Genomic DNA, 569,233 nt, shown 5'->3' with positions numbered 1-569,233 from the left:
AACTGTGATTAGAGGGTAAAGAGCCAAAAAGAGAGAGGTGTGATGAGACAGTGTGGTATGACCTGAGGACAGGCCAACCAGGGGATTTTCCAAAGGCAGACTAAGTAGATTGGAAAGAGCAGACCAATGGGCTATCTGGGGACTCTTCCTCCCTTCTTTTCTATAGTTATTTTGAAGTATTATTGCAGTTCCCTTTGGAAAGATCAGCAGATGCAACCTCACACAGAGGCTTGCTCTTCCCAAGAGGAACAGCAATGCCATGAAACTAACGATAACAACTAAAAAATGATAATGTTCAGTCACCTTTCAGTGTCTTCATCTCAGTTCAGTATGCTCACAGAGTTGGGATCCTCAGCACCAACCATTTCGTACCACAGAACCAATGTCATATTTGTGTCTCATTTTCTTTTTTCTTTGGGATACTTTCCTTGTCATTGTGGTGGTCAAACACTAAAAGAGATGACAAGAAAAGTGAGGAAACTCCACCACTGGAGACATTCAAAACTCAGTGAGACACAGCCCGGAGCAACCTTCTTCATTGGCCCTGTTTTGAGTAGGGGGTGGACTTCCAGAAGTTCTTTCTAACCTAAATTATTCAGTGGTTCACACATGTGCATTACATATTAAACCCTTTCTGCCTGAAAAGGCCCAGTAGTTAGTATATCTTAATGACACCTCTCAAAACTTCCTGCTTATGTGGGTGTTAGAAATCCAGATTCATTACTTCATTTCAGCATGTCTAATTAACTCTAATTGCACCATTCTAATATTCTCACCAGTCTCACTGACTTCTTACTACAGAAAGATGCTTAAGGTGGAACAAAGTGTGTGTAGGGAAAAGCAAACCAGACCAATAGAAACTCTGCATGGATCACTTGTCATTCTCTCCCTGTTCTCTATGTCTTCATAAAAGCTTAAAATAAGAATGCAAGTGGGATTTTGTGGTCAGACCAGCAGTGCACCTGATGCAGCATGTTCTCTGGCACTGAGAATACAGATGACTAGGAAGAAGAAATGCACATGCAGCAACACTTTCCACCAATTTCTCTTGGCCTCCAGGCCTGTAGCAGAACCCTTCCTAAGACAGAAGTGCCACCTCTATGCTTGACCACCCTCAGGATCTTTTCTCCCACTCATTCATCCAATTCCATTTGGAATGCATGCCTACTGCATTTTGCCACAAAACTACCAGCCCACAAAAACTCATCTTAGAAGTTTTGCTTTTGGAAGGATTTCCAGAATGCAAGCAACTGAGGGCCATAGCATTTCCTCCTGCCTTGCTAACAAGGCCTATATGCAACGTTAAGAAGAATGTTCAGATCACTCCCCAACAAGAATGGTCTTAGGATTTCCAGCAAGCATGAAAGTGTTTCTATTATTTCAATGAAACACTGAATCAACAGGGAAAAGATTTTTCTGTTCATCAACTATTTTCTTTCTCCCTTTAAAAAAAAAAAAAAAAAAAAAAAAGAAGGAGGAAAAATTTGAAGATAATGAGGGAACTTTCTTCTTCCTTGCTTTTCTTCTGATATGAATATCATGGCAAAGCCAAGAGGAGGTTACGTGGTGTGGTGGCAATGATGAATTTACTTGGCACTCTGGGGAAAAAAGTTCCAGCTGCAAAATTGTTGCAGAGCTTTACTCCAAGAAGCCTCTCGGGCTGCTGTTGCCTTCCCTTTCTGCTCAGTTCCTTTGTCTCCTACTTCACTTACAATCGGCATTACATTTCTCCAAAAGCTGCCCAGCTTCCATCTGTCTTCTCACCAGGTGGTCATAAATCTGCTGCTGCTGCTTTGCCTTCTCCTCCGTGTTCCAGCCCTGGTGGGTCCCTCCTTTTCATGATCCCTGTCATGTTTTTCTGTCTCTCTTTGGCTTGCCTTCAAGTCATTTTCCCTTCATCTTCATCCAATTTTCAGCCCAGTAGGACAGAAGAAAAAGAAATTTGAGGTGAAAAAAGTACGAGAACTCTACAATAGTAAACATTTGCCAGGCTAGCTGAGGAATATATCATTAATGAAAATGAGGTAAGATGAATGTAAGAATTTCATTAAAGAAAATACCTGTAACAAATGCAGGACATGTTTTTCTTTTTCTTTTTTACTTTCTTTTCTTTTTTTTTTTTTTTTCATTAGAAATTCTTCCCAACTTGAAGCAAAGAATATCCATTTCATTACTTCTGACAAGACCTGGCATGAGTCCAGGCCCAGACTTTGATAATGTGCTGAGAACTGAGACAGGAATAGAAGAGTTACTTCTATCTCAATGACATTTGATGTTCCACTTGAAATCAGCAGATTCTTCACTGAGTCAGTTGGAATCAGGGAACTTGTTACTTTTGGAGCAATTGGAATCTCTATTTCCAGATGCCCCCCCCCCCCCTTTTTTTTTTCCTCTTTCACTTCCGAGGTGAAAAACAAAACACAACAAACTGGTATTACATCTTAAATATGCAAGTCTGGAGTTTACCATTCCAGGATTGCTGCAGTGACCTGTGTGAGCAGGAATTGCTACTGAGGCCCATATTTGCAAAGCATGTAGGAAAGTACTGCAATGAATCTCATGCCTGTTCAAGCGTTTGCTTTCCTAAATGGAGACTGAAGTGTTCCCATCACTCCTGCTAACAAGGCCAGAGAGTAACAGTGATTTTAAATGCTTCCCCACAATGCCCACCCTGCCCAGAGATGGCTGGTGGGTGAAATCTTTTTCTCAAGGGAGACAAAATGAAAGAAGCCTGTTTTTGCAGAGTGGCATATTACTATGGCAACCAGCACACTTCCTCCCCTTCTCTCCCCTTGCAGCACTGCTGCAAGAGGTCAGGGAGAAATTTCAGCTGACTCTGCACATCCCTTTCCCCACATTGCAGTGACCACGCAGGCGATGCTGAAAGTGAAATTAAAGGGAAGTCCAATTAATCAACATGCCGCACAGAGCCACATATCTGGGCAGCTTTGCTAATGAAGCACCTTCTGTGCTACCTGATTGCTGTGGAGTGAGGAGAGCCTGAAACAGGGTCTCTCTGTTCTGCGTGACGATGACAAACAGCAACACTCTGCTGCAAAACCAGAGCTCAGACATGCAGCCCATGGAAACACTTTGCAACAGCACCTTTCACTGTGGGGAGAGGCAGAGGGTTTGAAAGCAAAGGGCTGAGCTTGGAGAACAACGTGTTTGCCAGAAGGATGTGCAGAAGTTTAACTTGCCATGCAAGGGAAAGTAAGCTTCTGCTTGAGACTACTTGCTTTCATAGCTGCTTAAAAAAACTGATTTGTTATTAAGAAGGAAAGGGGTTCCCTTCCTCATTTCTAGCCAAAGCAAACAGAAGACAGAGACGAAGCTTCACTTTGGGCAGTCAAAGCTGCTGCAGCATTTTACTCTAAGGTACTTGCAAAGGATGCTGAAGCTTTAAATGGCTCATCTTCCTGCAAAAACAGCCACAAAAGAACTCTTTCTCACCAGAGAGCTTGGCTTACCCTTTCCTCCTGCTCTCAGATGGCCAGTGTTTGCAGGTCCATCAGCTCTGACCGCTTCTGCAGCCTGATTGCCTGCTTATTTTCTAAGGTTTGCATAGAGCATGCTGGCAGTCCCTTTCCTCCCCATAAAACACGCAACATGGTTTCAGTATGGTTCCAGCACTGGCCACTTCTACAGCTATACCTGAAGTTAATGAAAGGACAGTCCTGAGACAGTGAAGCTTTTATGCACCCCCTATCTGTTCCTGTATAGATCCAGCTGGATTTCAGGTCTTAGAGATATACTCCACATCTGGGCCCCTCAGTACAAGAAAGGCCCTGAGGTGTGTCCAGAGAAGGGCAACAAAGCTATCAAGGGTCTAGAGCAAATCTTACGGGGAGAGGCTGTGGGATCTGGGATGCTTCAGTCTGGAGGAGGCTCAGGGGACACCTTATTGCTCTCTACAACTATCTGACAAGAGCTTGCAGAGAGGTGGGGGTTGTCCTCTTCTCCCAGGCAACAGTGATAGGATGAGAGATAATGTCAGGAAACATTTCTCCTCAGAAAGAAAGGTGATTCACTGGCACAGGCTGCCCAGGGAGGTGAGGGAGCCACCATCCCTGGAGGTGTTCAAGGAATGTGGAGATGTGGCACTGAGGGATGTGAGTTATTGGGCATGCTGGGGAGGGGTTGGTGCTTGCACATGGCGATCTTAAAAGTCTTTTCCAACCTTAATGACTCTATGATTCTATGATACTTGCAGCAGAGCAGATAGGAGCTGTAGGGCTTTAAAAGAAAAAGCAGAGATTTCTGGCATTAGTTGGGAAGCAACGTTGCTCTTTTATATTCTCTTTCATCAGGACATCTGAAACAGGAGACATCCTTCAGAGGGATCATTGGATTTCCCTCTTCAGGTCTGCTGTCTGGCTGCCCATGTCAGTCTGGCTCTGCTCTTGTGCTTTAACCCAGGTTGCCTCTTGGCAGGGCTTGCCAGCTCGCCCCAAGCAGCCATGCCCTTCTTCAACCTGCCAACCAGGCTCTTTCTGCATCCTCCCAAACTTTTGCTACAGTATTTTATCCTCAACAGGCATTAGACTTCGGGAAGTACAACGTTGTGGTTGCACAAAAATCAGTATGCTTGTTCTTAAGTTCAGCCTTGCTGCAGTCACAAGTTTGATTCTCTGCAGTCTCTCTCTGCTTCCCTCAGGACAAAAATTGGAAAGGTGACTTGGGCACACTTTGCACTGAATCCGTCTCCTGAAGTACAAACCCTCTCCCTGGCTCCATGCTGTGGCTGCTTCAACATAAGTGTGAAGCTCTGTGCGTTCTCCCTCTGCACTTGCTTGGCATTGCCAGGTGGCTGAGCGTAACTTTGTTATTTAAACCCAGCTGTAATGAGTAAGGAGACGCCACCAGGGGACTCTCCCTTGCTTTTCAAATGCTGCAGTGACACTGATTTTGTTGCAGTCTTTTATCACTTTCCTTGAGCTTGCAGTCTTCTCAAAAAGCAGGAGCAGACAATGGTCGACTTGCTTGTTGATTCCACCCAGATGTCCCAGATGAGGATTATGCAAAGGAGAGATGAATCCAGCTGTAATTTTAGTACTACTTGACGGCATCCACATCTGGCATGGCTCAGCATGACAGCATCAGCCAGATAATCCTGTCCTCATCACTATGCTCAACTCATCACTATTGAAACACCACATTGAAATAAAGCAAAATAAAAATTCTTGTGTTCAACATCTGTGTGCAGTGATCATTTCAGAAAAGGAAGAGATTAATGAATCAGCTGTCTCCAGGTAGTCAAATGTGTGGCTGCCTGTACCTCCACTGCCTCCCCCTAACTTTGGAGTCCATCAGATGAAGGTCTCAAGGCAGAGGAGGTGCCAGCTGGTGTGTCCGGTTGGGCACTCACATTCCTTATGCCCCTGGTGTGACAGCTATGGCTATTGCAAGCACAGCATATACACATTTGGGTAATGAATCACTGAGGTCCTAGGATTACTACTCAGAAACCTTAAAAGGCACATTTAAATATGTGCCTCCCCTGGCTCCTCTCATGAAATATAAAATATAAAAATAAAAATCTATGCTAACCAATCTGTAAAGATCAATCTCTGAAAAGCAAAGCAGAGACCCCATGGTTCACACTGTATTTCCTTATTGATGACATATTTATTAGTGGAAACACCAAAGAGGAGGCACATAATGTCATTATCATTTGCTTTACTTCTCATGAAAGATATCGCTGTGCTTTGATCTTCAGGCACAGTCAGGCAAGAGGAGGAATGTGTTTCAGGGACCAGTGTTTGGAAAGCCATTGGTTACTACATCCTATGTACTCAGGACTTTATACTATGGTCTGTTAAGGGCTTTGCTGTGGTCCACACAAAAAGTTTTCACTGTTAGAGAATATTTATCCTCTCCTAATGTGCAAAACCATACTCATAGACCACAGTAAGCATAAATCATATCTGCATATGTTCATAATCTTTACTGAGCATCGACTCACTTGGCAACAGCAACCTCTATTCTACTCATGTCAACTGATACATGAAAAATCTATGCCAGCAGGAGACCTGGTTATATTGCCTTTCCAGCCTCAAAGCCCAGAGGACAAATAAGAAGAACCCCTGATTAATCATCTTTTATAAGAGAATGAGGTCTGAGCCTGTCCTACAAATCTGGGGCATTATCGCCTCCTTCTTGAACTCATAAGCTTGACAATGCTAATGTGAAAGAAAGTACATTTTAAGAATTCAGTGGCACAAGTTCTTTCCAGAGTCTGTCATTCATCCTTCCCCCAGAGAGCCAGAAAACTGAAATGAATGTTTCTGCTGGATTCACCCTGCCTGGATTAGTGAAGCTAGACTTTTCTCCCATGTGCTGATTGACTTCGATTCAGCCTGGCTCAGTTTCAATGAGCCCTGTCCAAAGGCAGCCATCAGCTATGCTCTGAGGGCAGAAGGGCTAATTGATGCTTTGGGAATGGTCCTCTAACTAAAAGTATGCTAAATGTGCATAGAGTGAGGATACACAGTGCTCTCATACATGTGCATATTACACAGGTGGGTGTTTTGGCAAACAAAATTCAAAGAATGGCCATTGTAAGTGTTTTACAGAATAACAAATCCTACAGCTGCAACAATCTCTATGAAGCAGATGAGGATAAACAGTTGTCATAGAAAGTTTCTTCCAGACCCAAGTGCGCCCTGTGACAAGTGGATCTGCGTCCTTCCTAAAAGCTTATCCTTTATTCTGAAATTTGTTCAAAAACATGTTCAGGTGGCCTCACTCAAATGTTACAGAAATGAATTGGCTGTACTTTTAAAAGGAGGATAAAAAAATAAATATATATATTTTGAAATATGCCATCTCCTGCTTTTAGTCTCTGCCCATTTTCCCACGCTCTGTGGGACAGGACAGGAACCAGAGCCTGTCTCTCATTCCAATGCTGCTGGAAACTTTCAAATCCTAAATGATATTTGCTTCTCAAGAACCTCTCATGTTTAATTTTTCTTTTCATTGCCACTGTTTCGCAACCAAAGGCAGAAGTTTCCCTCTGCACCACTGGTACCAGGATCTATGCCTTCATGCCACACGTACAGCCAGATTTGAGATGGGACAAAAAATCTGACCTTCTTGGCATTAGACTGCAAAAACTCCATCTGAACATAACAATCAACAACAATCAACATTCCTCTCAAGAAGATTAAGAAGGGACAAGAAGGAACAGCCTCAAGCTGTGCTAGAGGAGGTTAAGTTTGGGTAATAGGAAAAATGTTTTTCTTCAACAGAGCAATGATTCATTGGCACAGGCTGCCCAAGGATGTGGTGGGCTCACCATCCCTGGAGCTGTTTAAGAACCATGGAGATGTAGAACCGAGGGACATGGTCAGTGGGCATGGTGAGGATGGGTTGTGGTTGGACATGATGATCTTAGAGGTCTTTTCTAACTATAATGATTCTGTGATTCTACTTTCTAAAGTACAACATGTACCACATGGGCCAGAGAATGTGACTAAACCTTGAGTCCTCAAGAACTGCTATAGCCCTCACAGAAAATCTGGTGGCCAACAATTTCTCACCCAGATGCTACCATCAGAAGGATAGGAGAAGCAGTGGTTGTGCTATGCTCAGGAAACGGGGCAAACCTCTCTAGTAAGCACATGAATGAAAGGTCAACTCATTCTCCTCCTTCCAGCAGCTCTTTTTGTGGAATGGATCCAAAACTTTAATCTCAAAGTCTGCTCAAGCTTAGCTCTACCAGTGCTAGGGCAGCACGGGATAACACACGCGGGTCCTTTCCAAAACCACAAAGTGTGAGGCAGCACACCAATCTATCCACCAACTAACTGCCATAGCGGGACAGAACACATCCAACCAAACTCAACAAATATTCAACTGTGTTTTTCTGTTTTGGTTTGGTTTTTTTTTTTTTTTTTTAAATCTTCTCCACCACAATTGCATAGATTTATTTCTAGACCCCTTAGCCCACTGCAGGGTCATGTTCCTGACCCTCAAATTTATCACAACCCAGAGTGTTCTTATGGCCCAAGATATTATCTTCTGTTCTGGGTAAAATGTTTTATTTGGCCCAAAATGATTTCATTTGTGTTTGCCTAGCTTTTAGTTTGCCAAGCACGGTGAGAGAAAGTAAGATCATCTGAAATTCTCTCACCTCAAATCTGTTTGTGGGTCTTTATAACAAAATGAATTTCAACAAATAATGGTTGTTCCAGACTTTGCACTTGAAAGTTGAAGGGGCCTCCTTCCAAATCATTTCTTAAGTGCTTCATTTATGTTTGAAAACATAAAAACATCTTGGAAGAATACCATATAAAAAGTTAAAAGACAATTTATATCAGAGACAGCAAAAGAAATATCCCGAGTATTTCATGGCCTTCTTGGATTCTGCTGTCTAAGTAGTGGCACTCAAATGATCTAGGCACACTGAGTGGGCACTCATTTTGAACACACTCCACAGTTAATTGCAAGTAAAAAGGAGAGACACATAAATCATTGCAGCCTCCCAGGCAGTCTTTAACACTGTTAAATCTTGACTTGGCAAAGCATCCTTCAGATGACAAGAGTGCAAAAGACAGCAAAATTGAGAAAAGGACAAACAAGATCTGCAAGATACTTTGACAGATTAACTCTTAAGGGTTTAACCTGTTTCCCAGACAGCTGATTTACAGCCCTAGGTTTTGTATACATTTTTGCCAGCAGCAAAATTGTGCCTCTTCTCCCCATGCTGGACTCTTTTCTTCCCTTGAAAGTCAATTCATGAAAACCAGTGGTAAAAGTGCAGTTGAAGATTATTGGATAACCTTAAATATTTTAAAATGACTGTGTCTCAAAGGAATCCATGCCAGCATTTTGCTCCCTTTTTTTGTTCTGATCTTGTCAAACACTTAAATAGTGAGGCTACATGGCATGGACTGATCAGAAGCCAACATCATTCAAGTACATTGCATTTGTGCTTTATATAAAGCACTTCAGTCAAGAGGAATCTATGTATTCAAATGCAGCATCTAAAACACTGTGCAGAAAGCCATCTGGACACCAATTAAATGCAGTGTGAGTCCAAGACACATCATCTTTTAGCTGGAGATAAGAAAAATGCTAAGGCATTCTGAAAGCGCACAGTTTCTGGTTACAAGTTGGTGCTTTCATTAGGAAAAGATTTCACACGGCCTTTCATTAGAGATATTTTCAGCTTTTGCTGGAAATCCTTGAATCTTTCTCCTGCCTACTGCTGATGGCTCTAAAACTTGATTGACAGCTCATTGTCAATAGCCATTATGCTCCTGCCAGAAAAATGGGAGACACGAAGTAATTTGATTTTCAATAATTCAACTTCTGTTGCTAAATTTGAGAAAACAGACACTGAGATGAATGGGGACAAGATAGAACCTTTCAGCGGAGAATATACGTCTTTTGTCTGAGTTTTAACATGATTGGGAGTGCAGTGATATCAGTAGACTTGTACTCCAGAGGTAACATTATTCCCCTGCTGGTTTGAGTGTGGCAAATAATCCCACAAGGCACGCATATTCTGTTAAGTCTGATAGTTTTTCCACAGGATATTTAGGCATGCTTAGTCCTCTGGTTCACTTCTCTTGCTTCTGAGTCAACTTGGGACTGCAAGGAGCAAAGCAGGTACAGACATCTTACCCGGAACATCAGCCCACGTACACATAAGGTGAAACAAGTGGCCTGCCTTTGTCTGCCCATGTCTGTCACTAGGTGGCAGGTAAATATCAAAATCTTTAATCTGGCCCTAGGACCATCTGAAGCATGTCAAGGGAGGGGAAACAGAGGAATGGAAGCTGACTGACCTCCTGTGCTAGCTCCTTCTATTTGTTGTGGCCACTAACAGGAGGTTGCAAAGTTGGCTGTAACCAACAAGGTTCACCCCAGGGCTGATGCACTCTCTGCAGGGAACCATGCTTCTCTAGTTGAAAGGCAGCAGAAACAGACTTCAGGTTCCAGTTCTCTCTTTGTCCATGAGCAATATTTTACTTCCCAGCTGGCACTTGCTGAGTTCTGTGCTGCAGGGCCAAGGCCAGCCTTTGAATAGACTATTGATTGGTAGTTTAAAACAGTGAAGGCAAGAAATTAACATAACAGATGGAGGAAGCCTGAATTAAAAAACACTATCGTGTCTTTCTCAGGTGGATTTAATAGACTTTTACCAGCTGACACCTCTTCTGGAGGTAGTTACACTCCTTCTGTGGAAATCAGCTTAACTGAAGACGACCCTGTGCTGATTCATTTTGACAATCATTCGTCACTCAGTGGTGCCACCAACCCAGGACTTGTGCCTTTGTTTCTCTCTGTGGGAACAATGCTACCCGGTATCTTGGGGCAACCAATGCCACTGGTAACTGTACCTGAAATGTGACCACTCCGCCCAGGCTCTGTTGACTGGGCACCTTTATAGCACCATTAACGTTAGCCAAGAGGAGCTGAAACTGGGCAGATGAACCACGCTGCCACATAGCCCATTTCCCTCTAAGGACTGAGAGAGAATGCTGTGCTGCATAGCTCCACTGGAGGAAGCTGTAACAGAGATGCTGAGTTCAAGGTACATTATCACCTCTGTGACATGAGTGAGACCTCAAAAACATAACGTTATTATTTTGCTCCCTGCAGGGCCTAAATAGTCCAGAGATTGAACTTGTCATATCAGGAATGATACCACGATGCCCAAGTGCTGTACTCTGAAAGGGCAGTAATTACTTGACTGCTGGCAGCTCTCATGCCATATCATGTTTGTCAGAGCATTAGGGCATAATCAATAATCCTGTAGCCCAAATACCCTAAGTGAACAGGCCGTATATTATCTCCTATCAGATCAAGTCTCAATCCCCTTCTTAGAGGGCAAGAGTGATTCAAATTCTCTGACAAAGGACAAGAGCACGCTTGGTAGCTACAGACACACAAAGAACAGCTTGAGCACCAGCTACCTTGTCTTCACCAGCTGTGTGGCTAGTTTCTAAAGGCATCTGAAAGACCACATGGGAGAATCTACCATGGAGGATTAATTGCTTCAGTTTGGAAGTTTCTTCCCATGGATGCTTTTATAACTACCACTTGAGTGACTTCTTGATTTCCCAATCAGATATTGTATCCTTTCCTTCAGATGGCATTGGCAGGGTTGCTTTACTTTAAACCACCACTGTGAGATTCCCCACTATTTTTTCAAATTCTACTGAAATGAGGCTCAAATGTATAGATCTGAGATGCACAAATCTGCGTGTGCAAGTACACACACACATTATCTGCTAAATGCAATTTCATAGGAAACTAAAAACCTACTCAGAAAGAATTAGTGTTCAGTCCAATCCTTAGGAGGTAGAAGATAAGATATGTAAACATATCATATAAGCTTGATGAGAGTTAGAAGCATAGATTTCTGATCATAGTTTCATTAGAATCATATACACCTACCTGATGTTCAGACATCTAAAGGGATGCCTCAGGGAAGGAAGAAGCAGAAGCCTCCTGCTGACCTGACAGATTCAGGGTTATCCCTGCAGCAGCAGCCCAAACAGCAGCTGCATAACTGGAAGAGAGTTCTCCTCATCTACCACATGGAGCCAAAGCAGGTGCATGATAACTTCTCCATTACCTTTCATGCTCAGATATAGGACAAAAAAAAGTATAATATATTCCCTCTTCATGGCTCTCTGATCCCATTCCATTCTGATGATGGACAGAAGCATCAGCAAGAAAGTGACTAGAATTTTAAATGGCAACAGGAGAATTTTGCCAGCTGTCTCCTCTTCAGATATGCCTTGTCTCCTGCCAAATGTCTTCTACCCATTTTCAGAAGCATTTGAATTCTTACCTTCCTAAATGGGAATTTCTCAGGGGCTCACCAGACCCTCAGACCAGAGGTCAACCTTCTGAGAGACCACCATGGAATGTTCCCAAGGAACACTCTTGCAAGTCAAACTGGCAGCACTGACAAACAATAGGACACTCCAGGTATGAAGCAGGACAGAGCTTAGTTCCTAGCTGCTCAGAAAAGTACAACCTCTCATGGCATATATATCCCTTATCTCTATCGGCAACAAATTTATCAGATCAGTCTTAGAACTGATAATAAGACACAATGCTTCCAAAATAAACTGACCAGGGAAAGAGAGCTTGCCATTTGGTGCACCCCACACCCCGTAACCTCTATCTATAGCAATGAAAGCATCAAAATTTTGAGATAGCCAGCCCCATAACCTGCAGATGGATAGAAATTATAAGGTCAGGACAAACACATTTGTACTCCCCGTCTCCAGCCACTCTCCTCAACGCCCGTGATTTTTGACTCCTAGTTCTGAACCAGAGTACCTCTATGTTTAATTGTCCACAGTTACTTTTTCTGCCTTCAAATTACTGAAGCAGTTTCTGAGCCCAAGCACACGTCTTTGGGCTACCGCATCAAGCAGGAAGAGGTTCCACAGCATAACTGGTTGGAGTCCAGCACCTTCAGTACTTCTGCCCATCCACACAGCCATGTTGCACTTGGGAAAACATTGGAGTGAAATTCTGAGCTTAGCTTTCGCAACATGGAAAGTTTTGAATAAGTTCTGCTTTAACATAGCTGTTAAATAGCATTTGCTTTGGTCTGAGGAGGAAAATCTACATTTTCATGGCAGTGGATTTTTACGCATGCTCAATCTTCCAGATGTTATGGTGCTGTTTCCTTTTAACATCTGTGGAGAAGTCAAGGCCAGAATTTTCAGAAGGAGCACACTGGCATTGTTTAAAGGAAAATGACAAATTAAAAACTACTCACTACAACCTTTCTTCCCATTTTGAACATAATCAAAGTCAACACATTCTCATAAAAGCATTCACTTTCCAAGAATTGTGATGGCAAAAGCTGCTCTCTGGAAAGCTTCCTGTTTTACTACAGTTGGAATGCAGAGTGAGATCCTGTGCTCTGGAAGCATTGTCAGAAAATAAACTCCTATCTGCTCCATTCCTGCTGTAAAAATGTCAAGCACTCCATATACTGATTTGTGTTTGAACCCATGAGATCATTTAGGAGAGAACTGCACAGATTCCTGCCACGACCCTCTTACTGATTTTGCAAAGTTGGGGAGAGGGCCGAGCTATTCATTCAAGAATAGTAAAAGAGAGATGCAATAATACAGTCAGCACTGCTGAGTGGTTTTAGCAGGCACAGTAACACCAGGGCTGCAGTGTTAATGATTTGCAGGAAAGGCTGCAAAGCACATACTGCTTTTCTCTGGGAAGTTCTCTGCCTGGACTTAAGAGGCACAAATATTATTCAAAACATGTACATTTCACTGTTCAGCACATATGTAATTTCCTCACATGCTTGAGCCAAAGATTTGCATTTGCTGCTTGCTGGCTAAGTTTGCACCCAGCTGTGAACACCGCAGGGAGCCACACAAGTTTTAGTTAGGTCTTTAAGGAGAAAACTGTGCATTAAAGAACATATCTTGAGATACTGAACCTGAAGTTCCAGCGCATACACTGAAAGCTTTTCACTCCAGTTCATTCTAGGACATGGTATTACTGAACTAGAGGTATTTTACTGTAGGAATTCCCTATTGTCCACATAGGAAAATTCCAATCTTTCATCACTGTGCGATTCATTGAGTATGTTTTATATCTTTGGGCAGGAGGAAAAGCAATGGGAGGCACTCAGGATGGTTATCTCTGGGTAGGTGAGTGATGCTGGATTAATCAGCTCCCTTCCCAGCCAGCACAGCCACTCCTGGGAGGAAAAGGGTGGATACTGCAGCATAGTGCTTGTTAGAGATCTTGGTTTGGTCCTCACTAGAATTAGTAGTGAGATAATCAAAGGCACCTAAATAATTTAGGAGCCTAAATCATTAAGGATAAGAAATGTCCTTCTAACAAACCTGAGGCACTTCAAAATATCCCACTGAAAATTCGCAGATCTGATGTCCTGGTTAGAGGCTCTATCTCATAAAGAGCCTTTTTTAAGACTGAGAAATCCTAAAGGCTATTCAGTAGGGCTGCCAAATCACTTCTGCCTATCTAAGTGAAGTATTGTCATGGTTTTAACAAACCATCTGCTTTCATAACTGCATGTCTGCACATGTACACAGCAATGTGAGTGTGTGCATAAGATCACAAAAGCTGTAACTGATGAGGAGATGTTTTCCAATGTATTATGACACAGTGTTGAAAGGAATGACCCCTCAACCACCCCAGCAACACTGGAGCCACGGGATGAGGAACACATTTTCCTCAGGCTGCCCAGACCATAGATGGATGAATGCAAGAGCTGAAGAACTGATGCTAGATGCAGCATCTTCATCCTCTCCTCTTTCAGATTTTCTAATTCGGAAGCAATAAGGCACCACCACTTGCTGTCAGAGTGACAGGGCTTTAGGCAGAGTAGCTGGAAAAGGAAACATTCTGGCCGTAGGCAACTGAGCATCTCACAGTGGTAATCAACTTTTGCTGTGTTCTGGGTGATGCTCAGTTCCTGCCTGTACCAATACAGGGAAAGCCCCAGGAAGAATCGATCAGCTTCTTAGCTGAGCATGAAGAGAAACATTAATGTGGCCCAAGGGATGTGAAGGAAAATAAACAGAGATCATAATTGCTGCAAAGGAAGCAATCCCACCTGATGCTAAAACAGTGCTAGTACTAAAGAGGAACCTTACTCCAGTAGGAGACACCTGAATTTCTTCTGAGAGAATCAGTGCTTCCAGGTATCTCTCAGCAGAGGTTATAGATGAAAGGAGCCATCTCTGGCTAGCAGAGTTATTTCCTTCTTACTTGCTTTTCCAACACACAAATCTCATCCCCCTTCTGTGAAGTATGGTTCTCCTCAAAGCAGGGAGCTCTTTGCTTCAACACCAATATTCATTTCTTCCTCATTTCTGCCTGTGGCAGCCCACAACCACAGCCTGCTGCTCCCTGCTCCAGCCCCTGGCCTCTGCCAGCCCCATGTCTGCAGCCCCCTGTCCCTCTGCTGACTTCCTTTCTGCACTGCCACCTCCCTTCAGAGCTCACCCAGCAGTGACCAACCTATTATCTCCACAAAAAGTTGCAGGGAGAAAGCCACAAATTGCACCCCCTAAACCCTCACCTGTCCCATCCACACTGCACAATCTCACTTGCCTGCCTGAGATGAAGGGTATATGCTGAGAGTTATTCCCACTGCAGTGCTACCCAGTGGTAAATCAATGGGCCCTGCTGATGACCAGGGATGAGGACAAAAAAGTCTGTCTGCTAGAATACTGCTCTGGGGAGAAATCAGCTGTGATTTTGCAGAGGTTGCAATCTGGGCACTCCCAGTTGATCAATTGAGCGGCAGCCCTAAGATATTAAATAGCAGAGTCCTTTATAAATAAGTAATGTTGAAGAGACAAGGTTGGATTCTCAATTGATAAAGCTCACATGATCGTTAGATTTCAGGGAGCTTCTGGCTGCTGTGCAGGGAACCAACGCATCCCCACCTGCAGCCTGAGCTCTGCAGCTTCATTTACTACTTGCTCTCCAGCCATCTCAATCTGCCATCTCCTGCACAAAGATCTGCAGAATCCTTACCACCCTTTGTACATCTGTTCATAGAAAGGTAAAGAAATGTAATTTTTATGCAGCTTAGATAACAGAGCTCTTTCAATCCTGTAGAAGACTGAGACTTCCTTGTTACCATGCTTAATACCTGGCACCACTAGCTTCTTAGGGCAAGCTAGCTGGAATGGATTAAAGAGAGCTGATGCTGCCTCGAGACAGTGGAACAGGGAATGACCTCCTGGATTCCTGTCAGCAATATTTCCCGAGACTTATCTCCTGCTGGTAATGATCATCTGTATGATAGTGATCTACCTGGTCCTAAAGGGGACAAGCAGAAGAAAAAGGCAAGGAAAGAAAAATCATGGTTATATTGCCCTTGTCTTTCTTCCTCCCCTGCAAGCGTAGGCATGGAAGGATTTGCCAAAAAGAGTTCTATTAGGTACATCTTTAGTGAATAAAGCATGAACATGGGGAAGGCTACAGAGATGGGGAAAGGTCTGGAGGACAAGGCATGCGAGAAGCGCGGAGGCCCCTGGGGTTGCTCACAGCCCAGAGCAGAGGAGCTGAGGGGAGGCCTGATGGCAGCTGCAGCTCCTCACAGGGAGCAGAGGGCAGCACTGAACTCTGCTCTCTGGGGACAGCATGATGCTTCAGAAGGGTTAGGTGGGAATTAGGGACAGATTCTACCCCAGAGGGTGGTGGGCACAGGCCCAGTGCCAGAGCTCAAGGAGCATTGGGACACCCCTCTCAGACATCAGATTTGGGTGGTGCTGGGCTTGGTGATCCTTGCAGGTCCCTTCCAACTTGGGATATTGTGATTCTATGAACTCATAAGCTGGAGGAGGACTCAGATCCTAGGCAGACCTGATCTCCATCTTGAGGTATTTCTCAGCCACCACTGACCACCAAATGGCCCACAGCTACCATCCTCCACATGTAGCCAATGTAGCTCAGTGTCCTGCTTGCAGGACTCAGGAGGTACAGCTCCATGAAGCTTAGAACCACTACATCCTACTGCTGCTCCAGTGATGCAAGCTGAACACCTTCCCTGCACACAAACCCTTCTTCCCCTTGGAGCAAGGCAAGCAGCTGAGCACATTTAAAGTTCCCTGCAAGAACTCCTGCCTCCCAGCCTCCTTCCTTCTCACTGTCAAGTGTTTTTTGACTGGTGAAGAAAGGAAAGCAGACTAGCTCTGAGAACACCACTACAGCAGAAGCCACCAGGAGTGTATTCATCACAGATCTTTGGACAGTCTTTGCACTTTCACACCTGAAACAACACTGGTCTGCCACAACAATCACCGCAGCCCAGACAAAGGACAGGGACCTCCAACACCACAGGGGTGTCCTGCATTCTGAAGGCAGGACATTTGAAATACATACGGCTGCAAGAACAACCAGCTGACCAAATTACAGACTCTGCAATAAAACTAGGACCATTTTTGTTGTTTATTTCTCCTTAAGCACTGTACTTATTGGTTTTCCAGTGAAAGTCAATTTACATTGCTGCCTGGGGATGGATTTTCCAGTTATTTCAAAGATGCCAGTAGAATATGGAAAAGCAAACTCTCCCCACCATCTTCTTTGTTAAGCTTTTCTAAATTTCAGTGCATATCTTCCTCATACAACTGTATTAGGTGCTTCAGAGTTGCTCCCCCTGGGTGAAAGCAGCTTCCCACTTCATAAAAATCTCTAGCTGGTCTGTGCTATTTGTTCCAAAGGCATAATGCAATGAATGAGTTTTCGTTGCTCTTCCCCAGTGATATGCTGATTGATCATTTCTCTTATAAACTTATTTCTTGTTTCAAATGAACCAAAAATCACATGGGAAATAAGTTGGGATCTATACATTGTTCATAATTTATTTGATACAAATATTTGATGGTTCTGAAACACAGCTCCTGAGCAGATTACAGAGTATTTCTCAACACTTACCCAGAAAATGCTATCCTCCCTGCCCCCCACCCCAGAACTGGCCCACAGGAGTCTCTACTCCTAAACTCAGCAGCAAATAGGCACAAAACTTTCAGGAAGCCAATTAGTTGGTTGCTTTTTTGTGCTGTGTTGTTGGGGTTTTTGTTTTGTTTTTGTCTAGACTCTTTTTCAAGACTTGATTTTCTTACTCATTGGTTTGGGACTTTGCCAACAGCTACTTTCTGAAGAAACGCTTGAACAGTGCCACAAAAAACAGAGCTGACATGCAAGAAAGTCATGTGAAAACCTCCTATGAAAGGCAGAAATTAACAATGCTGTGGAGTCCTGGGTAAGAAGTCATTGCTTTTTTGCTGTTTAAGTTAAATGGAGAAACGATCTCTCTGGAGAACAGTTGCCCAGTGACTATGTAGTCATTGTAAGGTCATAACAACCTACTAAAGAGAACAAAAATACAGGTATTTAGTAAAAGAAGTCTCTATGTATCAGTGTTAAAGAACCCTGTGGCTGAGAGTTTACTTGAAATAAAGCAAAGCTGACAGCTCATATACATAGGTAGCAACTGTGTGCATTACTTCCAAGCTTGGAGTGACTAATAGTTGTTGCAAAGCTACAGGAGATATTCCCCTCTCTGAAGACCTCACAGTTTAACAGGGCATTGAATTAGAAGTATTAATGCATGAAGTGTCACCATTCTTTAGAGATGAAAAGCCATGATACAAGGAGGTGAAGAGACCAGGAGCACATCAAAAGACATGGACAAAATAATGACTGTAGCCCAAAGACAAGAGCAACTTGCAGCAGTCACAGCTTGGCTGTCATCCAGGCTCACTTGGTGGCTTATCAGACTCAATCATCTGAAACTGCTCCATAGGTCTTTAAAGATTATGGAGAACTCAGCAAAGCTACAGACAATTTAAAGAAGAAAATGTGAACCCCGCTTCATTTGGGTTGACTTAATTACAGTTGGTTGGAGCAGAAGGGTGAAATCATTAGTGTGGGAATATTTCTTGCAGTCTAAACTTCTCCTTTGAAGGGTACACTTACTCTTTTCCCTCTTGATGTGGAGAAAGGCAGCTATTCCCAGCACACATTTAAGCAGAGCAGCTCTTCAGCTCACCTGGAAACACACTTCAGCAAAAGGCAGGGATGAACAGTTCCCTAGGTTCTGTAGATCACCTGCTCTCCTCCCTCAAGGCATTAAATTTGAACTCTGAGTTACAGCCTCCCTGTCCAGGGTGATGGATAACCCTTTCAATCTGGAGATCAGAGTTGCATCACTTCAGGCTAGCTCCTGAGCAGTCCTCCTCCCTCCCAGAGATGATGAATGGGTACAGATGCTCTCACCTAGAGGAATTCATGGGAAGCCATGGAAAATGCTAATTGCCACAGCATGGTGAGCAGCTTGGGCACTTCTTTTTTTCCAGCAACACGGAGAAGAGAGAATCAGAGCTGTAGTGAGGACAGACTAGAGGTATGTGCACTCAGTGCAGGGCTGAGTGATGCATTCAGAAGCATCCTGGCAAGAACATGGGAAGCAAGGTAGCAAAATTTGCTGGTAGTTCTGTTTTCAGCTGCAACAGATCCAGGTGCTGAATCCCACATCCCACCTCAATCAATTCACTGATGTGGGTGCAGGAGAAAGGCAGGAGACATATCTAACAGCATACTGAAAGCTTGTGCCCCCAGAGCTGGTGTTGAGGGCTAGCCAACACCAAGAGTTGCCTGCATCTCTTCCACATGTTGGCTTTAGAAGTGATTTTTCCAGAGTGTAGTCAGCATTCTGGTGGCAGTGTACAACCCTCTGTGGAATTTTTCATCCTCTAAAGGAAGACTTCACCTTTAAAACCTCAGGGAAAAAGAGGCAAAAACATGCCATTCTCCCTAGGCCAAGCTTTAGAAAGAAATCTAAGACAATTTCCTTCCCCATTCTCCAGTGTTTCTGAGGAGCAGGCAAGAAGCAGTATTTGTACATTTAAGATCCTCATCACATCTTAACAACAGTTCTGCCTGACTCTAGTTTTATTTATGTATTTAACACCAGTTGTTAGAAGCAAGAAAGCAGCACTGACCCACCACTATGCATGCTGATGGTACTCATTCTCACCATGATTGCAATGCACGTGCATGCAATGTCGTGCCGTACCAGCCCTTTTCTAAATGCATTTATTGATATTTGTCAAAGATCAGTCACATTGCATAATGACTTTCAGCCAGTATATCCACACATGCACAAAATAAGTCATCTTGTTTTCCCCAAGTCAACTCTTAAATCTTTCACATTCAACCAGCAACACAATTATTATTGACCTGTGGAGGTGAGAGAAGTCTGGCTGGGTTTACCAAGGGACAGGCTCAGAAGGGAACTGCAAGTTTAAATATTTGCAGGAAGATTAAACTAAATGGACTGTAAGAAACATAACCAATTCTTAAAGAGTTTAAGTAGTTACAAAAAAAATAAGTGAATAAATAACAAAAACCAAAACCTCACAACTCTCCCCTCTTCCTTAGGGAAAACAGAAATAAATGAACTATTGATTGAAGTAGTAATTCCCTATATCTTTCCCTCTTAAAAAAAAAAACACCTCTCATATTATCTTTAAAGTCTCCACACAGATATTCTTCCCTTTTATTACTGAGCCACCTGAAGTTAATTTATACTGAATTGTTTCTGCCCCCACCTCCGACCTCACACCTCTGCCTCAACACCACCATATGAAATGTAATTTCTACCCCAAACCATTTTTAAAAATCCAGAACCCAGGCTCATTGCCCTGAGGCTGTGTCTGTTGGCACAGTCTACTTTGCTATAATAGTTTAAATGGAAATGAAAGGATGCTAGACTTGCCAGCTCTGTGGCCAGCTGCCCCAAACCATGCAGCAGCTGAGCAGCAGAGCCAAGAGAGAAGGTCAAGGCTGCTGCCTATGCCTTCCCATCAACACTCATGCTGTGCTCTGAAAAAACTTAGTGGCATCATAGAGACAGAATGAACAAAGAGAATCCAAACATCTCAGGCATCAGTGACCTGGAGAGGAAAGAGTAGAGAAGACAAGCTCAGAAGAAATGAACATCAAGAAGAGAAGCAAAAGCATGTGCCAAAGTAGACCTGTGCTATTATCAGAGTCAGGCAGTTAAACCTCAACAAAGCCTGGAACAAGTTTGCAGTAAGGAGCTGCAGACTGCATTCTCCTCTGGTGATCAAGATTGTCTGGGGCTGGAGCACTTGCCCCATGAGAAAACACTGGAGGAGTTGTTTGTTTTCTAAATTGGTGAACAGATGGTTTCAGGAGCACCTAACATCACACCCCTTACCTATAGGGGGGCTGTTACTGAGATGGAACTTACTGAGATGGAACACAACATTTTGCTTCTGTCCATGGGGGCAACATGTGTAAATCGAAATGAGATCTTCGAGTTAAATATAACAAAAGAGACTTTATTATGAAGATAGTCAAGCACTGGAATGAGTCAAGCCCTTAGAGAATTTCAACACCCTACAGGACATGGCCCAAAGCACCTGCTCCACATTTCCTGTTGATTCCTCTTGACCTGCAGACCTCCTGAGGTCTTTGACAGTCTGAGTGATGCTATGATCTTGCACAAGTCTGCTAGCCTCACTGACCTCCTGGACAGAAAACATTTCTCCCATTTTCTGGGAAAACAGGGAAAAGAGACAATAGATTGTCTGCCCTCTTATCTGCCCATTTTCAGACTCCTAGAGAGTGAACGATGCAGGCAAAGAACTAGGCTGGCCACTCTGTGCAGACTGAAGGAGAAATACTTGCTTACTGCTGCTGTAGCTGATACCATGCAGAAACATGCTTCATCTCATTGAGAATTTGGGAACTGGGGCTCCTACACCAGGTATATAAACTTATGAGCTGGTGAGCAAATTGCCTTCAAACGGGTTTGTAGCATCAGAACTCAAATCCTACATCAGCCTGTAGTTGGGGAGGCACAGAGATGTTTAATAGTTAAAGACGTAATTCCAAAGTCAAGCAGAAGAGAAAACACTGATTCTGAGGCACCAAGGAACTACATTGGACTTCAGTGTGAATTAAGAGAGGAGCGTTCCTGAAAGTCACTGCAGTAACTGGCTACTTCTTTTCCCCCAAAATTAATTAGCAGGGCAGCAAGGGGCACTCCACAGCCCTGCTCACAGGCAGTGAGGCACAAGAGAAGCCTCCTAGGGACTGTCACAGCACACTTCTTGTTAAAAAAACTCTCTTCACAGAGAGAAGGAAATAACATTGGAAAGACCTCTCCATCCCAAACTGTCTGCCAGCATCCCCAGCAGCCAGATTCTGTGCTCAGAGACACACAATTGCCCAGTGCAGCATCAGCTTGAATCACACAATGGACTCTCTGTGAAATAGTTCTTCTGAGAGGGGCTTCTCATACACTCACACAACAACTTGGTTTGGAAGGAACTTCAAAGAAGATAGAACTTCTATCCCCTGCTAGGGGCAGGACTGCCACCCACCAAATCAGGCAGCCAGGGGCCCCATCCAACTTGGCCTTGAACACTTGAGGAAACAGCCATTGATCACAACCCTCTAGCTGTGACCATCCAACCAAATCCTTACCCATCGTATAATCCACCACTCAAACCCATAGCACTGCAATTTATGTATAAGGATATTGTAATGCAATGCAAAGGGTAACAAACCAGCAAAGTAACAATATCTTAAGCTACAGAGACAAAAGATTTGCTTAGACATAACAGCAGAAATAAAGGAAAGAGCCTACTTACCTTTAACAGGCCACAAACACACAGGGATCTTCAGTGAGACTTCTCTCCTTCTACTGCCAACCCTCAAATGAAGTCTGGGAAGGGGTGGATCCTGGTTTGGTCACTCAGGTATATTGCATACACCTGAGCTCCCCTAGGCTGGCCTTGCCCTCCCACTAAGTGCTCAATCACTGGTTCAAGCTAGAACTTAGCATTTGGTGTGGTGTGGGACCACATCAAAGGTCTTACACAAGTCCCTGCAGACAACATCAGTTGCACTCCATTTGTCCATTGTTGCCATCAGCTCATCACAGAAGGCCACCAGATTGGTCAGGCACGATCTGCCCTTGGTGAAGCCATGCTGGCTTTTCATGAAGATTCAGCCCTGCATGATGGCAATTCTTGCAGGAAGAGAGTGAAAAAGAATTGCTCAAATGAAACACTGCTTTCTCTGAGCATAGGAAGGAAGCAAAGAAGGCTGAGCTGCTCAGATGCACTCCAGCATGCTTAAAGCCAATCCCTGCAGCTCAGAGCTGAAGGGCTCTTCCTATTTAATGGAGAGAATATCATTCCGAAATTGGCCTTTTGCTCTGCAAGGCTACTAGCTGCTGTAGGATTTCTACCTTCACAGGTGGAAAGCACTGCACTGTTTTCAGCTGCAGCTCCTGGTTTCAGTGCTGCAGACATGCATTAGGCTGTGCAACAACAGGCAGTGCTGTGTATACATCACTATCAGACTGCATACCGCCAGCTGTGAGTGGTGGCTTTGTGATTCAAAGGCCCTGAATAGTTGAAGCAATAAAACATACAGCAGTCTTTTTTTTTTTTTTATCTGAAGAACCATATCTAATCTTAAATCTCCTTTTTAGACATGATCTTTGAGTCCTTTCCAGTTTGGTGCATGTGTTGTGAATGCACTGTACACCTGTGGGGAGAAAATGGAGAAAAACATTTCTGGTTGGGTCTTGGGCCCTTCCTTATGGCAAGCTCAACTGCAGCTACATCTTGGCACCACCATCTTGTGCCTTCATTCAACTGTGGCTGAATCTTTAGTAAGAGTCTGGATGATGCAGTTTGCAGTGTGAGTGTAATGGACGAGCTGTAAGAAGGAAAAAGGATGCATAATAAATTTGCTGGAAATAATGCAGTTTTGAGGGTGCTGACACGAATTACAAACTGGGAGAAATTTGTTCAGTAGAATGAGTGGCTTTTCTTTATGCAAATTTTCCTTTATTCCTTTGGAAAGGAGATTTCTATTTCAGTTCCATATTTTTAAAGGAATGATTGGCAGAGTTAAATAACCTGAAAATGATGTGAGATGTTTTATCACGAGCCAGGTGGTGCAAAAAGAGAAGAGAGGAATTGTCTTTCCATGTGGCTGTTAGCTTTATCCCTGAGCACAGGCACCTTTAGGTCCTTTTCAACTCAAACCATTCTATGGTTCTTTTGAAGGGGCAGTGAGGCCTTGGCAATGCTGCCCAGAGAAACTGTGGTGCTCCATCCCTGGAGACACGCCAGACCAGGTTGGATGGACCCTGGGCAGCTGAGCTGCTGGGGGACAGCCCTGCTCATAGCAGGAGGTTGGGACTGGATGGTATTTAAGGTCCCCTCCAACCCAAGCTATTCTATGATTCTACATGAGGCCAATGACTGACCTTCCATGGGGGTAAACAAAAAGCCCAAAATGTTTCTCAAAATGCAGAGCACCTTTGTAGCCCTGGCACTGACCCCAGCACACCAGTTTCCCCACAGCACTGCAGGGCATTGCCTAAATGTACAGCACAAAGCATAACCCCAACAGACTGTGCTGCAAGAAACCCTTCTGACTTGTGCCGATAAAATGTAAGCATTGATTTGTGCTGATAAAATGTATGCATTGATACATGAAACTTGCAGAGATGGAGAGAAAAAATCCTCAGAAGAATGAATTTCGCATGACTGCCCAAGGCAGAGCAAATTCTCTTTCCCTACTGATCGATGCAGGACTGTTTTGCTGAGCAAATGCTGGTTCAGGTGATGGGGAAAGGCAGAGGGAGGGAAAGCACAGTGAAGAGGTGGTGGGGAGCAGAGCGCTGTGCTGGGACTCAGCTAGCTGTGTGGGGGCATGAGGACACAGAATGTCTGCAGATGTGCTGCCTGGAGCCCAGCACAGGGTGTGGAAGCCCAGGAGGTGCCTGGTTCTGCACTCTGAGTGCAATACATAGCCAGAGCATTACCCAGTGAAAGCAATCCTGGCCTTCTCTATATTTTGTTGTTGTTTAAGAATGGATAGACTTCCAGCTTTTCAATAGATGCACTCTGCCTTCTGCTCTCCTCCTTAGAAATGTATTAGAAGGATTTTTTCACCTCTGCAATACTCAGCACGTATGAAGCCTGAGCATTTGCAGCTCAGGCCAATAGCAGAAGTGAGCAATTGCTGCAGCAGACATTATTGCTTCCTCTGCCATAACCAGAACTGGCCAAAAAGGGATTTTACTCCTTCCTGCCTCTTTCTCTCTTTCTCAAAGTAAAACAATTATGAAGTACATCATACCAGTCTGTAACAAAAGTGGCAGTGTAGGTTTGTGATCACCTGAAATCAATATTTTGAAGAATTACATTGTTTTCATGTTGAAGTCTTATTAACAAAAAGGAAACATTTATACTGCAAATCATTTATTTGCAATTAGAACCTTGATGGTATTTTTTATTTTGGTGTCTCCCTTCAGTCCAACAGCAAAGCAACTGCCTCCCTCCTGCAAGCTCTGGGAATAACCCCCTGGGGGTGAGAGGAGAAATGGCTTCAAACCCATCACCCTCCACACTGGGGAGACCAAAGAGCGCTGTAATCCAAAGGGCCGTGACTGTTATTAAACTGAACATTAATTAATGTGCAACAAATAATGTGCTATCACACTTCTGCCTCCAAGATTGCTGCTGAATCTGCCTGCCCCCTGCCTTTGGGGCTGGCTCCTGTTTGCAGCGAAGAAATGCCTGGCACCAGGTGGGAAGGTATACCCAAGTCCAAGAGCCCTCGATCTGCACTGCTGCCTGCTGGGTGGGGATTTTGGCAGTGCTGCAGATGTGTTGCAGGGGAGAACCTCTAGAATCAGCTTGCCCATGCTGATGTCAGCAGGGTGACAACAGGTCCTGGGACAACAGCAGGATGCAGGGCAGGTCTGGACAGGGATTTGTCAGTTTTAGACACATTTCTTTTAACAGCTGGCTTTTAGACCCATTTCTTTCTCAGTTGGCTTGCCTGAGGCCAGTGGCATTTCCACTTGGATGTAGGTGGCTCCAGCACTAAGCCACAGACTCATGCGCCTTTGCAGGAGCTCAAGCAGAGCAGTACCTTCCTGAAAGCATGCAAGGAAGGACAAGAACAGGCTGTGTTTTCCAACAGCCCTGATGGAAAAGCCGTATTTCCCCACAAAACCAAAACTCAGCTGTTGTGCCAAGGGCACATTTGGAAAGAAGAAGCCAACATCGAAGCACAACAAACAATGCTGCCATTATTCAGTAAGTTCTTTGTTTTAGAATCTCCAGAACCAATGAGGAAACCAGGCGCAGCATGGCTCTGCCCAACACCAGAGTCTGTAAGCTCTTATAAGTGTTGGCACATCTGGTTCCTCAAGGAGACACAGGAAAACTTCTTAAAGAGATCAAGCAATCCAATCCCTGAAACAGTGAACTCCTCTGATGAAACACATGGGGATGATGCTCCGAAGGCTTATTTATCCTGGGGTAAAGCAGGCAATTAAACCCTCAGCATTTCTTCAGGCTGTCATAGAGCTGTCACTCCCGGCACACCTTGGTTGCACGCATTGGTGGCAGCAAAAGGAATGCATAATGAGCCCTCTGACAGCAAGGCAGGGAAGTGTTGTTAGCTGGGGAGGACACAACAGGCCAGCAGCAGGTTATCCTCTGCACCCATTTGCTTGGGGTAGTGAAAAAAAACAGGGGTAGAGTGATACCTTGCTGTCCTCATAGACCCTCCAACAGCATCTCCTGGCTGGAGGGGCACCCCGAGACTGGATCAGCATCCAAAGGGGTCAAGAGGAGGGTGAGCGCTCTCTAGCTCCTCACGTTTCATACCTCTCCAGAACAGGTTTTCAGAGGCACTTTATCTATTTCGGGTAATGAATTGCACAGCCTCATGTAGCTGTTCCATGCAAAACTTTGAAATCAGAAGAAAATTGCTGAACAAAAGAAGCATTTTGACATTCTTGCCTCACTTTGTGCAAAACTTAGACTTTTCCCTGCCTGAAACTATTCATTTCATTTATGAGAATGAAAAAAAGCCTATCTTCTAATCGTTTTTTAATTCACTGAGAATTGGGAATGCTTGAACGGGAAAATAAGGCAAGCAATTTATAGTCAAATATTCATTGAAAATTGTTCAGGCACCCGCAGCACTATCTGAAAAAAAAAAAAGATCCTAAAATTTCAACTCTACAGGTGGGTTCACTACAGAGAAAGTCAATATAATTAATTTTTAATGTTTCTTTACAGAACTTCATACATAATCATAGCATTTTGTATACCAGCTGGAAAGTGCATAACCAGCAAGGCACTGATGCTGCATGGCACAACTCATTTCTCCATGTAGGACATTGACTCATATGCCATGAGGGCCAGACTGAGACAATTAGAAAGTGTTCTTCTCCATAAGCATCCTACTACTACCACCATTTTACACACTGGGGGAAACCAAGGCACAGAAGGATGGAGTAACTCCTCCCAACAAAATGTGAACAGTGATGAACAGGAAGAGCATGTGAATAAACAATATTAAGAAAAGGAATAAAATTAAATCCAAGCAGACCCAAAGCCAAGGAGGAAAGAACCTCCACCGCTACACTCAATCTCCTCCATACCAAGATCTCAGGATCATGCATTGTGAAAGCCCAATTTCTCAATAGGAAGCAGGCTGCAATCCCAGTCATAGGCCCCAGAGGTGGAAGGGTGAATGTGGCAGCAGAAAAAGGCATGAATAGCGAGAAGCTTTAGCATATAATACATTTTCTCTCTCAGTTAGTTCAAAGACCTTTAGTACAAGAGGACATGCACTAACAACAATAATATCTTTTTGTGATATCTGGGTTATTAGGCTTCTGTGAAGCACTACAAACAGCACAGTTCAGGCATCACCGAGCTTGTGTGTCCTTGCAAGAGCAGTGGCAGTCAGCCGGGGAGAACAAGTGGCACTGTCACCCTCACTCTGACCTCTTATAAACTGTTGTGAATGTCCCACAACCCAGCTGCAACCCTCTCCATCTCCCATAGCACAGGAGCAGCATCTGACTGGTAGTCATCCCAAGGCGGCTGTGAGCACCCCTGTATGCAAGAACCAACCCTCCAGTAAGGTGCCATCTGGAATACCTCTCCAGGCAATGTGCTGCAGTCTTAGTCTTTCTCCCATCTTCAGAGGGATGCAAGAAGGTGCTTTCCCTCTGCTCTGGCAGTGGTCCGAGTACAGTGTTGGCTCTGACCATGTGTCAAGCAGCTCCGGTCTGAAGAAGAACTCATCAGTGCCAGGCACAGGACAAACTCAGTTACTGACTTCAGAAACCAGAAGACTTCCTTCAATCTCGCTGCGTTGTTGTCTCCCTGAATTGAAGGGAAGCTAAAATAATCATCTGTCTATCTGTTCTTACTGAAGGTGGTTTTTCACACCCACTAACTTAGGTTTGAGATGGAGCTGACAGCAAGACAACTCCCAGCAGAAACTTTCAGAGCTGTTTAAATGTCTGCTCTGCTTCAGTGGAAGCCAGAAATTCAGCCCTCCACTTCCCAAGCAGCTGCTGGAGAGAGCAGGACCATGGAGCAGCAATCCCTGGGGACTCCAAAAAAACAAATACTTCTTCATATATTCAGGGGAAGGCTTGGAGGGAACATCCTGGCTCCCTCCATAGCCCCAGACTATTCTACCAAGTACCCCTTCTCCCAAACTCAGCTCTCACTCGCTGCCTCCTTAAGCTCCATCTAGTCATCCCCTGTACCAGAGCTGAGGCAATCAGCCATGCCTGACCTGGGCAGTCTCAGCACCACCACAGCCAAGTGCTCCCCTTTAATTGTTGTGCCATCACGACCTTGTCCATTTGACAGAAGGTAATTAGCAGTTTTCCCAGCCTTGCCACAAACAAGGGGCTCTCATCTGGGCATGGAACAAGTCAGCTTCTAATTGATGGTACAAAACCCAGCAACATGGAAGGAAGCAGCAAGCAAACAAAAAACAATTGTGATTTTCATTTCTTCTGCACAATGATCCCAATTATACCACACAGTGCATCATTTGCATGGCCACAGCACAGCCCTGTGTGCCTGCCTGAGCTGCGAGCCATTTAATCTCAGCCTACCTCTAAAAAAGGCCTGCTCAAAAAGAGATACTTGCTTTATGCTGATGGTTTAAGGAAGCTAATTTCAATTCCAAAGCAAACAAGATTTATCTAAGTTAGTAGCCCTGGGGGTCAAGGGGCCAACTAGATCAGAGCTCCTGTTGTTCTATTTTAATAATCCAAGGGACAATCCCAGGTATTTACATAAATCGAATCCTCTGGATCATCCTATTTCCAGACGATGATTTCCTGGAGGGGGGAACACTTCCTGCTAATATCTAAAGTGTGCATATGACTTCTACTGGCTTTGCACAGAGCCCTGGAACGTATCTGGGGCATCAGAAAGGCAGTTTCCCACTTGGCGCTTCTATGCCAGAGTTAAATGTCATTGGTATCAACAGAGGGGGTCCAGAGGCAGTGTGCTCCCCTCCTCCCATTGGCACAAGAAGCTGATACTCAGCAGCTTTGCCATTTACAAGCAATGTGGTGACATGTGTCAGCAGCTCTTCCTGGAAAAACTACATCAACTGCTGCAAGAGCATGAGAGACTACATTTCAATTAGGCCAGGAATCCAGATAATCACTAAATTAATTTAATCTGTCATGAATATGCTATGATTCCTGCAGTTCATTGAGCACACTGGAGAAACATCCAGTTTCCACCTCTTCTTTTAAGGAAACAGTCTGAAAAAGAGAATATCATTTCATTACTGAAGAATTTGAGAGCAAAGCAGGGAGGTCCTGCTTTTATTCCTGGGCTGCTTCTGCAGTCTTACTGCATGGCAGGGGAGGAGTTTGCTGGCTGCACTGGCATTTGTTATTCCTTTGATAAATCATGCCTGGTGAGCATGGTCAGTTGTGCCCACCTGGAACGCAGGTAAGGAGATGTTTCCTCCTGGCTTCAGCCTGAGTCAGTGAACAGGAATGTCCCTGTAACACACCGAGTGTCTTTGGGGCCTGCTGCATGCTAAGCTCCAAATTACATGTTTGTTATAGTTTATTGTTAAATGCTTATTATTAAAATGCAGTACACTAATATTTTAACATATTGTTATATGTTTGGGGGCTCACATAGCATCAGCTGGGGAGAATAAGTGTGTTCACATTCAGTGTTCCTCGAAAGATGTTGAAAGAAGCACTGAAGACAAAACAGCATCAGCTTAGCTTCATTTCTAGGAATATGCCAAACTCTCCCTCTCAACATAGTGGCAGATCCATGTGATTTTGCCCTATGCAATTACAGCCTAACTATGTGGTGAGGCACTGGCAGAGGTTGCCCAGAGCAGTGATGGATGCTCTATCCATGGAGACACTCAAGGTCAGGCTGGATGGGGCTCTGAGCACCTGATTGAGCTGTACGTGTCCCTGTTCATTGCAGAGGAGTTGGACTAGGTGATCTTTAAGAGTCCCATCCAGCTCAAATATTCCTATGAGTCTGTGAGTTCACAGGCTAAGGTCTGCCTGTGAACAAGATGCTGACAGGTATCTTGTAGCACTTTATATGTTGGCAATTGAAATACCCAGGCAAACAGCCACAGAAATGGGTGTCAGCCCTGCAGGAGATGTCCTCAAAACCTTGGTGCTGCAAGCAGAACATACTGAGACAGTATCATTCCCTTTCCTGTCCTTGTGTCCCAGTGATCAAAGAAAAATGCGGCTCTGATTCAGACATTCCAGGAGGCACCTGGGAGGAAGTGGCCATGTATCTGCTGGCATAAGGAACAGGGCTGTGTCAGAGGTCTGGCTTTACCATGCTTTGTGGAAGATGAGAAACCAGCTTGTTTTGTCTCCAGTCAGGTCCTGCATCCTCTGTGAGATGGTGACCCCCTGTGGAAAGCTTTCAGGTTACACGTGAAAGGCTGCAAGGCATGAGAGCTCAGCACAGGAAATACAAAGAGTTTATCACTGGGACCAATTTTTCAGACTGGAAACTCATCCATTCCTTCACTTGCCCTTCCTCCTGACCATGCCATATCACCTTCCTAAGGAGCTCCTGGAGATGACTGGAGAGGGAGAATGGCCTCAAGTTGAGCCAGAGAGGTTCAGGGTGAGTATTAGGAAAAACTACTTCTCTGAAAGAGTGATGATGCACTGGCGCAAATGGCCCAGGGAGATGGTGGAGTTACCATCCCTGGAGGTGTTCAAGAAGTGTGAAGACATGGCACTAAGGGATATGGGTAGCAGGCATGGTGAGGATGGGTTGGGCTTGGACTTCATAATCTTGGATGTCTTTTCCAACCTCCATGACTTACTTGGGGTAGATAACTCAGCAAACAAGGCAGCACCCAATTCCAACCAGGAGAGAGCACAGTCCTGTGTGGGGCAAAGCCCGGATGGAACCACAAAATGGAGTGAGGGGTGATACCTCTGGCTTTTGTATGGCAATGGTGCCCAACATGAATGCTGATGGTAATCCCAGATGTTGGCAATGAGATGTTCTGGTCACATCTAAAGCTTGCAGGTTCATTTAGGCCCACCTCAGGCAGCACTGACTCCACAGATAGCTTAAAAATAAAGATAATAAACTTATTTAACAGAGCCTACTTCAGACCAAGGCCCAGTTTACTCCTTGCTGACTATCAGCTGAACCAGAGTCCTGCAGAACCCATGGGAAGGTTTTGAAGATACATGGGCAACTGCAGAGCTCAGCAGCAAAGCCCACCTGGAGGTGCACAGGCCCTTGCACAGAGCAGCACCTGGCTGGCTGCTGGGCAGGAAAAGCAGGATTAATGAGAGGCCATCACCAAGAAACCCCTCCATGACTCCAGCAGGGTTAAATACCAAAACCGGCTTACAGCATGTAGCACAGGCCCAGAGGCAGGCTCTTTTCCAAGCAAGTCACCTCAGCACACAGCATTGCCTTGTTCCAGCTCGTTTGAGCCATGCAAGTCCCCAGGGAATCCCTCTGAGAAGCTCTGAAAACATACATAATCTGAAGGGCAAAAAAAACCCCGAACAACTTCACTGGCTTTGCCACAAATCTTTGCCACAGATTTTAAGCCCTTCTGAGCTGCTCCTGGCATGAAATGCCCCAGAGGCTGACTTGCCATTGGGCAGGAGGACAATGGAAGCAGGTCCACGCTGTGTCTGCTCCCTGCTTCCATCCCTCGGCCACAACAGTTCATGCCCTGCTGGTCAGTGTAAATATCATTAGTTCACCTGAAATCATGCTTTTCTAACCTTTATATTCAAGGAATGAAACCGATTCCACGGCCAGGCCTCAGGTCCAGCTTCTTCTCCAGCTGGGGGAGTGCCCTTTGTGGTACCTGTACTCACTGGGGACAGAAAGGAGAAAGTTTCAGTTTAAGCACTCATGCTGGTTCCTAACTGCTTATGTGACATTACTATTTATTATTATTGACATAATGTTGAGAGCCCAAGGTTTTATTTTAAGTTTCTTTCTCCTTCTTCATTCCCCAAATTTAGGAAGACAAAGTGATTCTGCCACAGTGTCCCCTACAGACTGCTGCTGCGAATGGCCGGGATTAGGGAACCAGGACACCTATTTATAGGGCAAGAGACCCATCTGCAGGAATGGGCAGGAAATAAATACAGAGAGGAGAAAAATTTGATTGCTTAACAATAGCCTGTGTACTTTAAAAGGTGGAGATGGCACAACATGAGGCACTGAGGGCACTACACAGTGCCATGGGAAATAATCAGAGCATACACCCCAATTCTCATGCCCTGGCTTATCATTGAGATGGGTGCGTGAGCTTCTCCTTTCTCTCTCTGTTACAAAATCCCACAGTCATGGAGGCTCATGCACATTGAGCAATGGGATGGGAGTGACGATATGGAAGAAGTTTAGCAACCATGCCACCTTGAGTCCCCGGATCTGCTGTGGCACTGAGCCATGAGGGCACAGCAGGGAAGGCCTGCTGAAGGACCTGCTGCAGGGAGGGCAGGCTGCCTGCTCCCCTCACCAAAGCCAGCTGAACACCAAAATCACTCCTTAGCCTTCCTTATCCAGCCTGGGGCCACCCAGCTTGGATGCAGGAAGCACCTCATGAAAGAGGTCTCTGCCTTAAGCTAAGAAATAGACATCCACAGTGTATACACATTGTGAATGGTACTGGACACCTCAGCCCTAAGTGTGCAGGGCTCCAGGGTGGCCTGAAATCTTACATGGTCATTTGCCTTCATAGTTGCGGAAAATTGCAATTTAGGCTATGTACAGAATGTCTCTGTAGCTGGTAGGAGCACTGGTGCCTTCAAGGATCTCAGAAAGACCCAAAGAACCGTGTGGCAGATACTAAGAAGGGCTACGCTTCACAGCCTGTCAGCCCTCAATCTCCCCAAGTCTCAGAGCCAGGAAAAAGCCTTGAGTTCATGAGCTGTGGCAGCCTAAAAGCACCTCGCCTAATAGCTCACCAGGAAAACGCTCTGGCCTGATTTTAAGGAAGTGCAACCCCAGAACTGATCCATCACATGGAAGCAAAGCATAGCAAGAGACAAAAAGAAATAAGCATGACTCTGATCACTTGTTCACAGCTGTCATTCACACCTCATACTTGAAAAAGTCAGGCAGTGAATGCAGCTAAAAATGAGGGCTTGGCATTCAGGCAGGTTTTAACAGCTGACCCAGCTAGCACCATCCAGCCAAGCAGAAAGACCTGCCAAGCAGAATGCTCTTGGCAGGGGAACTTCCATTAATGCTCTTAGCCTGCTGCAAACACAAAGTAAAACAGCCCACAGCAGAAGGTGCTTAAATTAGGTCAGGCTTTTTTAGCATTTACTCCAGGTGGAGTGCACACAGGGACAGCCACTGAGACTGACACTCAGTAGCTTGTGAGAATGGGGTAATCTACGCCACTTATTTGTGGCCTTAGTCATTGGAATTTTTCAATGTGAAAACACAACACCTTTGAATGCAGGAGCTTGTCACATCCTAACTCCCATTTTCCCTGGCACATTCACTGTTTTTCCTACATGCTGTTCAGAGCTGCTGTCTAATAAATACAGATAAGGTGATAAAATGCTTAGCTTTCCTCTCAGAAAGAATGGTGAGATATTGGTGCAGGCAGGAGTGAAGTCACTGTCCCTGGAGATGTTCAAGGAATGTGGAGACGTGGCAACGAGAGACATGGTTAGTGGGCATTGTGGGGATGGGTTGTTGGTTGGACAGGATACTTTGGAGGCCTTTTCCAGCCCTAATGATTCTATGATTTGCACCCTGCCTTCTTGCCTCATCTCCTTACCAACAGGACCAGGCCTCAAGCCAGGATAATAAAGCCTGAAACACAGGTAAACACACCAAAAGCAAAAGGATGAATCCCATTACCTAGTCCTTACACAGATAAGCTGGAAAACAGGGACTGGGAACATAGGAATGGAATATAGTCTAAAAAATAACAAGGACATCTGAGCAGCTTGGCACCAGGATTTACTCACTCAGCAGGGACACTGACCCAAATACCATCTGCACAGGCAATAGAAACAGGCTATCTCTGGGCACAGCACTCAGCAGGAACAGGGGGACGATGGAGTGGAATAATTCCTGCTGGATCCGAGCATGTCCTGGATGAAGATCTTCGGTGGCAGGCAGCCAGCTCATTCCCTGTAAGTTCACCAAACTCCAGCGATGAGGGGATGTGGCATTTCCCTTAGGAGAAAGAGCAGCCCACAGGAGATGCACTTCCAAGGAAGTTATGTAATGAGAGATCTTGCAGTTACAACCTCATTTTCACACAGCTCCACTTTGCTGTGAGTACCAGAACATGGAGCGGGCTAAAGCTGATTTTCCTTGAGCTCTCATCTCCATGGAAAGGCAACAAAGCAACAGGAAATTCACTCCTTCATTAGGCAGCTGTATTTCCCATTAGAAACATCCACTCTCTAGTCATACACTCCATTTGTTCTTCATTAGATCCAAGTCACTCCATATACCCAAAAATGTGATAGCTATCGCTCTCACCGAAGTATCATTTTAAGAAAAGACTAACAGCATCTTTACACTTCTCATAAAAATCTGCTTTCTTCAAATTACTTCTACAGCTCCTCTTTACACTCCTTTCAGTTTACTCACCTTCAAGACAGGACCACCAGACCTAGACACACCACTTCTATGATTGAAGGAATAATATAGGGCATGTCAAGACAAAGCTTATTTTGTCTTTGGGTAAGACATACACCAAAGGTTGCGTGTTTACTTCAAAATACAAAGAAACAAAGATAAGACAAATTAAGTCCATTAGGACCATGCAAAACAAGCAGCATTCTCATTGTTTAGCACCTTAACCTGGACATGATAGCTTCCTCTCCCAACTACCAACTAAAGATGAAATTTCTTTCAAGGGGATCCTGCTCCTTCCTTCCAGAGGAAAAAACAAGACTCCCTTAAAATGCTCCTTTCTTACTTACCACCTGCTCAAAGAAGCTTTCTCTTCTACTTCATCATGACATCACATCATAACATAAAGGTGTTGAAAAAGTAGAAATCTCTTCCTGAATCCAGAGCTGTCATTCCCTGTGACACGCACAAAAATCCCAAGTGTTGATGCCACAGGCAACAAAACCAGCAGCAATGTGCTCAACTGGAAGACCCACCAGGCTTGTACACACACTTAGATTTGGAAGGCTGTGTCTGTGGAACACCCACACTTGCAGAACAAAGACAGGTTTTCCAGACTTGATCCATTTGCTGTAAAACCACTGAGGGATGTCTCTTATTTGTCAGAGATTCACTCAACACCAGTAACTTTCCCATTATTTTAGTGCTAGACTATTCTCAAACTAAGGCTATTGGTATAAGTGTTATGTCACCTGCCTTTTCAAAGCAGGTATCCTCAACTGCCCCACAAGGTAATGAATTTAAGAAAACACTTCAGCCAGTTGCCTTAAGAGTTCCTGGGCACAGATCCTCTCCACCTGCTGACTCAATAGCATGTACCCTGATCAGATGTCACTCAAGTTTGCCCTGGATAACATATAGCCAGACTACAGTTCCACCTCCCCACCAGCCAAGCTTGCTGCCGCTGACCATCCTCCAGGCTTTTCTATGCCTGTAACTGTTTGCAAATGGAAGCTATGATGGACCAAGCACAAATGCTGAAGCAGCTGTTCTTTCAGGTCTAGTGGAGATAATTCAGGTTATAAATGAAGTTGGCCATACTATTCCTCAAACTGGAAGGAAAGTCCTTGGGCTTTCTACTCAGAGCTTCCATCTTTGAAACATTACAGAACTAGAGATACAGTAGGATAACCTGTAAAGACAATGCTAGAGGAAGTCAGAGTTTCCCAAACATCTCCAATGCAATACAAAAGAGACATCAAGATGGCCAATTCTTACACAGCACAGCTGCATAAATAAGTGGAGCTCCGCAATACAGCAGCTGATAGGAGCAGAATTCCAGCAGAAACTGATCACACACACTTCACCTAAGTTCTGGTTAACCTTCCCAAAAGATAGCATTGCAAGCTACAGCATTTTCAAAGTCCAAGCACTTCTTCAGTCAAAACAGCTAAACACTTTCACCAAACTTATTCCTGCTGTAATTAGACCCGCATTTCTTCTCACCCCACCCTTTGGGCATGGGAGATTAGCTGATAAATAAACAAAAACCCTCCCTTCAAGACACCAGGCACTCATATAAAGGCAACCACACACAACAGCAACGATGAATTGAGTTTTAATGTTTACAGTAGTCACTTCACAGGGACACCAACTTTATCCTCAATTCTGACACTGGAGTTACTTTATTGGGAAAGCTGTGAGAAGACAAACAGTTACTCCAAAATATAACTACAAAGAGGAAAAATAAAGTTGAGATCAAACTGTGCTTTATAGGAAGATTACATAGTTTTACTTGCATAGCACAAGCATACAGAAATATGAGTTAACAGGCAGTGATACAACCTATCTCAATTCATGTTATTGCTGCTTTTCCTCCATCTGAGTAACTGGTTGCTGGTCACCGCTGGAACCAAGAGAGGCTTACTGGCAGGTACTTTTCAGTAGTTTAATTTGGTTTAGCCAAGGAATATTGTACACTACAAAGGTGCATGTGGTATACTGAGGAGAGAGAAAAAGAAATCAATTATCATATTAAGAACATACAACAGTGTCATTGATCATTGTTCTACACAGATCTATCCCATTTTGTGATCCTTGACTATATGCCGCTCTTATGACTCTGGATTTGCACTCTCCCAGAAGTGTATCCTGGAACCCCAAACTTAGAACCTGCTCAGGACTAATCATTTATGCCAAAGGATAACACAGAAGCCGAGCAGTCAACATTTCACAATATCAAGCTACTTCCCCACACTAGCTCCCAGCGCTGTAGAGCTTTCAGCCTGGGTAATCCTCCAACATAAGCTCTGAGGGCACAGGCAGGCTGGCCCACACAGCTAACCATTTGTTTGTGCTTGTCTGCCTAACAATGGCAGCTGTGTTTATGCACAGGCAAGCTTCTACCCATGTGCTTAGTGGATCATTCCTGTGCCGTGTCAGTTCTCATGCAGGCACAAAGAACATGCAGAGAAGTACAGCCTATTACCAATTAACACTAGTAATGAAATAACAGGCAAGAACTAGACACTGACCAAAGGCAGACAATTTGGTGTTAACCTGAAAAGATAGATGATTTCTTAAGATAACTGCATTCAGCATGATATAGTAAATCTAGAGAACCAGGGTAATCCAGCTGTGATCAGTGCTTAGCCCAAAGTAAGATTCACAGAAATGGGACTGTCTCAAAAGAGGACCGAGTTAGCTTGTTCACATGTGTATGGGAGGAGCTGAGAAGCGTATGACAACTTAAGGCACCAAACTGACAACCAGGAGACCCCTAAGCAATCCCTTCTTCGCAAAGTTTCCTCTGCATATCCCTGAAATCAGAGCCACATGCACTCATAAGATTGAGGCACATGTACTCCTATTGTGTACCACAGCCTGAAGTCTCATGCTGGAAAGTCTCCCCTCCTCTGTGAGTATTATCTGGCAAGACAAGTTCTGCAAGGACAGCATCTTGCCCGGTCTAAAGGCATGACACATCCGATCTTATTACAAGCAGACAGGTGATGCTGCCCATACCTTCCCAGAGGGAAGGAGGCACTAGGAACCCAGGAAGCAGCACATCCTGCTTAGAGCCTACCTTAGCCATCTCTGGCTCATCGTGGAATTCACAGCTCTGGAGATTAGATGATGACTTGGGGCAAGTTGTCCGACCAATCTCAACCTCCAGGATGTACTTGATTCCAGACACGAGCTGCAACAAGATCACAGGCAGTAGCAACTTTATTCACAGCACATACCTAGGAGCTTTCTAAAGAGAAGAATCTTACAGGAGAGAAGCACAACCAGCCAAAAAGTACAGACCAGGCAGTGTGTGGCAACCTTCAGAGAAAACACACTCAGCATCCCTTACCAAACAGGAAACAAGATCCAAGTAAACAAACTAGTGCAGCTTCCTTAGCAGTAAACAAAGCTGCGTTAGCTCATGAAGCAACATTAGCATTCAGAGCCGTAAGCCCCAAGCTTTCATCCACCTTCTGCGGCAGAACAGCCTGAATTAACCTCAGAAATCCCAACTCCCGCAGCACTCCACGCACACGGAGGCAGGCCGTCCCCGCACCCACCTGCCGCTTGGCGCTGATGACCCGCACCACCCGGCTGGAGTACTTGTCATTGCTGGCCCTGTTGTACTCGGCCATGGCGAACTGCAGGGCCCGCTGCAAGCCCTCGTCGTTCTCATCTACGGGCATGGGAGCCCCCAGGAGCCGGGGACGCTCCTCGTCGCCCAGGACAGCTCCGGCGAGCATCAGCGCCGCGGCCAGCAACACCGCACAGCCCCGAGCTCCCGCCATGGCTCCGCACTCCGCGCTGCGCTCCGCCGCCGCCCTTTTAAGGCCTGCCGAGCGAGGTGGGCGGTGGCTTCGGCCCACACGCCCCGCCCCTCTCGGCCGGGGAGGGCAGGACAGACGGAGGGTGGAGCTCAGCCAGGCTGGGAAATGGGGCGGTTTAGGGAGGCAACAAATACGCCCACGGTGACGGCAGTGCTAGGGAGCGTCGTGCATGAAAACGCTAGCCCTCGCACGGCGGGCTTCTAGAGCTGCCCCGCAGGCAGGCTGCGCTCAGGTGCGCTCACGCAGACTTTCTAGGGGACGGGCCGCGGCTGGGGGCTTGGCGCGGCGGGGCTGCGGCTGTCCCGTCCGGAATTGCACCACCCACGGCCCTCTTTGTGGGTTCGGATGGAGGAGGCTGCTTTCCCACATGGGTCCGGGAACTTGGAGACTTTTCCAGGCTCTGCCTCCTCGTGACTTATTCTAGCACTTATTTCCCCCTACTGCGGAGAGGTGGCAAGAAAACCACGGAACATTTTAAGTTACTAATTTGGCTTTTAGCACAAAACACCGTGTGTCATTTCCTATATCTGCCTCCGCAGCATTGGTGTTTCCTCATCCACATTAATTGCTCAAGGTCGGAGGGGTGTCAGTGGCAAGGCTGGCTTCCCAGACAGATGGCTTAACTTCTAGTTTCATCTCGTAACCACAGGGTCTTTTTCTCCTGTCAGGAACACTAAGTTTGGCAAGACAGGACCTATATAGCACTACAGAGCTAGCATGAGTGAGATTTAAGGCCTTACACAGTTATTAGATTAAGAGAGCGTGACATTTTATGCCTGAATATTCTCAACACCTCTCATAATGAGAAGGAAAGGGCTTGTGGACTGACTGGAAAGGCTGTTTGTAGCCTGCTGAGTGCCAGCAGTATCCAGCATGAAAACTGTCACAGGAAACCCCTGCAGGTGGCAACAAGCTGTGCAACTAATGCTGCAACCACAGGACATTATGGTAGCTTTTACTGGTAAGAGAAAGACATGAGCACCACTGCAGCATCAGGTGCTGTCAGTGACACAGGAGAAAATATCAGTGCTGTTGGGATTGAGGGAGCTTTGGCTACTTTTTCAGAGCCAGTCCAAGCTGATGCTGGGCAGAAAAGGCTTTACAATTGCCTATTATGTATCTGAGGGGAAAAGCGGGGAGAAATAGTTCTTGTTAAGAGCTAAATACTTTGCCTGCAGTCCAGGCAAACAAGTCATCTCATTGGAGTTAAGATAAAACAAGCCATAATTGGCCTGTGTCCTTCTCCTGAGCTATAGCAGCACACACTTCAATGCAGAGCTGCCTACCCAGGACCACGTTCAGGTGGCTTTTGAGGAACTCGGAAGAGGAGCCTCCACAACTTCACTGGATAGCCTGTGACAATGCAGTGGCACCCAGACAGCACAGGAGGACTTCCTGATGGTCAGGAGGAACCTGGCCCTCCAGCGCTCACCTAGAATTCCAGTTTCTTCTTAGATGTTAATCTGTCACTGGCCCAGTTTATAACTGACCCCACAAAGCCACTCTAAGAGAAAAGACTGAGGAAGTAGAGGAGGCTTGCATCAGTTATGTTGAGGGATGGTGACACCTTTCGTGAGGGAAAGGCTTGTTGGCCTCCTTAGGCAGGTAATCATTCACATATAATGGAGGGGGTTCAACACTGAGGGTGACCATTTCACCCCCAGACAGACCACAGTCTAGGCACAGGTGATGGAGAGTCTCTGTCTTGAGTTTTAGGGAGCAGAGCCTTCAGCCTGGGTTTTGTTTCTCCCAGAGAAGTTCCTTAAGAACTGCTCCTCATACTGGGGGATTGGCTCCATGGCATTTCAGACAAGTACCTGCAGCTTCCCAAAACAAAAGCAACATCTGAGGTGTGGCTGTCAACCCTTTCCTACACTACATACAGGTTGCCAGAAACACTTCACCCTCCTGCTCACATCACCAACTTTTGAACTTAAAGGAAAAGATCACAAGTGGTTTGAAAGGAAGAAAAATCTCAAACACCAATCTCAGAATTCCTTATTCTTCGCTTGTCCTTCCACATTCCTTCTCCTATTCACAGTAAACTGAGATATATCTGGAGATTTGGTGGTCATCTGAATAGCTTTTTAACTGCCTGAAGGGTGTTGCCTGTTGGTCAACATTGTTGTCCTCTTCCTTAGACACAGACACTATTTTCAGTTGAAGACATATAACTGCAGAAAGCAGAGCTGGTCTTTGGTCAGCAGTGTCAGAAAATGTTTCTGTTTTACCAGGATTTCTCTTTGCCCTCCTAATAGATGCATCAATATTTATTCTGCAAAATAGTGGTTGCCAAAGTCTCTCTTTGACACAGTTGCTGCCTGGCTTCACTGTGCAGAACGACTGCAAGGGAAACACCCTTCGGACTTTGGGAGTTTCCAGCTGGGGCTGAAGGCTTTGTGGATGGCTGTTCTCTTGCCCTTTCCTCACATGTGAGCCAGAAGCAAGCTGCATCTGTTTACTGTTTCAGGACTTGAACTACAGAAATTTTGAGAGGAAGGGAAAAAAAAGAGGGGGGCAAAAAATGATGCGTTACAGCAGGTTAATAAGAGAGACCTGGTTCACGAAATAAAACTGCATTGATCTTTTTGTTTCTGATGGGTGCAACTAATTGTCTATATCACAAGTTTCTTCTTTTAATAAACAAAATAGAAATCCTCAAATAATCAGATGACCCAAGGACTTAGGTAATATACCGAGCAGCATCAGACTCCTGACATAATACTGGAAAAGTCCATGATGCAGTGTGCTGTCAGTATTACCAGAAACAGAAACATAGTTTCAGTGTCTTCTTGTGTCAGACCACATAGTTGGTTCAACATCATTTGTGCAATATCTGATATATTTTCATCTATGTTTCAGTTCCAATCAGGATTGATAAGCTTTTTCAGTCAGCAGGCAGATTCCTTTCTCCAAATAACTGCTGCATTCCTTGTCACTGATGTTAACAACTGCTCTCTTCAATAGCTAACTGAAGAGCTCTGGGATACTGTGACATGTCTTTCAAAGTACAATTAGACAAGGATGTTTGAAAAAGCAGCCGATCCTGTAATCAAGAATAACAGTTTCTCAACAGAACTGAACTCTGAATGACCCTCAATAGAGAGTAATTACTGTGATAGAGGCAGGAAAAATAAGAAAAGCATGTCTGAATGCTGAACATCTGGTTTGAATTTCTCAAAACCAAGAGATCAGCAAAAAAAAAGTGCAGGCCAAGCTTATGCTAGGGCCAGACTTTTGGATCCCACTCAGTGGAACCCAGAGCAGCGATAGGTGGGGTGCTGACATGGCTCCCCTTCTCCTCCTGTGCTGTGTAACCCACACAAGGGGATAGAAGGGAGGTGTTACGTAAAAGGAGAACTTTCAAAAATTGAAAGCCTCTTGTGCAAGATGGTCAGCAATTTATGAGACAGAGCTGAGAGTGATTCAGTGCCAAAAATAAAGCCACTGCTGCTGAAGAGTGTCCTGTGCTTATGGAGATAAGTCCATCCACACTTTTCCCACACCAACTGAATTCAGTGATACTCGGAGAGGCAAAGAGCTTCTGCCTTCCTCAGAGACCATGGCCACTTCTGTCCACACCCTGCTCCTGCATTTTTTTTTTTCAGATAGTAATGGTGGGAATTTTCCACACAAGGAAAACCATGGACCTATATTCTCTGTCAGTTTCCAAAGGTCATCTCTGAAATCTAGGCAGCCAACCTGAAGCCCCAAAGGAGACAGAACCATGGCCACATCTTTTCTGCATCTACATTCCTTCACATGCTGACAAGCTCTCACCACAGACAGCCAAGGGTGGCTTTTCTGGATAGACTGCAAGGCTGAGTAGACTTCAGCTGGTAAATACCATGTGCCAGGACAGGCTTCAAAAACATCTGAACATCTTTCAGTCCTCATAGTATAACTGGCTTAGAAAAGACTGAAGCTGCCATTTCCCACCAGCTGAGGATCATTCTTCCAAGGCACAACCATGCTTTCTTTGCACAATAGCCTGGAAAGATCTAACTATTGTCTTTTTCTAATAAGCCTAGCATTTTGTACCAAAAGCGTCTTTAAGGCAATTCAGTGGGAATAGACTTGCTAGAAAACATAGGCCTAGGTGTTCAATTCAATCAAAAGCACAGCCCTAGATTTCTCATGAACAGCAAGAAAAAAACACCAAAACAATAAACAAACTTATTCAAGCCAAACAGAAAGAAGCAAGTACATGTAGCACAAAGCCCTGTTCACTCATTGGCAGTCACTTTTAAGAATGAAATGCTAAACAGCTAGCAGGACTGATCTAAGTAAGATCAACAATTGGCTCTGTCCCATGCTTAATCACCCTTCAGAGATTGATTCCTAGGAGATGGAAGCAAGGTAGGGGAGCTACACACCTCTCTGCTGAGTCGCTGTTCACATCATTTGAGAGTAAGAGCATTGCATGATATGAATCCCTTTCCCATATGCCAGTGCAGAAGATAATCTGCTTCGAAGAAATGGGTATTTGCCTACAAACATCTGCTTTAGTAATTACTGATGTTAATCTGCTTTTGTGTTCACAAGGAAGTGCATCATTGTTTTACAGCCAAGCAGTAAATAAAGTGATTGCCAACAGAAAAGCTGCATTTAAAATAACTCCAAGCAATCGCTATGGTCAGATTGTGCAAAAGAGGCAGTGAAGCCACACTTTTGGTAGTGAATGCTAATTAAAGGGCAGTACTGGTGTGTTCAGGATGCTAGCAAAAAATAAAAATAAAAACAACACACCAGTATTCTTCTCCATTCTGAGAAACGTAAATGCTGGCACAGTGATTGAAAATTATCACAGATTTTGTGCAAACTGATGTCTTTGGTCACTGTGTTAGTTTATATTTGCTGAGAGTAATTCAGCCATTCTCTTTTCTTCTGTATTTGTTCACCTCAGCCTGCAGGAGAAATAGCTTGCCTGCTTTAGATTTCTAAAAAGTAGTTTACAGTGGATAATTTTTCCTTCCCTAGGAATCACTTGGTTCAGAACTTACCAAGAAAATGAGTTCTCCCCAATCCAACCAAAAATATAAAGCAAATGTTTAAGTTAAGCCTCCGAAGAGAACCAGTGACTTCACAGAGCTAGAAACAAGTCTAAAATTGAGTATGTTTGTATGCTGCACTGAAGCTGGCCCTCCAGCAGCCTGCTGGGTATGTTGTGCTGCCCACTCTCATCTCTTCCAGCAGCAGGCTTTAATGTTGGAGTGATATAGTTGGATGTTTCAATACAAGTTTGCTTAGTGGAGAAGCCAGACTGTACAGAAAGAGTATTTATTCATGTCAGCCACAGTCTGCACACAACAAAGGAACAACGTGTAGCGGAGAAGCCTGCAAAGACCACAGCTCATGCTCTAAGGCTTCACAGGTCCCTGGGATGCAAAAGAGGAAAATTTCCTCTACATCAGCATGGTGGCTGTGGGGAGCTCTGCCAGGCTCTCCAGGAGAAGAGAGCCAAAACACCTCTGTCCTCTGTACAAACTGAATCACGCCTGGTCCTCCCTTGAAAACACCCACAGCGTCACTGCTGCTATGCCCAAGGGCTTTAGGACATACAACAAATGTGGGGATGCAATAAGCATTACATCACTTCTTAAATATACATAGGCGCATTTCTGATGAAGGTCCTTTGTGGGGAGCAAGACTACAACTCCCTAATGCTTGCACAAAGCCACAATTAAAGGGCCATCTGGAACCTAAATTTTGTGTAGGTTGACATGAGCTCCTTCGCCATGTTCCTTCCCAGCAGAGCCAACCAGCTGGGAGCCATAGACCAGACTGTGTTTGGAGCTTCTTTGTTTCTTGCAGGTTATGTTTGTTTGTTTGGTTGGTTGGTTTGGTTTGGTTGGAGGACACACCAGTGGTGTACTGTATTCACACTTCCCTCTGCACTAGGTTTAAACAAGTTATGATTTCTGTTCGCTCAGCATTTCAGAGTAGTAAATTCTGCCTGGTTAAGGCTTTTTTACTGGTATAGTGAAGCAAAACTCTGGTCACTGAAAGAAACATCTGAGAGCAGAGAACAGTCTGTTCTCGAGGGGCTGGCTTGCCAGCATAATGCCTGGCTGCTACTCATTAGAAAAGACTTAAGCTCCCTTCCACATTGTCCTTGTTGGATCTGAAACATTGGGAAAGGGAAGGGATGCATAGAATGTTTCAACAATGGCAAGAGAAACCTCTAGGAAGTCAGGGCAGCTTGCCAACAAAACAAGACAGTCACCCCATACCACACAGAGACACTTGGCCACAGAGATTTTCCCTAGAGAGGAAAGTGAGACTGTGAGCAACCCCAAAACCCACCCCAACAGTCAGCTGTACATACACTGCTCTACACACATGCATTCAGCAATCAGGTTTCAGTAAGCCCAGGTACATAAGCGAAGACTCACATTCAGGGTAACGCTTTTATTCAAGCAAGATGCTGGTTATTTGTGAGCGAGCCAGGCTGCTTCGCATGGGCTGGCCACTGGTTTACTCAGTCATCCAAGAGGGAGGGAGAAAGTCACGTCACTGCATGTCAGCAGCCTATGACACAGCTACAAGATGCCAACAGCACAATTTGAAGAGGAACTCTACAAGGGAGTGGGGAATAGCACAGAACCATTCTCAGCACCTCAGATGTCTACAGTGGTCTGTGACACTGCTCACAAACAAAACCACGCGGAACTTTTGCCCAGCAATCTGCATAATACCTACTACTAAAAAAGGGTCCTAACACACCAGCTGGTTAGCTTAGAAGGATTTGTTTGACTGGAAAAAATAAACTGTGTGAACATATCCCTTCTCAGTTTGCAAGCTGAATACTGATTAGGTTTTAATGAACACAACAGCAGGGCAGGGAGAAGGAAGCTTTGGTTTCATTGTGAGTTACTGAAGGGGTTGAGTGCCCAGCAAACTCATCCTATCCCTGTAGAGGAAGATGATCCTGTACTGCCTATGGGCACTAGAAGCTGCAGGGCCGGCTCCTGTAGGAAGAGCTGCATGAATCAGGCCTTACTTAAAATCAGAATAGCTCAGTCACAACTAGTGCAGCCCAGTTCCAGCATGGTTGATCACTTTGGCCTTCTCACAAACCTCAGTGCACAGACTTGACACAGTCACAGTTCTTTGCTCAGCAAATGCCTGCCACTGAAATAATTAAAGTCAGAATTAAGGGGCTTTGGCATAGCTTTGCAAGGAAACATGCAGAGACCCACCACAGGTCTCCTGCATCGTCTGTGGCACACTGCTGTTTTTTTAGCTATTAAGTCTTTCACAAGCATTCAGTAATAAATTAGGTAACATTTTCTTCATTCTTTACCACTCCAAAATGTATTTCTTGAGCATGAAAGCTTTGTTTGTAAAACTCTATTAGAATATGTTCATATTTTCAGAAAATCTTGCAAATAAATGTTCTTTAGCCACCAGCCAAAGGCTCTTGCCAGTGAATCCTGCAGAATTACACTCCTAGAGACACCAACTATAGAAATGGCAGTGAAAAGTGTCCACCCTTGTGATGGCATACATCAGTGAGTAGTGTTGCTATGGCTCACGTTCCCAAGTTTGCTTAAATAATATGGAAATAAATACTGGGCATTTTTCTTTTTTAAAGGCTGTACTTAAGTGGGGAGGATTTTGTCAATTGCTCTCAGCTTTGGCAATTTCTAACTTGTACATAGAGCTATTCATTGGGCATGGAGTTTAAGATCTTGGCTGCACTTCCCAAAATAATCATCAGTATTGCGGTTGCTTGGAAGTTATCTAGCCAGACCCTGTTCCAGACCCACTATCTGCTTTTATCTAATGAGAATTTCATGTAGCCCAGCCCTGCACTGGTTTCTAAAAGGCTGGAAAGCCAACTTTCACAGTTCTAATCTCTGCAAGGCACTCAGGACGGAAACCAAAGCATGCAAATGGAACAAAAGTTTTTTCTGTCACTTAGCAACATGATAGCAAACCTCAGATGTTGAAAAACGAGTGATTATGCTTCCCAGCGTTAAGTGATTACTTTTGAAATGTGTTTTAAAGACAACACAATCTAAATGCTTTGATTTATCTGCTTTTAAAAAAAATTATTTTTCTTAAAACATATCAATCATAAATCATGGTTAAATTCTCAAGTTTTCCTCTGCAAAACTGGCAGCCAGAAAGAAATGCAATATAACAATTGATAGGATTTGCAAATATTCATATCACTCCAGAGGCTGAAGCTTAAACAAAATGTACAAATTAGTGTGAAATCTCTTGAAGGAATTGAAATCCCCAAGAATTAACGAACTAAACTGCCACGCACATGTTTGAACAGTTACTTCCTGGTCAGAAAAGTAGTCTCATTTGGGGAACACTGACATCGTGACTCAAATCCTTCCTCTTTTCAAATGCCAGGGAACTCTACTAAGGGACAGAATAAAAAGAAGCAAGGCAGCAAGATGAGGAATTAGTTAACCTCACTGATATTTGATATTTTCTTTCCAGTCATCCCATATCATTTTGTGTCAAGTCAAACTATTACATTAGTCACTTGAATTCTGGCCGCTAAACTTCAGGACTCCAACCAGACCTACAGTACTACCAATCACTCTACAACAAGGCCTTATTTACCATGGCTGCACTCCACTACAAAAATAGAGTGGCTGAGCATGCCTTGAGGCAGTCATTACAAGCATGCCACAGCCACTTCAGCATCAAGCAGCGCAATCCACCCAGGAGTCCCTCTGTGCTGAGCACAGTCTGTACACAGCAAGAAGCCTGCAGGCACTACATTCAGCACTCCACCTTTGGATATGAAAACACAGGCAGCCAAATAACATCAATTTGCTGCATGGGGTGATGCTTTCTCTGATGCCAACAGCAGAGACAGGACTTAACTCCTTAGAGCTCCTCATAACTTTCAAATATGAGGATATGTCCCCTCACACACTGTTGGTTCCCTGGGGGAAAAAAAACACTTCTCCAAAAGTATTCACTGAAACTACTCCCAAAGCCAACTCCCTAATTTCCTTCTAATTCCAGGACAAAATGTTGCTTTGCTTTGATAAGGGGGAAAAAGGTGCTGAATAGGTAATTAGTGCATTAATGGTGCTGCTTTCCTGCTGCTTGCCATATTCTCTCTCTCCCTAAGTCTACCTATTCATGTTACACAGCAATTTGAAGCTCTTTGAGTGCTAGAAGTTGCTTCTTTCTCCTCTGCAGTACAGCATTTGCAGACAGGTGATGAGTTCAGTGTCTAGCTGCCACAAACTGCAGATCGCTGAGCTGAAGTCAGCTCGCATTGAGCGAAGACCTGTGTGATCCTTCTGCACCTTTTTTGAAGATTAGATCTTCTCTGAACAAGAAAACTGTGAATTCAGGGAACAATCAACGTTCCTATATATTGAAATTCTAGTTCAACTGATTGCTTGCAAAACCAGCATAAGCAAGGTTGTTATTCAAGAACACACAAAGTAGCTGAACGTATCAAATGATTTTTGAATCAAGACCCAGATCAGGAGAGGGAGATCAGAAATAAGCCTCAATACCACTCATTTAATTCCATTATTATTTCCATTATTATTTCCATTATTATTTCTTTCTTTCTGCCCTCAGCATATTTCCCTTCTTTCCTAGGGAGAAAGTCCCTCCAGTAAGCCATTGCTAATGAAGAAAAAGGCACATTACTTGTAATTCTGATTGATTAACATTAACAACTCATGGCACGCTATGCACTAATCCACCTTCACACATAATTAATGTCCATTTTAATAACATCAGGAATGCAAGCTCTCTTCTTCCCACCTTAAAGGATTTGGACCGTAAAAAGGTCCAACATTTCAAGGTCACTCCTGAAGTCTGTTTTGGAAATTATTTACCCTTTTGCTTACACAGATTTGCAAAAGGAAAATGAGCAGTTCCAACTTTAAGCAAGACGAGGACATCCTCTTCCCAGCGCCAGATGAAGGCACTTGCTATGGTTCCAGAATTGGTTTCCAAGATTACAAGAGAAACTAAAACAGCCTCCTCTTTTCTGTTATGAAGGCTAGTCTGCTGTAGAAAAGGGCAGACCGCAAATCTCTTAACACTGGACAGAAAAGATGGAGACAACATCTACACAGCACCTCAGCTTCTGAAACAGCAAGGTCTCCAAAATCTGAATAACTGCCCCGTTCACCAACCACACCAGTTGTCCTGTTGGGAGTTTCAATAAGGAAAAAGGAAATTGAAGAAAATATTGTAGAATAGGGGTATGCACTTTGCAACAACCCCTAGCTGTGCAGGGAGAAGGAAGAAGTGAGCACAGAAAGAATTGGATCTATGAGAAACTACTTTCAGAAAAGATCACACACAGTTCATAGATAAGGGCTCTAATGACCAAACTGCTACATACAGAGGAATCTGAGGAGAATCTGTGAAAGCCTGTGAAGAAAAATAAAAATTGGGATATTTCATTTGTTCTGCTGCTGAAGGTGCATCTTGCTCCAGCAAGCTCTCCAAGACCCGCCAGCCCCACTCTAGCCGTGCTATCTACTAAGTCCTTGCTTAGGAATTTTAAGCAGCAGTTCAGAAATGAGTGTTCTACTAAGTGGGTAGCAAGTTGCTCTGGAGACCAGCAGTTCCACAGTACCTTCATAGTTTGGCCATGCCACCTCTAGCTCTCTGTGTCTCTTACTGCCCTCTCAATTTTTTCTAATCACTATTTGCCACCAGCAGTTACCTCTGTAATGTGCATGCACAGCACTAAAGGCTGGCAAACACAGATAAGTGAGTCCATGCTATAAGGCATGACTTGAGGTGTGGCTCAAAGGAATGCCTCTCTCCACTCCTTTCCCCACAGCCATTCCACTCTTACTTTTGCTTGTTTGTGAGGCAGATGCTGGCAGGGCTGGGATAGCTCAGCCTACCTTAGGAACTTCCATGGCCTCATGTGGTGTCTGTTTCCACCTCTAGAAAGTGCCTGACAACATAATGCTACTGAATTTATCACAGGATAATACAGGTTTTCAAAGAGATTTCTGGAGGTGATCAAGTCCAGCTCCTTGCCCAAAGCAGATCCAGTCCAATCAGGTTCCTCAGGGTCCTGTTCAACAGCAGCTAAACCCAGGAAGCAATTCTCTCTGTTGGCCTAAAATGGGAGTAAAGCTACCCCTGCCCTGACCCGCTGACAGTTTGTCCTACACACTGCTTAATGCATGGGTTGGGCCCTTGACTCATATTTATACTACCCAGTGCATGCAGGGCCTTTTGAGGTTAATAAACAGGGAAAGGCCTAAACAGAAAAGATTGACTACTAACCATCTATATGGCCTCAAGGTCCTGGACGGCCACAGGTCTACAACTCTGAAGCTCTGAAGATACAGACTCTGACAAATAATCTCTAGCAAGCCTGCTTGCTGCTAAAGACATTTATTTCTATGTCATATATGATGTTTGGAGCTCCAAATCTTAAACTGTGGATATCCAACCATATCAAAATAATAGAAGACATCCGGAAAAGGAAAATCACACCAAAAGTAATATATTTGTCTCATCTTAAAAAGTTTAAGGTCTAAGTCTAAAATCATCATTTTGCCCATGGATGTTTTGTGTATGCAGTTAACTTAATGACATGCAACATCAGCACCATCTTTCATGGCCAAACAGTGTTTCCATATAAATAGATGCAAATAAATTCAAACAAGATTTTTATAAATGCTTCTTACTGAACAGGAACACAAGTACATTATTCATCATGACATGGAAAGGTCTGAGAGCTTAGTTTTGGAAAAGCTCAGAAGAATCATTTCTGGCCCATTTCTAACTGCAAGTAGAAGTAGCTTGCTTTTGCTCTCGAATGCAGCAGCCCAGCAGTTGGCTGTGTTGACCTCTACCTTACGCCGTGCTTGTCTGAGCCAGGCAGCCTCAACTGAGAGCTGCTGGAAGGTACTGGCAGAACTGGCAGAAAGCCTCGTGACACCACATCCTCCCAGGATCCTAAACCATGGCTGCCTGCAGATGCTAGAAGCGATCAGCAAGGGTTGTTGTAGAGTTCAATACTGGCTGGAAACACTATCTACCACGCCTGGTCCTGAGAGAGAAACCATATTCGTTCCAAAACAGACATTCTTAGAGCAGGACAGCAGTCTCTGGACAAGAGCCAGTAGCTGCCTTGATTCCAAAGAAACGATTTCATATGTAGCTGGACTATGTGGAAATAATATGAACTTCACATCATCTTCCCTTTCTTTTGTTCCTTCACTCATAGCAATCATTTGTACCCCAGCATTTTCTTTAGATGGGCTGTTGGCCTTGAACAACACTACATGCTGGTTCCTCACCTTTCCGGAGCCAGAACCTTCCCAGTGCATGCTCCCACCACAAGTTTCCTGAGTATGTCATACTCACTCCACTGTTGTTTCTTAGGACTCCTACAAGCTCTGCAGACCCTTTATTTTCATTCTGCAAATGGAGGATACAGTTCACCACATGAATTCAAGAGTCAGTCAGGATGGTCAGAAACTTGACTTTTTTTCCAAGGTGCTGGAAAGGGAAAAGCCCTGGGACACAACAGGGCTTCTGTTCTCATCACTAGCTGCTAGGGTAGCTGGGGCTCGAAAGGAGGTCTTCTGGAAGGACTTCACTCAGATTAGGTGCTGTACATGGGGCAGTGCCCACTACAGTCAGCTCCCAGGCACAATATCATAAATCTACAACAAATGTGTTTAGACCTTCATCTTCCACATTTCAGAAAGCACCACCGTTTGGATTAAGCTGGCACCTCAATTTGAATTGGCTGTTCCTTTTAGCTCCAGGAACAGTGTGCAAAAAAACCAAACCAGACTACAGACTGCAACACAGGTAACAACATGCAAATATCATTCCCATGTCATACAAGTAGGGGATAGAACAGAGAAGGATCTCCTTGCTTTTCATCCTCCAACTTCTTTCACGCCATCCAACAGTTTCATTGGCAGTATGGCCCCCTACAGGCCCTCAGGTCTCATTGGAGAACACAAAGTCCAGCTCCCTGAATTCCTGCATTATGCATGTCTTTCAACAAAAATTCAGTTATATCCTCTGGAAAAACAGAAAGAGACAGCAACTTCCCCAGTCACGAGATGATGAACTCAAATGTGATTTTGGGTAACTGAGCCACTCGGAAACTCTGTGCGCTCAGCTGATGCAAGGCAAATCTCCAGGTGCACCACTGCCTACCCAAAGTGGAATTTTCCAGCACCAGCTGAAAACAAAGCTGGGAAGCAACAGATCAGATGAAGAAGCTAAAATGAGGAAAGGAAGAAAACAGCAAAGCCAAGGTCTACATCAAAACCTAACCAAACTGAAGTGTTCAGGCAGAATCATTAAAGCCAAAGGAGAAAGAAGTGTGAACCAAAAGAGATTCAGAATGAAATTCTCAACTCAAAAGAAAAGGTGATGAGAAGCAAAACAAGAGGCAAAGTGAGATGGAAGCAATGCTAAAAAAAAAAACAGTTGAAAAAGAGATATTCTAACTAAATATATATATATATCATGAAAATGATGACTTCTGATAAAAATCAGTATTGCCTGACCAAAGAGAAGCTAAACTGATTCCAAAATCATGTGTCCTCATTCCAGCAGTGAGAACCAAAAAGTGAGATATTGATACATTTCCAAATGATGGTCTAAATCAGCCTACGGCTGTTTATTTGCTGTCTAGATTTTAAAGCTGTGAATCAAGTTTTCCATTGTATTTGGGTTTGATTTCAACATCCTATCTGGAACATTCAGCTCATGTTTTCATGTTTTTCTAAGCAACCAGGAGGGTTAGAAATTCACTTTTTTAAAATGAGAAAATGGAGATTCTTATGTAATACTTCCCTTCCAGCAGCTGGGAATTCAAGAAAAGATATATAAAACATCTCAAGACTGCTGACACAACCATAATGCTTAGTAAGAATACACAATAAAAAAATGCTGTCCATTTCCTCTCCACACATAACTCTTATTTTTATAATTCATTCTCTCTGCCAAAGAGTTTACTGCAGTATTTACTGAACCAGTGTACTAAAAGGAACTATCTGTAACTTCTTTAAAGAATTTCCATCAAAGCATGACTTGGATGGCTCAACAAGGAAATATCAGGGATACTACACCTGTCACAGACAAACAACATCTGTGCTTGGATAAGATCAAGACATTGTTTTATGGAGAAGCAGTGCTCCCAAGACCATCACAAATCCACAAGATGCCTGCAAGTGCCAGATTTTATGTTCACATCTCAAAGTCAGCTCAAGCAAGTGGAAAATCACAAGTAGACTCAGAGTCTCTTAATGATTTCATCAATTCCTTAGAAGAGTCCTGGGCTGTGTTTGTTCTGGCAAGTACATGAAATATCTAAGCCTCGGGAAAATGCAACTGTGTTGGAGCTTGTAAATAAATGATGAAGCAAGTTCTCCCCCTGTAGAAGAGCCCTGGCTCTTTTTTTTTTTTTTTTTTTTTTTTTTTTTGCGTGTGAATATTCACACCTGATTGCATGGTGGTATATGCTGATCTTGTGATAGGTATGACCCCAAATGCACTCTAACCTCTGAAACATTTCCCGAGACCCTCTCCAAGTTTACAACTGCAGGTGTTCTACTCTTTGGAATTACCTTTTGGAGCAGAATTCCTTCCAGGCTGTCTATCTCACCAGGGCTTTGGTGCTCTCATGCAGTTACATTGCAGCTTTATTGCAACAGTAGGATTCCTCCAAGGTAAGACCCTGTTCTGGTGATCTCTGAAAGTATACATTCTTTAGGGACAAGTTTCTAGAGAAAATCTGAATAACAACGATGTTTCACAAAAATGCAACCTATTTCAGCTTAATGTGGAACTCATTTAGCTCATAACTGCTGCAGCATTAGGAACAATTCTCATCTATGCTAATGATCTTTTACACTGCTTAGGACCCTTCATGAGGCACCAGCATAATTCACACCCTATGTAAAATCCCAGCACACTGGTGAGAGTCAGGTGCTGCACCCAGAGCAAGGAGATCAGTGGAAAAAAGAGCGCTTTGCCCTAGCAAGTCTGCCCAGCCCTACATTCCCAAGAAGGTACCCATCCCAGAGTCTCCCATAAACTGCTGGAGCTGCTGTCATCTCTCACTGCAAACATAGATGTACGTGACCAAGCAGTACTTAGGACTGTTACTGGGATAGCTTAGGGCCATCAGGTTTATGTGGTGCTCCTCCCCAGAGCAGCTGGAACTGACCAGAGAAGTGATAATGTTGCCAAAATGGCCTGCCTTCCCAGGTTGGGATAATGTTTCTGGACCTTTAACCCAAGCTGGAGTCACAGGGAGCTCACACTGGGATCATAAGTGCCAAAGCTTTGTCCTTGGCTTCCTAGGGACCTCCCTCTCTACTTCCCTGGCACTATGTTACCACTTCCAGCAGACACTGTGCACAACCATTGCATCATGAGCCCAAGAAGGGTGGACTTGCCAGGCAGGTCACTGGGGGTGTTTTCCCTCCTCCACTCTCTTCCTGGGCCACAGAAGCTTTTGCTGCAGACGTCCTCTGCCCTGAGAGATCAGCTGAGAACACAGAAGTTACACCATTCTTGATGGATGCTGCCTCCTGAGAACCTCCAAGAAAGAACATTCAATTCTCAAATAATCTAGTTCACTTGTTTTCTATTCTCACCAGTGGAAACATCTTTCTAATCCCACACGTCCCTTTTTGTATACATCTTGCCTTCAGCTAGCATGAACACAAGAACACACTACTTTTTCTCAGCTGACCTCACATATGTTTTGAGATTGCTATAAACTCTTGAATCCTCCCTTCCTTAAGCTAAGCAACTTTCCAGCTCCCTGCATATTCCCTTGAAGATCGTGCTTTTTAGATTAACACTAGTCTTTATCTTTAACCGCTGTCCCCATTTCCCCCACCATGTGGCTGCAGGCCATCGCTCCATGGAAGATTCAGGCAGCCCACTTCACAAGACCAGATGTGGGATTCCGAGCAAGAAGCATGATGAGCAGTAAAAACAACCCTAAGTCTCCACCAGACTCTTTTGAGAGCATAATCAATAGCTATAAAAACTCCCACAAGATTGAGCGGTAGCACAGTGGTCTGCTTCAGGAAGCAGGGAGTTTGATGGTTCCACACCATTTTCTCCAGGAAAGAGCAGTGATATTGAACAGAATTCCATCTTGGCCACAGCTACAACCAAATGTGGCCCTTCTTCATCTGCAGCCAACAAGGCAAATTGGGAAGCGGTCAGTCTTTGGGCCGCAGTTGCAAAGTTAACACCCAGTGGTTCGAGGCTTTAGAGGTAAAGGCTTTTTCTAAATATTAGGTAGATGCTGCTTCTTTTGAAGCATGGACTCTAGGAACTGCTGGCAGATAGTTCCGAAGTAGACTACAAGAGACTAGCTCTGATAAGATTTGACCTCTATTGACTTGGATTCCCCAAGTTCCAAAGTTCCTTTGGGACTTCTGTCAGGTATAGTATGTCACAGAAAAGAGGTGCCTAACGAAAGATGGTGTTCATTGAGCAAACTGAGAGGAGCTGTAACGGTGGGCTCTTCAATCAGAAAGAGGTAGCTGAGACTATTAGTTTCCAGATTCATTTACCCCAAGATGCCAGGGTGTTCATGTAGGGCAGATGTGCCCTTAAGCTGATGTCTCAGCTGCAAGGGAGCCAGGGCTTCCTCATGCTCTAAGTGTAGAGAAAGCAAGGAAGAGAGGTGCAGAAGGAAGGAAGGCAAGACATCACATCACCTCTCAGGGAAGGAAACACAGCCATTTCCCAATTTTTACATTGTGTTTACACTGTAACATTCAGATTGCTCAGCCAGGTACAGCTTTCAATTATCAGCTTCACATACAAGCCATTCACTGAAATAAACCAATTACCCATTTTTTCATCCAGGTGTGAGGGGGTGATGTGCATGTGAAAGACCCAGACAGAAGTGGGGACAAAGTGCTGGCAGGAAGGAGAGCAAGTAGTAAAGGGAAGAAATAGATTGCCCTGGTGAGTTAACTTAGTAATCAAACAGGAACTGTTATCACATGTGATTACAAAGTCAAATTCGTATCAATCAAAACCTATTTCATGTGATAATACTGTTTTTAGAAGCAGAAGCCACAAACGCAAGTGCCACGTTCTTCTGCTGGATGGCTTACAGTGAGGGTGTGCTTCAGGCAAATCCTCTCATGTTCTGCTATCCCATCAACAAGGCTATGAAAAACAACAGAGAGAAAAACTCTCTGCTGCCACCAGTTTTCCACCAGCTCACTTTGTTACCTCTGATTTGCCAGTCTCAACATTCCCAATTTAATATTTCCCTTTTCATAAGAAGCCTGCATTGAAAGGGGAAAATTCATTCAAGCACTAGAGTCTTATAATAATATGAAGGACATACAATACAATACAAAGTCCAGCCCTTTCTATGAGTGCAGGTTTGTGGTGGAGACTATATTCCCATGGTGGTCAGCATTTGCTCACCCTTGGACTGGTGTGAAGGACGGGAGCTCTCTGGTGGCAACATGTGAATTTGCAAAGATGGATTTTCTGTGGCCCCTCTGTTTTTCCTTGCCCATGTGGAAGGCATGTGAGCACAGTTCACAAAGAGTCCTGTGCTGCCCTCTCCCCAACGAACTCCAACCAAAGCATGTCTGCAGAGAGTAGCTTAACTAAACACAGGACAAGATGCTTTTATCTGCAGGGCTGCCTATTTCAGTGCCTGACACTCACAGCTCATAGCCCATTCCTCACGATGCTGTAGCCCTTTCTCCTCCAGGCACGAGCTATGCTAGGACACATGCTCACAAGCCAGGAAGCACCATGCAGGTACCTACTGGCATTTGATTACCTAACAAAACAACCATAAACAGGTCAGATCAGTGTTTCTAGGGGCTGCAGCAGCTCAAGACCAAGGAAAACAGGGGAAAATGCCGCTCTGGGAATCTGAGCTGCTGATGAGAGAGCGGGAAAGGCTGGTGGAATGTCTCATGGGAAGGCAAGGGCAAAGTGAAAAGGAAGGGGACGAAATCAGTCTGCTCTATAACCTGTCAGCTGAGGGCAAAAATATTCGTCATCCCCATCCAGGTTTTACAGGACCTACAAGACCCAGACAATGATCAAGACAACCTGTACAAGAAACAGCTTGAACTGCCATTACTTCCACAAAACAACAGCCCTCCACTTTTCTCCACCTGACTTTTGACACTGCTTTCTTAAGGAACAGTCAAGCTCAAGTGTTCAGAAGCCCGCAGACTGTTGGGGTCTCACAGGATCTGGAGGAGGCAAACTATCCCATCTTGTACAGATGGCTCACACATAAAGCTCACTGCTGGCAGCCCACATTGACGCCTAGTTCACAACTGTGTACCACTGCTCCTTCTTGGTTGGGATGAGCAGATCCACAAAATGGACATGTCTGAACACTCTCCCTGCAGCCCCTCTGCTTCTGACAATCTGTGTCAGGATCCACCTAGAGCTTGCCAAGTCTGCTTAAGCCTCTCTGGAAGAGGTGGTCCCAGCAGCTGCAGAAACAAGCACATTGTGCAGGCAGGAAAAGCCACAGGGGAGTTAAGGCCACAGAAAAGAAGCCCAGCTGCACAAAAAAAAAGAAAAAAAAAATAAGGACAGTCAGAACTGCTCTCCTACAGATGTGCAGAGGAAATACATTTATGCCACAAGATGGTGCCCTGTCTTCACGGCTGGCCTGCACCTTCTGCTCTGTTCCACCTGTGTTTGGTGTGCACTGTCCTGTGAACTGCAGTGGGAGAAGCCCAGCCCCACTTTGCCTACCCAGCAGGAGGTCTGAGGGTGGTCTGAGGAGGCCTGGGACCCTCCACACCCCAAACAGACTGTGCCGGATTTGGATCTGGGGATGAGAGTCTGGATTAGCTCAGAAGCACCTTTCTGAGCACCATGAAAGTCCCACGTGTTGTAAGAAAGAATTTGGAGACAGGGAGCATGGTCCAAGAATTGGGTTTTGGTTACATTCAATCCTTACGAATCCTGGATCCTGGGGGTGTACTCTCCCTCAGGCAGGTGGGAGCCTGCCTGAGAGAGAAGCTACTCCAGCAGGCCACAGAGCCCACACAGCACCATGGCCTTCCCTGGCCTCCTCTGGCAGTGCAGCTGCAGCCACGCTCCTGCCAGCACCCACATATGGCAGCCATGCCACCTGCCTGAGCACCAAACTGCCTCTCTGGCAATGCTCATGGCTGGCTGATGAAGGCTGGAAACGTGGCATCACTCAGCTGGCCACCTCAGCAGACTAGAGGTCCTCCTCCACCCAGCATGCCAAGCACAGGCCACCACTGCAAGACCAGAACAGACCTAACAGCGGGGTGGGAAAGGCTTGTTCCACTCACAGACCCCCTCTGCCAACGGAGGCCATCCCATAGCCACTTCCTTGGACAAGGCCAGCCACAGCAGGAAGACACAGCTCACCACGGCCCAACCAGCAGCCCAGCTGGCTGGCAGAATAGCTACCAAGCAACTCGTGACCCCGTTCCTGACCTACACACAGACCACATCCTTCAGGCCAAACATACCCACAACACAGAAAAAGAGAGAGCTGAGGGACAGTCAGAGCTCCTACCCAAGGACAGCTGTTCAATGAGGAAGCACAGCTGGATCCTCCTCTTTCCGAGAGCCCATGCGCACAATGTACCCCCACTCCTCTGATTAGCACCACCTTGCCTCCCTCATTCCACATGGCAGGAGCTGTAGGAGTGTTGTCTATGCACACCCAAGGTCGGTTCATCAGGAAGGTAACAGCCTTTTTTACACTACCCAGTGTATCAGAAGCCAAAAGGAATAAGTGAGCACAACTCGTGGGCAGATGTGTCCTGCTGCCCATCCCGCTGTGCTCCACAGGCACTGGCAGTGCTGCACAGCCAGAAGTTAGGGCTGGGCTTTGGAAATGAGTTACTGCCTCTGTGTACCTGCCTCCAGTAACCATCCTGCATTCCCTGAGCAGCCTCCTCACACAACACCTTCCCAAAAATCACATGGTGTTATCACATTATCTTTGAAAGTGGCTTCATTAACCTCCAACAAACCTCCCCCAAGACCTCCCCAGCTCTCAGGCTGCTGTTGATGAATACCCTTCATGCTGACTAATACAGTCTCATTGCTTCCTTTTTCATTACCCCATGTTCTTCTTATCTTACGGTTAGACAGTAAGCAGATTAGGGCAGGGATTTGCCAGTCAGTGACTGTGCAGCACCTCACACGACTAGCGATACGTGTGGTAAGGCTAATTCTCATGCCACCCCATCTTACACTCAGAAACCCTTCTGATAATGAACTCATGGTTTTAACCAACCCTAAGTTCCCCCCATTCCCAGACAGGTTCAACAAGTGGCCTCAGCCCCAAGGAACACAAACAAGATGAAGTTCACAAGTCAGAAGAAACAGCTGTTCTGCAGATGAAACACACCGCCAAGAGGTTTTGTCATTATTCTGATGCAGCCAAGTACAAAGCCTATCAAAAACAACCTACTGCAACAACTTTCTTCCTGGGTTGCAGTATGACAGTAGTAGGAGTTAATTAAGTCAGGAAAAAATATATGTATTAATGACACTGCTGAGAGATGTCAGTGGCAACCACCTCCACGCTGGAACAAAGCCCACATAAGCCACAAGTGCTTATTCTCTAAGAAACTCTTGCAACCATGCTGCTTTCAACAATATTACTACCTTACATGCTCAGAGAAGAAATGACCTAAAGGTTAGGGTGTTACCCCATAAATGGCAACGAAGGCCGCATCAGCCTCACCACGGATTTCCTGCCTGAGGCTGGGAGCCCTGCCCCTCTATAAAATTGGTGACGAACACAGCCCTGTGTCACAGCAAAAGCTCAGGAGCATAACCACACTCAGCACAGCAAATCATTCAGATAGTACAGCCAGAGATTTTGCTTAGACCTTTACCCACTGGCTAAGAACAGTTCAAGGCCTCAGCGTACTTAACATGCACTCCGCATCTCAGACAGAAGGGAATTTAACATGCAGTTCATGCCTGCGCATGGCCAATGCATCGTTTTAAGTTTTGCTTGTTGCTATTTTGATTATTTAAACGAGACTGGAGCGGTGGTTAGTCTTTAAAGTGATTCGGGGGGGCAGGATTTGTTTCATTCTCATCGTACACAGGTACTCTGTTGGCAACAACAGAAAAAAAGAAATAAATAAGCCAGGTAGGACAGTAGCTTGGTGACATTCTTGCATTTTTAAATTAACACAGGGCTGTTCTATTCCCAAGCTGCCTTCTCATTTTATTCCCTCCTTTGTTCTTCTGGTGGCGAGAATGCCACTGAGTGGTAATGAAGGAGCCGAACACCTTCCCCATCACACTCGATCCAGAGTGCTTCTGCTGAGGTTGATAAAACTGGCCAGGATTCAGAGCAGTAAGCAGGGTCAGATTCTGCTCCAATCGTTCATAGCCTGCATTTTCTACCCTATGGAAATTAAAAGGACTGCATCCCGCAGCAATTGTGGAACTCGAGAGCAAATTAAAAATTAATACAAGTTCTGGCATTTATCTGTAGTAACTTGTGACAGCCTTTTAATTACTGTAAAAATAATCAATATGCAGCTCTGATTTCCACTATATCTCACATTGACTTAGAGGAACACCAGCACTTCACAGATGGGAAAACAAGAAGTAAGAAAGCTTGCTAGCCTCACCCCGGAGACCAGGGCAGGGGCTTGGGCTGGACTCCAGGCTCCTGCACACTGCTGGCTGTGCATCATCACCTCCTCACCTCCTCAGAAAAGTACCAGAGCATAGCAGCACTTTTGGAAAACACCTTTAGGAGCACCTCCTCCCCTGAAATTTCCCCATACATTTTGATTCCAATGCATCTACTAAGCTCAGTGTTTCAGCAATGCGCTGCAGTGGGTTTCTCCCTGCTTTATTTCTGCCAGCAAAAGATCTATGACTGTAAGGTTTACAGAGACTTTCTGTTCCTGTCTAAAATTATCTTTGCTGAGCCCTGCGATGCCAAGAGCACAGAGCCAATATTCCATAAACCCTATGAAAAAAATGGACTACTGAATTTCAGGCAGAGCAAATTTGGTTACAGCAGCATCCATCAGGCACGAGCAGAACTCACAGCCCCCACCTCGTACAAACGGGACCACCCTGTTTCTTTGCTTCCTGAGAGCACATAAATGCAGGGCCTGACCCTGCCCACCAGGAGGGCTGTCCAAACCAAGAGGTGTCTCCACGATAGCCGCTGGAAGAGTGGTGAACTGAGGGAGCAGGGCAAAAAGGTAAGAAAAGGCAGCAGGTGGGGACAGACAGATGGGGAAGCAGGGGGCTAAGAATGAGACAATAGTAATTAGCATAAGCAGCAGCAGCCTCAGCTCACCAGCTGCTTTGCCAATTGTACGCCTCCGATTTCCAACAGCAAAGAAGCAAATTGCCTAAGAGTAGCTCAAACTGCCTCACTGAACTGAGAGTATTGGGAGAAAAAAAACTGATCTCTGCGTTACAAAAAGCAAGGTTTGCAGGGCTGCCATGTAGAGGTTTGCCTAAGTAAGGCATGGAACAGGCAGCTCGAAACAGCCACCAAATACTTGAGAGCGAAAGGCTAAAAAAGGAAGGTTTCAGAGGAGGAAATGAGTCAGTAGCTTGGAGACGGGGAGTACACATAGCTGAGGCATACAAAGTAAGCAAGTAGTCACCATCTCAGATGCTAGCAAGACAGTAAGATGGAGATAGTATTGATCATGTCAGACTCCTGTAGATGCGTGGGCAACCATTTACATTGATCATGGTAGGGTTGGAAGCAGTCCTTCACTGAACAGAAAGTGGATGGCTGCAGCTCATGCAGGTGTTTTAGACTGGAGCCAAGGAAGAAGGCAGTAACCAACAGCAATAGCATTGCTGAAACTTCTCAGGCTTGCTCATGGGGAGAGGGGTGGATTTTTTGGAAGGAAGTTTCAGGTAAATTGCAAATGCAGTTTGCCATAAGAGAAGGAGGGGAATTCAGAGGGTATTCACCTTTTGAGGCGGTTTGTCTGAACATCCAGCTTCAGCTTTCAGCCTGGCTTATTCATAGCACTAACACCACAGAAAAAAGGACAAAGCTTATTCAGTGCCTGAAAGACACAAGTTTATTTTTATGAAAACCTGCATTTCCAGAGTGCAGTTGTAGCTATCAGCAGTGTTCATTTCTTTCTTCTTAATAACTTCACATTGCACTTACATCGTAGGGCCAAAGGGGAAAGTCTCAGCAAATGGAAGCCCTGCTCGCTCGTATGCCATCACAGCAGCTGGCTGTAAGAGGCATTAGCAGAGCAGCAAGCCACAGGGGGTTGGTGTTGGTGTGGCAATAAGCCACAACAGGACACAACTTCCTCATCGTTGTCCCAGGTCCCCGTTCCATCAGAAGGCAGGACTGATGATAAGAGGAAGTAAAAAAGAAGCACCAAAATTCCCTGTCGCTCACTTCAAAACAGGGAGCTCCTCCTTGGCTCAGGCAGCCAGAAGACAACTTTAGTTCAAAGCCTGTGAGGAACAGGCTGCTCAGGACTGGAAAAACAGACTCCCTGTCACCTACAGGAAAAGCAGCACAGGATTTCCATGGAGCAGGGGTTCCCAAACCATAACAAACTCAAACAGTGTTGCCGCTCATCAACAGCCAATGGCACACAGCTCCCAGCGCATAGCCAGAGCTCTCTGTGCCTGTGCTGGTACTGCAGGTAGAGCCCGCAGAGCTCAGGTCCCACCACAAGCTAGGCAGCTGCCAGTGCCCCTTGGCTTCTTCAGGGCACCACAGCCACAGGCGCTGTGCCTCCCCAGGCTATGCTGGCCTGTCTTTTGATAAAGAGTCTTTGGTAAAGTCTTTCAGAAAGCCATCATGGTTCTTAGTAATGTGTCCTTCCCAGAGCAAGCACATCTTTCACATTAGACAGAAACAAGTGAGAGTCCTTGCTCAAACTCCTTCATGTTGAGTTTCCTTTAACTTGTTAAGATACCTTCTTGACGCATTGCAGTGTGCCCAGAAACACAAGTCCTATTGAAACAGGCTGAGCCAACAGCTCAGTTTCAATTCATTTTCCCTTGTAAGTATATAACGTGAAACAGCCCTAGCCCTGTTCTCATGGCCTTACATCATCCCTTCCCCTTCTCCCCAGGACGCCTTATTTCTGCACCCTTCTCTCTTCTAGTGAAACCAAGTCATTAAGAGCAAGCTCAGAACAGTGACAGACAAATTACCCACAGCAATTAAAAGCAAGAAGCACAGCTGCCCAGGTTACGTGCTACAGTCCATGCAAAGGCTCCAGCAGTGTGGGGGTGTTCAAGAAAGGTGTAGATGTGGCACACAGGGACATGAGTTAGTGGGCATGGTGGTGACGCTTTGATGGCTGGACGTGATGATATTGAAGGTCTTTTCCAACCATAACAATTCTATAATTCTATCATTTTCCCTCCCATTCTTTGATTAAACACATTAAAAAAAAAAAAAAAAAAAAAAAAGCACTAAGAGGAACAACCCACCCACTCCTAGCAAACTGTTCACCAGTGCCACTTCATTTCAGCCCATCTGGAGCAAATGCTGTGGCCAAAGGGACCCCTGGCAGAGCCTGCTGGAACAGGACTGCTTTTTCAACACACCCACCTTCAGTATGCGACCACCCAGCAACCCGTATCTCATGTGAACAGGTCTGACAGCATCTAAAAAGGGAAGCTGCTAAGGGAGAAAACAGGATGTCACACTGTAGTAGAACAGCGATGTGGATGGAAGCACAAGGTATACCTTCTATCTTTATTACTGGTGCTTTATGCTAGCTGTAAGATTGGAAAAATAGCTGTAACCTCGGAAAAATCGTGCTGCCTTGTAGCTCAGCCCAGAAAACACACCATCAAGCCTCGCTTTGTTTTCTGCTGGCACGGAGACACAACAGATCGGCGTGGTGCTGGGCACTGCCTATCAGTGCACGGCCATGCTAGCTGGAGTACTGCAGTCAGCATCCTGCAACGAAACACGCCCATCTCCACTATTTTTTAACGTAGAAGGCGCTCCTGTAAGCAGCTCAGCCTGATTACAAGAACCCCGACTGCCCAGAATCATGACAAAAACGGTATCTCCGCAGCGTATCGCCTAGCAGCCCTACAGCACAGCGCGGCCCCACGCCCGCAGCGCCGCTTTGTCTGCGAGACGGACGCGTAGTGCCCGCGCCCCCGGCCCGGCGCGCCGCTCCTCTCGCGGGATTTCCCCAGCCCTCCGCGAGAACGACAGCGGCAGCCAATCAGCAGTGGCCGACTGAGATCGCACCAAAGTAGGTATTAAAAAACGCTCAAAAAAAAAAAAAAAAAAAAAAAGCACCATACTTCCTCCTCCTCGGCTGCACTGCCTATCCCCTCCCCTCGGCCTCGTTCACGCCGCCTTCCTCGCAGCTTCCCCGCCCGCTCTCCACACAACCGCCGCTTCCCTCACGACCACCCCCAGCCCTTTCGCCCCCGCCGCCCCCGTTACAGCTCCCCTCGGCCCCCCCCGCGCACACCTTGGGGCAGGTAATCCCGCCCCCCTCGCATATCGCCCGCCGCCATTGGCCGGCCGGCACGCGGCGGCCATCAATCACTCTGCGGCTCGCCCTCCGATTGGACAGCCCAGCCCCCCCCTCGGGCAGGCGAGCGAAAGGAGCGCCCCCCCCTCTGCGGGCGGTGTGTGGGCGGTGTTTGCGGCTGCTCGCATGCGCGAGGCTGGGAAGGGGAGCGGGCTGGGGCGTTGCCACGCAGGGTCCCACCATAACAACCGCTTCCTCCGCCGGGCACGGCGGCCGTGACGTCGGCAGCGTTTCCGCTCGGCTCGCGCCCTCGCCGCTTCCCTTCCTGCCGCCGGAGCCCGCGCCGCGCCCAACACCCGAGGGAAGCAGCCGCCGCTCCGCCGACACCATGGTAGGAGCCGGGAGCTGCGAGCGGGAACGCGGCTCCCCCACCGCCCTCATCCGTGCGGGGAGCTGTGGGGGGGCGGCGAGGGGCGGCTGGAGCCTCGGCATCCAGCGCCGCCGCGATGCCGTCGCGCAGCCGTTCCCGCAGCCGGCGGGCCTCCGGGCTGGAGGCGGCCGCGCCGCGCTTCATCCCTCTCCCTTTCCTTCCCCCCCAACCCCGCCATGAGGCGGTGGGGCGCGGCCCCCCTCCTTTCGAGGCGACGGGCCCGCCCTCTCCTCCTCGCGCGCCCCACCAGCCCCCCCTCTCTCCCCCGCACAGAGCGGTGGTGCGCTCCGCGCCGCACGCGGGCGCGAGGGGCAGCGCGGCCATTGGGGGGATGGGGGGAAGGAGGGCACGGCGGGCAGGGCGCGCGCGCGAGGCGTGGGGGGGAGCGATGCGCGCTCCTTCCCCGTGCCGCAGGGCGCGGCCACGTGGGGGAGGGGCTGCGAGGGGGGAGGGGAGGCGGCGCCCCCTCACGGCCTCGGCGGGGCGGGCGGCAGGAAGCGCGGGGCCGCATCCGGCCGCGGGGCGGGAGCCATCTTCCCGCAGCGCGGGGGGTCGGGCCTGGCCTAGAAAGCGGCGGCGGGAGGGCGGGCCGCGGCTCCGCCGGAGCGGGGCGGTGGCTCCGTTCGGCACGGGCCCGGTGGGGAACAAAAGGAAGGGAGGTGGGGGTGGTTCTACCGCCCGAGCCGCGGAGACGCGTGCGGGAGCGCGGTGCTCCTTCGGCCGGCAGCGCGGGGCCGGGCGCCTCGCGGCGGCTCTGCGCTGTGTGAGCCGGGCCGCGTTGTGCAGCACCGGCTGACAGTTCCCTTGAATTCTCTCACTTTCGCCCCGGTTTTGCTTACATCGCGCACGGACGCTCCTCTCACAACGAACGAGTGTTTCCACACGCCTCGTTTCTTGCGCTTTGCCTTACAGCAGCCCGCCCCGCGCTTATCGTTGCCTTCTCGGACGCAGGGGATGTCTGATAAATGAGCTCCCGTTCGACACAGGCCCTGCACGCAGGAGGTGCTGCTCATCTCGCTTCCCACGAAGCAGCTGGAGCGCTGCGGCCAGCCCTCAGCACGAGGCACAGCCAGGAGAGGTGCAGAGCGAGCTGCCGAAGGTCTGACGAGACCTGCAGCTCCTGTTTTAAAGTAGGCTTGTCTCAACAAGCCAGCTGCTACCTCTGCAGTACGCAAACCTAGTTTAAAATGACTTGCTCCGTGTGCCAGGCTTCCTCTTGCTTCAGAAGCAGGCAGTTCCCAAGTTGGCCGAAACACGTATTTCTCATAGCTATCACCTTTTTGGAACAAGCTTTAGGTTTTTTGTTCCTTTTTATTTGCTTTTAGATGCTTGCTTGTTGCAGCAAATGAACTTGCTTTTAGGCAGCGTAGGCCTTTTGCCAGAGTACAGCAATGCCAGCAGGAGGGCATCACTGGGTATCAAAAGAGCATTGGAATTCCTGCTTTTACATGTCTTGCTGTAAGGCTTAATTTCTTTGGTACTGGATTAAATGGTTCCACAGTCCTCAGAGGACCGTGCAAATTATTTTCCTTGCTTGTTAGTCAATAGTATTCCCGAATCTGTGTAACTAAGAGGTCTGTGTGCCTCATGGACAAGAAGACAGCCTCCCTACGCTTGGTTGGGTGGGTGCCTGGCGTGTTTCTACTCATGCTGCTGGGGTATTACTGGTCCCTGCAGGGAGCAAGGGTTGACCCAGGTATCTCATATGAGAGAGCTATGGGCAGGCAGTCTTTATCTAGAGCTGCTTGGGGGCTTCATGCTTGCCCAACACTCAGCCATCTCCAGGACAGATAACTTGTTAGCAAGTGTCTGAGTTGTCTGGGGAAGACCTTCAAAAGCTCTTTTTAAGGATGAGTGTTACATAGCCATAGGGTTGTGGGGGGCCCCCATGAACATTCCTGCAGACATTTGGCTCATAAGATCTGATTTTGTGCTGAATGTGTTCTTAAGAAGCTTTGCTTTCCTGCAGGAGTCTTGTTGCATTCCAGCTTAGACCCGCATTACCTTAGAAACATGTGTTTCAACACAGGAATGGGCACTTCTCAAAATTTCTGCCCCCCTAGTGGCTGCTGTGCTTCCTGTTCTTTCAAAAGCATGGCTGGGATTGCCTTTCTCAGTGGGGATTGCCTGTTCTGCCTGCCTGGGTAATTACCAGGAGCGAATTTCATGGTGGCTGGGAGAAGGTGGTGATTTCCTTTGGCTGAAAGGTGACGAAGTAACCTTCAAGAATGCAGAAGATGCTTTTTCTTGTCTTTCTATGTCTAGTTGGAACTTTTCTTTTTGTCAGGAAGAAGGAAGAAAAGCCTTTCCCATGTCCTCCCCTCAAAAGAGAGATCACGTAATGCAAAAAAAAAAAAAAACAACCTTGAGTCAGGCTGGCAAGATCTGCCTACAAGTGGCATGCAAATAGCACTGTTCTTGCTGGTTTATGGTGTGTAAATAATGGCCTCTTACACAACAGCAGTAAAAATAAAAAGGCAGTTATGTTTCCTATCATGCTTCAGATCTGAACCAAAGCTTTGGAGTTTTTCAGATGCGTCAACTGCCTTGTGTAAGTGTGGGTGTCTGTCTAGCTGCTCTTAGTGGGGGAAGCAGGCCAGCTTTGGACTTGGGAGGGCTCTGCTATGGTTATGCTGGCCTGGTCTGCAGGGTGAAGTCGCAGCAGCTGCTTCACATGTTGCCTCCTTCCCTACTCTGGAAAGCAGAAGTGCTAGTATCAAATAGGCTTTCTTGAGTGCCCTGCTAACAGATGAGAAGCAAAGCAGCATTCAAGACCCATATGTCTGTAACCACCCATGTTTTCAGGCATCTTGCTGACCACAGCTGGCAGACTTAGCTGACACCTTTTCAAGCCTGCTGTGGAATTGATGTTCTCCCAGCAGGCTGCATGAGCCTCTCTGCCTGCTCGGTGCTAGCTGAGCTTAGTTCTCCCTTCAGGTCTCAGCCCTGGCACCATCCCATGATGCTGCGTGGCAGTGTAAGGAATGGCTTTGCAGAGTCTCCTGTCCTGGAACAGTCAGGTGATAATGGTTCTAACTGAAAACTTGTGCTGTGACACATTGGTGAGTCAGATGAAAGTGCCACACAGCCGCACAAACAGTTCTGGAGTGGAAGGGGAAGGTGGCTGGGAGGAATGGTATGCCAGGACTGGGGGAAATGAGATGCTTGCTCAAGAAACCCAGAACCAAATATGTGGCAGTGATGTGACTGGTAAACATGGGCACACAGTGTTCTCAGATCTCTGCCTTTGCAATTAAACCTGGCGTGCTTCAGTATGTTCTTGGTATCAATTCTGGAAAAATTGATGGTGCTTTTCCAAGAGGGAAAAGTTTCCACTTGAGTAGCTGTGGATAGTCCATGCTGATGTATACAACGTGTGCACATGGTTCCCAGACAAAAAGAGGCAAGAACTGGTTTCTTGAAATGCCTGAGCTGTTATCTACAGAAACACTACAAAGAAAGTCTGCAGCATAAAATTGGTGTGCACTTAAAAACAGGTTTAATCTGCCAAGCTCCTTGTGAGACAAACTAAGTCATTAAAGCTGTCTGTCTTACTGCTGATGTAGGAGCAAAAAGTTCTAGGTGAAGTATTTTAAATAATCAGAGAAGATCACAACAATCTCTAATAAAATCCAATGCAAATTGCATTGGAGATATATTTCTATGCGGGCTTGCTGCAAATCAATCTGTTGAGGATCTGATAGGCGTTTCGCTTGAAATCTTTCTGTACACAGGGATTTCTTGGAGGAAAATTTTGGATTATTCTTTAGCCTTACCCTTCCATTTTATCACCCTATTCAGATGAAATTCCAGCTGCAGAGTACTTTGTGATGAAGGCAAGCTATTGGAAGCTGTTAGCGGAGCCAGCTGGAGCCAGCCTTTGCAGTCCGAGGCCTGTGAGACAGAAGGCTCTCTCTTCAGCTGTGCTATTTGGGGACAGCATTCTGCTCTCACAGGGCTTCTGCAGTGCTTTGCACTTGAGGCAGGAACGATGGCTTTGTGAAGGGAATAAGAGCTGCTGTGTTACTGCAGTGCATGCTGACAAGGCATTTAATGCAACCATTACCTCATGTGCCTACAGCAGTCTATATGAAAATACAATGGGGTACTGGTGTGAGGGCTGTGGAGTAACGTAGGCGGAGGCGCAGCCCACAAGGCATGCTGCTTTGGCCATAGTTGCATGGAAGTATGGGGGGAGAACTCATTTTTTGCTAAATCCCTTGGGGGAAATTTGCACATTTAGGGAGATGTGCAGGCAAGAATATGCAGCCCTGTCATCGTTTTTTCCATCTGATAACGAGGTGGCTTGCCTCCTTGTTGTTGCCTTGATGAGGTTAGCTGGCCCTCACACCCATGGGAACAATCTGGCTATTTGCCTGCCTCTTATGTCCTGAGAATGGTTTTTAATTATTGTTGCATATATTCAGGGGTTGCTCTGTCCTATGCTATAAAATGCAGCCAGCTGATGGGCCTTGTGTCCCACCAGTACCTGCCATGCATGCTGCTCAGCCACCCATGTATGTTGTCCTGAGTTGGATAATTGCTTTCCTATTGAAAAAGGAACAGAAGAAAGCTATGCAGCATTCTGGCCACTGTGCCTGAAAAAATAATGAATGTGCTGTATTGAATCCTCTGAGCGGTGTAATACTGGGCCAGGGAGAATCCAAGCTAACAAATAAATGCTTTTTCTGTCATTACTGGCAGGTGGAGGCTTCTCAGCAGCTGTTTTTCAGGACAAGTCAGCAGAGACATTGTTAAATTACCACTTGTGAACATGTACTTAGGAGTGTGGCATTTCTCTATGTTCCAGTGGCTTTCACAGTCATCCTCTTGCTGCCCTACCCTGAATGGCCGTGGCCAAGTTACAGCAAAAGCTACCTAGGGTTGAGGTTTTTCCTTTTTAGGTATGTTTAGAGAAGCCATCATAACTGGTACAAGCCTGGAGCTGGAGAGGGAGTCCTTTTGGTGCAGGAGTATGCTGCCTTCTTGGAAGCATGGGATTTCATGGGTTCATTTCAATCCAATGCTGTGACACAGCTATAGTGTTTTCTCAGAGTGAAGGAATCTATGCTGTCCCTAGCAGATCAACATCTGCTGGTATCAACATGTGAATGGATTGAGAGGTTCTATAATAGTTATGAAGAAGAGTTGCACCAGCTAATAACACTTTACTTTGGAAAGTTAAGAAAAAAAAAAATCCAGTTCTTATTGTTGCCCCTTCAGCCTCTGGTCAGTCCCAGTGGTCAGCTGCAGATTAACAGTGAATTTGAGTTTCCAGACTGAATACTCTCAACATTTTTGGAATCTGAAGCAACTTGCCAGCCGTGTTCAATTCCTTTATAAGGAAATAACTTGTCTCCCAGCTTGGAGAAATGTTTTTGGCTGTGCATCTGCTCTTAGCTGCACAGTTTGCATGTACTTGCAGCTCCATTGCTGATGCTTTCTTCTGGCTCTGCTGAGTAGTAATGCCTTCTTCCAGAGTTAACTTCTTGGTAACAGGAGTCAATGCAGAGGGACTAGTGATCTTAGAGCAAAGATCAAGAGTTGATAAAGGTGGAGATGGTTGATATCAACTCCTTTTATGGTATTACTAGTCTGCGCTGGGTCAGACTTTGTGCATCTTCTGTGTAAACTCCTAAACTTTTTGCAGGTTTAAAAGGTGAGACTTAAATCTCGTCAGCTGCTGAGGTACCATTAGCTTGAAAGACAAATCTCATAGGAGAGGAAAAAATGGCTGTCTGGAGTTCGCAGTGGATTAGCCCAGCTAATAGTAGTGAATGATGCAGTAGTTCCAATTGCTGTTTGCATTATTAGGGCAGCCGTGCATTATTTCCGGTCCTCCCAGAGAGGTCTTGCCTGCACCAAGCACAGTGATGCAGAGACAGGAAGAAAGACGTTTATTTCTCATTAGTTCCCAGCCACGCTCTCACAGAGGTACAGTCCATTGTATGAAGGAGGTTATGTAGGAATGCGTCAGTTTGCACCGATGTTTGCACTTCTGCTTGTATTTATCGTGGAATAAGCTTTCTCTGCTTACTTTCCTTATGCTGCTGGAGACATGCAAAAGGGTGGCTGCCTGCCAGGCAGCTGAGGCACAGTGACTTCCTCCTGTTTGGTAGGCCTGCTCCTCTCCCAGAGCAAATGCAAGGGATTTGAGGTAGATTACCCCAAACAGACAATCTGTGCATTGTAAATTCTGAGGGTCCATTTCTGTTTGAGTAAGCTCCTAAGGAGCACTGTTCTCTGTGCTGGAGGAAAGCTTCCATGTCAGATTGATAGCTATATAGCATTGGCATCCAGATCTCTGTGATGGGGATAAAAAGAGGAAAAAAATGACATGTGCATTGGTCGGGGCTTTGAAAAGAATATATATGTTAAGTAGTGGCTGTCCAATCCATAATGACTCTTAAGGACAGGAAAGTTAGCGTTATGCAGTTGACCTTCACCACTGATTTCCCTGGCATTCCAGCTGAACTCTGCTATTTGCTTATACCTTGAGAGAGCGCTGTGATTTGGTGTCTTCCTCTCCCTCCCCCCCACAAAATGAATCCATCGGGCACACTTTTGTGGGCTGAGCTGAAGGGAAACCAAAACGAGGAACAACCTTCAGTCTTTTTCAGTTGGTACGTCTCACATGATGCTGTACCTGCCTGCACAGCAGTGCTGACTGTGCTCAAAATGATGACGTGTAGCAGTTTACACAGAGGGAGGAGGGTGACTTTCCTTCTAGTACGTGACTTACTGTATCTGAGGAGAAGGTTGCTTTTGGAAGCCCCAAAAGCAGCAGGGGGAGAGGCAATATTAGGAAGGAATCTCACTGTTTACATGGCATGTTGCAGTTTGAGCAGAATGGGTGTTGGACAGGCTTTGATTTGCTGTTTACTGCTCTGACCATGATGTTTTTCCTACAGTGTGACTCCCTGGATTTGCAGTGTTCTCTATTGTAGAGCTGTCTTTAACCTCTCAAACTTCATTTTGTTCTGAGTGTAAAACTCAGATATAAATACTGTCTGTTACTGCTAAGTAACCAGAATTTCTCACCAAGCTTCTAGGAGGGGGGGAAGATGGGATGGGGTGAAGAAATCCTTTTAAAGGCAGCTTGTTTTAAAAACTGGACGAGGAACTGCTGGGAAGCTGAGAATCTTTACAGTCGGACTTACAAGCTCTGCCTTTAAAACACTGAATTGAGAACACCTTCAGATTGTTCATGTATTCCAGTGCCCCCACTGTATCTCTCCTGACTTCTAAACCAAACCGATTTGATAAATGTAGGTTTGACAGTGTTGTACCTCTGTTCCTAAAGCTGATAGCAAATAGGCTGGAAGTGGCCAGGAGACTGAACAGAAGTGACCCTAGTTAATTTAGTTGTCTGCCTGTCCCGAAATGCTAATGAAGCCAAGCTGCTGTAATGTCGAAGGATTTGCCACAACTGAATCTCAGAGGACAAGGGGTGGACATAAATGTGAAACTACCCTAACAACACTGTTCCAATCTAAGTAGGATTGTGCCTTGTTCAGAATAGTTTTGGTTTGGCAACTTACTGTAGGCGGCATTGAAGCTCCAGATTCTTTACTTGAGAAGGGCCTGCAGCTCTCCTGTCTAGACTCTGAGGCTGTATTGCTTGTCTTCTAGCCTCAGTTTGAAGGCAGCACAGTAATGTAGTTGAGAGTATACTCAGTGGTAACCCTAAGGGTCTTTGTTCTCATCTTTGCAGGCATCTGGAGTACAAGTTGCCGATGAGGTTTGCCGTATCTTCTATGACATGAAAGTGCGGAAATGCTCTACGCCTGAGGAAGTGAAGAAGAGGAAGAAGGCTGTCATCTTCTGCCTCAGTCCAGACAAAAAGTGCATTATCGTGGAAGAAGGCAAAGAGATTCTAGTGGGAGATGTTGGTGTGACGGTTACTGACCCTTTCAAGCACTTTGTGCAGATGCTTCCCGAGAAGGATTGCCGTTATGCCTTGTATGATGCAAGTTTCGAGACCAAGGAATCCAAAAAAGAAGAGCTGATGTTCTTCTTGTGGTAAGCACTCTTCACAACTTGCCTGTTCCTAGCATGAGGCCCAAGCTGTGCTGAGGTCTATGAGCATTTGTTTTGTCTATGGAAGGCTTAAAATGTGCTGGACAGCATGGTACTTGTATTATGAGCCATTAGAATTTCCTTTGTTTATAATCAGTGGGATGCTGTTTGTCTTGTTGCTGGATAACAAATGCTGCTAATTGCACTATCTTCCTGTATTCCATTAGGGCACCAGAACAAGCACCTCTCAAAAGTAAGATGATCTATGCAAGCTCCAAGGATGCAATCAAAAAGAAGTTCCAAGGTATGTAGTGCAGCTAACACTCCTAGATGCCATCTGAAACACACTGCAAGACTTAACCTTTTGCTAATTGGCTTTTTTTTTTTTTGAGATGCTAGTGAGATGAGAATTTTACTAGGTGAAATGCCCTGTGACAGAGCTAAAAAGCTCTGGCTGAAGCCAAACTTAAAATGTCTGACTCCAGGCTCTAGAGGCACTAGAACTGTGCTCAGAACTGAAGCAGGCTTGGCAGTGTACAAGAGTAACTACCATACAGAGTAACTTGTTTACACCATGCAGCCTATAGACATCACATTCTTGTTAACAGTAACCTGTATTTTGTGTCGCACTGTCTCTGTGGCAGAGGACCTTCAGCCCTGTATCTATTGAACTGCAGAATCAAGTAACCGTAACTGTGCTGTACTAGTAAATGATTGGCTTGATTTCGAGATGCAATTGTGATTACTCATTTCAAAGGCATTGCATCTCTGAGTGGAGAAGCAAAGTGATGTTCATCCTGTCAGGCACCAATGACCAAAGAGTTACCCTTGCTGCAGCGTTCTGAAAGTTTGTTCTAAGTAAATGATTGTGATGGCTCCCAGCCTGGTAGCAGTGCCCCCTTCAGCTCTTAGTGCCACGCTGGTCTGGAGTTCTGCACTGTTCTCCCATGAGTAGTACTGATGGGAGCGGTGCACAGCAGTGCCATTCTTCACAGTACAGCTCACCAATGAATTGGAGCTGGTCAGGGATAATGTACTGTGCTGCACATGTGAGAGCTGAAGAAGAAACACTGCTTTCTCTACTTTTCTCAACATAAGGCAGAGCTGGGTCTGGCTCCCTTATCTCCAGAACAGAAACCACTCTTAATTCTGTGTACCAGCTAAGTCTCTACAGTATGTCCCACTTTGATTGTCAGCTGTCTCCAGTGCTTGCATTGCAGCAGCTCCCTCAGTTGACATATTCAGGGTAACAGTAGAAATGGGAGTGTTTCACTTGCAGGTTGATTTGCCATGAGAAGCTGACAGTCTGAGCACTGACAGTAGTGAAAAGCTTTTCCATGATACATGTGTTGATTTGTGATGTGTAGCCAGATGTCTCCTTTGATATATCAGTATGGGGGGGGGGGGGGAATAAACCCAAATTCCTTAGTTTTCCTCACTGAAGGTGGGACTTCAGCTTGAGTGACCAGACTACCTCTTCTAATATTACTACTAACTGTGCTTCTCTGGTTGATTACTAGCATATTGAAATACTGCATTATTGAGTGTTTTGCATCTTTTTTTTAGGCATAAAGCATGAATGCCAAGCAAATGGGCCAGAGGACCTCAATCGAGCTTGTATTGCTGAGAAGCTAGGAGGCTCCCTAGTCGTAGCTTTTGAAGGAAGTCCCGTGTAGATGTCATACAGTGCCACAACTCTACAAGCATTCCATGTTTTAATATATCAGTTATGTAAAGCAACCATTCTAGGCAAGGGTTTCACTAACTGTAGGGAAGCTGTCTTGTAGAATAAAGTAGATTTTGGAGATGTAGCTCGTATGTACAAATGACCTTAAATAAATCAAATTAAGGATTTATCTTGGTGTATTAATATTTGCATTGGTTGTCTATCCCAGTACTATCCCCAATGAATTAACACTAAAGGTCTCCAAAAATTCTGATTCAGCAGTGTATCATGGGATGAAGGGGGGAATGATGAGAACAATCTGGTTCCTGTTCTTTTCTAAATTAAAATGAGCAAAATCATCAGTCTTTCTGAGGCTACTGGCCAAATTGCCAAATGAAAAAAAACTAAAAACTTTCCCCTTGAATCATTTAATGCAAGACTTAAAACCTGTAGTTAAAGTTAGGCACCTAAACAGAGCTAAATTCTTAGTGCTTGCGGTTGCACAGCGTTACTAATAAGGGTTAATTAGGAGGTTAAAATAGAGATTGAAGTAGGCATGCTTTCCTGGAGAAAGTCCTAATCATTCTTGTAAACTCGCAGTGCAGCAGTCTTTAAAGGTTTGCTTGTTCCTACAGGTTAACATTGGTTATGAAGTATCTTGAGATCTCCTCCAAGGCTGAACGATTCTATTAAAATTGCTTTTCCTTTGGCATAGGTTAATTTAGAACTACCATCTTTCTACTAACATGCTTCCTAGCGGATCAGATGCTTCTGAGGCTTTGACAAGTGCAGATTCTTCCATCGGAGCTCTCCAGTTATGGGTAGTACAATGAGAAAGAACCACTTGGAAAAACAGCAAAAGATTGCAAGTGGTGTTCTCAGCCCTAGTCTTTGGTCACTTGGTCCATTTGTCCATAATTATTATTGATTTAACTTAGTAGAACCAATCAGCCTGACTAATATGGCTTGATCTGGGCTTTTTGTCTGTTAGCTTCTTTAATTCTGTAGAAATGCATGGAAATATCACCTACTAGAAAGTCTGACCTGAAATGCCTTTTGTATGGGGGGGGTAGAGAACATTCCTGTGCCAGCTACAGAGATCTTAAAAGCTTCCATGTTTCACCAGTGGTTGATTAAAGCTGTTTCCTTTGTGTAATGTGTACATGGAAGTTGCATAGACTTTTCCTGTATGTCTGTAGAGAAAAAAAAAAGAAAAAAACCCTTAGCCTCCAGTGCGTTACTGTGGTATGTTCTGTGTGTGCCAAACTTGAATAGCTTAAATAAATGGGGTTTCTTTCCCCTGGGTCAGTGACTGATTCCTCTCCAGTTTGCAGTGGGGGGAAAAGAGGCTGGAAGGAGAAGTGGGGGAGAAAGCATGTCCATTTCTCTGCAGCCTGTTGATGTCCTCCTTGGCCTCACACACCTCAACAGCTGAGTGCATAGCAATCTGTGGCAGTCATGAGATCCACCCTGGTGTCTGCTCCCTTCCTTCTGGACCTGTTGGAGGCCTGTGCCAGATACTTGGTGCTGCTTTTCCAGTAAGAACTGAGAGCTTCCTCTAGCCTGTGCCAGAAGTTAAAGGCTGCCCCTTCTGCCAGGTATGTAGGGACACCTGCTTGGTCTGCTGCTTTTCAGGAGAGTACTACCAGGGAAGTGCTGCTCCCTGGCCTAATGCAGTGTCTGTGCTTTTTGGCTGTGCTGTGTATTTGAATATTTAATCAAAGGCAAGCATTGACCGTGTGCTCTAATGTGGTATCCTTGTGTGCTCCACAAGGGTCAACTTCTGATACGATCCACCACAGTGAGATCCTATCAGAAGAGGAAACTGAACTGGCATCAGTGGGTGTTCCTGGCCTGTTTCTTCCTCAACTTTCAACCTGGCACAAGGGAGTAGCCATTCCCATAAAAACAGCTCTTCCATACAAGGCAGTAATCGTCCCCACAAAACAGCTCTTCTGTACCTTGGTGTCTGTCCAAAGTTCAGGCTGAGATAAGAAAACCAGTGACACAGTGGGAGTGGTGCTGCCTGACAAATAAAGGGAACTCCCATTCAGGAGTCAACTGATAACTGACACCCCCGGACTGCAGCTAACTTCAAAGAGCAATCCAGCCCAGGTGAAGCTCCCTGGGATTTCCTTTTTTGGTTAGAGAATGGCCTGAACAAAGGGGAAGGAAGTCAGAAGTCAGATGTCGAGGCAGGGAGGGTGCTTCTCACTATGTGAAAGCATTCAAGTCAGGAACTTGGGCACAGAGTGCTTCAGTCAAGGGACTGAGGCAGAAGGTGGTGCTTTTGGTTGTGGTTAGGTATGGTCCCAGCTTCACTTGGTCAGTTTTTAGGATCCTCAGTGCAAACCCTGAGGTACAAACCTGATCTCTCCCACTGTGTTCCTGTGCTGGCTGTTACTTTGCATTCAGCTTTGTTGATCATAGGATGGAGTTACTTAGCAAGCCAAACTTCATCTTCCAAGGTTGTTGCCCTTCTACAGTTGCAGCTATTGTAAAACTTGGAAAGGTGCTTCCTTTTATGATTTTCCAATCCTTTCATTCGTGGCTTTTCCCAAATCACCCAGACCTTCTTGAAAAGGTGACACAAGCAGAGCCATTGAGCTTTGAAGACCCACCTGGCTGCAGCACTCAGGCTGCTGTTCGCACCTGCCCTGCATCACAACCTGCTAACCCGGTAATGAGCCAGCAATACAGCTTGCCTGAAGGAAGATAGAGCCCTGCAAAGCCCGTGCTGCTCAAGGGGTGGATGCAGCATGAAATCCCACTACTCTGAGGTGAGGGCTTGGCCCTTTGAGAGTTGACTCTGGCCTCTCAGGAGGTTGTTGGCTTTCCCCTTCTCATGGCTCCCTGGAACAGCATAAATCCCAGCAGCACCACACCAGGCACCTGAACTTAAGCTTAAACACCAGCACCCAGTGACCTGTTTCCATCATCTGCCTTACTTAACAACTCCAGTTCTCTCCCTTTCAAACAGCAGCTGGGTGATGTCCTGAAGTACACGTACATCCCTCACGCCAAGGACGCCAAATCTGCACTCCTTTGGCTTCTGGAGCCCATTGAGCATGCATGCTGCTGTCTACCCTTCTTGCTCAGGCTGTGTACTTAAAGAGCTTTCTCACTGCTCCTGTGTGCGCACTCATTAAGCGTGTGCTGTTTTGCACAAGCAAGCACAGTGAAGGAACTGGTTGTTGCAAAAGCAAAACACAAAAACCAAAAAGTTTCATCACTTTGCTGTGCTGGCTGTTTTGGGGCCCTCACCACTGACTGCCATTTGGATGATGGCCACCCCCTTCCACTCAACAGCTCATTCCAACCTATGGTTGGTTTCTACTGGTTTTGCTTTTTTGTTACTGCCTGGGTAAATAGGGCCTCCCAAAGCCAGAAGAGGAAGCTGATGGCTAATCATGACTGCAGAGTGAGGGCTGGGTCAATGAGCACATCCCTCCAGAAGCCTAGTATAGCCAGGTAGAAGCCAGGCACTCAGCCTCCTGCACTCAGAGGGCTGGAAGCAAGGGGAGCAGAGGGCACAGGGCCCAATGTCACCAGCCTGCAGCCATCAGCTCCCCTCCAGCCCATCCCACATCAGAAGTCCACAGTCCCCACCTCAAAAACCCTGTAGTACTGGGGTGGGAGGCACTCAGTCCCATTCTGGGTGCTGTTCTGGTGGGTTACAAAGAGCAGGGCACATCATCAGCCTCCACTGACGAACCACTGACTGCAGCCTTGAGGTCTCGACCACGAGGCTGTGCCTGGGATGCACACCAGCCTCAGCTGTGTGAAGTCTCTGCTGCTCCCAGCAGCAGCAGGGAGAGGCTCCATACCTGTCCCCAGGAGCAGCCATCCCACTGCATCCCCCTGTGGCCTCAGCACCTCTGCACCTCCTTCACACATACTGGAGAAAATACAGTGGGGAGAGCTGCTACAGCACAGCAAGGAGCAAAGGATCCACTTCTGGCCACAGCAGGGTCATCCTTCAGTCACGCCCAAGGCCCAGCAGTCTGCCAACATGAAAAATAACCAGAGAAATAAAGCAGGAAGCAGCTCTCTCCACTACGTCATTTTAATTGCATCAACACCCAGAAAATACACAGAAGGATACATGCCCAGAGCCACCCATCAACAAGTGGCTTCCTTCCATCGTGGGTCTTACTTTCACACTTCTTTCACTCAAAAAAATAATAATATATATATTTATATATATAATAATAATTGCACCAGTTGATGTACAAACACAGCCTTCCCTTTTCACACATTCGTGGGTTCGAGGAGGGTCATGTCCTGGCCTCAGCCCGGCCAGAGCAGCACCCAGGGGAACGAACGGTTGTACAAAACAGTATGAAGATTTTCTTACAAATGTACGCCAGCACTGTTTACCTTTTTTTTTTCTTTTTTTTTTTTCTTTTTCCCTTAAGTTTCAAAACTAGGTTTTGGGTCACTAATGGCTTGTATTGTATCTTATCTACAATAAATTCAGCATATATTTTTGTTTTAGGAATGTGTAAGGCATTTTGGTAAGTTGAACGGTTCATTCTAGGTCACAGACTCATCAAACTGAAGTCCCTTCCTTTGAACTGTCCTCTTCTCCCTGGAGAAGGAGAACAGAGGTGAGTTACTCAGCTCGGTCCCAACCTTATTCTTGCTGTAGGATAAGCAGCAAAGCATTTCCCAAATGGGCCAGACCTCCCCTTGTGGGCAGGGAGAACGGTGACCACCACCCACCACAGCCACAGGCATTGCCCGAAGCCAGCCAGATGGTTTCTGGCAGTAAGATTCCCACTGCATCCCATTTTAAACCACCACATGACACACTCCTGCAACCTCCACCAGTGCAGAAGGGATGGCCAACTGCCACAGCTGGGGTATCTGTCCCAGTCCTGGGAACAAGTACCTTTTCATGAAGTTGTTCTTTCAACTTCTTCACCGTTTCTCTCTCTTTGGCCAGTTGGTCCTGGGTAACCTTCAGTAGCTCCTGTAGTTTGGTTGCTGCCTGGCCCAAGTCCCTTGTTAGCTTTTTTTCTTTTTCAAGTCTTTCCTAGATGGGAATGAAAAGAAGCCATATGCCTCAGCCTCCCTGCTTGCAGGGGACCCAGGAACCCCAGGAGACAGCATGGGCTGCAAACCCCAACAGAGCACAATGACCACAAAACGGGTCATGGCAATGTGCTTGCCAGAGTTCAAAGAGCATACAGACACTGCTTTCAGACACAGGGTCTGAAATGTAGGTGGTGCTGTACAGAGCCAGGAGTCGGACTCAGTGATCCTTACAAGTCCCTTCCAACTCGGGATACCCTATGGTTCTGTGACCTCCCACTCTACAGGAAGCCCAGCCTGAATACGTGCTAAGGCAGTCAGCTCAGAGCATCACCCTACCTTGGCCAATGAGGGGCTGTGACTCATAGCGTGCTGTCCTTCAGCCCTATCAAAACTCACTGATAGCACAGCGGCAAGGAGAATCTTCCTTTGAGAACTATCTTCCTTGCTCCACCATCCCCACTGGGGATATATCATGTCCCAAGTTCTGCCTGGATATAGCTTTGGCCCTCCTGGCTCAGCACCAAGCACAAGGGACCAAGTCAGTGCATCACCTTCAGATGCTGGGCCTCCTCCGTGTCCGAAGTTGCTGCGTTTTCAGCCAGTCTCAACTTCTCCAGCTCTGCTTGTAAGCTGCACGCTGAGCTCTGTGCCTGGAAGGGGGACACACTCGTTAAACACCAGTGCACAGCAGCAGGCACCTCCTGCCCTGGCAGCCAGCACGGCCTGGCCCTGCTGTAGAGTTGGGCTATGGAGCCGCCAGCAGACGGCTGGGTGCACTGCATCCCCCGGGAGGGCAGCGCTTCCTAGCCAGGAGCACGAAGAGCCGGGCCATCAACCCTCCTGGCCCAGAACCCACCTCCTCCAACTCCCGCACCAGCTTGTGCCTTAGCTCTTGCTCCTTCTCCATCAGTGCCTCATTCTGCTCCAGCTGCATTTTCAACTGTGTTGAGAGGGGAGAAACCCGCAGAAAACAAAACAAAGGGAGAGCTGATGAGAATGATGAGCCAATGGGGAGCTGGGTCGTACCAAAGAAATAAAGCCTGGAGCTTTCCCCAGGGCACAGAAGGGCAGTGGGTGAAGAAGCTGGGAGGATGGCCATGGGGAGCCTGGGCACTGCCAAAGTTTGCTTGCTTTTGAGCAGCACAACATGGGACGATGTATGTGGCAGGTCCTCGTGTGTGCCAGAGCAGTGCCCGAGAGAAGGTTCCACAGTTAACAGGATTAAAGGAGAGAGACAGAGCCCAGCATGAGGCAGCCACTGCTGCCAGCAAGAGGTGTTAGCCTGCAAGGGAACAGCCGTGGATAATGCCTTCAGCCTGGCTCCAGCAAGATTTGCAGAGCCTCTGTTCCTACACAGGGCCTATAATCCTAATCCCCAGCCTCCTGCTGGAAAGGGTTCCCATGCAGCGTGTCAGGACGTCCTCTTCTGTAGCCTGTCTTGCTTCAAAGAAGACCTTCAACATGTGGCCAAAGGGAGCGAGGCCCAGCTTCCCACAGCCTCCATTGTCAGACCCCATACACACAGGACAGGAGACAACAGCAAAGCCACGTGCAGTTTTCCATGCAGTTAGAGACAGGGGGACAGGACAAGGGACACAGTTAAGGGTCAGTGACCCTGTGGGCAGCACTCTCACCACCCTAACCTCAAAGGGCGTGGGATTGCCCAGATCAGCTTGTGACCCCGCTACTTCTCCATCCTGCACGTGGCTCTTCATCTCACTCAGTTGCTGCCTGACCTGGAGGAAGGACCAGCAAGCTTGCCTCAGTTACACTGTCCTGTGACAAGATCCACACGGACCGCAGATCAGTTCTGTCAGCCCTTCTGCTTGCACACAAGCTGAGATGTTGGGAAAACCACCTCAGGTTCTGCATCTAACATGGGCAGTTTGAAAGATGAATGTTCGGACTAACAAACAAACCTTGTACAGAAGAAAGGAAAGGCACACAAGCATGTTCAGTGCTTACAGCCACCTGCCCAGATAATGAGATTAAAGCTAATGACCATCCAGCACCAAGCTCCCCAAAGAGCAAAGGCTGCACCAATTTGTTCAGTGAGTCAGATGATAGTAGCCTCCAAACAATGAAGCATTTCTAAAATTAAAATGCAAAGCAGCAACTGCTGTCTCACAACCAAAGTAATGATTTAAAAAACAAAAGCCCTCATGTTTTTGGCAGGTCTGCTGGCTCTCCTGGCCCTTTATCCCAGGCCGCTCCCCCACTCACCTGCAGAAACTCAGCCCCATCTTTTAGTCCTCTAAGCAACCCCTATGCACGTGGCATACGCAAACTAATTCATCCCACCTAGGGCCCCAGGGCAGCACCCAAAGCCCTACTTCAAGTGTTTGTGAGGGGTAATCAGTCTCCACTGTGGGGAAGGCTGGGAGCACCATGTGTGCCCATGTGATGGCTGTGCCTTCCTCCTGTCTCTAAACCTGCAGGAGCAGGGCACCAGCAAGCAGATGAACCCCAGGTTGTAGTTTGTGAGCTGCCCCGAGGCCAGGCAGCAGTCCTGCATGCAGGCAGATGAGTCCCAGTGGTACATCACCCCTTACCAGGGCCAGCTCCTTGCTCTGCTTCTGTGTTTCTGTCTTTGCTGCCTCCAGCTGCTCTTGGGACTCCAATAAGAGCTGTCTCAGCTGGTGAAAAGAAACAGGAAGCAGAGGTGAGGAAGAGCATTAGGGTTTGGGCTTTTATCTCTAGTCACACCTCTGAGAGGCTGTGGCCCACCTCACAATACAGAAGTGCTGTTCTGGCCACTCCCCATCACATTTTGCTGCCCTCTGATCTCCCAGCCCCATCGTCCTGGTGCCCTCAGAGAGGTAAAAAGGCAAACATGCATATATACTTCACGTTGGAGTTCTGCAGCCCAGGGAGGCATTATTAGAATTCAACACCATTTCAGAGAAGCAGTGACAGCATCACTTGCTAGTGGCTGCTCAAAGAGGCAGCTGTGGGACAGCACTGCCTCACCTGAAATCCCACGGGGTACTAAGGTGCAGTGGGCATCTCCATATAGATCTCCATCAGCCTGCCAACTTATCCCAACACCAGATACCCACAACCCAGACTGGAGCAAACGTCTCCAGCTACTTCCTCCTGATTTGCAAACCTGCAAATCCCCGAGGCACTCCTCAAATCCCCAAAAAGTGGAGGGGTGGTTAGTCCAACTTAGAAGAAGCAACATTTAAAGTAACATCTGCCACACTTACACCTTCAACTTCTTTTGTGTAGTTTTGGCGTTCGGAGCTGGCTGTCTGCAAGTGATTTTCCAGTTGCGCTTCCAGGAGAGAGATGTATTCCTTTAGCTGGATTAAAAGGGAAGAATGCAGAGGGGGTTGAGGTGCCAAACACCCCGGACCCATCCCATGCTGCAGCCCACCTTCCCCAGGGTAGGTCAGGAGATGGGTTCCCATTCAGCCCAAGCACAGCACCCATCTGCCCAGTGTCTGTGCCAGGAACACAGAAAGCCAAAAACCTTACCTGGTCAGTGCTCTGCAGCTCTGTTTTCAACTTCTCTATCATGTCTTCAAGGGATTTCAACTGGAGTTGTGACTAAGCCAAGAGAAAGAAAAAATAATCAGTAGAAGGCATTCCCAGATTTATTTTTGAGAAAAGAATTGCATGGTTGCTGAATTCTTTGAACAGAAGAATTCCCCTGTTCTCCACAGAGAGGCAGAGCTGCTCAGGGCCTGCCCCAGCTGCCACGTCCATCCCAACACACACACACCAGCAGCCACGTCATCCTCATGCAGCACAGCTGCAGCCCTCAGTGTCAGACAGCCAGCAGTGGAATTAAAGATCTCCTGTACAAGAGCTCTCCCACTTCTCTGCAGCCCCTTAAGAACCCACAGGATGGGGAGCAACCGGACTATGGGAAGTAGTTTTATTTCAGTTCTGCAATCAAGAGGATACTGAAGTCAGAGATAACTGAAGTCAGATTTGCAGAAAAAGCGTGACAGCCAAGCCCTCCCAGACCCTAGCTAAGTCACAGGAGTTCAGGACACATGCTTTCCCCCAGACAGTTGGAGAGCACTGGCTCTACAGCAGCAGCCAGCTGGCTTTGTAGCCAGTGAGAGAGGTACCCAAAGCTAGACAGACAGCTGGACCAAAAACTATTCACAATACGTGGCTTGGACCTCAGCTTCTTTCTGAAACTTCAACCAAAGCCAAGCTCAACCTAGATACAAAGAGCAAGCCAAGTCCCTGAAAATAGGAGTCCGAGAACACGGCACGTGCCCTGCCTCAGCCAAGCCAGCACCCACCAGGAGGGCTGAGTCTGACTTCCAAGTTTCAGAACTGAGATTACTGAAGCAGTAATGCAGTTTCCCAGTGATCATGCCTGTACCAGAGAGCTGCAACCCATTCCTCCAGTACACAGTGGGCAGGAAGGTGGGAGTAAGAAGGTTTTAAGTGAGTTTCTGTCTGTTAATTTTGTGACAAGAGGTAGAAGAAAAAGGTCTCATTTTCCTGCCAAAGCTGGCAGGAACAGATAGGGTCACCATCCAATCTGCAGCCAACAGCCCCTCTGCTCCACAAACAACACACTCAGATGTCCCAAAGCACACACCTTTTGGAGTTCCTCTTCAGAGACAGTGAGCTTTGCTTTCCACACCTGCTCTTCCTCCTCCACACTCTTCTGCAGGTTTCGCAGCATTCCTTCCTATTGGAAAAGCCACAGCTGAGCCCAGGCCTCCTGCAGCCCTCCCAAATGGAGCGCCATGGCAGTCACCAGGGCTGGGTGCCATGGAACATCCATCTCTTCTCAAAAGATTTGAGCCATTGCAATTTGGGCCAATGCATCAGCAACAAAACCAGGTGCCCCAGGTGGGGCTGGGGGCACCCAATTCCCAAGCTGCCTCAACCACTTTGCTTAATAGGGCCCTTGCACATGCCACTGTGCCTCAAGCAACATCCAGGAAGACTTCCAACTTGATTAGAATGGATAAAATTCAGGCTTATACTCTTCCCCTGTCTCAGTGGAGAATAATCATCTTCATGGCAGCCCCTGCAATATACTGTGCAAAGCCTACCAGCAGCCCATGATCTGGGAAACTGAGCTGTATTTCTAGCAGAAGGCCAACACATTACAAGGAGCTGTAACTTACTGTCTCTGCAAGGATAGCTCTGTACTGCTCGCATTCTGCTTGTAAAGTGCTCTGCGCTTCCTCTGCCTCTTTCAGTTTAAGTGCTAAATCCTGAGAAGGGAGATGGAGAAAGAGAAATGAGGAAAAGAAAAAAGCAACTTACATGCTCCTTGCTCCTCTACTTCCCAGCCCCCTCACTTACCACAGGCTGTGTTGTAGTTGCGTGTTGCTTTAGCACATCCACAGCCTTCTCCTTAAACTCCTGTAGCCATGCCTCATAATCCTGAGTTTGAAAAACAGGACAAGGAGGGGAAAAGAAAAAAAAACGTTTAGATGCCTGTCGTTCCTATATGGCAGAGGCTCTGTAAGGGGGCTGGAATAGTAGGAGCCCACCTGCTGTGACACAGTGACTTCTGGGAGCGCAGAGAGCAGAGTCTCTTTGGTTCGTGTCTGGAGCGCATCAAGCTGATGGGCCAACTCCTCCTGCAAGAGGACACACTGGCATGGGGTGGAGGACTCGGGTGCTTGTGGACGAGGCTGGCAGCACCAGCCTTGCTTTTCTGCGCCTAAACAGATAAGCTGGCACGGGAAAACCAGCAAGCAGAGAACACAGCGTCTGAGATCACTAAAATATCCCTCCCCCTCCATCCACAAACCTGACTCCCCACTGGCAATCTGTAGTGGATACACAGGCCTCAAGACAAGACCTGGGGAAGCTGGCAATAAAGTTAAACCAGCACTGCTACTAAGACAATGCAGGCAGCACAGAGCAAACAACTGGTGGCTCTGGGGAAGCTGAACGCTTCCCCTACAACACTGATACCACTACTGAAGAGAAATACCAGGCTCACCTTTGCTTTTGTAGCAGCAAGTAGCTTTTCCTCGCAAGCCTTCTCCATCGTGGTCAACGCTTCCACTGCTTTCCAGTTCTTCTCACGAAGGTCCTGCCGAGACCACACACACAAGGCTTATTGCCACACACCACGCTGAAGGCCGCCAAGCTGCTTGTTGGCACTGCGGAGGATTTCAAAGCCTCCGTTCAGGAAAATGGGCAGCCTGCCACTTTTGCCGAGGATCCCCCATCCCACCACCCAGATGCACTCCCTTATCCTCCATCCCTGCAGCTGCCCAAAGCACCACGCTCAAATCTTCCTGCAGGAACAGAAGAGAGCAGGATAGAGATGAGCTCCAAAAGCAGCTGCCGGAGCTGCCTGAAGGAGACACAAGGCTAGCGGAAGGCTGCAGTGTTGCCTCCAAATAACTCATGCAGCCTTGCAGTAGAGGGAAAAGGAGCAGAGAGGCAATGAGGAACTGCCTGACCCTGCTGGACAGCATCTCTCTGCTTAATAGGTCCTGAGCCCAGGAGGACAGAGGAGGGACACCTCCAACCACACAGCCCATCAGCTTAAGCACTTGAGTCATGCACCCTGCCAGGGCCCTCCCGATCTCTGGCAGATAAAGTGATACCCAGTGCTCCCTGGGGCTGAAAGAGCCCGTGCTGCCCAGAGAGAAACTGCTAACATTCTGACCCCAAAGATTTGGGTTTTATAGAAAAAAGAATCTGAGCAGCAAATGTTTAGCCCAGTTCATTCCACATACATTGTTTTTTGTCTTCTGTTGCTCCATCGCCTCTCGCAGCTCTTCTGCTTCCCTTTCCAAGCACAAGAGCTGATCCGTTTTCTCCTGGAGCCTGGAATGGTATGATGAATGGCATAATGCAGGAGTGAGCTTCCACCTCCGTCTTCCACCCCAAGCAGTGAGCTCTGAGTATGGGACCACAGCCCTATTTGGGATCTGCTCTTGGATTTACAAGCAGTGGGAAGCTGAACTTGGATGGAGAGATAAAGGGAGCAGACTGCACTTGCTGGGATTAAAACCAGGAAATGAAAGACCATGGCAATGCTGGAGTGGGATCTAGTTTTCTTAACAGCAATAATAAATGAGTAGTCGTCTGGCTGCACATCTAGAACAAGACAACAACTTGAGCCAAAGGCCACAAGCTCTGGATCATACAACTGGAACTACACCCAGCACGCTTCCATTCAGGGCTCATTAGGCTGAGATAGCCCATGGCTCTACATTCTGAAGGCATCATCCTACTATCTCCAGTAACCACAAATCAGCACCACCAGCTAGACATCTCACAGCCTGCAGCTTCCCTCTACACCCTCAGGCCCATCATCTGCCCCGAAAGGCAGATGAGCAGAACAAGAGAGATTTAAGTCCCTGACACAAATCACTCAAATATCTTGGGGTCCCAGGACCTCAGATTGATCAGGTGCCCTCCTTTAGGGGAACTCTGGGTGCTTGCTCGCAGCAAGGGCATCTTAGAATTCCTTCTGCCACAGACAGAGCCTGACCCTTCTCGGAGGTGCCCAGCACATGGGTGAGAGGCAGCAGCCACAACTTGTGGTGTGGGAAACTCCAATCAGATGCTATGAAATCTTTTTTCTCTGATGCAAGTAGATGTCAAAAACAGAAGAACAGGGACCCAGAGAGGTGGTGAACCTCCATCCCTGAAGACATCCCAAACTCACCTGAATTAGCCCACAAATCCTTGATCTGGATAGCCCAGCTTTGAGCACAGGCTTTAATAAGAAACATTGCAGGTCCTCATCCACTTTCAGCCCCAACAACTTCCCCAGCCAGTTGTACATGAACAGTTAGCCTTCACGTGCCAGACAGCAATTAAATTGTCACTTCAGAATGGATTGGCTGTTATTTGGGGTCAGCAGGCCAGCACTGGAACCAATTAATACCTTAAACAGCTGCACTGACCAGGATTCACCTCATCTTTCTGGCTTCACAGTCCCCCTAGGCTGTCTAACAGGGAGAGCAGGAAGTACTCATCCATGCAGCTCAGCACTGGGCAAAGTCTGGGATGCAGAGACAGCAAGTTGGAAGAAGAATCAGTATGCGTATGCTAGAGAGCACCCAGACATACCTTAGCTGCAGCTGCTTCATTTCTGCTTCATTGGCTGCCTAGAAACAGAGAAATCACTTTCATTATCTTCCCTAGTCAAGTGATGCAGATCAGCCATTTCAGTGGCACCCCAGGGGAGATCCGTTAGCAGAGATAACACAGATACTGATATCACAGTGCAAGAACACCTGGTTGGGCCTGGTGCTAAGAGCTGAACCACCCACTGCCAGCTGGGCACAGGCAGATCCCTTCCACATCTGTCACAAAGCAATGCAACCCCCTTTTCTCCTCTCACCCAAATTAAAAATGCACAGGACCTGCAGGTCTCTGTCTTTTTCTGCCTCCCTCATCTGGCCTGCTTCCAGCAGAGCTTCGATGGATTTGATTCTCTCCAGAAGCCTCGTGTTCTCTGAACTGGCATCCTGCAGTTTCCCCTTCAAGCTGTCCAGCTCCAGCAATTTGCTTTTGACCTCTGTTTCAGAGCTCAGCAGCTTGGCCTGCAGTTCTGCCAGAGGAAGGGGAGAGAAATACACTAAGGTAGGTGCAACAAACTTAGAGACTCCCCAACCTGCCCTGCCCTAGCAACAACCCTTGGCCAAAGAAGCCTTGGCCACAGATGCTTTCCAGGGGCACAGAATAGGCAGGAAGGGATTTGAGACAGCACAAGCTGACACAGGACAGAGGCACTGCAGTGGCAACCCAGGAGAGGATCACAGCCTCTTTCTGCACCACCAGCCATGTACCAGCCCCTTGTCTTGCTTGTATTGATGCTAGAAAGCCAAACTCATCCCCAGGTCTACCCATCCTGCCCTCAACAGTCCCATCCAACACTCAGCCCCAAAAGCTCAGTCTGCTTTGTTTTCCAGCTGCCCCACAGCTATCCCTGTGCTGTTTCCTCACCAGCAATGCTCTGCTGCTGCCCTTTGGCCTTTTCTGCATCTGCTACTAGGCTCCTGTAGCTGCTCTGGGTTTTGCGAAGCTCATCGCTTACTTCATCCAATCTCTTCTGCAGTGTCACCTCCATTTCTCTGTGTGTAGCCTGCATGGCAGAAAAAGAAGGCTTTAAAGAGTGTACCAGGCAACCTGGCCATCATGCTAACTTCCACCCCAGTCTGCAAGGAAGCTGAGTGCTGAAAACCTTCTGAAAGCCCTGGTCATAGAAGCATAGAGTCATTAAGATTGAAAAAGATAAGATCATCATGTCCAACCATCAACCCATCCTCACCACTATCCACGTGACTCAGTGCCACATCTCCATGGTTCTTGAGCCCCCTCAGGGACGTTGATTCCACCACCTCCCTAGGCAGCCTGTGCCACTGCCTCGCCACTCTTCCGAGAAGAAATGTTTCCTAATACCCAACCCAAAAGCATTGTTACACACTGCATTGCAGGAAGCCTCCCCTCTGCAAAGCCCCAGTAGATGCTCAGAGCCCAAACACCCCATGCTTGGCAGTACACACTGATGTCTCTGAACTTCTCTGATGCAGGTTTACTCTGGCAGGCACTGCACTGCTCTATTTACTGACCACACTCACAGCTGCTGCCGTGCAGCGGGGAGATGAGGAGAATGTCCTGCCAGCAGCACACAGGATATCACAGGAGCTCCTTACACCAAGGAGGTCATCCTCAACATTTTTAGCTCCCAGAAAGCAGATGCCATGCAGGCAGCTGATGCCTCAGCCCAGCATATAGAGGTCTGACACTGCCGTCAGAGAGACTCAGACATCCAGCCACGTGTTTCCACAGACAGTGGAATTTTTTACGTGGTTTGGGCCAGAGAAGACTTTTTTTCCATCTTAGAAAGCAGCAGAGGAGAGGCCAAAATGTGTGCTTGGAGGGGGAAGGCAGAAAGAGGAGCATGAGGCACGTGCTAAAAATCAGCAGCTCCGCACATCACACCACTGCAATGCTTTGTGTGGAGAGGACAGGAAAAGGCAAGCAGCAGCCCAGAGCTCATGTGCTTCCAGAACTGCTCTGAGGATTTAACACCATGTCCTCAGCTAAGAACTCCAGGCAGCACTGGAAAGCATATTCTCCCCATCACCATAGGCACTTAAACACATAACTGGCTTTGAAGCCTTGCAGTTAGTATGATGGCTTATGAGACCAGTATAAAGGCATGCAACAAGCTGACAGCCTTTGAGAAGTTCTCCTAAAAGCATGCCTAGAAGTTGGTGCTTTAAGGCAGCTTCTGCCCTCACACCAGTACCATGCTTTCATCACCAACCAGGCTCCTTACTGTCTCTGTTGCTTGACTGCAAAAGCAACAGGGGCTCAAAAATGGCCCACTGAAAGGAGGACTGCACCCTCAGGCGTGCAGAAAATGAAGAGGTAGGATACTGAGTGCGTACACTGCTCCCAGATCCTGGCTTAGCCAAGCCCCAACACAAGCACTGCCCTGCCAGAAGATGCTTCCCCCTGCATGCTGGCAACACACTCCAACCACAGCCTGCTCCAAGTCTGTGCTTGGGAGGTGGCCTTTGAACACCCAAAGAAACAAACAACCCAGCCACACCCTGGTGACAACAAAAAAGCCACAGTTCTATCTCCTGTGCTAGCATTAACAGGCCTGAAAACAGAGTTGTGGGTTCACTCCCTCGCTCTCTCATCTGCATAAGCACAGACACAAGCTGGTGCGAGCCAGCAGTTTTCCCATCACATCTCAGGGGGTTTCTACAGAAGGGGAAAGAACACTGCTGCAGAAAAAGCCCTCCTTCTCCCAGGTGCTCCTCTCCCTGCTGCCTCCAAAGTTCCAGCCACCACCAGGAGGTGGTGCCTGCCCATGTCTGGTCCTGCAGGGACCAGGACACTAGGCCAGTTGCTCCCTGCCCAGTCAACACCAGGTACACCCAGCAGTATATATAGTCTGAGTTTCTCCAACACCTTCACGTCAGCCCCACAGATGTGTGAGAAGAATGGTTTTAACTAAGTCTCATGCTGCCTGGGCTTTGCTGGTTATGCTACAAGAAAGCCACAATGCATGTGACAAACTAACACAGGGAAGACTATTAAGAGATCTGCAAAGCAGTTTGCTTTCCAGCTGTGAATAGTCATCTCTCCACAAGCTCCTTTGATGCCCCCACATCCCACGCAATTCAGTTACTCTTAATGATATCTGAGCCACTTAGCCCCTAACCAACCTGGAAAGAGACAATTTTACTGAGTAGGGTAAGGTGTGTGCGTGCACATGGGCACAGAGCATGTCTGCACATCGGCAGCAGCATGCACACAGCCTCATCCCCCAACAGCTGACTTCAGTTTCTTACAGCCAGTGTCCCTCACAATCATCCTTCCTGCAGAAAGGGGGGTGAGAAGTCAATGTCTGACATGAGCACTTTCCCTTTTGAAGGCTGGCACAGGGGAAGAGCTGTCTGTATATGACGCTTTGCTCAAAGAGGCTGCCCATTTCCACTGGGAAAAAAAAAAGACCTCCTAAGGTCACAAACCCAGAACACTGCAGGACTTGGCTCTCGCAGCAAATCCTCTCTCTCTGTCCAACCCTCTACAGTTTGCAGAGAGAATGACCAGAAACACATGGAGATTAAGCAACCCAGACAAGATCAGAGGGAAAACATTTGGCAAAGCCCCACACTCCTGGTTAGCTCAAGCCAGCTGTCCCCCACCCCAGGCTGGAGCTGCAGCTAGCACAGACCCTCCTGCAGGGCACCAAGCCCAAGCTGGTGGAGCAGGCTGGCAGTGCCTGCCTGACCTGTAGCTGCTCAATCTGCTTCTCTGACGCTGCTGCTTTGATCTCCCAGCTCTTTTTCTGCTGCTCCTCTTGTTGTAGCACCTCCGATTTTTCAGACAGTTCTTTCATCAGCTTGTTGCATTCTTGCCGTAACTTGGCCAGCTCAGCATTTTGCCTGGAAAAAGCAGGGTTCTCTTAGCCTGCAGGACAGTCAAGTATCCTTGGTGTTACTTACAGAGGCATACAATTGCTTGTGGGCCTGATATAGGACTCGAAGCATTTTAGTGGTTGCATTTTCCTATCTCTAGGGCCCGCCTGGTCCTTCAGGGAGGGGGTGGAAAGTTGACAAATCACTTTTTAAAAGCTGTATTTCAATCACAAGAGACATTCCTTTCTTATGAAGTAGAAGACATGAGGATCTGTGTTCCCAGACACAAGAGGAAGTTCTCTAAGCATCTGGAGTCCAGTCTGTAATTATTTTACTGCTGTTAATCACCAGCTATTTCAAATTTTCTATAAAAAGGAGTGTGAAATTCTTCTATCTAGCTCATATTTGTTCTACAGGCATCAGGCACGTCTCGGCTCCCTGCATCATCACTCATTTCAAAGAGCCAGCTGAATTTCTTCTTGGGTCAGGAAGTATGAGCTCACCTAAGCAGGGAAGGGCCCCAGCGCCTCCTGCTCCCTTCTCTCTCCCGCTGCCTGCAGCACAGGTAGCCCTGGGCTCACAGCAGAGGGGGTTTCCCCTGTCCTCCCACAATATCGCAAGCCACAGCATGGGAAAGACATCTTCATTTCCCCTGCCCGACCCCAGAAGCCATTTGCAAACACTTCCTCACTCCCACCCCTACCTCCAGCCAGCAATAGGCTTTGCAGGGGGAGGTCCCTTCAGTAAGTGAGAAAGGCCAAGCCCAAAGGAGAGCTAATCCCTACTGCCCAAAGGCAGTCTTAGCCTCTGCCCCCACCCCAGCCATGGGCTTACTTGCTCTCTGTCTGGCTGGTGGCCTGGTTGAGTGCATCCCTCAGGATGGAGTTCTCCTGCTGCAGGCGAGCGAGCTGTGTGTTGGGGCCATTCTCCAGCTGCTCCTGCAGGGCCCGAATCTAGAGGAGCCCAACAGAGGTTATGCTGCTTTGTGGAGTGCATGCAACATCCCAGTTCAGCCTGGGACATACACACGAAGGATGTGCCACGGAGCTTCGCACTTCATCAGTCTACAGACACCAACAGCCCCCAGAACATGACGTCTCATTAAGATGCTCCCATACACTCACTCCCCCTTGAGCAACACAGTTCAGTAAAGCCCACACTGAAGAACTGAGCATCAGAGACTCACTCCCACCTCCTCAAGCCTCAGATCTCTCCTTGTACCACTCTGCATCTCCATGAACCCCAGAAAAGTCATTAGGCAGCAAGAAGAGGACATCCTGTAGCCTACCTTTCCCTGGAGCTGCTGTGTTTCATTAACGTGGTCCTGGTAGCTTGCCTGCATCCGTGCCTGAACAGCAGTGATCTCCCGCTCGCGGGTGACCAGTTGTTCCTTCAGCTTGCTTTCACTGGCTGCCGCCTTGGTCCTCTCAGCTGCCAGTTCCTGCATGGAGAAAAGCCGCCTGCTTAGCCCTCAGGGCTCCAGTTTCCTCCTTACAAGGGAACACAAAACTTGGCCACCTAACTCAGAAGATGCAGAAGTTCAGTCATTCCAGCGCTCCCTACACCAAGGCAGCAAGCTAAGTCATTCAGCACTTACATTTCTACCCGCATCTTTTTTTGGGCTCTGTGGCCACTGGATGCCACTGTTGTTCCACAGTGGGCCAGCTGTGAGGAAGCAGTAAAACAGCATGGATTTTTTCTCCTGCTCATCAGACAAAATTTGGGCACAAAGCAGGAATAAAATAAAAAAAAAAAACAACAAGAGCACCCACCACTCCTTGCAGAGACAGAATTAGTGCTCAATCCAGCGGTTGGCAACCCTGCCCGCAGCAGGGGGTTGCGACTAGACTATCTTTAAGGTCCCCTCCAACCCAAGCAATTCTGTGATTCTATAACTACAGCTGGGCGGCTGGGCTGCTGGGCTAGGTTGTATGGGCTGTGTGGGACAGTGACACAATTGTGCTGGATGGCTTTGCCCTTTCCTTACCCACCTGCTGCCACCTAGTCCTGCTGGCAGCAAGGTAGAGGCAAATGGACAAAGACTGAGGCCATCTCAAAGGGATGAGATGTGGGGACTAAGAGGACATCACGGCCCGGATGCTTTGTCAAAGTGGGGTGAGCCACCGTGACGCTGGGCAGACCGCACATTGCTTACCTTGTTCAACTCCCGCAGTTTGTTTCTGGCAGCAGCTGCATCCTCCTGCTCAGCAGTGAGCTGCTTCTCCTTCTCTTCCAGCTGGCGCTTCAGAACAGCAACTGGGTCACCCTTCTGTGTAGCCTGCAAGAGTGAGGTGGCACATGAGTGGGGACATCATATCTCCAAACCCACTGTCTTGCTCCACAGGCAGAAGCCACCCAAAGTGCTTCACACAGGACTTCCAACAAAGCTCCAGCCTCCAGAACTGAACCATGGGGTCAGTAGGACACCCAGCCCACCCAAAGACTTGGAGCTCCCCCTGCTGAGGCTCAACAGAGGCAGAAGCAACAGCAGTGGGTGGCCATGAGATGCCCACAGCCCTACCGTGTGCCAGGTGTCCTGCACGATGCCTGCTCTCTCTGTCAGGATTTCGATGAGCTGCTGAGCCTCCCCCTCACTGAATGCCATGCTGCTGATGGTGGACACCAGCGTCTTGTAAGGCAGGTAGAGGGGTCCATCCGAGTCAGCAGGTGCTAGGGAGAAAAAAGACGGAACTGAGACCACTTCAGGATGTTGGCAGAGCATCCAAATCCCTCAGCAAGTTTCAACCCCAAAACTGATGTTTCAAATTAGCAACCAGCCCCACGTGTGCAGTCCAGAAGTGACTCATGACCTCAACCACTTCGAGATTCTAGAATTCCCTACTGCTCTGCTAACACGAAGTATGAGCTTGGGAGTTGGGCAACAAGTGGGCATCAAGGCCCCCCGCTCCAGCACAACCCCTGTTGGGGACACAGGGGCCTCTGCCAGGCTGTCCGGTTTTGGTTCTACTACAGGGCCCAACTGGGCCCAGCAGCCACCTCATGGAAAACACATTTAAGAAGGGGCAAAACACTGCATTGCTCAGGAGCCAGGCTCACATTTCACTCACACAGGTAATAGTATGGATGCAGGACAGCACATCACCTCCCTCAACCCAGTTCTGTTGGGTGGAGGAACCCATCAGCAAAACGTCACCCATCTCCGGCCAGCACTGCACAAGCAATCTTTGCACAAACACCACCTCACAGCTGGCAAACGGGCCTGGGGCAACCTGCCAAACCACGGCACAGCACAGCAGCCTGCTTCAGCCCAGCTCTGCTCTGCAAAGAGAAGTCTACACCATGTCGAGCTGATAACCGATTGATTTTGAGGTGGAAACCTCACGCCTCGCCTTCAAACAGCACTGCCCTGGCAGAGCTGCTATGGGGAAGCACAGCAAGGTTTGAGCCACTTCTTAAACCCAAGGAGACACGTGGCACTGCAGACACAAATCATTCATTGCCTGGATCCCCAGGAACAGAGCTCATTCAGCACTACCACATCAGGTACCCTCACGTGTGTCAAGGGGAGCAGCTCCTACTATCAAAGCTCATGACCTGGGATCCAAGTACACATCAACCACTTGTAAACAAGCTTTCCTGCAATGCAGGAGGCTGAAAAAAAAAACACATAAGAGAAAAATACCTCAATCCCCCTTTGTCAGGTTTGGCATCTGTTTCAGTGCCGAGGACATGCCTTCGAACATTTCAGTTTTTTATTTGCAACAGGATAATTTGTTGCTTCTGCCTCCAATAAAGTGGGAGACCACAGCAGCACCAAAAGGCTGTCCATGATGCTTTGGTCCAGCTATAAACAATGTCGTGGTACGGACACTGACAAGAGCTCTCTTTTGGAAAACCCTACAGAGCGTCTAAGACATCAGACCTGGCTTTTAAGACATGCAGGACCCGTACTTCACACCCAAAGGTACAGATGTTCAGTGCAACCCAAAAACTGCCTAAGTAAACAAGTGATAAGAGCTCATCTCCCATTCACATTGCCTCAGCCGCAAGAATCATTTACCCAAAAAGTAACAAAATCAAAAAAAAAAAAAAAAAAAGCAAACCAAACCAAACCTCTTCAAATTGGTGCAAAGACTGGCAGCAATCCAGCTACAGAACTATTAATACCCCAGTGAGTATGGGAGCTCCTTATCCTTGTTTTCCACCCTGCTGACCAGCACCCTGGCAGCTGCTCTTCTCCCAGAAGTACCTGGAGCTCCTATTCGTTCCTGGTATACAGAACTGCTAAGAGATCCCCAATACAACAGTGAATCCTAGAGGAACCTATAGGTTGCTAATGCCTGTGTGCTGAGCCAAGGAGATAAGCACCAACATGCAGGACGCCCAAAAGCAAGAGGCAACACATTACAGAGTGAAAATAAATCAGTAAGTTGTTAACTTCAATTCTCCTTCTCTTAGAGAGAATGGCAGTACAGAACAAGTTCCTCCTAACCAACTTCAACACACACAGTCCATCTCACCAGATGCAGCCATTTTACCAGTCACCCTGTTACCAACTGGGAAGAAAAAAAATTAAAAATCTCAGAACAGGACAGCTCTGTTTTAGCAGTACTAAGATGCTGTGTTTGCTTACTCAGTGGGAATACACACACAGGAATTTGGCCCTACCTGGTTCAGCCTTCTTCTTGGATCCTGCCTTCTTCTTGACAGGCCCATCATGCTTCTGCTCCTCATGAGTTGGAAGAGCCTCAGGCTTTTTAATGGGGATGGAGCTGACAACCGGAGCACTTTGCTGCGTGCCGACTGGTGGCACAGCCACAACAGGCACCTCCTTAGGGGTCACCTCCAAGACAGGAGAGCCTTTGGGAACACTGGCAGGAGGAGACGCCAGTGCTGGGCTAGGAGCAGGTTCTACCTTTGCCACCTTCTTCTCTTTCTTCCTCTTTTCCTTAGGAGACGGAGCAGGTTTCTCCTTTTCCTGGGGGGGCACTGACACCGCTGGGATCGGAGACTCAACTGTCACAGGCTCTGGCACCACAGCAGGCTCAAGAACCACATCCTTGGAAGAGTCAGTCACTTCCTGAGTAACTTGCTGCTCCGGTATCTTTCCATTAGGTTTTTCTTCCTTTTTCTTTGCTTTTCCTTTTTTCTCAACAGGTTTCTCCTTCTTCTTTTTCTCTGTTTTGTGCTGGTTGGTTTTCTCAAGCTCCTTACGTTGCTTTGCCAAGGCTTCTTCATAAGAAGTCTCCTTCATTGAGAAGGTGGACACCAAGAAGATCCCAATGGCTGATATCACCATAAAGCCTCCAAAGACCACAACACCCAGCGTCTGAGGGTCGTACACATCCATCCTGCCTTATTCTTCTGTGCCTGCAAGACATCAGAGCAACAGTGAGGGGAAAACCAAAAAAACGCAATCACTTCTGCAAGGGAATTAAAAGAATCATTTGTGTTTCCAAATACCACCGTGCACCGAGAAGACAAACGCTCATGATTCACACACATCTGGGGAGGGCTACCAAGCTGCACATCATTACACTTGTGCTCTTCCACTATGTTGCCTATTCACAGTGATCCAGTTATACTGCTACAACTAATTTCACTGGTAGCAATCTCCAGTAGAACAAAAAAGTTGGAAAGAGGAGGGATGCAATCACAGACACTAGCAACCGCTTGTTGCACGCCCACTGGGATGGCTTTAGCATGACTGTAGAGCAATACCTGTGGCACTTCTAACAAACAGGATGAAAGCATGTGCAGGGCAGCTTTCCTTATTTGCTTCCAAATGCAGAAACAACCATTCTGCAACAGCTCTTGCAGCATGGATGTGCCGTGATCACATTCTGCCAGATCGCTGCTCTTAGGGAGAAAACCCAGCACCGAGGCTGTGTGCACGTACGCCATGTAGAGAACCAAGTCCCAACCATTTCCTTGAAATGCAAATAGCAATAAAAGTCAGAAGTTCATGCTAAAAAAAAAAAAAAAAAAAAAAAAAAAGAGTCACAGTCATAAATTATCTCATCTCCCCAACAGACGCCAGCAGGAAGAAGTGAGTGGGACTTGTGGAAGGAGCACTGGATGTGGCACTTCTCCTTCCACCTCTGCTAGAGCTGGCAGGCAAGAGGGGCTCAGTTTGTCCACTCAGACACAACGAGCAGCATTGGATGCTGAGACTGGGCAAGCAGAGAACAGCCACTACAAGGTGCTGCCATCTCCACTCTGCTCAATTCCTAATCAAACCTTGTCCCAAACTCCTTGTCCCACTCAGGTTCCTCCTATCAGGGCACAACCAACCTCCACATGGCCCTGAGCTGGCTCATTAACCCTGACTGGGATGCTGAACTGGGCCATTCATCTGCAAAGGAGTGCTTTCCAGGATGTGCCAAGATGTGGTTTCTGGTCATCCTGTCTCAAAATATAATCAGAAAAATGCAGAAAGCCCCCAGCTATCAGGAGTTCCCATCCCCACACTTAACTGTAAACATTATCGAATTTCCTCTGTATAAGGGGTTGTGGGTTGAGGAGGAGGGAGGGAAGGAGGTGCTGGGGGGGAGGAGGCAAAAAGACTAATAAAACTAAGGAGATCAGCATCTCTGCAAAACCTCAGCGCCTGAAGGCAGAGACCTGGGAGGCTCTTCCTTTCCAACAGCTGGAGCAGGGAACTCACAGCCCTGTCTGAAGTGAATGGGAGGCTTTGCATGCCAGCTGCACCCAGCCACCCTGCACAGAACAAGCACTGCCTGAGCGGATAACAGACCATGCCCCAGTGTGCTACTGTCTCTGCTGCAGGGAGAGTGCCTTGGGATCTTCACCACCAAGATGGGCGGCCTCATAGAATAGCACAGGTAGTAGGAGACCTTGAAAATCATCCAGTTCCAATCCTCTGCCACAGGAAAGACTGCTTCCCACCAGCTCAGGTTACCCAGGGTCCCATCCAACCTGACCTTGAACGTCACCAGGAATGGGGTACCACAGCTTCTCTGAGCAACATGTTCCAACCTGCTGGGGAAAAGGGAGGACTTCCCCACAGAAAATAGAAAGTAAGGCTGAAGAACACATATCCATGATCTAATGCTGGTTTTAGAGTTACACCAAAGCATCCATCAGCTGTCAGAAGATGGAACAAAGTGACCTATGTTGGTAAGAATAAATCCTCCTGAACCCCACACTATAACATATACACATTTAGAGCAAATTTGGTACTCCAGCTTAGGGAAGGCTCACTGCCAACTCCTGGCAACCACCACCCAACCCCACCAGCTGCTGTCACCATGTCCAAAAGCAGCTGCGTGAAGCCAAGGAGGGAAAAAGAAGAAACAGTGCAAACCCCAGTCTGGCACCAGAACACCTTTCCAGAGCCTGGCCAAAACCTCACACCCAAGATGACGCAGGTCCTGGCAGCCCCATTCTGCACTTGGGCCATCCCACCGGCTGTGCCCACAGCAGTCCCCTATACCTGTCCTTACACACAGTGCAGATGAGAGAGGCACACCGTTTTCTCCTGCAAGGGCCCTTTACAGCCCACTGCCCACACCGTGGTGCACAGACACAATCAGCCTTCCACGTCCAAAAAACAGAGCTCACATTCCGTAAACCCATATGAATCCACATTTTAACTCTTCAGCGTGCCTTTTGCTCGTTAGCCAAACTTCCCCAAATCTCAGACAACAGCCCAGGAAACCCTCCTCACACAGCCACTCCTGCTTGCCCCGAGCATGAGTCCATGGAAGCAGAGCTGGGAACACTCGGCCCTGCTGGATGTAAGCACAGAGCAGTGCCCAGCTCCGACATCCCACACACAGAGCTCAGTAGGTCACACAGGAGCCACAGAGATCTCATTTCCCCACGCAGCCAAAGGAGAACGCGTTGGCTGCCCTGCCTTAGGAGAGTGCAGCAGACAGGGAAAGATGCTCCCTGCAGCTCCAGCGCTGCGACCCAAGGGCTGTGCTTGGCCGTGGCATCGCAGCAGCACCTCCCGCCGGAGTCAGGAGGTGCAGAGGTGCGTGGGGTCGCAGGGCAGCGAGCCGGGCTCCGTGCAGCCCGCAGAGCGGTGCTCTCCCTCTGCTTTCCCCCAGCAGCCGACCGGCCCGGGACACCAGGCTCCGAGCTGAGATTGCATCTTCTTCCCAAGCACGAAATCGCCAGCGGCTTCTGAAGTTTCTCCCCGCACCCCGCTGCAACAGGGGACATCCCGAGGTCTTTTTTTCTAGCGCGATGAACGGAAAAGGCACGATCATCTCATAGCCGTGACCTTCTGTAACCGCGGGTAATCAGCTTACGGGATCCCATCGGGCTGCGGGCACAGGAATGCAGCCGGGACAGCCGGGGCCGCGGCACGGAGCCCCGGGGGTGTCCGGGGAGCGCAGGAGGGGTCGGTCGGGGGAGGAAGAGGCGGCGTAGCCGCGTCCATCATCCGGCGGTGCGGGCCCCTCCCCGGCCGCCTGCACACGTCGCCATTCCGCACCGCCCTGCACGCCGCGGGCCATTCATCCCGGCCGGACACCCCCCCGGCGGGACGGAGGGGCGCGGGCCGGGACCCCTCGCAGCGGGACCCCCCAGCACGCGGGGGCGCGGGGAGGGTCCCCCCGGAGCGCTGACAGCCGGCCGGGGGCCGCCGAGCCGGGAGCGGGGTCCCCCGGCAGCGCCGCGGGGGAGTGCGAGAATCCCTCCCGCCGCGCCCCGGGGACCCCGCCGGCAGCCGGGGGTGCGTGCAGAGGGGGGGGTCCCCGGCTGCGCCCCCGCGGCTCCGTGCGACGCCGCCCGCCCCGGCCCCGCCGCCGCCTACCCGTCCGGGTCGCTCCCCGCTCGCCGCACGCCCGTCTGGAGTCGTGGCACTTTCTGCCGCTCGCTCGCCGGGCGCGCCGGGCCCGCCCCGCTCCGCACCGCGGGGCCACTCAGAGCGGGGGGCGGGCCGGGCGCGCCGCCTCCTGGGGGCTGTAGGCCCCGGCCCGCGGAAAGCCGGGCTCGGAGCTGGCGGTGTTGGCGAGGAAAAAAAAGCTTCCGAGAGGCTGGCTGGCTCCGACTCAGAAGGCTTGCGAGCCGGTCCTGAGCAGGTCGGCCCGCGGTGTGCAGCTCTGCAGACCTTTGGCCGAGTGCTGTTTGCGGGGAAGAAAGAGGGTTTGATTGCCCGGGAAGCTGCTGGGATCAGCATGATGCGCTCCGTGCTATTAGAGCAGAGCCTGATAAGCCGGATCCGGAGCTGGGGCAGAACCTTGCCCAGAGCTGCTCATGGTGTGCAGTGACGCCCGGCATGGTGAGCACAGGGGCATGTATGCCTCCTGGCCTGACTGGGAGGGACAAAAGGGAAATGGGGTGTACTACTCAAGTGTTCATTTGCACCAGAGAGGGTTAACTAGCTGGAAATGCTTCAATAACTTACAAAGGACTTGAAGGGACTCCATTCACAATGGAACAGAGCAACCATGGCTGAAGTGATGGAGAGGAGCCAGGACACCCTTTGGGAGATGCTGTCACCTGGCAATCTGTACCATTAGAATGTGACCTGTCCTGAGTATGACCAAAGGCCAAACTACATGAGGCTGTATCTCCAAAACCACCCAACAAATCAACCACCTGCTCACAGTCACCCAGCAAACCACCCAATTAACTATCCATCCAAAAAAAAACAAACAACAAATGAACCAACAAATAACCTAACCAGCCACCTGAAAAAAAAACCAACCAACCAACCAACCACCCAACCGAGCAGGAACCATCAGCCAAAGAGTAACAAAAGGGTAAGAATAGAGGTTTGCTGCTTACTGTGTAACCCAAGATTGCATGAGCTACCCTTTTCTCCCAAAGTTGCACCCAAAGTCTGGGCTCTGGTGGGGACAACTCCTGTGTCTCCGCACCTTCAACCAAGCCCAAAGCCATCTCTCTCCCTTTTCTGCTCTACTCTGGCCCTGTTATGAAGCACTCCGTGACTTCTGAGCTCATTAGGCATTGATCATAAATAGAAGTCCATTTGTTAGAGAAGTAGCTGGGAAGGAGGGATAATCTGACCTTTTCATAGGGGCTTGTGGTCATGGAGGCAGCAGAGCTGGGTCCCAGGGAACATCAAGCATTCGAGCAGAATGATACTTCATGTGATTGAAGAGAAAAGAGCTTAAAAACATGTTAATGCATTTCAGTGGCCAGAGCCTCTCATGGAGTGGCCATTGGGGCTGCTCTTAGCGGTGTCACTAGGACTCACACCAGCTGCTGCTGTACCATCACCATCAATAGCACAGAACAAGCTGTGCTATTGAGGCCAACTGAGATCAGCAGCAGGTCCCGTCCACAGCCTGGTACATCTCAACACAATGGCAAGGACAATAAGTGACTGTTTCATGCAGACAAATGTGATGAAATTAGAGGGGAAAAAAATGCTAGTGAAGAAACATTCCGGCTAATTATGACAACATGGCTTCTGCAGAGGGACCTGAAATAGACAGATCAGGCATGTGGACCACACTGACACAGACATGCCCTCAGGCTCCCTGTGTGTTAATTCCTCGGCTGCCTGAAGGAATCCTCTCACTCATCCTCTGCTCACCAACACCTACGTGATTCAAACCTCATCCCAGTGCCTATGGTTTGTCTATCCTCCCCTTTTTAAGGCATCACAGTTGTGTAGGAATAGGGCTGGGGGGGCTGAACTCAGCCCAGCCCTCGTCCCAAGGCAGCATCCAACCCCAGCCCAACCCCCTCCAGAGTGCTCTGTACCCTGGTGTTAAAACAACCAAAGTGCTGGCAATCATCCATGGTCATCTCACTGCTAGAAAGTTTTTCTTGGGTTCAGTCTGAAAATCCCCTGCTCCAACTCAAGTTTTTTAGTCCCTAGTTATTTTTGTGTCCACAAGCCTTTGGCTGTTGGGGAAGAAAATGTTTGGCCCTGGAGCAGCTCCAAATCTTTCCACTAGATGTATTAGTTATCCTAAATCCATAGCCATGGCTGGGATATATTTAGCTCCTCAAACAAGCCCTGCTGCGGGTGAGGAGACTCTGCATGGGGCTCCCCAGGTCCTGAAGGAGCCAAGAGCTGAAATCTTCAGCCGAGCAAAATGCAGGCTGAGAGGGAGCAGGATGGGAAACATGCTAGGAAGAGCAAAGTGTTAAGTCAGGAGTTAAGAGGCCATGCTTGCAAAGAAACAAGTGTGTACTACACCACAGCTTTTCAGCCTATAAGAAAAGGCTCCTGGCAGGGCTTGCTCACAGGGAGCATGAGCACACAGTCCCAAAACACAGTTGTGATAGAGCAAGGGGCTTTATGACAAGGATATCCCAGTGCAGCTGTCCCTGCTGAGGTGACTCCTCAGCTCTTGGCCAGCTCCTGCTCATCTGTAGTGCATCTGTATGGGCACCTACACCCAATCACAAGGAGCACATCTGTACTTTAGCTTCTCTTTCCATCACCTTTCCAACCACTCCAGCATGCAAAAATGGCAACTAGAAGCCAAAAGTTCAATGACTTTATCCTTGGAATAAGTGACAGTTAACACAGAAGCAGATAGCACTGATGAGGATCTGGGAGTTAAATTAGCTGACACAGTTTTTGAGAAGATAATCTCTTTCTTTCCTCCCCAGCTACTTCTCACTTTGCCCACTGATCTCATCAAAAACATCACATCCCTGTGGCATCCTTTCTTTTCCCCCTGGCCAGACTGGGGCTCCCACTGTGTAAGTCCGGCTGAAATCTGGTGTCAGATTGCTTCAGGCCATCCAAAGGCATGACAGCACGTGCTTTAGCAGCGAGCAAGGTCAAATATCTGTATGGTTCATCAGTTTCTCCTTCCTCTTTGGAGATGTTTTAAGCAGACCGTTCATAAGCTTGTTCTGTCACAGAATTTACTTGAAAGCTTAGCAGAGGGAGAGCTGTGCAACTGCAACATCCCATGGTGAGCAAGTGTTCTCCCATCTCCAGTACCAGTGGCATGTCTGTGAGCAGACATAGTCCTGCAGATCATAGAATCATTGAGTTGGGAGGGACGTATAAAGGTCATCTTGTCCAACTCCCATGCAGTGTACAGGGACATCTACAGTTCCACCAGGTGATGCCCCCCTCCTTCTCTCAAGAGATATGGGAAAGCCTGGTTGCAGCCTATGGAAGGGACTCGTAAGCCAATACACATTCTCCTGCTTCATTTTCCAGCCATGCATCCTGCTAGGCCCACTCCTCCTCCTTGGTCTTCTGTGGGCTTAAGGGAAGCCTTTCCCGCACCAACACTGTTACCCAAGTGACTCATTTCAGTCACACAGCCTCTAGCTGAGGAGATAGGGGTGCCAAGGCTTCAGGAACAGTGAATCTCATATGGGAAATATTTCTTAGAATCACTAAGGTTGGAAAAGACCTCCAAGATCATTATATATTCAACTGTCAACCCATCCCCACCATGCCCACTAACCACGTCCCTCAGTGCCACATTTCCATATTTCTTGAATATCTCCAGGGATGGTGACTCCACCACCTCCCTGGGCAGCCTGTGCCAATGCTTCACCACTTCTGACTCAAAAAAAGATTCCTAATATCCTGTTTTGCCCCAGAGAAACACTAAATACTCTGGAGGAAATTCATATATCTGTAACAGCTACTTCCTTATTAAAAAAAAAAAAAAAACAGCAACTTAGCAACAGCTGTATATTGCAAAAATAAAGAACCATCTCACCTTTACTCCAGTCCAACAGCAGCCCAACAAGCATTGGGGCTGACTCGCTGCCTTTCCACCAGGCTAACATGAGGTCTCAGTGAATGATCAAGGCAACACAGGCACAAGCCCTGCCTAAGCAGAGGGTGGACCAGGTAAACTCCAGAGGTCCCTTCCCACTCTGGCCATCTGGTGGTCCTATGATAAGCACCAAGCTGATCCTATCTCCATGTCAATCATCTTCAGTGCTCAGATTTATCAAGGTTAGGACCTTGCCTTGCTCTGGTGCATTTCTGGTGCCACCTGGGTGGCTGGGACATAGGCAACACGCTGGCACGTAGAAAACTGTGTCACTGTGCCAGAGCACACTTGTGACACGAAAATCCAGCCAAAAGGCAAAGCCAGGAACACAAGCTAATTTGGGAACACAATGGTTATGCTAATCAAAACACCTTCCAGAGGAGGAGGGAAGGAAATTACCTAATGCTTTACCAGGCAGCATGGTTAGGGCTTTGTACAGCTTGGAAGGAAGGGCATTCACATCCAGGCAAGGAAAAGGTGTCTGGAAAAGGCACAGGGCCCTCTGCATCCTCATGGTGGGACATTCAGTGTGGGAGAGCACTCTCTCTCCCTATTCCCAGACTGGTTTCTGGTCCACTTGACTGTATGGCCCTCTTGAAAGTCTGTCTGGACAGAAGTCCATGAGACTTTAGGAGATGGTGCTTAATAAGAAGCACCAAATGCTTCAGGACATACAAAATCTAGTGAGAAGGTACAGAGCCACGCAAACTGCTCTTCCTCCACTGACACCAGGTTGTAATGGGGCAACCAGAGTTTTTCCTCAATTCCCACGTTATAAGAAGTTGTGTCCATTAATTGACTCAACATCTAGAAATTGTAATCAAGCTGAAAAGAACCCAGCAAGGATCCAAACAAGCCTGCAATACATCTCCCAACTATGAGAACTCCCATTGCATGGTCCCATATACAGAGAATGGCTGTCTGGGTGGTGACACCAAGAAATTGTGGGCATAGGCGCTCTGCAGAGGTGATCACAGAATCAAAACATCATAGGATCTTTAAAGTTGGAAAAGGTTGGAATCATCATGTCCAACTGTCAGCCCAGCACCACCGTGCCCACTAAACCATGTCCCTCAATGCCACATCCACATGCATGTTGTATGCACTATTTCCAGTATGTCACTCCAAGTGACTGTAAAGTACTTGGGAGAGAAAGGCAGCAGCATCAACCCCACCTTTCAGGGAAGCTCAGGCAGGAAGAGGATAGCCTCTCCTGGGTCTCTGCTGCATGGTGGAAACATCTCCCATGTCCTAAAATGTGCTGGTTCCATTCTGAGCACGAGGTCATCCCTCCATTTGTAACTGTTTATGCAGAATGCTTCCTTCCAGAAAACCATGTTCCTCACTCATACAAAACAAATACATCCTATAAGGGGCATATTTTTTCTAGGGAAGGAAAATTTCTGCTTTGAATATGGAGCTCTCCTCTCCACACACACCATCTTTGGATATTTAAGGCATCCAATGTGTGCACTATTGCGATGCGTGCTTTGTATAAGAGTGAGCCTCTTTTGCCTCTGCAGGAAAAACTTTCTGGAGAGGTCCTGGAATCTGCCACATCAGCACAGAAATGCATCCAAACCTCCCTGAAATGGGCACACCTCGGAGTAGTTATTTATGCAGAGAAGCAGAGCAGGCATCAGAGGAATGCTCTCAGCACGCTGCCTTCGTAACAGCACCCATTAATCAAATCCTGCATAGTATCATAGAATCATTAAGGTTGGAGAGACCACTAAGATCATCACGTCCAACCATCAACCTGTCCTCACCATGCCCACTAACCATGTCCCTCAGTGCCACATCTCCATGTTCCTTGAACACCTCTAAGGATGGTGACTCCACCACCTCCCTGGCAGGCTGTTCCATGTAGAAGACAAAGAAGTAGAAGAAGAAAAAGAGAGAGAAAAGAGAATGAAAGAGAGAAGGAAAAAAAAAAAGAAAGAAAATGAATGTTAAGCAGTTTTCCTTCCAAAAAATACAGTAGAGAACCTCAGGCCTTGGGAGAAGTTAGACCTGCGTGCGAGGTGGCACCGAGTAATGCCAAGGTAAATCCCAGCCCTGAATTGCTCCTCTTAGGGCAGCAGCATGTACCTGCATGCCGCCGTCCGAGAACATGCTGTACTCACCATTCAGCCTTAAAACAACACCTTGTGCTCAGGGGTTTTACAGCAGCAAACAAACCAGAGCTCTCTGAGTACGCACCCAGACTGCAGGGCTTGGGCCAGCTATGGGTGAGCGGTGAGTAGAGCCGCAACACTGTGGGTTTCTGGCCAGCAATCGCCTTGGACAAAGGGAAGCAGCGTTCGGTCTTTGTCCAGAGTCCTAGAAATAAAAGCAGGCCACACAAATGCTGGACATGGGGAAGCCGGGGAGTAAGGTCATCACGACATTAGTCAGTTTGAAGAGCTTTGACACATCACCCATCAACCTGCACTCCCCCAGCACCCAGCAGAAGCACCCTGAGGCATCACAGGGGGCTCAGCAGTGGGAAAACCCCTGTCTAAAGCCTGCCCTGTCTGCTGGAGCTGGGCACACTGTGCAGCACAGTCTAAGTGCCTGCTTGCTGCATCTGCACGCCCCAGGCTCGTGTGCTGCCAGGGAGGAGGGATTTGCCCAGCCAAAGGCTTTGTGCAGGATCAGTGTGGATCCAGCCCAGCCAGCAGAAGCGGTTCCTGTTTCCACTGCCAGAGGCTGTGACTCTCGTAAAGTTAATTAATCTCTTCACACGACATAATTGAGCTGTGGAAGTCGCTTGTAAAGAATGTGTTGTAAATCTCAAGCATCACAATGCAGCATATGTGCCAACGTAGTAAAAAAAAAAAAAAAAAAAAAAAAAAAAGGCAACACTGAATCCCTTCAAACAATACATTTTGGATCCTATTGACTCAGCACCACAGGCTTAAATCTTAGCACAGGGAAAGGGGTCACAGTTTCCAAGCTTTTTCCCAGCCACCCAGGTGAGGGATAGGCACACACCTGGTTCTGATTGCGGCTGTCTCACATCCACATGATGCCAAAGGAGCAGCTTTGAGCAGAGGGCTAAGGAAGGTCCCGACACCCTGTCAGCAGAGGACAGGGTAGCACTGACCCAGAACAGAGCACACGCACTGTAGTTTGTCCCTGGTTTTATATACGTGCAAGCTGTACTTTGACTCTGTGTGCTCAAGGGAAATATTTACCTTGAGAGCAACAATGTAAAGGTTGTCTGCAAATCTACCTCTGCGCCTTATTGTAGACTAACTCATCAACCTTTGAAATGCAAATCACAAGTTAAAAATAAATGAATGAAGCTCAAATTAGACTCCAAGCCCAGCAAAAATGGTAGTGTAGGACCAGACAGTCAGGCGTTAAAGCCTTCTTCAAGAAATAGATGTCATACACGCAAAGGCTGTCACCGCCTAGGAGTCCAGGTCTACCCAGAAGGCTCATAGATGCTCATCTCATGAACATGGGGTGGGGGGCTGGTTTAAAAGCAGTTCTTTTTTTTTTTTTTTTTTTTTTCCCCAGTTTCCAAAATGGAAGGACTATCTTGACCCCTGGATGAAAAACAAACATATTTTCCTGAAAGAGTCAGATTTTCATCAGCACCTAAAAAATGGATAACAAACATCTGCAGACCTGCCCTAATCCAAGTGGGAAAACAAGTTACACACTGTCTGTGAGCCCATAGCTGTTACTGAGGGCGCTTTGTTCCAGAGAACAGACCAAAGGTTTTGGGACACTGCCTGGATTAAATGTGTGTTGGTAGTGATTCAGGTAGGGTTCTCAAAGCTTTGCTCAACCATCAGCATCTCCCAGCTGAGAGGTTCAGTCACAGCCTCTGCTCCCCAGCCCCGTGGCTCCTTGTTTATCCATGTACAGTCCTACACAAGCTCAAGGAGGGCCTATAAGGAACCTGTCTCCAGCAGGGCCCATAAGAGGGTGCAAGCTCACATGGGCACAGCAGGCAGGCAATGGCATAGACGAAGGTTGGATGGATGAATGATGGCACAGGGGATGAGCTCAGAGCAAGCAGAGCCTCATCATGGGGAAAGAGGGTAAAAAGAAAAACAACAATTATTTCTAATACTCCTGAATTTTGTTTAGCTGCTCCAAATGCTTCAGACCCCCTACAAGTGGCACACTCATCACAGGTGTGACTTTGTAAGAGGTGTACAAAGCTAGACAGGGAAGAAGACATCCACGGCCTATTGCATGACAGCAGCACAGCCCCCACAACTGGCCACTGCTGGGAACTTTTTGCAATCCGACATCAGGAGTGAAAGAAAAAAGGAGTCTGGCAGTAAATATACTTAGCAAATTCAAACAGAGAATGGGTTCCAGGAAACTGAGATAACCCTGTAGGCACAAAGATCCCATTCCAAAGCCCATGGAAGTCAGTGGAAAAAATCACGTTAGCTTTAGCAGGCTTTGGATAAAGCCCAAGGAAAGTCAAATAAGCGATGCAGTCTCAGTGACTCACTAATTCTGCCCAGTTAAATACCCACCCAGATTCCCCACACCTTCTCTGGCAGCTCCTGACCCATAGCTTCACCCCACACTGGCCGTTTGCACTCAGGATTACACGCGTACCCATTTTTTCCTTTGTAAACTGCTCATCTGTCTTGCTCTCCTGGCAGCTCTCTGGTGTCAGTGCCTTTATTACAGGTCTCTTGGCATTCCTCCTTGACTTGTCCCTGGGGACAGATGAAGATTTTGAAAGGTGCCAAGCACAACCAGACAGGCAGCCATCAACTTCCCCAATTAATGGCTGCACAGCTTTTGGGGGGAACCCTGCCATCAGGTTTGCAATAAATCATAGGATCATGGTTTAGGTTGGAAGGGACCTCAAAGATCATTTGTTTCAACCTCTGCTGCAGACAGGGTTGTCAACCATTAAACCAGGCACCAGACCAGGTTGTCCAGGTCTCCAACTGAGGCCCAAGCTGGCCTCAAACACCTCCAAGGATGGGACATCCACAGCTTCTCTGATCAAAATCACAGGATCACAGAATGGCTTGGGTAGGAAAGGACCTCAAAGATGGTGATCCAACACCCCTGCCTTGGGCTGGTAGCCTCCCACCAGGATCAAATTGCTCCCATTTTCCATCCACATGGCCATGAGATTCAGCATGGGGTTGCAAAGCAAGAGTTTAGGTCTGGCAGGAGAAATGTCCTTTGGAAAGTTCTGCAGATCTGACCTACACTGCCCACCTTCAGACAGCAGGCAGCAAAGGCTTAAAGAAAGGGGACATCTGCATGCTGAAAGCCAGTTGCTAAAGGCCCCAGAAATAAGAATGTGGTTTGGGAGGGATCCCGGATGCTTGTGTGTTAGGGAGAATTCAGAAGAATCACACCTCATTTATTTACTTTCTAAATGAAATGTGTGCTTTTTCCCTTCACTTCCCTCAGAGATGATTGTCTATATAAAAAAATACCAGTGGCGCAGTGTCTGCTCCAGAGACCACTGACATCAGCAGCAAATTGCTGCTGCCTTCAGTGGGCTTTGAATCAGATCCCAAATATGCAGCCCAGCCCATCCACATCAGCAATACCACAGTCAGCAATGAGTCCAAGCACCCTGGAAATCCAGAGGAGTTGGGGCAAAGCCCAGCATGACATCTAGGAAAGAAATGTGCTTCAATCCAGCAGCTGCACTGAGCTGGCTCCCAGGTGGGACCACTCAGCACCAGGACATGGCTGGCATGGAGACTTTGGAAAACTTTTCCTGGAAACAACTCTTTTTCCTTAATGTGGTTTAAGCATAGTTTCCTAAGGCCCTAAAATTTAAGCAAGAGTTGCATCTGCTCAGCACTCCCCTTCTCTAAGCCACTTTTAACAAGTGTTGCAGAGAGTGTGAGCTCCTGAAAATAACAAGTGCCCACGAGTTTTCTGAGGACAGGAGAGAGGTAGAGAAGAGCTCCCACAAAACAAGGCTGGAAATGAGCTCAGCCATCATCAGATATCAAAGAAGCCATGCCAGGCACAGATCCATGCACCAGGCATGAGGCTGGCACAACCACTGGGGATGGCCCAGAAGAAACAGACATTAGAAATAAGAAGACAGATGATCACCTTGTCAGGCCAGCTGTCTCCCCCATTCAATCCAGTTCACTATTACCCAGCCAGAGACAGCTCTGTATCAATCCAGGTGGGCAAATGCAAGGCTCTTTGAGTCTCACATCTCTGCAGAGGGTCAGATCAAGTGCCTGCTAAAACTTCCTTTCTCTGAAAATCAAGAGCCAGAGGCTCTATCCCTCTCCCCTTCAAGGAGGTTACTGCAACTACTTGGAAGAAGAGGTGAGCATAGTATTTTCTTTGCCTCCTTCGCCATCCTTGCTGGATGTCTGGTCTAGCAGGAGAGGTAAGGAATGACGCCGCCCACTTTCTAAAGCTTGCTTTTTGAGAATATTTGTACTTAAAAACAAAGATTTTTTTTTTTTTCTTTCTTTTTTTTTTCAGACAGCCACACCAGCAGCTTATGGAAGGTCTTAAGCTAGATCACCTGCAGATACACCTCTGTCTCTCTGAAAGCTGATGTGCTTCTGCTCGTCAACCAGGTCACCTCATACCAGAGGAAGACCTGGTTGCCTTATTTTCTTACTCTTCAACATAGTGCTTGGAAGCATCAAGTAGCTTTCCCTATATACAAATGCTTGTTCCCCATTATTGGGCAGCTCAAAACCTAGGAGTGTCCATTTACACTGAGAGGAAGATCAGAAGGAAAATCTGTATAACAGGAAAAGGTATCTGGTGAGGAAGGTTCACTACATCCCTGTCAGACACACAGGACATGAAGGACAGACTTCAAAACAGCAATAACAAGTCACCTTCCCTGCCCACACCACTGCCTGGGGGTTTTGCCAAGAGCCCATGCATTAAGAGCCTCTGTTTTTGCAGGTCTTTAGCAGGAACCAGGACAAATGCACCAAGCCTGACATCACACGGATAATTATTCCTGCAAGGCAAAACTCAGCAAATCTCACTCAGTATAATTTAAAACGAAGACAGAGGGATGCCAGGCAAATCCACATTTGGCAAGTATCTATCTTTTAGATACAAGACAGGGTATGCAACAGAAGCTGGGCCAGCTCCCAGAGCCTCTGTCGCTTGAGGAGCATCAGGCAACATGAGTGCTCTGTCGCACTCAGATTTTCCCAAGATATTTTAGGGCTTATTCCAGTTGAGAAAGACACCACCTCCTTCCAGCATGAATAGCTCAGACCAGCTCTGCTGCTGTGATGGACAGTGGATAGGGTGGCTCCAGAGGTTCCCATTCCACAGGTCTCTACTTGCCTCATGAATTTCCCACTGAACAAAAAAAATGATAGCAGTGTAAAGTAGGTCTTGGGAAACTCCTGACTAGCCAAGAAGAGCTGGCAGTAAAACACTGATTCTGCCTGCTCCCTGGTGTTTTATTTGCTTTTCCAACACATTTCAACCAGGAGAACAGCAAGGGACTCTTTGAGCCTACTATTCCTCCAGGTGATGGACTCAATAGTCAAGAAACTTCCAGTTAGCACCATCTCTGTTCCATTCTGGGCAGTAGATTGAATGTTAGCATGTAATATAGAGCTAAATATGAAGTAATGACATGGTGTCAGGGGCCACAGAAGCAAAAAAACAGTAGTAATGGGTTTTTAGCCCAAGAATAGATTCTACTGAAAATAACTCAGCCCTTTATCACTACAGGTTATAGAAGCAGAGATGAGCCTATCCGTCTCCCTTATTGTGTCAAAAATTCAGCAACAGGACAGAGGGAAAACTCAGGAGTGAACCCAGCACCATGGGGAAGGGGACATCTGTATCCTGCTTCTGGCTAATGACTCTCTGGGAAGAGCAGTGTTGTGTGCAGGGTGAAACATGCAGGGCCTCAACCCCAGAAAAGTGTAGCCATAGAAGGCACTTGGAAAAGCAAACAAAAAGCAGAGAAGGTTTGCCAGACAATATAGTGCCAGAGCTGTGTGCAGGACAGGTGCAGCAACACCCTGTTTCTCACAGGCTTTTTCCAGACTCCATTCTTTTTGTATCACCCTGAACACTACCAAGTTCATTTTTTACCTTGGATTGGATTTCACTTCACAAGCTGACACTGAAACTGAAAATGCAGCACCAATCCTGAAAGCAGAATCCTCTGCAATATGTTCTGGGTGAGAACAGTCAGAGAGCTGAGCGAGAACCACCCTGACCTGCAGGTGTGGTAGGACACAGCTGCACAAGGCTCAGAGCACATCCTGCCACACAGGAGAACAGGTCCGTGCTTCTGCCCACAAAACAGTGGCCAGGAGGTCTGCAGAAAGAGCAACATAGACATGATGATGCAAGACTTAAGGCAGGACTTGATGTTGTAGAGAAAGTCTAATTCTATCTCACTGCTAATGTACTGTGCCAATAGCACTCCCTCATGGTTTGAGAGACACAAGATAGCAAGCTACAACCTGCTTGATGGAGAACAGGAAAATGATACAGGTAATGGCAGCAGATCACAAGATCACATTGCCCTGCTGCTCCTCAAGGCCCTGGTGCAAGAAATGTTCTGGTGGTGCCAGCAGAAAGCAGGGCTTGCTGTGTCTTCAGATGCTGATGCCACCTGGTCTCCCCACAACACCACACACTGGATGGATGGGCAGGGATCTACCAAATGCCTGGCCTTTCAGTGGGGTTGTGGGCAAAGCCAAAGATTCCTGGAGCAACTTTGTAAGGAGCTGTTTCTCTGCCAGTCTTCCTGCTCATTTCTTTCACAGACTTTTCTGTAAAATGCTGAGGACATGGAGGTACAGCTAGACATCGGCCGGTCCCTTAGCTCAGTGTGGTCTGAAGAGTGTGAAGTTCACATTGCCTTTTATCAGGTAAAGCCTGTCATGAGTGACTTCTAACAGGGCACAGTCTGTAACCCACTGGAACTGTCCAAAACTGCTATGCAGACTAGAAAAAGTGAATTTTATACCAAATTTACACTTTGTATATGCTTTTATGAAAACTATCATTTTGTAGTGTTTTTGGTGTTTTTTTGATGGGAAAAGAATAATCTCAAAACCCATTTTAGCTGAAGCGCCAAAGTAGATAGTTTTAAAACATACCACAAAAGTGACTTACAAGATACATGTTTTGATGCTTGCAAATCTCAGTTCTTCACAAAGAAACCTCACATCCCTGGCTGGACTCCTGCAAATGACTTTATGGTCATGTTTCATCTTTTCTAGAGACAAAAGCAAAGTACGCCATGGAAGATGTTGTCCAAAGGGATTCAGCCATCTGGAGAAGACACCTACCATGCAACTCCTAAAAGGTATGATATAATTGAATCAAAAATGCTTTCATAAAATTTTTTGTAAGGCGCTTGCACTATCCAGGGATCTGCTTCAACTCTTTGCCTCTGCCTATACTCACTGACAGCCTAGTAACAGCAACTTGCCTTTCTAGAAAGAGGAAACAGCACCCGAAACAAGAACCACATCACTCTTGTTACCTGCAGCCATGGAATCATAGAATGTCATGGGTTGGGAGGGATCTTAAAGCCCACACAGCCCAACCCGCTGCCTTGGGAAGGGCTGCCTCCCACCAGCTCATTCTGCCCAGGGCCCCATCCAACTCTGCCTGGAGCACCTCCAGGGATGGGGCACCTACAGGCTCTGTGGGCAACCATCATGAGGTACAGAGCTTTTTCCCTTCCTGTGTCACAAGAGAGTCCAAGACAGACGTGGCCGAGCTCAGGCAAGCCAGTAGGTCACTATATCAACATCCTATAAAAGAGCTGAGATATCCTCCAAGAGCAAGAGCAAGGCAGGAAGGAGAAGGGAGTCCTGAGAAAGAATGGAGAAAGGTCTAGGATGAGGGGAAGCTTCCTCAGAAACCTGGAAAAAGTGTTCATAATTGCATAATTAGCAACATAGCTAATAAAAAGTGCAGAAATGGTTCTGCCCATACACAGGATGTATCTATGAGCAGGAGGAAATATTGCACAATTAATAATAATTGCAGGTTAATAAATACCACAGATCACATCTGGTAAATACAAAACACTGGGCACACTCACACTAAAAGCAATCAACTCCTAAGAGAAATCACTGCCGAGAAAAGCCTGTCCTGTACCTCACTGCTGAGGACATATCTCTGAAACGTGAAAGTCTGAAGCTTGATTTCTAAAGGCACAAATGACTTGGCAAGGAGAAGACAGCCTTTTTCCTAGGTGTAACTGAGAGGACCTTTACTATAACAGCTGAACGCTGCTTAGCCCAAATCCTCCCTCAGGGCATAATCTCCAAAGGGAGGAGATGTGTTCACCTGCCCATACAGCAACACAGGAATGCTGTTCCCACACTGGGAAGCCTGCCCTCTCCTTGCATGGAGAAAACAAAATCTGCACCTGCTGCAGGTGCTTTCCACCAATGTCTGGAGGAGCAGTGATTTCCACTGGACAGCACTGTGTGGATGGCCAAGATTGGAACACATAGACATCATGGCACCATCTTTGCTCAGAAGAACCTTTCTGAAAAGAGTGTTTGTGAGAGCCTTGCCCCAGGGCACCAGTGAACTTCACCAAGGCCCAGCACTGAGAACTGCTGTTCTTTCTTTCCAGAGGAACTTCACCTGTGGGGATCTCCAGTGTGCTGCCCTGCTCCCAGGCCCCTTCTGCCACTCAAAGTCACCACTGGTGTACCTGCAGCTGAAATTACCCCTGTTATGGGAATGTCAGAAGGTTGCAGATGCAAGCAAATATTTGACAAATCGATAGAAGGCAGCCTTGAACACTCCAGCTCCAGAATCAGGAGGACCCCCTCCCTTGTGCCTGTGTGTGAATGCCCTCCAGCATACCACCCACGCTGTGTTTGAGCTGCTCCACTGTGTGCACACCACTTGTTTTGTTAATGTTTAGACTTTCCCTGAAAAACCTATCTGGGCTCAGCAAGTAGGAATTAGCACCATCAATTAGCTAGAGACAAAGCAATTTATCTACAGTGCTGCTATCATATCTCTCTTCCGCAGACAGAAGACCCAGGTTCCTCCTGGGCTCTTCTACACAGCCTTCCCTCCCCAGCCCACCTTCTGCTGAGGGCTCAAGTCTTACCTCTTGAGTCTGTAAGATTTACCACTGTGGAGATGGCTACCAGAAACATAACTGCCCATCTTCCTCCTAACCCTCCTTCCACACCTGATGAGGCTCAGCCCAACTCCTTAAAACATCTGAAGGACATTGAGGGCCATCCTCTGATATCCTCCCAGCAGAGCAGGGTAACCTGCTGTGAGCTTCAGGCCCCAGCTCTGGGTGAAAGCTCTGGTCCACATGGTAGAGGGACAGGAGTTTGCTCGTGAGACAATGGCCCTGCTCCGCTGATGCATGTGACTTTGCTCACAGGATGTCAGGAACAAGGTTTTGACGTGCTTGCTAACTTTCAGTTACAGTGATCATTTCAATCAGCCTCTCCAGGTAGCCAGTTCACTGCCTTTCTCCATTTTTTCTTTCTCTTCCCTCCCTATTTCCTTCCAAGTCCCATGTGACCTCCAGCTATATCCCATTTCCATGAAAAACGACCAGTTTCAGACCCTAACACAGGAATACCAGCCCTGTGGCTTTACTAGACCTTTGGGTTTAAACCTTTTACTCCATCATGATCCTAGAAACTTTTTTTTTTTTTTCCCCAAATCTGCAAATTGCACAATATAGGTTCCCCATTGAAGTAAATGCTTTTCATGACATGAAAAAGATGAAATCTGAGACTTGGTGGGACATAGTGTGTGTCTCCTCTCCAGACTCAGCAAATCTAAATCTAGATGGACCACCTTCCTAAGCTCCAAGTGACTGCTTTACTTGGACTTATGTTCCTTATTGTTTCTATAGAAAGATGAGCAGTGGAAGAAGCTTTAGGATTGCTTTCCCCTCCCCTCCCCCCCCCCCCCCCCTTATGTTTTTATATACAAAGATAAGCTCAGCCATCCCACAGGTCCTCCAGACAAACATACTGCTCCACCAAAGTATGGCAGGAGAGTGTGAGCTCCACCAGCCCTCCCAGCTCCCTGCCCAGCATCTCAGCTCATCCAAGCTGCGATTCCAAGCCTGAACACAGCCTGTACTGATTCAGGGCTCTGCTGTGGTTATCCTGAGGAAAGTCTGGTTTAGAGGGAATTAAGAGGATGTTGCAGCATTTTTACAGGATTAGTTCAGCTGAAATCTGTGCCACAGACAGAGGCAGCACAGAAAGCCAAGAGCCCCAGAAAGAGAAATCTACAGGGCAGATCTTTTTACAAATCTCCCTCTTACTCAAAAATCAGCTATTTCCCCCAAATGGTTTAGCAAAGGCAAGCCATTTCACACTATCTCATTAAAACTCCCCTCCTTTCTCAAGGGCTCAGGTTTCAACATCCAACCACCTGTCTGACCCCTGAGCTCTTCGATACAACAAGACAGCACTGACAGTGGTGGGCTGCAACCCCTGTTGCTACAGGAACTGGGTGTTTACTGTCATTAAATCCCCCTAAGCCGCAAGCTGTGAGTTGAAGGAGCAGCAACATGTCTCAGCGACCGTTTTCTCTCTGGTCATGCTCACGTCCCCATCTCTACCAGAAAGCCAGGGCTCACAGCAGATTTGGTTTGAATTCTCCACCTACGTGTCCTTTCTTTTTTCAAACAGCTGCGCAGGTTGGCAGAGCAGGCTTGACTTTCAGCCTCCAAGGTGGTTTCAGACCTAAAACACTTAAAACCCTGTTGCTAAAAATATGCTCTTCTACTTTCAAGAACTAAAAGGGTGGCTTAGTAGTGGTGTTAATTCACTGTCAGCCTGACTTCACTGTCCCTATTTGCTAGCAAGCTATTTCCCACATTAAAGAGATGTTATCTTTTTTTTTTTTTTTTCAGTTTAAATCTTAGTTTGTAACGTGTGGTGAAGGTTGCACTTAGAAAATAGCATCATGCCCTCCTGCAGCAGTTTCAGGTGCTCTGGTTCCTCCTTGCACTGCAGCTGTGCAGGTTTCTGGACAGAGACACATCCCAGGGAGTTCCCCTCAAGGTTACAGCCCATGTAGTGGGTGGCCACAGATAGCAAGATGGCAGAGGTGGGAAGGCACCTCTACACATGTCCATCTGCTGCAGGCCCTGCCCAGCAGAGATACCCAGAGCAGGGTACCCAGGCCCACATCCAGGTGGCTTCTGAAGGTCCCCATGGAGGAGCATCCACTATCTCCCTGAACAGCTTGCACCTGTACTCCAGCACCTGCATAGTACAGAATTACTTCCTTGGGATAGTTTCCTCATGCACAGAGACACGTCCAGAAAAACCACACAACACTCAAGGGAAGTGTTGCTGTTGGTTTGTGACCATTTACCTTCCCTTTCTTCAACATCCTGGGGTCCTGGTGATGGCAAAGGCTGCACCCTTAGAAGAAAGAAAAACACGTGGACGCAGCACTGATGGACGTGGCTTAGTGAAGCAGAGTAGGTTAGCTGATGGTAGGACACCATTATCTTGAAAGTATTTTCCAATGTAGACTGTTCCACAACTCCACAGGGGATTGGAAGGAAAAGGGCTGGAAATCCAACTTTTGGGGGAAAGCGCAGGCTCAGGAAGGTGCTGCAAGGACCACTGTGCCCAACCCCAGGCGTGGTAAGGACAAGAGACCTGCTTGCAGCACTGGGACTTTAGAGCAGGACTGACACAGCCTATAGACCACCAGAGTTTGGTAGCAAACCTCAGTGTGGCTTCTTAAGAGTTGCCTGCTAGCAACACTGAGATTATTGCAATTTGACAGTTCCCTCTTCAGGCTTGGCAGCACACCTATAAGAAAAACTGCCCAACCTTAATTGTTTCTATTATGTATGCTTAAGGCCAGGTTCACCTTGTGTTATTCCAGGCTTTCTGCTGCACAAATGCCCAGCAGCTGATGAGGTAACACTGCAGAAGTGACTGAGTTCTAAAACTTCAATAATACAATGGCCTCAAGTTTGCCAAGGAAGGTTCAGATTGAACATCAGAAAGAAATTCCTTTTGGAGAAGGTGGTCAGACCTTGGAATGGGCTGCCCAGGGCAGTGGTGCAGTGCCCAGCCCTAGAGGTATTCAAGAGATGTGTGGACATAGCACTGAGGACCTGGTTTAATGACAGGATTTCGTAGGTCAGGTTGATGGTGGGACATGATGATCTTGCAAATCTTTTCCAAACTAAATGATTTCTTGATTCTGAAAGCTGTTTGCAAAACAGTTCTTTAAAATCCTTGCCTTCCACATTCCTGAATATGAGTTCTTGCAGAGCTTGATGGAATTCAAGCAAAACTAGACATAAGCTGCAGCCACACTGCAAGAAGAGATGTTTCCAGCAGAACTGCAATAACCCCAAGAGGAGCCAGCCAAGATTGCGCAACACAAGCAGCAGCACAGATCCCAGCTTTTACAACTTCTGTAGCACTCTGCAGTGGCAGAGATTTTTACAAGAAACGTGACTTGGTTTCATGGGAGACACGACACAATACCAGCAGGCAGGAGGAGGTGGTGGGAGAACCCTCACTGCCCACCCATTACCTGCAGTAAGTCAGTGGGTGAAAGAAGGAGAAGCATCCCCAGAAACTGTGCTGGAACACTCAAGCAGGTGGGACACACTGGGCAAGAACAGCAAACAGAGCTGGTGCAATTATTCAGGTGACTAATTCCTGTTGCCAAAACATGCAGCTCCAGCTGAAGGAGAAGTGTTTGCAGATTCATGCCACAACCAATGAACCATTTTGACAAAAATAAATAAATAAATAAAAACCTTTTGATATCAAAGCTTTTTACTTAAAAATCAAGGTGTCAGAACTTTTTTCATTTCAAAACAACATTAAGATTTAATTCCATTTGAGAATATTAGAAGGAGCTTTAAAAGGATCCTTCCACACTTGGACAGGTTTGTGGTAATTTATCAAACACCTGTTACATCCTAGCACATAAAAAAAAAAATCACTATTTTGGTCTTAGAATCAAACCATACCATTGCCCCTACAACTGAGACTGCAGCTGCAGAGGGGGTTTCAACATGAAACGGAGCAGCAGAAGCATGAACAAAAAGCTTCACAGAGCTGAGATTTTATATGTTTACACATGATTAGGAGACCCTTGGCAAGGAGATTGTTACTAAACACTCCCTAGTTGGTTATGAGACCCACAATGCTGGCTTGGGGCTGCTGAGACACAGCCTTCAGGACAGCACAAGCTCAGTAGAGCCATGTGAGCACAGCCCTGCCCCACAGCACCCCACAAAGCAGGTCCTGTGAGGGGCCTGGAGGAGCCATAAAGCTCCTTTAAGCCAGCCAACACAAAGCCAGGTCTGTTTGGGCACGGGCTGGGGGCTGCTGGCCCTCCCTGCCTCCGCCAGGCACTGAATCATCCCACAGACACAGGGCTGCTGGCCCAGGAGATGCTTCAGCAGCTGAGAGCAAGAGGAAGCCACTGAGAAGCATACAGGCCTCACCCACAGCACCGCCAAACCACCTGCAGCCCATAGCTCCAAGAAGTGCTGCAGAAGGCAGAATGTTTGCCTCCAGATGTTTTTCTGTGCCAGAGCCACAGGTGCTCTACCAAACAGGAAACCCTGTGGAAGATACCCATGTCTGCAGCCATGTGGAAAGGCCATGTGCAAGCTGCCTGGGTTTTCTTCTGCTGCCACAAAGCCCTTTCAAATCTCTTTTCCTGACACAAAGGAAGAAGCAAGATTTTCAATCTGCCTCCCTTTACAAGGTCAGGGAGAGAAAGTGGAAGACAATTTCCAGCAAGCAGTGCTTGTGGCTCTTATGGTATCTGGTGGAGGCTTCTCCCTTAAACAAAAGTCAGGACAGCAAAGGAATGTCAGCTTTCACCCAAGCAGCACACATTACAGCAGACACAAACTTCTACCCTGTTAGGTCACAGAGGGGAAAAAGAACTATAAAAAGCAGGTTTCAGCACTTTTCCATTTCTTGAAGCATTTTTATACTTTCAATTCCCTCTTTATTTGACATCAATCTGGCAGCAAAGAGATGCTGACGGAACAGAGGCTTTAATTGGATCAAAGTGATGGTTCTCTTCAGCTGCTTGGAAAAGTGCAGCCCCATTCCCTAATGACAGATGGAGACATGAGCCTACTCCAGGTATCTGATCCATGTTAGTAGCTTAGTAGCAGGCAGAGAGAACAGCTGGAGATACACCTCATGATTTCAGCCTACCAGCTCTTGATACTTACCAGTAAGAAAAAGAAATGATAAAAATGCAGAACATGCTGAGGAAGGGGCCCTATTCAGAAGACAGGAATATGGTGGGGGCTGCTAAGCATGGTGCTGACCCCTTAACCCTGTTTATGTCTGCAGTGCTGGTACGTATGCTACTAAGGGAATGGGTGCCAGCAGCAGAGAACAATGGTGAATTTAAAGTTGAGGGAAATAGAAGACTTTAGGAAGAAAAAAAAAAAAGCCCTCAAGCACCTCACCTGCACTTGGTCATATGCAAGTTGAATAGCTGGGAGCAAGGGCACTCACTTTTGTGAAGTCCAAGTCATGTTCCTAAATGCCCCCAGCCAGTCTAGTTTGACTTAGAAATTGCCATTTTAGGTTGAAGAAGAAAACAACTTGTGCTCCCACAAAAAAAAAAAAAAGAACTGATACACGCAGGAATTCATTCTCTCAGTGTACTTTGTCTTGTCAACCTTTCTTTTTCCTTTTTCTTTCAGGTTATTCAAGGCATCCTGGGTACAGAGGCTCAGCCAGCATCACCTCAGCATCATTCTAAGAGCTTAAATCAAGTAGACAGCTGGTTGCGCAGAGCTGGATAGGAATGAGCTTTAGCAAATGAACTGTTTTCAACCAGACTTTCCTTTGATTTCCAAGGGCCAGAGCCCCCCCCCCCTCCCAGCAGGACACTGCCCATACAGTACACAATGCACCAGGGCAGTGAAGCACAATGGGAAGGAAGCATGGTGAAGTAGCTTGGCTCAGTAGCCCCAACTGTCCCTGGGGGTTTTGCCGAGAGCTCTGTGGACAGGGCTCAAGCTGGGAACGCACATCCCGTCACTGCATGATGGGATAAAGCATGGGGTTAGCCCCTCCATCTACACCAGGCAGAAACAAATCCCACACATCCATACTGGAGAGCTTCAGACAGCAGATGCAGCTGGGATTTGACATTGAAATGTCTTTGGCAAAACAGCATTGCATGTGTTGTGCGCATTTGGGCAAGGGAAGAATGAGCTGAATCCTCACCTATGCTAAGCTACCTTGTTGAAGTGCTCACCTCTGCACAAGATCTCAGCACTCCACTGCACTCAGGGCTCCCCTTAAATGGAATTTCCTTGTAAAGAAAAGCTCAGCTAGGGGGAGGACCTGCAACTCAGAAGCCCTGGGTTTGGCTTCCTCTACATGTGATCAACTTTTACAGGGTAAAAACCACCAACTGATGTGAGCTCGATACTGAGAAACAGCAACATTTCTGTCCAGGCACAATAAGAACACTTCCAATGAGTTGTCCAGGCTTGGTATTTGCAGATGCCACTGAAGAGAGCTGAATCCTTATCCCATAGAAGAGATTATCAGTTATGGAGGGAAAAATCTCCATCTTCAATCAGGATACCCAGCCAGGATCTCTCTACCAGACAAGCCACAAAGCAAAGTCCACCCGGACACTGGAGATGAAGTAACTGTTCTCCTCTATCCCAGAATGTCATTCTGCCCAGGAACAACAACAATTCTCATCCAATGACCGAAACACCCTGAAGAAACCTCTTCTGCCTCCTCCTTCCTTCTTCCTTTATTTTCTCTCACAATTCTTATAGTTCTAAACCATTCTCACCAAGGACATTCTGGCCAACCAAGACCTCTTTGGCAGGTCAGGCATCCTCACAGGAGTGGGAAAACCCACCTCAAGAAGAAACAGTCTTTGAATGCAAACTTGCAGGGTCAGGAGGTCTTAGGAAACACATCCAACATTCATCCCGCAGCACTCAGTAGAACTTGCACTGCTGACACAAGCAGCCTGGCTGAGGTGCTCTTGGGACCTCTCCCCCTGGTGTTTCTCTCACACAACCCCACCACAAGGACCTACGCACATGGAGTCTGCTAGAACAGTCCTGTAGCGGACATGCACTAGGACAGGCAGATGGCACAGCCCCAGCAGGTCTCTCTAGGGTTGGCACAGACTTGCTTTTTCCCCAAAGACAGAAACTGAGAAGAGACCTGGAGATCTTTCCACTTACTCAGGACAAAGGTGGGCCCATTCATAGCCCAAGCCTCTATGAAACCCTACTTTTGAACAGCAAGGCAGATATCTCTCCATCTCTGGGCCAGAGAGAAGGTGACAGCAATTCCCCCACACCAAAGCCTTGCCCAGTGCTGTCAGCATCTCCAGCTGGCTGGAGGCAGGAAGGATGGGCTGTGACACAGATAAGCTAATCTTCCTCCTTTTCTCTTCATTTCCCTCTCTTTTTAAGCTTTGCTTTCCCCCCCTCATCATACAGGCCTCAGATGAACAGTCTCCAAACCCTCATAAGGCAGAAGAGGGGCCTTGGGAGGTCTGGAGGCAGAGACGGTATTTCTCTGCACAGAGGTGTTTGCTGCAGACCAGTCCTCACGTGTGCTTCAGCACAGGCAGACTGCCACCAGCAAACGATGTAGTAAGTGCCTGCAATCCTGCTCCAGAGAAGACAACACAAGCTGTTTGGCTGCAGGAGGATCACAGGATATATATCAAAAGAGCCTATTAAGCTAACTTTGGTTATGCTCCAAATCACATCAAAAGTTGGAGGAAAGACTCCTGTTGACATGAATGGGTTTTGGATGGGGTTGATACCATTAACCTGTGCGCTCAGAAGCAAACCCAGTCAAGTCCTGTGGTTATTGCTGCATGTCAGCCATCCCTAATAAAATAAAGACGACAGACTGACCTCCTGTGTTTAATAATCCATGCTGACTAACAGACTGCTCGTTAACGTCCATCTCTGACAGCCTTGTTTTTCCCCAGCCAGTGCCCAGCCTGCTCTGTACTACCCAAGACACAGCAGCCTTACTGCAGAATTCCTGCCAGACTCGTATTTAATTTGCTGCAAGCTACCCCTTTAAGTACAGGCTTTTAAATCTAATTACTCCAGAGAATATGAGGAATGCCTCCTTGCTTTTTTCACTGAGCCCATTTAGCCATTTTTGGACAGAGGGAAACATCTGAGAGGGAGGGCACATTTTTCCCTCTGACTCACAAAAGGAGCACCGCAGCTCATTCCTTGCATCCACACTGCTTAACCCTTCAATACCAAAGTATCCCTCAGTGGTTCCTCCCACAGCAGTGGATCAAGAGCCAGGAACCCATGCTCATTGCCACCCAGATGCAAAGGCATGGGCTCAACCACCCTTTCTGGGCTGCAGCTGAGGCCATTTTTCCCATCTGGACCCAAAACCTCAACGTGCAGCCCCACAGCAGAAAAGAGATTTTTCTGTCTCTGAAACAGGGAAATAGTGTTTTTTGCTTCCTGGTCATTTATCCACTGCCACAACAGCTGTCTCCCAGGCTTATTGCACAACCCTCCGGCTTAGTTCAGTTTTCAAGTGCACTAAAAATCTGCATCCACACCACATGACCTATGCATTGAGCCTGCCCACACAGCTGGCAAGCAGCTTGCTGCTGTAAGCTTGGCTGCAGGGAGTGCCTTCCTGACAGCCAGAACAGCATGAAGAGATGCCCCAGCCTCTTTCTCACACCCCCACTGGGCTGCAGGGCACAGCTGGTGTCAGCTTTGGGACTCCAGTTTTGAGCATGCACAGGAGGTGGCTGGAGTCACTTTTTCTAGGGTTTGAAAGCAGGTTAAGTGATCCTGATCCATGTAGGCACAGACAAGAACGATGAATGCAAACCACAGCTTCTCAACTGCCACCATTCAGTGAGGAAAAGCAATCACATTTTTACTATCACATACACTGATTTTTTTTTTTTTTAATGCTTTTTTAAATTAAAATGTTCCCCCAAATGATTTTAAGCAAGCTGACCTTTAGGTGTAATTTTTAACCGCATCCCAGCTGAGCCACACAGCTACCTGCACCCTGAGCAGCGGAGAAGAGCAAGTGATGGAGCAGCACTGCGCACCCCAAGGCAGGATGACAGCCAGGCTTCTGTCCTGCAGGCTGCACAGTGACACAAGGAGAATACCTGAGTGTTCCAGCTGCACTTCCATGCTCAGTAACATAGCATCTGTACACCAGACCTCTGAGCAGCACACATTTGGTCTAGGTTTTGCATGAGCAGAACATCTAATTTCTACCTCATTAGTCATGGTTGTGGATTTTATACTATCTCAGTGCAGGAAAAACAGGCAGTATATAGTCCAACATGCAGCACTTGGACACCAGCAGCTCCTGATGTGGCACAAGGCTCTCCAGTCAGCCTGCCAAAAATCTTTAACAAATCTGAACCATAAAAGTGAGTTTGCATTGGTAATTAGAGCCTTGGCTCAGTCACAGGGTCAGGCCCGTTTTGATGTGGTTATCAGGAGCCCTGAGGACACAGTCTCCAGCCCAGGGCAGAAGCATCACAAAGGGCAGGAGACAGCACAGGATGCCACGTGCTCAGCAGCACCCTTGTCCTGCTGAGCTCCAGAGCACAAGCCTGGAGATCTAGCAAAGATAAGACCACAGAGACAAAGCTCAGCTCCTCCACCAGCTTCTAGAAAAACAAAACTTGGAATAAAATAGCATGAAAGAAAGATCTGGGAGAAAAACATGGCTTAGTAGTACCCACAACATTAAAGAAGCAGCTGCGCAAGGGGATAGTAAAAATCTCCAGAGCAAGCAGATGCACTTCTGTATTCATGATGGTTTCTGCACATGGCCAAGAAAACAAAAATATGGCATTTCCTTTGACAACTTCATCAGCCTAGGGCTGTGCCAGAACACACAGCCACTTCACACAAAGTTTAATGTTCTGCTTGTCACCGCGCCCAAGGCCAGGACCCCTTTCTGCGCACTGTTCTAATACACACAGAAAAGACAGCCCCTATCTCAAGCAGCCTGCAGGCTGAGAACAGATGGGTTGTGTTTTAAAGAATTAATTGGGAGTCTTTAGAGGAGAGCAGAGCACAGCAGCTGTTGACATGAGGTTTCTCTGCCCAGCACTGGAATAGCGCTGTGGGGATCTCAGACACAGTTGGAAGGACTGGGGGCAGTCTGCAACATCCTGAGGAGCCAAGGGCAGACACTGTGTCCCTAATTCCCTGCTGTTCCTTGGGAAGTCCCAGCCCCTTCTGGAAGTATACTCTAAGACTACCTCCTCTGGAAAAAGAAAACCTGCCAGCAAATGATGACAGCACTCCCAGCTCTGCCCAAGAGTTCTCATGCTTCCTTTGATCCTTGTAACGTGACAGAAAGCACAGCAATGACAGCAGAACAGCAAGGTCCTAGGCTGTAGCAAGTGAAGATTTGCTCACATGCAACAGCCACAGGCACAGAAATAACAGAAAGAAGCTGCTTACATTTAGAAGGCCTCAGGTATGCAGAGGTGTCCAGCAAGATACCGTTGCCTCCACTATGAACCATTAAACAAGGTCTGACAAAGGGTGGATCCTGGCTCCACCTCTTCCAGTCATTCAGGTACACTGCAGGCACCTGAGCATCCCAGGCCTGGCCCTGCCTTCCCACCAGGTGCTCAATCACTGGCTCAAGCCATGACTTAGCATTTCTGCTACAATCCTAAATAAAGTGAGGCTGGGGACCAACCAGTCTCCAGCCAAGGCAAAGCTGTGGCTCAGCTGCACCACATTACTGCAGGCTGGTGTCCCTCTGAGCCCCTCACAGGACTGCCATGGCCTTAACTCCTTCTTGAAGAGAAGGGCCCTTCCTAGAGAATATGCAGCATGAGAGCAGGCAGGTGGGCTGGCAGGGACTTACCCACAGAAGCACCAGCTGCCTCCTGCCTTGACAGGTGCTAACACTGGCTAATTGCCCTCTTCATTCACTTCCCTTCTGACAGATCAAAGCAGAGTTTTGACTCCATGCAAATGTTATCACTCTAACAAAGGCAAACAACTCCAGAACTCAGAATGAGACACAGGCCAGTGCATCATCCACACTCACTTCAGCATCTTCTGGGTGAGACTGAGAGTTTGGGACTTTCTTCCTCTGAAAGATGCCGTCATCCCCTGAATGAACATGGAACAGAGAAATAAACATGCCAACAGAGAAAACATTCCTAAAAACCATTCTCCAATATCAGCAAAACATGCCTTTACCAGAAGATCTACTGCAGACCTCTAAAGTCCACTGAACTTCTGACCATGAGCACGATTTCTCAGCTCATGTTAGCAGCAGCACCCAAGCCATCATTTCTGCTGGGTTATTTCCAGCCTGGGTCAGTCCCCTGCTGTTTTACTTCCAGTCCCACAGAGCAGCATTGTAAATAAGCAGGGAGGCAAGAATTGAGAGCATTGCTTCAACCTGGATTGCTTCAAAGACAAACATTTGGCAAACGCTTCCCAAAGGTTTCTTCTGCAGTGACTGCAGCAGGTGAAGAGATGAAGGAATGAGCCTAAGCACTTTCCATGTCTGGCTTTTCTCTAGCTGGCAGTGAAGCGATACACCCTATTAAATACCACCCACAGTGCCAAAGCAGATACTGCTCCAGGTCAGTGCGGAGATGTTGATGGATTACGTTGGGCAGGATTCCAGCAGGTGATGTCCCTGAGGAGGTAAAGCAGCACTGATCAATCCATGCCCACGACAGAGAGAGTCTGGGGACCCTGGGAAGGCATTGCCCTCATGAGACTATGTCCTGCCTCTGGAAAAGCTAACATGAACCCCCTTCAAGTCTCAGGAAGAAGAAACAGTAAATCAGTAACCACTGAACTGGCTGACTCAGGAAAGCATTAAAAGATGAGAGATTAGACATGCAGGTTTACCAACAGCTCTCTTCTTTCTCCTTTAATACAGCCACCTGCCAAACACCAGTGCTCCAAGCGAGAATGCCTCCTGCTTTGCAGGCAGTAGCTAGATATGCACAGTGCTCCACAAATCACAAGGAGAACATTGTTGAGACCATGCCCTGCAGCAGACGGAAGCACTGCTGCTTTGCTGCACCATGGTTCCCCACACACACACCAAGAAGCCTTTCTACACAGCTTCCATGGCCTGGCCATCCAGAAAATGACTTCTCTGAACATCTGTTACCTTTTCTCTGAGCAAATGCCAGACTACTGATGGCAAGGAAAGGATGCAAATATTTACAGACAAGGCAAAGGCAGGAGGTCTGCCAGACATTGTGCCTGTGGGTGCTACTGAGCAGCACACAGATCTGCCAGGGTGCCTGCCACAGGCACAGATGCATCAAATCCAAGTTCAGCAACAAAGCACTTTCTTTGGGCTTACTTCAAGGCATTGGGTTTAAAGCTGGCTTGCTGATCAGAGCACAGCTGTGGACTCACCTGCCTGGATCCACAGGCAGGATCCATCACCACAACACCCAGTGCCATACATCAGCAGGAAAAGCTAGCACCATCATGGGAGGGAAAGGCAACCACAAGAATCCCACCATTACCCTCCCATCCACTGCAAAATGCCAAAGCAGCCCTCTTGAAATACATTCAGCCTCAAGTTCTAGAGCTGAAGCATCACCATCCTGGTGTGCACCAGCAAGGACCAATCAGCATGGTGCCATAACAAAAGCAGGAGGCAGCAGCAGCTTCAGTGCTCTCAGAATAATGTATTTAAACACACCAGGAAACATTGCTAGGAATTGGAAATGCGGCTGTTAGGATAGTCCTTGTAACTTCAGTCTGCAGATATTCCACATTTAGGACACAGCGGGTCATACAGCTTTCCCAGCAGGCAGCATGGATGTGTCTGCCCTGCTTTGGAGGCAATTTAATAACACAGGACTCGGCCAAGCCCTGCCTGCTGGGCCACAAAACACTCCTGTATGCTTACTTATGGAAACGTGCTCCCTGCATTCTTGTTCCTCCACTTGGAGACCTAAGGACAGGCACCTTGGCGCAGGCAGATGCCTTTTCATTCCATTTTTCCTGCATGAATTCCTTTTTGATCTGACCTTTGCAGACATCCCAAGCCTCAAGCCACTTTCTTGGGGTTTTTCCTTTTTTCCAAGGCTGGAAAGCAAGTTGTGGGACAAGAGGAATGATGGCCAGGGAAGCAGAGCCTGCTTTTGATGTTTAACAGGGAGAATCATACCCAGCCTCCTCTCAGCAAAGGAGCACTTTTTTCCTGAATTTACAGCAGGACCCTGAAATACAGAAGCACTCCTGTTATAAAAGCTTCACCCACCTGCTGTTTGTCCTTGTCACAGCTGATCAACCTCTGTTTTCTGCCTTTCATTCCCCAGCCTAGTGCTATGCTACAAGAAGCACCTCTCTGAAACATGCCAAAGTGTTTTTATAATTCCTGTACTTACCAGCCCCAGGAAATCAGCCGTGATATTGCTTTCACATATCAGATTTCTGGCTTCACTCGCTTGTGGCAACAAAAACCATATGGCGAGAACACATCTCACACAGCCTAGCAGGAGCAACGCAGAGGCCTGGCTGAGCAGCCACAAAGGGACAAAGGCTGTGCTGAAGCCACAGGGGACACTCAGATCAGAGAAAAGGCTCCCTCCACCCCCCTGCTCCCATCAGGCAACACAAGCTTGGGCTCCAAATGGGCAGCAAGCATCTGGCACAAGGATGCTCTCAGTGACCAACAGTCACAGATACTGAGACATTCACCTCTAAATACTTTGATGCAGGGGCAGAGACACTCCAATTCTGCAATCAGGAGCCCTCAGCTCATTCCAGTGGTGTGGACTGCCTTCTTCAATCTGTCTTCGTTCACTATACCATGCAATTCTTCTCCTTTAAGCCTCACTGTGAGTCTAGGCCAAGGAAATAAACCTGTTTTCTCTGGCCCATCTCCACAGAAGTCTGTCCCACTACCAGCACAGAGACTGTCTGCAGGCAGCTGGAACCCTGCCGCAGCCTCCTCTGTTCTCTGCCACTCAGCACATACCTGGCCACAGGACCCTGCAGCAAGGAAGGTGCAGAGGGCTGGGAATCACCTACTTCCAGACAATAGCTGAGGGCTGGGATCATGACTTCTCTGCACAAGGTGTTACACTAACACAGTAAAGACTGTGGCCTACCTCGAGCAGCTCACAGCTGACACTGCTGGGAGAGAAAGAGCTTTTTGTGACACCAGGGTAGTCATGATGCATGCTTGCTATAGTACAACACACACTGCAACGCTGCTGGAGAGCACAACCACAAACCTGGGAGGAACCAAAACCCAGTGCTGCACATTAGCCCCCTCGGTCCACAGCTTACAGAGGGCAGCGGCTGCCCTCTACCCTCTTATCTTCCCCTCTTTGTTGTGCTCAAGAGAAGTGATCCCATTGTGAAGGTCCTGTGCGCTCCCCAAAGGTGTTACATCTCTCCAGCCCACAGGGGAGCTGACAGGAGACCTGGGCCCATTGCTCCACATTGCCTTGGACAGAGCGCTAAGAAGCAAGGAGACAGCCCATCTACTTCATTCTCCGTGCCTATGCTGCACAATCCACCCCACAGCAGGTCAGCAGACACAAAGGAGTTCTCAGCAGCACGACACTCACATGACAACAAGATTCCTACATCCTTTCTGCCATGGATAAAGATCAGGGAGGAAGCTGTCCCCACCTCCATCTCTCACTCAACTGATCTATGTCATCAGTCACCAGTCAGGGAGCCACTCAGTGTCCTTGCTCCTTTTTTAGCTCTGCTGTAACCAAACATGGCCAGATGGTTTATTTACAAAGATTTCCCCATTGAGACACAGAGTTGCTTGTCTCCCACAGAGGGCTCCCTGTTTTCACTGCACCTCCCTCTGGTTGTTGTGTGCACCAAGGGAGTTCTTGGTGGCTGAAAGTTTGCATACTCACATACCACACGGCTTCTACAATTAAACCATTTTTGTAAACCAAGTTATCCTGCCTGAGGAAAGCTTTTCAGCTAACTGTCCCCTTTCTTCCTTCAGCATACATCCTCCAGCTTACAATTTCACTTGAGTAAACATTACACGCGCAGTTTCAAGGACAGCAGGTCAGCGCTGCGTTTTCCCTCTTCCCCTCTCTGCAAGACTGAGCCACTTGCAACATCCAGGCCCCATGCTACACTTTGTGCTTGATGAATCACAGAACTGGGAGGGTTGGAAGGGACCTCAAAGCCCACCCAGTTCCAACCCCCACTGTGGGCAAGGCTGCCCCCCCCCCCCCCCCCCCCCACCAGCTTAAGCTGCCCAGGGCTCCCCATCCAACCTGGCCTTGAGTGCCTCCAGGAATGGGACACCACAGCTTCTACGGACAGCAGTTCCAAGGCCTCAGTGCCCTTTGCTGTAATGCAAGCCAAGGGATTTTGTGGAAGTCACTCTCTCCAGAACCCCTGGAAGTGTCTAATTGGAGGGGGCTCATAGGTGTGTGCACCCATACAAACAATGGGGCAGAAGCACACCCATCAGCCTTGCTTTGCACCATTAGTGATACCTCCCCACACCTTCCTGTGCAAGTGCTCACTCTAGCTGCATTCTTACCAATCCTTGCCACAGAGCATGGATACACTGCCCTGGGGTCTGATGTGAATGAGACGTGATTCCTTCACCCTCCCTACAGCCACGCTTCTTCCCCTTTCCTTCTAACCAAGGGGTGGCCTCTAGAAAAATAAAAGGAGAGCTCCATTACTACACACAGTTGCCAGAAAGGCTGTCATTGACAAACTAAGTTGAAGATAAGCTATATCATCTCCATTTATTGCCTTGAATTCCTACCTTTTGTTTCTCTCCATGCACACAGGTAAAGGTAGAGGTAGGGCTTTTCCCATGTTATTTCGTGTCCAGTGACCAACTTCTCTATTTCCTGGCATGTTTTATAAGGCACAGGGCTGAGACTCCACAAGGATCAGATAGCCTTAAAGAAACTGAGCTAGGCCATGCAAAAAATGGTGCCAGCCCCAACCTAGAAGGCCATGCCAGGATTGAAAGAAAAACTCTCAAATAGACAGAGCTATTCAGCTAAGCCTAAAAAGCCTGGTCTCCCATCAGAGCAGAGGAACTACATCAAAGTGCAGACATCTGTGTCACTTATCAATGGGAAAATAAGGTAACACAGAGAGTAGGGCTTGACTTGTGCAAATATACCTAGGGAGGGCTGATATGGAAAAGAGGTGGTGGTGCTTTGCAGTCAGTCATAAAGGAAAACATGGATCAGGTCACTGCATATTGACTCCAGACAGACGTCAAAACCAACTGTGTTCAGAACTAGGCAAACATGGCTGTGGAGCTCTAGTAGCATAAATCAGCCTTGCATTCATGCAAGTCAGCCTCCTCTCCCAGTATGAGAAGAAACCATGCAAGAGGACTGCTTGTACTAGGATTACATCATCCTGAACTGAAAAAAAAAAAAAAAAAAAAAAGCTGAGGCAGGTCCAAAAACAGTTGCCAGGGAAATCCTGGAGTCCCTTTAAGGAAGAGGGGAGTTTCACCCCTCAACCAGCCCTCTGATGTTGTTCCCACCACACTGCTTGTCAGAAGTGCCACAGCCTCCCCACACCATCCCTGTCAGCAACTCCCAAGAGGTATCCCATAGGCTTGCTGCCACTTCAACAATGCACAACATTAGGAACCACACAGCTCATTGAGACGCAACATGTTAAAAGCAGTATCCACCCGCACATACTGAGAAGCTGAAAAGCACAAGTTCCCTTTCCTCTGCAACCAAGACACCTCCTATAACACTGTGGTCTACAATGCAGGAACATCCTCCAGAGTCTTGCAACAGTAAGTTCAGCTTCATGAGTGTTAGCACAAGCACTTGGCCCAGAAAACATTAAGTAGAGGCTAAAGCTCAATGAGTCAGACAGGATTTTCTCTACCTGCTTCTGTTCAGCACCTAGCACAGCTCAGGACTGCACCAGCATGGGCAAACAGGACAGCAATGGGACAGAACCTGAGCTGAACTAGAAAACTGACAAACCTCTTTCTGAAGGCAGGGAAAACCCTGATCCAGACATCCACCTACAGACCACCAATAACTGCTAGTGCACATCAATGATAACCTGCATGTCTGACCTCTGGAAAAGACCACGGAGAAGACAGACAAGCATTACCCAGCAGTTGCCAAGCATCCCAACCTTTATGCAACTTGATGGCATTAAAAAGCTTGACAGAACTAATTAGCCTCTCCACATGCTTAACTGATTTCAGCTCTTACAGGAACCAAGTCTTCCTGCAGAGCCTGCAGTGGAAAGGTGAGGGTCAACATATCCTGGAAGATCATCCTCAAATCTCACTTCTTCCCCATCCTACAGGGATAGGGCAGCTCTCCCCATCCAGGCATTTGCAGCAGAAAGGCCTCCTGGTTTTGGAGGTCCAATGGAAGAAAAGGCAGAGACCTTCCTCTGCAAAGAGTAGAAGAAAGAGGAAGAAGAGGAGCTGGGGATTTAAACAATGAAGCAGATACTGTAAATTTGTTAAGTATCTTACTCCCAAGCGAAAATCCCTTCTGCTTCTCATGATAATCAGGGCACTTAAAGCTAGTCCCAGCCAGCTGCTCCCACTTCCTTTGTCCATCGCCTCTTCAAACACGCAAAAAGCGTGCTAAGAAACAGAGCAAAGGCGTAAAGATCTGCGGACAAAAAGGAGACCTTTGGAAAACACCCTGCACAAGCAAGCACCCCTCTCCCAGCACAGAGGCAGCTGCTCTTTACAGTAGGACAGTTTCCAATGTTTTCCTTCTCTGTGCAGACGAGGGATTTCCTGTCCTCCATGGCAACAACCTTGCATTTACTGAAGGAGGCCGTGCCAGTAATCTCCACAGCAGAATGAAAAATTTTAAAGTGGCACTGCCTGTTAGCTGAGAGCTTCAGCTCGCTGACCTTTTCCACACCCACAGTCCAGCACCACTTGTGAGTGGGGGGGAGCCCAATGCTGTGCTGCCCCATCTCAAATGCCTACACCTTTGCATAGAAGGCACCAACCACCATCACCTCCAGCAACCCCCTCCGCCAGCCCCGCACAGGCCCATGTGTCTCTGCTCCAAGAGCACAGATTCAGTACACTGACTTGGCAAAAAGCCTGACTTTGGTCTGGCCCATCTCCATTTTGGCCCATCTCATGCCATTTTAGTGAGTTACATCAGCTTGGCACAAGGCCACAAGAACATCAGGACCAGCCCAAGGGAAGCAGTAGAAACAAAACAGGAGGGGAAGCAAGGCCATCCCCTTCCAGCAGCAGCAAGCTGGTGATGAAACAACACCTTTCACTGTCCAAGTTTAATTTAAACTACTTCATTAGCATATCTCTGCTCACCTGCTCAACTTTTTTTTTTTTTTAAACCTAGAGACAAGGTTTTTGAGCAACACCTTCAAAGAACATTACAAGAAAGAGCTTGAGACTGACTAAATTATGCTAAACCTGAGTAAGATTTGGGCTAAGCCATGGGTGCATACTAAACCTGTGCTGCCTTTTAAGAGTCTTTTTTCCCCCCCTCCTCTGAGGATGGAAACAAACTTGATCCAAACTTAGACAGACACAAAGTGGTGAACTGTTTTCTAAGAAGGCAGTAGGCTCTTACTGACAAGGAACCTTAAACTATCTTTCACTGCTCTTCTTTTACCAGTGAATTGGACTCTCAAAAGACATGTTCCATAAAGAATAGGCTTAGGAAAGTTGTTAAATAACAGAAAAGCAACTTGAAACAAAAGAAACAGAAAAGGAACAAGAAACCCTTTAGCTAATAGGGAAACCTTCTGCAGCCATACCCGAAAGTTAAAGGGCTGTAAGCACTAAGTGCACATGGTCTGACCACAACACTCTCCCTCTTAGTGTTAACATGCAGCTAAAGCATCACCAGAGCAGCGCTCACAATGCTTTTCCAAGTAGCAAGTACTCCTCCACCCTCTCTGCAAAAAGTGACCTCGCAATTCCACTGCCAGTAAAACAGACCCACAAAAGAGAACCATTTAAACTGACACATTTCACTGCACTGGAGTGGACACAGAACAGCCACAGCAGCAGTTACCACATTTCCACAGAAGAGCAGTAAATTGCAGCCAAGGGACAGTCAAACCAAAAACACAAACACTCATTTGACTGCTTCCAGCAGCAGCAAGAGTCCTGAAGTAGAATTTCAGATCCAAGTTAAATTTCTGTCTCTGCCACAAATTCCCTGTGGAAAAACAGGCAAGTCACCTTTTCCATACTTTGCTTGAATCCCCTCTCCTGCAAAAGGGGTACTGTTCTTGTTTGTCTGTTCAAATTATAAAGCTGTCCTAGCAGGGATTATTTTTAGCACACCATCACAAAAACCCAGCCGAGCTGGACTCTGATCTCAGCTGGGCCTTCTCTTTGGCTTTGTAATGTAAGAAGTAAACAAAAAGCAAGGCTGAACCCACACCAGAGCCCAGCTACTGGACAGCATTTGATAGCAGATGAAGCACATTTCCCGAAAACAGCAAGCTGCTGGTCTACAGCTAGAACCAGTCAATGACCTGGGGGATTAAAATGGATGACCAGTGCCTGTAATCATTCACTGGTGACCACTGAGATGCAAATGGACAAATTTCAAATCCAATTCATATTTGAACTGTCACCATGCAGTGACAGAGGTGTTTCTCAAGAGCACAAGTTGAAATAACTCATTCAGCACTGAGATAGCTGCAAATTACTGAAAGCTACACTCAAGAATGGGAACTCTGAAGTATTCTTTGCTTTATAGAATAAACAAACTGTTGCATCAAGTCCATGCATAGTCAGGGCTTTCTGTATTCCAGAGGCACAGGAACTGTTCTCTACCCGGATTACCACCCTCAGCATCAGTAACACACCTCCCTGGAATCATTAGTGTTGCATAAATCACAACAAAATAGTTCTCTCTCCTACAAGCACACTTGACCCTTAATCATTCCCTTTCTACAGCTACAAAACTCTATTTTATTGAATCCTTTGTTTCTTGGTATTTTAACTGGTGCAATCTCACACAACAGGACATATTTATCAGCTTATCATATTTGACCAGGTTGGTTCTCATCTGCAGTTTTCCAGTACCCAGATGCTGCATACTCCCTAAGCACAATTGCCACCTGTTTCATCCAGCCCTAAAATGCTCTTATTTTATTATGCCTGACTCACTGCAAACTCACCATACCAGGACTACAGCCTTCCGCATCCAGCTACCCTACTACTAGTCTGTTTTGGGTTTGCACTCTCAATCAGACACACTGTTCCATGCTTGTCTTATTGTAACCACAACGGTGGTGAAGCTTGTGCCTCTCCTGCAAAGTCCTCTCACAACTCCTAGATCAGAGCAACAAGGCTGTGAAAGTAAGCTGATGTGATGAATAAGTATACACTGGAAAGCCAATCGCGTTTCAGGCATCTGTGAAATTCTGCTTTTGCCCTCTGCAGACAGCCTTTCAAACTGAGTCTCAGCAATATTTTTAAACACTTGATATCATATTGATGATCAACTGTCTTATCACACCAACTTGCACGTGCTTTTCTTTGTTCCAAGGCTCTATTCAAGGCCATGCTACATGCCAAGTCATATTACATTAAACTCTTATTGATCCTTATTAGCAGAATGCTCACATACACAGTCAATTTCTCATAAATCTCAACATATGTCTAGCTGTTAGGAAACTAGGGTATGCAGCAGTTTTCCAGCAGTTTTTCCATCACAACTCTGTCTGAAAGCAAACGTGGTGTTACTAGTTACCGGCTGTCCCAGACTGCCACCTACTGGTCGCCAGGAACATAATCTGTGCTGTGAGTGGTATTTTTCCAAGTAAACGTGTTTCAGACATTGGAGCAGACTGACGCACTCTACTGGCAGCTTACTGCAAAGTAACCGTGTCACTGACAAAGACTGCTTTATAGCTGCCCTGCGTGCAGTTATTGTGAATTTGCTGACTACAACGTTTGTATAAGTCTGTAATTACAAAGTCTTCTGAATGTTTAAATCTGATCAAATCAACTTTACTTAAAATACTGTGTCAAATTTCCCTAAAACTCAATGAAAAGTTATTAAAAAAATACAGACAACCCAAATACTACAGTTGGGTTCAGAAGATCCTTTATATAAACAGCATTTTGCTGTCAAGCACTATAAGCAAGGCAATATTACGTTTCCCATAAAACATGCAATAGGTACAAATAGGTACAAGAGGACACAAAGCAACCACAGTTGCTGTGAGTCACAGCCACGTTAATCATGACAAAGCTAGCATACCAACTAACCCCAGGAACCTCAGCCTGCTCTTTCCTCTGAATATGAAGGAGCCAAAGTAATGGCAGAAGGTGCAGCACAGTTTTTAAAAGTTTGCCTGCTTGAACACCCCAGGACAAGCAGGCAGAGCTTCCTTGTTACAGACAATGCTACCTACCTAACAACTCTAAGATGTGGTTGCTAAGAGCAGCACAGTGGAGTCTAAATAAATAAGCAGTAGGCTATGGAAGAGTAAGCAATTGAACAAGCTTGTCTAGCTGGAACTGCTTCAAACAGTCTGATCAGAGCATAGCTATGTAGTCTGCTTTCAGCACAATTAGAAGTTCAAACAAAAAAAAATGCTCAAGTTTCTCTCTTACTCTACAGAAAGCTGTCTCTAGAAGGACACGGGTAGCTGACCCATATCTTCACACGCCAAATGACAGCCACACTGTCATGCCACACTGGAGTACCTAGATCATGGTAGTGAATGCCCAGTTGGCCACACAAAGTTTAAAGACTTACAGCTTGCATAGAAAACTGACAAGGGCTGTGTTTGCACCACAGCAGGAGGTATCAAGATCAATAAAACAAAATGAAGTGCTGTAAAGCAGTTTGAAGGAATCCAAGCCATCCAGACCTAACAATAGTTTAAGAAAGGTTTGGTTTCATTGGTGTATAGCATATAGCAACCAACAGTTTAAGAATGCTTCAAGCAACAGCACGATCTCAACTCCCCGTATTTCACATCAACATCCATTTCAAGATCAATCCTACTGAGCCAAATATACATCTCTAGTGCACAGAATGAAAAGCTCCAGGTGATGAGTAATGTCATAATTCTGTACCTGGAAGCCCCATTATGTCACTTAGATCCCACACAAAGTCTTGCCATAGAGCAACAGCTTGTTTAGTCAGATATCTTTATTTGCTGTATCACCCAAGTGTACAAATACTGAACGTAGTTATACAAATTCAAAATATACTGTAGTAGAAATCCATCTGGGAAATGGAATGTTAAAGATATTTGCTTTATAAAATTTCTACACATAAGTCATTCCCACTTGCAACTTTCAAATATCAAGTCTACAACAACAGATTGCTTCGCGATCCTGGAAAATAGGAATTCTTCTCCAAGATTTTCTGCTAGATGAAGAATCAGTCAACAGCAAATTAATTCTTTTTTTCCCCCAACATTTGACTCATTTTGAGTTATCAGTCAACAGGATGTTAGCTACATCCAGGCAACTCATATGCAGTTCTGCTCTCATTTATACCAAGGAAGTCAGTACATATTAAGTATTAGTCAAATAACCTCAGTGACAGTATTTATTTTAAGATTATGAAATTGAGCCAATAAGTTACCCCAGCCATTGAGTGCAATTGATTTTTTTTTTTTTTTTAATTCCTTCACATTTTCAGAATAAGGCTCCTTAGTTCTTGAGCAAGTCAATACAGCTTTGCAGGAGAGAGACGTTATTCTGGAAAGGAAGATAATTAGTTTCAGGTGAGTCAGACTGATTGTGTAAATCAGGTTTTCAACAATGAAGGAGCTTTCAAAATGTCAGGTCCATCCCCAGATTTTGTCACATGTGACAGCAATTAAGAGATTGTACTGCAGAAACAAGTATTCAAGCACTGTCAAAAACAGCCAGTGGTCTGCTCCTCTCTGTAAACCTGCAACTGTGACCTTGTCTGTGGGAAGAAGGAAAAGGACAGGAGACAAGGAATTTTTTTTTTTTTTTTAAGTGGGCTAAACAGCGCCTTTCTTATATCTAATTTAAGCACAGCACTGAAGTAGCTACCCATAATGAAGTCCAAGGAATGGAAAATTAGATTCTTTAGACTTCCCAAAAGAGGCTAGAGTTGCTTCTTCAGGCTTCCCACTTTGTTCTCTAAACTAGCAGACTCTACAATTAGTATTCCTACATTCAGATTACAGCACATAACTTGGCCTCCCCATCTGCCATCAAGTTTGCTCAGCACAGAGCCTCCCTTCACAAAGCCAAACAAGAAGAGTCGACAGCTAGATCACAAGCTGCAGAATGTGCCCACAGCTCTCATTAATGCATCCACAGCTGCCCACTATCAGGCATATTCGGGAGGGGTCAAATCCCATAGATGAAGAGGCTTCACAGGAAGTTTAAATGAAAGGGCAGCCTGCTACATGCTAAACTGAGAATTCTTACTCTCAGGACAACAGGCCAGTGTCCTAGGAGTGACAGGCTGAAAACCTTTGTCCCATAAGACAGTCAGAGACTGCCAGCACTTGTTCATTGTATATACAAATACCTACAGACTTTCAATTCCTTTTTCTCCTCTTCTCTAGATCTCAGTTAAAACAGTCAGGTTCTCTATTTTACAATTACTTGTCTTAAGAGGAAACCCAGCAAGTTGTAGGTTACACATTATTCACTTATCTCAAGCTACCTCTGTTAAATTCTAAAGAACACACCTTTGCATGTTTTATTTCCAGTTCTGCCATTTCAATTAGGTTTTTGCGGAAGGCTGTTATTCTCTTCTGTTTGAAGCTTATCAATTCTGTAGGAAGAAAGCATAAGCACAGGTGAAAGATGTACAAAGTAGTGACTGAAGTTTCAGTAATGCCCTTTGTGTTTTGTATTGTGCAACTCTAGTACAGCGTTGACCACAAGAAGATTTAAGAGCTAAGTCTCGCTGTTTCTAGCCAGAATATGCAATAAATCACATAACAGTGCTATCTTAGTAGACAAGTTGCCTATCTGCTCTGAAACAGAAGGGTTTCATAGGAAAACAACACAAAATAGTGAGCCACATAAGCTCTGGGAGAAGCTGGAGCATTTGGAAACCAGGAGTAGGAAGGAAGTTGTGTGCAACCTGAAGGTACGTTTCTTTTTAATACTGGCTAAAAGCATACAACTAAGAAGCAGCATTTGAGATTTGGTATCAGGCACTCAGCAGCACCAGGACAGAGGAAAAAAGTCTGTTTCCACAGTCGTTTGGTGTGGAAGCTAAGAACAAGAGTTCAGTCTAGAAAGCAAATGAGGGCTTCTATTTAAGGTTGGTCTAGTACAGACCCAGCTCAGCTTCAGACAATCATTCTTCTGAAGATACAGTTGCATTAATTTTTTTACATGCATTTACACAGTCCCTAAAAATTTCAGGCTACTTGCTACAGGAGAGTGTTCAGAAGACCACAGCTGTTCAAGGTCACATTAAAACCACAACTGCATTAAAATCTCCCTTGAGGATAAGTACAGCAAAGTCTTTTTCACCTTGTTTGGCAGATTCTGAAATCTTTTCAAACTTCTGGTAACAATCCTGTTGATGTGCCTCAGCCAGATTGACATCCTTGCTCTTTAGCCTGGCTTTGTCTAGAGCTTTGTTTGAATTTTCATAACCAACAAGAGCCCTTGCACGTCTGTACAGAAGATCCTGAAAGCAGACAGGAATAACATGTAGAAATCTTAAGAGGACCACAGTCCAAATTGAGTTACAACTACTTTAGCAGGTGGTTTCACTTCTTCCAGCACTAGATTATGCTTTTTGTAAAAAGCTGTTCTAACACTCTTTACTCTTAGCAAAGCAGTAGAAGTGTTTCACCAGTACAGTATCACATGCTCAAGACAGTAATTTATGTCTTAATCAAGGAAGTTTGAGGGCTATTTTAGTCATAATCACTCCCTTTAATACAGTTTCATCCTTCTGTAAGGTGGGCCTTCCCACCAAGTAGTATTAACACTACCTGTTGGAAATCCAGACTCCAGTAGCTGTCACATGTTTACCACATAACCATGTGAAAGGGCTCCAGTACTTGGGATTTATTTAGGATTTTTAATTTGTCATCAGCATTTTTAATGGGTTATAAATACTGGAAGTATCAGAATACTGGGAACTGAAACTCAATTGACTCTAACTCACAAGAATCCGTTGAGCTGTGGCCAAAGAAGGCCAACAGCATCCTGAGGTATATTAAAAAAGAACATGGCCAGCAAATGGAAGGAGGTTCCCCTCTACTCTATCCTAGGTGAGGACACACTGGAGTACTGTCTCCAATTCTGGGCTCCCCAGTTCAAAAAAGACAGATCTCCTAGAAGGAGTCTAGTGGAGAGTGACAAAGACAATTAAGGGCCTGAAGCATCTCCCATAGAGCTTCTTTACTGTCAGAGTGACAAAGCAGTAAAAGCGGCTGCCTAGAGAGGTTGTCAAGTCTTCTCTGGAGATATTCAAGACTTGTCTGGACACTTACCTGTCCAACATACTATAGGGAACCTGCTTTAGCAAGTAGGTAGGACTCAATCTCTAGACCTCCCTTCCAACTCCTACAATTCTGTGATTCTGAGTTCTTTACCTCTACATGCCAAAGAAACTGGCCAGATATCTTAACCCTTTCATAAGCAGACTAGACAGTAGTTGCATACATAGTTTCTATATTCTGCTGTCATTCAAAAGTGCCAGGTTTCTTAAGTGAGACAAGGGTCCACTTTCCTATCTTCTCAAAGCAGAAATAACTTAGTCACAATTCCCATAAAAACAAGCTTCAAAAAGAAAACAGTTCTCACCTTAGCAGCATCTATATTGAGCATGTAGTACCTCAACAGTTCAGAGAGCTTTAAGTCTTCATCAGATGAAACTCTACTCTCCACCTTCTGCAGAAGAGATTATAGAATCTGCATGTAACAGGACAGCGTCATCTAGACTTACAGATTTGTGTTATTTTTACTTTTCCCAAAACTTCTCTTACCCTGAGTTTCTCAAAGAGCTCAGCAACTTTCAGCAAGTACCTCAGGGAAGAAAATGCATAAGCATTAGATATAGATGTAGACAAGAGATTCAAAAAGATGGTCTAGGTAGAAACATAGACAAAAGGTTTAATGCAAGAGGTGCTGGATTCCTTTTTTAACAGACTAGTGGAGTCGAGCAACTGGACACCATTTAAAATAACAATGAACAAGTAGCATTAACAATCTTGTAAAGAATTTCCCACTGCTACTCTCCAAGAGTGATAGACTATTTTGTCAGGGTTTTTTTTTCCAGCTGTAAACTGCATTAACAAGGCTCAGTACATTGTTATCAAGATAATTTATCTATTTATCTTAGAATCACCAGGCTTCCACAAGGTGAAAAAAACTATTTTGGAACTTGAGAGGTTCTAATGTAAGTTGTAAATGTATTTAATACATCAGAATACAGGGGTGTAATTCTTCCTATATTCTCTGAGTTCGTGACATGAATAAAATTCAGGGCTTCTACACTGAAGCAGCTTTGAGCAGTACAGTTCAGCTCTGCCGCACAAGTGGCAAAAGATCAGTTAGGTAACTAACCAATGGAGCTGATATTCTTTCCTCTGATGCACCAGGTGAAAGAAAGTTTCATTGCCATTCGTATGCAATTCAAGAAACCCAAACTAGCTATGACTCAATCCCCTGGATTTTCTGAAAGCTTAGAATACCCAGACTCAGAATGTTATGAGCAATTAGCATTGCTTACTTTTTGATAACTGTAGGTTCTTCTAATGCCAGGCTGTTCAAGCAAGCTGAAGTATAAATATAGTCATCTGCAATATCTGCAAGAACAAGAGAAGGTGTTCAGGGTACAGAAATCACTAAATCCAGTGAGACTGCAGGTCTTTAGAAAGGTCTTTGAAAAGATTCACTTTTACGAGATCTTGTCATCTTATCTGCTTTTGCACATGCATCCTTGATCCTGTTGTGGTAGTTTACAAGAAAAGTCTTCTCTTGCTCAAAAAAGTCATCTACTTCCTGAAAGAGAATATAACCTGTTAAGTTACTTTACCACAGAGCACAGGCACTTTTCTATTTAAGGATGGGTCTAAACAAACACCATTAGCTACCTGAGTTTTATGCCTGTCAACCTCTACTGAAAAGCAGACTTCAAGAAAAGACCCTGAGAATTTCTAAATATTTGATAAGATTTTTTTTTATTTTTACACATTGAAGCAAAGATGGATTTGACACACAACTACTCAGCACTGCAGGCTGTCTGAAGTAACCAGAGAGCTCTTAAGGCTAACAGCTGTTACAATTTCATTTCCCAGACCTTTAACAGCACAGTAGCAGTTTACAAGCTTATTTCAAATCCATACAACATATATGTACTGTAATATCAGCTTCATGACATGGTGTTTAGGATAGCAAGTCTATTAAAGAGAGCTACCATGGCAACAAGGTAGAAAAGCTGAAGTTGAACCACTTACAGGAGTCTCTGATATTTTAACCAGTAGAAGCAGAAATCATAACTTATGTTTTATTCAGACCTCTAAAGTAGACAAAAGCATGTTTGCTGAAGGGAAGATTCCCTCTTCCCCAGCAGGATCAGGTGTTAGGGCAACTCTTGCACATAAGATTCTTGAAATATACTCAGGTTTTTAGCAGTCTATACCCTCAGTGTCTTTTTTTATTTAAATAAAGTCAAAAGGTTACTCTGCACACCTTGGAACAGCAGCAAGGTTTGCAGTAGTAACTCTAAGCCTCACATACATTAAGCCTAAAGCACATAAGTAATGTCCCTTAAGAAATAAGAAGCAATCAAGAATAAAGCAAGCAGGAGGTAAACCAACTACCTTACCTTGACTCCAGACAAGAGGATTTCATCTGCACTCTTTACCACACTTTTTAGAAGGAAACCAAGCATCTCTTTCGTGTTTTTCCTCCGAACACTCAGCTAGAAGAGAGGCCAAGACAGCTTCAAATTAATCCAGGATGGATGCAGGGAGAAGATGACTACTTTAACGTTAACAGAATATTAACATCACTTATATCTAACACATGACAGAGCAGCCTGATTTACAAGCTCTCCTTAACACCCCTGTAAGTTCTATTTGTTACCTTTACCATCTTTTATAGCTTTATTAGCAGTTCAACTACTCCACAACAGGACAGCTCAGCTTCTCCCTAGGTAACATTGATCAGCATCCACCACTTATGAGGTACAAAACAGATGCAGTACTAATTTCAGGACACCAATATTCTTCATTTTAGAGGGTCATGAAAGAGACAGCAGAAACACACCTGCATAATATTTGTTCCTAAGATCCAAGGACATATCAAGTTGGCTTCCTAACTTGAAAACAATTAAGAAATGCAACAAAGTGACCTAAAGACAGGCCTTTATTTTTCAGTTATTTCCAGAACTACTACTGGCAACATCTTGCTGACACTGTGGGTAGATTTATATAATATTCTAACCTAACCACACAGAAGAGTGGCAGCTCTTCTAACACCCTGCCTCACGTGCAAAGTAGAAAGTGTCTTACATCCTGGTCATACTCCAGGAAAACACAAAAATTGTGATCTTTGCTGAGCACAGGGTGAGAAGAAATCCGCTGAAGGAAGATTTCATGTGATGACACAGTCTTCTTGAAGACAGCGAGGTATTCACTGAAAGGAAAAAAAAACAGACTGAGATCCATCTGCAATTCCATTGTACAAAGAATTGCTTCAAGTTTTCCAGTAAAACTATTCAGTGTGCCTCTGAAATAGCCAGCTAGCAATTGAGAAGCTACTTTCAGTCTGTAACCAGGAAATTTTCCACTTTGAGAGAAGCTTAATCTACTCCCAAATTCCAGGATTTTACAGAATATCAGGCAGCAGCACCTTCAACATCAGTTACCACTAAGTATATTGCTCTCCCAGAAGGCTTCTTTACATTCAGCCCTTAGCAGCAGACTCATTCTACTTACGCTTCTAGCTCTTGCTTCATTTTGGCAAACTCTTCTTTGGTCATAGATACTTCTCCTTCCCCTAGTTTCTGCATCTTCTCTCTGGGACCATCAAAGTCAGGCTTCGAAGGGGCTGGAGGTATCTAGCAAAGGGATAATTGGTTAGGAATAAACAGTAACAATCTTAAACTTTACAAAGTTACTTCCAGCAATCTGTAGGAGGCAGTCTTTTTGCATGGGCACCTCAAGTCAGCCAGGCTCTGCAACAAGGAAGCTTAAATGCCAAAGTCTCATCTCCCCTCCAGCTCTGTGCTACTCCTGCACTTAGAAGCCAAACAAGAGAAAAAAATATCTCTACTATCCAAACCATAGCCAGCTGCCTGCTGTAGCAGTTGAATAACCTTACGACAAGAAAGACAACTTAATGGATCAGTCTACTGTATCACCTTCAGGCACATACTAGCCCCACTGTGGTGTCAGGGACTGAGGCCTGTGGCTGTTTTGCTGCTCCCAGCCAGTCTATAAGGAAAGTTACACTAGAGCTATACCACTCAAGTGAGTAACTAAAGCAGAAGAAAGCATAAGGAATACCCATGTTATGAAACACTAACAGCAATAGTAAAAACAGACTTCGTGTCTTTACTAATTTCCACATTAAATTACCACAGAATTCTGTTTAGAATCACATTTTCAGGAACTACTTACAATGAGTCCTGCATACTCCTCAGTTTCACTGAGTGTGTCATGCAGCCACACAAAATCTTCATGCTGCCTTGTAACTGAAAACTCAGGACTTTGAAAAGCTGGCAGTGTAGTCTGGAAGGGAAGATAAGGAAGCTTCACTGTTTTGTAAATGAGTGCTTTTAGAAACAGTTCTATTTTCAAAGGAAGCTATTTTGCCTAGTAAGAGCCTCGCCTACTCCTTTTTAGCTGAGCTGGCACTCAAATGAGAGCCTTACTAAGAACATTATTTGAAGAAAAGGCACTGCTGTAGAACAGCATTCATACAGTTTATTTTGTGACATCTCTGCCTTCCCCCCAACCCCCAGCCTTCCTAGGCTCAAGCTACTTTATTTATTTATTTATTTATTTATTTTTAAGTAAAGCCAACCTAGTGTATCAATTACCTTGTCTCTAAAGGGAGCGTTCAAGTCTTAAGTGTAAAGGTTTCTGTCTTTATACCCTCAGGCCACCTTTAAGTGGAAAAGCTCCATTTAATTAGATTTTCCTCATTGCCAAACCCATCTTTGCAGGTATGCTCATTACAAATACATAGATTACTTGCATCATATCTACAAAGAGCACTTCCTAGTCCTGTTATCTTACCTTAGTATGTACCGTGAACTTCACTCTGTCCTTTTCACTCAGTGCATCAGGTATATCAATTTGAAGAGAAGGATCAACATTCAGGTCTACAGATACAGACCTCAGCTGCAACAGAATTCACAAAACAAGCTCTGGTCAAGCATTGAGTAGGTTTAATGAAGCTAAATTGGTCAATGGCATTGTCAACAGGAACCACATCGCAGCAGACTGCTGTCTCAAGGAGCAGCACACACAGAGGTCTAACAGCCTCAACACAATCCTCTCTTCCAAGTGCATAAAATAAGAAGAGTGTTACTTAAGAGCCCACAGACCTAACTGTTAGGGAACACACTAAGGGTATTAGTAAAATATTCCTAGAAAGAAGCATCTTCCCTCCAGCACTTCTCCAGCTAATTTACTTAAGCACATCAAGCCAAAGTCTATTAAATCATTTTGAAGGGAGTAACAACACTAACAGTTCTCCTCATTCTTTATCTCCACAATATATGGAAGAACAGCTCTTAAGAGCCTAGTCTTGTGATCTGTTTCCTTATCTTTACATCAGAGAGCTGCTTTGGCACAATTGATTTTTATCCACCATAAAGGGCAACCCATAAACAAAAAACTGGGCGCTTCCTCCTCTGGCTCAGATTGGTCACTGCTGCCACTCTGATCTCCCAAGACTACTATACACGAAGTTAGGTTCCACAGTGGCACTTCTAACTGCTCTAACAGCTGTGAAGGCTTCTTTGCCCCCAGGGAAAAATGGAGCAGATGCCTAAAACCTCCTTAGACTCCCACAAGTCTAAGATCCAAGTGTTTGCCAGAAACAGGACGAGAACCCAAGAATACTGGAGTACTAACCCTGCATCAGTATAATCTTATTTTCAAAGTACCTGGCATCAAGTTAATAGCTGCTGGAATGCACACATGCTATTTAAAGAAAGCCCCCGTGAGCTAGAATGAGAACTAGTTTCAGAGATACCTGAACTTTGCTTTATGAAAGCTATTTATACTTGTAACTACAAGTCTCCACCTCTCCTGAGTTCAAGTCTTACCTTACCTAGACAGAGTCTTTGCCTGGCAACCCTTTAGTGCTATTTGCTTCTACTTGGAGCACCTATGAAGAGGTTTCTGAGCATGCTATGTGGATGAGCTCCAAATAAACCCTTAACAGGAGATTGCAGAGCATATCAGGTTCAAAGACCAGACTTGCCCTCCCACTGATTCAGACAGGGACTTTAAACAGATCCAGCATCTTCCTCAGCAGGAGACACTTCTTTCCAACAGCTTAAGTCAAAATACCATTTCAACTGTGCTTAATTTTTTCTAGAGCAATGGAGTAGCCTTCTCATTCAAAGATGTAAGGGGTGAAGGAGCTCTGAGCTCAAGTCACAGCCTTGCAGATATTCCTTATGAGGACAATGCTTTTGGTCTCACAGCAGATGAGGCTGAGGCAATCATCACTATGCTCTGGGATACCAGGGAAGCGGCCAAGTTATGCTGAACCTTACTGCTCTAGAGCACAAGCATTAGTCATTTTCTCCCTCTTGTTTATGAATTGAGCATCCTTCAATTAGTTGTACTACAGTGCTTGTACCTAAATGTTCAGGGCAAACAGCCACAGACAGCTACATGACCTCAGCAGGAAGCAAAGGCATATCCAGCATAGATAACTGATGATTTTCAATACATGCATCCAGTTCCTACACCAAGTAGATGTAGTGATCTAGATATCAAGAAATACAAGCTATTGGTAACAAGAACACAAGTTGCTGCCAGCCCCAGCCTACATTATGGTGGTTCTTGCATTACAAATCTTGTCTCATAAGAGGCTCTTCCCCCAGCACTGCAGTATAACAAATCATTCTTATTTCCTGCGTAAGGGAGAAACTGCTGATCAAGGTCACAGCACAGGAAGTTTGCTGAAGAGCAACTGTCAGAGCTGGGCCAAATCCCGAAACTATCCTTTAGAGATTATTTTGAATGCATTACCAGGAAAGCAAGCTCAAGAGCTGGGCTGAGGCAATGCCGCTTCACCACCCTGCAGCATATTGGCTAACAGAAGCCAGGAGCCTGCACACACCACCTGCTAACCACAAGATCCAGCAGCAAACTCACAAGGAAACAGCATTAGACAGCATCGGAGCAAAGCCATCACACTACAGATTGCTTGAATGCTGCTTTTTAAGCTTCTGTGTAGAGCAGCATAAGAACTGATGAGGGGTTGTCCTTTTTAAGGTGAAAGCTTCACTTCCAGGAGCTTTGGAAACCTCCCTCCCCCTCATCTGGCCATCTGTGAACTGAAATCCAGACCTGGCAAACAGCAAGTCTCCCCACTAGCCTGCAGAGGACACAGCTGCCAGGGTGGCAAGCACTGCCTCTAGCCAGGCTTCTGCTGGCTAGACTCCAGCTATCACTAATAGTTACTGTTAGCAAATACACTCAGGTCCCCACACCTAAGAGAGGGATACCCCAAACACTGTGTTTACAGAGCATATCCTGTAAGGGCAGCCCTAGCAGCTCAGACACTGCTCAGCTCTGAATGTATGAGACTCCCGGCACCATGGGGACCCCAGCCATAGAGTGAGGCTACTAATCACACACCCCTACCTGCACACAGCTCTCCCTAAGAAGGAATAGATGAAGCATCACAACACAGAGGTGTGGTTCAAACATCACCAACAGCAGCCACACCACTCCACTCAAGTACTAGAGGAAGACTAGGTAGAAGGCCACCATTCAGGGAATAGTTTCACAAGGAGCAGAGCTTTAAGTTTGTTGCCATCTGAATGAAAGGCAACTTTCCGAATTTCCCAGCAGCTATAACGCCAGATAACACCAGCAGCCAAAGCAGTGAGATGCAGCCCCTCTTACTGTGTTTTGCATCCTGCTTACTTATCTCCACTGTCCAAACAGGATCAGCAGAACTAACAATACAAACTGCTGAGTCTGTGAAAAGCATGATAAGCTAAAGGAAACTGCCTCCTCTCAGCTAAACTACAGGAAAGGTTACACAAACCAGCCAGTCCTCAACTTGGGAGCTTTCTTAAGCATCACAGAGGAAGTAACCTGTGATTAGATGCTGTCCTCAGCTCTCCATGCCTAGTAGTTGCCTGCACAGGAGGTAGAGATGAATGTATGGATGTAAGATTGGTTGGATGGTACTGTTTTGTCAGGTTAAAACAATTTGGCAAGAACATGCAATCTACAACTTCAGAACTCCCCAGTAATGCTACTTAAACAGAGCTTAGTGCTCCAACAGGGCCTCATTTACTAAGAACAACTAGGAGTCATCAGCAGTACACCTCAGAGCAGTACATACAGACACACGGCCCACAACAGGAGGGTCCAAAAACCAAAACAATAATCAAGAACTAACTGCTGAAGAAGTCTTGCACCTTCTCCTGCCATAAACATCTACTGTAAACACATGACTATCTAGCCTATGCATAAAGATCACTGCAGGCTGAAACATCAAGCATTTCACTGTTGGAGCATAGCACAGGATTATCAACTCTATCCAGAGCCTTAGCATCAGGCCTTTCAGGAATATGAAACTGAGGATCAGAAAGCCACCAGTCTATTCTAGCCCTGTGAAGGTCACTGTGGCTTCAAACTCCAGGCCAGAGACCTTTCAGATAACACAATCATGGCAGAAAGGCTCACACTACAAAGAGAGCATTCACACAGCTGAGCTTTGTGCAGAGTGCTGTTTCCCTATAGCATTTCTCCACTCAACTGGAACCAAGGAGCTTCTTCCCCCCCCCACCTCCTCCTCCACCCAAACTTATCAGCTCTACAAGGCACTAACTCAGTGAGCACCCAGAGCAGATGCTCTACACTAATGCCTGATCTCAACACAATTACCTGCCCCGGCAGCACCAGCAGTTCATCTTTCAAGATATGTTTGCTATCACTCCTCTTACACCCATCCCATATGCAGCAATGAGAAAAAACTTGCTTACAGTCACAAGCAGGCTGTGCAGAGCCTTCTTTCATCTCCAGGCCCCAAGGCTTGTTCCTTTACTATATTAGGCACCCAGCCCAAGATCTCCCTGGGAAACTACCCTAGTCGAGCCCCCCAGCCTGCCATGCCTAACAGCTCTTCTCCATCAGGATGCATTTCACAGCTAGAACATCATTGCTTCCTCCCTACAATCAGCAGGACCAAGATTCCCCATCTCAGCAACCAGAATCTGATCTGTTCTCCCTCACATCCTCAGTGCCAGGGGAATAAGACCAGAGCTCAGCAGCTCGTGAACACATGCCTCACTTATAGCAGAGAGGTGCTAAGGATGGTAGCTCCTGAAGCAGCGCAGCAGGGAAGCAGCTGAATTGGGTTGGAAACTTCAACACTCCAACTAGCAGGGCACAGCATCCCTACTTTCACCTCTTATTTCCCTTTCTCAGAAAGATTTTAGAAGTTTATGGTTTGCAGCAACTACAGCAACTTTTACAGTACTGATGCCTTCAGCTTCTCATGCCTCTTTACCAACTTATACTGGGACCCTCAGGACTTCATGCAGATTCAAGAAAGTCTGATCCCTGTTCAGTAAAGATACAATCCACAATAGCTCCTACTTAGCCTGACTTGGCAATTAGAGCAGGACATCACACGAAGCTCTCCAGAAAAACAGATAATCATCACATTGATTGCTTCAAGCTTCAGAACACATATTATGGTACTAATGAATAAATAACCTAATCTCAACACTAAAGAGAAAATATAACAAGGAGAATATCACTGACCAATCCAGGCAGAATTTTACAGCAGTTTTTCTACTGCTTAAAGGAGGAAGTTGGACCACCTAAGTACAATCCAGTGCTGATCATCACCTGCTCAGGCTTCAACTTGACAAACAAGTTTCTGATCAGGTCTCACTCAACACAAGCACATCTTCATACTTGCAAGCTTCCAGTGGAAAGAAACATCCTCAGCCACAGAAGCTGCCTGGTTCTGGCAAGTATCCCAAGCTGCAGCTTTTAGTCTCACATTCTTTGCAATTTAGCATTAGTTTTGCTGAAATGACTCAAGTCACTTCTCCATTCTAACAAAAGAATCTGCCAGTGCAAGCAACTGCATACAACATTTGACTGGTAGTGAAAATAAGTATTCATATTCATTCTCAGTGTCAGATTAATCAAGCAGAAAGGCAGGACAAGGAAAATGGTTTTAAGCTGAAGATTTACGTTGGATGTCAGGGGGAAGATCTTTACATAGACAGTGGTGAAGTACAGGAACAGGCTGCCCAGAGAGACTGTGGATGCCCCACACCTGGAGGTGTTCAAGGCCAGTTTGGATGGGGCCCTGGACTGCCTGGTCTTGTATTAGATATGGAGACTGGTGACCCTGCCAGCAGCAGGCGGCTTGGAGATTGATGATCCTTGAGATCCCTTCCAACCCAAGCCATTCTGTGATCCTGTGAAAGCAGGTTCTATGGCTAGAGCACCTGTTGCCACTGGCTGTGCAATAAGCTCCCTGATCATTCTGCTCTCCTGTCAAAGGGATCCCAGACTCGCTCTTCTCTCAAGTGGTCAAACAGCCCTCTATAGAGGAAAGGAGTTGTGGGCAGGATACTGCCAGCATTCAGGGCTCCCATATTTCAAGCCAAAGCCTCTAACTCACCTTGCTCCAGCTAGCAGCACACAGGAACTCCCCCCACTCCAGGAATCAAGCACCAGCTTCCGCAACACAAGCCAAATCCACCCTGCCATAGCAATTGGCCTGCAGAGCACAGCCTGAGGCGAAGTACTTCCAGTCTGTATTTCATCTATAACATGAAGCATGCCAAGCTAAGATGGAAATTGTGCAACAGAAGCAAGCCCCTAATCTATACTCAGCATTTCCAAGAATGCTTTGCCAACCTCCCATAGCGAGGCCAGAAAAAGAGACTCTGCAACACATGCAATCTTCATCTCCCATGGATCAGATTTTCTGTCAGTCCAAACCACTAGGCCAACTTTATAGACTCTTACAGACTGGATAGCACACTATTCATATACAGTAACTATCACCTTGCTACTAGGTCATCTCCCTATAAAGTGTTTTCTTGCAGAGCAAGAGACCTAGTAGGCAACTCTTTTCCAGAGCATCTAGCAGAAGTTAGCTAGAACAGAGAACTGCCATTCAGAAGTGCTAGCAGCAGGTCCCCAGCAAAAGCCTAGAAACATAATATTTCATCTTCCAATGACCATCGTGAAGAAGAGCAGCCACAACACTCACTTTCACTATTTTGAGATATAACAGTATTTTGAACACCTAAGTCCGCAGAATAATCAAGCATTTGAACAATTTCAGTATATTCACACAAGTTTTGCTTGGCAGTCCCACTGCTTGCTTCACTTTCTGAAGTGCCTTTTCCTCTCCATTATACTATCTTTTCCACTGCACTTCCAATCCCCTTTATCCTACCAACCCTCCCTTCCTCTTCCTATATATCTTCACACTCTTCTGCTTTACCCACTCAGGGTCAGTTTTTAGTTTATACACACTAACAATTCCTACTCAAGGTTAGCACACAATGATGTTTCCTTCACAGACAGAAACTTAATCTACTGCCCACATACCTAAACAGGAACAGACAAGATAGCTGTGTTTCTATCTTCACTGCAGCTGCTGGAATCCCAAGACAGCCTTACTGCCTGAATAGCTAGTTAATCTTTGGTCATTTACTTCTGGAGTTTAAAGCTACTTGAACCCTTAGTGGGAACATTTTCCCCTCCCTTCAGCATTCCTGCCCACTATGTTAGAAAGGCAGATTAATACACAGTTACTCATCGCTGCAAGACAGCTGATGTTTTACCTTCTCACCTGCAGGTTCTGCAGCCTACAAAAGCTTTCACTCACTACTCTCAAGTGACAGATACTTCATTTAATGCTTGTCATTTAACGCGTAGCAGAAAGAAGTAGAAGTAGCAGCTGATTCACAATTCAAAGCGAAGAACTAGAAGACACGATACTTAAGATTCTGTCAATTCAATAGGTCAAGTTTGTTTTAAAAGTTTCATGTTTTAGGGAAGCAGATGGAAAGAAAGAGGTTATTTAACAAGATTGTTCAAGGCAGATGTATTTTTTACATCTGGAAGAGACCTTAAATTCAATCCAATTCCAACCCTCAGCCATGGACAGGGCTGCCCCCCAACGGCTCAGGCTGCCCAGGGCTCATCCAACCTGGCCTTGAGCATCTCCAGGGATGGGGCACCCACAACCTCCGTGGGCAGCTGTGCCAGAGCCTCACTACCACCAAGTAAAAAATTCCCTCTTTATATCTAAGTCTCTCCTCTTTTAGAGAAGGCATTTCTAGCCTTTCAAGTCCTTCAAGGTACCTCCTAGAAGGTTGGAAAGGACACTGAGAAGACAACCCTTAAGCAGCATAAACAGCTTAAAGCACAGTTCATCTTCCAGTGAGTTCAGTTTAGGCATAATGCAAACTATGGTCAGATCCAACATTACAGAGGCTGGCCAGGCAGCTGGAAGGCTGCCTTCCCTTCCACCCGGCGCGTTGGAGGCAGCTATTAAGGCACGCAGACTAAACTAGGCAGACCACTCGGTAAAAGAGGCATCTCTAAGCACTGCCTGCACGCACTCCCATTAAACACCTCACGAAGTTCCCGTCTCAGCCCTTAAGCTGCACTTCCTCTGAAACAGCGCCCGAACCCAGCAAACCATCCCACACACGTTCAGGGCTTCGACGTCCCAAGGCAGCACCTCACGGAACGCAAAACCAAGGCAGTGCCCGACACGACAGCCGGAGCGGGAGGGAGTGAGGGAGGCACAGCCCAGTGACAGCTGACAGCCCCCCAGCGCAGGCCACCGCCTGGGACCGCACCTCGCAACGCCGGCAGCCCGGCGGGGCAGGCCCAGCGCAAGACGGCCCAGCTCCCAGCACCGCCCGGCGCTGCCCCCCTCACCTTGCTTTGCGCGCCGTCCCGAAGCAGAGCCATGTCTCGCTACCGCCTGCCGCCTCACGGCCGCCGCCGCCCCTCATATAGAGCGGGGCGGGGCCGCTGCGCCCGGCCCCTCGGCGCGGCGGCCATCTTAGGTGAGGGCAGTGTGCTGTTTGCCTTCATCTAAGATGGCGGCGGAGCGCTTAACTTTTTTTTTCTCTTCACGATTTGGGGAGCTTTACAAAAGCAACAAAAACCAAACCGAGAGGAAGGTAGAACAGATACCGTGGGATTTAGCGCCGAGTTTTCCCGGTGCGGTGGAAAGGGGCCGCGGGGCTGGCGGCGGGGAGGAACTACGAATGCCGGACGAGCCGCGAAGCGCAGACGCATGGGTGCTGAGGGCGGCTGCTGTCGCGCATGCGCGCAGGCGGCGGCGGGAAGCGTGGCGCGCGGGTAGCGGCGGTTGGCGCTTCGTTCTGAGGAAACGAGGACGGACCGGGGGCCTTAGCGGGCGCGCACCGCGCTCCGCAGCGCGGGGGAAGCGGGGTGAGGCTGTGCGGGGGTCGGTTCGGTAGTGAGGGGAGAAGGCTCTTGTGGGGTTCGCTGAGGGAGAGCGGTTGAGCGGCTGCGGGGCTGCTGTGCTGCTGCGCCATCCTGCCGGGGCTTCGGTGCTGTAAATGGGGCTGCTGAAGGGAGTTTTTTTCTTTACTTTAAGCCGTTTTTTTTTTTTTTTTTTTCTTCTCCCTATGCTTTGTATTTCCAGACTGGTAAATTATTTATGCCTTGACTAGCATAGCAAATACGCAGTGGTTGACCCATTGTTTATTCTGTTCTGATTGATAGGCTTGGGTGAGCAGAGTAATGGTCGTCAAACAATATTTTGAGAAGCTACAAGCTTAGATACTGTTGTGCTGGTTTGTTTTTTATTGTCTTGAGTTGAGTTTGTACTGCAAAGCTAGCTGTAGTGCTCCTGGTACTGGGTCAGAAATGCCACTAGGTGACACAAAGTTCTGATCTAATCTGATGGAATTGTCCAGGTTTTAATTTGCTTTTGACAGGTGAATTTTGTGTCAGGTCACGTGCTGTTTGCAACCTTGATGTTTTATGTTAGCTTTTTGTTAGATCAGTTATTATTTGCCTAAACCATGCAGAATCAGTGTGAAAAAGTGAAGCCTGGGAAGAAAAACTACAGTGTGTCTGCTTACTCCTGATTAAGCTTCTGCAGCTGGAAGGTCTTGTCCTTCATAGATGAACAACAGTATGGGAATGGAGTCCAAGGTCTCACCCTTTTGTTACAAGATTCTTTGATCTAAACAGCTGCAGCTGGTATAGCTCCATTTTTTTTTGCAAGCTGTTCTGTGCAACAGATTCCTGCACCCACACTTTGCTGCCCCTGCAGTTTCACATGAGTTCAGGATCTGTGCATGCAAAACAACTCCTCCTGTCACATTTTTGCTTTCTGTGGTGCCCACGGTTTGGGTGCTTTATGAAGTGCTGTGTAAGAAGTGTGGTGGAAAAAAAAGAGTTTTAAAGCAAGATGCTAATATTGCTTGGTGATGTGTTGCTTGTATTCTTTGTTTGCAGAGGATGGAAGAGATCTTTGTGGTGGTAAGCACATAACTTTGGGAGAATAGGGCCTCAATTCTGCAATTATGTAGTATTGATTTAAATTACATGATTCAAGTGTTTGTTTTAGCTATGTTCATAGGCATATTTATGTTATTTTCCTCTCCCCCTTTTAGGGCTGTTTGTTACAAATCATTGTTGAGTTTCATGATATTGTTGCTGTAAGAGCATCCTCTACTGCTCCTTTTGCTACTGGTAACATCTTTATGTTTGCTGATTCCAGTTCTGCACTGGTTCTTTTCAGAATTGTTTCTTGTTTCATTGCTAATGTGTTCTTTCTGATTCTGTGTTAGTAATCTAACGGAATTTTGATTGCATTAAGTGTATGAAGGCACCATAGCAGTTTTTTGTTTGGCAAAGGGCAAAAATAGGTTGTATAAATAAAAGTCATAAAAATGACTTTGGAAATAACTAATTTATTTTTCTACAGGGAGAAATTATGACAGCCTACAGACCAGTCCTAACGGAAGGAAGAAAACTATAGCTGTTCACAAATGCTTCTCATCAGAATGAAACTCCTACAGCTACTGGCTGGGAAATCTGAGAAACTGGAAATGCTTTTTCAGCCACGTTTTTACCAAAAGCAGTTCCCATATATGTGTCTGGCTACCTCCGCTTGTCTTTATAGCAAGAAGAAAAAAGTGAACAGTTATGAACAAGTTGACCAAGAAAAATACAAAAGCTTGGTGTGCTCTGTTACATCTTACAAAGCCAGCGCTCAAACACCAGAGACAATATTTGAAGAAGACAATTTGTTATATGGACAACCGCTTAAACATACACCTTCAAACAAAGTTGAAACAAAAACTCCTAAGAATTGGGTTTCTCTAGTAAATCCCAGAAAGACAGTTCCACTTGTGAGCAGCAATTCAAACCGCCCCATGAAAATTGCTTTACAAAAAAACAAACTACCCAGTGTTACCCGTATTCTTCAACAGACTATCCCTCCGCAGCAGGCCTTTTATCTAGAAAGATGGAAGCAAAAAATGATACTGGAACTTGGGAAAGATGGTTTTGAAGAATACACTAAAAGTAAGTTTTATCACAATGTGGTGACAAAGCAGAAGCAATGGCGTGTCCCAGGCAACTCTCCAGACTAGCATAGCAGCAATGTCGGGTTCTAGAAGTTGAGTGTTTTGGAAATCCATTAAGTTGTTTCAATTTCAGAGGTCAGAGTGTATTATGAGGGCACATGTTGTCAATGTAAGCTCTCACCTTTGTTCGAGGACCGTGAAAACTGATCCAGAAATGAGTGGGGAAAATAGAATTACACTGTAGGCTACTTTGCTCTATCCTGTCTGCCTCTGCTGTTTCTCTGTTTGCTACTTTCTCTTTACAAATATATGTTTTCCATCTCTTTGGAGATACAAAGGTATTTTGTAACTGGGTGAAAAGAAGGATTCTGAAATTATATCATCCTGATTATTCAGAAGACCACACACATTGCTCTATATGCTGAAGTTCATCAGAAACCGTGTATATAGTATATACAGCTTCTTCCATGAAGTTCAGAGGTTTTAGAGGTTTTCATTTAATAAAGTCACATACAAAAATGACTTCCCTCAAGCTGTAGGGCTGAAGACAGTCTGAGGAGACATGGAGGATAATGCCTTTTGCAGAAAGGCTGGTAAATACCCTCTAGTGCTCCTTACATGAACAGTTATTCTTTGGAAAACTGTATATCCTTTTTTATGCTCTTTCTGAGTTACTAAGCACTTGACTGAATAAGCGTACTGGGGAAAACAGACACAAACCTGATACAGGTATTTAAAATTATTCTTCTCTGAAACATTTCTGAGATAAGCCCTTTCTTTACAGAACTATGCCCACCCACTTCAAATTTGTTCAATTCAAATGAACCTGTACAACATAGAAAGCAAATGTGACTAGAAGCCTAGAATAATGTTTTTAAGCTTACAGAAATTCTCATTTGGAATACACAGTAAAATAATGTCGTTGACTAAACAGTTAAGTTCTTACTTTCTTTCTGCAGAATTAGTGAAACCAAAACAAAGCAAAGTAAGCATTAATCTGAGAGAGAATTTCTCTTTATAGTTATTTGCTGTCTTATTGTATTCCCTGCCCTACATCCTTAAGCCTTCGGCATTAAAGGTGGCTGGTTTAAGAGTTACTTTGTATAATATCTACTATGCATGCTTGCCACATATTACGTGTAATGCCTAAAGTGTTGCATCTTTCCTAGATCTTTTCCTCCAAGGAGAACTTTTTCATACAGCTTTGGAATCTATATTTCTGCCTGAAGAGATGGCAACTAAGGAGCAAGGAGAAGACTCTGCTGTTTCTGGCTACTTATCAAGCGTGCAACATGTCCTGAAAGATATCAGTGAAGTTAAAGCTCTGGAAAGTGCAGTTCAGCATGAAACTCTTAAGTACCTGGGCCTGGTAGACTGCGTGGCTAAGTATCGGTGAGGTACTGATTCTTTAAGAAGCCAAATAAAGTCCAGCTGCTGTGTGGTGTTATGTGGCATGTGGGAGCACGTGTGTTGGTGAGCTGCAGAGGGGAAGCTAGAAGGACATTCAAGAAGGGTGAAATGGAAGGACTCAGAGGTGAATCTGTTGACAGAATTGTTACTGTGCCTGTGGAGGATTTGTTTTTGAGCAGAGTGTGAGCAGTGCAGTTACCAGGAATTGCAGCAGGTATTAGGAAGTCTTTTTTTGAGATCTAAACTGCCAGCAAGGGGAAGATTTTTTTAGATTGGAAGTAATAACGAGCAACATGACTTTGGGTGGAAATGGGCTGAAAGTGATATGCCTTCTTTTGCTGTGCTATGCCTTGTTTCCTGCTGTGAGTGAATTTAAGCTGAAACGTTTTCTGTTGTCTTATGCAGAGGACAGTTATGTGTGATTGATTGGAAGACATCAGAGAAACCAAAGCCATTTCTGCAGAATACTTTTGACAACCCACTGCAAGTTGCAGCATATATTGGAGCCATAAATCATGATGCCAATTATGACTTCCAGGTCAGTAAGTCTGCTGCCAGCCAAGACAAGCAGCAGTGCCTGCGTTACTTTCCTTTCTCCCCTCTTACAGCCTTTAGCATGGAACTGTTGGTAGGATTTGTAACAAAACAGTCCAGTCCTAAGTCAGGCTAAACTGACGTACAACTTTACTGCAAAATTATTCTACTATTCTTCCTGCTGCCATTGCTTGTCCATAGTATATTGTCTGATTTTAAGGAAAGCCCTATTCAGTGGGAACAATTGTGTCCTAGAAGGTCTAGTAAAGCTGTAGTGATTGGTATTTGGTGAGTCCCTGGTGCTTTGTTCTATGTAGTTTTATCTTGTGTCAGGACTAGGAAAAGAAAGAAGAAATAAAGCAAAAGAGCATGCAAACAGGGAAATTGGATGGGAATATATCGCTCATGTCATGTGATGCTCTTAAGACTCCAAAGGTAATTGTAGCCAGGCCTGCTTGACTTGAAGAATTGCAAAGCTTTGAAGAAAATTCTTTACATTTGGGAAAATGTGAAGCAGATCTGTAAAGTACAGTATAGGAAGTAAATCAAGGGTTCTGTTATTCTGATTCCTACCACTTTCTCTTCATCTTTCTTAAGGTTTGGATATTACAGCTGTTGGTGGCTTCCAACTCTAACCGTTCTGAGATGTTAAGATCTAAGCTGGTATTTTGCATATTAATGTTCAATCTCTAACAGCCCTCTGCTTTTAACCGTAGGTTAGTTGTGGACTCATTGTGGTTGCCTATAAGGACGGCTGCCCCGCACATCCACATTTCATGGATCCAGATCTTTGCTCACAGTATTGGAATAAGTGGCTTTTGCGTCTTGAAGAATACATGGACAAAAACTGACCCAAACTAAGCTATGCAGAGGCAAGTGATCTGAGCACACAGAGCCAAAGCACAAATCTTTTGTTTAAGTCTTTATTTAGTAATTCTGTTCTTAGTAACTTGAGCTAACTTCTATCATTTTTTCTGCTTAAAAAAAGAAAAAAAAGAAGAAAAATCAAATGGGGAATGCACATTTGCCTAAGTTGTAGGAGACTTCAGTGGACCTGGCAAGACAGAGTAGAACCTGTAACATTCCTATATTTTTCCCTCCCAGTCTATACAATTTGAAGTTGATAGGAAGGTTTCTACAATCAGCCAGCTAGATGAAGTAAAAACTGTTCAATCATCCTCCTTTTGTTTTCGAGAAAAAGCTGAGACTGAAAATGAAAAATAAATGAATATTGTTGACTGGGTTTCAGTCAAGTTAGTTCTTGCCCATTTCAAAGATATCTATTAACAGGCCTGTTACTATTTGTGTTTTTTCTTACAGCAACAAATGCAAAACTTGCACTATGAACTACAACGTAAGCTCACATAAGTACTTATTTAAAATACTATGAAAAAGTTGATTGTTTAACAGAAGTGGCTTAGGAGCAGAGGAGCAGAATTGTAACTGATACACTTAGAAATTTCTAGCAGGTGTTTTAGAAGACAGGAAGTTCTACTACTTCTGGTAGCTTCTCCTGCAGATTCAAAATGGGGTGTGTAGCCCAAGTAAAAAAAAAATGTGAAAATGTAAATGGCCTACGTGCCTTTGGTGGTGGTCTTATAATGGACACTGCACAGGGCAAGTCTGCAACTATTTTCAGCTCTCCTGACTTTCCTGTGAGTCTGAGCAGATGAGGAGCCTACCTGTGCAGAACTATTTCCAGTGTCAGGTGTTAGCATTTTCCAGTACAAGTGGATTTCTTTACAAAGTCACAGATTTCTGTGACTTTGAAGCTGGGCATTCTAAAGAGCAGTTGGGTTTTTTTGAGATTGCTTTTGTTTTGTTGCTTAAAATAACATGAGGAATAAATGTTCTAAAACAGAAGAGTTAATTTGAAGCTTGTTCCATACAGTCAAGTTTACAGACATAGAATAAGTCATGATGTCAGGTGATACCTATCGTGTGTTACCTATCTGGAAAAACTTTTTCCTCATTCTCTTTATTTTCTCTGATTGACATGCATGAATTTTCATAATATCACTGCACATTACATATAGAAATATAACTGACTTACAGGCTTCAAGAGAGTCAGCCAGAACCATACCTAAAAAAAGTAAAAATAATGAGCAAGCTTGCTGCAGAAAAAATGTAAGCCTGTGTTGTGTTTGATACTCGACTCTTGTAGAGTACTGAACTGTGAAAACTTGCACAATAAAACTTTGGTTGTGCCGGTCTGTGCTTATTCAAACCACGATGTGGTAACGGTGTGATTACTCTGAGCTGAATTAGATTTCTAAGGAGACAAACATGGAGACTGAGAAACTAGGTTCATAGATGACTAATTGTAACGAAGCTGTGTGAATACTCAGTTCTACCTGTTTGGCAAGTACATCTCCACATCACAGAATTTTAGCAAGTGGGTAGGCCAGTGTCATTGAAGATGGTCAATTAGACAGCTCTGTGGATGCAAAGAAGGGTGACATAAGCAAGAGAGACGATGCTTCGGGCTGAAGTAGGTGGTGATAAAATGTTCTGAACTCTTCATGTTGATTAGGATTGGATAAATAAAATTGAGCAACATTGGGATGGGATTGCCTCCTGCATCAGTGCATCATACAGCCATTAGATGTCTCTGAGCTTTGTAAGTTTTCATCCTCACCCTGCTTCCTTCTGAATGAGGCCTAGTTGAGCCTGGGCAGCATAGGCATCTGTTGGCTTCATCTGTGTTCATTTGTTTATTACAAAAGCCTTTCTGAGGAAGGTTGCCAACTTCATTAGCAGTGCCAGTTTGTAAACCTATTTTTAAGTCTTGGATTAATTTGTAACATCAGAGAGCCAGGGGAAGGTAGACAGTATCAGTGGAAGTTACTCGTGTCTAGCACTTCTGAAAGCCTGGCTGCCTCAGGCATCCCTATACCAGTTCTCAAACTACTAAAGAGGTAAAGGTGTTGCCAGTTTTGTCCCATAACATGCTATTGCCAGTCCCATGCAAACTCATACCCGCTTTGTCACCAGTTTAAAATAGCTTGTCAGACTGTTAAATTGACATGCCCAAGGTGTCTGCTACAGGGAGTATCTGTCCTCTGTAGAAAAACCTGTCAGACAGTTCAGGGCAGTTACTGCAACTGTAGTGTCAAGTTTGTTGGAACTTTGCTCTCCATCCAGGGCAGTTTTGTTTCTGTGTACTGTTACACGCTACTTTATTCTTTTGCTGTGAATGCTTTCTTTGTCTGAAATCACATAGATGATCCACCTTGACGTGTCTCGTTCTTTGGCGAAGGCATCGTTTGGCAGTGGTAACAGAAGGCAGTCAAAAGCATTGTGTCCTACAGGGGGAAGAACACCTACCACCTCCTCACACACATAGCCATCACAAATTCCCCATCCAGTTAAAATAGGCGGGAAGGATTTCAGCTGCCACACCACTGCTCCAAGGGCTGCTGTTTCAGCAGAGCTAAGCATATGGATCCTTGGTTAGCTGAATTCTACTCACTTGCTCAAATGGCCTCTGCTGACACTCCCTCCTGATAGCTGAACTCAAGTCATGTCTGGGACTGTACTGTGAGGGTTAAGGGAAGTGACATCTGCATTATTACACTGTTCAGTTATAATGGTACCATCTCAGAAGAGCTGAGACTAGCACAGGAGTCTTAGCTGTTTTTGCAGAGTATCTTCTAATTACTTCAGATGCTTTTTCTTCTATAGGTTTACTGTTTACTAAAGTATTTTGCAAACTTTTCTGTTACATAGCAGTAAAGTTTGTTCTTAACATAGTAACATCACTTTATTATCATCATCATTTTCAGTATCTCAAGCACATAGATTTGTGCTGGATAAAATATTAATGCTGCTAGGAATGCCTTAAAACTGCTGAAAGCTCTTCCCTGTGAGAACCCAAGGAGATGTCTGTGCAAGACTGAGGTATCTTGAGGTTTGATTTATTTATTTTATTTTATTTTATTTTATTTTTTTTATTTTTTATTCCTACGTAGGTACTCAGAACCAATTTAAGTGGTAATGGTTATGAAGGTCCTGGCCAGGTGAGTTACAGTTCATTGCTCATACAGAGCATTTGTTTCAATGTGAACAGAGTGGGATATATTTTTCCAAAAGTATACTTTTATTTTGAGCCCAAAATGAATATTGAAAAAATTACCAATGAAAACCATTAATTATTTAGCATTTAAATTAATCTAAACTGTGTTTAGCAGTGGCCATTAAGATATGAGACAGATGAATAACATGTGCTTGGATTGGTGTAACTCAGATTATCGCTGAGAAAGTTACCACCCTACCCTGTCTTTCCTAACTTGGACACCTGAGTGCCCAGTAAGGGCTGCAGCAGCTTCTGAAGAGATTTACAGTGTTGGATTTAAGGGGAGTCCTAAAAGCAAGGACATAGTACTGGTCCCTCATGAGCACCACCACCACCTTCTTCTCTTGTAGCATCGGTCTTACTAGGAGCCATCTAAACTGACAGTGATTAGGGAGCAGAGTTATGCATACAGTTTTGCACTGGTCTCATAAGACAGACAGCCTAAGTCACACTCTTATCTGCTTTGCACAGCTTTGTTGTACTAATGAACAGGCACCTGATTTTTAAAAATTTAAAAAAATCCATGTGCACGCACACACCATAAAATACACACAAAGTTACACTTCATCATGACAGAAAATACATATCTTTCAATTGTTAAAATGATTTCTTTGGGTTTCTGGCTTGATATTGATTTCCATTAAAAGGATGTGGTAAGAATCCCCGAGTGAGCACGAGGAGTCCAGAAAAGTCAGAGTTAAGGTTACACTTATATCTAAATAGGATGAAATGATTTCACAGCTTGAAGTCCCTAGAATGCAAGTCTCTGTCCTGGAAGGGAAAATTTGGGAGGGAAAAAGCTCTGCTTTGTTTTAAATAAAGTTTCAGCTCATCTTGGATAACGGTTCTGCAAATTGTTCATTTACTGCACAGGGGGCAGAGTTAAGGTTATTTGCACATTTAAACTTAAGTACCAAAATCACGTACTGTTTGTAAGCCAATTTTAATTAACTTTGCACATCAGAACAGTGTACTAGGAGCCGCTCTTACATGGCCCCTTTCACCCAAGCCCCTCAAAAGTAATTTTGGCAGGAGGTAACTGTTACTGTCTTGAAGAAATGTGCTGGGGAAAGGTGAGCTTGTTTGTCAGCACCATTCAGATGTGTAGAAGAGCTGAAATGGCAGTCAGGTTACCTGAATGCCAGGGTCAGTAAATAACTCCATCTTAGGGTTAGGGTTTCCATTTTTTTGACCAGATAAAGTCTGGTGTTTGTATGATTTGTGGGAATATTTCTTTCAAGTTGAGGTTCTACCAATATCAAGAGAGTCCCGTTAACAAAAAATATCCCTTTTCTTTCAGGGATTTATTTAGGTTTTTTAAAAAAATAACATATGTAGTCCTCCATGTAAACTTCATTCCTGCAGACCATTGTAATCCACTGCGTCACTCATCTTTGTCATCATCTTTGGAGTTCCTCTGCAGGACAGGGCTCAGTTTGTTTTGCAAGACCGCTGCGAGTTTTTTTGAGGTTTTTTTCAGGAAAGCACTGCTGGGGTGGACGCTGCTGACATGCAGGTACAGGTCCTCCTGCGTGGGGCCGGTGTAGCCACAATCCTCGCACACGTACAGTTTGTCTCGCCTCTGTTTGTAGGCATATTGCTGCTGCACTCCGTGAATCTTCTTGAGGTGGGATTCCAGGGAACACCGCTGGGTAAATGCTTTGTTGCAAACCTCACATTTGTAAGGACGAATTCCTACAACGCCAAAAAAGGGTCATTATTGTTCTAGTTTATATTTATTATAGCCAATAAATCGTCTGAAAGCAAGGCTGTCTTCCTAGATAGCAAGCAAACACCTAGCACTAAGTAGCTGCTAGACCAAGAAACTGTGAATAGAACATTTTACTTTTAGGCCAAAATCTTCACCAGTTGTTTGATACATTTAGGATCTTATAAAAGTTTTGAGGAGATTGAAGCAGGAGCTGAAGCTGAACTGGTGCCCATCACAGCTTTGGACCTAAGGAAGAAACAGTTATCTACTCTTGCAACACTTACCCCTTTAAAGACCTGACATAAAATTTTAGTTCTGTGATTAGCTAGAGCTTTTGGTTTTAGCTAACTGCTCATTTTGGTGCTTGTAGTGAATGAAATCTTGTGTCTTGGTAAGTAATTTTCCTCTTTCAGTAACTCTTCAGTGGATGGCTGCCAAACATGGATGTACAGAGATCACAGCACTTCCAATGAGCAAGAGTGTTTTCATAAGATACAGTATTAATTATTGTGATTACAGGCTTGGGTTCTACAAAATAGTGTACTGAGATGAAAAAATGTGTCTGAGTCTCTGGAGGAGGAAAAACACAAGTGGCTTGTGATTTGAATGCCTGAATACTTTCATTATAAAAGGCAGAGAAGAGTATCCACTTTATCACCAATCAACTCTGATTTAACAACAATAGCTCCTCAGTGCTCAGTGGATGAACACCTGGGAGTTTATCAACATTTGAAAAACCCAAACATGGTCGTGATTTTTCTTACTACAGAGTAGCTCAGTACTAAGGCCAGCCTTAAAGCTGATACAGCATGCTATCCCAAGCCCACTCTGATGAAAGTATATATCAGTGAGCAATAGGCAAGGAACAGTGAAGAGCAAAGCTGCCACGTTCCTATAGATGGTTTTAAATTAGTCATTGAACTGTGTTAAGTTTGCCATTTACTTGCTGGAAACTTTTTACCAGAAATCCAAACTAATTGGGAGTTTCAGTCAGAAGCATCTTGATTGCATTTTTGCAAGTCTTGGGCAAGGAGTTTATTCCAAAGTGTTAGAACTAGCAAACCTGAAGTGTTTATTTCCTAACACCTATTGCTACGAGACTGCACCAATGACTTCAGTTATACTGAACTGCAGTTGGAGAGAAACTCCATATCTTCCTCAGAATTCACAAACAGAAAACACATCCGTTACAAATAGCATTTTGGGCGTGGTTTTATGCTCACCCAGCATCAGCGTGGGTCTGCACTTAAGGCAGCTGACCAGGGTCTGTGCTTCTCCATTACTTTTGAATCATTTGACAATTTCATTTTACTGTGCATGTGAGTTACTTTTTAACATTCAACTCTGTATGTGCCATGCACCTGGGTTGGCACATTTGGCTTTCCTACTGTTACATCTGGCTGCAAGCAATTTCCACTGGAACACCAAAATTTGGGAAAGCAAACCCTAGAGGAAAAAGCACAGCCTGTGCTCAGCCTGGATTTATGCTGGAGAGGAGAAATGGTAACACTGGATTTCTCCGATTAAATTTGGGGTCAGTTTTAACTGTAAGTCACCCGATCTGGACGGTAGTGTTTCAATTCTGTTCAGTACAGATCCTTCTTCCTCCACAATCTTACAAAATCAGTTCAATCCTGACTGTTGAGTTCAACTGTCCCAGCCACAGCATAGACGCTTATGGCTTCTGGTCAGAGACCTTGCTCTAAGCAAAGTGAGTTTCTGAATCCCAAAGAAGAGGACATGGGTAGAAAACACCACCTCTTCCTGAAGCATTGGCTCTGCCCTTCAGGCACAGCCCATTGGTCTCAGCTAGAAGATTTCCTGGCCACTTGGCAAACCCAAACTAGCCCAAAACACTGGCCCTGGCCAATGTTCTCTCATCAAAACGGGCAGCATTGTTTTCGTGAGATCTACTGATAAGGAACAGATCCTGTCTACCAACAGACTTGTGCTGCTAGCCATGCACCTGCTTAATTCTGCCTAATCCTATATGCCAAAGAAAAGGGCATTGCAGAGCAGTCCTGGAGGGAGAAGCAAATACAGAAAGGTGGAACACGCCTGGGAGAGGCAGAGACTGCATCTCCTGGGTGCCCAATGGTGGGGATGAAAAGGCTCCTGGTGCGAGCAGCCTGGCTTGCTGGAGTGCCCTGCATGGTGGAGGTGGGCTTGATGTGTGTTTGAGCCATTGCTTTCACTTAACAACGAAAAAAAGAAGAAGAAGAAGGAGGAAAGGAAAGGAAAGCAAAAGAGCAGCCTTCTCCCTGCTCCAGGTTAGCAAAAGGCTCTGAAATGCTTTGCTTCCTCCTGAATGCAGCTGGGCCCCAGCCCCGATGTTTGAATGGCTGCAGCCTTGGAACTCCCAGTTGGCTCAAGCTCCATTCTGCAGCAGAAGCCGTGCGCGTTGCTTGCTGGGCTCAGGAGGCACCAAATGCATCGCAATGGTCTCCCAAAAGAATCCAGAAGCACAGCATACACCACTGTACCTCCTCCAAATGCCAAAATTGACCCCCACGTGCCCCGTTTCTACAGAAAAGCCTGTGGCGGTGCAACGCGATGGAAGAAACTGCTTCTCGTTTCCTCTAGAGGGCAAAACGCCTTCACTCAGCGCCCGCGCAGCTCCCACCCCGCCTGTTACCCTCAGCCCGTCCTTCTCGCACCCATCCCGCCGCCGTCTCACCGGTGTGGGTCCGGACGTGGCGTTTCAGATCAAAGGTGTCGTTGAAGCCCTTCCCGCAGAAGGTGCACAGGTGCCTCTTCACCTGGCTGTGGCACTTGACGTGCCGGTTCAGCATGCGCTGCAGGCGGAAGCCCTTGCCGCACAGCTCGCAGGAGTGCACGGCAGCGTCGGTGCAGGTGCCCGTGGTGAACTGGGAACGGGAGAGACCGGGTGAGTGGATTGCGGGCATGGCAAAGACCGAACGGAACCAAGAGCGAAAGGGGAGGGCTGGCTCGTCGTGGCACCGAGGGACGTGGCTTAGCGGGCGAGGTGGTGGTGGGTTGAGGGCTGGACTTGATGATCTTAGTGGTCTTTCCTAACCTTAACGATTCTGTGACGTGCCGGGACACGGCACAGCGTCCCATTCAGAGTAGCTCCCATGCGCTGACGTCTCCCTGCAAACATCGCAATTTCCCACCGAAGCGCCCGGGGTTAGCGGTGTTTCTGCCCACAGAGGTGATGCGGTGAGACAAAGCCAGGCTGTGCTGACTCAGCGGAGCCTACAACAATGGCCCTGATCTCCTGTCAGTCCCCCTTGCTCGTTAATTCATTTGAGGGTGTCATTACAGGTTAATCGTCTTTCTACTATTAAAATTGTTGTGCCAGCTCCACAACCCAACCTGACGGAGGGAGACACGGATGATTCAGCTCTGAGAAAGAGCATTCCTCACGAGGAAGGTTTCTATGCAAATGCCCGGCCATTATTTTAATTATGCTCAGCGCAGCTGCCGCCAGCCCTTCCAGCCAGCAGCACCGCACGCACACGCTGTCAGCGCTCAGGGGCTCCCGGCAAGTTTCTGTGGCATCTGCAGAAAACCCAGCGCTGCAGAAACAGAGCTGAGCACAGAGATGTTCCCGTGGACTGGGCTATTTTGCTATTCGTGCAGGTTACGTTGTAAGACATGAGCTCAAGTCAAAGCGAGAGGAACAGTTCGGGGTTTCTGTGAAATAGCATTTGGGGTTTCTATGAAACAAGAGGGGCAGCGGAGGGGAAAGTGTGTGCTGGCAACAGGTGGGGCTCCCCCTCATCCTAGCTGTACATAAAGGGAGAAAAAACAACGTGATGGCTGAACCGCGCCAGCCCCACCACTGACTGTGGGAATGTTTACAGCCCCGTCCGCAGAGCAGTGCTCAGCGCTTAACGAGGTGAGAACCGGTCCCTGGGTAACGCAGCTCCGCCCCAGCACGGGGGTGGCCAGGGTGCTCCTGGATGGACAGCGCTCAGCACAGCGCATCCCATTGCATCCTGCATCCCACTATGTCCTCTATCCCATATTCTGCATCCCTCCATACGGACTATCCCACCGCACCCTGCATCCTCCCCGTGCCCTACATCCCACCAGCTCTCTTGAGACTGAAAGCACAGCCTCGCCTCGCCGGCTCTGCCCACGGGACCGAGCCTATCATCGCTCGCGCCTGCAGCAGCGAAGCTAAATGGGAGATAAGCGCTTCCTTCTCTCCGAGCCGCAGGTCCGCTCCAAGGTGCGGACGACGGCCCGGGTCAGGGCCCGTCTCTCGGTAAGCCGAGAAGGCAGTGGGGCGACCCACGCAGCGCCCCGTGTCCGCACCCTGAGCGGGGCTCTGCGGGAGGCCCCGTGCCGAGGAGCGGGGCCCACCCGTGCGGAACCGGAGCCAGGAGCGGCGCGGCGGGGCAGGGCTCGGGAAGGCAAAGTGCGCGGGGCCGTTACCTTGATTTTCGACCTGACGGCGGGGCGCCTGACGGCCAGGTCCAGCAGCATCCCCCCGGGCGCGCCCAGCTCCGCGGGGGCCGCCTGCGGCGTTGGAGGGTCTCCGACCTCGGGGTCCCGCGTCCCGCTGCTGCCGCTGCTCTCCAAGCTGCAGCTGTCTTCGTAGCCCGGGGCGCAGCCGAGGCCGCCTACGGCGAGTGGGGATGGGGAGACAAATGGAGCGGGCCGGGGGCGGCCGGCAGCGCTGAACCCGCGGGCGAGCCCTCGGGTTGAGGGGGTGGGGGAGGTTCTCTCCGCGATCGGAAACTCAAACAACGAACGGTCCCAAAGTTCAAACGGGCGCAGCTCCGCCGCCTTCCCGTTATACCCAGGGCAAGGGCAGGCGGCGGGGAGGAGGAGGAGGAGGAGTAGGGAAGAGGGGGCCGTGAGGACACCCCCGGCCTTTCCCTCCCCCCGCCGCCCACCTCCCCCGCCGCCCTCCCCACCCGCGGTGTCCCGGCGGTGAAACGGGGCCGCCCTCCTCCGTTATTTGGGGTCCCGCGGCCCCGAGGGGCTCAGAGCGGAGCGGCGGATCCTTACCTGGGATGTAGGTGTCGGCGCGTTCGTCGTCGGGCAGCCCAGCCCAGCTGCGCACGGCGGGCTGCGGGCTGCGCCGCTTCACCAGGAAGGCTCTGGGCATGGCGAGGGCGGGGGGCGCGGCGCGGCGCGGAGCTGAGCAGTGTGGCACACGCGGATCGGTGCGGCGCACACGGAGCGCTGCCGGGGCCGGGCCGGCCGCAGCCCGGCGGGGCGCAACGCTGCCGTGCGCGGGGCGCGGGACCGCACGCACCGGGGCAGAGCCGCCCGAGGAGCGGGGAGGGGAAGGGGAGGGGTAGCTGGAAAGGGTGGGGGGGCGGAGGGGGGGGGAAAGTTTCATAAGGTGGAATAGAAAAATGCACCAGGAAACTTGGGAAGGAGCATGCGTGCTGCAAACATAACGGTGTCAACAAGTCTGCTTACCTGTCCGACCGGTTGGAGCAGCTGAGCTTTGTTCCAGCCCTTCCTAAGGCATGAATGTTTGCAAAAGAATTTAACGTCTGAAAATTAAGAAAGAAAAAAAAAAAAAAAAAGCTCACGAGGAGTCGGGGGGAACCGCTCTCCGCTGCCCTCCCGTAGCCCGGAGCGGCGGTGCCCCCGGCCCCGTATGCGGGGCTGCTCGGGGCGGTGCGGGGCAGAGCGTGCAAAGCGGGCTGTGCGGGGCAGCCGTGCCCTCGGGGCGGCAGCGGGCAGGAGAGCGGCTCTCGGCGTTACTCAGCTTCACCACCGGCTTTCCTTCTGCGAGCGAGAAGGAAACAACAACAAAAGATGGAAAAGCTTTATTCTGTTTTATTCGTTTATTTAAAGTAAAAAACGTGTCAAGGCCTCCGACTTTTCACTTCTCGGCCCCCCCTCTCCTTTTTTTTTTTTTAATTGTCTCTTGTCCTCTCTCCTCTTCCCGAAGTGGAAACGAAACAAAAGAAGAGAGGATGGGTTGGGGGGGAAGGAAGCAAAAGAAACAGAAGAAAACCCACAAAACAGCGCTGAAGAGCCTCCGAGCGCAGCAAAGCCCCGCGCGTGGCGTGTCCTTGAGCACCGAACAGCGTTCTGGGTGCTCCCTGCCCTGCGCCTGGCACCGCGCAGTCCTTCCTCCCCGCACATCCCCACGGCACTGCCCTGTGCCAAGGGGCCTCCGAGCATCGCTCTCCTTCAAGGTTGCCGTGTTCCTCCCTAAGCAAAACGCCACAGAGAGATGACTGGGGGGGGAGGGGGGGAAGGGGAATTGGCGGGGGAGGGGGGTCGGGGTGGGTTTGCTCCTGATTCCACCAGGGTAAGAATTTGGTGTCGAGAGCCAATCCTGGAGGTTCTGGAAAGGACGTGCCTCCAAATGAAACATCCAAATTGAAGATCTGTGTTTAACTCATGTCCCCAGTGCTGCCATCTGGGATGAGGAGCACCAGTGCAGGGCTGTTGGTGACTTTGTCCTACTCATGTGGGACTGAAGCCCCTGGTGGGCTAAGGATTGAGCAAAGCCGCCCACCAGGCACCCAGCTGGGAGCTGCTTTTCGGGATGGTTCAGTCTGGATGAGACTCAGGGGAGACCTTATTGCTCCCTACAGCTGCCTGACAGGAGGTTGTGGCCAGGTGGGGGTTGGCCTCCGCTCCCAGGTATCAGTGATAGAACGAGAGGTGATGGCCTTCAGTTGCACCAGAGGAGGTTCAGATTGGATATTAGGAAATATTTATTCTCTGAAAGAGTGATCGAGCACAAGCAGAGGATGCCCAGGCAGGTGTTGGAGTCACCATCCCTGGAGGTGCTCAAGAAATGTGGAGATGTCGCACTGAAGGACGTGGTTAGTGGTGGTGATGAGCTGACTGTCAGACTTGATGATCTTAGTAATCTTTTCTAACCTGAACAATTCTGTGATTCTGTGGTTTGGTAGGAGTGAGGCAGGAGAGCATCACCACCAGTCCTCACAGCCTCCATTGCTGGGAGCACCCAGAAGAAAGAGCTGAGAAGTCCTCTCCAAGGAGTTGCTCTTGAGGGACAGCGCCTGGCTTTGCTCTCCTCATTGCCACCATCACCTCCCAGCCACCCAGGGCAGCTCAGCACACAGGGACAGCACACCTCCCAGTGGAGGTGGAACCCAGGGTGCCCCAGGGCACCTCAGCAATACCATGCTGAGGAACGCTCTTCCTTTCCTTCTCTTTAAGGCTAAGTGATTTCTCTGTTATGTCTGAGATTTTGCTCCAGGTCAGGATAAAACTACATGGGTTTTAATTGATTTTTGCAAGGCTTTCAACTTGAGGTTTCTTTTATTTTAACCACTCCTTGTCTTTTAAGCCAAAAGAGGCAACAAATGTCATTAATCACAGCACTCCTGCACCAAGAGTTCTCTGGGACTGCTTCATCATGCTCTCACCTTTTTCAAACCCTGCTTTGAGGTTCCCACTCAGTAAGGTACAGGAGAACATACTCAGCTCCCATTGGGTGTTCCACACCAGGTATGCACTCACTCACATGGCTGAATCAGGAATTATAATTATGGTCAGCTCCGTAGCCCTAATGAGTGGCCAGGGTGCAGTGTGTCCAGCATTGATGGTCTTGCAGCTTCTGGCAAGGCAAGAGGACCAGGGCAGCATGGTGGTGATGGACTAGCTTCTTCATGCTGTTATTCAACCCAGAGGAGCCTGGGGAGCAGGCTCACAGCATAGCCCCACAAACACCATTGTAGGGAAATGCATGTGGTGCCATAAGCAGTACCCTGGGGCTGTGCCTCCCCCAGCAAAGCAGCCCATGGATGTGGCACCAGGCAGCCGCCGTCCTTCCCCATTGGCATTGGAGAAAAGCTGTGCACAGCCCGAGCACTGTAACTGCTTAACAAATAGCAGTGCTAACAAGACTGCGTGGTACCAACCTTTCTGTGGGACCTTGCTTAATTTTCAGCCTTAGCTGGGTGTGGAAGAAAATCCGGTACATCATATTAACATTTTGGGTGTAAATCAAATTAAATGTACAAAATGCCCCGTAGGGTCAAAGCACAATGGGACCCACCCTTACATATTTGACTACTAAAATGGGCTTCATTTGACTCAAATCATTTGGGAATGAGAAGGGAGAGATGGGATCAAACATTGCACAGCAGCCATGAGATGCTGTCGCAATCACATCCCTCCCGCACGCAGCCCTGCATGGGGATGGGCCCATGTCCCTGGCGGAAGCCTGCCCTCACTGCCAGCCCCGTGCTGGTCCATATAATGCCAAAAGGAAGTGGGAAAGACAAGGTCAAGAGTGGAGGCCTGGGTCTGGAGAGTAAGGTGAGGGACTGAGTTGGAGGGGGCAGAGAGGAAAGGAGTGGAGGGAGAAATACATGGGAAAGGAAGTAAATGAGTGTAAGCAAAGGCATTTGTCTGCTGTTAAGGGAGTGGCGAGGGTGCAGGTCTATCTGCAGACAGAAGGTTTGAGCGTGGCCATCACCATGCCACCTAGAAATAGAGACACCAGCCTGAGCAGATGAGCTCCACGCCAGTGATGCACAGTGCTTTCTGGTGATTTCTTTAGATTTTGATCCAAACGGGCTGGATGGAGAATGTGTGGATGCGACATGTCACCCAAAGCACAGGTGGTCCTCTGTTTGGGCGCAGGAGATGTGAGCAGCACCAGCAGCTGTGATGTCCCCAGCAGCATCCTGCTCACAGGGATGGCCCAGCTGCCAGGCAGCACCGCTCCCAGACCACATTGTCACATCTGCCCCAGTTAGGTGTGCCACACACTCAGGAGGAGGCCACAGCATTTCCCCAGCCAGGAGAGCGATCTGCTCACCTTGGCTGAGCCATGAAGGAGGGCAGCAGTGGGTGCCAGCCAGGAGAATGTGGCTCAAGGCCTGCAGCAGGCCTGGCTCTGTGTGCTTCCAAGCACCCTGCCGTGCTTCCAAGCGCCCCGCCGCGCTGACTCACTGGCTCCCAGCCTCCCACAGCCCCTGCCACTCCCAGCATCTCCCTGTCTTTCCGCACCGATCTGTCCGCTCCTCTCCCAGCTCAGTGCTGTCTCCCTGCCACCCACTCGCCGTGGCTGTGCTCCCTCAGGCACCCAGAGCAGCCGCAGCCGCTCCCAGTGTCGCCTCCAAGTGCCCCCGGAGCAGTGTGCGTGTGGCTGCCAAGCGTCACACAGCCATGAGCTCCTCACACACGCATGCTAAAGAGAGAAAACCACTCCTGTTCATGTTCCCACCATGCTTGGGCGAGGATTCACCACGAGCATAGCTTTCATCAGACACCAGAGAACCCACCAAGGTGTCAGGAGATGGTTGCCTGCTCCGTAGACAGGACATCCATCTATATGGCTTCTCAGGTGGGGTATTGTCTCTTCTCTCCTCTTGCTTGGTACAGGGCCTTGCTGGTTTGATCACAGGAACAGTGCTGGTGGCCTTTGGGTGGTCCCCTTGGGCACAGAGGTGCCAGTACCCATGAGGACAAAGAGCTGAGTGCTTCTGCTGAAGGGGCAGCTCAAGGCAGGGTAGCACATGGAAACCTTGTACTCCTTATTTCCTTTCAAGCACAACGCTTTCCCTCATCACATCCTGCTCAGCTCTCCACACCACCACAGTTCTGTTTCTCTGTGTCTCTGCTTGGATGGTGCATGCTGCAGCGAAGTGACCCATGTGAACGCCAGGAAATATCCCCCAAAAGCCACATTTTCCCTGCATTGCTTGCCTGAAGCTCTCCCCAAGAAGGCTGCTGCCAGTGGAAGAAGGCTGGGGTATGACCTAGCCAACCCCTTCCTAAAAATAATGAGCCCCACTTCCTGCAGCTGGCACAGCTGATAACGGGGCAGGCACCAGGCTGCGCTCCCTGCTGACCGCATCTAACATCCCCCTCCAGCTCAGGGAGAAAATCCCCATCCCTTAAGGACAAATGGCATCTCTGGGGCTCGGGGGATACTTCCTCATTCCTGCAGGACGACTGGCTGTAATAAAACCCATTGTATGCATATGGGCCTGTCACACTTCTTTACCATTTCAAATGGGTGGGAGTTGACCTTTGGGAGTGGGCAGCTGGGCGGTGGGTGCCATTCCCTTCACAAGCGGGTAGACACAAAGGAGCAACAGGGAGAGATGAGGATGAAATGGAGAGAGAAATAACTGTCTTGGGCTGGGCTCAGGTGCTCAGGAAACATCCAGAGGTGTTTGCAGTAGTGGAAAGAAAAGAGGTTGTCTGAGAACCACAGATCTCCACTGCGTGGTCTCCCCCAGCTGGGCCAGGGGCTGTTGGGGTGCCTGATCCCCAGGTCAGGGCCAGAACCTTCCCTCTCCTGAGGCACAGCATCTCTTCCAACACGCCTAGAGCTGTTCCCCATCAGCACGGGCACCCGCTACCTGAAAATGGCCCCAGCTGCCGCTCCCAGCAGGGCTGCTCTCAGCCAGGGCTCAGGGAAACCAGGGTCACCTTTGCCCTCTCTCCAGCTGCCCACTTAAGACAGTTTGTTTGGGTGGCCCCAAACAGCTCCACAGCCCCAGCAGCCATCCCTGTCCTCAGGGAACCGCAGAGCTGGGGATGCCTCAGAGGGGGACGGGATCTTTTTCCAGCAGGGCCACCTTTGTCATGCAAGCTCTGGAGTGATTCCTTTCAGAATTACTTTGCCAACGTTTTTCTTTCTTTCTTTTCTTTTCTTCCTTTTTTTTTTTTTTTTTTTTTTTTTTCCTTTTTGCACAAGGGTTTTATTACCAATACCTTTTATAACGTTTACCAGACCAAAAATAAAAAATAGTAAAAAAAAAAAAAAAAAACAAAAAACCAAACACGCCTTTTGGCATCCCTGCCCATAGCAGCCTCCCAGCAGCGCTGCCTGCCTCGCTCCATCTGTGGACAAGGGTCTGTGAAATTGCCACCAATATAATTATAAAGAGCTGTTTTCACATCCTCCTCCTGCCGCCTCGCTGCTAGACTTTGGCCTCGACCTGCATTTCACCCGCCCTTCCCCACACCGCCAGGAGCTGGGGGGAGCTCCCTATCCAGACACCCACTCCAGCACCCCAAAGCCCCCTGACACTGCGATCAGTGGGGTAGGGAGCAGGCGAGCCGTACCCTGGGCAAAGCAGGGAGACACGTCGGCCCAGCCCATGCCACGGGTTACCTGGGGCGCAGCAGGGCTTGCTGGCCAACCTGTAACCGAGCACCGGTGGCTGTAAATCCGGCAGCGCTCACAGCAGCGCCTGCCCTGCCTGCCCTCCCTGCGAAGGAGGAAACACGCAGGCAAATTAAAATCAGAAGTAACTGTTTTACAGAGAGCCCTGCGAAGGGAAAGGGAGGTTTGGAAGAGCGCTGCTTTCTGCTGCAATCGAGAGAGTGGGCTGCTTTCTGCCCGGGTGTTCTCTTTTTTCTCATCATTCAGATCTTAGCGGCGTCAGACTGTGGGATGAGCAGCCCAACCTATCCACGCTGCTGTGGGAGGGGTGCAGGGGCTCTGGAACCCCCTCACGGACACTCTGGTAGCATTCACTTCATTGGTGCCTGGCGGAAAGTAAAACCAGCCCACGTTCTGCACACGTTCGTCTGTTTGGAGAGGAGCTCACCCAGCTGAAATAACACACTTTCACCGCGTGCATTTCATTCATTCAAATTGCTTGTGGAGTCTGCATGCAGAGAAGCCCTTGTCTGCCCTCCCTCTTAATTACAGAGCAGGGACAGAAAACCCTTAATATATTGACATCTCCCTCCTCTGTTTTTGAAAATTTTGCATATTGACAATGCAACACTCCCTGCCCTGCATATCCAATGGGAAAAAGGGCTGCCTGGCCAGGTAGGCTGCACCTGAGCAATGTCCACATTGCAGCAATTGGGTCTGAAGCTGTTGTGGGGGAGATCATTACATTTCTTAGTAGAGAAACAGTATTATGATGAGAGAAAAATGCCTACAACACAGTAATGATCATCTTTGTCACTGTTATTAGTGCTGTTGTAATAAGAAAATCAGTGCTAACAGCAGTAGGAGAGGCTCTCTGCCTTTCAGCCATCTCTGCTCACTCAGCTCCATCCTCCTGAGCCTTCTTGCCGGCTGCATGCACACAGGATAGCAGTTGGGGGGTGCATTCCTGCCTGCAGCACTGGAAAGCCCTGTTGGGCTCCACCAAGTGGAGGGGACCATACTTTGGGTGGGGTCTGAACCTTCTGCCTTCTTTCTGGCTGTTTGGTGGGGTGCTGAGGGCGTGCACAAATGCTGCGTAAGGAGGAAGAGCTGGCTCTGCAAAGAAGGAAACACGTCTTTGGGGTTTTCACTCATGGTGCTTTGTGTGCTTGTAGATTGGTTGTCCCTTGGTGTGAGAGGTGGAACAGTTGGGGCTGCATTCAGGCTGCAAATCGAACCTGGAAATAGATTCAGCTCATATTTTGTATCCACCTCTGTCACATCTCATGGGGTTTTCCTGGGGATTTGTAGCAGCTGATGACCCGCTAGGTGAGCTGCAAGTGAGAGCCCCATGGGCTGGATTCTCTGGTGGATGGATTAAGGTGATGCACCCCTTACCTTCACCCTGCTCTCCTGCTTCGGTGTAACCACACCTTTACACACAGCGCAGCAAGAGCTCCTCCACACCTATGGAAATGGCTGGAACTGGCAGATGAACATAGAAACCTTCCTGACACAGAAACTCCAATGCGGCCTCATCTGGGAGACTGGCAGACGCCTGTGCATGAACAGAGGGGAAGGGAGGGGGTGAATGAGGCACAGAGGTTGCACAAGCTTCGTTTTCTTAGGAAACCGGGATAAAAATGCCCTCTAAGCATTGACTTCAGACGCTTATTCAAGATAACTGTAGAGATCTGAGCTGTTTGCCCAGGAGGGAAATGGCCTCTAGCTTTTCACAGCCTCCTTCACATGCGAATAAACCCTTTCCTGGCTGAATTGCAAGCCCTTCTCTGGGAGATGATGCATACTGCTATGCCCAGGCTAGCAAAGGAGGAACAGAGGCACAGGAAATAGGACATCAAAGAATAGTGCAGACGCAACACGCCAGGAACCCTCTATTAGCAAACCAAGGTGTTTATTCGAGGAAACCCTAAGTGGAGAGAAACTAGGTGAGCCAGCAAAAAAAAAAAAAAAAAAAAAAAAAAAAAAAAAAAAAGGCTCTTCTGATCCAAGTTCCCTCTGCACAAGCTCAGTCTCTCATCTCACTCTCTGCTCCAGTGCAGTGTGGCTTGACTCCTTGCAATAAGCTACCACCAATGGCACCACAAGTCCTGTGAGATGTCTCTGCAATGGCTCATGAGTGGTTAAGGTTGTATTTGTTGTGGGTAACCCTGAAATCTCCTTTTTTCCCCTTGTGCTAATCTCCAGCTGAAAGGCTTCCCCAACAGTATCACTGCAGGGCACTTCAGTCTCCCTCCCTCCCATGCCGTTCCTGCTCTCCATCCCTGCATCATGCCCCTGGCTGTGTGCACACTGCCTGCCCACACCATCCAGCTTGGAGAACAGCTTCACACAAAAAGAATGGCGGACTTTTCCATGCAGTTGCTGTGGGGTTTTAAGCCAGACCTAGTTGCCAGTCTGGCCCACAGCTTGGTTTTCCATCAGCTCATCTCCTCAATGAGTTTACCTTGAGCATGGAAAGACAACAACTACCCAGAATGGTGGACCACAGCAGACTGAACCTGGGGAAGGTGAGCACTGCAGCAACCCTTGGCCCTCAGGAGGGATGAGAGGAAAATGGAAACACCTTGAGCCAGAACTCCCCACTGTGAAACCACAGCCTGAACATTCCCTGTCTGGGGTTTTGGGCCCTGAAGTGATTAATGCCAGGCTCATGCAAAGGCACTTGGCCCCAGCTGGGCAAGCTGTGCCCTTCCATGGTGCCAAAGGCACTGTGCCTTGGCTCACACCCGCTCTACATCTGGCCCAACCCTGTTCTTGGCACCCGGTGGCCTTGGCTGTGCTACAAGCACTTATGCGCGTCTTAATAACAGTAAACATACAAACGTGAGCAAAACTATTATACTAAATTGAAATGCTATCATTTTCACTAATTTTACCCTTCATTTTAATCACATTTGTCCAGCAGACAGATGAAGAAGATTACAACAAGCAAGCTTTATGCATTCAGTTTTCCTGTTCTGCTCAGGGGATGTGCCCTGGCCACCTCCTCACAGCAAAGGTTCCCATTAGTGTCACCAAAGCTGACTACAGTGCAGCACCTCCATGCTCTACTTGGAAATAGCTGAGACTGTTTTAGAGGAGCTGAAAATCCCTGTGTTCCACCTGACAGACAGCAGTGGCAAATACCTGGACAAAAAGCATAGGAAGGAGTTAGGGATATGACCACCTCTGACAATAAACCTCCCATCTGGTGGTGGTAAGGAATTTGTGAGCTGAAAGCAGCAACTTGATACAGAATCATGGAATCATAGAATCACAGAATGGCTCAGGTTGGAAGGGACCTTAAAGCCCCTTCACCATCTCTCAGCCATGGGTAGGGCTGCCCCCCACCAGCTCAGGCTGCCCAGGACCCCATCCAACCTGGCCTGGAGTGCCTCCAGGGATGAGGTACCCACAGTTTCTCTGGGCAGCACTGCCAGTGCCTCACTGTAAAGAATTTCCCCCTAATAGCGAATCTAAATCTCCCCTCTTTTAGTTTAGAGCTCACTGTTAAAGATGCTGAAGAGCACAGGTCCTAAGACAGACCCCTGGGGGACACCACTCATCACCAGCCTCTACCTGGACATAAAGCCATTGACCACAACCCTCTAGCTGTGATCATAGAATCATAAAATAACGAAGCTCCAACCATCCACCTCCCACCCATTAAAGCATGTCCCTCAGTACCACATCTACCCTTTCCTCAAACACCTCCAGGGTCGGCGACTCCATCCACCCCTCCCTGGGCAGCCCGTGCCTATGCCTCACCACTCACGTTTCCTACATCCAGCCTGAACTTTCCTTGGTGCAACTTGAGGGAATTCCCTCTCATCCTATCACTGTTACCTGAGAGAAGAGGCCAACTCCCACTTCAGCACACCCTTCTTTCAGGCAGTTGTAGAAAGCAATAAGGTCTCCCTTGAGCCCCCTCTCTTCCAGACTGAACCGTCCCAGCTCCCTCAGCTGCTCCCCCTAAGACTCGTGCTTCAGATCGCTCACAGCTTTATTGCCCTTCTCTGGACACTGGACACTGGTCTGGACACTGAAGCTCCAAAGGACTTCAATGTCTTTCCTGCAGTGAGGGGCCCAGCACTGAACACAGCACTCGAGGCACAGCCTCACCAAAGCTGAGTACAGGCGGACGATGCCCTCCCTGCTGCTGCTGCTGGCTGCACTACTGCTGATACAAGTCAGGATGCCATTGACCTTCTCGGCCCTCCGCTTCTCAGGGCTGGCGGCGGCGGTTCGACACGCTCGACGCTCGGCAGGGCGGGGCGCGCTTCCCCACACCCCCCCCCCCACCTCGCGGTCCCGCCTTTTCCCCCGCGGCGGGCAGGCGGTTGTGGCGCGCGCTGCTAACGGCCGTCCGGCCGTGCGCGTGCCCGGCGATGTCGAGGAGCTCCCGGGCGGTGCTGGTCGTCACCGCGCTCCTCTCCGCCGCCACCATAGCGGCCGTGCACGTCCAGCAGCGGCGGGAGCGTGAGGTGAGCGGGGGCGGGGAGGCAGGCGGGCAGGCCCGGAGCGGTGTGATGCCGTCTCGTCGGTTCGCATATTTCTACCGCTGTCAGGACAGGGCTCGCAGCCCTTTGCGCCTTCTGTGTGCTGTAGTTGTGTCTCGGTTTGCTAACCGGTGGCAGGTGCCTTTGGTTGGGGCACCTGATGAGGCCGCTGCTGTGAGCTTCTCCCTCCCAAAATGCGCTTCTCACTCACGGCTTCAAGAGGTGCCTGGCAAAAACCTCCCGGGGGCCTTCCAGGCACCGGCACAGGTTGCCCAGAGGCTGTGGATGCCCCTCCCTGCAGGCGTTCAAGGCCAGGCTGGATGGGGCTGTGAGCAGCCTGGTCTGGAGGGGGGTGTCCCTGCCTATAGCAGGGTTGGAACGAGGTGGTCTTAATGGTCCCTTCCAACACAAACCACTCCGTGATTCTGGGTAGCAGAGACAGAAAAGTGTAAGGAGGAAACAAAAGAGTAGCTGGAATCTTCTTCAGGCTGTTTACATCTGCTTGGTGACTTAGCTGTCAGTGTGCAAACTGCTCATCAGTGCCGTGTGTCTCGTGTATAACAAATGTTCTGGATGAAGGGTTCAGCCTGCGAATGAAGTGCCCTGCTGTTTCAAAAGCATGGCGTAAGCAGGCTGTGGATCTTCTGCCAGCCTTACAGTGAGAGTTTACTAGCTTTTTTTTTTTAAATAATAATTAAAAAAAAAAAAAGTAAGACATAAGCAAATCAAGATAAAATGGCAGTTTTTTCTTAAAATTATTTTTCCACCAAAATCTCTCCAAGCAGAATAGCACTTTTGGAGGAATTGCCTGGCTTTGAATAGAGGCTTAGGGCAGAGATACCTGGCTGTTACAGGTTGTCCATCCTGCACGGTGTGGGAGCTACCAGTGCACAGCAGGGCGTAATGGCTGTAGGAGTTTTGCAGAGGCAGTATGGCACGGTGAGCAGCCCTGCAAGGTGGACTGGAGCCCAGGTGGGGTTGGTCACGCTCACAGTCAAACAGGCTGTGGTAAAAACCCTGTCCTTTGTGCTTTCAGAGGCTGCACAGTGGTGTTCTCAGAGATCTGGAGCGACAAAATCAGAAAAGAGAAAACATTCGCCTGCTGGAAGAGCAGATTGCTTTGACAAAGCGGCTTACAGAAGAAAGAGAGAAGATGCTCATGGAAAAGGGATCCCAGCAGTCCTAGGTGGGACCTGACTTGTTAGAGGTTTGATTCAAGGCACTTGGAATGATTGCATTCTAACTACTTTCAAGTATTTAACAGTGATCACCTGTGAAAGGCTGTTTCTTTCAGACACATTATATTCCTGTACCAAAAGCCGTAGGGCACGCACAAAATATTTCTTCTATCCCTAGTACTTTGGAGACTTGGCACGTTCAGTGTGGATGGACTTGTGAATGCAGGGAGGACGGGCAGCTTGTCATGCAAACACCATCCTGCTGTAGGCCATGAAGGATGGCTAATAACGTTCACATGAGCGGGCTGCTGAGCCGCCATGATGATGAAGCCACGAGGACTTCGACTTCGGAGGGTCTGGAGGAGGGTGAGGTGGAAGGGGAAACCCTCCTAATTGTAGAGTCTGAGGACCAGGCCTCAGTGGATTTATCCCATGACCAGAGCGGAGACTCGCTGAACAGTGATGAAGGTGATGCGTCCTGGATGGAGGAGATGTCCTACTACTGCGAGAAGTGCCAGAAGTGGATTCCAGCAAGTAAGAGGGCTGGCTTTGCTGTTTCTTGTAGCCTTCCCCACATGCAATTGGCATCACCAGGGTTGCGATCTACAAGGTGTCTGTGCTGTTCTGTATGCTCTTTGTGACTTTTGGTTAGGTATGTCCTGGTGGTGGGAGGAAAATGCTGACTAGGTGTAGCACAGAGCCCAGCTGCCTAATGCTGCTCGTTCTGTGTGTTGGGCATCTCAACCAATGAGCTGTGTGGGTGTTGTTAGCTGGTGTTCCCTGCGAGAAGGGGGTTTGTCTGCTCTAATTAGTGCCAAACAAGGATAGGACATCAGAAATGTGCATGCTGTCCTGAGGCCTGTCACTGGCATGCCAAAGGACTTTGGCCAAGTGAGTTGTCCTCTCACTGCTCTCAAATAAAGAACAACTCTTTCTACAAAGGTCTGTGGAGGAACATGGCTTTGTATGTGGAGACAATTTTTTTATTGTTTTCTTCCCTAGTTAGCTTGCTGCATCTGTGCAGCATATGGATAAATCTTAGCACTAATGATTTTCTGATAATGTGAATTTAATTTAGCTTTTGCACAAGTGTGTCCAGCCTGTAATAGCTAGCTTTGGGGGGTGCTTGGAGCAAGCTAGATAACTAGATCCCTTTGCTGTTGCTGCTTAACATAAGGTGTATGATGCTAGCAAAATAGCAGGCTTTACTTTTGGAATTCTAAAGAGTTTTGCAGCTGTATCAGAACTGCCCTTATTACCATCCTAAAACTTGCCACAAGTCTAATGTAGAACTCCCTCAAGGCATAGTGTGAGCATTGCTAATAACATGGTGGAGCCAGCATAGTACTGTTAAAATGATGCTGTGTAGACAGTGGGACAAACAAGCTTGATATGTATTAATAATAGATAATAATAAAAAGGAACAGAGTTAAAGGTAGCATGAGATATTAGGGCACTCAATTTAACATTCAGTTTGTTCTGTTTTACAAAGATAAATGTTCCTCTCTTGTTGCTGTGGAACAAATCCAAAGAGCAGTAAAGAAAGAGATGGAATGCTTTTAGAGGCAGACTTTTCCTGTGCGTTTTCAGAAATGCTGTAATCCTCTGTTTCCCTCTCTTCTGATTTTGCTTTCTTTCATCTCTGTTGAGTTTAGGGATCCTGACAGATTTTTTTTTTTTTTTTTTGCCCATTGTTTGATGCAGAAACAGAATTAGAACATTTAGCTTTTAATGTGTGCTGCTTTATATTTGGCTCTACCCCAGTAGATCACATTTTTTCAAACTTTTTGCAGGGTTAGCAGATTAGCTGTTTTTTTTTTTTTTTTGTTATTGGTGGTTGTTTGTTTCAGGTAGAATGGGGAAAATGGTTATTTATTGCAGTATATAGATTATTCTTGGGAAGCAAAAACTAATGAAAAATGTGGAGGAAATCCTTTGGCTGTGTTCAGCTGCTCAGTAGAATAAGACTTTCTAATGCCTGTGCTTTTTGATAGTGGGTGCTGACTGCTGCAACTGTAACATGAGCCAATACCTTACGTTACAGCTTGTGCCAGCTCTTCTTGGGAGCTGCTTGGGTCTTTAGACTCTAGGAAATAGCAAAAGTGCTTTTCTGCCTGAAAAAGGGATTCCTGTAGGAAATCCAGATCTTTGCAACTTTTCTTTGTATGAAAGGACTGAAAGTTTGATCTTTTGCCTATTGATTTTAGGTCAACTGAGAGAACAGCTCAGCTATCTCAAAGGAGATAACTTTTTCAGGTTTACTTGCTCTGATTGCTCAGAAGATGGGAAAGAACAATTTGAACGGCTGAGATTAACTTGGCAACAAGTAAGTACAATGCCTGTGCCAGGAGAACGACCACAGCACTTCAGAGGATTGTTGTTTGTTGTGTGTGTATTACCTAGAAAAGGAGGATTGGGTACAGATGACAAACATATGAGTGAACTTCAGAAATTAATTAGTAGAGGATTGCCTGCAGATTAGAACTTGAGTATTTGGCAAGTAAGTTGCAAGATAATCACACAAACCACATTCCTCTTCTTTTTCCCTCCTCATTCGTGTTGCTCATGAATTTCATGGCTTCAGGCAAATTTGGAAAAGCAAAATGCAATTTGGCTTCTAGGCATGAACAGTTTTTTGTATATATGAGCAAATATAAAACTAGTGAGGTAGCAGCACACAAACAGAAAGCTTGCCAGTTCCCTGAATGCAAAGCTCTAACTTGGCTGCTTGCTTACTAACAGTTCTTGCTGGATTCTGCAAGTTCAGTCACTTACACACCTGAGCGATCAAAATATTCTGCATTATATAGCAACCACTGTGTGGGTAGGGTGATGCATGTCTTGCTCCCAGTAGGGTGCAGGTTTACTTTGAGGGGCAGGCAGGAAGTGCCAATTGCTTTTGCATAAATGGATTTGATCAAGCAGTAGCTACTGCTCATCATTAAGTGCTTCCAAATGCCAAGCATTGGGAGGTATATACAAGACATCTTTTTGCACTTTGTGACAGAAGTAGTGCTGTCTCATAATAGATCATTTCAAACATCAGTTGTAACTTCTGCAGTGCTTTCTGCTGGTGCCCTGTGTAGGGCTGCAGGGTGAAAAAGTCATTGTTGCCACCTGTGCACCAGAGAACAAAGTCAGTAGCATTATGCTCTGCCCTCTTCAGCAGAATGGAAGAAGGGTGGCATGCCAAAGGGAAAGATGAAATCAGAACTGGTGAAGAGAAAAGTCTCCCTAGGCTTCAAGCAGCTGCTGCTCCTTTGGGGTACATTAAATTGAGAGAAGTGATCAAATCTGTCTGAAGTATGGAATTGATTCCACGTAATTAACAGTTGGTCATCTGAGATTTACTCACAAAGAGATGTGCTTCTTTCCAAACCTTTCTGATAGTTGGTCGGGCTGAATTAGGCTGTGAAGCATGTAAAAGTGCTGTAATGGATTGTTTAATGAAGATCACTTGTAAGAACATCATTTGGAGGCCAGTAATGAGTGGTGTCCCCCAGATGTCTGTCTTGGGACTGGTGCTCTTTAACATCTTTATCAGTGACATAGTTGATAGGATTGAGTGTGCCCTCAGCAACTTTGCTGATGACACCAAGCTGAGCAGTGCAGTTGGTGAAGCGGAAGGAGGAGATGCCACCCAGAGGGACCTTGATTAAACTCAAGAGATGTTGAACCTAAGGAGGTTCAGCAAAGCAAAGTGCAAGGTGTTGCTCTTGGGTCGAGGTAATCCCAGATATGTATACAAACGCAGAGAAGAACTCCTTGAGAGTAGCCCTGCTGAGAAGGACTTAGGGGTCCTGATAGATGAAAAACTGAACATGAACCAGCAGTGTGCTCTTGCAACCTGGGAGGCTGATGGTATCCTGGGCTTCATCAGAAGAGGGGTGGTCAACAGGGACAGGGAGGTGATTGTCCCCATCTATTCTGCCCTTGGGAGGCTCCATCTGGAGTACTGTGTCCAGTCTGTTGTCCCCAGCACGGGAAAGAAGTGCAGCTTTTGGAGATGGTCCAGAGGAAGGCCACAAAGATGCTCAGAGGGCTGGAGAACCTGTCCTATGGAGACAGGCTGAAGGAACTGAACTCATTCAATTTGAAGAAGAGAAAGCTGAGAAGAGAGACCTCACTGTGGCCTTCCAGCATTTAAAGGGAGTTTATAAATGTGATGGAAATCAACTTTACGTGGGTAGATAGTGATAGGAAAAGGGGGGAGTGGTTTTAAACTAAAGGAGGGGAGGTTTATATTAGATGCCAGGGGGAAGTTTTTTCCTGAGAGTTTGGTGAGGTGCTGGAACAGGCTGCCTAGAGATGATGTGGATGCCCCGTCTCTGTAGGTGGGACCTGGGCAACCTGATCTAGTATTTGATCTAGTGGCTGGCAACCCTGCCTATGACAGGGTACTTGGAACTTCGAGATCCTTGGGGTCCCTTCCGACCCAAGCCGTTCTGTGATTTGGAGACAAACTTAATTCTTGCATACCAAGAAATATTAGTAGATGTTATGTGATTTTTTTAACATAGTTTAACCTGCATTCAGTTTAGTATGCAACAGTAAATATCTGGGAAGACTCTGATTGCTATGTTTCTGATGAATAAGGTAGTGGGATTCTTTGTCACAATTCTTTTTGTGTTTTTCAAAAGACTTCATACTTCCACACTGCATTCAGATCCCAGTTGCAATATGACTGATTTATCCCACTCTGCAGAAATTTGTGTTTTTTCACAAACCTGCATAATTAAGCAGCTTTTATTCTCCTAGGGTGGTGAAATCTCTGGGAGGGGAGGAAAAGACAGAAGAATGTTCATCTAACAATAGAGAGATGAGAAAAGGCAGCATGAAAGAAAGAGAAAGATTGCGGAAATTGCCTAAGAGTTGTTGCAAAAATAAGATATTTATGAGGCTGCAAAGATTTGTGTGTGCGTAGCATCACATGGCGGGGTGGCAGCTCACCAGGAGAAGCAGAAAAGGTGCACTGGTTTCCACTGCTTTATGTTCCAGGTTGTCATGCTGGCAATGTACAATTTATCTCTGGAAGGAACTGGCCGTCAGGGGTACTTCAGATGGAAAGAAGATATCTGTGCTTTTATTGAGAAACACTGGACTTTCTTATTAGGAAACAGGTAAAGACATGCTGTGTCCTGGAAACTTTGGTTGGTGAACTGAGTGAACTAAAAACTGGTATACAGGTGGGCAACGTGAGCCCTGGTTAGTTAGGGATGTCTCTGTTGAGTCTAGCTAGCCAGAAAATTGAAGTACTAAGAACCTGAATGTAGGCATGAGGGGCAATCTTGAGAAAGAATAAGCATTTCTCAATGTGAGGGAGGGAAAAAAAAGCAAAATAAAAGAAGTAGCAATGTAGCTGCATATGTTTTGGATGTATTTCTTATCTTCATCTAGATAATGTATGAATCCACAAAGCTTTTCAGTCTGACTAAATTTTCACAGTGGATGAGCTTAATCCTGATGTCATCTGTCTGGACTTGAAAGAAAAAAAGAGCCTTAGCAAAGTACCTTGTTCCTCAGCTCCAAAGTTTTGTATAATCATGTTAACGACAAAGGCAAACTGGGCTTTGTCTTTTAGCTTGTTTTGGATCTCAATAAAATAGCTCTTACTTAGTAGGTATTGCACAGTATGGTAAATTCTTTCACAATCAGTTAGCTGTTAGAATGAGAACCCTTCTCATAAATGGTAACCTTCTGTGACAGTGTCTTGTGCCTTGCATAAGTGAATGTTGTATTATTTTCTAAGCATACTGTCACTGTCAAAATCAAATGTCACTGTTAATGCATGTGCTATGGAGGCAGAAAAAGAAAGTGAGCAAGCCTATGAAGTTGTATATTTATTGGCTTTGCAGACTTCCTTCTGGCTCCAAGGATTTCTGTGTTGTGAGATCTGGTCTTTCTCCCTACCCAGATTTGCTGTTTGGCTTTGCTTTCATTGCATGCCTGTGCGTCCTTGCTCTGTACCCAACAATGTTAGTCCCCTCTGGAAACCAACAGGACCCTGGCAGGAGGGCAGCTGATGGCCAGTTGTCCCTCTCTCAGGAAGCCTTGCCTCTCAGTGTTTGCTGCTGCCTCCTGAGATCTGCCCTATGGGCAGGGTAGTCCCTGCTCTGATTTCAGCTGAAGTGCGTACTAGCTTGCCCTCCTTGCCTGGACTAGCCACTGGTGGAGCAGGGACAGCTAAACTGTATGTGTAACAGTTCAGCAACTGCTGTGGTGTTCATGCTTGCCAGATCTAGTCGCTCCAGACTCCGAACTGGGACATTTGATGTTAATCTTCCAGATTTAAAGGGCATTGCAGGGGGGCTAGTGGCAGAATTAGCCTGTCCTCCATCAGATAAGTGTATTGCAACTCATCGCCACAAGAAGAAAAATAGCATCTCACCATGCTCAATTTGTCTGGTGTTTATGGAACATAGGTATGCAGCACTTTGTATGTCAGGGCCCATTGATACAGTGTAGGTTGTCCTTTAGAATGGTTTTCTCTGTTTGGGAAGAAATTCTTTAATCCTTTACCTCATGGAGGGCTGGAATTTAGGGAGTACATAATCCTGCTGTGTCAGTCAGCACCTGAAGCCCTCTGCCCTTACCATCTCTGAGGAGTGGGGAGGCTTTGGGGTGAAGACACAGCTAGTGAGTAGGTACCTAACGCTTGTTTTCACATCTCCCACTATAGGAAAAAGACCTCAACATGGTGGAGCACAGTTGCTGGCTGTCTCTCTGTGGGGAGCCCTTTATATTTCCGCTCAGGAGCCCAGGAGTTTGGAGAACCAGGGTGGTGGAAACTGGTTCATAATAAACCTCCAACAATGAAACCTGAAGGAGAAAAGCTGTCTGCATCTGCACTAAAGGCGAAAGGTAACCGTTTCCCAGATGGAATATAAGTTCCTAACTGGGCCTGAGCTGAGAAAGCTGGAAAACATGATGAAAGTTTGCTTAAAAGAAAAGCCTTTTATATTTTGTTTCATTTTGCAGTGTGCTAACTGATTTAAAGGCTTTTGAGGTCTGTGTGGGCTTTTTTGGTGGTGCTTTTTTTTTTTCTTTGCAGCTGAAATTCTTCTGTTCTTTACCCTAGGGAGTGTATTATTTTGTTTTCATTTTGTCCACACTAAATGCAAATTCCCTTCAGTTTAGAGGAGCAAGAACAGGGTTTAAGTGAGGTTTTAATGATCCACTGACTTTGCTACATGCCTTGGAGTGAATTTCTTGTATATTTTGAAAGTAGATCCTCTCAAATTTCAAGGCAGTGTGTTCTTATCACTATATAGTACATATACAGTGATTGCAGGAGCTAAGTGTATGTTAGAATAAGCAAGCTACTTCTTTAGCAGCTTCAAAGCCACCTCTGGATCCCATCATTACTGTAGAAGGTCTCAGGAAACGGGTAAGCCGCAATCCAGTCGAATCGGCCATGGAGCTGAAGGAGAAGAGGTCTCGCACTCAAGAAGCCAAGGATATTCGGAGAGCCCAGAAGGAGGCAGCTGGTTTCCTGGACCGTAGTACTTCCTCCACTCCTGTTAAATTCTCCAGTCGAGGCCGTCGTCCCGATATTGTCCTTGAGAAAGGAGAGGTGATTGACTTTTCTTCTTTGAGCTCTTCAGATCGTACTCCTCTGACAAGCCCTTCTCCTTCCCCATCTCTGGACTTCTCTGCTCCTGGCACGCCAGCCTCACATTCAGCTACTCCTAGCCTTCTCTCAGAAGCAGATCTCATCCCTGATGTCATGCCACCACAGGCCTTGTTTCACGGTAAGAGCTGCTATGTTTTTCTCTTAATAATAAGCTGCACGTAGTTGTCAAGAAGGAGACATTAAAAAAAGGAGCTCTCAAAACTGCAGGATTTTTTCAAGTTAAGATGGTTGCGAAGTAGTAATACATAATGAATGCTGGCTGTTCCCTGGGGATCCAGACATCATTCTAATCTAGAGGATAGAGAGTAAATCACTCATTGTTGAAAGGAAGGTAGTCATAGAATCATAGAATCACCAAGCTTGGAAAAGACCCCCAAGATAATCTATTCCAACCATCCATCTACCTCCAATACTTCCCCACTACATCATGTCCCTTAGTACAATACCTAAACTTTTCTTGAATGCCTCCAAGGATGGTGACTCCACCACCTCCCTTGGTAGCCAGTTCTAGTGCTTGACCACTCTTTTAGAGAATAAATTTTTCCTTATATCCAACCTGAACCTCCCCTGGATCAACTTCAGGTGATTCCCTCATGACTCATTGAATCACGTTCTGCAGAGCAACAGATGCTCTTTGTCTGTGACTTGTAATTGTTACATCACTTTAAACAAAGCTTCTCCAGGGTATGCTAGCTAAAGATAGAGCTCATCAGCTTTACCATTTGATTCCCAGTGTTCAGGAATTTTCAGCAATTTAATGTTTGAGCTTTACAGCTCAGTGTGTGATGTTTTTGGATGTCAAATTGCAAGATACCTTAGAAGGATCAATTCTGTGTCCAGAAGTTGGACTCCTTAATGCGCTCTCTGTCCCAAATCTGGAAGTGTACAAGTATACAGAAAGTTGAGTCTGTCGGGTAACCCACAGTATTTTTCATTAGGAGAATAGTTCTGCAAGAACCCTTTTTGCAATGGGACTTGTATGTTTATGTTTTTCTTTCTGGATTATTTTGGTCTTTTGGGCAGATGATGAGGAGATGGAAGGCGATGGAGTCATAGATCCAGGAATAGAGTATGTGCCCCCCCCGAGTGGGACTGCTGGTGCTGGGACCATGATAGCAAGTAGAAAAAAAGTGAAGACAGTTGAGCAGATCAAGCAAGAAGTGGAGAGTGAAGAAGAAAAAACAGAAAGAATGGAAGGTGACAGTGAAGATCCTGAAGAGTCAAACACGTCTCTGCAGTTGAGGGGACGAGACAAGAGGAAACCACAGCTGGAGAAGGATGCCAAACCCAGAGCTCCCAAGCATACCTCTGTTAGTATCTATGAGGAGAAGCTGCTGCTGAAGAGACTGGAAGCCTGTCCCAATGCCCTGAGCATGACCCCAGAGGCCCGGAGACTGAGGCGCAAGCTAATAGTCAGGCAAGCCAAGAGGGAAAGGGGGCTGCCACTTTTTGACTTGGACCAGGTTGTGAATGCTGCACTGCTCTTGGTTGATGGGATTTATGGAGCCAAAGAAGGTGTTTCCAGGTCCCCAGTAGGGCAAGCGACCTACAGAACTACAAGTCAAGACTTCAGGATCTTGGACAGATACCAAGTGAGTGCCATTAAATCTAAGCGATCCTTTGACTCTGGTTGTTTTAGAGTTTTTGCTGCAAACAGCAGCATCACCTTTAGAATATCTGGCCTGGGAAGTTGAAAGATTTATGTGAAGAAGGCTTACTATGACTTGGAGCTATGTACCCACTGATTATTTCACAAGCTCCGTTTTTTTTCTCAGGAAATGCTCAGTCAGCACAGCTGTCTGTCAGTATAAATACCACAGATTTCTATGCATTTGTACTCCAGTCCTGCCCAAAAAACCATGGTGGTACCCAACTATTCTTTCATGCCATGTAGGAAAGAGGTTACCTGGAGTGCTTTGCTGAGCAGTAAGTGCAGCTTGTAGCTACGGCGGCTGAATCAGTGAGTGCATTGCAGTCTTCTGAGGTGGGATAGTCATCCTGGGACCCAGATCATCCCGTTGTAATGAAAGGCCCTTATTCTTTCTGTTGTTATGATTCCCTTGTGTTAAGTCATTGACTAGTTTTCCTGAAGTGTTCTGGATTTTTTTTTTTGTATGTGCAGACAGTGCTGCCTGCCATGAAGGGATATCGACAGCATACAACAAAGTTTCTGTATCGACTGGTAGGCTCAGAAGACCTGCTGCCAGACCACAGCATTGTCAGTCCTTACACGTCTCGTGTCCTGAAACCGTACATCAGGTACCGAGGTTGAATTTGCTCTTCACTTTGAAAACAACAGCCCATCTTTCATGGCCTCTGAGCAAGAGGTGTCCGTGTGGGAGAGGATGCTTTTATTCTGGGCAGCCATCCTCGCTCATTGCTGCTGTACAATTCACTATCCTATGGTAACTCTGGAAAGATAGTTTTGTTTAGCTGAATAATTAAACTGGCATTAGAAAGGGGAGTCTCCGAGGGAACTGGGGGCAGGGCAGAGTAGGAATCACTTTGGTCCGTAGATGCAAGTTGTGCCTGTTCTTGGGTCAGACCCATAATATCCTTGGTGCTGCCATAAAGATAGTCTGCCTTGAGGTGCTTTGGATCCAAGTGTTCTGATCTCTGACACAACAGTGTTATTACTGAGCAATATGCTGTGTTCCCACGTGAATGGAAGACTGTTCTTTTGTTCCAAGTTGAGCATGTCAGAAAATATTTTATGGGCTGCAGTGGCATTGTTCCTCACTTGCCTTCTGTGTTTGCTTTTCATATTAATTGGCAGGCGTGATTATGAGACAAAGCCCCCCAAACTCAAGCTGCTGGCAGAAATCTGGGCGTATCCACACAGGAATGATCTCAATTGGAAGGCTGAGCCAGAAGCACCCATTGATTACTGCTACGTTCGCCCTAATCACATCCCTACTATAAACTCTATGTGCCACGAATTCTTCTGGCCTGGTAAGATTCCTTCGATGCTTGGTTTTCTAAGAAGGAAGTGGTTTTGTTCAGAAAAGAAAGCATTCTGGGGCCAAACTTTTCTTCAGTTGGTGTCTGGCTCAGTTCTTAGAAAACCATTATCTGACATCATAGGAATGTGGTTGAGATGGAGACATGGGTTTGGTGTCTTTGTCTTTTGAGATCATTTAGAACTAGGCAATTAGGCCCTAATTAGCACAGCACTTAAAGGAATAGGTTATTTTGAGTAACAACATTGATGCCAATAGAAATAGTCAGTTACTAAAATTAAGGAACCAGTTGAACCTTTTGCTGTGGAGGTTTGGGAGTGGGCTGAGTGTAAACAATTTTATACCATAGGTCTAATGCTCATTGGAGTGAAATCTAGGAACCACACTAACTACTGCAAGTTTCAGTGTGGTGGTCTTTATTTCTTCAAGGCTTGATATTTGCAATGTATGAGAGAGTTTGAATATTGATTTTTATGTATCATCTCTTTAATTGTAAGATCCCTGGGGCAGTGGCTGTCCTTTATAGGATGGAGTTGGGGCAATAGTTAAGACTGTAGCCTCTAACTCTTATGAAATAACAGAAGTGAAGCTTCTGATTAGAAGTCAACACTGCAGAGTAATTTAGAAAAACCCAGTGTAAACAGCCCACGCCTTTATTCCAAATAACTGCTTGCTTTACATTTTGATTTGCAGATAATGATTCAACGTTGCTTGTAGTTCAGCTGTGCTCTTAAGCTGCAGTCAGGATCAGAGCTCTTTGTGCTACTTATTGTTCAAATTGTACATTCCAGGGGAAGATGGCTTGTGAAAGGCAAGATATGCCAAGTTGGGAGCTCATAAGATACTGCAATCCTGACAGAGACAGAACCCTTCTGTCATAGTCTATCCTCTTTTATATTGCATTTGAAGTTCTGGCCAACTTGGGTTGCACATTCATCAAGCTTTTCAGGACTCACCTTGTTTTATTTAACATAAGGAGCGTGGGTGTGTTCCACCCTACTAGGGACTGTGCATCATTAAATCAAAGCTGACACTCCCATCAGTCTCTAAACTTCAAAATCTTTTCCACGCTCTAAATTTTCTGAGGTTGGGGCTCTAAGATTATTGCGCCTTGATCTATTTTAGCAGGAGATATAAAGCACAGTATCTGTGTGGGCACCAGAGGTTCAGTTTACGCTGGGCTGGTGCAGCTGCTGATAAGCTGGGGATGGGATGCACAGCTGGGGGGGGGTGTCATAGCAGTGGTGTTCAGAGAAATAGAATCATTTAGATTGGAAAAGACTTTACAAGATCATAAGTCCAGCTGTCAACCTGACCTATCAAATGCACTGTCACTGAACTGTGTTTAGTGCACTTAAGTGCACTCAGTGCCTTCTAGTAGTGACACTGTCTCGCTGACTCAGTTCTTAAGTCATAGGAACTTCCCCCGATGGGGTGAGTCCAGACCTTAGTTCTTACACATCTCTAAGTCCTTCCTGTCAAAACTTTTCTTGTTTATCTCAAGGCAGAAACAAGCCGGTGGGTAGTTACCCCAAATGAGGTGTTGTGAAGAAAGATTCCTCCTTGTTGTCTCTCATGGTATCTTGTGCCTTCATGCCCTAACGGGAAACATCTCCAGAGCAGACAAGTGGTAAACTGTACTGAGCTAAGCGTCTTCCTGCGGGTACGGCACTGCTTCACCACCACCAGAGCACTCAGGGCAGTGTAGCGTTCCTGTGCAGACATGCTCTGAGGCACTTCACAGTCAATTGCAGCCTTGAGATAATTAACGCTGCTCCCTATTGCCAATCAATTCCTCCTACGCCTTACTCCACCCATCTTACTCTCGAGCAAGAAAATAATTCACCCCCTTTTTTAAGCCTAGTGCTTTCTGAAGTTTCACATCTCATTATGAGTGATAAACATTACTGGAAAACATACTCTACTGTTTTGTTACCTCGTGTTCCAGGGATATTTGAGATTGCTAATTTGAGGCTGAAATAGACAGTGTGATCCTGCACCTTGTGTAGGGCCTGTCTACATAGACAAATTACCAAGCACTCGTCTGTGCTGTGAGCTTGGCCCTAGCATGCTTTGTAGATGCTCTTAGGCTGCACCAGCAATGTGATTGGGTAAGGTTACAAACTCCACTTGAAAGCCACTGACTTCAAGTGTTTCTGTCCAGCCTCTGATTCAAAGAAGGCAGACACCAGTTTGGATAATTTGCATGCTAAAAGTAAATGTTTTCACTGTGTTGAATGCTGTGGTCAGCTTCACAGGTTAACTCCACAAACAGCTGAGTACAGATAGTGGAGGAAGCAGTAGGAGGTGAAGGCTGGGTGGAAGAAAGAGACAGGAACTGTAGGCAGGTAATGCTACTAAACATGAAACCCAGTTTCAGGTGTGCTGCATCTGGAGGGAGTTTGCAGGAGGGAGAGGATGGAGTAGCTGATGCACTCTGTGTTGCTCCCCTTTGCTTGCAGACAGGTCTTTTGGCATTTGCAGGTTGCAGTAGTAATGGTGTATGCCTGCCTGGTGCTGGCAAGGCACAGATGGGTGAAGAAGCCCTTATCCTTCACTGTTACTGCGGCTCCAAGAGCCGTAGGCAAAGGGCGTCCCAGATTTACTGGGACCTGATCCAGAAAATATTTGCGTATGTGCAAGTGTCTTAATCCATGTTCGTGTTTAGGACTGGGTCCAAAAGTCTGCTGATATGGCTCAGAATACAAACCAAGGAAAGATTAATTGGGTGCTGAGATTGTTACTAATTTTATTAAGATTTTTTAAACCATTCCTTTTTTGATTTTGAGTTTCAACTTTAGCTAATTTGCTTTTAGTTTATTTCTCCAGAACAGGTAAGCAGGCTTTTCCCCTTTGTGCATGCTAACTGCTGCATCTGTTGTCATCGGTGGCAAAAGTCTCATCTTGTTTCAATCAAACACTTAAACATCTGTCAATCACAGGGCTTGGAAATGGATAAGAGGAAAAAATCAAGTAACTGGGCTTAAAAATCTAAACTTCCATGTGAGTGTGACAGTATGGCCCTGCTTTCCATTTGATTTGTAGTGCTTTCAACTGTTTGTTTATTTTTTCATAGGAATTGACTTGTCAGAATGCCTACAGTATCCAGACTTCAGTGTTGTTGTCCTTTACAAAAAAGTTATCATTGCCTTTGGCTTTATGGTGCCAGATGTGAAATACAATGAAGCTTACATCTCTTTTCTGTTTGTTCACCCTGAGTGGAGGAGAGCTGGAATTGCAACGTTCATGATTTATCATCTTATCCAGGTAACAAAAAAAAAAAAGAACCCCATGTCTTTGCTAAAGCACCAGCTCTCCCTTCTTCCTGGTATCTTCGTGTGCACATGTTCAAGAGTAGGTAGTGCTGTGTTACCCCTTTCCCCTTGCCTTTTATTTGCTCACATAGCCACACAGATTGTCAGCATATAGGAAGATTTATGGGGGGAAGTTGCTTGAAAAGCAGAAATCGAAATGTTCTTAGACTGTGTTGCTAAGGTCCTCAGAATTAGTGAGGTGATGGGATCTTTTGGGATTAACTGTGCTTATTCCGGTGGTCAGTAGTTCACATAACAGCAATCTTGTAAATTTGGGAACGGAAGAGAAAAATATTAACAGTGCTAATACTGCAGTTGGCATATATGGCATTTTTTATCTACACCTGGAAACTTATTCCATGACCAGTGCAGTTGTATTAAATCACTTAACTGATCCTAATTATTCTCCTTCACTTCTAATATGCTGGATAAAATCCAGCGGAGTTGAAGATAAAGAATAAGTGTTTGCAACCTCATTCATATTTGTTCAGACTGGCTTGTACCAGGCTTTGTTGCACAAGGACACTTGGGAAAATTAATCTGAGCTAACTAAAGGACAACTCCTTAAAAGTTAAAGTAGTTAAGCTTCATGAAACCACTGAATGAATACTCTTATTAAGTTGTCCTTAATTCCGTTACTTTCTTGAATTGAATTGCTTGAAAGCCAGTGTAATTTTGAGTAAGGATACAGACAGATGTCCTTATTAGAGCCCAGCTGTACTTCCTCAGGACCCAGGTTTAGCACTCACTGAGCTCTCTTGGCAGAGCTGCTGATGTGAAGTGTTCCTTACCTTGGTTTAGTTGAGATAAGTTGCACTAGCAAGAGCTCACCATTGAAACTGCTTTTACTAATATTTATTTGGTTAAAGAGAGAATGAGTTCTAGCAGATCTGTGGAAACAGTGATTTTACCTTAGAAAAGCAGTTTCTACTGCAAGTAGCTCTTCTTGTCCTCCCATGGGTAATTCTACCAACAAAGCTTTCTGCAGTGCCCACCTCTCACTGGTTGTTAGCCTGTGTCAGCACACAGAGCAATCTATTTTAAATTCACCCCTTGCCTTTCCTGAACATCTCCACCTTAAAGCATTTAACTGAATTGCTGTGAACTGTAGCCAGCTGATGTGAGATGTCAACTCCCCGTGGGAACAGGCATGGGAGGTGAGCTGAGGTTTGCAGGGATCCAGCAGCAGGACTCTTTCCTGGCTGGGATGTGTTTGCAAGTTGGTTGTGCAAAATCACCACAAATTTTTGTAGGACCCATCAGCCAATTAACCTAATTCTACTTTCAGGTAAACTAGCAAAAAAGCTTATTGTGTTGAGGAGAGCCAAGTAGAGCTGAGGCTAATTGGACTCACTAGCAATGAGACATCACCACTGTGTGTTCAGCTCATGTTGGATTTATTTTTGCATTGCTGTGCATGTGTCAGTGGTAGACAGCTTGGGCTGATACCAGGGGCTGCTCTCTGTAGCTTAGGCCACCTTCATACCTTCATGCACTGTTTTGATGGAGGGTAGCACTTTCATTCTCTGTTGAAGGTAAAGATCAATGTGCTTATTTTGGGGATGAATTATTGGGAACAGCATAATCTAACAAAAAATGCTTTGAAGCAAATAGTGCTTTGATGATGGACTTTTTTTCAGAAATTACCTTCTAATGCATCTGGCCCAGAGTACCAAAGTATATCTTCTTGATGATCTCAGCCTCTTTCTCCCCAAAGTGGTTCCTGAGTATTTCAGTTTGTTGTTTTCTTTTTTTTCCTTAAATCCTGGTGAGAGCTTTTCACTTTGAATGATACGTTGTGTAGAGTTCCTTGAGTGCTGTTACCACTTAAAGTTACCATTTGTTCAATGTACATAGGATGCTATTAAAGCACTAAAGGAAAGCAGGAAATGATGTGATATTATTAGTTTATCAGAGAGAAAGGTGCCCAATATAATCTTGGATCTTTAAGGTAACTTCAGCAATGCCAATTGCTGTCAGAACTGAATTCTCTTGCCTTCTCAGGAGATGAGTGCCATGCCCTGCAGGATGGGAGAGAAGCTGGGTGTTATGTAGAGGAATTCCAGTGTGACAGCCCAGAGGTGCACTGGTATTAAAGCACAGTCCCAGAGAGTTCAGCCCTGTTTGCTGATGGGGAGGAGCACAGCACTTGATCCTTTGGCATGTTTTGTCTTTTCTTCAGGCTGTTGCCATTAAGTATTTGAGATTAGTGCAGTACACTGAGATTATTTTTAATTAACAGTTACTTAGAAATTGACAATGGGAAGCTTACAGATTAGAATCCAAAGCTTTGATTTCATTGTCAGAGTCCATGTTTCCCAGAAACAAAGGCTTTGAGGAAGAGCAGTATTGCCTTCGTGTTTCAGCTAGTGCTATGTGTGGTAACATCTGTGTTGAGGCCTACAATTTTTCTCACATTTTTCTCAGTAACTTAAATATCAAAGCTGATGAATCTCTTCACCTCCGCATTTCCCCAGAGGCTTTTCATTCTCTTGCTGTGATACCTTTTTTTTTTCTCCTCCCCTGGCAGACCTGCATGGGCAAAGATGTAACCCTTCACGTCTCTGCAAGCAACCCCGCTATGCTGCTTTACCAAAAATTTGGATTTAAGACTGAAGAATACATTTTGGATTTTTATGACAAATACTATCCCTTGGACAGTAAGGAGTGCAAGCATGCGTTCTTTCTCAGACTGCGGCGCTGATCTGCCAGAGCTACCGGGGATCTGTGAAAAGCCCATGCTGTCAAGCAAGGTATTACCATGGCTTTCGGCAGAGGATGCTGGCTGTCACGTGAGAGCTGGAATGCACATTGGCCTTTTTTGGTAAGACTTCTAATATCAACAGTGCTATGTTGTGTGCTGTAAGTACAGTCCAAGAGGATTGATTCATACTCTCTGAGGGAGAGGCCCAGAAATGCCAACAGAAACATGCTGAAGCCACTGAAAGACTGAGATTCTTATGGAGTTTCCTGACACTTTGGAGATTGCCACTGAAAAAAAAACAAACCAAAAACCACCGAAACTTGTCACTTCAGAGGAGCCCCATGGATTTCAAATTTTGAAACTATCCCAAGTTACTGGATTTTTGTTTATGTTTTGTTTATGGAAAATGAACATCTAAACTTAAGTCATCTACAGTGTTTCTGTGATTTGATTGCTTTGTTAGGAGCCACGTCTTGAATCCATGAAGGGGAATCCAATATCTGTGATGTAGTTGGATTCTGACTTTAGTAAAGCTCTACACAAGCCAGAATAGCAATAGTGAGGCTGTGTTTTAGAATAACGAAGTGTATGTGAACTTGTGTGATCCTAAGTAGAAGACCCAGAGGAGATGTCTTTGTTCTGTTCCTTCCCTGTGGCCTTCTTCACCCTTGTTGACTCTGTGCTCATTGTGAAAATTCTTGTAGCACGCAGTGTTTTGAGTTCAGGAACAGGACGTCAGGTGGGTTTGTAGCTAGGTGAGATAGAATACAGCAGCTGCCAAATGAGCTCTTTAAGATCTTACAGCCTATCTGCCAGTTCTTGATACTGCAGATCAGCCCTTTGGGCTCACCTCTAACCACAGAGCCAGCCTCACAGGTTCCAGCCAGCATCTACCTCCTCCTGCTGTAGACACTCTGGCTAGAAGAAAGCAGGAGCAAAAGTCAGTGGTTAAGTTTGAAATGCAGGCTCTGGTTTGTAGAAGCAACCTCCTTGCAGCTTGGAGAGAGCAGAGGTGAGCTTGTTCCAGTTCAATGAAATGTTTAGACTCTGTTTTCACGGCTTGAAGTAAAGAGGAGAGCAAAGAATAAAAAATAGTAGCCAAGGATTTAAGGAAAAACAAAATACAGCAGTTAGTCTGATACCAGGGTGTAGCCCTTTTATACAGTTTAGCAGCTTCTTTCTCTATGATTTTTTTTTTTAACTGCAGAAGAGCAGGAAGTTGGTACTTCGCTCTGCTTTCTAACTGAAGGCTGTCAGTGTGTTTTAAGTATGAATCATATCCACTCTCTTGTTCCTTTTGCACCAAGGCCCACAGAGAGCTACACAACAAATATAATATATATGTTTTAAGTCTATTGTGTATACCTTTTAGGTATTTGGCTATTGTATTGCCTTAATGGACTTTTCATGTTGGTAACAGCAGGAAGGTGGACATGTAGTATGCTTTTGTGTAGCTGATGTATATCTTCATCCAGTCAAAACCAGTGTTAGTGGGAGGAAATAAGAACCCATCCAAGAACTGTGACCTAACATCCATGCACATTTCAGCCTGCTTTATGACTATGTGAAAATTTTCCATGTTACTGGTGTTAGGAATTAGCTGTACTTGGAAAGGAAAAAAATGTCTTTTTGAATGGAATTAAAGCCCTTCCCTTGAAAGAGCCTATCTGTAGTCATCCTGTTTGCTAAGCTGACTTTCCGTTGTCTTTCTGCACTTGGCAAATCAAAGTATGGCCAATAGAGGGATGCTTCCTGCTTCTGTGAGATGAAATTCCACAGGAGCACTGACAGGATTCCCCTGCAGCTACATCTCTACAGGGCATCCACTTGGAGGCCACATGCATTCAGGACCTAGCAGGCTCTATCCTTGCCAGCCAGAGCAGGCATAAAAGATAATCTGTAGAAGAAGAGTAGTTCTGCACCACATTCTCAAAGGAGGCTGTTAAGAGTTTGAGGAGCTTCTGGAATGAACTCAGTAAGGGTTATGGGGGCCAGAGATCACTACTGCTGTTCCGTAGGCTGCAGGAGCAAGAAATTGCTCTGCAACTTTGAAGGGGGAGATGACTTGTTTCATGCTTATTTGCCTCTTATTCTTGGAAAATCAGCCAGTTAGCTGTTGTATCTGTTGCATTCCACACCTGTAGGACTGTAGCCTTTAGTTTTGATCCTTAAGTATTATTTTAATGTGCTCCGGGAAACTGTACCCTGTTCCTTAGTGTTGCCTGTGAAAGTCTCAAATGGCTTTGAACTGTTCCCTATGTAGTCCTTTCCTGTTGATCCTAATGGCTTTAGTGAGAAGAAAGTGCAGCTGTCTTGAAGATCGTGTTGCTGATAGTTTGGGCAAAAACAAATGGTCATGACTAAAAAGGCATTTGTGACTCTTGAAGGGATCCCAGCAAACCAGATCTGAAGGGCACTGATGAAGCTGGCGGTACCTGTTCAGAATGCAGTGCTAAAGATGTCTGTTAGAGATGATATCTTCTTCTCTGCTGCCTGCGTGAGCACAGCACGCTAAGGAGACACTATTTGAGCAGAAATTCACCCCTTGCCTTCAACATGAGTCTTCTCAGTGTGGGAGGATGAGGCCGGACTCCTAACAGGCACTGTGTGAGATCAGGTGTGTGCTCTGATACGGGCTGGCAGCCCTGGGGAAACACACCAGGGTTGCCAGAGAGCTCTGCCTGCCCTGGCTTGGTGAGCAGCAGGATGAGGGAGCTTTTGGAGCAGCCACAGGGAAGCTGAGCACCAGATGTCATTTGTGCCTCCTGACCTATTGCTGTTACGTGGGAACAGGGGCTGAGCACAACGAAGCCCAGATCTCTCCAAGTGCCTGTGTGTACTTTGATGCTTCACAATCAGGGAACTGCTTGCGATCAGCTTGTCCTGCCCGTTCATCGACGCTGGGTGGGCGTAAAGGTTCGCTCCGCCCTAAGCCACGCCAGCAAGATGGCTGCCGCCCCGGGGCGGACTACATCTCCCGGCAGCTCCCGCGCCGCTCCGTTCCCGTCCTGCCCCGCGCGCCCAACAGTCGCCGTTTGAAAAATGGCGGCCTACGCTGAAGCGCTGCCCGAGGAATGGCTGGTCTACCTCGTGTCCACCCGCGCCGCCACCTTCCGCAACTGGCCCTTCACCGAGGGCTGCGCCTGCACGCCCGAGCGGGTGAGCCTTCCCGGGGGGAGGCGGAGGGATGGGGAGGGGGGGTGCGGCGGGGTCCGGCGGCGCTGACGGCCTTGGCTGTGCCCGCAGATGGCGGCGGCGGGCTTCGTGCACTGCCCCAGCGAGAACAGCCCCGACGTGGTGCAGTGCTTCTTCTGCCTCAAGGAGCTGGAGGGCTGGGAGCCCGACGACGACCCGCTGTGAGTGAGGGGGGCCGGGCCGGGAACGGGAAGAGAAGGGAGCGGGCGCCGTTACGACCCGTTGGGCGTTGTTTGTTTTAGGGAGGAACACAAAAAGCACTCCGCGGGCTGCGCTTTTGCCTCGCTTCAGAAAGATCCCACTAAGCTGACGGTGCAGGAGTTCTTGAGGCTGGATAAAAAGCGGACCAAAAACGTAATTGTACGTACCCCTCGGCAGCGCGCTGTTTCCCTTACCGCCGAGGCTGGGAGAGCTGTTTGCTTTCCGGCTCCCTGCTGCCGCACTGCCCTGCCCTGCTGCCGGCCCTTACGGGGCCTTGACACCGACCGGTGCTCCGTGCAGTAAGGCAGCAGTAAGGCTTTGTTTTTATTTGCAGAAAAAAGCAATTTCTCAGAAGGAGACTGATATCGAAGATGTAGCCAAGGGCGTGCGGCACGCAATAGAGAACATGGGTCCTTAGGCTCCTCTGCCGGGTGTATGTGCTGTGACACTGCCGTGCTGTCTGAACAGCTGCTTCCTGGGACCACTTCTGCAATGGCCTTGCCTGTGAGAAGCAAAACAGTGCTGAATTCTTCTTTACTTATCTGAGTCTGTCTGAGAAGTACCTGTGGTTTGGTGCATTGCATAGATTGTCTTTTTCAGCAGGGATTCTTTTATTCTCCCCGTTACTGTTGTTTTTATTTGTTCTTTTTTAAATTCTGTTTTGTAAACTCTGTTCTTCCCATTTTGGAAGTGCTGGTAGCCCTGCTGCAAAAACTTGTGAGGGCTAGCAGACCTTTCCATTTTTGTACTGAATGCTACCGGTACTTATGGATACTTTTAGAAATAAAAAGGACTAAAACTCCAGGGACATAAAGTTGTGGTGGCTAATAACATCTAGTAATACCAAACTGTAGTGTGCTTAGTATCCTTACAAGCTTTTGTTAGAGTTGGCTGTTGTCTCGTGTAGATGCATTTATAAGTAAAAGTGGAAGGCAATGCAGCAAACTGAATGCAGTGGAAAAATAACAGTATAAAAGCCCAGCTTGCAGTGCTATTGCTCAGCTATCAGACTGTCTTTAGGAGCGTTCACCAGGTCACCTTGAAATGTTGCTGTGCCTTGTAAGACAAGGTTGGTCATTCTCCTTGTGCAAGTTAGGGAAGGAAAAGAAACTTCACCAGAGCACAGACAGTGAAGAATTATGCTCTGAACCACTGGAAATAAGCAGGAGAATGTTTTACAAAATAATGAGTTTATTGTATGATTCAGCGAAGTCTGCAGGCCGAACTGAACTGGATGTGAGAGTTTAAGTTCTCTTGAATTCAGAGAACCTTGAGCTCCATCTTGGAGAAAAGGCAGTTGTAATCAAATGCTGACAAGACCAATGTCCCTTGGTTTTGTGAGGCTGTCCAACACTCCCTGTCCAAGCTCACTTGCAAACAATGAAATAATTTCATTACTTCCAGCTGTAACAGCCAAATCATATGCTGATTGTCCTTTTGTATTCTTCTTTTTGATACTTGCATTGCAGCTGTAAGTAAAGAATAGATTGTTTTAAACTATTTAAATTCATTCCGAGTTACTGAAATTAGCTGAGTTGCTTCTATGTAAGCACTTAGACTTTCTGGATGCCTCTTCCTGCAAGGCCAGCTGTGAGGGAGGAGTATTGAGTGTTAGGCAGGCTCTCGTCCATCCCCATTGCTGGCTAGATCTGTGTAGGTACACTGGGTGGATGCCCAGCTGCAGCACTTACCGTAACAGGGCTCGGATACATTTCTCTCCCTCCAGTCCAAGCAGAACTGCCTCATGGAGAGCGGTGTTGTTGTGCCTGCACAGAAGGAGTCAGCAATGTACTTATTTGCTAAGGAAACCCTGATATGTAGGGAAATGTTACAACAGACTAAACTAAGGAAAATTAATAGGAAGATATAGAATATACAAGAAGTTGCACTGATTTCTTTTGTGTGCTTTGATGTGGTTTAGTGTATTAAGTTGAAGTTGATAGGAAAGAAATTAAATAGAACAGTAAATTTTCTAACTGAAACGATACAGGTACCTTTTTGGTAAAGACACGAGGCAGAGAACCACAGCTCACTTACAGTCCTGACTGCTGGTCAATGTCAGCACCTTTCTGTACAAGAAGAGAGATCACTTCTGCATGCCCGTTAAGGACAGCCACCGTCAGAGCAGGTCGGTCCTCATTGTTAGTGCAGTTTGGGTCAGCTCCCTAGAATGTGCAGGAGAAAGGTAAGCTGTTACAAGCCCTGTTTTTCCACTGTGCTTTAACGTTAATGTCAATTTATACTGGCAAGTGGTCTCTATTTTCAGGACAGAAATATCCAAATTGTATTATTGATTATTCATGTTCCGTCTGAAAACTGTTGTCTCCTAGCTGAGAAAGTATGTGTATGTAACAAGGGCAGTCAAAACAGATTCCTGCAGTTAAGCTGCACTTACTACACAGGCAAAAAGCAGAGGATGTGTGCTTTGTTTTTTTTCTGTGTAAAGGACTCTACCTTCAACACTCGTTTTTTCTTTCTATGTGGCCTTGTGAAACCTAGAGGAGAATGCCTTATGAACCTGCTGAATAGAAATCTGGGGACAAATAATATAAATGTAAAGTAGACTTTTCTCATTTAAAATGTTCCTTCCACCTGAAGATGGTTGTACTGTGAGGAGGCTACCTCTTAAGTGTGAAGTTGAAATCACATGCCAGGATAATATTCATGCAGTAAGTGGTCAAAGATTTGAAAGGTGAAATGGTAACTTACTTCACTAAGCAACTGTTCTATCAAGGTGATTCTTCCTTTCCCATTTGGACCCAATTCATCCACTAGTTGCTTGGACTCTGGCTGTGGAAACACAGGAAACTGTTGCTAATGTTTCACATAGTGGAAATATGTGGGATATCTGCATTTGGGTGATGGCTGGAAAACACACACAGAATGTTGAGGGAAGATTGCAGTATATCTGAGCCTGCATTACCTCAGACCCTTCTGTGGGAATTTCTTTCTGAATCTGAGCAAATGTTGTATAACCCATGCTAATATCTCACTACTTGATTCTGTAAACAGATCTACAAATGATTAGCTTTACATCAATACACCTATCCAGGGCTGGACAGAGATTTTCTCACAGCAGTAAAATTAAACACAGCATTAGTTCTTTCCTATAGAATCAAAGTCTGAAGCTTCCAGAACTTGTGGGAGCATGTTACTTAAAAAATGAATAATAATTGCCTTACAGAACTTATTTAACTAAATATTTAACAACACCAACACCCTTTTTGTTTTTATTTCTTCCCACCCTTTCACTTCCCCCCTTTTCAAAAACCCACTCACTTGACAAACCATTTTTATCTCTGAACTCACATCACAAAGCTTTACATCTTCTTCCACCTATTGAGTAGGCTGAGTGATCCAAGCACAGATAATTGCACATTTCCCTCTTGAAATAATGAATAAACAGCAGTGCTTCCTGAATGCTTGGTCTCTAGTGGAAATAGAGGTTTGCTTCTTGCATTAGAGAATGCCTTAGCTGTCTGACATCTCAGTTTGATGAGAAAACTGAGCTAATTTAAAACTTGTTGCATAGGTCACGTAACCTGTCTTGTTTGCAGTCAGACTTTACACAGCAGCTACAGCACAGCGAAGGGGATGTTCTGTGGGGTCAGAACCAGGAAGCAACATCAAGGGAAGATAGTAATGCCTCCATCAGATGTTGCTTTTTAGAAAAACCTATAGGAAATCATTCTGCAACAGTATTTAGGCTTAACGCTGGGTCATTAAGACAGAACCAGGTATAGTCTCATTAAGCATTTGGGTAGGAGGACAGCTTGACCATTTTCAGTTTTGAAATAAATGTCAGCCATCAATTTTCAGGTTTTGAATTAAGTTAGACTTCTGTCTCTTTCCTCCCAACTCCATTTCCCCATGCCAGCTTTCTATTTTTATCCTTGGGTGCCCTTTTTCTTGTTAGTGCTGCTCTATATCTAGTTTTTCCTGTACCAGCAGAAGATACGTACCAGGAGATTATCTTCTTTTTCTGTGAGTGTTCTTGATTTTGTTCTCTTTATTTTGCCTCTTGAATATGAAAGATTATGATCATCTTTGCCTACCAGAAAGGGAAATGAGCAAACAATTCAAAACAGAGTCAGTATCCTAACAAGAACTCGGGGAAAAAATCTGGAAATAATTGATCCAAAAATATTTCATTTTGTGCTGAAATGAAAGTGATATTTATCAGTTTTCTACAAGAGAAAGTGATGAAACATTTGTTGCAGATCAGACTGGTTTTAACAAAAGGTTTGCAGTCAAGCAGACTTAAAAACTTGCTATTTTGAAATGAAGATTCAGTGAAATATGGAGTTGGAGTGTTTGAGTCTCTTAGCTAGCTGCAGCTATTCATTGAGTTTGACTCGGATTCATTAACTGTTTTGACTAAAAACCTTAACAATTCTTTCAATGCTTTTTAGTTCCCAAATACTTGAGAACAAGACTAGAGGACATTGGAAATATATATGTACATCCAGCATTTTTAAAATATATATACCACTGTGCAGGAGGGCATTGGGAGATAGAAGTTAAGTGTTTCTGAAAACTAGGTCTATAATGTATTTCATCATTTCTTATGTTTGCCAAACATACTAACACTGAAGTCCCTGGCAGAGCTCAAATGTAGAGATAATTTTGGCTCCTATTGGAAAACAACATGCAAAGCAGCTGCAGTTTTCATCACTAGAATAAAAACATTGCTGTGGCCACAGTTCATTGGCCTTTCCAGCTATTCTCTGGGTATGAGGCAGACCTGTGAGCTTTTGACAGTCTACATTGCTGAAATCACAACTCAAACAGAATTTGACACTTAAAGATCAACTTAAGGTACAGAATGTGCACCTTATATTTGTTTGCCTGTACCAGCATCTAACATTCTAAGCAGCAGTTCCTTATGCTTGATTGCAATATTTATATCTCAATGACAGAAGTAAAGACTCTTACCAGAACTAGGCTGACTGCCATCCTGTTCATCTCTGCCCTCTGTTACGCTGTTCAGGTAATGATTACTGAACTTAACTGGTTTGGTATGAACACCCTGTAGAATGATCAAATGCAGGAAGTTAATCAGATTATGCTGTTACAACCTTTGTAGCACAAAAACAGTGGTGTTGCACAAAAAAAAAAAAACAACAAACAACTAGGCTTTTAATATCAGTCTCAGATTACATGTTTATCTGTAATTGAACTCTGTTTTCAGGCAAGATAATGCATCGTTTCCTTCTAAACTATGTGATAGTGTCTTCTGATTAAAAAAAAAAGAAAAAGTGATACAACTTCACTTATTCACTTATTGAAATGAAGGTTCTAGTCCAAATGAAAGTGCCTCTGCCAGCTGAAAGATCTGATGCCTCACTTGTGAAATGCTGTGATACAGCTTCTCAGGCACCATTTGGCAAGGAGAGCTCTTCAAGATTCTACGCAGGAGACAGAGTCTGAATTTTGAATCTTTGAGACAGCATATTTCCATCTTTGAAAAGCTGAAAATGAATCTGTAGGTGGTTTTTGTAACATGGTGATTCTGGAAGTAGGCATTTTGAGTGTTTGAATAGTATTACAGGAGATCTGGTAAAAGTGATCTCCAAACTACTGAACGTTATTAACTGTGTTGCTTAAGAACACAATGTGCAGATGGAAGGATGTTCTAGGATAAGGTGCTAAGGGGTGCTAGAATGACTGAATATCATCACTAGAAAGAAAAATGTAAATATTAATAGTAAACTAATGAAATGCAAAATGATAGCAACATGATTGTGAAGTCTGGCTTTATCAGATAAAAGACACCTGTTGAACCAGCTCCAAAAGAAAACAAAAAAGATTCCTTTCTCTGAGGTGAAGAATTAACACCCTCTGAACAAAATAACACCTTGTTTAGACCTGAATTTAAAATATCAGTGTTACCCTGATAGCAACGATTTTAAACGAGCTGCCTGACAACAGGCCTCATCCCCCAACCTGACCTTGTTAATAGCAAGAGCGTAATTTAACGTAATAGTGACTTGGTGGTCGTTCTCATGGATGGCAGCAGAAGTAATCTGCAAGGAAAGAGCAACCAAGCAACTGTTAATATCTCTTCTCTTACCAAAAATACATAACAATGAGTCATGCCAATGGGCTGTCAGTATCTATTGCAGAGCCAATACATAAAATCACACATTACTTTTATCTGTTAGTAATACCAATGCTTCCCATTTAACTGAGCAAAGAAAAAGGTGGTATTTTGAGTAGCTGGGAACATCAGAATGACTGAAATGCCAAATGCCTGTATTCCAGAAGAGTACAGTCAATTTCAACCTAGATTTTGCAGTTGGATGGAAGGTTGTGTTGTTAAGATTCCTTGTGCCAAGAGAAATGACTGCTGCTTTAGTTGTATCAGTCTGTAAAAGTGCCATCTGTCACAAAACATGGGCAACCTTCTGTATCATTGAGAGAGTACTGCTTACAAGAAGGTCTTGAAGTTATTTATATGTAAGCTCACAGGGGATTATAAAGAATTGAAATGAATCTGATATGGTAATATTGCAGCAGACTGAGAATTTTAAGATAAGGTTGGTTATGTTTCCAATCTGCATTACAACTGAGAAAGTGGCATTACACTCAGATAGTTGGCATCCACTTTGAATAACTTCTGTTATTTTTGGGGACAGTGGTTTCAACATATTAGAATGACAAAAGCCCAGGAAAGCAGCACTAGGCAACTCAGGCTTTCCAACGTCTCTAGCAAATGAAACACCTGCTGTACCACCTTTATCAAGCAGATATCTTTTATATTTATAGTTGCATTACAGTTTCTGAACATATTGGTCTACCAAATATGTCTCAGTGGGTATACAGCTCAGGTACAAAATATCTGATGGATTGTTAAACCTTCCAAAATAAGGTTTGCCAAATAACAGATTTCTTACTTCAGTATTCATGAGCTTTTCTATAGCGATTTCTATGTGCTATACTTGCTTTCTTCATTTTTGTGTCATATCAGGACAGGATAAGATGCATTGAGTTTGCAATGGAACGAGGTCAGACACAGAAAAGTTTTCCAGTAGGTGTGCCAGTTTAAGGAATTCCTAACCATACCTCTGCCTTCATCCCACCTCCATCTGCTTGCTGCCAACTTTATTTTATATTAGTACTGATGTTTTTTCTTCCCAGATATTCTTAGCCTAGGTCACTTTGTTGATCCAGTCCACAGGACAGTGTCATAACCACTTGTGCTGGCATCACCTAGGAAAGCCTTCATTCAGGGAGGAAGCAACTCCTTAATCCAGCAGGACTGCCAAAGAAAGCAATACAGTACCACAGCTGAACTGCAAAGGATAATTGAGTGCAGAAAAGCACTGCCTCGGGCAATTGTGAAATCTCCATTGTTGGTAAGTTTTAAAAGCTTCAAAACAAACATCTGTCAGGCAAAGTTTAGGCAGAGTTGAACCTCCCTCAGGACAGGGACTGAATGATCTCTGTCATTCAAGCTGTGTCTTCTAGGGCTCTTTAGAAGAGCCTCCAATTTCTACTTTCTTGCTGTTACAATGTAATCATTTTAATGCACTTTGGTGCACTGAAGACCCTATCTCTGGTATGAAAAGAATTCACTGTTCCACTGTTGATATAGTTTATCCTCAAAATGGGCTATATAACCACAGAGAATTACTGCTATCTGCTGGTGTAATGCAGCTCTGAGCAGGGACAAGCATATCACCTAAATGCTATTTCTAGTAGGGCGTATTTAACTGAACAACTACATAGATGTCAGTGGCTTCTTCTTGATTGCATGCTGTGGGATTCTGTAAAAGCAGCTGATCAAGAGACTTCTGGCTTCTGTCACTTCTCTAACTGAGGTGAGAGAAGAAAAGAAACTGCTAGAGGCAGAAATAAACATTCATTGACAGACTAAGTGAAAAATGGAACAACAAAACCAAAAATCTTCACATAGAAATGGGTCAAGATCTAAAGAAAACTGAGATGCTTACTCCAGTGTTTTCCTAGCAGCAAGAATAATCTTTTCATGATGCTTTGGATTGGAAGATATTACTCCTACCTTTCCCATTCGAGGTTCTCCAACCAGTGCTCTGAATTCAAGGTTGTTCTGAGCATAGCTTCTAAGGTGAGCACAAACGTGATCCAGCTGTTTTCTCCAGTAGCCTGATCAGAGAGAGTTAAGCAGGAGAAAAATCTCTGACGTTACGATTAGTATTTCTTCTACTCATCTGATAATTTATTTTAAAAATAGAAGATTTTCACAGAGACATAGAAAAAGAAAAAAAGGACTGAATTTTTCTTCAGAAAATGTAACTGATCAAGTAAGTTATACTCTAAAAAAAAAACACAAAAAAAGGTGGAATACTGTCTCATCCATGAGATGTAATTCATTCTTAGGGCAGCTCTATTCACAACAAAATCATGTCTCAGTGTTCTTTGGAATCAAGACTGGCCCTGTGCAAAGAAGAAACTTTTGATTTCAGGTTAAAAGTACAATAGTACAACTAGCAACTGTACATTTTTGAATGGATTTTTAGTTGATCTGAGGTTACTGACAGGTAACAATAAGACAAATCTGAAAGCTGCAGACATAGAGCAGAATGCCATATAGGCTCAGTTACTATGTAACTCAGTCTCCAAATACATGCATTTCAGTTACATATGGGAGAGTGTATGAAAAGCTTAAGCATTCCCTTTTCTTTTGCCTCTCCAAATCTCTGGAACATATTTGGCCTATATAACAAAGCTTTTCACTGGGTGACAGCATATAGTCCTGTTGATGCATTTACTTTCAAGCCCTTCATTAAGCTTACCATCAAGGTAAGAGAACAGCATAAAGAACTTGATGTGGCAGACATTGATTTTTTTCAGAATGAAATACTGCCCTTGGCAGACTCTAATGGAGAATGTAGCTTCGACACAGCTAACTGTTCTAAAGTCAGATAAAAATTAGCAAATCTGGAGTTGCTCAAAAGCAGTTCAGAATTTCTTCTCAATCTTTCCTAGTGAAAGTTGTTCTCTCACAAGTCAAAAGCTGCACCACGATGGGCCAATTCTTTATTATCTTTGATTAAATTAAGCTCTCTGACATGCTGAGTTAAGTCAAATGCTGTCTTTCCTACAGTAATGTCTCTAAGAGAAAATGTCACGTTTTAGAGTCAAGGAGTAAGGAAACTGCAGTATTGATACAGCAGTGTCTGTATGGACAGTCTCTGGAGTGAATGATGTACTGATACCTCTGGGGGCTGTAAGATGGAGACTACCAGAGCTCTCAATGTTTTTACCAACCCTATCTTTGTAATGCTTTTAAGAATCTCTTTCCCTAGTTTAGTTTATTTTTCTTCCAAAATGTCTGTTTATTTCACAATACCATTCCACACAAATTCTTCACATACAAGCCTCATATCATATTTTTCAAGAGCTACGATCCTCAGTGCCTCAGAATTCTGTTTAATAACATTCCCAACAGGCTCTGTTGCTGTACACCTTGAACCTATCTTTCACTGTGGAACAGGAGTTGTTCACTGGTTTCCAGTTCAGATGTAGGACACATTTGTCCCTGATCTTTTAGGATCTGAGGTAATCAAACTATTAGCACTCTAGGAAGACTGCTCAGGACTCGTTAGCCACAATTTTATTATTGCTGACACGCTTTCTTTTAGCTATTATGGTGATTGGTGATTGGATTTCTAAGGCACTTCATTTACAAGAGACTGGTTGGAAGACAGACTTGTAAGGAATGTCAGTCAGTGATGGCCCATGGCATAGACTGTAATCTATTGAATTAAAACAAGGTCATATGTCAGGGCTTTGTTTTGAATAAGAGTTGTCATTCATGATTGCATAAAATCAAAGCTCTTCCTAACCTTTCCCAGGACTTATAGCTGTCAGGAGAGGCTTATGATCACTCATCTTTTGCAGCTTTTCTTTGTGTAAAACCAGCTCAAGTTCCTTCTTTTCCAGCAGTTTGCTAGATGGGTAAAAAAGTCCAACGGTTTGGGTTCCTTTATCTTCTGTTTCTTTTAGTTCTGTTCTTGATTTGGACAAGGAAATAGGAAGAGGCTGCCAGGCAATTTGAGCTTGAAGTGATTTAGCCTGTAGAAGGTGGAGAGGAAGAAAAAGTAATATAATTAGATGACTTACAGCTAAAACAGTATAAAAATTGTAAAAGAATGACAAAGCTAGAAGGGAGAGTCATTAACAATTGTTGGTTATAGTTATCAGTCAGTAACAGTGATGCAATTTATCACAAATAATCAAGAAAGAAAAACTCTTTGTGACTATCAGCAGAATCAGGCCACTTAGTTGGCCTTGCTAAGTATCACAGCTTTTTCTTAAAACAGAATTTGCAAAGCAGTGTCACACATGCATGAAGCAGTGCCATATATTAGCAGGACACAAATTATTTACAAGTACTAAGATAAAATTACTTAAAGAACAAAGACTTTCGAAAAGCTGCTTGTTTCTCATTTTGATATTTAAATAAGACTGGATTAAAGCCTTTGGCTAAGGCTACATTTGTGAAGAAGATAGTTATCAGAGTGGAAATATGGTTGGTTTTGCTCTCAGTGTGCTGACAGAGCACAACATCTCAAAAAGGAAATGGATGGAATTAGGTTAGTTCGTTGTTGGTATAGATCAGTACGTCTTTTAGCTGTATTCAAACCTGGCTTTGAATTTCTGTGTGTCTTACCTCAGAAAACCTCAGCGAGTCTCCAGAATCCATGAGAGCTCCATTTTGAGAACTCAACCTTGATGGGGGCTCTATGTAAACACCACAGGACCCACAGAACCGAGCATATGGACGAGTTTTTGTTCCACACTTGAAACAAGTAAAGTAGCATGGAGGAGGGTCAGGCTGGAAAGTTCAATGAGACACTTGTGACTACAGAAACACAATGCACAGTTTGGGAGAGGAAAGCTATTACATGAGTTAAAAGGCAGTAAAATAACATTATCTAAAGCTATTAGATTAGAAACATTAACCAAGATACCAGATGACTAACACTGGTTGATACAAGATTGACTCTTCAGCAATCTCAGCATCACGATATGGAGAGAAATGTTTTCTGACAGATCTAGTCCAACTTCCCTACAATGAATAGACACACCTACAGGTAGATCAGATTGCTCAGGGCCCTGTACACCCTGACCTTGAATGTTTGCAGGGACAGACTTCCACCACCTCTCTGGGCAACTTGTTCTACTGCCTCACCACCCTTATTGTAAAAAAACTTCTTTCTCATATCCAATCTCCCTTCTTTTAGTTTGAAACCTTCTCCTATCACAACAGACTCTGCTAAAAAGCCTGGCCCCTTCTTTCTTACAGCCCTCCTTGAGTACTGAAAGGCTGCCCTCAGGTCTACCTGGAGCCTTTTCTTTCTTCCTCAGGCTGAACAGCCCCAGCTCTCAGCCCATCCTTGTAGTTGAGGTGTTCCATTTCTTGGATTATTTTTGTGGCCCACTTGTGGATGTGCTCCAACAGGTCCACATCTCTCCTGTACTGAGGACTTGACATCTGGATGCAGCACTCCAGGTGAGGTCTCAGAGCAGAGGGGCAGGATCACCGCCCTCACCCTGCTGGTCTCAATTCTTTTGATGCAGCCCAGGATACAGTTGGCTTTCTGGGCTGTGTGGGCACATTGCTGGCTTATGATCAGCTGCCATCCACCAGAATGCCACAGGTCCTTTTCAACAGATCTATGCTCTATCCTTACATCCCTCAGCTTGCACTGATAGTGGGGGTTGCCATGGCCCAGGTGCAAGACCTTGCACTTGACCTTGTTGAACCTCATGAGGTTTTCCTGGGCCCACTGCTGGAACCTGTCTGAGTTTCTCTGAAAGGCATCTCATTCTCTGGGTATGTCAGCTATACCACACAGCTTGGTGTCATACACAAACTTGCTGAGGATGCACTTGATCCCACTATTGATGTCATTGATGAACATATTAAAGAGTAGTGGTCCCAGTACTGACCCCCTATGTTTGCATATAGGGGAATGTTTTCAGTTTTATGTAGACTCAGCTCACAGAAGCAAACAAAAAAAGTATTATACTCTGGGAAAATAACCTTACCTTGAAATTCTATATTAATAAAATACATGCTGAAAGAAACTGTTCATATTGACTGTACCATGCAAAAATGTTACTGAGCATTCATTGAGAATATACTTCTCTTTACTTAACAAGGCCTTCAGCCAAAACAGTTGCATGCATCATCTCATCTCTGGTAGCTGCCTGAATAGACAGATGATCATAGCCCAGGATGTAGGAATGTAGGAAAACTTGAGTTATGTTAGCCTATGCTTTAACTCTTAATGAGTAAGTTACTTTGGCAGAATGCATGGCTATTGCATCTCAACAGATGGAGTAAGGGGGTGCTCACTGATCCATGGCAATTTATTTACATCTCTAAACCCTTAAGTCATTGACTAAAGATGTAACCTCAGCCTTTATTTTTTCTTTATCCCGTGTGCTTTAAGCAAGTGTTTTGATAGTAGTAACTGTGTACTATCTGACAAGAGTTTTGCAAAGAGAAAATTGTAATTGCTGCAGCTCACATATGAGTGAAAACAGATTTGTCAACACAAGACCAGCATACCTTGGCTCCACACCAGTCACAGAAACGTGCTTCACAGTGGTTCACACGATTGCATTTTGAGCAGAATACTGTCTTCCCTTGCTGACTGGTGTAAGGTGGGGGGGGATCTCTTCCCAACATGGGCTAATAAAACAAGGTAGAAAACAGTTCTTACAAGAAAAGTTCAATGGCTAAATAAGGTGAAACAGGAAAGCAAGCTGCATAACATAAAGTTCAGCCTAAAGGAATTATTTCAACATAGAATAAGCAACAGACTGACACTGTTCTAACTTGCAACTTTTTTATTTGCAAAGCCACAATAAAATGTGGTACTAATTAGTTTACTGTTTGTTTTAGTACAAAATAGAGCAAAAAAAAATCTTTTGCAATCCTGTTCTTTTACAGTGAGTGCTTATTCATATGGCCCCATGTAGAAGTATATTTGGAATCAACAGGGAGGTTTATCTCATGGTACACGTGTACTTTTAAATCCAAAACACAAGAGGTATTTTTCTCAGTTCCTTTTAAAGCCTTTCTTGCAGTATGTTAGGAAAGTGTGTTCAGACAGTGAGTTTTCACTCAGCTGATATCTGCCCTGTGGATATTTTTTTTGCACACATTTACCTCATACAAGTTATATATTACCTAGTTTTTCAACTACAATTTACTTACACGGATATGCAAAAGAAAGATTTTTTTTCAGCTGAAACTTCCAGAGGTTGAACATAGATCCTAACTAGGACAAACAGGCATAAAATGTTTTAGTAGGTTTTGCTTCAGGAAACTAACAAGTCTAAACATGTTCTACATCTAAATTATTCAATAATCATAAATAGCAATATCAGTATTATTATTAATGATCAGTTAATCAGTTATTCAGGAATTACTCTTGGTTATCACCAGTCAATATTATCAGTAAAGTTTGTAGAGCATTGATAATTAAATGAGCATTTAACTTTCTTTCTTAGCTATTATAGAGCTCACCGTTCAAGTCACATGCCCAACATTATGCAGTTACATATTAATGCTTACATTCAGTGAAGCAGTTAAACACATGATCATCTTAGGTAAGTAAGTACAGATTCCTACTGAAGTTCACTTTGAAATGACAGCTCAGTGGCTATACCAGAGACCTTTGCATCTAGCTACTGATGGTTTTAAAACTCAGGACGTTGCCATAATGATTAGATTTCTACTTGCAAATTGTTATTCTTCTCTTGTTTCTATGTGAGAATCTGAAGAAGTGAAATGTATCCTAAGCTTTTAGTACAAGATTTCTCTCTTCAGAAGTGAAACTAAAATTCTTCCAAGGTACTCAGTAAGCAATCTAAAATGAGACCTGAAGCAAACATCAATTTTAGAGAGAACGGTTACTTTTTTTTTGTGCAGAGTCAGTGCCAAATACAAACATGGTAACTTCATCTGCATAGGGGCAGCAGCAAATGGAGATAACAAAAATAATGTAGAAGATGATTTTGTTTTCACAAAGTAATTTAAATCAATGAGAACGATCTTCTAGTTCTCTATTGCAATTAAAAATAATTTGAATACCACCAGAACTCCCTAGGAGTCACAGCTACCTGTTTTTAAAGAGCATTCTGAGTTTTGACAATGGCATTTCCAGTCCTGATTTCCACAGGAGAAATTTGAAAGTATAGGATACAGTTATATAATGTTTAGCTTGTCCTTTGTGATGATGCATCTGTGGGAGAACTGATCCAGGATATGGCATGTGGGCAGGATTCTCTGCTTTTGTAACAAAGGCACACAGGGACATGACTTCTGCTTTGAAAAGCAAATAACTTTATGGTTTGATTTCAGTAATGCTACCGCAGTCGATACAAGCCTTACCATCTGTGTTTCAGGCAGTTTGCTTTCACAGGTCACACATTGTTTATGGTGAAGAGGATTTCCTGTGCCACATGCCTGACAAATTACTTTGCCCTTTTAAATAAAGAAAGAATACATTTCAAACAGTGTTTGAAAACAGTGAACAACAATCATAGCAAGAGAGAGAACTTTATCTTAGAAATTGCTGTGCTTAGTCAGCTCTGCAAGTAGAAGAGATACTTTAAGTCTGTGCTGTTGGCTTCAGATTTTTGTTAAGCTGTATTGCCTGACTGTCACACATCTACATATTGTATCTTTGTGCCAGTCTTTAATAATTATTCCTACTCAAGCTTTTTTAACCCTACTAACTCTTAATGCTGCTTTAAGGTATTTAACATTAGATCAAAATTTTCACAGAGTTGTCACTTGTTAAAGAAATGCATGCTAGGAGTTAAATTACTAAGTTGTTATATTTATTCTCAGTTACCTTAAAGCAGGTGTTGGTTTGGGGCTGCAGTTGTGGGTCTATTGGTGATTCACACACAATGCAAGTGGGCGTATTCATTGGCACGAGATGTTTGCATTCAAGACATGGTGCCATCTGAAAGAAAAAATGTATCACATCTTATTAAGGAGATCATTAATGATATTGTGACACTTTGTCACAATATTGTCATTAATATCACAATATTGTATTTTCTATATCTTGCTGAATAGAGTTTACATCAGTAGCAAAGTCAGTGGACTGACAGCAAAAGATAAAAGCTGACATTGATCAAAGAGAATGCCTTACTGATACGTGTGCCAGAAAGGTGCTAAGTTACTTTACAGTAAATGTTAATGCTACCATAACATGTGTAGGTAGTTCAAGTCATTGTAACTATGAACCTTAACTACAGAGGTGCCGAATATTTTCAGTTATCTCTTGAAACTACAGCACTGTCTCAGACAAGACATCTTTCTGAGGATACAGGGAAAAAAAAACAAACACCACTGACTCGTTAGATAGGGTTCTTATCTCCTGGGAAGAGCTTATGGAAGACAGTTATAGACATACCTGCAAAAACTCAGGATGTTCTGACATACACACATACCACTGTTGAAATCTTTAGGCATACTGGATGGATCATCTACAGCTATGGCATAGGTACTAGTTACTAACTAACTAACCTCACTAGTTAGCACTGAAATAAGATGCATATGCAGCTCCTGAAGATGCAGTCGTTGTTGCAGGATGAGGAGGAATCTGAATTTGGTGATGTTTCCTGGCACAAGTGAATAAAATACAATTTACTTTTATAAAGTTGTCCTTATTAAAATATGTGGCACCTGCAGCAATCCAGTTAATTTTGCCCTCCATTGAATAACTACTTTGGTCCCACTGCTGAAATTTCCAAACAAAATAAAAAGAATAAGAACTTCTCAAATGAAAGAGTGACTAAACAATGAATATGCAATTTGCTGAGGAAGTTCCTCCAAAGAGGATTCATTGTGTTACGATTTTTTGCTGACCTCTGCTCCTTCAGGGGATGGGAAGCGATGCACTGGCACGGGTGGGATAGGAGAGCCACATTCCTGGCAGAAGTGAGCCAAGGGGTCAGACAGGCGAGGTGCTGAGCAGTATGCACATCTGAAAACAACAGCAAGATGGCTGATCTTGTTTTGGTGATGTCCTGGTGCATAACAATGAAAATCTGGAACCATTTGTGTCTGGACTTAGGCCACTGATTTGTTAATTGTGGTTCCTAGTCTATGGTGGCTCACCAGGCCATTCCCCAGTGTCTTTTGCGGGAGACTGAACAATGAAGAGCTTTGCAAGGTGGAAGCTCTGTGGCTGCTGCTACAAAGTTTCATGATTTTTACTCACCATATTAGGTCTACTGATACCGGAGCTGTGTCACCTTCTACTGTATCTGTTTTGCTTTTCTTTTTTATAGCATTATCAACTTGGTTGTTGGAAGCAATTGCTCTATTTCTTCCTAAGGACAAAGATGTCAATAAGACCCATTTACCTGAGGAAATCTCTCTCCCTCTGGATCCTTGCCACCTGTGTGCTTGCTAGGCTCTTCCGGCTGGTCACTGCAGAGCTGGCAAACTGAAATAAAGATAATTCTTTTGCATTAATTAATGTTTGCCAAATGCATACAAAATGCACATAAATGCATCTAGTTAATTCAACTAAAGATGTGATTTGAGACAAAGTGCATTGAAATGTATCACTTTAAGGAATATCTAATACATTTCCCATTAGCTGTATTCGTGACCCAGCGATTCTTAAAAAAAAAAAAAAATTGTCTCATCCAAGACAGGATGTTTAAATCTTAGGTTTTAAATATTTGTTAATTGCAGTTTCAGTAATGTATTAGAAAGGGATTTGTAACAGTGCAGGCATTGGTAATTTGTTGTGCTTGGTTTTGTCTTTACTGATAACTGCTTTCCTACTGAAGTGTGTCTTTACCCATAACCTTAAATCAGTGCTGTACAGTACAGCCAAAGGCACTAGTTTCTGAGAGATTGTATAAAAATGATCACAAATTTTCACATCTTTCTCTTTTCTGGACAGACTTGTACAGTTTTCCTCCATGCTCCTTCCCTTGCCTGTAAGGACTCTGTTGGTAGTGCTGAGGATTCCTCTCCATAACCTGCTGTTCCCAAAGGGCTGCTCAGGAGCTGTGGTCCTTGCAGGGGCTTATGGTCAGTCTTTCTTTCTGTTTCCATGTCTAAAATCAAAAACTTGTTATTCTACTGGTATTCACTTCATACAGTTATTATATGTGTCAATATGACTATTTCATACTCTCAAATTTTAAATTTCAATAAGCAAGCATATTTCTAGCCATTCATAACTGATTTTCATATCCATATTCTGGGTTAAAACAAACAGTGTGGAATTACAGGAAATTAAACTAGAAGAAACCTCTTTCCTTTCCAAAAGAGCTTCCTTTTATATTTTGCTCAATTTATTTTTTTTTTTCCTTCCTGCACTTTCAAAAACCAAGAGTAAAATGCACAAACATTAATATGATTCCCTGCTCTTGAACACTCCCATTGCTGTTACCATGGGCTAACAGCCTTTATGTATAAAAATCCATCAAGCTTTCGTTTCTGCTTTGTGGATTTATTTAAAATCTTACTGCAAATAAATTTGCAATCCTATCAGTTCAATGTCATTTTCTTGTACAAGACTGAGCCTTCTTATGTTGCTCAGAAATTTTTTTGTTTTTAATAAGCAACCTGGTATGTACAGAAGGCAATTTTTGTTCTCTATTTGCAGTGTTGAGAAATGGAAATTGGACTTCTCAGAAGATGTTTTGTCCACTAAGATGTTTTTTAGAATTATCTATATCTTAACGATGACATAAGATGAAACCCTTGCACTGTATTTTCAGCTAAGAGAGAAAACAAGTCGATTCTGATTTCCTGCAGTAGTACCATACCGTGAAATTCCTGGGGTGTTTCACTCCAGGCAGGCTTGATTTCCACATCCATTCCATTTTTCTTTGGTTTTGTAGTAAACATTTCATCATCCTTCTCCTAAGAAGTGATTTCATGTGGATTACTTGGGATTGGTTGTTTCTTGCTCTAATCCTTCCTTGCTATAGTTATTTGTTATGATTTTAAAGGCATATAATTAAGGTATTTATTTTCATTGTAAGCATTTGAAAGCTTAGAGGATAAATATATTTTAACTATATTTAACCAGAATTGGTCATGACAGAACAGTGAGAAAAGAAAAAAAACATTTCATTTTATAAAAAGGATTGAGGCTGCAAAGATGAGCAACAGGGAAAATAAAATATGTAAAAAATACAGGCAGTCAATGTTTAATCTCTAAGCACTATCATATATCAAACTTTCTATATTCAGACAAGAGATTACAATTGATAAAACTTGCCTGTGTTGTGACATCTTTTAGGAACTTCTTGTCATCGTCTTCCATAGAGAAGAGGATGTTTGGTTGCTTGTACTCTACTAGAAACACCTTTGTTACAACAGCACTCTCCCTGCAGTCCCTGAAAGTCAATGATCACAAAGCTCTAAACATGCCATAAAACCATGTGCAGTGAAAAGGAAACCACTGGTGAACACAGCTGATCTTCTGAAACATCTCTTCCAAGTTTGCAAGTCATTACTTCAGTTAGTAAGCACAATCCTGGGCAATACTCTCAAAAACTTCTGCTCTGTTTTGTTATTATTATTATTTTCAAGTTAACGTGCACACTGAGAAGTTAACAGTAAAACACATGGATACTTTAATTCCTCAACATATTTTACCTATAAAACCCCTGATGCTGCTTTGTCTGCTTTCTGGAGTAACTACTGTTTGCCAGCATTGCAGGCAACAAAAGACAGACTTTTCTTCTGTTCAGAATCCCATATTCATTTTCCCAGTCAAGCAGCAGATAGCACGCTATTAATTTGATAACTGTCCATCTCTATCTGCCTTCTCTACCTTCTCACTTGTTAAATTACAGCAGTAACATTAAAATGTCATACATGTACAAGCTATCAATTTAGAATTTGCTTTCATTCCAGAGCATCTATTTAGTGCACCTGAAAATATCTTAATAAAACACTGGAAAGAACTGTTAATTCACATAGTGATATGTGAAAATACATACAGACCTAGGGTTTGCACGTCCTGCACAGGGAATATAATGCTGTCATATGCCAGTGCAGATACAAGCAAAGGCTACCTGCTCCTGCTAATAGTGGGGAACAGCAAGCCCAGGTTCCCAGCTGGACTGGGAAAAAAAAAGATAAAAATACAACAGAGAATGCATGTATTCCTTGTGTGTCACTAACCATGAAGTTAGGAGAAAGTCAAAGATGGTGCAGCAAAATCCCATTCTCTGAACTGTTTTATTTTTACTTTACTCTTGCACATGCAGCATTGTACTTACAATGTGAGGTCTGGCACCGTATGCTCCTCCCACAGAAGCTACACCTGGTGCTTTCTGACCCCAGAAAACACCATAATAGTTTTTCTTCTGGCAGTTCTGACCACACTGTACAATGTATGTGATTAGTCTCAGCCATAGCCTCTGGGGATCATTGGCCTACATCCACAGCCCAGAAGGTAAACATCCCAGAGATAATCCATCCCCATAAACTATTAACAAATAAAAAGCATTATGAGAAAGCAACCCAGAAAGATCACTTGGATTGCAAACTGGCTGGGGAGATTGCTGCCCCTAGTTTGCTAAGTACAGACTGCATTAAACGGCACGGCTCCAAGCCACTGCTGCTTTTTGTCCCCTCCAAAACAGAAATAAATTAAACCAGGATACTTACTTGGTAACTGCAAGAGCCTTGACTGTTATTTTCCCAACTGGTAATGTGATAGGACTCTTATACTTAAAAGTGTTATGCTCTCCATAGCCAGGTTTCCTAAAAAGTTCTGGTTTACTTCCATCTAACGTGTAATAAATGGAGACCTCAGGTGTATCTGAACAACACAGGGAAAGTAATTAGCCAAACTGTGCAGGAGCTGAAAAAAAAAACAAACACCATCTCTACAACCCTGGAAATACTCAGTACTCTGCTTGATTTTCTCACACAATGAAGCAATTAGATAAAAGTCCAGAACAAAACTGTTTCTCCCACGAAAATCTGTTCACTAAATGACTGCAATTTCATTATTAGCAATATTTCTCTTCATAAAGTAGCCTTACAGTGGTTTTGCAGGAAAACACTGCAGCAACTTGTCTGTTCTAGCAACAGACAAAAACATTTCCTCCTCTGATGCCAAGTGGAGTTTCGGGAATATAGGGATGGCATTTAGGGTGAGCCTGGCACAGGGTGCCTTCCTACACTGGCTTTGCAGTCACAGAAAATGCAACCACTCGCAGAGCCTTGGAAGCAGTTGAGAGCACCAATATACTGAAATAACCCTGGGTCAATAATATGGTTTGCATAAAAAAAAAATGCCAGTGCAAGTATATTTGGTGTATCCAAATAGGTAATATTCCAGGTTAGTTAAGGAAGACCATAAACTGGAACAGGTTGCCTAAGGAGGTTGTGGATGCCCCGTCCCTGCAGGCATTCAAGGCCAGGCTGGATGTGGCTCTGGGCAGCCTGGTCTGCTGGTTGGCGACCCTGCACAAAGCGGGGAGCTGAAACTGGATGATCACTGTGGTTCTTTTCAATACAGGCCATTCTGTGATTCTGTGATAAAGATCACGAAGACCATAATTATCTGCAAACAACGGTATGAAGGCTAAAAGGTTCTACGGAGCCAACGCTGCAGTTCGTACCTGACTTTATTTCTACCCGAGTGCCGGTGTCAATCCGGTGCTTGGCCTTCCCTGGAAGAGGGATCCGAAGGGGTATGACCTGCGGCACTGACACAGAGCCCGCCGTCATCCTGCTCAGCGGCGATCTCTAAAACAGAACAACAACAGAAAAGCAGACGATGATTTTCTTGACAAAAGTACGGTCTGAGCGTACGCGTCCCGCTGCTCAGCAACCGGCACCGTCGCGCGAAAATGACGTCATCTCAATGCGCCGCAGCGATCCGCTGCTCGGCAACCGCTCCTCGACGCGCCCCGATGACGTCATCTCCCCGCGCAGCCGAGCCCGCCGTCATGGCGGAGGTGAAGGTGAAGCCGGAGGTTCCCGACCCCGTGGACATAGAGAGCAGGTGCGCTAGGTCGGGCCGGGCCCCGGTCCTCTGTCCTCGGGAGAGGCTTCGTGGTGCTGGGGAAGCGGGGAGCGGCGGGGCTCGGTGCGTTGCTGTTGAGAACAGCCTAAAAATTAAGTGGAGCAGCAGCGCTGTCAGGAAGAGCTGAGGCCCTTTCTCCATGCGGTGGAGAGGCGTCTTTGTAGGAAGCGGGGCCGGGCGCTGTGTCTCCTCAGCAGCGGTGGCCGAGAAGCGGTTTGTCCTTACTTCTTCCTGCGCCGTTCTTTTCCTTCCCTTCTGTCCCGGCTCTGATAATCTTTCAAGGGATTGGTTTGAGGCGCCACAGCCTTTTGTTCCCACACTGCTTCTCTCCTCCCCCAGGATCATCGAGCTGTGTCACCAGTTCCCTCACGGCATCACAGACCAGGTGATCCAAAATGACATGCCCCACATGGAGGCCCAGCAGCGAGCCATGGCCATCAACAGGCTGCTCTCCATGGTAGGGTGCTCCCCACTCCCTCTCGTTGCTTCAGCCTGAGGCTCTCTCGATGTGAATGGGCTGCATGGTAGCACTCAGCTGGGCAGGGCTAGGAAGTTTGCCTTGGATTTAGTGTCATCTGCCAAAATTGGCAGTCTTCATTGCTTAATTTTGGTTCTCATAACCACTTGTGACCACCACGACCACTTATAGCGGTCACCATAACCTATTAGAACATATCTCAAAATGTACTGATTCCATTCTGTAATACAGAGTTAACATCTGCTGTGTGAATAATTGACCTCTGCGAGGCATTCTCAAACCTGGCTGGCAGTTTTCCGGCGATCTCTACAAAACTGAGAACATAACCAACAAAATAAGAACCCCCATCTCTTCCACTGGAAATCAGAATTGTTTAATATTCTTGTCCAGTAGAGCTCTCACTTGATATCTGGATGTGAATGAGCACTTTGGTGGGAAGTATACAAGAGCTCAATGTCTCTTGTACAAGGTGAAAGTTAGGAGAAACAATGGGAAGTGCACCAATGTTGTGAGAAGAGGCTGGAACTGTATTTGTTATTTCTGATAGCTAATGATAAATGGATGGTCATAGGGGAAAAACAATATCCTCAAGGATATTGTTGTGTCTAACAGTTAGAAGTATTGTTTTTCTCTTTTCTTTATTCAGCTGATAGAAAGTAAATTTATTTTCTTTACAAGTTGAGATTTTCTGCCATGTTCTGAAAACAAGCTGTTAGAAGGAAAGTTAATGTGCTGTGCCTATTTCCCACAGGGGCAACTGGACCTTCTCAGGAGCAATTCAGGTCTCCTATATAGAATCAAAGAGTCTCAAAATGCAAGGTAAGCCTTCTGCTTATGGAATAAATATTTGAACACAGTTCTGCAACTGACATGCAACATTGTTAAGAATGCAGTAAGGAATTTAATATGGGTTCTATGAGAAGGATGTTACAGAATTTAATTGCTTGATATGCCTAACCTCCCAGAGCCAATCCTGAAAACTGTTCTATGATTTCTGCTGCACAGAGTCTGCCATAGGGCTCCAGCTGTAACTTACTAGAAGAATTCTTCATCTGGCAAAGTGATCTGTGTGAGCAGATGTAGATGCTGTGGCCAAGCTTCAGCTGGTTTTCATCTGAGCATACACAACTGTAGTTCTGTGGTCCTCCTCAGCACTTACAGCAGTTCCAGAAGACCACTTGATCTGCTGTTGATGCTCTTCATTTGATTTTTTAAAATGTACCTTCAAAAAAGTCATGTTTTGTGATGCCTATGTGAACCTGAGTAGGAGATGCCAGGATTTACTTCTAGAAAGAAACATCCTTCAAAATTATCTTCCATGCACACATCTCAACTTCTCTTTCCAATGCATTAGAAAAAAGATTCCTAAGTTCAGGCTTTCTCAGAGCAGTGAAAAGGCACGTTGTAGAGCTTGGAGCACTCTGCTGTCCCCTTGTTGGGACAGTTGATCCTGAATTATGTGCTGAGTGTTTGATCTTATGCAGTTGTGTTAATATATGACTCCAAACTTCTCATTGTTAAGAGAAGTTGAGTGATTCCTGCTTACCCTCATTTTTAATTACTAATATTATTATTTTTTTCAACTGTGCTGTTTTCTCTTTATTGTGGCTTCTCACTGGCAAGCTCAGAATGATCCAGAGAGATTTGGTGTCATGTATTTTATTTGCCAGTGGCTGGCTTATTGTGTAGGGCTTCTTTCTTCCTTTCTGTGTTGTGTTTTTTTTTCATACTATTTGTTTTCGGTTTAAAATAAATCCACCCTCTTTCAAACTTCAAACTTAAAAAAAAATGTTGTCTGTTGTACTCCACAGTAAAATGAAAGGCTCCGACAATCAAGAGAAGCTGGTTTACCAAATTATAGAAGATGCAGGCAACAAAGGTAATTTAAATAAATTATAATAACTTTGTTTATGGAACTTCTTCCATCCAAACTTTTAAATTCTTGTCCAGGCAGTACAGATATAAAATAAAGAGTACACTTAACAACTCTGTAGCTAATGTTCCACGTGTCCGCTTATTAAAAACAAAGGAAGACATATTTTTCTATTAAAATAACAAATTCTCTGGTCTGACCTTTTGCGACCTCTTTCAAAATATGAAGTTTCAGAGTATGAATTATGGCTTCTTTGTGGGACTGTGAAACTGAGGAGTCTATACAAAACACTCACTACTTAAAAGACAACATTATATCTCTACTGGATTTAGTAACTGCACTAACAGCAGAAACCACTGCTGGTAACAAGGCTTTCTTAGGAATCTTTGCACACCAGTTGAGAGAGAGCTGGTAGAACTGGCTGTAATGTTTAAAGCAAACACTGGTTACTTAAACATGCAAGAACAATTCTGTGAGGCCAAATGACATGTATGTATAAAAGCTCCTAGAGAGGGAGATGGTGACTGTGGTGTGAGTTTTTTCTTCTGTTTTATCATGTGATTTTTATTTCATCCTCTTTTTCCCCTTCCCTCCCTTTTGCTGAGGGTGGTAGGATTGGAGATGCATCCTTTGGCTGGCAAGCAACATTGTGACTTTTGATTTGTGAGTCATTACAGAAAAAAATACCTGCTTCTCGTAATTCATTTCTGTTCATTTCTGTGCTTTTTAAACAGGTATTTGGAGCAGGGACATTAGATACAAAAGTAATTTGCCTTTAACGGAGATCAACAAGATATTGAAAAACTTGGAAAGCAAGAAACTAATTAAAGCAGTTAAATCTGTGGCAGTGAGTAGTTTGTGACTTGTATTTTTTTAACATTTTCAAATGTTTGCAACATGCTGTATTTGTTTGAACATGGAACAGGGAGCGGAGAAACCTTGCTCTGCTTCCAGCTTTGTCACTGCATGGGTACCAACACCTCCCTCTTAACATTTATAATGTATGTTTGAGGTGTGCCAGATCCAAGAGGCTTTAATGTTTAATAAATAATTAACATACTACTAGCAAATGAATTAATAATATAAGTAATAAATACATCACTATTAATATACTGTTCCATTACTGTTCACACTACTGTTGATGACATACCATTATTCTCAAATCACAGTTTTAGTGCTCTTAATTCTTAATTACACAAAACTGTTGTCATGTTTCTGTTTCCTTTTCTCTGCTGTTCCATATGCGTTCTTGAGGACATAAAACCTACTCAGACTGAATTGTTTAAACAACTGAGTTGTTTAAAACTTTTGCTTCCAGTGTGCCAGTGGGCTTTTAGGTTTATAGGTCAGTGTCTCTGCTGTCTGTAGGCACCCACATTCCTGCCATCTGCACATCCTCCCCTCTGTTGATTGCTGACTTGTCTTTATACTAAGTTCTTTTTTGTTTCTTGATTCAATTTTCCACCATCCATGTGCCATCTTCATCCACTGTTGCCATCTAGATCAACAACCGGGTTATGAGTACTTTGTCTCCCTCAGTCCCAGTTTTGCTAAGTTTGTACCACAAGGTGGTATCTCTTAAACCAATACTTAAACATTTGTAACTGTGTGTGGTAGCAGTGATACAGTTACATACCTGCAGGTGCCTTTGTAAGATTGTTCTTCTCTGAAGATCCCGGAATAGCCTTCAGTTATCTGATTCATACTGGATATCTATTGTCTTAAATGTGTTAAAACATTTGATTCTTAGTCTTGGTTATTCTATTTTGTTCCAGTTGCTCAAGCACTTTCATATCTTACATGCAAATAGTCCACGTACCAGAATAGGGCTATTCTTTTCAGTACTTTTGTCATTCTGTTGTAATGTCTATGCAGCATCCTGCTCTGCCTTACCTGCTTAATTGCAAATCATTGGCATGTGCATGTTATTTGGGCACTCTCCTAGTTTCCAGCTCAGATCCTGTCTTGTTGCAGGGCCTGTTGCATACTAACAATGTATAAATCTTCTTTGTATGTCCGTCTTATCTAGGAGTTGTACACATCAATTCAGCTGACTTGAGCTATCATTACTGTGCCTTGGATTTTACTTTCATCTATTCAGAGCTGTGTGCTTTCTCTACCAGGCATCCAAGAAGAAGGTGTATATGCTGTATAACCTGCAGCCTGACCGATCAGTGACCGGTGGGGCCTGGTACAGTGACCAGGACTTTGAGTCTGAATTTGTGGAGGTGTTAAATCAACAGTGTTTTAAATTTCTACAGAGTAAGGTAAGCACCACTGTTAAATCTATCCTCCATTTGTATTTGCAAGTAATTCTTTTATTTCTAAAGCCAGTGACAGACGAGGCTTAAGTTTTCCATAGTGCTTTCTGTAAGTGTTACACTTTTTTGTACCCTTCACAGTGAGTGAAATCTTCCTTCTCCAAACTGCAATGACAAGCTAAGCAGCAAAGGCACAGGACCAAAAAAAAAAAAAAAAAACAGCAGTAAAAGTCACTGTTATTTTTTTAAATTTTTTATTTTTTCTCAAAGCTCTTATTTCTGAGAGGGTAAAAGGCACCAGGCAGTCAGCTCTGCCTGGAAGACAATTTCCTCTAGTCTGGCTGAGGAAAAAGCCTGTTCTACACTAAACAGATTGCAGATTAAGCAACACCAGCTACAGCAGAAATACTTTTTTTTTTGCCAACAGAACAGAAATGTAGATATTCCTTCATATCAATATAAATTACTATGTAAATTTTGTGTCATATTCAGTGTAAAATTATGTTTGGATGTGCACTTCATTATCTCACATACATCAGTCCTGAGGACATAATTTTAAATGATTTAGCAAAAAAAAAAAAAAAAAACATGTCTGAGAAATGGTTTGTAAAACAACACTTTGCACTCTGCCCAAAACTGAGCTATGAAGAAAGCTCTGGCAGTGAGTGCTGACTACAACTTGTCTTTGTGCTTTTTTTTCCTCAGGCAGAAGCAGCTCGAGAGAGCAAACAGAACCCTATGATACAGAGGAACAGCTCATTCGCCTCCTCCCATGAGGTGTGGAAATACATCTGTGAGCTGGGTATCAGTAAGGTCAGCATAAATTAATCTTTCTGCCCAGAATTGTCAGTACATGACTAGCTACAGGAGTTAAGTCCTGCAAGTTTGGTGAGTGCTCTAGTTCCCTGCAGTTACTGCAGTGGAGGTGGACTTTGCTGCTTTGTTGCTTCTTGAGGATTGCCAGTGGTGCTGCATGGGATTTCAGGACTTTGTACATGTGGGTTTTCAAAGACTTGTCAAAGTGTTCACAGCCTGAGGCCGTTGTTGGTCATCACCAACAGGCTTCAGTATTCTTGTCCTTTTCTTCCACAACTTTTTTGTTGTAGGACGAGAAATATATCATGCTAAGATAATGTAGATGCCTGAGGTGCATAGGAAAATTCTTTTGGGCCAGTCAAGGCTAATGTAACCCAAAAAGTCTTGGGAGAAAAGGCATTTATTTGCTTTTTTTTTTTTTTTTGTATTTACAAAACCTTATCAAGTGCCCAGTAAGAGCTGTACCTGTATCTGGGACAAATTAGAAGGGCTCCTCTAAGCATTTATTACTCATGGGGGTTGTCACGGAGTTAACTAGATCAATTTATGCCTGTGACAGGGGGCAGTAGGCCCATGTCCCCCCACCCCCCGCCTGGCCCCACAAAATGGAAAGGAAGGAAGGGAGGAAAAAAAAAACAGTGGCAACAATCTATGGAGGAAAACTTATTTTACTAACTAAGATATTGGAATGCAAGATAACACAATATAATACAATCTAATTGAAATTGAGACTAATAAATCAAATAAGATAGGAGAGAGAGTTCCTGAGACTGAGTCAAACCTGAAAAGCTTGGAACAGCTAGGAAAGCACCCTCCAGCACCCACTGCCAGGCAGTAAGAGACCGCCCCACCCAGAAGGGTCAGATCCCGTGACTTCCGTAATGTATAGGGATAGGTACGTAGAATTGGAGCATTAACACTTTAATTCCAGTACATGATGTTTTGATGTGGAATACTGAAAGTCAAAAAAACATAAAACCATGACAGGGGTATCCTCTTGTTTCCCCATTGCAGAACTTAGTGGTATACGTCTTTCCTATATTTATTTTACAAATTGTTTCTTAGGTGGAATTGTCTATGGAAGACATTGAAACCATTTTAAATACACTAATATACGATGGAAAAGTGGAGATGACTATTATTGCTGCAAAGGAAGGGACAGTAGGCAGTGTGGATGGACAGATGAAGTTGTACAGAGCTGTTAGTCCTCTCATACAACCCACTGGATTAGTCAGGACACCCTGTGGACTCTGTCCAGTAAGTAACAAATTCTGTACATGAATAGGTGGTGCATGACCATTTGAAGGACTGTATCAAAAATGTGCAGCTGGTGTGAATGAAGGTTATGCCTGTGAGTGATTCTTGTGGGTTTCTAAGCCAAGTATGCTCATGATGCTCATGAACATCATTAGTGATGTTTTAACTGTGGTGTACGGGGCAGAGCCTTTAGCCCAGGCCATTTCTATGATTTCCCACTTATATGCTGACTCTTTCCTTTACTGTGTGTTACAGAGTGCTTTCAAGTTCAGCCTCTTCTAAAATATAACTTTTTATTATCTGACCTTGTGTTCTTTGCCTATTTATATCTTTTTTAAAAAGCTAACACACATCTGTCTAGCATTTGGCCTCTTTTGCAAGGATCATGAGTTGATTCATAGGTAAAATTTGCCAGATGTGTCTGTTGCATCATTTATTACAGTGAGATCTGTTTTGCTTTGTTGTGCTCACGTTGCTCTTCCTCAGAACTGGCACTGAACTTCCTAGACTTTGTTCTTTGCTAGACTACTGCTTTTCTAGTTAGAATGGAGAAGGAATCACGAGGTGTGCTACTTCTAGTGAACTCATGCTTGCTGTGTACAGTTACTCTACTGACACAGGTCTTTCTTTCCTAGGTTTTTGATGACTGCCATGAAGGTGGTGAGATTTCTCCATCTAACTGTATTTATATGACAGAATGGCTGGAGTTTTAAGGTGAAAGACGTTTGTATACTCGATCGATTCTTCACAGCTAAGATGACAAAGCAGCTTCTAAATCTGTGAGCAACTTCAAGATGTGAAGTTCCTTTGCCTTTTTTTAAGTAAACCTAAAGCTGCAACATCAGTTTTGTGAGCAGTCCTGTAAGTGGACTGAAAATCAAACCAGCACTGAAGATCAAGGCTGAAGTGAAAACACAGATCCCATCTTGTACAAAATGCGGGTGCGTGACTTGAGAAGTGCCACAGAACAGCTGTGTGGTGATGCATCACACTCGAGGATTGTGTTGAGTACTCAACAGGCACTTACTTTGAAAGAAAATAAGTCATCAGCTGATCAGAAAAACTTGCTAATGAGCATTGCCAAGAATTAAATCCTAAACTTTGCTTTCAGACTTGCAGTCCTGGTGCAAGCTTAAGTCCTAAAGCTGACACTTTTTTTCACTGTGTAAAATAGAAATCAGTGATTCTTTACCACCATTCCTACCTGCTATAATTTATGATTAAAACCGTATTTGATTTTTTTTTCTTATCTATTTTTGTGCTTCATTTTCTCTGCTGTCAGGGTCTGGTGATATTTTTGTTGCATTTATTGTGTGGCAACTACAGGATTATCTAATCTGTGCTTCTGTGTTCTGGCAGCTGCATCGTGCACATAAATGTCAGCTGAAATTCTGAATGTAAGTATTCTGTGAAGATGTGTTTTCCAGATGAGAAACAGCTCTTCTGTCCTGGTAATACAGGTACAATGAAAAATTTTATAGGCTGTCTTTATGCCCTGAGGATTACAAAAAGTACCAGTGACAGCTGTTTGTACATAAATATGGTTTGTGATCTGAAGAAGGCATTATACTGGCATACCATCAAAAAGAATGGTTTTATCTTCCTGTGATGTAGAGCCAATTTCATAGAATCATAGAATCACAAGATTGGAAAGGACTTACAAGATCATCTAGTCCAACCGTCATCCCATTACCATTGCTACTAAACCATATCTCATAGCTCCTCATCCAGATGCCTCTTGAACACTGCCAGGGATGGTGACTCCACCACCTGCCTTGTAAGGCCATTCCAGTGCCTGACCACTCTCTGAGAGAGAAATTTTTTCCTTATGTCTAACCTAAACCTCCTCTGGCACAACTTGCAGCCATTTTCTCGGGTCCTGTTCGTTGCCTGGGAGAAGAGGCCAAACCCCTCCTCACCACAACCTTCCTTCAGGAAGTTGTAGAGTGCAATGAGGTCTCCCCTGAGCCACCTCTTCTTCAGACTAAACAATCTCAGCTCCCTCAGCCACTCCTCATAAGACTTGTGCTCCAGACCCCTCACCAGTTTCGTTGCCCTTCTCTGGACACGTTCCAGTGCTTCAATGTCTTTCTTGCAGTGATGGGGCCAAAACTGAATACAGCACTCAAGGTGCAGCCTCAGCAGTACTGAGTACAGGGGGTGATTAGCACTCTGTTCCTGCTGGTCACACTATTTCTAATGCAGGCAAATTTGTGCTTCTTTTGAGCATAGCCTCTCATGCTCCTTCTCTGTGCATCTCTAGACTCATGAATTGGCAATAATGTATTAACTGTGTTTTCATAAGCCTATTGCCCTTTCATGATGGCCAAAGACATGTTGGAACATGGACCTGTTCTTTGAGGCAACTAGATACAGCTTTCTGACTGTTATCTGGCAGCATTAGATGTGTGATACTGTCTTTGGAAATGTGTGTTCAAATCCTGCTTTGGAAGTAAACAGGCTTTTGTACCAACAGTTATGGAAATTAATTACGTCACCTCTCCCTTGTCCTGTAACATCTTGAAAAGTCAGCTCATTTTCATAAGTGAGAATACTGTGCATATACGGTATGGTCCTCTCTACCATCCACAATAACAGAGGGCTGAGCTGAAGTACTAGTGGGCAGAGCAGTGTAGATAAATACATGAACTCTGTGAAGAGAGCCAGGTCTCAGTACAACTTGCTGCCTCTGGCTTAGCTTTGTAGGATGTCTGCACAACCACTTTATCTTTGTGATATCCTCCCAGCACTGGGAAACCATCAGTGGGGTTGATCACAATAGTGGACCTGTTGCGTCTGTCTGTTTTCAGAACTCTGTCGGAAAATAAGCCCTCCAGGGCATTTTTTGGGAGAGTGATGGCCAAGCGCTTCTGCAACTGAATTTTCAGCAAGCAAGGAATTCTGACTCCAAGTAGTAAGCAGTTGGCTAATATAGACAGAATTCTGGAGGACAGGCTACTAGAATGGAATGGGAACAAGTTCGATGGTGTTAGCTAATGTGTGCACTCACAGCTGGCTCTTTCTTGGCAGCATTATCTCTTGAGGTGACAGGGATACATCTCTCTTTCTACAGAGGAAGAAATGTTGTCACAAAGTGGGGGGTGAAATTATGAGATGTTTGTTCTTTCTCTGCTGCCTTTATCCATGTAGCACACTGAAGCTTTGAGAAAACCGCTGCTCCCTTCACTGATATTTACCTCAGCTTCAGCCATCTGTTATGTGGCCAAAGATAATTTCACTGAGGTGTGAGGCTGGGAATGCCTCTTAGGAAGGAAATCTAACACAACAGAGTCTGCGTCCTGCTGCATCAGAGATAATGCAAATTAATTGAGCTCTGCTTCAGCTAGAAGACAGCTTTCATAGAAATGATACATCATGCAAGTATGTCATTTCATGCAGTATGGCCATATTTACTGGCAGTGAGAAAAAGGAGAAAAAGCCTGTTCTCAGAAAATGGCTGTGAGGAGTGGAGAGCTGGTCTATTAAGCCCTCTCAATCCTGCTTCATTTGTACTGGATTTATCTGGTTTAGATGGCCTTACCTTTGTGGTCCACAAAGCTATTTCATAGTGTTGCAGCTGTAAAAAGACATCTCAAATTTAGAAAAAAAAAAAAAAAAGTACCTATTGGGGAAAGTAAAGCAATTTCTCTTTGCTATTTGTAAAATAGGAGTTTGTATGATCTATTTAATTGAGAGGGATGATCTTTCTGTCATTCTGGATCTTCATGAACCTCTGTGGCCTATCGCCTTCAAAAAGGGAATAAATATTAAAAAGTAACATTAATAAATTCAATCTTTTTTTCCTTCCTGACTTCCTTCAGTTTTCTTTTCTACCTGGCAAAGCTGTCCCCTTTACAATGTGGTATGAAATGTAAATGTTTAATGTTTCCAGAAGCATTAACTGCAGTGTCAGGCTGTAGTGTGAATGGAGAGAAAGTACAGCTCGCGGGTACTGTTTAACGTGCCTAGCCTTTGCAGTCCAAAGTTTAAGACGTTAATGGCAAACTTAAAGCTTTGATAGCGAAAACTCTGGTTGATTGGCTATTTAGATTTCCCTTTTTTCTTTTTTTCAGTTTAGTCTGCTTACAACTCTCACCTCTGTGGGACCGGTGGAGCAATGGTTGTTTACCTGGTGTTGTTTGAGTGCCATCTTCTGCCTCACCCGGGTATGGCTGTTCTGAGACTCTGAAAGAGAGCTCTTAGGCCATGGGTGTCCAACGAGCTAGCTTGCCTGGGCCTCATGGAGTGAAGAGGAGTTGTCTTGGGCTGCATATAAAAAATGAGGACTGCTCTGAATGTAATGCCTCCTGTCTTATATTGTTGGCCCACAGCATCAGAGGCAGATGATGTTATGGCAGTAGAGGTTGAACCTTCCCATCAGTATCCCGTTACATGTTGTTGCTGTGTGATGGCAGCATGAGGGCAGACTGACAGGATGGCGTCTGTTATGGAAGTGCATATGGAGCAAAGGTGTGGAACTGAATGCCTGCACGTGGAGAAAATGGTACCCACTGATATTCATTGATCCTTGCTGAGCGTTTCAGAGGATGTGAGCACAGTGAGGCGGTGCATTTCAGCAGTGGTGACAGTGACATCGGCTCATCTTTGTGATGCAGCTAACGTTGGTGACTATGTTGAAAAATAATGTTTTGTAGCTGAGGATTTACTCTATGAAATAGTGTTATTGTGCTCTTTGTTGTAGTTTTCATGGACTATGGGAGGCACTACTTTCAGTGCTTATATACTTATGTATATAAGTAACAAAACTTTTAAGTATATATATTTTTATAAGGACATGAAAAAAAAAAAAAGAGCACCAGTGAGATACGTGACTTTTTTTGTGACACTGACACAGCAGTGGGGTTTGGCGGCAGGGATTGCAGTTCTCAGTGAGTTCTGACTCAGGTGCTGGTCAGAGATTTTGGATGAAATGACTCCTGTGCTTCATCCCTGACAGCTGTTCACAGTTGTGCTCACTGCCAAAAAGCGGTGACTGATACGGTGTGACTGTGAAGGGAGGGGTTAGGAAGGCGTGGTAGAGAGCCACGCTCAGATTTTTGAGGTGAATGTCTGACTGCTAACCCACCACGTTCCATTTGAGAATTTGCAAGTGATGTATTTATGTCGAAAGTATACTGCCAAACCATCAATTTTTTGGAAGCCCTGAAACCTGTTCTCAAATCCCTTCATCCAAACGGGAAGCACCGCCTGTCTGTCGCTGTTCGCAGGGCCGTGCTTAGCTAACGCACCGCACCGCACACACACCGTTACGTGAGCTAATAGGAACCCTGTGTGAGCACGCTTGGCGCCGCGGCGCCATTGCACGCAGCCGCAATGGCGGATACGTCATCCCCACCTCCATCCGCTTCCATTTCCTCACGCTGACGCCTCCCCGCCATATTTGTTAGGGGCGCTTTTTCTCTGCGTTCGATCTCGCACTGTGCCTTTAGCTAACGTGGCTTCCCTGACGCAGCAGCGTCCGCCACGTTTGTTAGCGTCACGCGGGACGCCCTTAACCAAGATGGCGGTGGAACAGCGGCGCGGGAGGCGGGTCGTGCGGGTGCCGCCATCTTGTGTGAGGGCAGTCCGTACCGCTGAGCTGGCGTTGCTGGCCGCGCGGGGCCTGCCGGGAGAGAGCGGCGGCAGGTGGGCGCTGCCGGGAGCCGGGGCTGGGGCGCGGGCCGCGAGCTGCCCCTGACGGAAAGAGCGGAAAGTGGCTGCGGCACGGCGCCGTTCGCAGACGGACCTGAGGTCGCCGGAGCCTTTTGTCGGCCTTTCGTTCCGTGAGGAGGGCGGGCTGGTTTTTGCGGCGCGTCTGAGGTCGGCTTCCCTTCTGCGCTCGGAGCTGCCGCGGCCCCATGGCGACCTACCTGGAGTTCATTCAGCAGAACGAGGAGCGCGACGGCGTGCGCTTCAGCTGGAACGTGTGGCCGTCCAGCAGGCTGGAGGCTACGCGGATGGTCGTGCCGCTGGCCTGCCTGCTGACCCCGCTGCGGGAGCGCCCGGACCTGCCGCCCGTGCAGTACGAGCCCGTGCTCTGCAGCAGGCCCACCTGCAAGGCCGTGCTCAACCCGCTCTGGTATGCAGCTCTGAGCTGGGAGGGGAGGCTGCGGAGCGTCTGCTTCGTATCTCGGTGTGCCTGATGTCTCTAGGCTGGGCGGATGGGCTGAGGACGATTGGATGATGTTCAGCGTGACCGGGTGCCTGCGTTTTGGCCTCAGCAACTCCAGGCATCGCTACAGGCTCGGGGCAGAGTGGCTGGAGGCTGCGTGGAGGAAAAGGATGTGGGGATGTGAGCTGGCGGCTGGCTGAACGCGAGCCGGCAGTGTGCCCAGGTGGCCGAGGAGGCCGATGGCATCCTGACTTGTGTCAGCAACAGCGCAGCCAGCGGCAGGGAGGGCATCGTTCCCCTGTACTCAGCTCTGGGGAGGCTGTGCCTCGAGTGCTGTGTTTGGTGCTGGGCCCCTCACTGCAAGAAAGGTATTAAGGCCATGGAGTGTGTCCAGAGAAAGGTAATAAAGTTGTGAAGGGTCTGGAGCACGAGTCTTATGGGGAGCAGCTGAGGGAACTGGGGTTGTTCAGTCTGAAGAAGAGGCAGCTCAGGGAAGACGTTATTGCACTCTGTAACTACCTGAAAGGAGGGTGTGCTGAATTGGGGGTCGCCCTCTTTTCCCAGGTAACAGCGGTAGGATGAGAGGGAATGGACTCAGGTGCATCAGGGAAAGTTCTGGTTGGATATAGGAAAAAAATTCTCAGAAAGAGCAGTGAGGCACTGGCATGGGCTGCCCAGGGAGGTGGTAGAATCACCATCCCTAGAGATGTTCGAGACTGTGGAGAGGCACTGAGAGACATGGTTAGTGGGCATGGGAGAGGTGGGTTGACGGTTGGACATGATGATTGTAGAGATCTTTTCCAACTTTAATAATTATTGTTATTCCTAATTCCCCTTTTTTCTCAGCATAGTGCTTGGTAGCTTCTTTTAGATATAGTGAGTATGTTGAAAGCCTTGCATGCCTGGTGAGGTGTGTTGAATGCCACCTTCTGCTGAGCTGCCAGAGCCTGAGATGAGAGGTGTGTCCTCAGGGAGGCTGTTAAGCTGGAGATAATATGGAAATGGGCAATCCTGTTATCATCCTAGAGAATGTTACGGTGAATGGTGAAACTTAAACAAATATGCTGTTTATACTGGTGTTATCCTTTGGGCTGTGGTGTTCATTTGATTTCCTGCTTTCTATGCGTCCCCTTGTTTATAGGCCAGCTCCAGTATGAGTATCGGTTTCCTTTGGAGTTTTGCTGAGAAAGTAAGAGGAATAATCTTTGTCACAAAGTCATGTTACTATCATACTTCCTTAGAGCATAGCTTTGGGCTGCAAAAAAAAACCCAGAAAGACTAGCAAGAGGAAGTAGGAAGAGGTCAAACCCATGAAGGAACAATAAGGTCAGGCTTCACTGCACTAGCAGTCAATGTAGTATGGGTTGAGGAGAGCAAACTCCTTGGGGCAGAGAACAGCTAATTTGTTCTGTGTTTGTACAAGATGTGAGTGAATGGCTTCTGCTGCTCTATGACTGTAGTTATAGGAACAGTAAGGTGACTGAGATAAGCCTCAGCATAGTGAAAGAGTGATTAGATGCAAACCTTTGCATACTGCATCCTAAGCTTTGATGATCTGTTGGTAATTGCTCACAGTAACAAGCCTGGAAGCAGCAGGACTGCCTGAGTTAATAGGCTTTCTGGCACTGGAACAGGAGTCTGAATCCCTGAAACTATCCTTAAAGTTGAAGTGTCTGGTTTTCTGTTTCTTCCTCATCATCATAGACAACTGTGAAGCTAGGTTGTGAAATTGTTCCTGTACTTATACTAACACCTCACCTTTCCCTTGCAGCCAAGTTGACTATCGGGCCAAGCTCTGGGCTTGTAATTTCTGTTTTCAGAGAAATCAGGTACGTTGAATCAGCATTTTCATCTTTTCACTAAGCATTTTATTGATGACCTTACTGTGCAAAGGATGTTAAAAGAAACAGAAATTCCGCCTCTCTAGATTTCATCTCGTGGCATTTTCTCTTGCTGAACTCAGGCCAGAGTGCTTGCTATGTATGAAATCTTGCTTAATTTCAGTTGCTTTGCCAGTGATTTTAATAGCATGGAGAACATAGAACATAGATAAAAAGCCATTTTATCACATGTGCTTCCAGTGTGGTTTTTGATATGTGACATTTACTGTTCTTCCTGAGTATGAAATTTATTAGATTTGGGTAGATTTTTACCATCAGAAACAGTCACGCAGCTAAATGAGTTTTGGCTAATGTGGTTGCTGCTTTAGGCCTATTCTTAACTTACACTGGGCTGAGTAACTGTCAGTAGTTCTGGCCACTATTGTGTGTGCTTAGCAAAGCAGCAGTACAGGTCTCTGATGAGTTAATCAGGTCGGTGCAGTTGGTAGTAAATAAAGAATTGAATAAACACATCATAAGACTCTGTCCTGCAGAGGAGAGTCCTATATTTCTGCCCTGAAGCTTGTCCTAATTTTTGGTCCTGTTTTTCAGTTTCCTCCAGCATATGCAGGCATATCTGAAGTCAACCAACCAGCTGAACTTATGCCTCAGTTTTCAACAATTGAATATATAGTGCAGGTAATGATTCATAGTTTGTGTTCTCCAGAATTATATTCTGTGATATCTTTATGTATTTGTTGTACTTAAGATAATAGAAATAAGTAACGCTCATGTTAGATGCTTGAGATAGGGCTCATTTTATTCTTTGTCTGGAGTCATTGGACAGGGTGTCACCTAGCTTATGTACAAGCCTAGTAAATCCATCTCTCTCCATATTAGCGAGGCCCGCAGACCCCATTGATCTTCCTGTATGTTGTCGACACGTGCTTGGAAGAGGAGGACTTGCAGGCACTGAAGGAGTCCCTCCAGATGTCCCTAAGTCTGCTGCCTGCTGACGCTCTAGTGGGGCTTATCACATTTGGCAGAATGATCCAGGTTCACGAGCTGAGCTGTGAAGGGATTTCTAAGAGCTACGTGTTTAGAGGCACTAAAGACCTGACAGCTAAGCAAATACAGGTATGTCCTGCCATCTGTTAGGCCAGTGGCTTGTTCCTCTTAGCTCTGTTGCCACCACTGCTGGTATTTCAAGCACCAGGCTTTCGGGGAAGAAAGGAGGTTCAGTGCTCTTAATTATTTTTATGCTATTTCACTCTCAACACCTCTCCTGTCTTTTTGCTGCTGTAAATTCTTTGAAAACATGCCCAAGATAGTTTTATATATCTCACATAATAGAACAGTAGAGAAACATCTCTCTTCCTAATGAGAGTGCAGATATTAATTATTTCACGTTTTTTAATTTCTTTAATGCTACAGGGTTGCAGGCTTTTGGCTATATTGCTTAAAAGCAAACAATGTCTAGTATTTGATTTTGAAGTCTCATCTGCCTCCTTTTCTTTTGCTTTTCTGTAGGATATGCTTGGTCTTTCAAGGCCAGCTGTCCCTATTCAACAGGGAAGGCCTCTTCAAGCTCCAGAGCAGCCTGTTATTTCAAGCAGGTAAGTGCTACATAAACGCAAGCAGCAGAAGAGCAGGGTGGGTGTTTTATACCCTTCGGGATCACACTTCTAAACCTAGGTTTTCCAAGAGGCATTTTTGTAAGAAAACACAAATGGTGTTGTCTTGTCAGAGTTATTTCCCTGCATCAAGTGATACCAGTGGGTGAGATTTACTAGAGCAATATTTTAGCCTTCTGTAGTGTCTTGATTTTGCAGGAACATAATTGTCATTCAGACTGGATTTCTCCTTGAAAAGTATAGCGTAGCTGTCTTTAGAAAGCATGTTGTTCAGGGGTCGAACGTGTTTAGAGCAGGAGCCTTTTTAGTTGACCATCTATTGGGGCCCTTGTTTATGAGTAACAATCCTTCAAGCCCTTGCTTGAATGAGTCAAAAGAAAAACCAAAAAAAAAACACCAACAAACAAACACAAAACACAACAGTTGGTAGGCAGGCAGTGACCCCTGAACTGTGAAGCCATATTTGTCTCTGTTGAATACAGTTGTTTGTTTTTATTCTCAGCTCCTCTTTTTTCCATGGCAGCTCATTTACCTTTTGGTAGACTAAATCAATACTAAAATCCTCTTCTGTGCTTTGAGTGATTTTGCCTTCTTGTCAGTTCCTAATGGCTTCCTTTGATCAATTTTGTTACTTTGCACAGGCCTTTTAGCTTGGGAAGTCTGGACATAAAGGAATGTGCTGTGTAACGTTTTGCTTCTGATAACTCTTCCAGTGTAATTAAAGTGTGCTAGGAACAGAGGCACACTTAAAGTGGGAAAACATTTCATTCCAATTTTTCAGGTTCCTGCAGCCAGTACATAAGATTGACATGAATTTAACAGATCTCCTTGGAGAACTTCAAAGGGACCCGTGGCCAGTGACCCAGGGAAAGAGGCCTTTACGTTCCACTGGAGTAGCTCTTTCGATTGCTGTTGGCTTGCTAGAGGTACTTTTATTGCAGTTGTTTGTTAGGGATGAGCTGGGCAAAGCAAGCACCTGGCAGTATTTGCTGAGATGTACAGGTTTCAGTGCAGATTGGTTTGCAGCCAGTCACACTGAGGTGCAGCAGGGCATTTTGACTTTGCTGATGTGTGGCATGAGTTAGCACCAGCTGGTGTAGAGCAGGCTAGGAATTTATATTTAGTTGTAAACAGTGTAAATGGTGCAGGTGTTTAAAGGCTTCTGCTTCTTATGTATATTGCCATGTGAGGGTGGTTGTATGTACTCTGATTCTTTTTGTTTGTTTGTTTGTTTTCAAGGGTCATCTAAGGTAGAAGTAAAAAGCATACTACTTCCTGTAGTGAAGATTGCTGTAGTTTGAGTCTAAACTAGAGGGTACCTGTCAAGAAAAGTGTTGCTGTTTTTCAGGTCTTCCTGTAACAGAGACAGGTCCCTGATGGTATTGCAGAATAACGTACAGATTCCTCTCTAAAGAAAGCTTTGTCCTTTTAAACATCTTTTCCCTGAGTTCTAATATAAGACCATATTTTTATTTTAGGGCACATTTCCAAACACAGGAGCGAGAATAATGCTATTTACAGGTGGTCCACCAACACAAGGACCAGGCATGGTGGTGGGAGATGAATTGAAAACACCCATTCGTTCTTGGCATGACATAGAGAAGGACAATGCAAGGTTCATGAAGAAGGCCACCAAGGTAAGTGCTGTGTCAGCTGGGGGAGAAAGCACACATAGGAGCTTAGGTTTGTTGTGTGGCAGGGGGTGTTTAAACGAATGTGAGTGTTGGAATACAGAATGGGATTGGGAGGAAGGAGGTGACCGAACTTATGTAGGCAGCTTCCAGTATCCTTCTGTAGGTAACAGAAGTCTTATTTTCTTGGTATGAAATCAGTATGTCCAGACATTTGCATAGCTGTTTGTGAAATGCATGAGCCTTTCTGTGTGTTAAGCTACGAAAATGGTCAAAGGACGAACGAGAGTCTTACTTTTAGTTACTTGTCCAAGTGTGGTCATGTGCCTTCTCAGAGAAGGAAGTATTTCAGAGTTCTTGTCTAGCTGATGGTGAGTGGAGGTCCTTTTATCTCCTTCAGGAGAGGGGAAAAAACAAGCCTGTACTCCAAGAACTGGTGATTTCCAAAAAGTCTCCTTTTTCTCTTGACATGTGAAAGAATAGTTAGATTATTAGGTATGGAATGTGCCTGTCAGCTTAGAGGAAGCAGTATGATACCTGTCCTCTTAACTATCACCTAGAAACCCTTAGGTTTTCTATCACAGAGAGCCCATGCTTGTATGATGGTAGCAATTCATGTCTTCTCTGCACTTGCAACTTCCAGCTCAAGTTTATCCAAGGGCAAACATCCTAGGAGGAAGAACTGTGTTTAAACAAGCAGCTCTTTACCTTTACAGCTTCATTTGTGCTTTGTGCATTAGTGTGTTGACTTCAGCTGGAGAGCAGAGGAAAAATTGCCTGATGCAGCATCCTAAATATTCCTAAATATTGTGTGTGTTGTCTGTTCTCCCCAGCACTACGAGACTCTGGCCAATCGCACTGCCACCAATGGTCATTGCATTGATATCTACGCCTGCGCCCTGGATCAGACTGGATTGCTAGAGATGAAATGTTGTGCAAACCTCACTGGGTATGTATGTAACAGGAAACACAAAGGTGGTTTTGTTTTTTCTTTTTTTTTTTTTTTTGGAGGGGGAGAACAGTTCGAAAAGCAGTTAGTTTTCTATGACTGCAAAAGGGTGAGATTTTTGTCATTTATTCTAAATTGTGGTTTGAATTTGCCAGGAGTTACATGGCAAACCTCCCCTGATCCCAGTCTGCATTTCTGAAGCCTCAAAGTAGCGTAAGAGTTAACACTCCTGGTAGAAAACTCAATGTCCTGCTTTGGAGAAAGGTATTCTAAAGCATGATGCAACATGTCTTGCAAATGCCTTCTGTCACCTTCAAATGCCCTGGGAGGTAGCAAGTACCCTTTGCAGAACTGGTGGGACATAGATCCCCTCTGTTGTGATGTGTGTGTGACTGAAGTGCCATCAGAATAGCAGAGCTTCAGTCATGGTGGGTAGACGCTTTCATTATGTTGGCCAGATTTTCTCGTGCTTAACAGCTCATTTTGCTTTCTTAGGGGAAGTAGGCTGAGCAAGGCTCTTTTCTGGGTAGAGATGTTTGTAACCAGTGGAAACAGGAGCATTTTTAAGGCAGCTGAAGGGATGACAAGAAATATAGTTGAGAAAGCAAGCTGGCAGAAATGGAGCACTAACTTGTCTGGCTTTGGAGACATCTATGAATCTACATTCCCTAATGCAAATTCTACCTTTGCAAAGGCATGCTTTAAAACAGTTTCTGCCTGTATTTGCATGCATGAGAGTTGGAGGGGTTGTATCCTTGCTGATATACTTCTAGTTCTCAACTGTTTCAGTTACCTTGTGTGGGTTTTTTTTCCTTCTCAGAGGACACATGGTGATGGGAGATTCCTTCAACACTTCTCTCTTCAAGCAGACCTTCCAGCGGGTATTCAACAAAGGGCTCAATGGGGAATTTCGGATGGCTTTTGGTGCAAATTTGGAAGTGAAGGTGAGAGATTAGTTTAATTAGTTGACATTAACTTAGAAGTGCAAGTGCTGTTGATTGGAAAAGTTTTCTAGGTATCTGTGTGTATAAAATTCTATGTCTTTGAGGTCAGCTGTAGTGCCTTCTTTGGAAAAAGCATCACATTGGAATGAGTAAAGGTATTTTTTATTTGAAAGTTTATTAAATTTGTGGTTTAAAAAAAACCAACAACTGAGCTTACATTCACCAGCTGAGGCAGGGAGGGACCTTGGGAATGTACTCAAGGATGCTTTCCTTGTAATTCACCTTCTGATCAAAGCTGAGCACCTGATTTAGTCTGTGTTCTATTTGACTAACTTGATTTTTTTTTAAGAACTTTTTTTTGTCTCATTCTAGACATCCAGAGAGCTGAAAATCGCAGGTGCTATTGGACCATGTGTATCCCTGAACGTGAAAGGACCATGTGTTTCTGAAAATGTACGTTTTCAACACGAAAAAACCAACTATATTTAGTAGGAAACAAAGGGTGCAAAATTTCTATCGAAACTGGAGCTTAGACAGAATGTGAGAAAAGGCAGTGCTTGTTGGACTGAATTCTTGTCCCATAAAGCTGCCTTCTAACTGTATTACCCTCAGTAACTTAATCCACATCCTAAAGATAAGAAATGCAGAAAGATTGCCTCGTGTCTCTGATCAGAATTTAACATGAGCTGACCTTAACTACTGCTAAATACTAAAAGGCTTTTCAATTCTATGCAGGAACTTGGAATTGGAGGAACATCTCAGTGGAAAATTTGTGGTCTGGATCCCTGCACAACTCTGGCCATTTACTTTGAAGTGGTAAATCAGGTCAGCCCTAGCTTTTCTTTTTTTGTCTTCATTTTTATATGCCAACTGCTTGTAACAGGATCAGGAAGTCCAATGGCATTTCTTCTGTTGTGAATGAATGGTTGCAGAGTAGAAAAGTGTTTTGTGCCAAAGTAATATTCATAGGGGTTGTTTCCATATTTGTAAATGGCATCATATTTTTACTTCATACAAAAACTGCATTCTTTCTTCTTGTCTTCTGATGGCATTCATTTCACAAAGAAGAAAATGTCTTTTTGCTATTAGGTGCTGTGGAGAATGAAAGCACAAAAGTCTCACTTCTTGGAGAATTTGTCCTCCAATTTGTTATGAGATAGCTGAGAAGCAACTTCAGGCTGGGAAAGCTTCTGAGCACATGGTAACTAGGAGTACTAAACCAAAGGAATTCTTTTTCACTCCCACTCTGCTGCATGGGCTCCCTGTTGTTGGGAATAGGGCCCAAAGGACCTTTAGTCAGACCTTGCACTGCCACACTAATGTTCAGTGTTACGGGGATGATAAATAAGTTGCTGCATCCTTTAAAGGACAAGCTGATAAGTGTCAGGTATGGAATTAAAAATGCACCCAAAACCACTTGGCTTGTAGGGCTCTTACAAAACAGAACATTAACAGATGTGTGTCTCTTCTGTGGTTTATCTCAAGCTTGAACTTAACTGTGTTCGGCAGATGCCTTGGATTTGTCTCTGTAGTATGCCAAGTCAGCCTATCTTGAAGGCTTTCCTTGTTTACTTTGCAGCACAATGCACCAATACCTCAGGGAGGCCGAGGGGCAGTGCAGTTTGTCACTCAGTATCAACACTCCAGCACACAGAAACGCATTCGTGTCACCACCATAGCTAGAAAGTAAGTACCTCATGCTGGTTCTTTGGCAGAATTGCAGAAATGTAAGCCACTGTCTATGCTGGTATTGTTTTAGCTTTTTATTACATTAATTGGCCACAGAGTATTTGGCATGGGGGAAAAAATGTGGGTTGGGTTTTGCTGATGACAGATTTTACACTAACCCTTTACTAATCCTTTAGTTGGGCAGATGCACAAAGTCAGCTCCAGCACATAGAAGCTGCGTTTGACCAGGAAGCAGCTGCTGTGCTGATGGCACGGCTGGGAGTGTACAGAGCTGAGTCTGAGGAGGGACCTGATGTACTGCGATGGCTGGACAGACAGCTGATCAGACTGGTAAGACTGATGGAGTGCACTCAGCAGCAGTCTTATTTTCAGTTAAAATGATCTCTTGGGATGAAAACACCGTTCTTTTTGCAGACTGACTTGCTTCGTTTGTGCTCTAATTGTGGTCTCAAAGTATGTGATAACTACAAAGGCTGTATGATCAGTAGTTAGTGATGGGATAGGTAAGCATCCCATCGTGATGGAAGAGTTAGCCCTTGAGATTAAAGAAGTAATAGTGAAATGATAATGCAGGTGGGAAGGGACCTCTACAGGTCTCAACACTCTGCTTAAGCAGGGCTAGTTTCATGTTACAGTTAGATGCTGTGGCTCTTGTTCAGGTGAGTTTTTATGATCTCCAAGGATGGAATTCGTCTTGTTTCTTGGTAGCCTGTTCCAGTATTTGATAACAGTGTGATTTACTATTATTATTTTTTATATCCAGTCAGAATTCCAGTTTCTTCAGTTATGTGCTAGGTAGCTATACAGAGCATAATGCCAGATTCCAGACTGAGCAAACCCAGCTTTTTAGGCCACTGTTCCTTTGCCAGCATGCTGGCGTCTGCTGGCCTTGCTTTGGGATATCCATGTCTGTATTGAACTAGGAAGCCTCAAACTGGATACAGCATTCAGATAGGATTAGGATCTCACCAGGATGAAGTTCAGGGGAGTTATCACTTCCCATCTAGTGGCATTGTTCTGCGCCTTCATACTGTCTCTTTCTTCAGACTTCACAGGCCTGAATTGCCAGAATCTCAATCAGTTCTGTCTTAATCTAAACACTCATGAATTTCACACTAACAGTTAGGGCACATCAGATGCTGGAAAAAAAGAGACAATATCAAATAAAAATTTGAGCACCAGAACACATATGCGTATACTGTGTGCTGAAATGATTGTGGACTCATTTGTGGTTGATAAATTTTTTTAAAATTTATAAGGAAATTGATAAAGATCACCCTGCTAGTCATGGAACCAGGCCAAACCAGCCCATAAACCATTGACAAACTACTTGTTTTTAGTGAAGCATCTAGTGAAATTTTAGTCTGCTGTTGCTTTAGAAGGAAGTAGGAGATGCTGCAGTAGTGTTTCATACTGTACAAATTACATTGTGTGATAATGATCCAGTGGAAAAAAATGGGTGGTACTAGAAGCACTATTTATTTCATTCTTAAATAACTTTGAATCTGGATTCAAAATAGAAGATTTTTATATACATAAAATGATAAGATGATTGAATTGTCATTGTCACTCCAGTAAGATACAGAAGCTACTGACGATTAAGTTCTTGCTGCCACATTCATGACTTGTTTGCTCTGTTTAAAAACATACAAAAATCATTCCAAAAAAACGTTGATTCTTAGAGAGAGATAAACAAAGTATGCATTTTGTTTCCAACAGTGTCAGAAATTTGGACAGTACAACAAAGATGATCCCAACTCCTTCAGATTGTCGGAATCATTTTCTTTGTATCCCCAGGTAAGAACCTTCTTGCAACTATGGGAAAAGTTTGCAAGGGTGAGTGATGGTAAAGCATCTTGTACCGTTAATCAGATTTGTGAGGGAAGGAGCAGATGCTTTTTGAATTTGTTGGGTGGTCTTGTAGTTCAGTGTTGGAAAAAAATGGTAAGTTAAGAACTCTGAGGAGTTCACTGGGAGACTTTTTTCAGGGGATTTGCTGTTTACAAGGTGCAGAAGCTTTGGCAACTCACACTTCTCACTCATCTTTCTGATGCAGTTCATGTTCCATTTGCGACGCTCCCCATTCCTGCAGGTCTTCAATAACAGTCCAGATGAATCTTCTTATTACCGTCACCACTTTGCTAGGCAAGATCTCACCCAGTCTCTCATTATGATTCAGCCCATCCTTTATGCTTATTCTTTCCATGGACCTCCTGAGGTAAGTCTGTGTTTAACAGAGAGAGGTGAATCAATCCAAAGTAAAGAGCATTCAGTCAGGATAACATTAGTACATTAAAAAGGTCCTTACTTTGTTTTTCTTAGTTAAAGTAATTACTAAGGGATGAGATGGGGCATTGTACAACACAAGCTATATTTTCAGTAGGCTTACTCTTAGTATGTAAATTATACTTTCAGTGGGCTTTTAAAATACACATACGTGCCCCAAAAAAGAAGCCCCCAAAAGCTAATGCCATATCTGGCGTCTTGGCAGCTCAGTAGTGCTACTGCTTCTCTGCTGGAGGCTGCCATCTCCACCATGTAAGTCAGCAAGCCTCTGCCCTTCCAGGTCACTAGTACAGAATTGTAGGGGTTGGAAGGGGCCTCTAGAGATCGAGCGAGTCCAGCTGCTTGCTTTCAGCTGTTTAAGCAGCAACATTCAACTGCTATGCAGACTTTATTAATTTAAGTTGACTGCAGCGTATCTGGCAGGAAAGAAACACAGAAGCTGCTGCAGAAACACTGTAAAACCTTTTTGGCAGCATTTGCCTGAGTATGTGTGTTAAATCTCTTGTTTTTCTTGGCTTCTCAAGATCATTAAACTTGATAGCCATAGAAATTGCTTTCTCACATACTGCATTTCATACAGCAGCTGAGGACCTGCTGCTTGGTTCAGTGATGCCACAGGGGGCTGATGGTACTCTGAAACATTCACATGAACAGCAGCCCTTGACCGACACAACACCCCTCTGTACATGGAAGGCTGAACAAGTTGTTCAGCTTACAGTTCAGCTGAACTGTAAGGTTAATACAGTTTTGAGGTTTTAATGATGACTGACCTTTATTTTCCATAGCCAGTGCTTTTGGACAGCAGCAGCATTCTTCCTGACAGAATCCTACTGATGGATACTTTCTTCCAGATAGTAATCTACCTTGGTGAGGTACGGTGAGATGTATTCTCTGAACTCTCCTCCTCCTGCTACACATGCAAACAATGCTACTGTTAGTATAAAATGAACCACTTGCAAAGCTTATCCCTGGCATAATGACATCATATGCCTGTTCCCAGTTGTAATGCATAAAAATCCTACTGGAGTAGTTAAGCATATGTTCTGCTGTGAGAAATAGCCATTGAGTTAGATTGCTAACTAAAAAAGTTTAAAAAAATAAAATAAAAGCTTTTGCTTTTTAAATACTGGCTGTTCTTTACAGCTGTTCCTGTACTGAGGTGTAGGCTCCTTCTGAACCTCCAGATTTAGATCAATATCTAAAGCCTTGGCTTTCCAGTGTCTTTTCAGTATGAAGACCTATAGATCTGTGTTGGAATACTGTCAGGTTTTATAAGGGAGCACTAAGCTACTGCAGCTGGATGATAGAAACATCTCACACTCTAAAGAAGTTGTGATGTAGAGAGTGAAGCTGGTTTGTTTCTCTCTTCTTTCTCTGGAAATATCCCTTTTATTTGATGTTTTTTTTCCCTCTCAGATTCTTTTCAGTCTTGTTTGGGGAGTACCTTTCATGCAATTTTTTCTACCTAAACATGACATCAAATCAGAATTTAAATAAGCTCAGCTTGGCTTATGGCCTTCCTGTTAGTAAATTTTTTGGAGAGGTGTTTTAACTCTTCTCTTTGTTTTTGAACTGAGCTACTGACTTTTTATGACTGTTACTAGAACGCTTAAAGTTTGGTGTGGTGGCCTGCAGCTGCTCTATTATAATCTCCCCACATTCTTCCATGTAGTATTTGTCCTCTCTGAAAAGTGAGTGGTGATACACAGTCCACACAGGCAGGAGTTGGATGGTTGAATCAATAGTGACAATAAGCCTTTACAGGTTACTTTAAACAGTGCCTACCTGCCTCAAATCTTGGGAAGCAAGAGACTCAACTGGGACCTTGAAAAGAATGTAAGGCAATGACTGTTCCACTTAAGACCAAATCAGATTTGGAATGTCACTGATTTATAAATGCTTTACTCGTTTAAGTTGAGGTAGGCAGAAGCATAATGGCTTGAAGTTCACTTTGAACAATTGGCTCTTGTACTGCACAGACTGCTACCCAATTCTGTGTTTAGTGCATGTTCTTAAGGAACAGGCAGAAACTAAACAATACTATTGACAGAATAGTGAAAGCATGTGTTTGTCCTGCTCTGTGTAAGCAGAAATAATGTTCTGCTACCTTCAGATGTCGACAGGCCTCCCCTTCTTAACCAGCACATCTTTGCTATCTCTTCATTTCCTCCCTGTCCCTGTGAACAGACTATTGCACAGTGGCAAAAAGCTGGTTACCAAGACATGCCTGAATATGAAAACTTCAAGCATCTACTGCAAGCTCCACTGGATGATGCCCAGGAAATCTTGCAGACCAGATTCCCAATGCCACGTTATGTCCACACTGAACATGGGGGCAGCCAGGTAAGGAGGTTTATCCAAAAACCCTCTCTGTTGAACAATGCAAATCTGTCTTTTCTTGCTTTACTAAGTAAACTGTTCTGTAAGTTAAACACAGTGGTTATTTAGCTCTTAAAAGTAAGAGCCTGTATATTTTCCCATGAGCTCTTAATTCATCCATGTCTTCTAATAAGCCAATTGCCCCTTGCATGTGTTTTTGACTTCTGAGGATGGAAAGAGAAGGGGAAAAAAAAGGCCAGTGTAAATATCTTTTTATTCTTTGAGTGGTGGGAAGTGTGTACCTAAACTTCCTGAGACAGGGAGTGCAGTTAGTTGGCTAGGACAAACATTCAGTCACTCTGAATGTTTGATCATCTGCTCTTTTATTCTCAGATGCCAGATGAGAATATAAAATGGTCTCTATTTTGACTCTTCCTGGAATTACAGTAGTTCAGTGTGTCTATTGCTAGCCTGTTGTTTGTAGAAGTGAAGAGGCAGGAATTGGTGCTCCAAAACAAAACTTTATTAATTTCTGATGTAAGCATGTTGCCCTGATTCTCCTCTAACCTCTTTTCTGTTGTATGGAAAAGAGCTTATTATAAAAGTGAAATTGCTGATGCCATGTCCATGTTGCATGAAACTAGAGCTGCCCTGCTTGACAAGCATCGCTTGCTATAGGAGAGCACTTGGAGAATCTTAAAGGTGATGTTACCATTTTGAAATGGAGGGCAGAGAGTTTTCTCACAGAAATCTGCCACCACCAACTAACTCCAGAATAACAGTACGGAAAGGAATGCAATCAGATTCTTTCTCTCTTTACAGCAGCATACCCTGACTTTTAACTTGATTCCTCCTTTTCCTCTCCCCAGGTTTCTTCCTCAATCTTACTCTGTTATGTGATGTTCCTTAGCATTATTTCTTTCAAAACAATTTGTAAAACTGTAACACGTTGTAGGAGTACTGTTGTCTGTTCCATGGGAGTCACAGCTGTGTGGTAAAATCTTTCCCAAACATTTATCCTTTCAGAGCACTGCCATTAAAAGTAAGCAGATTCTTATTTTTAAGTCCAGTGAAATTGGTTATGAAACAAAGCTATTTCTGAACTCAGAAACTTGTTTCAGTTCAACAAGTACTTTCCTTGTAAAAGAAGGCGAGCATTGCCAGTCACGTATCTGAGGAGATAAGTCTTAGGGGAGCTGACATTTCTGTCATACTGCAAAAATGTTTTTCCCACGTTTTGTCTTTATAGGCTCGATTCCTGTTGTCTAAAGTGAACCCTTCTCAGACCCACAATAACCTCTATGCATGGGGACAGGTAAGCAATGGAAGAGCCACTTGTATTTGGGAATACTGTAAAATGTACATTCAAATAATTGTCTGCATAGTTGCTGTCCTATTTTATCTCATAGTATTTGGCCTCAGGCTGGGAGCAGGTTGTATTTGTCCTGCTCTTCTTATCTAACAGCTTTTTGCAAGATGTACATGGTTGGCTTTGAAAAACTTTGAAATAGTGTTTTGGAATACAAGGAAACAAGGGTATTCTGTGCACCAAATGATCTGTGATGTAATTACTGTCTGACATTGTAATAGTTGTAGCATTTTAAAAGACAATCGAGTGAATAGGTTTGTCTCTTACGCAGCTTAGATTCTTACTCATCCTGATAATTGAAGTCCATGTTTGTCGAGATAAAGAGTTCTAGTGGTGAGCACTAGATTACACTACGTTCAGAATAAAGTTTTCAAGCCTGGATATGATGAAACGTCTGCTTCTGTTCTTGGATGGAATTTCCTCCAGATTTTCAGCATATTGTGGGTTTTTTTTTTTGCTTTTTCTAAAGGGTGGCTGTCCTAGTAGAGGTGCTGCAGAACAGGCCAGTACCTCAGCAGCCTGATGACAGCAGGAGATCAGTGGTTTCCAGCAGCAGTGCTTTTGTCCCTGTCATCTTTCCTGTAACCAAGTTACCTAAGTAGTGCACAGGCAGATAAGGAGAATGTATTTTGTGGCTGCTACTGATGGAAGCAGCTGATAGAGATACTCTTACGGGTTTTAGATGAGCTGATGTAGAAATTGATATTTGCCTTCTGTTACAAATCTGATGTAAAATCCTTAGTCCATAGTTAGTGTATGTAGCGTACAGATACGTACAGATACGATTTTTCTATGAATAATTAGTTTTTAATGTCTTCTGCCTTGTTTCTGTAGAGCCTTGAGCAGAAACCTTCCTAATGCATTAGAAGGAAGAAACATTTCTGCAGTAGTGCAGGTGGCACTGAAAGATACTGTCAAATACTAGACTACCCTTCAAGTGGAAAAGGTTTAGCAGGCAATGAGCTTAGTGCTGACATTTGCTTTGCTTTTGCTTAGTTCCCAGGGCCAGCAGCGCTATTTCATGCTCGTTATTTATTTCCTTAATTTCTCTGCAGGAATCAGGAGCCCCTATCCTGACGGATGATGTCAGTCTGCAGGTGTTCATGGACCACCTCAAGAAGCTGGCGGTCTCCAGTGCAGCGTGACTTGATTGAACCCAGCAGCACAAATGGGAGAGAGATGTACATTGCGGGGATGATAGAAGCGGAACGATTTATTTACATTTCCTTTTAGACTAAGGTTTTTAAGTATTAAGTGAAATAAATATTTGGGGAGAGCTTAGTACTTTGCCCTTCTAGATATTAATTTATTTGTATTCCTTTTTATCTCTATTGTTTACGCTACTTTTCTCATACTGTATTGGGAGCCAAAGTATGTTTTATCTGGTGTAGATCTTTGCAGCCTTAGCTTAATACGTAATGATCTCTGGTCTGAAGTGGTGGCTTTAGGCAACCAGGGGCTGAATTAATGGAAAATAAAACTGGATAAGAAAAGCATTAATGCTGAGTGCTGTCCCCCATTGAGCTGTACGTGCGTTTTTGAAAACACACCACCAGAGGAGGTACCAACAAATAATGCCACTCGCTGCTTCTAACACACGGTTTCAGTCGCGGATCTGAAGTTTTATGTGGAAACAAAGAGAGACGTGAAGAATATACAGTGCGGAACACTTCTGAGGCAGAGCAGACGGGCTGGAGGTCGGCGTGCAGCACCGTGCCGGAGGACACCTTCTGGCTCCGGTAAGGCCGACGTTCCCGCGCGCGCCGCCATCTTCCGCTCCCGCCCCTCAGTTTTAGCGCATGCGCGGCTCCGCGCACGGCCCGCCGCCATCTTTCCGCCACTCCCCGAGCCGGGGCGCATGCGCGTAGCGGCAGCCCCGCGCACGGGAGTTGCTGGGGGCGATGCGGGCGGCGGTGTGGAACACGCGCTCGGCGCTGCTGTACTCGATAGGCGGCTGGACCGTGCTGGGGGGCGTGCTGCACTACAGCTACAAGAGCGGCGGCGGGAACGGTACGGGGCCGGTGCGGCCCTCTAGGCCCCAGCACGGCGCCTCAAATCCCACCGCGGGGCGGCGGCGGGGCCGGGGCGGGAGGGGAGGGCCGGGCTGAGGAGCCGGCAGGGGGCGGGGCCTGGCCCAGGCGGGCGGCGCACCGGGCGGAGAAGGAGGCGGGGAGTCTGATCGTATCTGTGGCTGCTGCCACGGCTGGTGGGAAGGATGGCACGTTTTAATGCGAAGTTCTTTCGTTTCGTTTTGTTTTCTCTCCCCGTTCGTTAGAGGACGAAAGCGATGATAAGGCGAACGAAGAGCTCTCCAGAGATGTGGTTACAAGTAAACCCATGGGGTTACACGTCACCACCGTAGTGACGTACCACAAGGAATTGCCTCCTCTCACGCGGCTGCTCCGGCGTATGACAGCCTACTTTACTGCCAGCAGTAGCCCTCCCCCTTCTGAGAACTGAGCAGGCGGAACGTTGTGCTGTGCAGGAGAGCCTGAGGACGTGGTCCTGCCGTCTGGCACCACGCTGTCGGTTGGAGAGGTTCTGTCGCGTTGTTGAAACAAAACAACAGATCCCTGTCCGAAATTCCTTTGCCAGACTCGCAGGCTTTCCTGCCTGTTCACATCAATGCTGTTCTTTGCACATGTACTCAAATTATTAAATGTGAACTAGGTTCTGTGGAGTCTCGTGAGATGCTGGTGAGCTGGAGTGCTGCCCAGGGGGCTGGCCAGCTGCCTCAGCAGCTATTTTGTGAAGGTTTCCCAGCATAGGGGCTGCTGTGCATGAGCTGCTCTCTCAACCCGTTGGGTCCAAAATAAAATGTTAAAGAATTTTTAAGCGGAAAGGAATGCAGTTTAATCTTTGGGGTGTAAGAGCTGTGGTCATCCTTCAAAAAGAAGCAGACAGGGTGTACAGCTTTGTCCCCTGATGCATGGCTACCTGACCTTATACCCCCTTTCCCTCAGTTTGCTAAATCTTTCCGTAGCTCCTCTTAGAGCTGCTGTTGCTTCATAGGATCTTAATCCTATGCTGTTGCTTCATAGATCATAGGATCTACATGCTTCCTCCCCTTCTAGGGTGCTGTCTGCCTGCTGTGACTGTAATCTTCCTTTCTATACGGTTTCCCCCAGTCCTTGTGGACATGCTTCCTTTTCAGGGGCTTCTCCCAGTCCCTGCAGGCGCTGCCTCCCTTCAGAAGGAAGCTGCCGGTTTCCATGGGTACCTCTGGACGCCTCATTCCTGCAGAAGCGAACGGTATGGGTGCGCTGCTACCTCCAGTTGTTTTTTCTATAGGCGCTGCTGAAAAAATAACGAAAAAAAAAATTGAAAGGCCCCACCTTCAGAGGAAAGGAGCCCCTCCGCACCGTTCTGTAGGCATTCGGTCTGTACGCAGCCCCGTTTCCATAGGGGCAGCCTCTCCGTAGGCTCCGCCCGCACTGCGGCGGTACCTCCCATCCGCCAGGGGGCGCTGCGAGCGGCGCGGGCCAGCAGGGGGCGGCCGCCGTTGCCTAGCGCCGCCACCTCCCCGCGCCGGGCCTGCGCCGCGCCGCCATGAAGGCCATCGTCCAGCGGGTGGCCCAGGCCAGTGTCACAGGTCAGTGCGCGGCACCGGGAGGGATACCGGAGCCGGAGGGGCGGGGGGAGAGGAGGCGGGGGCGGGCGGAGCGTTGCTGAAGCGTTGCTCCGCCCGCCCCCGCCTCCTTCCCCCCGCCCCGCGGCCGGGCCCCCATCCGCGCTCCTCTCAGAGCCCCCCTCGCTTCGCCTTTGTTGGCGCGTGGCTTTCGGTTGCCCCGGCGCTGCTGGCGTGTGCTACCAGCGCTGCCCCGGCCGCCTTTCTGTGCCGCCCGCGGCCGCTTGCCTTCTGTTTTCACCGCCGTTGAGGAGCTCTGTGCTCAGCGGGAGGGTCGGAGCCGTGCGTCGTTCAAAGTCTTATTTTAGAACGAGGACTAAGAGGCCCGAATAGACGTGACTTTCTCGCAGCTGCTGCGGGGTGCTGCGGCGCGGAAATGGGGAATGCCCACTGAGTTCAGTCGGGTCATTTTTCCTAAGGTTGGAGAGTGTTGTGCTGCTGCTGTGCTTAGCGCTGCTGGTCCAATTGTAGGCAGAAATCTTCATATCGAATGCAGAGAGTGGGGAGTGGAGATCAGTGACAAGTGGTGTCTCTCAGGGGGCACTGCTGGGCCTGGTGCTCTGAAATATTATCAGACATCAGCAGTGGGTTTGAGTGCCCCTTCAGCGAGTTTGTGGATGATGCCAAGCTGTGTGGTGTGGTTGACGTGCCCAAGGAATGAGATGCCATCTAGAGGGACCTAGGCTCCAACAGTGGTCATGGGTGAACCTCATGAGGTTCAACAAATTCGTGTGCCAAGGTCTTGTAACTGGGTGATGGCAATTCCCGCTATCAGTACAAGTGGGGGGTGTATGCATAGAGCACAGCCTTGCTGAAAGGGACCTGGGGGCACAGGTGGATGGCAAGCTGGACATGAGCCAGCAATGTGCCCCTGCAGCCTAGAAAGCCAACTGTATCCTGGGCTGCATCAAAAGAAGCGTAGCCAGGAGGGCAAGGGAGGTGATCCCACCCCTCTGCTCTCTGTTGTGAGACCTCATCTGGAGTACTGCGTCCAGATGTGGAGTCCTCAGTACAGGAGAGGTGTAGACCTGCTGGAGCATTCTCTAGAGGAGGGCCACAAAAATGATCCAAGAAATGGAACACCTCTCCTACAAGGACAGACTGAGAGCTGTTCAGCCTGGAGAAGACAAGGCTCTGGGGAGACCTGAGTGCGGCCTTTCAGTATCCAGAGGAGGGCTGTAAGAAAGAAGGGGCCAGGCTCTTTAGCAGAGACTGTTGTGATAGGACAGGGAGAAATGGTTTCAAACTAAAAGGGGAGATTTATTTCAATATAAGTACGAAGTTTTTCTAGTAAGAATGGTGAGACATTGGCACAGGTTGCTCAGGGAGGTGGTGGATGCCCCATCCTTGGAGACATTCAAGGTCAGGCTGGATGGTGCTCGGAGCACCTGATCTGGTTACGATTCTATGATCTCATCTTACTTGTTTTTTTTTTTCCCTTTCCCAGTGGGTGGTGAACAGATAAGTTCAATAGGACGAGGCCTCTGTGTGCTGCTGGGCATTTCTCTAGAAGATACGCAAAGAGAGCTGGAGCACATGTAAGTCACGTATTTCCTTTCACTTTCTCTTCTTTTACTTGTGCATTTTTGATTTGGTGATACCTATTCTGTAGCTAAGGAAATGAGGCACTCTTTCTTTTGGAATATGCAGGTTTGCCTGTGTTAGTTCCTGTTCAGACTTTACTTGGAGTGCTAATATTTAATTAGAGTTTGCTTTTTATGCCCTATTCATAAAAGCAGTTTTCCATTTCCTGTCTATGTGGCTTTTATCACAAAAAGACTTAGAGAGGAAGAATCAACACATTGTTTTTATTTCTAATCTCCATTATTTGAATATCTGCCCTTTTTCTATAAGATTTTACCCTGAAGACCTTCACTCTTCATGTTTGAGATACATCAGAAACCTCAGACTTCTCACATTAGTTTGCATGTGAGAAGTTCTGTTCTTTCCAAAGACTGGGCAATCTCATCAGTTACTTTTCTGTAAAGATTAACTAATTTTGGCAGCCCAGAGGTCTGACTCTGCTATCCCTTCTATGGCCACAAAGTATCGCAGTTCTACCACCCAACACCTGCAGGGGAGAGCTCTCCAGGCAGATATTCTATTTCTTCAGGCTTTTTATCATTCAGGGACTAATCTCAGTTCTTATGAAGGCAAAGAAGAAACAGGTAATAGAGATAAAGACCTATTCAAAAAGAGGAAATGCTTCTTCAAGCAGTGAAGAGACAAGAATGTGAATGAGGGTGAAACATCTCCAGGATGAGGAAGAGAAAGTAGAAAGTGAGGGTGCGAACTAAAGGTCTATTATGGATCTCACATGTGAAACTTGTAGAAAATGCTGATGACAAAGCTGAAGACACTTTTATTAAGACATTCTCCTATGCCTTGTCTTACTGTTTGTCTCTTCAGTGTGTAACATTTGCTCTCTTGTTTCTCATTACTACTTTGTCATATGAAAGATGCTTCTGAATATTCCAAGGGTGTGATCAATAACAACTGTGCTCACAGCACCAGGATGTTTGGAAAACTGGGAAAAATGGGAAGCTGATGTCTGAAAACAACAAATAAGAAGAAATCAGCTTAACCAGTCTCTTCACATGCTATTAAAGGAAACTTCAGTAATCTTGTAAATGAAACAACAGACAACTTTGTCATTAAAACACAGCAGTGATAATTAATTAAGTCTGTGTACCAGGCCTATCAAAGCTTTTAACCACCCACTTACTTCATTTCTGTTTGTCCTTGGCATGCAGTAATTGGGAGGGATATATATGTATATAATCTGACTGTACCTTAGTGATGGGAAAGCTTGAAGCTGGTTCATAGTGAAGTCGCAGCTTTGTTTTAAGCAAAATGCCTCACTTCTGGTGCAGCGTAAAAGATCTGGCTGATGGCTGCAATTGAATTGCTTTGCACTCGTTGCACTTAATTGTTGCTAGATGCTGAAGGTGTGAAGCTAAAAGAATAAACAGAAGTCTGGAGAGTGATATGCATGCACTCATGGTATCAGAGTTGAACCATAGGTGAGATTGCAAGACTGCTTTCGTGAAAGTCCCCTGATCCTTGTCGTCTTAGTTCAAGCCAGTCATTTCCAGCCTCTACCTCCAGGAACCAGCCCTAAGGACAAGTTCCAGTCCCTGCTTCGCTGCCACCTGTAGTTCTGCACTGCTGACTGCCTTCCTCATCATCCTAATGAAGAAGTGCTGTCATCATCTGGGCTGTAGGGTCGGTCTGTGAAGAGTGCGAGGAGGAGACAGAGGAGGAGATGTGAATCGTGTTTGGAAACAAATATCATTTAAGATGATCTCATTTCATTTCAGTCATGCTGAGTGTGATTTGCCTGTGCAGTAGGAGGATTAAAATTTCCAAATTTGTGCATGTTAAGTAATGTTGTGACATATAAAATCAGAGAGTGAAGAGTAAGCTTTTTTACTTACAGCACCATCTTTATGACACTCTGTAATGTGCAGTTGTTCTGTCCTGGTCTTGTGCTCTATAAAAACATGAAGTACAACCAATGGCTTTCTTAGTTATGGCTCTGCCAAATGTGAGGAGATCTCTGTGATTTAGGAAGGAAGGGACAAAAGAAATATGTTATGTGGTGGCAGAATGAATGTGTGTCTGCCATCCTTTTATCTCTTCCAGTGGCAGGTATTATCTGTACCTGTTGATCCTTAATGGGACAACTGAGAAACTTCAGAAATCTTTTTCTTCTCCCAGGGTTCGAAAGATCTTAAACTTGCGAGTGTTTGAAGATGAAAGTGGGAAGCACTGGTCCAAAAGTGTGATGGATAAACAGTATGAAGTGTTGTGTGTGAGCCAATTTACTCTTCAGTGCATCCTTAAAGGAAACAAACCTGACTATCACATGGCAATGCCTACAGAGCAGGCGGAGAGTTTTTATAACAACTTCCTAGAGCAGCTAAGAAAAGCCTACAAACCAGAGCTTATTAAAGGTAAGGGCAAAAGATTGGTAAGGTCCTTGCTGTGACCAGTGGACTGTGTGTGTATGTGCTTTTCTGTGATCGATACTTTGTTTTGTGAGTTTTTGTCTGTGCTGCAAAGCAGCTGTCTTTATGCAGCAGTAAGGGAGGGGATGTTAGGTGATCCACCTCGCCTTTCTCTAGGCACACCATTTCCTGGCATTCCTCTAGAACGCCTTGACATTTAGATGTTCTCGTGTTGTCAGCAATTGTTCAACAGGAATGATGATGTAACTCAGAGAGGCTGTGACTATGAGAATAAACTGCGATGCCAGGCTTGCTAGAATTTGTGCTAGGCTTTGTGCTAGAATAACCCAGAACATTTCTTCTGAGACTTAGGTGGTTAGTCAGGCGCAAAGGCATCACCAGTGTGTGATGAACAGTGCATCTCAATCTGGCACTTTATTTTTACATTTTGATAAGTGGCAATGATGATAGTGGGAGGTGTAATGTAGTACTTGAAAACAGCATTTCATTTAGAGTATCTTTTCTCAAATATATGCCATTTATGCAACAATTTTCTCTTCACCAGAAAACGCCTGGCTTCTCTTTGCTTTTGTTCTCTATCCACCTTTTCTGCTTGATTTCTGGCCATTTGCAGATTTAAACTTGAATTTTTGGTACAGTTGTCCAAAAGACAAGAATCTAGAAGTGTATGTGTGTGTATGTTTGTTTAAATGAATTATTAACAGACTGAAGTGGAAAAATTGAGAGAGAGAGGCAGAAAACTAGCTAGAGAAAGCTTTGGGTACTCAGCTTCACTTTGACTGTTGTTGATACCCAGCCTTGTCATGCAGTGCTTTCCATTGAGGCACAGTGAAATGCATGCGTCAAATGCTTGTCTGGTGTCAACCTTCCAATGGCCTGATATATTCCTCCAGTCAACATTTGTTGATGACAAGGAATGCGCTTCTCATATCCCTTCTATGCATCCCTTTTGGTTCATAACATACAACTTATGCTCTGAATTCATTAGACCAAGTTCTTTTTGAATTTTAACTTTCCTGAGAAGTCATTGGGAATAAGATTTGCTCTGCTAAGATTTGATTGATTTGGATGTTTATGTCCAAGTTTTTCACTGAAAAAAAAAGTTTTTCACAGGCAAGCATTTCACTGAAAAGAGGGCCATAAAAATGGATATATATCTCTACGTATCTACATCTTTCTTGAGATTTGGAAAATGCTCAGTTTCTGCTATGCTTTCAAACATTTTGTATTTTGATAGCAGCTTTTTAATCTTCTCTTTTTAGGCTCAAACAAGCCTTCTTCTTTTTTACTTTTAAGTAAATACTAGACTTCTGGCAGACTTATAGGACATGGTTGGGTCTGGAATATCTCCCTATGTTACCAAATTCTGCAGACAGGAACACAGGAGTTACTCTGTCAGATTGGGATCAACCTGCAAACCAGTGTTCCCTGTTCTAGGGTAGTCAATGTCAAGTGTTTAAAAAGGCTTCTTTCAGTCCCTTGTCCATACATAAGATTTCTACAAACCATCAGTGTGGCTAGCTGGACTAGAGCCCTAGACTTAACTGCTACATCCTTTACAATTTTAGCTCCTACCTGAGAGAGCTGTCCTACCTATCCTAAACTGTGAACAGCATGATTATCTAGTAGACTAGTTCTGTTTTGTGAGCAAATGGACATCTTTGTACTTAGCTGTGCATTTATTGTCACTGAATCAGAGCACAGAGCTAAGTGCATGTAGACTTTTTTTTTTAGTGTTTTTTTGCACTTTGTTAGTTGGCTGTTATTTCCTCTGTCTTTCCTCTTCCTTTCCTCCAGTAGCACATTTGGGAAAGATTTTGGTAAATCACCATTTCCTTTTCTTCCCTTTTCAGATGGCAAGTTTGGCGCCTACATGCAGGTACACATCCAGAATGATGGGCCTGTAACAATAGAGCTGGAGTCCCCAGCTGCTGCTGTTGACCCTAAACAGGTAAGCAAAACAGAGAGACTGTCTGCAAGAAATGGGTGTCCAGGTTATGCCTTCACTGCAGAGGTGTACATCTGCCTTTATGTGACACAAATGTGTGAAAGCATTGCATCATCCCAGGGAAGCCTTCCTGATATGAAGCAATACAGCTTCCCTTGGGCATGACAATTTTATGCTTTCCACGCAGCCTCTGAAAAGTAAAATAATTGCATAGTTGCTAAGGTATCTTGGTTTGGAGTTGGTTTTGTTTTACCTTCAAATTCTATTCTGCATCCTTTTGTGATGTTTTACCCAGAAGAGGAACTCGCCTGTTCCCTGTCTGAAATCTCACAGCTTAGCACAAAGTGTTATCAGTCCAAGCTGTACATAATTAGCAGCAGCAGCAGCTCTGTGTGTGGATTAACAGCTGCTTGTGGCAGCACTCACATCCCCTCTCAGAGGAGTTGAGCTGTTGCTGATTTACCCAGGAAATAGTGTGTAAAAATCTGGATGGCAGAGAAGAAAGCTCCACTTTGAGCTCAAGAGCTGTCAAATATAAATGTTCAACTCTATCAAAACTATTACTCTATGTTTTGGGCAACTCATTCAGAGCAAAGCAATGTCGACATAGTTTGAAATTTGTTTATATTTATCAGCAGTGTCTCAGCAATATAAAATATCCACGGTACAGTGGCAGGAAAGAAAAGTGACTTTCTGTGGTCTAAGGACTGTAGCATTTTTGTGTATTGTCACAAGGAATATAATCAGAAACACTTGAAATATTCCAAGACATTTCTGCCTTCTTCCATGCTTCAGAAATTCAGAAAGTGGGTCAGATGAGATACTGATCCCCAGAGAAGGATAGCACAGGTACTGACTGCTGGCAGTGGCAGGGGGTCAGTCAGAACAACTGATCTCAGTTGGTGTTTTTTAGATAAAAGAGTCAGCATTTGCAGGTTTCCACGTTAGTCCTGCTACGTCTGCAGTTAAGACTGTCATAAGAGGGTGAGAACTGCTGATTCTAATCGTGTGCACATTTTTTGTCTGTAGTGTAACTGCATGTCAAAGCTCAAGATAGAGAATGTCTGATCTTATGTTACAATTTTGAACTTTTGCTTATGCAGACATAACTACACTGCACATAGAATCACAGAATCATTTAGATTGAGAAAGGCAATAGAGACTGTCAAGCCTAACCATCACATAATGCTATGAAATCCATCACTAAACCATGTCTATAAGTGCCATATCCACACATTGCTTAAGTATCTCCTGGGATGGGTACTCCACTACCTCTCTGCACAGCCCATTCCAATACTTAACCAGTCTTTCCCTGAAAAAATTCTTCCTGATATTCATTCTAAACCTCCCCTGACACAACTTGAGGCTGTTTCCTCACATCATGTCATTTTTAACCTCAGAACAGAGACCAGCAGCATCCTCACTGCAGCCTCTTTTCAGGTAATTGTGGAGAGAGATGAGTCTTTGTTCAGGCTCCTCTTCTTTAGACTAACCATTTCCCTCAGTCTCTCCTCACGTGTTCTGTTTTCTGGTCCCTTCACCGGCTTGACTGCTCTTCTCTGACTGCATTTCAGCAACTCAATAGACACAAGCAGTTCATGATAGTTCTTCAGATGAGATGGATGTCAGCATGCTCTGTATTTGTGTGAAAAGCATTGGTTTCATTGAACCAGAATTGTCTGCCTGAAGTTTTCTTCATTGTAATACCAAAAAGTTAGTTGCCCTGATTTTTTTTTTCAGTCTGCTCTTTTCTGACAGAGTGCTTTTACAGTGTCCTCTTAAATTACACAAGCTCTCCATAAGCAAGGAAATGAAAAAAATTAAGAGATGTGTAATTCTTTTATTGCCTGCATAATAAAGATGAGTCTGTATTTTGTGAGTACAAAGAAATGTATATTTAATCTTTGTGTCTGAACTCTAGTTCATAGACTGATTGTGCTGCCTGGACAGATTGGAGAATGCACATGGAGATGCGTACGAATCTTTACTCATTTCAGTATTATTTGAGTTTCAGATGGATGAAACTACACTTACAGATTTTACCTTTGTTATAATTTAACAGAAGGCATTAGATCCATTCATGATAAGACAAGGATTAATACAGCTTATCAAATGATCTTCTTCTCTCATATAAATGAACTTGTGTCATTTTTCTGTGGTCAGCTCATGCTCATGTGGGTGTTGTCTTAAATATTCAATGTTACAGCTCCTGTTTTTTCTCTTCCACTGTTAAAGATGTTTCCCTCTGTGGGAGAGATTGAGTAGTCATGCCTAGAGCCTTGGGGATGCTACAGGGCATGGATCTGGATTTATGTCTGAACATCTGCTGTTCTGTTTGCCATCTGTGTTTCTGCACTGCACTGTTCTCAAACTAGTTACAGAACTATGTAATTTCTGAGGTCCCCTGTAGTAACCTTAGAGACCATCTGTTGCATACTCTTTACTCTAGAATATGAATACTACAGAGATTTCAACAGAGCATACGGTCACTTTGCACATAAGAAAATATGTACATATATAATTGCATATATTTCAGCAGTTGTATTGTGCTATTTGCCCTCAAGATCATCTTGGAAGATGGCCAGTATAGGGATGTTTGAATTGGTAATACATGTTATCGATACTGGCATGCTATTGGGAAAGCTCTCATATATTGATCCCTTTCTGCCTCTCTGCAATATGTATGAACAAATGTATATCATGTATGTGGTTTCTGTGTCCTATAATGTGAGGCTTTTTGGTTTTTCTTTCAATTGATAAGAGAGAGAAGGATACTATTTAAAGAACAGTGGATTTCTATGTTAATTAGTAATCATGTAGTTTACAGAAACTATGAAATTTAATATAGAGATAAATTACAGACCAACATTCTACTCAGACATTATTTTCTGCACTACTGTTAGTGAAGATCACTGCTAGGAGCCTGGTGCTGCAGTGAAAATATGGGGTAGACACTGCAATGGCTGTTTCTAGGTTTGAGGCAGCAGGTTTGACTTGATTTGGCTTTGTGCTGGGGGATACTCAGTAATTACTGATAAAACTAATTAAAGATACTCTGTGTCTGCTTGGAAGTACATGTGTACAGGTGTGTAAGGATGGTGTGTATGTGGAATAAGCTACAAGGGGATGCTGTACATCCTCTTGAGGCTTCTTGTTCTGTCTTCAAAGTTCATACTGACTCACAGCTCCGATTTACATCTTATGCATCTTCCATAAGCCAGTCTAATACATAATCAGCACACATACCTAACTTACTTGATTCTATGACTAGTACGCTTTATCTTGGGGGAGTTGTCATGGAAGCACCTGAGAAAATCAGAAAATGATGGAAATTAACCAAACTGATGAACTACACAAAGTGTCCATAGTGATTTAAGTGACTCTCAGTTTGTAGTGTCCCCAAAACTTACTGTAGCCTGCTTCTCTGAAAAATGGGAAAGAGATGTAAAAATAATACCAGCTTAGTTTGACTCTATTAGGAGCACTGAAAACATTAATAAGGGAGGTAGCAAGGCAGTGCTAGCTGAAGGTTTTGTCCAAGCTGATTTGAAATGGTTATTCTATATCCTGTGTGATGCTAAGGTTTGGATATCTCTTTTTTCTGCAAAAATATAAGTATTCTTGTGTACTGGATGGCTGAACTTGAGCTATTCTGTTATTAGAAACCTGGCAACTTCAAAACTGCCACCCAAACAGAACAGGAGCTTGGTGGAATTCAGCTCCCCCTTTTGGTCCTTGTGTTTTATTCTTTCCCATGTTGGCAGGATATGGTGAGCAGTAAAGGAGCTCTGGAAAGCAGAGGAAAGTCGATCCACTTAGGGGGGTGATTATGTTGTTGCATGGTAATTCACTGTTTTCTCTAAATATTTGGCAATCCAAGCCTTGTTGGGTTGTTTGTTTCTTGTTTTTTATTATTGTTTTTTCTTTTCTGTCTTACTGATCCATGCATACATATTATGAATTGAGATACAAGTTTGCTGCAAATACTCATTTACAATTTTTTAGAAATACTGTCTTCTGAAATCAGATTATTTCAGAAGTGTTTCCTCACTGTCCTTGCTTTGTGAGTAGCTGGCAAAACTTGAAAAGCAACAACAAAGAAAAGAGAAGACCAGAACCAAGGTACCTTCTGAGTCAAGTAGAGAAAGAAATGCCCCCCGTAACAAAGATGACCCCAGTGCAAGCAGTGGAGCTGAAGGAGATGTGTCTTCGGAAAGAGAGCCGTAGCTCATCCAAAGCAGGCCTCAGGTATGGCTTTTTGTCCTCCCATTTGGCAGTCTCAAACCCTGGGTGCTTTACCAAAGCAGTACCTGGATTCTGCTGAGAGCTGCATTAGAAATGTTGAAAGGTGAAATTCCAGTAATGCTACTGGTGGGTAACCTCCTTTTCGATCTGCAGTTGGCCTACCAGAATGGAGATGTGGGTGAAGACCCCTTCCCAGCTGTGTGTTTGGTGGAAGTGTGCATCCTGAGTCTGGCCTAGCTGTGACTGTTTTCAGGCTGAGACTGCAATTCTAAATGTTAGTCTTACAGCACAGCAGTGACTTAACTTAGAATCCCACTTTGTATTCTTCAGAGCTGAGATGCATGATTTCTTTTGTCTATACCTAACAGCCTTGTCACTGTGGAACAACCCCCACTATTTGTAATACCCTAATAAATAAATAATCTCCAGTAATGAAAGTGGAAAATTGGAAATAGGCCAGATCTGGAAGCTGCAGCTTTCCTTTTTAAAATTATTTTTATCTTTATTTTTCTAAAATAAATGTGCTGTTGTTGCTGATTTTGAGCTTCCAAGAACCCAGGAAAGTATTATTTCCCTCATCTGCACAATGGAGCCCTCACTTGGCAGTTTAAGTAGGAACAGCATTGCAAAGTTTAGATCTAGCCTTTCCCTCATTTTCCTATCCCTAGGGTGCAGTCCAGCCATATGATTTATACTCTTCAATATCACACATCACTCAGATCTTTCCTCTTCCCTCCCCTCCCCTCTCTCCTCTTCTCAAACTTCCTGAGTGGTAAGACTGAGGCGTGATGTCTGCTTTATAGAAGTCCATATTATTACCTGTACGATAATAATTTGAATTAATTTGAATAAGGCATGTTGAGTAGATTTCTGGAAATACACTGTATTATTTTGGATTGACCTGGAAAAAGAATCAGAGAAACTTTCAAATCCACAATTATTTTTTTTTTCCTCTGGCCTCATGGAGAACAGTTAAAGAGTGCTGTGAAATGGTTTTGTTCATTAGATTGCAGATAATACTGGGTTGTCATGTGAATACAATAACTGAAATCACATGAATTTTGCTCTCTTAGGCTTTATGCTCGGTGTACCTGTTTCAGTATTGGAGATGAGTAGTCACATTGGAAAGGAGAAAAGGAGAAAATTTTCTTAAGAAATTAAGCAGAAATGTACTGTTTCTCAGCAGCTGTTGGCCTTACTGCTGTGCTACAGGAATACAAGCTTTTGCCCACTGTTTCTGGGTTTTATGTTGATATAGGAACATTTTAGAGAGCAGGAATTTGCATTCTAGAGTGCTCTAATCAGACTGACCTTTCCAATAGCACTTGAAAATCCAGATTGCTGAACATTCCTAAAATGTTATAGCATTAAATATGTGCTGTGACAGTAAGTCAAGATACTTTTCTCTACGTAAGTTGAAGGAATCCTGTACTTTTATGCTGAGTCTCCAGTAGTATTTCTGTTTGTTTGCCTTCCACAGTTTCTCATACAAAAGCTGCACTGGATCCTTGAAGAGAGACCTAACAGACATTCACCTCAGCACCACTCTTTGAGGACTTTGGATAAAAATGGAAAATGAAAAAGCAGAGCTAAGACAATAGAAACTTACATCATTCTGTATTGAAACAACCAAAGCAATGCTATCAGATTCAGTTGTTAGTGTGTAGTACCAGTAGTAAAAAGGACTTGTAACATTTCTGTGTATGTGTTTTCACATGACTGCCAAATAAAGGATGGCTGTAGGCAGATTGTAGATTCACTCTTGGTACATAAGCTACATTTCGAAAACAAATCAGGGTTTTTCCTTAAACTTACACTTGAATTCTAAAAATCATTTGAGCAAGCTTGTACTTTGATTGCAGCTCTATGATGTCATGTGCTATCTGTTTCCATCTCAGCATGAAGGTCTGTGTATATTTTGGCATATTGTTTAACTGCTATGTAACACCAAGTTAGGCAGTCTAGTCTTTCTGCATGGATTAAGTTATTAAAAGGAAAGATCAGACGCTAGTTGTTTATCATAAGAAACACATCTGTCTTGTAACTTTTTTAAAAACAGAAAAGACTTTATTAAACAAATGATGCTAGCTGAGTGCCTGTTGGTCTTTGTATATTACAATGTGTGACATGAATGACGCAGCAAAAGTAACACCTGTTAGTGCAACTCATTCACCTGTCATTTGGAAGCTTGGAAGTCAGGTTGCTGCCCTAAAACGTTTGCTCTTTACAACACAGTAAGTCCTTTAGATCCTTCATGGTGATCATGAAAATCCGTCAGCAGGCTGCTCCGTATGCTGCACTGTGCAATTGTTCACATTTATGTCAAGTTAATCAGGGGCAGAACAGCTTTTGGAAGCTGTCAGCAAATGAGTCAGGATGCAGTAGGCTGTGAAGTTACTCTCCTTCAGGTATTAAAAGTCAAGGGAGTTACCAAACTGAGGCAGAGGATACAAGAGTCTGTGAAGAGGAATATCTTTGTCATCTTTCAGAGGTTGTAGTACCTTTTATAAAGTGCATTCTCTAGGGCTGTCTTAGTCCTATTATCTTCCCAAGCCACCTGCCGTGAGCAGGATGCTTACTGTACAGCTCTTTACAAGATTTTGAGGTCAGCACACTGATAATAGCTGATTGGAGAAGCGCAAGGAGACCACGTAGTCTCTTCATTCAGAGAATGTGTGTTTGAGCAGGGAGCCAAGCAGCAGGTCCTCACATCTTTGGCTAACAGCCATCACCTTCTCTCTGCTTTAACAAAGCTGGAGCTTGCCTCCCTTGAGAAGTATTTGTGATGCTATATTATGTGGCTTAGAAACTCACTATGTTCCATTTTTTTTTCTTGCATATAGTAAGCTTCAAGCAAAAAACAGACATTCCTGTGGTCTGGGGGCTTGGTTGGTTTCTAGTGCCGTAGCGAGCTTTTGTTGGCTGTTTGTGAAATAGATTAAGATCTTAGTTGGAAGGAATATTTTTTGTTCCTCCCCCTCCGCCCCCCCCCAAAATGCTGAAAATGACCTGATTAACAAAAAGGCATGTTTATTTCATATAAATGTTAAGGGACAAAGTCATGAACGATAAGTTTCTGCTTGTTCCCTTTTCTACAGATTTAGACTTATGGTCTTCATTTTCCTGTTCCGATTCACAAAGCAGGGAGTTTTGCCGATGTTCGCTTTCATGTGATTTACGGGCTAAAGTCAGAAGATGATCATCAAAGAGGTCTGTAGACAGTTTTTGCTAATTATAATAAAGCAGCTCTTCTTCCAGGGACCCTGCAATGTCTGATCTCCAGCTGTATGCTGGCTGCCCTCTGGCCAAAGTCCTGCAGGGAGAGCCTGGATATTTTGGGGAGAACCCCGTAATCAAGTGGCCTACAGCTATTTGTTCTGGTGATAATACTTCACAGGTGTTGATGGAGTCTTACAGATTCTTTTCTGCTTTCACCTGTGCTGGTGCTGCTTTCTTTGCCTTGCACTGTATTGTGATGTGAGGTCAGGTGAAAAACATAATAATCAGTGTGGAACCTCAGAGTGCTGTGAAAATTATGAAGATGCCAAACAAGGGTCAGTCAGTATTACAGACTTCACACACAGGATCCACCTCATTCTAGTGTGGCTTTAGTTATTTACAGTTTGATGTGTTTTTTACAGCTTCTATACACATACGAGCTGGTCATACTTTAGTAAGCAATTTTGCCTTCACAACAAATACACGTGTGAAAGTACATGAAATATCCTTGGTATGATTTCTGCAAACACCTGGTAGTGTTTCTGTGCGAGAGAGGTCTGCAAGAATATTGCATTGTTTTTTTAATTTGAAATTGAAAATTTGAATTTCCCAGCAGGTACCTGGGAGAGAATATAAATCTGGATACAAATATTCTCTGTAACTTCTGTTTTAAAGAACTAGCTAACAGGGAATGCCTGCAGATCATTCTCTGTTGAAATCAAAGTAGTTACTCTGTATGCTGTTGGTCTTGTTTTCCTTTTGAGAGCATATTCTCAATAGAAAACCCCCAGTGATAACTGGAATTTATGCTGTGAGTCCTTTGAAAATGTACTGCTAATTTTTATTGTCTGCTTGTGTGGAACTGCTGAGTCACAGCCTGAGCCACTGATTGAGCACCTGGAGAAAGGACCTGGCAGCACAGGTGAAGGCAATTCAGCTGTGTGAGCAGAAGGGGTGGAGCCTGGCTGCACCTCTCTTAGATCCCATTTAAGGGCTGACTGCTACCTGGGGAAGGTTCTCTTGCTAGAAATTCCGCCTCTGTGGAGTCCTTCCTGTGAACCTAGATCTTCAGGTACAGGTGAGCATTCCTTCCTTGTTTGTTTCTTTTCCTATTTTCACCATGATAACCTTTCCAGCTGTAACACCAAGTGTAATACTGCTGTAACCAGAGAGGAGAATTACTATGATAATATCCTATTTCAGAAGGCATTTTGCAAATGTTCAATTTCAATACCAAATAGACACAGTATATTGCTTGTTTGAGAAAGTGTGCAGGAAGCAAGAAGATCAACTCTGAACCTTATGATTCAACATGAAAGCTTCCTGGATAAGTCCTTAATGCTACTTTCTGTGCAGTAAATAATCAAATGCGCTTTGCCATTTCAGATCTCATTAAGTCTTTGTTAAATTGCTGTATTAGATCGGTAGATTTATTCCTGCTTCTCCTTTACAAGCATATAGTTTTCATTTGTGGTGCTCTGGCTCTGCATCCCCTGACACTTCTCCAGCTGTGTCTCCTGGAGTAGGCCTGCAGTAGGCGCCAGGTGTCTGCTGCTTCCTTGGCTCTGGTCAGTGTGCCCCTGGGAAGGGACACCTAAGCTCTCCATGCCTCTTTGCCTCCTCTCTGATCCCCAGACCCTGATGACAGGCAGTAAAATTGATCTTGTCTTTTCCTACGGCTTGAGTAACTGCTAATTCATGAGTACTGTTTTTCTTTTACAGTGGTATTTATTTTAATTAAGATCTATTGATAGCAGATTGTTCAATACACCTTGAAAACTTAGGGTAAAGCATCTCAGCTGGATCACGTTTGATTACATAGTTCTGCTTGGCTGCTTTAGTAATGCTAGGAAAACTGAGGTGTAACCTTCAAAACTGTGCTGACTCTTTCTTGTAATCCCATTTATCTGTGTATTCTTCAAATCTACTCATAAAGTTGTTCTTTCTACCTCCTAGTTCAAGGAAGGCTTTTGGTAGTGTTTCTTATACTCTATCCTAATGGCTTGATTATATAGTTATACTCTTTAGAAAACTCAAAATTTATGTGCTATCAGGTTTTAAAAACTGATTTGAATGTCTTGGATTTGAAATAGTCTCTGTATGAGAAAACACAATCTAAAGCTTTTCTGCCTTCTTTCAAAACAACTCAAAAACTGGTTCAATAAAGAGACTGCAGCAGTATTGTGCGATTGTGTGTCAGTAATACCTGACTCAGTAGTTTATTGTACAACTTTTCAGAACTAAAGTCTAAACTTCCACAAGCAAACAAACCTCGAGTTGTGTTGTGGGGCTGTCAAGTATGGCAAGATTGTCAACTATGATTTTCATTTTGAGGCAGTGATTCTTATTTTAATAAGACAGATGTGGAATGGAGATTTTGAGTTAAAAAAAAAAAATTCAAATTTGTATTAGTTATGCCACACATGAAAAATAAATTAAAAAGAAAATCTAAACAATGAGACACAGATTTTCAAAGTCAGGAGGAATAAATAATAACAGGTATAGTGTGGAAGGAAACCTGAGTAGAGCAAACACAGAAACACCAAATGTGTATCCTTAGTCGTTGTAGCTGTTTGTGCAGGTGTGGTCACTTCAACAAATATTGCATTTTCTACGTAATGAATGTGTTTTTAGAGCCTGTGTGATGCCAGTTATGCTCTGCTCTCTACTGTTTGTTATGGAAGTTTTGTTTTCTCTCCTAATGTGTTTGTGTTCTTTGTTGAGTAGTAGCTGAAGCCCTGAGTAGGGGTGCGTGTTTACCTGAAGTTATAAAGTTCTCTTTTCACGGTATCCCTTGACTGTCTCTATAAGGAGGTGTGAAGGTTAATGTCAGCACTTATTATGTTAATGGTAGTTTTATGTGATCGCAAAAGAGCTCTTCTGAACAAAACAGAGGTGAAAGAGCACAACTTTCTATTTCAGTTGGGTAGTAATCTGCAGAATGATGCTTTTTTTTTCCCTTGAGCTATTCTACTGACTTTATTCTTCTGCCTCACTTGTCTGTCATTGCTAGAGCTCAGTGGAAACTAAAAATGATGGTTCTCAATATATTCCAGTGCATTTTTTTCTCCTCTATGTGCCAAGCCTTCAGTAACAGTAATACTATTCCTATATTAGCTGCACAAAACATTCACGTTGACCCATCTAACAGCTTGTTTCTTCCAAAAGCAGTCACCACCTACTTTTCTGACCCTGGTGCTCTCCTGGACCATTGCTGAGCCAATCCAGCTTGTTGGTGGGAGTGAACAGGAGGGAGGAGCCAAGCAGATGAACTTGGCTATTTTGTCTGACTGTGGTTGTCTTTATTGTAGCTGCTGTACTAAACACAACCTGAGGTCTTGCACAACAAACCCTTGTTCCTTCATTGCCATCCTTGATGATACCATAGGAACAGAGCCTGAAAGGGCCCTGGTGTTTGAAACTGGGAGGCAAGAGCAAGTTACTGCTGGATGTACTGAGACCTCAGTACTTAACAACACAGTACACAAGACATTTTTAAACACTGGTTGCTGTTCATTTTAGGAACAGAAGTGCATGAGTGTCACTGAAGTCCAGAATAAAGAAGAGGAATGTAAAACAACTGATTTTTTTTTTTTTCTTGGTAGCAATGAATAACTTAATTTCATATTGGAAAATCAACATAGCTTCTGTGCTGGAAAGACAGTTAAGCTAAGTTTTAAATTCACAGTTTTTAATGTTAGTAGCAAAAAAACATGGTTTTGGTGTCTATTTCAATGCCAGCAATGAAATAGGGCAGCCTGGTGCTGTGGAATCTATCTGCCCTCCCTTCAGTCAGCCTCATCGTCATTGGGCTTCTCTTCAGAATCATCGCTTTCATATTCCTCGTCCTCATATTGGAAAGCACCCTCAGCTTCAGGGTCTGACTGACTCTCCTCTTGCTGCTCATGGGATCGATCAGACTGAGAGCTGGGTCTTGACCCATCCTCTTCTTCACTCTCTTCCTCTAGGGAATGTCTAGGCAGAAGGCCTGCCTTTGCTTCCTCCTCCTCCTTTTCCTCTTTCTGCTCCTCTTCTTCACAGTGCTGGTTGGAGGTGGGGCTGGACCTGGCCTCCCCTGCACAGTGAGGCTGCTGAACTTGAGGGCTGGCTTGTGTCTCTTCCTTCCTCTCAGTGGATTCACCATCTGAGCTGGAGGTTCTGATGCCTATTCTCTTCTCTTCCTCAAAGGATTGCTCAGATTGAGGACTGATGCTGTCTCCTTCCTCAAAGAATTCCCTTTCTTTCACTTTATACTTGACTCTGTAAAGACAATTTGTATGTGATTTTTATTCTCAGATGAAATGCTTTTCAGTAGGTTTTAAAAGACTTACACACTCAGGTAACCTAGGGCCAATCCTGGCAGTCTTGGCTGGGGTAGAACTGGGAAAGAGGGAATGCTGGACTCTGCTTTTATGATAGAAAGTAACAGTACTGCTTATGTATTTCTTTTTTCTGTTGCCTTCCTGTCATAATACCAAATGGATATTGAGAAGTATTTTCTAAGGCTTGTATTAAAAAAAAGTAAAGGTAATGAAAAATGAAATGATTTCTCAGCAACCTTCCTGAAATCTTGGTTAAAGGAACAAATTAAAAATATTACTCTTAATTGTTCTTTCAAGTGCATGGTGTATAACATATCCAGTGCACTTCTCTGACTTGTGAAACAATAGTTAATTCAGGAAAAAAGCAGTACAGGAAAACTAACTACACACACTAAAATATTTACTTGGGAATACTGCAAATAATTTTCTCAGCATTAAAAATGGCTCTAATTACTATGTATGCAGCGGCAAAAACAAAAACCTTCTGTGATCTCTACCTTTCTTTGGCATCAAAATCTTCAGCACTGTAGCACTCTAGCAATTTAGATGTTTGTCCTTTCTTTGAAACAAAGTCTGGGCATACCCCCAGAGCTCTCAGTCTGTTAGAATAATATTTTTCTGCAGCTATTCTGGCATTATTCTGTAGGAAAAACACAAGGGTTAAGTATGAGCTAAATGCCTATCTTCAGATACTTTTGCTTATATTAATACTGTTTTATTATTTGCATGTGAGAAGTTAAATTATTCACTGCAGTTAAGAATGGCAAAACTACTTGAGAACTTCATAGCATCTTCCTCCCTTTTCTGTACTGGTTCAAATACAATTTGCTCCCTACATCCACTGATAACAAAGAACTCCAGATACTGTATACTGCTATTGAGGGAGCGGGGAGAAGGTGCAGACCTGAAATATCAGCTGTGTCCTTCCTAGGGCTGCTTCTCTCTGTGGGAGCTGCTGCTCTGAAACATGACATTGATTTACTCTTACAGCACTGTTTGATGCACTGCACAAATCTGAATCTCACTGTGAAGCTGAGCGGTAAGCTCTGTTCCTCGAGTAATAGCTGGGTGAGGAGGCCTCATCCTCCAGCCTTCATGCCTGCTCCTGCCCTGCAGCAGTGCTGAGCCAGGAAATCCACCCAGAAGGGATGAGAGAACTGGTGGGAATGGGCCACCTATGTCCCGCTGCCTCTCTATTCCAAAAGCAGTCAGGGACTGTGCTACCTACCAGTGCTTTGTTGTACTGAGACACAAAGATGAAAATTCTGTCTCAACTTTACAGTAGACATGAGGAATGCTCAAGTTCTCCTAGCATTTCTCTCAATTTAAACCTCTCATTTTTGCTGTAGATTTGTTTGACTCAGTGCTGTGTGTGCTATAATTGAATCAGAGGATGTCCTTAAAACATCTCACTTCCCTGTGCAAATATGCTATGAATGCTTAGACACAAATTAATTTATAGGAAGATGAAGCAGTAGAAATTAAAATGGGCAAATACTAGTCTAAGTAACTTCAAATAACTTCTAACAGTGTTTGACTAAAAGTTCCCTATGCAGTAATTGGAGATGAGATTAAGAAACAGACAAACAAGACAACCTGAGTTACTCTTTCCAAGAGCAATGGCCTTTGGTTTACTCTTTCTTCCATTTCTTGTAACTCTTGCAAATACTCCTGCATTCTCTGCTTTGAGGAGTTCCTAAAGTAAACACAGTACAACAGAAATCAATTGTTTATAGTACAAGAAGTACTTTCTTACAGCCAAAAGTTGAATTGCTCATGACAAGTATGGTCCTGGTTAAAAATGCATAAGATATATTATCTTATGGTGGAATTAGGTTTACTGCCTCATTTTTATGGAATGATAGAATGATTTGGAAGGGGCTTAAAGCCCACCCAGCCCCAGCCATGGGCAGGGCTGTTCTCCCCCAGCTCAGGCTGACTGGGGCCCCATCCAACCTGGCCTTGAGTGCCTTCAGGGATGGGGCACCACAGCCTCTATGGGCAGCTGTGCCAGGGCCTCACCACCAGAACATCAGCTTGGAATGCTGATGGACAAAGCTATTTCTGAAGTAGTCTTCTTGGATAAGCAGAGAGAAGTCCTGCCCATTGAAGCCAACAGGGGCTGCCTGAGTTTAGTTTCTTAACTTATATTCTTAATATTCACACTTCTGCCTTCCCCACCTCTTTCCACATTGTCTCTGAGCTTCTGCAGTAGGGCTGTGCATTAAGGCAGTTGCCATTTTGAGGGAGCAAACTTCACTGTTTGCTTGTTCTCTCAGAAGAGCCCTTACATTCACGTACCTCATTACCCAGCCTGTGCTGCAGTAAGCATTGTCAAGTTGAGCACTTGTGCCAACCTTAAACCATCAGCACTAGGGAAGTAGTTGTGCTTTGTAATAGTGTAATACTATATGCAGAGAATAATTAATTGCAAGTTTTACTATGCTCCTAAAATCTGATGAAATACTGTAATGTGAGGTTTGCTGTTGAATGAACTTAAATCAAACTCAGATGATTCTATGGAAGAAGAAAGTTGTGTGAAGCCATACCAACATCTACTAATCCCACCCTGCAAAGATGTTTGGTAATTCCTCTATCCTTCTTCCAGGCTGTTTTTTAATCTTATTTTCCTCCTCAGTTCATTTGTCAATTGGAGGCCCCTCATGCTCCTGACATGTAACATGGAATCCTGTACTGAGAGGTGTTAGAATGGGCAACAGTTTCCCAGCTGAGATCTCGCCACATTTATTTGTAACTAGCTGTTTGCCCAGTGTACAGTTTATCAGGGATGTTAATTATATAAACTCAGACTTTGGGTTTTTTCTTCATTGTATGCTAAGCATGCAATGAAGCCAGAGAGGTTCAGGATTCAGGGAATGCAATGAAATACCTGAATGCCTTTAGTTTGGATTCAGAGACCTGAGCAAGGCTCTGATGGGGGTCATTGGCCTCAGCCCGAGTCATTACAATTTTCTGCAGTTTTTTTGTTCTTTGTTTCTGCTTTGTTCTATTTCTTTTCTGTTGTTCTTCCAGCCTTCTCTTTTCCTCATGTGAATTCCTGGGTGGAAAAATAAACTAAGGCTGAATTTGTTTGAAATCAAGTACAGGACTTCAAAGGAAGTTTTGGCAAAGGGAATTTGAAGTATTTAAAAAAAAAAAAAAAAAAAAAAAAAAGAGGAAGGGGGGGATGAAAATGGGATTGGTATAAATGGGTATGTGCCATTGTAAGGGACTGGGACGTATCCTGAGAAACTGCGGCCATTTCTCCCTTTCCTATGGATGGGTGCAGAAATGTGCATTACTGCTTCTAGGAAAATCCAATAGTAGTAAAGTCCCGCATTTAGTCTAAGGACTTAACAGTAGTATACAACTGTATGTATTAAGTCCCATATTCACTGCATGAAAGAATTAACTACACCTGTAGAAGGACAAAAGAATTCTCTCTAGGTATTTATAGAACACAAAGCATCACTGCAGCAGTCACCTTAGGGCCTGCAGCCTTCGTTGTGAGGACTGTGTGACTTTTGGCGACTTGGATTCTCCAGACCCTGAGAGAGGTGAATTTGCACTTGACTGTCTGGTTTGGGGTTTGCGTCTCGGAGAGGCGTATGGCCAGCGTGTTTCTTTTAGCCTTTCTTCATCCTCCTGAATGTCTCTCAAAACCTTCCCCTTGTTTGAAGGAATGTATGGAGTGCGGAGATGGAACGGCTCACAGACTGTGAGGTGTTTCACCTGCTGCTTCTGCCGGAGCCGTTTCTGAAACTTCTGGTGTAGTCGGTCAAAATCTGGAACTCTGGGTTGGATCTTGGGTTTGTGCTCCATTTCCTTTGGTTCAGCACACTTGTGTTTCTTCTTCTTGTTGACATCCTTGGGAGCCAGCCTGCTGGTGGGCAGAGATGCATTTCGCAGCAGCTCCTCAGCTCTCATTCTAATCCGGATCTCTCTGTAGAGCTCTTCCTCCTGTAGCCTGTCTCTGACAGACGGGCTATAAATGTATCTGGGAACTGGTTTTGCTTTGAATGGTTTTGTTTTCTTTGCAGGTGTGGAAAGGTCTCTTAATTGCATTTTTCTAATTTCATCCCTTTGCTTCTCTCTTTCAATGAATTTAAATGGTTTCTGAGAAGCCAAGAGCCTGAGTTTGCTCCTCTCCTTCACAGACTTCCTGCGCTCCTCATTCCTTTGCACAATTTCACGGTAGAGCGGCAGGAAGACGGCAGCGGGCACTGGAGTGGCTCGGAACTTTTTCTGACACTCTGCCTCTTCCTCCAGCTGCTTCTTCAGTAGGTTATTTTCCATTTCGATCTGTGACTTGGATTTGACATTCTGTTCTTTTTTTCTGGCTTCTCTAATTGTCATCTGGAAGGGCTTGGGCACGGTGATTTTTGGTGACCATGCCTTCTGCTTCCATGTTGTCCTGGCAGCCGCTGCGCTGGGCAGGCTGTGCTTCCTGGGGGGGATGTAGTCATCCACTGAGAAGCCATCCCACATCCTTGCAATCCGTTCCTTAGCAAATAATGATGATCCAGTTTCACTACAGCTGTCCTCAGATGCTAGTTCTTTGTCAGACCCACCGGATGCACCTGAGCCTAAGGAATTGCTTATGCTGGAGTCAGAGAAGGATCTGGGCAAATTTAGAGGCTGATATGCGCTCTTCTCCCAGGTTGGCCTTTAAAAAGGGGGGAAAGAGAAGTTGGTTTGAATCCATTCCAGCATTGATTCAAAGGCAGTAATCTGTTTTCAATGCCCTCACTAGAGGGAGAAAGATGAAGAGCACTTGGAGGGTAAGGAGAGAAGGAAGGGAGAAGGGATAACTTTGGTACGGACACCAGATCACAGTTACAAAGGAAATCCAGGCAGGGAACAAGAGAAAGCACTGTGCTTTACTGAACACATTGCCCAATTTCTGCTGTGTGCACACTTGTTAGTCTGACAGCATACTAGCAAGGTGAATAAACGTTTTAATAACTGAAGCTAACTTTGTTGTAATTATCTGTTTACAGGAAAGGAGGAGAGCAGCAGTTCCCAGCTGCAGTACATACCTGTACTGCCATCTGCAAAGATCCTCCAGACCAAAGGTACCATATAACTTACCTACAGCAGACCTTGGAAGTAGCACTGTTAGCATTGCTCCTCTCCAAGGGCTGTACTCCTTGTAAATACAGCTTGTTCCGATACATGCTTTCTAATTTTGCCATTGTCTCCAAGTGGGCATTCTTCAGCTCTTCCAGCTTCAGGTAATACTCCTGGTTTGAGGTGCCCAGCTTGGAGCAGCCTGTCTGTGTGTCACAGCCTGGGGCGAGGGGCTGCTCTCTGCCAGGGCCCGGCTCTGCACCCAGCTCCCCCTAGGATAGAGGAGGGATTTCTCTGTCAAGCTTTCTGACTCGGAAGAAAGGGGAATGAGGTTTTTAGTGCTGCTTCATTTAATTGTCTCATGAATGAAGCACTACTGCCGAATTTCATACCTGTTACCTACATGCAGACTTTAATGCACGTTGCATGGAACAATCTTCCTGCACAGTGACTTACGGCTTGAGGCTGCTGTTTAAAGAGAGTTAAATAACGAAGTTTGTCCCTGTGACCCCTTATCCTTGTATTGGGAATTAAGATCCAAAAGGATTTTTTGGAAGGAAAAAACCCTTATCTTGCTTAGAACGCAGCTCTAAAACAGCCTTAACCGCCCCCCCTCCGCTACGGTTCTCCGCCGCCCGTTTCCATAGCCACTGTAAAATGAAGCCTTAGCTGCTCAGCGTAAGCTCCTTACAGCTCTGCGGCCGGCCCATCTGCTCCGTTACCCACCGGGCCCGGCCCGACCCCGCCGCTCCCTCCGTACCTGCGCGCTGTACGGCGGCCCCCGCTGGGCTCGGGCAGCAGGCAGCCGGCAGTGCGGCTGCACGGCAGCGCGGAGGCGGGCGGAGGGCAGCGGCCCCGCGCCGTGCGGTGCCTCCATGGCTGCGCGCTGCCGCCGGCGGAGGGTGGAGAGGCGGGGCCGCACCGCGTCGGGCGGGGAGAGGCGGGGCCGATCGGCCCGGAGCCTCAGGGCCCGGGACCGCAGCACGCCGGAGGGGGCGGTGAGAAGGGGCGCGGCTGGTTCCGTTCATTGGTCACCTCCCTTTCTAAAGCGTTCGTGCTCGAGGTAAACGGGGGATTACTGAGTAGGGGTAAATTAGGGTCGCGAATAGTCTTTCACCTCTCCGAGGAGGCATCATTGAGCACTGGGTCCGGTTAGCGTCATGGGACGGCGTGCACGTGGAACGAAACAGCGGGAGGGCAGCAGGCAGGGCTGGGCCACAGCCCAAAGGGGGGAATGAACACACTGTAACTGCAAGGAAAGCTTGGATCAGCTAACAGCTGGGGGCTGAGGCACGTTAAAAGATGGAGCACTGCTGTAGTAAACTGCTGTACGAAGTGTCAGTCATATTGACCACTAATCAAAATGCTAGTTTAATTCAAACCATAGAAGTTGACCTACTTTCTAGTGACTCATAAAGCAAAGACTCAAGTAGAGTAGTGCCTGTTTATTGATAAACAGCATTTTCTTTTTGAAACCAGGAACTGTATTAAATTAACGTGAGAAAAGTACATAAGCCTTTGTGGACTTTTTAAGACAATTCACACAGGCGCTTTTGGTGAGGAAGCTGCAGCTCAGACTACAGCTGAGGAGCTCCAGAGCACAGTCCCAGCTTCCTTTATTCAGCTTACCAAGTATTCACCTGCAAGAGCACAACAGCACATGTAAGAGGTCCACACAGTACATTAACAATTACTTTTTTGCTTATATATTGTTTTAGTCACTGTAACATCTTGCTTTAAAGTACTGCTTATGCCAACAGCAGTTTCATTTTCTCCTAAGCTCTATTATTAGATGACCAAATGGTATAAATAGCATGTAGAATGAGACAGCTGATCATGTAATTTGTGTTTCCATGTATTCTGGCATTCATAAAAAAAAAAAGACGATACAAGCACTACTCACCACATCATCAATCTTAAGGATACTGCGCACAGTTTCTGTTGCCAGAGTCAGTGCACTCACAGACACAAGCAGTGGCTGGACTACCAATTCCTCCAGGATGTTGGAGATGCCACCCTGCAAGATAAAGTTGCTTTCACTTTGTGCAAGTGAACCTACAACTACATTTAACAACTTTTAACAGAATCCTGAAAGTGATGTTGTGCTAAGTTAGACTACCACCTACTAGTTTGCACTCCTCAGTTCCTAACAGGAATATTACTGTAAAGGTCTTCTGCTGCTGAGTATTTGACATAGGCACTCAAAATGAGCCAAGAGAAAAACCAGACATAGCTATTATTTCTCTTAGCACTAGTTCCTGGAAGAATTTTGTTCTCTGTGTTTTAGACTGAGGTAGTATGTTTTTCTTTTAATATCCTATTTATTTAAGTTACAGAGTTCTATATACAGCTTCTTTATTACCTTTCTGACATTAATGCCAGCTGTTTTCTCTCCTTGAGCGTGTCTGTTCCTCAGCTCTGTTACTGTTGAGATAGGATTGAGACCTGCATTTTCAGCCAGTGTAGATGGTATGACTTCCAGTGCGTCCCCATAGGCACGCACGCAGTACGAGTCCATGCCCCTCAAAGTGCGGGCGTACTCATTGAGGCGCAGTGCCAGCTCTATCTCTGGTGCTCCACCTCCTGCAATTAAAGCTCTGGAGACAGAAATTGAAGTCAAATTTCAAGTGACTTAAGTCCGTAAAGAGCTTTTTACATTAATATACTAAATTATTCTGGTCAAATGAACACGTTACCTCTTCTTAACTAAGCATCTAATGACACACAGGGCATCGTGAATTGAACGCTCAGCTTCTTCTAAAACAAGTTTGTTGGATCCACGTACCACAATGGTTACTGTTTTTCCAGGGTTTGTGCAGCCCGTAATCTAGAACAGAGCCAAACAACAGAAATAAGAGAATAGCCTTCATCTGGTATATGCAACTTCAGTAACAGTATTGAGGTCTGCTGAGCAAAACCACTATGCTTCACAAGCCAGAGGCTAGGCAGGGATGACGATCAGGTACTTCACAGCCTCTTAGTACTTACATTATTACTTTTAAGTTAGTAGTTGTTATTAATTCCTTCTTAACCCTTGCCAATTGTTTTAATCTTCTGTCATTCACTCACCTTTATTAGTTTTCCAGAACCATTCAAGTTGACTTCTTCTGCCAGCTCAGCAGAGCCCAGCATGTCAGGAGTAAACTGGTCAATATGAGCAACAGGCTTAGTACCAATGGTCTGGAAAAATAACAGTAGAAAAAAAATATATAAATAAACTTAATCTGAACTGCAGTGTCAGCAGGCATGCTCTACACTTATACTTCAGTAAAATGCAGTTACAACTACTGCTCTTACATCCACCCCTTATCTTTCTAAAACTGGGACAGCTCAACAGAAGTGGAACATCTTTCAGAGAAACGTCTTGTCTGCCTATACACTACATTCAGAATGTGAGATTTGTTAAAGTGTGTAAAAACTGGCACTGGCTGGGTACTCAAGTTTTGGTGCTGTCTTTATACATGACTTAGTTTAGTGAACATTTATGTAACTCACTTTACCTTACATATAAACTCAATGTCTTCTCTTTCTATGTCTTTAACCACCATGATCTTCATTTTGTTCAGAAAGTGTAGGGCGAGGTCACTAAGAGCATCCCTAAAAACAAGAGGTGAGTACTCAGTCCAAACTTATTTTAATAACTGGGTGAACATGAGCCACTTGCATGCTTCTTAGCAGTAATGCTGAAATTCTTCAGTCTATCTCATAAGGATATCATTAAATCCATAATATATTAGTGACAGCACTAGCATTGGTTGTGAGAGTGACAAATTGTGTCTGCAAATATCAGCAAATACATTTGCTGATATTTGACTTTCACTTTCCAGGACTGCAAACAATTCCAGCTATTCCCCAAATGACCACAGCAGGTGAGCAAACCAGCACTGACATACCGCAGAATAGACTTCTGAATCAGCAGCACATTACATCCAGCCTTCTTAATTTGCTTAACTAAGTTTAGAATATAAGCTCTTTCTTCACGCAGTACTCTGTCCATTTGAGCGTAATCAGAAACAACAATTTGGTTGTCCATCTATTAAAAAAGAAACATCAAGTATCATGAACAACTGCTCGTTTTAAAAGCATCAGGATGCTGTATGTTCTTTAATAGCCTGTGATTTAAAGTACAAACAGATTACAGTAAAATGTACTATTAGAAGTTGTTTTATGAGACATACTGGACTTCTGATCTATTCTTTCTTATGTCAACTACAAATTCTTTATATTTAAGAGTTATGAGTAATGTGAGTTCTTTACTAGCAGGCCTTCATTATAGCTGTGATATAGAGCTGACATTACCATATCTTAAACAAGGTTTTGTCCTTACATTTACATTTTCCAAGAACTACAGCAAAAGTTCTCACTTTAGTTGCAGTTAAACTTACATCTGTCTTTGGAGCAGAGAGGCAGAACTGAATTAGGCCAATTTTGGCTTTTTCCACTCTAGTTACACCTGTGTTTGCCACCTTCTGAGTCAGGACTAGTCCTTCCACCAGTTCACAATCATCAATTGTTCCTCTGCAAGCAAAAAGAATCCATGACTCCAGCACTTTATGGAATCTGCTTCTCAAAGACATAGGCCTATAGTTGCAAATTGTTTCTTACCCCAACTTCTTCACAATTTTAATATCTCTGAGGTCCACACTGCTTGCTGTAGATGGGTCAATCACCTTCATCACTGCATCCACACTCATGGGAGAAAGTAAACTGGAATACTGACACACAACCTAAAAGATTTAATGATGAAAGGGGAAAAAAAAAAATAGTCAGTGATGTGTGACTTAGCACTGATCATCAACAGGTAGGAGTTTCTCACTGTATTTTAGCTTGACTTGATAATTTTAGTAGAACAAAATTCCCCTCCCTGTCCATCAGCCAGGTACCTCAACATGGTATCTTCTGTCCTCTAAATGGAAACACCATTAAGAACAGCTCCACTGGTGAAAAGAAATAAGCTCAGGGACTTTGGGAAACAAATTTTACTTTACTTCTGGAACTTTTAAAATAAGCCTGCTGAGAGTTCTGCCAGAATGAAAACGCACTTGTAAAGAAAGGACTGTATGGAGAAGAGGACAATTTCTGCTTGTTTCACAGCTATTGCCTCTGTAGGGAAAAATCAAGAGCTCAGAAATGCAGCCATTCCAGAACAAAGCTTGTGCAAGCAATTCATCTCCACTTTTTGATGCTGCTTTAGGAATTTTTGTCTCACAATTAAAAACTGCTTACATGAAAAGCTGGCAAAAGCTCTCCCTATCCCATCTTTTCTTTCTGTTACTGTTTTCATCTTAAATCTGTGTATGTAGTTTATACTTGGCAGTTAATGTTTGGGATCACCAATTGTTTCAAACTGAAATTCAAATCAATCAGCTACAGCTTTTTGAAAAGTCAGTTTAACATAATGCAGCCACTGCCTCAAAAGCAAGTAGATTTGTGATGTGCAGGATTCTTAGTAAGTAAACAGCAGCACAAACTGGGAAAAGCTGAAAGGGTCAGCTTGTCTGGAGGCATCAAGTTCACATATCAGCCATACCTTTGAGTTCAGTGAAGTAGTTGCACTGTTTAGCAGGGTTTCCCTGTCGCTCAGTTCAACTGGCTGTGCCATGTTGGTCAATACTTCAATACCTTTCTCCAAAGCTTTCTGGAATGACTCTGAAATGATGGTGGGGTGAATTCCTGTGAATAATATAGAAGGTTGTTAGCTCATCATTGCAAACCAATGGTCTTTCCCCCTCTCCCTAAACCAGTCTTATTACTCAACTAAAGAATCACCAGCTTCAAGCTTAGTTTATCATCTTCTTAATTCTCTGTTCATAAGAAATATAATCTAGGTGAGTTTTTATATGGCAATATTTACCATCTCATTTAGTTACTATTTTCAGTATTAATGGTGATGCAATCAGCTCAAAATGAAAGGCTAAGCAGTGACAATCTTAATCAGAAGTGGGACACGAGCAAAGCCTCAAGTTACCTTTTCATGTTTAGGTACTTACCAGCTACTTACCAGCTTTTGTAGCTAAGACTTTCATATATAATAGGTATCATATATAGATATAAATAAATAATAAATACGCTTGCCTTTCTGAAGAAGTCTGGAACAGGCATCCAGAAGAGCTCCAGCAATGACAACAACAGATGTAGTACCATCTCCAGCTTCAATATCTTGTGCTTTTGACAACTCTACCAACTAAATGATGAGTTATAAAAGAGTTTAAATATAATGCTACTTAACTGAAAACTCTGACCATTACAAAAAAAAAAAAAAAAAGAAAGAGAGAGAGAGCAAAGAACACAGCAATACCAGAAGTACCCACAGTACCAGGACTTATCTTTTCTAATTTGCAGCTTCTCATACATTGGCTGAAGAAATAACAAAAGCCTCCAGCAAAACAAAAGCCACAGAAATCAAGCAGCTTTTCTCCCAAGCTAAGAGGGAGCTGATCTCACCTATCTAACAGTTGAATCTTTCCCCTTTCCTTTAGAAGGGTCTCAGAATGCTCATTTCTATCTCCAGCCACAACCAAATCAAAGAGGGCTACATTTAACTTCTCACAAGACTGGACTACTGTATCCTACAGCCAACAAACCATAATGTCATTCATTTTATTCTTTGACTCTCTTTTGTCCTACTAGTTTGAGACATCACCAACTTTTCTTTCTCAGATAAGAGAAGATTTGGGCTAAAATCTTTTGTATCTTCAAACATATCCAGAAAAGATTATTTCTAAGCAGTAAGAAACAAAGACCTGGAATTCTTTAACACATCCTACAGTCAATGTGAGTAGGACTGCAGCACTCAGCAGAAAGTCTCTTGCTCTATCACTAATGAGTTACACTCCTCAAATCCACGTAAGACATTACAATCAATGTTCTTCTGTCCCAGAAATGAATCTGTAACACGTATTATTGTGCAAGCAATGGAAGAAGACTTTACCATTTTGGCTGCAGGGTGCAAAACCTGCATTTGTTTCAGGATAGTAGCACCATCATTAGTGATTGTCACATCTCCTTTAGCATCCTGAATCTGAGAGGGAAAAGAAGAAACAACATTGATTGGTAACTACAAATGTTTATCTTGATGTTCAGTGTCAGATGGTGACAAATAACCCTGTCAGGAAAACTTAGATAAGCATTTAATCTACACTTTACTACAAATAAATAACATTAGATCATAAAAACAAAGAGTATTTTAAGCCTGGAAAAGCAGCTTAAGACAAAAGAGCACGTCGACTTGATTTACACAGGACATTGCAGTCTCATCAGCAATCTCACTGCCTTCGTATTTTCAGTAAAAGGTTTACCATTTTATCCATTCCTTTTGGTCCAAGGCTTGTTCTGATAGCATCGGCGACAGCTGGAAAGAGAAGAACGGCATTTGCAAGCTGACCTCAAGAGCCACAGCCACTCATACACGATTCTGAGCAGCGTCTCCCACTCCGAAGCAGCCCCCGCCCCGTTTTTCCAGCATCGAGTCATTCTCAACAGCAGCACAGCAATAAGAAAACACGCCAATTTCGCCGCTTTCCTCTGAAGCGGGTACAGCCTCCCGCTTTAGCGCAGCAGGACCGAACAGCCGTGCCTTAACCCGCCCAGGGCTCGCATCGGCCGCCCCACAGCCCCCACCGCGCGGGTTCGTCCCCCGAGGCGCCACGGCCCCGGGAGCAGCTCAGTCGCTCCCGCACGCAGCGCCGGGGCCCCGCCGGCCCTCACCTCACCTTTGCCGGCGGAGATGTTGCTGAAACGGATCTGCGAGGGCTTGTCCCGGTCCTGGTACGTGCCCTTGGCCCGATTCCCGGTGCCGCCGTGGGTTTTGGGTCCCGCGTTCTCCGGCATCGTCGCTCGCCGCCGACAGACGCCCGGTAACGGCGGATGGAGGCGGATGAGCCCCACTCACAGAACCCGCGAAGCTTCCAGAAGACGCCGCCCCAACCCGCTGGGCGCGCCCGGGTCCTGCCGGCCGGCCGGCGCCGCGCGTGACGTCACGCCGATAGGTGACTGCGCCGCGCCTGCGCGCGGGGGGCGAAGAATTGCCGTTCTGCAGGCGAGCTGCGCGGACACCTAACGGCGCTCTGGCGCTTCTAGAGCGGGCCGCGCGGGGGCCTGGCGGCCCTGATGTTCGCTGTGTGGTGAAAACGGCTGGGCGTGCGGGGTGGTGTCTTTTTGTGTCCTTTTTTGATGGCTAGGAAGGCAGTGTAAGAGCAGAGGGTATCGTTTGTGCATACAGTGAGTGGTATAGCTGCAAGTAGAGGTATGGTATACATTTGGAAATTCATAATCCTTGAGGTCCCTTCCAACCCTGGCCATTTTGTGATTCTGTGATTTGGGCAGGTGTTTCTTCTCATGTGCTGGACTGGGCTTTGGGTTGAGTAATGCTACAGTATGGCACAATGCACCTGGTTTTCTGGTAGGAAACACTGCTAGCAGCGAGCACAGTGCTCAGCACCGCACTTATGGCACTAGGGTTAGCAGCGATGGTGGTGACTGGGTGTTTTTTCCTCAGGATTCTAGAGGAAATAAAGGCTAAAACTTGCTCTAACAGTCACCTTGTTATACTTAACTGTGTTTGGTTAAAACAAAAGCCTCTTAATATTAAGGTAACTTAGGGTTGAGACTTGCTGCCTGCTCCATTGCAAGGTGGAGAACCCGTGTTTTTACTGGATATGAAACAAGCTGCTGATCTAAGTTTAGGGTTTCTGTGGCTGCCATCTTACTGGCAATTTTGGTTTGGCAGGGTTGCTTCTCTAGAGCTGGTCTTCAGAGCAGTGCTAGGATTGAGGGCTTAGTGAGTGTTGGTATGTGTGACTGTGGAATTTAAAGAGTTGTTGGGCTTGTGTAAAGGTTGTTAAAGTTGGTCCAGACAGAGGGCTGTATATAGACGTTTCATAGATGCCCATTATAGTAGAAATGCTAAGTCATGGCTTGAAGCAGTGATTGAGCACCTGGTGGGAAGGCAGGGCCAACCCAGGGGAGCTCAGGTGCATGCAAGGTACCTGAGTGACTGGAAGGGCTGGAGCCAGGATCCACCCCCTCCCAGACCTCATTTAAGGGTTGGCAGTGGAACTGAGGGCATCTCATTGGAGTTCCCTGTGCATCTGAGGCCTTCTAAGGGTAATCAGACTCTTTCCTTTGTTTCTGTGCCTACAGCTGTTGCATTTGAGCATATCCCCACTTGCTGCAGCCTAGGACTTTGTTACTATGCTGTCTTTGCTATGCTTTCAGTTGCATTACAGTGTTAAACCTGTGATTTAATATTGCTTGTGGAAGATTTATCTGAGCTGACTTAACATAAAACCTTGCTGTTAAAGTTTTAGTTTCCTGTTGGAGTGGAGGGTAAAGTTTGAAGTAGGATGGACTTGTGAGCAGGTGTAGATGGAGGGGCTGGGAGGATGCAGCGAGTAGGTTTAGGGTCTCCATACTCTTCAGGAGACTACCTACAAGAAGTCCTTCTTAGGTTTCCTGAAGTTTGGATGGGGTTTATGGCTAATTTTGAGTTTTGCATTAGGATTCCCACTAACTGTTGCTAGCATGCCTGGGTTTATCTTAGGTTCATCAGCACTTGCCTCAGTAATTGTAGGCTGATACTACTGAGATCTGTCTCCTCGTGTTTGGTTTCACATCTGGTAGAAGTTGTACTTGGTCTGAGTTATAAATTGTTAGTGTGTATTTAATGCAGTTGTTACATGTGAGGGTAGGATCTGCGGTGGATGAATAAAACTGGTCAGGCCCAAAGCACAATGTTTGTGTTAGGTTGTGCTTAGAGCCAGCATGTACGGAAGCTTTCCAGATTTGTTTGAGAGCTGGATTTAGACCAGGGGGTGCCTGCATGTTATCTTGTTCTTCTTTCTCTCTTATCATCATTTCTGACCTGTCCTCCAGAATTTCCAAGGAGTGGTGAGGAAGGATATGATAAATCATACAGTAAACATGTATACACATGATCCTGGTCTTGTTTTTTTTTCCACTCATTTTTTTGAAGAAGTACTCTGTCCTTCAGGTGGGACTTGGACCTGTCACCAGTTTTGACTGAATGTGGTAGAAGTGTTACACTGTCTGTGTGTATATTGAGCTGTACAGAGGAGGGTGTTCAGTTAGTGGCATGCTGAGAACGAAGCTCAGCCCTTTGTGGATACCTGAGGACATGGGAGTGGGACAGACAACAAGGTGTGGGTATGTGGGAAGGAGGAAGACAACTGCTTTCTCCACCTTCAAGTGCACTGAATGCTCCTTCCACCTGGGCAAGCACAGCTGAGTGATGCACAGGGAAGAGCAGAACAACTCCTGCTTGTCCATGGCGCGTTTCTGTGACTTTCAAGGTTTTATTTTGGTCAGTCAGAGGCAACAAAGTTTAAGTGCAGTGAATGTGCTCTGATCTCTGTTTCCAAAATCTATGAATTCAAGAAATCTTACTGTTCTTTTAGCCTGATTTACCAGTTGTGATTTTCCCAGACAGCAGTCCCCTATTGATCTTTAGAAGTCAATGGTTTTTTTTCTACTCTTGTCAGATTGGCAGACCTCTTCCTGGTCATAATGCTACAAAAAGAGTTAAGAGCAGATAAACTGCTGAAAGGCAGTGCAGGACAGGAGCTGTGCCTGCTAATAATCCTCATCACTTCTACTTACTCAACTGAAAACAGATGAGCACCTCAATACAAAACAAAGAATTGGGTGAACAGCAACATAAAGGACATCTATTTTTTTTTTGTGTGTGTGTGTATCTAGAAACTGAAGTTGCAGTTGCACTTGCTCAAACTGAAGTTCTTCCTTTCCTTTATCAACTCTCTGGAGGGGTTTGTTGCCTCTAGGGAGGGTTAAAGTGGATAAAAGCAATTGCCGGAGGCTGAATCCTGACAGAATGTTGGGATAAATGTTACTGAGCCTATGAAGAATTGCAGTTTCTTTAAGGGGTCCAGTAGCACCAGTGCAGGCTCTAGTTCTTTGGTAAAGTATTTCCATTTGGAATAGTACCCAGGATGATGCCATCCTCTCCCTCTAGGTGACAGCAGAACACCAGTCTTGCTCTAAGGGGTTATTCCCTGAATATATTAAAATAAATAAATAAAAGCTGCTTTTTATTATCTTGCTTGATTATGTTTGAAAGAGGTTGAAATAGCTCTTGATATGCTGCCCTGCTTCAGAATAAACTACGTCCTTTGGACAGCTGATAAAAAGTACCAGGAGTTTAAACATTGTTTTCTTTAATGAATGTTTGTTTCTGTGGACACGAAGCGTGTTCTCACCTGTGATAAATATCTCTGTATTTCACAGGTAAAGCGTGAACCAGATCCTTCTTGGCAAGCAAGATTGAGCCCTCAGAGGCGTCCTCATTTCTACTTCCAGATGCATTTTTTTTGGAGATGACTGTGAAGGAGCACCTCTGTGCCAGTGCAGTGCTTGCTGAGCAAGTGTGGTTTGAGTTTTGCATCCTGTGCAGAAGAGGCTGATCAAGGCAGCAGCACGACGTGGACTCCCTGCCTTCAGTTGCAGTGATTCCAGGGGCAGCTTTCCAAAGCAGGCTGCCCTTTGTAGTAGAGTGGTGCAGGGCAACGTACCTTGTCCTGCTGCTCTGCTGGGCTTCCTCACTCTCCTGCTTGTGCCAGCACAAGGGCTCTGAGGAACTGCTGCTCAAAATGGCATCTGTTGCACTGAAAACGATGTGGTCTCTCAGTTCCTGTGCAGCACGCAAAGCTGTGTGGTGTCTGAGCCTCAAAGAGAACGGCTTTTCTTCTGAGTGGAGGCCTTTTCAGGGATCATCTCTCTTTTTTCAGAGAGTTTCTTCTGTGTAAATGACTCTGTGAGACTTGGTGACTGATTCTGAAATACTGAGCGAGGAGAGGAAACAGCACGCACCTCTGCTGCAATGCCCAGGGGATGCACCCACACACACTGCTGGTTGTTCTGGCCTTCCTTTGTTTGAACTTGGACCTCTAGAAAGAACAAAAGCCTTGCCAAGTGAGTGGAAAAGGATCTTAGGAACGCATGCAACGTTTTTGTTTTTTTCTCAGAGAGAAAAGCCAGGGAAAAAATTGAAACAAGCTTTTGGGAAAGCATGTTTAGTGCTCAGTGTGCTTCCCCCAGGTGATCGTCCTTTCATGAGAGGGATGGGATAAACAGTACAGCAAGTTGAGCTGCTACATGGTAAGTGGATTTACTACTGATCACTTTTTGGTAGCCAGTTGGCTTTTGTTAGCCTTTAAGATTCTTTCAGAGATGTATGGGTGTACCTTTGTCATACATCCAAAAGTTTGTTTTAGCATTTGGAGCTACAAAGCAGGATTGGACCGAAACAGGAATTTGGGGAGAAACAACCAGGCGGAGCAGAGCTGGGAGAACAGCAGCTGTCTGACTCCACCCGCAGATGGAAAAGTTGGTGTTTTGCTCTCCTTGCTGCCCTGGCCCCAGCCAGCACTGGGGGAGGTCACTCAGCTGCTTGTGTCCATCCGCAGCACTGAAATCAAAAGGAAACGTCCAAGCTGGTTACTGCTCCTGTTTACAGGAATGACAGCTCTGCTTTTGGGAGCTGGGGAGTGGGGATGGTACTGAGTAATGTTTTTCTGCAATTGTATGTACTTGGATTGTGTAGAAGTTATAAAATAAGCTTCAAGAAAACATTCAACCTTGCTTTTTAGGGTTTACTTTTGAAATCGGTAGGTGCAGCTACAATTAAACTTTTAGAATGGATCTTGTAGTGATTTACGTTTTCTGGAAGTATTTAGTAATTTGAAACGATAGCAATATCAGTGTTTTTCAAAGAAATGCTTTGTAAATGTTGTGGCTTGCTCAAGTGAGTTTTGAACAGTTGACATTTTATCTGCTCTTGCGGTGCAGCAGTTACTGAAAACACATATACTGGGAATATGGGGCAAACTGCTTGTACACAGGTTGGAATTTTTTGCAGTACAGCAGAATAAAGCCATTAGCTTCCCTAACTTGAAAATGATTTCAGGCTGTAGGATTATGATATGAAGACAGAGAGAAGGCCTGTGAAAAGGCACAAGAGGCTGGAGTGAGAACTGGCTGGAGGAGTTGGTTGTGATAAACCTGGATCTTGTGCTGGATAAGATGTGAGGGACTGAGGTTGAAGAGAAATTATGAGGTAGCACCTGGCTTAAAGGAGAGCAGTTTGCATAGGCAGCAGAGCACTGTTGTGTGTTGGTGGGGAATGAGGCTTCTGTAGTCTGAAAACCGAGCCTGCTTTACCTGGCTCTGCAAGATGCTGCTGCTTTTATCAGCCTCATCGTGGCTGTGACCTATGTGATGGAAGGCTTTTCCATCACATGTACCCCCCTGTATTTGTGAGGCTTTGAGTACTTGTCTTGGTTCTGCTTGCAGTTTACATTTCTGCTCAGCCCGTTACTGCAGAATCATGGGGTTGGAAGGGACCTCTGGAGATCATGCAGCCCAACCTTGTGCTAAAGCTAGGTAGTTTGTAACCTAGAGTAGGTTGTGCAGGAAAGTGTGCTGGTTTTTTTCTGCTTTTTGTAATGAGAGGAGAAATAGTGAGGTTACAACAGATACAGAAATATACAGGTAAAGCAGGGTAGATGTGGTATTGCAAAAGAGGAAGCTAGAGAGGAAATTTTTCCTTGTTTTACATATATACATCATTATAATAATGCTAGCTATGCAAAAAATGCTAGCTTGTACAAAAAATGAAGAGTATATCATGTGCTGCAACATCAACTCTATCAATATGTTTTTAATCTGTGACCTTCAGGTCTTTGATAATGCAAATCAGAAGATCCAATTCATTAGGACTATCTGGTGTAGCTCCACCAACACAATATGACAACATCTTTATTTCAGGTTGTTACTAGTAAAGCTGATGATAAGCAAGGTCAGGTTTGCATGGGGAAATAATGGCCTTTACTACAACATGTAATATAGAACTTCATCACAAGGAGTCTATTTAAATAATATTGTCTCTCTGAACAACTGTATCTTCCTGGTTTGTAAGGAATTAAGACAAACTGGGCTCAGTGAGCACTGTAAGATTCCAATTCTTCTGTCCTGTACTTTTGCATCCTACTTCCTTTAACAGAGATCTCCCTTGGATGATCATAACTAGTGGCTTTGGGTCTTTAAACAAGTCCAAGATACTTTTTCAGAAATTCTTAGGAGGAAGTGGTTAGTTTCCCTGAAGGGAAAGGAATCTGAATTACCAGTGATATACAATAACTTTTGCAAGTGGTACGGATGGGTTTTAGAAGAACCTCTATTACTGTACGATTCACATATTTCTCCTGTAAACTTAGTTTGCTCTTTGCAACATATTTTCCTAGAAGGGTGCAGAGGGGAAGAGTTTAAGCATTTTGTTTGTTGCGAGAGGTCTTGAAGTGTTGTGCAAATCTTTGATGCTTTGGTTGCTGAAACCAATGAAGCTCTCGCTGCTGTCTGCAAAACATTCCAGAGGAAGGTGGGTATTTTTTGGCAGCAGGTGGGAGAGGCCTTGGGTGTGTGCCTGCCTCTGTGCCCCTGTGGGGTCAGGGAGCAGGAATTGAGGGGTGTGCAGGTCTGCAGCCAGGACTTTCTGGCACAAGGGCATCTCCTACCCGAGTGCTGTGTGCTGGAAAAAACTGGTCAGGCCCAAAGGACAGTTTTTGTGTTAGATGTTGCCTTTTCAGGGCTACGAAAACAAAAGGAGAAGGTGAAAAAGTAGCCTGCTAAGTGTCTAGGTATGAGAAGTAATCAATCTTCTGGGAAAGCCATAGGGTATGTTTACACTGATGTGCTTAGATGGAAGATGATAGCTTGGGCTTCTCTGAACTCTGGGTGTGATTTGCTCTCTGAGGGGTTTCAGGAGGGCTATATAATGAACACTGACTCGGTCCTTGTGCACAGCTTAGGGTAGCATCTGCAATGAGAAATGGCTGCTGTGCTCAGTTATGACAACATGTAAAGCTTGCAGGTGCTCTCATGTCTCAGCACAAGGCTGCTGTGAGTGGCCAGGGTGGATGTCAGTGCCAGCCCTTCTGCCTGCTGTGGCTAAAGGCTGTTTTGCTTTTGGATGGCTGCAGGTTGGCGTGTCCCCTGGTCACTGACCCTCAACAAGGTCAAATTTTGCTGCCTGGAGACCTTCCACTGTTGAACTTTGCCATAGGTGTTGCAGTAATTTTTGATTTGTAATGTGGGAAAGGATAGTTAAGTTGCATCCTCTCAATCTCATTTTATGCATCGTGTTCCTTTGGGCTTACGCATAGTTGAAGTGGAACAACCGATTTTTGTTTCCAGTTACAGTATTTTTTCTGTTCTTCCCCTCCACAACTATCTTCAAGAATACATGTGTGGCTATTCACAAATCTCTCACTTTGTTCCAGTTTGTTTCTGGTAATACCAAAGACCCCCAGTGAAAGTCTTTTCAAGTGGTATTTTATGTGCACAGGGGAGTATGTGATCTCTGCCCCAGTGTGGGGTAATGTGAATCAAAGGCGGAAGGCTCTCGCTCATTTCAAATGAAGAATCATCTGCTCCTATTTACTAGACCTTCCAGAAAACACAGGAAAAATCAGGCCTGAAATAAATATGAGAAACTACGTCAAAAAGTCTGAACTACCAGAATGGGAAAGCAGTTGAGGTTTTCCCAAGTGATGCCAGCCTGGTTTCTTCATCTGCACTTCCCCTCTGTTTTGAGTCACGAAGCTCAGCAGCTCAGGACGGATGCAGGGAGCAGCTGTCCAAAGCTGCTGTCATCTCCAGTGCTGGCATAGGGGGAAGAGTAAATTTGCATGGAAGTGTTGCAGGCCTTCAGGGGTGAGGAAGCTGCGGCCTGTTTCATGTGGCACATACAAAATGAACATTCTCTTGACATCAGACAGCACGGATTTATCTTAATGAATTGTTCTGTAACTGTATACGTGAAGGTTCCAAAATAATGAAATATTGGTGTTCACTCTTCTGGCTAAACACTGTAGACGGTAAACACAACTCAGAGATCTGTCTTTAACAAAGAACCAGTCTGTAGCTTTTATTTCCATTAATACAAGGAACATTAAAAAAATATGGAGAGAAAAGAGACTCTTGCAGCATATAGCACTCTTCATTCTCTGAGCCTGGGGGGATTTGATATGCTGTATCTATACAACAGCAGAAACATACCTTGCTCTCTGAACAGTGGTCGTTAGAGGGAAATGTTTGACATTTGTAGGGCAAATGCTGCCTCTTATTAAAAGAAACTTCTAATGAAAAGATCTCTCTAAGCTGTTGGAGAAAGGGAATTGTCAGCATCTGTTGTTATTAGTGTAGCAGAAATGAGTACCCTGAAGTACATGTGAAAAATGTCTGCATAAATCTCTGCTGTTGCTAGTGTACAGGATTTCAGTTTTTCAAGTCTCAGCAACATATGCATTCAATTCTTTCTTTGCTTGGCTCTGTGCCTCTGTATGAGGTAAGTCATCAGCCTGCTCAATCTGCAGATGGAACTGAGCAGTAATCTCTTGTTTAAAGTTAATTGTAAAAAGTAAAGTAAAACGCTGATGTGCTCCCTCCCACCCTTTCTGTGAGGAACTGTATTCCAAACTCCACACTGCCTGTGGTTGCTATTGTGGTAGCACTCGGAAGCTTCAGTTGCAGAAGATGTCACACAAAGTCAGAACAAGACAATTGTCCTGGCTGTGATGATCCCGCAGTGTCTTGCTCTTCCTTTTGGCAGTTCGCCTTCGTGTTTCTTTTTCCTGACCAGAAGTAGAGCTGAGCAGTTTTGGTCACCAGAGTTATTTACTGGAGTTGGATGCACATAGCACCCTGCCACTGAGCCCAAGGAGGTCTGTCTCATGCTCTGTCCAGTAATGCTTTTTTGAAAATGAAAACTCAGCCTCACTCATGTGAGTAAAAGCAGTATGTGTTGTGCTTGGTGAAATGCATTCTAGATTCTCGCTCTGCATGGACTGTATTGACTGAAAGCTGACAAGGATCCATCTCACGGTGTGAAATCTATATTAGTATATTTGTAGGTGAGCATAAAGCTAATTCTCAAGGTTAATGTCCACACTTAGCATGTGAACAAGAACCAAAGGCATTTTTTTTTGTTTGGATGCCTCTTTAAAATTTTTTTTTTCTTCTCTAGAAACACAGTGGCAATGATGTCAGATATCTCCTTTTTTTTTTTTTTGCTGAAGGACTTTTTGATAAAGGAAAACACACCAAAGTGATAGAGATAGCGACCTTGGAATGTGCAGAACAACCACCTAGCGCTAATCTGTAGTCTGTAACTTTAATGGGTAATCAAATGCTGGGTTCTTGTAGGAGACTAGATGCGTACCGTACTGCTCGCTGTGAGGCTTTTTACGTGCCTTGCACAGACAGATGGACAAAATAATTGTGGAAATGAGAAAGAGTCCACTTGCTGCAGACAGAGCAGCAAAGACAGACTTGTAACTGGGCTTTGTTCTGAACCTGGCGCACGAATTGCCTGCAGTTCCCTGGTTTACTGTGCGGCTTAACCCTGCGCTGTTGGAAGCAGTCACACAAATCTGGTAAGTGGTGTATGGTGAGAGGTTATACAGAGTGTACTGCCTCGCTGTGGAGTAAATGTTCTCCAGGACAAGCTGTCCCTCCTCATCGCCTTGGTCACGGAGCATCAGCTGATAGGTACGAACAACGGAGTTTGGAGCGCACCAGTGTATCTGAGCAGAGCTGTCCGTGACTTCAGACACCTCTTTGAGCCTCGGTGGGTCTGGAATTTCATTTTCTGTTGACATGCCGGGACATAAGCATGGGGACGCTCTCTGAAGTTCGCTGCACGGCTTCTGAAGGTGTCTGCAAGGGTTGTAGTCACAGGAGGTGTACACTTGTTGCACAGGGGGTTCCGTTGTCTCCTCGCTGTATTCATAGTCATCTACGTAGTGGATCCGTGGTCGGGTGGGCGTGGATGCTGACTGAGTGCTGGTCTTTGTTTGGCTGGAGTTTGGCTGCCGTAGATTTGTTTGTGGTGTCCTTTCCACAGCAAAGGAGTGATTGTAATGGGGAATGGCATCTAGTTTTCCTGTTGCTGGAGTAGAATGCTTGCTAGTGGGCTGGCTGAATAGGCGTTCCTGGGGAAATGCCATGTGAGTTTTTCTGAGCTCTCCCTGGAGCTGCTTCAGTGTTTCAGTTTGACTCACAGAGCCATAATCCGTGGTCTGGCTGTAGAGCTCTCTGAGAAAACCGGGGGAGGTGGTTAGAGATGCAAGGAAAGGGGGATGGCTCATGGATTCGGAAACTGCCTCGTCCTCAGGGGAGGAACTGTTGGCTTTTGTGAGCATCAGCTCAGCTGGGTTGGCTGCAGTTGTGCTCATTACACTGGCTTCCTCATTCAGACGAATGTAAGCGTCTTTGGTTAGCGGAGCAGAGTCTGCTGTCATTGCTGCAGTCGTGGTGTAGTAGCTGGCAAGGCTGAAAGCATCTCCTTGGCTGGAGGGTGTGTTTGAATCCGGCAGTGAGATATCCTTCTCAGCCTGGCATTTATTGTAGAGATCTTGCAGTGAAAAAGAAACTGAAGGCCTGTCCCCATTTTCTTGGGATGTGGTGCAAAAAGTGTCCAAAACCCTGCAGAGAGGACAAGTCAGAACAGACCAGTTCCACAAGAGCATTACAGGCTCCTGTGAGACTTTTTATCCCAAACCATTCTTCATATTAAAGAGGCGAGGCCTGGACTAGAGTTAGGTTGTTTTAATGATAGTCCTGTGCTAAATAGATGACTTTCCACAGCACTTGTGAACATAGCTGACTAGCTCTTGGCTTTTGTAAGGTGCCTGAGACAAAGCATCCTTTGGTACTCTGTGGGCCTTGGCAAGAGTGTCTGGGTTCAAGGCAGCCTGTGTTAAAGATTCAGACTTAATTGCTGCACTTAAGAAGGAAACACATACAGAGAGTTGTAAAGGGGTCCCCAGGATCCTTAAACTTGGCTGTCTCAGACTGCCAGAGCCATGCTAAAGCACATCCAGCATTTAAGTGACTGAGCTCAGTTTCTTTCTTTACTCAGTCCCTGCAGGCTTTTTTAAAGAATGCAAATGCTAAGTCCTTCCTGAAGAGAGGCAATCTGATTTTAACAGTATACTTCCCTGCTTTCTTAGTTGTGGGTGGTGAAATCTTGGTGGCCCCTCCAAAGGAAGACAGATCATGCATATGCAAAGTACTTCTGTAAAACTCTTGGGAAGCATGAAAACAATTGAAGATAAATGGTACTTTTTTGCAAGTTTGTTCACTGCCTCTGGCTTTGGGAATGCCAGAGCAAGGAGGAAACTGTGATTGAAAGTACTTGTAAAGTCTTCCAGCCATGCTCCCAGTGCTTGCCCATCAAAGCCACCTAGCTAGCTCATTTTTTATCTCCAGCAAATAGAGAAATGTGAACCAAGAGGGAAAATGAACTATTCTCAGAATCCACAGCTAATATTACTTCATGCTTTTCTATGTATGCCTACTCTATTTGTCTACTTCCAAATGTAATTCAGCCATAGCTTCTCCCTAAAAAAAGACTTTATTTTACATTTCTACCTCTTGTGGAAATGAGGAACATTCAAGGAATGTGAGTAACTTGTAAGGTAGTGACTGTTTGGTCTTCAAATAACTTGCATATTTAAGTTGTGTATAAAGAGGATTACTTCATCTCCTCGAACACACTTACTTTTGCAGCACAATCTTGGGCGTGGAGAGCAGCCAGGAGAGCCTACAGTCACATAGCAGAGGATTTCCATGCAAGTTGATGATGATACTGTCTGAAGAATTGGTATTCCAAGAATTAAAGGAACTCAGGTTACAGCTAAAAAGATGACAAATAAAGTAATCAGTTAGTGCTGAGCTCACCTTTGAAGAATTGGAGCAGGCTTTAGTATCCCATCCCGTGTAAGATACAATGCAAAATTGCCAGTTGCCTTGGAAGTACCATATTACCAACACTCCCATTCTGCATCTGAAAGTCCAGGTTGATATCTGCCCATCTCTCTAAATTGCACAATGTGGCTGCTGTCTGCTAGCATATAGCTGAAGTGCTGTAAGTGGATAGCACCCTTAGAGATTGCAGCTGGAAAGGAGAAGGTTATCTCTGCCATCATGCATTCACCTGCACTTTTATGTTATGTCATTTCTCTGGCTTCTTTCTCAGTGTGCTTCTAGTGGCTTGACTTCTTTTATGCCAGTCGTCCCTTCATGTCACCTCTCTTAGATCATATCCTTCATCTACTAAATCAAATAACTGATCTAGGAAGACCTTGCTTGCCTTTACTGTTAAACTGCCCTAGCCACAGAAAAAGTGCTCAACCTGAGTGCTCAGAAGGTGCTGTCTTTTCTCTGCGACTTTGTTATTCCTTTCTTCTCTTTGAGTTTGGGTCCTGATTTTTAGCACTTAGAAATGATATTTCTGCGTATGTTGTAAAATGTTGTGTAAATTCAGTGTGGCAGTCTAGTGGGGGGTTTATTTTATATTTTGCTTGAAGAGGTCTATTTGTCTTTCTGAAACTGGCACCTTGAGCACAGCCACTGCTGTAGTGATTGCTTATAATCTGGGCCAGTAATATGAAAGTCTTCTAAGGTGTTCTCCAAATGTTTTCCCTTGTGTTGACTCTTCTGTGTGCAGTTTACCTACCCCCCCATCTTGATAGATCACCTTTGGATTTTTGTTTCCCGTGGTGTTTCAACAGGTGTGTGGCACAATGAGTAAGCCACTCCAATGTATTATTCCTGAGTTCTAAACCATTACTTTTACTAATGCTGAATGAGGGATTTTTATTCTTTTGCACTGAAAGAAGCAGAAGGAATTTTTGATTGCTTCCAAGGTGCAGATTTTAGGAAACTATTAGCTTTCACCCTTTGTAAAGCAATGTAGACTTTAGAAGCATGATCAGCTATCAAAAGCAGGCTTCAGAGCATCTGTGCTGATCTCATCAATGCTGGGTGAAGCCTGCTAGTGGAGTGGCAGCAGGATGGATGTTATGTCAGACAAATGGTAACTGTGCTATTGCTCTTAAGTCTCACACCAGCTTTTTGGGCTTTATCAGTTCTCCTGCTGTATTAGTCCTGCTGCTACAGCACAGGCTTCATGTGGTGTACCTGGGTGCATATACTGTTTCTCCACGACACACAAACCCATAACTCTTCTCCACATATGTGATGACAAACAACCTTTGCATAAAAGTCAGCTCCTCGCACAGTTGTTCTGGGAGACAAAGGCAATGACTGATGAAGAACAACAGAAAAGAAAACAACTCACTTCTGAAAGGAGAGATGGCTTAGGTTGGGTGTGCTTTCAAACATCTCTGTCCTCACAAAACCCAGAGAGTGGGAGTCACGGCAGTTCAGCTCTCTGAGACGAGGCATAGACCTGAAGTCAGTATCAAGACTTCGTAATTTTGGCATCTTGGTCAGGTGAAGAAATCCAAGATTGGGTAAGTCTCTGGTCCACTCAACTTGAACTGAAGCAGAAAAGAGATTTTTACTTGTTGCATAAATATTGCATTGCTGTGGATTTCTGCCTAGGAAAAAAGAAGCAGACTGAACTGTTGGCCCAATGACAGATGTTAGTGAGATTTTGCCAAGCAGCACATGGAAAAGATGGAACCCTCTCTTTGTGAAGCACATGGATTTATTAGTAACTTAGCTAGGGAACTACCAGATAAAAGTTCTAAATTCATAGTGATGGAAAATCTCTCTGTGGTTTTCTGCAGCTATTCCCTGTGGGAAAGGAATATAAACAAAAATCTGTGCGCAGGCATATAAACACTGGAGCAATTATTTTTATACTGTTACAGATCTGACCATGCCATTGTGGGGCAGAAGAGAAGAAGGGAACATAGAGAGAAAGGTAATAAAGGCAACCAGAGAGATGGAACGGTTTTCCTATTAGGTGAGGTTAAATGGATTCTCAGAGAAGTGATGGCTGGAGGGCAATGAGAGAGATCTACAAAGTCCTGAGTGGTGTGAGAAAGGCAAATAACATCCCATTTCTCCTAGCACAGGAAGGAGCTGAGACATGAAGCCATGGAGGAACTTATACCAAAGTGCTTTTCCATCCCAGGACTGAATCATGTAACTCACTACAAAAGGTATTAGAAATTTAGCGGTATATCTGGTCAGTGCTTGGTGAGGTGACCTAGGGAAGTCTCCACTGCTGCCTGCTGGAACTGGGGCCAGTACAGAAGAAGTGCTGTCTTCTTCTCGCTCCCTGCCCTAGGGTAGAGCTATTGCTGCCCTGTTCTGGGGGAAATCACTGCTGTGACTCCATGCTGTGCATCTTGTACCAGTGCTGACCAATAGTGCATGGTGGCACCTCAGTGAGAGCCCCTGTGAGAGTAGGATTGTTTTAGATGAATAAAACTCCTATGAAGCGAGACGGAAATGCGTAGTGTGGCTGTGTAGCGAGGCCAGGGAAGCAGTGGCCTGGTATGTGGGAGAACTGGGGCCAGGCCTTGGCTCTGCCCCAGCTGGGCAAAGCATTCAGCACCTCAGTTACAAGTAAGCTGACAGAGGAGATGTACAAAAGGAAAAGTTGTGCTGCCAGTTGCTCCAGGCTGGGAAGTCTCACTGTGCAGAAGTGTTGGGCTGGTTTTAGCTGCCATGCTCTCTGTGTTACTTCAGTGCAGCAGTGTAAAGCAGGGTATAAGTGTGGGGATAGACAATGAAAGATTTTGGCCATTTGTCCTGAAAGAGAAATGAATTTCCTTCTGTGCTTTCCAGAGCTAATCCTGGGGCTGGCAGTGGCATGCTGCGGGATTAGGAGGGAGGCAGGGTGCTGCAATGAGATGGGCAGTTCTGCTTGGTCCTGTCCTCTCTGCCCTCTCTCAGGGAATCTGCTCTGTGCTAGGGCCTCTCCAGGGTTATGTGACACTGGAGAATGCCTCACACACTCACACTGGCTATGGATAAGGTCAGGCCCCCTCTTTACTATGAGAAATCTGTAAACTTACTTCTCTCGAGAAAGGTCCCGCTCAGATCAAGCACACTGATGGTGTTCTCAGGCTTGTGCAGAGCATCACCAGGGGAGAGACTGATGGCAAAAGCAGACTCCTGAATTCCCCTGCTGCCTTCCTGCCCAAGCAGAGTTCTGGAGAGATTCAGGAACTGTAGCTGGGGGTAACAGGAAAAAGCCAATGGCTGGATTTCAATCAGTGGATTTCCAGCCAAGGACAGCCACCTCAGGTTAGGCATTGAAGAGGTGTGGCATGGTGGCACAGACGACAGCTTGTTAAAGCTTAAGTCCAGTAAATGAAGACTGCTGAAGGTTTCTGACCCCCACCTGACTGCCTGGAGAAGGTTCTGCCTCAGTATGAGGACGCGCAGCTGCGGGAGGTTTGCTATTTCTGTGCCATTCACCTCTTCTAAGAAGTTGTTGCTGAGATCCAAGGTCTGCAGGGCCTCTGGGAGGCAGATGGGGAAAGCCGTCAGGCTGCTGTTGGTCAGCTGCAGGGTGATCCATGTCCTGTTCTTCCAATCCTCACAGGACATGCTGGTGAGATTAACGTTCTCCCAACGGTCTCCCTGAGCCAGCTGGAAAATGGTGGTGACATCCCTGGATGCTGCAGGCTCTGCTCTGCTCACTGGGCCTGATGTTGTGTTCCTTGCCAGCAGACAAAGGATGACCAAGAGGGAGAACATCTTCCTGCTGGATGGCTTATGGTTAGTTGCAAGATCTGTTTCATTTTTGTTTCAGGGAAAGGAAAACATAACGTCAGCATTACAGACCAAATTAAAATACTTCCAGGTAACTACGAGCTATTTAAAAGTGAAACACTTATAATTGTTTTCCTGTTGCATCCAGACAGTGTAAGGGATAATTAATGTCTCTTCTATAATTAAGCCTAAACAAAAAGAAGCCCCCTGGGACAGAAGGGGCTACAGTTTTTGCCTACAGTTTTTCATGCAGAAAGCAACCAAGCAGTATCGCACATCGGAGCAGCAGCTGCATGGGAAGTGAGCTAATTGACTGGTCGACATTGCAGCAATATGTGTTGGTACAGCACAACCTGCAGGAGAGGGATACTGCCATGTTATATGACTTTCCTTTTGTACCTGGTTGTGCACTGCAGCAGGACAACCCCACAGAGTGCAGTGTCTTTTCTGGGAAGACCTGCCTGCTGGGGAGGTAGCCAGGCAATGGGGCTGGGGGCAGGTGTGGCTGGGGCACTGCTGTGGGCGAGATGTTATGTGCTCTAGTTCCAGAGGCAAAGGGAGGTGCTGGTAGTGTAGCTGCTGACCCATGTTATTGTTCAAGTGGCCAGACCTGAGTGCATGCTGGATCAGGGCCCCAAAAGCTTGGGTTCTGAGATGCACTTTATTCAGCGTTATAGTTCCCTCTATGTTCCCTCCTTGTCCCACCCCAGCTGGGTTTGTGTGAGTATCACAGCCTCCGGTTCACTCGTCCCAGTCCTCTATGAGATGGGTGACATTTTTGATAGACAAACACTTTGAAAAATACACAACATCCATGAGACTCCTACCAAAGTTGACTGCATCACTCCTCTGAGAACTTCAAAAGCTCAGCAGGAACCTGAAGACCCCTTTGAAAAATACAAGTCCTAAGTGACTTGCCCAAAGCCGTGCAGGTAGTTCTGTGTCAGAGGAACGAATTAACCATAGCCCTGAACTAGTGTTACTTATTAACCTATTGTTTCGGGCTCTTTTTTCACCTTAATAGCTACTTGCTGTTCCCTGAGAGATGCCAGGTATTGGACAGAGCATCGTCTATTGCTCCCATCTCAGGTTTGAGGTGGGACCAGCCAGTGTGCTTTGGTCACCTGAGTCCTTTCCGGCGTCTGGAGCTGCACAAGAGTAGAGCAGCCTCAGGATCTCCCGGTCCCCGGGGCTGCTGGCTTCCCTGCTCCGTGGCACATGGCAGCGGGAGGATGGGAGCAGCGGGACGGCTGGATCCTGCTCTACATTCACCCGTAGCCCCCAGATCTAAACCGCGGCCGCTCGCACGTACCTGCCCGAGAGTCCCGATGCCTTGTGCCTCCCCTTTCGCGCAGCATGAGCTGCCGGGCTCTGTTTTATACACTCTGGTGACTCAGCCGAGGAGCGTGTAAGGTCTGTGTTCTGTTCCCGGCTTCCCCTGCTCGCGGCTCTGCCCACAAGCGCAGGCGACGTTCGTTCCAGGCTCGCTCCCCCTGCCTGGGGAGGGGGTGGCTCCGCAGCGTTCCCCCCTCGCAGGAGGGTGGGAGGGCTGCCGTTTCTCAGCGCCGCTCCCCGGGCAGGCCTGCTGCCTCCGTCTTCTGCTGAGCACGCGGGTAAAGGCAGTGGAGCAGTGCCTCCAGTCCCACCCATCGCATCTTCCTCGGGCGGAGGGAGCTTGGGAAGGGAGAGGAATTCTTCTGGATTTTTTTTTTTTGTGGACGGACTGTAAAGATGTGGAGCTCTGCTCCATCTGCTGACAGGGGTGTTGATAACTCTGCATACCAATAAGAGGCTTAAAGCATTTACATTTCTCTGTAAGACACTTGCACTTGGGAGTAACTCTCAGGACTGCTCTCCCAGGACAGATGGCATCTCTCAGAGCTGAGGAGGCTCCTGGGACGTGCCTCAGGAAAGCTCCCACCCACCTGCTGCTCCTGCAAAATCCCTTCAGCTGGGGGAGAGGCCCGCAGCATCACTCGGCAGTGTGACCAGCTCTCAGACCTGCTGTGTGGGGCTTCTCTTCTATGTGCTGCATCTGCTGTGGTGTGCAGCTGGGGAAGGTTCCCTTCCTGCTACTTTGCTCTTCCTTTGCTGGTGTAAGTAAGAGCAGTGATGTAAAGCTAAGGGACTGCTCTGAGCTAGGGCTATTGGCTGTCACAGTTGAAACCATCAGGTCAAGGGCCAAGATGAACAGCAGGAACTTGAAAGGAATGTATTAACAGAGGTGGTTCCAAAGCTAAAGCGAGAATGTGGCTGCTTAGTTGCTGCTATAAGACAGTTGTTAACATTTTCAGGGAGAACAGTAGTCAGTGCTTTTCATTTGTCAAGGTGACAAAGGAGATTGTGATGTAGAAGAGAGAACAGGCCTGCGAGCTTTGGTGCTAAAGTGCAGATAAAGGTCTTGCTTTCACAAAATCCTTGACTCTGCATGTATGCAGACCTTATCTTCCAACTATGTCATTCATTATCTGTGTGGGGAGAGGACCTTGAAAAACACCAGAACATCTCCGGATCAAGATACAGGCTTTGAGTAGGACTCTCTGGAGCCCTTGTGGTTCCTTTAGAGGCTGGGTGCAACGTACATGTTGTTCTGTGCGGAATGGCTGTCGGGCAAGACAAATAGTTTCCTAAATGAAGGGCTAATCCCATGGATTAACATTGGTGGAACAGATGTCAGGCCTGCGCTTTGGGGAGCACGCAGGCCAGGTGCTCTTAGGCCTACAGGTAGCTCTGGGGATCCGCCAGGTTCAAAGGGCAAATTGGAACAGGTTAAAAAGATTCTGAAGTATTTGCTACAGGAGTGATAGGAGCAAAGTCTGGTCTCAACCACACTAGAGGGAGCCCTGCCTTCTCTTTGCCTTTGCAGCTTCTTAGCCGTAAAGCTCCTTTTTGAGAAGCTGAGAAGCTTGATTCTGATTGACTATGAGAAGCTCTTATACAAAGTAGAACAGCCAAGGAAAATGAGCTTTTGTTACATTTCTTTTTCACATTTGTCTCTGGTTTTTGGATGCACAGTTTTGGGGCAGGCATTACATTTTTTCCCACTCTTAGCCAAGCTGCAAACTCTAATCATTTGGAATACTATTGCTATGGTATATCTCAGAGAGCTGCCCAGGTGTGGTGGAGCTTTCCTAAGGCAGACAGCAGCCTTCTCTCACCAGTTTCTTGGAAATAATCTGATGCAGCAGGTGGAGATTTCCTTTCTCCCTGTGTGTTACTTCGACCTGTTCTCAAGTTGCTCCTTATTCTGCTTTTCTGGGAGTTTTGGTGTCAATCTGAAGTAATGCTCGGTAAAGGCAGGTATTTTTGTTAGTTTCTTTTTCATGTGGATGATCTATGAGGCGCAAAGAGCTAAACCAGACGCCCCCTCCTTAGGGCTGATTCAGTGCTGCACAAAACCTCCTTGCCTGCAGGAATGCTAGGGATGGGCCTTGCATTCCTCAGTGACACAGCGATAAGCAGAGCCATGGGGAGAAAAGGAGAAGGTGAGAATGGTACCAGGCTGTTAAGTTTAAGAGATGAGTGTTTTTTACTGGCTTTGGTCCAAGTGATGGCTAAGAATGAAAATATCCTGAAAAATTTGGAGAATGGCTCTTAAAGCCGACAGAAGAAATACTTTATTGGTCACTCCACTAGCAAGCACTAGCACTAGCAAGACATTTTCCTACAGCCATTAGGGAGAGAGGATTATCTAGCCCAAGGTTTCAGAAAACTATGGGGCGTGTGTATTGTCTCTTACAGTAGTGCAGTCTGAAGGCAGCAGTGAAATGCCCTACGGAATCTTGTGGATAAGGACAGATAGCAGCCATCTGACATTGGTAGCATTTTACCCTGATCTGACATTAGTTTAATTAAGCATGACATAGAATATGGTCACACCCTTGGGCCAATGTATTAGTTTGCTAAAGGTTTTTGATTTAATGAAAATAACGTCCCTGTCTGGGACTTCATGTATTGCACAGACAGAAGATGCTTTATTTCTAGGGTAGATGCTTTCCCTGTAAAGTATTTCTCACGCAGTCCTAGGACTGTGCAGTTAGTAACTTTCTTACTATAGAGTGCTGCGTTGGTGGTACAAACAGCAAAAGCCAAGTTAAATCAGGCTATTGCGTGAGTAAGGGTGTGGTATCTGGTGTGCATGAAGGGAAAGGTCTGAGTCTGGCTATGACATGCTTGGTGCCAAGGGTGGGATGGAAGTTGAGCAGCTGGCCCTGAGCAGGGCTGTGTGCAGGCCCAGGCACAGCAGGCTGCTCAGCCTGGGGTTGCAAGGTACAGAGTGCCCTGTGCCCTGCGCAACCCCTGGGCTGCCTACAGCAGCTGCAGCCACTGCCCCATGCAGTACTGAAGGCAAATGGGTAAGAACAGATTGCTCTCTGTGTTCTTTTCCTCTCATCCAAGATCCTTGTAAGTTAGGTGGTACAAGAAGAAACAGTGATCTCAAAATCCATGGAGACAGGGCAGGGGCAAGGAAGCATGGCAGATGGTGGGGCTTACATGCCAGCCTGAATGAACTGACAAAGCTTCTGCTTGCATAGCAGCAGGAAGGCTTTCTGAGAAAGGCAGTGACACACCAGAGTGAGACGGAGGGAGGGGTGGTAAAGAACGGAAAGATTTGGTAGTTTCACTTCAGCCAAGGCATCCTTGACTGGAAGAACGCCTGTTAGCTAAGCACTGTAGGAGTCAAGTGCTGTGCCAGTGGGAACTGTGTTCAAAGTGTCTGGATTTTCATATTCAGATAATTTAAACAACAGGGGGCAATTACAGGTGTTCCATGCGATGGTTGTGTGACAAGCTCTGTGCTGAGCGGCAAGCACAGAGCTGTGCTTCCTGGTGATCAATGTGACAGAGCCTGCTGTCGCCAAATGCAGGGTTTCAGCACAGACATGGCCATGATCCTGACTGAAAGCCAGTAGCTGACATGGAGGCTGTCTGGCAGAGGGCACCTGTGGCACTGACATCTGTGTTCAGCTCTCCCATAGCTCCCTAGGGCAGGTTTTAAATCCTGCAAGTGTTTGGACTTGGATTATCTGTTACTATCTGTGGTTCTTAGACTCTGAGGAAAATACCTGGCTTGTGTCAAGCAAGTGAGAAACAAGTCAGTCCTCAGCTGAAGTAAAACTGGATGGTTCCTTTGCCCCTGTATAGAAAGTGCTGAGGAGAAAGGTCACAGTGGGCTGGGAAATAGGCTGTATCTGCTCACTCTTTAGCAAAATATAAAGTCACAGTTTGTTTAAATTGAGAGTGATTCTTCAACAGCCTTCTGGCAGGCACAGGAGAAAAGCACAGGATATGACAGAAGAATGAGGGCTGTCCAGCCTGTGACATTTGGAAATTATACAGTCATTTCTGCAACATCTTCTAGTGACATGGCAACACTTGTCTCTTCAATTTCTTTAGATACCTGAAACCAGTTTTGGTTTGTCCAGCAGTTTTATGAATCCTCCTAACTTTCTACATATTATAGGGCAGAACCAAAGTTCTTTCAGAACAAGTGGATGTGCGTGACTCTCTCCAACAGGCTGCTATAGATGCGGTTCCTTAGGCACAGTGTTTCTGAGTAAACTTCTATTCTTCATTACATTTATAAGCAAGGTAATTTCTGTTGGCTCCTAACTCCTGAACAAACTTAGAGTTAGATGTTACCACAAAACAGAGTAACAAGGACAGAAGACAGAAAGAAGGCCTATGCTCAAAGGTCTTTTTAACAAGTAAATTTAAATTAATAAATTAATTTAAAATAATACCTAAAGCATTTTTTCAATCTGGAAACTGACAGAATTCCTCAAAAGATTAACATCCCGAATCCAATTCTGTCGAGATAAATGCTTTGTTCTTGGTATGTGGTAGCTCCACTGGTTTTATGGGAGCTATTTATATGGGTGAACGTAGACACAGCACCACGGTATTTCTGAACTGTGTAATCACTACTTGGGTCATGACAGCTCAGCCTCTAGGGCTTTGGAATGCTGCCTGAGTGTTTTCTGTTCCCAGCACAAGTGTTAGACAGGTGATATAGCTTTAAAACATATTTATTCAGTACTCATTCTATTAAAGGATGGCCTGTTTAACAGGGGCTGATTTGACAGTGGGAATTACACGGCTGTAACAGAAGAAATTCGCTGCACAATGTTCTCGAATTCCTGTACAAATTATTTATTATTCAGTAATTAACGATCAGAGATATATATTTTTTCATCTCTTGTTCTCTTAAGCAGTGGGGAGAAGCAGGCAGAGCTTACTTCACCTCATTCCTGACCTCCAGTTAGTTTGTGGAACAGTTCTTCATCCAGAGATTCATTGTGGTCTTTGGAGCGGGTTGACAAGAAGATGTAGCCCCCAATATGCTCATGGATGATTTTGCAGTCTGCGCTCAGACATGTGAAAGCAATAGACACGTTCTGATCAAACTCAATTCCAACCTAGAGAAAACAGATACAGAAAATGAAGGAATGGAGATAAACTGCATCATTTTTCTGCTTCAGTGTCAGAGAAAGAGTGAGTGTGAGAGCACAGCTGGACCAGAAATATGGTGACAAAGCAGCACCTGTCTCTGCTAACCAAGAGCTATAAAGATTTCTGGGTCTGCGTACGTTGAAGGTCTTTGGTTTCTTGTTTGTTAATGTTCTGTTCTGTCAGGGCCCTCTTGTGGTCAAAGGCCTTTCTGGCAGGCAACAAAAAGTTTCAAATGATTTTTTTTCTACTGGCGTATTAAGTGAGAACACTGAGAAGAGCAGAAGTGGCACTCCTGACTCCCTGCACGTTTAACCAACTATGTTTAATACCATTTGTTGTTATGTGCTGACTTCAAATCCGATTTGGGGGCCAGGTTTTGATTTCCACTACTGTCAGTTCTAAAATCCAACAAAGTGGGGTTCGTTGCGAACTGGCTTTTGCTTTTGTGAGAGGCATTATTTGCTCCAGCAGGGGTTTGCAGCAACGGGGAGAGCAACAGACATTGTATTTGATCTCTCCTGGCTCTTGCAGATGGATATGGAAAACAGTATAAGCAGGAAAAATTTGAAGTTGTATTTATGTCAGCTTGTATTTGCTTGTATTTATATCAGCTTACACTTGTTCCACACCAGTAATCTGCAATTTCAAAGGTGGCTTCAAAGTTTGAAATCGAAATGCTTCAGTAGGCTGCTGGGCAACAGCTGGTTGCCCAGAGCATCCAGGAGCAGAAGCACCTTGCTAGAAATTGCGCAACGGAGCATCTGTATGGACGTGTGGGAGTTTGCAACCTCAGTACAGGATTTGAAAAACAAGCTGGGTTCTTGCATCCTCAGTCTGTAACAGGGACTGAACTACTGTAATTTAGAGGATGACACATGAATAAGAGGTATTCTTAGAGACAAAGATAACGAGGAGAAATTTACCTTCAAGTCTCTGTATTTCATCCCACTAAAATCAAAAGCAACTTGAATAATCTTGGTAGGTAGACTTTAAACTTGGAGACCTTACAGTTTTCTGAACTTTCACTACAGACTCAATTAAGAAAAAAAACCCTGTGTTATTTAGTAACACATCAGATCACATTTAAAATTTCCTCACTGTAAGGTTTAAAAAGATTTCCATTGCCTGAAATGTAATGGCTAAATACTGTGAGCTGTTCCTGTTTTACCTGGCGTATTTCCCAGTTCACATTCCACTGCTTCATGGTAGAGAACCTCCATGTTGTGATAGGGTCTCCTGTGGCTATATCTATTCTTATCAGCCTGTTGTAGGACACCCCAAGCACATCTTCTTTCTTGCTTCCTTTAAACCTGAAAAGAAAACCACAGCCAACTTTTGAGCAGATTTAGTCTGCAGTGATTCTTGTCTAAAGATGCATTTCATGTGCCTTCCGCAAAAGTGCAAAAAAAGGGTGGGAAAATTCACAACAGTCTGGGCTGGAGTAGAGTTTGGACTCTTCTTTAAAACAGCATTTGTAAGAAAGCAAAGATGCGGCCTGGTGAACCAGGTAAAATAACAGGGCAGGTAGATGTGGCTGAAGTCTTTCCAATTTGTTGTTGTCTGTTTAAAAAGTACTGTTCTGCCAAAATGCATGAATTTGATTATATTTGTTCTTAGAAAAGTGTCAACAATATTTTTCCTTGCTTCAATACTGCTGAAATATATTCTTGCACATATTTTCATTTAAATTATGTAAGCATATAAAAAACCTATTTTTTGTATCACTATTAACTTATCAAAACAACTCTGAGTTAGCAAAATATGCACATCTTTGAGTAGTGATAACCTCACAAAATATTGAGACGTCTCAACTTTCTTCTAACTTGAGGTGAAAATGAAGTACAATAGTATCAGAATTTCTTGCAAACAGAAACTTCTGAGCTGAACAAAACAAGGGAAAGACTAAGCAGATAAAAATACCATTCACAAAAGCTGGAAGAAGTCTAACCTGGCTGCTGTTTATATTTTCTATTATTTTGATCCTGCTTTTGAATTTTCTGTCTTTAGATTAAACTGGTCCTGAGGAGATAATGTGACCAGGACCACAAATAGCATCTTAATTAGCTCTTCCACTCAGATACTGTCCATCAGCTTGCAGAAATAAAGCACAAGATGTTTTGCCCATCCTATAAAATTTAAGGTTTTTGTTGTTGTTGTTACAGAATTAGTGTTGACAGATGGGGCAAAACATCTCTATGTTAGTTAATTAAAAACTGACAGGGAACATTTCTGGGCACTGAACTCAAGTGTCTGTTCTGTTCAACTGCTAGAGGAGTCCCGGGCACAATTCTGGCTGCAAGCAAGCAGCACTCTCCCATGTGTGGCTCCCAGGGATGACTAAGGAGCTGGAACATCCAGACTTAACTTATGTTTACCAGCTCTGTGTTCATTACTAGTTCATGCTTTACTGGTGGTTCACACCCTACTACTGGGTTTGGGGAAACGGGAGAGTTTAATAGTATGGATGTTTGCTCTTCTATGCCAGCTGGCCTCTGTGCCAAAGTATGGTTACCAGCTTGCTCAGTTTATACTAAAGATGATTCTTAAGTAGCACTAGGAGAAGTAGTAAGAAATTAAGGAGTGTACCTCCGAGTATGACTGTGTCAGTACTCTTCATTCTTTTGGTGTTTTCTCAAGAGAAGAGGATGCAGGTCAGATACTTTTGCAGACCTATGTCATATTCAAAGGAAGCATCTGGGGAAATTGCTGTGAAGACAGCAGGACCTTTCTTGTGCTGACTGCTCTTCCAGATTAACTTAAAAGTGGGATTTTGTTTGCTATTTTCTTAAAGAAATGCCAAAGAAATTATGCAATATATGGCAAACCTGAGAACACCAACAAGATTACCCTTTTTTTTTTTTTTTTTTTTAACATTTTAGAGACTTTATGTCAGGAAGGGTTTAATCTTACTGATGTTATTTCAGGCAAAACCCAACAGGTTTGTATAAAAGCAAGCATAGTGGAGACTCTCATTTCAGGAATGGAGTTACTGAGTGCTACTGCTATAGAAAAATCAGTAGCATGGAAGTTACTGCAATTAATAAAGGTCTGTAGGGAAAAAAAAAAAATACTAAGAGAATGTTTCCTTAACAAGGAATCAAATAAATTCCTGAAAATCAGTGACTTTGAACAGCCTGACATTGCTGCAGCAGTGTGATTACCTTACAATGTAGTAGGATAAGCCAAACTCGGGGAGGGACTGCCATGCTTGAATAAAACGCAGCTTTGCCTCCACTAGGGGCATCTGGGATACATTCTGGTGAGCTTCCAGAATACGAGCTGCCAACTGGGAAACACAGCAAGAGAGAAAGATTTCAATGGAACAAAAGTATACACGTTTTCAGTAAATCAAACAGCATTAGCTCTGATGCCAAATTCAGCTATTTAGTGGGCACTGTTCATGCAGTCGTACTGCAGAGAGAACCTGGGGATAGACTTAGAGTATAAGGGCAGAACAGCACAGGAAGATCTCAGTATTTGTGTCTGTGCTGCACTCAGGCTATTTCCACCATGCCATAAAATGATCTTGTCCTTGTTTGCTGCCCAAGGCCCATTCTGTACTGGGAGCCTGCTGGTAAACAGGGAGGAAGCCTCTGTTCAGTTCCCGCTGCTGTCTTTGTCTTCTCCACTGGGCAAAAGTATGAGATGGTATTATTAGGGCAAGGACTCCCCTTGGGAAGGTGATTCATAGTGTCAAAACAGACTGCTACAGGGTAGCTTGCATTACTAGTGAAATTCTGGCCCTTGGCTCCCTGCTGGCCAAGGCAGTTGCAGAAGGCGAACACATGAATTGCATGTTCATTTTTAATAGGTTCTCCAAATCCAGCTATTTTGGAGCAACAGTTTGTTCTCATTCAGAACCTGCAGTGTCCCAGAATTTTTTTTAGCCAGTTTTTTCATGATTCTTGCCTTGTATTTCTTCTCTGGCAACATGTATTTGCTCTGGATTCACTCCATCAGCTGCAGCTGACCTGGAATACCTCTGGAAAACAGTCTTGCTGGAATGTTAAAGGCACTGCTAAGGAGCAGTTCCACACACCACTCTCCAGGTGCCCAGTACACACTCATAACTGAAGGCTGTGAGGGAGGGAAGGAGCTCAGCAAACCCCTCAGGATTTTTTACTGATGTACCATTTGTTACTCATTTAGGCATCTTATAAGCTCAAGATGCCAGACACAAGCTAAATACAAATATATTCACAGTAACAGAAGACCCCTTCCTTATGTAGCTGCTCTAACTAATGTGCAATTTATCTAGTCCTGAAAGCAGACTGTGAAATATGCAGTCAGCCCCTCTGATTAGGTGATGGGATTTTATGGACAGTGCTGAGTAGCACATACACTATTACTCTGCTTGGAGACTGTATCCTGTGCTCAGGTGGGCTGAACTCTTGATTCAAAAACACAAATAAATGGAGAGGAAGGAGGGGTACTTGGTTTAAAATGCAGGCAGAATCTTCCCTTCCTTTCTCACTCTGAAGAGACTTTCAGGGACAGCACCATCAAGAGTATGTGATGAGTGACTTAGGAGGCAGTGCAGATGTAGGAATACTTGGAGGAAGAGCTGAGAGAGCTGTCCCCATGTTCAATTTAAAAAAAAAAAGAGGCCTCTTGCTAAGTATCAAAGTGACAAATGAGTAATGCAAGATGATTCTAGTGCATAGCCACAAGGTTTCCAAACACTGCTTGGAAACAGTCTCATCCTTAAGCAGTCATCTGCCTGGTGTTTGGAACAACCCATTCCCAACTGTAAAGCCATGCTCAGTATACCTGCTTAGACTTGTATTTTTTTGTGTAACGTAGTGAGACAAAGCATTCTGGTTTCATATCTATGCTTTCTGGATCAGAGGCAGCCTGGGGAGACATAGTCCAGTTCTTCATCTTGAGAAATGAAAGGATCTTGTGAACCTCAGGATGATAAGAGCTGTCAGCCATTGTTTTGCCTTTTGAGGCTAAAACAGAAGCAGCCATCCACCGGGCATACTGATTCTCCTGCAACAAATACAAGGGTTGGTATTTCTGAACAAACCATTTATGAAGATGGCTCACACATTTTTGTACAGCAAAGCCACTGTACTTGGTACATATGGATATGTAGTTACAATAGTACTGCTGTTCTTCCCTGACTGGGTGAGTTCTGTCTACAGAATCAACGTGCAGAACAGTTAGGTTTTAAATTTTGAAAGCCCTTTATCTTATATAACCCCTTATATTCTCAAAAAAAGAGACGCTTTCTCATGCTAAGGAATGTACCATGTAAAACAGTCTTTGCTGTGTCCACAGCTACTGCTGGTAGTAGCTGCAATTGCAGCTATATGCTATCACTGCTATTCACTGCTATGAGTACTAGAAAAATTTGGGTATTTCATCATGCGAATATATCTGGAAAATGGGCTAATGCATGAAGCTACTAGCTGGCAGAAAAAAATTCAGTATTTCTGAATATACGTAATCGGAAATTTTGTGGCATGACTGTTTTCCACATAATGATTTTTTTTTTTTTTTTTACACAATTTGCATTGATGCATTCCAATGCAAACCAAATACATTTAAATTGAACCAAATACGAGATCCCAATCTTTATCCATATGTAGGGAGTTCTAATTAAAAAACAAAAACTTGTTCTGAAAAAAATGAAACAAAATGTTGTAACTTTTTGGGTATTTTTGATAGCACAGTCTTTTATTTTTCCCAGCAACTCTACCTGGAAATAGATGATAAAGGCAGAATTAGCGTCCTTTTCTCTCATCAGCCATTAGATTTTTGTTAGACCACCACATCACTCCTAAATTTACTGAACATGTAGATAATGAACTCACCAGAGCATTCTTATTTCTCTACACAAATTCTAAAACTGCACTGTGGGTCTTCTAGACATCTCCTAATAAGTTCTGGAATACAAACTTTTCCTCATCTTATTACTCACGTTATCACATCTTAAGTATACTTCATTCATGCCAGCAGCAACAGGAATTAGCAATTTGATTCCAAACTTCTTTGCTGCAACATTTACGTCTGGTACAACTTCACATCCTAGATCACAGAAATTGAGAAAGAAATGGATTTATTTAATTACTACCTCACTAACTTTAAGTACTACTTAATACTGAAAAACTGCAGTTTTTTTTTTCTTTCTTTTTTTTTTTTTTTCCTGCAATGGTTGTTTTGCTTTAAAATTGAGGGCCAAGACTTTCAAAAATCAGGCCTGATGAAAGCTTTGTGTTCTAGTTCACTGCCTGGCCTGCCATGGATATGAATGCTCTGAGCTCAAAGAGCATGTTATTCACTATGGAAGAGAACAGATGTGGTGCTTTTAAGCTTCAGCCTGGTCTTAGGAAATGCTCAACATTTAAAATGGAGCGGAGCTGATGAGACAGATCATTTTACCTTAAGAGACTTTTTTTCCCCTATTTTACCCTAAGCGACTTATTTTCAGAAGCAGTTTAGTAGTGAAAGTGGGACACAGGTGACATCTGCAATAGAGCTGGTCATTCTAAGGATCGCAGAGATCTCTAGGACTCAGTATTTCATGTTGATGGTGCTACTACAGGCTTTCTGGAAGCAGCTGCAGTCAAGGATGACTAGAGTTACCTTTGTGTCAAGGGACACCAGAGCTGTGGACTACTTGGTGGGGTCCCAGTCACCCTGACTAGTTTAACCATGCATTTATCTGACCTACGGAGAACGTGCAGATTGGTATGTTGGCATGCAGAGCTATCTTCCTTCTTTTTCAGAAGTTTCTTTTAGGAGCAATCTTGGGCATCACCCATTCCCTGCTGATGATTATATGGTGTTCCTGCAGGAGTACATGTTGATGGAAGCTACATATAATGTTGGTGTGTGCCCTGTGTACATGCAGTGTTTCTCTTCCAGAAGCACTAAAGCTGGCTGCAGCTATGGAAATCCCCATGTGTAAAACAAACAAGGCCCAGAGATCTTCTTGGAGGTGTTGCTGCACAGAGGTGTACAAGTACAGCATTCTGCATTATCGCATCATCCATAATCCTCTACTACCACAGACAGAGGTGAGTACTGCCACTTAACACAGAAGAGAACTGTTTGGTAATAAAAGTATCACTCAGAGATCACATTCTCTCTGTGATTCACCTTTAAGTGAACTCAGGGGTATGTGCAATTTTACAAGCCAGGTCCAGATAATCTTGTGCTAAACTACTGAATCCTTTCTGTTCAGCCTTCTGAAGATTCAGTCTGCTTGCTTAGGAGTGTCAGTAACTGAAGAAGTAGTTTCAGGACTAAACACAGCTGTGCATGCCTTGAGTCTTGCAGAGATCTCTTGATGTTTTCAGTTCATTAATGCAATACAAAACAGGAAAGAAAAGAGAAGAAAATCCCTACCTTTTAGGTTTAGTTTCTCTATAGGCTCTCCCTGTCCAGATTCTTTGTTTTTAAAGTAAGATATGGAAGTGTCTTTAAAAACAAACCAATATGGCTTGATAGTTTTGATTGACAGTCTCCTGGGCCTAGAAGAAAAAAGCAATCATGCTTGTTAATACTGAAAGGTACAGAGTGCTAGTTCACTCACAAATACTGCTGTACAGCTCAGACTGCCTTGAGGTTACCTACACGTGGCTTCAGTTGGGCAACCTACACTTGTGTCATTGAGGGGGAAAGCACATGCCTGGAACGAGCACAACACTCAGGTTATCCCAGCTGTGTATGTGTTTTTTATCCTAGACTCCACATGAATCTTATCTGTAATTTCTTTCCCTCCTTTTATTCCCCCATTCCTATGTGATTTCTCTTATTTTTTCTTCCTTTCCTAAGTGAAGCCATTCCCTTCCAACAAAGAATATATATGTGTGTATGTATGTATGTATGTATGTATAGTTTGTTCTTATACAAGAGAAACTTTCCAGCTTTTCCTTAGCTAGGAAATTTGCACCCATCAAACTAACTTGTGTGCACTGAATTGTAATGGAGTAGAAACTATCTTTTTGGCTTTATCTGAATAATATCTAGCACAACAAAATTTTATTCCTTATTTAAGTTTCAGAGGTTCTGTAGCACTCCAAGAAGTGGTAATAGTTGAAACAATCTTATTCAACTCTTCACGCATGAATATACATGAATTATTTTACTTCACTTTGGTACTTTGCTAAAGCAAACTAATTTCTTTCTAACAGTAGGCAGAAAAATATCAACTTTGGAACTGTGAATTAACTGATGGATACTAACAAACTTAATTGTTATGCCAGTTCCAGGAGGAGATAAAAATCATAATCTCACTAAGAATATTCCAACAAAACCGTGGGGAAAAAGAAAAATCTTAGATTCAGTATAGTGCAAGAGAGAAAAACTGAAGTCTTAGCACTATCTTTGTGAAATTCTGCTCTCTATTTAGTACTCGCCTTTACATCTGAGATGATGGTATAAATACTGCACAATAGCGATTTATCACCTACTGTATAATCAATGAATATACAGATATTATAATTAAGAAATATACAAGAGTTTGGCTAAGCAGGTTATTACACCAAAAAAGAATAAATAGAGAGCTTAACCTTGTCCTGGGCTCATTAGAAAACTCCAAAAGGAGAGATCTCCAGAAAGAGATCCTTCCCCACTGGTAGTTAGCTCTTAAATGGGATCTAGGAGAGGTGGAGACAAGCTCCACCCCTTCTGGCAACACGGGTGAACTGCCTTCACCTACGCTCCCAGGGCTCCTTATTGCTCACCTCCGGTGATCAATCAGAGGTTCAGGCCGTGATTCATACACCTATTAGGTGTTCCCATACACCTACTCCTGCCTTCTCTAGCGCCTTTCTAGAAATGCTACTTCAGTCCTTTTTAGAAAATTCAGATCTTTAAGTTTCAATTCCAAACATAATTTTCAAAACTGCCAACTATTTTGGTTTTCAGTTTTCCAATACAGGGTCATTTTTTTTTTCCCCCGAAAATAAGACTATGATATTTTCTTAGACTAACAGAATTCTATCACAAGAAGTTAATGAGCAGTTTTTTGAAAGCTGTTATCATTTTTCTTTTTGAAATAATGTTGTACTTCTCCACAATATCATCACCCACATAAAAGCTGTATTTACTAGTGTGCTAACATGGTGTGTATTCTGAATAATTTTGAGTAAAAGTTGACTTCTGCTTTATTGTATTATATTATAAATCATGTATGTATTATAGTTACATTTGTGTGAATACATATATATATGACATGCAGAAGTTTGCATTTAGATTTATAATTAAGTGAATAATTTTACTCCCAAAATGCTGTTGTTTCTTGAAAAAATGTTCTACAACTTACTGAATTTCTATAATGCATTAGATTTAGTAGGTGATTAACTATACCTATAGGAAATATTTAATGATGAAAAATAACTACTGAATGTTTTTAAAGCAAACCATTCAACTGCTGAGAAAAAATAATCTATTGTTAGAGGCAAGTAGCTGATGGCCCTTACAAGGCTTAAATTCCCTTTAATCCTAAGCCACCTTAGTAATGTGCATGTCAAACACATTTTCTTAATTGGAAATTAATAATATTTAGCAGTTAACAACAGTTAAGCATTTTCAAGTGCAATTTTCAGTTTGCTGATTACAAATATGACTTGTAAACAGAATGAATCTAACAGATATTCCTGTAACAGAAATCTTTATCTTTCTAAAACCTAAAGCCAGCTTTGATGAAAGATATTGTAGACTTGAGGTCAGCGTAGTCATTTGTATAACCTTTAAATCAAGATATTATAATGGGATCTCAGAACTATCTTTCCTCCTTCCTTTACTTCCTAAGTAAAATAAGTTTACTTATTCAGGTGAGGTATTACTGAGTTGGTTTACTATACTTTTACTCCAACTTGAAATTCATTTTGATATTAAAAGAAACAGACTCCACATCTGGTGAGAAAGGGGTAATATGTTTGTTTTGTTTGAAAAGTAAAAAATCTGCAAGGTTGCCTTCAGAAACCCTTCTCAGGGAAAGCCAAAAGTTCTTTTCCATGTTTCTCATTGGCAGAAATGAATCACAGTGAAGTGTGATTGAAAACAAAATTGTAAATTATTTAGAGACAATGATTGTTAAATGCTAGGAAATTACAGAGAAATATAAAGAGCCTAGACTTTTAACAAGCATAAATACAGATGCCATAGCACCCCAGAAGTTAGACAGGTTTGATGAGAATCTGGCTCAGAAGCAGTAAGAGAAAGATTTGAATAGGGCAACATTAGGCTAGTTAGAGCTATCTGGTGTATTTGCTCATTTATAACCTCAGGATTTACTTTAAGATTAGAATGCAATATTCAAGGGATCTTTTGTATGGTAAGCTTTTTGTTATTATTAGTTTTAATAACTCACCTAACTAGCCTGAGATAATCAGCAAGTTTCGGGATGTCTGTGATGTCCTCCTATCAGGAATAATCAGGAATAATTTTAGTACAATACACTTTGTCATTGTCTGTTAATTCTGTTAAGAAATCGGGAACCGGAAAGGCTCATCAGAACCAATACATTTGATTTGGTGAAAGCAATTCTGGGATGCAAAAAGACATACCAAAATGTTACTTGATTTTCCACCTTCCAGCGTCACCTCTAGATTAGAAAGTGCAGCTTCTACTTCATCTACTTCTGATTCATTGGTGAAATCTTGTGTCTCTGATGATGATGATAACTTGCTTATGTGATACTAAAATAAATCATCAAGAATCAGAGTTGAATGGGCAAATTTATTTCAAATAGTGATTAGCAACATAGAATCACAGCATATGAAAACGCCCTTTGGTCTTCTGGGTCAACTGTGTAAAGTACTGCAATGCAGAACCTCTTAAAGGGAAATTGTAAGTCCTGTGTCATTTCCACTGCAATTGCTGATAAAACTTTCCCATTTTAACTGTCAAGATTTGTATTACTTCACTGTATAATCATCCCATTCTGCATTCTGTGAGGTTCACTCTGCTAACATTTACATTTGTAGTATTGTGACCTGTAAGTGCCATCCACACCAGATGGAAATTTGACAGATAAGTTCTGTGGTATTCCATAGTGGCAGGCTGTGAATTTTTGGCAATTTCATTTAAATTTAAAAGGAATTTATTGCTAATGAATTGTTGTACTTTATTACTCACAGTAAAGGACCAGGCCATGATAAATCATGTTAAATTTATATGTACTCCGTAGCATTTCTGTCTTCACACTGTGTTATAAGGTTTCCTTATTTTTGGCTGTTGTGAACATATTCAATTTCGTATTAAATTTTCATGAAGAACAAGTGAAAGGATGGTAACTGGTATGAGAAGCAACACTTCATAGTAATCCCCTTCAGAATAGATTGGTATCAAAGTAATATCTTGTGTATGGTTAGTGCTAGTAAATGGTTCCATGAAGTGTATGTGTCAATCTGAGTAATGGTATGCTGCCACCAAATTTATTTGTCTTACTTAGTTGATGTTCCTTACTGTTTCTCACTCAAATAGGAGGCCCCCAGACCAAGGAGACCTATTGGTCTGAGCTCTGCTAAAGTTCTGTCCTAGCTTGTGCCTGCTTCAAAAAACAGGTTTTGCAGCTTGGATCAAGTACTTGCCTGTAGTGCAGCAAAGATCAACATTTCTTCCTCTGTGCAGTCAATTTCTTCTAAGAGGATGGCCCAGCGGGCTTGTTCATATATTTGGTTTATTCGCACAGCATCGTACTGTAGCAGAAAAAGAACAACACTGGTCATTGATAGCAATCAAGGTACAGATTCATGATCAGCTTCAGCTGATCTAACATTGGACTGAAGCCATAAAAGTTGTTTCCTTCCTCTCCCCAACTTCTGCCCTGCTGTATGTTCCCATCCTTCTCTTATACAAGCTCGCATGACTGTAATTTCACAGTGACTTGCTGATCCAACAGAAATTTAATGAGGACTTTCTGGCTGAATTAGAAGGAAAGACTGAGACTTCCCTTTTTGTGGTAGTAGGTTTTGGACTGGCTTTCGCCAAATGTGGAGCCACACTGATAGTGAAAATAACACCACATGGCTGACAGGAATATGACATTCAATAGCTTGCTACTGCCAAAAGACAGAAATTCTTAGTCCTTACTTCCTCTCTTTTGCTTTGGCTTTTTTGGTTTCTGCTCTCCTCTTTCACTGGCTTGACATTTGTCACATCCTGCTGTGAACTGCTTTAATTCACTATCCATTTTTTCAACGTGTATTAGTTTAAATTTGTTTGGTTAGTAAGCTGAAGTGAGTCATGGATACTCAAGCTCCAGAGCTGGTGGAAGGCAGCTGACGGGAGGGTGAACCTGGGAGCATGACCTCTCTCTTTCAATAGCTTCAGGCTACCTAATAGCTCATTGCTATCTTAGGTTATTTCATAGCTATGGCAAAGAATGGAAATGTCAGGGCTGCTGAAGCTGAGGCTTCTATTTGATTTTTAGTGGGAATGGCATTTCACCTAAAACATATGACCTGAACTAAAAAATAGCCTTCTATTTAGCTGAGGTACCTGAAAGAAAAGAGGTTTACAGAATTTACGGAAAATAATGATATAAATGCCAAACCCATTTCACATTTAACTCTTGATTTACACTGGCCAATAATCATAGTTTAATTTCTCTAAATGTACCACCCAGGCCCTTAAAAACCTTGGCTTAATGAAACCACAGAGTCTGACTGACTTTTAGTGGAAATAAACACAGTAAGAGGCAAAAAACATATAAGTGATTTTTGAAGACTAAGTCTTGCTTTCAAATGGGACTCAAATACTTTTACTGAGCTTTCCAGAAGTTTTTAATCATCCAGATACATTGAAACTAAATGCCTTGGAGCTTCAGAAGGCTTGAGTCCAGAAAAGCTGAATATTCATTGAAGGGCACTAGAACATTAATGTCACTTTCTCTCCTATTTTCAAAAATAGGGCTTATGCTTCTAGATCATTTAGGTTTAGTTTTTCCCTTAGTTTTTCTTGTTAGAAGTGAAATGGAAAGTAAACTGTCCTCTATGGATACTGTTTCTTGTGCTCTTCAGATCTCATCTCTACATCTTATCATAATGATCATTATTATCTTATCATAAAGATCATTATGATCTTATCATAATGGTAATTCTGTGTCTAGAGGGGAAAAGTGCAGCCATAGCTGAGGGGCAGAATTAGAATCTGATCTCTGAAAGGCCTGTAACAAATCCTAGCTAGAATTCAGTATCTTTGTGCTACAGCTTCTTGACATGAAAGCAGTCAAATAGTGAGCAACAATAAAAACAAAGCTCTTACTTTTGGATTCAAATCAAAGAAAGTGTAATATTTAAAGCGTAGAAGAAGCTGATCATCCTCCAGAACGCCTTGTTCCATAAGTGATCGAGATGAGTCTAGCCAGCTGTGGAGGAAAACAACTCTCAAATTCATTTGTGCGGGAAAACTGTCACACCTGCAAAGCTGCAGTGTAGTTATGAAACAGAAATGGTAATGAACAGCTCTAAGTCTTGCAAGTCAGGGAAAAATTCACATTTCAAGTCAGAACTTGAGTAAGTGGAATATTCATATAGATTTCCAACTTTCATTGTATGAACACAGTACCTAAAATCTTCCTCTTTTTTTTTTCTCAACTACTTCTCACATACTACTACATCAGGACTAGATGCCAGAAACTGGGCAGTAAGTAATCATAGACTTAGCTATGCCAGTAAGATTGTTGCTAATTGACCTCCAGAAATGAGAATTTAATTCAAGCCATATTATCTTTAGAACTCTTGCTTTTAATTTCAGTATTTGCTGTTTTATAATTCCAGCTACTTTTGTCCTTCAGTAAAATCCAGTTACAATATTAAAGTTCTGTTAAACGCCCCACAGATCTCAAACAGGACAATCTAAGGCTAGAGAGACAATCTTCCCATACACGTACATCACTAAACCCCCTAGCATGCTTATTCTTCTGTCCTGTCCAATAAGCAATGCTTGCTTTTGCAAAATTCAAGAACTCACATAGTCTTAATTCATCAGAACTTACTGATTTTATCAACGTGTATCTCCACTGTTCCTTTAAAGTCTTTAGAGTTTGCTAACCAGTCTTTTGCTATATCCAGTGCTACTCACTTTACCTTCATCTAACAGAATTTAGTCTGAAGCCTGCACAGTTGTATCATTCATCACTTTAAAACAAGATCATCTGATCTTGAATAAGGGAAGAACATAAAAAATAGTCTAAGTATTTTCAAAACAAAATCTTGATCAAAGCACATTTATAAGTATAAATACAGTCATTTATCAAGGTTTTATTTTCAAGGTCTAGTTTGCCTTTAGTAAGCTGGGTTAATGCCATTAATGCCATCTCTGTTCAGCCAGGTTATAAAGAAGTCAGAGAGCCGTCTTACCCTGCATTGAGTTTGGCTTTGTCAGCTAAAGTCCGAGGCTGATACATCTCTGCTAGTGTTTCTGGAGAACAGTTGTGATGACTGAAGGCAAGGATGCTGCAGTTCTGCTCAGTCAAGGGACTATCGCTGAACCAGGTGATTGTAGAAGAAGCTGGTGTCCCACTGATGGGATCGTAAGTGGGCGTCATGGTTTTACTGTATAAACCTGGACTTGCTGCAAGTTAAAGCAGTAAAGTATTATTCCAAGGAAAACTGCCTTCAGACTTAGGTAGTCTACCATTTTCCACTGCAAAAGACTAGCTAACCTTTGTCTTTTGAGACACTACTATCTCTGCTGTTTGCAGAACCCTTGTCTTTTTACAGGCCAAGTGCCCTAAGGGATAGAAGTGCTTTTCCTTCTTCAGTGAGGTATATCTCATTTGTGTTAGATACAGGAAACACTCATATTTTTATTTCTCTTTTTCCTTGCAGACTGCCAAAACTATCCGTTTTTTTAAAGTCTGGTCTCACATTTTTAAAGAGCAGCAGCACATCCTGTGTGCAGGGCCACAGCTGATCACCTCTTTTTGTGGTACTGCCTTTCAGACACCTTTTGGGGTGACCTCATTGCAGCATTTCAGTACCTAAAGGGAGTCTACAAACAGGAGGGGAATCAACTCTTTGAAAAGGTTGATAACTGCAGGATAAGGGGAAATGGTTTTAAGTTAAGGGAGGGGAGATTTAGGTTGAATGTCAGGGGGAAATTCTTTACAGAGAGAGTGGTGAGGTGCTGGAACAGGCTGCCCAGAGAGGTTGTGGATACCCCATCCCTGCAAGTGTTCAAGGCCAGATTGGATGGGGCCCTGGGCAGCTTGGTCTATTATTGAATGTGGAGGTTGGTGGCCCTGCATGTAGCAAGGGTGTTGGAGATTGACGATCCTTGAGGTCCCTTCCAACCCTGTCCATTCTGTGATTCTGTGATTCTGTGAAACAACAATGGAAAGTAAAACATTTACACAACAGAAGAATATAAATATACTGGGGATTTCTTGAAGCTACTAATTTAAATTCAGCTATGTCTCTGTGACTACAACTCTACACTGAACTGCTCTCCTTGGGTTTGATTGCATAACAGAATTCCTTCCTCTTTTTTCTTACAGTCAGAAGAAGAAAATTTTACTAGCTTCTCATTACCTGATAATCCAGAACTTGTGGGAGAGTTGCACAAGTTTAAAATGTCCTCAGTATCCACTTCTTTGTTATTCTTATCTTTTTTCTTCTTTTTTCGGAGTGTATCTTCTGACTGTTTCAACAAAGAGAGTTCTTCTGACCGTCTGATATCTACAATGGCAATTTGGAAAATGAAGGAACATGAAACATAGGAAACTTAGAAGACTACGTCCAAAAAAAACCCCATGATTAGTAACAATATTTGGAGAAGCTCCATATTTCTCTCTGAATCTTAATTTTGGCAGTTTGAAATGAGTACCCATAGAAAATCTAGTAATTCAGCAGCAAGGCCAGAGAAAGGGCAGCAAGGGTGAGTTTTGCTAGCATTTAGTCCTGCTTTCTTAGCAAGTGTCACTATGGTTTAGAATATGAGGGAAGAAACTCTGTCCCTGAAGTAACCTTTGAGCATAACCTCAATTAAATGTATAATTTAGGAATAAGCAAGAACAAAAATGGAAACGCTGTGTTTGAAATTTGAAAAAACCTTTGGTTTTTTTTTTTTTGTTTGTTTGTTTATTTACAAATTTCTTATTTTACCTACAAGACTGTCTTGTTGATATTCTATTCCCTACTGCAGTACTGAGTCAGACATGTATTATCAGTTGCAGATCTGAAAAATGTGCAAAATACTTTCATGTTGGGTAAGCGAAGAAATTTTAAACTCTGTTCATGTATGAGAAGAGTTAGAAGATTTAATCTGGAAGAAAAACGTGGATAGGAATATTTAATTAAGCCAAATGTCAGTTAAGCAATTATGGCATTTTTATCAGAGTTGTTAGATGTAATAAATGCACAATCCACTGCTAGAAGATGAAATTGAAAGTTATATTGTAGTCAGTGTATCATAGAATAGCTTAGGTTGGAGGGGACCTTCAAGATCATCTAGTTCCAAACCCCTGCCAGGGTTGCCAGCTGCTAGATCAGGCTGCTCAGGGCCCCATCCAACCTGGCCCTGAGTGCCTCCTGGATTGGCATATCCACAACCTCTCTGGGCAATCTGCTGTTCCAGTACTTCACCATACTCCAAGTAAAAAATTTCTAACATCTAACCTAAATCTCCCCTCTTTTAGTTTAAAGCCATCCCCCACTGTCCAATCACTATCAGATCGTGTAAAAACTCAGATCCCCTCCTGCTTATAAGCTCCTTCAAGTACTGGAAGGCTACAAAGAGGTCTCCCCGGAGCCTTCCCAAGGTGCTCCAGCCCTTTGATAATCTTTGTTGCCTCCTCTAGACCCTCTCCAACAGCTCTGCATCCTTCTTGTACTCAGGGCCCCAGTCCTGGATGCAGTAATCCAGGTGGGGCCTCACAAGGGGAGAGCAGAGGGGGACAATCCTCTCACTCTCCCTGCTGCCACCCCTCTGTTGATGCAGCCCAGGATACCGTTGGCCATCCAGGCTGCAAGCCCATGCTGCTGACTCACGTACAGCTTTTTGTCCATCAGGACCCCAAAGTTCTTCTCTGCAGGGCTGCTTTCAATGAGTTCTTCTCCCAGACTACACTTATATTTGGGACTGCCTCGATCTAAGTTCAACACCATGCACTTGACCTAGTTAAACCTCATTAGGTTTTCATGTACCCACTTTCTGAGCGCACCATCACCAGGACTTCAACTATCTGGTACTTTTGCAGGTCATTTCTGACGCTGTTTTCTCATCACAGTGGGAACCACCGGAATGCAATGGATATTAAAAGCAGAACACCTGTCTTTTCATCCTACCTCAACTCAATGAAACTTCTCCTTGAGCTAGCAGGGAGTTAGGATTTTAAACAAAAACAAAGCCGCTCAATGAAATGCTCCAGTTTAGCTGCCAGAGGAGATTTAGCTTTACTTACTGAGAATTTTGCAGATGTCACTGACAGCTTTGAATACCACAGAAGAAAAGCTGACTTTCAGTCTCACTGTCTTCATGTTTGGCAAGCGAAGCCGCAGCATTTTGTGCTGAGTAGTAAAGAGCAGCTTAGCATCTGCCTGTACCCCGCATTTATCAAGAGTCCAGTGGGTTTTCAGTAGCCAGCACTTCTTTTGCTCCCACCAAAGGGCATAGTCTGACCAATCTTGTGACACTTCTAGAAAAAAAAACAAAAACGATATGGTTCTTAGTAAGTTCAGTAACTAATAAACTAACAAATCAGCTTTGGAAACAGTACTCTGCATATGGGAGAATTTACATTAGAATTATAGTTCCAGTTCCTCAGACCTAGACCTCATTTGCTGAATACTTGTTTCAGGTGCTGGGATTTAACTTTCTTTTCCCTGAAGAGTAAACCTAGATGCTGACTGTGGCACTGCCTTAATCTTGCAGATATCCACAGGGAAAGCACATCTCCTGAATGTGGTGCTATGCATGGTCCAACACTACTTGGATTGTGCTGGAATATGGAATAAGAACAAGGGGACTCACTTTGCAACTCAACAGCATGAGCTCAAAATACCTCATGCACACCCAGATGGGCACAAGTTCTTCCATGGTCTCCTGCAAAGCACTGCTGAACAGATAATCTCTTTAGCCTTAAGAACTAGCAGTAAGTTCCTTGAGGTTTTGGAGACATGCAGCAAAAGTCTCTGTCAGTCATACAGCTGTCCTCTTTACATAGTTAAAGTTAATAAGGATGCTCACAAGAACAAGATTTACTGTGTTAGCAGTAAGTTCTATGCCAATCAGGAGAACGTTAACAAGCTCTAACAAATAAGATGACCTCTACCACATAGGATAAAGAAACTTACAGAGAAGTGGAAACTTCTAAGGGAGGTAGAGTCAATATGCTGTGATATGGTACAAATAAATCTTTCAATGGTCTGTGCAGAAGAGCAGGCTGATTGAGGTTGACCAAGGACAGCCAAGGGTTGACTACAAAAGGTTCTCAGTGAAAAGACAGCTGCCAAAAGATAACTGTCTTGTTTCATTAATATGGACTTCATGTGTTTTGATTAAATAAAAACGTTGGGGTCCTTTCTACTTTGAAAACATGCAGACCAAGAAAAGCTCTGAATCAAGAACAAATAGAAGACTTTGTTCATGAGTTCCATGGAGAATTTTGGAGGGTGGACAATGGCTTTAGTCTAATCAGTTTTGAGCCCTTAGCTATCCTGACGTGAAAGATGACAAAACCTTGAGTAAATGAGATTGAAAGGCACACACATAAGGAAAGAGGCAAAATGTTGCTGCTCTTAGTTCCACGAGGAATTCTGAGATTAAATGGATTAAAGGAAAGCTTCACATATTATTTTAATGACACTATACAAATGAAACAGTTTTTACTCACTGATTTGTTCCACTAATTTCAACATCACTCCTCCAATATGAAGGTCCCCTGTGACCCGCAATGTAAATTCCTTTTGCTCTCCTTCACACTGATGATCAACTATCACCAAGAGCTCCCAGGTGTTGGATCCGTAAGCACTTGAGGAAATCATTTTCCAAAGATCTGTGTAAGCTCTGCAAAAACCAAAACAAAAAGGATATTTTTTTCCTCTACTCTTTGAAACTAATGCATATCTTCACAGTCTCAAAACATGTCCATATTGCCAAGATTTCACACCAGCCTTAGTAGGAAATTCAGATGTGTTATCTTGTTACCCCTGAACTGAACTCTGTTCTTCTGATTACTCTTGCAAGATGAAGTGGGATTTTTTTAAATTCAGGATGTATTTTTTTCCCTAACTCAAGTGTCCCCTATAGGATAGAAAGAGCCCAGTTTCATTCTGGTTTCCCCACTGCCAGTCAGAACACTGCAAAGCCTGTAGTTGTATGTGGAATCTGTTCTGGCAATCTATCCAGTGAACAGAGGAATTTTGTTGACTTTTACACTCACAGCTGTAATTTTCACTGCAAATAAAAGTTTACATTTAGAGCAAAAGGCAGAAGAGTTCTACCAGAGTATTTTACCTATTAGGGTAGGTGTGTGTGGGAGTGTACAAACAACTTTAATGGCTCTTTGCCAGCAACATCAAGGCACGTAGCAGCAGTTCCAGCTGACTGTCTGCTTCTGCAGGGATGAAAGCACGTATCCTGTCTCAGCATGGTGAATCACCTGAGATTCCACCAGGCTCCTGCCAGGACAGGTACATAGTAATCATGCCAAGCCAGACTAGAAGAGATGCTCACAGTAGAAGCAAAGCAGGTTATCATCAGTAGAGTTCTGCTAATTAGCGAAGAAGGAGCTTGTAGGCACACAGTGTCTGATGCTGCAAGAAGCATTTGGGATATTTACCCAGTGAAAGAAGACAGCAGATTATCACTCAGTGTCCCATCAAACTGAACCTTAAGAAACAAACCTTTACAGTGAAAGTTTAGGCAATAGAGTGGATGACTTCTGTTTATCACAGACATTCAGCAATGTCTGAGAATTCATGTCACAAAGACTTTGGCCTATGGTGCTGTACACAGACTGCTTGAACATATAAATTAACTAGTACTTGTTTACAAAGAAGGCTAGAAGGGACACAGCAATGCAATGGACTTCTGAAGATCCTTAAAAAAAAACATTTAGTAGTTAAATCATTTAGCCTAAGTTAGGTCAAAACATAAAATCAAGGCCCATTCCCACAGGCGAGGAGTGGCAGAAGGAATGAACAAGGGCTGATCACAGGACAAAAGCAGACCTGTTTAGGTTATGTGAATGTAAAATGAAGCTAGGGGTTAAACCTAGAAACAGGGTTTTCTAGTTTTATTCTACCTCTGCACCAAATTCATAATAATAAAGCTTTATGTTACTGATTAGATAACAAAGGAGGGTTTATGTGCCAAAAGATACGATTTGAAGGCAGAGCCGAGTTCAATGTTCAGAGGTTCCTTTCCAAAGGCACAAAGAGGCTCAGCAGCAACCTGTTACTGCTTAATCTTCCCCAGACTTTCAAATGTGCTTCCTAACTTCTTACAGCTTAAAAATTTCAATAGGAAGACTTCTGATTTTTTGTTAAATTACATAATATGTAGTATTTGTACTATGGAGTATAGTATAAAGTCATCTAACCATTTCAATCAAGTTCTTTGAAAATCTGTTCTCAGAATACCACTGTTTGTGGTTTCTTGAACTCCTCTGGGTTGAGGCCATACTTTGTGGCCTGATATAAAATTGGATATCTAAGGGATAATACAAATATGGTGGCAATGACAAATCAACTACTAAGAAAGAATAATTCCAAATGTAAAGGCAATGAAAACATATGTGTTAAGATTTGATTTATGCCAAAAGAAAATGAATGATAACATAAAGGAAATGACCTGTCCGGCTCAAAGCCATCATTGATGCAGTGGTTTTCCCCTAGAAGGAGTTTCACTGGAACAGTGCTGGGAGTCTGCCCTGAATGGCTAAAATTGTGACTTAGAACAGAGAGCTCTAACTCAGAACATCAAAAGGCCAATTTACACTGAGGAACAAATGCTGTTATGTTCCTGCATGTGCCAGCCTACACCTTTTCACCAAATAGTTACTAAAGCAAAAACTAACAAGGGCTGGTACTTAACCAAGAAGTCTGTTTTGTCTTGGTAGATAAAGGCATCATGCTGTACACTGGAGAACACTATAGCTGTACTGCTTCTGGGATAGAGCTGGGATTTTGAATTTGTGCTGCTGTGCACTACACAGATTTATTAGCTTAGGTATGTTTTAGAGCAGGGCACTGTTCCTCTCATGGAGGCAATGTTCAAGGGCTCCTGAACCCCGGTGCACCAGGATTCAGCAGAAGGGGAATACAGCGTGCAGGAGATCAGTTGTTACCATTATACTTTATTCACAGCAATAGGAAAGTCAGAACGCCACCAATCACACTCCTGAGCATCCGTAACAGCATTAAAATACATAAAAATCGACAGCTGACTAAGCATGAGGAACATGTGATTTCAGTTCAAGAGTGCAGGTATGAAATCTGGCAGAGCCGTAACTTCTGCCTACACTTCAGTCTATCGTGAGGCAGTATTATTACTGAATAATCCTCATCCGTTCAGCAAAACCGTACAGGTAACTTCTTTTTAAATTCACGTTGGCTTGCCAATCCAAAACTGAGTACAAACGCTTGTGCTGATGTGGGCGAAAATGAGCAGCCCGAGGGCTGGGAGAGCCTCGCTCACACTGCGGCTTGCAGGGCCTGGAAAACCATGGCCTGAGAGCAGCTAATTCTGGCACCCCGTCATTCCCTGAAGCTGCTCTCCTCCCCACTTCCTCCTCGAGAGGTTTTAGTTTGATGATAAGAAAACACAACCGCCAGTAAATCCATCACAGAACAAAGCCCGGCCTCAAAAAAGCGGCAAACCACGCAACGTGGACAACTGACTGCTGCGCACTAAAAACAAAGGAAACGGCCCAAACTGCCAAGAGGGGCCGCGCACGTCCCGCGTCTGAGACTTCAGGTGGGCTGTGGATGTGCCGGCGGGGCGGCGTCACGGCACAGCCCGTCGGCCAACGCAAACCGCCGGTGCGGCCGCGACAGCCGCGTGGAGCTCGGCGCAGACTGTAGCCCCCAGCTCCGAACTTCGTGTGGAAACACAGAAGGACGTGACCTTGTCTGCGCAGCTCCGCGTTCGCCTGCAGGCTAAGCGGGCAAAACACGCCGCGTGCCGCCGACCGCCCCGCACGCTCGCGGGCCGGGCAGCCGTCCTGACAGGGCGATGCCGAGGAGCGCATTCCGCACGGAGCCCAGGCCTTTGAGGAAGTGCCCGGCTGCCGACACCCCAGCGAGGAGATTTCCCGGACGGGCCTCGGTTCACTCCGCAGCGATTAAAACAGCTCCCCACACAACAACAACGAACTTAGCCGGCCGACCCCACGCTCCGCGCCCCTCGGCCCCGGCACGGCTTGCCCCGCCGCCCGCGCCGCTCCCCGCTGTCGCTCGCTCACTCACTCGGGCCCGGCCCGGCCGTCCCTCGCCTCCCCGCCCGGCTCCTGCTCCCTTCGCCCGCACCTGGCGTCTCAGCGCCGGGAGGCGGAGCGGCGCCCTGCCCGGCCCTACCCGCGCCGCGGCGGGGCCCCGGGGGCTGCACCGCTCAGGGAGCGGCCCCGCTCCCGCCCCCTCTCCGCGACAGCCAGCCGGCGGCACCCCGGGGCCGGGCAGCGCGTCCCTGCCCCGGCCTGCCCTGCCCTCCGCCCCCATCCCGGCGCCTGGCGGGCAGCGACAAGCCGGAGCGCGGCTCTCGCGCTGCCCTGGCGGGGGGCCGCCGTGCTCCGCGCGGGGCTGTGCCATGCTCGGGTCGCGCCGCGAGTGCCGAGGGGCCGCCTCTCTCGTGCAGAGAACGCTGGGCAAGCAGCCGACGTGCCCGCATTAACTCTTCGCTCTTCGAAATACCGAGCACCGGCAAGTCCGAGCGACAGCCGGGGACGTAACCTGGCTCTGCGTACTGTACTGTCGGTGTCCAGGAGCGGTTGGCTTTGCGGTCGAGGCGGCTGGGCCGTGAGGAAGGCTGCCACGGGGAAGTGGAGAGCCGCCCTCGTGAGCGCGGAGCTGGAAGCCATATCGGGAATGCTCCCTATCTCACCATTAGGAAGTGAAAGCTGCTGCGAAGAAACCATAAATATGATGTAGAAGTTAATATTTAACGTCAGAGTAACTTTTCAAAAGCTATGACTCCGTATCCAATTACTGTTTGCGAATGTAGCGACGCAGATAAAAGCTGCTTTGAAGTGACTGCAGATAAAGGCTTTCCTTTTGTCCTGGAAGGCTTCCTGTGTGAGCTGGGTGCTGGGTGTGGAGCGGGCGGTGGGACAGCCCAGCGCCCCCAGGGCCAAACCCGGGGCTGTGTGCGTCGGGGAGAGCAGAGTTGTTGCTTTCAGGATGCTGTTGTTGAGGAGCCTGACACCACTGGAAAGGAAAGTTCAGTTCTGAGGGTGAAATGCCAGAGAATAGAAAGATGTGTTTGCAGTGTAGGGATGCGTTATGATGAGCAAAGCGAGTTTGATTGACTGGAAGTGGATGAGTGCTTCTCTAAAAGGCAAATCCCCACAGAAAACCTTTCTCCCCTCCAACTCTTGACCTGCTTAGCGTGTAGTGACTAGGTACAACAGAACAGGGAAAATCAACAGGAGATAACAGAGAAAATCAAGAAAAATGTTCTTTCTTATTGAACTCTTATCCTGGAAAATGAGTCCCCAAAGGCTAGAGAGGTAGAAGGGATGCATCTCTCCATTGGGAGCAAACAGTTACTCTAATTGGAACAAAGCAGATGGAAAGTAACTGAACCACAGATAAAATCACACAACCTTTGGTCCCTTTATTGCTGCCATAGATTCAGCCACTGAACTGTTCTGGCAACACTGATCTTTTCAGATTGTGAGCACACCAGAAATGTGTAAGCATCAAACATCCTTTAACTCAAAAACTTGAAAACAAATGCCTTTCTGGACTCAGTCACTTGGAAGCACTGATGGACCTTTAATTACCCTGACCAGCCTCACCTGAGCCCTCCTGGCTCCTACTTGTGAACCCAGTAGCAGCTGTTGAGCTCAGATTTAGATCTTCAGTCCCTGTGTGAGTGACGCTGGTGGTGCCTTAGGTGATCCTGGCACTGAAGGGGCCACTTTGCATTCTTCTTCCTTGTACTTTTGTTGCTTCTTGGGAGTGGCTTAGTTCGGCAGTCGGCTGGCTGTTAGATCTTCACGGTGCAGTTGGGTAAGTTATTTATTTGTTTTTTGAATACAGATATGGATACAGTTGAGCAAACAACTTTTCACAGAAAATGCCTGAGAGATTTGAAACTCAAGGCTGAGTTATTTTCGGTAGTTAGACTTGGTTCCCTTGGCTGCTCCCCATAAGACATGTGCTCCAGACCCTTTGTAGCTTCATTGCCCTTTTCTAGACTTGTTGTAGAGCCTCAGTGTCTTGTAGTGAGGGGCTCAGCAGTGAATGCAGTGTTGAAGGTGTGGCGTCACCAAGGTTGACTACAAAGAGATAAGATGCAGAGATCTAAGGAAACTTGTAAGGTGCTGGGTTGTGGCTGCTTGGCTTGGAAGAAACATGTTCTATTGTTTAAAAAAAAAATAACAAAGTTCTTCTCTCGGGGATAGAACTACAAGCCCTTAATTAAAGAAGGCAAAAAAAAAAAAAAAAAAAGCTCAGTTAATAAATATAATTAATGAGATATAAACAATGGTGACTGCTAAGCCCAGAGTATTAATGAACACTGAATTTAATCTCCAGGCCAGTGTGAGTCTTGATGTCTTTTAAGTTCAAGTGCTATTTATTTTGTTTGTTTGTTTTTCAGTTCTTTGTGAATAACTGAGCTGAGGGAAGAGAATGTAGAGGCTGGTATCAGCTATGTAGCCGTGTCCTGCTGTGCAAGGTGCTGTGAGGCATGTTCTTCCTGGACTGAAGGATTGCTGAAGATAATTCTGTAACCCATCCACCAGATTGATTTAAAAAGAAAATGTATTTACTGTACATTGGAGAAGATGGATGAAGAAGAGATCTGAAAAAAGCCAGAAGACAACTAAGTCTGGGTAAGTTCTATTTGAGTCTAATATGAACTTTTACAAGATGTAGGTATAAGGAAAAAAGTGTTGTTGTTTTTTTTTTTTTCTGTCAGCATTGAACAATACCTGCACTACAGAAGGTAGTGATGTTTTACTTCTGAAAAGTTGCGGAGTTAAAGTATATTTCATTTTTCAGCTGTCTCATAGGAGGCTGAGGAAATCAGTTTTGGAGAAGTGTGATTTGTCCTTACAGAACTGTGAATGGGGAGAACTGTAATTGAGCAACAGTTGTTCTCTGCTGTAGTTTTTGTAGAAAATCCCAGGAAGCCTCAGTTTGTGCCCTCTATCTTCTGTATCATGCTAAAATCCCCAGCAGTCGGGATCGAGGCTTACTAGAGGCAGTACCATGCATCTTCACCTGCTGGTTAAGAGTCAGCTCATTTGGTTTAGAGTTTGAACTCTTTTCCTTTAGGATCTACTAATGTCTGTAGTAAAGTCTCTTAGTAGCTAAATGTATATTTTGAGAGCATGGGAAAGTAATGTGAGAAATACAGAAAAATGTATATTGTAGTTTTTTTTAAGTGCATTTCTTCTTTTGGTATACTTCTTGCAGCTCGTTTTTACTTTTATTAGGCCAGTGTTGTAAGTTACCACCAAGCAGGCATATAAGACTTGCTCTTTTATCTCCTAGAATCATTATTTCTTGTGTTTATGCTCCCCTTAACGAGCACAAGGCACAGAGCAACCTTTTCTCTTGGTGGGCCTCTGTGTATTCATCATGATTTTACCTTAATTACGGGAAGAAAACTTGCTCAGTATTAAGTGTTGGGGACACTTCTACTCACGGATGCATCTGGTCTTCAAATTCATGTTGCTTTCCAGCTAGCTGTGCTCTAAATCATTTTTGCATCCTCCATTTAAGCGCCTAAGGATGCAAAAGAATTGCTGTGGAGGTGAGCGAGCTAGCATGTTGCCTGATGCTTCCAAAAGTACTTGGAGCTCAGTTATTTTTCTGTGTTGTTCATTTTGTGAATCTCTGTAATTACATGAAGCTTTGTGTAGTAGGATGTGTGTGTGGTGGCAGTGTTTGCACACAGCTAGTGTGGGATCTATTTTCCCGTCAGTGTTAGTGACCTGTGATTAACTTCAGTAGTGAACTTGGTGCAATTGAAGCTAATGAGTGGCAGAGCTTCTGTTAGCTATAAGAGGGTCAGGTTTTTTTTTTTCCCACAGTGACTATTTAATTGTAATGTACTCTAAGCTATGTTAGCTGTTTGAGGTTGATTGTTAGTATGTTAGCATGAATGTGCAGTGCTGTGAGTGAGTGATCACAGCTAATGCTGCAGTTTGTTACTGGTAGGTATGTGGATGAGTACCAAGTTAGAAAGTTGTGAATAGCAGAAGCATGACTTGTAGGTGAAGAGAAAATAGTATCTCTTTCTCATTGACATGCTCACTGCGCTTGCTTTGGTCAAGAAAAGTTTAGTCTGCAGTGATGCCACAGATCTAATACTTCCTTCCTCTCCATAAACAAACTTTCCCAATAGGAGTGTGTCAGGCTGAGTCAAATGTGGATCCGGAGAACCACAGGGGCCAGGGTGTGGGAAATTGTCAGCTCATTGCAAGCGTGGATTTTCCTCACTTCTTCTTAGATGTTTACTCACTTCAGCTTTTTTCAAGTGACGAGAGAGTTCCCTGAATTTGGAAGGCAGGAGATGAATGCTGAATGTAGCCTTTGAGGTGGAAGTTGCGTAAGACTTTTGTAAAATACTGACAGGTGGCCTGTAGGTATCTGCAACCTTTGGTCTTAATGAAGTCTTGAAGGTAAGATTGATATGGATGCTCACTATGCAGAGTTTAAAAAGGAGGAAAAAAAATAAATTGCTTGTCTTGCTCTTTGCTTAGAAGAGTTCAAGTTTCTATTGCTGATCTAAACTGGAACTTGAAGTTGATGTGACTTGGGTTTCCTAGGGTGCAGAGCAGACAGCTGTAATCCATAATGAATCAAGCTTGCTACCCTCTGAGCATAGGTGTTTCTGAAGGATTTAACGTTGACCCTCTATCTCTGGCTGTCTCATGCTTGAAAAGTAGATTGTGATGGTGCACTGACATGTCTAGCACAAAGGCTGAATCATTGAACAGTGCTATCAGGAATCCTTGAATATGAGGAACAGTGAGGGGTGAGCGGGGGCAGTTGTTACACAGAACAGATCAAGGATGACAAAGTCTGAAGTGGACCATAACAATGCATGTTTTCCCCAGGCAGCTGATTTAATGAGTCAGACATGTGTCATACTGCTTTTAGCTGAAGCTGTGAAGATTTACAAAGCTTTAGTCAGATGTAGGACTTTTTGGTGACTGAAAATGAACTAATCCTTTAAGCCGACCATTCAGTCTTTTACCTCACACTCCCTTGCCTCTCACCACCTCCCTGCCAACTGTAGATGGCCTGGTTTTCAAATGTGCTAGGTGTTGTCAGGCTTCCAGAAATTCTTGGTGTTGCCTCTTTTATGCTTTCATGAAGTCAGGGCTACAAAGAGATGGTGCCTAGTATATGTGGATTGATTTTCACAGTTCTGCCTTTAAAGTAATTATCTGCGTTGTTAATGAAAAGAAATACCATCTCCTCCTCTACCCTTAGAGTCTGGAGAACTACTGTAGAGTAGTTAAAGTTACTGTGCCTGACTATGTGTACATAAATATTATAGGTTACAGGATAGAACCTTATACAAGATGTTGGCAAGAGGATTTAGTCTGCATTCCAGCTGTGTTGTGTTTTTTGTAGATTTCATATCAGCTTTTAACAGCTACAAGTCTGTACTAAATTATATGGCTTTTAGAGAATGGAACTGAGGCTAAAATGCTGATGTCAAGTTTAGAGCTTTAGCTGAAAGGCTACAGTCTTTAGTACTTGTATACAAAACTAATGCTTCAAGTCCTTTTGTTTGTAATGGCCATTCAGTAACATGGCTATTTGCAATAAAAATGGACTGTATCCTACAAAGCTGTGCGTGGGATTGGTTTACATGTGCTGGTTTGGAGACTATGGCTTATCAAACAAATAACTGAATCTTCCTTCCATCCTGCAGTTTTGGATTATACTATTCATTAATATCTAAAAATTATTTTGAGATCCTAGGGTAAGCAAAACCATGCTGTATCATCCTGTGGTCTGCTGCTGGACTGTGTTGTCAATGTACTGTGTCATGTCTGCTGTTCTACTCTTAGCTCTAGGAGCAGGTGAAGAAACAGTTCCGCAGGCAAACACAGGATTTGGTACTACTCCTACCAAAGTTAAAACATGAAAGACTGGGTTCAAAATAATTGTTTGGTTGCATAGTCTTGTTATAACTGTTTTCTTTAGTATACTGTTTCTCAGTTGGAGTGACGTTTTGAGATGTTATCTGGAGCTGCACTGGGGCTGTTTGGATGAAGGCTTTTAAGATAAATAGGCTTACCTTTGTTTGACCTTTATTTTAAAATTGTTCGTATTAATACTACCTTAAGTCATTCTTCGTTCTTTCAAAACACTAAATATTACAGCTGTACTTACAAGATCAGAATGAAATTGAACTCCATATGTCTATCCAGATTGACTAAAGACTGTCTTTTGCCTCAAGGAGATCGGAGCTGCAACAGGGGGACCTCAGTTGTCCTTGCTCCTTTTGTACAAAGAAAAAAATGCCTGGAGGATGCGGAGTGGTTCAGCTGTAAGTCAGGTTTCTGAGCCACAGGTGGTAGAGGCAGGGTTGTACGCATGTTTCCTGCCTGCAGTCTGGGAGGTCTCGCAGAGCTTCGGCTTCAGGTCATGCTTGTGGGAGCCGAGCACTGCTGGCTCAGGCAGCAGAGACTTGTGGTGATGGGATGCCAAGGAGCTCCTGTCCTGTGAGCTGCTCCTGTTTATTGCCTGGCCAAGTCTCTGGAGAGAGTAAAATTGTACCAACTCAGCCTCTTCTCAGGGCCACGGAGCTGTGCTCACTTGGCTGGCTTAGGCTCACAGGCCTTCACTGGAAGATCTCAAGTCATGAGATTTTTTTCCCTGGCCATAGTACTTGGCATGGAATAGTGCGGTGCACTTTGACAAATAATTCCTGATGAAGGCATTGTGAATACTGTGTTGCTTGACTTGGTTTTCCCATCCAAATATGCAACTCTTTTTTTTAATGCTAAGTCCAGACTTCAAAAATAAAAGGTTTAATTAAGACTTACCTTTCTGTATTCTGGCACCTAAATCAGCACTGGGATTTTCCAGAGGGCTGAGCGACATGCAGGGTTCTCTGCAGGGTTAAGATTGACCCTTGAAAGCATGTTTTAGTTAAAACTCTTTGAAATTCATACCATGGGTTTATTCACCTGAGGAAGGAGATATATATGTATAATATGAATATATATAGCCCCATCTTCCCAGTCTGTCTGAATTACCAACTCGTTGATTTTACTGTTACCCTTGTGTTAATTTATGTTTCTCAGAGCTTCATCTGGGAGAGTAAGATAGACTTAGAGAACAGCAGAGAAAGTTTGAAAAGATAATTTAAATACGTTTAAAACTAAAGAGCAAGTAGTGTATTTCTTATTTAAAAACTGATTAAGAAACTATCTCACTGGGGGTCCGGCTCTCTAAAAACTGGCCAAGATTTCAAATCTTGAAGTGCTGCTTTAAATATTTCTTTCAAAAGGAATCACCTTTGAAGATGACTAAAGCAGCGGTTGTCATGATGGTTGGGTTACTTGCATCTCTTCTGTTTTCTGGCCCTAACCCAAAGTTTACTTTCTTGCCTGTGCTTGTACTTAGGGTTGGACCAGTTACTATTTTTATTCCAGGTGACAGAAGGAAACTGATTTCTTTGTAAGATCAAGTGAGTGTTGGATAATTGAATTTCCAAACAGAGAGCTGTGGTACAGTGTGTAACCGCATTCTTAAAACTTGGCCCTTATTTAGTTTCTCTCTGCAGCTAGAGTGGGTACTGATTGAAGAGAAACTCTGTAATGGTGAACTGCTCTCTTGCACACGTGCACCAGGCATGCTTGTACACAATCTCATTTCATCGTTCATTCCAGTCAAGCCTGAGTTCTGCTTTTCATATTACCTGTAGCCAAATCTCATCCTCTCTCTCGTGCTGATCGTTCTTAGTGCCTGAAGAAATGCAAATATTGCAGTCTGTTAAGGGTAAATGCTAAGGGAGTCCAAATGTCCTAGTTTAGGTGCTGAAAATGATCGGCCCTGTTGGCCTTCTCAGCAGTGCTGCTAACCCAGACACTAAACAGCCCTGACCCCTGTTGTACTGCTGGTGGGATACACACTAGCTGTGGGTTGGTTGGAGTGGTACATTCATGTGGAGTTTCTCTCCTTGTCAGCAACAGTCAGCAGGAAAACAGCTGTGTGCTGACTTTTCCCTCGTCTTGCAGGTCCACAGAATTTGACTCAGTTTGTTGAACTGGCTTTTTTTCCCCTTTCTATGAAAGCCCAGGAAGGTTTTTCACACTGATTGGAGCTCAGCTCTAAATTAACTTTTCTAAATACATGTCCAACCCATACAACACAACATGGCAAGACCATTCATATGGTGTACATATTTTAAATATAGGCGGGGCTCTTTGGTAGGGGGTTGGTGCCATATCTCCACTAATATTCTGTGCTCAACCTCAACATGAGAAAGTGTGATGGGATCGAGTGAATACTGGTTGTGATGCAGCACTGTATGTGCACCTTGCCTAGGGAAATGAGGTTTGTAGAAAGCAAGGAGAAGAATGGAAAATCATACTACAGCTATGGTTCCCATCAGAAGGGTTAGTATAAGAGTCGAAGTAATTTGTCGCTGGAGAAGCTAGGTGTCTGTATTTTTGTGAACATATAAAAATGCACGCACTCGGACAAGCCAGAAACAAATTGTTAAACCTTTGACCTGGGGGGAGTGGGGACTGACTACTTGATGACCTAAGAATTTCTGTGACTGTTTTTTTTTTTTAAATTTTTGCCAAATTTGCTGCCTGGGGCTGAATATACTTGGAATTGCCTCCCCTGTGGAGGATGGAAGAACTGAGGGTGAGCTGGTAACTTTTTTCTGTTCTAATGGAGGCTCTTAAGAATTAAAGTCACTTTGAACTTTGGATAAGCATCAGAATATGTTATGTGAATTATTGTGACACTGCACTTGAATATGTTATGTGAATTACTGTGACACTGCACTTGGTTGCTTATCTGTACTTTAAAAAAAAAAAATCTCCAAAGCAACTTAACAGAAGCAAAGATAAATAAGGAAAACTGTGTAAGGATCCTGTACAATTCATGCTATTCTGTCATACAGAAAAACTTCTCAAGCTGAGAAAAGCACCACTTGCCTCGCTGGGCTGTGACCAGTAGATGCCACTGCAGGCTTGGAAACAGGGGGCACCGCGATGGGGAATGTAACTGCAGTGTGGGAAGAGCTGAGGATAGCATCTGAAGGGAACATCAAATGGCTGCCATCACAGAATTATAGAATGGCCAGGGTTGGAAGGGACCTCAAGGATCATCAGTCTCCAACCCCCCTGCCACATGCAGGGCCACCAACCTCCCCATTTAAGGCTAGACCAGTTAATACTAGACCAGGCTGCCCAGGGCCCCATCTAGTCTGGCCTTGAACACTTCCAGGGACGGGGTATCCACAACCTCTCTGGGCAGCCTGTTCCAGCACCTCATTACTCTCTCTGTAAAGAATTTCCCCCTGACATTCAACCTAAATCTCCCCTCCCTCATCTTAAAACCATTTACCCTTGTCCTGCTGTTATCTACCCCTTCAAAGAGTTGATTTCCCTCCCTTTAGGTACTGAAATGCTGCACTGAGGTCACCCACAACCTTCTTTTCTCCAGGCTGAACAAGTCCAGCTCCCTCAGCCTGTCTTCATAGGGGAGGTGCTCCAGTCCCCTGATCATCTTTGTGGCCCTCCTCTGGACCCTCTCCAACAGCTCCCTGTCTTTTTTGTACTGGGAGCTCCACACTTGGATGCAGTACTCCAGATGGGGCCTCACAAGAGCAGAGTAGAGGGGAACAATCACCTCCCTGTCCCTGCTGGCCACCCCTCTTTTGATGGAGCCCAGGATACCATTTGCGTTCCAAGCCACAGGGGCACACTGCTGGCTCATGTTAAGTTTTTCATCTGTCAAGACCCCCAGGTCCTTCTCCACAGGGCTGCTCTCAAGGACCGCTCCTTCCAGTCTGTAGGGATGCCTGGGATTCCTCCGGCCCAAGTGCAGAACTCTGCACTTTGATGTGTTGAACCTCATCAGGTTCAGCCGGGCCCACCTTTCTAGCCTCTCGAGGTCCCTCTGAATGGCATCCCTTCCTTCAACTGTGTCGACCACACCACTCAGCTTGGTGTCATCAGCAGACTTGCTGAGGGTGCACTCAATTCCGTCATCGATGTCATTGATAAAGATGTTAAGGAGCACCGGTCCCAAGACAGACCCCTGGGGGATGCCACTTATTACCGGTCTCCACCTGGACATAGAGCCATTGATGACCACCCTCTGTCTGCAGCCTTTCAACCAGTTTCTTATCCATCAAGTGGTCCACCCATCAAATCCACATCCCTCCAATTTGGAGATAAGGATGTGGTGGGGCACCATGTCAAAGGCCTTGCTCAAGTCCAGGTAAATGACATCAGTTGCCTTTCCCTTGTCCAGCGATGCCGTCACTCCATCATAAAAGGCCACCAGATTGGTCAAGCATGACCTTCCCCTGGTGAAGCCGTGCTGGCTGTCACGGATCACATGCCCTTTCCTCATGTGATCAAGCATGTCATCCAGGATGATCTGTTCCATGATCTTCCCAGGCACAGAGGTAAGACTCACCGGCCTGTAGTTCCCGGGGTCCTCCTTGCTCCCTTTCTTGTAGATGGGAGTGACGTGACCCTTCCTCCAGTCATCCGGGACCTCACCTGACAGCCACGACTTTTCAAATATGATGGAGAGCGGCTCATGTTAGCCGATGACAGCATGTGCCATGCCACTTGATGCTAAAGGAGTATGGGACAGGCATGGGGTAAAACAGCCTTAGGTATATGTGTGTGTGATGAATTCTTAAGGCAGATAGCATGTTTCCTATTTTTGGATTCTGTAGAAAGTTTGCTTGTCCTGTTCGGGTTTCCTGCTTGCACTTGCCCTCTGCTGGAAGTGAAATCCATGATGGTATGTCTGCTTCCCCCCACCAGAGGCATAGAAATGATGATAATGCTTTCCAGATAACTAGAGCTTTGTGCTCAGCAAGCACAGAAGGTTTTTACTTGACATGGCGTTCAGGATTTGGTAAACACTGGCTAGTATGTTTGTGAAATAATGTGAGCTGTCTCACAGAGGAAATAAAGCATGCATAGGGAGAAGAACCCCATTCTTCAGAAACCTACAGAAGTGTATTTAGCTTTTTTTTTTTTTTTTGAAGTGTAATTGTATTAGGGAGAAAAGATCTTACATTGAAATATTTAATTGGAAATAGGTTATAAACAATAATATTTTTCCATACTTGTTTTTATCTGTAAAGAAAAGCAAATAGTGAAAGCTGCACAGCTTTTGTTGCAGCTCCATTTTACATATGTGTATGTATGTGTATAAAATCCATTTGACTGTGAAATTTGTATGGGACATTATCTATTTAAAAGGTATCTCTGAAGTTGAAATGTAGAACTTTCTGCTGATGCAAAACCTATCCCCAGGACAGATCTTTGGTTGCTGGGAGAAGGCCATGCAGTGAGGGTGTCTAGAATAAGCACTAGTGCAGCTGTATATTACAGATGGCAGGAGAACTTGAGGGCTGAAAGATGTGGGTGCAGGAAGGATGTGGTGGTGTCACATCTATGTCATATGTGCTGTTGTGTGGAGTTCATTAAGGGCTGTGACAAGCTTGCAAATGCTAGTGTAGCAATCCAGAGTAATTCTGTTGCTGTAAATGGAAAGTACCTCCTTCCTGTTGTGTCCTGTCACCCATCCATGCAGGAATGTGGAGAGCTTTTGTGGCTGCTCTTAGAGGTGCTCTGAACACCTGTAGCTGGTGTTTGGGTAGACCTTGAGGAGGACACCATCAGTGGATGCACTTTTCCTTGCCTGAGCTCCTCCTGATGCAAACTTTATTTTTCTGAAGGGTATGATCGTGGTATTTTGGATCAGTTTTGCACTTCAGCAAATACTTAACGATACAAACTGTCCCATTGAGGCTGTTCTGTTGTACTTTGGCCTGATAGGAACTCTTTGCTGGAAGTTCACTAATCAAACTACGAGTTTTTACTGTGACTGGCACTGCAATTCAAGCTGTGCAGATCTGTCCTGATTTGATAAAGATAAGCTAATCCTAATAAATATGTTAACTTTTGAAGCGATTGGGAAAGCACCTGTTATAAAGCCCTGAAGATCTCAAATCATAAATTGTATCCTTCTGAAAATTAACTTGCACACCACTATCCTGGCTGTAACAAAACGAGGCAGAGCTAGTTTGTTATTCTGTTTGCTTGCTTATTTGACATTTTGAGCCCTCATTATGCGTTCAGGTCATGTTGTTAGTCTTTATTGCCTAGCTGAACAGCCAGATGGGTAGGAGACATACCTGGCAGAAGTGAAAGGTGAGATTCCTGAGTAATTGCATAAATATAAGAACAATGATCTGAGAAAATATCTGAAGATTGGGTCAGAAGTTGTTGTAGCCTTTCAAGGATTTGATTAAACTGGACAGGAGTCAGGATCTTCTTTCCTTTAAAAAGAAGCGTGAGCACATGTGAAAAAGAAAGAATGAAAGCAGTTTAAATGAAGTGTTTTTTTCCTTTGTCTCTGTTTGTGGGTTCTTCTAAACTGATTACGCTGATGTGGTTGTTTCTGTAATTTAATTATGTCTGCACTCAATGAGAACAAGTTAATTAAAAGTCATCTTTCGTTAGTTGAAATGTATTAGCTTTGCCTGTGTGGAACTTCATGGCTTTTGTTTGCTCCTCTTTTTGTGGATTGGTGTTCAGTGCAGCGGTGCTTTCTATTGCATAACAACTTAATATAACTGGCTTTATAGCTCTTCCTTTTTGTGGACTGATCTAAATTACCTCCAGTGATTTGCAACTGTAGATCAGTAGTGTAAAAGTCTCAATTGTATATTAAAGCTTGCTCCTAAGTGGCCAGTCAGCTTTCCTTTTAGTCCCTTCAGCAGTTTGTGTTGCTGGCTCTTGATGTCAGAAGACTGAATGTGTGTGCAGGGAAGTTGCTGGGCTTTCAAACGTGGTCCCTGTAGCCTGGGTTTGGAAATCATGTTTCGTTTATAACCAGAAGGATTTTTATTTTAGAAAGCTCTTGGGAGATGAGCTTAACCTTGGGCTACAGTAATGTCAGGATTGAACAGGGCAGGGCATAGTTTGTATTTAGGTTGGCAGGAGCCAATCCTTCAGAGCTGCATGACTCAATAGCTGACACACTTCCTTCAGGGTATGAATGCTGCAGCATGTTGGTAGGAGGTGCTGCACTGCTCCATGAGTCATGAAAACCGAAGTATTGAATTTTTCCTGGTCGTTACAGATCGCTTGGCTCACTTAACAAGAGTATGGCTTTGCCTTGCTGTTCCGACTAACCCCTGACTCCAGTATGTTTCTGCCCCATCTAGTCTACTCCCTGGCAATTCAGTTTCATCATTTTCTCTTTGCATTTTTGCTGCAGTGCTGTAGTTTCATTAACTTGGAATAAAATAGCCTATCCTTGATATTTCTGAGGACATCCATGTATTTCTTCATCTTTGAATCTAGAAGGCTAAATCCTCAGGTAGTATAAACTGGATAATTCCCTTTGATTGTTAGCGTACAGAAACAGGCCAGGAATCTTGGTAAAGATCCTTGGAGTGACATCCATGGACCTGAAACAGAAATTTTTCTTGTCCATTTCAGAATCAAGTACAAGCTTCTCTTTTCCTGCAGTGGGGCTTTGCAGTTTCTTGTGGACCTGCTTGATTCTGTGGTAACAGCACATGCGTATGTTTCCTTGCGTATCTATTGCACTGTGACCTCCTCTTAACGTCCCAGTGAAAGACAGCTGGTACCCTACCGTAAGAAGAGAATGAAATGTTGGTGACATAGCCAGCAGCTGTGTACCAAGGCTGCCATGACTTGGAGATGGTTTAGCAGCTTAATGCTGAAATACTATTCATACCAAACTACTATGAGCTTAGCTAGAGATGTTGGTGATCAGTTGGGTTTTCCTTGTTTTAGAGACTGGATGAGGATGGAAGAGGAAAATGCAAAAATGGCTGATGCTGCCAAGACTCTGGAGAGCTTTCTGTATTTGTCTGTTTTAACTTGATGGTGGATTCTTTGCGGGTCTTGGATGTTCTCTGCAGCAAAACTCATGTGTTAATCCTGAAGCTTTTTAATGAGAATTTCTTACTCATTGCATAAAGCAACTTGTCAGCTCTGACCTGTGTTTGATCTAGAGTTGTTTTAGGAATATCCAAGCATGAGGGCAGCTTCTGATCTTTAGGCAGGAATAGAGGCTCCATTTCTAAGTCAGTGTTCGTAGTCCTTATGAATATCTTACTTTGTTCTATCCATATATATTGTGTTACATTCCCAAGAGCTCTAGTTCTATGCAGACCGACACCTTGACTTATTGAGCTGACGGCCCATTTTGCCTGGTGTGTGACGTAAGGGTCTTAGTTAAGTTTCCAGTCCAGAGATGAAGAGGAACTTCTATTTTATGAGCCGTTTTTTCAACTTTTTAATAATAAAAAACAAAACCCCCAACATGAAAAAGCAACCTCCCTACTCCCCCACCTAGATGCAAAGGAAGTACCTGCATGGACGAAGTACGCTGTGGTGTTTTAGCTCCCCTTTTATTTTACTGGAAATTAAGGTGAGTGTCATTCCAGTGCTTGAAGTCTTCTATCAAAATGGTTCTTAACGTGTTTTGAGAAGCTATTTGGTAGCCATCTAGTATATAAACACTTAATCAGAGTTTTTAAGGTCTCGGTTACATTTCTAGGATGAGGGGCTAACAGTTAATGGATCTTAGATAGCGACAAGGAGTCTTATCTTAGCCCACTTACTAATTCAGTACCTGGAAAACTCAAATGTCTCAGAATCAGTGTTGCTTTTAAGTGGATACTTGCAATAATATTTGTACCTCACATACTGATACCATGCTGTGCTTGTTCTGTCCTCCCTTTAAGGACCTGATCCAAAACCAATTTTGAAATAAGTGGAAAGTCTTCCATTGATGTTGTGTTTTAGAACAGATCCTAGAAGAAACTGCAGAGGAAGCGATAACATAGTGGTGGGTCATGTGTCTTGTGTCTGCAGTACTGGGGAGCTGATGTCATGTTTATTAGAAGCCAAGATCAGAGTTCACAGGCTCAGGAAATGTCTGCAGAGTTTAGAAATGGTTTGTAACTTCTATCCCAATGACAGGTTTATTTGGCACTTTTTGATAAGTGGCCTGTTTGAAATTTCCTCTCCAAGTAAGCAATTTGTAATTCCCACTTGAAAGGGCTACTGTGGGGGATGGTGATGGGGCCATATTTGAAAACCATTTATGGTTACTAACATCCTGGCATCTGTCATCCAGGAGTTTTGTGCCTTCATGGTTTTGATCTGTCCAAAATGACTACTTTATATAGAAACTGGAAAATGCTTTTTTTGTGTGTGTGTCCTGAGAGCAGATAACAAAAATTTGCTGACCCTTAAAGTGTATAAATAGAAAGGTAAAGGATCATTAGAAACAGCTCTGCTTTTATTTTCTATGAAATTCACTCACTTTATTTTGATCCCCTTGTCTTCTACAAACTTACAGCATGGTTTTCTGTTCCTCACCAAAATAGTGTCATTGTGACACTTAAAATCTTCCAATTCTGAACCATTGCACTGATTCACAATCCTCTTATCCTAAGCCCAGTCTTCTTAAGTAACAAAGTAGTCATTTTGCAGGTGTTGGAGGTTCCTTTCGTTGTTTTCTTCCATTGGCTGCTGAAGGAAGTTGGAAAAACCCTTGCAGTCCTGGTGCTGTTACTGCAGTACTCCAAGGATATCAAGGAAACAAAATTTACTGGGAGAGGTAATAGCTTTTTCTTAGATCAGCTTGCATTGCTGGGAAGAAAGAGCAAACAAATGTAGAATTTCGAGGGATGTGACAAAGTGGGCCTGAGCCCAAAAGTCTTTTTGTCATTCTAAATATGTTGGATAATTTTTTTTTTTTTTTTTACCTTTCCTGATTTCAACAGGATTGTCAAGCTCCACGAATGGCAAAAATATGTGATGTGCTGTTAAGATTACGGGTGAATTCTGTAACTAACAAGAATGAAAAAACACTGCTTTTTTTATGATGGTAATTAGGATACTAGAGGTTTGTTTCATATATGATTGGTGTGATTCCTCTTTTGAGGCATAAAAGGAGTATAAGGGACAACAATCAGTTGTTTGCTAAGAATGGAAATAGAGACTCTTTCCAGAAGCAGTCTAGTATGGTAGATATGAACTTACCCACACTGGTCTTTATGTTAAGAATTGAGCAGGTGTTTAGGGAAGTGTTACTGAAACATAGGCTCCTCATAACCAGCATTTGGGGGCATGGTGGAGCCCAACAAATTAACCCTCGACTCCTTGAGGATTAATTGGAGTTGTGTTGTTACCAGAGCTCTGGAGGATAACCCAGATCGGAAAGGGCTCTGTTGGAACCTGGATGCTCTGAGAATTGAGTCTTTAGCATGTGTAACTCTTGTAAATAAATCCTGCATTCTCCAGTCACTTGCCGTATAATTGACAAGTATACAGAGAAGTTAGGCTGGTCTTTAGAGAGCATATAGCTGGAAAGATTATCACGTTGGAAAGGGATAATTGGAAATGAATGGAGAAGCTTACCCGCGTCCTGGACTGTCAGAAAAAGACTGCAAGAGAAGTGGTCTCCAGATTGCTCAGTCAGCCCTTAAATGGGGTCTAGGAGAGGTGGAGCCAGGTTCCACCCCCTTCTGGTCATACAGGTGAATTGTCTTCACTTGTGCTCTCACAGCTGACTCATTGCTTGCCTCAGGTGATCAATCAGAGGTTCAGGCTGTGATTCAATAGTTCCCATACACTTGCATATGGGAACTATTGAGTCACAGCCTGAACCTCTGATTTTTTTTCTGTGATAAGACCTAGTTGGACACACATTTACTCTTCTGATGCTTCCAAGTTTCAGTAGGTGGAGGAGACCTCATTTTCCTGAAGACATACAGAGGACTAGTGGTAAGGCTGAAGGGAACAGATGGATCCCACTTCCAAGTTGCTGCCCCATTCTGAGACATACAGTTATATAGTCTGATCTTTAATCATATTCAGATTTATTTTCTGTCATCAGTAGTTTGTGTCAAATGTACCCTGACCTCTGTCCTCATCTAAGGGAAACGAAGGGTATTGAAATAGGACTTTATCACAGTGTTGATTTTTTTTCTTCTATTTTTGACTTCCCATTAAAACAATTCAGTGACTTATTTGTGATCGTGTCCTAGCAGTCATGAAAAAGGTAATTCAAATTCAGTGTTACAAATTGAGGCTGGTTCCTACCAGCAGAGGACACTGCTGCTCAAGAAATTTGGCTTTGCAGTCTAAATCCCCAGAGACAAGAAGTGGATGAGAAAAGTGGGAGAAAAATTCAGGCAAAGCATTAAGTATAAATCTTAGCCACCCACTGCACTGATTACCGGGATGGAGCTGATAGCAGTAGCCATATTTTGTTAGAAGCTGGCTTGTGGGGTGGCCGGATTGAGAAAAGTGGAGAAGACTTCAAACCAAGTGTGGCAGCAAGGTAGCTGTAGGGTAGGTGATGCAGGCCTGGCTGTTTTGTGTGTGTGCGTGTGCCAGGGTTGAGGATGGGGTGGCCTGACCTCCTTTATTTGAGCACTTCTGCTGGTAACCTGTGCTGGTGTTGTAGAGGACAGCCCTGGTGTATGCGCTCTGCAAGCAGCTGATAAAGGCTGCTTAGGAAAGTTTACAGAAGGGTGATTGTCAGTCAGTTTGTGGGGGGGAAGGAGAATGCAACAAAATACATGTGCTGTGGCAGCCAAAGTCAAATTGGAGGGTTTTTCTCCCTCTGCTCAACTTAAGGGAGACATTAGGGGCAAACAAATTTTGTCAGGAATTGAAATTAAGGAGGAATTTAAAACTGATGGCTTTCAAGAAAGATGAATTAATATGTACCTTGTCTGAGGTTACTGCCCAATGGCAGCACTGCACAAATGCTGCCACAGAATAAGTTTGCATTTGTTCAGCCATTCACCTATGTGTGGTGTGGAGGCACAATCTAGGGAACGTTTAAAGAGAATCAGCTTTTTAATGTGAAGGAATCCTTTATTGGGCCAGCAGCAGAAGTGGGAGTCCTGGCGGACAGAATATCTTTAAGTCATGCATACAGTTTAGTGTAGGTGCTCCAAAGTGTTGATGAACCTGGAGAGTAGTTCTTAATGATGTGCAGGTAGCTGTGCTCTGAACTGGTAACATCTGACCAGTCAAGTGTCTTCTCTAGGAGGTGGCTCACTTAATTTAGGAAGCACTTTAAAAGGCATAAGTCTCTTATTTCTCAAAAGTAAAGCAACTCTCTAGAACCCCAAGCCACTTCTGAGCGTAAAAATGAAGCAACCTATATGTATATATACACACGTATATATGTATATACGTATATGTATATACACGTATGACCCACTTCTGTGTCAGATGCTGTTTAGTCAGACTGTCCCTGTGCTGCCATCTGTTGTAAAGCAACAACACATAAGAGGATATTGGTGGGAAGGTTCAGCCTCTGCTGCCGTACTGTCACTGTCTGCACCTGACATTGTGGGCCAGCATTACAAAAGAAGAGGTGTTACCTTCCGAGCAGCCCTTGTGTGTGTTTATATATATTTTTATTGTTGTTCACTTTATTTTTTAAAAAATTACTTGCTTATTGAAAATAACAAAATAAACACTTGATGTTTTATACATTTCTAATGCGCAGGATAGTAGAACAATTCTTTGAGTTGCTCTTAAGTTGCAAAGTTATGATGGGAGAAGGATTTAAGCTGACTTCAGTTGAAATGCTTAACTTCTGAGGCTGTGTTGGACTAACAGTGAGAATTGAGCTCTTTGATTGTGAGCCAAGGAGCATACTCCTTGTGCTTCTCTCTCAGCACTTCTAATGCCTGCCATCCACTGTTACTTTGTTTCTGATGAGTACTCAAATGCAAACACCCTGCTGCCGCTGCAGATCCTGAACTGTGGCCTCCTGTCCCGTGTGTGCAAACAGAGCGCTACTTTTCTCTTCTTTGGTACGTTTGGAAAGTTGATTTGCGTCAGTGCTGTTGAAAAGGATTACAGAGGGACTGGGAAGTATTCAACAGGCCTTGCTCTATCCAGCCTTAGTTGTGCCATGCTTGTGTTAGCTGAGAATGTGACTTAGGGTTTTGATTTCAGTTGCTGGTGAAGTCAGGAAACCTAAATTTCTCGCCTGTAATGCCACTTTGTTTTTTTTTTTTCTCCTCAATTTGCATGAAATCTGCTTTTAAATGAGGAGTGTAGCTGACGTGCACAAACCTGGTGATGCTCAAGGAATAAAGAAGGCAGTCCAGATTACTTAAAGCCAAGAACTGGCAGTTGCTGCTTTGCTGATCTTTAAGGTGGGAGCTGCTGGGTTCGTGACTTCATGCGTTCTATGGGTAGCAGAGCTGATCTGTCTCTTGAGCAGCACCCTGTTTACTCCCAGGAGATCTCAGGTGACTAGGGACAAGTTTGGGTCCTGGTGGATGGAAAGCTGGACATGAGCCAGCAGTGCGTGCTTGCAGCCCAGAAGGCCTACGTTATCCTGGGCTGTATCAAAAGAGGGGTGGCCAGGGGGGAGAGGAAAGGGATTGACCCTCTTTGTTCTGCCCTCTCTGGAGTACTGAATCCAGGCTTAGGGCCTCCAAGCACAAGAAATCTGTGGGAGCTCTTGGACCAGGACCAGAGGAGGATCACAAAAATCATCAAAAGGCTGCAGCATCACTCCTGTGAAGACAGGTTGAGAGAGCTGGGCTTGCTCAGTCTGGAGGAGAGGAGACCTCATTGCGACCTTTCAGTACTTGAAGGGAGCTTATGAACAGGAGGGTGACTGACTTTCTACATGGTCTGATAGTAATAGGACAAGGGGGAATAGCTTTAAAATGAAGGAGGGGAAACTTAAGTTAGATGTTGAGGGAAGTTCTTTACTCAGAGGGTGGTGAGGCTTTGGCACAGCTGCCCAGAGCTGTGATGCCCCATCCCTGGAAGTGCTCCAGGCCAGGTTGGATGAGATCCTGGGCAGCCTGAGCTGGTGGGGAGCAGCCCTGCCTGTGGCTGGGGATTGAAGCTTGGTGATCTTTAAGGTCTCTTCCAACTTAAGCCATTCTATGATCCTGTTAAGTTTTAAGAGGTTGATATGGATGTTATAATCCAGTGATGAAGAATCGAAACTCCAGTGATTCATTTTCTTAGTGAATTTTATTATGTCACGAAGATTGAGTTGTGGCCAGCTTCGCACAGTTAAGAAGGGAGGATGCAAGTTTTTGAAATCACATTGTCAAGCTTTCCTGGCTGAGTGCTTTAAAAGTGTCACAGGCTGGCTCATTCTGATATTGTTGAGAAGTGGCAAGTTACAGCTGAGACATTTTGTGTAATGATTGATGGTAAAGGTATGTTTGCCCTGTTCACTAGAAAGAGGTAGGAGACATTTTGGTTATTGATAGAACAAAGAGCTTGGCTTATGTATGACTGATTGATGGGTACTTAAGTACTTATGCCCTGAGTAAGCAAGTACTTGCTATGCTGTATTTCAGATGTCTAAAAACAGCTGCAGAGGAGGCAGGAAAAATATTCACGCCTTTCATATTTCTGAGTATGTATCTCAAGACAGTGGCTCATAACTGAATGATTGTTTATTTTCTTTAGCTTTCTCTTGCAGGTTTGTGTAGTCTTTTTGTGTGAGACTTGCACATCTGGCCCTTCTGCCCTGCTCTCCTATCATGCACAGCAGCACATACTGGCAGCACATACATTTGAAGCATCTCAGCTTTCCTCTGAATTTCCCAGCTGTGCTGCACCCTCCAGCCAGCCACATCTGGCATTTGTTAGTGGCAAGCTATGGCATCACAGATCTTGAGCTCTCCACTAAAATTGTCTTGTGTTACACCTGTGTCCTATTGTGCGATTTTTTTTTTGCTTGCAGGGTACACTACTGATATGGTCCAAGGTGCTGGATCCTAATGCAAAAAGCTCAATGCCCACTTTTGCTGTTACATTTGTTTTGGGTATGAGGTAAACCAGCCAAATGGAAGCTTAACAAAACAATCTCAATATTTTGGTGTTCTTTCTCGTAAATTTAAGTTATGTAAAACTTCAGAGGTTGGGTCCTTAAAATGGCAGATGGCAAAACTTGAAATGGAACCTAATTGAAGTGATTTGTTTCTAAAAGTGAAGGACTAGTAGTAACTTCCATCAGCTCAGTGAAAGTTGTGGAGAGCTCAGCACTGTTGGTTTTGATTCTGGTTCATCAAGTTCTTTTAAACATATGCTTATCTTTAATCCTGTTGGTAATGATATGTGATCTTCAAATAGAAGTGGAGCAAGTGTTGTATGTTTTTCCAATGACATTCTATCACTGAATTATGTACAGGTGATTTTTCGTACTTCTGTGTGGCCATCATGCGTTAGAAGATTCGATTTTGGAGTTGCTACATTGCTCATGTGAACTAATAACTTGTCTGTTTATGTGCCAGTGCTGTCATAGTGCAAAAGTAAGATAGACAAAGATGACTTTGTACAACTTCAGAAATCTTTGCTTGAAAATCAGCCCCTTTGTGCAAACTACTTGGGAATTCCCTTTAGGAAATGACATGAAGTAGCTTCATCTCCAGTACTGCTAAACTTCAGTCTCCTGAGAACACTTTCTTCCAATGTGGTTGTCTTCTTATTTTCTTTACACAGCAAAATTTAATGTATTTGTTCTTGCTCTTTAAAACAGAACAACGGAATTATTTGGGTATTAGTGTGTATGTGTAGTAAAAAAAAAAAAAAAAAGTATGCCTCTGTAAAATGTGAATGTGTATGTATGTGTCAGTTTTCAGAAGGTTATTGGAAGCAGCTGTGGGTGGAAGAGAAACAAAGCCGTGGATTTGAGAGCCAAACAATTAACATCGGAGTGGAATACTGTAGTTACATCAGTCTTTCTTTAAAAAGCCAGAATTTCTCCCTTATTCCCAAAGGTATATTATTAATTCTCTTGGCATGTAACATAGCAAAATGACTGCGTTTATGAACTTGACTACTTCTTTTAACAAGTTCCAATAACTGCTTCCTAAACCTTGTGTTTTTATATCAATTACATACAGTAAGCATTGAAATCTACCAAAGAGAACTGCTGAGGCCAAGAAGGGTTATTTATGTTAAATGGGGATTGCCAACTGCCAGAAGTAAAATGTGGTTATAATTTTATAACACCATTTTATAATTAAAGTCATAAGTGAGGTTTCCTGCTATTGTTTAAAAATGTGTCATGATAAATTTAAATCAAGGAAAAAGGCACAGAATAAGCTAGTAAAGAACGTATCAGTACAACAAAGATGGTACAGCAAACATGTCTGTCTTCTGCAACAGACATGTGCTAACAATTTCAGTGAAATAATTATATTTATTGCATATAGATTCTGTTTTAGGAACTATAACCACTTAGGAACTGTTTTCATTCATGTCAGATTGAGGTTAATTTGTTGTTACTGTATGTCTATAGATAAATTTTACTGTCAGAGAAATTTAATATGTTGGTTTAGTGATAAGACAGTCTTCTAGCCAGACCAGTTTTTTAAAAAGGTTAAGAAATCCAGAAGTTGTTAATAATTTTGGCTAATATTTGTGTCCACAGCATAGTGAAGTTAATACTTTATCAATAAAGAAAATAGAACCTTAGCAAGTAAGGACCCACTGGCCAGATTCAGTAAAACATTTGAGCACGTGCTTAACCAGTTTCAGTGGGATGTTGATTTTAATAGGAGTTAGGCATATGCCTAACAACTTTTATAGGGATTCTTTTTTCAGTCTTAGCCTAAATTTGAAGAAGAAACTTCAAATCGTGGATGTGAGCAGGAATAATAATACCTCCTTTTTTTGTTTTTAAGTTTATTGGTTGTCAGAGTATGTAATTTTGCTGCTGTATCATCAATGCCATTTACTTATTAGATTTCAGGGTTGACTCATTACAGCCTGTTGGTATTTGATAGTGCTGCCATATTCCCAGAAAGAAGTGGTTTAGTTCACATGCATTTATAAGAGTTAATCACTAGAACATTCCTGACTTTGGTAAGTCATGTTCATGGAATAGGTAAGTAATTTCCAATGTATCATTTCATACATTGCTTTGCTAATATAACCCATGTGTTTCATATCAGCACTGAAAGGACATTAATCAGTACACACCACTTCTGCCAGACGTATTCTACATAAAGTCCCAGGTTACATCTCAAATGTCAATATGTGGATAAAGATGAATAATAAAATGCAATAGATATCATTTGATACACGTGCTGTTTGTAGGTTTGTTGTAAAAAACAAAAACAAAAACAAACAAACAAAAAAACAAACAAAAAAATAAACATAACAAGAGCTGATGGTAATACAGCATTAGAGATATGGCTAGGCACTGTGAGGCAAAAAATGCCACATTCAGACCTACACTTTATTCTCCTGCCTTGTACACACACATTGTTATCATATACGTTCTAAGTAAAGGATTGTCTCAGCGATGCTATTTTTTGGTCAAAGTGGAAACAAAGCATGGAAACTGCACAGTGCAGGAGCTGTTATGTCCCCAAGAATTCTACCTCATGCCTAGGACGTTACAGACAAAATGTATGCTTTAAGGTATTCATGACTCTTGCAAACAGATGTTGGAATGGAAGCAAATGAATACCCCTAGTGCAGGAGATCATCACTGCACAGATAAAAACTGAAAAACATGAAGTCAGAGATAAGTGAAGTCAGTGGGAATCTTCCATCGGCTTCAGAGCTCTCGGCTGCTTAGGGTGGTACGCGTCGTCTTACTTCGTGCTACTGTGAGGTGCTGAATGCAAGAGATTTCTGCTTTATTTGGACTAACAAGTGAGTTTTGTGGACGTAGAGAAGCAAAACCAGTGGCAGTGGAATGGCATTACCTTTGCTGGATTGTAGGCTAAGTCCTTATCCTTTTGCATGGCTTTGCCCAGGTGAGGCAAGAACATGGTGTTAAAAAGGGTTGGTTGTATTGGAGATGTTCAGAACTGAAAAAATCACAAACTTCTGAAAAAACAAATATGAAATGAACTCATTAGCAGCCAGCAAATGCACATGCTACTGAAATCTGTATGGTCTGTTTTGCCTTAAAACAAAATGAGGTCATAGTGGAAATACCACATAAGGCAACCAGAATGACTATTAGTAGGTCTTTAATGATGATAGATTTGATTCAGTGGGGTAATGTTTGGAGTTATTTCTAGTGTCAATAAGCAGTACCTGTTTTCCTTTGAATGCTTGCTATATTTTGGGATATTTGCAAAAACCCTTTCCGCTATATATCCAGTTCCTGCTATGACTTCTGTGCAGTCCTTCTAATTATTTTCCTATGCAGGAATTTTGGAGAATCTTCATAGGTATCTAATCTCACTGGAATTCTGTTTGGAATTTTAGTTCCTTTAACAATTCCAGGTAAACGTTTGCAGTTATTATAAATGTGCCTTATATTTTAGAGTCACAGATATGTCTGGAAGGAAGCCCCATCATCTGATTTCTGTCTTTTGTAAAATAGGGGGAGGCAGTGGAGTGAAGTGGAGATTGTGAGTCAAGGAGGAAACAGAAATGGGATGTCAGGGGCAGTAGGGGTAAGAAGAGATGCTAAAGCACGTGGATGTACTAGGGGCTAGAGGGTAAACAAAAAAACAGACTGAACCACTGTACCTGAATTTCTGTAAATCTGTGGTGGATGATTTCACAGTCTCTCTGAGAAACTTAATGTTTTTTAAAACAAAGAAAATCTTTTTGACTTCTCAATTTAATTCTACTTCTTTTTAAGTCCCTTACTCTTGTCCTGTCCATGGGGAAAAAATCATTTATCTCCCTCTCATCCATATTTGGTGTCCTGAAGGATGTCCTTTGTTCTTTCTCTCTACTATCTGAATGTTCTTATTTGCTAGAATTTGCCGTTATTCCTGTTGATTTATTGTTTTCCAAATGTCTGCCAAAAGCACTTAAAATTCAGGATACCATTGCACCCACTGTAGATGTGGGAAGATGCAGATCCTGGTGAATACTGTCTCTTGTTGTCACAATGAAGGATTAACATGGTTCACAAAGACCATGTTTTTCCTTTTTCTTTTTAAGAAGAGCTGTGTTGTGAGGGCAGTACTCAAAGCCTTGCTTGGCTGTGACATCTCTTTACATACTGTACACTGCTACTCATGTAAAGGGAAGATTGTTGTTTGTTCAGCTGCACGTATATAAGTTATTTTGTACTGTAGGGGTTATAATCAGTTTTATAGGATGGGCTAAATGTTTCTGAAATGTTCTCTGTCTCTTAAAAATGAAGTAAAATTATGCTTGCTCTTCTCTGGTCTCCTAAATGCCATGTGTGTCTTCGGGGAGCACTCTAATGGCAATTGGAATTGGTTTGATCCTCCTTCATTTTGTTTAAGTGCACTGAAGTTATCATGTAGATGCATCTAACTATTCCAAATATTTTGTAACATGCTTTTTTTCCCATAGCCTGGACTGTGTGTTTACTCTGTTGTTAAGTTCAGCTTTAAGTATCTGATCTCAATTAACCTTCCTAAAAACTGAAGCAGGCAAGACTATATTTAAGCCTTCTAGATGTTATCAGTAATCAGGAGAAGCATTAGAGATGCCCTCTCTTACAGTTTATTGCCAATAGCTGGCAAATGCAAACATGAAAATGTCTTGGACTACTTAGAGAAAAAGCCTCTGTTACTGCTGGGGGGTTTATGCTACCAGAACACTCAAATACTTGTGGAGTGCGGATGAATGAGCTGCAATCACAGCCTCCTGCATTTAACAGCAGCAGGAAGCATTTTGTTTGCTACTTCCCTGGGTGTTTTCCAATGACAAAAAAGAAAATTGCACTCTTCTGTCTAGTGAAATTCAGTTAGAATGCTTGGTAGCTGGACAAAAATCAGACTAGACGTAGCTGCTTAGCATGGTTTGCATTACATACTAGCTGTGGACGTTGCCTTGAGGAGAGAGTGCACACAGAATATTTTGTCTTAATTGACTCCAGTCTGCTTCACCAAAATACTTCTAATCTTTGTCCTCTCTATTCCTTTTAACATGTACCAATGTAAGACTTCACTCTTTTTTATATCTGTTATATAGATGGCTGTTTCTTTAAAAATTCTTCTAAAAATGAATACAGGTTAGATTGGTTGATCTAAAAAGAGAGGATAAGGTCAGTTCTGATTTGAGTAGTGAGGAGGAACTGGGCTTTGGTGGAGTTGTTGTGTCAATAATCAGAAGAGCTAAGCTAATGCTGTTACTGTTCAGAGCTACAGCAAATTTTTATTTGCACCCAAGGCAAATGGTAACACTTTTTTAGCAGGTCTTCTGCCAAACTGACCTCTCCAAGTTCTGTTGCAGAAGTATCTGTATTCAAATCTTTTTTGTTTACTTTGAAACAGAAATGATTGTTCTTTCACTGCTGGGATGTAGCTTCCACAAGTAGCTGATGCGTATTCTGGAGTCAAAATGAACGTAAAGCTATCTTCACTCTGCTCATATTTCCCATCTTTATGGGATGGAGTACAGGACTAAACTAAAACCTGATTTCAAATTGATCAAGCCTTCAACTTCTCTCAGGGCACATGTGATGACCGGTGGCCAGCAGTATGTTTTTTGATAGCCTTGGTGAGACTCATTTGGATTTTATAGTGTCTCTTTAATATAGAAGGTGTCAGCTGCCTTGAAAATGAAAAAAAATCAAGCTTGGAGAGACTAAGTTGTGTAGGAACAATGTGGCAGAGTGCACTGATCCTCTATTTCAATAGCTGAATTATTTTCTATCACCTTCAATTCTTCTGAAATAGGTGAGCTTAAAAGATAGTTTAGAAGCATGACGGAGAATAGATGACAACTTTGAGTTTCTCTCTTCACCCAGAGCATCCTATCCTGAATCTAAAAAAGGCTCAAATGGTTGTTAATATTAATGAATCATCAATATGCAACGAAAAAACTGTTTAAAATAGAAAAAAATTCTTATTTGTTACAGGAGATGAAGTATTGCTCTGAACAGTACCCATCTTGCTCTCTGTGTTGCACTTGAGGCTCAGGTTTACAAGATGGAGAACAACTTCTAGACTCTTTGGGCCTGCTGTATATTTTACTATATGTTGCTTTTGTCAGCAGCTTGTACAGCTCTCCCTTGGGTCTTGTGCATCATGAGCTTGGTGGCAAAATTGTTAGATAATGTGAACCTAGAATTAAGGAAAGAGTTCTCAGAAAGCTCCTGTGAAAGTTCCCTGGTTTCATGGTTCATTAGGAACTTTAAACTCCTGGCCTTCATGTTGAAAGATTTGCTGAAGTCAATGAAGTCCTGTGAGTGAACCTCGTCAGGCAAAATTGGTGGCTCCTCTGAGATTCAGGAAAGTGTTACCAGTTTCAAACAGCTTTTGCTCTGAGATTTCTTTGATTCATTTGGACCTGACGTAGTAGAGCTGCAGAGCAACTTGAGACAAAATACTTAAGTGATCTACAAAGAGAAGCCACAGAGTTTTTGAAGTTACCATTAGAGCTGTGTTGAAAACTAGATTTTTTTTTTTTAATAGAGGGGAAATATGAAACTGAGGTTTGCAAAATTGCCTCACTATGATTGCAACAGTAAGAAGCTTAAGCCTGGAAATGTCACCAACTGCTAAGCTTCATCAGAGAACTCAGACAGGCCATCATTACTGCAGCAACAGGTACAACACCGCAATCAAAGTGCTGTCTGCTGGGCTGGACCTTATGTGGAGAAACACGGGATCTGTTAGTCCTCGTGTCAGGAAACTGAACAAAGATGGAAGAGATTTTTTTAAAACAACTTGAGGGAACTCTGTCACAAATTTTATTGGAACACTTTCATAATTTTAAGCTGCTCTGAAAATCTTAACAGCAGAAGTCTGTTACCATCCAGTAGGTAAAAATAAGAGCAGTCTGAGAAAATGGGGGATCAAAGTGTAATTTTGATACAAGTGTATATGATCAAGGATTTGCTTTAGACCATGCCTTCTAAGCTGTGCTTGCAATACTCTCCATACTGTATTTTCTTTATATAATCAAAACCTTCTGAAGAATTTCTGTAAATGTGAACACTGGTGCATCTGTACTATTTAGATTTTTGCTAATCCTCTTAAGCACCTGAAGAATTGGTTTCACTCCTCCTGAGGTCCCATTGGGCAAGTTTGTCTAACCAAATGTTTGTAGCGAACCATGCTTGAAGATCCCCAAGTTGACTGTCCTGTACCCTGCGGAGAAAGTGGTGGAACCTCTTGGGAACTGTCATCAATTTAGAGATAGCTGCATATAAGGGAATATGAGAATGCGAGGCAACTGAATTACAAGACCTGGAATACGGAAGCAGTGTTTTCAAATGGGTTTATTGCTAGTTTTAGTCGTTGTCTTTTTTCCTCATCCAGTAATAAAAAATAAGCTTTTCTGTGGAAATGACACAGCTTTCAGCCTCTTGCATTCCCCCCAGTGGACACATTTGAAAAGCTGTCTAACTCAGATTTTTACAGAGTCATAGAAGCTTCCTTGTTTCTTTTTCTTCTCAGAACTGTCTTGGATCATGCCTTTCCCTGAGCTCGTGAGCAGCGATTTGTGAAGCTTCCTACTGTTCTGTGCCTTTGTAAAGGAAACTAGGAAAAAAGTAACTGCACCACTTAGGATTCTATTTAGAATTCCCTTCTCTATCCTGCAGGATTTAATCCACTGGTCACACGTTTTCATCTGACCAATTTCTCCCTTGAATTATTTATTATGCACTCAGGCAATCAAATCAAGGCATATCTTGGCTCAGCATATCTTACTCTATTCTAAGGTGACTGCTTTTACCATTGCTAGGCATTGTGGAAGCACAACTTCTAAATACAAAGCTCTTTCTGATATCAGTAGAGCAAGGGGAACGTAGCCTTAAAATCCATATTAAATGAACCTAATTTCCTCTGAGATGTTAACGTGCTGTGCTGATTTCAAGTTAAGCAAAACAGATGCTTTCTAAACTGCATCTAACAGGATGTAGAAAATTTGCTATTTAATGCAGATTCAAAAGCAAATTCCTTACAACCACCACGGAAACTATGGCAGTTTGCTAAGTACTGTGAATTATGCTGCACTTTTTAAGTACTACTTGCTGACTTATGCGTGCTGTTGCCTACATAGTGCAGACTGCTTACAGCATAGTTATACAGAGGTAGTGAAGACAATTGACCAAACCTTGTTTTTGGGGAAATAGTTACTATATCCTGCCAATTTCTTAAATAGATGTAGAATCAAATTTAGTTCTTACACAGCAGTAAGATGCTTTTACATATATTAAATGTTCTACTCTAAAAGCTTTGCCGTGAAATTCAGGCATTTTGCACAAAAGAATTATATGAATGGAATTAAATGGTGGAGTTCATTTCAGTATTTGATGCTTTCCTCTACTGAGAACTACTTGAATCTGTATTTGATCAGATCAGTTTTCTGACCTTTAAATTCAATGCTATTCAAAATTGAGCGGTAGTTGTCTTGTTCCTTCTGACTTAGAGGTAATAGCAACTGTTTTTAGCCTACAGTATCTATTTGTCTGAGTACCTGCAATTGCAATAGGTATGTCCAGTTTCTGCAGTGACATTTTAGTTGGGGATTATTCAATTTGAATCTCTTCTTTTAAAAAGTTTATTCTGTATGTACTAAGGGATCAGGTAAAGAGCTGTCTCAAGCAGATAAGCTGTCAGGTACTTCACCAGATACATCTACTGTGCAGTTTTGTGTTTATATTGATCTTCATTATAGATTAATCGTTCTGACAGCTAATTGAGTAGAATTTGGTCTCTCTTGGCACTTTTAGGAAAAACTTGAGCAATCTGAAGAGATTCAGAAATTCTGGGTTCAGGAATGGTCCTTTTCCTTCTTAGTATTTTATGAATTACTTATTTGCCACTCTGCAGATGTTCATTAACAGTGGAACCTTATCTCGAGCTAAATAAGAGAACTTGTTTCCTGTTTTTTTTTTTTTTTTTTTTTTAATGAATCTCCTTCTCCCTAAATTATTTTCATGTTTTGACAAAAAGAAAAAACACAGGAAAGTAAAAAGTAATCAACTTAAGTCAATCAAAACACTTTCTTTAGTTTGTTTCAAAATGTTTATGTAACTTCTTACTATGAATTTACATTTAAAAATCGATAACTACAAACATTTCTTTTTCTTTCTTCAAAACTATTTTGTAGTAGAAGTTACGTCTCTGAGTATTGCTGTTTTACTGAATCAAGAGAGCATGAGGATGTCTAAAACATGTTCATCAGGGATTTCTCATCACAATCATTGGAAAAGAAGGTCTTGGTCATTTAGTATGACATGATTGTTTTGGCATAGAGGTTTTAACATTCTCATTGTAAGAAACTATTTTCCTCTGGTCAGATAGAGGTTTCATGTGATTCAGTTTGTTTCCGTTGCTTCTTATCCTGACAGTGGACAACAGTGGGAAGAACCTGTCTCTCTTGTGTATTGTTTCCTGTCAGGTATTTGTACCAGCTTATAAGATTCCTGTGAACCTTCTCTGGAGAACACTTCCTGTAAGCCGCAGAGAAAATCCCTTTAATCTGTGTAGGAGGACTCTTGTATGCGGTGCGAAGGGGAATTGGGTCAGATTTACAGAATATCGATATGCTATAATCAAGCTAGTGACTCTCTGTAAACTAGCTGTTAAAGTTTCCTCCAGTAGAGTTAACCCGTCTTTGATGAAAAGTGTGTTATGGCAGCTAGGAGCTTGCCAGCCATCATGAGGTTATGTCATTTGTGGTGTTCTATGCGCTAGGTGGCTGAGAACTCCAGCTCATTACACTGAGGCTGCAGTGAGTTTGGTTGAACTCTATTGATAGGTCTATAGTTTGGAAGCTTGTACAAGACCTCATCCAATTCCTGCCTTCTCTCACTATGTAGGAACTCAGGTCCTACTGATGTTGTTGCAGTTTCTCACTTAAATACTTCTCAGGATGTCGACTGAGGTCTCCTAATATCTGTTGCATGAAGCATTCTTAGTATGAACTCTGTCAAGTCCTAGTCAGAACTGGGAAGTAATGGTCCCAGGCCATTTGCTAGTTGTCCATCTCTGAACTTGTCAGTGCTTGAACGCAGAACAGTTTAGATTGGAAAGGGTCCCTGTAGGTCCTCTAGTCCAACCTTTAACTTCATCTTTGAAGAGGAAGAATAATCACTTGTTTTAACTTCCAATGATAACCGCTTGCAGTTGTTTAACTATATATGCCTTTAGGCACCTGTATTTAATGTGCACATTTAATTTGCCTTTAAGGAACTGATATATCAAGGACCAAACTAATGGATTCTATACTGGACTAGTCACACATACAGGCATTGTAGGTGCTTGGTTGTATAATTGAGACCAAATTTATAAGTGTATGAAAATATTTTCTATGGTGATTTTGATAATGTGCTGGTAGCAAATTCTACTTTTGACACGTACTGTTAACCAGAGAAGAGCAACCTTTCCCTTGTATTTTTTGATATTTTGTTTTCTGGTCTGTGATTTGTAATCCAGGAGAAACAGATGATGCTATATAGAAAACAAATTCTGTGAGTTTGTCTTTAGGAAAGTTGAAATGTATTCAAGGATCAGTCATGTTTGAGTAGGCAGTTCAAGATAAATACAAGACAAGTTTTAGATTTCTTAGTTTCTTTTTAAATTCTTTGTAAATGATTGGGAAGCTACAAACCTAGTGGCAGTTCACACATAATACCTGACAAGGTTTTGTGCTGCTAAGATGGGATTAGCTGTTTAGTTTTATTTTGGTAGTGTTCATGTATCTTTTGAGGGACCTGGTCTGAATTGTCAGGTTGGAGGTGAGTGTCTGAGTTTGGTTTACTCCACGGTGGCATCTCTCATTTTTTTTTTTTTTTTAATCAGAAGTTAAAGTCAACAGTGAAACAGTAGGTGGCACTACAGACCCTCTGTTAGTAGGGAACTTAGCACAGTGATTCAGCTTACCCTGAGCTTGTCAAAGTGTTTTCAAATCCAACAAAGTTGTTCCCAAGTTTTCTTGAAATATACATACGGCTGGTTAGTTATTCATAATCACTTCCTTGCAAACGCTGCAGATATTTCACACAATGTCAGAGATGGGAGTTTTGAAGGAATTCCCAGTGTCATGGAAAGGAGTCCCTGAAATGGTTCTTTCTGGCAGCATCTTTCCGATGTTGACCTCCATCAGTGACAGAGCTGCACCCTACTTCTCCTCTGTAAGCTTTCTCTGAGTTTACAGAATGCAGCCTGTGTTTCTCCAAATGAAGATGGATAGAACCTTGCTGGAGGACTGCTTTTATTGTTGGAGGGTCCTGGTGTTCTCTTGCTCTTTTCTGTGTAACCAGCCTCTTGTATGTGTGGGAGGGAGAGTTGTGGTGAATCAATATAGACTAACTTGGTGGCTTTTGTTACTAGTCTTGAAATGAGAATTTGGCCTTTGAGCTCATAAATCATTACTGCCATTTTAACCTATACTTCTGTTTTATTTTTACTAGAATTACACAATTTAATTATGTAACAGGTATCTGTAGAGGGACCAGTGCAATGGAGCTGTATACTGTTGGATGAGGGGGAAAAAAATTCCATAGAGTCTTTGAGGTGAGCGTTGTAGAACATGGGCAGATGTAGCAGGAAGTCATTCTTTAAATTGTATGTGTGACAGCTTGGTGCATAGCTGACTCTGTAGGGCTGGCCTCGAATGTTTCAGAAGCAAAGAAAAGCTCCTGTAACAATGAGGATGACATACTTTTCCATACATTGTAGAAACAAATGGTGTTAGCCAAACCCCAAAATTTTGCACTAACAAATATTTGAGGTTTTGCATAACAGTTTAGTGAACATATATATTCTGGGTTTTTTTGGGTTTTTTTTTTGAGGAAAATAAGATGCTGGATTATGAAGCGTGCAGTTTTGAAGAATAGCTTCATAATTAGCACAGGTTATTCTTCCATATTCAAAAACGTGAACGTTTTTGATTTATGAAATAAGTCTGTGCTTCCATTTGAATAAGCAGAAAAGGGCTTTCATAGGGTTTTGGATTAATTAGCCTCTTTCTCAGAGGCTTACAGTGGTAGCTGTTTCCCTCTGAGCAAGCCTTACAACCTCAAGTGCCAGGTGACCTGAGTACTGCTGGCCATCCGTGCCTGTGCTGCTGTAAGCCCATGAGCAAGGGGTTAGTGTTGGTAGCCTGATCACACGGTTGTGGGGTTGAAGCAGTGAGAGGCTAAGTGATTAGAGCCAAGCTCAGGAAAGCTTGTGGCAAATAAAACACATGAACCGAGATTGTCACACATCCTTCCTCTGACTACGCTGATGACTTTACTCAAGTCCTACAGACTGGAGTTCTGTTGAAAATTTTACGTCTGCATGTTGTGATTTGGAGCTGCTGCTACTGAGAATTGTTGGTTGGAGTCTTCCATGTGACAAGTGTATACTTAATATTCCTCTAACTTTGAACTTTGGCCTTGCATCTTTTCTCTGTCGTCCCCTCCTGTCTGGCCATCACACCTTGACTCTTGCACCCTGATTCAGCAAGCACATAATACATCTGTTATTTGAGGATTTATATAAGCACCTGCTTTGGGCAGGTGATTAGAAGCAGCTGGTAATAAAGGAACCAGTGGGACATGTGCTTATGCTTAAAGCTTCAGCACCTGAATATACTGGCCAGGTATGCTTTCCATATGCCCATGATAGCTGTTTCCTTTCCATTTGATGTGCTGGCTTAGCAGAGCTGTGAGCTACTTGATACCTGATGCGAAGCCACAATATAAATAACGATACTGGTGATTATTATTTTAGCTGACTGTGCTGCTGCAAATACAATCAGTGGTTTTAATTTGATTTCTCAGCCAACCTTTGATCTTGAAATGAGCTGGTTTTCTTTGCTATCCTAGAACCCATGATGGGGAAGGAAGAGCAGTTCATCTCTGAGGGAGCAACACAGCTAAGCTATAGGGCAAGAAATGGAGTCATGTCATGATTTTTTTTTTTTTTTTCCTGCTGAAAAAGTGGGTATTTGATTGTTTATTTAGATTCTGTATCATGACATCAGGCTAAGGAAGCCTAAATCAATTAGAAATATTGTCAAAAGTTTGTAGTGAATTTTGGTTTGGAATAGGCTCAGTACCAGCAGATTACTTTCAGGTTGGGTGAAAGGTGCAGCCCCTGGCCCTCAGGTGCCCTCTTGTGTCCCTGTACTTGCTGTGCCATCAGTGCATAGGTGTGGGGCTCCAGCTCTGAATCATCTTCAGAGGAATTCCTCACTTCTAGAACTGCTTAGAAAGACTATCTTGAATAAGGTACTAAATTGCAGTATTTGAAATATTTCTCTTTTCCCCCTCATTGAGAAAAATACTAAGCTACTAAGTTTTATCTTTTTTTTTTAATTTATGAGCCTGGGGCTTTGATCTCTTATTTTCCATTCTTACCTTATGGATTCATAGGGTTATTAAGGTTGGAAAAGACCACTAAGATCTTATGTGCTGTTATCCTGTTTCCTTCCAGCACGTCTGTCATGGCAGTGATCCCAATAAAAGAAGAGGTACCTAGGGTTGTCTAATCTCAGAAGAACGTGTTCTACTACAGTGTTAATGTTTCCTGCTAGTGAGTTGAGATTTAGGTGCAAAATCATCCCCGTGCTTACTAAGCAGGAGGCAGAAGTCAGTTACCCCCCTGGGTGGGCTTTGGAGGGGAGCTTAAGTTCCCACAATGCCATTCTGTACACGTGGGTTAAAGCATCTCAGCAGAGGCTGCTGTGTCGTGTGGTGTGTGTACCTTCCCCTTAAGCACGCTTTCCCTTTTAGACTATAACATAAATACAGCTGCTGTCACAGGTCGATACTGTCTGTCAGATCTTTGTTACTGTAAAATTCCAGTTGTTCACCACGAGGGTGATGGTCTCTCTTTCACATGCTTGTGTGTTCTCCCTCTGCTTCACAAAAAAAGGGGGAAAAAAAAAAGGGAAAAAAAAGGAGTTTGGGTGGTCTTAAGCCTATATTCATATAATTCTAAAGACCAAGAGTCAGAATAGCCAGGAGGCCCTGGGAATCTTTTTAATCTACAGCTGTGGTGTCACAAAGGCGTTTCCTTCCTTGAGCTTACAACTTAAGGGACTTAGAATAGAGGCTTCAGGAACTTCTTGAAATTGTTATTTCTTGACTTTTGTGATGAAAATGCTTTTTAGCAAAGACAGCAGATGCTCTGAAAGCACTACACAGATGTCAGGCTGATTTTTGCCATGGCCAAATGTAGCAGATGATACAGGCTGGGAGCATTTTTGATTCACAAAACTGAATTTTGGGAAAATGTGGAAAAGAAGTTGCAATGTGATAATATTGGGTAGTAATGTTGAGAGCAAGTTCTGGACATACATGCTAATTAGTTTACTTTCTCAATTATCAGCTTGAATAAGGCTTGAGTCTGGGGTCAGTTAAGATGGGGGAAAAAAAAAAAAGACAACAATCCTTTCTATTGCCTCCCTTAAAAATACACCCTTGGTCATGAAAACTTTTACACATCTCTAAAGGCCAAGCTGAAACTTAAGACTTGTTTTTAAAGGTTTATATGAAAAAGAATCAGTATACTGTGTACAGAAACTACCCAGTCAAATGTTAGAGTTCAGCAAGTGAATCAGTGTTGTGGAGAAAAAGAAGTTGTAGGAAGTTATCCTTAGACCAAGGATTGAAAACATAAGCAATCAGAGATGCTAGCATCCTGAAAAAACTTCCGACTTGGCAGTATGAGTAATTGTGGAATCTAAATATTCTCTATACAAGGTGACCCTATTAGAACTTATAGGGCTCCTTCATTTCTAAGCAGGGGTGTTAGAAAGTGCAGATAGATACGCAGTACTCTCAAAAATCAGGCTCAAAAGATTGTTTGTTCTCCTGCAGTCCCTGTTTCTTCTTCAGGAGAGGTTTTAGTACAGTAGCTAAGCAGGAAGGCCAGGGTTATGATGAGGTTATCTGCTAACCTCTTGAGGTTCACCTCTGTTCAGAGGTTAGGAGAGTTAAAGCTTGCCAGCCTGTGGGGAAGGTATTTCATTGTGCCCTGAAGCAATTCTCACAAGGTTTTTATAACTTGTGTCCTAGGATATGGGTACATGGCACAGAACTCTGTTTCTGTGAACACATACCCATAAGGTGCATGTATTTAGAAATGGGGATGTAAATAGCAGATTTTCATAGTGCTCAGTACTTGGTAATTCTTAGTGAGATGTCTGTGAGATGATGTTCAAAAGTCTCCTTCATTTTCTATGCCGGGCTTTTTTGAGAACCTGCTTCTGTGTATGCAGGGCTAGGCACAGCAGAGAGTGGTTCCACAATCCTGTCTTTATTTGCTGTGCAGTGAGCAAGGAATTTTCATTACTACATCATTCATGACCTGATGTGGTGGCTCCAAGAATCACATAACCTTATCCTGCACTCATGTTAGCATGAATAGCATAAATCAACATTTCTTTTTGAGAAAATTGTTGCTTGGGAAATGGGGAGCATCCAGTAGGCATGTCTGTTGATATGTTTTTCCTGCTGAGACTCTGTGGACTCAAATAGCTAACACTAGCTAGGCTGTTTCCTTGGGGTGGGCAGTGAGCTCTGATCACTACATCACAACATACAGTACCAACTTTGTTGTACATGTAGATTTTCTTCAGCAGGAGAGCTTTTGTCTGCTTGTGCAGTGGTACCACTTTAACTAAAGGTGAGATTTATTTCATCATAATTTAAAGGCTCAATTTCAGTGTGAGTGAAGTTCCTAAACGTATGAGAAACATAGCCTTAGTTTGCCTTCCCTATGGAGGTCCTTACTGCCTTTCTGTTGGCTTTGTAGGACACTGGGATATTATAAGAAATGAGGCTTTGAGAGAAACAATGTTGATGATGCAGTACCTCACAAAGGTGGTTTTTGTACAGGAGTAATGACATTTGCAAATGTAGTCTTGTGGAAGCATCAGTATATAGTATATCCCAGTATTTTGCATATTGAGATAATAAAGATGCTTAGTGAAGTGCTGGCTGTGTGTGACACTGGCAACTACTGTTTTTGAAATGATGATAATAAAGAACTCTTTTGGGTAATTCTGTCTATGAATTTGACTGATAAAGCTGCATCACTCAATTCACATCAAGCATTTAGATAGTGGTAGAACTTGATTTGTATATACCAACCTTTGCTAGCAACATGATAAAGAATATAGATCATTTTGATCATTCTAAATGCAATTTGTTCTGTTCTTTTCAAGCATATAATCCTGATACAAAGCAAGGATTTTTGTTAGGGTATTTTTCAATTCAAATGGAACAAAAGCACAGACCACTTGGAGGTTGAATTATCACTTGCAGCTGCACTGATAAAAGAGCAAACACTAAATGCCTCTACAGTTCTGAATGCTTTAGAAGCAATGAAGTTTCTCTAAAGCAGCTGCTTTCTTCCCTGTTATCTGGTTTCTCATTGAAAGCAGTATCTCCCTCCTTGCTAGGGCATTCCTACATCTGTCTTATGCACGTAACACAGGCAAGTATCAACAATGGAGAGAAGATCAGTTTAGTGTTCTGCTATCTGTTTTGAGAGAGATGTCATGCTATTATCATTAGGCTATAGCTTCTGGCTCAAGTGTATTCAAAACAAATCAAATTATCAGCTGTGATTTGTTATACTGTCTGGGGTTATGGACTTTAATCTAGGGTTATGGACTTTCAGTATCTTCATTCTGGGTAGTAAATAGAGCAACTTTGCTCATACAAATATATTTATCTTATGGAAGAAGGGGCCAATTGCGTGAAAACGGGAACGTCTCTGCTTTTACTACAACTTGGAACACGTACTGCATCCTCAAATTCTGCTGTGTTTCTGGGATCCAAGTTGTTATGAAAACTGTCAGTTTTTATTTACCATTGACCAGGTTTTGGTATGGCCACTGACAGTCAATGAACTAAAAAAGCGTATATGAACTCAGCTTCTGTGGAGTCTCTGTAGAGAAGATCTTGACAGCCAGGGTATCGGAAGAGAAAGGACTCTTCAGCAATCTCAGATGCTGCTTTCCTAAAAGAAGCAGTAGGGTCTCTTCTCTTGTTCTACTCGTTTGTTTTCACCTCACTGCTGACAGTTGCTATCTACAGCCTTGGAGGTAAGCCAACACCAGTGCCACTTTGTGAGTCAAGTGTCAGGACATGGCATGGAGCAGTAGTGCCTGAAATCTTCCTGTGTCCTTAGAGATAACAAAGCCAGGTGCTCTTGAGAGCTGAAGTTCAGTTCCCATCACCTTATGTTAGGCCTGGAATCTCAAAAGGGCAAGCGGTGAGGCAGTGTGTGTTGACAAGTCAGAGGACAGGCTTGCTCTGAACATTGACTTTCTGAGGAGTGGGAGAAGGTTAGCTGTATGCACACACTTGCTAGATACTATTCTTACATATGTAACTGGTTTGAAGAGTCCACTTCTGCAGTATCTGGGCACTGTAAGTGACAGTCATAAAAAATAGCTAAGAGCTGGGGCCTGGGGCTCCTGCTGATATAAATCAGCACAAAGCTGGGCAGAGAGAGGCTGACTGCACCCCAGGCTGTGGCATGTGCTTTAGGGGATAAATACAAGTACAACACTGGGGAGGGGGTTAATAAGCATTTGGACCTCTCATTAGCACTGTTCAACATGCAGTCCCATCTGACTAAGGCCCTTGTCAAAGCAAGGCTGTGTCCATTGTGTCTCTACATATGTTGTATCTTATCATCTATTGACAAAAAGTTTGTTGAAATTGCCAATGTTATTTTTACAGATAGACAAGACAAATAGTTGCTCATCTAGTTTATTTGCTGAGAAATCAGACTCGGTTCAGCTGAAACTGTTTGCAGTCAAACTTGGCAAACAATTTGAGCCAAATCTTTCCACACTGGGAAAAATGAGTGAAGTGAAAGCTGTCATTTAACATTTTCTACAAGAAATGTTTAGGCTTTGTTTCTAAATGGGGCTCCAAAATTAGATTCAATTGCATTTTAATGACTCTGAAAGTAAAGAATTATTGTCTCTGTCCTCTCTGTCCTCAAACAGAAGGGAAACAACTTGCTTGCTGTAGAATGTAGTGAAACGCTTATTTCAGTCCAAAATGCATTTTCTCCCAAATTTACCTTCTAGCAAGAAAACTGAGACATTTTGTGCTTTTACCCTGAAGAACTGCAGTGAATAATGTGGAGGGTTATTTCCTCACCCGTTCCTGATTCAGGCTCGCTTTGTGCTGAGGAAGCAGTGTTATCTAGTCCGAACTATCTCAGTGTCACCAGCTTAGCGCTGTAAATCACTATCAGGACTCCAACCAGTTGTCATGGTGGTGCTGGAACAGCGATATGGTGGTAAATTTTCTTGATGTTCCAGTTGTTTATGTTTTATATGAGGGAGTGAGATCGTCCACAGCATTTTTATCAGATAATGCCATGAAACAGGATAAATGAGGGGATATGGAAGAAAGAAACATTTACAGCCCATCACCACAGCAGAAATTTGCTTCAGTGAGAAAGTGACTGGGAGAGAAACATAAAAATAACTTAGGATGTGTTTAGTTAAAATACAACTAAATCTCAGCATTTTGGCTAAACCAAGTGGAGGAATCAGATCTAACTGTATATCTGCAGCCAGAAATACTATGGATGTGGACCTGTTAAATGATCAAATGCGTGTTATGTGTGGAACCTTGTTTAAATTTGAATGTTAATACCACTCAGAAGATTTACAGAAACTGTTTGATTCTTAATACCTCTTCTAAAGATATATCTCTACACTTAAAGTGTGTTTATTGCTCAATAATAAACAGTGTCGACAGGAAACTCATAGAGAATAAACATCATCTGTATGTTTTACTTCTGTGTTTTCATAAGAGGTCAATGTCCTGTTACAGCTTTCTTCTCCAAATTCTTAGTAGTTCAGTTTAGATGTTTCTTCAATGATACGTGTTATCAAAGAGTAGGAAGAGTTTAATCTAGTAATACACATTTGAGGAATAGTTGACTTGCAAATAATTCTGTAGAAAGACCTTGTACAAACAGGTAGCTTACTTTAATTATTTTTAAATACTTTGAAGCGGATAGCACTCGTTTAATTCCACCAACACTGATAATTCCTGTGTGAATAGTTTTATCTAATATGTTAAACGTGATGCTAACTAAAGCTAGATAAGGTGAATTCAAACATTGTCAGTGTATCTTGTTCGTGTTTCCTGTTCAAAACATTCCTGTGGTGAAAAATAGCCTTTTTACTAGATTAGAAGCAATATAGTTTGCTTTTTAACTAAAAGTAGAAATGTTAAAATTGTGGGATTTTGATATTTTAATTCTGTCTCTGTACGTGTTGTCCCATACTGTTACTGAATGCAGTTGTCAAAGAAGGGCATCGAAAAAGTTTCAGAATACAAAGGAAAGCCCAGGAAACTTAAATGGTAAGGGAAAGGTGGAAAACAAACCAGAAAAAAATATAGGCAGGAATATTGATGTTAGACATCCTTTCAAAAAGTAAGAAGGGGGGGGGGGGGGGGGAAGAAAAAAAATAGTAATCTCAAAAAAATCATATTTAGAAGTGTTGTTTTGTAGATATTTTAAACATGAAATAATTTCATTATGGAATAAAAAATGCCAGGGAATCTACAGTTTCAGTATACCATAGATGTTCCAAAATCTTTTGTGCAGGTCTGGGGATATCAAAGGGATATTAGAGAAGAATCTCTAATGCTTTTATCTCTTTGTTAACCAAGATTATTTTCTTTTCCATTTTTATTTATAGCACAGCTTAATTATAAACTCTGTAGATTCTGTGAGTTCTTGGAACCTCACAAGACTCATGTCTATACCATGTCATACTACAAGTCTTTGAATTCTGATGAGCAACAATGTAAGTTGTGGGAGCCACTGTAATATTCACAGGTCAGAGTCTTTAGTAATAATCTCTAAGATCTGAGAAACAGATGGTTCCTTTTTTTTCCACAGAATATGGGGTAGATGAATGTGTATCAAATTAATAATTTTTACTACCTTTCAGTTTTACAGAATTAAAGTTGATGCGGACTGTCTTGATTGGACATTAGTAGAGCCAGTTGCAAGACTGTCTAAAGAAGAAAAAACAAATAAAGTGGAACTTTGGCTTATAAAATCCTTATGTAAATTTATGTGAGGAGAGGGTCTCGCCCTGCTTATTTTCTGATGTTTAAGCTACAACACACGTGTCTCTTAACCGTAAGAGCTATGTTGAGGGCTGCAGCAAGGACAAGTGCATCTATGAAGAAAGATGATGCTGAGAAACTGCTGTCTACACTGCATGTGGCTTAAAGGTTTCATTGCAGATGTAGTCTGGGCTCACTGACTTAATATCCTTTAATAGTTGGGGCACATCTTTTGGTTTTGATTTGTGAGAAAGAATTCAGTTCCTGTGCCCTGAGCTGTTTTTGTGATGGGAATCAAAGCAGAACAAGTGAAAATGAATGAAAGATCTGTTTCTGGAAGATACTTGCTGATGAGAATTAAAATGTTAATATAGATGCACACCCAAATTAGTCGGAAACAGCAAAGAAATTTCCTTTCAGCCTTCCCTATAATTTTCTAGGTTTCTTTCAACTGTAGACTGGTGGATTTAGGATAAAATTGAAACTACTTAGGATGAGCATTGATTTTTCTCTGGCAGTCTCTGCTGATCTTTCTTGCATTTGAAAGTTGATGGTCTGTCGTTCCACTGTTGGAGCTGCTGACTGACTGCTGGGGGAACAAGCTGCAGGGGGCTGAGAAAGGGAGATGAAAGAAATGGAGAACAACCAGACCTGAGATCTGAACCTTTCGGTGCTGAATGTTTTCTTTTGCTGGAATCTACCTGTAATAGCTGAACTGCTGTATAGCTGAGGCTCTCTGCTTCAGGCGAAGGCATCGGAGTTCTGTAATCAGGTACTTCACGAGGCTTTAATTTTTCCTTTCAGTCCATTACTAATGTGTGGGGGTGATTCTGAGCACCCTGTTCCTACATATCTTTGAAGCAGCAAAACTGCCTTTTCTGTGTGAACTGAATACCTGGAACTCGTTCCCTATTAGATTTTTTTCTTCTTCTAGTAGGAAGTGGTTTACTTGGTTAGTGATGTGTACTGGGGGTGTTTTGGTACTGTTGAACTTGAAGCTTGTGGGTAGCTGTCTCTTTGGGGGTGTTGTGATCTCAACTGGTGCTACGCTATGAGGGGAAAAAAGCAACCACAACCAACAAAAAACTTTGTGCAGATATTGAAATCTCATGCTTTGCAAGTGCCTTTTGTGATTCTTCAAGCTGAAATAGCTGTTTGACCTCTGAAGTCAGTGATATGTGCGAATAAAAGTGCTCTTCTCCAAAGTGCCTGGGAGCTTGTGCCGTCTGTAGAATGTCCTCAGCACAGGAGTTTTCAAAGATCTGACTAGATTGTACTTGAAGGACTGTGATGGATATTTTTTTGGGCATGAGCCAACAAGCGGTGAATTCTCACACTCATTTTTTCATTTAACTGCTATAATGTTGCAGTCAAGACCTTTTGTCTGTGTGGTATTTAGTAGCACCCTTTTTTTTTTTTTTTTCTATATTTGGAGAAGTGGTGTGTATAGATCTTGTGTCCTTATTTGCTCACTTGCCAATAAGTGCACCATTAGGTCATCACTACCGTTAAAATTTACTCCATTTTCTACTATTTATGCTGATGTGGTACAAGATAGCTGTAATCTGGGCCTTGCAGGTCTTCTGCCAGGAGAGATCACTGGTACACAGACAAGCCAGACAAGGCATGTAGCTGTCGTGTAATTTGATGCATATCTGTGCTTTAGTCAGCAAGTGCTGTGGGGACCTAAGGATCAGGGAGCTGCAGTTCCTTTGGTGTCTCTGAGTTGATGAAATAGGGGAGTATGTTTAAAATTACTTATTTATTTGGGATGCAAAACCTGAGACTTGTCATCAAGTGAAAAGTATGGCTTTTGAGATTCTTGGGGCTGCCTGGAGGGATTCACACACCCTGTTCCTGTTAAAATGACAAGGTTAGCTTTGAAAATCGCTTCTGCATGAATATTTTGGAAGGTGAGACCATTTTGAAGATGACAATAATAAAATTAAATTGAAAGGGGGGAGAAAATTTCACATGACAAGATGGTTCTGTATGGTCAATTTGCACAAGAATTAGCTGGTAAAGAGGGAAGAGTGAGTTTGGTGACTTGGCTACAGTTGCTGTTTACCTTATCTCATCCTTGCCCTGGGAAAACCTGTCTGATATTTTTTGAGGGGAAGGAGAGGGAGAGCATGGTCAAAATGTGATAACTCTAAACTTTATGAATGCTTTGCCCTTGACTTCTTTAGAGAGGAGCTCTCTGTAGTTTACTTGGCCAGACAACTTGCTTGTGGCTATATTCTTGTTCAATTGAGTGTATTTTACTTTTTTTTTTTTTTTTAAAGATTGTGCAAATGAAATACAGGGGTAGTTTAAATTAGGAGAAGCAAGAAGGAGGAGAAAACAGTTTGCCTGAAGTCAGACAACCAGACTGTGTCCTGGTGTGTACTTGCCTCTGTTGTGTTCATGGCCCTTTTTGATGTTTCTTGAATACCAAGGTGGAATTCAGCTCTGTTTTTTGAGCTGTTTTAATTCAGAAAATGGGTATGAAGACAACAGTTCATTGTCAGTGTTGGTAACTGATTGCCTGGATTTATCTGAAGTAGGACTAATTGATATTCCCCATGTATTCAAAGAAGTAGTTCAGTGGGCAAAACCTGTACTGGGTGGTCTCAAGTCACTGAATCCCAGTGCAGAAAAAATGCTTCTTGGAAGACTTCTTTGATCTCCTTTTTCATTGCCTCAGAGTTGTGAAGTAATCACAACTCTTCCCTCCTGTCTCATTTTTTTTATATGCATTTTTACTCTTCATCTTTCTAGTTCCATTCTTGCCCGATCCTGACTTTCTAGAGATCATGAGAGGTAGCATTATCAGGAGCTTGGTTCCTCTTTGTTCTTTTCACTGACAAAACAGCAGTTAGTGAGGCCTTTGAAGGGGAGAGCTCACTCTTGGCATCTACTGGGTGTTCTTCTGGCACCTCTTCACTTGGTGCTGTTGGTCAGTAAGCATTCAGCAGAGGTGGTCTTTCCTTTGAAGAAATAAAGAAAACCTTGTTCTGGATTATGGATGTGAAATGAGGATATTAAGTGCTGAACGTGGCATTTACCTACCCCATTAGATTGCTTCCAGCAGGGCACTGTGGTCCAGAGCATCAGTGCAACATATGTTGTGGCAAGATGTAGAAGGAGAACCTTTGAGATTGGTGTTTAAGGGATTTGCAAAAAAAAAAAAAAAAAAAAGTGTGTTTAAATGTACTATTTGGGCAATATATCCTTTACCTTGTTTATTTTAGGCTCCAGTGCATAATTGCATAGTTTTTGAATTGCTTAAACAATTATTTGTTGGTCACCTTTAACGTGCTTACTGTTCTTTTGCAGTTGAGAGACCAAATATCATTACCTTTCACTGGTACTTAATTTTTCCCCACATGAAATGCTAAAAACATTTCTACAAAAGGGAGCCTGGGAACACTTAAAGGCATTTATTATTCAGATCTATTTTTAACCAACTAATACCCTCTTAAAAGGAAAATAGGAAAATAAAAGAGCTCCACTTAACTCTTTCAAACTATCCATCTTGAAATAGCTTGATTTTCTTGATTTTCTTAATTTTTTATTTTTTTTTTATTTTTTTATTTTTTTACATCAAGTATTTAACTTATTTTGGGAGAAGTTTTAACAGCTTCTGGACATCCAGCCAAACAATCAGCTAATTCCTTGAACTATCTTAGGTGGTTGCAGTTTCCAACATAGCCGCCTTCTGAGATATTATGATTTCTGCTGGGAGGTAAATGGTTCAAACATGCTGTATTTTGCAAAGGATTTGAGTTTTAGTATTTCTGTCATTCTGCTGGAGTAAAATAAATGGAAGGTGTCTCACTGTCAGTCTGTAGATTATTTTCAAAAGCGAAGAAGATGGAAAAACTCATCTTTCCTTGTGAAATGGTGTCTTGTGCTGGAATTTGGAGTGCTGAGGTCAGTCCTGGTCTTATTAAAATCATTGGGAATGTTTCCATCGACTTCAATGGAGCCACAATTTCACCCTTTATTTTTATAATTTGTTAAGGAGATTTCTGGGGACAGGAGGGGAGGCAGGAATGTGTGGCTTTAATGCTGGTGGAAGGAGCCTGGAGTCAAGCACAGGACTCAGCAGATGGTAAGAATCTGGCCTGTTGAAAATATGGTGTCTGTAGTTGGGGCATAGAACCAACTTATTTGCTGAGAGGGATCCATGCAGAGAACTATGAAGGGGAGATGCCCTAAGGAAAACAGGACAGTGGTGTGTGTGGTGGGGGAGGAATATTCAGAACAGGTTTTTGCTGTGGAGAACAGGAGCAAAATCAAGAGCCATCAAACAGAAAATTCAGTGAAGTTATAATGTTCTAAAAAGGAAGAAAAACTTGGAGTGAATGTGACATTTGGTTATAACTTTTTTAAAAAGTTATTTTAAAACTGCAAGGAAAATGCAAAAAAAAAAAAAAAAAAAAAAAGCACAGAAAGCTATGGAAGAAAGCTGGCAGCTTGGTGCTGCTTGTAGGTGTGTTGATGATGCTGCAGAGCCGGTCTGCTTGATACTTAGAAATACCTGAGCTGAAATTCTCCAAACACAGAACTATATGCAAATCCTTAATTCACTGTGTGAGTTCGTTGTCTTCTTCAGGTAGCGCAGTATGAAGCCTTTTTATTCACTGAAATCCCAGACAAGGCTATGCAAACACATAAATGGGATTAATGAATGCAACTCATTACCGGCTCTTGATTGAGACCACACATGATGCTAATCAATCACTTTGGAGTGCTAATGGCTTTGGGTGACTGACCCCTAACCTAGTCTTTGATGGCCATCTTGTCAGGGACACTGAGCAGAGAGCTCTGGACAGCGTCCACTGCTCTGTAAAGCAGTCCATGAAACCCTGGCCAGATGAGTGTGTTAGCTAGAGAAATGATGTATGCTGTGCAGTACAGATTGCCTCTGCACTTAGCTTTTCCTTCCTGCAGCATGAGAGGACCAACGTGGGTTGTGCCAAGATTTTGCTGAGGAGTCCCTGTGAATAAAGAGATAGGAGCTGAGTAAAGGGAGGGCTCTTGGGGTAAATGCCCAGCTGAGTTTCCCTTGGCAGCAGAGTCTGGCAGAGGTGTTAGTGAATTACTTCAGATGGCAGCTCCCTAGTGTCATGCTGCAAATGGATGGCAAACACAACTACTGGATGTCATAGACTCATTTTCCCAGGGCCTTCTTTGTGAGTGCTGGGGCAGCTCATTTGCACTGTGTGTAAGGAAATGCTGAGACATGACACGGATCTGTCAAGCTTTGCTGAACAGACAGCCTGGCTGTAGGCAGGTTTGGGTCACACTATCTCCATCTTTAGTAGTTTTTTAGGAGAATGGTATATGTTCCCATGTTGTCCTGTTACTGTATCTTCTGCTTCCCAAGGACAATTCATTTTCAGTTACATCAAGACTACCAATAGAGAAACTTCCTAAAAGTTTGCATTTGATAGATCCTAATGACTGGTTTCAATTGGCTTTAATAAAAAATCAGCAGATGGAGTATTTTCATTGTCCCAGACAATCTAATGTTATTTAAGTAAGATTATTTGGATGGTACCTCATTTTAAGCAGAGTAATGCTGGACTTGAAGAGTTAGGAAAAGTAACTGTGGAAGGAAGATTGCAATGGAAATGTGTGGAGGTCCATCACATCCTGGGAAGAGGGTGGTGAGCAACGAATACATGTGTTACAGACCTTGCTGCTCACTGAGGTTCCCTGTTTGCTGCTGCATGCTAACCCTGATTTCTGTGCTTGTCAACTCAGCAGTAGCTGAGGGTGAGCCAGCCTTCCCCTCCTCTCTCCACCTTGGCCCCAAAATGTAGAGCCTTTTGTTAGGACTAAAAGTTTCAAATTCAAGCAGTTCATTTTGAACAGTGAAGTAAATTAAGAACAGCTGGAATGGCTGAAGCGAGTCAGGTTTCTACAGTGTTTGTATTCATAGCTGAAAGGAGGTTTTCGGAGATTCCTCTGAACATGGGTCTGTCCTGTGCAGAAGGGAGGTCTTTGGAATATGACCAAGTGTTTTGTAGCGGTTGTCTGTTTCTTGCTGAGATATTGTTGTCATTTAGTTAAATCACTTACCTCTGATTATTTATCCATTTGCCTCTATTCGCTGCTTTGTTATAAGAATAATCGCAAGTGATCAGAGACCAGGTTGGAATAGAGTCCAATTGCTGGCATGTCAGCACAGGAAGGCCTGAATCTCACCCCACAACTTTTGAGTCTGATGGTATGATTGCAGGCAAAAAAAAAAAAACATCCTGTAAAATTCGAGGCTATAAATGAATTTACCCTTTGAGGTATGCTGATCTCCAGAACTAAATACAGCAATGCTCACATAGCATGACTTTCAAATGATAACTGATTCTCATTGGCATCAGTCTTCAGGAAGAGATTTCTGCTCTGTGAGGTGTGTGGTGTCCAGGGCTGTGGATCCTTGCAGTATGGAATGCTTATCATTGAGATACGGGTTGAAGCCCATCAGCTGCTCTGGACTCTGAGAGCAACACAGGCAATGACGAGCATCTGGTTTTGGAAAGCTGACAGCAGCATGCTCTGAGTCTAGTTCTCAGAGCAGATAGCTTGCCTCTGCTCTTAAAGCATTGATGTTACTGGCACCATGTCACAAAAATACAGAAATTTGGTCTGCGATGACTACAAACCCTGCATTTGTTCCCTAGTCCTGTTCTTCTGATGAACCTATGACATCTGTTGTCTTTAGCTGTCTCTTGTCTCTGGGTATTCCTCCAGAGCTGTTTGTACCATTGATCCACTCTAGATACCAGATTAAAGTGTCCTGTTGCTTTCAGAGGCTGAATATATTGAATAATGTGCATGAGTGTCCAACCTTTTGGCTTGCCTGGCCTGCACTGAGTGAAAGAGAAGTTGTCTTGGCCACATATAAAATAATGTAGTTAATGTATACACGGTAACAAAATGTCATTTATTTTTTATTAAAACATAAAAGGGCAACAAAAGTATCAAACAAATGGTTTGAACACAGCTGAAAACAGACTTGTGCTGCTGAGAAAGACTATGAAAACTGGTCCAAAAGGCTTTAGGAGCTAGAATTTGATGTCTTTGCTTGCATTCAATAGCATGAAGTAATTTTGGGGCCTGGAGGTTGTATATATACTACAGAGAGAAGCAAGAGTGGGATTGATGGAAGAACTGCTTTGTCTTTTGTGTTGGCAGTTCTATCCCAATCCCTTTGGTGCCTCTTGTGATACTTTTTTTGAGATTTTGGATTGTTTTTAGCCCATTAGAAGATCTCCTAAAGGAGATGTTAAGGTTGTGTGTTCAAGGCAGTAAATATTGTGATGTCATGTTTGGAGCAAAACAGGAACTAGTGTATCTGCATATAATTTTGAAGCAGTATGGAACATGCAGCGTAGAAAATTCTATTCCCAAAACAATCATATCAATTGCATCTCATGGATTTTTCTGCCTTTGATATTGCTTTGGCTATCTTTTATTATGGGTTTCCTTCAGCAATTGGATTGGACGTTCAGTTTTGACAAGTGGCCAGGCATTTCTGGTTCTCTCAGAAAGGTCATGGAAAGTTGGACTGGCTATCTAACTGGAGATCTCACAACTCTAGGTCCTCTCAGGAGATTTCTTCAGCTTTTCACTTGGGCTGGTTGCAAATGTTAACAGCTGCCTTTGTTTCACTATTTCTGGGCCTAGATCAGACGTAGAAACAGAGGCATGTGCACTGAAGATGACTGCAGATGTACTGTATGATCCATAAAGCAAATGACTGTGAGAAAAAGATTGTAGCTTGCTAATTTTATCTACTAGTATCAGGTGCTTTGCTGATGTGTTTTGCAACTGTGAAAGATGCATGAATATGAGAAAACCTGAGTGTCTAGTAAGGAAGAAAAAGTGTGATGTGGAGTTCACAGTCCTCCCGTTGAGGACCAAAGAAAATAAAGCCAAATGGCAAGACGCTTTAAAGCAATTGAGGTGTAGAATCAATTCTATGTAAAAGATCTGTATTAATGGCTTCATCAGTTAGGTTCTGCAGACTGATCAGTCAGTAATGTACAAGAACAGCAGAAGGTCAAGATACAAACTGAAAGTAGAGCTTTATTTTTGCTGTTGGGTGGTTTGTGTTTTTGTTTTTTGTTTTTTTTTTTTTTTTTTGCAAGAAGAGAAAAAAGCTGTGAACACCAGTAAAAATGTTTTATATCTGGAATGAGAATTGAAGATGGGATTTAGGGCTTCACTGCCTGCATCTGTTAAAATAGCATCACAAAGGTGAATGTGTAAGACTTTGTAAATTTCTGTGAAAGACTACGTTTTTGTAGTTGCAGATTTCATTGAAAAGAAGGCAGTGGAAATATGTAAGAGTCTCTTCGTGAATGTTGAAAACTGAGAAATAATCCCAACTCCTGATTTGGATTAAAGTTTTTGTTAGAAACCAGGTTTTCCAGCAAAATTGCGGATGTGGCTGTGGCAACAGTTTCACAAACACCTGCCACTTTATCCAAATACTACTTCTAACAAAACTCAAAAATCATCTACATCAAGCAGACCTCACAATCTTAGTGTTTCCAGGAGGTGTTTGTACTTCAGAGTTACCTTTTTAAAACATTTCAAAATCAAAATGAAACAATCTCTTCAGATCTAGTTAATGTTAGTTCAGAGCCAAAGTTAACTAATTACACTTTTTTTTTTTTTTTTTTTTTGCTTTGCTGGAACTTTTGAAAGACATTTGGAATAGACAGACTCACAACAATGTTCTCCAATTTTCAGAGACTCCTGGAAAGTCAAAATCAGTTATTTACATAGTTCAGCTTCCAGATACGATCCTGCTCTTATTCAAAACAACAGAAATCCTTTCTCTGAACAGGCTGATGTAATCTGTACTATTTCTGCCTTAACAGTATTTTGTGTAAGTACATAAGTAAATGTCTTGTGCCAGAAATAGGCAGAGCCATAAAGTGGAATGCATACAAGCTTGCCCATTTTTATGGGGAATGCCCTTGTTTATTTCATTAAATTAATTAATTTTTTTGCCTGGGTCCATGGTTCTGATGTATTTTCTTATACTTTGACTATTTTCTTTATTCAGGAAGATTAGCATTTGTGATGCTCAAAGTAGTCAGATGTACCTACTTGTGCTTTTCCTGCATTGATATTCCTTTTTTTTCATATTAGCCAATGTTGATTTAAATTTGGACCATCAGGTTCAGTGGAGTGAGAACTGGTTTATGTATGACTTTAGCCATTCACTGTCTTGCAGAGAACAATGGTCACTGCTCAAGCACTTTCCACCCCTATGGGGTAGCAAATGAATAAAAATCCCCTTGTCGGAATGTACGTATCCCCCATTGGGGGGGGCGGATGTCTTCTGAGGCCTTCTGGAGGCAATGAGTTATCATAGGCAGCAATTGGAGGTAATTTCTGCCATATTTGTCTTGCCAGTAAATGTCATTAAGACTTTTTAATGAAACTGCTTTATTAATTCACTTGAATTTAATGGCCGTGTCGCAATAGTCCCATTTACGGTGTAATTTCTTGGATATACGCAGCTCTTTTTAAAGATGAGAGCTGGCTTTGCTAGATCAAGCTGTCATTACATTTAAGTAGGTCTTTAATTATAACCAGATGGATGAATTATTTTAATCACTACTATATATCTTAACAGTAGTTTGTACATTGACACAAAGTTGAGAACATCAAACAGAAATTAAATGCTAGAGCAGGAAAGCTGCCAACCTCTAAGGGAAGCAGTTGATCAGAACCTGTCATCTTAAAAGGTTCAAAGAATGCAAAACAAACATTCAGGATTAGTGTACTAAATATGGTTTATCGGCTCCACTCTTCTCTGATAATTCATCTATATCATTTATTTTAATACTTTGCTGTGCATATCTTAGACTCTGTAATTAGAGAGCTTCACCTCTTCCTGCCTTTGAAATAGTTCCCTTTGAGCCTCTTCAGAGAGAAAGATACAATTATTACAAGGCTATTTGATGCATAGTACAAAAGAATCTTCTCATAAAACTGTCCCTTTGTATATAATAATTGACTGGAGTTAATATTGACACCTACAGTGATTTTTTTTTTTTTGGCTTTTCTAATCAGCCTGCCTTCCTGGCTGAGATTGTATTCATCTCAAGAATAAGACCACAGGTAAAAGCTGGCTCTGAATCTGTGGTTAGGGTTAAGATACACCGATGGGAATGGCATTAAGTTGGCACATTTGCATTTCTGGTACCATTGCAGAGAGCAGCAGTGTGCTGTGGTCTCTTCTGCCACACGCTGATGCCAGTTCTTGGTCAGAAGCTGACACTGGGTGTCTGCATCTCCACTGTTCCTTTAAGGAAAGAATTAGGAAGAGGGTTCAGGAAGTCTCAGGACTGTCAGCTATTGAGTAAAAACTCCAAATGGAGTGGAACTGAACTGGCACAAAGTGGTTTTGTTAGAAACAGCCAGGGTGATTTTGTATTTGATGTCTGATTATACAGCAATTGCTTTCTAATTACGGTGTTGATTTGAATTAGATTATTGTGCTCTTGATCAAATGCAAGTGCTGTGGTAAATCTGCTGCATGTGTTTGTTTTCTTGCCAAATAATGATGATGTGTTAAGAAGGATTATCTCCTGAGTGTTTTACACACATCAGCAATGGTCCAACTATAATTTTTGTTCAATGCAGTGAGCACATCTGTAATAATAATTTATGCTACAATATTTTGAAGTTTCACATTCTGCTGGTTGTGAATTATCCTTTACTTTACTGAACAATAGCAATAACTTATGCTTTACATGAAGCGGCATTTTATGTTTGACTGCATTTTTTGTTTTGATAACATTTGACCCTAATGTGCTTTTCACTGAGATCTTCTTTCCACACAGAGCCAAAATGATGCCTTCTGCAGAAGTGCTCTGAAGCTATTTTCACAAACAGCCTTTCCCTTAAGAATTTTTCCTCTAGAAATTAAGGCAGTTTAGAAAATGTTGATGCTCTGGAGCTTCTTCACCAACCCAAGAAACTAAAATAGCTCCCACATCTGATGGTCAGGCTCTGTGCCTGGCCTGACTTCCCCGACTGGATAAGCTTATGAGGTGATAGAGTAGTATAAGTTTTGCAGATGGGAATCATAATTATATCTAAGGTAGGCAAAATGCTCTTACTTTTTGTTTATTTCCCAGGTTTTCGAGCGTAAAGATTGCTGCCTTTCTTATAAGCTTTACTTGTATTTGTTGCTTGCAAAAGTAAGATTTCAAGTCTCAAATAACCATTCCTTCAAAAAATTTGTTTATTTCCTAATAACTGTTGGAAAAAAGAAGGCAAGCATCATTCTCTCAGAGCGTTTAAATAATTGCAATTACCTAGCTCAACAGATCTCCTCCCAGAACTCTGCCTTTCTGTGGAAGCAGAGTATGTGGAAATATAAAACTGTGTAAGGAACACTGATTTATTCAGATACTCGTGCTCTACAAATCGTATGGGTTTTTTTGCAAGCCATGCAAGTTTGAGCTGTTGAAGATTTCAATCCAAAACTAGGACTTCCTGAATGACCTCCCGAAGAATCTGTTAGAAGTTGTGTAACTACTGGAAAAGGCTTGTGCCTGCTGTTTTTATCTGAAATGAAGTTAGAAAAATCACAATCCAGCAATAGAGGTGATCCAAATTCTGGATGTGCACTACTGGTGATGGCAATGATGGTTTCTGTGGTGTTCATCGGGTACCAGGAGTGACGCTGTGCTGTGCAAATCGCAATGAAAAACAGCAGCAGAGTTTACTTGGAGGGAAGCAGAGCACGTGCAGGCAGAAGAGGCTGAGTGAGTGGAGGGCTGGAACACCCAAGCAGAATGACCAGTATGAACCTTGCAAATGTCATGTTAAGTTATCTAAAAATTCATCTCTCTAATGGGTGGTTTAGAAAAGCCCAGAGCTCAGCATGCAGGAACTTGTATTTTTGACAGCTAATTCCTGACAACTGAGAGCTGTTTGCCAGCTGAACACTTGCCTTCCCATTGTAAATGCTTTCTCTTGTTCACTTGCTCTTTTTCTGTTCCTGTGGTTTGTCCACACTTGAAGTCTGAGCCTGTTCTGCTTTCCTTTCCTAATGCTCAAACACTGAAACAAATGTCAGCTTGTTAGTGGATATCTAAAGGGAGAGGAGAGCTTAATGTACTTTTATCTGCTGCCTCCCAGAAGCCAGCAGGGAAAAATGAGCAGAATTGGGATTTCCATTTGGGACGTTTCAGGATTTACTTTGCCATTTACTTTCATGGAATTGTAGAACTGTAGTTAGGAAGATGCGTCTGTGTGCCTCTGTGCTGAAAGAAGGGCTGCTTTCACCGTGGGGTCTGTTTCATTCTGAACCCGAGTGAAGAGTAAAAGTTTATATACCTTTACATCTATGTTTTACATCTCTAATAGGCAAGGAATAAAAGGTTAGGGGAGGAAAAACTTTGATTCAGGAATGGTGAAATTCTTTATCAAAGCAGAGTATTGTTGACATATCTGAATGGAAACACTTCGTTAGTGTCTGTTTGACAATAAAACCCATCTGCTTGATATACCATGGCCTCTTGTGGAGGTTGTAGCTCTGGTTGCTGATGCTTCTATTTCCCTGTGTGTGCCATGCTTCCCGAATTGCACTTCCAATAGCCTTCTTTCTTCTCGTTATGTCTCCCACTCATAGTTGTCCTGTTTTACAGCATTAAGTGTCCTCTTGCCAGTCTCTAGCCATGCTTTTGTCTTTTGATCTTTCATGGCTTTTCTAAAATTTTTCTGAAATCATTCAGGAGGTTCAGTCTCCTTTCTCATATGTGATTGTGTATATTGACGTTTCCAGGCAATTGAGGAGTTGCCCTTTGCCTAAAGACACAGTTATTGTTTTAGATGACTTCTCTTCTCCAAGGCAGAGATTTTCGTAAGCTGTTCTGTACTTTCTGTTGGATGGTTGTTAGGTGGAAAGTTAGTTGAGGAGTGCTCATTGTTCCCATAGAAATGTCCAACGAAGAGTGCCTGAGTTGGATGGCTCTGCTAGATCCTTGCAGGAACAGAACAGGTGCAGACATTTTCTGCATCGAGCTTGAAAGCTGCTGCTGTCTGTGATGTTACTGATGTCACTGGGAAATAAAACCAGATTTGAGATTCCTTGTTTTCTCAAGGATTTACTCTTGCTATGATGAAGAAATGCTTGCTGGAATCACCTGGCGGGGGAGCCCCATCTTCTTTGCACTGCATTGTATGTGGTGGCCAGTGTATTGCAGTGTCCCAAAGGGCAGTCTGTGTGTTAGCTCACCTCCGGAGTACGTGTGAATTTACACCTCCAGGCCTCAGTGTGGCTATTGAACAACGATGGCTTCCTTGTGTCTTCTGTTTTTCATTTAGTAGTTCCTGGAGCTGGCCAGATTTGCACACTCACTGCATTAGGGCAGTGGGACAAAGGAGCTCCTCCTGTGAGCTGGGCCAAAAAAAGAAAGTCAAATAAAACCTCCATTCATGGGATGAAGGACGATGAAAGGCAGAGAGGAAAGATGACACAAAGCTGACAGCTGTGGCACACGTCTCCTCTCTTAGCCAGGAAAGTTGACAAGTAGATTGCTCAGGACAGGCACTTACAGGTTGCCCTGTCAGCTACTTGAATGCCTTGTCTTTTATCTGCCACCTTCATAGGAAAGAACAGAGAGCTTGTGCCCATCTGATGAGCCGGTTCATACTGGCACATCATCAGCCTTAGCAGTGCATGAACACAATATAGTCCAAAAGCAGCATTTTGGTTTCTGAAATCTTTTTTTCTTGATGCATGCATGAAGACACGTACCTGCCCAAGCAGCTGTATGCATTGAAAAGTCCTATTCATAGAAGGAAAATTCTCTCTCTTTCTCTCTCTCTTCAAAACTAATTATTATTTTTTTTTGTATTCTAAAGCCTCGCTCCTTTACTCATGGGATAATAGTCTGACTTTTGTGTAGGGTAACTCTTGCAAGTACAGAGCTAATTCAGGCTGTAATTTCTGTTATTTTGCTTTACTTTTCACTTAACTGGAGACTAGGACTTCTTGCTCCTTAGGAGCTGGGTGAATGCTTGATGTTCTTGAAAAGTTGGGAGTGTATGCAGAGCTTCAGGCAGACAAGGAAAATGTCTCATATACTTGAGCAATGTCAAACAGCCAGCTGTGGTTCAGCCTCTGTGTGGCTTGTAAAAGAGGTGATTATGGCTGCTGCTTCTTAATATTTATTTAGAGCTTAGTATAAGAGAAAGAACTCAGTTATGTCTAACTTCAGAATCAGGGAGTAAGAAATTAAGCTTTTTTTTTGCCTATACCTCTGCAACAACTTAATAGTGAGAAAATAGGGAGAAAAACGTGTGTGTCATAAAAAGTATCCTAGTGAAAACTGACATTGCAAATGAAGAGCTTGCCCAAACAACCTGAATTTCTCCTAACTTCAGTTGTTTGGCATTTCCATCTTAAACGTTGACTTAAGATAGGGTGTACGTTGGAGGTGACACAGATACCTGAAAATTTAATTTCCAGTGGTAGTAATTCCAATGTTTTGTAACTCGGCCATATTCAAATTTCCCCAGAAAGAACATTGCTTCTTTTGTTCAAGTTCCATTTATTTTTTCATTGTGTGTGGTAGAGCGAAGTTGCTTCATTCTCTGTCTTCATCTACAGATTACTTAATTTATAAGTCTGTGAGAAAAATCAGTGTGAGATCAACATAAAACTTGGAAATAATCAGCCTTAACAGTTGCTGCTGTTGATTCCTGATCTAAACTAGGATGTGCCAGGTAACATTAAGATAGAGTTGCCTTTAAAGTCTTCCTGCATTTCCTATTGATATCTGTTTGTAATGAGAGCAAGAAGAATTTTAGGACTGCTCAAGAGAGAACTTATGCATCGTTGAATCCTGACCCCAGTCAGAACAGCACATAACTGGAAGTTTTTTGCCTAAGCGGAACCTAGTAAGGTAGGCACTATTTCTGCTTTAGGTACATTAAAGTGTTTTCTGGGACTTGACTGTAAATCAGGACCTTAGTTCTGTGAACAGACTAACACAGGTCCTTGCTGACTCTTAGGACCCTACAGATGTTAATGAAAGACAAACACTAAGTCCTGAATCTTTCAATAAACATTGTGATTTCATTAGCACATCATCCTCTCCTTATTTCCTTCCTCAGAACTGTGTAGTCAGTGGTTATGGAAGGCTAAATTTGCTCTGTGATACAAGAACTTAATGATAAATCAGTAAACAATTATAACATACTTTGAAGAGAAGAGTTGAGTGTGGTTATGATAGAGATGCATCTGAAGAGGCTATAAGCCATTCCAAGTATTGCAATTAGTTAAAGATATATTCTGTACTGCTTCAGTAACGATCTTTTAATTAGCTTGTATAAATGCATTTATCTGCAGTGTCATCGAGCAGTGTTCTTGAGCATACAGGTTTTGTTGTTTTAGATGGCAGTGATTGCATACAATGTTGTTTTGTGGTTGCTTTTTAAATGAGTTTAACTGCCTACATTTGCATTTCTCAATTGCTATAAATTGTTGTCACTCCAGGCTTGTGATCTGTGCTGATCACACCAGGGGAACGCTCCCTTTGGAGGGGTTTTCTGGGTGTTGTGATCATTAGTGAGTCAGTGGAGTGCAGTCGAGCCGATGTTCTGTAAGCCTCTCAGAACAGAAAGGAAAAGGCATTGATGTTCTTTGCGGTCTCAGTACTGTGTGTTTTGGGTGCCAATCATACTGATGAGGAATAACATTTATTTGCTCATTAAAGCATTGAAGAACAAAATAAATGCTCTGCATTTCAGGAAATCTTGGTTTACTGCCCAGGTTGAGGAAATTGTTCAGTTCTAGGGAAGATCTGTGTTTTGGAGGGCTTTAATTGGACAGGAGTGCTGATGAATAGATGCAGCAAAGCTGCAGCTTGCAGTGCTTGAGGAAATCAGCACGGAAAGCTAAAAGGGAAGAAGTGATCTTTTGTTAAGAAGTCAGTGGCTCCTGCTGGCAGGACACTGCCTCAGAGAAGCCTGGCTTCACTGGTTGAGGTCTGTGGGGTGGACACCTCCTGTTTAGGAGGAGGAAGTAAGACCCATATATTAATGTATTCAATAGAAAAAACATGGCGAGTCTCTGCCAAGGGACAAGAATTTAGATGACCTTGGCTTCAAGATGAATATATTGTTCACATTTAACAGAGAACAGAAACTAGGAGCTGTGCTTATTTTAGTGTCAGAAGAAAAAAACATGTTTCTGTTCAGTGTAGTGTGTTGGAGAAATGTCCAGAAATAGTTCACCTTAGTGAAAATATTACTTCTGGAATATTACCAAGGTCAGCAAGACCCTGACTTATCAATCCTGTTAATGGTCACATAAATTAAAGCTGTCAAACACTGGTTTGTCCAACCAAGATATTATAAGAGACTTTCATTTATGTTTCCCTTTTCTGTATTTCTTTCCCTTTTTTGCATGCTTCCATCTTCCTCCCATTGCAGTTTAGAGGTTGGGTCTGTTTGTAGCAGAGCAGAAATTCAAGACTCTGGATTTTCTAGGCATTAAATGAGGCAGAAAAGCTTGATTTTTATTTTTTTAAACCTCTTAAAGTAACATGGTTTTCCCAGAATGTTCTCTGAGTGTAGCCATGTTTATGAGAAGAATATCAGTGTACTAACAATGAACAGTTGGCTGTAGTTGTTATTCAAATGAATAACTGTAATAGATGATGGCTTAGCATAGGAGGTGTAATCCTCTGTTGGAGTTTGGTTCTGCAAGGGTCTGGATGCTTTGGCCTTGAGTAAGCAAAGCAAGTTAGGAGTTGTTCAAAATGAGGCAGGACCCATGCAGATAAAGGTAACTTGTCACACCACAAATAGTGGTGACACCTGGTGACTACACCTGGCGAGGGTGCAGTTGTGACACCCTTGGGGTTTCCAAATGACTGAGTTCATACCTTTAGAAGCACAGCACCATCCCACTAATGCTGTTACCCTGGCTGGCCACTGAAGCTTGACAAGTGTCCTTGGCCTGTGGGAGGAAAGAAGGACCATTGTTTAAGCTCTTTAGCCTTGGTTTAGGATTTTGGACCTTGACCCTTTGGTCTCAGTGCCAACTCCACTGCAGCAGGAGCCTTCAACTGCCTATCTGCCAAGAGGCTGAACAGCATTTCGTGGCTGAAGAGAAAAACATAGGTATAAGTTCCTTGTAAAAGTGCAGTGCACAAATCTAACACAGTCTGTTCTATTTTTAAAAGCTTGTAAACTGTTTAAAAGTTTATTAACGGAAGAGAAAGTAAAGGACTTGTGCTCTTTCTTCTTTGTTTCTCTCTTTCTCCATTTCATACTGCCTTAAAACAGTAACGACATGTATCTGAAAGATTGATAAGAAATGAGAAGCCTGGGGGTACTGGTGACATTTCACAGGATGAAGTTAAGAGATAGATGACCTAATGTGACAAGTGTCTTTTTTCAAGTCTTTGCTAATAGCAGTAACCACTTAGACTCCTTAGGTGCATGTCAAATGCCACGGGCAGTCAACTGAATCATGTCAAAAGGCTGCCTCTCCTGACTAAATAGTCTCGTATCTGCACAAAGCCCTGTAAATCCACTGGGTGGACTTTAATCATTTTGCTTTCAATGGATTTTGGTTAGCAAGAGTTGACTGAGAAGATAAAATTTTACCCACTGTGACTGTGAATTGTATGACTGTCCTTTTTAGCTGCACAACCTCTCCTGGTTTTCTGTTTTGTTTTTTTTTGAGGAGTGGAGCTGATAACAAAACTGAGGGGTTTGCCATTGATTTCCCTGGATGTTGGTCATACTTGAGCAGTATGGATTTCTGATGCACTTAGTAGTCGAAATACTGTTTGGAAGAATCTGATGCTGGAATTATCAAGCACAGGGCTGGGATTTGCCATGGGGTATAGCTGGGGTCCCAGTCAGTACTCATCTAGTGACCTTACAGCGAGATTACAGCACTAATGAATTTATGCTTGTATTTCAATAACTCTCTGGGATGTAAATTTCAGGTAGGTCAGCAGGCAGTTTATGCCTGAGTATGATGTCTGAGCATTGTATTGTCACTTTTTTCTGTGCTCAGATGCAAGTAGACAGTCCTAGACCAGGCCTACGTTTTTCTTGGTGCTCTACAAACATACAGCACCAAGAGGCAAGTCTGTTTGTGTAGCAAGAAACACACGAGCTTACTCTAGGAACAGAAGGAACTGTCATAATGGAACTGTAAAGTGAGATTTCAGACTGCTGTGCAGAGTCGTGCTTAGAAATGAATATATAAAAATAATTGTGAAAACTTGGAAATAAGTTTTTAAAAAAGTAGTGTAAGCATTCATATATTTCCAATATTAATAGAATTCTGCTATGAAAAATCATTCCTTTAGCCCTTTTCCTCCTCCTCCTCACTGTTTCCACTCTTTTACATATTACCCTCCAATTCTTGCAACTTCCCTTAAAAGAGCTCTTTCCTTAGAAGAGCTCTTTCTGATAATACTCAGAGTGGGAAAATTCAGAACTGATTTCATTTGTTCCCCATAAGAGGTTAAGTCATAAAAAGTGGCAAGAAAAACCAAGATATATTCCCGCTTGGACTCTGGTGTATCTACTTGTAGCCTGGGAGCTTTACTAGACAGTGACACTCCTCATGTCACTCCCCACTGTGGAAGCTGAAACCATTAGGAGTGGTGGTGGTGGATACTGCAGAGGAAGGGATGTTCATCATTTGCCATTTGCCAAGTGCTCCCATCTACAGCCTGGGGCCGTGAACTGCCTAGTCAAAATCAAATGCATCTGTAGTCACTGGAGCAGAAGAGGACTTGAAGGGAGGGATTTGAAAGCTGGTAGGAGAATGGATTTGTCTTACTTACAGTGAATCCCTTCCATGTTTAAGAAGCGCTGTGCAAGGAAGCATGAAGGCGCTCCTGTGGAGCAGTAATCAGTAGGCGTGGGGCTGTTGGGATTGGAAGCTAACTTGAAGTCTGTGATACACAATAATGCAGGTAAGAATAGGACAAGAAGAATGTAAAAATGAAGATAAATAGTCTGATGCAGTGTGAGAAGAAGAACAAAGAGTTTGTCCATAGTGACTATTTGCATCTTATTTTCTTACTGCAACTTATGGGGATTTCAGGCATTTTTGCTGTTTGGTCAATGCAGGTTTTTTAATAACCATCGCTTTTTTTTTTAAGTCTACTTTCTCTTAATGTTTTAAGGTTCACTGTTAGAAAAGCTTAACAACTACATGGACAGGAGAAAAAAAACCCAACACCTTCCGTTGACAAATTAGACATCTCCAAAGACTTATAAGCCAGCATAAAAGATTGACTTAATGGAGCAGTATATTTTTTGATACAGTGAGGAGCCCCCAATCCTCTGATTAGACCGATATATAGACTTTCTAGAGATTAGCAAAATCTGAAGTGCATTAAAAAAATCCAGTGTGACAAAACAGTTTTGACAGCATAAATGAAACCTAAAGCAATGTAAAATGTAATTACTGCAGCTATCCCTGTGACCCGTCCTATATGCTGCTTTTGCTCTGGCCTCCAGAGAGCTGGGCTTATTTTCCATCTATTTATTTTTGTGCGTGTTTGACAAGAGTATTTTTAGTTTATTCATTTGCTCTGCTTGAATACTCCTTCTCTGGTTCCTGTCTCTTCCAGCATGGGTTTTGGTGAAAAGATTAGAAAGCAAATAAGAGAGAGGATAGTTTTGAGAAGAGCACAGGAAGTTGGGCAACAAACCAGAAGCAGTTCCTTACTGCTTTTTCACGTGCATTGGTGCTAAGGCTGCGTGATTACTTCAGTTAGCTTACAGATGTCCAGAAGAAGTGATGGGTTTTATTTCCATTCTAGTGGAATGAAGAGGCTATCAATGGTACTAGGAATGTGTTGTACTGAAGGTTGTAAGAGAAGATTTAATGTAATTATGTATTATGTAAGATTATTTCTAGTTAAAGGGTACTAAGTGACTCAAGGGCTGGGGTATAACAGATCTGGATATCCCAAGGTCTAATAGAAGATATAGGGCCACTGGGCCAGTGCTTTATGCTGCTTAACAGCTTTCCCTTCAAAAATGAGGTCTCCTGGCCTCAGCTGTGCAAACCTTGGGAGCTTTCCTCTATCTGCTTCCATCTCTAATTGTGTCCAAGGAAGTTCATTTTACATATGAATTAGGCTGCCCGAGGAACATTGCTAGCTGGTTTATATGGGTGACAGCACGCTTCTCCACATGGCCCTACCTGCAGAGTCTGGGACAGGCCTGCAGCTGGCTTGGGTTCTGTCTCCACTTTCTACGTCTTGGGTTCTCATGTTGAATGTCTGCCACCAGTGCCAGATTAGGTGGACCTTAGAAGCATTGCAGCTTCAGACAGGAGGGAGCTTCCATTTTTTTTCTTTCCTCTGGAAGCTAGCATATGATAGTGGTGTGAATGAAGGTGGTGTATCTTACCCTAGGGATGGCACAGAGATCACAACTGTGTTATGAGATAACTACCTTATATCTGATTTTGATCTGGCAGGCTTGAGGAATGAGTTTTTGATCGTCATGTCGCCTTGTCATCCTAGACATTGTCACAGTACTAACTAAATCAGTCAGCAGATAGCTCCAGATGGAAAAACGTATCTCTCAAAAATGACCTTGGGGTCAGTTATTTGGCATTTTGGGGAGTGATCATAGATGTAAACGTTATCTGGCTCTTGGACGGCATCTATCTTAAGTATTTGTGTGGTTTCCATTACCATGGGATCCAAGCAACCTTGTAATCATCAGTACACTTATCCTTGTGCTGCTGCTTTTGTGTCGGTGGGAACGAGCTGCAGGGTCATTTGCCCCAAGGTACGTGGGAAGTGTGTCAGGGAGCAGCAGCCTGGCAGCTGGGCACTGGCTTGTGTTGAGGCACACAGAGCACCCTCCAGCAATATGGCCAGCACTGCTTGGGGCTCTTCACTGGTCTGCTGGTTCTCTTGGCTGTTTGATATCAAGTCTTATGGAAACTCCAAACTGCTCCAATGGTACCAGGTGTGAACTAAAGCTCAGGCTCCCCAGACTTCTTAGATTTCTAGAAAGCTGGCAGCCCTCCAGGTGTCACAGGCCTTTCTTCCGTTTCTGTCCTCTACTGAACAACCTGCAGCTAAAACTACTGCTCTTTGTGGTTTGGTGGTGGCAGATCGCATGCTCTGACCTTGTGGACCACAGCCTAGCTCAGGCAAAGGAGGGACCTTTCTTCTAAGTTGCACCTAAGGCTTTCCTTTTCATGACCCTGAGTGACCTGACCTGACTTTGAGGCTGTTTCTACTTTGAGCTGCAGGCTGGAGCAGACGTTCCCATCTGAAGTAAATTACTGTACAATTCTGTAGTTCAGTGATAATGGAAAAGGCATAATCAGACACAGAAAGCAAGATCCAGAATTCTTATGAACCTGCCAAATAGGAAACTAAGCTCAAGGTCTGTGTTTACCCAGAGCCTTACTGTGCAGGTGGCAGCATTGTATAGAGAGAAGATCATGAACTGAGCAACAGAACCAGAGGCACTGAAGGCAGCTTATTTCATGCTGGTTAGAGTGTACCTTTGGGATGGCATTCAGTTCAGGGAAGTGACAGAAAGTATGGAGGTTTGTGAAACTGCCTTAGGAGCAGGTACTGTTTTCAGCTGCAGAGGTCAGCAGAAGTATGTGTCTATTGAATGCATTAGTCCAACACCCAAGATATTTGCCCTCAGCTGCAGGTTGGTTTCAGAGCTGCTTTCCATGAACTCTGCCCTAAAGCACTTAAACACAGACCTGCTAAAAGAGTGGAGAGGAAAGGAAGAATGCAAAACTCATTTTGGATTTGTTCCTCCAGAGTGAAGTTGTTGGTAAATAAGTAGCACAGCTGGTCTTCGGTAACATCAATAGGTTAATGATTGTTTCTGTAAGTACGATACTGTGATGTATAACATCTAGACTAAATTCATGATACTGCATTCATTGTAATAGAGAACCCAGTCAATAACTGGCTACCCTAGCTGCGTTTTGGATTTACATTTACATATGTTGTCAATACAGTCAGAATGGTTTTATTGCCCTGGAATTTAATGCGTTTTAGATTTGCTAATCTCTCTAAAAACTATACATCAGTTTAGTCAAAGGATTAATGCTTCTTTAGTAAATCAAAAATATACTGCTCAATTAAGTCAATCTTTCACGTCAGCTTATAAGTCTTTGGAGATTTTGAACTTGTAAAAAGGGATTTCTCAAGTAGGATTTACACTCTTACAGCAATGCAGGAAAACAGAAACATAAAATAAATAGGCTTTACACTTAAATGAAGAATGGAGAATAGCATGAGTTTTCTGACCAAAGTGTGTAACTTTAGAGATGCTGATGCTATAGGTGAGGGACTCGTGGACCTTTTCCATAGTTTTCTACAGCATGGGTTCAGCCAAGTGAGGTTGGAGATAAAAATTAACCCCAAATTTGATGACTTCCTAAACAGTTTTTCATTATTTATGATATATTTTTGCATCTGATACTTTCTGACCCTCCAGTAAGTAAGAGGAAGGAGTAAAACCTCAAGCTTTGGATAATAAATCTTCAGGCCACAGGGTGGAAAGTCAATGTCTGAATAATGGAGAGTGGGCAAAAATTTTCTTTGCAGTAACCTGTGATGAGTTTTATCTGTGTGAGGATTAATGAGAACTCAGTGTATTTATTTCCTTAAGCCTTTCAAATATAGGGCAAATATGATTTTGTAGCTTAGAGGAAAAGAGCTAAGACACAAGTCTCCATACATTCATGTGTACTTATACACTTGAAAGTAGTTGTGCAGATGTGACTTGCCCAGGGCTGTGTAGGACTGTGGTAAGGTAGGGTACTGAAATCAGTTCTTCTGAGCCCCCACGTAACAGTCGGACCTCTGGACCACTCATTGCATCTAATGGATGTAATTCCTCTAAGGGAGTTGTTCCAGGCTGTTTCTTGATCTAGACTGAAGCCCGAGATTCTTGGACAACATGATCAAAGTCAGTGGGGAACCCTTTTCAGGGACATCTGTGAATGTGGCAGCTTTTTCTTGAATTCTAAGCAGCATTGCTACCATTCAGTACACTGTATACATCAGTGTTGTGTGATTGTGTTTGTGCTCCAAAACAGATAATGCCAATTAGAAACAGAAAACCTGCTGTAAACTGCCTTAGAGCTAAATTTATTTATTGCACATGTATCTGGGAAGGAGAACAAAGAGCTAAGCCCCATGAATAGCAGCCCACATAAGAGTTTTTTACTCATGTTATATGCCAAAGCAGGACTGTATTAGATGGGGATGAGGTGGCTGTAATCACATAGGTCCCTGTAGGTCCCTGTTCATTGCAGTGAAGTTGGATGAGATTTGACCTTTCAGGGTTCATTCCAACTCAGAAGATTCTGCGACTATATGAATATAAAAGCATGGGAATCCAAAAGTTGCGTAGATTGACTGTATGCCTTAGGAAAATTAATTTGCTGCACAGCCCTGTGTAAAAGTAATTATACTTGTTGCAATAGCAAAGGCAGTTGTTAAGGCAGAGGTCTAATCTTCACTCTCTGCTAATGGGTTTTACTAATAACTTTCTGTAACTGGCTACTTCTGTAGTCCTGACAGAAAATGGAGCCACATCGATTGGCTTTAAGCCTTTTGAGTCAGAGTTGCAAAGCATCTTAAATGTGATGGGAAAGTAAAATAGACCAAAAAATCTCTTACAAGCAAATCCTTATGTTATGATCTACTTTTGTCCTTTAGTCTTTGTGTGTATAGTTAAACACAATTTGGTTTTAATTTCAGTGATATCTTAAATGGTTTTAACTGAACTCTTATTGATCTTGTCTGCGAAAGCCCTTAGATGCCAGCAATACCAGAAGCACAGCAAGTGCTACTGCAGTGGCTCCTGCTGATTTCCCATGGCTGTAGGCAAGGTTGAAAAGTCTTGTCCATGTTGCAAAAATAGATCTGTGACTAAGTAGATTTACTGCCTATACCTTCTGCTGTCCTATTCTCAATTAATCTGTAAGTGCTTTTCTATTAAAGGGCATATTGGTGACTGTTCTTAGCAGAGCTGGATTTCCCCTGGTGTCCAGAAGAACTTGGCAACAAAATGGAAGAAGCTTTGGTCTGTTGACACTCAGGTGAAGGCTGCTAGAATTAAAGATGCTTTGTTAATTGGTAGTTCTGCTTTTACTAATAACTTTTCTAAAAGCTGCGTTAGGTGCTGATTCCTAAAACATTTACAAGGAGTGAAAGAAGCCATTGAGTTATTAAAATCCTCTTATGCTTGAAATAGTTGCAAAAATGAATTCTAGAACAATATATGCTCTTTAGCATCTTCATCAATGACATTGACAGTAGGATCGAGTGCACCCTCAGCAAATTTTTGAATGATGCCAAGCTGTGTGGTGCAGTCAACATGCCTGAGGGACAGGATGCCATCCAGAGAGACCCAGACAGGCTCCAGCAGTGGGTCCAGGAGAACCTTATGAGGTTCAATAAATCCAATGCAAGGTCTTGCACCTTAGTTGTGGCAATCCTTGCTGTCACTACCAGCTGAGGGATGTAAGGATAGAGCACAGTTCTGCCAAAAAGGATCTGGGGGTACTGGTAGATGGCAGCTGGATATGGGGCAGCAATGTGCCCTTGCAGCCCAGAAAGCCAACTGTATCCTGGCCTGCATCCAAAGAAGTGTGGCTAGCAGGGTTAAGGAGGCGATCCTGCCCCTCTGCTCTGAGCTGTGAGACTTTACCTGGAATTCTGCGGCCAGATGTGGAGTCCTCAGTACAGGAGAGATGTGGACCTGTTGGAGCGTTCTCTAGAGGAGGGCCACAAAAGTGAAGGAATGGAAAACCTTCTGTACAAGGTCAGGCTGAGAGAACTGGGGCTGTTCAACCTGGAGAAAGGAAGGCTCTGGGGAGACCTGATTGCTGCCTTTCAGTATCTAAAGGAAGGCTGTAAGAAGGAAGAGGAGAGACTCTGTATGTAGCAGGATCTGTTGTGATAGGATAAGGGGAAATGGTTTCAAACTATACGAGGGGAGATATGGACTGGATGTGAGGAAGAAGTTTTTTCTGGTAAGGGTAGTGAGGCACTGGAACAGAGAGGTAGTAGGTGCCTCATCCTTGGTGACATTGAAGGTCAGACTAGATGGGCTCTGGGCAACCTGATCAAGCTGTAGGTCCCTGTTCATCACAGGGAAGTTGGATGACATTTGACCTTTCAGGGTCCCTTCCAACTCAAAAGATTCCGACTATATGAATATAGAAGCATGTGAATCCAAAATTCAGAGCAAAGAGAGTATAAAAATATGTGTTTTGAATCACTGACTTAGTCACATGGTGTGAGACTAGAAGGCATTTTCCAGTTCAGTTTTCCTTGTTAAATGTAATGTGTTACTGTTTATTATTTAATCTATGCTTTACAGTATACAGGATGTAAAATGTGGCTAAGCTAATACTGTGGCTGGAAAGTTCATTTTTTTTTGAATTTTTGGCCCTTCTGAACTTTTGTTTTCAACCAATTTAATGACAACTTTTGTGTTTCCATCTGTATCATGTTCAGAAGCACAATTGAATGGCTTGAATGTGTATTGGAGTGCCTACCTTGGGACCAGCAGGAAATAATTTTCTTCTCAAGCCCCTCCCGGCAACTACTGCTAGCAGAATTAACTGAGCGAGCCTTTATATTCACTTATTTTGCTTTCCCCCTCATTTTCAGGGTGGCTAGGGCCAGCTTTGTTTCACTCGCTAGAAGCAAGTTATACATGTAGGCTTTGGTACTGGTTACCTCAGTCCAAAATGGTTGTTGATATGCATCTCTCTTAAATTGGTCTGGTATCCGCTCCCTGGATGATGGGAAGTTTCCTTTCAGTTTTGGTGGGTTTTGGTCAAAACCTTCATTTGAATTGGCTTACAAGGATCTGAAATATAACTTTTAGAAAGGGATTCCCACATTAGTTGACTGACTTGTGTATAATACAAGCAAAAATTCTCATCTGAAACCTTGGGACAATAAAAATTGTTTTTTAAAATGAGCTCTAACAGAACATACAATGGTAAGCCACTGAGAGACACAAAACCCACAGAGTCAGTGGACTGACTTTAAAAAAAAAAAAAAAAAAAAAAAAGTAAGCAGCTGTATGGCTTTCATTTCAGCAGATCTGTTCCTTTAAAGTTTAAGTATGTAGTGCCTTCCTTTCCTTGCATTCAAGAACCCTGCATGCTTTTGCTTTTAAATCCTGCTTTCTTTAATTTTTATTCTTAAGATTTTTATTTCCCTTAGGACAACTTCCTCTGCTAGGAATTCAGTATGATTCAGAGCTGCCATGTGCTAAGCAGCTAAATTGCATTACCAACGAGGGGAATAATTATCAGCCTCAGATTATGGCTTTATTAACGCCTTAATACTGATAACTCTTAGCAGTTCACAAGACCATCAAATGTTTTCTTTTTAATGCTGCCATGGACTTTTCAGTGAGCATTGGAGATAACATGACAGCCCAATAGAGTTTGATGTATGTGTCTGGAAAGAGAGGAGGGGAAAAAAGAAAATTGAGATCCTCCAGTCAAACCAATGTCTTTAATGGCTTCCCTAGATTAAAATAATCCCTATGGGAAATCCACAATGACAACAGTTCTTACACAGATTTTCCAGTCACTGCTTCTGTGCCACAACCATTCTTTGAAACTGTTTGTGTTAGTGAAAGGCCATATTCTCAGAGACTTCAAGAAAAAAAAGAAGAACTGTTCAAACTCTTCTTAATGGAGTTAAAAGTTTCACTTTCTTCCTTGAGCATTAGTGTGCCTACTAGTTCTGTACCTTCTGAATGTTTGACAACGTGAAGAAATGTAGGGGTCAGCTTGGACTCCTGTATTAAAGGTCATCTCAATGTTTGCGCTTTAGTACAGTCTTTATAATGTAGAATGATTTAATTAATGTATGAGCCCTTTAGTGTTGTGATGAATTAGATTGCATGGCAGGAGGCAAAGCAGTAACTAGTACTGATTTAAAATCAAAATAAAACAAAAGATTTGCACTCTGGAAATTTCTCTCTTTTAGTCCTGTTTAGATGCAACTGCAGTACAAGTTAGTGCTGTATGGTCGCTGTCTCAATCTCTAGACCAGACTCATGAACTGGAGAGAATTTTAAAGAGGTCAGATTAAGCCATCTGTTTTACTGGAGGGAACATGTTTTACTTGTCATTTTTAACAAGAATTTAAAGTTACTGGGTGAGTGCAAAGCGACAGGGGAAGTAACCAAGAGAGCAAAATGCTGGAGTAGTTTGGTGGGTATCTCTTGGGAGCTGTGATCATATGTTTGTAGCATCATTGCTCTTAACCCCTGCACTTTGCTTTGGATTGTACAGTAAGGCAGAAGAACCTGTGAGTGGGAAGAATGTCACAGTATTTGTGTGTCTGCCACTAGAGAGCTATTGGAATGTATTGCTGTGCCCACATTTTATAGACTGTCAAATCAAAAAGTAGGATTAGATCAATAGCCATTTAAGCAGCAGTTTTATCTTGCTCCTGGTTTCATTTGGTTGTTGCAGGAATCAGGTTGAATCACTGGTGTTCAGGGCCTGTGCTTTTTTTGTACTGTAAACTGAAATGTATTACAGTGTTCCTGTAGTGTACATTGTTACTGCAGCATCCTCCGCTGGCTCTTTTACCTGCTTTGCTTTTAAAAGATAAGTCCTTAGTGTGTTATGTGAAAAGCATCAATTTATTCCCAATCTATAAAGTAAAGGTAAAACCGTTATCTTGGGCACTGTGCAAATGTTGGTTTCCTACTGAAGGTTAACTCCATTTTGCTAGCTTAACCAGGTTGTTAATGGTGATTCATGGGGAATCATTCATGATCAGTCATTCGAAATCATCATTAAAAGGCTACATTGCATGAAATAATTTAGGTACTTAATGAAAACTGTAGCTCAGCCAAAGCACAGAGAAAGTATTAAAACAAGATAATGATACCATGGAGCAAGCAGAGGAGTAAAAGAGCATGGAGGTAATGAGAATGGGGCAGTATCAGTAAGGCTGCTCAAACCCTGCTAGTAGTGCCATGCTGCCTCTAACCAAGGAAAGGAGCTGGAGTGATACTTTCAATGCTCTTCTTGCATTTGATGCTGCCTGTTGGGCATGATGCTCCCAAGACATCTTTCCATGGCTTTGAAGGTCAGCTTTTGAGGGGAGAGTATGATCACGTTTCTTATGCTACCTGCTTTGGTTAAACACTTCTACCAATCTGGAGTCGGCTGGGCATTTGCTGTCTGTGCATGGTTACATCAGGCTGACCTGGATTATCTGTCACTGCGAAATCTGTCTCATAGGAGAGCTGCCAGGGAAAATCGATCTCCCTTGCTAGGCATTTGTCTCTCATCCTTCTAATGAGCTTTCCACAGCAGCCCAGGGCCTCTACACTTTGCTTGCTGCCAGAAAGCAGCAGGGCTGGCAGCCAGCAGGAGCCAAGCTGCCCATTGCTGGGGCTATCCTAGCCCTGCTGCACTGCGCCCGTGGAGTCACGGCCTCACACTCGGTGGCTTGCTGGGGGACAGAATGTGAAATCAAACCAACTTCAAGGGATCAAACTGTAATCTGTTGTAATGCTTTGGAAAGAGAAAGTTCAAGTTACCAAAATAGGGGAAGTCCTGGTTGGGGTCAGCATTGTGGGCAATGACCTCTGGTTAAATTGCAGCTGTACTGATACGACCTAAGGCCTGTTTATGTGATTGATTGTAAAAACAATGTTACCAAAGTGAACTTTCACAATTCAATTTGGTTTAAGAGCTAGGAAAACAAAATATAAAAATTTCACTAATTTTTCTTGCAAACAGGTCTGCTTGAATGAAACGAGCAGTCCCACAACTTTATTTTAAGCTTTCCAGCTGCCTTTCCTGTTTCCCACACGTTGCAGTCAGTAACCTTTGCCCAGGGTGAGGTGACCACTGATTAATATGTAAGACCTAGACCCTGCCTGGAGTGGTAGTAATGCTGCAGCAAATCGGGTGTTTGTTCCACTTGCAGGCCAAGGAAAAAGGAATTTCTGGAATGATCTGGGTAAAAAAAGATAATTGTTTCTTTTGGCAACCTCACTGGGATAGTTGTTGAGCTGTTGTTCGGTGGTTTTGTTTGCACCACAGAAATTCAAGCAAACAAGGCTGCCCTCGGCTATCAGGGTGGCTCAAGTTCCTGACATCTTTCCTCCATATCAAAAGTTTGGACACTTGCTACTCAGTCATTTTATAGTGATATGAGTGGAAAGCATTTAGCTTGGCACTCTGGTTGTAGTCAGTCTGTTTCTAAGGTCTCCTGTCACTGCTGCTCCAGGACTGATCACTGCAGTCCCTTCTCAAAGTGTACAGGTTAAGGGCTGGCATGGGGGTAGAAAAGCAAGCAGCTGGCTTGGCTTCTCCTCCAGGCTGGCTTGAGCTCATTGGAATACTTCTATCCCCATGTCAGTCCAGCAAGATGAAATTTCTGAATCTATTTGGCACTTCCCAGCCTGGCAGATTCTGCTGTTTTTTCTGAGCACTGTTTTTAGAGCTGTAACCCTTCTGTTGTAATGGAGTAAATTATAAAATTTTACACCCTATCTGTTTGTGTACATAAGATACAGCTGCACTTGCACTTGAATTTCTTTCTCATTTTTACCCCAAGGTTCTGTGTAGCTAACCAAGGTCACCTAACAGTTAACCGAGGTCAGCTGGTAGTTTTTAGTAGACTGACAGTTTGGAGTCGTGAATCTTCCAGAAGCAGTGTTTTGGAAGATGCTGTTAGCAATTATTCCTTGTTTCATTCTAATTTGCATTTGTGATCAGAAAGATACCCAACTGTGTTTGTGCTTAAAACAAATCTTGTCTATTTGTTGTTGAATTGTATGCCTCTACATTTCTACTTTGTTGATCCTTCCAAACAATTTTGAGTGTGTACAGTGCTATTGCATTCATTTAATCTTTGCCACCATTTGTATAGTTCTATGACAACGGCAAGGGAACGTATTACAATGGTATTAGCAATTTGGATTATCCTCAGTATTGTTTAGTTGAAATGCATGCATCCTGTCATGCCATTCTTCCAGCATCTTGCTGTCATCATCTGCCCTTCCAGTTACTGCATGGGGGTTTGCTGACTTGTCCTGAAATTAGGAATTCTGGAGAATATTTCTTGAAGAATAACATCCCCAGGGTTATGAATGGGCATTGAGTGAGAATACTGCAGTGTTTCCTTTGCTGTAAAACACATTGTATCCAGGAGGGTGACAGGGATTGAAATAAAAGTAGCTAAAATGTGGGAAGAGCAGAGCACTTTGCAGAGATCTTCCTTCCACTGTAACCCAGAGAAAAAAAACTGAAGTCTGCAGCTTTTCTCTCGTATCATTAGGCACGTGGACTGGTGAAAAAGAAAAATCAACATTATGGGACCCTATAATGCCATCAGTATATGTACAATGGTTCATGCTTTGGAGAGTTGAATTATTTATGGGCAAAGATGTATGCTTTGCATTATCTCACCCTGTTCTCCTTTCTGCTATGAGTTTAGTGCTGGTATGTTGAAGACACAGTTGGGGAAAATGTCATTAGGATATCTTCACATCGTGTGAGTGCTTGGAGTATTTTCACAACATTTTAGCTTGCAAGCCTTGTTGTTTCTGAAGTTTAAAAATGAAAGGCCCAGTTCCAGCTTGTGTGGGCTGTGGCAGGTTAAGCAGCTCTTCCTGAGCAAGTCTTCCCTTGCTGCCTTGCCCATTCCAGCCCTGTGTACTGTGCTTGGTCCTGGGACAGTCCAAGGTTTCTGCTTTAGTTCATTGTATTAAGCTGATCAAGATTTCTGCCTCTGACCATTTGTGCATTGAAGTGTCATTACCATGGGCCAAAGAGTGAAAGAGTGATTAAAAAAAAAAATAAAAATAAGGAAGTCTGAAAAAAATCCCAATCTATTAGCTAGCTTCTATGGAAAGAGAAAATATTACTACTTTTTTAAAAAAAGTTTTACCCTCTGATATTCTTTTGTAGCATATATGGAGAGACTGTAGTTTTAGGAGCCATCTCCAAGCTTTATTTATAAGGGAAATAGCAGAAGAGTTGCACACATTGCCCATAAACAGGCTTTCAAGACTTCAAACTGATTTCTATTTGTTCTGTTTACACCACAGTTAAAACAAAAATGAAAGTCTCTAATGTCAGTCAGCTGATGACTTGGTCTCACTTATTGTGCTTGGATGTGGACAGCAGGATGAGAGGATACAGAGCAGTGCTTTGGACTTGTGCCTGCTGCTCCCAGTGCTATGACCCAAAGGGATGACCTTAATAGAGGCATACTTCCCTGTGCCTCCGTTTCCCTGTTTGTAAGAAGTTAGTTATGATCCTGATTTTTTTTTTTTTTTTTTGAAAGCATTTCCACCCCTGCTGCTGAAAAGAGCCAGATGCTCTGTGATTGACCCAGGTGCATGGGATAAAAGCAGGCTGCCTTGGAGGAACAGGCTGCTTTCGTTGGGGAGCACTGAGAGCTGGTGTTGCTGGTGCACGACTGTCTGAAGTGTTTACATCCTGGACTTCTGAAGTAATATCTGTAGGCCATCACTTTGGGTTGAAAATTGATTTTATTAGGTGAAAATGAAAATGAACTGAAGAAATGAACTGCAAGCCACATTGCTGCGCTTACAAAGCTCTTTCTCCTGCCTTGCATGCCCGGATGTAATGAATGCACAGAGACCACCTACTTTGAATGCTCCTCTGATTTTTCCACTTTCTTTAAAGTCTAATAATATTGGTGATGCAGGATGAAAGCAATTGTGAAAAGTGAAAAAGTCCTTGTTTGCCTATCCTGTCATCTGGGGTCTGTTTCACTGAAGCTGAAAATGAAGGTAACTTGCCTTAATGCTACAGGACAGCTTTTAGTCTAATTGAACCATGCATTGGCAAGAACCCCGTATTGAGCCTTCGGTCTCGGGTTAATCCCTTTTATTGGCCTGGGTGTGGGTTATCATCCCTTCTTATCAAACAAGGATCCCTTTCTTCTTGCTGAGGATCAGAACTAAAAGCCAGTTGAGAAAGAAATGACAAGTGCACAACACTAAGCTTCCCCCATCTTTAAGCGCCTCGTGCACCCACCAGGTGCAGTGTGCCATGCACCCTCCAGCTGCAGAGCTCGGGTGCCTCTTACTGCTGGGCTGCTCTCTCCCTTCCTCCTCTTTCACCTGTGATTTCTGTAGCAGCAGCTTCAAAATGTATAGACTTGGTTCATTTGTTTTGCCCAGCATTCTGTGATCAGTATGTCAGATGAAATTTATAGGCAGTTGAGCAGCACTTAATATTTGAACACCTGCTTCAACCTCCTCTTCTGGCACAGCTGTGTGAGCAGAGGTGTGTGTTACTGAGAGTGACTGCGTGGAGGTAAGGCTTCTCTGAGGAAAATAAAGATGGCTTTGGGGAAAAAATGATGAGCAGTCCTTTTGAGAGAGGCAGCTACTCAGTCTCCAGGATTGCTTTTGTCCTTTCTGACCATAAACTCCAGGAATCCACTCAAATCACTTTGGCCCAGAATCCCCTATGTTTTTAGGGAACAGTTTTACCATGATTGTGATTATAAGTCAAATCACGGAGAAGTAAATAAAGGGACATATGCTGTCTATTTTAACCGCAGTCAAAAAGCTTAAAATGAATGATTATGACATGTGTACAGAACAGTCTTCGTGGACACTTCTCATTTAGCCCGTGCTGGCTTTTGAAAGTCACTTATTGTGACACTCTATTCTTTGAATACAGCTTAAAACTACCAAAAAAATCCCACTTTGTTCCCCTCCCTATTTGATGCCTGTCTTGGCCTTTGGAAGAAGCTTCTGTGATGGGATGAATATCTTCACAGGTTTTATGACAGTGACAGGAGGAAAAATCTTTTATGGATTGGAACGGTCTAATGGGAGACAAAATAAAAGCTTTCTAAAGGCCTGAAAACTTCATGCTTTCACATTTTCCTCCAGAACATCTGGTCTGTGACTCCCTGAAACAGGATCCTGAGCAAGATGGACTGTGGGGCTGATCTCGTTTGCATTTTGGTTTCCCCTCACACAGTCCAAGCTCCAGCAGTCAACAACAATTTGAGGTGTGTGAGAAGAGTACGACCCAGCAAAATTTGGATGCCTCTGGAATGTTCAGCCAAAAATTCTTCCCATCATCAATTGCATTGCCTTCGCAACACTTCTCCTGCACGCACCCTGAAAGAAACAGCTTGAAAAACTTTAATTCCCTCTGTATTGTGCTCTGGAAGAAGCTTAGTGTGACTGGGATTGCTTTTTCTCATACAGAACAACACAATGCCTGCTAGCCTATTTATCCAAAATATAGCTTTACTGTTGTGGAAAGACCTTAATGAGGAAGAAAAAAAACTATTTAATAAAGTGCATCAAGTGCCCTTGGGAAAAATTAGCACACAATGACTTCTTGTGCCGCCAATTGAAACAGCAGATTGGTGTAGAGATAGGCTTCACAGGAAATATTAAAAAAGCACAGATGGCTCAAGTTTACATGTTTACAGTGGAGTTGGAACAGCAGCTAAAACCTTCCAGCGCAGTATAATTTACTACGCGGTCATAGACCTAATGGTTGAGAATGAACCTGAAGACTATTGTAAACACACTCTTAGGGTTTGTAGAGGTTTAATCCCAGCGTTTTTCATTCTTTTCTGCAGTATGGTATTTGAAGCAGCAGGCTGCAGCATTAGTGAGAAGAGCTACTTCAAGTGTGGAAAAATGTGACATTCTGCTGGTGTGTGTGGGGCTGAGCTGTGTCAGGAGCTGGAAGAGTGTTATGCAATTGCTACTGTTTCTATGTAATTAGAAGCTTTTTGGCCCTAAGCTGTGATTCAGTTTGCAATGTGAACTGTGACTAGAGATGAGCTGCTTCAGCAATTATGGGAGTATCTGCTGTGGGTGTAGGAGCAGTGGTTCACAACTCCCTGAGGAAGGCTGGCTGGAGGCAGAGATTCCCCTGGGCTCTGCTGTGAGCTTCCTTTGGGGCCTAGGTTCAACAGCATGGATGTTTGCTTATTTAGGTATCTGAAAGAAATGCTGATACGTTTGTTCACGTTTTTGAAAGTTTGGTGGTGGGATCTAGTAGACATATAGCTATGGTTTAGAGCAGGGCACTTGACAAGGATGCTTTGAGCTTTCCAGGTACACTTGTCATCATCTGTGGCTTCTTTTTGTTTAGACTGTCAGCTCTTCAGGACAGGAACAGTAGCATCCAAAACCCAAACAGAAGATGGGTTTTGATAACATCTGTTACAGGTTGTAGCATAAGGTGATAACATGGGGTCACTGAACAGATGGTTGAGCAGCCCCTGCTAGCAGAGGACTAACTGCATTTGGTGACAGCCTTACAGCATCTGATTTTCGTGGTTTGTTTCCTATGGAAGTTAGCAGCCTGGATTAATGGAGCATCTCTTTAACTTAATGACAGTTTAATGTGGAGCCATTTTCTGGCTCCTTTGCAGATTGAACTATTTTGTTTACTTAAAATAATCCCCAACCTGTAGAAATAGTTCTAGCAGCTCTTCTGGCTCAGGCAATGAGCATAAGTCTGAAGCTGTAGAAAGCCCTAAACAAATATATAATGAAATCCAGCTCATTTATTTCCCTTTGTGAAGGAGGATTTTTAGAGCACAATGCAAAGCAGCTCGGTATTATCTCCTTCCATCAGAAAGATGAACTGAGACACAGAGGTGAAGTGATTTGCCAGACATGCATTAAACTTTGCAGATCAGCAATAAGTTACTGATTTCTCAGTCAAACATTCTATCCTTTGGACCACAACCACTGGGTTGCACTCAGTGGGGTGCTCATTTGATGCATCTAAATGTCACCAATTCAAACATAAGATATAGTTCCATTTGCTGTCAGCCTGGGAGCAGCTGGTTTTTTTCTCCTTGCACATGTTCATGTAAATTTGGACAGCATTAGTTTCATTTAACAAGCTCCTGTAGTATCATTGAAATCACTTGATAGTTAAATCATGTTAAATTAAAACTGACTGCTGCTGCCATGTCATCAAATCAGCAATACAATAGGTCCATTATTAACTGAATATTTACTTTGCAGAAGATTATCTTCCTCATCATATAGTTGACTTCACCTGGGATTGTTAAAATAGTGAGTTGAAGCTGGAGTTCTTGGCTAATCTGGTGCTGATCTAGGTGGCAATATCTCCATGTGAATTTTACCAAATGAAACCTACGTGACTCACGGTACAAAAATCTCAACCAATAACATGAGCTCATTAAGCACAAATCAATCACTATAGTGACTAACACCACAATGTGTCAGGGAGCACTACAAAAATCAGGAAATCTAGGTGAAAGTGCCCATCGTGTGTAACTTTTCAAGCAGAGCTTGTTGCTGGAGGTGGTGAAGGCCTAGAGCAGATGGTGAGGGCTGTTCCAGGACAGGATCCATGATGAGTTAAGTGATTTTTGGACAAACTCACATTTAATTTACTTGGCAATCTCTTCTCACCCCTTGCAGCATGGGCCAGAAGCACGGTAGTCAGATCACTTATGAATTGATGTGTTTGTTAGTCTTATGATATCTGGAGTTATTTTAATCTCTCTGCATCTCTACTGGAGATTGTGTGTACCTGCCATATGCCATATCACAGTGTGAAAATACTTGTGTCTATATGCAGGAGGGAGACGTGAAGTATAATGTATGGTTACCCTTACCCAAATCAGAAGGAAGAAGCGGTCCAGCTTCCTCAAACTATGGTCAAGAACCAAACACCCTCTGATGATTAGTTCTCTTTAAACAGCTAGGTTGGAATCTGTGGTGATGTTGAGCACGCACAAAAGCGAGACTGTAGGGTCGAGCTCAGCATTGCTTTGGCCTCGTGCAGCCTTTCCGGGCCTGCCTTCAGCTTGTTCTGGGAATGCTGCCAACCAAAATTCCCAATTCCCTGTGTGAGTAGCTTTTGAAACATCTCGGACTAATCTGCGGGGTGTACTATGCCACCATTTCAATTAATGATCTTCTATGAATCCTGAATTCAGGAGGCATTTCAAGGTGAGTGTCTCATTGTTGAACAGGTTTTCTGTGGATGCTCATTGTCTTGACTGTGAGAACTGCAGGGCATGTGCTGAAGAATGCTATAAGGTAGAGGTGGACACGTTTTGTGTCCTAGAGTCAGCATCATCAACCCTGATTATTTTGGTGACTTTGTTTTGCACACCAGTTCAGTGCCACAGAGCATCATGAGCTTCAGATAATCTGCACGGGTTTTATTTAGTCTGTATGTGTGGGTGTATGCGAGAGGAGAAACAGATTGAAGGCCTGCTGTGATTCTCCTACTCGTTTCTGACCTGGGGATAGAAGGGTTTAATACCAAATTCATGTTGTGGTGGCCCGTGTGTGGCAGCATGTCTTGCTGTGTCTCTCAGCGAGTCATTCCCCAAGTAATTTGAGCTTGGTTAACAGTGACTACTGTTCATGTTGGCAGTGTGAGCGCTTCCGCACTGATGAACGCATTCCTAATGACCACAAGGGAAGGAATACAGAGACACAATTTCTGTTCTCCGTTATGGAGAACAATATATCTCCTATTAATTGTAGTGGATCATTAATTGTAGGCTGGATCATGCTGTGGCTGCTGTTAATCACTTACGAATTGATATGTCTGATAATAATGCAGTCTACTAGATCTTCATCTTCATTAGACGCATAATGAACATGTATATTTATACACAGGCACAGAGTTATGTAAGTTCATAACCTTCTTTTGCTTGTTAGCAGTAGCTTTGGTTTATAGAAAGGATAGCATTGTATTGGACGCCATCAGGCTCTCGATGTGTGTTTGTACGGGCCAGGGTTCCACACCTGTAAATCAGCGATAGCCCTTAAGTTCAGTGATGAATATCGGTTGAGGGTAGACTGCTGCTATTTACAGTACAAACCCTGCTGTGTTTTATGTTTTGTTAAAAACCTAAAATAAATTATAGGGAAAAAATGTTAAAGCTCCTCAGCTTAGAGACTTTTTAAGCAGAAAATGCCAGTGTTAAAAACACTTTAATTTCTGAGAAGAAAGTGTAACAGAGACCTCTGGGATGACTTCAGTGAATTCAAATGAGAAGTAACTTATTGTTAAAATATCATTAGTTAGCTAGGGGGATGTGTAGCAAACCACCAAGGGAAGCAGAGGTCTCTGCGTTTCCTCTTTAAGAATGAATTATTTTTGGGGGAAAATATTTTCAATCCAGACTAAGTTAGCAGAATTCATGTAGAAAAACTGGCCTTTGTTAAACAAAGATTGGGACTAGATGATCTAGATCATCTCTTCTGGCCTTTAACCCTATGAGTCTTACAATGTGTTTACATAAATCCTGGCACGATGAATTCTTGAACTCTGCTGTGTCTTTGTGGTGTAATTACTAGTAATTGCAAAAATACACTGTAATAAATTTGGAAAGTGAAAGTTTGTCTCTATCCCTAAGAATGCAGAGATATTTTTTTTTTTGCATTAGCTGTAGGTATGAGTTAAAAATGAGGCAGTGAACCTGCTTTAGACTATTAGTGAATGACATGTTTTGGAAATAAAATTCATTTTAATTTAATTAATTTTGGAAGTGGAATAAGAAAAATCCCATTGAGGTCACAAGTTCTCCCAGCAGTATGTTCTCCCAGGAGTTTAACACGGTTGAAGAAACTTCTCCTGGGTTAACTCCTGTTAATTTCCTCAAGTGTCCCCATTTAGTCTGTGGTTATGTTGCTCCTGCTTGTTCATTTCAGTGTCTCCACACTGAAGCTAATGTTTCCTCAGCCCTTTTTGGTGATTATAGCTGTCCTTTATCTCCTAGATGACTGTTATGTTAAATGCAGAATACATTAAATTGGATACCTATCATTTTGGATGAAATTTGTTACTTCAGGGTTTAACATTTCATCTTGGCTTATGATTAGGAGGATGAACACTGCTAGGATGTTGTCTTCGTTCTCCAGAAATGCCAAAAAGGTAAATACAGTGTCTTATTGAACATAGGTTAGACCACACATGTTGTTGGTCTTGCTATATGTATGTATTACATATACTTAGAGAAAGAAGTTATCCAGGGAGTGCCCTTATCAAATAAGGGACAGAAGCATGAGACTGTTATTGGGCTAAAGAGCATAGGACTGAATGGTCTATGCCAGGCATGTTCACCCTGTGGCTTGTGGGCTACATGCAGCCCGGGACAGCTAGTAATGCAACCCCTTGAGATCATAAATTTATAATGTTATTATGTGATTTTTAGTGATATTTTTCATGAGTTGATTGTGTGTAGCTTAAGTGTGGGTGCTGTAGGGAGAGAGAGCAGTGTGGTGGTAACTCTGCCACATGCACACAGTCAAACTGAACTCTGTGTGTATTACATGTTAGGGGTGCTTGTGCTGTGTGCTGCTGTGTTTTTTCTTATTAAGCAAACATGTACATTTTCTTATTATTAAAGTTGAACTTGTGTTATTTTGTAAAATAAATTAATATGGAAGACTTCCCTTTCGTCAGGGAAGAGGCAGTCCGAGAGCACCTAGGCAGCACCAATGTTCATAACTCCATGGGACCCAATGGGATGCATCCATGGGTGCTAAGGGAGCTGGCGGAGGTGATTGCTGAACAGCTCTCTGTCATCTTTGAGAAGTCTGGGAGAATGGCGGAGGTGCCTGAAGACTGGAGGATAGTCAGTGTCACTCCGGTCTTTAAAAAGGGCAAGAAGGAAGATCCAGGTAATTACAGGCCAGTCAGCCTCACCTCTGTCCCTGGAAAGGTGATGGAACAGCTTGTGCTGGATGCCATCTCCAGACAACTGGAAGAAAAGGAGGTTATCAGGAGCAGTCAGCATGGGTTCACCAAAGGGAGGTCGTGCTTGACCAGCCTGGTAGCCTTCTACGATGTTGTCACTGGCTGGGTGGGTGGGGAGAGAGCAGTGGATGTAGTCTACCTTGATTTCAGCAAGGCGTTTGATACTGTCTCCCACAACATCCTTATAACAAAGCTGAGGAAGTGTGGGATAGATGAGTGGATAGTGAAGTGGGTTGAGAATTGGCCAACTGGCAGAGCACAGTGGTTGTGGTGGAATCAGAGGTTAGATGGACTTTTTCTTGGACTTGTTACACTGTTCTTATGTAGAAATCTGATTTAGCAAACTTGAATATGAGTGGACACTCTTAGTACTATTTGCCAGTGAATACTTGTATATTGATGGTGATGATGGTGTTACAGACATCATTTTTATTTTTACGATCTCCCACTGCAGTCCCCACTGAGGTCCATACCAGGTACTGTACAAGTCTCTGCATCCACCGGCTTTAAGCCAAAGGTTTTCATCTTTATTTGAAGATTTGAGAGGAGAAGTGCTTGCACCACTAAATCCCTAAGACTGTCATAAATCTCCTTCCTAAGAGCCAAGGCAGATGTACAGTGGGAAAGGAAAACATGAAAACAGGAGTGAAGGGATTTGCCCACTGTCAGAAAGCAGTTTTTGACACAGCTAAGCACAGAATTCAAGTTTCTTAAGCCTTAACGTGCTATCCAGTGCACTGGGCAATTCCTTCCTTCACACCCATCCATTCATGAAGACGTTATTGTAAAACAAAAACATTTTAAAACTTTGATTCAAATACTTCCTCTCTGCAAGCACCTTGTGATGAATCAGGATAGTAAGCTGTTATTTCCCTAAATCTGCATGTTCTGGCAATTACACAATGAAAGACAATAGTTTAGGACAAGTAGTTGCAGTGATTTCTGTTCTTGACCACTTTTCATCACTCTGATGATCAGAGATGCTCTCTTTAACCCTGCCTCAGCTGCTGAATATTCCCTGTTCTTCATAGCAGTATTCGCAGCTTGCTGAACCTTCTTTGAAGGCATGATTGAGTTATATCACAGGTAAATTCTACCTGACGCAGTATCTGTTTCAAGGTAGTGCAGTATACACTAATGATCATTGAGTCATTAGCTGGTGCTGGGGAAGAGGAAGTATTTCAATCAAAGCTTACAAACATTTTGTCTTACATTAGGTTTTTTGACAAGACCCCAAGGGGCTGACTTTTGTCTTGGTAGTGTCAGGTACATCACACGATACTCAGAAGTCAAGATGAAAAATTCACTCCTAAAGAAAAGTTTATCAGAAATCATAGATGTGATGGGATCTATGGAATTGGAGGCACTTAGCATAGGTAAGCAGTGTATAGCTTTGGGGAAGAAGACATTGGTCCACACAGACTGACCATGTATCTTAGAAATAGACTGTAGTTTCTTCAGTAATTCGTGAGAGTGACCAGCCTTCAGACCTGTAGTGAGGGAAAGTGTATTTCTGTTTTTACTTTATACATCATTTAAAGCTATTTGATAGCCTGCTGTGAATATCTAAATAACAATGGGGGACAATTGTTCCCTGGTGATTCTATTATGAAACCAGTAACTCCTCCTTGTAATTGAACATATTTAAAAAAGAATCATTTGTGAAGATGTCATCAGAGGGTTTGCCAACAAATCGCTGTTTCTGTGTGTAGGGTTTTTGCAGGTCAGAACCTATATTTCTGTGTACAGTACAGTGCTGAGCCCTCTGGCGGTGTTTAGCAAACAAAGAAATGCAGTGCAGACTCTTTGTTGCAGTCAGCCAAATTCATCTCTGGTATAATGGCCTTGGGGCTATGTGGGATGTATTGGGAACGAATTGTCCCTTTTAAAGAGAAGTGAAAACCTACCCTTCTCTTGTGCCTGAAAGCACTTGGGTGTGCTATTTCTGTAAAACGCAAACAATAGTGGGGTGTAGAAAAGCTGTGGTGAGGGACAGAAGATGGGCCCATTGTTCCCCTTTTCTTAATCATGTTCCATGCTCAGTATTTCTTAAAATATAAAAAAGCTTTACAGTTGTCACGCAGCTGTCATATAGTTGGTCTGAAGTCGCTTCTTAATCCTGAACATTGGACGTGCTGTCATTGTTTCACTCTCTCAGAGCAAAACCACCCTTCTTTTTGGTAAGATACAGTAAGTAATCCTCATCTGATCTTTTCTGGGAGCACTTTCCAACCTCTTTTTCTGTCTTGTGATGCACAACCAATTTAAGCGTGACTGCTATAGATCAGTATGTGCAAGTATCAGTGTGTTATCATCCAGTGGAGTCTCTACGTGCTGCTGCTTATAGATTTGTTTGTTTGTGATAGAGATAAATGAAGGTTGAAAAAGGGGAAATGATAGGCGGGGGAATGCTGATGAGAGATGGTTTAAAAAAAAAACAACAAACCTGCATTGACATTTCTTACATGCAGCTTTGTGTTGAGGTTGCAGATTTGGAAGCTTCACTGCTCATAATATTGGATACTTCTGTCAAATAAGGGCAAGAAGATTTATCTTAAAGGGCCTGCGTTGTGTAGCTGCCTCCAGGAATCAAAGGACGATAATCTGTGCTACCTAAGTGTTCAGTACAATGCTTACCATAGTGGGGTCTGGTCACTGAATGGGCTTAGAGCTTCTCTGTTTATTAGCAGCCCTGACAGTAAAATCTGTCTTCTCAGTGCCACATTTCAACGTAGTTACCAAGAATTTGGGTTATATTCCAGGGAAGCTGTTATGTGAGACACCTCTGTGCACCTGTCCACTTAGAAGGCTGATCTTATATTGGTCTTAACTTCAGGAAGTGGCTGTTAATAATAATTTATTGAGTGCTGACAGCCTGTTCTTTTCTGTCCAAAATACCTCCTCCCAACCAAGACTGCGTACTGAGTAAGGCAGACAGTGCCCTATAAATCATGATCAAATACAGTCATGCTGCAGTGATTCAATATGTGATTCATTTAAGATTGGAGGGGAGGAGGAGAGATGGGAAAAGATGGGATGAAAGCACTCTCCTGAAGAATGCTAACTGTAGATCACAGATTATTTTCAATTAGGTTTGCTGGCGTGCAGCTTCTGCATGCAGGCAGGAACTGGTAGTCATGTGAACTGTCAGCTTTATTCATGGGAGCAATGCTTAGATGTCCTTCTTGGGAGCTACTTAAAAAACAGTTCTGTTTATCTGTAAAGGAAAAAAATTATAGATGTTGCTCTGCTTTTCAGCCCTTAGGTTACATCTATTTTCACCAAGTTCTTGCTAAGCATTTGTTCTTGAATCAAAAGATACTTTCGATTGATGAAAGCAATTAAACAATTTGGAGATAGTTGTCTGTCTTAAGTCTGTCTTCAAGGATTTTGATGTCTCAGAAATTCTACACTGAGAGGTTTCTGATGTGTGTCAAAGAATTCAAACTCAGATTCTGGGGCAGGGTGTGTGTGTATGTGTAATGACACAGGAAAGGAAGTCTGTCTTTCAGTTTTGCTGTCTGAAGAGGTGTTCAGAAGGCTCTGCAGCTTTTGTCAGATTTGCTTTCTTGTGTGAATGACTTAAAAGTTCAAAGGGACTGCTATACAGACCTACGTGCGAGATACTGCTCTCCCTTGGGGGTGTCAACCATCAGCCTTTGTGGATGATGGCTGAGTTATTCTGGCTAGTACAGAAGTCAGTGGAACTGCTGTAAAAATAAAAGCACGACAGAGAGAATGGAAGGTTTGTGGGCTGGCTCCAAGTTGTGTTATGGGAAGATTTTAACTCTGAAGCGTCCAGTTCTGGACAGACATGGAAACAAGGTACAACATTATCAAAAGGGCTGTTCTCCATGGAAGCACTATTTTTCTAGAGGGTGGGCTTCCTTTGCACTCTGTGCTGGCATAGGCACTGGAGGTCAAGTTTGTTAAAGCATCTACGTGAGCTGGGAGTCTATGGGTTTGGGATGACATATGGTAGTCTGGTTAAAACTAGACTGGTGTGTTAGATAGTGACACATTCATTTCCTGCCTGGGCCTGAGTGCCTATTGTCTCTGTCGTCACTAGGCAGTGAGGCAGTGCATTGCTACATCTCCAGAGATACGGCTGAGCAACCTTTCTGGACTCAGGACTTTGGGTCTAGGAACGACTTTTGCTTTTTGACTATGTGGGTGCCTTGCAGGTAATCTGCTAATGTGCTTGGCTGGACAAATGGGACTCTGCCTCCTGGACAGGTTCTGTGAAGGAATCTGCATTCACACTTCTCTTTGGATCGTGGCTGAGCTTTTGAAGTGGATCTTTGTACCGCTGCACTTCAGTTAACCTCATAGAGTGGTCCTGAGTAGCTTTTGGATGACACTGGGCCACAAGCTGTGCAGATAACACACTCCAATTGCTGAAGAGCACTCTGCTCGTGGGTTAGGGTTTGGGCTAGAATAGAACTTAACGCTGCTTTTCTGTAGATTCTCTTGTATTATTCCACAGTATTTACTAAAGCAATATTAGGCTTACACAAATTGCACGGATGACTCTTGGATGTGATATACCCTAATGCCTGGGGTACTTTTCAAAATTTTCAAACTTATATTTTCAAATGTATTCCAAATCAACATCATCTATCACAGATTGTGAGAAGTCTTCACAAAACCAGAAAGAAAGAAGGAGAAAAAAAACCCAAGAATTTTCAAATTCTGCTTTGTTAAATCAGGGTGCAGCCTTGAATTACTTGGAGATGCTGAATTTATCCCTCACGTCTTCTGCACTGTGCTTGGTATTTTATACCAGTGCACATGTGGCAGTTCTCAGATTACCAAGCCCCAGCTGCTGCACGTGCCCCTGGGCTTGTAGAGTTATGCTGAATTTCAGTTGATATCAAGGAGGTGGTGTAGAGAAATTTTTCCTTGGGGGACACAAGGCACCACAAACATTTAAGCAAGAGGTTTTCACAAATGAATGAAGGTCCAGCTAATGCATCACAGATCTATGTCAGAGTCATCTCTATATTCACATCAGGAATTTTACCAAATTTCACTGTGGCATTCTGTGCAAAAGGTGTTGGCCATCTGCTCAACTGGATGGACCAGAACCCCTAGTACAAAGATGTCCCAAGATTTTCAGCAAGGGAGAGTGCTCCTTTAAATTGAAGGCACCAAGAAGAACTCGGAAATGGGTAGTTTTCATCGGAGAGTCACTGGCCCATGTCAGCTTGGTTTCCTCCCTCATTTTCAAAAACTTCCTGCTAATGGTTTCTAACATCCTATCATATGCTGCAGCAAACCAATGAAAGGTTAGTTGCTACTTGTATTGTTAACCTAGACGTGTATCAACATATCTCAAACTTCAATTAGACATCTTGTCAATTCCCAGTACTCAATGTATTTGTCAATATTTGTCAATATATTCTCACTAGACTTTGAACTTATGGTTTAATTGGGATTTATTAGAAGCTACATGGTAGTCTGACAGAAAATGTAAGTTAAACTAATGAGGGTTTTGTATAAACACACACACATCTGTGTAAGGCTCTCATTCAAATTGTCAACCTCTTCTGTACAAGCCAATATCATTATTTTTTCTAGTGAGCTGGAGAAAGGAATGCATTGTTTTTCTTAGTCAAAGTATATTTAGAATAAATAATTTGAGTGCTGCTGGTTTTGTGCCTGAAGGCAATGACCATTAGAAAACCATGTGATCTGTTTGTAGTCAGCAGTCTCAAGATATACTTCACGGACCAGTTTTTGTCTTTTGAAGACCTGCTCAGGCATGGAGACAGATGGCCCAGCCCATCCATAACCCCAAGAGCATGAGGCAGCTTGTGTTGGAGAGTGCTGCTGGTGTTTGTACTTACTGACTGAATAGTCATGAGTAGCCCTGGATACCTTGGTGCGGTCAGGTCCCTGCGTGGACACGAGGTGGGACATGTTTGGAAGCACACATCATGCTCTTATCCTTGTGCACAACTGTTTCTTCCTCCTGCTGTGGATATGCCCTACAGCACTCTCTGTGAAGCAGATAGGAGGCAGTTCAAGTCAGACCGTTCCCGTTGCTTTTACCAGCCCTGCCCACATATACTTTGCGTGTGGGAACACGAGGGGAGATGGTTGGGGGTGGGAGAAGGGGTGGATCAGTGAAAAATGCTACTAAAATACGTCCTGTACAAGAGAAATACTTCACCTAGACAAGGAGGGGAAAGGAGGGAGCTAGATATATCACTGCTAATAAATTAAACAATGCACAGGAATGTTCCTGGGCTGGGAGCATGACTGCCCGCCCTGGTGAACTGTTAGAACAGTCCCTGGTGAGGTTTTGGCATGCACCAACCAGTGTTGCCCCGGGTAGTTTTTCAGCGTGATTTGGCAGCAGATGTTCTTGGGACCATCCTCCGTCGACTGTTTGCATGCAGCCTCCCTGTTTTGAAGGTTAAGAGTGTTTACTGGCGGAGACTTGGGCCGCTCTGTGCCAGCTGGCCTCCGTGCCTAGGAATGTTCCCAAGCACACTTAATTTACTTGTGTAGATATAACCTAATGTTAACAGTTATCATCTCTTCCTGAATCTCACATCACTGTGCTGAACTCATACTGTGCTGCTTGTACGCATGCTTTTTTCAGTGATGCCTTCAGCTGCGTAGGGCATTAAGCCTCCACATATAAAATCCAGGCAAGGTGTCTTCACTGGAGAGCAGCGGGCATCAACTTTGTTCCAGATATGCTCCTACTGTAAGGGCTCACCTCTTCCTTCATGGTAATTCCTTTCAGTTCATCAGCAGCTTAGGCTGCCATGCCGCTTTTAGTTATTTACTTCACGTTGAATTTACTTTGGCACTGTTGTTTTGTAATGGAGGAATCCCAACCCAAATGAATTAAGTAGGAAATTCTCTCTGATTCTGTAGGGATAGGATGTTGCTGAAGTTTCCTGTACCCATCATGTATTACTACTTATTTTTGATTTTTGTTGTATTTCTTGTATGCTTCCTACTTATTTTCTTCCCATATTTTTCAGCCTTTTTAGTCCCATTGTATTATTTCTCTTCCTTTTTTTTGTTGTTTGCTGTTGTATTCTTCCGTGCATCACCAATCCATTTCATTATGTAAAAGGCTTTGGTGTATTCATGATGTCGTAGATGAAAATGGTTTTGCAGTCATCATTTAGGTCAGTACAGATCACAAAAAACAACAGGTCTATTGGAAAAACACAAGTTTTGCATGGCAGGTTTTCCTCTCGGATTGATAACAGTGGCCATGTGCTTGGGTGCCTAGATGGTATGATTTCTTCATTAGTGATCTGGAAGAGACTAAAATATATTTTAGGATTGGCACATGCTTTATATTCAGAGACCAAGGAGATTAGTACACGCTTCAATGGTGCGGTATCAAATTTAGGAGAAAGCTGTAAATGTATAGCTAATACAGTCACCAGATTTTGTGATGTGATGTGAGAGCAATGGTGTATGTTCTTTATTAGGCGTCCACACTTATTCTTTGCTGGAGATCCCAGTTTCTAAGCCAAGCCAAGCCAGGTAATTTGGTTCATTATACTCCAATTTTATTTTATTTTTTGTAACTCGCATAATGATTCACAGGTAGATAGTGCTGTGGGTTGCCACTTTCTAAAAATGCAGAGAGCTGTAATGAAGGATGCTTATGCTAAAGCTTTGTTTTGTATTTTTAGCTCAGAATACAGTAGTTGCTCTTTGAGACAATACTGATATCTGTCATACAGTTCCTACGAATAATTCTGGCTTTAATACTTAATGTCATTATTTAATCACATGTGTTTATACTCAGTCACTGAAATGCTTGCTGTAGGTCTTTTCTCACTTGTAGCGTAAGCAGGCTTATTTCAAGAAATCTGCATTGTTTTACCTGGGGGTTTCTCCAAGGCTGTACTGATCACTACGCTTTCTTCTAAAAGGTTGTATTCATTGAAGCTTTTGGCTCTAAATACAGGAGAAAAAAAACCAAAAACAAACGTTTTATAGACTTGCATCAAAGAGCAGAAGGTAGTGAACTACATTTTATTAAAACTAAGCAGGGTGTGATGGCAAGCTCCTTGGGCAGAAAGCTACCACCTTATCATCCCATAATCCAAATCTGTTAGAGCAGTTGTATTCCTGTATCCTCCCTCTTGATTTACTTTGTCTATTTAGAAAATAATCACATTGACTTTTATTCACAGAAGAATAGCTCTAAATGATGCACGTGACAGATAGGTAAATAAATGGTCTGGAGAGATTCTGCAGTAGATAAAGAAGCAAGTAGTCCTCCAATGTCTTTAATGCTATTATTTCTGTTCATGGCAGACGACTCTATTTAAAAGTAAAGCTGTTTTTTCACTGGGTGCTGAACATCTGAAATGCTTATGTTATTAGAAACTAGGGGGAACAGTTTCATTTGGATCCAAAATGATGATAGTTCAGAACACATGCATTATTGTTGCTTTAATTTTTTGTTGTACGTTCCATCATGACACGTATCTGTAGATAATCCATTTTGATCCAGTCTCCTTATAGGCTTTGGTGGATACATCTCAGTAAAGACAGAAGCATTGAGAAAGCATGTTGCAATGCGTATCTCCCATATCTTCTTACGAAGTGCATTTTATTCTCCTCTGGACCACCAGCTTCATGGCCAAATTAGCCACTGCTTTTAGAAGAAAAGGCTAATGACCTGAAGGAAAGTTTTATGGCTTAATGAAATAGTAAGAAAACAAATACTAAATTATTAATGAAAGAATGAAAATGAAGAGCACAAAGTAATCAGTGCTTCATGATCTCTGAATTCTTTTCTCTTGCCCTGTAGAAAGCACGTGTTCTGCAGTAGTTGAACTGATCCTACTGGAACTAGTGGCAAATCCTTTACTCAGTGTAATGGTGCAGGATCAGGGATTTGGAAGGAATGCAGAAAAAGGAGTGGATAGGTCCTACTGAGACGGAAATTGAGCCTTCTGCTGTCGTCATGGGTTCTGCACTTGTAAAATCATAAACTTTTCAAACCTCCATCACTGATTGTTGGAGTTCTCTGTCCAAACAGCTCCCCAGGCTGTCCAGGTGACTCATCTTGTAATTGTTTTGCCCAAATTCTTTCATGGCTGTAGATGCTGCTTTGTTCTTGAGCCAGTATTCTCCTTTACTTTGAATGAATCTTCTCTCTGCTGTGCACTGCTCTGACATACATGGTGATGGCAGCTATACTCCCTCTGCATTTCCTTTGGCAGCCATAACAGTCAAACTGTTTTAGTGATCTGCCGTGGGACAGTGCTCTGATCATACTAGAAACGTCACCCTGTCCCAGGTATGCTACATATTACCAGGACCAGAAAGTGACTTAAGGTGCCAATGGTAGTGCCATTTTGGACATCAGCTCCAACAAACTATTCATGTCAGTAAGTGAGAAGTGAACTATGATGTCCCACCAATATCAAACCAGACCCACTGACAGATTTCTTGAGATAATTTTTGTGTCTAGCACTAAAATTTCTGGGGAAACCCTGCAGTACAGACATTGTGAAGCACATTGCTGCTACACGTGAGTGTGTCTCCCAGCTAGCAAGAAGGATGACGTGAGTCACACAACTGATGTGGGGTTTGGGATCTGATTTGAGTGGAATCTGTGAGTGGATGGATAATTACTGTGGTTTTTGGTCTCTGTATTTCAGTGCGTTCAGTTTTTCATCACTGATGTCACCTTTCTCTGTGTTTTCAAGATAATTATGATTCCTTTATAAGGTTTGTAAAGTCTTCAAGGCAAGGTCTGCTGGTTTCTGTGGCCAAAATCACTGAACACAAAAGAATCATGACAGCCAAAGGTTTCTTAGGGAACAGCAATGTAAATAACTGTCACTAGATGAGCCCTTTCGAAGGAGCCATTTTCAAATGACTTCATGGTTTTGCTAGCTAAGTAGCATTGCACCTAGGCAGGCTCAGCACAAATCAAAATCTCTCAACCTGAGTATGTTTGAGCGAAGCCTTTACTGACGGAAATTTTCATGGAACACATTTTCTTGTGGAAATTTAATTTTCTACATTTAAAGCTGTATTTCTTGCAGATGAAGTGAGTGTGCTTGTTCATTGTGAAGATGACAATACAGCCAATGAATTGCATATGCCTGAGTAAACTCTAAACACACCAACCCAACATGGAATATAAATCTAAATGTCTTGCACATGCTATGCAAATTCAGGAGTCTTCAATAGGGCCCTTTTTCACCAAGGAGCTGATTCCAGAAAAGTCTGAAAAAGTAGTGGAATAACTTTAACATTATTAACCCACATAAAGACTCCTGAATATAGTACAAAATCACTCATGTTGATATTGGCTCCCCCCCGGAAAGAAAAAGAGATCAAAGTTTTTTTTTTCCCCTGAAAATATTAGCCTTGAGTTTGTTTTCAGATCTTTAATGTAAAATTGCATTTGCTTTCTGTGTTTTCAAGACTGAGGCATTATTGTTACTCCAGTTCAGTAGGCCTTTTATAATCAGTTCATATACTCACATTTATTTAGCTACTTCTGAATTTTCCCTACAGAAATGGAGAGTCTTTTTAAACATGGAAATATCTTGAAGAATTGCACCTTTACGATTATTCATTGACTTATTTTATAAGGTTAGAACCCCATAAAATATTTAGACAGAATTTAATTGGTAAACTAACACTGGGTTGAAATGATTTGTCTGTTTTCTCTTCCAACATATTGTATTTTTATTGCATTGTAATATTGGATTGTTCAAATAAACAAGAAGAGAGTACTCATTTCAACCATAGCAGAACTAAACCTGTTTAAAAAAAAAAAAAAATTAAAAAAAACTACATATCATCTGTTAATGTTACAATTTTAAAATGCTGCCTTGTCTTACCATGTCTTAATGGACATATATTTTAACATGTGCAGAATGAATTCAGCAAGTAACCTCCTGCAGCATCTCTTGAGTTTCTGCTTTGGATCTTGCTTCTTGCTTCACCAGGAACCACACTGACCCTGGGATTTTGTACAGCCTTGGAGATGTACTGTAGCTGATTAATGTACTACAGCTTAGTGTATTGTTAACTTCATAGGCAGGCCCTTAGCATGAGGCAAAGGGACATAAAAAGAAAAAACAACAACCTAGAAATTCTCAAGTTTTTTAGCTCTACTTTCTACCTTCTCTACCTGCCAGGACTGACCTTTATCATAAAATGCTGGCAAAATGAGGATACACATTAGAAGCAGCCTGGACCCCAGGTGAGAGTATGCTTTTGTTCACCTCTGCTAAGAAGAAATGCAGTAAGTTATCCTGGCTCCCCAGAGACTTATGAAACAGCTAGAAAAACACTGGACAGTCCATTTTTCATGTGACTTGAGAACTGAGGGCAAGCAGCTCTGTCCAACCTTTGACTGTTTGTTCCTGCCTAAAAGAATGAAAATAGCTAATGTGGAGGCAATGACAAGAGTCATGGTTCTTTCTTTCCTTCAAAATTAAGACCATCTCTGGAAACCATGATGTTAGGAGGGAGATCTTGCCTGATCAAGGAATGTAGCACCAAATGAGTTCCTTACACTAGGATGTTAATTGCTGTTGAAAATATTTATGAAGGGGTTTCTTTAATGAAGTGATTTGTTGGTCCTAAGTAACTGCTTTATCTCATCAATTCCACAGCACAGGAAATCTACTGTGAAAGTTTGGTCCCAGCAAAGTATGCTTGGCTTGAAGAAAAGAATCACACTTCGGAAAAAAGGAATAACGGAATGTTGAGTTAGTAATGTCTTTTGCAGCTTATTTGTAGTTTGATCTTTCTGTGCTGTGAAATGATTTTAGAATTTAAATTCTGGGGTTGAATTTGTGCCTTTGCTTGGATAGTTTTTTAAAGTATTTCTTCTGCTTGTTTTTTACACAGAAGAATAATATTACAGTAGATGGTTTGCATTTAACTGCCAGAAGCCTGACTGCTGGGAGGAGGATATTCTGGCAAGTGTGCAAATAATATTAAGACTGACTAGCTTCCTTGATTCTCCAGGAAAACACAGCTTACTTCTCCCAGGTCTTCCATCCAGGAAAGCAATTATGTTTGTATTACCTTGACTTTTATAGTCCTGTTCGTATGCTCAAGAGTTAGATAAATGCTCATCTGCTTGGCTGGATTGGAGTCGAACAGCCATGTCTTTTAAGATGGATACAGGAACGTGGATCTCAACAGAACCTGCCAGCATGCATTGACCTCTGTGGTGTGTTAGCCATCCATTTCAATGGCTGAAGGGAACTAGGATACAGGTTGAACACTCACTGTAGTACTGGGTTGCAGGGGAACAGACCTTATTAGGTCCATAGCAGGAGAGCCATACCCACTGGGATGGTGCTGGTGAGTCTCTCCATGAAATTGTTTCCTCTCACAGATGTCCCTAAATTTCTGCATGCTTAAGCTGATTGGATGAGATACCTACAGTGTGAAAGGGAAGCTGATTTCCAGAGGGATTGAATTATTTGCAAAGGGTCAGGAGTGGTGGAGCTGAACACTGAACGGAAGTCTCTTGAAACCATGCCACTACTTCAGCCACAAGGCCACTGTTCCTTCATAGCACATTTTCCTTTGACTGTAGCAGCTTTTGCAGCTGGCTGGCTTTGTAGAACAGATCCAAAGCTCACTGAAGTCAGCAGGAGTCTACTTACTGACTTCCAGTGGACTTTGGGTCAGCCTCCATTAAATGCTTTTTTCTTATACTCTAGAAAGTTCTGTCCTTTAATACTCCCTTTACCTGTCCCAGCCATGTATTAAGGAAGCTACTTGAGTTTCGAGTTGTTTACTTTACCTGGTAAGGACTCCTGGCAGCTGTTTGGAAACAACGATAGAAAACAAGGTTATTGCTCCCATCTCCTCACTGGAAATTTCTGCTCCCTCAGAGCACAGCTACATAAACAGCTGATTTGGCATTTAGCACAAGAAGGAGCGGAAACGCCTGGCAGGGTGGTGGGAATGAGTTATGGGAGGTGATGGGGGCAGGGCCACAGGCTCTGAGCAGAGCTGGTGCTGGTGGAAGAAGCTGTGCTGGATCCTCAATCCCTGGCTTGTATAGCGGCAGTCTCTTTGAAGGGATGGGAACTATCAGAAGTGGGTGGAATCTCTTCAAGTGCTAATAAAATCCTAAAATCAGCGTGATTGCTGATAACCCACTTAGTACTTAACAGCTGTATGCGAAGATTTCCTTTAGTTCCCCACGGTTGCTACTATTCACTGCCATCTCCCCGGACTCAGAAAGTGATGGATGGGAATTCACTGCTTTTTTTTTTTCTAATGTTCCCAATGTTCCCAAATAGAAAATAGATTTGTCTCTACTCAGGAAGGATTCAGTTACTGTCTCTGTGAAATCAGTGGTTAAGCTACCTGTGGCTTCTGTGGTGTGGTTTCATGATTTTCTTTGTAAGGAAGAGACGAGACTGAGCAGAGCTATATGCAAAACTGATGTGCAGCAAAGCCTACCAAAGCTGTAGCTGCTTTTCTGTTTACTTCATTTGACTTTTGATCTTACCTAAAGACCACTTGAACTGTACTTTAGATGAGGTCATTTATGGTAACCACAGTAGTGTTACTATCTTGATTTAAACTTGATTTAAGCTAATATACATGGGCTTGAAATGTTCTCTCAGCAGGTTCTCTGCTTGTTTACTGATAGTACTGAGGACCCCCAGAGTCTGGATTCATCCCAGTTTTTGTTTGATCCTTTGATAACTGCTTATCTTAAGTCCTTCTGCAGCTGTAGGATCCCTTTTTTGGTGGAGAATTAGTGGAGAAAAATAGTTACTTCTACAGTACAATTCAGAATTCAGAATTTAGGTGGGATGAAAGCACTTACAGTCTTCATGGTCCTGTAGTCCCTTTCACTGTCTAATGGGTTAGTTCATTGCAGGTTAATTCCTGTTTAAGCAGTTTGAAGTGCCTTGAAGTTAGATGAGATGGATCCGTGGGCTGGTGAGCAGTGATTTCTTGTGGACCTCGCTAAGCTTTCATGGAGTTGCTTAAATAGAGATATGTTGTTTAATAAGGAAATGAAAAACCTGTGGGAAAACAAAGAATATCAATAATCACAAGTACTTACATCTGGCAATAAAGTTTTTGGAAAAAAAATCAGTACAGCAGCTTGTTGCCTTTGAAACTTATTGCTATTAAAACGTTCAACATGAAGTTTCTATTTTTAAAATAACAGTTGAAAGAAATGCCCAAGATTAATAAGAAACTAAATTGAAACCATGTTCATAGGTAATGCAGTCAAACACTGAGTTAATGGGGAAGCATTTGCGGGGCGAGCTGTGTGCACACTCCGGTTTGTAGTACTGCTTGTTTGTTTTTTATTTTGTCTTTCTTAGAAAGCAGAAGGGGGTAGAAATACCAGCCTGTTAAATGTTTTATTTCCTTTTTTAGACTGTTGTTCAGTCCAGTTTATTAAGCTTTCTGAAACAGCACGCTGTGATAAGTTAAGACATCATTTACCACCCCGATACACAGGGAATTGCTAACTTAAACCATTCTATAGAAGAACTGGGCAACAGACCTGCCCAACAAAAACCTCTAGGACACATGAGAAGACGTAGCAATTATGTGGAAACTGATGGAAGGGAGATTTGAGCACTGTGCCATTTACCTGATAGGGAGAAGGCACCTGACCCAGGCGTCCAACAGAGCTCTGTCTGTCTCTGTTGCTGTCAGAGCTGATGCTGTTTAGAACAGGCATCTCTCTTTCATCTGGCAACCCCAGAAAAAACAACCAGAAGAAAGGTGTTGCTCCTCTATGGAAAAGTTTGCAAAGTTACAGATAGATGTCTTTTTCCAAGATAACCACAGCTTTGTGGTTATCTAAATATTATATCTTAATAATATCTTAATCACAGTAATTACTAGCTCAGAGGATGGGATAGATTCATGTACTTGCTATTAGATGAAAAGAATGAGCTTGAGCAGTGAAGTAGGGTGTTGGTTAGTTGGTCCCTGGAGAACAGCTTTGGTTTCCTTGGCACTGTGACCATTCGCACCATGTAAAGATCTGGCCCACTGACTGAGTTTGGATGATTCATGCCAGCTGCAAGAGCTGTCTCGTATGGTTTTTATTTTCTCTCAGATTATTATTATTATTTTTTTTAAGTCCAAAAGGAACTGACTGTGTGGTAATAATAGCAAAATGAGCACTGGAGGACCTTATTAGCAGCCTGAAGGAGAATGTGCAGATAGTTATTTGCTTCGTGAATTGTTAGCAGAAGCAGTGAATGTTACCAGCCTGCACTGCGTGGAGCTGTGTATGGAATAACCTGCAGTGAATCAACTACACGGAGCGACGAGTGTATATTTACATAAGGGAGATGTCTGTAAAATATTGTAGTCATAAATGTATTTATGAACATTTATACGTTCATTATTTCCCTACACTAATACTTGAATGTGGGGCTTGTATTTCATTACGAGTTTGATTCAAAATGTACCTTTATGGGGTTGAATTAACACATGGTATTAGGGCCTCATCAACAGCATACTAAAGATGGCAGGATGCTTTCCAGTATCTGTGGTTTGTATTAATGAAGTGCCCCAAGTTACTCATTGTGTTCCTAAAGTCAACTAGAGATGGTTCCTGCCTTGCCATGTTGCCTCCAGGGTGTAAGGCATGGACACCGAGAAGCAGACTTGTCCATGCAGTGAGGTGACAAACATAAGAAAACCAAGAACTTGATGAGACAGGAGGACAGGATAAAGCCAGGGCAATTTCTGCTGTGTGATGCGTTAAAACAGCGCTCAGGCAACTCTAGCAATGACCTCGGCATCCTTCCATGCCAAAATGACCTCTAGAAGTGCTTTGCAAAACTAGGTTTCTGGATTACTGCTCTCGAAATGTTTGATTTTCAGGTGGACGTTGCATTTGTCATATAAGCTTTAGGTCTTATGTTTGTGCTCACAATTGATGTTTGGTGAACCCTATTGTTTAGGTAATGTTGCCTAGGTTTGTTGATGGGGGAGGATACAGGCAGTGATAAAAGAACACTGGGGAAGGCCACAGATATCTGGGGAGGGACCTGCTAATCTTTAACAACAAAACGTGAAAAATTTTCAGCTTAGTGTTAGCATTGTTCTGCTTTTGTATATAAGCAAGTCATGTAAGTTGAAAGGCTTCAATCAATTAAGCCCTGCAAAAAGCCCAGGTGAATAACAGGGAGACAGGTATGAACTGTCTGATGATAGCATTCCTAATTAAATCTTATTTTGTGTGTGTGTGTGTCCCAAGTTGTTTGATATTAAAAAGCAAACAAACAAAAACCCTCACAATTTTGAATGTTAACTCCCATTTTTTTCTCATTGACTTGCTTATTTTCACAGATACTGAGCTATTTTTTTGAGCACTTCAGTGACCCAGAGTAGTTATCTATATGTTACAGTTGGTGGCATTGGTTGGAAAGTAGAACTTTGTTGAAACTTAAATTTTAAGTTTCAAAGTGAGTTTGCAAACCCCATCAGCATATCAGGCACCAGTTTGGCACTCACAGTGAGGTTGGTATTCTGAGAAGTTCTGCTTTGGAAGCATCAAAACATTTTGATTTGAAATTTGAAATTTGATTTCACATTTGAAATGTGAAAATGTGACACCTGATAGTACTGATTTTATATTAATGCAGGGTATAATAATACAGAGTAAGGTATGAGAGTGCGCACACGTGGTATATATCAACATTTTTTTAATGTAATATATATGTATGAGTTGAAACAATGAAATACAGCAATACTGTGAGAATAAAAATATATGAGTCAAGATTAACTCAGGCAAAATATTTAGCTGAAGTCAGTTTCTGTAAAACAATTTGGTACTGAAAAAAGGGTGTTTATTATGTAAAGCTAATGCACCAAACTACTCCTAACTTTCAACTGAGTTTCATTATTATAAATGAAACCAGTGATGCCCAACAGTTTCCATTGTAGTAGCCTCTAATGTTGTTAAACTTTTACCATGCGTGCTGAAATCATACATGCTGAGGTCTGCTTCAGGCTAAATTATTTGGAAATGATCAGCAGAAACTGTTCAGCATTTCTGAGCGTAAGGAAGAATACATTATTTTCCTTACAGAAAATACATTGCAGCTGTTTCAGAGAAGAGCCTTAGGGAGAAAGACTCTGGGATTGGCTTCCCTTGTGATTGTCCACCCTGATTTGGCCAAGGTGTGAGCTTGTTTGATGCTCATATTGACATGTTCTCTGTGTTGGAGCTCAGCTAAACCCTGTTGGCCCAAGGAGGGTTGTGTGGAAGCAGGGACTGGGAAATGCTGTGCCCCTCCAGCAGCTTGGGGAGGAAGAGCTGCCCAGAGCCATATCAAAAAAATCAGCCCTGGGCAGGCAAGTGACAGTGCCTGAACTGCTGGCTTTGCCAGGAGTCTTGTGGAGTGCCATCAGCAAATAGAAAGAAAAGCACCTTCTGAAAGGCTGTATGTCCACCAGCAGACACAACTGCTTTCTCCTTCAGCCCTTGTTCTGCCTCCTGGTGCTGGTGGGAGAGGAGAAGCTGGGAACTGGCAGCATCAGCAGAAGAAGGCAGATACAGGCAGGGAATGCCAGTGTGTGTTTGGGGAAGAGCTGTTACTTGTTGTAAACGTCACTGTTTTGCTAAATTGGATGTGAACTGTCACCCGTTTCTCCTTCTACACACATCCTTGTCCCATCAACTGTGTTATTTTTTTAATCGCTTTGTTAAATATGTAGGCAAAGTTCAGAAGAGAACAGTAGCTGCAGGTACCTGCAGTTCTTGCTGATCTCGGTAGTCCTTTTCACCAAGGGGAGATCAGCTGGTCTGTAGCAAAGCAAGCTTGCTTTGTGGGACATCAGCCATTCTGTTCTGCCCCAAACCTCCAATCCAGGTTTTAATGCAGACTCACATTGTGGTGAAACGGCCATGTCCTTGTTGACAGAGAGGAGCCTACGGTGCCAGATGTGGTGGAGCAGTGGAAACGTTTGTGAACACAAAGAAGGCAGATCTTGTGGCTCGCAGAGCCAAATGGTCGGCCAGAAGTGAGGCTTCATTAGAAGCAAAGCTGAAGAACGCTTTCTCTAATGACAGGTCTGCTGGCTGACGTGCAGGTACTCTTGAATGTGTATGTAGTGGGATTGCATGCTGCTAATTCATTGCACATAGCTGCTTGCTTGAGGTTGCTAGTTAAGACAGATCATCTGTACTGACTGAAAAATGGCACCGTTGAAATTAGATTTCTGCTGAAAGTTTAGAATTGAGGCATTTCCTCACCTACGTTAGACTGAGCATTACAACTGAGGGGCTGGATTGACAGGAGTCAGTGTCATGACTGGGAATCAACACTTATGCAAAGGGAGCAATTTGCTGATGCCTGGGAATGGAGCTTCTCTGAAAATTGTCAGAAACAGCAGGATTTGTGGTTAATTTCTTCAAAATCTGCGGGATTTGTGGCTAATTTCTCCCATTCCTAATGGAGATGGGTGCTCCCTGTGCGGGTGCTGGGAAGAGAGGCCAGGGCTGCCCATGCTGCGTGGCTCCATTCGGCCCCAGCAACTCCCAAGCCACCTCATGCTGCAGGCAGTGTGCTTGCATGGCGAGATGGCTTCATTTGGGGGGAAAGGAGCCCAGCAAGCACCAGCAGGAGGACCTGAATCAAACTGCAGCAGTCTGTGTGTGTCAGGATCCATGTTTCCCCTGCAGTCCAGAAAAGCTTCACAGGCAGGCAGTGTCACGCAGAGGTGGCCAGGAGGGGTTCCACACTATGGGCGCAAACAGCGGAGCTGTCAGATGGCTGTGTGTGAAGTCGGGGTTTGCATGCACAAACTTCTTTTTGTAAGCCTGCCTCCTGAAGGTAGAGTGCCTTGAGCTCTCTCATTCCTCTATAGCATTGCTCCAGAGCCTTGGGGTTCACCTTCCCTTGGGCCACATGCTATCCCCGTGGCCGTCACTCCAACGCTGGCTCTAGATGTGGAATGCAGCCTGGCTGTCCGGAGCAGGCAGCTAATTACAGCTTTAATTTTATTGTGTTTAGCAGGAGACAGAGCTCCAGCCTCTGCTAACTACAGATCTGAAGACAGGCATGAGAGCAGATAAGAGGCGTTGACAGAGCGCATGGGCCTGTGGCACGCTGCCCGTCAGGTGAGTAAAGCCCACTATTGATGAGCCGTGTGAAAGGGCGACTATTGCTGGAACAGTGTATGTAGATAGATGCAGGTATACATTTACATACACATACCGGCATTACACGCAGAAAAACAGTTGTTTCTATGTGTTGTTAAAAGAATTGATTAAAAAAAGAAAAAAGGATGGAGTAAGAAAGGTGTGCTTTATATTGCGTTTGTTGACAGACATCCTTATGTAATATAAGCTTCATTTCTTCTGGGAGCTCCTCAAATAAGTTACAAATATCTAAGCAGTGAAACTTAAAACCAACTGGCACCTAAATAGTGTCTTGTGATGCTTGCAGTTTTGTAACAAGTATAAAAAAAATGCGCTTGAAGCAACAGAAACAAGCTATTATTAAGTAAGAGTAAGAGTAAGAAAGTAAAAGCAAGGGTCTTCTCTTAGCTGTAGATGTTGTAAAATGTTTTCATTTTGAAAATGACAAGCTGTAGTTTTCTTGCAAATTACAGCCCCTTCGCTTTAAAATATGGCCAGCTGATTTATATCAGTTGAAGATCTGTTTTTGCATTACTGATTTTTTTTAATGCAGAATTCTTGGATTGCACTACATTAGAAATTGCTGTGGTAGATTTTACCATAAATATTCAGTTTTAGTGGTAAATTATTCCTTGAGTAATTCCATTTATTTCAGAGCTTTAACAGTGCTCAGGAGACCGGATTGCTCTGGAAAGAGGAAAAGTTGATGAATTTTGAAATATGGTTAGTGGGACTGTTACCACTGCTTGAGGTGAACTTAATTGCTGTAGTGTCAGTTCTGTTCCTTGTTCCACGCACAATATATTGGTTGGTGATCATGTTAGGCCTTGTACAGCACCTCTTGAAATCGATAGGAGCCTTTCCTCTGACTTCATTAGGTATTGGGTGTTTAGAAATCTTAAACCAGATCAAATAGCAACTATTAATGTAGCCTGGCCTTCTTCCAGCTTTAGTTACTGCCTGTGGTGCTTATGCTTGGTGTTTACTTATTATGTTTGGTGTATAATTTTCTTTCATTTCATAAAAGAAAGAGAATGACTCAGAGCCATGCTTTGCCACTTGGTATTTTTGTTGGTATATTGTCACTTGCCTCTTTTCCATGAAGATAAATCCATAAATCAATCTACTGACCCTTTCTGTAAGTGTTGACATTGCTGAAGACTCGTGTTACATTTATATGATTAAAAAAATGATTAGGAAAGTTCAGAGTGATTTTCATGCTCTCTTTAAATAGTTATGTCTCAAAACTGGGGTAGTGTTTGGTGCTATTGGAAGAATAAATGCAAAGCATTTGTCCACACCTCAGCAGTATACTGGAGGCTTCAATGGAAAGATCCTGTCTTGGTGCTGAAGGAATATCAGAAATGAAGCTGGTTGATACAGCTCCAATTTAAGACAGTGTTGGCCCTTCTAATTTAAATTCCAGACAAAGGAAAATAGAATAGAGAAAATAACTTCAGACAATGTTTCAAGTAAATAGTTCGCAGGCTTCTGTACTCTGTTAAGAGCTGAAGAGCAGGCACACAGTGTCAGGAGCCTACCAGTGTTGCAGGCATGTGAATTTGCTGTTGTAGATGCTGTGTGCGTTTTCTGCAGTACTGACTGAAGAGGGTAAGAAAAGCAGCATCCAGAGTTTGGTAGCTCTCCTCACAGTAGGAGTTTGCTCACAGCTCCATTTCCACCAGCAGTTTGTTCAATTCTCTGCTTTTTTCCTCTGGTTGTTTGAATGAAACAGGTGTTTCACAGTGAGACTGAGTGCTTACAGCTCTAATCTCTCTCTCTCTAACAAATGAGTCTTTTGTACTGTCTGGTGGATTAATAGGGGGGTGAGGTGCTTAAAAAAATAAACAGTGAGTGCAAACAGTAGGAAGGAAGGGGGAAGGAGTAAAGCTGCATGTGGTTGATTGAGCGAGGTGATGTCATTTATTTAGCAGAAGTGATACAGGAGTCAAGAGATGCTGTAAGAGGAAGGGCTCCTTTGAAGGAATCAGTGCAGCATACAACTGAGGGTTAGTATACCACCAAGTGTGAGGCAAACCACAGCCTATCTGTTAGTGCCCAACGAGAAAAGTTCATTGGTTTTGAAGCCTTGGAGCTCAGGTGCAGTGAAAGGAAATAGGGGCTCATTGTTAAGGAAGGGATCAGCGCTCCCTTTTGTTCCTTTCCCTGCCTCCTCGTCCTTTGGCACTACAGTAGTAATATCTTATCACTCCTAATACATGTTGGCATAGATCACGTACACTGATGGATGTTCAGTCAATGAATGTACTAAAATGGTTTGTTTCTGTTGATATATGCCTTTGTAGGCTTCTCTAATAGGAACGTAAATAAATGAACCCTTCACAAGTGATTTCTTTCACTGTAGTCCAGTTTAACCCCTGAGTGCATCCTTGCTAAGAGGGAGGCAAAAGGTTTACTCTATTATATTGTTTCTGCCTTTTTCTTTTTGTTAAGTTTCAGTTAAGTCAGTTTGCTGTCTGAGTGTTCAGGTAGCTTTCTACCTGCAAAGGCAAGTTGCTTTTAAAAGTATTCAGCATTCAGTAAAATAAGGTTGAGAAGTTACAGGTGTGCAGTCAAGAAAGGTAAGAGCCCAACGTCTTCTGAGAGTACTGAGAAGATTTCTCGTGGCCTCACTGGGAAACATAGGGGTGAAGACAAGCTTTTCAGATTCACTTATTTTAAGCTTTGTGGGAAACCAGGTTTGTATGGATTTGTGAATTGTGGAACTGGAATTTTTTTTTCATTGGTATGTAAACACTGCAGTGGTACTTGTCTTCAAGACACTGAAACTCCAAAGCATCTTCAGAAAATACCCGGAACAAATGATTTATCATTAATGATTAACCATAAACAGCTTTTATGGAGAAGGTAGGTCCTGATGTATTTATTCACAAGAGATTTTCTCCTCAAATGTATTGAGAGTTTTGAGAGATTTGTATAGCTTGCAGAGCTTTATTCTGGACTTTAAAATGTTCATAGCTGCTCATGCTTTATCTGCAACACTGGAAATACCATCTTCTATAATCACGCATTTAAAGAATGGTTTAGTAACCATTGGCCAAACCTCTGTTTTCTTGAAGTCCACTCTTAAATTTAAGAAGCCTGTTTTTCAGAGAAATTTGTACACCAGCAGTAATAAGCTTCTGGTGAAGACAGAAATGGAAGGCAACAGAGCTGATGCCGTCAGCATAATTTCAATTGTGTTTGGATAAATTGCAGAACTGATTACAGTTTCCCTCCCATCAGACAAATCAATCACAGAGTAGGGTGTGCTTGCTCAGCAGAGACCGAGAACTGGAATATCAAGTGCTTGTGCAGAAATGCTCAGTAGGTACAGAGCACTGTACATATCAGATCAGTGTACATATAACTTATAACAAGTTCATGTATTGGGACAATATATGGTCCTTTCATCTTATGTATGGAACAAAGGCAATTAAAAACAGCCTTCTCTCTCTTCATCTTCTTGTATATGGAAGCCGCAAATGCCAGATTTTGAGAGACCAAAAATTATCAGAAGTCATCCCTTCATAAGGTATTATTTTAAAATCTTATCTCCTCTGTAGTTTTAAATGCAATCATACTCACTGAAGGAGGAAATATTTTTAAAATGTGCTGTTTAGCTTAGTTTTTAGCCTACGTGCTTGGTGCCCTGCTAATTATGTACTAGTTAGAAGCTGTATTTCAGAATGGAGAACTTTGTACTGCCATCATCTTCTCGTGTACATTTGTGGTGGTGGCCACATGGACTTGAATGTGAGGACACTGGGACTGAGCATTCAATATCTCCGTATGATTTGTTATTTATGGTTGCAGTATAGTAACACGCAGCACCAGATGTGAGAAAGAAGAAGGAGGGGTGCAAAAGAACTTCAAATGATCATGATGAATAGCTGAAAGTGAACAGAGGGGCTTTTAAATAGCTTTAAGGAAAGCCTAATGCTCTGCTTCCCTAAGCGGCAGGCTGCTGATGATGGAAAAGTCACAGACATACCTGCAGAGATTTGGGAAGCTCTTGTTTCAGTGGGTCTTTATGGCAGCTAAAAAAATGTTTTCTGTGTTTTTGCCAACTTGGTTGGTGTGTAGAAGTTACATCTCTTCTTTGCATTTTGTGTTAGGGACAGCGTGCAATGATTTGGACAGTGTCAACTTTCAAATTGCATTTATTTTTTGTGCCTCACTGTGAACAGTTAGCTACCCCCATCAAGGCCAGGCTTGACTTGTGCCTGGTACTTCACCATGTGGTGTCAGGATGGATATATTGTAATATAAGTGATGTCAAACAGAACAAAGAGTTTGCTGGAGGAATAATTATTTGTCATCAGAACCATTGCCAATGAGACTGAATTCAAGTTTCATGTAATAATCTTCTTGTCCAGTGCATCATCAAGTTGTGAAACATGAAGGACTCAAGCAGAGCTTTCTTGAGGACTCTTGACCCCTGGCTGCTTTTAATTTCTGATGGCAGCAAAGAACACCATTCCCATAAAGCCCCAAATCTTCTTTGTCTCATTAACAGCAGTATACATTAGTGGCTTTATTTGACAGGTACCATCTATACTTCGCTGACAGCATCCTTGAAATCCCACATCAGTATAAATTATGAACTAATTAAGCATTTATGCACTATCCCCACAGGCTTTCTCCCTTCTTCTTCCTATCATAGTGTGCACATGTTCTGCAGGGCTTGTGCAGGTGTGCTATGGGTGTCTGGGTTCTGGAGGAGAGGACAATTTGCTGCATGGAAGTGATGTCACTGAGTGGCTGTAGGAACAGTGGTATGTGGGCAGCCGGGTGTGTAAAATGTGGCACATAAAGCTGTTCTGAGTGCTGCCTTCACCCATTGTTTCTTTGGTTTATGCTGGTTGTGTCGATAAGGAGAATGCATGCCAGGAGCCTTAGCTGTGAAGTTAACACAGCTTTTGTGTGGGTGAGCTAATTGGCATAGCAGGCCACACCTCCTCATGCAGACATTTAGGAAATGGTAAAGCAAATAATCCCAGTGGTGCCAAAATTGGAGCGATAGCTGATGAAGCCCTGGTGGGGAGAACAGCCAAGTAGCATGAATGGAATGTCAGTAAGCGCAGAAGTTAAAAATATACATCTCAAACCTTGAGGACACTCTGGGGACTAAGAAGCTATATTGATACTAGACTTCAAAAGATCCAAATAAACAGCAGGTTTTTCTCAACGCGCAGAACTACATACTTGTGATGTCAGAGAGATGTTATTTCTGTGCTGCAAATCTCAAGACAGATGCCTAAAAAAGCAGTCCAGACATGTTGCTTCCTATTTAATTTATATTTTATCTTATTTCCATTTATCTTAGAAACTTAGTTTTAGATTGATATTATGACTCCATATTTATGTTAAGAACATTATGCTAATGCTTATTTAAGGGAGAGTGCATGGTCTACAAGGTTCTGAGCAGCATTTTGGAGCACTGCAGTTCAGCTTGTATCTGTGCTTGATGACCTTGGGCAAGTAAATTAGGAGTAATAACATTGATCTGCTCTGTGAGACACTTTGAGATTCACAGATAAAAAAGGGCAGAGAAAAATGAGGTATAAATCTGAAGCCAGATTTCTCCTGGATACTCCTCAGTATTTGAAAGACCAGCACGTCACTTTTCTTGGTGCAGGTGGCTTCCCAGTTCTCAAACCCTGTGTAGATATGGTTGTCTCTTTATTCCAAATGAACAAAGGTATATACAATGCTTGGGTGGAAGCTGCTGAAAGTAGCTACAGTTCTGGTATTTCCATCTGTGCTTGCTTACTCTGTGAAGCAACTAGGATTTGCTTTTGCAGTCATACTTTAACTCAACTTTGAGTTGTGTCTAAGTCAAAATGGAAAAGAGTAAGATAGGAAGAAAATGTTGGTCATGGTGCACTAGTTGGTCTAAGGGAGAGCCTATATAAAAGCTGAGGCAAGACAAATATGGACCACAAAAGAGAGCAAGTCATACTAATTTCTTTTAGTAGAGAGAATCTCTGGAATAATCACTGATATAAAATCTTTGAATGAGTTGAAGACTGGATTAACTGATGATTTTGCTCTTGTGGATGGTTCTGCCTACGTGAATTTCAGCATTGAAGAGAAGACCATTTCTGTGCATTTCCTCTCTTTCTATTTTAGAGAACACCATAGCCTTCAGACTATGAAGAAAAGTAATCTTTATAACCTGTTCTGTGTTTTTAATACGTCCAGACTATTTGTATGAAAATGAAGTTGAAATTGCTGAGCTTTTCCTTATGCATCCCACCTTGCAAATGCCTTAATTAATCTCATAACTTCTGTGCTTCAGTAGTGCTGATGACTCTTTAATACTGAGCAAGCTTTGGGCAGGAGCTGCTTTTAGAGCTGGATTTGAGCTCTATTATTGAGAACTCACTGGAGGGCAGCGCACTACAAAGTGGGACACTTGAAAGCTAGGAGCTGGGGAGAGGGAAAGTGCTGCATGAGCAAGAAGGGAGATTATGAAACAGAATTCAGCTCAGCGTGTTTGGAGCCACATAAATAGATTAGAGGGTTGTAAAAGAACACCCTCAAGGATTCAGAATTGCAGCCAAAGAGGAGGGGAAATGTAATGCTTTCGTACCCTGTGATTTATGTACCAAATAAGTTCGAATTAGTCACTAATGTGAAGTGGGTTTGGAAGGATTAATAAGCCTTACCCAGCACTTATTGTATGATGATCAGCTATAAATCTTCTTTAGGCAAAACAGGAAGTAGCCAAATCCCTTCTGTCTAGAGATGGGAGATATTTGTGCTATTGTTCAAGGGGAGCAGTTTGAAATCTGCTTTACTTCTCAGATTGAGGCTACGGCTTGCTCACGGCAACTTGGCTGTTTCCAGTTTGCTCAGAAGATATATGCTGCCTGATGAGTCTGTTAAGGGATGAGACAACATGAATTCCCATTTGCTGGGCTTGTGCAATTAGCAGCATACGGTTCACTTCTAGGAATGGGTATATTTGTCTGGAGTGAATAGATAAAGTTTGAAAATGCTGTAGGTTGCAAAGTTTTGTTTTGCAGAGCTTTCTTTGCTCTGTTTCAGTCCCATACAACTTTTAAGCTCATTTTACCTACTTGTTGTGGTAGTTTGAAGTGGAAAACTTTACATTAAAGACAAAAAATCTCATTCTAGTTGATGCTTTGCCCATTTGGATTTGTGCCAATAACAGTATGACTTTTGATTTCTTCTGATCATAAGTCAGCTGGTGACCCACCACACCTTCTCTTGTGTGGTCTATATAAACTGATGCCGACCAAAGCTTCAAAGAGCAGCTTTCCTCCCTGTAGTACTCTACCTCACACTTATTTCCAATAAACTGCCATCCTCTTGATTTTCCACAAGCAATGTTATAATTGAACAGTAATCTCAGTGTATGAAAATCTGTGTGGCAGATGAAAACAACATCATCAGCTAGAGGCAGCTGGAGCACAGTCATGAAGCACACAGGGCTCAGCTCCTGTATGAATATTTAGAATTGAAGAGAAAAACCTATTCAGCTGTTTGGTTGAAGTGAAGTTCTTAATGAACCAGGAAAGTGGCAGCATGAGCTGTTTGGCTAAAGGAATTGTTGCTCATCCAAAGAGAAAGGAAAGGCAGAATTACCTTGTGAGGAAGGCTGGCTGGGTCAGGCAACAGGTATTGCTATCTGGCAGACAAATTTGTTTGGGCTTATGAGGGACAGGTACCAGAAGATGCACTTTTCGTGAGTCCTAGGGAGTCCTCTGTATGCTAGAACAGACTACTGCTATGTTACAAAAGGCATCTTTTGTTTATTGCTGAATTATTTTAGTCTTTGATGCTTTTCTGTTAAATTTACCTGAACTCACTTAGCTGATATTTATAGCAACTTGGCTGCTGCAAACTGATTGCACAGCATATAACCGATCTGCTTAAGGCACTGTGGTGGACTGAAGCACAAGAACACAATGGACCCACAACTGACACTTGCTCTTGAATCCATCCGTAGAAATTTTCAAGACTTCATTTCCCTGAGGGTACACCACAAAGGTCTTCACAGCTGCTGACAAGATGTGTGTAGCAGAAGCAATACCTGCTCTTTTCAGCTTAGCTGAGCAGTCCTAGAGAAGAGCCAAAGTAGTTCCAAGGCCAAGAGTCACATATATGTGTCACCACAACTGTTGACCACAGTAGTTCCAGCTGACTCTTTCCCATTTTCCAGTGAGGGGGCATTGCCTCTTTGCTTTTAAAGTGGATCTTGGCACAAACTGGAATGCCCAAATGAAAACCAAGTGAAAATTGCCTTGGAATCAACTTGACTTTTCAAAGTCAGTGAAGTCCGTATGAAAATACAAAGCTGATCAGTAGAGCTTTCAAGATTAGGCTCCTGGTAATACTCATGTGAATAATGATGGTGGAACCAGGACCATAAAAGGCATTAAAATATTCTTCCTGAGCACACTTGCCCCTGTGCACAGCTATGGAATGTGATTTTGAAATGCCTCAAATTCACACTCACACAGAATCTGTCACCATTCCCTGTGACCTTGATCAGGAGCATTTCTTTTAATGCTTCCAGATAAGCCGAGCACCACCCATTGACCCAGGCTGGTCATTATCCTCTTCCTCTTTATCAGGAATCCTTCAGCCAATTAATCACGCACTGCTCTGCAATCTTGAGGCTCAATTATGCCTGGACAAGTGTTGCTCAGCTGTTCCTCCTGCTACAGATGTGACATATCCTGAGATTAGCTCTGATTCGCAGAGGGTCACTGATTCATTATCAGGCGCTAAGAAAAGCTGGGCTGTCTGGGAGGGAAGTGACACCATCTTAGAAGCATTTTATCACAGAGTAAGTGTAGATGTCTAAAAAATCCTGCTTGCCACCACCACATCACAGCAAGTCCTTTTCGCTCACTGCTACCTCTCATCTTGAGACAATTTACCAGTTTTTTTTCTAGATGGAGATGTCAGCAGACTAATAAACTGTTAGTAGTGCACTGATGACAGACAGTAGCTTGTTCTCCTTTGGGGTAGAAGATAGCTTAACTTGAATTCCTTGGAGAAACCTGTTTGTCCCTGATCTGCAAAAACCTGTTTTATGTGCATCAAATAGCTTATGTTTTCCTTTTCATTTTCATCCTGTTAGCAGTTGCTTGGAATGCACTATGTTTTGCGGCCCATGCAGGTACAGGGAGCACCCACTGAAGCTAAGACCAGGCTGGGCCTGGTTTTGACATCATGATTCTGCCTTTGTGAGGATGTTCCTTTGCAGCCTTTTTCTTTCAGTTACACAAACATAGGCAAATGTGGACTAGAAATAGTTGCAGTTCTATAAAACAGTGATATGCTTTTAGAAAAAATGGCAAATTTTTGTTTAAAAATCCTGAATTTTGAATCTTTGAGTATGGTTCTTGCTGTGGTTTTCTTTTTCTTTTTTTTTTTTTTAAATATATGTATTTTAAACCAGATAAGAAGATGCTGAATAAATAATTGTTTACCATATAAAATTATTTTCTATGCAGAATAACTACTCTGTCTTACTTTCAAACTTAAGGTAAATTTTATTGGAAACCCCTGCAGAATGGAAGCTGTATGTGTATTGCAGGTGCAGTTGGTGCTGTAGAGCATTGCAAGCAGATAGAGTCTGCTTCTGCACTCTAGTCCTGGCTGGGGTGCTTTATGTGCTTGTATGAATACTGAAGTATAGAAGGAAATTAAATAAGGTATGCATCTAAATGTGAACAATGTGATTTAGCTGGGGCTGGAGCAGCTGGAAGCACACAGCAGGGCTATGTTCTTGCTCAAAGAGCTGAGCCTGCCAGTTTGAGAGATGAAATACTTGTACCTTGAAACACACACATCTTCTGCACCTTATTTTCTGCAGATGAAGCTATTGCTACTGCATGTTGCATTGGCATCAAGATGTTAAAAATGACTCTTGCTTCAGTGAGCCTGAGTACAGGGCTGCATGAGTCTGATCTGCAGCATTTGTTGCTGAAAAACTTGTATTTGTATCTTGTATAACTATTTGTATCTCTGAGATACACGGAGTGGAGACTGGAAAGAGGTGAATACAAAAGGGGTGTTTCACTTCAGAGCTGCTTTGCTTTGTTCTGTTTCTCTTAGCGACTAGGCAGTATTTGGCTTAGCTGTTTGTTCACCATCAAATAGTGCAGATGTGCTATACGTAGAGCAGTTATTTGAATTACAATATTTACATTGTTTTTGCAGTCAGGGGAGTTGCTGGGAAGCAAGCCAGACTGAACTCAAAATAGTTGCCTAATTGAGACATTTTATCTGGAAAGTCACACAGCTAAAGAGATGTTCAAGAGATGTGCTGGGCACAACTAGTGTGAGTGTTCTTTATGGCCAACATATCTATATTTATCTGTATTATTATTCTATAATAAAATACAGTGGTAAAACACCTCAGTGTTTGATATATAGCAGTGGAGATGATGTAGGACCCTAAACATTGAGTGCTATGGCCAGAGCAAGTCACTGTGAATGTATCTGTCAGTTTAAGGACTATTGAGTTCTGTAAGTGATCCTGTAAATGTCTTTGCTGTGTTCTTCCTCAAAATCCTCTAATTCCTGTATCCTACTTTTCTTCTCCCCTCAGAAATTCAGGACTCTATCAGAGATGACTGTGCTTTGCCTTTTCTGAGTTCCTTGGTTCTGAGAGTTTGCATTAAGGTCCTGTGAGCAAAAGCCAGTATGCATTTGAACACTGCTGTATGCCTCTCTGCTTTAATTTATTACTTTACAGCAACTGAATACAGAGGAAATTAGAGATCCAGATTTGTACCTTCTCAGAAAAAAAAGAAAAAGAAAAAGAAAGAAAAAGAAAAGAAAAAAAAAAAAAGAAAAAGAAAGGAAGGATCCCACCAAAATTGCTTTGTGATTCACTTGAGGGTCGTGACCCCATCCCGCTGAGACTTGCGTTGGAAAGTAGTAACTCGGTAGCCAGAGGTTTTTAAAGTGGTTGTTGATTGGCTTAGCTGTAAGAAAATCACATTTCCCTGAAACTCTTAGAGATGCTTTAAATGGGTGGATTATCCAGCTGCCTGATTAGAAGTTTGGGTTATGTAAACATGGAGTGTTTAGATTTAGGCTTTTCAGTTGAAGTCCAGGCAGCTGTTTGCACTTAACTCCATCAAGAAGCCCAGTTAATCAAAGAGCAGGAAGGATTTTTTACCTCCTTAAACCTGCGTCATTATTTTTGCTGTCCAAACTCTTTGGAGTTAAGCTTGTTGCAGTGTAGAACAAGGTATTTTGGATGTTCTGCTGAGGAAACAAGAAAAATGGATGGAGTTTTGGTTAGTGAGATACGCTGTGTGGATTTTTCCCTTTTTGCAGCGATGTAATCATTTCTGCAGTCAAAACTTTGTCAAGCCTCACAAAACTGTGGCTGGCTTGTAACTTCTAAGCTGTGGCACAGCAATGACCTGTACTGCTGTACAGTCTCATTTCATAGCTTCTCTGCACATTTGTGTATTGAAGGATCATCTTGTTCTTGTAACCTTAGTGGCTGTGCAGACTCTGAAATTCAGTCCATTTCTGTTGGAGTGGATAAGGAGCAGGCAGAGACCTGTGTGAGACACCTTCCCAGTGCTTAGACCTTTATGTCCAAGTTGTGTAGTTGGAGAACGGCACGTGGCAATGGTCTTTTTCATGGCCCTAGTGCTTATAAATCACAAGGATACTGCACCTTGCACCTTCTTGTAGCTTTTCTTTCAATAGCTGAAGCAAGTCTACTTGCAGCACTCATAACCTAGAGTTGTCCGTGTGCTGTTGTGTTTCATTTGCTTCTGGTACAAGCTCAGAGAGAGAAACTTTAGAAGAGGACAAGGTGGGAGAACAGTGGATACTCTGGGTAGCAGGGAGCTGCCACCAGTGGGGGCAGAGGGCTGCAGGGAGTTTCTGAAGTCATCAGGCTACAATTGTCCTGAGCTGCGAGCAGCTGAAGCCAAGGAAGAAGAAAGAGACTGGAAGCCATATGCTCTTTCTTGTCATTTTCTATTTCCCTTGAGTTATCAGTAGGGAAAAAAAAAATCAAATAGATTGCTGTTTAAGTCAAACGTGAATTTTTGACTCTTTTTTGGGGAGCTTAGTAGAACAAGAGATTGAGGCAGATCCACCACAATGCTCTGTCTTGCTCATGTTGCTCTTGTACACGCGTCCCATTTCCAAACAGAAGGACCCGTGTACCCTCTTTACACTACATTTCTTTAAGGGAACTCTTGACTTTGTGAATAGATAGGACAGCAGAATAACTAGCGTAACAGTTAAGGATCCAGGCAAAAGAAAGAGTTTGTGTAACAAAGAAACAGAGGTTTTCTTCAGGTTCTGAAGACAGAATCTTCAAAAGAAAAGAAGATGAAACTTGTAAAACAATTGTCCTATTTTGTGTATTCTGTTTTAATCCCTACCAATTTGGAAATTTCAGAAGAAATTTCCAAGCAGGTGTCTCTTTACATCCACTTTTGATTTCTGTAATTATAACTTTGCTTTTTAGTTAGAAATCACTAATACTGGTTTTCAACTTTCTCAATTTTCAACATTTTAATTTCTTTTCTAAATCTAGAGCAAGCCTTAAGCTAGCACTTCAGTAAGCACTTCAGTGTGCATCTTGGATAGCATGTATACTTGTCATTCACTTAAAATAATTGATGCTGACTTGATATCAGTAGATGTTTCCTCATGTTTTCACTTACTGTTCAGCTGTGTGCTAGAGTTAAAATTTGTAAAGAACTAAGCAAAGTTAGGCTTTGTCAAGCAAAATGTGAATTTCTGCCTCAGTCACTAATCTGTATCATACTTTAATGACAGAGGGTTATTTTGTGAATTTTATTGTTAAATGTTGCTTTGCTTTTAATTTATAAAACAAACCATAATTTACACTTACAGGGTACGTGCCTTTCCCTGTCAATTGTAGCTAATATTTATGATCTTGTTAACAAAGAAAGTGTGCGTCAAATTAGTGTGTGGAAACCCTCATTAACATGGGGATCACTTTACCTTGTGCACTGTATGATTATTCCTGGAGACAAAGGCATTCCTGTAAGAATTAAATAAAAAATAGTCAAATAATGAGCATAAGGATACAAAATAGCACTCTGGTGAAAAATCGGCACATCTCTGCTGGCTTTTTATAATGTCATCTAATACTGAGATATTGATTCATAGTTGTGGTTTGCAGACAGTTTCAGTTGGTGTGATGGTCCTGACAGGAAAGTCAGACTATTGAATGATCATTTTCTATCTTCCTTCCCTTTGGTTTCCCTTTGGTTGCTGTGAAGATACTTTTAGATGTACTGATCTCATAAGGTTTCAGTTGGCTATCAGGTTGTACTGAAGACTTGATGGCAAATGTGATATGATACTGTGCTTTTTTTGTTATTATTGCTGATATTGTTTGTTTTCAGAGTACCAGACATCTGGATGGAATATAACTTTGTCATAACCTTTGACTTTTTTTGCATTTTATACCTGTTCTTTCCTACTTGCCTCTCTTATTTTTCCATCTTTTCCCATGACAAGGAACAGGCAGATATCTCCTCCCAGGTAATGCTGTGCTGTTTACTGTTACCAGATGTAGAATGCTCTGGTGGCCCTTCTGTAAAGAGCAAGGTGGTACATAGGGTTTGTTTTTGTTACGGCATGCCAGACTGGAATAACAGCATAAGGTATCAGTCTCCAAGGAAATGTTTTCACTTTCTACCTGTGATTAACCCGACAGGCCACTTTATGTCACTATTGCTCCACATTCAGATGTGGCTGAGGCGGCATTTATTGAGCAGCGGAGCAGAGGAGGCACTTTCCAGTTTCCTCTGTACTTCAGAAATCCACCCTTCCAGAAGTGGGATCTCAGCATTCCTTTGGCTGGCTGTGCACATCCCATCAGCTGTGTACCAGCCAGATGGCTCTGACTTCCAACACAGGAGACACCTGGACACTAGGCTTCCATGGCTAATTATTTCATTTTAGACTGTGCTCCCCTGTGACTTCAGCTGGAGGTCGATGGGCTGAGGCATGACCTCATGAACTTTTTGTCTTTGCTCTTCAGCTTTTGAGACAGCTGGTTACATATTGAGGTGGGAATTACTGGCTTAGCCACTGGGTTGGAGCGGTAGAAAGGCAGCCTTCCTTCCATGCACTAAGGTTGTGGCCAATAAGTAAATGTTGTGCTTGCCAAGATAAGAGTAATAAAATCTTTTGCCTGAGGGCATAAGACAATCACTGCAGCAGTCTAGCTAAATTCCTCCCCAGACATGCTGCAGCATTACACAGTTGCCTCAGCCAACGGTTGTCATGAGTTTTCCATAGCATAGCTTCTCTTTACAAGGAAGATACCCTCAGACAGTCTCTTTCCCAGTTCTACATGCTGAATCTTCCTTGTAGCTCTTCCAGTGCTTACTTGTACAAAAAAAACTAAGGTGGGAAAAGCTGGTGTGAGAGGAAGGCAGAACCTCACCTTGATGCCAGTTGTTCTGTTGCTGCTTGCTGGTATCTGTTTACCATCGATATACGTGCTGCTGGTTTTTCCCTCCCTTTGGGGACATATCTATATTGGAGCAGTTTATGCAAGCCTCCTGCTGTTGCTGTGGTATTGGTACAGCTGCAAGGGTGGAAGTGAGGGTTTAAACCAGCTGGGGGTGTCTTCAGGTCTGTATGTTCTAGACTCTGCATTATATCTGGGTTTGGTGGAAAAGAATCATGTGCAAGAGAGAATGTCTAGAGGTTTAATTCATCAGCTGATATAAATGGGCAGCATTCCATTGACCTCAGTGGAATGATACTGGCCTTTGCCAGCTCAGGAGTCTCTGTGGTGAGGAGAGAAACTGAAGAAAAGCAACTGTGAGGCACGTTCATTCACTTGATTTAGGTTGTGAAGTAATGGGAAACTTTCCTTGAGCAACTTAATGCTCAGTCTGGAAAATGCTGTGAGCATCCCCAGCCTCAGATCAGGAGGATGCTCCCTGCATCGTGCCCAGGAAAAGTGATTGCTAGTGCATGGAGCTCCTGGTGCTGGGCACTGCAAGCTTGGCCTTCTGCAAAGTGCCCCTCCATGGACCTCTTCCTGGCAGTAGCTGTTTAGAAGCTAAAAGAAATGGATGCGAAATGGGGCTCTAGTCACTGGTATTCACTGTCTAGCGACAGTATGAGGGTAGTATCCTCTTGTTCACACAGCTTCTGTAGGAATCAGCATGTGAGAGATTTCTGCTGACACCTGCTGTGCCACCATGGTGAGAGCAAATCTGATGTGTCTGTGTCTGTGGTGGTAGCCCCGACATGGAGTTTTGTGCATCTCAGCCCAGGCCCCTGGTGCTGCAAGCTCACATGTGCCTGGGTAATAGAATGTTCTATTAAGACATGAAACACTTTGAGGTCTTGTGAATGCTGTGTCTGCACAGTGAATCAAATTCATTGCAGAGTTACATAGTAGAGACAGTAAAAGAGAATCTATAATTATGATTCAGTGGGAAAGTATACAGTGGTCAATAACCCACATAATTCTGACTTCTATTTATGTTGTGCAGCAACGTAGTGTCAGTGCCCTGAGCTGTAATGTGAAAGATCTGTGTATATTGGGTTTGCCCAGTACCCTTTGTTTAGTAATCTTAAGGGTACAGCTGCTGTGAACTTCAGATTTTCTGTTTCTGATGGGAGAGGTGCCACCATACCCATCTATGTGACAGACCAGGGTAGGAAAGGCAATTGCTAAAGTTGAGTGGAGGCTCTCAACTGGGGAAAGGTGATCTTGCCCTTTTAAATTTTGTTGAATTTTAGCAGCTAATTCACTGGTAACATCCGTTGGCATTCAGTGATTTTCAGGATAAATACTTGTGTCAATGATAAAATTGGTTGGAATAATTAGACTAAAATAAATAGTATTATGCAAAGGTGTCACTTTGCCCTCTAAGCAGTTTTGATGTCTTCTCTGTGGACCAGGCTCTCCAGTTGGTACGCTGTTGTGTGCTGCACTTGAGGAGAGAGTGGGACAGCTGTGGGCACTGGGTCCTGCAAAATTCTGGTTAGTGCAGCCCAGAGAGGAGAAAGAGATCTAAGGCAACTTGTTTTAAGACAGAAGGAGTTGTAATTTAGGCCAAAATATTCCCATCAAAATTGAAAGCCAGTTCAACAGCCAATGGCAAGCATATTGTGTTTTATAAAGCTCCTCCTGCAAAAAATGAGTTATGTTGTTTTTGTTTCTAAGTGGTCTTCAGAGATAGCTAGAAAGATTACTTTCAAGTACGTGCTTTGTTTTTCTTTATATTATAGACATTTAATTCTTATATTCTCCAGCTTTGAAACGTAGGCAAGAGATAAATTTTATATGTATGTATGTGTACTTAGACATATATTGATAAATATTTTTACATGTATATATCAAGAGCTCTTGATAAAATCACGAATTTTTAACACATCTCCTTTGTCAGAAGTACTAGCTATCAATGTCAATGGATTAAGAAAATCCAGAACTTCCTTTTCCTCTTGCTCGTTACTTCATAGGCACTTCAGCACTCTTAGAGTTGTTAGTCTTTTGGTTTAGAGTGCACTAACTTTAATGATGGAAAAAATCACACAATTTTGTAAGTATATGAAGCAAATTCAAAAATGCAGAAGAGCATTTTTGCTATTATTTGCAGATTTTATCTCAGATTTTAATCAAAAGGAAAGCTTTCTAGTGAATCCAATTCTTCACCAACTTTTTTTTTCTACAGTGTTCATTTGTTCCTCGTGATGCTGGAACTTACTGGTAGGTCACACCCAGCCTTGTTGCAAATTGAGGGTTTTAAGGTTTTAACCTCTTGGATGACATAAGGCACAACTTGGTGCCTCTGAATCTAGGAGGAGTTTAAAGTGACTGGAATTATATATAGTTCCATGACATTTTGTCCCCACAAACCATTAAAGCAGAAAAGCTAGCAATAGACAGTAGCACAGTGTAAGAAGGTTAATTTGCGGGTCAGAGTTGTATGGTGATGGTGATCATATACTAATTACATGGTTACTTTATTAAGAGTTAGTAAAGTAACCTCTCTTTCCTTCTTCATTCTATCTATCTGTCTATTTATTTCTGAGTTGCTGAGTCCATCTGTAGCATTTCAAAGTCAGACTCTACCAGAAGAGCAGACCGGGAAACCTCCACTGTTGCTGCAGTGCCCCTGCTGCTCCTGTTTATAAAGCAGCGTCTGTGTGGCAGTAATTATGAGTTGTAATGGAATAGGCCACGTTGCAAAAGGAGCTTGGCCAGACTAGTGTGGCCCAGCATTTTCTTACAGGCATTACCTGTTTCAGTTAAATTGCAGATTGGAGTTTATCTCTAGGGGAATGAAGTCTATCATTTTTCATGCTTCAAACATAAGAAATAAACAAGACTGGGAGTACTACAAGGTGCAGAACACCTGAAGCCTCCCAAAACTGAGGTAACCAGGTCTTTTTTTTATCCCATTGCTCAACCTGTCTAGTCCAGCTATAGAAAAAACAAACACGACTCAATTTTTTAATATCTATTTTTCAGTACATTTGCCAACAGCAGTAAAACCAAGAAAGCTTGTTCTTTGAGTTGCTGATTCAGTATTAGATGTCTGTGTCATTTTGCCAATGTATCCAGTGCCATATATTTATTCTAGAGAAGCCTACTAATAATAAATAATTCCATACCATCTTTTTTTTTTTTTTCCCCGTGGCAAAACTAGTGAGATAACCAGCTGTTAACAGAAGAGGTGTGGAGCAGCAAATGTCCCAGTATGCTCAGAATATAAAGACATTGGTGTTAGTGCAGAGAAAATAGCCCTTTGCACTGTTTGCTACCTTACATTTTCAGTGCCAGTGCCTGGCATTAGCTGCTTCCATTTCTGACAGCCAGTTTCTGACCTTTTACTCTCTATGATCATTTCTTGTTTTTGCAAGAAACTTCCTTTCTTGTCCAAAAGTTTTAAGCAAATACAGTTGTTATTATAATTGCTTCTGCAGTATTGGCTTCTAGGAACACGAAAAATCTCACATCACCACTGTGTACAATTACATCATCTCAACATCACTGCTGCCAACTCTTACTCTTTGCTGGAGACCCATTATTTTTGCTTTAAAGACATGGAGTGACCTCATGAGCTTCTGAAGAAACCCCACAGCTGACTGCTTGCCATACCAACATAATAAAACAGTCATATGGGACTTTGATTAATATTTCAACACAGAAGCACCTGTGCTCTTTGCAAGAGATCAAGTCCTCTCTGTTAGACCAGATCCTAAACTGAAGTTCTTTTTCTGTGCCTTTTTAAAGGTAGTAGTCTGAGAATGGAAAAGAGTAAACTGGTGTTCATAGCTAATCGGGAATGTGTTAGGATTTAAAAATAGTCTGGCCTCAGTTCCAGCTTCTTATTAAAGCTGAAGCAAATCTAAGTATAATTGAAAACAAGAGCATGCATAGAAATTGTGAACCTGATTTTTATTTACACTGCACACCCCTTGCACCTCTCCAGCAATGTGAAAGGTCTTGAAACATGGCTTGGTTATTTTTATATTCTCATGAAGGGCCTGTTTATTGAGTCGGAGCTTAGAAGTATTTGTAAGAGTGCAGAATTTGCCTTTCAGAGGAGTGGAAAGTCAGCGCTGTATGACTACAAGGCACTGTACTTTAACTTATTTAGGGTTTCCATTGGACAGTTGTAAGGAAAAATAGGAATTGAACAATGGATGGGTCAGAGGTTCCATAAAGAATGTGCAGTACCTCATCTGTAGGTGATTTGCGGGAATCAAGTAGACCTTGTTATTGGCTGGAAGTATATGTAGCCTTTGTAGTCTAGGTGAAAGTAAATGGTGTCTGAGCTGTCTCATTGGCCAAATGATTTCATCCCAACTGGCAGTATTTGACAGATACACCCTTGTTTGACACCGTAGCTCTCACTGAGTGACCTAATGGTGCTGCAAGAGAAAGAAGTGTCCTCATATCCTTATGGGAGAACATCTACAGGTCAGGGTACTCAGCATCCTGTGTGGGGCACTGCATGGAAAAGCTTCCATTGCTGTTGCCTTTTCTGTGCCCATTCAGAGGGCAAGTAGAGATGTTCAGGTCCCTGGTTGACTCTATGGTGCCTATTGTAAGGTCTAAATTGGTTGTTGTAAGGTCTAAATTGGGATGTTAGAAAATGGAGAGGCAAAATGAGAAAGTAAAGGAGTTGTCTTGGAGGAACATAGTCGTCATAAAACTAGCAAGAAAACAAGGGTTTGATTATGTAGCTCCAGGAGGGCCCTGCCAAATTCCAGCGCAGCGGGAAGAACCTGAGCTGGTGGCAGTTGTTCCTTAGAGCACTGACATCCTGTATAAGGGAGGTGCCTTCTATGCTACACCGAGTGTGGTGTGTTTTCAAGCAACTCCTGTCATGCCCCACAACCAGGAATTGTGATTCTGCAATGCTGCAAGTTCCCTCTTGGTCAGCTGCCTCCCACTGGTTAGGACTGAAGTGATTCTTCAGTGGGTGGAGAGTGTAAAATGAGGATGCATCTGTCTTGCGTTTATTTTTCATGTTTTACCAATTCTTTCTTAACATATAAATTCCAGGAGTTACTGAATAATTTCACCTTCCAATTTTAAATGACTGTAGAGGAAACCTGGAAAACACAAGACTTACTAAAGCTCACTCAGATGGAAATAAAAAGATACAAAGTCAACATCTTAAAAAGTTCTGAGCTACTTAGGGAACGTGGAAGAAGACAGAAGATGGAGATGTGTACATTATTGCCAACAGAAAGGACTCAGCACCATTAAGCACCATCTGACACAGTAGATCCTTGACGAGTATTTTTTCAGGGAACTTTTGCTGCGTCTTTTGAGGTCCCTTCCAGCTCCTGGCATTCTGTGATCAAGGTTTGAATCCGTGCTGCCCCGAGAAGGTCAAACACAAGTTCTTCCCCTCCCTCCAAATGCCAAGCTGCAAATCACAGCTTCAAATGTATTTGACTAAAGCAGTATTTTTATGAATTAACATTCAAAATAGACCTCAAGAAGTACACCTTAAAAAACTACAAGAAGAAACAGCTGACTTGAGTTTCCTGTCACTTATGGATGTATTAGGTTTTGATATGAAGTGTGTTTTCCTGAATTGGAATTTGTCCTTAAATTACTCATAAACAATGACCTCTTTCAAGAAAAATAACTACATGCTTATCATAAGTGCTGTGGTTTTTGTAATTGGATTTCCTTGGCTTATTAAATCCTTTCTTTACTCTTAGTTGAAGAGGAACTTAAGAATGCCTATCAGTTAATTCTTTTCAATTTCATGGTTTTAAATCAGGTAATATTCCATATTTTGCCTTGCTATTCATTCTTGTTCTTCATTGTAATATGCTTAGCTGAAAGAAATTCAGTTTTTTCACTCATTTTACAACTGTTTTGACTAAGGAACCATATTAACACCCGTATAAGTACATATTTTCTTTTATTACTAATTTTACTCTGCAAGATCCCAGTGGGAATATCATGTGATTGTGTTTGCCACTGAAGCACTGCCATCTGTGGGTGAATTTGAGTTGTTATCCTTCATTGGAAGGTAAGAGGGGATGGAAGAGTTTATATTCAGAATCATAGGGTGGTGTATATTGGAAAGGACGTCTAGAGGTCATCTGATTCAACTTACCTACTCAAGCAAGGTCACCTAGAGCTTTGCCCAGACCATATCCTACAGCTGGTCTGATTCCAATTAATCGATATGTCTGTCTTTTTGCTGTTCTGGAGCTCATTCATCCTTCTTTAGGAATGTCATAGTAGTTGTATGTGTGGTAGTGGCATTCCAATCCTTTGACCTTCAGGTTGATGCTGCACTGATGTTAATAATCCTGGTTCAAGTTATAGTATAAAAACCATACTGCAAACTCCATGAATGAAAGTTGCAACCTCTCTCCTTGACGTCTGGTATTCTTTGAAGGCCAGAGTTTGAGAGCCTTCTGTGTCAAGGGGATATATTACAGATGTTCCCAGCAGTGTCTTGCAGTGGACCAAGCTTGGGTCTTGACATTTGTAGCAAGAGCACTAATTTCTGCACCTGTGGCAGTATAGGAAGATAAATCGGACTTAAGATTTGATCCAAACCCAGTGAGAATCAAGAGGACATTTTTCTCTGGAAAAATTTCTTTGGAAGTCCTCCAAAGCACCAATTCCCAACCAACACTGAATTTTTAAAGTTAGAGCTTGATTACACAAATCATCACACAAGGAATCTAGGAGTGCAGTGTAGTACATAGGTATCATGGCATTTTATAGTGCAGCATAAAAGTATTATGCCAGGATCCTTGTTGTGCAGGTGAAGCAGTAGAAGTATGGAAAGGTGAAGACACTTGATCAGTTAACCTACAAGCCTGAAAATAGGATATACTTGTCTTTCTCTATACATTATGACATCTGCAACAGCATTCTTGTACAGCCAGATCTGAATGGTATTGCTGGGGTTCTTTGCTCTTACAATTTTGTCTGGGCTTTGGCTGCTGCCTTAGCAAGCCAGCCAGCGCTCATGGCAGTTAACACACATCCTGATGAATGGTCTGTGTTGGCTGCTGAACTAATGTTGAGCGGACTTCAAAGTCTCTTGCTGTCAGAACTCAGTGAGGAGGTGAGCAAGGAATGAACATAAAACGGGTAAACCTTCAATAGGTGGGCAATATCAGCAGATATAATTCAAGCTAGAGCAGTCGTCATGTTGAATCTTGCCTTTTAAGGCAAGTAGTTTTGTTACAACAGTCTGTTGGCAAGTAGAAGAACATGAAAATGCATTGCTATCAAGTGATGAGGAGTTACCTAATTTGGAAGGCTGTCAGTATTTAATAACCACCAAATTTCTTAAGAGTATCAATAACTACAAAAAAAAAAAAATCACAATGTGAAGATTAGATGAGCTTCAGTTTGCAGTTCAGATGATCACTTAAGCGTGTGCATAGAGCTAGGTTGAAAAATTTAAATTTCACTGACTTTAGTTACAGCAAACATATACCTGAAGTTAAGTGTTTTCCAGGAAAGCAGTAGTTTCTTGCACTGGTGCTAACAGCTGTAACTTGTAGCAGCATGATGTAACTGCATAATTGTCATTATTTCTGGGACACTGAGAAATACAGGTACAGGATCAAGATAAGCTATTTCTACATAGTACTATGTTCTTTGTATTTGTATTCATTCAAAAAGTTCTTGATTTACCCTTAATGCTGTTGAATTGTGTGCCTGAATGCAGTGTCATTTGTAAAGCTGAAAGCAGATATCTTCAACAAGTATTACCAATGAAAAATTGGACTTTCTAATTTGTATAAAAGGGAAATCCATGGCAAGGGAGCAGAGCATAATGCTCAATTATGTTTCAAATAATAAAAGACTTTCATGATCCTATTATGAAGAGCCCATCTAGCAGACAATAAACATTGTGATTCTGTGGGATGGAAATTCTGAGCATTGTAAAAAACTCTGCACGTGGCAGTCATGAGGCATCCCACCCAAAAATATCTGTTGTTTGTTGGCTTTATGCTTTCCACAAGGCAACATGTCCCTAGTATGAAACAGACCTATGTGAGCATTCAGTGTTAAATGCCTGCCACTGAAGTGGCATGGATTGTGCCATATTGAACTGCCATAAGGGCTGTGCTTCTGTGCATGGCCGGGCATTTTTTGACAGTGGATCAGGTTAATGAATTAGCTCTAGCTAGTGTTGTTTGATCTCTTTGGAAAAGATTTTCCTTGGAAAGAGCTACTTAAGCTGGGGGATTGCAGAAGCTGGAGTGCCAGCAGTTACGTCAGCTTGACCTTCTATCAGGTGGTTTGTGTTTGTGATTCTGTGGTGAAAGAGGAAATTCAGAAGATGACTCCTCAAACCATGGAATGTTTTAGTGTCAGAAAACACGTGCATTATTGTTACTAGAGCACAGCTTAACCATTGGAAGTTTTGTATATCAGATCAATGAATGCAGTTGTCTTCCAAGGCTATACAAGTCCTTCATAAGGACTTCATTTTCCTCAATCAGGTTGCTGTCATCAAAGATAAGTCCGCTGCCACGAGGCATCTGGGAATAATGCTTGGTCAGTAAGATAAATACTAACCCCGGTTTGAAATGTCTGTGACAATTAGCTTCCCCCATTCCCACTTTTTCTCACATGCTTAGTTCTGGAGCACTCCATAGCTAAGGGCTGGAACCATTGTTCAGCATTAGTTCACGTCAGTTAAGGGTGTGACATAAGGTAGCAGTCCATAACTGCTACTGGCCTCCCAAAACATCTGGATCACGTTGGAGGCAGTCTTTGCTATTAATTTTTCTGGATACTGGAAGGAGAACGTGCGACTCTTTTCAGGATCCTTTACAGGATGAGGTATTTCACGTAGTTGGTACTGATATGTAGAAGTATCAAGTTCTGTTACTAACATTTTTGATCTCCTATTACTGATGCCACCAAACTCCATCTCTAGGGTGAGCAAAGAGGAAGTATATGCAACAATGTTGTGTCCAGACCTTGAAGAGTTAGAAAACCTGGGGATTAGCTGAGGAGATTATGAAAGTAGCAGGAAAACTGAGTGGTGTTGTGTTGATGGGTTTTCTATCCATGTATTGACTCATTCAACTCCTGGGGCTGTGTGACAACCAACAGAACAGACAGTGCCAAAAAGAAACACATTTCTACATGCAGCTGCCTTTATATGATTAGCATTACCTGTTACAGCATCATTGCAGTAAGATCGCATTATTTGGTTTTACCAATGCCATTCTTGAACTAATAGTGAAAAAAAGTGCTACCTCCCCCCCTCCCCATCTTTTCCTCCCTCCTGATTTTGTTCTCTGAATATTTATGAGTGTTGCAGCCCTACAATAGCTGAACCTTCATGCACCACAAGATTCCTTTGAGATGGAGGATTACCAGTCCATTTTGTAGATGAACAACTGAGACAGAGCAAGGTTGTCCATGACCTCATCAGGATTACACAGGTATCCTGAGACAAAACCAAAACATGCATTTGCATCTCTTAAGTCCTATCTCATTCATTGACTCAGATCTCCTGAGATGCTCTTTTTCTTCTACACATTTGGACAGCAGTAGAAGTGCTCCCTGTAGCAAACGAAACCTAGTGAATCTCAGTAACCAGCAAATGAGCCTTAGTAACTGTACATGGGTATGTATTTGCTTGAGCTGAGAGAAGAGTATCCCAAGATGGTGAAACTGGTGTGCTCATGAAAGCAGCAGAGATCATTTTATAATTAGGAAATTATTTAAAGCTATGCTTTAATGGAGGAGTTTCAAAACATTTTCATGAAAGAGTAGGAAACGTTATTTCCTGCTTTTGTAATTTTGTTCTTCATAGTTGATTAAAAGTTGAAGAGAGATCTGAGAAGCTTGTTGGAGCTTCGTTTTTGTGGAGATCCACAGTTGCTTGTTTGCTTGTAGGATATCCATTCGCAGCTGCATTCTCAGTGATGTTGCTCTTGGAAAGTTGATACACTTTTGTCTCATTTAACTTCCTAAGAAATTCAAGTGTCACTTTGCAAGCTCTGAAATACTCAGATTCTGTTTTATTGTGACATTGTTGATCTCCAGCCGGTGCCTTCACTGGAGTCAGGTTGAACTTTTAGGAGGTTGTTGTATTGTTTTTACAGCTCCCAACTGTCTAAAGGTAAATTCCCTGTGATTCTGTGAGGGAGAGCTGTAGGCTGCCATGGGAAGCCATGAGATGCACTCCTTGAAGACTCAACATTTGTTGGGAGATGTGGGATCCTTGCTTTGTGGTGTGGCTGCTCATATCCAGGCTTAACAAACTCAGGTCTACCTCATTCACCACAAGTAGTGATTATTTATTCTAAGCTCCCATCTTCATTAGGAGCTTATATATATGTTTCTGGTAAGGCAAGGCTATCTCATATTTGAAGAAAAAACCTGTCTCGTTTCAACAAGTCAGTAGGTGGGAAAAATCTTCTGTGAACATTTAAATGAAAAATAGAGGAATTTTTACTTTTCAAGGTTCACAGGTAGATGCTATCTCTGATTGCAAGCCTGAACATTAAAAGCTATAAGCAGCTATTAAACGCGGTCCCATATTACATAGATCTCTCCAAAAGTAATGCCTCCTATTTACTGCAGTAGATGGAAAGAGCAGATGTTTTCTGCCTCTAGATGAGCACAAAACACATCCCTTTTTCCTCAGGATTCAAATTGTCAAAATATCTAAACAAATATCTGTAAAAGGCTGTTTTCTCCTATTTGCAGACAATAGGAGACAGAATGAGAATGGCAAATACTGCCTTACAGGAGATCACGTGCAAATGTTCTCTTATTTGATTTAAAGTGAGTTTCACATACAGGGAGCAGCTAAGTACACAACTGCTGTTAACTCAGAAGAGCCCTAAAGAACTAAGGGAAGTGGCATTAAAATGAGGTTTGTAGTCTTATGACTGCAGAAGAACAAATTCTCTTTCCAAATTATTTTTCTAATTCAAATCTACTGAAAGAAGGGAATGGCTCTCATTGAAATTTTTTGTTTTGTGAACGAGGGATGCCTTACTGTGTAAGAGTGTCCTGGCTTTGCAAATCAAATATGCAGAAGTGCTCTTTCTGCACTGCATCTTCAAAAGGGCTGAAACATCAGATTGTCCAGACCCAGCTCTAAAAGGGAGTCCCCCTGGAGCTGCTCATGGGCTGGAAGTCCAACTACCCTGACTTTGGGTTTTCTACTGCAGTATTCCCAAAGTGTTGTTGTGGTTTGCAATGATTTCCGTAACAGGAGAAATCCTGGGATCTAGAGCAGCGCCTTTCAACCTGCTGCCAACATGTCCTGGGGAAGAGCCTATTTCTAGCTGAGAAAGCTTACAAAACTCCATTGTGAGAAAGCTCATTCTCCACTTGGTGCTGCCAGGTATTTTATGTGTCACCGTGTCTTGCTGCAGTGGCCATTCCTTGTTTGTGTAAGCTCTTCAGGGCAGGGGTTGTCTTTTGCTGCATGCTTCTTCAGTGCTCTGTCTTGCCTGGTACCTGTAGGACCTATCACAGTATTGGTCACATCAGTTGTAACTGATAGGAATGATTTTTGATGAGGGTGCACAAACAACCAGAAGAATGGAGCTGGCTCCTTCATACACATGTGCCTTCTCTACTACTAACAGCTGTAGAGATTAGGCAGTTAGAAAGGCAGAAGCTTGTAAAGACTTTGATTTTCACAAGAAGCAAAAGGAAATCTTGAAGTCAGGAAGAAACTTGCAATCATTGGGAATAATCTGTGAGTAGGTAAGTGGTGCTGGTTTTGGTTTGTTGATTACAAACATTTTAGAGAGTACCTGTAGGGATCAATAATGATACTCAGGTAGCGTTTGTGGTTAATACTAGCAGGGGTTTGGATCAGTGGCTGTCGATGACTAAGGCAGTAGCTGACTTTAAAAGGCCATAGACTTCAGTTGGAAGTAGTGCAGCTGGCAGGTACATGTTGTACCTTACAGATGTTTACAGCCCTGCCTGTGGTTTTCCTGGCATTAATTTAAAGCTCTGACCTTGTCATTGTGGTGGGGGATCTGATATGCAAGAACAGCATTTACAAAAAGCAGTTCCCTTTATTTTCTAAGGTGACTTAGAGATGTAGGAATTTTAGACTGATTGGCAAGATGTAGAGTTCTATGCAAAGTAGATCAGACATCTTTTGAGAGGTGTTTTTCTGAAAACTATGAGATGCTTACTTGAACTGAAAGTCTCTTGCAGTAATGAATCAGTTTTGTTGTATAGTTTGATGTATTTTTAAAATACTACTGAATTAAGTCAGCTATAAACACAACAGTTACTTCAGCAAGGACAGGGGAAAGGATGGGAGGGCATTTGTCTTCATTTTCATTTCTTTTAAGGACCAGTTTAAGGTTTGAGTGTGCTTGGGCATCTTACTTGAGGTCTGTCCAGAAAATTAATGCAGGACAGAGGGAGATGTTCTTCACCTGGTTGTTCTGGTCAGGTACTTTTCAAATGTATTTGCTCATCTGTCAGAGTGAGGGTTGAATTTATGTTATGAGCCTTAGTTTCATCACCTTATACACGCAACGTGTGCGATGGAAGTCTGGAGTGCCCTCCGTGGTACTGGTGCTGGTGATTTGGGATGGAACACTTTTCTTCTTCATCGTCTTCTTTTTTTTTTAATTTTGTTGGAGAGAGAGGTCTCTTTGGTTTGGATTTTTTAAGTGGCTAATTCGTGTGAAATTGAGGAGTTTGGGTCTGCAGAGCAATGCCGACAGATTTGTACCCAGAAAAACTAGATGACTTTTGCTTTCCTTTGTGCAGGTGTAAGCTTGAAGGAAATTCAGTTTGAAATAAAATGTATCTCACTGCTAAGTATTTGAGTTATTTAGTAAACATTTTTCCACCTGTGCCTCAAGGTAAGCCTGAACAATGCAGTGAAAAACAGTAGTTTCTTTGTTTCTTATTAAAAGGTACTCAGTCTAGCGCCATTTGCAACTTGACCACTTTTCCATTTTACTTGATTGAGATTATCTTCAGAGCAAATCGTGCTGCATTACGCACTGTTTTCTCTTTCCCTGTTTGGAGTGGGCGTGCAGGTAGTGTTCTTCATTTGGAGGAATCAGGAACCACAAGGACTATTCATGCTGTGGCCATGTGGCATGTTAGGAGAGAGTAGGCATCTTTTTTCCCAGTTAAACAAGGGAATCTGGGCTGGCCTGCACTTTGCTGCTGGCCAAATGTATGTATTAAAGGGTACCTTTGCCAAATGACTTGACTGCCTGTCAATAATTGTTACTAACTTACGGGTAGCATAAGCATCAAGGAGAAGAATTGTAACTGTAGTAAAAGAAAAAAGTGAATAACAAGAAAATATAAGGTGAAAGATCAGAATATTTCTGTTTGGAAAAGCTGCCATAGTACCTGGCTTTAAACTTCTTAAAGCTTTTTAAAACCTGTCTTCTATTTGGACTGATCTTCTGTGGCCTCCTCCCTTAAAGATGATAGATATATGACATTTGAAATGTAATTTGCTTAAGGAGTTTGGCTTAGATGAACACCAAAGAACAAAATCCAGCTCCATGGAACATTGCAAAGGCATGCAAAAATGTCTTTCTGCATGGTTGGAATATTTCAATATTTTGAACAATCAGTTTCTTCAGGAGGAAAAGGATCCTTTTCATGCAGAATGAGCATTTTTCAGAAGAATTGTGTTACGAAAAATACCATTCTTCATCAGAACATCTGTGATTCATTTTCAGACCACTATTTATAATGATAGCTAATTTGATTCATATTTTCCTCTTTTTCTTCACAAGTCATATGTGAAAAGATGGTGATTTTCACATATGGCTTTACATTTCATCCATGCTTGTCAAACAGTCTTTGCCTATAGATCATTAACAGCTAGTTTGTTGAAAAGACTCAAGATCCAAAATTTGATTGGTGTTGAGTTGCTGTGACTTGATATAGAGGGTGAGATTTTCAAAATAATTGGTTGATGATCTACCTTTACTGCTGCTGAACTCAGAATATGTGGGAAGGAAGATGTGACTTCCTTTGGAGAGATATTTCTTCCAGCAAAATATTAAATGATTGGAGCTGTTCAGAGAGGTAATAGCATGGCATTATAGGGATTTTTTTTTTTTTTAAAGGAACTCAACTCCAAACTGACTTAAGGAAAGAAATGCTGAATTCTCTAGAGAAGAATGGCTGAGTGTACTCGGCATTCTTGAAAATCTGGGCATTTCTTGGAGGTGTCAGCCAGAAAACTGGTTGCATGTGAGAATGTATCCTCGAAATGGTGAACTGTTTCAAAATCAGTCTTTTTGGTGCTTATTGCTTATTACAGTATTTGGAAGACTAGGATTTTCCAAAAGTGTCTGTAGCACTTAGAATCATAAAAGGACAAGTTTAACTGGAAATTGATAGATAATGAATTGAGGAATGGTTATGTAAGTACAGTTTAGAGATGTAAATATCTGTAAACATCCGGCACTAAGGTACCTTTGAAATTAGTACCTTAGGTGTTTTGGGAGAGAACAAGTGCCATAGACTTTTCGTGGAGGAATTGTAGGTACTTGTAGAATAGTATACACAGCTGCCAAAGTTCTTAAGTTTTCTTGGACGTGTCCAGACCAACCTGTAAGTGCTGAGAGAGAAGGACAGGACTTTCCCATCCGGCCTTGCCAAAATGAGGGAAGTTGTCTATCTCTCATGGACCCATTAATCCTCTCCTAGAAATAAAGGGTAGCTCCATTGTCATTTGAAATCAAAGCAAACTGGTAAGAAAACCAGAAAAGGTCTGGTGCAGTTTAGTCTCCCATGACATTCTTTAAGTTTCAAGGTTGCACTCTGAAAACAGTTTTCCACCTTTGAGGTGATGTTGATCACTAGGCTACGGAATCATTCTGAGCTTCTTCTCAGCTGCAGTCAATCTTTCAATATTTTACACAAAACAAAGACACTACAGCAAGAAAAACAAGACAAGACCCAGTGGGGACTCTTGCAGCCAGGGGTAAAATGTTGTCTTTAAACAGGAGAATCCACATTGGAATCTTTGGTAGATGATGCAGTTTGAATGGTTGAAGGGACAACAACTTGGTACTGCTAAGCTGGGTCCAGGGAGGCTACACTAAACACGTGATAGATATGATGAAGTTGATGTGACTTTGTGGTGTACCAAACTGATCTAGGGGGCAGTCTCACTGGATTTCTGAGTCAGCCTAGGATTTGGGCACAGGATTGGAACTGAGCTACTCGCTTCTGCCAAGGCACATATGGTACCTTCCCGCTGGGTAGGTTCACTCCTGGGGGCTTCCCCACTGAAAATTAGGTGGTGGCAAAATTAGAATCTATGAATTTCAGTCTGACTTGTAGAATTAAGTCATATTTCAGAAGAGAGTTTTGGTCTGAACTTTTCTTGAAAATAGGACTTTAACTCTTAAGTCAGTAAAGAGCTTTTAAAAGCCTTACCTCTTGTCCTTTTAAAAATCTCAGCCTTGATCCTTACCACCAGTAATATACAGCGTGAATGAAATTACCCTGGTATGTTTCCTGGCATTACTTGCTTATTCAGAAAGTCTGAGTATCTAGTCTTCTCTGTATCTGAATTCTTCTTTTCTTGTCTCCAAACCATCAAAACCATCTGGGGCAAATGTGGTTTAATTCTGTGCAGACCTTTGGGGTGGGGTTTTCTTTCTTTTTTTTTTTTTTTCTTTCTTTTTCTTTTCAGCCATCAGATCTGAGGCATTTGGCTTACAGCCCAGAGCAAAGAAAGAGAAATAAGGAGAGAGAGAGAGTGTGACTGAAGTGGGGAAAACAGAGAGAGAGATGAGCATAGAGAGTTGAAGGACAGAAAGTTGGCTACTGTGGAGGTGGAGGAGTAGCAGCCATGAAAGAGTAGAGGTTGTGATGACACAGACTGAAGGTCATATTCCATCCTGAAACTTGGTAGAGGAGAAGGGAAAGTCTGCAGCAGGTTCTGGTGAGGTCTGATGTTACTGTGAAGAAGTAATTGAACAGTGAGATGCTATCTCTTCTTGTATTGCTGTGAGGACAGCACAGGGCAGATTGAAAAAAATGAGGTAGAAATGAGTGAGAGAGACACAGGAAGAGAAAGGAAGAATGGGCCAGTCTAGGAAAAAGGAATGTGCTGCTTGGATGAATGAGGAAAGATAAAATAACAGAGAGAGAGGGGAAAGGGTCAGAGCATTTTCCTAGTTCAAGTGGAACATGATTTACTTAATGCTACAACCTTTTTCATATAGAGGAAGAAAACTCAGCAATATTTGCAGAGAAACCAGATGGAATCACTGATTTTTATGGCTGATTCCTTTCCTTGCACAGGGTGTTGTAAGACAGGGATTTGATATATCTAGTTTTTAATTTAGCTGTTGTATTTTGTGGCCTTTTGTAGCATAAAAGGGTAGGCTGCCAGGCCTGATTGCGGTCTAGAAGGGGAATAGATCGTGGGGTAGTTAGGGCTGAGAAGAAAAGGGAAAGTCTGTCCTATAGCCTTTATGACCTGAATGTGATGGGAAAGATTAGGGCTGATGGATATTTCCATAGCACAAAGTGCGGGTGTGTTCTTAATTTGGATTTGCTAACCTGAGCTAGATAATTCAGATTAAATCAGATAAACCAAAGCAATTTGAGAGCCCTCACTGTTATTTTAACCCGAATTGGCCTGCCCCAATTAAAAGCACATACTTGTAGATTTGCTGTGTGCTGGGGAGCTGTACCCATGTTCTTACTGGCTCTGAGAAGCATAGTCATGGAATGGCTTGGGTTGGAAGGGACCCCAATAATCATCAAGTTCCAACTCCCTTGCCACAGCCAGGGCCACCAACCAATCCCTGCACAGTCTCCATTGGTGGCCTAGGCTTTGGCTTTGCCATGAGCCCCGAGCTCTTGTATAGCTGTGCTGGCCAGGAGCAGATAGAGCAGGATTTCTTGCTTGCCTTGCCCAGCACTAAGCAGGAGCCTGGCAGAGACAGGGACTGAGTGGAGACCTCTTGAACTGCAGCCCAGCACGTGGGATTGGTTCAGAACAACATTTAATATTGGGTTTCTGCTGAGATTACTCAAAATTATGAACACTGAATTTCTTTCCCAGGAGCATTCTTCAATACTGATTTAAAACGTACCGTTTCCACAAATATTCCTGCCAGAAAATTAATTTGTTAAAGTATTCTTTGAAAGCAAATATGGAAAGAAGGCTGGCACACAGCTGAAGCAAATTAATGTAAGAATTCAAATGGATATTAAATCTCTATTGCAGTAGTACATTCCTCTCTAATTATGACTCTGGGTGAGTAGATGAATCTGTAAAGTCTCTCCTGGAAGGTGTACATAGAGCAATCAGGGTGATAACAGCTTTGCAGATCGAAGTGGGTGGATGACTTGAGCAGTATGCTAATGACATCTGGAGCCTTCGTTGTCCTAGAGACAAATTCCTATCTGGTTCAGATCAATAGTGGGGCAAGCATTATTGCTTGTGGAGAAGCTCTTTAACACGAAGACATCCAGAGGCTGTGATATTGTCAGGAGCTGCTGGCCACAGGCCTGCTAGCTCCAGGAGTAGCCCAGGGCAGGAAGCCAAACCCAAGCAGACAGACTGAGCAATCACATCACAGCTGAAATACTGCAGGGATAGGAATGGTGAGGGAGAGGTCACCCATTCAGACTCCAGACTTCTGTTGGTGGCTTCTATTTACAGCTGGAGACTCTTCTAGGTACCAGAAACAGAAGATTTTGGTCTGAATGAAGGATTTTGAGATGTACTGGTTTATGATACACAGGACATGTAAGGGTCTGTATGCTGTAGAGAAGCTGGCCTCCCATACCTGGTGCAGTAGAGTGATGTTAGCTCCCAGTAGCTGGGTGCTGGTGCTGCATTCCCAGCCTTCTGTCCAGTGCTCATAGCCAGCTGTGTGATGCACTTTATAAGGAAAGTTGCTCCCACTATCTTTTGATTTTTATTTTTTGCCTGTTGCTCCTTTGATATTCATACGAATGATCTTTCGTATTATGTGAATAGCAAGTTCTGACTTATCTTCCCGTGGCTGTTATTTTTACTTCAGCCACTCTTCTCGATTCTCTACTTGACCCACCCTTTTCTCCTTTCCCCTTTCCCCTTATTTTATGCCAGTAGATGGTAGTATTCAGTAAGTTCTTTGAGTGCCAATATAACTTCTTCTGTCACTAGCTGGCAGTCCAGATCAGTAGCAGGTAGAGCTGTTAGTATGTGCAGGAATTTGTTTGTGGCTGCACTGGTGGTGATCTACATGAGCAAGATATGCAAGTTCTGTTTGAGTTGCTCTTTATTTTCTTTCTTGTAAGGCAAATGCAAGAGCTGCCTGGTTGACAAAGAGTCCTATACATCACCAGATTGTTTGCTGTGGTGTATGCAATTGAGGAGAACCCAAAACAACCAAATCCTGTACACATTTCTGTGGGGTTACTCAGTCAGCTGACAGAGGCTGCTATTGGCTTTGTAGCCTGCTTTCTGACAAAAATAAGGGCTAGAAATGAGGAAACATATATCTGAACCAGATTTATCACTGATGAAACAGTAGGGCTCAGGTCTGCATATCTAATACATGATAACAGGAATAGAAAAGCTCAGCCACCTTTAGAAATCACAGAAGAATTGAAGCTTCATCCCTATTTAGGGGCAGGATTTGCACAAGATTTTGGCTGAGGGTTTTCCTCTTATCATGGGTAGTGTAACAGGGCTGTAAGTGCCTTACATTAGTGAAGAAGCTTAACCCAGTACCATAACTCCCTGCTTTGGAGTAAAGGTGCAGAAAGCATTTTCTTCCACATCTTCATTTTGTATGCTTTATTATTTCATGTGACATCCATATTCTTCTGTACCACCACTGTGGTGCTTATAAGACTCAGTGGGAAAGTTCTACAGAAGAAGTGTGAAAATGGATGGGAAATGAGCTCCATGTGCTTTCTAGATGCTGTCAGAGTTCCTGTTCTGCTCCATGGTACCTCCTGAGGAGTGTAACTAGCACTGGCCAAAGCCTTTTTTGACAAAAAAAGAAAAAAATGCTTTGGATGTGAAACTCTCCTTGCTTTGCTTAACATCTCCTTGTAATTTTTGCTTTTTGTACCTACTTTGCAGGTTGTTTTTTTCCATCCCAAACTCCTTTTGAGTATTCTCAGTTGAGAACAGAGCTTACTCCATCCCTGAGACTGGAATTTGGACTCCTTTCCTATGGAGAGATTACCTTCAGCAGCAGATCTGAGAACAATTTGCTTGTTTGGATTTGAGGTCATCTTTAGTAACCAGAAAATATGAACTAAACTGTTGAGGTGTGATGCCTTGATAGGCTTCTGGCTGGAAAATCACTGATTTGATTGTGTGGAAAAAGCTGGCAGAAATCTGAAGTGGTGTGTGGTTTTGGGTGTCTATTTTAAGAGATTTTGCAGGCCTCTGGTATTCAAAAGGTGCTGAGTATTTTCTTTTTACAACAAGTTGTTTTAAATGTTTTTACCTGAGAAACGAAGACTTTTCTGATCTGAAGTAGGAGTCACTTTAGAAACTTTAAATATTTAAACCTTAGAGAGACCTTGTGTCTCACTGCAAGAATTCTGCTGTGTTTTCAGTGTTCCAACCTGTCACTGAAAATACACTTATCTCTTTTTAGTATCATACCTGTGCAAAGTATCTTGTCCCAGGAACTGTCTTCTTTCTTTCTTTTTTTTTTTTTCCTCCCAGTTGCAGCACACTATTGTTTCTTGTTCTAGCAAGGAGTGTTTCATAGCCAACATGTCTCCTTCCCGTTCTTTCTCCCCTTTGTCATTCCCTGGGGCTTTACCAGCCCAGTTGATAAACCTTCATCAACATAATGCAGATTACCTCATCCTAAGATAAGAACTCAATACACAATTACAATTCTATTTCTAAATAACAGTGGGCCAGGCTGCAATGCCTTCACTCTTCCTAAATAGACTCCGCAGTTCAGTGCTGGAGTGGCTTGAAATCAAAATGCCATTCCATGTGGGTAAGAATATCTGGATTGAGTCCTGGAGTCAAGACCAATGGATTTTAATACAGTATTACTTTTTCAGCACTTCACATCTCTAATTTTCATCTAGTTCTCATGGATATAGTCCAAAGGTTGCTGGTCTGTATCTAAAGTCCTTTGATTCTCTGTAAAAAGCATGTTCTCTGGGATGAATGGTACCCACCTCCCTTGAACGTTAGCAGTGTTAATAACATTGCTTTGTGTCTGCATATATTAGCAGTAAGGCTGATTTAAAGATTACTTTTTCATATGAGAAAATGTTGAAAAATCCTTCATTGTAGATTTTTTAAATGTGTATTTTATCCAACTTTTTAATCATGAGGGAGGGTTTCAAGAACAAAAGCAAGAACTAATGTGAACAGAAATTTCGACATCTGAAATAATGTTTTTTGTTTTTTTTTTTTAAACTAAAGATACAGTGTTTAGTTTGGGATTTTTATTGAAATCGAGTTTTCAGTGAAAATTCCAAAATGTTGTCAACAGTTGAATTGCATTGGTTGAAGAAGCCACCATCCTTGCCCACTTGTAATCAGCAGCGCTGGAAAGATTGGTGGCTTCTGCAGAAGTCCCCTTTCATAAATGGAAAGATGTTATTGGCTCTGGACTTGCTCTTGTTCGAGTAGCTGTGGTCAACATTGCTGCTGCTTTATCAAATGATTCTGCTGAGGACAAACCTTCCTCAATGTGGGGTTGAAATTGCCAGTAGTGCTTTATGACATTGATGGAGCTGAGTCAAGTTTGTCATTGTTGCATACGTGAGATTGATTTCCCCCAAAGAATTTCAGGACAACTGCAAAACGTTTCACAAATGACAAATCTAGTCTCCTTTGGATGAGGCAGCTGTAGCATGAGTAGGACCCATTTCTAACTTCATGTGCCCACTGACATGCTGCTGTTCACCCTGCTGGAAGCAGCAGAGCCTTTTGTGGAAGCATGTGCGTCAGACATTGGTCCTCTCCCTTGTTCCCTCTGCAGGCTTAAGAAAGATTGCTCCTGTACAAAGGAGTCCATGTGAATAATGTCACTGGCGGATTTCTAATGAGCTGTTAATTTTAGGATTCCTGGCTAATTGCCATGTAGACACATGATTGACTTTAATAAGCACAGCTCACTTCAGCCACTAGAACTGTAATCTAGCATTACTAACCCAAAGCACTAAGAAATCATGAGTCAAGCTTCTCAAATCATACCACTGGTTAAAAATGATGAGATTTTGTAAATAATGCCTTCTGGGGTTTTATTTGACTGGTAATTGCTCAGGTTCATGTTTCTGTATTTCATTTGCTGCAGCTGTGAGAATTAGAATTCTACTGTTCTGCTTTTTCTAGTGGCAGCACCCCGTAGATTGTCACACCAATGCCTGCACTTTATATAATGTAAATAACACTGGCATAGAGACTTCTGTCTTCTGGCCCCTCAAATTTTATTCCAAAACATGAACGTGATTTTGCCCTGAAAACTTTAAAGACAAACATCTCAGATAATTTGGAAGAGACTTGATTTAGACATTTCCAGGCTATGGAGCTGGCGATTCCGTATCATTTTAATTTGGTTCACATGGGATGAGATAGAGATTATGATCTAGGAAATTATATAATCTTATTGGTCCTGTGTAAGTATCATCAATGTTAAATGTGCCAATAAAGCCTGTCACGCTTTTTAAAATAATGTGCCAGATACCAGCACTTACAGCCAGATCCCACTCTTACTGAAGGCAATGAGGAAAACAAGAATCCTCACAGGGCACAAATTTGCATCCAACTTCGCTGTGAGATAATTGGCTGCATATCTACGAATATATGTTAGATGAGTAACTAAGCAATCTGTGTTAAGAAGATACTTGCTATTTTATTATATTCTCTCTTAGAGCCCATCCCTGTAAAATTTCTGTCACTTCTTAGACCACATAAATAGAGGCTTTGACTGAGAGAGGAGTGCAGAAAGGATTTCTTGATAGGCTTGGAGGTTTTCCTGAGGATGAGCACATCTGTGTGTGAGCGCATCCTGCAGTGAGTGCATTATGAATCACACATGTTTCTATTCAAGGGGCTGACTTTGTCCCAAAGGGTGTCTGAATAGGCTTGATCTTCATAATATTCTGAGCTCATCAAATGTGGGTTCTGGTGACTGTCAGATGAGGAACAGCAAGTGTTGACGTCTGTGGGAGAACATCCTGTGAGATAACAGACACTACAGTGGTACTCCTAAAAGGGATTTTTTACTTTCTTTGATGCTTGAATGAAAGATTTCCTTTTGAGAAAGTATCATTACTTGTTATTTAGAAAAGGCTGTGTTGGAATGGTGCTCCCATCAAGTCCCAGCTTTCCTGGTTGTGTGCCTTAGCACAACGTGAAGAGCCTGCATATAGCAAAGGAAGCTGCAAGCTCTCTTTCCAGTTTGAGCAAGGCAACAGAGAAAGGTACTTAGCTTCTCCTGATTTATTGGTGAAATACCAGCTTATGAAGATCCCCAGACTTGCTCTGGGAACTTCTTTGGTAACCAAAGATATTCAGGTGGCTTCTTTTATATTCCAGAACTCTCCAGGTAGGTGTGAAGTGTAAAACAGACTGATGCTGAAGAGAGATTCACTCCAGCTTCCCTTTCATCTGAAGCTGGTAAGGAACTTCCTTTGAAAAGGTTTTTACTAGAAGGAATGAGTCTCTCTCAAGGATCAGTGCCACCACGGGGAAAGGAAATGGTTCACAAGTGCAGTGCCTCTCACATCTCCTTTGCTTCATTCCCAACTAGAAATTCTACTGTGCTTCAGTACCTGAAGTATTTTTTCTTAGGGAGCTTCAGGAGCTTTGAACTGAAGTAGATAGTGGTTAGATGGTGGATTTCATACCCCAAATCCATTGGACCTGTGTGTAAAAAAAATGCCTGTTTTGCTACCACATCTGAGAATGGCAGCAGATGTAAATTTTGGGTCAAAAGCTTTTTACAGAGAAGTGAAGTAGGAATGCTTTCTCTCAATTCAGCCCTCCGAGAAAGCTCTGACATCCCATCAAAACACATTGCGCTTTTGAAGACAAGACTTCTGATTGTTTCATAGGTCTGTCTTACCTGAGGTTTCTTTTGCCTTTTGTGGAAAAATCCCTGCCCTATCAGTAGGACTTTACTGAATTTAAAAACAAGGGAAATGTTTTTGTTTCTTTGAACCTTTTGGCAGAAGATATTTCTCACTTTCCTTCTAGCTGTGTCCAGAATCTCATCTGCACTTCTCAGGTGTTATCCATATCTAATCTGAACAGGCACAAAGAGATACTTGCAGCTGTCACACCAGCAGATGTGGAACAAACTCAGAGCAAGTCACTGGTGGGGGAAGGGAGGGTAAGACTTAATTTTAAGCTGGCTGGGAGAGGCACTGTCATTATGTTCTGTGTGCATTAAATGCAAACATGGAACAGGTTCAAGACTGTGGCCGATGCTCTTAGGTGTGACAGCAGTACAAATGAAATAATAATATCAAGTAATCTCGGTTAGTTATTAACCCTGCAATAAATGCCTGTTCTAGTTGCCAGGTAGGAGCACTCAGGGACCTCAGCTAAAATTGGCACCCTATTGTGCTAAGCATACGAAGACACCTAATTAAAGGCAGTCTTCTTCAATAAAGTGTTTTTTGTATAGATGGGCAAGACAGATAAAGGATGGAAGTAAAAAAGCGTAATTATCCCTGTTTCACAGATGGGGAGCTGAGGAACTCTGGTCTCACAGGGATTCTGCCTTGGCTGTTTCAGTGCTGTGCAGGAGGCATACTGTGGGTTAGCTGAGGCTTACACCGTAGCCCAGTACGTCAGCCACAAGACCTCCTTCCTCAGCAGAAAGATGTGATGAATCTCTTGTTGATTAAATAGAATGCTCAATTTACTTTTTCCTTTTTCCTCTTAAAAGCAAAACAAAACAAAGAACTCCCTGAACATTTTGGTTTTTCTCATCCTCTCAGAGTGTTAGTCATCATTTAAAATACACACAATGATTAAAATGAGTCTGATCATGTTCAGGTACAATATTTCAGGGAGGCTACTTGGTATGACTTGCATGAGGACATGAAATGCCAGAAGGACCAGTGCAATCAGCAGCAAACTTCTCTGCCAAACAGAGTGGGTGGGGCCATGTGCCATATACAAGGGATTAATAAATGTTAACTATAATTTGCTGCCTGGTTATATTTGACCTCTGTGGGCTGGCACATGGACTGATTTATTGCATCTATGCTATCTTAATTACTAAGGACACAGCTGAGAGCTTTTCAAAATTAAAGGTGACATATTTACCTCAATTACTTAAATGTGGAGGCTCAAACACATGCAGTTGTATTTTTCTAGCAAGAGAATATGTGATTCATATGGCCAGTTACCTTTGTTTGTGGTTCTCTCTGATACCGGCCTTCAGGTATGTGCAGATGCAGGCACTTGACCCTGGCTCACATGGGATATGTTTACCAAGACTTAGCAAACTTTTCTTTTCCCCACTGCTGGTCCTACTTAAAAATGTTGCTCTTCTGGGTCTCAGTTGGAGCTGGAAGGCAAAATGAGGAGAGTCTCTGAAAGGTTGTTCCGAGTGTTTTTCTAGCCCAGCTGGACACAGGTATTACTTGAGTCCTCATGAGAAGGATTATTCCAACAAAATGTTCACCCTGGCTTCATGAACTAAGAGACACAAACAAGTTTTAAGTAAGTATCCAAACTTGTGCTCACTTAGCCAAACTCAGACACTGAAGCTTTTGATGCAGCACTACTAACGCGTACATTGTTGGACAAGTGAGAATGTATGACACTAAGCAGTTATGTGGCAGGTCAGCAGGAATTCACAAGTGCTTGGATTTAATTTTTTCATCGTTCTCATTTTGGAAATGTGTCTAAATAAGGAAGTCTAGCTTTAGAAGAGCTGTTTTTTGTTTGTTTGTTTGTTTGTTTTTTACCAGCTATAGCCCTGTCTTGACTTTTGCAAATTTAAGCAAAGATAATGAAAAGTAGCTTGCAATTTGGAGTTGTCTGTCTGGGACTTGAGACTTGCCCAAAGGGTATAGCTTCCAGGAGCCCCTTGAGTATACTTTTTTTTATTAGCCCCTGTAAACTGTAGCATCTGAATTATTCTTGTCCTTCTCTTATTTATTATTGCATTTCTGTGTACAGATCAGGTACTCAGCTGTATTTATGGATCTGAATGTGAAGACGCTCCATCTGCGCGTAGGTGCAGAATCATGTACTAATGGGCCTTGTTCTTACTTCACATTAGTTATGCTTGTACATGACTTGGCTGCAGCTGGTGGCATTTTTCCTGATGTCAGATAGCATTGCACTGCACTGCAGTGATTTTCAGCATCTGGTCCTGGGACCCCAAGCATCAGAAGGTGTAAAGTCACTCTAAAGATGTCCACATCTCTTCTGTAAGTGAAAACAAGCTGTCAAACCTGAACTGGCATAAGAAAGGTGGTAATTTAATTTCTGCAAATCTCCATGGTGGCTTATTTTGCACTTGTTCCTTGTTCATTACTTTATGGATTTAAAATACGTAATGTAAATAGTAATTTCATACAAAAGTGTTTCTCTCCCTTTAACTTGTTCACTTGTTGAAAAGCAGCTAAAATAAATTCAGGCTATTCCAGTCCTAAGTCCAACTTCTCTTTCAGACCTTTGGGAGGAGAGGGTGACATTGGAATGTCACAATTTTTCTGAGCTGCTAACAAATCTTGGGCTGAAATGGAACAAAGCAGGCAGGCAGCAGACAAGGAGGACTGCAAAATGCCAGCCTGCCAGCCTCATTGCTTCCTGCACAGCTGTGGTGTACTTCGGACAGGACAACAGGGACAGAGGAACGAGTCCCTGGTCACCAATTGTGCCTCTGCGTTTTAACTAGGAGCTGTGATTGCAGTGCAGGTAGTCAAATAACAACCAGCTTTAATCTTCACAGGGCTTGTCCAGCCTGCCCAGGATGTGACATGCATATGCAAGAGCTGCTGTCTGAACACTGTGTTTCCACTGTGTAAGATATCCAAACTAGCTAAATTGAAGCTGGTCAATATGTTGTCCTGCCTTTAGCTGCAAGGCGGACAAAGTCCTGGATGCAAATTAAGATGTTGTAAGCTATCTTGCGCAATAGTTTTCCATCCGGAGTTACTACAGAGATGTTTCTGGTTCTGCACAAACTCCAGGTCCCATCTCTCTTGCAGCTGTGCAAATAGACATCAGAACCAGCTCTGAAGGACTTACAGGATGTCTCTCTGTACAGGCAGAGATGGATCTGAAAATGAAATGGTTTCTTAATGGTTACATCAGAAGGCCAAGATGATCTGGAAGCATAGACCAAATCCTCAGTCCAGACCCTTAATAATAGCAAATGTTTTTTCCTAGATTTTTCACTGATTGTGAGGGTCTGTTTATAGATCTGTGTTACAAAAAGTTGTTAAATATGGAAGACCCAATCGTGGAGAAGAGAAAAACAGAAGAAAAGCGAAAAACAGAAGAAAAGCAAAAAACATCTGAAACATGAGACAACAGAGCATAGAAAACCCAAGTGTTGAGGTGTAAATACAGATATGCCTGGAATAGAGAAGTGTGTCTGTAGTTGCAAAATACCAAAGGAAGGGAAGCGTAAGGAACACAAAGCTTTCAAACAGACCCCTGTAACAAGTCAGAACTAACCCTTGGAGCAAGACTGAAGGGAAATCGGCACCACAGAAACCCAGAGCCAGTTAATAAAGAGTCATCTAATTAAATCATGAGTCCAATGGCAGCCGAGTCCCATTTCAAATCATAACTCTGCTGAAATCAGTGGCAAAACTCCCAGTGATGTCAGTAAAGAAACTCTCAGCATCTGTAGCAATCTCTCCTGGTTCTTCTCAGGAGATGTGGGACTCTGCACGGTACTGCAGTCTGCATGAAAAGCAAAGGGCAGTAACAGATACACTGGATGTATACAGAGACTGTATCTGATCCATACATGGCTTTTTGACAAGGTGCATTTCTTCTGAAGAGTGCTCACTTGCTTTCTGTGGGAAATGCCATTGTCCTGTCAAAAAATGAAACTCCTAAAACAGCGGTAAGTTTTCAGCTGAAGTAGATGACCTGACTGAAAAATATCCATCTCAGCGACCTGACCCATGGAATCAAAGGGAGGCGTGATTTCATTTCCAATGGGACACCACCTCAAGTCACAATACTAAGGAATTGGCTGAAATACTGTAGTGATGTTTTACTTCCACGTCACATTTTTCAGCACAAACCCCTGTTCTGTTTTGTGAGCGGGGCAGAAGCCGAACTCAGAGGCCCACTTGGACAAAACCCTGTTTGTCCAGCTGCTACACAGGAAAAATCAGCTTCTTCCAAGGATAAGCCAGCATCTTGCAGCCTCTCAGATGGTGCGCTGTCACCTCTCCAAAGGTAACAGCACCCCAGGCTGAGGCTCTGGATGTGAGAATTGGCCCTGGGACCACCTGTTGTAGTCAGTAGAGGGGGACAGAGAGCCACTCTAAGAAAGCAGTGTGTTTTACAGCTTTGTTAGCAGTTGGATAAGAAATTGAGAATTGTGGTGCCAGTGGGTCTTTGGCATAGGGTCTGCATTTTGTTCTGTGTTTTTACAGTGACTGATCTGCTGAAGTGTCGGTCTGTGAGCAGAGCCCCCGTATGCTTTGGTATTACAGATGGAGAATAATAGTTCAACAAAGGAGCATTGTTAGATATATCTAACTTAAAATAAAGGTTGGTTTTGCAAAGCAAATTCAACGTCGCAGCAAGCAGCACTTTTCATTTTATCTGCTGGTGAAAAGAATATGCTTAAGGGCCCGTCTCCAAAGGGAAAATATGTTCTCACTTAATTGCACCTTTTCTGGCAGAGGGAGAGTGTATTATTATTATTATTAATTATTATTATTATTGTTAGACATATTAGAAAGAGCTATATACTGCAATATCCTGCATTGCAACCACATTGATTAGTGCTAACTGAGAATCTGGTATAATATTAACACGAGGTGCAGAGGACTCGTTTGGCTTGTCCTGTTTGTTACTTAATTACACATGTTTAAAGTCAGAGGCACAGTACCTGTAGATTCCCAGCACCTCCTGTTAAGCTGAGGCAGGAGCTGTAGTACATGAGAGCAGTAACCAAATCCTGCAAGCATGTTTACATTTTGAACTTACCAAATCTTCCCAAGTGGAATGCAGGGTCCGGTTTCAGCCAAGGAACTGTTAGCAGTGAGTGAGAGTTAATGGATCAATCTGCTGTCTCTTGTCAGTGCTTTTACTGTTGACTTCTGGAATGTGTTTGATGAAAAGAAAGCAACTTCTTGAGACAGAAGATACAGATGTAGCATGTTAAGGTTGGGACCTACATGAACAATAAAGCAATGTTATCAGTGTTTCGCTTCCCCAGTGCTGCTTGCCAAAACTGACAATAGAACAGCAGCAAAGCATTTCTTTTTTTAACTATTTGCTCTGATTCTTTTTGGCGGCAGTCAGATGCAGTGCTGGCACTGCAAATGCAGGATGCCAGATATTTCAGCGATAGCATGTTGCACAGCCCCCTGCTGCCTTTCTGAAAAGCTGCATTAAAATGGAATTTGCTGAATTGTTTGTCCAACCCAAGCCTGCTTGCTCCCAGTGCTTTACATGCTGCATGTCCACCAGCAAAGTTCCTGGGCGCGGTGCAGATCCGACTGGCCATAGTAATTCTCCCAGTACCCTTCCAGGCCGGCCCTCAGCCGAATTGCAGTGTGTTCTGAGGTGTGTGGGCTATACTACCCAGCAGCATGCCGTGCTGTGTGGTGATACCCAGGCTGTGTGCGTGCTGCACAGATACACAGTGGTGAGAGCTATCCCTGAGCAAATTATGTTGCACTCGTGGGCAGCACCAGGAGCTTGCCCTTCTCCTGAAACTAGGCTGCTCAGTTAGCTCTGCCACGCCTGGCCTGGTACTATGGATACTTGTGCTCTGTAGACATAACTACAGAGGCTAAAACCCCGATCCATGGAGGTATTTAGGCTTTTAACTCTCCTTGAAATGAACAGGAGTTAAAAGCCTAAATACCTTTGGGGATTTGGGCCTAAGTGGCTTATGGAAAGCCCGTGGCACAGCAGAGACTCAGATATTCTGACTCGGAGGCTAGCAGCTCCGATATGAAATCATTCTTCCTCTCTACATCTGGTAGCAGTTTTCATTCACGTTTCCCAGCTAGGGCCATCAAAAATATGCCCATGCTTAGGACAGGAGGTGAAGAATAATTTAGGTAATTGAAGCTACAGCAGGAATGTGGTTCTGTCAGAGGGCTGCAGCCTGACCTGGAATTTAACCAGACAAGTAGGGCTTGGGGAAACTGCGAGCCAGCTCTCGCCTTTCAGGTGCACTGCAGGCAGTTAGTTTCTCTGCTAGAAGTGGGGTAAACAGTTGAGCTTATGTGTGTGCTGAAAAGGAAGCCATATTGCTGAGAATGAAAGCAGGAGGCTTGCCAAACACTTGCCTTGTTATCCGCATGACTGTTTATCAGTTATAACTAGAGCTGAGCCAATAATTCTTAATGGGTAACTCATATGATGAATATCTCCCCCCACTGTAATGCTATGTTTGAATGGTTTGTGAACCAGCCATTACTTTCAAATATTTATTTACTAGTCACAATTATTTGTTTAATACTGTGAATAATTCATGGTTTGTGGAATGTTTTCAGGCAGTTCTCTGAAAGTAGCCAATATTCAGGCTATTTTGATTGGGCAGAGAAGTAAATGTCGCCTTTTTCTGATTACACCAGTGTTAGCTGAGGATAACTTGAAGTCAAAAGGCTGGGTCCATCTCTGATGTAATTTGGCATAGCTCCATTTTTTTTTTCAGTTGACTTCAAATGACTAGTGTTAATTCACACCATCTTACTAGATGGTCCTGAAAAGAAGAATTGTATGAGGCAAGAATGACTCTCATCATATTGTCCCAAAACTGGCTAAATGTACTATATTTTACAGTCACATTTTCTTCATGCAAATTCTAGTATAAATTCAAAATTTGCTTTCTAAATATTATTAAATATTAATATCTTGGTTGCCTTGTTAATGAGTAGCTTTGTGATTGGGCTCACAAAGTGGCAGTTTTTGCAGAAATAGACTGAGTTCAATTTAAATTTGCAGGGCGAGGGGAAAACTGTTTTAAGGACAAATCTGTGGCTTGTGTTAAGCTTTACCTGGGAACCATCCATGTTCAGTGTGCGAGACTTTTCATTTCCACTGTTACTCTTACCATTACAAAACCTTGCCTTTATAAGTCTCACTGACGTCAGTGAAGCTTTGCCACGTTTATTTGCTTTATCAGATTTCCAGTCCTTAAAGCTGTTTTAGAAGACATTTCTTACTGTGTTCTCTGTGGTACCCTACTGATGATGGGAAAATCAGAGCAAGGGGCTGTTGAGCTGTGTCTCTGATTCTTGACCAGTCACCTGCAGTCTCCAAGGGTTTTTCTATGCCAAGACAATTTCACTGGAATATCTCAGACCTTGTCTGTGTCCTGTATCTGTCTCTTTCTGCCCCAGTTCCCTTTATTACAATTACAAATTGTGAGTAGTGCTTACTCCAAGAGCACAAGGGAGCTGTTGGTCCCAAGAAGATTTCAAGATGATTTCCATTTCTGGATCTCCAGATGCCAGGCTTGCACTCCCAACATTGCTTCAGATTTCCTAGCTGAATCTCTAAACGTCCTTAATGTTCCTCCATAGGAACCTCTGTAGGTCTTCCAGCCATGCAGCAAAAACTTAAGTTCTGTCATTTAGGTAGTCCTAAAATGTGGCTGTGGACTTCGGTTCAGGATCCTTGTGTTCATAGCAGACTGATTATTGACAACACTTTATAAGGAACTCTTGGGATTTTTGTTCTTGTCTTGTTCTTGCTTTGTGGTATTTCTGCTCTATTTATGATACAGCCCCTAGAAATACAAAAGCAGAAGGGAAAAACACATTTCAGAAAGATCTGTTGTCTTTCTTTGCTGAAGTAGCACAACCTATTTGAATGGTAAAGAGCCTACCTCAGACTAAATGTCCAGGTGCATATCGTTGCTCATGACATGTCATTTACTAATGAGTGAATCCAAACAAGCAGACTGAACATCCATCTGCCCTCTGGCTGCCTATAAAAATCAGAAAAAATAACAAAGTGATGTGAATCAGGATCTTTCTTTAGCAGCTGGGCACGAAAAGGAACCTAGAATACAACAGCTTTTGCTGCTGAGTACCAAACATCATCTCAACAATCCTGCAACCAACCAGGGGAGCAAATCAGTTTCATAAACCTTACTAGATTAGGGTTGGCTGATAAATACTTTTCATGTCTCAGATTTCATGTTTATGGATATCAATGAAAGTTTCTGATGTGAAATCTATATACGTTTGGTTTTTTGACTGTGCAAAGTTAAGTGTGGTTCTCATAAAGGTATAGCTACTGAACTTTCTTTAATTACAAACAAATGCAGGGGGTTGATGGATATTACCATGCTGTTGGTCTCTTCTGTTGACTGAGCATTACTGAACAGCCTTCTGAAAAAACAGTGATGTCTTTGTACTGCAGGCTGCAGTTTGCTAAGAACACACCTGATTACACCAAGCCCTTTTTAAGCAGAGCCCTGCACAGTGTCAAAGGAAAATGCTTTATTGTAATGGTAAGGAAGAACAGATGCATAAAAGAAAGGTCAAAGAAGAACAGAACCAAATGACCTGCTAAAACAGAATGTCTGTGGGGATTTTTAGCAGAAAACCTCTTTGACTTCCAACCACTGTGGTGATGCAACTGTCAATCATAAAGAACTGCTGCACCCTGAAGATATGATGCCTTTCTGTGTGAAGTCCTTCTAACCACCAGTTCAAAGGCAGTAGTTCTCCTTCAGTCGTATACTGTCATTACAACTGCATCCTGGACTGTGATGCGGGACTTGGTCTTGCAAACACTAGGTTTCCGATTTATATTTATGTTTGTGTGACTCTTACTTCCTGAAGCACGGTCCTCTGAGACTCAGGCTTGTAAAATTGTCCCTATTGACAGAGGGAGTGATGAAGAGCACACACACATGCGTCCCACAGAGCTGGCTGCCCAAGTGTAGGTACACTCACAGGGAACTGGAGTGCTACTCATTGGAAGAAAAACCTGAGCAGAATGGAAATGTATGAAGTGTGGGTGTCATTCTTTGGTACCAATTGTTTCTTTCTACATGTTTGTTCCTATTGTTTAGCAGTACTTGCTGATGCACTCGCTGCTCTTGTTGATGCAAGTGCATCGGTGTCATCAGAGATGCCCCAAGTCCCTTCTCAGTGCACTGATCCTTCTTTCCCCACACTGGGATGTGCCACTTGGGATGTTTTTTTTACGTCACTTTAAGACTGGGAAATCAGTTTTACTTCAGTATGACCGCCCTGCCCATAGACAAGTGGTGATTTCTGCATATAAATACTTTGCCAAGGAACAAATGTGTCACATCTGGAAGCACAAAACCTAGACCTCTTGTCCCAGTGCAAAGCTGTGAGGTGTGTAAGGGGCAAAGGGTGAATTTCTTTGTTTTGCCTTGTTGGATAGTATCTGATCGCATCTCATGATAGTCCCCTTCCCCTTACTTGCACTCATGTAATTACTAAACATTGCTGCCATTGCTGCTTTTTCGTGCTGCCTCTGGAGGCTGACACTGTTGAAGCATGTAGGTTAGCTCTCCTATTGACCCTCTGGGGGAAAGATAGGAAGAATCACTGAAATTAAATGTAGGTGGGGTAGCAATTATAATTATGTTGGATCATAACTTCCACTGATCTAATTAATGCCACCTAGGTTGTGGCTTGTGCAACTACCTTGATTTATTGGTTATCTTCACAGTAGGCAAGAGGTTCTTAGAATGACGTTTTTGCACAAGGCCTGTGGCTCTGATATGTGGTGTGATAGAAGTGGTATTTGATGAACATCAAGTAGTATAGTTACAGTACGTGTAACAGTTTGAAAGATGCCTGTTCTGTGATGCTCTGTAGAGGCACTGTAAGTCGGTCATCCATGCAGGATTAATGATGTAGTCTGTACAGCCCAGTGAATTTGTTTCTAGCCAGAATCCCTTCGTGCTTCTCTCAAAATTACACTTTCCTACTGAATCTGGTATAGCAAGCTCTAGGTGTTCCCAGCATTAAGTGACACTAAAAGATGACTCTCTCTCCTAAGTTCCAGTTTATGTATTTATTTTATTACTCAGGATATGTCTGGATTTTACAGCTGAGTATGTTAGGAATTTAGTTACAAGTTGAAACCACTTTATAATGCGTGGCTATAAAGATCAAAGGTTGCAAAACCAACTCTGGAGAGCCAGGTCCTGCTCTTCCAAGGCTCATCAATCATGACTTAGTTCTGGCCCATCTCACATAATTTTACACTGTGTGCTGTCATTTGGACAAATGTTTACCCATAGCAGTAGACCAGAGACTCCCACAACTTTTATGCTAAGTATTGCCATCAGTTCCTGACAGCACTTCTCTTTTCCTATTTACCTTGTATCTCTTTTCCTTCCTTAGGGTTTTTTTTCTTCTTTGGTTCACAGCTGATAATTTTCAGTACTGGTGGCGTGCTGGGAGATCTTCTTTCTGCCAGGTGGGCAAAGATCTTTCTTGATTTCCCCTGGACATCTGCTGGAGACCACAATATTCATACTTGTTGAAGTTCTATAACCCTCTGCCAGCCCACCAAGCAGAAATAAGGCAGGAGAAACCAAAATAAAAGCTTTTTCCAGTGAGTCTGACCATATGCTCCTGTCAGCCTGGTCAGTCAAGTAAGAGGCGAGGTGAACTGCTGTCAGTTTGCTCCATGACACTGAGCAAGTCCCTTTGTTTTTGTTTTCCCATCTTTCTCCTTCAATTGTGAGCCCCTCAGGGAAGGGGCAGCCTTTTGAATAATTGGGCAGCTGTGAACCATGGTCACTGGAGGCTTCTTGGTGCACTGCAGTAAGAAAAAAAATGATTGTTATGCAATGAATCGTCCCAGCTTTGTCTGGAAAAGCTGGAATGCACATTATGAATTTTCTTGTGAAAGATTCCCCAGTGGAGGTATAAGAACTGGTAGATACTGGGATCTCTTGCAGTTCTGGCTTATTAGGTCTTCCAAATGAATTTTACCTCGCTATATTCGATCTGTCGAAGAGAAGATTCATTTTGTCTCAGGGAAAGTGTTTTATGCAATCTGAAACAAATTGTTTCATGATTATTTTTGACACATTTAGATTTATTTATTTTAAATAATCAAGTGGATTTAAATGAACTCTCTAATTGGAGGAATTCAAACTTGTCTCCAGAAATGTTTAAATCAAATATGAAAATGAGCATCTGTGTATTAAATTTAGCATCAAAATCTAACATCTGTTAACTTCAGTTTTTAGTTTACCTACTTTGATGACAGAGCTTGAGGAAGTCAGCACTATAAAATCTGTTGATTGGTATTTCTGAGGTCTGGAATAGTTTTGATCTGAAGTTTTCACTCTCTTCTGTTCCTGGACAAACTTCTTGTGGTACTGCAAGGTGTGTGTTGAGTTCTTAGTTAATTATCGTGTATGTTACAGGGCTGGAAATGAGAATTAACGTGAACAGCTTTTCAAATAACTAATTTGTTTTCTTTCTAAGACGTCTATTTTTGTAGATCTATCTTCAGTTTTCTCACTCTTGGCTGCCCATTGCTTGTAAGCATTGCTATAAAGAATAGTGGTGAATTTGACTGGTGTGTCATCGTGTCTGGCTGTGTCCCAGGTGGAGGGTCAGATATGCTTTTGCCAATGAAGAGGCTGATTTTTAGAAATGATTGGTGCTTGGCTTTTTTAATGTCTTTTCTTTGGATATCTTGAAGAAACTCAATACAAAAAACTGAGCCTTATGTTTACAAGCTACTTGAGAAAAGAGTTGTAAGCAGAACTGTTTGCTGTTCTGCTTCATACTTTGAGGGCACAAGAAAGTTGTGAAAAGAGAAATAGCAAAAAAATGGAACGTGGAAGTAAGGCTGTATCATTGTTTTAAAGAAACATTTTAATGCAAATGAATGTAACAGTTAAAATAAAGTACATGTTATCTTGTCTTTGACTTTTGTAACTGTTGGGGTGTGACAGGATTCAAACTTTTCACAGCATGCTAAAAATATTTCTTAACATAAAGTTACTTTGACTAGCTAATATAATTACTCACAGGGGTTCCACTTTGTCCTGTACTTTGTCTTATTAATGTATTTACTGCTAGTGGGAGCTGAGGCTGATGGTGGTACCAGGATTCAGTGTTCCTCACCACTGCTGCTCAGCCCTGGAGAGTCTGATGGAGGTTTGTACAGGAGGAGGTTACAGCGGGCTCTCCTCAAGGCTGGGAGCAAGCAGAGCTCCAGGGGTGGGGTCCAGCCAGGCAGAGGTAGGGTTTGAGCCCCTCTGCCTGGGTTTCTGCCTGGGGCCAGCAGGGATTTTGGTTATGGTCTGGCTGATCTGGCTGAAGGTTAGGTTGCGTAACGTGGGGGATTTGTAGGGATGGTGGGATTTGTAAAGATGCTTAGCTAAATGCCCTGAAACTTGTGGGTGGGCAAATTTAGGCAGGTCATGGTAACCTATGGAGTTACATACGGGATCAGATCTGAAGCTGTTTCTCCATTAGTTCCCATACGTTCTGAGGAAACTGTTTTTCTGTCTGTCTTCTGAAGATGGAGATGTCCAAGACAGACATCCCCTGTGAGCACATGACCATGTGGGTGCATCTCTCCATGCCCTCCTGGGCAGTGACAGGGACAGAAGCACAGACCTAGAGTCTCAAACTGATTTAATCTGTACCTGCCTCAGTAACTATGCCTGACGTCCTCTGACCCAAATTACCTAACTCAGCTGGTATTTCCTTCCTCATATTCCTGCCCTTACATCTACGCATCTCACCTGCTATAGTTTAACTGGCTGCAGTGAGGGAGTTGGGGAAACTGTGTGCTAATGCTGTGCCCACCTCTGCCCTTCTCCCCGCCTGGCTTAGAGACACACTGTGTAAATGGAATTTTTAACATCAAAAGTTTCAATTACAGCAGGAAATGTCAGACCGACAGAGTGCGACTGTTCCAGGTTTCCCATAAGGAATACTCCCACCCCTACTATTTACCCATATGGAAAAAACAACCTCTGACGGTATTTTTTTAAGTTCTCAGGTAAATGGAGCTGAATGGTATCATCACATGTATGGCAGGCTTTCTACAGGAGATGAATAAGTGTAAATCATAGCACAGGGTCCAGAGTCTTTACAGTGCCTTTTTCATGAAAGAAAATTCTGGGATACAGGCTAAGTGGGAAGGGGCTGCTTGAGAGAGAGCTTAACCTCTAGCAAGTTAGCAGTCTGGGGGAAAGAGGAACAGGATGGAAACGTTGATCTCAGAGTGGAACATTACAGGGAGAGCAGTGTCAAGTGTGGCACGTATGCACACGGCTGGAGAAGACAGCCTTCAGGAGGAGAGCCTTATGGGGTTCTTTGTGGGAGCTGTGAGTTGTCAATGCAGTGACCAGCAGAACCATGTGGGAGAGGAGACTGCAGTGCAGTAGGCTGAACTAAGAGGTGCAGCACCTTTTTCTGAAATAGATGCAACATTATAAGTGCAAAGGTATAGAGAATAGGTGTGACTGGTGATGCAGGTAAGCAGTAGTAGTAAAGAATAGCTACCTTTGCTCTGATATCTTTTTATTTAAATAATACTGGTGGCTGAGAAGCTGAATGAGATGCTCCTGCAACACTTCCCAAACATCCAGATCATGTTCACAAAAACCACAATAGTTTTAGGGTGGAAGGCACCTCTGGAGATCATCTAGCAGCAGGTCTTCCTGCTCAAAGCAGGTTGCTGAGGGCCTTACCTCAAGTTAAAAATGTCTCCAAGGTGGTGACAATCTTTCTCAAATTCTGCTTCAGTGTTTTACCACTCATGGTAAATAAGTTTGTCCTTATGTTGGAATTTTCTCTGTTCCAATGTCCATCTGTTGCCTCTTGCCCAGACTCCAGAAGATTCTGGTTCTGTCTGTAGTGTCTCAGAGGTAGCAGTAGACAGGAATAACATCTCCCATTTGTCTTCATCTTTAAAGGCTGAACAAATCTAATTCTCCATCTCCTGATGATCTTGTTTGCTCCCTCAGTTCATCCAGAAAATACATGCAGAAACACATCTTGCAGGTTACTGGGTCATATCAAGCTCAGCTTAAGTGCAAGAGATATAAGTCTTATACCATGGCCTCAGAGACCTCCAGTGGTCTTGAGAGCCACTGCTGTGGTGGATGCTACAGCCAGTCAATTTAATGTCACACTTAAAGGGACTGCATCATTTGCCTCAAACAGGGACAGATTGTGCTTTTAATGACAGTGTTCAACCTGTGGGATTGTTGTGGTCATAGTGGTTCCTGCACAACCAAGTCACAACCAAGGATTCTAAAAGCCTGTGACCTTCCATGGTCACAATGGATAGGTAAATGTGGCTAGAGTATGGTGCTTAAGCCAGCTGAGTCTTTTGTATTATCCTGTGTAACCCAAAATCAGGTGCTCAGCTCATTGTCCAGCAGAAATATTGTTGCTGTTGAGTTTTTAGAGGCATTTAAGCTCTGTAACCTGCTCAGCAAACTGTTTCCTAGTGGGAAGTGTCTGGCTTCATGTGTGCTTTATGTAAAGATCGGTACTTATTTACAAGGAAGGGGTTTTGAATGAGGTCAGTTTGTAATGTCATGCAAAGCCTTGTTGCATTTCTCTGTAGAAAGGCACAAAATCATAGCACAATCCAATATATTGTGCAGATGTGGTGGTACAGTACTCCTGGTTAGGGTGAGCGGGAACACAAGAATTTCATTTAATAGAAAAGGGTGAGGTTTCAAAATATGTTTTTATTTCGTGGGAAGATGAAAGCAAGACCTCTTGAAATGTTTCATGACATAAAATGAAGGGGAAGGAGAATTGTTAAAAAATAGCTGTTAGCTTGGTGGTTAAGGAATCCACTTGGGCAGAGGGACCTGTGCATCCAGCTCGCAGCCCTCTATCAAGCACAGCGGGAGTTTTTACCTTGGTCCCCTTTGTGACCCTGGGTGCTGGTGAAAAGGATGTGTCCTCAGCAGGACTCAGGGGCCCTTGAGATGTGTGGCACTTGGGGAGATAGAGAGGGAACAGAGCTCCATGTCAACAAAGAGGTCTAGTTATGGGTGCAACGCAGGCACCATCCTCCTCAGTATCTTGGCCCTTATTCACAGGGCCATGACCCTTTAATCAACTGAAGAACAGCGTGAAGAACTTGAGAAATGATGGGGGAAGACATCCACAAAAATCTTTGTCCCCAAATAAAAGTTTAATAGATGTCAAGAGTCTTTCTACTTATTTAGTTATTTTAAAGCAACATATGAGCTATGGAAAAAAAAATATATAGCAGTATTTCCCATGATGTAAATCTGTATAGATTTAAATTGATGGCAGAAATTTGCAACTTGTGTAAATAGGCGCAGCTCTGTGAAGCTGGTGGAGTCACACCAAATTATATTAGCTAAGGGTATAACCCATCATCATTTTTAATGGTATCATTCTTCCATGCAAAAAAAAGCAAGGAAATGGGAGTATGAAAAAAAAAAAAAACCCAACGGGACAAGATTTACAAAATCTTGTTCATCGCTTTTCTCAGCCTCTGTGTGGAAAACATCTGCACATTACAAAACACTTTCATGTCTAACATCCAAACTCTGGGCTCTCTTCTGTGCTGAATGGCACATTCACGGGGCACTGCTTCTCTGATGTCAGCTGCCCTCGCTGGGAACAGGCAAGCCGAATGTTGCTCTGAGCAGCTGTACATACACCACCTGCTGATTTCAGTGAGTTCATTCCGCTTGTCTGCAAAGATAAAATATTGAAAGGGTTGCAGTTATTGTTCCTTTGGACATATTAAAGTTTAGAAGCTGCCTCTAATGACTGATGCATGGTAGACCATGATCTTTCCATGGAAAGTTGATGGCTGCTACAAGATAAACTTTGTGTGGGTAAAATAAATAACGTCTTTCTCTTAGAAGTTAATGCATGACGTTTGGGTAACCAGTGGTGCCAAATCTGTTGGGAATATATCTGTAATTATACCAGGGAATCACGTAGCTTTCTAAGTTTGGGAATCTCCTAGGTGAAAGGCTGACTGATAAGGCAGGAGACCTGCTGGGATGTTTGCAGAGGTCTCTTTTGGAACTTTATGTTTACATGTAATAGCTTGGCTAACCAGTTCTGCTTCAAGCATGTGTGTTAGAGCAGCACTGCCTGTGCATAAGTGGCGGTCTTCAAGTTCTCATTGCCTACTGGAGGTGTAGGGATGACAGCAGGTTGCCTGTGTTAGAGTCAGTCATAAAAGACTGCTTAGAAGCAGGCCAAATCAGTGGGCAAGGAGCAAGGGACGTGCATAGGGCCAGATGTGTGACAAAACGACCATGCTTTTGATCTGTCTCAGCAGCAGCTTTGCATTTGACCTCTCACATGGGATGCTATTCCTCTGATTGCGTGGACATCTACAGCTGGTCCAGAGCTAAATGCTCTTCGCAGCTGCCAGGAAACAGTACTGATCTTATCCTAAGGTGGGCATCAGCTGTAGGCCAGGTGAGTTACTCCCCAGGAGTGCCTATCTCACTTCATTACCTATGATAACAGGTAAACATAGCTGAGAAGATGTAGAGTTTGGTGAGAAAAGCCCATTCCTTGTTCCAAGATAAGTGGTTATCAGGCTGGCTGCTAGGGAAAAACAGCCAGTCAGTGAGAGAAGGGTCAGTGAGACAAATCTGCTCAAAGCCCTGCTGACCTCTCTTCAGCCAGCACAGTAAGTAACAGGGAATTGTGCATTTGGAGGACAGGTCCTGAAAGACAGTTAGCTTTTACTGCCCGCCAAGCTGTTGCCAGGTGTAGACACTGGTTCTAAGTTATACTTAGAGACAGTTGTTTTGGAAAAGAGCCTCTTCATATTGCTGGACATGGTCAGCACTGGGTTGTTGTGAGCAATCATGCTTGCTGCTCACTGCCAAACTCCATCTCTCCTGTGGGACCATATTTAGCAATGACATCAGTGATGATGTACATTACAGCTAGCACTATGGATAGATTTGTCCCAGAGGGGGAACGCTCCCTTTTGATCTGCTCTGCAGATCCTTTGCCCTCGATGTGTGGATCTGTACACCTCGCTTGTTCCACACACTGACATCAGTGGAAACTCCACATTTAAGCAGGTGCAAAATACATGGTTCTCAGATGCGTCACAGCGATAAGGGCTCTAAACTGCTAGCCTTGGAGAAAAATTCCCTGTCCTACTCCTGCATCACTGTTTAATTCTGTGTTACTTAGCAGTAAAGGATGATTCTGTGATGTTTCCTCTTCTGAAATCGCTGAATTTCTATATGGTGAGGCTCACTATACCAATATGAGTCATTTAAAGAGTTCAATTAGCAATTTATAAAACTTATTAGCAAGTTTTAAAGGCGTGGTGCAATGACGTGCTACTCGAGTGGTCTGCTGGAGGACTTGTAAAGCAAGCTATCATATCAGATAGGCTAATAATAAAGCAAACTGGTTTGTTTGAAAGAAAATAGTAATTCCAAGGTCACTGTCCTCTGCTTTAAGTACAACAGTGTAACAGGGCTAGTGCTGTGTGATAGCAATGAGCAAAGGAGAAGGGTTTTTATACTGGAATGGCAATAGCCTGTAGGTTGCAATTAGGGATATATGAGGAAGGTTGCTATTTTTCTGTAGCTCATGAAATTTTGTAGCACTTATAAAATGGCATCTGGACTGAGTTGGATCAGAGGATCCCAGAATGAGCTGATGTGGCTGGGGGCTGAGTTAGCTTTAAATTACAGGCTTTGGATTCAGGTGAAGTTTTACCATTAAACATGGGAATGCTCACGTTGTCCAGCAGATAAGACCACTCCACTGCTCATTACAAATGTTGCACTACATGTTGAGGGTGCTCCTCAACCTGAGTTTTGGACACAGGCAGCAAAGACACAGAACAAGAGGGGAAATGCAGTTGATCTTCTATTTGGCCAAAGCTTTCCTTCCTCCAGGCTGCCTAATTTGTATAACAGTGCAGTCTAGCTTGCACTTCAATCTAAGACAGTCTTCCAAAAAAGTTGTTGAGGTTTAGCTCTTCCTCAGTGGTTCCTCTAAAAATATAGAGACTTTGAGCCCAGGAAACAGCCAGGCTAGCAGCCGGAGATGTGGACAGAAAGCAGGTAAGTTAGAGGACTGGACACACTGGAATTGATTTGAATCCCACTCATCACACAGCAATGCAGAAATAGCCTTGGATTATATTTTAAAACTGTTTAACCCACATCCCAGTGAAGTCAATGAAATGTTTGCCAGTGACTTAAATGGGTTCTGGAACAGGCCTGCAATGTTACTCATGCCTTCAAATACTTCCTTCACCTGTAGGATGAAAGTACTTCTCCTAATTCAATGGGCCTCCTTACTTCTTCCTCCCCTCTCAGTTTCCATGGGCCCCTAGCATGGGAAACTCAGCCTTATTCATCTTTGTATTTCCATGTCTCTGAATTGGGCAGGTTCTGGGTATGTTCCACATAGAAGCCTGTTATCTTTTCAAGTGGCAAAAAAGAGGGGATTTTTCCATAGTCACATAGTTTTTCCACAGAAATGTATTCATGAGAGTTAAACTTGCCCAAACTATGTTAATGTATGTGGTTGGCTTCTGTGCCAATTTTCATTGTGAATAAGACGCAAAATAAAAGGGCTCTTGTGCCTCCCTTTCCTCCTCCCTGAATCCCTCCCATAATTTTTGAGTTCATAAGCCCATTTTGTATGCGAATCAGATCAGGAGAGGAAAGGCAGGGGGATTACTTTTTCTTATAAACTGCTCCCTTGCTTTAAACTACTGATAGACACGTGGAAGTTATGAGTGAACCAAGGAGCAGGTAATACAGTGGAGCTGGAACAGAGGTTGGTGCAGATCACGATAACTCTATTTGCCCTGACTGAGTCTTGCTGATTAACACCAAAGGGAGGACACATCCTAAGCTTATTAGAGGCTCTGTTCACTGGTGTGTTGTTACTCTCAGGCATTTTTGACTGACAAGAGGAATGGTGTCTGTCTTGAATATAAATGTTAGGACTTTCGCTTTATGGTAAGCCATGAGCCATGTCTTACAACGGCGTATACAAAACACCAGCTGAGCTTAGGCAGCTCTCATAGCCAGATGGCTATGAAACATTCATAATACAAGCTGTAGCTATTATGAGCCATTTCTCTTTTGTGCATGTCCTGACAAGCTGCTGTTATTAAGTTTCAGTGTATTTCTGTTAATGTTACCTACCTATTTTCATTCCTGCATGCTGTCACACCGAGCTGGTTGGCGTGGCCTTGGGAACTGGTCTTCAAGGTTCCTCCCTGTGAAAGTTGCCAGCTCATTTATTTGTTTCTTTTCAGTGGTTCAAGCCAGTGCGTTATTCAGAAACTTCTGAAAGAGCGGTGTTGGGTAAACCTCTGATTCAGTTCATTTGAAAGCACCCTTGAAGTCCTCCTCCACATCTTGCCCTCCTGTGGCTCTTACATCTGAGGCGTGATGAGGCTGATTTGGAGCCTGTTTCTGAGAAACCAGCAGAGCTTCTGCTGGAAGCGTCCCTCAGCTGGAAGATCCATGTTCTTCCTATGGCAGCTCTTGTTTGGGCTCTTCCTGATCTTTGTATCAGATGCAGAAGTGCAAGAGAAGAGAAGGGCAACTGTGGTATGAGATGTGGAGGTGAGCTGGCAGGAAGATCACTCGTTTTTTATCCTCATCCCCACATTACTCTGAAGGGGCGGTGGTCACTGCTCCAAACTGTGTTCTCCCAATGGCCATTCAGTTTTTCAAAGCCCTTTAACTTTACAAATGGTTGCAAGTGTTGTCTCCCCATGCAACAGGAAGAACAGTAGTGCAGGAGATTCGTTAGGCTATCAACCAGTAGTGTAATCCCTCTTGAATGGATTGTGCTGGATGAAGTGGTTAGACTGATAGCCGTAGGCTCTCTTCAACCCACCTTTGCCTTGTGGAAAAGCTGCAGCTGCAGTGTCTACACAGGAATCTGCGCACAGTCAGCAGCATGAGCATGAGCTGGAAGACAGTGACAGCATTGTATGTAGTGGGTACATGCAACTGGAAGTTCTTGGGATCCAAGTGTCATTTATGACAAAGCATTTAAGTTTTGGATGTAATGCATACTATGTAGGATTAATAGATGACTGTTTGTAGAACGTATTTTCAGCAATCCAGTTCAGTTGGCTTGCCACTTTATAGCACTTCTTATGTTTAACTACTTGCATTCTGAGAGCTGCTTCTCTCTTGTAAGACAGCAGTCGTGTTAGCCTTCAGAAACATGTAATCACAAGATTGGCTTTAGACATCCTGAGATTTTAGTACTTAGAACTGGAGAGATGTTGCCTTCTGGTTTTTGCATCTGAGGCACTCAATTCCCTGCATTCACAGGGGATACAAATTGACTCTAGGTCAGACACAAGATTCTTATGTACATTAAAATTATTGCAGCGGAAACCATTAGATGTGTAACCAGCAGTGCAAGAGGGGCGAGGGAGGTGATTGTCCCCTGCTGCTCTGCCCTTGTGAGGCCCCATCTGGAGTACTGCGTCCAGGCACAGGGCCCCCAGCACATGAAAGATGTGGAGCTGTTGGATCAGGTCCAGAGGAGGGCTGTGAAGGTGATCAGAGGGCTGGAGCACCTCTCCTATGAAGAAAGGCTGAAGGAGGTGTGCTTGTTCAGCCTGGAGAAGGCTCTGAAGAAACTTCATTGCAGCCTTCCAGTACTTAAGAGGCTTGTCATCAAGAGGGGACTCATTTTTTACGTGGTCTGATAGTGACAGGACCAGGGGAATGATCTTAAACTAAAAGAAGGGAGATTTAGGTGAGGTGTGAGAAGAAAATTATTTACTCAGATGGTGGTGAGGCCCTGGCTCAGCTGCCTGGAGAAGCTGTGGGTTCCCCATGCCTAGAGGTGCTCCAGGCCAGGCTGGAAGGGGCACTGGGCAGCCTGAGCTGGTGGGGGGCAGCCCTGCCCATGGCTGGGGGTTGGAACTGGCTGAGCTTTTGAGCATTCTGTGATGCTACGATATGATTCTGTGTGTTACTACTCTACTATAAAATTGCCAGTGACCACTCTGGAGAAATCAAGGAGCAATTGATATTTGAAATGATGATTCACACGGACAGATTTTTGTTCATGGACAGCTGAATGTATAGCAGGCATCTGAATTACTATTTTCAAATGTTGCGTTGCAGTGCAAGTCTCTGAGAGAATGGGTGCTACAGGAGACAGGTTGCACAGGGGTGGCAGAAGCTGCATCAGCCTTTTGCAGCAGGCTCAGGGTCCCTCTGTGCTGTGACCATGTCAGCCAAGGTGCAGGCCACAAAGGGCAAGCTCTCCTTCTGGTATGTCTTGGTAGCTCTTGTTTCAGCTGCTGCCTTTTGGAGAAGGAGTACACACAGTAATTGCTTTGTGTTGGATAGCATAAGAAATTTCCATCACAGTTACCATCTGCTTGGGTGAATCCATGTTCTCTCTCCCCAGCCTGAAAAAGAAGCAAATCTGTGGCAGGCAGCACCCACTCCCAGGTGCTCAGGTACTACAGCCAGGCGGCGGGGAGCATGGTTAGGGCACATTACCCAGCTGTGAAGGGAGAATGCTTTTCTCTGCAGCCACAAGTAAATTTTTATGGAAATAGAGAGTTATAACATTCTTGTTTCAAGAATTGTCACGAATGCTTGGTTTTGAGGCCAGCCATTCAGCTCCTGTTATCTCTAGGAATCAAGATGTTTATCTGTCTAAATGATTGCAGTGTGCCTCTGGTATTTGAAGGTGGTTCTTCCTATTTGTGAAAAAAAAAAAAAGAAGAAAAAAAAAAGAATCAATCTTTGTTTCCCAAACTATAAAAAGCTCAATAGCCTCAGGCAGATCTTTTTATCTGTAAGGAATAAAGCAGATTTGTCCAGATCCTCAGCCAGTATAAATCAATGTAATGCCCCTGGCCCATTATTTTTCCTTGTGTAGTTTCTCTTGAGTAGGATTTAGGCTGTGGATAAGCATCTCCTTGTGTTGTTGTGGATGTCTGGGTACATTTTGAAGCTTGGCAGAATGAGCATCAGTCACAGCTCTTGGAGAGTTTGCACCAGGTTCCGCCCTGCTCTCCACTGTTCGTAGAGTCAATGGTGTGAGGCTGAGGCATTGGACAAGCAGCCAAGCAAGGTGATTGCTTTGAAGGGGCCGAGGGAGGAATATGAGCTTGGGAGGGTGAGGGAGGTGGAACCAAGTTCAGGTGACCCCAGGTACAAGCAGTGTGTACTTCTGCCTCTCCATTCATTGTGAAGTGATGCCTAGGCTGAACTTCACCAAAGGCCCTGGAGGCTGCTGGAGGTTTTGGCTTCCAGGCTGAGTTGGCTGCTGCTCTGGTGAACTGGAGCATATCTCTGGAAAATCTGGTTGCCACAGGAAATCAGCAGTGTTCTCCTTGCCTGATGAAAATCTACAGCTCCCATTCGAAATTGGTTGGAGTGAATAAGGGGCATGGAGCTGAAGATGATGTTCATAGGGATACGCAGCATCAGCTCAAGAAGAGGATGAGAGCAGGACATGAGGCTAGCTCAGATGTTATTGGCAAAGCAGGGCCCTCTTCCCAGACAGGGGGACAGGGTTACTCACTGTGAGCACTGCGAGCAGCGATAACACCAGGGAAGGGCTCTGGACTGCAGTGGGTGCCTGCACTCCCCACTGTCCAGGAGCAAACCTGCATGGGTCAGCTCACATAGATCGTTTGGTTAGGTTGTGGTTGGACTCGATGATCTTTAAGGTCTTTTCCAATCTGAGCAATTCTATGATTCTATGATTCGAATCCTCCTGGCAGCCACCAGCCATGGGGAGGCCCTTTGTGCTCCCCTGTGCAGGATCCTGTCCCAAGAATAAGGCAAGCCCTCTTATAGCCACGGGTGATTTCTTTGGGGGCCCTTTCAGCCAAGACATTTGGGTTATTGCAGGTTCTCCCCCTACTTCTTCCTTTCTTATTTTTAGGGTGTGGTGTATTTTGTAAGTATTATGTTTATCAAGAAGTTGATTGTGTAAATAAAATTGTGGCCTTGTGTGCCAAATAGCTGGGTTATGATTTCCTGGAGGAGAGCCAAGGCGGTGTGTGGGAGCATGCCAGTGTTAGTATGTTCACTTTGGGAAGAAATACAGCGTGTGCAAAGCGGGAGGGAGGACGCGCTCTGGGCCCAGCGCTGGTTAACCCTTCCTGGGCACTGCCGTATCCCCACCAGACTCTCCCAATCACAGCCTTACAGCCTGCCTGGATCCTAGGCAGATCAATGTGGGACTGCGTGAGATGTGGGATGCCAGCCTGCTTCACCTCCCAAGGTGGGAGCCCGGTGTCCTCCAGGGCTGGTGTGAGGAGACTGCATCCCACCAACCTCCAAGGGGCCTCTGAGGGAGGCCGCGCCAGGCACGTGCCTGGGTATGCCAGGGCAGTGAAAATGGCCTTGGGGTAAATGAGAATCAACTACGCGACTAATGACTTGATTCCCTATTTCCTACCGAGTGTTATCCAAAGTTTACAGTTTCTATCAGTGTTTGTCTCCAATTACTGTTTGAATAACAGCTGAATCACTGAGGAGCTGGAAAGAATTTTCTGCACAGGATTGAGGAGAAGCCTTTTGCCGTGGAAGCATCGCTACCAGGGTTTGCACAAGCACCATCCTCCAATTGTTTGCTTTGTCCTATTTCCCCTAGAAATCATACAATCCCAGAACTGCTCGTATCTCCTTCCACTCATCCTTAGGTCATTACGTTGTGAAAGTATTTAAAATGCATGAATGAAGAAAATGTAAGTTCCTGCTTTCCACCAAAGAGGAAATCATGAGTCGGCTGCTTCTGCAGACAAAGCAAAGTCCCGAGGATGCATGAAAGAACCTCATTTTGCCAAGCAGCAGGGAGCGGGGTTAGACGTGGTACAGTGGGGAGGAGGGGAGATGTGTTCATGGGGAATTCTTGCAACTCAGACAAAAATAGTGACTTCTATTATTTACCTACCTAAGCCGGAAACCTGCTTGCATTTCAGGCATTTATTGTAATTCCTCGCATAGCTGGGGATGATAAGCCCTGTTAACTAGTCATTGCATGCTGACTGAAAATGATAGTTAACGTTCATCATCTACCCAAATAACTTTCTTCTTTAACCCCTTCAAACCTGCTGGTATGGAGGGTTTTTTGCAGCTAATACTGCTGCCGGTCAGCCTCACCTCAAACCTCTGTCTTCATAAAATTCACTTTGATCGCAGCCTAATCTATATGGGAGCCTTCTCAGAGCAGTTCACACGTCTGAGATACAGTGACGGTTATGGCTCAGATTTCAAAGGAATCAAAGGGAGCCATTTGGCCGACTTCCACTGAATGTCACTGAAATTTGGATGCATAATTCCTATGTGTTCCTGAGTAGGCTGGGTGCTGTGGCTTGAGCCTATTAATGATCCTGAGCCATAGTCCGGTGCGGTTGGTGGAATTCTTTTCTTTGTGCCCTGCTTTGTATTATCTGGGCCCAAAAGCTCAGGAGGAGAAAGAGCTTCACTCAGCAGAGAGCATATGGGAAAGCAGTAAGGCTGAGCAAGAAAGTGCCCATTGAGAGATTGGCTCTAGGTGAGGGTATTGTACTTTTCCCAGCCATGTTTGCACACGTGCCCATGTCTCTCTCTGCAGGCTTCCTGTCTCCTGTAGCCCTCATGGCTTTCCTGTGTCTAGGAGCACTGCTGTGGGGCTGGGCACCCTGTCCCATGTAGGCTGGCTTCGGCTATGCCTGTGGGCTTTGCACCATGTGCCAAGCTGTGATCCTGAGGTCACCATTGAAATGCCTGATGGAACTGTTGGCATGGGGGAACAGAGAAGGACTCGATGTTGGGCTCCTGCTCAAAGATGTTTACAGAGATGGATGCATCTCATGACTTCCAGCAGGATGTCGTGCAGAGGACATCCAGGATTTGGCAGCCACAAAGGAACAAGGTGCATATGGATGTTTGGTACCAAAGTTATATAAACGCTCCTTGCGCAAGCCCAGCAGCTGATCTGACAAGACGTGGAGAGAGACGCATCTTTTTCTAGGGGCGGGATTGAGCCCTACCTGCAGTGTCTTCCCAGCCATGATATAATAACAATACTTAGCAGGCATGTAGTTCTTAAGATCATCAAAGTGATGTACAAGCAGTAACTAATTAATCCTCACAACAGCCCTGTGAGGCAAGTATTACTATCCCCATTTCACAGATGGGATGATGTGACTTGGGAAGGTCGAGTGACTTGTCCAGAGCTAAGGAGTCTGCAATAGAGCTCATTAACTCTTGGCTCACTGCCACTGCTCGCTCTACATGCCCAGCCTATTACTATATTTTATTATGCAAATCCCCATGGAAATTAGAAGCCCAAAGCAACCCACAGATCTAACCATGTTGCCTGATGTAAATGCTAGATACATTTTGTTGGAGATCAGAATTGGGTTTAGGATGGCAATGGAAAAAAACAGAGTGACTGTCGTGCCTGGAAGTCTCCAAGAAAAGCAGAGATCATGAAGATGTTTGCTGGTGGCTGTCCAGCTCTGGTGTTGTTTGCACAGCCTCTTCCGTTGCTGCCAAACAGCACCAACAGACAGACTGCCACTGAAATCAGTAAAATGGCAGAGAGAAGTTTGACCTCTGTTCCTGCAGGTGTATTTCAGGCAGTGCCTGGAGGTTGATCTGCAGAGCCCCTGGAAGACTCCACAGCCACCATGGTAAAGCTGGCTGCAGAAGCAACCTGGGGAAGCCAGCTATCTGCATGGAACTGGGGTCTAATTCAGGCGTAAAGCTTTTTTTCAGAATTGGCAAGCTTTGCTCAAAAGCTGATGTTGTCCATGCAAACTGGCACTATTTTGATGATTCAGAAAATAAGCCAAGCCCTGTTTGGCTTGCACAACCGCAACTCTTCCGGAAATTGCTGGGGATTTTGCGTGTGCAAGGAAAGGAAAAGGCATTCAGCATGTTAAGTTGGATTGGGACTGGTTTTTGGCTCCAAGCTTCACAAACTGACAAGTGCACTGCTCGATTTCAGGAGGGTGTCATCAGGCCACCGAAAGTTATTTACACTAGGTCACCCTCCAGGAACTGGGTCACAACTTTTTCTTTCATGAGACTTGGCAGCAATCTCTAGGTTTACTAGAAGCTGAAGAGAGGATGCCTATGTGCAACGCCAAAACCAACTGAGATGTAAGGGGAACTGGGCCCCGTGCCAGTGCTCGGTGCGTGGCAAGTCGGGCAGCAAAGGCGATGGGACGGAACTTCGGTGCTCTGTAGCTCTGAGCGGTTGCTGCTGGTCGCCATGCGCACCGCAAACAGGTGTAAATGACTGCCCAGAGGCGAGGCAGGGCAGAATCAGGGCCAGATCTTCAGCTGGTGTCAATCAGTGCCTCAGCTTCAATGGGGCTGCATCAATTTGCCTTAGGAAAGGGTGTAATGTGGGAAACAGAGATAAGGGAACTCATGTTCTAGCACCCTATATCCTATATAATTGCTTAAATAAGAGCACAGCCCAAAATGGGTTTGCCGGATGCTGGGGTGGTGCAGAATCGGTCCCGAGTTTTCATGGCAGGTTTATGCACCTGACTGCAGAGAGCTTGTGGCAAGATGGGGCAGCTTGGGTGCATCAGTTGGACAAGTGTGGAGCGCAGACCTCAGCACAGAGCCCAGCATGGAGCTTTCTCTGGGCACTAGGCTGTGCTCAGGCCGTGTCTCTGTATTCGTGCTGCTCCTGTGACCCATGGGAGCTGGAGTGAAGCCAGCGCAGGTCTGTCAGCTGGAGCCACAATCATACCTTTGTCTTGCTGGGAAGATGAATAGATAGATAACAGTGAGTTAATGGATGGCAGCCCCTTCCCCCCACAAACGTCATCCTATCACTCACCTCCTCCCCCAGCAAAAACGAGGCCTCGAGGACAGAGAAAGAGCGCAAAGATTAAAACTAACCCGTTGCTTTGGAACTCGTCAGTGAAAGGGGCTGATAAGAGGAGGCTGAGATTGGGAATCAGATTTCAGGGGCAACAAATGAATAACCAGAAAACGGAAGGATGCCGAAAGGGTTATCAGAAAAGAGCGAGATGGTGAGCACGTCTCAACAGCTTCTCTATGAGGAAAAAAAAAAAAAGAGGAAAAAGAGGAAAGATATTTCTCTAGTAGCAGCTACAGACACAAAGAGCCGTTCAGACCACTTTGCACCAACCAAGACCTGGAAAGATGGAAGAGAGTCTCCAAGCTCTGGTGGATGCTTGTGAGCTGTTAGTCATCCCTGTTTCCGTGCTGGCAGGTTCCCGGGAGCTGTAAGCCCCACTGTTCTTGCTGGGAAGCAATCAGCACTGGAAAGACTTGGGGAGCAGACAGAGCTCATGCAACAGGCTCTGGCTCAGACTGGGCAATGTGGTTTCAGTTTAGGATCTCTCCTCTCAGGAACCACCTGAGAGCAGCCTGAATGTAAAAACCTGTGTTCCTACAGTGCAGGAGCACTGGGAGGATGTCCCCTGCTCTAGAGAGGAGCGAGATGTGGATTCCCCTTTCATGTGCTGTATTTCACCTCAGTGGTGATCGGGGGGGGTTGTTTAGTTTGGAGGAGGAAGGCAGACAGCAATGGCAAGGTTGCAGAGTTACTCCAGCAAGTGCAGTTAGTGGGTTTCAGCCCATTGTCTGAGTGATTTGGGCAAAGCTATGAAAAGCAGGCAAGGAGGATTCTGGGGCCGTTTCCCTCCTGCCTGGCATGGGCCGGCCTGGCCTCATTTTGGTTCTGCTTTCAAAAACAAATGTGAGCCTGAGGAAAGGGAGGAGGAGTTATTGGCCTTTAAGATGTTGTTTTCCCGTTCCCTGTGGGTGAGCCTGTCTACTTACTCACTTGGGCACGTAGCAGTTAATACAGTTTTCTCAATAATAATAGTTTGGGGGCTCCAAAGAGCCAGCAGGTGGAAGCTAGGTAAACCAGTTGCAAAGGTAAACATCAACAGCTCCTGGTGTGGCTCCAGCTATCCCACAGCAGCCTTGGCCATGGAGCTGCAGACCCCCCTTCCAGCTGCTCTCTGGAGTGCAGAGCTCCACGTGAACGGTATTGGAATGACAGTGAGGTTGTCAGCCCTAATGGGTGTCCTTTAACTCCATCTGAAAGGTGGACAGGTTGTGCTTGTGGTGTTATCCTTCTTTTGAAATACTGGCTTTCCTGGGTTTTGAGCATCTCTGGGCAGATCCTGAGGCTAGTGGGCACCATCACAAGGACAGAGGTCCATACCTAGTCTTAGATTTTCAGAGATGGAGGTTAAAAGACCTACTGGGTACTGTGAGTCTTGGGGAAGCCTTGGAAAGGTAGAAAGTTTTCCTGGCAGCTATTCTAAGAACTATTTTGAAGCCTGGTTTACATGAAAAATTGCATTGATAGAATTTTTTGGTTAGGGAATCCTTTTTTTTTTTTTTTTAAACCACTGGTTACAGTTGGATATACACATGAATGCAGTTGATTTGGTGTCTAAGTGACCTGTACCACTTGGCTTTTCTTTTTAGTGAGGGCCTTAGAACATTCACTCTTCTTGATATGCTCCAAGATGCACCTTTGCACGTAGATGAGACATGAACAGAAGAGACTTCACTGCAGCACTGTAAGGGTTGAGCAGGAAGATAATTACAGTCTTGCTTTATATTGTTCCTACACTGTGCTGCTGAAGTTATTTCCCATCTTCTCTTATTCCGAGTCATACAGGATTCAAGACTATATATGGCAAGATGCTGTGGGATAGCTCATCTTCACCTCCTTGACTACAGAGGAGCAGAGGAAGACCTGTGCTTGCAGATTGTGGCTGCGTGTGAAGGGATACCATCAAGTTTTCTTTTTATAGTCAGTTTTCTAGAACCAGGGAATGGCCTGACCCTAAGGCTGAGTTCTTAAAGCAGGAGCTGTTTAAGGTCACTTAAAATCAGAATCTGGATTTTATATCAAATCTTGTAAGTGATATTTACACTTAGGATAAATCAGATCAAAATAGTGAGATCATAACTCTTGACTGCGTTATGCAGGCATCTTGCCTTCGCAGAATACAAACACCATGTGTCTGCACCTCAGGCAGAGCTCAGCTCTAGGTCACCATGCTTTTGATGGGCTCTGTGGGTTTGCTGGCTGTGTGGAAATGCCAGCTGAGCCTGGTGGGAAAACCAGACCTTGCCTCAGCATCAGGGGAACTGCATGTGTGGAAGTCCCAAACAAAGAGATCAATTTCTCCAAAACCTTTTAAGTGATATATCCAAGTAGGGAAATGTTGGGTAGAAAACCAGGCATGCAGCAGCTTTTCTTATGCTGTGTGTATTTCCTCCCCAGTAGTTCTTGACAGGATCTGTGAAATGACTTCATAAAGCCTTTCCCTGAGGTAAGAGTATTCCTGCAGTGCAGAGAAACAGAAAGCTCTCCAGGAGCCCAGCATGTCCTGCATCGGCGTTTTGTGGCTGACTGCACAATAGCAGAAACATTTGAGAAATATGAAAAAAACATTCTCTAGGGCTTCATCCCATTGTCCAACAAAGATACCGTCAGGGATCTCACACCTGAACAGTCCTTATGATCACACATTTAGATTTTCTGTGATTCCTCAGGGAGATAAGAAGAAACGATACAAGGAGATAATGAGGTAGTAACAGACATCCCATGAAGCCTTACCAGGTAAGGCTGTCAAACTTACTTTCTTCCCCTCTCTGTGGTACCGGGTCACAAAACCTTCTGTTCTACGCATATAGAAGAACTAGCATGTTCAAACCTGTTAGCACTGCCATGACATTATTAGCAGTATTACTACTATTAACACCGCTACTACTACTAATATGTTAATGAGACACATCATTAATAGATTAAGAATGAATTATGTACTGAGGTAAGGCATGTTCCACTTTGATTTCAGACAGGGGTCATTTGGAAATGTCACGCATGTCTTACTGCAGGGATATATTTCCCTGCTTAGGAACTCTGGTGCTAGAGAAGTGTTTGGCATTGCTTCTGTTTTCCTAGAAGTTTTCCACAGAATTGCAGTTTGTTAAATAGTGCTGCTTATTTTGCTCATGTTTTCATTAATGAAATAAGGAAGGACCTAATTCCGTATTTTTGGAGGCCAGGAAATTTCTCTTTAGTTTTGGAAGGATCAATGAAGAACACAAAAAGTACAGGGCTAGTACGTGCTTTTTTAGGTAGCAGGTAAGAGACAGCAGAGAACGTTTCTTTCCAACTCCTGCAATTTGAGAGAGTATTCCCTAGAAGCTCCTTTGGCCTGGTGATGGCCGTGGTGTACCTGCTGTGGCACGGACAGCGCTTCCGCAGCATGTCGTGTGCGCTGCGGTATTCCTCCGTGTCAGAGGAACAGGAGTTGATTTATATTTGTAGATCTGAAATTTGATGCTGCGATTTAATTTGGGGGGGAAATGTGTTCCCTTCCAGGGGAAATTCTTGCTTAAGAAAGAAAAAAGGGGGGAGGGGGAAGAAAAAGGAAGAGTGAGAATCACAGAGGTTACGATAGTATTATGTTACCAATTGGATAAACTGACAGAGCAGCCTACTGTGAACTCGGAGAGTTTAATTTTGTACATTTTGGCAACTTCTTAAAGCAGAAAATGAGAGCAGTACTGTCAACAGGGCTTTTGATATGTCTTGGTGTTTATTCTAGAGATGAAAGTGCATTCTGAATTAGGGTGGAAGGCAGCAGGCCAGGTTCTGACTTTGGAGACAAGAGGTGATAAACGCTGCAGATTTACCCCCCATAGCAGTGGGTAGGAAATGGTTCTCCTGTTGCACAAGATGTTGCAAGATTTCAAGTTTTTTCCATCCTGCCTGAAAGACACAGGATCCATAAAGGTTTTGTTTTTTTTCTCATTACCGCAGTAAACCAGTTGATAGCCAAGTCACTGACTTGGCATATGGGAGACCCAGCATCATGTTCCTGCTCTTTCTGGCTCAGTGTTCTGGCCTCTGGGCTGCTGAACTGGTCTCACTGTTACCAACAAATATTTTATTACTTACATCCAATCTCAAATGACTCCGACAGGAAAGCAACATCCAAGAGTGGCCTCTTGCCTAGGGGTTAAGATATCCCTCTTGGGTTTAGCAGATCCAAGCTCAGCTCCCTGATGTGTATCAGGCCTCGAAATGTAGGGCTTCTGCACTCCAGCAGAATGCTGAAACCATTGGCTGCTCTGAGTGGCCAGTGTTTATGTGTGTTTTGACCAGAAGCATCCTGGACCAAAGAAATCTTTTCCCAGTGGAAGTTCTCTGAAGCCAATAAGTATAAACAACCAAAAAACATTGGGAGAGGCAAGGTGACAGACTATCAGAAGCAGCTCTCTGAACAAGGATGGGCTAAGGCTTACTTCTGCCAGCAATTCAGTTCAGTTTCTGCGCTGTTGTGTCATTTTGCTAAGATTTAATGGAAACAGCTATAAATTGTGGTTATGGTTAGCCAGCAAGAATGGTATCTGTCAGGCAAGTTCTGCCACCCTTACTCATGTGCAGTATTTCATTTCACAGGTTGTCTTGGCTATTTTGCTGGACCATCCCTGTAAGGCTGCTCTGCCCTGCTCCTCTCTGCCTCCAGCAGTGCTATTAAGGAAAGGAGGGAGCTCTGAATTCCTGCAGTCTCTGGTAAGGTACAACTTCCTTTCTAGCTCGCAACTAATGAGAAAGGCTTCACCTCTTCTCCAAACCTTCTTGCATGTTTATTTATAGAGGCTAGTATCCAGACAGTATGGGTTATGCTTCAAACCAGACTTGGACCTAGGATGGAGGTTGGTCCAGCTCAGCTACATAGTAGAGTTTTTGTTGGGTGGAGGCATCTTAGTGTCCTGCCTGGGACATAATATCTTGCCTCTAAATAAATGGTCTGCCCTGCAGGATAAGGTGATTCTCAGCCTGTGTGAGGCTGGTGGAACTGGGCTTATAAAAATATCTGAGCGGGGGAAGAAAATAACTAATGTTTTCCAAGAAGATGCGTTTTTCTATTTTAATTTTTGTAAGGCCGTGATAAAATAAATGTTGTCTATGATGTAAAGCTGAAGGGTTGACCAGAACTTCCTTTGTGGTCAAGTTCTTTTTTTATTGATTGATTTTAAGTCCTCTAAATTTGTCAGGCTCACAAGTGCAGCGGTGACTTCAGTTATAAGAGAATGTTTGTGTCCTTAAGGAAAAATACTGCACCCCTTCCTCCCCCTTGCCCTTCTCAAGCTCGCAAAAAAACCTACGCTTGGCCAGAATATTTTTTTCACCCTCAGTGGAAAATATAAATTAAATATTCAGGAAAAAAAAAAAAAAGCAATTTAAATTCCCATGCTCCTAAATCCAAAGGAATTCTTAATGGGCTGAAAATACACAGTGGCATTTTGGTGGTGGGTTCTTTTTTTTGTTGTTGTTGTTTTTTGTTTTTTGTTCTTTGTTTTTTGTTTTTTTGGTAAAAGCTTAGATCATCAGAAGAAATATATTAAAAAAAAACCTTTTTTATTGATAAAAAGAGGCAAATTTTTAAGAATTTCTATATGAACTGTCCTGCAGTCGAGCTGGATAAGTAAAACCATAGGTACATGGCTGCGTTTTTCTTTGCTAATCTTTTCTTCCTGAGCCAGAAATGATTTTGGTTCAGCTTTTCAGCCATTCTCTACACTAGGACAGACACCAAGGTTTGATCTGGGATTTTTTGAGTGGTTGAGTGCAGCCCTGTCACACTGTATGGATACTGCTGCTCCTGTCAGCCTAAGGGGTCTGGTGTCAGGATCTCTCTGCACTTTTGGAATATCTCTCTGCTATTTCAACCGACTAAACTTCCTCCTGCTTATTGCTGCTGTACTGATTTTTGCTGCTGACTCAGGTTTGTTCTGCACTGAGCAAGTGTGTTGTGTGCAGAAGTACAAAATATGAAATGGTCAGGTGAGATGACCAGATTATGGCAAGTCAGTGACCTGAACAGCAAAGCTCAGCTGAACTGCATGGGATGAGGCTGCAAAGTGTTCAGCCCTCAAACAAAATGAAATTACTCACCTAGCTTCAGAATCCACGTGTACTTGCATAGCTAGCTTTTGAATATAGAAATAAATGGAATCTAGGGTTATGAAGGTACAGGTAAGAGAAAAACATGATGGACGTGGAAGAGCTTTGCAGATCAGCGCAAGCCTTAAATATCATTTCTTTTATTTCTTGGTCATACTGACTGCTTCTCTAGCGCGTTCAGTACTCAGTGCCTCTCAGAGTTTTCTGTTAGGGGACTGATCCCTTCCCCATCTGATTGTGCCTCACTTCTGGCTGAAGACTTAAAGAAGCTGTCAATCTTTGAAAGATGCTATCAGTCTTTGCAGAAGTGGAGAAAAAGAAGATGGAGTCAGGTTTTGGTATCATTTAGACCATATAGGATGAAGACTTCTCTGCTTTGTTTTCCCTCAAGGAAAAGAGATACAGAGAAGTTGAAGGTGCTCTCGTGTATGATTGTACAGTCAGTCAGCAGCAGAATCAGCCATCTAGGTTGCCTGTGGGTGTATCTTGTGGTGTTGGCTCAATGTAACTGTTTTTGAGGTCAGTTCATTCCAGTGCCCTCTATTATGGGAGCTGAGGTTGCCCATTCCTCATCCACATTCCAGTTGTCAAGGGTCCCTTATGATGGCCAGCAGTACAGCTCCAGAATAAACTAGAAGCTTGAACCTTTCATTGGGTCTCTTGCCAGCAGGTGGGAACCTTTCAAAGTTGTCCTTTTACTGAGAAGGGCTGAATCGTCCGCCCTAAAGCATCCCTTAATGCAATTAAAACCAGCACTACTGCTTCTCCAACACTGGGGCCTCCGATACTGGGAGGGGAAGCGGTGGCTCCTCTTTGAAGTCCCACCTACGTGAACATCAGTGGCAGGACTTCAAAGGGAAGCTGCTATTTCCTGTTGGAGCTCAGCCCTGGTGCTCAGCACTGCTAACAAAGCAGTCGGACTGGTTGCAAAGGAACTGATCCAGCAGAGCCCTTAAGCACATGCTGAAGTCCCTTGGGACTTAACCATGTGGTCTGCTGGGCTGGGACTCAGCTGGGCTGGAGACGGGACTGGCCAGGGTTACATCTCCCAGATCCACTTTTCAGGGTGAAGAGACAGGCTCAAAATCTTTCACAAATGGATAGGTGCTGCAAAGCTTGGCTCTGTGTTCATAAACAATGATTTGTGGTACCTGTGCAGCAGCAGCAGGTGGGAAATACCATGAGAAATCAATACTACTGAATCTAGCAAAGGTCCTGGCGACAGACAACAGGTTGTAGTAACTAGCAGCAAATGCTTGAAAATCATGAATTCCTGCTACATGAAATCAGCTTTGTTGAGTTCACCTGTAAGAGGCTGGCCAGATGAGGATCCAACCCAAAAAACAGAGTTGTAAAGACAGGGTCTATATGCAAGCAGGTAAGAAATGCTAAAGACACAATCACTCAGCTTCTCCTTTCGATGAGTAGTACTTTATTTTAGAGTTACTCTGCTGTCTTAGGAGCTACTTGCAGGCTAACGGTAGAATGGGGATGTAATTTTCTAGCAAGCATTATTTAAGTAATTCCCGTAATTTGCACCAACTTCTGCTCTCATTTCTTGTCCTCAGGCTAGAGGTAGACCTTATGGTCATGATACACAACGGATGGCACAGCTGCCACCTCCAGCCTCGTTCTGAGTATCACTTAACCACCTGTCCAGTAGCAGTGCTGCATGACAGCTTCTCCCTTATCACAACCTGCATGAACCCCCACAGCTGCTTCATGTGTAGAAATTAAAAGTTGTCTGGGAAACATTTCATGTGTGGCTCTTTGTAACTGGAAAGGCTTGCAGAACTGTATCAGGCTTGAGTGCAGTGCTTTTTGTAGGCTTTGGAAATAAACAGGTCATGAATCCTAAAAAAGCCCAATCATTTCCAGGTCTTGCTCCCAGAATTCCTCTCATGCTTGAGATACCCCAGCTTGCCAAGCCCCATGATAGACAGCAGTTTTCCTCTATGTTGCTATTCTTCTTACAGGTTTGGAGTCCCAGGGGGCAACTTGTGCCTATTTGTTAATCCCCCACCCCAAGACACTCTGCTGAGAATAGTGTCATTCCTCAAGATTGTTGTCTCAGACAAACTGGAAATGACTTCATTTAGATCATGAAAATACCCAACTGTCAGGACACTGGATTTGGATGTCACTGCAGACATATATGCCCAGCCATTCAGGTTCTCAGAGGAAATTTCTGACACACCTTTGCTGTGCAAATGAACACCGCGTAGTTAGTGCTGACCAAGGCAGCAAGATTTACTCAATTCCATGACACTTAAGTCTCTGCTCTGTGATTTTATGTGGAGGTCTGGTTTGGAAGTACCCACACACAAAGCATAGACATGTATTGGATGGGGCAGTTGTTGACAAACAGACATGACTCATTGCTCATGCCTGAATGCTCTTTGTTCCTGAAGGTGAGTGTGGTCACTTCACTTGGGAGTGAAGCTGGTGACCTCAGGGACTTGGAAAAGTGCAAACTCAGCTTTTCTGCACCTTGAGAATTCACAAGAAGGTTCTGAAGCAATTTCTTAGGAACAGAGTCTTACGTTGTCTGTGAAGCTTGGGGCTAGTGTGTGGGGAAATTGTTCAGTGCTTGGTTCTAATGTAGATGTTATAGGTGGCCATGAGAAGTTCATTCACTCTATTTCTTTGATTTCCCAGCTGTAAAAGCATGCGGTAACGCACTGGCACAGGCTGCCCAGGGAGTTGGTGGAGTCACCGTCCCTGGAGGCATCGAACAACCGTGGAGATGTGGCACTAAGCAATATGGGGTAGTGGGCATAGTGGGGTTGGGTTGACGGTCAGACATGATGATCTTAGAGAGCTTTTCCAACCTTAATAATTTTTTGATTCTGTAAAATGGATTAATAGCTTCTTACTCATGTGGCTACTAGCTAGCAAGTTCTTCAGGTAAGGAGTCAGGCTTGTACAGGTACTGGCTTTGCTCTTCAGCGGGATTCTCCTACAAAATGAATATATAATATCAACAACTAATTGGGGTAGGATGGATTTTTGGAAGAACTTCTTCCAGAAGCTGCTTGGATTCAAAGAAAGTACATTTTGTTAATCTTCATTTGTGTGGTTTCTACCCATGGGTTAATACTGAAAAGGTTTTATCCAATTCAGGGTATACAGGGTGCAAATATTTCTATTTGAATAATACTGGAGAATAAATTTAGAAATGTTTAAAGAGGGTATGAATACCTCAATCTGCTAGGTGGAAAAATTACTACTTCTTGTGGGTAACCCAAACTGTTTAAGTTGCTAAAAACATACCTGCCTTAAAAAGAAAGAAAGAAAGAAAGAAAAAGAAATAGCTGAAAAGAGAGCTTTTTTTAAAAAAAACAACTCTCTCCAGATTTCTAGTTTAATATTTCAGTATGCAACAGTATTTTCATAACTGCAGCTTTTTTGGGCAGAGGTGGGGGAAATTAGAATATATTAAAGAACTCTGGAAACCACTTTCTATTTGTAAAACATGTTGCGTGTGTATCATAACACCTACAGTACTTGTAGCCCTGCCAGATTGTGCATTGACTGCCAGAATTTTCCTCGCTAAATGACATTATACTACTTTGTGGGTATCAAAACAAATATTTTGAGGGGAGGGAGCATTCTCATCCACAAAACATTCGTCATGCTTGCAGTATTCAGTAGTAGCGTTTTACTTGAAGGCTGCTGTGCTTTTCAGCTGCTTAACATAAGCCAAAGGATAGGTGTGATGAATGTTTAGTGCTTTCCAGCTGTCCATTGGCATAATATTTTTTGCAGTCTAGCAGCCCTTAGGATCTCTTAAGGATTTTAGGGCTTTGTGATGCTAGGCACTGTATGAACACAATGGAAGGCAGGAGTAGAGATAATAGAATCACAGAATCATAGAACTGGTTGGGCTGGAAGGGACCTCAAAGCCCCTCCAATTCCAACCCCCAGCCGTGGGCAGGACTGCCCCCCAGCAGCTCAGGCTGTCCAGGGTCCCATCCAACCTGGCCTTGAGCACCAACATGGGGCACCACAGCTCTCATCACTGCAAGGAAGGAGAAAATAGGTGTAGAGGTTGCTGAGGTCTCCTCAGTTCAGCCACTAGAACAGCCTCAAGTGAGCTCTTCCAGCTTCTAAAATAAAGCTGCCATAAGCTGGCTGTAGCTGACACCGAGAGCCATGCCCCTGCTGCAGCCTGCTGGAGCTGCTGCTGTGCCAAAGCTTGAGAGGAGCAGGGAGCATTGCCCAATGCCTTTGGTACACTCATGGCATCAGTGTGCTGCAAGCTGCATCAGCCAAGCAGGGAAGTGAAGATATTTGCTGACATTTTATATTATGTTTCAGTGGCACTCCTTTTTTTGTTTGGGATAAAAGCTGCGATTAAAATGTAAGCTAATTAGTAGTTAGTTATTAACATCTATTTGCTTTTTAATCATAATGGACAGTTGTGATCAGTTTTCACAGGTGTAAAGAACCAGTGTCCTGCTAAGAGCAGTAATGTGCTTTAAGCTGCAGCTCTGCAGTTTCCTGACCGGAGAGGCCTGTTGGATTTTGGGATTTGTTATTAGAGATGAATGATTAAAATAGAAAAGAAATGGAAAGCTGCATTGGAGCCAATTAGGAAAAAGTCTTCAGGAATAGGCTGTTCTGCTTTTTACACTGTCCTTCTAGAATTGTTATTGTCTGGGATTGATGGGGTTGCTCCAGAGGCTTCAGGGCACATTAAAGGGTAATAAGGAGGGCATGGGGTGAGAAAAAGGTTCCTGCTGGGTTAAAGAGAGACACATGATAGCTCATCTGGGAGCAGAGAGTCAGGTTTAATAATGTCCTTGCTAAACGCGGTTAATAATTGAGGTCAGGGCCCTGGGTGAGGGTAATAAGGGGATAGGCTCCCATGTGTGGAGTGATGGGAAAGGACGAGCCGTTCGCAGCTCTAGTGATGCTGATAGGAGCGCTCAGCGGGCTGGGCTGGCTCACTGGGGACCGGGATGGCCTCAGCTAGTTCGCAGAGCACTCGGTTTTGGTTCTTTTTTTCCCGTCTTGTCTTTTGAAATGTTTGGTAATCACATGACTTACAGAACAGAGGGGCAGCAGAGAAGTAAGCATGCTGGCTTAGTGCGGTCAGAATGGCAGCTAATCGGCTGGTGGAGATCCAGTTAAGACAACAGGCTTATCTCGCTCCATCTTGCTGATGTGGTAATGTACAGCTGGAAGTAGAGGGCTCTACATTTCCCTCAGAAGGATTGCATTTAGGTAGCTGCATGCTGTACATCTGAGTCCCTCCCAAGTCCCACTGTGGTCATCCTCAGAGTGCTATGCTGAAGGCAGCATTGCCTTCTCACTGTGCAGAGGAGGAATAAAACTCAAACAGCCTAGAGACTTGGTTCAGGTCAGGCTGGGAATCTCTGCTGAAACAATTACTGATCAGACTTTTAGGTTTTTGTTCTAATGGGGTTCTGAGCAGTGTCCATACAGCATTCACATTTACACTGCTGGTGTTGCCACAGACCTGAGGGTATTCTCACAAGTATGCTGGGAGAGGGCCTTATACTTGCTACAGGGGCTGACATACAGGGCAGTTGTGTTCAAGGCATAGTTTCTGGGTTACAAATGAAAGTTACTCTTCATTGTCATCACTCTGAGAAGCCCCAGTCTCCTTGTATCAAGGAGATAGTGAAGAATAGCCTTCAAATGAAGAACCCAAACTGGAGAAATGTACTGTTTGCTTTGTGTGCTGCACTTCCTGGCCCTGCTCCTGCTGCTGGGTGCAGGTGGGGTGATGCTGCCTGGTGCTGGAGGCCCATGGGCTGCTCCCCAGGGCTGTCTCTGCACCAGGTCTGAGCTGCAGCCTGGCATAGCAAAGGGAAGCAAGCACAGCCCATCAGCTTCTTCCACCTCATGGCAAAATTGGAGGGAGGATGGGAAAAAAAAAACACACTCTTTGATTACAACCCATGTATGTGCTTTGGCAGAGAGAACACAGTGTAATTGTGGGCCAGAATTTTGCGATTAAGCAGTAAATCCTTGAAAAGTGTAGTTCTGCAGGCTTTAGGTGAGGGAAAAGCATGTGTCTCAGGTTTGCCCTCAGGGCTAGGGGAATGGTAATGTGCTGGCTGGTCAGAGGCACTATGGTGCTGTGTGGGTCTGAGTTCCGCTCCAGACACTTGCACAGTATCTGTTGCAGATTCCCCCACCAGACACTCCATCATCCCAACCTTTGTTGGCCTTCCTATTTGTTAGGAAGGGGGAAAGCCACCCTTGCCCAGGTAAAAGGTGTGGGAAAAGGGCAGCCCTGTGCTAGTCATTGCTTTGCCCAGCACAGCATCACCTCACTGCCTCATGTAGAGAGGATGACCCGCAGGGACTCTGTGCCGGCAATTAATAATAAATCACAAATATCACCCAGGTTCTCTGACAGACCCTTCCTTCCTTCCACAGGCTTGCACTCAAGGTATGGGGTAAGAAAAACAAAAAAGGAAAGAAATAGCTTACTCCGTGGCCAGATTACATTAGTTTGGCAGCGTTTGCCTGAAAAAGGCCTGGTAGCACATGAAAAATTAATCAGTATGGGAAGGACTGGAACGCTAGCACGAGATCTAGCAGGCTGATGAAGCACTGAAAACACGGCATGAATAAGTCATTCATAGCTTATCAACCCAGTAATCATTTCCTCGGTGATAACCACTTTTTAGAAAGTATTAAACTGAACATGGCATGGACTTAAAATGTAAGATAAATCCGGGTTGTGCTTTGCCTGGTGGTGTGGCTGAATGATGGAGGGGGCCGGCAGGAACGCAGCACTTTCTTTGGGCTCTTTGTGCAGGGCCATGTGACAGGCACGTCCCTGGGGACGGCAGTGCCCAAAGGGACACACCTCTGCAGGGATGCAGCAACATACTGCTCCTCTCACATCCCAGTGCTCCTGGGTCAGCAGAATACCTGGCATAGTTTGTGGCTACCCAGACTTTTCGTGCTCCCCACTCCGAGCTTGGGTCCTGTGCAAAAAAACAGCATGCTGTCTGCAGAAAAATATTCGACTGTGAGACATAAGTTAATCTTAATTGTTGCATTTCCTCACTTTTTGGCTTGGTTTTGTCGCTGCCGTGATGTTCTCTTAATGCCGTTGTTGTTTCTTACATTAAGTGTTCTACAGATGATGGATGGTCAGGGCTCTCTGATGTTTCCTTGCAACAGCTCAAGTATGCGTGCTGCTAAAATATTGGCCAAAGGAGATGATTAAGAGCATGTGATGGAGTTGGGGCTTCTGATCCTCTGTCTGGGTGCCATCCTCACAGGTATTTCCAGCTGAGATTATGCCGCTGTGCCCCTGCTGTGCCTTCATCTGCGTTACTCCACTGTTCCCAAAAGAGAATCCATCCCTGCTGGTGGTGACAGGTCTCCCAAAGTCACAGAGTCCCAATTGTCTTCTCTGTGCGATTCATTTGCCACATGTTTAAAAATGAATGTAGCTATGTGAATAAGAGGAAAAGTTCAGGCGGAGGAATAATTTATAATTCCCAATAATATTGCTTCTAGCTACTGTTCTATAGTGCCAATTCCTGCCCGCTGTGGTTTGAGCAGCTAACAGCTATAAAAGTTTGTTGACCCGAGAGGCTTAGTATCAACCATAGGTACAGTCAAAGTCAATATGGAGGCTGAAAATCTAGTGCTAACAGAAAAATAGAAGTCAATATTTAGGATGTGAGTCAGGAACTTAAAATAGGAAAGTGAAACAGATGAGGGCTGTAGCTGCAACAGTGTTGGAGGTGAAATGTTTAGATCCGAGGACCACTGCTGATTACTATCTTCCCCTCTAACAAGGTTGCTCAGTCTGCTTCAGAAATTCATTTCCAGTGGCCAGGCCACCTCCCTGACCTATATTCCTCAGACTGCCATTACGTCAGAGCCTGCCTATTTGGGGCTATAAGTGAAATCCTCTGTCTTCTAGGTGAAATCCACAGGTAATTATACATGGGGCAAATATGGGCTGGGGCACAGAGAGGCCAGCAGAAGAGTTTGGCTTAGGTCTGTTTATACTGGAAAATCCCCTTCTAAGGCTGTACTGTTAATTCTTCAAGGGGAGGGGAGGGGTCATGGGGAAACTCCCCTTGTTGGAGGCAGTAGCTGACGGGAACAGTGATTTCACAGTGAGGCTTTTCCAGCTAAGCATCAGGTGGAAAAGTAACCAGCCTTAAGTGGGGGTTTTCAGACTGGACAGGGGCACGATGAACTGAGAGCTTTTACCCACAAATGAAAATGATGTGGCCTTATTTACACAGTGAGGTATGGGGAGCAATGCCCGAGCACACTGATGATGAATTTATATGCCCTTCAGTGACATGGTATTTTCATTTTATACAACTTTCCTCAGTTTGGCTGCATTGGACCAGACCTCCAGGAGATGTGAATCTGTCCAACCCCATTCAAGTGGAGCCCATTTACTCCAGCTAAGGTTCTAGCCCACATCTTCTGGGATTTAAAGAATTTGGCCCCCAACCACGTTCTCCCATTGCAGTAGCTTGGTAGCTCAGAAGGTTTCTTGGGAGTCACCCTGACATTATTTTGCTTCTGTAATAGAACTCCATGGCATCCCCCTCTGACACATGTGATGACATTCCTTTGTTTTGGCTTTGATATCATAACATTGTTTTCACAGACTTGCCCTGATCTTATTGTGACAAGGTCAAATCCCATTCAATTCAAGAGGAAAGTATTAATACTGAGGTGAAAAACCTCTGGTATTAATTAAGCTCTGAATAGTAACTTCAGGCGTATGCTGCTGTCCTTATTTGTTGCATGTAAAATACTTCAGCCAACACAATTGGTCTGTGCTAATGATCCACACAGTGCTAATTTTAGTTTTAAAAAATATGTGTACTTGAATGATTGCTGGGCTGGGTAAAAGAAAAAAAAAAAACAGATGCAAAATCTGAACCGTGCTCAAAAGTAAGACCAGAAGTAGAAGAGAAAGATGTCCAACAAGCAACCTTGCAATACAACACAGTTGAATGGGAAAATACGTTGCTGAAATTATTATGGGGGGTGAAAAGTAAGTTTTTAACTAAGCTATATATTTATGTAAATTTGAACTTTTTATTCTGAAACCCAAATCTCAAGTATTTCAGCTGAAACACAGTTTGATTGTAATATGGTTCCTGTTTCTTGGAACCCAATCAGACTATCATGAATCTTGCCAGCTTTTAATGTAACATAATTGCTGACTTGCACAATTCGCTAGTGTTATTGTAATATCAAACAATTGTTATTTTGTATTGTACTCAGGCAACAGGGACAGTGAGTGGGTCCTGAAGTATATACATGGGGATGTACAGTGCCTGGTAGCTATTTCCCTTAGTATTTAGTGTAACAGAGTATACAAACTGCAGTACAGGGTGAGGAAAGACATGCCCATGCTCCTAAATGAGGCCTGCTGTGCAGTCAGAATGTAACAGGATCCCAGGCTGATGGGGTGTTTCCCTGAGCTGGAGAACCCCTGGTCATCTCATGGTCCCATTTACTGCAGCCTTTTTTCTCCCTAAGGAAGAAGTAAACCAATCTCTGTATTTTCTCCCCTTGGGGACTAATATTAATATGGATGTCACACCTTTCATCCAGGCTTTTCCAGCCGGAGAGTTCTCAGAGATAAGGAATCCATAATCTGTCTGTAAGGGTATGTGTAACGAGCTTTCTTAAGGCTGATAGAAATCCAGAGTTTCTGGTTCTCAAGAAACCAGAGGAAACTACTTTTTCTTTCCTTTTTTAGTGTCAGGTAAAGCGGCAGCTCTGGGTCTGGCAACTGCTCCATTTCCCTTCTGCTGCGTTTCTGCCGAGGCCTGTTCTTTCATGCCATGCTGACTCTGGTGGCAGAGTGAGCATAATTCTGGTCCACCAGAGCTTTCTGTAGTGAGCGTCTCAGCTGGGAGCACTTATCATCTTCAAACCTCTGGGCTAGTCCTGGGACTTCTGAAAGGCAAACTGTGATTTAGTTTGAAACAAAACTGCTAACAGGGGACTAAACAAGGCCGTTGTCTAAAGCACTGGATATGTGTCAAATGCTTTGAAGGTTTTGTTTTAAACATAGTAGGTATTGTAAAATGTTCTTGTTACTTACTGCTATCAGATGCAGCAGTACAGATTTTAGAGGCACTGAATGTCCTAAATTGACCTAAAATTGTTTTATTCTGCATAAACATGTCATGATTTTTGAAGAACTTAGGCTCTTTCATGGACAGAAACTTGGAATTTCTCCTCTCAAACAGTACAAAGCTTTCTATTGTGAGCTCTGACACGTCAGGAAATATTGGATCTCAGACTTACCATTCTTCAAGACTGAATATTGTGTATTCTGTTGCTCTGAAGATTGTAGTTTTACAGAGATGTTACCACTAAGGAAGAAAGTGTGAATCACTGTCACTTGGGCACATGTCTAGAGATACATCTTCGTGGAGGTCTAAAGGAGGAATATTGAAATCTGTTTCCTTACTCCACTTGCCATAAGGAGGATGAAAATTACCTTGACAAGAGGATATGAAGAACTTTGTAAGGCTGGTCTAACAATGAGCTGCAAGACAAAGCAACAACTCCTTTAGTGAACCTATGCCATCTCCAGATAGCAAAAGACAAAATTCTTTACTGTTGCCCCAACACAAAGAAGCATGTGTCTGGACGTATTAAACACCAGCTACATCTTCCTGCAAAACTGACTGTGGGAAGGAGAAAAGAAAGAAATGGAAAACCCAGTGCTGCTTTCAAAGTAGCTATTTGACAATGATACACAAAAATTTAAAGGAGAGGTAAAAAGCCCTCAGAGCATTGTATGCCTCTGGGTGAGACTGGGAAACAAGCACAGGCTCCTGGGCTAGCCTGCTGCAGGTACATTGACCCTTTTGCCTAAGATGTATTTCATTAGTATATCTCAAGGAGGATGGGCTGTTAAATAATTCAAGCTGGATAAGATTTGCTGCAATGGAAAACTTGTATGCCTCTATGCCTCTCTAGCTGAAAAACCATTAGCAAAAAGAGATCAGCACAACATTGTTGAAAACTGGACTGTAAACCTAAGAGGAGAAAATATAGCTGGATTTGAAACTACATTTTAATTTGCCACACTTCTAAATATTTATTGTACATCTCACAATATATTGAAATTAAAACCTGAAGTATGACGTACAGTAAATAATTCAGAAAGGCTCTTTCATCAAGTGTGAGCTAGGTTATTGATACTTCATTTTAGTTAAATAGACAGTAATGTCAGCTCCTGCAGGGATCTCTCTGCTGACGGGTTTTGCTGGAGTTGGTACTGGTGAATCCTTCGTAGACCTCAGCCTTGCAGCTGCCCGTGTGCATGCTCAGCAGTAGGCTGCAGGGCAAGTCGTGACCCAGACTGTGCTGACATGCAGCACTGTGGCTCTGGCAGAGGGCAGGCACTTGTGTGGTGCTACCCCTCAACTTGTCCCTGCAGCTTTGGGATGTGGCTGCCTGCAGAAGATGGGCCATGCTTGGAAGTGTCCAGAGCAGTGCTTTGGGTGGATGTGCAATCTGCTTTGAAGCTAGAGTGCTCCTCTATGTTCCTGGGATAATTGCTCTGGGGGGAAGAAAGTCTTTCAAAAGCAGGAGAAAGGAGGCCTTAATTACTTGACGAAACCAAATATTGACATTTCCTGCATGTTAAAACTTTCATTCTCAAACCATTGATAAGGAAAAATATTTTCAAGCTTAAAACAAATTCTGAAGGTAGAGCACACATGGGAGTCAGGGGAGGCTGTCTTCGAAGAATAGATTCTGAGTTTTCTTGTCATGTTTTATCAGGGGCTAGTCCCAGAAATGCCAAGGTCTTGTAACAGATGTATTTAGGATGGTCTTCAGCTGCTTTGAGTCAGCACAGTTTCAGCTGAGCTCTGTAGGTTCTCCAGACTGACTTCCTATTTCTCTCCAAGACTTAAAACAGAAGCTCTAAAATGTTATCAGCAAAAGTGGTACTAAAACAGAAAGTGTTCTGTATTATACTGATGCACAGTCAGACCAGAAAGAAGCTCTACATTGCCATAGAAAAATCTAGGTCTGTATTTATGATCTGATTGCAATTATTAGCAAACTTCACTCCAGATATAAAAACCATCCATAGAGGCAGTAAAGAACATTTGTAGACCTTCAGGTTGGCACAGGAAATTAAGCTTCTAATACGGTGACACCTGGGCAATAAAAAGAAGAAGTGAATGTCTTGAAATCTGAAACAGTCCATCTTCCTTCCCTCACTCAGAACTCCTTGATTGCTCTCAGGTCTTAATGGGACATAATGTGCTGAGGACAAATGTGCAGCAAGAGCCATGTAATACAGGGGTGATGACACCATGCCCAGCGAAATGTCTGCATGAGGTCTGTGTGTGGCTGATGTTCATGGAGTGTGGAAGTACTGTCTTACCTCATCTTTTACTTTCTGCATCCATATGTCCATGGGTTGAAGGTGTTTCTTGCAGCACAGGAAGCAGTGGCTTCAGCCCCTCCTCATGTTGGGAAATTGTTTCAGGGTGTTTCAAATCATTCTGATTAATGCTTCTCTTGGCAGGGAGGGCTGGAAACTGTTTTAAGACACATCTACTGGTTCTGTTATCCTGGTGTGAGGGACTGTCTGGGATAAGGGTTGTTTTGGCATGGGAATGTGAGTGGGTTTCTTCTGATCATGCCTGTGCTTCATCTTAACTAACTGCATTTTGTTCAGCATGGGAGGGAACTGTGCATGATCCTTTGCCGTGACCCCTAGCACAAGCCAGATTCCTATAGCTTAAGTATCACACAAATCTCCATGGAATCATAGAATCACCAAGGTTGGAAAAGACCTCTAAGATCATTCAGTCCAACTGTCCACCTACCACCGATATTTCCCACTAAACCATGTCCCTCGGTACAATGTCTAAACACTTCTCGAACACCTCCAGAGATGCTGACTCCACCACCCCCCTGAGCAGCCCATTCCAGCACCTCACCACTTTCTCAGAGAAGTATTTTCTAACATCCAATCTGAACCTCCCCTGGCGCAACTCGAGGCCATGATGTTTAGGATCTCCTCTGGAGGACTTCACATGGGTGCTATGGTTCATGAAGATGTAGCCTGCCAGCATGCAATGAGAGAGAGTCACAGCTCTGGGTGTAACAACTTCTGTGAGATCAGGTAGGGAATCTGGGCTGGAGGTGGCCACTGAACCGGTGTGTCTATGGCAATGCCCATCAGGTCACTGGCGCAGGAGAATCCCATCTCTTTGCTGAGCCCGTGGTGGCAGGCTGACCTTATCCAGCGACGGGACTTGTTCTGTGCAATTCTCAGCTGATACGATACAACTAGAAAAGCTGTCTGTGGGAGACACAGCACAGCATGAAAGGTGTGCAGGGCCAAGGATCCAGCTCTAAGTTAGGTTCCTACAACTCGGCATCAAGAGGCACTGAAGCACTTTCTGCTCTGTGGTGACTCTCAGTAGCCCCTCAGAAGTGCCTCCATCTACACACAGATTTTTCTCTCTGGTTGACTCACTTGGCTGCTGCAGGGATCCAGCTGGCACTGCTCTGAAACTGTTTTCACCTTCCATGCGCTCTGTCATTGCTCAGAAGCCTGCTGCTGCAGGAGAAGACCTCAACTTCAGGAGAATTTCAGTGAGATCATCAAACTTGTGCTTTATAGGCTTTTCTCCACTTTGCTTACTTTAATGGTGCTGCTGCTGCTGCAGTTGGTGCAGATTACACGGGTAGCACTTGCAGGGAGACTGAGGCACCCAGTGAGAAACATCAGCTTGGAAAAAACACTCCTGTCCATACATCTGTGGTCCTCCTCCCCCCATCCTCCCTTGAGCATGTCATTCTTACTTTAAAAAAAAGGGGGGGGGGGGGGGGAGGGAGAAGGGGAAAGCTTTGAAGGCTTAAATCTCAGATGTGAGCTTAATTGAGCTTTTATTGCCTTTTTTCATCCCCAAAAGCTCATGTTCACTCAAAATGGCAATTACTTGAATCTAATTGGAACCATTTTCTGTAGCTCCAGACTCATTGCTTGATCTCAATAATAAATGAACTTACCAAATATTTCTGTTACTAAAGGAATTGTAGTTGGGCAGGCCACATTATCAATCACAATTTCTTTTTGTAGGCTTAATATGAACCTCATTTGATTTTGAACAAAACAACGTTAGCTAAAATGTTAGCTACTGTACCTTTGGCTGTGGCAGGGAAGGGATTGTGGCTCTTCCAGATTTGGAAATTTGTTTACAAATAAAGGATTTGAACTGAGATTTTAATTACTCAAAGAATTTACATTTAATTCAAATATAAATGCAAAGAATTTGTTTGTAATGTGGCAGTTCCAACCAAAATCAGGCTGCTGTTACCCAAAGTGTTGTGTGCACACCCTGAGAAGGGATTTCTGCTCAGCCAAGCCTGCTGTGGGAACCCGCTCACTGCAGGAGCATTGGTTTTGGCAGAGGAGCTGCAGTGAGGTGCTGGAGCCCAGGAGGAAAAGGAGGGAAAGGTCCTTCATTTCTTGAGCGGATTGGCCACTGGAAATGAAAAGCCTGCATCTAGGCAAAGTATTATTGAGCTGAGGTAGGGATGGGAGAAGTGCTTCACCTTGGTTATGCAGAAGCCCCAGGAACAGTGATTAAGGCAGTGATTAAGCAAAGACCACTGATATCTCAGCTCAATTTTTCCAGTGCAGAGCTCCACAGGCTTTAGCAAAGCTGTGCACAATTTGCAGCACTGCTTTAAATATTCTCTCTCTTGAACAGTCTCCAGGCACAGTTGGTTCAAGCAGTCCTGGGACCTGTTTTTATTCCATCATTTAGATTGAAGGAATGGCATTAAAAATGCCTTTGTCAGTAGTGGGACTAATGCAGGGATTGCCAGCAGTAATCACACTGCTCTTTAGGGACACTGAAAAACCCAAATTCTCTGAACACAATGGAGATGTTCCTACTGATGTTCTATGGCTCTGCTTAGAAGTGTTTGATGCGGATGATCACCATGTTGCAGTTGAGGTGTCTGCTCTTCCTGTTGTGCTCTGGGATGGCCACAGATCAAGTAAGAGGTTAGACTTTAAACTGTCTGCTGCAACAGCTGACATCTCTTGTGTTGGGACCAACAACACAGCAATATCAGTGCATCTTCTGGAGTTACTCAGGCACCCTGCACATGTAATTTACCTGCAGGATGCAGAATTCAGACAGCTTACTGCACCAGCATGGTTTCCCATTGGCAAGGAAACCAAACACTGCAGTGAAGTCTCATGCAGATGGCTTCTTGCAGCTTCAACAAATGGTAAGCACAATGTGACTGAGATGCACACAGGAGGCCAGCATAGGGCCCATGTGCAGCTTGGGCAAAATCTCACCCAGTTCCATGCTGCCTGTAAGCTGCCCTAGCTCTTCTGTAGAGAGACTTCAATCCATTAACCTACAGGTCTTGTTAAATGCGGGAGAGACATTCCAGGTAGAAGCCATCACTGTAATTCAGTCTAGAGGATTTTTTTTATTTCTAATGAAATTAGAATTCATTATTTCTAGTGTAAGCAAACATGTAAAATAATGTGTACAGCTGCCTGGACACACATGGCAATGAGGTGCAGATGACATTTCCACAGGCCAGCTGTGGAATCACTTTGGTTTAAGGGAAGACCTCTATTTTATCTGATCTCTTTATGCTTTCGTTTGGAGAATTTTTGCTTTTTTGTAGCTTTGACCTGTCTAAATCCAGCTTGTTTTATCGGAATGTGTCCAGTGTTGTAAATGAATGGAAAAAAGGAAAAAATAATATTTACATATTATTGCAGAGGTGTGTTTCTTTAATCTATTAAAGTTCCTTATTATTAACATCTGATTCTAGAAGTTGTTTAGAGAAAAAATGGATACAAAACACTCCAGTTTTTATTTTGCAGGGAAGCTGTTTTCCTACTAGCCGCAGAAGTCAGTGTCACATTTAACTTCGTAACTTGCAATTTCAGCCTTCCATTGGTATGGAGAGAGTGGCCCTAATTTTACAATGATTTATTCATCAGATTAATTTTTTGGTCATTAGAGTTCTTCCCCGGCTGTGTGAGCATCTAAACCAGCACTTACAGAATTTATTCTGTCTGTGTAAAATCAACGGAGTTGTTCTCAGTGTTGTTCTCACAATGATCCCCGCTCTGCTGGCTGTCTGTCCTGAGCACAAAGAGGGGTAGGAGAAATCTGGAGCAGGTTCTTCTCCTTCCTGAAAGCCCAGGGGCTGTTGGGGCTGCACTCAGGGCCATGGGATGCATGCAGGAAAGCAGGTGAGAAGCTCAGAGGTGCAAAATAAGTGGAGTTTTATCCATGGTTCCCCAGCTGAGCCGCACTGTTCTGGCTCCCGAGAGGTGATGGCACACTGTGCAAGGGAATTTGCTGTGCCCCTCTGCTGTGGTGGCTGACCCAGCAGGGGAACAAACCAGTATGTCAGTACTGTGACAGGTATCTTCATTGTCCCAGCTGAGGTTGCAGAACACACTCTCCCCAGCACAGGTGGTCTCACAATGTCAGAGCTTATCTCCGTTGCCAAACGAGGTGATTTTATTCCTTCTAGAATTTATGGTTTTCAGTACAAACGACAAACAAGGCATGGCAAGAATTCATCAGGAAACTGTTGCATAGATTTGGTATTGGGATTTTCAGAAATGTCTGCATGAGCCGACTGCTTACGTCTCTCTGAAGTTTTAGGAATTTGTGTCTCTAACCTGATTATGCATCCTCGAAAATCTTAGTGTGACCTATATAGGTCTTTGGGCTTCTGTATACCTCTTAAAAAACAGCCTTTCACTGAAACTGCTTTTCCCCTTCTGTAAAACATGAGGGGTTGTTGATCTTCCTCCTTTTGGAGAACAGTGGGAAGAAAAAGTACTGTGATGTCCAGGCTGTAGCTGTGCCAGGGATAGACATAAAAACAATTCAACATGTGCTGCTTATTATTAGTTTCTGCAGTTTGGAATATTCTTTCAGGATGGCTGCAAAGGGAGTGATGCAGCACCAGAGCAGACAAGGGCCTGTGGACAATCCAAGGATGTTCTCCAAAGATCCTCCACTGGTAACTCCTGTAACACACAATCCAACCGAGTACAAGTTAAGGGTTGATGTCTGAATGAAGATCTGTTGCTGTCAGAGCTTCTCTGAAAATTGGGCAGAGCTGGAAACAAGGGAAGTGATTGAAAGCAACTCGCAAATAGCTTTACTCCCAGCATGAAGCAGGTGCAGGAGCTGATTGCTTGTGCTGAGCACATGCCACAGGGCAGGCACAAAGCTTTACTATTGCTTTCTGTAGTTCTGTCTAGTTCTAAGAGGATATTTAAAATTGGAATGATAATGACCTGAGAAAACATGACTTTAGACTAGAAAATAAAATTGCAAGCATTCATTATCAAAAGCATACTGGCGAAGAAGTGTTAGAGAACAAGAATGCCTGATGATGCAATGTTTTTCATCCTGCGACTGAGCACAGAAAACCTTTTCATATGCCCTAAATCTGCAGCTACAATAAAGCCTTCATACAGACAATCTGCTTAAACAGAACGTCACGCTTGCCTTTATTTTATTTTAATTGCAAAACATTATCCAATTTCACTGCTCAAGTATGCACTTCTTAAGGCAATATGCGTAGCTTTATATTATCCTCCATTTTACTTGACGTCAATATCTGTTCAGTGATGAAATCATAAGCTCCTGAAGTGGCCCATCTATGACGCAACCATTTCTCTTTTATGTGGTGGAATGCCCTCACCTCCTTTTCTTCCTACCAGGACTTATGTAATTTAAAAAGCCCTCTTTGCTCTGAGTCTTCTGGCTGGAATAGTCAGCATCATGGTCTCTTCAAACGTGTGAACTTGTTCCACCAAAACCAAAAGGAATTTTGCCACTAGGTGAGATGGAGCCGTGGGATTCTGGATATTTCAGATTTCTTATTGGCATTCACATACTATTTAGCCCCAAACAGTAGCACCACTCAAGTCATAGGCTGTTTCCTAACAGGGCTTGTGGTGATCTGTAAGTGGGGGTCTGCAGAATCATCCCCATTTCAAAGGAGGGAAAAGTGAGGCAGGAAGGGGGAGAAAGGGGTACTCAGTGCTGAGACAAGGACTGAGGTGTCCTGAATCCTTGTCAGTTCACCACCTACTGCACCTCCCCATTCTGACAATCCACATACTGAAGGTAATTAAATGCATATAAATCATAGAATCATAGAATGGCTTGGGTTGAAAAGGACCACAATGATCATCTCATTTCAACCCCCTGCTATGTGCGGGGTCACCATGCACTAGACCAGGCTGCCCAGAGAGACCCCTGTCTCAGTTTGAAACCATTCCCCCTTGTCCTATCACTATAAATGATGACGGTGCCCAGGAATCTCTCAGGTAATGGCACAGTTATTCTCCAGGCTGCCCAGAGGTGTTACAGCATTTTTCCACTTCTTCGGGATAATAAGAGGAAAACAGGGAAAAAAAGGTTATCCTTTTTTTCCTCTTTCCCCAAAAATCATATGAGTTACAAACAGTAGGAATTGATTTTACAGTATGAAAGTTGCACAGCCATGGGAGCTCTAACAGTGTTAGAAGCAACTGCTATCATTCATTAGCACTAGAAACATCTTTGAAATGTAGAAAACACGGGCTCTGCGCTGCAGTTCCTGATAAGTTTCAATTTTCTTGCTACTATGATGGAAAGAGAGCCAAGATTTGATGAATGAAATTGAGACTCACCATGAAACAGAGCAATAGCTTTGATGAGCTGCCAGATTCCAGCAAAGGTGAATAAGAAAGAAAAAGGCATTTCTGAATAAAATGCCTTTCTCCTCTTCAGAAACAAATAATCGTCTTATAAATTACCTTCTTGAGTGAGAATCCATCCTTCGTGGAACAGGAGACGGACTGCAGAGCAGAGACAGTTGATGGATGTTAAAGACAAACTACCAGAAGACAAATGCATCTTGAGAAAACAGCATGAAGTTGTATTTTCAAGAATGACCACACATCATATTCGCACAGATGCCACCGGGGAGCCGAGTTGAGAAATGGAAGAGCTTTCAGATAATCTCTATCCTTTATGAAGCCAAAACCTCAACATCACTAACGCATCTTAACTCATTTTCAGAAGCCACACCCCTCACATTTGATGCTGTATCATGCGGATTGTTCATGCTTCACCAGAGGTTTCTCTTAAGAGGTTTAGTCACTGCAATGTACAGAATACATAAAAAACCCTCAGTACAATTAATATGTCAGGTCAAAAGCTCACTATATTTGTGGAAATTGGCCTAAGAGAGGAATTTTAGAAGTGCTTGGTGTTGGTCTAACAGGTCTGCAGAAGTCAGTGGTAGAATGTTGAACAGCAGTGTGCACAGAGCAATATGTGTGCCTCTGCAGACCTGCCCTCCAACTAGACCAGGAACTGGAGTGTTTTGTTAGTGACTGTGAGTTCCAACTCGAGGTCCCAGCAGCATTTTTCTTTGAAATCTTCCAGCTGGCTTCTGCCCACTGCAACATTGGTGCTGGTCACAATTAAAGCAGGACAGAATAAAGACACTACCTGGTGGCACTACAGAAATGCAATTTGATGTAGTATTAGTAGGAAGAAAGCGCTGTGGGGCAGAAGACTTTCTTCTTGCCTCCCCAGGCTTGAAAAACAGATCTCACTGGGTTGTAAAAATAGATGTCTGTGGGTACTTTATTTTACTAAGAAAATCCAACAGTGCATAAAGTTGACATCTATCAGCTGCAATTGGGCACCTGCAAAGGAGCACCTGGATCTGAAACCCTAGAAGCAGGTGCCTTTAGCTGAATACTCAGTGGCACAGAAAAAGCCCACACCAAACCACAACAACACTGAAGCAAGAAAAAAAAAAAAAAAAAAAAAAGGAAGAAAGAAAGAAAAGTAATAGGGTGTGGATGTGCAGAAATTAATCCAGTCCACTATACAAAGTTCAGGAGTATGGAAATGAAGTTTCACAATTGCAGATCTGTACGGTCCAGTTTCCTAAAGCCCAATGTCTATATCAGATCTCTTCAGCACGAGTGCTGGTTTCTCTGTCAGGAGTGGAGCTGTTGCACCAGCTCTATCTGATGGTAGCTCTGTAAGAGAGGTGAGGTGAACCTTCTGCAGATGTGCTGCTTGCCTCCTCGTGTTCATGGAACCCTGGAGGGATTGTGGACCAGGAACTACCATTTGCCTTCAGTTTTGTTAGCTCAGGCTCATGGTGCACAGCTGTAGGGATGGGAATGGGCCAAGGGCATTGTGCCTGCTTCAGAGGCTCCTTCTCCAGGCTCATCACCCGATAGAGGATCTCCTGCAGACAGTGCTGCGCTGGGCACTCAGCACAGCCTCTGCTTCAGGCACAAACACAGGCAAAGAAGCAAGAAATGACTTTTTCCTGGCATGACCCACTACAGAATTGGACTGGGATGGCAATTAGAAGTTGAAGTGCACATTTAATGCCAGTGATGTGTAAACTACATTGCCATTGTTATTTTAGTGCTGATTTACATAATTGGCATAGTGGCACCCTGCTTGCACCTTGCTTGTGCCGAAGACTCACAGGAAGTCATAAAACTAAACATTATGTGCACTGAAATGCAATGGAAAAGTTACAAAACTTTTGAGGGCCTTTACCATGCCGTGTGTGCCCTGCAGCAGTGACGGTCAGGTGAAGAAGGCTGGGGAGCAGCTGGGCCAAAGCAGCTCTCCCGGCTCCACAGTGATGCTGGCACAGTGCTGGGAGTCCCGACTGGGCACGTCCCAGGGCACAGCTGCAGCTGAGGAGAAGGCAGGAGAAGGGACCTGTCCCAGTGCAGATGTTGTGTCGTGCCCTAAGTCAAGACGGAGGGAGAAGGCCACTCCCAAAGGAGGAGCTGGGAATGGAGGTGTCAGGGTTGTTACTGCTTTAGATTCTCATCCGCAGTATTTTAGGTTCGGCTATGGCTCCTCTGCAAACGAAGTCCCCGAGAGGCGTTTGTGACCTCACGGGCAGCAACCCGCACGGGGCCCCACACGCTGCGACGGCCCCGGCGGTAGGTGCCGCACAGCCGCGCGGAGGGGCCGCGTCCCACGCAGGCGGATGAAAGCCGGGGCAGAAGCCGCCCCCGAGCGCGGTGCCGCGCCGAGGCGCAGAGCGGCAGCGGGGAGCGGGCAGGTGCGGAGCGGGGCCGCGGGAGGGGAGCGCCGCGCCGCCGCCACTGGGGGGCAGCCACGGCTCAGGAACGCGCCGCGGCCGCGCGGGCCGGGGCCGGGGCACGGGGCAGCGTCCCGGGTGCTCCCGCCGCGCCCCGACGGCGGCAGAGCGGGGAGCGCGGCTCCCAACCCGGGGCCGGGCACCGCGGCGGTGCGGCTCGGGACGGGCGCGGCTCCTCGCTTCGGGAGCGCCGCCGTGGGGCTCGGGGTCGGGTCGCCTCGCGCGACCCAGCGCTCGGCCCCCGCGCGGGCGGGCGGACGAACGCACGCACGCACAGACGGACGGGCTGGAGGCCGCCGCGGCGCTGCCGGGCGAGGCAGGGAACGGGCGAGGGAGGAGGGAGAGAAGCGGCGAGGGAGGGAGAGAGGGAGGCGGCGTCTCCTTTAAAAGCCGTGCGGGGCCGCGGCCCGCTCCCACAGGGCGGCTGTGATTGGCGCGGGCCCGCGAGCCTCCGGGGTCGTGACATCGGCGCGCAACAAAAAGCCGCGGCGGCGTTCGGCCGCCCCCGTGCATGGTGCGGCGCGGGCGGGACGGGCGCGCGCTCACAGCGCTGTCCCCGGCGCTCCTCCGCGGTGCTCCACGCCCTCCGGAGGGTTGTGTTGTTTTTTAGTTTTTTTTTTTTGTTTTGTTTTGTTTTTTTTTTTTGTATTGTAGGTTTTTATTTCGTTCTCCTCCTTTCTTTTTTTTAAGGGAGCGGAGCAAAGCGAAGCCGAACTCCCCTCTTCATGTCGCTGCGGGACTCCCGGTAAATATCCGTCCGTCCGCTGCGGGTGATGCGAAGGACGCTCGCGAAAGGCGCCGTTCCGCTCCGTAACACATAGCACCCACTCTCGGGCGGGCACGCGCGCACCGAGAGGAGGACGAAAAGGAAACGCCGACTTTTCGACCGCCGCTTTCCGAAAGGAGAAGCCTTCCCCCGGCAGAAACCTTCCTTCTGCCTCCCGCCCCGCCGCCGAAGGCATGTTCCCGAGGCGCTCCGCACCGCGGGGAGCTCCCGCTTTCCGCACGGCAGCCGCAGAGGAGCAGCAGCAGCGCGGTTCGGAGTAACTCCAAGTGATGCGGGGACCACAGCCCGAGAGCAGCACGCGCTCCCGCAGACGCCAGCCCCGCCGCACTCAGGTACGGCCCCGCGGCCGCTGAACGCCGTCTCCGCAGGATGACTCCGTGCGCTCCGCAAGAGAGGGGGCACGGGACGCTGAGCGTGTAGCGATCCTTATCCCGCGCGGAGTTTCGCGGGGGAGAAGAGCGTCCCGCGGCTCTTGCTCGGGACGGAGCGCGATCGGCTCTTTTTTTTTTTTTCCTTTTTTTTTTTTTTTTTCCTCCTCCTCTTTCCACGCCGGGAGAGAGGGGCCCTCCTTCTCCCTGCGCCCGGGGAAGCCGCGGCTGGAAAGCCGGCTCCGGGCCCCGCGCCGTGCACGGCCGGGAGGTCCCTCTCCCACCGCCCCGTCCCTCTCCACTCCCGTCCCCTCGGCGGGAGGCCGCCGCGGCGCACACCTGCGCCCGCCGAGGGCAGCGCTCCGGCCGCCCGCGCCCCTTCCCCTCGGCCCCCCGCGGCCCGGCTCGGCCCGCCCGGCTGCCTTTGATCCCCCGCCGCGGGGTTTTCGTGCCGCCGCGCACCTGAGCCCCGACGGGGCCCCCTCCGCGCCGTCCCGCGCGCCATGCGCCGGCAGCCACCTGCGGAGCGGCCCCGGCCGCCCCCCGCCTCGCGGCGCGCTCCCCCGGCGCGGTGCCCGCGCTGACCGCCTCCCATCGCCTCCTCCTCCGCGCAGGTCGACCATGGTTGCCGCCACCCGCTCCCTCCTGGCGCTGCTGCTCTGCCGGGTGCTGCTGGGCGGCGCGGCCGGCCTCATGCCGGAGGTGGGACGGCGGCGCTTCAGCGAGCCGGGCCGCGCCGCCTCGGCCGCGCAGCGCCCCGAGGACCTCCTGGGCGAGTTCGAGCTGCGCCTGCTCCACATGTTCGGGCTGAAGCGGCGGCCCAGCCCCGGCAAGGACGTCGTCATCCCTCCCTACATGTTGGACCTCTACCGCCTGCACGCCGGCCAGCAGCTGGGCTACCCGCTGGAGAGGGCCGCCAGCCGCGCCAACACCGTGCGCAGCTTCCACCACGAAGGTAGGGGCCGAGGGACGGGCGGAGGGAGCGAGAGGAGAGCGAGGGAGGGCCGGAGGAGGGGCGGCGGGGCGGGCTCCGCGCTTCGGAGGGGGTCGCGGGTGCGTTTCCAGAGCCCCCCGCGGGCTCCGGCGCTGCCGGCGGGAGGCTCTCGCCGCGCTCTGCCGGCCGCGAACGGGCTTTCTTCGGGCGAGGCGGAACGCCGAGGAAAGCGTCCCCCGAGCCGCAGCGAAGGTTCCTAATCCCTTATCTAAATCCCCGTGGGAGATGGGCGAAGCGGTCCGGCGCGGCCTTTCTCCGGCCGCCGTCGAGCGGGGGAGCGGCGGAGCCCGGAGCCGCGCCGCGCGCCCGGAGGTAACGCTCCGGCATGGGGCTCCGCCGCTGGCTGCCCGTCCGGGGAGCCGTTCCCGGCGAGCGGCTTCCACGGCCCAGATCGCTGCCGCGTGGAGCCCGCGGAGCCGTCGGTGCGCGCCGCTGCTGCGCTCTGCAGGAAACGTTTCCCCGGGATGTAACCTTCGCTGGCCGTAGTCTCTGGCGCTGGCACACGGCGGCTCTGCTTTAAAGGGAATGAAAAGGCGGTCGCCCTGCGCTCTTCAGGTGGAACTATGCTAAGAAATGCGCTTGGACCTAATGGTTCTGCTGGACGGAGGTGGCCCCGGTGCCGTTTAGTGGGAAGTGAGATCAGTGGTGAAATGTAACTCTTGCTGTAGTGGGGAAATAAACAGTAGCGACGCGTGGCTCCTTCCCTGTAAGCCCGTTTGTGGCAAGCAAGGCGCTGAGCGGGACAGGAGCTGAGGGGCACAGAGTGTAACTTGTAGGCAGAGGGAACGGTGTTGGAAGCAGTGGTGTTGCAACAAAGTCTTTGACATAGAAGCTGTCCTCCAGTTTTCACAAACTTGAGACGAAAATCACCGTGACTCCGTTTTTCCATTGAGTTCTCACTGTTGGTTCGTGACTTCATTAAAGCAGGAGGCTGTGCTGGGAGCGCTCACACATCTGCATATTTACAAACGCCGGGCTGGTCCCAAAGCGTTGCAAAGCTGAGCCCTGCCTGATGCGGGAAGTTGTGCTGGAGCCAGTAGGGAATGGCACAAGGCTAAGAACTGCTCACATCGGTGGCAGCTTCCCTTCAGAAAGTGAATGGATCCTCAGGATGCTGAGTAGCAAAAAAGAAAAACCAGGATTTCAGAGAGATTTCTGTGGGCAAACAGTATTCTACGCCTGCAGCAAAAACATACAGCCCTAGATATGTAGTACTTCCCCTGAAGTTCCATTCCCGTGTCTGTTGGCTGAAAGGGGAAGATGGTACGGGGCTTAGGGGTTGGGTTGGTTGTTAAAAACGCGTTGTTCCCTTATCCCTTCAGCATCCATCCATTCTAGCAGCTAGACCCATTCTCACAGTCCTTTGGATCGCATACTGAGGTGTGCTTGTAAAGTGCCCTTACAGATGTTGAGATCGCTGCCTCTAGTTAACATATGCAAATCCCTGCATTAAGATTCAGTAAGTTGCTGAAATTATGGAGTACTGTATTTCAGAGTGGAGCTTAAGAGATTGATGCTCGAGCCATATTCTTGAAAAATGCAGAAATGCAGCAATTCCCCTTAAATCCTCAGTCGGTTTTAATGATTCTCATCGGACCTCTGCTAACTGTAGTGCTCGAGTTTTCTCACTGGTCTCCTCGAATTCCAACGTGATGCTTCATGTTTCTCAGCACTCGTAATGACTACCTGGAATGCAGAGAGCACCGGTATTCCATCAAAGTGCATGACAATGAATGAAGCGTTCTTAACTTCATGCTATACGTGCTTGCGTAAATAAACAGAAGGATGAGGGCGGCTGTGCTTTCTGCCTGGAAGTCTTTCAGGTCTTGTTTGTCGCATGCCAGCAGCACGTATCTGAGGGGTTTGGTTGCTTGTCTCAGTTCCTAACTTTTTTTTCTCTCTCCCTCTGCTCCCTGCCCCCTTCCCTGCCCCCCCTCCTGTTTAATCAAATTAGAAGTTTTGGAAGAACTGCCAGAAACAAGTGGGAAAACAGCACGACGTTTCTTCTTTAATTTAACTTCCATCCCTAATGAGGAGTCTATCACCTCAGCTGAACTCCAGATTTTTCGGGAGCAGGTGCACGAAGCCTTTGAGAGCAACAGCAGCTACCATCACCGTATTAATATTTATGAAATTATAAAACCAGCCACAGCCACCTCTAAGGACCCTGTCACAAGACTTTTGGACACCAGGTTGGTGCATCATAATGCGAGTAAATGGGAAAGTTTTGATGTAACGCCAGCTGTTTTGAGGTGGATTGCACACGGACAACCTAATCATGGGTTTGTGGTGGAGGTGGTTCACTTGGACAAAGAGAACAGTGCCTCCAAGAGGCACGTTAGGATTAGCAGGTCTTTACATCAGGACGAAGATAGCTGGTCTCAGCTCAGGCCGTTGTTAGTGACGTTTGGGCATGATGGCAAGGGACACCCGCTTCATAAAAGAGAAAAGCGTCAAGCGAAACACAAACAGCGTAAACGCCACAAATACAGTTGCAAAAGGCATCCGTTGTATGTGGACTTCAATGACGTGGGGTGGAATGACTGGATTGTTGCCCCGCCGGGGTATAGTGCCTTTTACTGCCATGGGGAATGTCCTTTTCCGCTGGCAGATCACCTAAACTCAACAAACCATGCCATTGTTCAGACTTTGGTCAATTCAGTGAATTCCAAAATCCCCAAGGCTTGCTGTGTGCCGACAGAACTGAGTGCTATTTCAATGCTCTACCTTGACGAGAATGAAAAAGTTGTACTAAAGAACTATCAAGATATGGTTGTGGAGGGTTGTGGGTGCCGCTAACACAGCGAATATATCGGACAAATGCAAAAAAAAAAAAAAAAAAAAAAAAAGCTGACACTTTAATATTTCCCAATGAAGACTTTATTTATGTAATGAAATGGAAAGAAAAAAAAAACACAACTATTTTGAAAATATATTTATGTCTACGGAAAGGTTGGGAAAACAAATATTTTAATCAGAGAAATATTCCTTTAAAGATTTTAAATGTATTTTAGTTGTACATTTTATATGGGTTTAACCCCCAGCACATGAAGTATAATGGTCAGATTCTTATTTTGTATTTATTTACTATTATAACCACTTTTTAGAAGAATAGCTAATTTGTATTTATATGTAATCAAAAAGAAAAAAAAATATAGGGTTTGTACATAATTTTTCAAAATTGTAGCTGTTTCAATCGCGTGTATTTAAGTTGAAGAGAAGACACGGAAGGTTACCATGGCAAAGTGCATAGCACATTTGCTTTCTGCAGTGCTACTGTTAAGGTCACAAGTTCAAGTCCAGAAAAAAGTGGATAATCCACTCTGCTGACTTTCAAGATTATTATATTGTACAATTCTCAGGAATGCTGCAGGGTGGGCTGTCCAATCCATGAGAACTGGCATCCTCCTTAGGTGGAACATTTGGATAAGAACCAGACGTTGCTGATCTAGTATAAATACTACTATTCCTGACTAATTTGCAGAGTGAATATAAGAAGGGCCAATAGAAATCCCAGGGGAGGTGGGGGTGGGGGAAGAGCAAATCCTTTCTAGACCTACAGAAAAGCGAATGTTTGATGTTTCCTTTAAAAGTCCTTCCTTTAAAAGTTCTGGCCAAATATAAAATAATAAAAACTCAAATGTCATCTTTTTTTTTTTTTTTGTGATTATATATGCTGAAGAGGAATAATTATCTTATTTGTACTGGCCCTTGTCTTTAACAGTTGGATAAGTGTTGGGTACTTCTTCACCTCCGGTGGGAGCTCACTTCTTGGAGTGTAACAGTGAAATTGTCAATTTTTCGTGCTTCATACAGCAAGTTGTTACTTGAGCAGCCTCCCATCTAACCTTGGATGGTGGTTTTGTAGTTTTACAGATTAGCTTCTCTTCCTTCGTGGGGTTTTGTTTGAAAGCTTTTTCTCTTCTTTCCCAAGATGTTTAGATCTCTTTCAGATAATAAATCATGGAACTCTGCTATTTCTCTCTGGAAAAATCCAGTCTGTAAGAAAACACGGTTCACTCATCCAGCCATCACAGGAGCAGCAACCTGTGCTTACATCATTTAACTTTCTAAATTTATTGTGTAAGGGACAAGAGCGTGACTTGCAGTTGGTAATCTCAGCATTACAGCTGATGCTTCTCATGCTGTTGTATGTTAGAAGACTGGTGTGGCAGTCAGCGTATGGGTTGTGGAACATGAGGTGAGCCTACAGAGGCTGGGTTGCTTGTTACATGAAAGCTATGCTGAAATAGTATGGCAGGAAAGTGGCTTCTTTTGGCTTCTTAGTAATCCACTGCAAAGCTAGGAGCAGAGGGAAGTTGTGTTAGACCACCTGTAGTCTTAGGAGCTCCCTGCTGTATTTGATGAAGATAGGGTGGCTCTGTGCTGATGCATTGGAGATGTCTGAGCCCCCTTGCACTCCTTTGTGCCCCATTGAATGGAACAATTTGGATAAGTGAGGCAGCATGTCCTAAAGCCACACGTACAGTTATCCCATTAGAGACCTCCCCAGGTCCGCTCAGGAAATCTGATTCTGGCCTGCTGTTAGTATAACGCATTACTAACAACAATCTTCTGTTTTGCATGGCCTTCCCCAAGCTCCTGCTTGTTGCCAGCATCTTCTGGGTTACAGCTGCTCAGGAAAACTGACCTAATGATATCTTACAGGTAGTCTTACAGAGAAGTATGCTTCCTCTGTGCTTATTGTAAAAAGCAATGGGGGAGAGGATGGGAGAGAAAAACTGATCTAACTTCTTGTTGGCTGTTTCCATTTTCATCTTGTGAGCTAAAAATGTATTAGGCAAGCTGTAAGCTTCTGTGGTGAGATTAAAACCTTGGTATGTTCTTTGTACCACTGATATTCTTAATAACCAGGAGAGAACAATCTACTGCTCTGCAGTTTGGCTCTGTTATTTTTGCGTTATACTGGTCATGCTGGTATTACATAGTAGTCTGCAGTTTTGCTGGGTGGACAACCCCTCATTCTTTTTTCAAGAGACGAGTGCTGTTTTGTTGGCCTTTTTCTCGTTTTTGAGGCTGGGAATCTTTGCAGAATTGTGGTTCGCCTTTCCTCTGCTTGGAAGGGCATGCCTGTTTTACTGAGAGGTGACGGTGGTTGTTTTGGAAAGGTTATCAGTCAGCATGTGCCACAGTGCTGCAAGAACTCAGCAATCACTTGAGATGGATGGCGGTGCCAGTTAGGTCACGGTAGCACTAGCATGTTCTGTAACTTAGGTTTGCAAAAGCTGAACATAAAGTGCTGAAAAATGGATTGCACCACTTCTATGAGCAGAAAAGATGATCCCAAACCTGCTGCAATCAGTGAAGACCCTACGGCACGTCTAACCAGATCCTAAGCTCCAGTATTGCCAGGCTTAAGTTTCACAGCTCCTAGCCCATTGTGTGTAACTAGATTTAGGGAGGCTTTTTCCAGAGAGGTGACTGCTTTAGATCTCCTCTAGGGCACGAGAATGCATTGATGCTAATCTTTAAAAAAAAAAAAACAACAAACAAACAAAACTTGGCTTTGGTGCTTGTCTATGCAAGAGCAGTAGTGGTTCGTGGCATGGTGCTGCATTCCTTGTGAAGGCAAACTTCTAGTTGCTTGACAAAGAACTGCATAGTTAATAAAACTCATGGTGAGGTCAATGTGTAGTTGTAAACACAGCAAGAACCACTCCTGGAAGAGCTTGCTTCTCTGTCACAGAACTTCCTTACTGATTTTGAGGAGGAAATATGCATGCACCAAGCTCAACAAGTCAATGCATTTCTATAGAATTGGTTTCAAAGTGTGTCTTCTTAAGTTCTTGATCTTAAATTCTCTGAATTGGATACGTGTGAGTGCTGTGCTGAGTAATTTGTTTAGGATTTTTATAAAGAAGGAAACAAAACAGAGACTGTCCTATGTGAATAGTAGAAAAATCTTACAGAACAGTCGTGTTCCTAAACTCTTAAGTGTTGGTAATCAGACAGCCCTTCTGAAACATGGGTTTTCTGACGTGTTCTCAATCCAGTAATGACTTCTAAATAATCCTAAATACTGGAAGTATGCTGTTACCACCATATTTTAGTACTTATTGTAGTTCATTAGTACTAATTAGTGTTATAGTGCTCTACAAGAAGAAATTAGCTTCCCCCCACTTCCCTTTGCTTGAGAAAAAGCAGAAGATGAAGAAGGTGAATTTCTCTTTGTCACCCTAAAGTCTATTTCCCCTCAACATAATGCTTCTAGGTGCTTGCATATAATCTATATAGGGAGAGATTGTGATAGATAATGTCACCATTTGTGCATTTCAGATAAGCATCTCTCTAAACACAAATGTGATCAGCATCTCTCCTTGTCCTTTTGAGAATCAGTAACAGCTTTGTCGAGTGGCTCGATAATTTTTGCGCAAAATTCGGTTGGACTTCTGTGCTCAGCAACGTGTAAAAATGATATGGGAAGGCCTTCAGTTGAGATAAGCTCTCCAGAGAGCATTGGCTGTTTTCATCCAGCAGGGATCTGTTCTGCTGTGCTAACCTGGGCTCACTGTAATCAGACACTGAGACCTGTCTTTTCCTATGACCGTGAGGTTTGGGTGTCTGCAGGCTGTCACCTGCTCTCTCCCTTGCTGGGCAGTGAGGGGTCTTCCATTGGTGCAGTCGGCAGTGATGGGGCATAGAGAGGAACACTGCTTGCTGTGCTCTTGGCTTTGAAGATGGAGTCTATCTGGATGGCATTTATAGTAGGCCCACTTTGCTACCCTATTCGAAGAGGATAATTATTGAACTATTTTATTATATAGCTATTCCCAAATTGTTGATTTTTTTTTATTGATTTCAGGAGGCAGCTAATTGCCATATGGCAGCTTGATGTTAATGTTTTATGAAGATCAGGAAACAAAAGTTTATGAAAAGCTTTTGTATAGTAACTGCAGAGTTTCAAGAACTGTTTTATACTTCCTGACAGTGCAGGTCTGGCTTAATGGTTTGTTTTTATTGCTTAAGAGTGTAAACTTTTCTTTAGCCAATGTGTGGAAATTATATCCTCATCCCGCATTACACATTTCTCATTACTCATTCCCTGCTTTCATTTCTGCCATCTGTAATCAGAGCTTTACTGTTTCAACTGCATGCGAAATGCTCCTATCCTGTGCACAGCAAGTTACTTTCCTTCACTTGCACCCACCCCTACAAAAGAAGGAAGAAAAAAAAGTAAAAAAAAAAAAAAAAAAAAAGTGGGGGAAAGGCCTACTTGGTCTATATTGTTTTTCTCTGTTTTGGGTGGAGTCTGTCTTAGATTCTGGTTGCTAGATGGTTTCTGTAGTAACCAGCAGAAAAAAAAATTCAAGACTGAAAAGGCACTTTTAAAGGTGCCATATCTTGCCTGGAGTATTATTTATCTCATTATGGGCATGGAATATTTCTCTTCTCCTTTATGTTAAGGCTTCCTTTCCCTTCTTGGTAGGATGCACTGCTGCCATGGAGAACTTGATTTGTTGTGATCTTGCCATACGAGAATGTGAGGATTGCAAGTCCTATTCCCAGTTGACTTAAGCTGCTCAAAATAAGGATGAGAAGCCAAAGGCATTAAAAAGTATTTTAAATGTTATAAGTGATTGTTACTGGCACAAACCACTTTATTCTTTAGTTATATGGGGAGGAAAAAAAGCAGCTATGTTCAGAAGGACCCTTAGAGTTTACATGGCTGCTGCGAGAGGGTGTTGCGTAGGAGCGGTCTTCTATTTTGCCAAGCTACTGTGTAGAAAGAAAAAAACACAGCTCCTTCAGAATATATTTTTACTCTGCTGTACTTCAAAGGTGGTTTTTGTTGTTGTTGTAAAATTTCTGGGGAGAAGTAAACAGGTGTATGAGAAAGTAACCATTTGCATCTACTACGTTGGACTTGCTTGGGCACAAAAAGGATGCAAAAAATTATGGTGAGATTGGATCTTTCCTGCCTCAGCAGCGCTAATCCTTCATCAGCTGTACTGCTGACAGCTTTGTCTGCAGCAACCAGGGTTTCCTGAGGTGGAATTCCTCTTCTCTTTGAGATCTAGTCTCCTGTCAGTGCCCTCTGGGATCTAGCAACATCCAGGCCACAAGCCTTGTGCCAGGGCTGCTCAGCAAAGTGGGTGCACTGGTTTTTGTCCTGTTTCCATGTTCTTTGCAGCGGCAAATTTGTCCCTGCCTTCAGCAAGAATCCTGGTTCAGGAAGTCTTCAGGTTCACACCTGTTGTGTGCAGCAGGAGACACCTTGGAGCGCTGGGGACCATGTTTGTGACTTGCCAGAAGTCTGAGGGCCAAAGGCCATTTACACCTGTATTTACATAGTGCTCCAAAGGCACACAGCTCTCATACCTGCCCAGGCTTGCATTTCCCTCAGTAGAGGAACGGAGGCTGGGAGCTGTTGGACTTCTCCAGAGGCATGGAGCTTGCAGTGGGTCAGCTGGGTTCTCTCATCATGCAGGGTACTGACAAGCAAGCTGTAGTTCTGCTCTTCAAATTTCATATTCTGCATATTTGGCTGCTAGCAGAAAAACCAGAGTAGGTTAGGGCAGCAGTTGGCGTAACTCCAGGAAAGAACAGATTTCTGACTTCTTAGTTTGCAAAAAGGCAAAGGTTTTTTTCTGGAAAGTAGTGATGAGCAAGGGAAGTGGGGAAGGACCTACAGATTTTTTGAAGCTGAAAGTGTTAAAAGTTTGTATGTGACTTCAGGTAGAGAGATCAGAGCAGTGAATTGATAACATTCTGAAAGTTCAGGTTCCCACAACAAATGGACTGTGGCAGACTTACAATTTAATGAGGCTGATAATCCCATTAGAGATTAAATTAAGAAGGTCTTTTTGGGAGATCACCAAGGAAATGATGAATACTGTACTGTAGCTTGGGTTGCAGTGCCAAGCGATGGAGAGCTGACATGTACTTCTTGCACTGCAAGGTACTGTTTTGTTCGGCGTGTCTCATTAAAACAAAGCATTCAACTCCAGCTCTACAAACAGAGGCAAATATACTATTACTAGCATCATCCTGGAAATAACATGCAGATTAAAAGATGGAAATATAAGCAGATCTGCACATTAGCAAAGCTCTGAGTTCATTCTCAGGCAATCTGGTCCTTTTTATTAAAGCAAAGCTTCAGAAGACAGGGAGAGCACATATGAAAAAGAATACATTTCAGGTAACTATTGTAACTCCATTAGCTTGGAACTTCCACAAAAACCATTTTTTTTTTTTAGCAACCTGCACACCCCAGTGATGGGAAAGAGTTGTACAGAATAATGACGCTGTAACCACAGACTTCAAAAGTATAGAATGTCTGCGGCATGATGGAAATAGCTGTTTCCACATCAATAATATACACGCAGAGTATTGAAGCTTAATTGTGAGGCTGGTGGTGATGGGAGGGGGAAGGAGAGAGGATATCTGACTGACCGCACCAAACACGTGGGCTGAGCAGAATGCCTCTGCTTTGCAGCCAGAAACAATGATTCATTTCATTATAATCTTGACTTCTGCATTTTTCTCATGACTTATTGATAACTTCGTATGGGACTTAATGGAATTATTGACTTAGGAATTAGGTCCCATTGACTTAGGAGTTAGGAAGAGAGACAGGGTGTATACTATTTCTTATAAACATCACTCACTGGCAGTTGTTTCACACTATTCTATTTTAAGGGCAATTTTGGCAGATTTTTTTTTCTGATTGTATTCTCTCTCTTTTGTTCAATGAAAAGATCTTGTGCTTAAAACCAGGCTTGCACTTCTAATAGTCCATCTTCTTTGTCACTTTCACAGGAAGTCCTGATTCTCTAGTTGAGACTGTAGTATTGACATGAAAGTAGTTCTGATGTCATGAACTGCTGCTGTTGAACTGGGTCCTAATGCACACAAAGGCCCTTTGCCCTGCCCTGGCACTGTAAACTAGAGGTACACCTAATAGCTTTCAGTGAAAGATGAACAGCTTTTGCTCTGCAAAACATTATTGGCATTACTGATACTCTGTTATATTTACTGTTAAAGACCCAGGTATTGCAATGGCAGATGTCTTTTTTTTTAGGTACCTCTTTCACTGTACAGGTACTGGCATCTTGCAGGCTTACTTTAAAACTTTCAGTGCTCGAGTCTCAGGTACGCCATGGAACTTGAGTTCCTTAAAAAGAAAATTTCCTCATCCTCTGGGGAAAAAGTTTCAAAATATCACCTTGAGATTTAAAAATCGGAAGAAAATGGAATTGGTGCTTTCCCTTTCTTAACCACTGGTATTTTTAAAATACATCAACATTGTTTATTATTTAAGATTTGCAATAACGTGTGTTCTAGATGGTGTTCTTTTAACTGATTCATTCTTCTGATTCATTTTTCCTATTCTGATGAGTTTTTCATTTTTATTCTTTAAGGAAAGAATTTGCTAACTACTTCTTGACGGGTTGTGTAAAGAATTGTCCTAGGTTCGCAAATGAAAAAGTTTATATCTTTTGAAAATATAACCTAAATGTACCCTAGAGGGCAGAGTCATTTAAAGAGAGATCCCACACACCTGCTGGGCTACTGATCCATGCCCACTGCAGAGCTCCTTGGTATGAAGGATCAACACCTGGGAAAGCGAAGCTGGGAGCATGGGTAGAGCCTTGTGATTTTTGTCAGTGGCAAAGTTTGGGAATGTGGTCTGTGACTCTCCTGTGTGCAGGTTCTGACAAAAAACAACAACAACAATGAAATCCTTATTTAAAACAAACACAAACCCAGTAGACTGTATAACCCAGCAGGCCATTCTGCTGGCAGGGAGCTCTTGCAGTTCTTGCCTGCTGGAGATTCTTAGCCTGTTTTTGAGGGTTAGATTTATTTTTCAAATAGAAGCAGACCAGCTTATATTTTCTAACAAAGACATTAAACCAGGTGCAGCCTTTTCCAAAAGCCTCCTCCTCTTCAGACCTGAGCCATGCAATGGGTTACTGCCAGTGTTTCCATCTAACTGGTGAGGAAAGTCAAAGCTTCCTCTGTGAGCCTGAGTATCCGGGAAGCATCTGGAATGTCTTTTCAGCTTCTTTTGTGAGTACATCCTTCAGGGTTTCAGGTTCCAGTCATCCCTGTTCTCCCCCCTTCCCCCCACTTTTTTTTTTTTTTTTACCCCATTCATCTAAAGGGGAGGGGGAAAAAAGGGTCAGATGCTGGGACACTTTGAAGAATGTGCCTTTCCAAGCTTTGGCTTTTCTCTCTTCCTGGAACTCTCATTATATGATCCTGGTTTTCTGAGCCAATTGTTAGCCCAAGGCCAAATCCTTAACCTTGGGCTAGATAACAAAAGCACAGCTGAGGTGATCTTGACTACTTTAAAAAGGCTGTCTACTCTTTGATGCACTCAGAATGAGACGCATAATTCATTTTAGTTCCAAAGGTTGTTCTTAGCATGGGAAATTAGCAACCTTCCCGATAAAGAGTCAGCATGTTAAGTGTGTGTGTGCATGTTTTATGTTGGTCTCTGTATTGGATTGCATTCTACGTTCTGCAGGGTGTTGGTGTGCCTGAGGAGAACTCAAGGCTGAGTCCTACCTGGGATGCTTTGCCTTATGTGATTGCAGCTGGCTCATAGGATAGAAATTGGTATTTGTTAAGTGTGGCTTTGTGATTTGCAGCTCTGAGTGAGAAGAATGCATAAGCAGAACGTGCACCCAGGAAAAATTGAGCTGGGATCAAGTTTATTAGTGGATATCAAAACTAGCTTACTAAGTACAGCCTCCTTCTGTGCGAAGACTGCAGTGACATGGGGAAGGCTGGTAAGAGTCATACAGTGTTAATATCTGACAGTGCTGCATGCAGATGTTCTTCCATCTGTGCGGCGTGGAGGCTCTGATGGGTCCTTCCTGAGTTTTCCTGTGGGAGAAGTGTCTTCCATTGTATGCTCTGCTGCTGAAGTCTTGGTTCTGTGCTGAATATCTCAGAGGGTTTATTTTGTGCTGTAGTCTAGCACACCTGATGGCAAGTAGCATGACATCACTGTTGGCTGTTGTGTCAAGGGAGCGTAATAAGAGCTAGTGGAATTCATAGCAGAGCTGATACCAACAGGACTGGCTTTGGCAGCCAAACCTTTCAAAAGGAAATGCTCGTAGTGAGATAAAAAGGGGCAGTGTTAGCAGCAGGACCATCAGGCTGAGTGCTGGAGAGACCTCAAACCTTACTCTGCTGCAGAATTGCATTGGAAAAGTTCCTCACTGTCTTCCTCTGTTAATCCTCAAGTATCTTTTCCCTGCCTCTTATTTTCTACTGGTACGTACCTTAAAGAATTTAGAGATGCCCAGATGTACTGCTGTTTATCCTGTAAGCTATCTACCTCTAGCCACATTAAATGGCATAATGACAGGTTTTTGTCCACTGGTGACCACTTTGCATGTGGACCAGGTCTGGCCAGTATTAAATTGGAAAGCAAAGATGGCTTTGTGATTAACGTGCTGGAGAGGGACGCTGGATACCTGAGTTCAAGTTGTAGGTCAGCCATAAACTCCCTGTGTGACCTTGAGCAATATAATTATTCTGAGACTTCAAAGGTATTTAAACAATTTGGACACCCATTTTCGAGTCATTTTAATTAACCAGGGTGCTTTGAAATGCTTAGCTTTAATCTCGCTGTGCCTAGAATTCTCATTTGTTAAACCAGGATAATAGTATTCTCTTGCTCATGAAGAGGATATGCATGATAATGATTGGGAAGTGTGCAGCTGGTCCAAGTGCAGCAGATACGGAGCTTGCAGAGAGCTCAGTGAAGAGCAAAGCCTGTTACGTTTTGTAGGCGTGGGGCTGAAAAATGTACGGATGCTTGGTACAGGGCAAGCAGCCTATTTCAGTGAGAGTTGTTTACACTTAGGCATAAACTGGGGGATAGTTGCTTCCCATGATATATTACCGTCATATTGGGTTCACAGGGAGATAAATACAGCTGCAAATAAACTCCAACCAAAATATTTACTGGGGGGAACAGCTCACTTATTCAGTATTTCATTTAGCTCCATAACAACATCTTGCCATTTCTTTAGTATCCTGCCATTCTATAATAGTGAGTATTAAACTTTTACAAGATAAAATGACTAGTTATTAACACTTTCATTTCTGTAGCTTTTAGTTCAGAACAAGCCATGCTCACACTAAACCATCACCAATGGTTCTGTCGCTTTGCCTGGTGTTACATGACTGTGCAATGAAAAGCCTGTAATGCACACAGGCAGAGGGAAGGGTTAAAAGAGCCAAGGGAATATTTAATTCCTTCATTTCTTCACTTTTATGGGTTTAATATACAATCTTAACATTCTATTAATAATTGTTTTGCTGTTTTTTCTCCTTTTTACTTAAGATTAAAGGTTCCTTCAGGTTTTTTCTTCTTTCCTTTTTTCCTTTTTTTTTTTTTTCTTCCCTACTCTCTTTGGTCATAGCAGTTTTGTGTGCTGGGCTGGCAGGAAGTGAAAAGTTCAGTAATCACTGATGCTACTCCCAGGGCTAAGCAATGGATATCCAGGAGACATCTGCCCACAGGGTTTGCTTTTCCCAGAGAGATACCAGTCAGGGTAGAGAAATGTTTGGAAGAGCCAAGAATCTGGGTTCTTTGCTGGCCCTTGAGATGACCACCATCTCTCAGTGCCCTTGTTAGTAAAGTACTTTGCAAACTGCATGTAAAAGGCTATGCAGTACATGCTGTCAGAAGATCTGATTCTGCTTGTTGCAATATGTCGATAGGTAAGTGATAAATATAAATTAAAATGGGGCTTTACTACTTAAATATGAAGGAAAAAGACAGTTGATACTCAGACAGCTTCCAGTGAATCCATTGTACAGCTCTCTGAGACTTAGTAGCTTGGTGCATGATATTATGTTATGGAATACTGATAAAACCGGGACAGTTGGTGACTTCAGTATGAAATTAGAATCCCTTTCGTTGCTTTGTGTATTGGCATATTATGATGACTGACTGTCTCACTTCTTGTTATGTGAGTAACTAGGATGGTAACAGAGAAACCTGCTGTTTATCATAAGGAAGTCTGAAATCTGGCTGTTTGAGATTTGCTTTTCTCTTGAGTTTGCTTTCAAAACAACCATGAACCAAACACTTCTTTAAGAAATCAGCACATTTGTTTGCTTGCAGGATAGATGACCAAAAATTTCTCAGTTTTACTCTAAAGTCAATACAGTAGACATCCTGAATTTTGACTGGCAAACTGCCCCCTATAGAACTTCACCCAAAGAAGATAATGCAAACTATTATAATAGTTTTCACTGAAAACCAAAATTAGAATGGTGAGGCCCTGGCACTGCTGTTCAGAGAAGCTGTGGGTGCCCCATCCCTGGAGGTGCTCCAGGCCAGGTTGGATTGGGACCTGGGCAGCCTGAGCTGGGTGGGCTTTAAGGTCCCTTTGAACCCAAACAGTTCTGTGATTCTATAATTGTATGATTATTGGAGTTACACAATGAATTTGGGGTGGCAGCTGTTATTATCTAAGACTTTTCTGTTTGTTTCAGTTTTTTGTTTTTTGTTTTTTTTTTACTAAAGTAAACAAATAACGAATACTGGCCAAAGTTACTACATGTTGTACTTGAGTGAATGTCCTGTACGCATTTTTTTAGAAGAGTGATTATTTTCTGATTAGGCCAAGTAAACAGTTTAATATAGTCTCATCTTGTAGAATGTGGTTCTCTCTCTCTCTGGTAGATGCCTACTTTAAAAACAAAATAGGAAAACACTATGTCTACATGGTACCAAAAGTTAAAATGACCTTAGGTAAAGAAGACTGCCTGTGTACTTTCCAGGGGAAAAAGCAATGCAGTGAATTAACTGAAAAAGATAAAGCTAGTAATTAAATATAACAATGATGTGGGGTTACTTTGTTTATTTGTGATTTTTTTTGCCAGTGACCCAATTCTGCAAAACCTTAGAATGTTCTTATTAGCTATTTTGTCGGCTAAGCCCATGAAAAACTTTTGGACAGAACTTAATTTAGTATGTTGTTACAAACTCTGATATCTGCCCAACTTTATCCAAGTTCATGAACCTTTCAAACAACAGCCCCTCGTGCCCCTGGGGTTCTGGAGAGGGATTTATGGTTTCATGTGCAAAACAGTGTGAAACTTGGCACTTCTGCATTGCCTGAAACCTTACAAATCCAGAGCACTAAGCAAATCCGAGGTTGAGCTCACCCAGCTCCAAGGCAAAATAAAGGTTTATTGAAACTCACATGAACTTGAACTAAATTCTGTTTTAAAAAAAAATCTGTATCTTTGTGTCCCGTGGTTACTTTATCCTTATCATGGGGGAAATCCATCCTGCAGAGCTCTTATGAAGATAAATTTAGCAAAAATTGAGATGCTCAAATAAGGATGGTGGCAGCAGTGGCGTTGGGTGTGTGTAGATTCAGGGATTGCTGGTATGTAGGAAGGAGGTTGATGACCATGAGATGTGAATGTCTTCATAGTCAGTGTATGGATAATAGAAGTTCCTTTGAATTCATACCTGCCAAAGAGTCAGGACAGATCACTCAGAGTTGTCTCATAGAGCAAATGAGTCACAATCAATCAGACACTCATTTACATCACCAGGTTTTTTTAGAATTTGTGCAAACTGCAAATTCAAGCTCAAACCAAAGGCTGAGTTTGCCTTTCACTTTTTCTGCTCAATGCTACTTCAGTAGCGTTGAAAGATGGAGAGCCAGAATTTGGCTGAAAGTCCAGAGAACTACCTACTGCCGATTTGTAACTAGCAAAGGTGCTCCCTGCAGCCAGGAACTGAGTCCAGAGTGCCAGGCTCCTAATGTTGCTCAACTGAAATTCTGCAGATCCTGCCTTTTTGATAAGAAATGCAGCCCCTGAAAATCGTTGACTGAGGGGATTGGTTTAAGCTCACAAGGTACAGAAATATTTCTTCATTTTCTGGCCTTGCACTTTGAACAGCTGCTATGGGTAGACTGTCTGCTTGGGATCTTTCATTATGCCTCTTCTTACCAGGTTCTGAAACAAACTGGTGTTGTTCACCCGCAGGCCAAAATTGGCTACAGACGAACAGTAAAGGAAATTAGTTGTTTCATTGCTTCTACTTCTGTGCTGTATAAAGAACTCCAGGGATCCTCTGCAAGTCAGAGTGTGGGTAGATTTGTCTGAGTGGACTCTTTCAAAGATGCTTATAACTATGGCATTTATGTTATACAGGTATTAGTTGGGATCCTACAGGGTACACGCAATAATATCTTGGCTTAGGAAGTCATAATAGAACTGTTCTGCTTTTAACACAAGCAAAATTCCATTATCAGGAAGTGGATTCATTTTTCTGACACTAAGCAAAGCTGCTCAGATCTGTTGCCTTCCCATCATTTGCTGGGTATGTGATGGGGCACAAGCACTTCAGGAGACTTATGGAGTGAGTACATCAGGGACAACTTTTTGATGCTGATGTTGGACGAGCTGACTGATGGAGGAACGGTGCTGAAACTGCTGCGCATGAATAAGGAAGAACTATTCGAGGATGACTTGACTGCAGTATCACAGGATGGTGGCTTAAGAATCTGAGGGAAATGGGAAAGGCAAGTAATACAATAATCACTCAAAACTTCAAAAGTATGGACTCCGGCTTCTTCAGGGAACTGGTGGGGAGAATCTCATGCCTGGAGAGTGTAGAGAGACTGTGGAAGTTGCTTAATCTTAAAGGGCAGTCTCCTCAAAGCACAAGAACAATCCGTCCTGATGTGCAGGAAGCTGAGCAGGTATTGCAGGAGGCCATGTTGGCTGAATGGGGAACTCCGGACTAATTTCAAATGCAAAAAGGAAGAGTATGGAGTAGAAAGAGGGACAGGCTACCAAAGAAGACCATATAAATGTGGCCTGGGCATGTAGGAACAAAATTAGGAAAGTAAAAGCTTAGCTGGAGTTGGAACCGATAGAGCTTGTGTAGGGTCAGCAGATCATTTCTACAGTGTCATCCATCAGTACAGGATAGTAAATGATTTCAGTGGAAAAATAAATGGAGCTATTTACTCAGTCATTGAACTATGGATGAGATGACAATACAGGGGCATCCTCAACTGATAACAATAAATTAAAAAAAAAAAAAGGGCAATGAGCTGTTTGCAGCCACTGACACCTGTTAGAATTTAATTCCGTGCTAGTATATCCAGGTTACGGTGAAATATGTACGAGTGTATTTTTTGTTATAAAGGTGACTTCCTTTCCTGGTATTTGCAGGTGCATTATACTGAAGTGAACACGATCATTTTGTTAATTGCAGTTCAAGCTCATTAGGGAACTATAAAGGCAGAAGAATGAATGTAACCGTGCATTAAATGGTAAATGATTTTGGGGTGGGAAGCAGTCAGGTGTGTTGCCCTAGGCTATGATTTTCCCCAAATTAACATACATAGCAAAGAAAGAAAGAATGAGGCGGGAGGGAAGAAAGAAAGGCCACAGGTCACCAAAGCAAACCTCCCAACTTTCAGTGGCGCTAAAGGGAAACCATCGCTGCCGAAGTGTTGAGAATCTAGCTGGCACTGGCTCACACTGGGTAACTTTTGTGTTGGTTTAGGTTCATTCAGGCCAAATATGGTGAAATCCAAACCAGCTCAACATTTAGTCAATGTGTAACTGAGCAGGTTTTGGGAAGGTTACTCTGCAACCTGCAAGACCTCTCAAATGTGCAATGTTAATGACGTTTGTTACAAAACCATCTTGGAGTAGTGTATGCTTGAGCAGACTGCCAAATGTTTCCCCTCAGAGTTTTGATGGAAGGTCTGTAATCTTGAAAACTTGTTCTCGCAAAGGTTGGTTGCTTCCACTTCCCTCCGGGACTCTCAAGCCAGGCAAGAAACTGTGTTTCCAGACCAGGTTGTATGAACATGTTTTGCTGCCTCAGAGTAGTAATCATCCAGTGAAATAAAAACCTTGACCAGCTCTTCAGATCTGAATGGCAATACCAAATGTCTTAATGTTTGGGTGTCTAGATGGGGGTGGTTCAAAGGGTAATGATGTCTTGGGACTGCTGACTGACTGCTGTGATTTGGATATTCTGGAAAATCAGGCTTCTTTTTGTTGTCTGTTTTCCACTTTACCTTTGTTGAAGCAGAATTACTTGTTTTGAGAAAGAAGGAAGGTGATAGGAGAACTGAATGGAAAAATCTCCACTGGAATTTTTGCATTTGGTTCAATTTCTTTGTTCTGTAAATGCATCCCAAAGAGAAAAGTAGACGGCTGTGTCCAGTGTTCTTTCAGAGTGTAAACAATTATGAAAAGCAATTAGTCTGAATTAACAGAAGTGTGTTTTAGTCTTGAATTTTACTGGGGAAAATAATTACACTTGGGTATCACAACAAAAACAAAAAACATTCTCTTCCCCTCCTGCTTATCTGGTGCTATGGGAGGGATCAGGGAAGAGATTTTTGGGTGGATTTCATTGAATCTTCTACAAATCCTCAGTTCTTTGAAGTCTCAGCTTTGGCAGCTGCTGCCAAGTTGACTGTCCAATGTGAGACCAGTAGAACCAGATCTTGCTGGTAGGCCCAGTCTCCAAGAGGGCTTCCTTTTGTTGTACCAAATATGGGCAGTTAATTTGCTTTTGGATGTATATTGTACTTAACCAAATGGTTATTTGTTCCTAGCAGTTTAAGTGTAAAGGTGCACACCCTTGTCTACTGTGCTTTTCTTATTGCCCCTTCATCTGCTTGCATGTTATTGTGGCAGGTGGTTTATTTGCCCCTGATACTTCAGAGGGAAATGTAAGGGGAGAGAAAAAGCTCTTGCTTGATTGTAAAAGGGGATGGCTGTAAAACCAAAACAAAAACAACTGTGGCCATACTGGTACAGAATGCCTCCCTATTGGGCAAACATAGTGGAAATACACTTTAAAATATTACAGGAAGGAGTTTCGGTCATAGTGGGCTGTTCTGTAATTATGGTCGGTGGATCAGAAATACAAAAGTTCCCAGAAGTTTGCAGAAAATCAGAACACACCCATCTCTCCCCTCAACAGTGTAGAAATGGCAGTGACAGTGCTGCTCTGTGTGTGTTTATGCACGTAAGCATCCACAACGTGTGGATTGATGTGGCAATGATGCCGATAGCTTTTGGGGAGAAAAAAAAAGGAATAAGCATTTTTGCTTGCCTTGAAATGTTAAGATATCCATCCTATTTGAGCAGCTCTAGCACCACCGTGCTGTTGAGATTTGGCAGGAGAGTGACTTTCACTTAATTTTCCTGCCAAACTCGGCTGCTTTACGAACATTTCAAACCTCTCAGCTTGCATGTGTCCCGCTGATATTCAAGTGGAGCATACCAACTGTGCAGAGCCTGTGTGGGCTTCTCCCTACGGTGCGGGATCCGCTCTCCTGGAGCCTCAACCTGTGGTGGGCACCTTGGCAGAGGTAAAGTAGAACAGGAAAAGTTGTTCAGTAATTGCAGCTCTATTTCCAAGATAGGAGTAATCTCAGGGAAAACGTTTCTAGTGGAGCATTTCCCTCTGTGAACTCAGAGGAGAGGATTAGGTGTTTGCAGCGAGCTCCTCTGTCCCCTTGGTGAATAGATGCATAAGGAACAGAGTAGAAAAGAGTGCAGAATTCTCTTCCCAGGCCTGCTCCTGTCTTCTGTGTTGTGATACAGTCTTTAATTAGCCCACTACAATTAGAGACCTGCGTGGGGAATGAATCAGGCTTGTGCAGTAAGAGATGCTATTGTCCAAGGATCACTGCCCCATTTAGACAGGAGTGGGAAGATGAACAGTGAATGAGGTGGAAGTTAGTGGAAAGACAACAAACATTTAAGGCTGTTCAGATGTACAGTAGGAATTAGAGGTTTCAGTGCCCCTGCCAGGGTGATCCCAGGCAAGTTACTTACCACAGAACCCGCTGTGGGTGGTCACCAGTGAAGTGTTCCTCATGTTCTGGCTGTCTGACTTGAGACCCAGGGATCTGACCCGTGGTGTTGAGCAGTCAGAGTTGCAATAGAGACTCAGGAGAGCTGGAGCATGGGAAATACCTCAGCTCTCTGGAAACTGAGAATTTTTGACAGTCACCAGTTGCACCATCACTCATAGCCATGGCTCCTTTGGCTCTGCTTTCTCCTCTCTGCAGAATTGGGGAAAAGGTGATCCCCCAATACATTTAAACTTCTAATAGTGTCAAAAGCACTGTAGCAAAACAGGTGGGTGTGCTGCTAATTCTGCCACTGTTGCTGGGTTTGAGTCAGGGGCAGCAAAGCACGCACTGAGGTTCACATGGGTTATTGGACTGCTGTGCAGGGTCAGGCAGCACCTTGCTTGCCCTGGTGAAACAGGAGCGTGCTCATCTCTCTACAGAATGCACAGTCATACACATGCACAGAGGGGATGTGAAACTGCTCCATTTGCCACAGCGCTGGCTTTTCCTCGCTTTTGAGTGCTTGAATGCAAGAATATTGTCTGTTCTTATCTGGTCAGGGAGAAACTAACATCCCTATCGGTCCCCCAGCAAAGCAATGTTTTCCTGATGGTCCTTTAAGGCAGAACGTGCTGTTAGTGGCTTGTTATTAGGAAGAAAACTTGGAGACGCAAATGTTGATCTTCTACTCCACAGCAGTTTATGGCTGGATAAAAGGTTTCTGAAAATAGGTTTGATTTAAATAAAACAACCATCTCCACTTTAATTTTTCATGTGTGAACGCTTCAGACAGTGCCTCTGTAAACTTCATTACAACGCATGCCATTGCGTGCCAGATCATAACTTTCAGCATCTTTGAAATTAGGCATCTGTTATCTCTTGCCTGGGGTTTACTTAAGGAAAACAGGAATTCAAAACATGAATGCACACAATCTTTACAAAAATACTGATGTTTACAGTCTGACCTTTACTTTCTAGTGTTTACCTAAAGACTAAGTATTTGGAATTATGCTTTGACTTATAAATGTTTACCATCTACAAGGAATGATATCAGAGTTCTTACAAAAATAAAGGTTCCCTGGAATAACTTGATCAAAAAATAGCCACAGTGAAGGGAAGGAAGGCAAAAACAACAGCAGAAAGCACGATAGAAGGGATTAGGACTTTCTGGCATCACAGTGGATTTGGTTGAGAACAGTTTCCCCAGGGCAGGTGTCCTTGCTGGACCAGTCTGCTCCCTGGGAGTGGTGAAGGACTGGTAGTGTCCAGGGCCTGCAGGGACACCCTCAAACTGGCAGCCGTGCTCCAGCTCAGGAGAACAGGGAGAAGGTGTGAAGCTGAGCTGAGGACTGGCAAAACTGCAGGCAGCAACTTGAGGAGTTGCTGTAGACAGAGTATGGTGATCTGTGCGAGGTGCAAGGCTTTGCCCAAAGAGGTGCAAAAGTGCTATGGGTAAAGGTGTAAGCTTGTCTTGTGCCACAAGCCTTTTGATAGTTGTCTGGTGATGGTGGGGCTGTCCCACAGCTACTGTGTGTTTTAAGAAAGCATCCACTGCTTTCTTTTGCTGCTGGCTTTTGTTGTTTTTCTACAAAATTATGTAGAAGACTGTGGGCCCTCTCTCATCCTAGAACTGAAACAGGTAGAATTTCTGACCAGTGCTTTTGGAGAATGGAAATAAGGTGATAGTGATAGGGCAGTGGGATGGAGCCAGGTGTGGTGTAGGAGGAATACATATGGAAACATGCTCTTCCCTGGGCACCTCAGGTTGCTTCTGGTGGGGGCCCCAGACTTAACTGCATAGCTCCAGTCGGGGAAAAATGTGGTTTAAGGAGATGCCACTCCTGGGGGGAGGAGAGTGGCAAAGCTGAGCTACAGAGAGCTGCGGTCAGTGGGAGCACCCACAGTGGAAAGCACATGGATGCCAGATGATGGAGATGCTGGGGGCGAAAAGCCATCGTGACAGTTGAGGTAAGAGCGGAGATGAGGCTTCGCCTTCCCTTTTGTGCCAGTCAGGGGGATGTTTCTCCTTTGTCATACCTCATTCCTCCCTCTAGTTTCTCTGTGTGGTTTCATTTGCCAGCTGGAGTAAGTGGGTGGCTGTCAGACTCTGCTCCCTGGGATCACGGCCTTGTCGCTGCCCCGAGGAGCAGCAGTTGCCAAGGGAGCGCCCATCCTGCTGGCCGTGGAGGTCTCCATGCTCTCTGAGAGAGAGGTGACACCAGGGCACCTCTCAGTGACAGTCCCAGGGGTGAACCTGCAAGAGAAAACTTTGCTGCTGGTGAAGTCACTGAGGATTTGTCGAAAAAACTTTTGTTGAGCTTCTGCAGACCTGACTGAGTAAGCAGCGTGTTTGAATTTCTTAAACCTTGGACCTTTGCATGCACTGTTCCTTTTTTTTTTTTTTTTTTTTTTTTTCTTTCCCTGAATTTATGGCAAAAGAACAGAATGAGAAGCAGGTCGCTAAGTTTGCTGCCAGGGCCTCTGACATTAGCTATGATTCATTAGCCCAGCCCTGAAGAGATGTTCAGAGGTCCAATAAAACCTATTCAATATCTTGTTTGGAAAGCTGTGCAGGAATAGGGAGCAAGAGGTTCTTTACAATGTAACGCCTTCCCTTTCTCTTCAGGAACGGAGTTGATTAATTCTGTTTCCTGCCTGCTTTTGAAGCTAGGTTTTAATGTATATGAAATCATGCTTAGCCACGTATTTTGATGTGGATGGGCTTGCAGGACTGGCGCCTCTGTCCCTGTCCTCCTCCCACTGTAAAGAGAAAAGTGATGTGCAAAATACAACTTTTCAGATGGCAATTTTTACATCTGTTCCCAGAGCATCTATGATAAAGAGCCACTGTAATTGAGGAAAAAAATAAATAAATACTAGAAATATCATTTTTAGGTATGTCTCAATGTAATCTTCCAGCCTCTGTTGGGAAACGGAACTGTGTGTATGCTTAAAGTCAAACTCACCATTTTGATCCAACAGATGCAGAATAGGTAGAAATACAGGTCTATTTCTTTAGGCTACACGCTTCTCAGAGTTTTACAAGAGCAAAGCCACTTGTTAGCTCATGCAAAGTGTTGAGTCACAGAAAAATCTTAAGCGGTATCAAGTTAGATTCTAATCTCAATTACAAGAGATGCAACTCCACTGGCTTCAGTATAGCTGTTCCTCATGGATACCAATCAATTAGAGCAGAATGAGGCCTATCCTGTTTTACAAGTATTCAATCCTGGGTCGTATGTATTAGCAGATGGTGACAATGCTAATTTGGCCTGAGTGCTTGAGGCAGCGTGTGGACGCTCCAGAGTCATTTGACCACAGAAAAACCATGCAGGAAAGCCTGCATGCAGCCTGTTAGGTGGGACTCGTGCGTTTATCCTAGGAATTATTGTCTCTACGTTGCATGAGAACTCTTGCCTCTGTTTGGAGCAATTCTTCACCCAGATTAGTGGCCAGAATTTGGATTCAGGGATTGCTAGAAGAAATGCTTGATGGTATCTGGCTTGCTTTGTCCCTTGCCTTCGGGAGTATTTCAGCTATTTCTCCTTTGCTTTCAACATTGTGGTTTCTAAATTCCTCCTTCCTTCACTGGCCAGTGGCAGACAATTTCCTTTCTTCTTTTGAACCAATAGACTGAGCAAAATCAAGGTGAAGTCACTGCTGGACTACTGCAGTCAAAGTGATGTATCATCTGCTGGGAAAGCTATCCAAGTCAAAATGGTATTTATGTGGAGTAGTTGAATTTAGTAGCCTAGCATCTGAATAGTGGCATTATTATTTTTTTTTGTGCAAGCATTCTAATACTTCTTTCCAGTTTACTCTCCTGTCCAAACAGGCCAGTGTCCAGTGTTATCTCCGAAAACCTCTGCTAGATAAGAGTGGGCAATGTACTCATACAGTACAGACATTGGTTAATTATCAACTCTTCTATCAGCACAGTTTTAACAAGGGAATCTGTCATAATGGGCTGCCTGGTTAGGAAGTTAGTTTGTTTCCTCATTCTATAAATGTTATTACCTGTTTTGTGTCTGCATGTTTCAGTCCAGAGTTTGAGCCTAGCATAAATCTGCACTGACTTCACTGCAGTTCTTTGAGACAAAAGCCAGCCTTTCATCATGCAGTAGCTTCTTAAAAAAAAAACCAAAAAAAACACACATATATATATGTATATGTGGGGGAAAAAAAAATATATATATATATATGTACACCAAAACACCCCCAATATACACGTGCTCAAACAAAACTTTCTAACAAACCTATCCCCTTAAAGTACTGTGTGTGTATGTTGTTGGAGGGCCCAATACAGAGCAAACCTTTCCTTTCCAGCTCTATGTTGGGAAAAGCAAATGCCTGAAGGGCAGCATTTGGGCTCTGCCATTCATGATCAAGGCTCTATGGCTCGTGCCAAGGTACATGATAAAGGTTCTGATCACCAAACCCTCAGTGCCCGTATGACACATGCTTTCAGTGAAACTTGCTTTTTCTCTGTTTTTATCATACCTGCATTGTTCTGGCATTGCTTTTTTCAAGGATGAGTAGGACCTGCATCTACTCTGACAAAAGCAAGATTATTTTTCCAGCATTGTTGCCCTCCCCCAGCATTCTCACCAGAGAGGAACTGTATCAAATTTTAGAGGAGCCAAAATAAGAACTGGAACTAGAGGTACACTTGTGAATGACCTCTTTTCTCTGTGGGCACATCTACTTTTCCAGTGTGTTACCTGTTTATTGAGATAAATTAGCCTCCTGAAGTAACTCTATGGCAAAGGATGCTGTATTAGTTTTGGACAAGTGAAGTTTTCTGACCCTCAAACCAATAAACATAGTTAATCTCTTACAACCCTTTGCTAGGTTTGCTACTGGCAGAAGTCCAGAAGTGCCAAATCTGCATTTTGGTAACTCATCTCACTTGGCACAAGAGCAGTCATCAGTCTGGGCACCCTTTGAGGCTGAGGGAATTTCAAAGGCTTCTTGTGTGTATGGGACTGACTGGAGACAGAAATCAGCGATATATTAGCTCAGAACATACTGTCCTTTTCAGGAGACTTTGCAGTTCTGTGTCACAGAATCATTTGAGTTGGAAGAGACCTTTAAAGGTCACCTAATCCAACCCTCCGGCAGTGAACAAGGACACCTACAGCTGCATCAGGTGCTCAGAGCCCCATCCAGCCTGACCTTGATGTCTTCAGGCAACCCACCACTTCTCTGGGCAACATCTTGACACAACATTGAGTCTCCTGCCTCGAAAGGATGCTCCTTGCATTCTTCCTGTGAGCTCTTTAAGTTTTGGGTGAAGAGCAACAAATACTATTTTCAAACTGAGCTCTGCTAACAGAAGTATGAGCAGCTTTAGCTGTCACTGGTAACACACACTGTGAGATGAATTCAATCCTATTTAACAGCAGACCATTGGGTCTATGAATTTTACCCTGCTGCTGTGGGCAGTATTTATTTTTGTTTTTTTAAATCTGTGTCTAACTAGAAGCAGAGTTTACACGCATTTGACCATCTGGTCTCCTCACTTGCCACTCTTCTTTTCTTAATGCTGGTTTGAACTCCCCAGTCTTGTAAAGATACCTCCAGAGTGTGACCCTTGGAGCTCTGCTTACAGGTGAATGCCTTTGACTTCCTCATGCTGTGCTGCCAAACAGGACTGCCCCTGCTACGGCACTGCCGGCTGAGAGATGGATGCTGCTTTGCCTGGTGGAGAGACCGTGCTGTCTGTCAGCACATTTCCTGCTGCTGAGGATTAAAAAGGCTGCTTGCTCTGGGAGCAGATGGCCACCTCTCCACCCATCCTCTCAGGTACGGGGAGGCAGCCAAAAACTAGCTTAAAAGAGCAAAGCATAACCTGTTCAAAGGAGAACAGAAAGGAACATTTTTCAAACAGCTTAATGAAGCACTTGTTAAGGACTGCCAGGGACAGATTTCCATTCTACACAGGATATTCATTAGAAAAGTAAACACCCTCCAGCACCATTTGTAGGAACAAAGCAGCTTGCATTTTGTAATGAGGTGTTAATTTAACGAAGGAAAGGACTGGCAGAGGAGCAGGAGGCGAATAACCAAATGACAGACACCTCCTCCTGGGAGGACAGGATAGCAGTGCCCTCCTGCTCTCTGTGTGGCATAAGGCTGGGCTCTCTGCAGAGCACAGTGGTTCCTGGGCCAGGGATTGTGGGATGTGGGGTAGTGGACTGATGTGCAAGGTTAGTGAGGCCCTCCATTGCTGAGCTGAAGGTCCAGACCCCTCAAAGTTATGTATAGTGTCAGAGTAACCTGCCCCAGCTGGGTCCCATCCAGGATCCCTCTGGGGTCACTCACAACGAAAGGGAGATGGAGGATGCAGCCTGCTTTGCGCTGAGGTGGGAGATGGTAGGGATGCTTTGTGTGCCAGTGTTGGTGGATGGAGGTGATCTTGGATTACCTCCAAGATGTGTGCTCCTTGGATTAGCCGGGTGTCACCGAGGGAGAGCTGGGAGGTGAGGGTGAGTTTTTCTGCATTTCCTGCCAGGACTTCAGCTTCCAGCCTACCCCTTATTTCCTTCTGAGTGTTTCCCACCAGGGAGTTTCTTGCACGGTTGCTCCCTGTGGGGACAGGGCCAAAGCTCCCCTGCCCTCCCAGCTCTAAGGAATGGGAGCGGTGCTCGGCAAGGGAGGAGGCTTGTGGGTCGGAGGGAAAGCACAGGACATGAAGCCAAGTCTCATTTAACGATGCTATCCTGTTTTTCCTCAGAACATACATCATGCTGGAGAGGAGAGCAAAAATAAGGCCCTGGAAGAAATTCTGGCCATGAACCTATATAATCAGCCTGAACACTGGCACAAATGAGGTCATTTCTTATGTTTATATTTTTACGTGCATTGTATGCTCCCTGTTCTGCTCCTTATGTCACTGTGATGTGGAGGGAATTTCCTGTGCACACACGGTATTGTTGCAGGGCTTTGTGAACGTGAGGCACCTCGGGTGGCAAGGAGAAATAATGCTCAGTGCTGGCAGTACATACAAGCACTTAGGAAAACTCCCATTCCCACAGATCATTTTCTTCTTAGTTGCGTGCTGAATATTTTGTTAGAAGATTAGAAGGAGAAGTGGCTGCATTTAGCAGTTGCTGACACGTTTCAGCACTCTCACTATGCAGAGGTCAGTTCTCAAGCACTGTAAATCAGCCTGGCTGCAGCCCAGCCATACCATGGCAATTGGAAAGGGGCTCATGGAGACCACTGGTGCCCTCCTCTTGCAGTATGTTGTTGATCAGCCATCAGGTCTACAGAAAATACCTAATTTAAGTGGTGAATTATGTCCTTGCGATCTCTCATCTTTATGTGTGTGCTGATCAGGATGGTGGGACAAGTTGAAAATAGATGTCCCTTTTGGCTTCTGGTTCCCGTGGAATAGAAATATACGTATTTCTATGGCTATAGAATACAAATCCTGGTTGGAGCTGAGCATGAAAGGTGGCAGTGTCTGTAGCCAGCGCTCAGGTACACTCGCCATAGGGTCCTTTTCAGTGGGCTAAATTCAGAGTGATGCAAAACGGCTGCAGTACTGCAACAGAGTCAGAAGAAAAAGCAGATGTGCAAAGGAGAATCCCCTTAATTCCTGCCCCCCATAGTTGTTTCAGCTGCAGATCTGTTGCTTCAGCTACAGAGCCTTCCTGCTGATGGCAGGCCAAAAAAGCCATCCTGGGGGCACAGTGTGCCTTTAACACCAGGGCTGTGAAGGCACAGTTTAGGCTGGAGGAGAGAGAGCAGCCCCAGGCTGCTGCAATGGGCACATCATGATGGGGGGCAGCAGGCACATAAGTGCCCTGGTCTGGCTGGGGGAGCTGAGTGAAGTGTTGGTACCCCAGACAGACACCACCATCATACACCCTGTCTGAAATTATACTTCAAAGAGGCTTCAGAATGAAGGAAAAAAAAAAAAAAAAGAAAAAAGCCAATCCTCATGTAAACCCCAGGGCTGGAGGAATAAAAGCTCCACAAAACATTTATATTGCGCTCCCTTGATATCAACACAGATGAAATGGATCCCCGTGCTTCCCTGCAAACTGCAGGCTCTAAAGAGGATTCCAAATCCCATCCCCACTTTAATTTAAGGGCCTCCCAATTAGACTGTTGGATGTCTTTCAAAGCTTTGTATAAATTGGAGATTATGCATCTCGCAGCGGAGGCTTGTCTCCTTGCCGCAGCAGTCAGTGGCCATCGCTTGCAGCCTCTGGCAGGGAAACTTGGGAGCTGAGTGCAGCTCTGGCCCCGCTGCCCCCTGGCTGGCTCCCCTCAGCAGTGTGTGCTGTGGGACTTCTCTGATGCCAGGGAAGCACAGTGCAAAGATCTCAGAGGGAAGGAAGAAGTCCTTTCAGGTTGATTTGAAATAGTTTTGCTCTTCTTCCTCCTCTGTCCTTCTCCAAGCAGGCCATCAAATAAAACTTCAAAAAGCTCATCACAGAACGTGGCACAAATTCATATAGTATTGGTCAAGCTGTATTTTTTACAGTTAATGTTAAAGATCTCTCTTGCTGCTGTTGCCCAGACCAAGGATTCTCCTGTACTTTCCTAAGAAATAGCACGGTATTAAGTGGTGGAAGCTTCTCTTGGGAGGAGGGAGCAGGGATGTTTCATTCCTGTGTGAAACTCAGGCGTTTGCTCCCCTCGCTTCCCTCCAGGGCTGCACCCACACCTTGGGGGCTGATGGGCCATTAGCACTGGTTGCCCCCAGGACTGACAACTGGGTGCAGGGGGGGAGAACCACAGGCCGCAGGGTACTGGAGGGAAGATAGGATGGGCTTACCTAGCAAAATGTCTCAGGAGGTGGCTGCAGAAGAAGATACCCGGGTGTTGGGTTCCTCGTGGCACTTGTCCACTCTGTCATTTCCCACCTGTGCTCACAGCTGCCAGACTGCTGGGTCCTCAGTGGAGGATGGGCCCATCCTGCTCTGCTCCACATGAAGAGCTGCCACCCAGCAGTGCTCTGGGGTTCTAAAGAAGTTAACCCAAAAACCTGGAGGTAGATAGTTTTGTTAAGCCGCGTGCTGATGGAAATGAGGCCGTTGTTCTTAACTTAAACCTTGCCTGTCGTGCTTCTGGGCCCAAACTCAGGGTGAACTGGCATTAGCTGCCTGCAGTGAGCAGAATAATGTAATGATTAATAACTAAGTGAACACAGTGACAAGGGGTTGGAAATCACTTACTCAGGCATGTGAGTCTGAAGTTCTTGAGGAGCTGTGGGGAGTCTGATCTCTGGCTCTGCCATCCAGGACCAATTCTTCACTGTTCAGACTGATGGATAGATCCCATATACAGACGTTGATTGTAGCTTTGGTGTGGGTTGTTTTTATTTTTTTTCCGCCAGCTCTTCAGTAATTTCTCATGGCCAAATGCCCTATTTGGCATGGTTCAAATTAGGACAACCTTTTTTGCTTCTGGCACAGGAGCGAAGCACTTAAAGGATGGCTAATTTGATAATACCTCTAATGCCAACTGCGTTAAACTACTGAGTCTCAAGGGAGGGAAGGAAGGAGGCAGGGAGGACAGGGCTGAGCTGTAAGGCTTTTTGCTCTTATGCATACAACTGTCCCATTTTTGTCAGTCTTCCCTTGAAACATAAGACTTTTTAAAAGAAAACAGGAAAAAGACAATCTTAAAACCCAAAGAATATATTTGTATCTGCTTTAATGCAAGAAGAACCACGTCACCATTAAACTGTCAAATTATCCTATATTTAATTTCGATATGCATACTAAAACTTTCTGCAGATAGCCGATGAACCTCAAGGTGATGGGACTTGTTTCTGCTCCCATTGAAGTTGGTGGCAAGCCTCCCATTCACTGCAGTGTGTAGGATCAAACCCCAGCACATAAATAATCAGCACTGAAGGCGCTCTCTGATTCTTCTGTCCATACCTCTCCCTTCCTGTCAGAAAGCTTATGAGGTTGGGCCCAACACTGATCTCACGAGCAGGCTGCGAGCATCTTTCTTTCTTTCTCTCTTTCTTCCCCCCCTCCCAACTTTTCTTTGTGGGTTTTGATCTCTCCCTTTGAAATGGAAGCAAATTCCCTGCAGGGTGCTCTGTGATCACTGGCTGGGTGTAGTCGCATGCTTTCACTTCTTGCTGTAGGTGAAATGGCTCATGTGCAAGATATTAACTCTCTACTCGGCAGCCCTATGCAGCAAGAGCAGCACGTTGCATTCCTTTTCTGCTCTGAGATGCTTAGCGGAGTAATCAGCTTTCCGCCTATAAAACCTCAGTAAAGCAGCACTGTGCATAGTGGAGCAGAGCAGCACTTACAGCACATGAGATACACAAGAGGCAATGTTTCAGGGAGAGACAGGTATCAGACAGACCTGGCTACATAGTTAGCCTGGGTTAGTTGGTCTAAACGAAGGATATGACCTCTTCCTCTGAGCAGTGCGTAAGCCAACAGTTTGTTGTCAGTTATGATCTACTTGCCATAGAAGAAAATGTCATTTCCCTTTGGTTTCACTGGAATGAAGCAGTTGGAGAGAGTTATTGAAGAAGGAAATTACAGTGATGGGATAAGTGTTGGGGGGAAAAAAAAGAAGACTGTTTTAACAGGAGAACTATGGTTAGGCCCAGCCCAGAGAAGTATGTAAGAATGTGCTTGTGATTTGCTTCCAACAAAATTTTTAAGCCTATACTTAACTATAAGCATGAGTATCTCCTTGCTTAAGGTTAAGCACGTGCTGAAATACTCATCTGGAGTATGCCCCAGCTGGCAAGGCTGAACGAAACAGAGATCACATAATCAACTTCCAAAGCAAGAGCCTAATCCTACCCAGGCAGCTATTCTGGGGGAGTTTCCAGGAAGGCAAAGAAGTTGCAAAAGGTGGATCTGGGTCTCTGATCTTACAAATTTCCTGGCAGGTGCAAAAGCGATGGCTCTGAACAATACCAGAGGTGTTTGCAGGATTGGCCTGAAGGCTTTGTCTGCAGCAGAAAAGGAGGTTAGCAGGCTATTGAAAACAAACAAACAGCCCCACCTCCCTCCAAAAAATTCACAAAGATGGCTTCTGTGGATGTGGTGTAGCTTTAAAAAGATTTAAGCTGTGCTACCATTGGTGTAACTCCAGAAAACCTGAGCCTTTAGAAAAACACCTCAGTGAATCAGCTGTGCAAATCCACATCCCAACGTCACATCAGTATCAGGGAGTCCGTCTGTGCACTACATCTCCATGCACTGGACTTTCTTCTTGTTTGAAGAAGAATGCTGAGTGACATTAAGCTCTTCTTCTTCAAATGATGTTTGCTCATTTAGTAGGAATTTCAACTGGAAATTTTCCAAATAATTAAGCTTAAAGAATTTGTATGTGTACACACGCGCATGCATGTAATGGGATAAACTGTGCTCTTTACTCTTGAAGACACGCACGAGAATGGTGAAGAAAGAGAAAGAAAAAGCAAATTGCTTGTGGATATGAAATATGACTGTGGAAACTAGTTTCATTTTAAGCCCCTGGAGAACGTTACAGTGTGAGTCAAAGCCATTTCTTACTCCCTGTAGAATATAGGTTTGCAGCAAGCAGAAAGAAGCAAATGCAAAAGGAGCAAAAAAGAGAGCAGCTTGGGTCTGCTGCCTGCTGCCATTGTGGCAAAGTTATGCCTGGGGTAGCTAATGAGGCTGGAAAAAGAGCTTTGGATGTTCCACACTTCATCTCCATCAAAACTAGGTTTAAGGTCCTGTTTTCATTTTGAAGGCTTCTGGCAGAGGTGGAACTGGTGAAGCCACTGGATTTTTTCAATCTAGCGGAGACGTGAGGGAAGTGACTGAAGTGCTTCCAGGTGTTTTGACTTCAGGAGAGTCTTCAGCTCGCTGGTGGTTTGTGCTCCAGGTTCAGGGTTTGCCCACAGTCGCTGCCCTCCTGGGCTGCTTGGTGGCTGCTGAGTCTGTTGGCAGCCTGCAGAAACCCCGTGAGAGCCGATACAGCTTGGCCATCCCACAGAGACAGCTGGATCAGTGTAACCACTCCAGGCTTTGGTGCCAAAGTGCATGACAGCTCCAGGAATGACCTCTGAAGAGGTAGTTTCAGCCTCTGGTTTATCTGTAATTGCACTGGAAAATAAGCCAGATACGCTGACCTCTCACTTTCACATCCCCAGCGGTGAGTTTCTGAGGTAGGCTGTGTGTGTCTCAATGTTTGATAATGAGATGGAATAACACAGGCGATCATCATATGGTGTTAATGCGTCTGTAATGCATGGAGTCAGAGACCGGTCCAACAAAGTGCTTCAGAAAAGGCCTCGCCTTTGGATTTTTGTGGAGATGTTGATCTACAGAAAAGGTAACGTGCTCCAAACAATGGAAGTTATCTGCAGTGTGTGCAGGAAGGCCTGGGGCTTTCAGATGCAAATACAGAAAATATATTTAACATCTTGACTTCTATTCTTTTGTCATAATACAAAGTGAAAAGACAATGTTTAGTAAATGTTTACATCTTACAAAGGGGAGTTTTGCAAATTGCATTGTAGCTCTTTGGGAGGAACCAGGAAAGAGGGCAGGATGTTAACAACATAAAAAAGAATGGCAATAAAACCCACCCCTAATATTAATTGTCTAAGAGGAAATGCATATATCTCTCATCAGGACATCTCAGACTCTGCTTTGCATTGCTGGAAGCCTGAGAACGCTAATCGTTTTTTGGCATGGAGAACCAACCTCTTGCATACTTGAAACATAACTCATTTACAGTTGTTTTGATGGATGCTTATAAGCAATAGGGAGAAACTGCCAAGTCCTTTCAGCTTGCTGAGCATCAGAGCTCAGAACGGGCCTGAGCCACAGAGGTCAGATGTAGAGCTGGCTGAGCTCCTGACATGGGAACTGGTGGGGAGTGCTCTGATTTAACATCTCTGCTCATTTCTGGCCATGAAGTTGGCTGTTACACAATGAAAACCTATCGGCAGGATTCCTTGTAAATTAGCAATGCACCTGAAAAGATTCTCAGAGAATCATTTCCACCAGCCAGTGGCACGGAGCCATCAGAATAGCTCCTCAGTAAGGTGACAAAAACGGCTCACACCCCCAAGGATCCAGGCACCGGGTGCTGGCCAGCCAAATGAAGAGAAGTGCCTTACCACCCCAGGGCTGTCTTGGGAAGGAGGCACAGCTTCCAGGGCTGCAGCCTGGTCCTTTTCCTCCTTGAAACAGCAGCTGAGAGCTTCTGTGTACTGGGATCAGGCACAGGCTTAAAAGCTGGGCAGGTGATGTAATGTGACATGGGTGATTGGGGAAAGCATGAGCTGACTGTAGAACACAGCCCCTGAACTCTGTGTGCATATTTATATGTGTGTGTGTATGGAGGGAGGTGGAACAACAGGTTTGTGACTGTGGTGAGATGCTTCATCGCTGGCCAATGCCAGGTGTCGTGTAAAAGCCTCATCTGTTGATGTTACATAAGGCTTTGCCCCTGTTTCAGTTTCTCCCACAGACTGCTATTCAAAGTTCAGTTTAAAGACACAGATTAGCAATATGGTGTTTGCTCTGGTGGAAAATAATTAATTTCCCAGATCCCAACACCGGTTTCTTCTGGTGCCCATAGAACAAAACCTGTAGCAAGGTGCTCTTTGTGGGCAGCGTCTCTTAGTGACAGAAACTCGTTTCTGCCACGTGATTTTCATGTCATGCTGAATAACATCCTACAAAGTTGCAGTGAGTAACTTCTGCTTACATCATGCTGTGTGAAGGAAAAGAAGCGGGGTTATATTCTGTGTGACTCTCAAGGAGTCCTGCATGTATCTCAAGCTATAGCTTTGTATATGGAATGTGCAAAGGCTGGAAGTCCATTTGTGGGGATACAGAGGAGCTGATGTCAAATGCTTCAGAGCCAGTTTTTTTGTTGTTTTAGTTTTTTAATTATTTTTATATTCTCCATAGTCGAAGTTCATATGCACCTTCCTCCTTCCAGGTGAACCATAGACCTTCATCTTCATTTCCTTCGTAGTGTTGCTCTCATGGTGTTTCTGTAGCATACTTATTCCTGTTCCACATACCAGCCCTAATAAAACCCTGCAGAAGCATGTTCCAGTAGCTAGCCAATACCTACATCTGAAACCTATTTTTTCTTCTTGGTGTCTCTTTCTTACTCTTCCTTCCATTCCTTCCCTTTCTTTCTCATTCCTGTCACCTGCCTTCCTCCCAGCATCCCAGCAGTCATTCATTGTGCTGCACATCTCTCACAGCAGCTGGCAGGAGGACCACAGGAGTCTCTTCCTCCCTCACAGGGAGCTGCAGACTTGTTGCTTGCTGACTTGCACAGGCAGGCGGAGTGCTCTAAGCTCTGCCTAGCAGCAGGGAGAGTTGAGGAGCTGCTCAGCCAAGAGGTGTCACAGAAGATAGGTCTGGAGGGAAGGAGACCTTAGAGCAGCTGGGGCACTGGCAGGGATGCTGTACACTTGTTTGAAATTATTGGTGCTCTTGCATCCTGATCAGACCAAATGCCTGCAGTATAAAAAAGAAACAACTACCCCAAATGGAAAGGACCATAGAAAGGTCGCCACCTGCCTTTGTCTCATTTTCATATTCACTGTGTGTTAATCTTAGCAGAAGCTTTCAGCTCATGTCAGCCCATGAGGAGTGGCTGTGGGAACTGGGATTGTTCAGTCTGGAGAAGATAAGACTCGGGAGAGACCTTACTGCCTGAAAGAAGTTTGTGGCCAGGTGGAGGTCTGTCTCTTCTCCCAGGTAACAGTGATAGTACGAGACGGAATGGCCTCAGGTTGTGCCAGGGAAGGTTTGTGCTAGATATCAGGAAAGATTTCTTCTCAGAAAGAGCAGCACTGGCACAGGCTGCTCAGGGACGTGCTGGAGTCATCGTCCCTGGAGGTGTTCAAGGACCGTGGAGATGTGGCACTGAGGGACGTGGGTTAGTGGGCATGGTGGGGATGAGTTGGTGGTTGGACACGATGAGCTTAGAGGTCTTTTCCAATCTTAATGATTCTGTGATTCTTTGCACGGGTGAACATCAGCTAAGATGCTCATAATTGTGTAAAACCTCTGCTGGGATCTGTCGTGAACACAGATGAGCTCAGAGAGCCTTTTGCAGCACAGCCTGCTGCAGCACTGCTATGCCCTAACAGAAGCAGGAGTGATCTGCAAAACTTTATCAAGCCACCAGAAATATTTCCAAATTCTTCAGTCTGGGTTACTTCTTTTCCTTTGAGGTTGTCCTCCTGGATATTGGCCATGGTTGGTCTCACAGAGCTCATGTCAGGCTGTGGCAATGTGGCAGCTGGGATAAATAGGAAAAAGAGGACATTTGGGATTTCTGGCATTCAAAGTGGTTGTAATTGGGAATTTTTATTTTTAAGCACCTCAGGGCAAAATTCTCAAGATCTTTCTAACTGGCATAAAGATCTAACGTAGCATTTCTAAAGCAAGGGAATCCTCAGGTGTTGGACTCTGATGTTCAGTGGAATTATATCAAGTCAAACACTCAAGCATCAGAGATGTTTAGCCAAACTCCTTGTGGGCATTTGGGAGGTTTCCCATCCCTGTTTCTAATTTGGTTTGTACCTCAAAGCCAGTGGGTTTTTGCTATCCATTTTGTGGATATGCTTGTGAGAAGGTATTAACAGCTCTACATCTCAGCTGAGCTTCTCAGAACTTTCCTGGATGCAAGAGGAAATTCTCCAAAAGCACGCTTATTTTCAGGTCTCTGTTGCTGTTATTGTTTGTCAGGCAGAGCTACCTCAGGAAATCTGAGCACCTGGAGAAGCTTCAGGCATAGCCTGAGCTTCAGCTTGGACTCAGCAGACATTACTAACAGCCACACAGCCTTCACCAGGGCAGACGTCCTATGTGACAATTGTACAGGAAATCACAGAATGATAGAATCACCAAGGTTGGAAAAGGCCTCCAAGATCATTCAGTCCAACCTTCCACCATTATTTTCCCACTAAATCATGTTCCTTAGATCAACATCTAAACGTTTCTCAAACACTTCCAGGGATGATGACTCCACCACCTCCCTGGGCAGCCCATTCCAGTGCCTGACCACTCTTTTGGTGAAGAATTTTTTTCTAAATACTGTTTAGCATGCAGAATTGGCGGTTGTTCTACTCTGGCACACGCAGAGGAGTGGTCTTCCTGCTGGTTGGCCCTTAGGCTCCAGCTCAGGCTGTGTGTGTGCAGGTGTGTGCTTGGCTGAGGAGGCTTTGCAGAGGCAGAAATCTGTGTTTCCATCTGACCTTGGTGAGAGACTGACTGCCAAGAAAGGCTGTAAAAAGCACAAGGATATCCTTTTGGGGTGAAGAAGCCTTGAGAAATCTGCATCAAGGCTTGGTTGCTGCCACCCTTGCAAGACCCCAGTGATGACTGCTGAGGGGTTTATGGGCGGCTGGCTGGGGTCAGAGTAGGAATGAGTAGAACTGAAGCAGTTCTGCAGTCTGGGGAAGGTGTGCTCCATGCACAACAGACACCACATGGAATTGTTTCTTGGTTTTAATCACATCACATTTGGCACTGATACACAGTTTCTTCCTTCACGAAGGATTAGTAGCCAAAATCGTAACTACATTTCCAAGCTAACTGTATTATAAAGCCACCTCCAAGAGGCAAGGGAGCCCACGCCAACATTCAGTGTAAAGTTCAGCTCAGCACTGATGGTTTATGGCTGATAATGAATTTAGCAAGCTCCCTGTTAGCCTTTGATGCTAATTATTTTAAGTATCATAGGGTCTGATTCACAAGGCAGTAATCACAGGTCATTATTTCTGACATTATTAGGTTAAGTTAAAAATTAGCTTTTAGGCTTAAAGTGCCCTGCACTAATGCGCTCTGAAATGGAACACCTGTGTGATGCTGCAACAGACAATTGAAGGAAATTAGCCCCTTTAATTAAATGAACTGCAACTGCACATTGTTTGTTGTTATACTGACAAAAAGTGGTATTTGCACCTTTAGATAGAAATTTTCTATAGCTTAAATAGGTCACCGGTTGTGAAAAATGAGCCCGGGCTTCATAGTCAGCAATGACTTCCCTTTGATATATTGTGGTCAATGCCCCCTTCCAGAAGTAATTTGAACCCAGAGCAGTTTTGTGGGCCAGATTCTTAAACGGGCTGAAATGGGATCAGCAGAGCCGCATCCACGTGTTTGTTTGCTAGATCCCCACATGCACAAACCCACTTTTCTGACACAGCTTTGATGACGGCAGACAAAAAGCAGAATTTTTTCCCACTGAGACCTTCACGGGGTTTCTCCAGCCCCAGCCCACACGTCCAGCCACAGCAGCCGGGAAGCAGCTTTAACAGGATTAGCTTTTACTGCTGAGAGGGCTGCTATGGCCGTGCCTGCATCCTTTGCCATGAGGCGGGGACCGCCATCTCGGGCAGCTCAGGGGCAGGTTACAGCCCTGCTGCTCCCTGGCACACAGAGGCACTTCCCTCTGGCTTCGTGTCACACAGGTGCTTTGCAGTCAGCAGTTCCTTTCCAGGTGCAATTAAAGGTATTTGTTCTAATAGATGAAGTTTTGAATAGGATTGTTATTTCCATAGAGACTGTTCCACTTCCTTTAGTTTAGGTTATCCAGTGTATTTGAACATGTACCTTGCTTAATTGGGAAGAGCCTGGTATTTGCATTTCAATGGGACCCTCCAGCTATAGAATCCACTGAAAAGCCTCTGCAGGCCTGTTGTGTGGGATTTCGATCCCTTTGCATCTCACAAAGAATCGACAGGTACTTCATTCCAAGCAGGAAGGAAGTACGGCGATTTCCTCATCTCCAAATGTAAAGTTTCTATACAAGGAAGTGTATAAGTTTAAGTAATCTGCCCAGCAGCATCGCCTGAAGTAGGACACAGATACCAACCTCTAATCCTTACCTGTGGCCATAAGATCATCTTTCTTCTCTTGATGATAAGGAAAATGCAGAAGCTGCTTGCGCTGCCGTGCAGGAAGCCGGGACAGGGTGCTACTCCATAGGCAGAGATTAGGGTTATGAGGGGCAGCACCTGGCATGCGGGGGCCAGGGAAAAGCAAATGATGCTGTCACCAAACCGGTCTGCCTGCTGCAGCCCAAAGGAAACACATTCCTCCCTGCCAACATCTGAGCATGGGGAGCAGAGGGGCTCTTACTGGTGGGGCACATGGGAGCGCTTCACAGTCACCTCTTCCTTCCTTTCAGACCTTGGCTCTTTGGGTTGCCCATGTGCCTTCTAGCAGATTGCTGTTGAGACCGCAGTAATGCTGAGATGTGGAGCTGCTGAGGAAGTGCCTGTGGTGTTCTCCCCATGCCTGATGCACCCAGCGGCTAATGGTCATCCCGGCTTTATTCTTGGTGGCTTTGGGGTTCTTCCCTTCTGTTTTTGTTCTGCTGTCACTCACTCCAGAGCCTTCCACCAGACAAAATGAGCTCTGGTTCTACAGTGCAAGTTTTGGTACACGTCAGCTTTTGGAAACATCTCATTTTTCTCCTCCATCCCTCTAAAATAGGGCAGCAGGTGGCTTTCATTTTGGATTGAGTCTCAAAAAAATAAATGAATGTAGATCCTCCCCACCTCCCCCCAAACAGCTGAAAAGCTATCTTCTAAATCTTCCATCACTAATATTCATTTACAGAACCAGTCTGGATTGTTCTGATGTATCTCTTGAAGATAACCAGGACAAAACGAGGGGACTATTCAAATAAAATGGTAACATGGAAACACATAAAGACACCTAGAATATGAAACACCAGAACTGCAAAACTGAGCTAAAGAGTTGGTGTTTGGGTTTTGTGTCTGGCAATATCAGCAGATCCTGGTTTATTAAGTTCTGAAAAGAAAAATAATAAGTGGATTCAGGCTTTCAGTTACTGATCTCAGGGCACTCCATGAATACGCTAAGCAGGCAGTCACTTTTTGGATGTTTTTTTTTTCTTTTTTTTCTTCTTTTTTCTTTCATTTGAGAGGAATTGTTGGGAAACTACAGGGCTGCAGACTTGCCAGTGTGGCACAGCCACAAAGGGATCTCTTGGAATCTGGCTCCATTGCTTTTGATACTGTGCAGCACTGAAGTAATTAATGAGTTGGTTGCCAGTCATATACCTGGGTATAAGCAGGATCCACTCCATTGAGGATCTGTGGGTGGTGGGAAGCTCACCCTGATGGAGCGGAGGATTATATGTGCTGGTGCTGGAGGATGGGGTGTTCCTTCACAGAGAGCCCTCTGCTTAGGACTTTGTCAGAATATGCATTGCAGTTTCCATGCTGCAATTTTCATCCAATTTTGGGAGCTATAGCTGCTGCTGCTATTGTATAAATAATAATAAATGACCTTCAGGGACTTATTTCCAGGCTTTTAAAGTGTCTTTCTTTTTCTTGTCTTTAGAAAATGCTGCCATTTTCATCATTCAAGCTGAAACTTTATCTAGAAGTAGCTTGGTTTTGGCAGGTTGTTTGGAGGGACAAAGTCTTAGGTCAAATATAGAACTGATAGAAGAGAAGAAAAGAAGGCATAAAAAGACTGACACACCCAAGCAGATGCATGCACCCTTTCTCATCCCTGTACTTCTGTGTAGGAATAGGCACCAGCCTGGTGTCTGACATGTCTGCTGAAGTGAGAGTTCAGGGTCCAAATGATGACCTTATTTGGCTGAGATCAGTGACCTAGCCTTGGGTTTTCACTTCTCCAGGTCAGTCCTGCCTGTGGGAGGAGGCTTGCTCTCCCAAAATCCATAGCACAACTCATACTGCGCTCTTAGAAATCCTCCCAGCTGGCTTTCTGATTTTCCAGCTGATGCTATTTATACCAACCTTTCCCTTCAGCTTTAACCAGGGGCAGAGATCTGTCATTACACAGGCTATACATTTTGTATTTCTACCTCAGATTTTGATTCAGTTTGGAAATTGTGTGGAATTCATCTAAAGCCAAGTGGGTTTGGATGTCAAAACCATAAAACAATTTTCCTGTTTCGTGTGATGTGAGTGTATAATAACATATTTGGCCTTGCCCCTTGGCTGCCTAACCATGGGCGGTGATTCACCTCTGAGGTGTAGCTGTCCTTTTACTGGACTTGTGCTCAGTTTCAACTTTTGTAATGAATGCAAAGTGCTGGCAATTCCTTTGCCTTTCAGGTTCCACCAAGAGCACTTCTAGTAGCTCTGCTAGTTAATATTAAATTGTATTTACTGCCAATACAACAATAATGATCTGTACTTCAAGGGCAGCTTTGATGTGATGATCTCAAAGCAAATCAATTAAGGGTTATCCCACACCCTTGCTATGGATGGAAACATTGCATATATGGAGAAATGAGTCCCCACATCACTGACAAGCAGGAAGCGAAAACCAGAATTCCTGTTCTGAAGAAAATCAGTGTTTGTTTTCTTTCCCATAAGCCCAAGATTTTGCTACAGTGGATATGTCTCTGGAACTGAATATGTAGAAGACAGAAGTACTCCCAGAAAACACCCCAGCATTTAGTTGTGTACTGGCTGCCATCGTGGTGATGGAGGGACGGAGTATCCACACGGTACGTGGTGTCACAGCGTCTTTGGCAAATGCTCCTCAATGCTACAGTGAGTCAAATATTGCAGCTGCTGCACACCTGTGCCTCCTGGGGGGCTGGAGCTGCTCACAGCAGCAGGCAGCAGTGGGAGCCTTTTGCTGTGGCCCACAGCACATTATGAGAAGGCACAACATGGTCAGGTTTGGACCCTCCACACTGTAGTTGTTTCTGGCTGGGGTGGCACCTATAAACTATTTCTCATTAGACTGCATGTTCTTGTCCTCTTCTGCATGCAAGGGACAAACAAGAAGGGTAAGGGCTGGTGTTAGAACTGGGTAGGCTGCCTTTGACAAGGTCAGCACCAGATTTTTGGTGTGGTATCCTGGAAAATTTCCCTCCCACATTATGCTTTGTCCTGAGAGCCCGTGGTAGCGGGACTGAGAGCCCCAGGCATATTTGGAAGCATTTAAACGCGTAGCTGCAACAGCAGAACCGGGAAATGGCTTCTCTTCAAATGCTCGAGGCAAGGATTACTCTTCCACAACCTGCCATCGGATGGATGTTTCTTTAAAGCTCAAGTCTCCTTAAAAACATCAGGGACAAATTTCCCTCTACACTAACAGTCATCCTTTCTTGCAGTGCAGGTCGTGGACTAGAAAATGTAAGCAGTTTAATGGAAACACTCCCTAAAGCTGGACAGGTTCTCCAATTAGTCCTGTTGGGCAAACATCTGCATGTGAACGGAGGCTTGTGCTTTAATCTTCACCCTCTGTGTCTTGCATTTCCGGGTTATCCTTTTATGTGAATCATAGTTTTTATCTATACAAAGAGAAGCTTAAACTGCCTCAAGTGAGGTGTATTTCCAGTACTTCAGCACTAATTAATCATTAAAGCACTAGCTTCAAAGAGTGGGGGATTTCAATGTTGGTGTTCCTGTGATGACGCTGCGGCCAATTCCTCTCAGAAATATGGGTATTTTAAGAGTTTCAAATCAAATGAAGAACGATTTGGCAACATGGTGGTGGGATCCTCGAGTCTCTCAGAAGTAAAGGGAGCTCCACGAGGATTGTAGTCAGCCCCACAAGGAAAAGACCAGCTCTTACTGCCAACACGCAGGCACCCAGCAGTGCCAGAGATTTAGGCATGGAAGCTACAACCCCAGCCAGAGTGAGAGGCCACAGTCCCTGCCTTGGAGCTCTAGTGGCTCAACCAGAAAAGAAGTGAAATGACTGGAGCCATTTCAAGGGTAACTTCAGCAGTTAAGGGTGTAAATCTCACCATAAGCCACTAAGACTTTCCATTTAAGTGCTTAAGTTACTTCAGAAAGTGAGGCTTTAAAAATTATGCCGCCACATTGGAGAAGTGTAGCCTGAGGACATGACTTCAGTGAAGCATTAACCCTGGTCTAAAATGGCTGGGGCTGCTGTCTGCTCACCTGAAAGGCCAGCACTTGTGTTTAATGGCACTTTCAACTGCAGGTGTGGCAAAGGCATGGGCAGGGCTCTGGGCTTTGCAGATACTGGTGACTGCACCACGTAGCCCTGGTGGGCTACTTGCAGCTGTCCTGCAGCCCTAAACCTCTCTTTCCCTTTCCTGTGTGTTTCACAGGTAGAAAATCTGCAGCATCCAGGTACCTGGCATCTGACAAAAGAGCTGCCATGCCTGTAGCTTATTAAAAAGGACAGAGAGAAGAGTGTGGAGTGCAAATGGTCCCACTGACCACCTGTGGATGGGAAAATGTAAGTCTGGCTGCCGCAGAGGGGTTTGGGGCTTTGTTCTGGTAAGGAGTTGGCAGACCGTAGTGCTTGATCTCCTGTCTTGTCTGTTGAAGCTGGAGGCGGTGGGACCTGCAGGAGAGGCAGCCCGAGGCAATGCTGGGGCTTATGGAGAGGCAGGGTGAGGAGAGCAGCAGCTGGCAACGCAAGTAATGAAGCATCCGTCAAGTTAATGGCTAATAGTGGGTGTACTACAAACAGGTGGGAGGGAGTAACAGAGTGTCTCAAATGTCTTTTTTTTTTTCAGAATGTGGTCTGTTTGACCACTATTCCTTCTAAAAATACATTTTTTTTCTTTTTTTTCTTTTTTTTTTTTTCCATTCTTTTTCTTGTGGGAAGCCTGAGACTTGATCGTGTGGACTCCTGGCCAGCATTTATTCTGACCTAGATTTTGATCTCTGCTTTTTTCCCCTACTGTCTGTTTAGCTGGCTACTACTCTGAAAGACGTGCATAGAATCTATAAAGCATTTGTGTTTCCCATTAGTTTTACTTTCTATTTTCAGGAGATTCCTAAGACTATAACAAAGAGATTTGAATTACACTGACCGTAAACACTTTAGGCTGCTAGGGTGATCAGAATAACTGTAATCAGCAATGGAACTTGCTAAACCATTTAGTAAAGAGATCAGAAGGGTGATATTAAAATATAGGAAAACAATAACAAATGCTGTAGATTAATGAAAATTAATCTTCTCTCAGCGGATGGCAGCAATTTGCAATGGCTCATCTGGCAGCACTGGAGTACTGCTGCTCCTGAATGAAACCTCTGGAACCAAGTAATTACTATTTCATTGCAGTCTCAAGACTTGAGCATGGTTTGAGATCTTTTGCACTAGGTGATGTACACTGCTGTATAAAGACAATAGCACTCCTGAAGAGTTTGCAGCAGAAAAAAACCATAAAGCAGACAGAAGAAAGGAGATGGTCCCTGTTTTCCAGCTGATGACTGGAAACAAGAGGAGTCTCTGGTTTGCATCGCTTGTGAATCTGGCCCCGTTCCTCAACCTCCTTTTCCCTGATCCCTTCTGGCTCTCTACCCCTGATGACACCTGCTTTCCTGCTCTGCAGTGCTCAGCCACTCGGTTTGTGCACCACGTAGGTTACAGGACACATGTGAACACGGAGAACCAAGCCTTGCGGTTTGTATAAGGACAGACATTGATCCTGAGCCTTGGGCTGAATGAGAATTTTAACTCATCAGATAGTTGATTTAGTTAATTAAGCTGAAAGGGTACAGTGTGATGTTTAGGAGTGTGGTGTGTTCGTTTGCCTGCTATCGGACATCTCACATATCCTGGTTGACATCTCACATATCCTTGGAGACACGGGTGTTCAGCACGGAGTGTCCTTACAGCTGGCATATTCCCAGTCAGACAGAAATCAAGAAATAAATAAAAATGTGAAGGTGAGGGATCTTTCTCATACATATCTCAAAGCAGCGGTTGATAGATTATGATGGTGATGCTGACTTTGCAAGCAGCTGTTACTAAGTTGTGTGTAGGCCATCATCATACATTTTTCTTCTATGTTGAATTTACCAGCTCTCCCCACCAAACTTTAACACATCTGAGTACACAGGAAACAGTGTTGACTGAATGCAATGGAGGATCTTTCTTCTGCTGGCTTAATTTCCGTCAGAAATGCTAATCTAAAAGAAATCTCCTCTGCCATCTTCAACAGCAGCTTCTGATTGTGATCTATGTGGTGTTGTAAAATGTATTTTGCATGGAAGATAATTATTCTTTTTGCACAGGTGTATGGGAATCGTTAGGTCACAGCCTGAACCAGTGATTGAGCACCTGGTGAAGGAGCATAGCCAACCCTGGGAGCACAGGTGTGAGCAATTCACTTGTGTGACTGGAAGGGGTGAACCCTGGGTCTACTCCTCCCTATTCTCATTTAAGGGCTGGCAGCCACAAGGGAAGCAGCTCTACTTGGAGATTACCCTCTTTGGAGTGTTTGGTGAGCCCTGGTCCTTGGAAAAGGGTAATTCTTTTTTATTACCAACTTGTGACTGTTATCTTTCTTGGGTGATCTAAAGCTGTATCTCATGCTGTCTATCTTTATAGCAGATGCATGTAAAGTTTTGTTTTCACAACTCATTAAGTGGCAGTAGAACAAAAAGTGAAAACAAAAAGAAGGGAAAGCTGCTGCCTTAAGAATGCTATGGCAGCACTGCCTGCCTGGGTCATTAGAAGAGCAGAAATTGATAGAATCCTGTGCAAAATGAAGTGTGCAAAAGTTCTTGATGATCTGAGTGGTTTATTGATGGGTTAAAGAAAATAAGTAGGAGGAGTACCTATCTGGTTAGGAGCTGGGAACGCCAATTCTCACAGGAGAAGGAAGAGCTACCTGTTCCTTGTTGAAGGCTTACAACTGGTGGGTTGTCATGTCAGTATGAGGAGGTAAAGGTCTTCAGTTTTAAGCTTTCTGGAGTGTGTGGTTCTGGCCTGCTCTTTTATCTGGCATGTCTGCAACTAAGCAAGTCTCTTTGGGTGTGTGTTTTTGGGGATTATTTGCTGCATGTACCATGTTTGTGGTGTGGCTGGACTAGTACTGGCTGAGCTTCTGCCAGAGGTGAGACTCCAGAGATGCACTAAGGAGCACCAAGGTGTAACACTATAGTTCAGCCCTTGGCATCTGGCACTTTTGGTTTGGTTATTTTCTTCCGTTCTAAATACCAAGTTGGTAACCAACAAGTCGCACACACACCTGCAGACACCATGTGCTGCAATTCCTTGTTAGTGCCAGAGCAGAGGGCATGTGTGCAGTCCTAACAGCCCTGTCTCCTTCAGGTGTGCTGTGCCACAGAGTGTAATTCATACGTTAATCCTGTTTGATGATCCAGAAAGAATGTTTTGAGTATGTTTCATCCCCCCAGTAATTTTGTTAACCTCTCCTGGCACACACATACATGCGTGCACACACATTTAAAAAAAAAAAAAAAAAAAAAAAGTAGGGGGAGGTAATGAAGTGGCATTTTCAAAGAACATAAAACCTAGACAGTCCTTTTTTTTTTTTTTTTTTTTTTTTTTTTCCTTTGGGAAGGGTTGGTAGCATGTGAAGGACTTCTCTGCATGGCTCTGCATTTCATCTGTAACTTGGAGGAAAAAGAAAACACAACAAAAAAACACAACCAACTTAGTGGGATACTAATTCAGTCCTTGGTTTGTTTCTTGTATCAAGTACTGCCAACTGCGCCTTAAATTTGGACCAGATGCATGATGGTTTTATGATGTGATACTGTTAGGAAGTCTGGGTTGAATATAACAGAGGCACTGCTAATGGGGCTGCTCCTTTAGGGCAAAGGTACAGTGCTGGCTTGGGATGCTTGAGCTATTTACTCTGCCTCTGAGGGAATATGTCTTCAGCAGAAATTAATGCCTGGATTTACCAGGGTGGATAAGATTACTGGAGCTGATTGGGTCTGCTAGTGTGGTGAGAGGAGCATAGAATTCCTTGTATTGGAAGGGAACCCAAGGATCATCAAGTTCCAAACCCCCTACCACAGTCAGGGTCACCAACTTCTAGATCTGGTATTAGACCAGGTTGCCCAGGGCCCTATCCAATCTGGTCCTGAACAACTCCAGGGATGGAGCACCCACAGCCTCTCTGGGCAGCCTATTCTAGCACCTCACCACTCTCTCAGTAAAGAACTTCCTCCTGACACCTGATCTAAAACTTCCTCCTTGAGCTTAAAACCCTTTTCCTGTCACTATCTATCAAAGTAAAAAGTTGATTCCTCTCGTTATTATAATTCCCTTTTAAATCTTGGAAGGCTGCAATAGGGTCTCCCCAGAACTTTTTCTTCTCCAGGCTGAACAAGCCCAGCTCCTTCAGCCTGTTTTTATATAGGGGAGGTACTCCAACCCTCTGAGCACCTTTGAGGCTCTTCTTTGGACCCTCTCTAACAGCTCCACATCCTTCCTGTACCAGAGGTCCCAGACCTGGATGTAGTACTCCAGATGGGGCCTTGGTGAGGGTGGAGTAGAGGGAAACAACTATCAAGTTCTTCTCCCTGTCTTATATATATGATTACAAAATATATATTACTATTATATATTATATATTATTTATATATATATATATATATATATATATATATATAAGACACATATACACCATATATATATATATTAGACACATATACACCATATATATATATATTAGACACATATACACCATATATATATATATATTAGACACATATACACCATATATATATATACACACACACATACACTATATATACACACACTATACATATATATACCCTATACACCCCCTATACACACACACCCCCTATACACACACACCCCCTATACACACACACCCCCTATACACACACACCCCCTATACACACACACCCCCTATACACACACACCCCCTATACACACACACCCCCTATACACACACACACCATATATATATATACACACACATACACTATATATACACACACTATACATATATATATACTATATATATACACATATATACCCTATACACACACACAATACATATATACCCTATACACATATATACACACCCTATATATACACACTATACATATATACCCTATATATATACACATATACACATATACACCATATATATATATACACACACATACACTATATATACACACACTATACATATATATACTATATATATACACATATATACCCTATACACACACACAATACATATATACCCTATACACATATATACACACCCTATATATACACACTATACATATATACCCTATATATATACACATATACACATATACACCATATATATATATACACACACACTATATATACACACACTATACATATATACCATAGGAGATAGATATATATATATATATATATATATATACACACACACACACACACATATATATATATGTATATATATATATATATATATATATATATCTCCTATGGTGTGTGTATGTATGTGTGTATGTATATATATCTCCTATGGTATATATGTATAGTGTGTGTATATATAGTGTGTGTGTATATATATGGTATATATGTATAGTGTGTGTGTGTGTATATATATATATATATAGGGTGTATATGTGTATATATGTATAGTGTGTATATATATGTGTATAGGGTATATATATATATGTGTATAGGGTATATATGTATTGTGTGTGTGTATGTGTGTGTGTGTATATATATATATATATATATATATATATATATATATATATATATATATATATATATATATATATATATATATATATAGTAATCCTATATATATGGAGGCAAGGGAAACAACTATCAAGTTCTTCTCCCTGTCTAATATATATATATATATGGGATTACTCTAACCCAAGAGCAACATCTTGCACTTTACTGTGTTGAAGGTCCCTCTGGATGGTGTCCCTTTCTTCTATCGTGTCAACCACACCACTTAGCTTGGTGTCATGAGCAAACTTGCTGAGCACCCAAGACAGACCCCTGGGGACACCACTTCTCACTGGCCTCGACCTGGACTTAGAGCCATTCGCCACAACCCTCTGTTTCTGGCTTTCCAACCAATTCCTTATCCACTGAGTAGTCCACCTCTCAAATCTGTATCTCTCCAATTTAGAGATAAGGATGCAGTGGGAGACCATGTCAAAGGCCTTGCACAATTCCAGGTAGGTGACATCATCACCTTCCCTTTGTCCACTTATGTTATTACTCTATCATAGAAGGCCACTAGACTGGTCAGGAATAACCTTCCCCTGGTAAAGCCTTGCTGGCTGTCTTGGATCATCTGCTCATCCCTTCATGTGCCTTACCATGTCTTTTGGTGGATCTGTTCTACGATCTTCCCAGACACGAAGGTGAAGCTCACTGGCCTGTAGTTCCTCAGGTCCTCCTTCCTCCCTTTCTTGTAAATGAGAGTGACGTTTCCTTTTTTCCTAGGGGTTTTTCCTGACAGCCATGACTTTTCAAATATGATGCAGTGTGACCCAGCAACCACATCAGCCAGCTCCTTTAGGACCCTGGGATGCATGTCATCCAGCCCCATAGACTTGCAGAAGTTCAGGTTCATGAGATGGTCTCGAACTTGCTCTGCCCTTACAATGGGGGGGATTTACCCAGTTCTCACCTAGAGGCCCAGGGATGCGAGCTTCAGCGATTTGAGGAAAAACAAGAATCCTGACTGCTAGTGAAGACAGAAGAAAGAAAACTCATTTAGACTCACTTCAGCCTTCTCCATATCTGTCGTAGTCAGGGTGAGGGTGTGAGTCTTCCATGTCACCCTTATTTGAGTAAAGAAAATCAGGGTTTGTTCAGGTTCTTTCTTTTTCCTTTTTTTTTTTTTGTGTTGAAAGTATCATCTCCACCCTTTGTCCTCTCCTGGTAATCTAATCTCTGTTTTCGTGTTGCAGTGAGAGACCAAAATGCTTTGTTGTTATCTGTTCTTAAAGCTGCTTATTGATTATTATTATTTTGTTCATCGAAACATTGCCTAGCCATGTTGGCCCTTGGTCTAGAAGACAAAGGTGTGTATATATGTGTTATTTTTCCAAAACAAGTATTCTTTCAGTCCATTATGTGGGTCATACAGTGTGTTTTCTCTCACTATGAAACTTCCCATGGAGGTGAAACTCCTGCTTTTACTGTGAGGGAGCCTGGAGACAGTGAGTCAGCCAGGCTCACTCCTTATTATCTTGTTCAAGTATCTGTGCTTGCCCAGGTCCCATTCACCTCCTGAAAAACCACAGTAGTGGCTGGAGTTTAATGGAGCAACCAAGAAGTAGTTGTTTTAAGTGCAAACTGCTGGACTTTGTATGGGACTAAGTGACTGAATTGTATGGCTACTGCGATGCAGATGGCAAATTCAAACGTTAGCAGTTTGACGTACTTAGGACAAAAAGTACTTCAGTGGAACATGGAATGTACCCCTTCTTCTGGCCTTTCGATAAACACAACTAACTTGAAAAATTCCCTGTACAAGAAAACAGCAAAGCAGTTCCTGGGTGTTAAGGAAAATACAGTCTAGCATTCTGGAATAGTTACTTAAAGCCAATGCCTTATGACTCAGGACTGAATTCAATCACCAAATGTAATGCAAGAACTCTTTATAAGACACTTTATTTCTGCCTAAGATTCTTCCAGTGGAAACATCTTAAAATATTACCAGTGTTACATTTATTCTCTACTTCTGATTTGTTCTGAATCTGTATTAGCTGAACAGCTACAGAGCTGATGGACTCAATTCATGCACGCACACAAAGCCCATACCTTGAAGTGCAAGCTTTCATTTTGCTTGTTAGTGTGTGTCTGAGGTAGGAACAGGAGAAATAGTATCTTATTTCTTCTTTATTGTTTTCACTTGCTTAGTATTCAGATCCATCAGTGACCAGAGTGGGTAGTCTGTCACCAAACTCCTTCATTTCACTTCTGTGAAACCCATCACACAAATGGGAGATGTTTTCCTTCCATGACAATGGTGCAAATGTTTCTCTGCCTTGGTGGCTTCATCTCTTACCTGCTCCTTGGTAGGTGGATGCTGTGCACAAGTGTGATAAGAGTGGGGGGATAGGA

The 569,233-nt window shown here is 43.9% G+C and overlaps 19 protein-coding genes and 3 long non-coding RNA genes across 42 annotated transcripts; 10 read left to right on the top strand and 12 right to left on the bottom strand.

Annotated features, from left to right (window-relative positions):
• Window positions 1–36,083: 36,083 nt before the first annotated feature.
• On the bottom strand, window positions 36,084–38,325 carry LOC116231644 (cystatin). The gene is made up of 3 exons (XM_031597524.2): window positions 38,051–38,325; window positions 37,567–37,680; window positions 36,084–36,482 (listed from the first exon to the last, which is right to left on the bottom strand). The coding sequence occupies exons 1-3, from the start codon at window positions 38,276–38,278 to the stop codon at window positions 36,405–36,407; spliced, it is 420 nt and encodes a 139-aa protein (XP_031453384.2). The 5' UTR covers window positions 38,279–38,325; the 3' UTR covers window positions 36,084–36,404.
• Window positions 38,326–63,944: 25,619 nt separating this feature from the next.
• On the top strand, window positions 63,945–74,067 carry DSTN (destrin, actin depolymerizing factor). The gene is made up of 4 exons (XM_031597588.2): window positions 63,945–64,153; window positions 71,907–72,214; window positions 72,439–72,515; window positions 73,778–74,067. Exons 1-4 carry the CDS (start codon window positions 64,151–64,153, stop codon window positions 73,885–73,887), a joined length of 498 nt encoding a protein of 165 aa, XP_031453448.1. The 5' UTR covers window positions 63,945–64,150; the 3' UTR covers window positions 73,888–74,067.
• A 2,131-nt stretch (window positions 74,068–76,198) lies between these two features.
• On the bottom strand, window positions 76,199–99,625 carry RRBP1 (ribosome binding protein 1). 5 transcript variants are annotated; one of them, XM_031597538.2, is made up of 24 exons: window positions 99,507–99,625; window positions 95,390–96,091; window positions 93,282–93,430; window positions 92,916–93,038; window positions 92,049–92,201; window positions 91,595–91,713; window positions 90,634–90,787; window positions 87,825–87,963; window positions 87,242–87,429; window positions 86,946–86,983; window positions 85,601–85,691; window positions 84,853–84,945; window positions 84,395–84,484; window positions 84,204–84,284; window positions 84,023–84,112; window positions 83,485–83,577; window positions 82,398–82,469; window positions 82,127–82,222; window positions 81,470–81,553; window positions 80,561–80,653; window positions 79,774–79,857; window positions 79,469–79,567; window positions 78,772–78,915; window positions 76,200–78,468 (listed from the first exon to the last, which is right to left on the bottom strand). In XM_031597538.2, exons 2-24 carry the CDS (start codon window positions 96,069–96,071, stop codon window positions 78,430–78,432), a joined length of 2,994 nt encoding a protein of 997 aa, XP_031453398.2. In that variant the 5' UTR covers window positions 96,072–96,091; window positions 99,507–99,625; the 3' UTR covers window positions 76,200–78,429. The 5 variants fall into 5 exon arrangements, with proteins under 5 accessions (XP_089991010.1, XP_089991011.1, XP_089991013.1 ...); XM_031597547.2 differs by lacking the exon at window positions 99,507–99,625 and adding an exon at window positions 96,443–96,579; XM_090134884.1 differs by lacking the exon at window positions 79,774–79,857 and having other exon boundaries at window positions 76,199–78,468.
• A 37,375-nt stretch (window positions 99,626–137,000) lies between these two features.
• SNX5 (sorting nexin 5) lies at window positions 137,001–152,845 on the bottom strand. 2 transcript variants are annotated; one of them, XM_031597599.2, is made up of 13 exons: window positions 152,726–152,845; window positions 144,572–144,676; window positions 143,951–144,061; window positions 143,267–143,388; window positions 142,841–142,964; window positions 142,153–142,248; window positions 141,221–141,326; window positions 141,055–141,130; window positions 140,309–140,348; window positions 140,127–140,213; window positions 138,840–138,999; window positions 138,041–138,126; window positions 137,001–137,066 (listed from the first exon to the last, which is right to left on the bottom strand). In XM_031597599.2, exons 1-13 carry the CDS (start codon window positions 152,828–152,830, stop codon window positions 137,019–137,021), a joined length of 1,266 nt encoding a protein of 421 aa, XP_031453459.2. In that variant the 5' UTR covers window positions 152,831–152,845; the 3' UTR covers window positions 137,001–137,018. The 2 variants fall into 2 exon arrangements, with proteins under 2 accessions (XP_031453459.2, XP_031453467.1); XM_031597607.2 differs by lacking the exon at window positions 152,726–152,845 and adding an exon at window positions 152,465–152,637.
• MGME1 (mitochondrial genome maintenance exonuclease 1) lies at window positions 152,625–161,100 on the top strand. Of its 5 annotated transcripts, XM_090134888.1 has the most exons (6): window positions 152,840–152,986; window positions 154,497–155,098; window positions 156,270–156,492; window positions 156,916–157,048; window positions 157,761–157,916; window positions 161,016–161,100. In XM_090134888.1, exons 2-5 carry the CDS (start codon window positions 154,561–154,563, stop codon window positions 157,893–157,895), a joined length of 1,029 nt encoding a protein of 342 aa, XP_089991014.1. In that variant the 5' UTR covers window positions 152,840–152,986; window positions 154,497–154,560; the 3' UTR covers window positions 157,896–157,916; window positions 161,016–161,100. The 5 variants fall into 5 exon arrangements, with proteins under 5 accessions (XP_031453491.1, XP_089991014.1, XP_031453482.1 ...); XM_031597631.2 differs by lacking the exons at window positions 152,840–152,986; window positions 161,016–161,100 and adding an exon at window positions 152,625–152,712 and having other exon boundaries at window positions 157,761–159,274; XM_031597622.2 differs by lacking the exon at window positions 161,016–161,100 and having other exon boundaries at window positions 157,761–159,274.
• Window positions 161,101–162,503: 1,403 nt separating this feature from the next.
• On the bottom strand, window positions 162,504–167,968 carry OVOL2 (ovo like zinc finger 2). Its single transcript, XM_031597643.2, has 4 exons — window positions 167,814–167,968; window positions 167,235–167,422; window positions 165,508–165,697; window positions 162,504–162,814 (listed from the first exon to the last, which is right to left on the bottom strand). The coding sequence occupies exons 1-4, from the start codon at window positions 167,911–167,913 to the stop codon at window positions 162,504–162,506; spliced, it is 789 nt and encodes a 262-aa protein (XP_031453503.2). The 5' UTR covers window positions 167,914–167,968.
• Window positions 167,969–174,397: 6,429 nt separating this feature from the next.
• LOC116231759 (uncharacterized) lies at window positions 174,398–178,182 on the bottom strand. The gene is made up of 3 exons (XR_004167527.2): window positions 178,084–178,182; window positions 175,273–175,432; window positions 174,398–174,990 (listed from the first exon to the last, which is right to left on the bottom strand). It is a non-coding gene; the product is annotated as an uncharacterized LOC116231759 (long non-coding RNA).
• On the top strand, window positions 178,167–179,562 carry PET117 (PET117 cytochrome c oxidase chaperone). Its single transcript, XM_031597706.2, has 2 exons — window positions 178,167–178,361; window positions 179,413–179,562. Exons 1-2 carry the CDS (start codon window positions 178,266–178,268, stop codon window positions 179,560–179,562), a joined length of 246 nt encoding a protein of 81 aa, XP_031453566.2. The 5' UTR covers window positions 178,167–178,265.
• A 270-nt stretch (window positions 179,563–179,832) lies between these two features.
• KAT14 (lysine acetyltransferase 14) lies at window positions 179,833–196,475 on the top strand. 2 transcript variants are annotated; one of them, XM_031597665.2, is made up of 10 exons: window positions 179,833–180,088; window positions 181,762–181,880; window positions 184,553–184,674; window positions 186,234–186,415; window positions 186,889–187,305; window positions 188,211–188,779; window positions 189,310–189,446; window positions 189,964–190,139; window positions 193,224–193,414; window positions 195,992–196,475. In XM_031597665.2, exons 1-10 carry the CDS (start codon window positions 179,833–179,835, stop codon window positions 196,163–196,165), a joined length of 2,343 nt encoding a protein of 780 aa, XP_031453525.1. In that variant the 3' UTR covers window positions 196,166–196,475. The 2 variants fall into 2 exon arrangements, with proteins under 2 accessions (XP_031453525.1, XP_031453516.1); XM_031597656.2 differs by having other exon boundaries at window positions 186,886–187,305.
• Window positions 196,476–197,916: 1,441 nt separating this feature from the next.
• Window positions 197,917–200,375, top strand: LOC116231736 (baculoviral IAP repeat-containing protein 5-like). Its single transcript, XM_031597694.2, has 4 exons — window positions 197,917–199,324; window positions 199,412–199,521; window positions 199,603–199,720; window positions 199,896–200,375. Exons 1-4 carry the CDS (start codon window positions 199,208–199,210, stop codon window positions 199,977–199,979), a joined length of 429 nt encoding a protein of 142 aa, XP_031453554.2. The 5' UTR covers window positions 197,917–199,207; the 3' UTR covers window positions 199,980–200,375.
• A 96-nt stretch (window positions 200,376–200,471) lies between these two features.
• On the bottom strand, window positions 200,472–220,331 carry DZANK1 (double zinc ribbon and ankyrin repeat domains 1). 2 transcript variants are annotated; one of them, XM_031597719.2, is made up of 20 exons: window positions 220,193–220,331; window positions 219,231–219,384; window positions 217,831–217,948; window positions 217,373–217,469; window positions 216,534–216,655; window positions 215,948–216,030; window positions 215,448–215,565; window positions 214,423–214,536; window positions 213,957–214,049; window positions 212,127–212,249; window positions 210,219–210,383; window positions 209,392–209,620; window positions 207,585–207,688; window positions 205,513–205,587; window positions 204,497–204,590; window positions 203,524–203,612; window positions 202,271–202,351; window positions 201,599–201,726; window positions 201,253–201,327; window positions 200,472–201,030 (listed from the first exon to the last, which is right to left on the bottom strand). In XM_031597719.2, exons 1-20 carry the CDS (start codon window positions 220,299–220,301, stop codon window positions 200,865–200,867), a joined length of 2,337 nt encoding a protein of 778 aa, XP_031453579.2. In that variant the 5' UTR covers window positions 220,302–220,331; the 3' UTR covers window positions 200,472–200,864. The 2 variants fall into 2 exon arrangements, with proteins under 2 accessions (XP_031453579.2, XP_089990997.1); XM_090134871.1 differs by having other exon boundaries at window positions 210,219–210,347.
• A 19-nt stretch (window positions 220,332–220,350) lies between these two features.
• On the top strand, window positions 220,351–231,072 carry POLR3F (RNA polymerase III subunit F). Of its 2 annotated transcripts, XM_031597677.2 has the most exons (9): window positions 220,442–220,578; window positions 220,939–221,056; window positions 221,829–221,896; window positions 222,889–222,956; window positions 223,685–223,797; window positions 225,074–225,217; window positions 225,917–226,024; window positions 227,093–227,284; window positions 227,920–231,072. In XM_031597677.2, the coding sequence occupies exons 1-9, from the start codon at window positions 220,487–220,489 to the stop codon at window positions 227,995–227,997; spliced, it is 981 nt and encodes a 326-aa protein (XP_031453537.2). In that variant the 5' UTR covers window positions 220,442–220,486; the 3' UTR covers window positions 227,998–231,072. The 2 variants fall into 2 exon arrangements, with proteins under 2 accessions (XP_089991007.1, XP_031453537.2); XM_090134881.1 differs by lacking the exon at window positions 220,939–221,056 and having other exon boundaries at window positions 220,351–220,578.
• A 1,779-nt stretch (window positions 231,073–232,851) lies between these two features.
• SEC23B (SEC23 homolog B, COPII component) lies at window positions 232,852–249,318 on the top strand. The gene is made up of 19 exons (XM_031597738.2): window positions 232,852–233,363; window positions 235,168–235,225; window positions 235,829–235,915; window positions 236,117–236,353; window positions 236,747–236,832; window positions 237,632–237,776; window positions 238,329–238,487; window positions 239,315–239,430; window positions 240,251–240,374; window positions 240,747–240,827; window positions 241,110–241,199; window positions 241,954–242,060; window positions 242,240–242,393; window positions 243,783–243,860; window positions 244,120–244,281; window positions 245,135–245,221; window positions 246,537–246,692; window positions 247,918–247,983; window positions 249,093–249,318. The coding sequence occupies exons 1-19, from the start codon at window positions 233,143–233,145 to the stop codon at window positions 249,180–249,182; spliced, it is 2,304 nt and encodes a 767-aa protein (XP_031453598.1). The 5' UTR covers window positions 232,852–233,142; the 3' UTR covers window positions 249,183–249,318.
• A 553-nt stretch (window positions 249,319–249,871) lies between these two features.
• SMIM26 (small integral membrane protein 26) lies at window positions 249,872–250,806 on the top strand. The gene is made up of 2 exons (XM_090134883.1): window positions 249,872–250,047; window positions 250,313–250,806. The coding sequence occupies exons 1-2, from the start codon at window positions 249,939–249,941 to the stop codon at window positions 250,495–250,497; spliced, it is 294 nt and encodes a 97-aa protein (XP_089991009.1). The 5' UTR covers window positions 249,872–249,938; the 3' UTR covers window positions 250,498–250,806.
• A 611-nt stretch (window positions 250,807–251,417) lies between these two features.
• Window positions 251,418–263,916, top strand: DTD1 (D-aminoacyl-tRNA deacylase 1). Its single transcript, XM_031597763.2, has 6 exons — window positions 251,418–251,629; window positions 253,113–253,203; window positions 255,386–255,621; window positions 257,490–257,587; window positions 261,656–261,832; window positions 263,310–263,916. Exons 1-5 carry the CDS (start codon window positions 251,587–251,589, stop codon window positions 261,809–261,811), a joined length of 624 nt encoding a protein of 207 aa, XP_031453623.1. The 5' UTR covers window positions 251,418–251,586; the 3' UTR covers window positions 261,812–261,832; window positions 263,310–263,916.
• Window positions 263,917–265,336: 1,420 nt separating this feature from the next.
• Window positions 265,337–275,573, bottom strand: FAM161A (FAM161 centrosomal protein A). Its single transcript, XM_090136749.1, has 8 exons — window positions 275,558–275,573; window positions 275,201–275,454; window positions 274,462–274,712; window positions 272,855–274,036; window positions 272,261–272,428; window positions 270,967–271,066; window positions 269,868–270,010; window positions 265,337–269,308 (listed from the first exon to the last, which is right to left on the bottom strand). The coding sequence occupies exons 1-8, from the start codon at window positions 275,571–275,573 to the stop codon at window positions 268,837–268,839; spliced, it is 2,586 nt and encodes an 861-aa protein (XP_089992875.1). The 3' UTR covers window positions 265,337–268,836.
• A 297-nt stretch (window positions 275,574–275,870) lies between these two features.
• Window positions 275,871–282,391, bottom strand: CCT4 (chaperonin containing TCP1 subunit 4). The gene is made up of 14 exons (XM_031597752.2): window positions 282,153–282,391; window positions 281,739–281,791; window positions 281,372–281,461; window positions 280,516–280,624; window positions 279,971–280,113; window positions 279,046–279,167; window positions 278,826–278,958; window positions 278,334–278,473; window positions 277,941–278,037; window positions 277,510–277,620; window positions 277,137–277,267; window positions 276,803–277,037; window positions 276,344–276,457; window positions 275,871–276,080 (listed from the first exon to the last, which is right to left on the bottom strand). Exons 1-14 carry the CDS (start codon window positions 282,268–282,270, stop codon window positions 276,066–276,068), a joined length of 1,611 nt encoding a protein of 536 aa, XP_031453612.1. The 5' UTR covers window positions 282,271–282,391; the 3' UTR covers window positions 275,871–276,065.
• A 3,402-nt stretch (window positions 282,392–285,793) lies between these two features.
• Window positions 285,794–523,569, top strand: BMP2 (bone morphogenetic protein 2). 7 transcript variants are annotated; one of them, XM_090134874.1, is made up of 8 exons: window positions 285,794–286,572; window positions 311,338–311,489; window positions 329,191–329,425; window positions 425,586–425,692; window positions 494,760–494,873; window positions 518,136–518,564; window positions 519,215–519,555; window positions 521,549–523,569. In XM_090134874.1, exons 7-8 carry the CDS (start codon window positions 519,222–519,224, stop codon window positions 522,391–522,393), a joined length of 1,179 nt encoding a protein of 392 aa, XP_089991000.1. In that variant the 5' UTR covers window positions 285,794–286,572; window positions 311,338–311,489; window positions 329,191–329,425; window positions 425,586–425,692; window positions 494,760–494,873; window positions 518,136–518,564; window positions 519,215–519,221; the 3' UTR covers window positions 522,394–523,569. The 7 variants fall into 7 exon arrangements, with proteins under 7 accessions (XP_089991000.1, XP_089991002.1, XP_089991004.1 ...); XM_090134876.1 differs by lacking the exon at window positions 311,338–311,489; XM_090134878.1 differs by lacking the exons at window positions 285,794–286,572; window positions 311,338–311,489 and adding an exon at window positions 327,323–328,598.
• Window positions 286,709–300,766, bottom strand: LRRN4 (leucine rich repeat neuronal 4). The gene is made up of 5 exons (XM_031597780.2): window positions 299,324–300,766; window positions 297,309–298,031; window positions 295,616–295,817; window positions 294,035–294,169; window positions 286,709–292,956 (listed from the first exon to the last, which is right to left on the bottom strand). Exons 1-5 carry the CDS (start codon window positions 299,367–299,369, stop codon window positions 291,624–291,626), a joined length of 2,439 nt encoding a protein of 812 aa, XP_031453640.2. The 5' UTR covers window positions 299,370–300,766; the 3' UTR covers window positions 286,709–291,623.
• Window positions 304,023–327,450, bottom strand: FERMT1 (FERM domain containing kindlin 1). 3 transcript variants are annotated; one of them, XM_090134873.1, is made up of 15 exons: window positions 327,332–327,450; window positions 323,261–323,433; window positions 321,830–322,063; window positions 319,959–320,105; window positions 318,786–318,999; window positions 317,689–317,791; window positions 316,014–316,121; window positions 314,988–315,119; window positions 314,792–314,841; window positions 311,821–311,945; window positions 310,391–310,497; window positions 309,235–309,456; window positions 307,626–307,750; window positions 305,633–305,774; window positions 304,023–304,430 (listed from the first exon to the last, which is right to left on the bottom strand). In XM_090134873.1, exons 2-15 carry the CDS (start codon window positions 323,409–323,411, stop codon window positions 304,257–304,259), a joined length of 2,034 nt encoding a protein of 677 aa, XP_089990999.1. In that variant the 5' UTR covers window positions 323,412–323,433; window positions 327,332–327,450; the 3' UTR covers window positions 304,023–304,256. The 3 variants fall into 3 exon arrangements, with proteins under 3 accessions (XP_089990999.1, XP_089990998.1, XP_031453649.2); XM_090134872.1 differs by having other exon boundaries at window positions 327,318–327,435; XM_031597789.2 differs by lacking the exon at window positions 327,332–327,450 and adding an exon at window positions 326,838–327,023.
• Window positions 470,371–474,351, bottom strand: LOC149918857 (uncharacterized). The gene is made up of 3 exons (XR_016463986.1): window positions 473,676–474,351; window positions 471,191–471,292; window positions 470,371–471,091 (listed from the first exon to the last, which is right to left on the bottom strand). It is a non-coding gene; the product is annotated as an uncharacterized LOC149918857 (long non-coding RNA).
• LOC149918856 (uncharacterized) lies at window positions 512,136–517,200 on the bottom strand. Its single transcript, XR_016463985.1, has 3 exons — window positions 516,887–517,200; window positions 515,107–515,452; window positions 512,136–513,321 (listed from the first exon to the last, which is right to left on the bottom strand). It is a non-coding gene; the product is annotated as an uncharacterized LOC149918856 (long non-coding RNA).
• Window positions 523,570–569,233: the final 45,664 nt, after the last annotated feature.

Source organism: Phasianus colchicus, chromosome 2, assembly GCF_987193195.1.
Source record: "Phasianus colchicus chromosome 2, bPhaCol1.hap1.1, whole genome shotgun sequence".
Classification (NCBI taxonomy): Eukaryota; Metazoa; Chordata; class Aves; order Galliformes; family Phasianidae; genus Phasianus; species Phasianus colchicus.
This window is presented reverse-complemented; position numbering and strand designations above follow the sequence as displayed.

Excerpts from the sequence above, each read along its gene's own strand:
- LOC116231644 (XM_031597524.2), bottom strand. The coding sequence starts at position 38,278 with ATGGCGGGAGCTCGGGGCTGTGCGGTGTTGCTGGCCGCGGCGCTGATG. Across the intron at positions 37,681-38,050 it reads TCATCAGCGCCAAGCGGCAG|CTCGTGTCTGGAATCAAGTA; the intron begins GTGGGTGCGGGG and ends ATCTTGTTGCAG. Across the intron at positions 36,483-37,566 it reads ATGAGCCAGAGATGGCTAAG|TATACCACATGCACCTTTGT; the intron begins GTAGGCTCTAAG and ends CTCTCTCCTCAG.
- DSTN (XM_031597588.2), top strand. Across the intron at positions 72,215-72,438 it reads GAGCTGATGTTCTTCTTGTG|GGCACCAGAACAAGCACCTC; the intron begins GTAAGCACTCTT and ends GTATTCCATTAG. Across the intron at positions 72,516-73,777 it reads AATCAAAAAGAAGTTCCAAG|GCATAAAGCATGAATGCCAA; the intron begins GTATGTAGTGCA and ends TCTTTTTTTTAG.
- RRBP1 (XM_031597538.2), bottom strand. The coding sequence starts at position 96,071 with ATGGATGTGTACGACCCTCAGACGCTGGGTGTTGTGGTCTTTGGAGGC. Across the intron at positions 90,788-91,594 it reads ACCAGCCAGACAGAGAGCAA|GCAAAATGCTGAGCTGGCCA; the intron begins GTAAGCCCATGG and ends TGCTTTTTCCAG. Across the intron at positions 80,654-81,469 it reads AGAGCAAGGAGCTGGCCCTG|GTCAGGCAGCAACTGAGTGA; the intron begins GTAAGGGGTGAT and ends TCCTTCCTCCAG.
- SNX5 (XM_031597599.2), bottom strand. The coding sequence starts at position 152,830 with ATGCGTCTGCGCTTCGCGGCTCGTCCGGCATTCGTAGTTCCTCCCCGC. Across the intron at positions 144,062-144,571 it reads AGTTCACGGTACATACTAAG|ACTACACTGCCAGCTTTTCA; the intron begins GTAAGATAACAG and ends CTTCCCTTCCAG. Across the intron at positions 137,067-138,040 it reads TGGAAATAAAACATGCAAAG|AATAACGTCTCTCTCCTGCA; the intron begins GTGTGTTCTTTA and ends CTTCCTTTCCAG.
- MGME1 (XM_090134888.1), top strand. The coding sequence starts at position 154,561 with ATGCTTCTCATCAGAATGAAACTCCTACAGCTACTGGCTGGGAAATCT. Across the intron at positions 156,493-156,915 it reads GACTGCGTGGCTAAGTATCG|AGGACAGTTATGTGTGATTG; the intron begins GTGAGGTACTGA and ends TGTCTTATGCAG. Across the intron at positions 157,049-157,760 it reads ATGCCAATTATGACTTCCAG|GTTAGTTGTGGACTCATTGT; the intron begins GTCAGTAAGTCT and ends TTTTAACCGTAG.
- OVOL2 (XM_031597643.2), bottom strand. The coding sequence starts at position 167,913 with ATGCCCAGAGCCTTCCTGGTGAAGCGGCGCAGCCCGCAGCCCGCCGTG. Across the intron at positions 167,423-167,813 it reads CGCCGACACCTACATCCCAG|GCGGCCTCGGCTGCGCCCCG; the intron begins GTAAGGATCCGC and ends CACTCGCCGTAG. Across the intron at positions 165,698-167,234 it reads CCGTCAGGTCGAAAATCAAG|TTCACCACGGGCACCTGCAC; the intron begins GTAACGGCCCCG and ends TCCCGTTCCCAG.
- PET117 (XM_031597706.2), top strand. The coding sequence starts at position 178,266 with ATGTCGAGGAGCTCCCGGGCGGTGCTGGTCGTCACCGCGCTCCTCTCC. Across the intron at positions 178,362-179,412 it reads AGCAGCGGCGGGAGCGTGAG|AGGCTGCACAGTGGTGTTCT; the intron begins GTGAGCGGGGGC and ends TTGTGCTTTCAG.
- KAT14 (XM_031597656.2), top strand. The coding sequence starts at position 179,833 with ATGGCTAATAACGTTCACATGAGCGGGCTGCTGAGCCGCCATGATGAT. Across the intron at positions 184,675-186,233 it reads ACTTTCTTATTAGGAAACAG|GAAAAAGACCTCAACATGGT; the intron begins GTAAAGACATGC and ends CTCCCACTATAG. Across the intron at positions 190,140-193,223 it reads CCACGAATTCTTCTGGCCTG|GAATTGACTTGTCAGAATGC; the intron begins GTAAGATTCCTT and ends ATTTTTTCATAG.
- LOC116231736 (XM_031597694.2), top strand. The coding sequence starts at position 199,208 with ATGGCGGCCTACGCTGAAGCGCTGCCCGAGGAATGGCTGGTCTACCTC. Across the intron at positions 199,522-199,602 it reads GAGCCCGACGACGACCCGCT|GGAGGAACACAAAAAGCACT; the intron begins GTGAGTGAGGGG and ends TGTTTGTTTTAG. Across the intron at positions 199,721-199,895 it reads AGCGGACCAAAAACGTAATT|AAAAAAGCAATTTCTCAGAA; the intron begins GTACGTACCCCT and ends TTTTATTTGCAG.
- DZANK1 (XM_031597719.2), bottom strand. The coding sequence starts at position 220,301 with ATGACGGCGGGCTCTGTGTCAGTGCCGCAGGTCATACCCCTTCGGATC. Across the intron at positions 212,250-213,956 it reads AACTGCCTGAAACACAGATG|CCCATGTTGGGAAGAGATCC; the intron begins GTAAGGCTTGTA and ends TTGTTTTATTAG. Across the intron at positions 202,352-203,523 it reads AAAAAGAAGATAATCTCCTG|CCAGAGTCCAAGCAACTAGT; the intron begins GTACGTATCTTC and ends GTGTTTCCACAG.
- POLR3F (XM_090134881.1), top strand. The coding sequence starts at position 220,351 with ATGATTTTCTTGACAAAAGTACGGTCTGAGCGTACGCGTCCCGCTGCT. Across the intron at positions 221,897-222,888 it reads AAAGAGTCTCAAAATGCAAG|TAAAATGAAAGGCTCCGACA; the intron begins GTAAGCCTTCTG and ends TGTACTCCACAG. Across the intron at positions 226,025-227,092 it reads GTGAGCTGGGTATCAGTAAG|GTGGAATTGTCTATGGAAGA; the intron begins GTCAGCATAAAT and ends ATTGTTTCTTAG.
- SEC23B (XM_031597738.2), top strand. The coding sequence starts at position 233,143 with ATGGCGACCTACCTGGAGTTCATTCAGCAGAACGAGGAGCGCGACGGC. Across the intron at positions 237,777-238,328 it reads TTGCTGTTGGCTTGCTAGAG|GGCACATTTCCAAACACAGG; the intron begins GTACTTTTATTG and ends TTTTTATTTTAG. Across the intron at positions 239,431-240,250 it reads TGTTGTGCAAACCTCACTGG|AGGACACATGGTGATGGGAG; the intron begins GTATGTATGTAA and ends TTTCCTTCTCAG.
- SMIM26 (XM_090134883.1), top strand. The coding sequence starts at position 249,939 with ATGCGGGCGGCGGTGTGGAACACGCGCTCGGCGCTGCTGTACTCGATA. Across the intron at positions 250,048-250,312 it reads CAAGAGCGGCGGCGGGAACG|AGGACGAAAGCGATGATAAG; the intron begins GTACGGGGCCGG and ends CCCGTTCGTTAG.
- DTD1 (XM_031597763.2), top strand. The coding sequence starts at position 251,587 with ATGAAGGCCATCGTCCAGCGGGTGGCCCAGGCCAGTGTCACAG. Across the intron at positions 251,630-253,112 it reads GGCCCAGGCCAGTGTCACAG|TGGGTGGTGAACAGATAAGT; the intron begins GTCAGTGCGCGG and ends TCCCTTTCCCAG. Across the intron at positions 257,588-261,655 it reads CTGCTGTTGACCCTAAACAG|CTGGCAAAACTTGAAAAGCA; the intron begins GTAAGCAAAACA and ends CTTTGTGAGTAG.
- FAM161A (XM_090136749.1), bottom strand. Across the intron at positions 274,037-274,461 it reads ACTTCCAAGGTCTGCTGTAG|GCCAACCTGGGAGAAGAGCG; the intron begins GTAAGTTATATG and ends CCCTTTTTAAAG. Across the intron at positions 270,011-270,966 it reads TCTTGGAAAGAGTAACTCAG|AATAATGCCAGAATAGCTGC; the intron begins GTTGTCTTGTTT and ends TTTTTCCTACAG.
- CCT4 (XM_031597752.2), bottom strand. The coding sequence starts at position 282,270 with ATGCCGGAGAACGCGGGACCCAAAACCCACGGCGGCACCGGGAATCGG. Across the intron at positions 280,114-280,515 it reads TTCCAGACTTCTTCAGAAAG|GAATTCACCCCACCATCATT; the intron begins GCAAGCGTATTT and ends TATTATTCACAG. Across the intron at positions 278,959-279,045 it reads AAAATTGTGAAGAAGTTGGG|AGGAACAATTGATGATTGTG; the intron begins GTAAGAAACAAT and ends TTTTGCTTGCAG.
- LRRN4 (XM_031597780.2), bottom strand. The coding sequence starts at position 299,369 with ATGCTGCGCGAAAGGGGAGGCACAAGGCATCGGGACTCTCGGGCAG. Across the intron at positions 295,818-297,308 it reads CGGGACCTTTCTCGAGAGAA|TTCAAGTTGAGTGGACCAGA; the intron begins GTAAGTTTACAG and ends TTTCTGCTTCAG. Across the intron at positions 294,170-295,615 it reads AGCCATCTCTCCTTTCAGAA|CTGTAACCTGAGTTCCTTTA; the intron begins GTGAGTTGTTTT and ends TCATCTTTTTAG.
- FERMT1 (XM_090134873.1), bottom strand. The coding sequence starts at position 323,411 with ATGATTTCCTCAAGTGCTTACGGATCCAACACCTGGGAGCTCTTGGTG. Across the intron at positions 320,106-321,829 it reads TGACATCTGCAAAATTCTCA|ATATCAGACGGTCAGAAGAA; the intron begins GTAAGTAAAGCT and ends TTGCCATTGTAG. Across the intron at positions 305,775-307,625 it reads TTATCCTACTACATTGTAAG|GTTTAAAGGAAGCAAGAAAG; the intron begins GTAATCACACTG and ends TTTTCTTTTCAG.
- BMP2 (XM_090134876.1), top strand. The coding sequence starts at position 519,222 with ATGGTTGCCGCCACCCGCTCCCTCCTGGCGCTGCTGCTCTGCCGGGTG. Across the intron at positions 519,556-521,548 it reads GCGCAGCTTCCACCACGAAG|AAGTTTTGGAAGAACTGCCA; the intron begins GTAGGGGCCGAG and ends TAATCAAATTAG.